This window comes from Macaca fascicularis, chromosome 12 (assembly GCF_037993035.2).
Source record: "Macaca fascicularis isolate 582-1 chromosome 12, T2T-MFA8v1.1".
Taxonomy (NCBI): Eukaryota; Metazoa; Chordata; class Mammalia; order Primates; family Cercopithecidae; genus Macaca; species Macaca fascicularis.
In genome coordinates, this window is record NC_088386.1 from 63,508,856 (window position 1) to 63,974,766 (window position 465,911).

The 465,911-nt window shown below is 39.9% G+C and overlaps 1 protein-coding gene, 1 long non-coding RNA gene and 1 pseudogene across 5 annotated transcripts; all 3 read right to left on the reverse strand.

Annotated features, from left to right (window-relative positions):
- Positions 1-280: 280 nt before the first annotated feature.
- On the reverse strand, positions 281-292,436 carry STK39 (serine/threonine kinase 39). 3 transcript variants are annotated; one of them, XM_045367192.2, is made up of 18 exons: positions 292,100-292,436; positions 228,361-228,473; positions 212,058-212,166; positions 208,492-208,633; positions 206,667-206,722; positions 185,383-185,492; positions 185,021-185,122; positions 182,834-182,967; positions 174,176-174,224; positions 174,011-174,076; positions 119,885-120,007; positions 119,759-119,788; positions 110,375-110,437; positions 108,562-108,632; positions 62,901-62,953; positions 58,490-58,558; positions 10,764-10,828; positions 281-1,830 (listed from the first exon to the last, which is right to left on the reverse strand). In XM_045367192.2, the coding sequence occupies exons 1-18, from the start codon at positions 292,308-292,310 to the stop codon at positions 1,756-1,758; spliced, it is 1,641 nt and encodes a 546-aa protein (XP_045223127.2). In that variant the 5' UTR covers positions 292,311-292,436; the 3' UTR covers positions 281-1,755. The 3 variants fall into 3 exon arrangements, with proteins under 3 accessions (XP_045223127.2, XP_065381684.1, XP_065381685.1); XM_065525612.2 differs by lacking the exon at positions 292,100-292,436 and adding an exon at positions 289,223-289,347; XM_065525613.2 differs by lacking the exon at positions 292,100-292,436 and adding an exon at positions 242,571-242,701.
- Positions 278,983-281,455, reverse strand: LOC135966468 (PHD finger-like domain-containing protein 5A pseudogene; annotated as a pseudogene).
- A 93,897-nt stretch (positions 292,437-386,333) lies between the features above and the next one.
- LOC102130352 (uncharacterized) lies at positions 386,334-406,937 on the reverse strand. Of its 2 annotated transcripts, XR_001483932.4 has the most exons (5): positions 406,879-406,937; positions 400,060-400,146; positions 394,305-394,465; positions 387,660-387,753; positions 386,334-386,987 (listed from the first exon to the last, which is right to left on the reverse strand). It is a non-coding gene; the product is annotated as an uncharacterized lncRNA (long non-coding RNA). The 2 variants fall into 2 exon arrangements; XR_001483931.4 differs by lacking the exon at positions 394,305-394,465 and having other exon boundaries at positions 386,851-386,987.
- Between the last annotated feature and the right edge of the window lie 58,974 nt (positions 406,938-465,911).

Below are 465,911 nucleotides of genomic sequence, written 5' to 3' on the forward strand. Positions count from 1 at the left end.
GGAAGGAATTACTCTCTCTTGTTCCCTATAGCCCTATAGGGGTTTTAATTCCAAGACCATCTGTCTACATGGAGTAGAAATGTTTGCCTTTCATTCTCTCCTCATGCTAATTCAAGTTACTTGTCAACCCAATTCTGTACTGGATGCATGATGCCTCCTTACTCTGCCTCTAGGGCACTTTCACTAGTTAACTTTTACTAGGCATTTTATGGAAGTGCTAGATGCCAATGCAGTAATGCAGATTATATCTAAAGGAGGAATGAAACAATGCAAAACAATCTCGTTGTGCAATACACTTTTATTTTCCTTTTACCTTTGCAGTCATCTTTGAGTAATCGTTGTGTAAACAATAGAATGGAATGAAATTACATTAAATTGTATGCAAATGGCTCTAGAACACCTTAACAATTATGACAAGGCAATTATAAATAACTTTTTTTCCTTAGTAATATATATTTGCTTTTTAAAGTACATTAAAGAGCTGCCATATCTAGGGTTAGCTAGGAAAGAGCAATGGTACCATCCTGGGAGCCCACCTCCCTGAAAGATTAGACTCCAATTTTCAAAATCCTAAGGTTTACTAGTTCCATAATATATAGTCAAGCAGAGGGCTACTTGGGTTGAAAGTATTTATTCTTGAACCTTAACAGCGTTTTACCTTTTAGTCATTGCACAAAACCCTTTCAATTTTCACTCCAGCTGGGTATTCGGCAAAATCTCAAGTAAAACTCAGATTCTGATATTTTCAAGTTTATCACCTTTAGAATAACAAATCCTATCACTTAAGGAGAGCCAAATCAGAGATGGGTATATAGTTAGCAATCTAACAGAATGGCAACATTTTACATAGGATTCTAAACGGTCCAATGAAGCAAAACGTAACATATGCCACCTTATATAGAGGAAATTTTAGATCTGAGACTATTCCAGAGTAAAGCAGCCTCAGGCACGTTCTTAATGTGAAAGTTTGCAAGGCACCTCCCTCTCCCAAGAGACAGTCAGATTGTAAATTGGCTTTTAGGCAAACAAACTAAAAGAATAAGCATCCAAATTCCTAATTCAGTCATTTCAAAATTTAGAAGTTACAAATACTCCAAAGATAGACCCAAAACTTTTTGTTTAAATAACGAGATTAACTGCAAGAAGCATATATTCAAAACCCTTTTTTTCTTATAGCTAAGGTGTGTAATGCATAAATATATGAAAAATAAAATTCACAGTCAGTTTTAAAACTAGAATTCAAGTTTGGCTAATAAATCTTAATTTTATAAGTATATTAATTTCTAAATACGACATAAAAGAGGCAGTATTGTCAGATGTACAATTAAAGTATTATAACAGAAATAACGACAATGAAAGGAGAAATAGGCTTCTGGATAGAAAATTCCTTTTGTTGCCAATAAATAAGACCACCTGAGTGTATTTCAGATTCTTTTCACTTAAGGGATATCCAAATTGATTGCTAAGAATATTAAATAGCCTTTGGAAAAATTAGCAACAGTCGTGCAGCTGTGGCATTTGCTTGTTCTTGTACTGTGGATTGCTAGAGAATAAAGCAGAACTCGGAGTGTTGTAAGTTTTAAAAAATTATTTTTTTATCCAATTTCGTTGAAGCTGGCCTCTTCACAATCTTCTGATTTTGCTGGGAAATGGGAGTGAGGGGGTGGGAAGAAATGGGCAGAAAGAGGGAGGGTTGAAGGGAGTGTGTGGAGGGGGTGGGACATGACAGATCAGGGTGACATCAAGGGACATACATCAGCTGACACTCAACTGAGCAAACCCAATCAGCTTCACTTCGTCAGGAATCTCCGACCCATCACAGCCAGACGCCTGGAAAGGGAAAAAGAAAGCCTCAGTGCTGGTTTGCTGCTGCTGCCGCCGGTTGTTAACGTCTTGTTCCTATGACGGCAGATCTAAGCAAAGGCACAGTTGGTATGGGACCATGTGTCCCATTTCTTCCAGAAGAGAGACGCCAGCCACTCTCTTGAATGACTCCTGGAAGCTAAGTGCTGTCAGCATTGTGGCCAGATCATGCTATGAAGTACGGAACAGAGGTGGGAAGGGATTTGTTATCCATTAAAATACCATGCCCAGGCTGGAAGTTTTGGAACAGTCAATGAAACACCACTGCTAAGAAACCACAAACAAATTTTTCAACAACTAGATAAAATTATTTTAAATATACTTTCTAACTAAATCACCTTAGTAATCATTCTGAAAACAACATGAAAATAAGCAGAAGAGATCTAACAGGTCACTCAGGAGTAATTTAGTTTTTACCAAACTCATCTCTTCTATAAAACTTGCCAGAAAAAAGGCATCACCAAGTACTGGGATGGGCTCATTAGAGAGAACTGCTATATAAATACCAGTGAATAAATTTTACAGGGAAAGGTATTATAACAATTATAAAAGAATTTTGTTTGTAATATTTTCAGACATATTAATTGCCTAAAATTGGCCAAAATTATGGTGTGTCAAATACTTTATTTTTCTTACTTCAAAATCAGAAAGAACTGGAAAGAAGCCATTGCCCTGGCTGGGCGTGGTGGCTCACGCCTGTAACCCCAGTACTCTGGGAGGCCGAGGCAGGCGGATCATGAGGTCAGGAGATTGAGACCATCCTGGCCAACACGGTGAAACCCCGTCTCTACTAAAATATAAAAAATTAGTCAGGTTTGGTGGCACACGCCTGTAGTGCCAGCTACTCGGGAGCCTGAGGGTTGAGGCAGGGGAATCACTTGAATCCAGGAGGCAGAGCTTGCAGTGAGCCGAGATCGCGCCACTGCACTCCAGCCTGGCGACAGAGCGAGACTCCGTCTCAAAAAGAAAGAAGCCATTGCCCTTCAAACCTCTCACTGGTCCTAATTAATAAGTTATTTTCATTTCTTTCTGACCTCTCCCCCTTGCTTTTAGAGAGACACTCTCTCTCTCTCTATCTCTCTCTCTCTCCCCTCAGATCACCATTCTAAGCTGCCTCTCATCCTACAGTACATAAATCAGAATTGGACATTACATAAGAACAACAAGGAGGGGAGAAAAAAGTATGATGAATGACCGGGAATGGGCAATTAATTACCAAAGGATCATACAATCCTTTTCAGAGCCTAATTCCAGCTAAATTATTGTCACAACAATCAGTTTCCCATGGAAAAGTGGGCTTTCCAATCACCACAATTAACCTGCTTAGCACTGCTTGTATACATTTAGATTACGTACTGTATTGTTTTGTGAACTGTACTGTTCACAATGTACCAGCACCAACTCTAGCATTTTCTATTAAATAAGCAGCTAACTATAATGTTTGTACCTTGAATATTTTCAAATGATTGTCTTTAAAATAACATTCTATCTATGTAAGTAGTTATGCTTATGTAAAAAAGTCACTAGCCTAAAGGATAAAAATATTAATCAGTATTTAAAGAAAGGAATTTACTTTGTACCTATCCAGTGATATCTCTGGTTTCATTTGACAGATAAGATATTCAGTGAAGTAAAATTGTCATTGTTTGTGTTGGCAGTGGCAATGAGGTCTGCAATGCTCTTCTTCTTATCACCTTCAACAAAGTAGTACAGGCATAAAGGGCATTTTGGCTGAGGTATTTCTGGTGGTGTCACACTGACACTGTAATATTCACCTTCCCTATCCATTTTCTCCTTGTGTTATCACTGTTTCTTTATCTACCTTCCTAAATCTTCCCTTCTCTCATGTGTAGCTCTTGTTAACATCGTTTACTCAACCCACTGAATAATGGCAGACAACTGTGTAATTAACAGGCAACTGACAAACATCCAAAGACAAATTACGGCTGCTGGTGGTGACAAGAAGGTCAGATTGCCAAATGTGAAATACACCAATGTACTCAAAGCTTCATCAGAAATTTGGCAATGTGAATATCAGGAGGTTAAAATGACTGGAATAAAACTACAGTACCCAATAGTGGTTGAACTGACTAGAAATGAGAATATTAAATCCTTTCTTGTGAAGAGTAATGGAAATGAGAACTTACTAGGGTAGGTGATAAACCAGTGGTTATGGTGAGAACATCACAGAAGGAGTCTTCACGAAGTCCCTACCCACCCTGGGTCCTCAGTGCCTCCCATAGCTACACTGAAATGTCTGTCTCCTGGCCAAGACCTTTGGCTGTTTGCTTCAAGGCGCTCAGCCCTCCTTCCTCTGCTACCTGGGCTCTCACTGCTGAGTCCGGGGCTCTCTCAGCCTGCAAAGCACAAATGAGGGTGACATGCAAACGACTCTGAAATTCAGAGAAAGGAACCAATGACCCTTCAAAACAGCAATGTTCAAACTTTGGGTTCTCAGGCTCTCTTGATCCTCTTAAGAATTATTGAGGAGTCCAAAAAGTATCTGCTTATGTGGGTTATACTCGTTAGACTGACTGGTCTTAGAAATTAAAATTGAGAGATTTAAAAAGTATTTTAAACATATTATTTGAAACTATGTCGATATTAAAGTAAAAATATAAACAGTATATTTAAAAACATAAAATAGGTTTACATAGGTTAATTATACTATCTTAAAACTAAAAAATTTAAAAAATATTCCTTTACTAATTCATTAAACTTAACAATAATAAACTGATTACAAACATAAATAAAATCCTTATGAAAAATAACCATAGTCCCCCTACCCACTGCAAGAAAACTCAAAGAGTGGCATGACTTTTACATTTCCTCTTTAATGTCTTGCTTAATAAAAGACAGCTGGATTCTCATACCTACTTCTGTATTCAATCTACTGTTTTATGCTGTTTACCTGGAAGTACACACACACACACAAAAAAAAAATCCAGCCTCATACAAATATGTATGAAAGAGGGAAGATTATTTTGATAGCTTTTCCAAATAGTTGGGGATATCATTTGTTACTGCACTAGAACTTGCCAAGTGACAGTTTCTTTAATGTAAGTTGCAATGTACACTCTGAAACCACAGTATTTTCGTACCCTGTTACCTTAAAATCTATTGGTCTACCTTGCACTTTGAGTGGATCTTTTACCCATGCATGACTTTAAGCATCACTGACTTATGCAGATCTTCTAAATGGTTGACGTGTTTCATTATACAATATGAACAATTCATTATACAATGTCAACAAATCATATTCATTAATAACACCCATCACCAATCTCATCAGAAAAGTCTAAATACTGGATTACTGTCAAGCTTACAGTAGCAATACAAGTTTTCCAAAATCCTATTTTTGCTTGAAAGCTTGAATTTATTATCAACAACAAATATTGTCAGATTTGTTTATTTATTTATTTATATTTTTTGAGACAGAGTCTCGCTCTGTCACCCAGGCTGGAGTGCAGTACTGCGATCTCAACTTACTGCAACCTCCGCCTCCTGGGTTCAAGTGATTCTCCTACCTCAGCCTCCCGAGCAGCTGGGACTACAGGTGCCCGCCCCCACGCCCAGCTAATTTTTTTTTTTTTTTAATTTTTAGTAGAGATGAGGTTTCACCATGTTAGCCAGGATGATCTCGATCTCCTGACCTCGTGATCCGCCTGCCTCAGCCTCCCAAACTGCTGGGATAACGTAAAGGTGTGAGCAACCGCGCCCGGCCATCAGTTTTCTTTTTTTTTTTTTTTAAGTGTCAGTCTTACTTTCTTCATTTTGAAAAAAAGTCTGCCAAATATCTGAGTCTGAATAACCACAGTTTGTCAGCTATTCTTTCAAGTAAAAATGATGTTTCATGAAGAAAGAAAAAGTATGTAGGTAAGCTTAAACCAAACAATCTCACAAGTGCTTTTCCTGGAGCCTGTCAATGTACACCCGGATAATGAAGGAGTGACTCCCACTTCATCACGCTGAACACTGAAAAGATGTGTCCTGTAGCTGAAATTCAATGAAGTCAGTAATGTTTCCTGCCTTGTTAGGAAAATTCTCAAGTGAAAGTGGCTTTGCTTTTTCACAGTGAGTGACAGTGCCTGGCTTTGAGGAACACAATGACTATCAGTGCAGTCTGGTGTTGCTGCATGTGTGCTGACATTACCAGTTTTACCCACCATGGCTTTACACCAACATCAACACAGTGGAAAAGGCAAGTCACAAAGAGTTTTGACATCCAGGGTCACCTAGAAGGGCTCAGGGAAACTCAGAAGTTTGAGGCCCATGCTTCAGAACGTGCTATCCCAAAATATGCCACTCTTCTATTTCATTGTTTTGAGTTAAAGACACTTATAACAACAGCAACAGATGCAGGAAGGGCCCTCTGACTTTCCTAAAAGCAGGAGTTAAAACTCCCATGTGGAAGGTTTCCTCCCTGCACCTGGAAGAAGAAAGATATTCTGATCACCAGAGGTGGGGAGCCAAAGTCCCTGACAGACATCTACACAAACAAACCTTGTTAAACTCATCCTCGTGTTCCTAGTCATTTCTCCACAATGAACCCTCATCCCAGCCCCCCACTGCCTTGCCCCTTTCATCATTTACTGCTTTGTCCAACTCAGTATATGTGCTCAATTCTAACAGGGTCTTCATTTCTTTATGAGGCTTCTCAGGTCATATAAAACTTAGATTAAATAAATATGTATGCTTTTCTCCTGTTAATCTGTTTTATGTCAGTTTACTTCCAGGCCCAGCCAAAAATCCCTAAGAAGGCAGAGGTAACAGTTTGACCCCCCTACCAAAGGAAAATGTATACATGATCAGGGAGCTAGTGTGACAGTGTATGACACCATGCACGCTTCACTCAGGGTGTATTCTGATTCCTGAACACCCACCTCCTCACCCCTCCTGCCATGACAGCAGGTGTGGCCTGCACCCCACAGAGGAGCTGAAGTTATGGTTGCCTGGCGTCACTGACAAGGAATGCCTCCACCCCAAATGCGGGTGCACTTTGGAATCACCAGGAGAGTCTGAGGTGGCCCCCACCATAGAGTCTGAGAACCACCGGTCTATCCCAGTGCTTCCCAGTGTGAAACTACAAGTTTCCTTTAAAGCACTGGTTCTCAAACTTCAGCCTGCATCAGAATCACCTGGAGGGCTTGTTAAAACGGATTCCAGTGTCCCACCCCACAAGAGATTCTCATTCCTTAGTCCTGAGATGGGGGTCCTAGAATTTACATTGTAATCCAGTTCCCAAGGGAAGCTGACACCGTCAGTCTCGGGGCCACATGTGGACAGCCACTCTTTTAGGCTGGGAGTAGGAGGGACAAAGCTGCCACGTGGACCTTCTGGAACTGGAAGTTTCCTTGAAGATCTTTGTCTCACTTTTCTACCCCTTCAGTAGGAGGAGAAAGTTAAAACGCTTAGGGAGTTTTTACCCCATTTCAGGCTTAACTTTACCTGCACTTTGCAAAATGTTGCCTTAGTCATGCAGCCTCCAATTATGCAGAAGCTGAGAACCTCTAAAAAGAAGCCCCTTTAGTCACTGTGAAAATGCTTATGAAATTTCTGTCTGCAATACATATAGTACTATTAAACTTCAGTAACTAAAACCTATAATGCTTATGTTAATGTGTACCAATTAGATGTTAATTACATGTTCTCAAAATTTGTATTCTGTCTTCAAGGGCAAATTAAATGTATCTTATTTCATGTTTTTTCTAATGCAATTTCAAAAATTCCACATTGAAAGCAGGAAGATTCACCTACTTACAAAACTGCCCAGTCGTCCATTCAAAAATGGCTTAAAAATAAAGACCTGTCTCAAGGCTTACAACAATAAAACAGTACTAATACATCAAACTCAGAGCACATAATAGTTGAGCTGAAATGCCCTCTATGCCCAAACCACTTTGTTAAATGTGAAGAGAAGAATCTGATCTCCCAGCCCCTGGCCATACCAACAATGGAAATCCTACTTATTAATCTCCCTGTGGAATGCTTCTCAGGGTTTGCTGAACACTGGAACCACCATGAAGTCCTTTTAATATTCCCACAGCCCAGGCTGCACCAAGAGCAATTAAATCAGAGTATCTGTTGTAGGACCCAGACACTAGGTCCTACAACAGGACCCATTTCACATCTTGGGAACGCCAGGCTCTCTGGGGTTAATTTGCCCAGGATCACACAGTGGAAGCTGCAGACTCACCGCTGGTCTAGACTCAAAGCCCATGCTCTCAACAACCATTCATTCCTGGAGGCAGACCCCTGCGGCCTTAGGCATTCAATGTTTAAAGTGTCCCAGCGCTCCCGAGTGAAACCACTGTGCAGGGAGGTAAAGAACCACAGTATCATGACACTGCTGTTCTTTAGATAATTTTCAGGCCCCTGACATTTTCCTTTAAAAAGTAATGAAAGGCACTGAGATTAAAATAATGATAAACAGCTGAGAGATAAAGGGACCATGCGCAGCAGCAGCTTATGAGGAAAAACCCTGCTAAAATGCTTTGATCTTTTATTCCTGAATAAAATAACCAAGTTGATGAATGAGGGTAAATGCATTTGAATCTCTGCAGTTTATCGAGATGTTAGCGTCCTACGCAAGATCAGGCCAAAAACCAGTTCAAATTAGCTCTGTCAAGTCGATCTCAAACCGGCTGGCAGCTGATAGCTACAAAGAAACCCTCCTGGGGCTTAACAAGGGCTGGACAGAAAGTTAAGTGACAGAAATAAGGTCCCTCGTGAGTTTGGTTTTCTTTAACATCTTTATCTTTGGCGAGAATAAACTATCAATTTCCATTTACTGTGAATACCACACTACTACATTTTCAAGCTGTAATGGGAAGGAAAACATATATGGAATTGTTTCTAAAACTCTCCTGTGCCTGACAGGCCACTATTACTCAATCTGCTGAAGGTACAAAGGAGATTCAGTCTCAGCCAATGTAGATTCAGTCCCAGCCAATGTAAATGTACCCGGTCATCCAAAAGGAGGAATCTACAAAATGACAGAAAACTGTACAACCCTAAGGCCGCAGGGGTCTGCCTCCAAGAATGAATGGCTGTTGACAGCATGGGCTTTGTGGCTAGACCAGGGGTGAGTCTGCAGCTTCCAGACTCAGGATCTGTGTGATCACTGTGTGATTCTGGGCAAATCAACCCCAGAGAGCCTGGGGTTCCTGAGATGTGAAATGGGCCTGCTACCAGAGATAATGGGAAAGCAGGAGAGCTGGAGGGGTGGGGGCAGACCAGGTTTCATTAGCCATGTCCCAGGTATGTGGTTTACAATAGGGCAGAGGACACACTGTGTCTGCTACATTTTGGGATTGTAGGAGGATTACTCTGGCTACAGCCACAGGGTGGTAAACAGAGCCAAAAGCTGGCAAATTGGTGGCAGGAAGATTAGTTTCTGAAGATGACAGAATCCTGCTTGGGTGCAGGAAATGGAGATGCAGGGAAGAGGACAGAATCCAGAGAGAATTTAAGAAACATATAAGCCGATTAGGAGATGAGGGAGAGTTTTACATTATTCTTATGGTTTACCTAGAGACTGTACAGCGGCTGTTTTCACAAAATCTTCAGTAGTAGGAAAGGGCCAGGGTTACTGTTCCTCTTTCATAATAAAATAAGAAAAGTCCTGCATGAGAGTTTCAGACTCTTATCTCTGTTTGCATGTAAGAAATTAGGAAAATGTTCTGGAGGTGGTATTAAAAAAATGAATAAAGGGACATACATTGGCTTGAAATACTGACACAGGATGCCATTTTCTTATCAATATACTCTCATATTAAAACACACACACACACACACACACACACACACACACACACACACACACACACACATTAAGAGGCGACAGTGTCATCCCAAACTAGAAGAGGGATTTTCCCATTTGTTAACCTAGCACTCTACATCTGAATAAAATGTTACTTTCTTATCAAAGCAAAAAGAATTCCTTCAGATATATCTTTTCTGTGAAAATCTTTGTGTTTTTCTTTTATCACACAGCCTAGCTATCTAAAATTAGATGGGAAGCAAGACCCAGAAAGTTAATTAGCACTAGGCTCACATTTACTGTAACTAATCATTTAGCATTTTTGGTCACCCACATTTTCCATTTAATTTCACAAATATAAAAAAGATCATCAATGTATGTTGTGCACAGCAAAGTGTTGGCCATCTAGATCTAAAATTGCTTCTGGGATTCTGACCAGCCTTTCATAAAATTAACTTGTGATTTTTAAAATGTGCCTTAATGTACTGTTTGCTGAAACTTTTTGGAAAATGGTCACTTTGGACTATCTGGATTTCTCTCCATTTCTGACCACCCAGGATGTCCAGTACTCTGTATCTCTGTGGCCACCTAGTACTTAAGTTTAAAATCTACTAGTGCAGAATAACTGTTGATTTGTGATCTGCTACTGTGATTTGAAATGTGGAAGTAAAATGTTGTGTCTTTGCTCGCCAGCCTTAAGTTGTTCTACAATTGCTTCCAATTACCTAAACCATTTCTACAACAATCAGCCTCTATTTTTAAAAGTTAGAACCACTTGGCTTTTGTCTTAGGAAAGCTTTATTAAGAGTGTTGCTTTGAATTCAGTGTAATTTTGTCTTAATGGTCAAGTTGCGATACAAACTGTAAGCAAAATGATCTAGGCTTCTCACATGGCCACTCTTAGTCAAAGGTGTGATGATAAAAGAAAAAGCTACGCTCATAGAAGAGGAAATTTCCAGTTACAGTCAGAAAATGTTCCCTAATGTTGCAGAGTCAAATGTTTCCAAATGCAAAAATTGATTCTAAAAGAAAACAACAGCAGCAAAATTACAGAGTAGGTTATTAAACTAGATTATTATTCCCTGCTGGCACAGCATGGCAAAATATTACCTCCTTCTTTCCATAACTTTCCACTTACCAACTTAAATGTCAATGTTTTTAAAGCTTTGGGATCATCTACAATCTTCTGTAAATTAGCAGCCACTGTAAAACACAAACAGAGAGAGAAAGTGTTCAAATTATTTCTAGTAACACTGGATTTTCACATCAGTGACTCAGAAAATTTGACTAATGATGCAATAAATTGCAAAATCATTTCTTTCATAAACATTGCAAAGTCCATATAAATGACCAAATTACTCTTACAGATATTTTCTACAACAACTGATATTATTTCAGCAATCTTGTATCTATGCACATCTGAATTAATCACTATATGTCAACTCCGCATTTCATATAATAAAATCTGAAATTACTTTCTAATGGAAAGTAGAAATGATAGCAACCCCCAGTGTTTCTGCCACTTGGCTTCTCTAAATATTCATTACTAAGAAATGTATTAGCCAGGAGAGGGCAGTACAAAACAAAGAGGAGAGGTAGTGGGGAGAAAAAACAAAAAACAAAAAACAAAAAAAAAACAAACCTTTCTCTGGAAATAGAAGGTCAGCACATTTGAACCCCTGCCCTATAAATTCACTCAATTCTCTGAACCCATTTTTATCAAGGCAACAAAATACCGTGGATAACCTCTACAACTCAAGCGCATGTTTTAAGGCTTTCAGAGCACAATGATCTGTCAAACCAGGGAAGTGCCACCTTGAATAATAGCCACGTTCGCTGAACAGGGTCAAGCACTAGACTAGAGGCTGTCCGGTTGGAGCTCAGTGCTGTAGATATGTTTTCAGTATTAGCTGGATTCACTGGAGATCTGTCCTTGTTCTCCACGATGTAATGATCTATCTGATACCCCAGTAGAGAAGTCAGCTTTTCCTGCTTACTCCACTGGCTCAGGGTACTGCTAATGAACAGAATTATCAAAAGGTAATGTAGATGGAAACTTAAAACTTACTTTTTCCATATCCACACCTGAAGTATAAAGTCCTGAAAGTCAAATAAGGGCTACTGCTTAGGGAAGGAGAAGTTACTGCTGAAGAAATTATGGGAGAATATCCTGTTTGTCGTTTTTATTTTTTTTATGAGTAAAATTATCTGCTGCTTCAGGAGTTAGATATTGAAAAGTTATCTGAATTTTTTAAGATAAAAAAATTTAAGATAAAATAGTAAACATATAAGTATTTTGAGAAAAGGGTTTCAAGTAGAAAATTTATAAGTAGAAAGTAGTAAGAAATCTGTGCAAATTTTAATTTTCTCTAAGGTCGACTGACAACAACCTAGATACATGGATTTTCTGCAGATTAGTTTATTTCATTTAATCCATCAGCTGCAGAGGAGAAAAAAGAAAAATTATGTACTCAATATGGCCTATTTCTCTGTATAAACCATAATTGCAAGCATCATTTTATCTTCATTTGTTGCCCTTTTAATACTTCCATTCTGAGTGATTTGCAGTTTCATTTTTACCAACACTCCTCCCATCCACCTCCTCTCTCCTCTTTCTTTTGCCCAGAAACGCAAGCACACACATATCAGGTATACCCCAGGGCACCAATTCCAGAATAGTTATCATGGCAAAGCTTCCTGTGGCCTTTCAACCGTTTTCTGAACATATTTTAGACACTAAAATCATCAAGGCATTTATGCAAGAAACATTGGCTCATGGAGTGCAAAGCTCTGCCGTAAAATCCTGTCCACCAAAGCCAGTATTTATCATGTCAGGGCATTCTGACTATATGCAAATCACAGCAAATGAACACAGTACCCATTTTCTTAAAACATAAAAGTGTTCTAATAGTTCCTCTGATTTGGGCTGATTTCATGAGTGGCCATAAATTCTTCGCATAAATTTCAGTCCTTTCATTAGAGTTTCTCGGTTAATGTGGATGATTTACTGCCCTGTTCTGGGTCATCTGTTTCCAGTCCGCTCTCTAATGTTCAGTCAAAAGCAGAGGTCCAGCCTACATTAATTCACAACCCTCTCTCCAGTGTACACGTATATATACGAGGGCCAATTTCCAGGGAATGTGTCAAGCAAGTTGGAGACTGAAGGGCAAGATGGAGCTGCCTGCATCTTAAACAATCATCCCAGAAACCACGCTCCCCAATTGTGAGTCTCACACCTTTGGGACATTAAAAATTCAAATTCTGTCTTCAGCTCAAAGCAAAAATAGCAAAACTGGCCACTTACCTGATTACTTATCCCAGCTGCTAGGCTTATTTTCAATTTGGTTGATTCTAATTTGTTGTAAAGTGCTATAAAACACCTTCATTTAACTGACATCACATAAAATTCAGGGTGATGCTAATTTTTTTTCCAGTAGCAACGCTCATTAAAAAGATGGGTGTCACTGTTTCCTCCCATCTCCTGACTGTGCACCTGGATTTTGAAAATAAAAATACTCCTTACCTGGAACGTGAGCTGAGAAGGAAGGGCTGGGTAGGGCTGGCTGTTGCTTTAGAGCTGCCTGAGCCTGTGCTGAGAACACCGACCTTTGTGTTGTAAGACACTCGAGTTTCTAGAAAATATGGGGTGTCTGAACCCTGCTTGCTCAGTAGCCACTGACTCATTTCAAATCCCTCTTGGTTTTCCCAAATAAAACTCATGCCCTTTGGTTTCTGCCGCAGACACTGTGCTATCTTCTTTGAACTAGTCCCTCCCTTCCCAGCCCACACTCTTTCTCTGTTATTTGGGCAAACAGGGACACCAACAATATGCACTGAGGCCCTCAAGGACTGTGGCCCTCAAGCCCTGTCACTATGGCTTTACCAACACTCCTCCCACCCACCTGTCACTACAGGGTATCTTTGTGGGAACAATGAATTTTTTTTCTATTTTTTCGTTTCTCTGTATCACACTTTAGGCTTGAATACCTGTCAGGGCTGGAAGTTTCTAGTTACTTTTTTGTTTTTGGAGAACATTTGGCCTAAGGTATGACAAGTATTGTTGTTTATGAAACTGTAATGGTATCATTAACAGCCACATGGAAAAGACGCTGATGCTCGGTACCTCCCTGAATCTAAACAGAGAAGGAAATAAGATCATCCTGGGGGTAATCCACTGGAGGCAAGGCAGCAGAGCCGACACTTTTTTGGCAAACTAAGTCAGGCATTCTCCAGACACTGTTTTCTGTATACATTCCTTGCACTATTCAAATTCTCCACATTTTTTAAATGTAATTTCAACTTTTGTTTCAGCTTCAGGGGTTCATGTGCGGGCTTATTACCTAGGTGTATTGTGTGATGCTGAGGTTTGGGGTATGACTGATCCTGTTACCCAAGTACTGAGCATAGTACCCAGTACTTTTTCAACCCTTGCCTCCCTCTCTCCTTCCCCCTCAAGTAGGCCCTGGTGTCTGTTCCCTTCTTTGTATCCATGTGTACTCAATGTTTAGCTCTCACAAGTGAGAACATGAGGGATTTGGTTTTCTGTCCCTGTGTTAATTCACTTAGGATAGTGGTCTCCAGCTGCATCCATGTCGCTGCAAATGTTAAGATTTCGTTCTGTTTCACGGCTGTGTGGTATTCTGTGCTGTATATGTACCACATTTTCTTTACCCAATCCACTGCTGATAGGCACCTGGGTTGATCTGATGTCTTTGCTATTGTGAATAGTGCTGTGATGCACATACGCATGTGTGTGTCTTTTTGGTAGAACAATTTATTTTCTTTTGGATACACACCAAGTCATGGGATTGCTGGGTTAAATACTAGTTCCGTTTTAAGTTATTTGAGAAATTATTCACATTTTGACAGTTGGAAAAATAAGTTATATATGACATTTACAGTCTACATCTATATTCTGAGTAATTAGTCAAAAGATACACTTTTTCCTGAGGTACCAGCTTATTTCACACCAACCCCATGTTCTGGTGACAGTGAGTTAATTCACTTAATTTTAGCTGTTTCCAAACACAAGCTATGGGGAAAAGACAACCAATGAACACGGAGTCTAATGTACTACTTCCAACAGTAAAAAATTTCTAACATTAGACAAAAGCATGGTCTTGGGTTACCTGACAAGGTGATGACTTCAAAATATTGTTTTATCCAAAGAGACACCCTGAATAGATTGATGCAGAAAGGCAGCATGAGATTGCAAAGAAAGAGACAATCCAAGCTCTAAGTAAGGAGAAAAGGAGATGGTATGAGGGTAGGTTTCTTATGGATACTGCTAGAACAGTAATATAAAATTAACATTTTATTTTAATTAGATTTCTTTGAAATATAACCACACATACAGAAAACTTACTAACTCAGTTTGGGACAAAATAAAAGATTCACCCCATTATTTTCCCTAAACCTCCAGGCTCTCATCTTCGTGGGATGCACTGTAGCACAGTGTATAAGAACCTGAATTCCTGAGCCAGGGTGCCGGGGTTCAAATCCTCCTCCTGCTCACAGCTGTGTGACCTTCCTGAATGAAGTTCACTTAGCCTCCTCTTTGTGCTCAAGGCCATGCATTGGTCATTGTTGAAATGAAGATATTAATGGTGCCTACCTGATAGGGTTTGTTTTGAGGATTAATTAACACACGTAAAGTGCTTAGAATAATGCTTGATGTATAGCAAGCGGTTAATAAATTATTCCTCTCTGCTCTGGACAATGGCAATATCTTATCTGGTTTCCTTGCCTTCTGTCTTACCTGCTGAGAGCCCTCTTTCTCATACTCACCAGAGTTACTGGAGAACCTAGATTGAGAACTGGAGTGTGTTACCTCCTTGAGCAATGCTGTTTAACTGTTTCCATCAACTTCGGGATAAAGTCCAAATTTTTAACATGGCCAATGAGAGCCTCCATGGTCTGGCCTTGGCTAACCACTCCAGCTTATCTTTTGCCATTTCCTACCCTGAATCTTCCCAGGAAAGGCTCTATAACTCCATTATCCTCCAGCTCTCTATCCCTGCTCTTATCATCATGTACTGAAATAATCTGTCACAGATCTGATTTCCTCGCTAGATTCAAACTCTGAAAACCCAGAAAAAATTGTATTCATCTTTGTAAAACATTCATCTTTGAAATATATCCACATATGCAGAAACCGATGACTTCTTACCACCTCCATTGCTGCTCCCCAAGTGAGACTACCACCAACTTGCCACTAGACTCGTCCAGTAGCCTGTGGTCTCACTGCTTCCACCCCGGTCCCTCCATGGCCTAGGCTTCAACCAGAGGGCAGGGGAGGCTTCTAACATGTAGACAAACCATGTTACTTTTCTATTCAAAACCCTCTGTTGGCCTTCCAGCTCTGAGTAACGCCATGGTCTCTACAATGGTCTACCAAACCCACCTGATAAGGCCTCCTGCTCCATCTCTCCTCTTATCCCTCACCACTCTCTCCCTCCCTGCTCCTGCTCCAGCCACAGAGCTTCCATGCTGACCCTGGAGCATTTAGGGCAGGGGCTGGCCCAGAACCTCTGCACCTGCCATTCCCTCGCCCGGAAATGTTCCTCCTCCACAACTCCATGACTGCCTCCCTCCCTTCCTTTCAGTTTCTCCTCAAATGTCCGTGGCTACCCTATTAACACACCCCACCACCCCCTCACTCTCTCTTTACCCAGAATTTTTCTTTCTCACAGCACTTACCACCTCCTAATATGCTATATATTTATGCATTATTTTTGGATGTGGCCCTTTACCTACTCCACATACCCAGAAAATGAGCTCCAATGAATACAGGAACTGTTTTGTTCACTACTATGTTCCCAGTGCCTGACACAGACGGATATCAATCTGTATTGAATACATGAATAAATGGAAAAATGAATCTTTGTGACATCAGTGCCCAGTACAATGTCTAGTACACTGTATTTGGTAAATATCCTCAAGGCCTTCTCCCCAGACACAAGCTCACAAAAGTACGTATACAATTTAGAGGATTCTAAGACACTAAGAATCCCACATTGAGACTCTCTGAAAGAAGAATTATTCCTGTTTTGGAAAGTTTCTACAAATATTTGTCTCCTAAGCAATAATCCGATTCATTTGCCCTGTTACGGAAAAGTAAATATGGCCTGAGAAAGACTCTGTACTTCTATATTTGAGTCCTTGTGGATGAACTGCAACCTAACTTACTAAGTAGACAAGATTGAAAACCTCACTTAGGAGTATGAGCCTGTAACAATCCCTGAGTCCTGGCCAATCTCAGCAGCCATACTTCAACGAGTCATACACTGCTGGGTGTTCAAACTGTGTTCAAATAAGGCTAATGCCAAGCTGTAGCCAATCCAGTTGTTTCTGTACCTCACTTCTGATTTCTGTATGTTACTTTACGTTTTTTGTCCATAAATTTGTCTGACCATAAGGCACCCCTGGAGTCCGAATCTGCTATGATTCTAGGGGCTGCCCAATTTGTGAATCATTCATTGCTCAATTAAACTCCTTTAAATTTAATTTGGCTGAAGTTTTTAACAGATGGTGTCAGAAGTGGGATCCGAAGAAGAGCTTCTAATGACTCCAGGAGCACTGAGTGAACATGCAAGGTAACTGCAGGACCCACTTGTATCCATTGATCTTTCGGAGCAGCTGGAGATTGTGGGTAAGTTCTCTCTTAGATTTTGGAGCTCCAGTGTTTTGGATTTGTGTTTTGAGCTCTCTGAGTTTCTTTGAGCAAATTTGAGCAAATTTCTGATCCAAACTGGGTTTGGAAGTCATGACAGAAACTGGACTGGGTCTAGGAATGGATTTAATCTGGTAACTAACTGGCCTGGATCCAGTTAGAGGCCTCTTACATCAGACTAGGTCAGAAAGAAAACTGGTAGCAAATGATAATATTGTAGGGGTGTACAATTTGTTTCTTAAAAATTTGTGGGCATTTTTGTGTTCTACCCCATTGTTTCATTTTTCTTGTGCACGTAGGTAGGAAAAAAACTATTGGTTTAGTTTATCAAGGGAACCCTAGAAGAAAGTCAGTATTTTAGGTAAAAATGAGATTCTTAATTTCTGAAAAACTGACTTCCTTCACGCTTACACATTAGGCACAGAAAGCAGTGGAGTCTTACAGAAATGGCTCTTACTAAAGTTAACTTACTGTGGAATGTTCCGAATAAACAATGCATGGAAGTGCATTTAAAAATGAAAAGTTAAATCTGCTAATCTTTCAGCTTAGTTACTATCCCAATACAAAGGAAAAAGACTACAGCACCAATCGGCTGCCTTTGGATAAGTAATGGGGTACATTTTACCTGAGTAAAGGATAGGATTGGGTTAGAGGCCCTCCCCTCAGTAAAGTCTCTCTCGGTTAAAAATGGATTAAAGATGACAGGGCCCCATCAGGGGCAAGTTTGAGCCTTGTCAGTTCAATGTTGAGTGGCTGATGTCTGTGTTTTGTCTCACGTATTTCACTGTGGCCAGAACAAAAAATGTTAATTGGGTTACCCCATGCAACCCCTTGGGCAGCAACTTGCAAAACTGAGAGGCTTTTGCCTGTGGAAACAAACAAACAAAAAAAGACGATTTTCCTTTATGATGTGGCTTAGCCCCAGGGCTACATTGTGGCAAGCAAGGTCACTAGGGCTGCTCAGGGAAGGGGAACCCAGAACCTGGCATGTTGGCAAAAGGGTAAGAATTTCTTACCAGTCAGACTCTGGCCTCTCTCTGTGCAAACTGGTTAAATGAGTGGTAAAAGTCACCGTTTATCTCTCTGCAAAGTTTTACTTACTACCAAAAAAAAAAATTCTGAGGTTGACCTTGAGCTATAGTAAATCTGGTGTGTTCTGTGTGTCTTTCTGCCTTGTTCTGCCATAAAGAGGGGTATCTTAGGATAAAATGTGTGCCTAGGACCCCACAAGCCTGCTGTTGAAGACGGCCGAGCAAACTGGTCAGTTAGGTCCTTGGGAGCTTGACCTTGTAACCATGTGGCTTTGCATTCTCTTTTCACAATGGTGGCCTGGGTGCAGGGTTCAATTCCTGGCTTGGGAATGAGTACTTTCTGGTATGATAACTGGGTGGGCTTTACCATTTGTTTATTCTCTTCCCCTCCATGAACCATCTTAAATTTTCCTTTTTCTGAACACATTGGCCATTTGGCTAGCCAGGGTTGGGTAATACAAGATTTAAAAGGACTTTTTGTAAAAAAGTGCTATAGTTCAAAGTTAGCTTAATAAAAAGTAGATATTCAAGCTCTAACAGCCTGGGACTCCTTGGGAAAAACAGGAGGTGTCAGAGACCCTATTTGAAAAAAATCTGTTTTCTTCATGGAACTCCAGCAATTAGATATGGATAAATCTCCCTAAAAATCTAAGGGTCTGGTCTTTTTGGGATCCAGGATCTGGTGTAAAAATAGGATCGTTAATTTTTGGGCAGCTGTTTTGCCTTCCAGCTGTGCCAGGTTATTAGGGCCTAGAAACTGCACACTTTCCTAGCCCTGTTCTTCCAAGGACTCTACCCTAAAGCCAGTAATCCAATTAAAAAAATTTAAAACTGGCAAATAAAACATTTATCTGTGTAGTTATATATGTGTTGTGTGTGTAATGTTTATATAAAAGAGCTCTAATTAATTGGCTTTAAGAAACATAAGTGCTTAAATATTTTGTCAGAAAAGTAAAAACTGTAATGTCTTAGTTCATGTAACTTTAGTAATCTTTGGGAAATAAAAATGGCTTTAAAGATTATTGGTAAAATAAAGACATTTGGACTAAATTAGGCAGGTCAGATACTAGGTTTGCTAAACGCTTTAAGGTCATAAACTGCTTCTTACGCTTTTGAAATTGTTCAGTTTTCCTATTTTGGAGCATTAGATTCTAGATAAGGCCTGGGGACATGCGGAATTAGCCACGCCCCCTAGCTATGCAAAGAAGGTTATAAAGAAAATGGATTTTACACAAGAAAGGATCTTGTAAATTCTTGTCCTAAAGTAAAATAACTGGCTGTTTAAAAAGAGGGATGTTCAGGACAAGTCAAAATGTCCAAAACATGGTTTGTGTAAGTCGTGAAAAGATTTGTGAAAGAAAATTGATACATCAAAAGTTGCTGAGTTACCATTATAACACGTGATTGAGACTACTGAAAAAAACAGTTTTACACGCAAGGTGTGTGAGGAGAATGAAATTCGTTTTTGGTAAAAGACTGTAAGATGGCATAGGAATGTAAATTTTGCCTAATTTAGAGGGTTAAAGGATTGTTTTAAATTTAGTAAGAATAAGTTCAAGGTTTGAACAGTTGTGGAAAGTCTGTAAAAATTAATCATGTAAAAAAATTCTGTGTGTGAATATATTGACTAAATGTAAAGGTGTATTTTCTGTAAATTGAACATTGAGATAAAAGCACAAACAGGATTTTCTTAAAGCACTAATCTGCTCTTTAACAAAAATTTGTAAAGGGTTATAAAAGGTTTATGAGAAACTCACCTTACGGTTACACTGATTAAGATTGGGAAGGTTTGTCCATAAGGTTTTATTAAAAATTGGGGTAGACATTAATAGTACACTAATGCAAGGGTGAAATCTGACTTTCTCTCTTAAACAAATTTTCATGTAATATTAAAAGATAATAAAAGATTTTTGTTTGCCTTTTGAATAAACTACTGGAAAAAAAAAGAAGGCAAAGACAAGAGACAGACTGTTTGAAAAGCTAAGTCTTCCCTCTATCAACAAGTAAAGGTTTTGCCTTTAAATTTTTTTTAAGTCATCATTTTGGCAAAATGAATGACTTATGGTAACCTGGAATTCTATTTCATAATACCAAGTGTTTTAAAACTTTAATATATTTGATAACCTTTCCAAAATCAAATTTCAGCTTCAAAATGGTCTTTTCTGACCTCTAACTTTGAGATGCTACAGAGGGCCCCCAAAGCATCTAAAAGAAAGGCGAGCAATTATTTAACATGTTTAGCTACACAGGAAGCATTGTCAAAAATAATAAAAAAGTTTAATCTTCTTCAGCTTATATTTTAGTGAATGATATTAATATATGTTCCAAAACTGTATGGGCTTTCTAAAATTCTAATATGTCTGAGTATATGCTATCAATCATAATTATGGTTATTATGTTGTTATTGTAGACCACAGAAATAACTACATTTCTTTGTCAATTGTATTTTTAACTATAACTGTTTAAAGTCATTTCCATGGTTAAGTGCTTAATGCTGATGCAGTTTCTGAAAACTTCACAAGCATGCAAAATGCTAGAGTATAGTGTCTCTTAGGAGGTTCACGAAAGAATGGAAAGGACCCTAAAAGCACTCTTGAATACAGGTTTCTAATAACTTTACAATCACATCATTCAAACTGGGTAAGGATTCCTGGAATTTTAATGAAAAGACTGGGTTATAAAACTGCTAACTCAAGTAGAACAAAAATTTATTTTCATAGTAAATCAGCTGATATTGAAATTGTTTAGATATAAAATTTGAAGGAACTCCATGATCTAAGTCAAATTACCTATGATAACCCATTAGTTATCAGTACTATTCACCTAATTTGGAGAAACAACTAGTATTCAAAAGTTAGAATGTCTAATGTTACTCATGGAGAACCATCATGGCCACCTTGTCCTTCCTGAGTCTTTAAAGCTTTTGTTATTAAAAGTTGTGCATTTCATGACTCATCATGGAAAAGATAAAATGCAAATAAATTACTCTTGGTTCACCTCAATTGAGTATTTGGTATCATATCCTAGGCAAACATGATTTCAAAGGCTGACCATTTTCATTCAGTTTTTTTCAGAGATGACAGTCTAGGCCACCCCAACCACATAAACCACTGAGACTAGCAGAGGAAATCTACAATAGAATGTAGATGATGGGGATAAGGAGTATCAGAGAGGCCTCAAGACCAGGTGTAAGGACTGTAACTCACACTACTAACCTTCCTCTTACAACTTCCCCCTAGGAAAAGAGATCAACCAATCCAGAAGAACCATTCCCAGGTGGATTCAAGTAGTGCAAAAGGTGGACTGTAGTGGATACTGTGGTGTGCTGCCCAGATCTTCTCTTCAGGAATGAGGCAACTATTCTGCCATCTGCTGGCATTATTGGTGGCTGGTAACCATCCAGTTTAGCTCTTCTTTGGGAATTCTCCATGGCCACAGAAAGCTGTCTCAGCCAAGGTCATGCCCTCTCTTCAAAGGCAGCCTGCATTCATGAATGACTGGTCATGATAGTAAAAAGACCCCAAGGCAGGACAATAGTAAAAATAGTAAAAAGTCCAACAGTAAAAAGGTCTCAAGGCAGGACAACGCTAAGGGTCATCTCAGCTTCATTCCTCCCTTTGCTGAAGGAGGCATTTGCTGCAGTTCAAACACAATTACTCTATCTGCCAAATTCTACTTCCTTTATTCCCTCACAGATGCTGATCTTGAAAGCACTCCTCAAAAACCTACCTGCATACAAATCTATGCCTCTCAATCTTTTTCCTCAGAAACCCTAAAGACTCTGCATATAGGGAAGGACACAGTATAGTCACCTTAGAAGGTATTTCTCATGATCAAATTTATGAAAGTGCAAATAATAATTAAAAGTAGTGAGTATACTACATGCAGTTTTTCCTGGGATTTCACTTACTAGAATTCTGGATAGTGAGAAAAAAAAGTGGTTAGAAAAAATTATAAAACTGCCTTTCCAAAAATTATTAAGAGGGAGATCTAATCTAGTCAATCTCTCCTCTTGCCTTTAGCTTTCAAGCTGCCTTAATCTTTTCTGGGCTTAGGCCAGCTAACTTTGGAAGATAGTTAGGTTATGTTAATAGTTTAAATGGTAACAGGCCTTCCCAGAAGCTCAACCACCTTTGTAAAGCTAATGAGAGACCACCAGGCTAGGGGGAGGAGAAGAGCCTGAATTCTGGTAAGGTGCAGAAATAAATGATTGCCAGCCATGCCTGTAGATAACATCACTACTGTAGATTGGCCTTTCGAGATTTTCAGGTTTTTTGCATGTCTGACGTCCATGACGCCACCTGGACCCGCCAAACTCTGCTCCTATGGCCCCACTCAGAAGCAAGTGAGCTCACGAGGACAGCTTTGATCCCCCTATGATTTTATCTCTGCCCCAACCAATCAGTAGCAAGCACCCATTTCTACCCACCTACATCCCTTCCTCCAAATGGCTTTCGAAAAACCCCCTAGCCTACAAGCCTTCAGAGAGACTGGTTTGAGGAACAATTCCTCCCACGTGGCATGGCCAGCCTCATATCAATTAAACGATTTTTATTATTTTTTTTTTTTACTGCAATGCCGTGGTCTTTATTTGTGCAGTGGGCAGGAAGAACCCATTGGGGTGGTTACAATTCTAGGAATGTTACAGGTACTATGGATATGCAGACTTTAAGACTAAAATGTCAAACAGACTTGAGTATTAGTATTATTTACATATAGAAAGGATATATGAGAAATAAAGAAAACATAGAAATACACCTGCCATTCTCCTTACAGTTCAGGTAAGTTCCAGTTTATTAGTATTATTCGGTCATAGTGCAAATGTCTGATTCAGTTTGGCAAAACAAAACTGGCTGATACTGAATCTGTTCTTTAAAACATTACCATAAAATTGGTATTGTGATCCTGAATTTCCTTTAATGTGTTTAAGGTACAGTTTTATGAACTAGCTGACAGCGTGGTAATGGGAAGTGTCCAATAATCATTATGTTATGGGAAGTGTCCAATAATCATTATATTATTATTGCTCATTTTGAAAGCAATGAAAAGGTGTAATCAATAAAAATGTATCCTCATGTAGCTTACAGAGGTGATGTACTGGTAAGCTTATAGTTTAATTCCTCTTCAGGATAAGGATGAAGAAAGTAGAAATAAAAATACTGTATGAAAAATGGCTAAACTTGAAGTAAAGTCATGTTTACCAAGAATACTCAAAATTCATCTGAGTTGAAGGTAAGAATTAATTTACTTGCTTTGGAAAGAAAAAAGTGGGGTGGGGGGAACTGTTGACTGGCAGCCACAGCTGTTGAAAAGTACTTTGTTTCTTTGAAAACGATTAAGAATTCTATAGGTGTCTTAACCAGGGGTTTTCAGTCTTGGAACCCTCTGAATTGTAGGCAAAACTTTGTGTGCACATTTCTGGGTAGAGGGTGTGTGGCTGTAACTGCCCAGTGGGTTCACCTTGGCCACTGCCCAGACAGAGCCAATTTATCAAGACCAGGGGAATTGCAATAGAGAAAAAGTAATTCACAGAGTTGGCTGTGTGGGAGACTGGAGTTTTATTGTTACTGAAACCAGTCTCCTACAAGCATTTCGGGTTGGGGTTTTCAAGGAGAATTCTGAGGAAGGGGCTTGGGAAGTGAGGAGTGCTGACTGGTTGGTTTAGAGATGGAATCACTGGGGGTTGAAGTGAGGTTGCTGTCTTCTGTCCCTGGGTGGGATCACAGAACTCATTGAGCCAGATTACTTGTCTGGGTGGTGCCAGCTGCTGCACTGAGTGCAGGGGCTGCAAAATCTCTCAAGTGCTGATCTTAGGTTTTACAATAGTGATGTTATTCCCAGGAGGAATTAGGGGTGGTTCAGACTCTTGGCAGCCAGAGGCTGCAGGGCCCCTAAACCGTTAATTTCTAATCTTGTAGCTAATATGTTAATCCTATAAAGGCAGACTGTTTCCTAGGCAAGAGGTGGTTTTTTGGGAGGTGCAGGGGAGAGGGCTTTAACTCTTAAACAAAATTTTCAGAGTTCAACTATAAACTAAACTCCCTCCCAAGGTTAATGGCCTACTCCCAGGAATGAACAAGGACAGCTTAAAGGTTAGAAGCAAGATGGAGTCAGGTCTGATCTCTTCCACGGTCATAATTTCCGCAAAAGTGGTTTCAGGGCATTTACTAGATTATCAGTGGGGCCATGTCCTTTGAAATCTTTAACAATTACTTTCCTAAATACTTCCTAACATCTTTTCTTATACTAATGTAAGCAGCTTAGGGGTGAGGCTTTTTGTCTGTTTGCTTAATAGCCTTAACTGAAGTATAACTAACCTATCTCGAGCTGCATGTTTTTCCAGTGTGAGTATGAACATGTGTACACACTCATGAAACCATCACCACAATCAAGATAATGAATATATCCATCAGTTTTCCTGTGTCCCTTTGTAATTCCTCCCACCTTCCTCTTCCTGATCCTCTGCCGTCTCCAGGAAACTACTGATCTGTTTTCTGTCACTATAGATTAGTTTACGTTTTCTAAATGTTACACAAGCAGAATCATCTAGTACCTACTCATTTTATCTAGCTTCTCTCACATAATTATTTTACTTAGCAATAAAAAGGAATGAATTATTGATCATGATTATTTTTTATTGATCAATAAAAAATATGATCATGATCCATGATGGAACATGATCAATAATTCATTCCTTTTTATTGCTAAGTAGTATTCCACTGTATGCTATACCAGTTTGTTTACATATTCACCTCTTGATGAGTATCTGGGTATTTGTGAGTTCTGCTGTTACAAACACAGCTGTTATTAACAATCATGTACAAATCTTTGTATAGATACACATTTTCTTTTTGCTTGGGTAGGTAGATACCTAGGAGTAAAATGGCTGGATCACATGAGAGAAGTATTTTTAATTTTGTAAGAAACTACCAAAATATTTTCCAGAGTGATTGTACCATTTTTACATTCCCACCAGCAGTGTATGAGAGTTCTAGACATTAGAACTTACACACTTGCTAACACTTAGTATGGTCAGTCTTTAATTTTAGCCATTCTAATAACTCTGTCGTGGTATCCTGTAATAATTTTACTCTGCATTTCTCTATCTTTTCATGTGCATATTTGGTGAAGTCTTTTTAGGGCTACTTTCTGACAATAAAGGTCTTAAACATTCCCATAAATACAAGTATAGTTTTGCGGAATTAGGCAGAAGGCTCTTTCTAAAAAGAAACAGAAGTCTTTATTAGGAAAACATAGGTGTTTCTTAATCCGAGAGGTAAAACGTTCTAAGAGTGCCTATCAGGCATTCTTGCAGGTCATCCAGTAGATGAATAAAACATACATAGAGGCATCAGGCATAGCTCAAGCAGCATCATTCTGCATCTTGCAAAGTGTGCTAGAGCCTTCTTGTACAGTTCAGAAACCTTGACTCTCTTCTACGGATTTTAAAAGTATTGGTCATGAGTTTGAATATAATTAAACAGAGGAGAAGAGGAAATGATCACATCATGGAGGGAAGAAGTGATATGACACAGGGAATCCATTCAACTTTGATTTCTAGAGGCACAAAGCAAAGTCTTCCCAGGTCTCTTCTGTCTGTAGCAAGAAGGTTTTATTTACTTATGCTACATGTCTGGATGCCAAGAGTTTTACATCCAGCAGCACATTCTGGAAATATTAACAAGACGATATGCATATAAGTCAAAATACTCTAGGACTCTAATGACAATCTCACAACCACTGTTGAGGGGAAGGCTCACATGTAGCTAGTACTACAAATTAAAACAGTGGGCCAAATGTTCTGCAATATAGTCTATGTATAAGACCAGAAATAATCTGTGTCTCTTTCAATGCATATAATCACTTGATTAAAAAACAAACGCTTACGGAAATAAGCTTCAAGTTCTCTTTATGATCTTGTCACATGAACCATGTGAATTCCAGAAAAGTTCTAATCAGTCACAAGAAATATACCAAAGGAAAAGAAAAGGCAACACATAACTTCACAGGATCAACTTTTTTGTACAGTCACTCTCACTTTACTTTGATCCGTTTTATAGAGAGGTGCTTTGATAGTCACCTATTAATAGGACACACACAGCTTGAGATTTAACCTAGTGGCTTCTGGACTGGGAAAAGCTTTGGAAAAGTTAAAATTAATGAGACAGTATCTACGGATATCAGGAACACTACCTAAATTACGGGCCAACGCAGCCAACTGAGGCAGAGCCATCTGGTGTAAGCACAAAGCCCAGGGAAACCGCAAGGACTCTGAGCCCAGCACATGGTGGCAGTCTTCCAAGCAGAGGCTCTCTCACACGTGGCCAGTCACGTGGAGGAGGAGGGAGCTAAGCCTCTGTTTATATTATGCGGCACTGCTCTGGGGAAGGACATCCACTTCATTTCTTGTTTTTTTTAAATGTGTAGTAATTTCCAAAACCTTTAAAGTAAAGGTTTTATCTTCATTACTTCTTCTTCTTCTTTTTTTAATGTGTAGTAATTTCCAAAACCTTTAAAGTAAAGGTTTTATCTTCATTACTTCTTCTTCTTTTTTTAATGTGTAGTAATTTCCAAAATCTTTAAAGTAAAGGTTTAACAGCTAGTGAAAGGTGCAGAGTAACAGAGAGTAATTCACTTCTTGAATAATAAGAAATCAAATCAATTCATGGATGTGAACTAAGACCTCACTCTAGGTTAGGCCACAGAGTAAAAAAAAAAAAAAAAGGAAAGACTTGAAATCTAATCCTGTTCATAGTATTTAATATGAGACTTTAGAAAATCACCTTCTTTGTGCCTTAGATCAGTGAAAACTCAAAGTAGCCAGTTGCCAAAACATTCGTTGCAGGTCCACATGAGGTATGGAGTGTGCACCAGAACGTAAGTCAACCATTGCTTCCTTCATTGAGAAAGTCTTGCTACCAAGAAAAAAAGTCAGCTGAATTGTACAACGTGCTTAATAATGTAGCTGGTTGACAGTGTGGCTCAAGCCAGTACATGGATCACACTGTAAGTGGCACTGCTCTAGACTTTTCCCCAAGTAATATTATCCTGCTCTTCTTCCTTCTACCATTCTTAATGGATTGGTTTGGATCAAGTATAAGAAAACTGACTGAGTATTTTATATAGTTTCTCTAACAAGGTAAAATGTTTAAAGGGAACTTTTTGCAGAAACTTCACAATCAGTGGTAGAAGAAGAGAAGAATTCTAGGAAAGTGGAAAGAACTTACGGAATACAAAAAAATCAAATGCTTCATTAAAAAGTTTCTTGTCCCAGTGTCATATTCAATTTAACATTTGTCTTGTATTTTAAATTTTTCAACAAATTATTATTTTGTTGGGATGGGTTTGGCTGACTTTTACTTTGTACCTCCAGCTTCAAATCTTATTTCCCCGTGCAAAGGTCTCATTTTAACACATGATTAAATCTCAAAGATCATCCCAATAACCTTCTCCTTCCTCCACCCCTCCCACAGCCACTGCCATCATCCTTCTTCTGTGATCCAAGGTAAGTCACACCTCTCCTTGAAAGACAACATACAGAGATCTTGCAGATGACATAAGGGGTGGCATGGGCAGCTAACTGTTTCTAGTTAGGGTGCTGGTGGCAGAAATATTCAGTGCTGATGTCCTTGCCAGGAAGTTGAGGTACTGGCTAGTAGAGCTGAGACCCACTGGGCAGCCTGCAAGATACAGCTGGTGAAGTCATTGTGAATTGAGAGGTTAGTCAACACGAAATCTGTATACTAAGTTAAAGCCTAACAGTCCTGCCACAGGACACAGAGAAGTCGGCTTGAACATTCTTGTTATAGGCATCCCAATATTTGTTGTATGGTATAAGTCTACAACTATTTATTTATTTTTTTGATTAGTCATCCTTTTAGTTTGCATTAAACCCTTGTGACACCCATGAGCTTTCAAAAAGTGCATTCAAATACAAAAAATTTAAGTGCTGAATTTATTTTCTCCAGAAAGGCATGTAACTCACATAAAATGTCTGTCAATATTTTCCACCCATCTTGGAGGCTACAGTTATAGCACTGATCCCTCCAAAAACAAGAGACACAAGTTGGCGGACGAAGCATCAGAATCTCCTTCAAGAGGCAGCACTACTTTTGATAGGTTATTCCTTAAGAAGGCGATGTAACAGGCACAGCTGCAGGAGGTATGTTTATATCACTCTGCAAGAGGTGCCTTTTTTATTCTACACTCTCAGAAATGCCCTAGTTTGGATGATAAATTGATGTGGTCACTCTCCTTACAAGGGAGCTGGACTGAGGCTCCTTCACAGTAGACTCATCTGTCACCTCTAGATTCTCAGTCATTACCCAACACTGAGCTGGCATCTAATAGGCACTAATGAATTAACAAATGAAAGACTTGGGAGTAGCTGGTAGCCAAGAATAGGAAGTACTTTTTCAGAAGCTGCTATTTTCCCCCCACAAAGATGAAGATAGGTAGAGCTGATCAGGGTAAAGAAAAGCTTGTCTTCAGATCTCCAGCTTTCACTTTATGTTACCCCATCTCACAGAAGTAATCTTCCTAACTTTCTTAGATGCTTAAAAGATTCTTTCCCTTCTTAAACTAGTAAAGGCCAACGTAGCACAAGGACAGACATGATCTATTTGACTCACTGCTGTACACCTGATATTGAGCACAGTATCTAGCTCTTAGGAGGTATACATAAATAATTATGGAATGGATGAATGAAAATAACCTAGCAGCATATTTTTGTTGAGGATAATATGTTAACTCTTCCAGGCATCTGCAATTAAACTTAAGCCTTAAACTTTCATTATGGATAGAAGAATGTATTTCATAGCATAGAAATGATAGGAAATAGGCCAGGTGCAGTGGCTCGTGACTGTAATCCCAGCACTTTGGGAGGCTGAGGCGGGTGGATCACCTGAGGTCAGGAGCTTGAGACTAGCCTGACCAACATGGTGAAACCCCGTCTCTACTAAAAATACGAAATTAGCTGGGTGTGGTGGTGCATGTCCGTAATCCCAGCTACCTGGGAGGCTGAGGCAGGAGAATCGTTTGAACCCAGGAGGCAGAGGTTGCAGAGAGCCGAGATTGCGTCATTGCACTCCAGCCTGGGCGACAAGAGTGAAACTCCATCAAAAAAGAAAAACAAAAAAGTTAAAAGAAAAAGAAAAGGAAGAAAGGAAAGAAAGAAATTATAGAACATAGATACTAGTGGTGATGAAATTATTCTCCTTTATTGGGGAAAGGAGGGATGGAGCCTCTCTCAGTTCCTAAAATTTGACTATTAAGAGTTTAGGCATGCTAGTGTGCCTTCTGATCCAGGTGCACTGAACTGGAGACATCCTCACCCGTCCCTTCTGCAGTCTATCTCTCTGACACTGGACGCTGGGGATGTAGCAGCACTCTCTGTAACAGATCACTCCTATCCTGACAGCAGGCCCCGGTCTTTCCCCCTCAACTGAAACACGGATTTAAGGTGGGTCATCCTACCTTTCTGTGCCTGCTCCCATTCCAACTTGAATACACAAAGCCTTCTGGATCCTAATTCCTGCTATTTCCAACTCTCCAAGGGAGGTACGCAGTAGTACTTATTCAAGATCTTCAGATTATACATTTTATCATGAGAAAGCTTGTGAGGAAACGACAGAGAACGTGGCCCCTCTGTGCTGGGGGTTAATGCTGGGGAGGTGAGCAGGATGGCATGGTGAGCGGTTGCACAGGAGGAAATTCAAGCTGTTGCCTATTAACATCCATGACTTACTTTTTAAGCAGGTGTGTGTTCTAATATGTGGACTATGGTTATTCAGTTATTAAATGAATTCCTATAAGTATAGGCCATAAATTGGTGTTCCTATTAGATGCTGGGGAGATATAAACAGAAGTAATGCAAATCTTGCCTTGCATCTCATACAGGCAGATTCATACACAAATGATTACAACACATTCTCATGAGTGCTGTTGGAGGGGCAGGAACAAGGTGCAACATCAGCACAGAGGCAAACCACCTGAGAGTTCTGGGTAGAATTCCAGGAGGAGGCAACACTTGATCTATGTCTTAAATGAGGAATGGGAGCTTGCTGGGCGAGTGGGAGCATTCCACACAGCCAAAGAGCATGTGAGACACAGAGCAAGTCTGAGAGCTGCACTGAAGCAGTCCAGCGTACAGAAGCGAGGCTGAAGCTCAGGATCAGGGACAGAGATGAGGACGCTGGTGGAGGCCAATCATCTAGCTCTTGTCCACCTAAAAGCACAGACATTCTATCATAGCAAATGAGTTTTAATAGGACACTAGTTAGTAATGACGTTTATACATGCTAAAAAATGTTAGTGTTTATATCAAAGTTTGGGGAGGAAAATATAAAATTTTGGTTTGGTTTTGTAAACATAAAATATTTTTAACAGTTGTGTGATTTGCTGATTGGGACTGAACATATTAATAAGTCAAATTAACTTTTAAAAATACATTTAAAACAATAAAGTTTTGTATTATGTTATTGAGAATGTTAAATAATATTATAATAGGTCAAATTAACTTTTAAAACACATTTTCAAATGAAAAGCTTTATGCACATACAGCCAGTCTTCATGAACACCATCCATATAAAATGATGTTCTCACATAGAATGTAAAAAAATTAATGAAGTACATTGCCAGGATTAAGACAAATTAAAGTGGACATTACAGTACCTGGCTTTAGTACTCTCATGTAGGCAGCTCTGCCACATATATTCTAAGACACTTGCCTGCATGGGGTATGGGTTTGAATGCAACTAACCATATTGTAGAGCTTTTTCTCTAGATGATTCATTAATTGAGAAATCACCGTATCTCACTATATTAGTTGTGCTAACTGAACAGATAAGAAACACTCTATCATGGAATTCATTTTTCTTCCCTGATACTGTTCTCTTACCACCAGGGTAATGAAGAAGGAAGAGCTATTATTGCAAAGAAGATCAACAAACAACACTGGAAAAAACTTTTCTTCAGGGGAAGAACTTCTGAATTTGTTGTTTGTGCACCTGTTTGTTTCACACAACACTGCATGAATAAAATTGGCAGTGGAAAAGCAGCTTGTAATGTGTCCTGATGTTAGAAGGGTCATGCTAGGGTTCCCAACTCCATCCTTTCTTCACCAAGCAGGATATATACACATCATCTGAGATCAAGAGGAAGTTGTGCATCCTACATTTGAGACTGTCTACAGAAGGAAGTTCCAATCTTCCTTTACCACCTATTTCCATAGTACACTGGCTACAGCTTCATTACCTGGCAGTGCATCTTAATGAAACCACTAGCCTTACTGAATTTGGTGGACACATGACATTTTAGGGGAAAGGTGGTTATTTATACAGTAAGACACAGCCTCAAAGACTCAATATATGCATTACTATTACTAATATTAAATAACAAATTAATATTAATTTGCATGCATTAGGAAATCAAAACATTGATTCAACACCTACCACAAGTCGTAAGAAGGCATTTTAAAGAAATAAATATCCTAAAAGTTCAATAGCTTTAACAACAACCTTATACTTAAAACTCTTAGCAGCCCAAGACTGGCTGTTGTAATGGGCCTGCATGTCTATCTTATTCATTAAACAAAACATGGTATTTTGGGAAGAAAGGAAATTCCGAATATGCCAAATATTTGTATCATAGTATCCATAGTCACAGTTTTTCTAAGTCTCTGCTAATATTTCTCTAGGTTGGAATTCACCTGTTATATATACATGGCCAGCACCGCCAACTTGTACAACACAGTGATTTATCAGAAATTCTAATCTTACTTGGGGTGGGGGAAGCAGAGACAATCTTAAACATACACTTCAGGAATACTGACTGCCCTTAATGCCAACTACAATTGTGATGATTATCAAAAAGTTTTTTTGGTTGCTGTTATCAGAAATTATTGGAAAGAATGACAGGAGAAATAAGATAGCCTGCAGTGAGGATGTACTGGGCTCTAAGGACTGGAGGGGAATTAAATCATGCTGAAAATTTCTGATCCAAAGCAATCCAGGGAATGGCTACTACAATTTTTGCTGGTCCTTTTGCAATGATAGTACAACTTCTAAACTTATAGATTACCAAACTCTCAGGAATATTATATATTTATAAAAGGGTCACATACCACAAGTTCCTCACGTGCATATGAAACATAAAAAAACTGTTTGACTTTCAGATTTCCATTCCTTCCCTCTTAGATAAAGAGAGAGGGCACCAATTTACTGTCTTTCAGCCTTAGATACCTGAGCACCAGAAATGGATTTAGACTTTTAAGATAGGTAACAGGTAAAAATGAGTGAAATCGATGTCAGGTTGATTTGGGAAATAAAAAACAGAAGGAGACAAACCAAACACTTCTGGTAAGAAAGCAGACAAGAAAGGAACACCGTGAGGTCATTATGAGCTGCAGGTAGCTTCCCACCCATGTAAATAAAGCTGCTGGTTATCTGAGGGAACGGAGCCATTTGTAGGAGGATGTGGAGAAGGCCTCATGCAGTGTCCTGTAATGAGGCTGAGTACGAAGACGAGTTACAAGCAATCAAAAGACAGAAGAGGAGCCAGAAAAGAGTGCTGACTTAGGGATGATCATCAATAATGCACTAAGGAGTAAAAATCAGAAGAATGTTTGACAGCGATGAAAAGGGCCAACAAGACTGGGCTGTATGTGTAGTCTCCAAGAGAGCAAGTCAGCACTGCTTATTCCAGTGTTATTTAAGGCAGCAAGATCTCATTAACTGTGGGCAGGTCTGGCTTTTCCCTCCCATTGGAAGAAATCGAATGAAAAGCTGTGATTTCTAACTACAGTCAATTTATAGTCAAAAGACTGGGCACGAGCAAAGACAACGCAGTGCCAGCCCCACTGCAGTTTCCCTACAAAACTGCCGCCTCCCTTCCCCTTCCCCTTTTCTCTGGCTTATCATAATCCTAGACTTTTAGAGTGTTAAGAAGAGGATTTACAGATTTAGGTTAGCCAACTGTAAGAAAAGCGAGGATGCATATACTCAGAAGCTTTTTAAAACTCTGTGATAGCATCACCCCTCTTCGTAGAAACCTCTATGGCAGCAGAGTATACTTAGAAAAGTCAACTATGGAAGGCTGTAGAGTCTTCATGAAAAAATAGGATATACTAATGCTGGGACAAAAAAAATATGTAATACTCTCCTTCTCACTGATGTATTCTGTTCATGGCTGTCCAATCATTTAATAAGACAGATCATTAAGGAGATGATCCTTGAAATTCTAATCAGATCCTAGGAAGGGCATGGAAGAGGAAACCCCAGCTGGCAAAACCCTAATGTTTTAACAAAGACCATACTGTGCTAAGTTCAAAGACCAGTCCTGTACTAAGCCACCCAAGGAAGAGCGAAACCTCCAAATAACCCCAAAATAACCCCGTCTTTCTGTGCTTCTTTTAATGAGATTTTAATTTCACTGTTGAGCAAGTCCCTGAGTTGACAGTTCCTCATTTTGACTTTGAGAAATCCTACAAACTAGAGTAATAAAGCAGTTCAGAATAAATAAAACTATTATTAATGATTAATGGTAACATATTTACTGAGATTTATTATGCAATTTATGTATCAAATTTTAATCCTTACAGCCACTCTATGAGGTTGGAACTAGTATTTGCTCCATTTTGCAGAGGAAATGGAGGCACAGAGAGATGAAGCAACTTGTTCAAGCTCACACAGCTTGGGAGGGACTGAGGCAAGATTTGAATGCAGGAAGTTTGGCTTTCTGGTGCTTGTATACACAACTACAGTGCCTTCCACCTCTCAGATAGCATTTACCTCCTTAAAACAGATTATTACTGCTTTTAAGGCAGGTGCTTAAAATAAGAATTAGGACTAGAGAGGCACTGCTGGTGCCCCTTATGTATAGAACCTCCTCCCCTATATCAGACAGCAGGGGCCAGTGTGACTTCTATCTCATGTAAAAGCTGATTTTTTTCCTGCAAAGAAGTCACAGGCATATATGAAGATCCCTTTGGGGACCCAAATAGTGAACCGAGAGAGAATGAAACACACATCAAAAAGCTCTCCATGTTTTCCAGCATGACCAATTTAGAGAGAACTGGGACTAACGCTTCCCAACATGAAACCCCATCATCTTTCTGATCTTAGTGCCTTTCAGCCAAGGTTTTTCAAACACCTCAACAGTCAAGAATTTCACAGCTGGTCCCAGTTAAAGCTGTAGAAAAGCAAAGCTGTTTTGAGGATTATTTTGTTGTGGATGCTTCCATGTCTTTTATCCTGCTTTAAGGAAAAAAAAAAAATCCTTCCATAGGTGAAGGCTTTATCTTGTTAACATGAGAAAAAAAAAAGTGTTTCTGGAATAAAAGGTGGTGACAGAGCTTATTTAGTTTACATTATATGTTCAGTTTAGAAATTTACATATAAAATTCCTGAGATCATTACCACAGTTAAACCACCTTTTAAAAATGACTATATTTGAGTATATTCAGAAACATGCCTCTAGAAGGCATATGGAACAAAGAGGACTGAGAAGACTGGCAGCTTATCTGCCTGCTCAGAGTCATGCTTTACGGGAAGGGCAAAAACAATGACAGATCGGCAGCAATCAGTGACTGAGAGCTTCAACCAAGAGAGGTGTTGAAGGCATCCTCAAGCCCCAGACCAGAGTGCTCAGCCTCCACAGAACAAGGGTGAGCGGCATTCCCAGCTGTTACTACATCTCTTGCTGTTATTATTCTTCCTCCATATAGATGGCCATTTGTTGGTACAGATAAAAGGTTAGGCCAGGGTAGGGATGAGGTGGGTGATCAATGTTCCATCATTCATCAGCTGCTTCAGGGCTTTAAACCCACTCCCAGGGGTCTGTAGGATGACCACCTGGGGCATCCTTTAAGCAATAATGCTAGTCATTCCCCAAAACGAAGAATAATAAACTGTGGTGAATGGGGGACCACACGTGGTGGCTTCTAAAAGTCCAGCACTTAGTAAGAACATCACAAAGTAGATCCTTAGGATGAACTGTCATGAAAATTCACTAAATAGCTATTCTCAGATGGAGTCCATTGTCTCCAAAGACCCAGCTGTACCTGGTTCAAGAATTTCATTTAATTTGTATGCAAGAACAAGATAAATGAAATCAAGATTTTAAATATTCAACCAGGACTGGAAGAGAGCTGGTAAATTTGGTACCTGAGGGTTCCCAGGTGAGGACAGCCAGACAGCAGTGGGTGATGGAGTTAGCCGGGCCAAGCTGATGACTTAGACTCTAAGTGCAGAATAATCGGGAAATTTAATAAGAACATTAGGTTTGTAAGTCTTCATCCCTATTTACATATCCAGAAAACAGGGCTGTTTTTCCTAGAAAAGTAAAAATGAAATATCACTTGGCCCAATGAAGTGTTGTTTATGTTATACACATTACAGACAGGAAATTTTTTAAATTGCAGGAAATTCTGAACTAAAAAAAGAAAACACATCAATCACCCAGTAGAAGCATAGTGAAACCAACAGTGATAAGCAGTAAAAAAAATCATGATTAAAGTTGTCTACCCATATGTAAAAGTGAACGTATTTTTAAGCTTAGTAATGACAGATTAAAATTTGGCATCAAATTTTAATGCCAAAAATTAAAGCGGCATCAGAAGAGAACTTAATGTAGGCTATAACACAGGGGCTAAAACAACCAATAGGTTGGAATCTTAGAAATACAGTTGAACACCAATCAAATGGTTATTAGAAACTAAATTGTTAAAAAAAAAAAAAACCAAAAAAACAAAAAAAAAACTTCCTGACTCAACAGATAACTCAATAAGGTGAGAATGAAGTTCATGACACAAGTAAGGAAGACAATGATATTTTTTCACAAATCCACATTATCAAAGATGCAGCTGCCTGGGAGAACAAAAGAACAGCAGAAAAGCCTGCAGTGGCCTGGCACCTGATACACAGGCTCTCCTATGACAAATGAAGGGCCCCGTTCGCAACCAAATGACATTTTGGCAAGATTATGCAGAGGATTTATTTCTGGCTGGCTGGAGGTCAGTCAAATATATATATTTTCTATTTCCAAAGAGTCAATCTGCCATAGGTCCACAGTGTGCTGTTCAAACAGACATCCAATTCTTCGTTTAGCAGAAGCTGAAATTCGGCACTGTTCTGTACAAGATATTGGCATTAGGCTTTTAACGAGAAATGGTGAGATAAAAATGATGAATTAATTCTTACCTGGGTAATGTAGTAAAAAACCATTGCACATCCAGCTTCTGGTTTCTGAGACATAACTCTAGAAGACAGAAACCTCTGGAATGCCCATCCTGCTTAATCTATAAATCTGAACAGTGCAAATGCAAAACCCCAATTTTTGCTGCTAATAAAGGCCAGCAATTTGATTAAAATCCAATAGGAAAAATAACCCCATATATCTTTATAATATGTACAATGGTGTGTTTTAAGTTGTCAACAATTCATTCACTCAATAATATTTCTTGGATGTCTACTAGGCGCTAGTCATTATTCTAGTGCTCTAGGATTCATTGGTCTACAAAGCAGACAAAAACCCCTTCGTACATGGAGCTTAGTCCTGTGATAAATGAACTCTGTCTCAGCGAAGTCACTGAATGACCAGTATTTCCCCAAAATTACATTTCACCAGGCATTCCTAGCCACAGTGCTCAAACAGAGCCCAAAGTGACAAAGACACACTAGGAACCTGGACTTCAATGGGATGTCACCGTAAAATGGTGTAAATAGCTTCAATTTTAGGGACAACACAGATTACCCAGTTAGGCAAAGTAACAAACACCCAATACATGGGAATGTTTGGCAGATACAAACACTTTTCAAAGCTTGCTAGTCTGCAAAATCCTATTCATCACAAAAATGTTATAATGGCCAACCAAGTCACTACTGAAAGCACACATGTGCTTTCTTTCAATTACACCCTTCCCCAATGATAGGACTGGTCATGATAAACATCTAAATCACACTGGAAAAACCAAGCCAAGAAGAGAACATTAAGTTGTATGCCTGTGATTGTCATTAACACTGGAATACCAGCCCTGGGCAGCACCCTGGTATATAAAAGGGGATGGAGGGTGACCTCAGGAGTCTGCCCAAATTAAAGAGTAAAGGCACATGAGTTAGAGCTGTAAAATGAGTTTGTCTGATGGGGGTGGAAGAGGTCCTAGAGTTGGGTTAATGGGAATATTCAAGAGCAATAAGGGGACATTAAGATGACACTATAATTATCTTTGAGCAAGAACACCCTGTGATGTTGCTGCTGTTTTATTATCCAGTCCTATGAATACAGTATGTAGGTTAATGCTGCAATTGTACATTTTAGGAGGGGAGCACATACTGACTGAGTTTAGTATTAATAAGGACTATCAATAAAGTCTTAACAAATAACCAGGGAATCCATATTAGAGACTGAATACCAGCAGGAATGACCCTCACAGTGGGCATGGAGTCAATCCTTCTGGATACATGACTTCCCCTCCCTCAGAGGAAATGGGTTACGACTTTATACCCTAACGGTCTTGTATTAAACCTTTACCAAAACTGGACAATTAGGCGCACAAGGAATTCTTCTGCTGGTCCAAGTTCTTGTCTAAGGATGCTGGTGATTTCAATGAATTATCAGGAAGACAGAAATCTTTAAAAAGCTGTAGAACCTTACATCTACAGCCTGATAGGCTCAAACAATCATATTTGTCTTTTTGCTTACAGAAATATTCTTAAACTGCTTTAATCTAGGTCTGTGCAGATGACATGCTCTGTTTGCAGGAAGAAGAGAGGATGACACCAGTTAGCACTAATGCACTCTACAGGAGTCTGAAGTTCAAAAGTCTTCAGGGACCTGGGAGATAACACAACTCAGTTGGAGAAGAGGGGACAGAATTTCTGCCATTCAGGATTTTATGCCAAAAATTGTTTTCAGCTCTTTGGATTTTTCCAAGACAAGCCAGAACTGGATTCTTATGTCAACTCTCCCACTTTTCAATTGTCAGCTAATCGACAAATTTTGTTTGTTCAGAACACCCCCCTCCTAAAAAAAAAAAGAAGAAGAAGAAAAAAAAGAAAAACAAAAACCATTTGCAGGCAAGATCAGAGCTGTAGGCCACCAGGTTGTAAGCTCTGCACTATAGCAAAAACCCGAAGAAACTGTCTGGAACTGGGGTCAGAGCAGGAAGAAGGATGTGGGATGAATTATTGACTAACGCGTTTCAGAGGCTTTGTGGTAAAACTTGAAGCTCAACAAACTTCAATTTTGGTATGCCAAGAGAGAAAAAGAATTCCACAGGCAAAGGGGCACTCAATTACAAGTGCCTAGGTTCATTCCTTAAGAACTGTGTTAAATTAAGACTCGAGATAGAAAACATGGGCTGAAGTAATTTTAAAACTCAGTTTTTCACAATTTGAGATTTATCTTAACATATTCAAACAAAAGGAGTCATGGTTTAGTCAAAGAAAAACCTATAATATATAATTAAGGTTGAATTTCTGCATACCAAATACAGTTAAGAAAATGGAACAAAACAGCATCATCAGTAATGACGCACCAAGGGTACACCAACTATCAAAGACCATTTGTCTATTAAAAATAAACACATATAGCATACATAAGCCAAAGGAAAACGCATAAACAATCTAGATTATGCTTTCCTGTTAAGTATGAGACACTCACCAATGAGATGCATGCACCAATGAAAGCAAACTTTGGTTTCTTCTCCTCTTTAATATTCCTAGCTTTTGAAAATGGGCTGCAAATAGCACATCTCAACAGTACATCTGAAAGATATGCTACACTGCAGTGACGTAATATAAGAGCAATGTAGAAGTTTTCTGAAGAATCATCTGCACCCAGAATGAGTGATTTATGTGAGACATTTAAAAAGTTCTAAGACTACTTAATGAGGGTATTATAGAGCTGGCAGTGTGCATTACAGCTGAAGCCCCACAATGGGCTCATGGAGACTCAACTTTCCACCCCAGTGTGCCTGTTTAGTGACAGGCATAAGCCAGTATGGACCAATCACAGGAGAGGAGAAGATTGTTGGGGACTTCCGAGACAGAAACTTTCTTGCTCCTTATTAAGAATCACTAAAGCCAAATGTGAATTAGGAAACATGCAGTTGGCTGGGTGTGGTGGCTCGTGCCTGTAATCCCAGCAGTTTGGGAAGCCTAAGGGGGAGGATCGCTTGAGGCCAGGAGTTCAAGGAAACATGCAGCACTATGTTTAGACTATGTTAAGACTATGAAGGGCATGAGCCTCAGGATAAAATCAACACTGTGGAGAGCTAGGCTAAGAGAAGGAAGGTTCTGGCTGATATCACTGAGATGCTAAACAACCCTGAAACCTTCCTTTCCTTTGGATATCCAGTACGTGAGCTAAAGTCCTTGTTTAAACCATTTTGAACAGAGTTTTCTGTTACTTGTAGCTTAAACCATTCTAATTGAAAATACACTTTCTCCTGGCGAATCATTCAAATTCTTCAAAATGTTAAGGGTCAGGTTTTACACAGTATGGTTTTCTGGTAGGCATTGATTGCATTCATATAAAAACATACAGAATTGGAAGAAAAGATTCTCTTTGTCTTCTTAAGTTTCATAAAATACTGTCACATACTAGCAATGATATATTCCATTTTGAAAGGGATGTTAATAGGCTAACTGCAAATGGAGCAATTTTTACAACTGGGTCCAAGAGACATTTCTATGGAGTCTCCTAAGGAAAACTTTCTGGGTTTGCTCCAACCACTTTCGTATGTCATTCTGGAATACAGTCTTATACTAACCAGTGAGCAGTTTAAGTCATGGAAAGGAAGTACAGATCGGTACCCAAGACGCTACTACTGAGTTACAGAATTTTCCATTGTTATGAGTAAATGAAACCACCGTCTCAAATACAAAATAAACTGGATTGGCTCTTAATACAAAATTTATCTATAAGGATTGTTCTACCATTAATTACCATCTTCCTGGCTTCAAACAAGTAGTAGTACTTCAAACTGAGCATACAGAAAATAATACTCATGATGAAATACCAGTGAAAAAGAAAAAAAATCAATACTACTAATTTCAATATGTATATACAACCCTACAATGCAAACATTTAAATATCATTTCATAGAATTTGGTTTTTTTGTGGAGAAGAAATTCATATAACATAATTCATATAATATAAAATTCGTAAAACATAAAATTAACTATTTCAAGTGAACAATTTAGTAACATTTAGCATATTCAAAATGTTGTGCAACCACTACCTCTAGTTAGTTCTAAAAGATTTTCATCACCTAAAAGGAAAACTCTGTACCCAGTAAGCAGTCACTCCCCGACTCCCACCTCCTCCCAGCTCCCAGCAACCACAAATCTACTTTCTATCTCTATGGATTTAACCATTGTGGATATTTCATGTAAATGGAATCATATAATACGTGACCTTTTGTGTCTGGCTTCTTTCGCTTAGCATAATGCTTTCGAGGTTCATTTCATAGAATTTTAATAAACTTAAAAATTATGCCAGAAAGAGTGGGTTTTAGTTTTAGGGCTCCCTGGAGAGAAGTCTCTAGTACAGCTACAGAGACTCTGGATGGGCCCAAACAAAGTTAAATCCTTCAGGTCACAAAAATCAACTATATAAATACAGAATAACAGTAAATCGGGTAAGTAGCAGCCAGATGGAAAAATATTTTAAGAGGAGTTGCAAAGATAATGGGAGAGGTATTAAGCAACAATGAAATCTCAATGATGAATGCATGAAGTCTACAGTATTTTACACTTTTCTATATATCTGATTTCATCATTAAAACATTTAAAATATATATAATATATAAACATTTAAAATAATATATAATATATATAATATTATATATATAGTTTTGTTTTGTTTTTCGTTTTTGAGACGGAGTCTTGCTCAGAGTCAGGCTGGAGTACAGTGGTGCGATCTCGGCTCACTGCAACCTCTGCCTCCCAGGTTCAAGCGATTCTCCTGCCTCAGCCTGCCAAGTAGCTGGGACTACAGGTGCGCCACCACGCCCAGCTAATTTTTGTATTTTTAGTAGAAACGGGGTTTCACCATGTGGGCCAGGATGGTCTCCATGTCTTGACCTCATGATCCACCTGCCTCAGCCTCCCAAAGTGCTGGGATTACAGGCATGAGCCACTGTGCCCCACCAAAACATTTAAAATATTTTAAACACAGTAAGTGATTTTCTTTAAGTTCAGAACAAAACAGTGTATCTAAAATTCCAATACGGTATTTTCAGGAGGAGTCCCCAGGCTTTCAAACTCCCATACCACATTAGGAATTTGGAGTTTATACGCAATAATGTGAGGCACTGCCCATCAGAAGGATACAGAAAAAACAGAGTGTCACGAGAGAGAAGATGGAGATGGTTTTAGAAACTATACTACCATCCAAAAAAGTACATTAAGAAGAAGAGATTAAGTGAGGCTTTGGGATTAGGTATGTTCTACATCAGAGAGCAGAAATTAAAGAAGAATGGATTCAGGCTCAGTATAAAGCCCTTCCAAGCAGTAATTCAACAATGAGCAGGTGTCTCTTACAAGGGGAAACTCTTTGGCACCAGAAATTGTCAGAGAGCTGGGTGACATGTGAAACTACCTTTCCTTCCCAGTCCTTTTGTCTGTTGCTGGTGCCAGCTTCATGGCCTGCAGCCCGTGCAGACACATGGGGCCCAGGCTCAGAGGTGTTGGGCTTGCTTTAATGCTCTGTTGTTACCGTACTGAAATTCTTAATTTTTGAAGAAGGGACTCTAAATTTAATGTTTTAAATTTACTGTCCACTCTTGTGATGTTGGGCCAAGAACATTTAAAAAATCCTAGATTTTAAAAATGTCTAGATTTTCTCACAGTATCCTTCCAATATCTAACTTAGGAACAGTTTTTAACAATTTGCCTTTATCAAGATTTTCTAAAGCATCCCACTTGTTTTTTGCAGACACAACTCACTTTCTGAACTCATATTTTATCAGTTTATTAAATGACACCATTATAATAGGAAGTCTGTACAAACGAGTTCGTTAAACTTAGAACCTACCTGGCAGGGGCAGCCATGGGGCCATGAAGGAGTATGCAGTAACATGTCATCTCTCACAGCTCAGCATCCAGCCCGCCGCCAGCACCACAGGTGCATTCTACACAGGTCATTTAGAACATCACCTAATTCAGTGGGTCAAGTTCATGGTGGTTGGCTAGTCCTCTGAAGAAATAGCAGGCTTACTGCATTGTCTCCTGTCTGGGTTGTCCTGTTGAGGCCTATAAGCGTGGCTGCCCTTCCATGGGAAAGAAGTGTGAGTTTACTTGAGGTAGTGTAGACTCCCCCTGAAACTGGTGGAGATAGTTGTTATCAAGTATCAAAGAGGTAAGTGTTTGGCAAGGAAACTGGGACTCAAAGAGGCAGATCACTGACTAAGGAACTCAGTGCAAAGGGAGGGCCTGAGGAGGACAAGGGGATTTGCATTTCTCTCTCAGACTCTCCCCTTAGGTCTAGACTTTGAGGCTGGATGGTCCTCCCAGGCAGTAAGAAAGGGTCACTTCGGTTACAGGGAAGCAGACAGAAAACTAAACCAGGAGGTATCCCTAGAGTTACCTCCAGGCTCACTACAAGTGAACTATTTGGTTAGATCAATTTATCTAGTTGCCTACTCCCTTCTGAGTGTCTGTATTCATTTTGTTATTATTACACCACTTTCCAGCTCTCTTTGGGCCAGAGAAGTAATGGGAGAAGGTTTTCCCACTGCTAGAGTGGAGGTGGCAGAGGCAAACACAGTGAGTCTTGTGGACTATAAGTAGGACAGCAGTGGTTCAGTCGTTCTTCCCTACGTGGAATTTCTACCCCATTCTCTGCCAGGAGTCTGGGTCTCACTGTATTTGAGGAAACTGCAGCGTTGCTTTATATTCTCTGACTGATATGGTATTTTGTAAAAGAAGCTTGATGTTCGATAGGAGGCCAGGTGAATTGACTTCAAAATGGAAAAAGGGAAGAACTGCCACCTACTGAGTGCCTCCTGGAGGCCAGGCATTCCACTAACCCCTTCATGTAATCCAGTAATTCTCATAAGCATTCCATGAGTTAAGTGGGTCACTCTAGGGTAAGGGGGAAACTGAAGGCCTCGAGAGATGAACTAACTTCCCAAACTCACATATCTTCACTGACAGAGCTGGGATTTGAACCTGCAGCCATCTGATTTTAAAACCTGTGTTCCTTCCCTACACCACATGAGCTCTACAGCAGTTTCAGATCCTAAAAATCTAAGAAATAAGATGGGGATATTTTAAAAAGTTAATCACAAAAAGGAGTATACAATATGGAGAGTCATACAGCACCTCAAAAGAGACATAGAAAAACTGATTTTACTAACATTCATCCATAACCAACCAATCTGAAACCAGAGATTTAAAGAATTGTGGGGGGAGGTATTTAATCGAGACTGCAATGCTGTATGATAATTTCTGTGTCATGAGACATAGAAAAACTGATTTTACTAAAATTCAACCATAACAAACCAATCTGAAACCAACAATTTTAAAGAATTGTGGGGATGGTATTTAACGGAGGCTGCAGTGCCGTATAATAATTTCTACACCATTCTGTTTTTGTTACCTCTATTCCTCAGAAGATTGTAAAACTCTTTCCCTTAAAAGAAAGTATTACACAGAGGATAAACCTAATTAAAGGGAGGGCTAAAAAAAAAAATGAAGGAATGACCAGAACTATCAGATGGCTTTACCAATGCTTAAACACTCCCACTCCAGAAATCACCACTGCGGGAGAACACTGTTCCAGCCCTGTATCCGGTTCACCAGGACAAAGGTTAGCTAAACAAGAACTTACTTTACTGCACCTGCATTCTGAACTTGAAGCCACTTGAATGTTCACTTTAATTTAGATAATTAGAATGTTAGTCCCTGAAAAAATATTCACTAATTCGACTGCAATTAATGGACTTGAAATGGCAGGTTTGCTTTAGTCCAATGAACATGAATATTTTATGTATTCTGTACTCTATTATAATGATAATAGTTCTACTGTGTGTGTAGTGCTACGTTAGCCCACACCATAATTTGTGTGAGAATAAGGCAATATTATGAAATAGAAATATATTTCATCTGTTTTGGGAATATACATGAAGTGAAGGCCCTTTGGTTACCGATTAATATAAACAAGATGTCCGTGATTAATGCCTAAGTTGGTTTTTTGTTTTTTTCCTTTTCTAGGAATCCTAATTTCCTTTTGATAAAATAATTGGATTCAGAATTACTGGAAGGTATCTCTGCAGTCCTCCTGGCCCCCAAACATTCAATTACAAATCACTTTTCAATGTCCTTCCACATAAATGAACCCAGAACACTGGGACATCATCTCAGCTTTTATTTCTCAAGTCCTCCAGGACTATTTTCTTGTCTCTCCATGGTTCCTACTCACCTCAGTCAAAGGAAAATCAAATTCAGGCAGCAAAGTAGTCTAATGAAATGTGTCTGAAGGAAAGCATTTATTTGCCCTCTTGGAGAGGAAAAAGGCTAGAGGCACAAGATTTATACTTTATCTACAAAGGGACCCAATCGAGTTGAAAGACTAGGATTCAGTTTTTGCAAGTCATTATGGCTAATGGCTCTTTACAAGGTCCTTTGTGATCTGGCCCCTGGCCCCTCCCCATCCTTATGCCCAATCCCCCCTCCTCATTCACCTGTTCTAGCCATACTGGTCAGCTTTTACAAAATCCATTGTTTCTGCACATGCCCAGCATGGATACACCTATCTACGACTTCATTCAAATGTCTCCCTCAGAGGGGCTTCCCTTGCTCTTGAATTAGATGAAGATCCCATGTTTTCTCATTATTGTCTTTCTTTATAACACACCATTTTTCCTTCAGAATGCTTCTCATAATTTGTAATTTCACTGACACCTGTATACTGACTTGTCTAAGGTCTGCCTTTAGAGTTGGACTGCAAGCTTCCTGAGGGCAATGACCCTGTTTTGTTAATCAGGTGTACACAGCACACAGTAGATGAGATGCTTTATTTATTTTATTTTATTTTTTTTGAGATGGAGTCTCGCTCTGTGGCCCAGGCTGGGGTGCAGTTGTGCGATCTCGGCTCACTGCAAGCTCCGCCTCCTGGGTTCACATCATTCTCCTGCCTCAGCCACCCGAGTAGTTGGGACTACAGGCGCCTGCCACCACGCCTGGTTAATTTTTTTGTATTTTTAGTAGAGACAGGGTTTCACGGTGTTCGCCAGGATGGTCTCAATCTCCTGACCTCGAGATCCACCCACCTCGGCCTCCCAAAGTGCTGGGATTATAGGCGTGAACCACTGCGCCTGGCCTGAGATGCTTTATTTATTGAATGAATGAATGAAGTACAGTTGCTTAAGGGCCTGGATGACAAACAGTGGTAGAAGGCTCCTCCCCCTACTTCTGCATGGAAGCAGGTACCACTCTGGCCCCACACAGGTAGTGCCCTGTGACCTTCTGGAAGCAGCACTCCCCTTGCGGGCACTGGTGTCCTCACACTGGCTGGTGATACAGGTCAGCCTTCTTCAAGTAGTCTTTTGGGCAGGGAGCTAGTGAGACCACCACATGGTAAGCAGCACTGACAAAGTCATTTAACGACCCCTAGGACATCCCTTGGGGGACTCTCAATAATATCCCAGGGGAATACGTGTTATTACTGGCTAATAACTATTTAGCCTGCAAACGGTTGAATTGTATGGATATTTCAGATTTTGCCTATAAGATTAAACTTACATTTAATTATTGCTAATTGAACACCTAAAGCCACTGTTCAGAGTTACTCTAAGTGCAGAGTTCTATATTTTGACATAAAAAGTTCATCGTGAAAAAATATCAAAAATTAATTTCTCATATTCATTCCTTATCTAATAAAAATTTTCATGAGCACTAAAGAAAAGAGCCAATTTTTCTTTTTCTTTTTAAAAGAAATCCTGAGAGCTCCAGCAAGTGTACAGTGCCAGAGGCTGAGAAGCCCATTAGTCAGAATAACCAATAGCATTTTTATGCTTCCCTGGAGTAATGCTGTCCAAATCATGTCTTCTAACCTACCTTTCTATTAGACACTGAGTTCCCACTGTATGCTACTCTCATCTTATTACTCAATACCATGAACAAATACAAGAATTAGAGGCAAAATAGTTAGAAGGATATGTGAGGAATTGATAGCCAACCCTGGAAATGTCAGGGCAGTGGTTAAGCAATTCAGATGTCCTTTCTTATCCTTCTGACCCTACATATCACAGAAAGACAAGAAAGTGCAGAGCTCTGACAGCACAATCTTGACCCCAGATCTATTCATCCAATGAAGAAATGAGCCATGAGCATAATGACTTTCTGAAAATCCAGTCAACAATCACAAACTGGTAAGGAGTCTCAGAAACTGTAATAAATTAGCCCTCCAAGGGTCGTATTACTGAAAAGATGCTTTGAATCTGATGGTCTGATTTTGAGTAACAAACCTCTCATCACTGACCAAATTCTATAAGAATAAAAATTAAGGCATTAAATCTATTTCTCAAGTTTAATGGACAGCTCCTTCTTTACTTGTGTCAGAAGGGTACACTGGCCAGGCCCATGCGTTTGCACCTATAGCTGTTCACATGGTTTCCTGACTAAGAATTCCTGCTATCTGGTTCTATAGCTCAGCAGACACAGAATCTGGCAAGAAAATTTTCTTTTATGGAATGGTTACCGTGGGTTATGCAGTATAGTGGTTGATTCTGAAAAACATTAGCCCCAGAATGAAACTGGAAAGTATCACATGTATCCCCCAACTATGTGCAACTATGATATATCAATCTGAAAAGACACCAAAAAAAAAAAAAAAAAGAGAGTGAGAACAAAATTGGGCACAAATGTTGACAATACAATGGGGACAGTATAAACCTGATGACAAAGACAAGTTTCTAAATGTATCAGCAGGTGATCAGTCAAGATCTCTCCTTGTTTTAAAATGAATCTGGGGTAAACGTATTTTCACACAACCTTTTGGATGCTAAACTTAAGCAGTGCAAGATTAAGAACTAGGCTTTCTTGGGACTGGCAAGAAAGTCCTCTTTAAAAAAAAAAAAATAACCAAATATAAGATGCAGGATCAAATTTAAGATTATAACTAGACATGGAGCCAAAATAGTGATTATAAGCCCACAATGATTTAAAAAATATTGATTTAGTTTTCTTCCTTAGCTTTCACATTTTTTTGATTGGGCAAACAAGAGCGGTATTACCTGTTATATAAGAAATCATGAGGCAGTGACTTCTCTTTTGTTTTAGCCAATGAAGTAAAAAAACAGCAGAGAGATTTCATCTGGGACTGGGAGACTTGCCTGTCAGGCTATTAACAAGTAGACTGTTCAACAAAAGAGCCATTTAATTTAAATCCTACACACTTGGTAATGTTAGAAAAATGTAAGTCATCACAAAGACTAGGTTTCCTGCACCAAAGTGAGCCTACTTTACTTCCACTAGAAATACATTTCTGTCGTAAGTAGGGACTGATCAGAAAGTGTGGCGAGACTGAGTGTAATCTTCAAGCATATTTGATTCTGGAGTTAAAGGACAGATTAACATAAATTTAAAAAGGGCAATCTAAAGTAATTGAAAAAAGGAAGACTCTACTGACTTAGTAGATATCTACGACTAATCCACTGGCAAGCTCTTGTTTCACCCAAGTGAAGTTAAGTACAGGTCTTAATTGGATTCTATCTCTGTACTAGTGGTTTTAAAGAGGATATACAACTCCTAACTAAATACAAAGCAACAAAGTTAATTAGAAAATCAGGGCTTATGGTGTGGTTTACTGCTGCAATGAATCATAATCATGTGACACAGAAACTGAGAACGTCTTTGGGGAAATTACAGATGTCATTTTATGCTAGAACTTCTTGGAAATAACATTTGCCCACATTTTGAAAGGTACTTTTCAATCCCTCCTTTCCCCCATCCCCAAATCAGAAGTTCTTTACAAATGACAGGTCTTTCCTGGATAGCTGGTCATTCTGTGTTAGAATCTGCAGATAGATAAGCACAGGGAGTGGCTGGGCTGGCAGAGGATTCAATCCTATGAGTGGACATCACAGCTTAAGCTTCTGATTTAGTTTTCTAGGAATTCTTTCTCCCACTTAATTCTTTTGAATTTGGCGCAGAGGAGGATGGGCACTTTCTTGTGCTTTTATCAGATTTTAAAAAATGATATTCTGTCAAAGCAAGAATTCTATGCATTTTTACATTAGTCTGTCTTTCTCTTGTTCTTAAATAAACTTCAAAAAATACATAGTAACCCATAGGTATGTGATCAAACTAATGCTGAATCTGTGTGCTCGGTCTGTGCTTATGTTTGTGTTTGTGTGTGTGTGCACATGTGTTCTCACTGCACATTTATTCGGGCCTGGTTCCCAGCATTTTGCAGAGAAAACAGCTCTTTGGATGTTTAAAGCAACACTGTGATTCTACCACCTCTCAAGAGTTCAATTCCTGAGTATCCTTTTTTTTTTTTTTTTTTTTTTTTTTGAGACGGAGTCTCACTCTGTGGCCCAGGCTGGAGTGCAGTGGCACAATCTTGGCTCACTGCAACCTCCGCCTCCCGGGTTCAAGTGATTCTCCTGCCTCAGTCTCCTGAGTAGCTGGGATTACAGGCATGCACCACCAGCTAATTTTTGTATTTTTAGTAGAGACGGGGTTTCACCATGTTGGTCAGGCTGGTCTTGAACTCCTGTGCAACTATGATATGTTAATATATATCATAGTTGATCCACCTGCCACGGGCCCCCAAAGTGCTGGGATTACAGGCTTGAGCCACCATGTCTGGCCCAACTGCTGAATATCTTATCTCATCTAGAAATGGTAGTTATTCATCTGAATGGAATTAAAATTATTATACAACGTGGATGATACTTTTATATTAGATAGTCCAGCCTACCATTTGTGAATATTCAAAATATAATTTTGCCAGTTTTTAATATTAATGTCCAATTTTTCTATTTGGGAATAAATATTATACCTCAATAAAGATTTCTTTTTAAAGAAAGGAAAGATAATTGGGAAACCAAGAGCAATGAGCTACAATCAAACAGGCAGTGGTGCCTTTTTGAAAACAGAAACCTTACATCATATCTAACAGGTCAACATTTATGTCTGGTAAAAATATATAAGAAAAGTAATCAGCACAGCACCCCCAAAGTACTTATAGTCTTCATTCCCTAAGATATTAAACTTAACACACAGACAACTTTTAATCAGGAATCACTCAGCTGTATTTATTGACATCATTCAACTAACCACAAGCCTGTCTAAATCCAGAAAGGGCTTAAGGAGTTTTCTTCCTTTATTACCTGTCACCATTTCAAAATCATAGTACAGTTGTGTAATAAAGACACTATTTTAATAATGAATGTTTTTCTTCACTGAAAGTCAGTATCAGTGAATATCACAGCATAATCACTGAAATGAATATGAGATGAAATATGTTCACTGTTTTCCAAGACTGTCGTCGTGAAAGTGAACTGCTGCTCAGTAAATTGTGGATCACTCATAACAGACTTAAATATCCCTGACTATAGCAGGAAGAACAGAGCACTTCGCACATCTAACCATATGCTCATGACTGAGCAGAGAGATTCTGTTGCTCCCATACTTGAGAGCCTAAGCATACTTTGCCATTTTGTAGAGAAATAAAAGCTGAAGGCCATCTGGAGGATCCACTGCCTCCTGAGCAGCAATGTTAGTTTTAATCAAAACTGTAACTACTCATTTTGGTAAAAATTTATACCAATGCCATATATGTGGCATCTACACCATTTATACACATAAACATGATTTTTGAAAGTTAACTGGCACAGTTTTAAAACAGACTCCTAAAGACAGCAGAGAATCAAATAAGGGAGAAAAGCAAAGGAGATTAGTGAGACTGGGAAAAAGGTATAGATGATGAAATGAGCTAAAGGTATCTCCAAAGATTACTATAAGCATAAAATAAAGTGACTATGGGCCGGGCACGGTGACTCACGCCTGTAATCCCAGCACTTTGGGAGGCCGAGGTGGGTGGATCACGAAATCAGGAGATTGAGACCATCCTGGCTAACACGGTGAAACCCCGTCTCTACTAAAAATACAAAAAAATTAGCTGGGCGTGGTGGCGGGCGTCTGTAGTCCTAGCTACTCAGGAGGTTGAGGCAGGAGAAGGGTGTGAACCCGGGAGGTGGAGCTTGCAGTGAGGTGAGATTGCGCCACTGTACTCCAGCCTGGGTGACAGAGTGAGACTCCGTCTCAAAAATAAAAAAATAAATAAAGTGACTATGAAATTCCAGTGTGTATGAGAATCACTTGGGATACCTGCTGAAAACAGATTTTTTTTTCCACACTCTGCCCAAAGACAGCTGATGCTGTATCTCTGGGCTGGAACCCAGAAACGTGCATTTTTAGTAAGCATCCCAGATAAGACAGGCAACTTACAGCTCATACTTTGAGAGACACTCAGAATACTTAACCTTAGCAAGCACTAGGGGACAGAAGGCCCTGTCTCTCTCTCTATATATATATTTTTTTGAGACAGAGGCTCGCTCTGTCACCCAGGCTGGAGTGCAGTGGCGCAATTTCAGCTCACTGCAATCTCTGCCTCCCGGGTTCAAGCAATTATCCTGCCTCAGCCTCCTAAGTAGCTGGGATTACAGGTGTGCCCTACCACATCCAGCTAATTTTTGTATTTTCAGTAGAGACAAAGTTTCTCCATGTTGGCCTGGCTGGTCTCAAACTCCTGACATCAAGTGATCCACTTGCCTCAGCCTCACAAAATGCTAGGATTACAGGCGTGAGCTACCATGCCTGACCAGAAGGCTGTCGAGACAAAACATATTCTTTTCCCAAGAGACCAGACTCAAAAGTCATGTGACAAGTCAATTTCTAAGAGAAAGGAAAGGAACATGGGAAAAAGCAGGGAGGGAAAAAAATCAATCACAGTGAATTACTATTTCATTTTTGGAAGATACAACAATATTTACATTATCCAAATCATCAACTCATGCAATAATCCAGTACTGAATTTGCAAATGGTATACAATGCATTCATTTATCCGACATATATATTAAATGCCTATGTGTGTCAACAATGCTAGTGATGCAATAACATAGAAGACAAGCGTTGCCCTAAAGATGTCTCCAGCCTCCACACAACGGAAGGCAAGCACGCAGCAGTACAGCAGGATGAAAGCCATATGTCTTGAGTTGGTAAAAATATGGTTCTCTGGCATTCTAGACAAGGAAAAGCTGTCCTCCAAACTGTGCAAGGAGTGGGGTGTCGGGCAGCAGAGGAGGCTTCATGATGGTGACATGTATGGTAAGTCTTGCAGGCAGACAGGTTTTAAACATGATTCTTCATGTGCAGGAAAAGAGCATCCCATGGGGCATGAACAATAGGTCTAAGTCTACTGAGAGGGCTTTGGGAACATCTATCACTAAAGTAAGTTTTCCTTCCAGTGACAACTAGTCAGTGATGCTCAAAATCCATCAAAGGAAAACTGTAGAAATGAATGCAGGCAGACAGCTCCCTTCTCAGGAAACAGAAATTCCAACATCTGGTTCTAAACTCCACTTAAAGAAATAGACATATGTTGCTACAAGGCTAGAAAAAGGATGGTATAAAAACGCAGCGAAGGGCAGTCAGTGGGCACCTTTCTGGAAGGCATCTGACAAGCAGCTTCTCTTCCTGTGTATACACACAGTCAAACCCTGGCCTCTGTATTGAGCCGTGCAGATTGGAGTTCAGCAGCTTTGTAGGAGTTGGTAAGCAGGACACATAACTGCTTAGCCTAACATACCCACTGGTGTTCCTTCTTCCATAGCTGAGGGTTAAAACTTACTAAACTAATTCCTCAAAAATTTATATCACAAAGTCTGGAGAGAACTTAGAGCTTCTGTTTTCTTTTGTACATATGAATTTTGTGTTTTGCATTTTTCCCCCTGTGCTTCCATTTCAGAGAAAACTTACTTCTGGCCGGCTGTTTTTTTCACCAGGAAGCAAAGGAAACAATGAGTTTCTCTGCTGTCTCATTATCACTCATCCTTGGGAATCCTCTGAAACAACTAGAATAATAGGCACTCAGATTTGGTCTCTTTCCATTTGTCAGCCAACCCAGCCAGGCAAGATAAGCAAATTTATGCATGCATGTCCTCTAGTTTTTCATCTTGAAAACGTTTTTAAACCAACACCCACCCAGGAGGCCTTGCCAATCTTATCAACGGCTATTTACACAAAGCCTAAGAATGTTTCCTGTTTCTTGCCCAAGGTAGTGCTGAGTTTAAGCACAAGTGAAGTGGGCTTATGATTTCAGTCTACAAACAGCACATTTAATTTCTGCACTGCTTTGCTTCTGCTCGAAAGCAATCACTTCATGTCACTATACTGGCCCTTCTTCAATCCAGACTCTGCTTTGCAAAGGCTGGCACACTAAAGTTAGGCTACCCTGAAGCTAGGTATTGAAGACTTTTTGTAACCTGTGTTTGCCATATTCTAGTAAAACTCATAACATTCACTGCTCCATAACATATGCTACTGCTTTTTCAGCCTTTTCACAATGTTGTAAGCATTTACTCCAATTCGAAAGAAAATGCTGATAGGAAAGAAACAGATTTTTAATCTATTTAAATGTTGGTTATTTTATATTATAGAAGCTGAAAAAATGCACATGTAAGAAATCATTCAAACCTCGATGTAAACTGGGCTCTTTCTTTACACAGCTTTCCTGAGGTGAAGTTATTTCATATTTGCAAATACGTTGAATTTTGCAACCTTGAAAGCAAAATTCTTAAAACGCTAGAATCCTATAACTCAAAGTATCCTTTGTTTCTGAAGTAAATGTTATGATATATCTGTATATATCAAAATGGGATTTGTTTATCTCTAACAAATGTTTATGAAGGGCCTACTATGTGAAATGCAGTTTAGGGCACTGGGAATGTGGCAGTTAACAAAAGAGATTAAAATTCTGGCCTTAAAAAACTGATGCTCAAAGGGAAGTCCTATATAGCTGACAAAATAAATAAATGAAACATACAGGCTACTGAACAGGGAGATATTAGGTAGAATAACAAAATAAGAAAGAGGGTAGAGAGTTGGGGATGGTGTGCGATTTTAATAAGGCTGCTCAGGGAGACCCTTTTGTGAAGGCAATATTTAAGCACCGGGGGGTGGGCATATATGGCCCTAAAGAAGGAGTGTCCTGGAAGAAGAGCAAGTTCAACAGCTGGGGTGGCTGGGGTGGGGTGAGCAAGGGGAAGAGCAGGAGAGGAGACATTTGAGAAGTGAGAGGGGACACAGTGCAGAGGACTGGAGGCCATGGCGATTGTGGGTTAGAGCCACTGCAGAGTTTTGATTGAACTCTGAACACAATCTGGCTTACTTTTTAAAAACTGAACTAAAAGTCACATATTATAAAGTTCGCACCTTAAAATGCACGATTCAGTGGTTTTCAGTAAAGTCACAAGGTTATGTAGCCATTACTACTTCTAATTCCAGAACATTTTCATCACCCCAAAAAGAAATGCCATACTTAGTAGTCACTCCCCTGCCCCACTCATTGCCAGCCCCTGGCAACCACTCTTCTGCTTTCTGACTCTATGGATTTGCCTACCCTGGACATTTCATATAAATGGAATCACACCATATGTGGCCTTTTGCATGTGATTACTTTACCTGGATTTCTGGCTGCTGAGATGAGAACAGGCTGAAGGGAGGCAAGGACAGAAGCTGGGATGGCGGCAAAGGGATGAATACAAGAACTCAAGTGGGAGTTGAGAGGGGCTTGAAAGGGGATGGGATGTGAGATGGTAAGCAAAGGGAGGATCCTGGGCACATTCAGATGGGTTGGATGTGAAGTACGAGAGAAAGAAAAGTCAAGGACAATGCCCAGGGTTTTGGCCTGAGCACCTGGGAAGTTGGAGATGATGCCTATGAAGAGTCTAAGATTCCTGAGAGGGGCCGGCTGGGAAGAAATACCAGGGGCTGGATTTTGAAACTGTGGACTAAATCTTGGATGTCTATTACCTTACCAAGTGAAGATGTTAAAAGGAGAGCTGAATATAAGTCTGGAATTCAAAAGAAAAGTCTGGATCAAAGATATAAATTTGGGAGTTAAAGAGTGGAAGGTATTTAATACCATGAAACCTGATAAGATCAGCAAAGGAGCAAGTAGAGAAAGAGAGGAGATCTAAGGAAAGAGTCCTTGGACACATCAAGATTTATAGGTTAGAGAGATGAGGAGGAACCAACAAAAAAGACAGAAGGAAATACCAGTAAGATGGGAGAACTAGGAGAGGGTGGAGTCTTAAAACCAAGTGAAAAAGCTTATCATGGAGAAGGGCATTGTCAACTACGCCCAGTATTGCCAACAGGTCAAGCATGATAAGGACTGAGGATGAACCTCAGGTTTAGGAACACGGCAGCCATTCACAGACCACGTGTCCTTTACCATCCTTCTTTCTCCCCTCACTCCAGCCACGCCTACCTGTGCATCTGCCTCTCCCTTTTTGCAGGTGTGTTTTCCCCAGGTACAGCTTTGAAAAGAACAGTTTGAGTGGAGCAGGGTGGTCGAAAGTCTGACTGAGGTGGATTTAAGAGACAGTGATAAGAAAGGAATCAAAGCCAGGGCAATTGTCTTTGATAAGTTTAACTGTAAGGGGATGGAGAGAAATAGCTGTAATGGGAGGTGGGGTAAAGACAGGGCTTTCTGAAGATAAGAGAAATAAAAACATATTCATATGCTAGGACATATCCAGTAAAGAGGGAAATACATGAGGAGGGAGGGAGTACAGGTTTGCCAGGATTGGTTGGAGGGAACAAGATCAAATAAATTAGTTTGTCAAATAATCAGCAATTAAAATAGAAAACATCCACGGGTCCGTGGAAAAACAAACAAGGAAAGCTATTTTTCTCCCAGGGGACACAAGAACCACCATCATTTAAAATTACCTGGATCCACTTTTTAAGGGTGAAGGTATAAATTATATGCAAAGTGTCAACACTAGGGAGTCAACAAGACCCAAGCTCAAGGACCATTACCAGTTGCAACAGTCTAGACACTTCTTTGGACCTCAGTTTTCAGTCTGCAACGTAGTGATTAAAACAACCTGTCCCCTTTACCTTATAGAATTGATGTGATGATCAAATGAAATACATAAACCTTGTCTGTGAACACTTAAGTGTGATGTCCATGTAAGGCATTTTTAAGTGCTACTATATCAAAAAGAATTAGATATGCCTGTTCTTACTCCAACACTTTCTACATAGAAATAATTTAGCTCCAAGAAGGGGAAAAAAGGCAAGCTGAAGAGTTTTTAGAAGAATAATTAACTAAGGCATAGAAAAAGAGAAGCTTTCTGGTTATATATTGTATTGAAAACACACTCAATAAGTTGTACATGAACTCTGCCTTAATTTCCTAATTTCCTCCTTTTAAAAATTCAACAACAACAACAACAACAATAAAACCTTCTTAACTTTAGCTGAGCCTGGGGCAAAAAAAAGAAGTACATTAAACTTGACTGCAGGTCTGAAGCAAGGACCATGCAGACGACGTGACCGAACGCCTTTCCATGAAGCTCTCTTATTTTCTGTGCTCCGAGCCACCTGCCAGGATCAACTCCAATAAAAGAACAATCTGATCCTTGGCTTCTTGCCCAATAGGAGACATTAGTAGGTGTTTCAAAGAAGTTTCTGATTATCATTTTCACTTGATTAATTTTCTATTCTGGATGCTTAGCATATGGACCATAGCTCTCTGCAAGGAAAATATATTTTGCAGGGTCTCCTGATCTAGGCATTAACTGTTCTATTTCTTCTGGTAAAGTAAGACACAAAAGTGTGTACTTATGTTTTCTAATGAAGGAGAGTGTTCATCTTCATCAAGGAATTGGTAGGTTAACATAATGAATTCTTAGACGGAATTTAAAGTAGACACCAAAGTTGAATCAATCTTTTTTCTCAACTTCCCTCTCACATTTGATTAGAAAACTTAGGTGAGAACTTAGCTGGCCTTAAACCTCACAAGATTGTAAAGGAAAATGTGAAAGACAAGATATATAAGGGAATACACATTCACACCACATAAATGCATGTGAAGTCACTTTCCTTTAAAATATGTCTGTGTCCCCTCATGTATGGAGCCACTTGGCAAAGGAGTTAGAGCTTCATTGTGAAATCTATGTGAACACTTGATGTAAAATCAATAGGGAAAAAGCCTATTTTTTTCTAATTATAAAGGTATCTTTGTATCTGCATTTATGACGTATCAATTGTACATAAAGAACATACTGGATATTATGTATTTAGTCAGAATTCTAATCTCCCACTATAAACTCAATTGCTCTTATTTACATAAAATAATTCACTTTATAATGATTTACATTCCAAAGTTACTAGGAACAAATTATTCTGATAGGTGTGTGTATCTACCTTAAACTCCCTCTCAGTCACATACTCCAGCGTTATTGGGGAAGGACTTATTTTGAATAAGTTATTTTTTTTTTATTAAAACATATCATTTAAGGGGCTGGGAGCAGTGGCTCACACCTGTAATCCCAGCACTCTGGGAGGCCAAGGCAGGTGGATCACTTGAGGTCAGGAGTTCAAAACCAGCCTGGCCAACATGGCGAAACCCTGTCTCTACTAAAAATACAAAAATTAGCCGGGAATGGTGGCACACGCCTGTAGTCCCAAGCTACTCGGGAGGCTGAGGCATGAGAATTGCCTGGACCTGGAGGCAGAGGTTGCAGTGGGCCGAGATTACACCACTGCATTCCAGCCTGGGTGACAGAGTGAGACCCTGTTTCAAAAAAACAAAAACAAAAACAAACATAAACCATATCACTTAAGGGGAGCATGTCATTTCAAACATCAGTTTTGAGTTGAATATTTTTTAATAAGGCATTATCATAATACACAGTCCCCTAAATAATGTTATTAGAGTTAATAATATAATTAATATATTAACATAATTATTAATTGCTAACTAACCTTGATTAGTTAGGGTTATTATCATTATACATCATAAAATCTCTATAAAGTCAGAATTTGCTGAAGAGCATGGAGCTATTCACCCTCACTCTAGGTGGAACCAGGCTACATATTTTCTCAGATGGCTGTCTGCCTCTTAGAACTTTTCTGCGTCCTTTGCTTTGTCAGGAGGTCTATGGGTGGCTGCTTGCTCCTATCAGCAGTCTATGTTGAGCAGGCTCCCCTATCTCTGTACAGCTATCTTATGATTCTAAAGGAGGCAGAAAGACCCACAAAGTGAAATCGTTCTGCCACGTCCCAGCTGCATGGCTCTGGACACACCACAGAACCTCTTTAGGAATTCATTTCCTTATCTATACAGTGAAAGAACTGGCCTGAATGATCTTTAAGTTCCCATCCAAACCTGAGATTTTACAATGAATATTGCTGAGAGCTGAAAAAACGAATTCTAAGTTTATTAGAACTGTGTCCAAAGAAAGAATATAGAAACTCTGAGTAAGGGTTTCAAAGGTTCCTATGCTTTAGTGAACAGAATTTATAGCATCTTATTTTTGTTACATCATGGACTTTTGGGTCTTCTGAGTTCTTTGTTATATTTCCAATAAATGAGGCTCCTCATTGGATAAATCATGTCCAGATACATGAGACAGGATTACATTAAGAGCTTTTGAAAAAAAGAAAATTAAATATGATCCTTTTTTTTTTTTTTTTTTTGAGACGGAGTTTCACTTTTGTTGTGCAATGGTGCGATCTCGGCTCACTGCAACCTCTGCCTCCCAGGTTCAAGAGATTCTCCTGCCCCAGCTTCCCAAGTATCTGAGACTATGGGCATGCACCACCCATGCCCAGCTAATTTTGTATTTTCAGTAGAGGCGGGGTTTCACCAAATAGGCCAGGCTGGTCTCTAACTCCTGACCTCAGGTGATCCACCCACCTTGGCCTCCCAAAGTGCTGGGATTATAGGCATGAGCCATGGCACCTGTCCAAACATGATTCTTAAATATACTTCTACATAAAAGATAAGAATTCAAGAAGAATTCTTCAAATATTCAGAGTGAATTATTCCTTAATGAACACTTTTGCTTCCAAACACATTTCCATTTTATATACCAACAAAATGACAGTGCATACTAAAAAACAATTTACCTATAACTACATCGTGACCATCCACCAAGCCAGCAGAGAAGAGCTCCTGAGATACACCATCTGCTGTATCTGTCCAAATGTGAAATGAGTATGTATTAGTAACTATAACATAAAAATCAACAACCCAGTACAATGTAAAATATATATATTTCATTTACGAAAAGCATCCATGAGTTTTAATTCAACAATTCAGACGCTATTAAGAGAAAATCAGAAGCAACATGAAATACATTTTGCCATGTGCCGTTTGCATCTTGCTATTTATTCAACAGAAGTTACACAAAATTATTTTTTCCATTTTTGGTGAAATAAAACACTTGTGCCCTCTGGCTACTATCTGAATTAATCTTCAAATGTGCCTCCGGAAGTTATAACTGTTCCCTATCACACTGCTTCTCTTTCCTGCCAAGGTTAATCCCACCCACCATCATCAATCCTTTTCTATCATTAGTAGCTATGCAGTGAATTTACAGCAAAAGTTGAATGGGTAGCATCTGATATAACCTTGCATGTTGTACAAACAGCCTATGAGCTTGCTGGACTATTAAGATGAGCTATTTAAATGTATGCTATTAAGAAACTCCTTTAACATGACATTGATCATTTGATAGCAATGGATACACTGTCTTAGAAAAATGTGGCTGAATAAAATACCGTACTTTCTCAATGATAAGTGACAGGAGTTCGCAGTCTCCTAAGGATGGGACTAAAGAGGCCGTGGCAAGTGAATACAGCTGGAATTACTTAATTGAAAGGTTACGAATGAACATGATAACACTGTAACCTTCTATTTGAAGGGTTTGTAAAGAGAAACTGATAAATTGCAATGTGCTCAGGAGAACTGTTAGAAACCCCCATGTTTTCACAACGGAGCTCACTTGGTTCAAGAGAGCTGACTTGGTCCCCAGGGACTTCGGATATTCTCACAAATATTTAGAACTGTAGCTTGATAAGAAGAAACTGGCTCAGCAGGCTGTAACACTCTTGATGGGGGTTTGACAGAAATGTCTTCCAAAGTCAGGGGGCACCTGAAAGTACAGCTGCTAAATCAGATGAGCATCTAAACAGAATTGCAGTTTGTGACACCAAAAGCTGCCCTAAACATAAACTGCGTTTCATTACTTCATCTGTGCTTCAGATGTGGTGACTATGTAACTGGGCCGGTGTGTGTGTGTGTGTGTGTGTGTGTGTGTGTTTGTGTGTATCTGTGTTTGCATGTGTGCATACACATGTGAGTGTGCAGCTGGAGGTACATTTGTGTTTCACAATTCTTGGGATTTAAAGAGCTTGCCCAGTGTCTGACACATAGTAAATACTCAATAAACGGTAACTATGATGATGATGCAGCAGCCAAAGATCATTTGAAACACACCTTACACTTTATACCTCCAGAGAAACTGTGGTATTCTGCCATTTTACTGATTCCATTTCATAATGAAGTCATAATGAAATGGAATAAAATGAAGTAAATGGCAAAGAAATATATAGGAATCTTACTAAACTATAAAGTTCCATATAAGATGAGCTTGTCTTAGGCTTTGTCCTTTTTGCTAGCAGTACAAAAAAACACTTTGGCCCAGTGCAACGGCTCATATTTGTAATTCCAGCACTTTAGGAGGCCAAGGCGAGATGATTGCTTGAGCCCAGGAGTTACAGACCAGTCTGGGTAACGTAGGGAGACCCCGTCTCTACAAAGCATAAAAAAATTAGCTGGGCATGGTGGCATGTACCTGTGGTCCCAGCTACTTGGGAGGCTGAGTGGAAGGATCACTTGAGCCTGGGAGGTCAAGGCTGCAGTGAGCGCCAGCCAGGGTGACAGAGTGAAACCCTGTCTATTTTTAAAAAGGAAAAGAAAAAAAATAAACACCTTATAAAGTCTCTTCATGATAAAATGATCCCATCATCATGGAAGTTAGGGTAGCATAATGAGAGGCGCTACTCTGAACATGAGGCAGCTTTCTGAAGCTGCCAGAACATTCAGCCTCATAACTGGCATCTTCCTGGATGTTACCCAAATCTGTACGGAAATAAGTGAACTGAATTAAAGAACCTAACACCTAGTAGGCACTGGGCAGATAGCAGGCAGTCATTCATTATATTTCTACTGAATGGTCATCTGCTGAAGCATTTGGATGTGTTACCCATCATTTCTAAAGTATCAGTAAGATCTTACACTTAAGTAAAGAGCTATAATCACAGAAGGTAGCCAAAAATGAAATAATCAAAGCTGCATTGAGGGATAGCACTAAAACAGTACCAAAATGACTGACATTCCCAAATGATTAAAGCATACAGCATGTCCTACTGTTTTCAGGACTCCTGGGCACCAGATGAGTCATGCCAAAATGGCAAACAGGTACCGCTGGCTGATCCAAATGGGAAATATTCCATATCTGCATGTGTGCCATTAGGCATTTTGTATGCATGGAAGTAAGATACCAGTAATAGTTCAGAACAGAAATGTGAAATAACTTATTTCATGTTTCATTAGCAATGTATTTTTCTTTAAGCTGTTTAACATCCCTGGTGCCTAAACAGGATAAATATTCATGTATTAATTTCTGGTTTCCAGAGCACATGGGACACACTAAACACAAAGGGCTTGTCCTCAAGTGAGGAAAGAGCATATTTTATGTGTTTACATTACACATTTTGTGCCATATATACTTATTCACGTGTATATACAGCACAAGCATAATGCATGTGGACTGCACACAGATTTACTGCAAGCCAAGTCTGAAATACAGACAGCATCAATAGTCACAGAAGTGCAGTGATATGCATAGCGCTTCCTTCAATAATGGGCCTGTGCTCTGCCGCCCAGTGAAGGCTGGCTGGCATTAGGCAGACAATGCTATGGGTTCTGTCTGTGCAACAGAAGCAGGGACTGTTAATCTAAATGTGGCAAAGGCAGCTGCCAAAGCCAGTGCCAATGGCCCAATATTGCTGATAGGGCCATGTTACCCGTGAAAGTCCTGAGCTCATATTCACTTCTTTGTTACCTCTTAAAATTAAAATTGATTTTCATTGCCATAGTCAATTTTAAACAATCAGATGTAAAGAAACAACCTAAAATTAGAATCTGTTCTTTCTACTTGCTGTACTTGAAACATTTATTATATAATTACTAGATTTTATCACAGCATGGCCTGGTCAATATTTTTATATTATGACAAAATAGATAGCTTTTTGACAATACTACCTGGTGCTGTACAATTTCATAAACTAACTCTAAATTGTCAAAGATGGATATCTCCGGAAAGAAAGATCAATTAGCAAATCCACTAGGGCCTTATGTCCATTTATTCATTGAGACAGAGTCTCGCTCTGTCACCCAGGCTGGAATGCAGTGGCACAATCTTGGCTCACTGCACCCTCTGCCTCCCAGGTTCAAGTAAGTCTCTTGCCTCAGCCTCCCAAGCAGCTGAGACTAGAGCTGTGCACCATCACGCCCAGCTGGTTTTTGTATTTTTAGTAGATAGGGGGTTTCACCATGTTGGCCAGGCTGGTCTCACACTCCTAGCCTCAACTGATGCCCTGCCTCAGCCTCCCAAAGTGCTGAGATTACAGGTGTGAGCCACCGTGCCTGGCCTGTACATTTATTTTAAAAAGATATTTCATATTTTAGTTTAATTCAAATATACCAGGAATCCTGAAATCTTTGCATTTATAGAAGACTAGTAATCAGGGACCAGTAAGCCTATGGCCAAGCATTGCCCAGGAATATTTTGTTTAGCTAGTGGCCTTTGTAAAATTTAAAAAAAAAAAAAACAAACAAAAAGAAACTACTGAACATGAGTGAAATTAGATAGGAGATTCTCCAGTTTCCTGAAGTGCACACTACTCACTTTGGTTTCTGTGGACATCTGAGTTTGTGTCTTCCTGCAGGTAATAACCACAGGGTGTCAAAGAGTTTGCTGATGGGCCACCTAACAAGCTAGAAAGTTCTTGTACTTTGGAGTTTTCAAAATTTTAGTAAATACTCCCCAATGGAGGCTTCACATAATCTGAACTGAGATCACAGAAGCAAAGTATGTTACCTTTTTGTATGATCCCACTGTTTGCTGCTCATCCCTCATTAGGATTGTGGTATGCTTCTCATTACATTCATCATCATTTGCTTTAGGGCCTGCATTACCATAGCAATACTTATTTTCACGGTTGAGCTAATATATCTGTCTTATATTTGTATGTATACTGTGCCGCATGTGTCACTGAGATTCACGCGGTCAGTCATGATTTGGTTTGGAATCCTTAGAAGTATCAAAAGTCCTTCCTTCCATCTCTCTCTCCTTCCTTCCTTCATTATTAAACAAAGCAGTTTTAAATAGCAAATTATAACCACATGCTTGTAATCAATTTCTGTAATGTTCTTTGAGGCAATAAAATAATAACTTCAATTAAAACTTACCTCTTCCTGGAGTAAACTCAAATCGTATGTCATTAAGTTCCTTTCTGGAGTTTCTGAAATACATAACACATAATACATTAAAGTCCAGCGAAGCAGAGTTTAGTCGAACTTACATGTATTCAGATTTTCACAAGATGCTACTAACATGTGGAAACATTTTACAGTTTGAGGTTACCTCCAAGTATTTTGTTAACTGGGAAAGATAGTTATGACAATAATAATGAAGAGATTTGTTTCATTGAATTTACCTTATACAAACATGCTTGTATCACAAAATTCCAAAAACAAAATGTTCATTTTATAAAATCTGCACTAAACAGGAAACCTTGAATATAATTTCTTTTTTTTTTTTTTTGAGACAGAGTTCCACTCTTGTTGCCCAGGCTGGAGTGCAATGGTGCAATCTCATTGCAACCTCTGTCTCCCAGGTTCAGCCTCCTGAGCAGCTGGAATTACAGGCATGTGCCACCATGCCCGGCTAATTTTTTGTATTTTTAGTAGAGATGGGATTTTTCCATGTTGGTCAGGCTGGTCTCAAACTCCTGACCTCAGGTGATCCCCCCAGCCTCGGCCTCCCAAAGTGCTGGGATCACAGGTATGAGCCAACACACCCGGCCAATATAATTTCATTAAAAATTTCAGAAGCCTTTAGTCTAAAATAAATGGTATCCACTGTATTTTTCATATTTTTTTCTTGAAAAATAGTATTTTATTAAATCATTTTTAAAAGTGAAACAAACAGGGAAGATGGTCTCAGTGACAGAATTCAAGAAGCACTACACATTAAATCATGTAGCACACCACCAAGAAAAAGGTACACACTTAGTAGTTTAAAATTTTATCTAAATTTAAAAGTTTTATATATTCAGTGGGCAATTTTGCAACATTTTGCCCCAGGAATAAATAAAACTTTAAGTAACTGTAAAGGCTTACATAAAACTGAAAAATATATATGTATATGCAATTTAAAAATTAAATGGCATGGGGAGATATGAAATACATAAATATCTGAGACACAAGTTTTCCATTCAAATTAATTTTAAGAAGTGATAATAAGGGGCAGTGAGCTATAATTAGAATAGTTTCAAATTCTTGTAAGAACACTAAAATATTGTAAGTATTAACAGATGCCTATAAGTAAGGTTAATAAAAACATCTTAAGAAATTGCAGTAGAAGCCGGGCACGGTGGCTCACGCCTGTAATCCCAGCACTTTGAGAGGCTGAGGTGGATGGATCACTTGAGGTTACGAGTTCGAGACCAACCTGGCCTACATGGTGAAACCCCATTTCTACTAAAAATACAAAAATTAGCTGGGAGTGGTGGCACATCCCTATAATCTCAGCTACTCAGGAAGCTGCCGCAGGAGAACTGAAACCCGGGAGGTGGAAGTTGCAGTTAGCCGAGATCACACCACTGCACTATGGGCGACACAGCAAGAGTTTGTCTCATTAAGAAAGAAAGGAGAGAGAGAGAGCAAGCGAGTGAGCGAGAGAGAGAGAGAAAGTTGCAGTAGGAAACATGAACTAGTATTAGCTCAGCCTCTGAAAGTGTCTAAGACAGAGTCAGAGACGGCCTGAATACCCATCCCGGAACATCGGGAAATTGAGCATCTGCACTCTCAAGCTCTGTGTAAAACCTCCTGGTCTCTGTGAACCACGCCCAAACCACAGTGAAGCTTGTCTCTGGGCCCTTTTTGGTCCACAGCCTGATTTTGGTTCATTATGTCCTACCACATCCAACCACAGTAAGAGTGAGGGAGCCCACAATGATGCACAGGGCATGGCACTCGCTGAAAGAATGCCCTTTTCCTCAGTGTCTAGAAAGTCAGCCCAAGTCTCCCACCTTTCCATAAACAAAACAGGGAGAAGTAAAGGGCCAAGAACTCAAGACACGTCCAAGCCCACACCCAGATATGAGAGCCTTGGACCTTGAACTTTGCATCTCCCCTCAGGTTTCCCCAACCTTATGGGACCAGGGACTGCAGCAGTTTCTATAACTGTGCTTCTTTTAGGACCTGTGGAAATCTGAAAACTGTGAAAATTGTGGATCCTCACCCTAAAAGAAAGTAGATATAGCAGTCCCCCTTTATCTTTGGTTTCATGTTCCATGGTTTCGGTTACCCATGTCAGCACAGTAAAATATTTTGAGAGAGAGACCACATTCACATATCCTTTATGACACTATATTGTTGTAATTGTTCTATTTTATTATTATTTCTTGCTGTTAATCTCTTACTGTGCCTAATTAAGCTTTATCATAAGTATGTATGTATAGGGAAAAATATATTGCATAGATGGTTCGGTACTATCTTTGGCTTCAGTTATCCGCAGCGGTTTCGAAACGTACCCTTGCAAAGATACGGAGGGACTACCACACATAACTTAATGCGCAAAATTTTAGATAACTACAGAGGATTCAGAAATCATCTTAGACCCCAGACTAAAGAACCCTGCCTTGGAGATGGAGTGTACCACTCACAACAGTGCCTACAGTGGGAGGACGGTTTGCGTGTTGCATTGTTTAAACAGCTTAAACTTTCTTTTCATTTATTTATTTTTTTGAGATGGAGTTTTGCTCTGTCGCCTGTCACCCAGGCTGGAATGCAGTGGCAAGATCTTTGCTCACTGCAACCTCTGCCTCCCAGGTTCTAGCTAGCAATTTTCCTGCCTCAGCCTCCCAAGCAGCTGGGACTACAGGAGTGTGCCCACCAAGCCCAGCTAATTTTTTGTATTTTCAGTAGAGATGGGGTTTCACCATGTTGGTCAGGCTGGTCTTGAACTCCTGACCTCAAGTGATCCACCTGCCTTGGCCTCCCAAAGTGCTGGGATTACAGGCGTAAGCCACTGCGCCTGGCAAAGTTTCTTAATAAACCACCAATGTCACCACTGCACATTTACTTAGTGCTTTCATATATATCAGTAGTTCTCAAACTTTTTGGTCTTAGAACACTTTTATGTTCTTAAAAAGTACTGAGGACCCCTAAAGAGATTTTGTTTATATGGACTATATCTATCAAAGTTTACTGTATTAGAAATTAAAATTGATAATTAAAAAATATTAATTTATTTGAAAACGACAATAACCCATTATATGTTAATGTAAATTTTATATGAAAAATTACTTTCCTTTTCAAAATGAAAACAAGTCAGTGAAAAAGAGCCCACTGTTTCACATTTTTGTAAACCTCTATAATATCGGGCTTAGGATAGCTCGAATCTTACAATTGTTTCTGCAATCTGTTGCAATGTCAAATGTTATAGAGACAGGAATTGAAAAATTCCACTGAACATGTGTGAAAGAGTGAAAAAGGCAAGTAATTTCTTGCTATTATTATAAAAATCGTTTTGACCTCATGGGCTCCCTGAAAGGGTCTCAAGGACTCCCAGGGTCACTGGACTACATTTTAAGTAACACTTATATATAAATGTATACACATACATATGTATGTACACTATAATTAAATGAGATATGATATATAATATATATCACACATAATCTCATTTAATTTCAATAATTAACCTTTGAGATATGCAAAGAGGTATTATTTGTTTTCCATTTTTTCCATGATTGTGTTCAACAGCTTCTCCAAGTTCACAAATTTAATGAATGGCAGAGTGAAGGCCAATAATTCCATACTGAGGGTACCAAATACAAACAGAAATGCTCAATTCCTTTAAGATAAAGCAATATTATTCTCCAAGATTTTGCATGTTCCCATAAAACAATTACCAAGCATTCATTTCCTTAATAGTCTTGGTTTTGTGTGCTGTATATGAGCAATGATTCACTTCAAACTAAAGTAGTCCAATAAGAAAACAACCATGAGGAAAGCAAGTATTTATAATGTATTTAATAATAAAATGACAGGAAAAAAATGAGGAATTTGATTGGACATTAATTTGTGTCATTGTTCATTTCCTCTCTTCTTTTCCATCGGTCTTATTTAAAGAAATTTATTCTAGTAAGGTCATGAGAGGTGTAAGAACTGTACCCAGAATATCATTATGCATATCCTGATGCTTCAAATATTAATAACACAAAAAGTAATATCCAACACTCATAATCTCTGTCTATATCAACTGTGGTTCAAGTTATGGAGGCTGCATAGTCAAGTCATTCTTTTATGACTCTGAACCTAAAATGCTCGCCTTTGAAAAGATCACAGTGATTGATTATGAGTAGTAGACTTGTCCCATCAAGATGAAATATAGTTGGAAAAATGCCTAATTGGAGCGAACTACTGAAGGTCATCCTTTTATAAAGAATTAATCTTTTCAGACTCATACTTAACACCTTTAATTGAAAGTACATTTAGTTTAATTGATATGGCACAGGACACTCTTGATTTCAGGGAAGCTGAAAATAGGTATGATTTAAGGCCAGAAACTAAGTCTGTGCAACTTTATACAGGAAATGATAAAAACTTGAGAGTAACAGTTTCAACACTCAGGCTGCCTTTGATAATTTTTATTAAAAATCCTTTTAATCCTAAAATAAAAACTCTTAAATTTGGTAAGGTACAGCCCCTTATGGCTCATTGCACTGAAAATGCAAATGCATACAGAACTCAGACAGGACATTTACTTTTTAAGTAGCTGATACAATCATATGGCTTAAAAATTAAAATGTACAATAGGGCATTAAATATTCTGTGAAAATTGGCCCTCTCACTCCTGTCACCCAACTACCTGGTTGCCCTTCCAGGGGCAATCAGTGTTTTACGAATTTGGTGCATACTTCTTGATGTTTTATGCATGTACTAGCAAATATACATACATACTGAATACAAATGATAGCACAGTATATCCACTGTTTCATATCTTGCCTCTCTTTTAACATAATACCATCTTGGAATTTCTCCCTGTTAGTTTGTAGAGAGTTTTCTCATTCTTTTCTGTATAACTACATAGTCTTCTCTGGGATGCTACAGCCTTTTTTCACCAGTTCCCATTCTAAATAGATTGTTTCCAATCTTTCACTATTATAAAGAGTGCTTCAATAAATAACCTTATTCTTATGTCATTCTGCATAAATAGGAGTATAAAAATAAATGTCTAGAGGTGAATTGCTTGGTCAAAGGATATATGCATTTGTAATTTGACACATATTATGAAATTCCCCTTCATTTAAGTTGCACCCATTTATGCTCTTACCCACCATTTGCAAGCACTATTGCAGGAACTTTGAATAAATCAGAATGTATTAATAACCAGGGAGATGTGGGGACTGGGCCAGCTGGAAAGTTGAATTCCCCATCTAAAAGGGACAACCACTATTCAGTGCCTGCAGGTTATGGCCAGACAGGATTGGACTCAATGTTGCTCAATATTCAGATTTGTCAGAGAAGAAAGAAATTTGAAAATTTACATGACATTCCATAGTTTTAATTGTTGATACTAACTTTAAAATGCTCACACTAATGTGTGGGCCAGATTCAGTCTATTACCATTCATTAGTGAGGTCAAATATAACTTCTGCTGATAGTAATACACAAACCGATTTCTGGGGATGAAGCTTTCTGAAATGGTAAACTTCAAAGTTCTTTTTAAGGATCTACTAAAAAGAGTCATATAAATTACACTGACCCACAGACTGAAGGCATGGGAGAAATTAATCATGGGAAAGAAAAATAAAGCCACAGAAACCTAACCAAAAGAAAATAACAATTCATAAACTTATAAAACTGAAATTCATTTTCTTCATTGCTTGGATTCGTTCAGAGACAAGGTCTCACTCGGTGGCCCAGGTAGTACAGTGGCACACTTGTTGCTCACTGCAGCCTTGAACTCTCGGGCTCAAGCAATCCTCCTTCCTCAGCCTCCTGAGCAGCTTGAACTATGGGCATGTGCCACCATGCCTGGTTAATTTTTAAATTTTTTGTAGAGAAAAGGGTCTTGCTATGTTGCTGAGGCTGGTGTTGAACTCTGGACTCAAGTGATCTCCCTACCTCGGGATCCCAAAGTGCCGGGACTACAGGCATGAGCCATGATGCCCAGCCTGATTTTTAAAAAATGTTTAGTAATTGATGTTCAGTGCTGACAAACTTTTTTTTTTTTCTATGTCTATTTAATGTGAGAAGTTCAGAGATACAGATTGGCATGCATAAAGTTTTTCTTCTTGTTCTTCCAATTCATCTTCAAGTGACACAATGAACAATCAAATGAGGCAGCTGGCTAAGAGGCTGGTAATGCAGAACACGAGTGAACACCCATCCCTTCCCGGTGGTGGAGGTGCAGAAGGCAGGTGCGATTGAAGTATATATTTTACAGGATGTAGCTTTTATCTGCACCTCTTAATGTACCGTGTCAGGACAATCTGACAGAGTTATTGCTCCTGGAGGGCTCCAAAGTCAAAATGCCAGCTCAGAACTATTTGCATCCTTCAGCCTCACATTACTGTCTCTTAGCCCATGCCAGCAGCAGTATGAGGGCACTCACACTCTAAGACCCAGAAGTGATTAAAGCGGTAGAAATCCAAAGACCACTCATTGTCAAAGAGCATCAGAAACAGTAACTGTCACTGGCATTGTGTACCCTCCACCGCAGGGATGCTCTCAAATGAGGATGAAAGGCAACTATTTCCCCGAGCTTTGAGGTTGGCAACACCACTAAGGGTATCTGTAAGAGTGCCAGGGATAGTGCTTCCCAGGGACCCAGGAGCAGTCGCTCCCTCCTAAGCAGCAGAGGATTTCTCAGACAATAGCCCTCTTCTTCCTTACTTTTGCCTGAAATTCCAGGTGAAGGTGCAGCTGTTAGTGTCCGGGGAATTTCAAAAGGATTCCCACACACTCTATTCCTAGCCTATCTCCCTGCTATCAGGAGTAGGATGGGAGCCTTTTAAACAGGCTGAGCCAGGAATTGGTCAGGACATCATTTTCAGTTCAGTCTGCCTCTTGTCCTACTCTGGGCACCGAACCAGAGTCCATCCCCGCAGTCTCAGGAGGAGAAATGGACTGTGGCTCCCAGTGAGCTGGGCAGACACTTCTGCTTCAGACAAGGAGGCCGCCTGGGCCAGGATGAGGAGATAATGTGACTTGTGCAGATGGGGATCTGAGTTCAAAACCACAAACTACTTATTTGGCCTTCTGTAACTTGTTTCCTCAACTGTGAGAGGGGGAAATAATAATTCATAGCTGCTATGGTTTGAATGTCTCCCCGAAAAGGGATGTGTTGGAAACTTCATCCCTGATGTGACTGTGTGGAGAGGCAGGGCCTAATGAGAGCTGTTTAGGTCATGAGGGCGCCACCCTCACAAATGGATTAATGCCAATTCTAAAAGCGCTTGAGGCTGTGAGTTTAATCTTTTGCTCTCTCTCACACCTTCTCTTTGCCCTTCTGCCATGGGATGACACAGCAAGAAGACCTTAAGATGGCGCACCCCTCAACCTTAGACTTCCCAGCCTCCAGAACCAAGAGCCAACACATTTCTGGTCATTATAAATTACCCAGTCTATGGTATTTTGTTATATCAGCACAGAATGGACTAAGACAACAGCATTTCCCATCTGCCGGGACATGCTTGATGTTTTACATATGTTATCTCATTCCAAACTCAAAGCAACTCTTAAAGCAGGAACTGCTCTTATCCTCTATTATTTCGGAGACAAGGAAACTGAGGCTTAGAAAGGATAAAGAATAGATCCAACATTACAGTCTGAACAACAGAGCTGAACTAAAGCTGGAACTTTAAAAATGTCACCCATTATCTTCACCAGTGCACATCCCTTCCCCGCCTACTGGGTACACAGATAGTATTTGTCGAATAGATGAATGAATGCAGAGTTTACAAGTCTGGCTTTTATAAAGTGCCTCTCCCTGTCTTCTGTAACACCACCTCCTTCTGGTCTCCTCCAGTTCCCCAGCTGCCCTTTCTCTCTGTGCCCCAAACACTCCTCTACCTCTGTATGGCTGGTCTCTTCAATGTTAATGTTCCATCCTTCACCATTTCCCCTTCTCACTCTCTCCCTTGATGATTAATTCCAAATCCGTAACTCAATCTTAGGTACCGCCCCAGAGCTGAAAATTGCTTATCAGTTACCTATATGGTATCTCTCAATGCAATGTCCAAAAAGACATCAAAAGGCACAGCATCTCCAAAATAGAATGTATCACTTTTCCTCTCAGATACACTTCCCTTTCCTAGCTCCTTACGGCAGGAAGTGATGGTGATGGCCCACTATCGAGACCTGTGAGCTATACCTCCGTAAGAGTTGTCACATCATCCCTTTCTCTCAAACTTCACTGCTACTGACCAAGGTCAGGCCACCACCATCTGCCACAGATGAGAAGAAATGATTGAATAAGTAAAGAGTATTTCACACGCACTCACATATACGCATGTATACATGGCTGTCGCTATGGCTAAATCATACAACAGAAGGAAAAAGGGCTGTAAAAGGTTGAGGGAGCTGCTGTTCAGGGAATAATCCTTGGCAGATGAATGTGTCGCCCTGAGGGAAAGCTGTTGTATTTAACGAGGCATGAAAAGATTAGGCAATATGAGGATACGCTGAAGGAACCTACAACCGAAGGCCAGAAATCAAAGAGCCACGAAGTGAAAGGGGCAGCCTCCTGTGGCCAAGCTGACAGCTGCTCTGAAGCAGCGTCCCTGCTCATCCCAGGGCCTTCCTACAGCAGAGTCTTTACGTCAGAACTGGAGACTCCACTGGGAATAGAAGACTAGTCAGGTGAGCCCAATTTGGAGTTGATCCACTTATCAACAACGACGCTCGGTAAGCCACTTCACCTCTCCAACATTCAGTTTCCTCTGCAGTAAAAAGGCGAAAGAACGCTTCCCTCGCAGATTTAACAAGCTGTGTGAAAACACTGTATGAACTCTGTGCTACTGCTATAAGCCATTATTAGGCCTTATATTTTGAGGCACATAGAAATAGGGAAAAAAAGTCATAGTTCCGGTCCTTAACAAGTTTATGATCTTTGCAGAAAATGATGGTCAGTCTATGCAAACTATAGGGAAAAACAACGTAAGTGCTTAAAAAATACTAGTAGCAAAGGAAATCTTGAACTAATTCAGAGAAAGGTGTATTCCCCTCTCTTGGCTTTCACTCTGATCCATCCTTCACACTCCTGTCAAATTAATCTTCCTCTGAGGTAAAGGTCCAATCACAGAATCATATAATTTTACAACCGAAAGAGGCCTTAGAGGTCACCTAATCCATTTCTCTGATTCTTTAGGTGAAGAAACTGAAGCCAAGGAGATTAAGTGGCTTGCCTAAGATAGCACAGCTGGTTAATTCATGCCATTCTCCATAAATCATTATTGTTCACCTACTAGGTGTCAGGTTTGTGCCAGGAGCCATTTAATGGCAGAAATGACAACAGAACCTGGGACTCAGGACCTCTAGACCACTGCTCTTTACTCTAGACTGCTGGCTCTCAAACTGCAGGCAGGGTGAGAGGAGGTGCAACCTCTCAAAGGCAGGCTTTCCCCCAGTTGTATCCCTGCCTTCAGTTAAGAACTGCTGCATGCAGTGAGAGGCACTATAGATGGGAAGTGTTTTCCACGATTGATAGGATGGCAGAAATTAAAATTTATATAATCAGATCTGTAGTCAATATGACAGAATGTTACCATTTAAAACATTCTCGATCAGACCCAGTGGCTCATGCCTGTAACCCAAGCACTTTGAGAAGCTGAGGATGGAAGATCACTTGGGCCCAGGATACCAGCCTGGGACACACAGTGAGTTCTGGTCTCTGCATACACACACAAAATTCTAGATGGTAGATACATGTGTATTGATTACTCTTTGCACATTCCTGTATGTTGAAATGTGTTTTATAATTTTTGAAAGTACTATATAGTAGAGGAGAAAAGAACCACTAAGTTTGCTGAGGCTGGAGGGTGGGTAAGGTAGGGGAAAGGAAACAGTTTGTGCCCTCTACCTGTGGCTCTAAAGGTTGAGAACCACTGCTGAACCTATCAGCACTGCGGCCCACAGCCTTGCCTGAAATCGAAGCTCTCCTGGATGTGTGGATCTCCAGCTACCATGGGCCATATGCTCCAAGGCTGTGAGAACAATAACTAAACCACATACTCTCCCCTCCTCTCCAAACTATTGCCCTTACATTTGACTTGCTGCAAAGGTGTCTTTTCGATCAGTGAGTCTTCTAAAAAGTGAAAGTTCTTTTCAGCGTGCACCTCCACACATGCAGAAATATGCCCTTGGCCTAGAAAATGTAGTTAGTAGCATCTGGAATTCTAGTCTACATCAAGCCATGCAGCATCACACAGCCCCAAATCAATGTCAAATAGATCAGAAAGTCACACTGTTCCCTTTAACAACAAAAGCAGTGACTAAGTGATATACATACATGCATGTACACATACACACATATGCACACACACGTACATGTACACATGTGTGCATGAGCACACACATATACAAACACGCACAAGCTTTTCTTCAAATAAGATATCTCTACATATTTTAAAGAATTTGGCCTCACACACTGGTTGTCTGCAGGTTCTTCTGCAACTGGAACCCCAGGCTTGGGACTCTGACAGTTCCCACTGGCTACCTGACAGCCTGAAGGGCCCTTTTAGGTTTGCAGTCTGCAGGAAGAAAGCAGTCTGGCTGCACAGGGTTTCACACGGCTGACCCCAACATTAGTGGTGCACATGCAAGCCTTTCATGGAGAGATTTCTGTTACTCAGTCCAGGGCTGAAACATGAATACATCACATGCAGAAATACAAATAACAGACTTCCTCCCCAGCTACGAAAAAGAGTTTTCATCTAGAAGTAATCCAAACTAAGTTAAGGTGATTTTCTTTGACAGAATCCTCTGGAAAATCTCCACGCCTGCCAGGTGAAGGGCATGGCTGTTTCCTCTCCCTAACCTTACCCGCTCTTCAACCCAAACCACAAGGGTGGACTCTTTTTTTCTCTATTATATAATAGTTTCAAAAATTATGGAAAACATTTCAACATACAGGAAAGGGCAAAGAGTAATACAATGAATACACATGTGCCTACCATCCAGAATTTTTAAAATGGTAATATTTTGTCATATTTACTTCAGAGCTGAATACATAAAATTTTAATAATGTTTCACCTACACAGCACAAAGTCACTTGTGTTACATCCCAGCTGTGGTAAATCAGGAGAGAACAGGGCATTATGTAAGGGTGCTGCTTCCTGTCAAGATTATGGAACTATATTGTCACGTGTAGCCAGCAGTCCTTTTCAGCATTTAGGATGTCCAGTGAATATATTTATTCAACTTATTTCCACCTATGGGGCAAAATGGAAAAGAAGTAATCATATAAAAACTAGACTCATGTTAATGGCAGGTAGGAGCAGAAACATGACAGTCTGGTCAAAGTTCAAACTTTTCTTGTAGCAGGAAAAAATGTTAATCATGCTTACTATGTAAGGGTCTCTGTAGATCACTGTTCTTTTCAATCAACTGATACAGAACCAGTCTTCATTAACATCATTTGTGCCTTTAAGTTTAGGGTGTGGTGGGTTTTACTGCAGAGAACTCACAGACTCATCATTGTCTCCATGACGGATACCTCTCTCCCATGCATGAGGCTCCCAAACCAACATGCTAAGTCCTCTACAACAGGAATGTAAAGGCATCTATAAGACATGAACCTAGTATGTGTCCATTTGGGACCCAGACATCATGTCTTAGTAGGTGTATTTATACAAACTGAACAGTATATGGCGAGGTGGGTGGAGCTGCACACATTGGTACATTCTGAGATAAACACATTTTTAAGACAATAGAAGTTTATATCTTTAAGGCACAAACTGTTACAAACTCCTAAGTATTAAGGACAATTATGGTTTTTTGCCAACTAGTTATTTGGTTTAATTCTTGCAAGAAGGATGTTAAATAGTTTCAAAATTAAACTAAATATATAACTGAACATTTTGTTATTAAAAATAACAGAAATTAATTAAAGGGAATACAGAAAGAGACATTAGTACATACTTAAGATGTCAGCTACTCCAACTGACCACTGGACTTAGCTTTATTTGCCTGCAACTAAGGCAGAAAAGGGAAACTGTTCATAGTATAGTTCTCACTTCATCAAAAAAGAAACATGGAAGGCAGATTTTGTTTATCTTGGCATTAATTTCAAGGAGAATTTTATTATGGAAGACCCTTTATAAGGGACACTGAGTAATGTCTTCAACTTATGTTACAAAAGACAGAAACTTTTTTCATATCAATGTTTTCGACCATATGGTGCAAAGGATGAAAGTTTTTTTCTCCCAGGTGCTGAAGGCACAATATTAAATCTTGCCTGAGTGATGGCATTTCTGCTGGGAGCTGAAATAATACATCGGAAGTACATTGTTTACTGATGATTTACCTCAACAGAGGGAGCTCAAAGAACCTGGAGAAATGGATGGCCTATACACACTTCTTCCTGAGGCCCCAAAAGTGTCTTGTCAAGTGCTACGAAGGGCGATTTCATGACTGCTTTCTCCGACGGGTATTTGAAGGGGTCTGAAAGTCAATGTACTGATTAGACATAGATCTCTCCCCTTAGCTAAACCATCTGTAGGAAGCAGAAGTAACATTCTGCCATGAACACGTAGGAGACTGGCTTATGTCCTCTCTTGGAAAGCTGGTGGCTAACACCTAAGAGAGTGGGTTGCAGGGTGTGGCAACTTCCAAAGGAAGCTCTGTGTCTGGCCAACACCTTGGACATGTACTCAGCTAAACCTCCCAATTCTGTTGCTTCAGAATAGGGAAGAAATAACTTTTTCTGCTTAAAAGTTTTAAAGAGTGTGTGTGACTAATCAAGTGAGTTAGCCATAGAGAACCAGCATAAATCACAAAAAATATAAAGTGAGCAGACAATGCATTCTTTAAACTTTAGCCAGGAAATCACAGAAATAGAAGCATACTTTAATTTTCCTATTACTGTAATTTTACTATTAATGTGTATGTGTAATCGAATCCAGGGGAAATTATATCAAAGATTAGCAAATTTAAAAGGAAAATGATCACTCATCAAAGGAAAAAACTGTGCAGAACTAATTAATAAGAAGTGTTAATGCCAGTGTCCTGCAGGGTAGAAATGTAAGCAGAATCCCCCTGACTTTTCCACAGGTGGTATTTCAAGATAATTAAATTTAATGATGAATGAGATGGAGCAAGTATTTCCCCTTTTGATCCACTTCAGGTAAAAGGCCTGTAAGTAACTGCATTTACAGTCTAGGATGAATGACCCTTGGGCAAAGCCACTATAAATCCTCAAGTTTGAGTTTTCTGAAGTTACTTCAGCAAATGATTATTTATAAAATATATAGTTGCACAGAAAATGACATTGCTCCTAGGCATTTGCTAGGTTGTTAATGTATATCAGAAGGAAACATCCACACACGAGAATACATCAGGGTACACTTGCCAGGAGACTGGATGAGGACAGGACTTTTCATGTAGAATGTCTAAACAAACCAAAAATCCAAAGATTCTCTTAAGGCAAAAAGAAAAAATGCACCTGCTTGTTTTTGGAGGTTGGGGTTATGTGGTTCTCCAATGACTAACATTCAAAGGACTGAAACTCCTCTGGCCTGCCCTGGAGAAAAGCGGGTGGGTGCCTGAGAGCTGAGAGCGGAGTTTGGAAAGCCCCTTTTGGGGTAACATCTCCCAGAAGGGCAAGGATACCAGAAGGGGTATGATTTGCATGATAGCATTTAAGGAGAAGACAAATACCTGACACCATTTCCAGCTCAGATTTTACAAAATCGATTTTCTTTTTAAATCTGAAGATTCCCTCAAGTGAGAGAAGGGAAATCTGAAGCTCAGGCTTATCTGCTTTCCAGGGATGCCCCTTCTTAAGCCCCACTGCTGTTCTGCCTGCACAACTCTTACTAACACAGAGTGGCCTGAAAAGTGGCCACCACATGAAACCTTTTCCCTTCTCATTTGTTATGGGCTGAACACACAGTTCCGATTCATGTTGAAAGCTTAACAGCCAGTACCTCAGAATGTGACCGTATTTGGGGACAGGGTCTTCAAAGAGGTAATTAAAGTTAAGTGAGATCATTAGGGTAGGCCCTAATCCAACAGGACAGGTGTCGTTAGAAGAAGAGATTAGGACACAGACATGTGCCCGCACAGAGGAAAGATCATGTAAGAACAGCAAGAAGGCCTTCTACAAGCCACAGAGAGAGACTTCAGGAGAAACTAAACCTCTGGGCACCTTCATCTTAGACTTCCAGGCGCCAGAACTATGAGAAAATAAACTCCTATTGTTTAATAGACCCAGTTTGTGGTTCTTTGTTAAGGCAGCCCTAGCAAACTAATATACTATCTGATTCTGACAAATATTTAAAAGTCAACATTTGTCCCTTTGGTAAAAAGCAAATTTGTTCTCCGCCTCTGGAGCACTAACTTATAACACTCATTATTACAATGATTTGGAAAGAAATCATCCCTTCAACAGTTCCAAATAAAGTAAATAAAATGACATCAATCACTTGGCATAGATACCAGCCACCCTAATTGGAAATTTCCAAGCACCTGAAGTTTGCCAAAAGTAGAAAAATGCTTGACTTATTCATGAAATATAGTCTTCAATGGTGCAATGTCAACACCACCATGAAGGACATATCCAAGGACAAGACTTCAAAGCAGATGGGTATAATATGTAATCTTATTTCAAACGCTCAAAACATTTTCCTCAGTGTTTTAACACATGCTGTGTGATTGTCAAATAATAAAGCTGATTTTTGTGTATGAGTCACGGAATCCGTATGATTAGAGCCGTAACTCACATTTGGATGATTTGAAAAACTTGTTTTTTGAGAATGTTGAATAAGCAACTCCCAGGGGTGTAACTGTACCACCAAGTTAAGGACTTACCAAGACTGTGGGGGTAACGTGTTTTCCATACCTAAGAATTACTAATGAAAAAGACACACCCAACAATTTCCTTCATCATGGTTTCTTCAATGACTGTCCTTTACCTAAACTGTTGACTTCTGAAAAGTTTTTAAGACTAACTTATCTTTCCCGACCTCTTGACTGAAGTAAAAATTTACTAAAGGATGTCAGGCTGGATAAAGAAGAGTTCTCACTCTTCAGAAGTGTATATACAGTGCATCCTGCAAACAACCTGCTATTTGCCTCTTCACAGTAAAGTGACAGGTATGCTTTTCAGAAAGGAGGTACAGAAAAAAACAAACAAAAAAAAAACAAAGCAAAACAAAAGCCTAAGAAACAGTGCCCCTGGGACTGGAGAGAGGAAAGAAGCTCTGAAGGAAAAGATAAGAGGGCCCTTTCCCAGATGGGTAACATACAGGAGAGCTTTCCTCTATGTCTGAGGCAAAATAAAATAACCGTTGATTCTCTGTCAACTTTAAGAGAATTATTTGGTTTAAGAAAAAGTGAGTTGCTGAATGTTCATTTGAAAAATAAAGGGCTGGTAAAGGTGAACAATTATAAGCCTTTTGGTAAATACACAGAATTCAAGAGATGGGTCAGAGGAGCTAAGATGTTGGGTAGTCTCTCTCCCCTGAAGAGCCTGGCACAGGGTCTGCCAACTAAGTACATTCCCAATAAATATTCATGAAGCTGAACTGAATCAAGGGATAGAATAGTCCTCCTTACCTGCTACATGGCAGTATATTAAATGTAAGTATACTTGACAACATTTCTAGGTATGGAAGTCCCTTAATAAATACCCAAGTAACACCAGCAAAAAGAAAAAAAAAAGTTTCTGGGCTGAGAGCATTTAAGGTGCTTGGCAGGGCAGAGCTATGCTCAACAGAGGAAATGTCGCATTAGGACGAAATCTAAGAAAGGTAAAGGGTTCCGTTACACTGAAGAGACTTCCAGCTAAGAAACTCTTCTTCCTGAGCAGTGAGCCAGCAGTCAACATTTGGGATGGTGGGTTCAGCTCAGACAAGACTCAATATGTAGAAGCTGCGGCCTAGTCTGGCCTTGGTATATGTAGCAGAGCTCTGGGTGGCTACAAAAGCTTTACATTTATGGCTCGAAAACACTGTTCCTGAGCCACCTGTGCACTGAGCTTCAGGCTGTTCTAACGTGCATGATACACTTATTTTATTTGAACAGAGAAGGCAGGGGAGCATAACTCCCTATGATAGCCTCTTTTCTGCCCCCTTTCCTATCCTTTCATCAAGAGGAGTCAAAGGAGAGCACAAAGTACTTGGTTGCTTAGGCCGACTCTGCCTGTCCTACCTTGGTGTCTAGAGATAACATTCTGGAGTTTAAATAGGGATTGTAACACTGACGAGCTATGAGACCTTGGGGAAATTTACTTAACTTTCCAAGTCTTTCTCTCTTCATCTATAAAATAAGGTAGTGACATGAACTACTTCATGGCATAACTAAGAGGAGAAGGCATGGATAGTGCCTTCTGCAAGCACTCAGTATTAGTGAAAAAACATCAACAACAATACATATAATCTTTAGGTGTTGTGTTCTACAAGTCCGATCTGAGTCCCTGCCCTGAGATCTTTTCTGTCTCATCCCTTCACCTATCCTAAAAAAGAGTGTAGGTATCAAATCCTCCACTGAGTCCTATAGTAGCTTCTAACCATAAGCCCAACATACATAACAAGATTTAGGGGAGGCAGGCCCCTGTATGTCCTTAAGTGGCTCAGCATTGCTTGAGTAAACAGGCCTGACCACGTGGGGGTGGAGACTGACATTCTGGCTTGGGATTTGAAATAAAGAGACTGATCACTGGGATTGACTTACCTTGATAATTGTCAGGGAGTGAAATAAGCCCATGAGAATCTGAGAACTTTTCTGATAATCCATCTTATAACTGTTGCCCTTATAAATAAATTTAAAGTAATGGCTTTGTTTGGTGAAATCAAAAAGCTTAGTGTACGTGAAGTTAGAAGATGCAGCAGAAGACTGAAACATGCTTAAGGTGTGTGATCCTGTCAAATTAGAGGAAGTCTCTGAGGAAAAAAGGGATGGAAGAAAAGCACCCATTTCGCCAGTGGCTGGTCAGCATTTCTGGTAACTCTCTTCCTCTGCACCACAAGACAGAGCACACGTGGCACTGATGTTACACACTCTCCTCCACTATTCAGGAACTCACTGGACTAACGGATACCTGAAGGAACAGTGCTCTAAACACAGGGTGCTATTTAATTGTGGCTCTCATCATCGCTGTTATTACGAATTGGTCACTCAGAAACGCTCCTGGCGACCAGTGACAGCACAGAGCATTATGAAGATGATCCTGCCATGTTTTGTATTCTGAACATTAAAAACCAGTTTGGCTCAACAAATGAGCAGCGGGTGCCATGCTAATTATGTAACTTCTTAGAGCACTAACAGGATTTCCCACTGAGCCAACTGGGAGAAAAAAAAAACCACAATACTCATTTTTATCTGCATCTCAGCATAGTGACTTCCTTCAGCCTGTTGATGTGATCATTAATAAAACATTTAAAAATGACCTGAACAGAGAAATGAAAAGGCTTTTTACAAAATAGAGTTTGTATCTGGCTGCCAAACAGTCATGTATTTGAAAGACTTGGAACCAGTATCAAAGTTGGTCGTTAATGATTTGAGGTTGGCCTGGGGACCTCCTGTATCCAGAAGAGTTGTTCATGCTTTTGACTGGTTATGAATGAAAAAAGATTTCTGCCTTTGAGGGGTTTTACAAGACGGAAATAATGATGCCTGTGATGGTGCTCTTGCTCTGCTTGGGACATAAATGATGATTCAATTTCACTTCAGCACCTGACAGGTCATCACCAACAGGCTTGCTTACAAGTTCCTTTCAATTTTAGAATAATAATTAAAAACAAATATATAGCTACTATTTCAATTCTAAAATATCCCAAAGGGTAGTTATTAAAAGCAAATCAAAGAATTTTATCTTCTTTTAGTTTTTCCTTCCCTTTCTCTAACAAAAATAACGTAAGTAAAAATATACACAAACTATACCTTTTTTAACGTCAGCAGAATGTCTAACAGGACATTTAATTAGGTAGACGTGATCAAGTCCGTCTAGAAAGTAAGATGTGTTACACCGATGGGTGAGTTAAAAATGAAAGAAGAAAAACCATTCGGCTCAGATACCTACAGGGCAAATACTTAGCACAAGGCAACGTGTTAAGACTCCAAAAGAGAAACCATGTAGAAATGAAGTACTGTACTGACTGTGCTCAGTAAGCCTATGAGCAATTGCGGCATTGAGAGCTGGAAAGAAACTTCGTGGGTGAGCAGGATAAGGTGAGCAAAGGTGTCTAATGTGCTGTCCTTAAGATAATTCTCATCTCGGTGTTGAAACCATGAGTGCCTCTTTATTTACCTACACAATCCCTACGCCATCACATGCTGCCACTCTCCTTCCATTCAGCGCCCTCTCCTCGAACATAACACATTGTAAGCACAAAGGAACAACTTATAGCATAAAGCAAGCAGTAAGAGAACCAAGACTTCCCAGCCTTCACATTTCCTAAAATTAACGGGCAAATAAATGTGTAACATAGTGAATACGTGAGTCTGCCAAAGATGGAGGGGAGAAGAATGACTGAGGAATTTCAATGTTACTTCGCAGATTTCTTACATTAAGTCAGACATGGCCAGATTTACCAAAGAACAATGCATAACTCAAAATATTTTTCTCTGGGATTAGCCCAAATCAGTGTGGCTACTTTGCCAATCCCAAAACCACAGTACTGTGAGTCCATACAGTGGAAAAAAAAAAAAAAAACTTGCTGCCATGGTTGAAAGATGAGAACACTGGTGAAGAAGGCTCAGGTAGTGGGCTCCTGATCCCCACTCATTCTATTCATTTTTAACCTTTGGGAGGTTATACTACAAGGACTCCATCAGAGTCAGAAACATGTCATGATGTGCCTTTGGAGGAAAACAGGTGCCACATTACTGACTGCTGCCTGGCATAAAATAAACCTAACTTATCTTCATTCTGGCCCTAGGGATGAGAAAAGGGTAGTAGTTCAACTGCTCTTGTAAGCTCTCTCTAGAAATGGGCTTACTTTTCCTGGGTAAGATTAAAAATCTGTATCCATACAATTAGACAATAGGTTCAGGAGTCAAGATTTTAGAGGGAGAAGGCAACAGACAGCTTCAGACCTGTCTAGATATCTCTGCCTGGATGAGGTTCAGAGGAGCAGCACCCATTGTATGCTCAGAAGTCAAGGGCTTCACTCAGACACCTGCTTCTGCTTTCTAAAAGCCAGCAAGGAAACTTAGCAACAGGATTCCTAGAGCTTAATGACAGAGCAAGGGTGAGGGTAGGAGCATGCTCCAATTCTTTCCAGGGAGAGGCTGGGAAACGAGAAGAGACAGAGAGACTTGTCTGAAGAGGCTGCTCCTCAGCGTTTCATTATAAAGGGATAATTTGAGAGTTACTTGAAAAATGAAATAATCACCACTGGACTTCAGCAGGTAATCACTAAGAACAAATACATTCAGAATAACCTAATTTCTTTCTTTGCTATTATAATAAACATTTTCATTTCAAGGGAAAGCCTTAGGCTTGCTTTGTCAAGACTAATGAACATTTTGGGATATGGTGTGAATTCTTTTAGAGTAAAACTAGAAAAATCAATGTCTTTTTATATAAGAGTGAGTTATTTTATAGGGCATGGAAACCCTGCAACTACCAAAAGGTCTTTCTGTGCTCTCCCTCACTTTGTCCACCCGGGTATGTTGAGATTTGGATCTGCAAAGATGCAAAATACAAAATTCAATCACTGCTTTCTAATCTACCAATTTAAATTAGCAAAGATTACAAAATGATAAGAGGAAACCAAACGATAGCAAGAATTCAGTCTATTAGAGCTTCCTTCACTGCCATCAAGAGTATAAATTGATACTAGCTTTTAAGAGAGTTGTTTGGAAATGTTTCCAAATTTTTAAGAGGGTTATACCTACCCATTGACCTAACAATTCAACATCAATGATCTATCATGTGAAATAAATTAGAAATCTGACAGTTTTCTGTATAAGACCAGTTTTTAGAGCATTGTTTATGGTGGCAAAAATCTGGAACCAAATCAAATCTCCAGTGATAGGAAGACACTTAAATAAACTACAGTAAAATAACCATAAGATGTAATCCTAAGTGTAAAAATAACCACAAGATACAATCATCCAAAGTAAAATAACCATAAGATGCAATCTTAAGTGTAAAAATTATGGCACAAAACTGCATATATAGTATAATGGGAACAATAAAAAATATATGCAAAGCAAAAGAAATGGAAGGAAATATGCCAAAATGTTAATTATGCTTATTCCTGAGTGATGATCTGATGGGTAATCATTTTCTTCTTTATAACTTTCTGTATTTTCAAATTTCCTCTAATGAACATATATTACTTTTATAATGAGGGGGAGAGAATTCCTTTAATAAGATCCACTAATATTTGAAAGAGAAGCTGTGCTGTAATGACTCATCATCATTTGTGCAAAATACTTAAAAGAAAAGGCAGAGAATTGAACTAAAACTTACACCATGTAAATGTGTTTTGTCAGTGATTCAGACAAACAAAGGCACAGAGTGAAATAGGTGTGGTTTAGTTGAAAAGCTGAAACATTTGGAGCAATGTTACCTACTGTTAGACTAGGATACAAAGCCGAGTCTATAGTATAATTAAAAACTCACAGGTAAACTTGGAGAAAGTGCTTGGAAGAAAGAACAAAATGTTAATACATGTATTGCTTAGGTGGGAGACTACCTCTGAGTTTATTTTTTGCATCCCCACAAGTCCAAGAAAAAGTGTTTCTTTATTATGACAATCAAACTTATTACAAATGTGGGGCTGGCAAAAGTGTGTATCTGGAAGGAAACAAAAAAACACTGACCTTTGCCTTACACTACTGCACAAAAAGTACTTAAAATATCCACAGACCTAAATGTAAAGGCTAAAATGATTAAAAAGAAAAACAAACTCTCAGAAGAAAACATAGGAAAAAAAGAAAATCTTCGCAACCTAGAGATAGGTAAACATTTCTTAAACAGTATACAAGAAAATACAAATCATAAAAAGATACTTTAAATTTTTTTTATCAAGATTGAAAACTTTTGTTCTTTAAAAGATACCAGTAAGAAATCAAAATGCAAGCCACAGAGTGAGAAAAAATATTTCTTATCCATATGTATCTGGCAAAGGACTTACATTCAGATTATATGAAGAATTCATGTAATTCAGTCATAAGACAATCCAGTAAAATACTGACACAAAATCTGAACAGAAGACATACATGGCTAAGAAACACATGAGAAAGGTTCAATGTTACTAATCAGAGAAATGAAAGTTAAAACTATAATAAGAGACCACTACACACCTATTTAAATGGCTAAAATTAAAGAGACTGACCATATCAAGTACTAACAAGGATGTAGAGGAACTAGAATTCTCATACACTGCTGGTGGGACTGTAAAATGGAAAACCCACTTTGCAAAACTCCTTAAAAAGTTAAACCCACACCTATCACCTCACCCAGCCATTGTACTAGAAATTTTTCTAAAAGATATCAAAATATAGACCACTTAAAGACTATACATGAATGTTAATAGCAGCATTATTCATAACAGTAAAAACTGAAAAAAAAAATGTCCATCAACAGGTAAGTAAACAAAATGTGGTATATCCATATTCCTCATTAATCAAAGGAAATGCAACAACACAGATCTCAAAATAGTTGAGTGAAAGAAGACCGACACAAATGAATACATATAAAAGTCTATAAAATTCAAGCTGATCTACAGCTTGTAAAAAGCAGATCAGGGACTGCCTTTGCCAGGGGTGGAGGGAAAAATGGATTGCAAAAGGGACACAAGGAAACTTCTCAGGGAGAAGGAAATGTTCTGTATCTTGATGACTGTGATAGCTTCATGGGCGTACACAGCTGTCAAAATTCATCAAACGTACTGTACTAAGTGGATGCAATTTATTATGTATAAATTATTCTGCAATTAAGTTTATTTTAAAAATCAGAAGGCTAAAAGAAAGGTAAGAAACCTATTATTCACCACCTAGGAATTTGTTTTTAGATAAAAGTATTACTGATACATTATACAACCAAATAAGAAATGTCCCATTCAGGCATCGCCTCCCTTGGGAAGCCTCCCCGAGCCTCTCTATCCCTACCTCAGACTCCCTACCCTTCTCTAGGTAGAACTCAGTACCATCCTTGTGCTCTGGCCCTCAATCATCGCGTATATTACAATGCCTGTCACACTGCACTGTGGCCTACAAATTACTTAATGACCTTCTCACAGTGAGCTCATTGTGCGCCGTGGTTTTTGCCTTCTTCATCTTTATATTACTAATATCGATAATAAAACTGTTGCTCAATATATATATATTTTTTGGATAAATGTACAGGTGGACAGACAAATAGAAAAAATAAAGGAAGAAAAAACTAACCAAAAAAGGGCTGAAATAATCAACAAGGATGCCAAAAAGTTTTTCATAGGTTCCAAGTATTTCTTTGTACACAAAAAAGGAAAATATAAACCCTTAAGTTGAAAAGGGTCATAGTAGATAAATCACAAAAATTAGGTAGCTCTTGCCCTGAATAATGGGCTCCAACAAATGCTTTTCGCTAAGTTCTCAAGTGTAATCTTCTTCATGTGGATGAAAAATGTAATATATACCTTCTTCAAAATGGGATAACTTTAGGAACTCCCTACTGGAGAAAATTACTGCCATATAACCTCACTGGACAAAACATAAAATCCTTCCCAATAAATTTTTTATCCAGATTTCTTCACCTAGAATTTTAAGTGAAATACAGACTTTAAGTAATAATTATACGAACAGTTTTTCATAAGAAAGTAATACAAGCATATGGCATCTTCATACCTTTAACTGACAAAATGTTTATATTTTTGAAACCCTAGGATTATCAAGGACTTAACCCATCACATTGAAACTATCTCTGTATATGTTTATCTTCTCTCCAAAGCTAAGGGTTATTTTCCCTTGGCACTTAATGCAGCACTGCCTTGTTATAGAGTAAGCACTTAAAAAAATAGTCACTGAATTACATAAAGTGACGTTGCTCTCTTGTTTAGTACATAAAGTTACACAGGTCCCATACTCATGCCTCTTTAAATTTTATGCACTATGGGAATCAAGGGTACTATGAGAGGCATGGAACATAGAGAAGTCAACAAAATAGACCTGGTCCTTGCCCACTTGGAGCTTACCGCCTAGGGAGAAGATTATGGGATCTGACCTCAGTAGGTGTGTCCAGGAGGAGCCGTGTTTTTAACAAGTTTAATATTAATATGCTAAAACTAATATTATTGCTGGTGAGAAATATTTGCTGTAATTAAAAAACATGGAATCCTTCCAACTCCTAAAGTCCAACTCTTGGAGAGGTATTAATAATGTTCTATTTATCATTATAAAATATTATATTATATTATTTAAAATAGTAAAAGTTCCAAAGGAAACACCAGGTTTATGGGAAAGGAAGCCATTGATCACACCTACTTGAAAAGTAATTTGCCCAGGCTAATATCACTTCTCCTATACTGTATGGTTTAGAAGTGTGCTGTTCACTGTATATCCGGGGAAATAATTATTGGCTCTTTAAAAAAAAATGCATGATCTATCCCCACAGTTCCTTCTCTACAGTATGTCTCCAAGTGGAGGTTCATCTGTCAAGGTGACATCAAAATCAGATTTCTGAATTTTCCAATGAGAATGGTAATGCTAGTTACTCATCTGATCTCTAAACCTAAGAATTCCCTTCAGTCGACATACAGCAAATGTGTACTCTAGATGGTGGTCAGAACTCCTAACCTGGATTAACTGCTATCCTTTCCCTGCTAAAAGCATTTCCTTAATTTTAAGCTCAAGATCTTCTCTCAGAATTGATCAGTGGAAAGAAAACAGAACTGAACTTGGTTTAGGCTCTGAAGAAATAACTTTATGTTGTATGCTGTAATTCAATGAAGACAAGCCCTTGACTTCTAAGGAGTGTCAATCTAAGAAAAAATAACTCAAGAACATTTTTGCAACAGTAGGTCAAGCTCTGTGCCATGTTATCCAAGGTTCTTTATAGAAAGAACCAAGAGATAAATTCCGCTTGAATTTGGTTTCAAGCAAAAGGTTGCCTCTCTCTATAGTCTTTTAATCCTGTAGGTCTACTTTTGTCAGGAGAGGAGGACTATATAGACAACTATAATTTCCTGGTTGCTAACAAGCTGAAGGCTAAATTTACTTCTCAGTGATTGTAATTATATCACTCTGACTTCCTGGCCCAATTCTCTTTCCACTCTCAAGACATTTTTAAAATCTCATTTTAGCTTCATTTTACTTCACCTACTTTATGCTTTCATACTGTAAGTCACCTTAAATCTTCTCTGGAACAAGGCAAGGTAAAAATAAATCATTCATTTATATCACGTGGTTACATCAATGCTTACTCAACTTTCAGTTCCTCTAAATATTTCTAGGATATCTCTCTGTCTATCTATCTATGGAAAAGCCCTGCCTTTAAAAATCATCTTCACACTCAACCTAAATTTCTACTGTTACTTTTGTATATTAAAAACAACAAAGAGATAGGTTATGGCACAATTCCTATTTGAGTCGGGTTAGCCCAGTTCAAAGGTAGGGGTCACAATGGAGTCTGGGCATTCCTGGAAAAACAATAACAACAGGTTTGAAGGATCTTAATTCTATCTCCCTCCCTTCTTTTTTTTTTTTTTTTTTTTTTCTTGAGATGGAGTCTCGCTCTGCTGCCCAGGCTAGATTGCAGTGGCGTGATCTTGGCTCACTACAACCTTTGCCTCTTGAGTGCAAGCAATTCTCTGCCTCAGCCTCCCGAGTAGCTGGGATTACAGTGCCCACTACCATGCTTGGCTAATTTTTGTATTTTTAGTAGAGACGGGGTTTCGCCATCTTGGCCAGGCTGGTCTTGAACTCCTGACCTTGTGATCCACACATCTTGGCCTCCCAAAGTACTGGGATTACAGGCGTGAGCCACTGCACCTGGCCACTTTCCTCAGAATTTAGGAGCTCTGCAGGGTCCATAGATGGGGTTTTGGGGATCAGTACACCTATCTAAACCACCTGCAAAATACTACATAAATGTTAAATATGTATTTGGTGGGGGCAGGAGGGAGAAGCTACAGTCTTAATCTGAGTTTTTAGGTCCCTAACACCCACGGTTAAGAACCATTATCTACCTGGCCCCCCGTCCCCACTGCCCAACTTTACCCAGTCAGTCTTCAACTACCTGACTGATGGCTACGAATACAAAATACAGTTCAAAGCCCACCTTTACTCAGAAACCAGATTATGTTTTCCTTTATCATTTAACTTGGTTTATTCATTTTATACCCCCAGAACAGTGTATGACGTAACGGTGGGCACCAAAATAAGGTCAATTGAACAAATAGAATTAATCTGAGGTGTTCTATTTATTAGTCATTGATGGCAAAAAAAATCACTCATCAATAACTAATAGAGGCAACTAATCTGGAGGGTGATGATTCCTAATTTTTAAATTGAAAATAAATACAAACCCCAGTAACAGAATCAATTAAGTGTGTATATACAGCAAAAAGGCAAACAATCAACCCCCAAAATGTAGTTAAACGATATTTCCCTACTTGATTAAATCATGTTGCAGCTGCTTCTAAATTTTAAAACACAGAAGCAATGCAAATACGAATTTTCTCTGCAGATTCTCCTTGCAGGAGTGACACAGCAAAAAGGAATATAATAGCTTACAACTAAGTCAAAAGTACAACAGAGACACAATTTCTGACCACCAACAAAGGTGTAGGCTGCTGCTAACACAACCATAGCCCTTTCTCAATTCTTATGGTTTCTGACCCAAACTTTGTCATTGGCACATATTATTCTGTGAAGATTTTGATCGTCTCACAATTTCTGACTTCGTACTTGCAGCAGCCTTATTATGTATGCTTTAAAGCTAGAGGATTTTAATTTCCATTTTTTATTTGCACTCAGGAGGCTTCAGATTATCCAGTATAGAAATTCCCTAGAGTGAGAATCTCTTTATATAAAATGATTCCCTACACTCGCAATTCTTTATATCAGAACAATAATAGATGTAGGCATTATTATTGAGGATTTAGCTAGTGGAAAGCAACCTCTCAAATAGAACAGCACTTCATCAAAATAATTATTATTCCTTTCTCTGGGGAGGTTGTGTGAAAGCCCTTGTTCATCTCTGCAACATGCTAAAATGTATCATTTTTATATGGCTCCTTTTTTTCATGAAGTAGGCAGGAGCACAAGTAAATAACAATAGCTGACTTTTGAGAGAAGGGGGAAAGATCCTTGCAATACTGTTGAGTATATCACGGGTACTGTCACTTTAACAGCAGAGATAACCTCCCTTTAAGGTAACCTTAGACTTAATGGACCTTTCTACAGTTTCAACACCAATAACATAGTAGAGATTAGGATGGAAATATATATATATGTCCTTTCCTTATCACTCAGTATGCAACTTGAAGTCCAAGGCCACTATGGTAAGTTTGGGGTCCTTAAACACGGTGATTTACTGAACATTATAAAGTCAATTCTAGCCTAAGAGAAGTTACTGGGCATCAGCTTGATTTGTCCTTAAAGTAAGCTTGATAAAATACTGAAATACGACCCAAAGGCTGTTTATGAGAAAGATGCTAACACTGAAAAGATCGGGCTCTAAGAATTCTCTAAGAAAAAGGAAAGAAAGTATAAAAGGACTAGGAGTTTAGAAAAAGAGAAGAAAGAAGAAGATTAAAATATACACTGCACCAAATCTTCAAATACCCGAATTCATACACTTTGTTGCACTGTGGTGAGGCAAACCCAAGGGAACCAGTGACAGCTATTTGGGAAGGTGAGTGAAGGCCTGTCTGTCTGCAGTGGAAGGAGAGGCCAACTGCACACTGGGCACGGGTCACAGAAGACAAATAAGATCGGGGAAGGAGACGGAGAATGCAAACCAACAAACCATGTCTGTGCGCCAAACAGGTAATAATTCCAACAGACCCACTGCCAAGGTTAATTACATTCTCCTTTCAGGTAAGTACAGGAAAAAGTGAGTAACTACACTGAAGAGGAATCAACCTGCTAACAGAGAAGAGAAAGAAAAGCATTCAGTGAACAGCAAGCTCCTTACAACTTCTGCTGAAAGGCACAAGTAAAAAACAAACAAACAAAAAAACATTGCTCATTTGCATCTTATGAGTGACCAAAAAAAAGTTATAAACAAGAATATAATGATGTTATTTCAAAATCCAATTTGGTTAAAAAAAAAAATCAAGTTAGTCCTAAACCTGTGTGTTGGTACCTTTTCATATTTCTCCTTCCATTCCTCCCACACCCTGGGTGTTTCCTCTCCTTTTAATCTACAGAGCACAGCTAGAAGCTACACAGCAGAGCTGGAAGGCATCCTCTAGAACAGAAACACTCAGGCCCCCTGCCTCACCCACCCGCACATCCCCCACAGCAGGCCAGAGGCAGCCTTAGCTGTCTACCCCAGTTGACACTGATATTTGAAAAATGACACCATTATTCTCAATTTATTTGAACAATTCTTCACATGTTGCCTTATATGGTTATTCAATATTTTCTCTGTTTATATCCTTATTTTCTTAAACCAAAATATAAGATCTTTCAAGGACAAGGTTTATGTTTTAGAATATTCCCATGGTAACTTGCCTAGCAGGAGTTCAAGAGATGTACAGATGAATGACTGCGACAGTGGATATTAGGTGAATCTTTTCCTGTCACCCTAGCACTGTTCCTAGGATGCTAAGCTAAAAATAACCAGGCATCAGCTACCCCATATTCTAAAGACTGATGCAAATATCATACTACTCCTTTAAGGCTTATTAACAATTGGCCAAAATGGCTATGCTAGCCCCAACCACGACCTCTGACTCCTCCAACCCCTACCTTTATAAAGAAAATATGGGGAAGGGGTTAAGAATGACAGCGAACCCTCTATTGGTCTAGGGTGTGTGCTGAGCTCCCCACTACCAATACAACTGCAGGAGTCCCCCAGAGAGGCACTCCACAGGTCAAAGGAGTGGGCAAGGAGGGAAGGCTGGCATCTCATTCCCCAGATCAATACCTGCTTAGGGAGCAGACATATCCATCAACCCTACCCCTAGTGCCTGAGCAAGGAAAAGAAAACTAGCAAGATGGCTGGGCATGGAGGCTAACACCTGTAATCCCAGCACTTTGGGAGGCTGAGGCAGGTGGATCAGGAGATCTGAGGTCAGGAGATCGAGACCAGCCTGGCCAACATGGTGAAACCCCATCTCTACTAAAATACAAAAAATTAGCTGGGCATGGTGGCATGCGCCTGTAGTTCCAGCTACATGGGAGGCTGAGGAAGGGGAATTGCTTGAACCTGAGAGGTGGAGGCTGCAGTAAGCCAAGGTCATGCCACGGCACTCCAGCCTGGCGACGGAGGGATATTCCTCTGTCTCAAAAACAAAACAAACAAACAAAAGAAAACTAGTGAGACACAGCAGAGTACAGAGAAGGAGCAGCCATTCAGCATGCACACACACCTACCCGTGTGTCTTGGTGTGGCGAGGGGGTCACCTAGAAGGTAGGCCACATCAAGCCATCTTGCCATCACCCCACGCCTCCCAAGTGGAGGTGAGCGGAAGCAGAGCTGGCTTATATCTCTTCAGAGAGTCCCACCAGGGTCATCACTGAAGAGCCGGCCTTTGGACACCTGCCTCAGAAGATACTGGCAGCCAGTTAGTTTTAGAGAAGCAGTGGCAACCAAGAGGAAAAAGCAGCCCAAAAAGGGAGGAAAGGGCTAACTGGGTTCCCTCCGCAGGGAGAGGTGTCAGGTGGGTGATGGGAGAGGATAAAGGTGAAATTGCATACAAAAATGGAAGTTTAAACTAAATTTTTTTATATTCCAAGTAACAGGAAAATTATGGCCTAATGCCAAAGATGCCATTAAAAGATGGGAAGGGAAGATCTGACAACTCTTTAAAGGCAGTGACTAAAGAAACATAAAACTTTTGTTTTTTTACCCAGCGAGTATAGATTGTACAATAAACTGATTTAAAAAGAATGAAGAAAAAACAACTAAAAAAAAAAAAGGAAAAAAAAGAATGAAGCATTTTTTAAGTTCCCCATTTTCTTTTAGATGTTGGAGAAAAGAGGTAAAAGAGACAGAATGTTTTAAGAAATAAAAGAAAAGATTCTTCTTAGCTACTTGGATATTGCTAAAAATACTCTATAAGCAAACAATACACTTCCTGCAGCAGAACAGTTAGGCTAATGCAGTCAAAAGGCCAATCTGACGAGCATCCTTGGTGTGATTTACAATGTTAGAGTTTAAAACGGTATAGCCATGCTGTGGTAATAAACATTCATTTGAAGTGCTTTAGAGGCCTAATAATTCATTTGAACATTCTCAGAGAAAGCCTTCTCTTTCGGGGAAGGGAGCAAAATGGTGCAATCAAACCATAAAAAGAGAATGGATCAAAAGACAAAAACCCCATCAGCTTTTTGACTGAGCTGACCTTGTATCTGCTCCACAGCAAGAAACTCTAGACCCAGTTCCAGACAAATGTACAAAGTTTGGTTTTACAAAATCCCCAGAGCTTCTCCATTAAGACAACAAAGGCCATTGGTGGGCATGCTGGCAAATTCCCCACGTAGGGATTGAAAAGTCATCTTCAAGTAGCCACTGCAGCATGCTCCAAGGTACAGGATTAGTGTAAACTTATGGGGACGGGAGACCAAACTTCCTCCCCGGGGCCCTCTGTGTCAGAAAGGTGGTTTGCCTTCTTACCCAGGGCAGAAGCCCTCCAATGCTTTTTTGAAACAAGACGTATCTCTGCAAATAAAAATGAGTCAAAGAGTTTTAAAAGAGGACTTACATAAATACTTTGTGGCCAGGCATGCTTGACAGCATCTTCCATATCCAAATTCATTAAAAACTCAACCAAAACTCATATTTTCTTTTGGAGATTAAAGTTACTTAACTACTTACCTCACTGGGGAAACTCACTGAGCTAAGCAGATTACCAGAGGACAGCGTGGAGTTTTATTTTCTGAAAAATTTTTAAGAGTAGTTCTTATATTTGATAGTCCCACTTCTACGTGGTCCAGAGGCTGAAAGCTCAGGAGATAATCTCTAGTTACTCCATGCAGCCAAATTCTGATTAAACTAAGAGCCTTATCAAGTGATGGGTTTTATTTTGCCATAGTTCCCTAAAATACAGTTATTTTCTACCTCCTTCTTGGCCAATTTTTTTTTTTTTTTTTTTTTTTTGAGATGGAGTCTCACTCTGTCGCCCAGGCTGGAGTACAATGGCACAATCTGGGCTCACTGCAACCTCCGCCTCCAGGGTTCACGCCATTCTCCTGCCTCAGCCTCCCGAGTAGCTGGGACTACAGGCAACCACTGCCATGCCCGGCTAATTTTTTGTATTTTTAGTACAGACGGGGTTTCACCATGTTAGCCAGGATGGTCTCGATCTCCTGACCTTGTGATCTGCCAGCCTTGGCCTACCAAAGTGCTGGGAGCCACCATTACAGGTATGAGCCACCTCACCCGGCCCAGCCTATACTTTCAAGTTCAGGTAAATTCATGTTCTTGTCTCTCATGAACATTGGGCCAAACTGGGCCACTTCTAAGAGGTCATCTGCAGGCCCCAGGCACAGTACAGGACCTGTGTAAATGAAACCTCCTAGAAAACACTACCAGAACCACTCAAGCCTCCAATAATTGGCTCTTGCTTTATACTTTCCACCTCCTTTGTTGTTGACTCTTCAGGTTCTCTAGCTACCTTCTGTAATTAGCACTCCCACCACCTGACTACCAGCTACTGGCATCTAAGCTAGGCACCATATCCAGATGCTCATATCGTCTCTTTCCCCTAGCTCTGCAATGCCTCTGATGTGACCCCAGACCTTCCTTTACCCATGTAATACCCTCAACAGCATCACACAGACTAAATGTGGTCAGCTCTGGCAAATGCCTAATGCACCATGTTATTGACAAAACGGTTTTCATCACCGTTTGCAAAAGGAACAAGTGATAGCCCTGATAACCAGCGGCCACTGAGTCCCTTGTAAAACCACCAGCCCTTTGCCCAGATGCTCTGGATTGTCAGTTGATGTAACAGTCAAAGAAAAACAGTGTGAAATAAGCACTACACAAGACTCAAGATCTCTGAGAGCGAAATGAAGAAGATGAAGCCTCCCCTGAGTTAATCAATTCTCTCCCAGCTACCACCTAACATCCGGAACACACGGCTAATGCTGGATAATGACAAGAATGGAGGCAGAGAGACAGACAAGCTCCAATTTCTGAGTGAACAGAAGTCCTGGTAATTTTCTTACCAGGTTGCCTCCTGTCACCCAAAAGATATTTTTATTACTTTCCATTGCCTACCAAACAAAATCCCAATTCCCTAACACAAAATCCTTAACTAAGTACCTGCCAATCTATATTTCTGGCCTTTTCTTTCACTGGAAGCTATCTAGGGCAGCATTTAAATGAGGGCCCACCAGGATCAGATAACACAAGTTAGAATTCCTGCTCAGGTACTAAACAGGAGTGTTTAACTCTCTAGGCAAGTAAATTAACTTTTGTGCTTCGGTTGTTTTTCATCTGTAAATGAGAATAATACTAGTATCTATTTCACAGTGTTGTCAGAAGTAAAAGAAACAAGGCAGGGGGCATTTAACACATTGCCTTGCATATGAGTAGCAAGCAGTAAGTGCTATCCATAATAGTAACTATGACTCCAGTCACCAACTGAGAACTAGCAGTTCTCCTTGCCTGTGACCTACGCTTGGCTGACTTGTGTCTGTGTTCACACTCTTCCTTGGGAAATAACCAGATGTGTGTAAGGTGGCATTGTTTGTAATAGTGAAGCGTTGGAAACACACTACTCATGTACATCAGGAGAGAACTGGGTGTCTGATTCTAAAGGAGGGGACTACATGGGAACTACAGATTCCAGATCTCTACTTGAAAGATTTCATAGGAAGGCACACCTTCCAAATTACCTTGTACTTTTAAGCAATCCCTCTCATCAGCTGAAAGGGATAATATGCAATTTCATACTTCCATATGATTGTCTCAAAACACAGAAGAAAGTAAGTTCACACACATGTATATCTTCTTTGTAGCATTTGGCATACACTGGGCACTTCAAAGGTGCTCCATAATGATAATCCAAGCTCATGAAAGTTCAGTGCCTTACTTCAGGGAAACCTGAATGTTAGGAATGTGGCAGGCACTGCATCAGGCCCTGTAATACCAAGAAATGTGGGACCAGAAAGAAAGTATAATAAAAATTAGAAATTATATACCACGAATAAAGAGAGACACTTAAAATCTTTCTTTAGTTTCAGAATAATAGCTCCCAAATAAGTCCACAGCCAAATCTCAGGAACCTGTGAATAAGTTACTCTTCATGGCAAAAAGGGATTTGGTAGATGTAAATAATTAAGGACCTTGTGATGAAAGACTATTTTGGATTATCCTGGTGAGACCATTCTAATCACAAGGGTCCTTAAAAGCAGAGAACCCTCCTGGTGGTCAGAGAAAGAGATCTTGCTTCTGTGTTAACAGAAGCAAGGGCAGAGAGATGTTAAGCTGCTGGCTTTGCAGATGGCAGAGGGAGCTGAGGGATGCAGGCTACCTCTACAAGCTGGAAAAGGTAAGGAAACAGACTCTCTCCAAGAGCGTCCAGAAAGGAATGCAGCCCTGTAGACACCTTGAGTTTACCCCACTGAGACTCATGTTGAACTTCTGAACTTCAGACTGGAATACAATACACCTGTGCTGCTTTAAGCCAATAAGTATATGGTAATCTGTTATAGCAGTGATAGAAAACTAATACAAAGGCCAACCAATGAAATTCACTGGACAGGAGAGATTTCCCACAATACCATCAGTTAACAACAGCATGAATTTTACCAAGGAGAACAAAGTTTTCTAGCACTTTGGGGATTGCAAAATAAAGTTTAAATTACATTCCAAGAAGTCTGGTTTCAACAGGGAAAGAAAAGTTAATGCAAAGAAAGCCCCCAAACCGAAATATACTTGTTACCTTTCCAAGACTCAGCATCTCAAGGAAGAAATCTTACCACTCATTATCTCCAGGGATATGGTAACGGAGAACTGAAATAACTCTGCAAACAGTCTCCAGAATTATTCATCTCTGATCAAGAGGACAATTCCTAAGAGACAACCTTCCCTGATAAAACTGGAGAGGAGAATTTTTAGAATGCTAAGAGCAGCAGGTTACCTCATCAGCAGCCAGGAAAGGTGGAATATAAAAAAGGATGAGGGAGACAGGCTCTGCACAGCGATAGGAAGGATAACATAAAATACAAAGGCATGTGTTAAAATTTCAGGCTACTACCAGGCAAGGTATCAGGTAATTAACATTGGCTTAAATGCCACCAAATAAAGCTGTTTAAGGCACTATTTTTAAGACATTTTCTCTTCATGCCTATCTGTGCAATAACATTAAAAGGCTCATGAGAAAGAAACAATAGTTCACAGAAGACACGAGAGTCTCCAAAACATGACCAAACAATTGGTCTACCCTGCAAGACTGCCTCCTGGCCATGCTGCTGTGGAACTTAGGCTGAGAGGAGAGCAAGGACGCCCTCCACTCTACTCTTTTTTAATTTTTTGAGGCTGGTCTCAAATGCCTAGGCTCAAGCGATCCTCCTGCCTTGGTCTCCCAAAATGCTGCCATTACAGGAGCAAGCCACAGCGCCCGGCCCCCTCTGCTCTAGTCTTAAGGTTGACATTGGCGTCTGACTCCTGGGGCTGACACTGACTGGTCACGTGACATGGCACAATTCACCCCACTTCTCTGAGCTGAGAGCTCCCCTGAAAATGCCCTGCCTCAGAGAGATAGCCATGGCAAGCTCCACGGAGGCATGCCAACTTCCATCCTCTAGCTGCCAACAGGTGTTTGGTTTCACTCTTTTTTTAGTGGAAAAAAAAAAAGGAGGAAGACTTTTTTCTTTTTTAACTAGGAAACCTTCTACCAAAGAAGGCTCTGTGGGAAGAAACACAGCACATCCACAGTTTCAAATGTGAGTGATGAGAGTTGGTCCTGAGACCTAGAGATGGGAACTGCCAGTAGATACTGTGCTAAGCTGAGGGGAGGTAACACAGCTGGGTCTCAGTGGAGGGCAGGGAATGCTCATGCAAGGCCCTTGTTTAGCATCCCTTCTTTTATTCTCTGACACACAACCTGCCTTGCAGTTCTTGCCTGCCGGACTGATCGTTTGGGTTATATTTCCAGGACTCTCCACACCTTCTATGAACTTTTGTTCCATTCTCATCAATCTTTTCATGTCTTTATATAGATAAGCATGCAGAGAAAATGTCTTTAAAATAGTAGGTACCTTAAAAAGTCCATTTTTGTCTCAACATAAAAGTATTTAAAAGAACAAAATATAGGAGATTATGTCAAAAGGAATAATTTGCCTTGGAATTTTTGTAGATGAAATCTAGCAGGCTGGTGCAGTGACTCACGCCTGTAATCCCAACACTTTGGGAGGCCAAGGTGGGTGGATCACCTGAGGTCAGGAATTCGAGACCAGCCTGACCAACATGGAGAAACCCCACCTCTACTAAAAACACAAAAATCAGCTGGGCATGGTGGCACATGTCTGTCATCCCAGCTACTTGGGAGGCTGAGGCAGGAGAATCGGCTTGAACCTGGGAGGTGGAGGTTGCAGTGAGCTGACTGCACTTCAGCCTCCAGCCAAGGTGACAAGAGTGAGATTCAGTCTCAACAACAACAACAAAAAAAGGCAATCTAGCAAAGGAGTATTTTCTGTTTACATTTCCACTATAATGTCAAAAATAAAGAGCTGCAAATAGCATCTTGATATTATTATTTGTAAAATATGCCTTTCACTAAAAATCATTCAGTAGGCACCTGCGAAGTACCTATTTATTCAGGATCTGTAACATGCTAGCCATTGTTTAAGGCTCGCAGAGCATAAAGGTGATCTCGTCTCCTCCAACTGTTATGTCCAACACAGGCTACTTCCTCTACCTCCTGGGTGCTCACAGCAAGCAGCTAAGGGAGGATTCTTTAAAGAATAAGCTTTCGAAGGAAGTATCCAAAAGAACCGCTTCAAAATGGAACCCTGTTACATTAAGAAATCATTCAGTTTTGCAGCTTCTCAGTCCAGGGACCTTGTTAAAACCCTGCTGTAAAAACTCAGCACCAACACAGACTGAGGAAGCGCTGTCTGCCGCTACACAGATGATGACAACCTCTGCTGACCCAAGAGCCAGAACCAGCTCCTAGGTAATCCCCACGTGCTTTGATACTGGGCTTACTCAGTTCTGTGTCTTCAGGCTTCTCAAAGTCTAAGAGCATTTCACTAAGGTCAAAATTCAAAGCTAAAAGAGATTTTCCTACTGGGCAGTTTTCAAACATCATTCTTGTACATTTAACCTTTTATATGCTACAATACTGAAAGACTGGGAACTCCCTCAATATCAAATAATACTTTTTCAGTAATGTAAGTTTTGGTGCATTCAATCCAAGTACAAGGAAGCCATTAAAAAGGATTCTATAGATTTGTATTCATCGATATGAAAGGGTATCCAGGACATACTACCAAAATAAACAAAGCAGATTAGAAAACAACATGTGTTGTTTTATAATAAAATAAAAAGTTCATACAACATTTTAAAAATTAAAAATCTACGTTAAAATTAAAAATCTACGTATGTAGAAAAAAGTCTGGAAGAATATTTACCAAGAGGCTAATAATTATTTCTGGGTGGTGAGATTATGGATGATGTTATTTCTTTAATTTTTGACTTTCTGAATTTCTAAGATGACCATTTATGGCTTGAAAATAAAGAATAACTATCATTAAAGAATTCTATGCATCCTCTATTGCTGAAAGTATTTGTACTCACAATGTCCTCTTGCTCAATTGTCAAGGAAAAAAACAATATTATCACAGAATGAATGGTTTTTCATTCTTCTATTTTGCTTTCCTTATACCAATTTTTTCCGCATATAAACCTTCTTTCCTTTAGCATGTTTACCAGCAGAAGGATTTTGTATATGCCAAAGGTAACACCTCACACGACCCTCTATCACCTATATGTATACTATTTCCCTATACCATATCATCAATAACATTGAATTAGTGTCAGAAGACCCAGATGCCAGCCAGCTGGAGAATTACAGCTGTGACTGCAGGAAAGCCACTTAACATCTCCAATCTTTCTGTTTCATCTGTCAGCAGCAAATGTAGGATGAAAGGAAAAACTAAATCAAGCAAGTGATGTGACAATGCTTGAAAAATTATTAAAACACAATAAATGCCAGTTGCTATTTGCAGCAGCATCTTTAGTATCTCCTCCAAGAAAAATATTTTCTGATATTCTTGTCATAACATTTAATGATGAGCTTTTTTGGGAAACATTGTTAAAAGAATCTTTATGTGAAATGTTAATGAGAAGATAGGTAAATGTAACAATCCCTAAAGTACAGGAGTTTCTTACCACATTCAAAACAGGACTGAATAGAGCAAGGCCACAGGGTCAGGGAAGAAGAACAAGGACCAATATGTTAAACTGACCTAGGTTCAAGACCCATCTCTGCTTCTAGTGAGCTTTACGGTGTTACAAATTATTTCATGACTTTAAACCTTAATCTCCTACATGTGAAATGCTGGTAACAACAGGATGGATGCTATGGTGGTTTTATGATGATTAAACAAGACAAAGCAAATAATGTGCTTATCACCATGCCTAGCACATAGTAGGCATTTCATCTTTTTGAAGGATACCACCAATAAAGCCAAGCTATACATCAGGGACTCAAATTCTCAAAGGAAAGAAAATAACCAAAAAATGAAGTAAAATGCCAGATACTTTTTAGATCAAAGCACTGTATTTCTATTAATTTGGTACCTACGTAATAACATACACCGCTCTACTGAAAAATAAATTTGGTCTTCTCAGAAATAAGTTAAGATGGGTAAACCCCTTACCAAAGACCACAGTCTGATACTGCCCCTGGATTCGTCCTATCCATTACTCTTCTCAAAATCTGATTGTCGAAAAAAACCAAACAAAACAAAAACAAAAAACAAAACCACTGGTTACTATGGGAACAAGCACACCAAAGATAACATCTAAACAAAAGGGCTTTCACCTTCCTCTAACTACCCATAGCTCTTAGTTTTATGTCTCTTCTTACTGCATTTATCACCTTCTACCTTATATTATGGTCACTTGTGCGGGATCTGATCTCTCCGCCTACATGGTAAGCTCTCTGAGTGCAGAAACCTTGCTTTATTCATCTTTGAATTTTCTACAAAGCCTTGTACAAAGAAAGCAGTAAATAAGTAGTTTGCTGTGGAGGGAAAAAAGAACATGTACTAAAAAAGCATTGCATAACTGAACACTATGCCTACACTATTTGACCTCTCAGGGAAAAAATTAATCAAACCTCCCAGCCACTTGACTGGTAAGAATTATACAATTAACCCTATTTTACAGGCTGGAGAACAGTTTAAGAATTCTAATTCCTGCTGAATAATGATGGAGTTAGAATTCTGGCATACTCATGCTAAAATAATGGTCAACATAGTTTCTAACAGATTTAGCTTTCTTTATGAAATCATAATTTACTAAGTCTATTCTTTACAAATAGCTAAATGCCTCTTTTAATAATGAAACTAAAATAATAAATTGAATTAGGCAATAATTGTCATGCTGAGTTAAAATTTAAGTACCCCATGCTAGAGATCATTTTTCCCTACCAGCAGGAAGCCACTGTGCTGATCTGGGGTCTTTACCTGGTCCCTCAAGGTCCAATGATACTGCTGCATAATAACAAGGTAAATTCATGATGAGCAAGTTGATGGGACATACCATACCAGCATATCCATGTACAGCAATTGGCAGGGCTGCCTTCAGCAAAACTGTAAACCCCATCCATAGGGCTGAGCTGTCAAAGTATGAACAGCATCTAATACAAAGGAATTAATAATTTAACTGATAGATTTATCATTTTCCAAGTCACTGAGCTTGATTCTAATAAACATGTTTTGTGTCAAATGCACGACTATTTTATTTGATGAAAGACTAACGGAAAAATATTTGTATAATGTTTGACTCAAATCAGAAACCGTATTACCATCTACTGACAGTATATAAATTACAAGGTAGTCCACTTGGTATTTTTCTCCTGAGATTAGCATTTAGGAGGATTTCCTTATCTTGTACTGGCTTTAAGATAATTCAATTTTTTTTGATATCATAGATGACAATATTTTTTGATATCATGGATGCAAATATTGAAAACACATAAAAGAAAAAGACAAATCTGCGTTTTAACTATCTCCAGCATCTAACGTTGAGCCTTAAGGTCTAATCCTATTCTCCAATATTGCATATAACAGCAAATTAAAGCAATAATATATTTTTTTCGAGGAAGAAACTACCCTTTTGTCTCCTCAGACTTTTGCCTATGATCTCCAGGAATAAATAAATAGTGGAGAAATACACTACCTGTAGCCACAATGTATTTGTCTTTTCTCCTGGAGTGTGACATTTTGAAAAGGAAAATATTTCCCAGTTTCCTACTTACAGAATAAAGGTGAGCTTCCGGGGGGAGGGGTGTGCAGTGAGGAAGGAAGCCACGTTCCCAGCAGGTAGGGCTGTAAAATGCTATGTCCAAAAGAAAGTCACAGTGACCTTTCCAAGAGGTGGAGAGGGCAGCCACCCACACAGCATTAGTTAAGGACTGATGACGGGCTGGCCTGAACTAAAGTCTCCTACCCACTAGCCTGTGGAGCATAACACACATAAATGTCATGCCCAGATAGGCTCAGGGGATAAGAAACGCAAGCGTACTGCTTCCCAATACCCAACAGCCATGCATCACATTGAGGAGTGATTCACAAAGAGAGTGAGGGCATATACAAATATATGTGCATGTGTACATATGCAGGCATATATGTATGTGTGTGTACATGGAGATATGTATATGTACAAATGCACTCACATGTATCAGAGCCTTGAATGGAGACGGAAACAAATGAGGAAGGTGCAAAAGAGGGCATGGATTTTTAAAAATCTGATCAACACCAGCCAAGAGCAGCCTTCCAGCTCCCTATCACACAGGATGGTTTAGGGAATAGCTTGTTCAGGCCCAGAGATGATGCAAATGATCCAAAGTAGATTTCAAATGGGGAATGGGTATGAACAAATTGTGTGGCAGGGAACAACAATGGATAGTGGGTTTTTGATACTCAAAGAACTTATAACTTCGAAGGCTATAAAAGAAGGAAGTCAGACCTCTGAGGGGTGCTGGGGTGAGAGAAGAGGGCAGGGGACTGCCACCCTGCACACAAGAGATCAGCCTGACAGCAATTCTATGATTCATATTTACTTATGACTTAAACAGTGTTTCTAAGATGGGGGCCCATGGCTATGCTCACAGAATCCTCTACGAATGTTTTATTTATTTACTTACTTTTTTGAGACAGAGTCTTGCTCTGTCACCCAGGCTAGAGTGCAGTGGCATAACTTCTGCTCACTGCAACCTCCACCTCCTGGGTTCTAGCAATTCTCATGCCTCAGCCTCCTGAGTAGCTGGGATTACAGGCATGTGCCACGAGATTCAACTAATTTTTGTATTTTTAGTAGAGACAGAGTTTCATCATGTTGGCCAGGCTGATCTCAAACTCCTGGCCTCAAGTGATCTGCCTGCCTTGGCCTCCCAAAGTGCTGCAATTACAGGCATGAGCCACCTCGCCTGGCCCTCTATGAATGTTTTTAAATGTTGTGTTTCCTTAATTATAATCACACGCGCATACACACACACACACACACACACACACAGACACTTACATGCTGGGTCATTATTAGCCTCCAGTGATCCCTGTTCCAGCCTCTTAATCCTTCCGCATTTCCCTAGAAAATGGACTCTCCTGCTCTCCTACACAATTATTCTCCTCTCTTCTAAATCTTCCATCACCTTCTTTTCCTTCCTCACTCTCAACTAATGACATTTCCTGTTTTACGGAGAAATTAGAAACAGAAGACTTCCACGCAAGGTACAGTGTCCTTGCACCTCTACCTGCCTCCCCTGCCTGCCTTCCTCTGATGGTAGCAGCACCATCCATGAGGTGACCTCTCCTTTCTCCTATCTAACAGATGTCTGGGGATCATCCCTGTTCACCCATTTGAGAACATCAGTCTGGCACTGTCCCCTCCCTCATTCAATTTTTCCTTCTCTATTGAATCTTTCCCATTCACCTGTAAACATGCTTTTTAAAAAAAATCCTTTACCCAACATTCTCATTGAGCTATCACTCCACAGTTTTGATCCCTTGTGTTGGGAATTTCTCTCAAGAGTTATCTTTACTAACAAGTTATCTATCCTTGTTATCTCCTGTTCTCTCCTGCCAATCTCTTGAACCCAGTTGGACCAGGCTTTTGTCTCCATCACTCCACTGAAAACATTCTTGCCAAGGTCAAGTGTGTGCTTCATTTTGCAAATATCCTTGATCTACTGATAGCATTTGATGCAGCTTTTCACTCCTCCTTTCTTCAAACACTTCCTCTATTTGTTTTTTAGGAACTTCACTCTCTCTTCTACCTCATCAGCCTCTTCTTCTCAATCAGCAGATGCTTATCTATGCAACACCTGTGACAGTACCAGCCCACTTCTCTTCTCTACCTTCACTTACTCCCTAAATGATTCCACTCATTTCATAACTTTAAATGCCATGGGCACCAACTGTTCCCAAATTTACATCTCTAGCTCAGACATCTTTGAAATCTTGTATCCAAATCCCTGATACGTCCTCACAGACAACACAAGCTTAACATGTGCAAAACTGAGTTCTTTATTCCATCCCAACCTGCAACTCAAACTCTCTTTCCCATCTCAGAAAATAGTAACTCCATTCCTCCATACTTTCAGGCCAAAACCTTGAGTAATCAAGTTCTTTCTCCCAAACCCGGAATTCAATAACTGCTTACCACTTCCATTAGTCCTCACTCTGGTCCAAGTCACATCACCTTCACTATGTCATGGCAGTAGCCTGCCAAGGGACTCTCACAGCCATCTTATAAGGTCTCTATATGGTCTGTTCTCTTACAGATGAACTGCAGTTCTCTGTTTAAAATTTTATTCAGATCATATCACTCTTCTGCTCACAGGCCTCCTGGTTTTCTGCCCTCTAACAGTAAAACCCAAAGTCTTCACCACAGGCTACGCAGCCCTATGTGATTTGGCCCCTGCTAACTCTCTGTGCCCATGACCTTGGCTCTGCCTGCACTGGTTTCCTGGCTGTTTTTCCAATTGCTTGTAACACGCTTCCTGCTTCAAACATTTGCAAGTGCTGTTTGCTTTGGTCTGTTCAAATATTACTTAATTTGGAGAGCCTTCTGTGGTAGACGGAATTCTAAGATGACCCCAATAAACCCATTCCCTAGTGAACCTACCCTGCATCATCCTCTCCCTTTGAGTATGAACCGGACCTGTAACTATGATGGGACGTCACTCCTGCGATTAAGTTACGTCGCATGGCAAAGGTGAAGATGTAATTAAAGTTCCAGATCAGTTGACTCTGAGTTCATCAAAAGAGAGATTATCCTAAGTGAGGCCTGCTTAATCAGGTAAAAACCTTGAACAGAAAGACTGAGGCCTTGGGGGTGAGGGTGGAGTAGGGGAGATGGTCCACAGCTGCTCCTGAAAGGGCAACAGTCATGTTGTAAACTGTTAGTGGCCTATAGGAGCTCAGGGTCTCAATCCACAACTGCAAGGAGCTAAATTCTGCCAGCAGCCCAGAAAGGCTTGGGAGAGGACCATGAGCTCCGAAGTGCATGCCTTAATTTCAGCCAGAGAGACACTGAGCAAACTACCCCGGCTCAACTGTACCCGGACTTCCAACCTACAGAAACTGAGATAATAAATGGGTGCTATTCTAAGTTGCTAAGTTTGTGGTAGCTTTTCACACAGCAACAGAAATCTAATATACCTTCTATAATATCGAATACCATCCCCCTTACTTTCTATCCTCCTGACATACATTTTCCTTCAGACGACTTGGTATATCATACTTGCAATTTGAATATTTGAATTTTTCCTCTCCCCGGCTCTCACCTGAAACAATGCCATGCACATAGTAAGTGCTCAATAAATATTTATAGAATGAATGAATGTATTTACCGTTTTCATTTACTTTAGAACACAGTGATCTCAAAAAAGTTTAATACTGTTTAACTTACAACTTCCAAAGGCTATTTCTGAAACTGAAGTACAAGGACATCCCCCCGCTTTCCACCCCACTCCAACAATTTCTGAGAGATTCATGAGTTCACAAATATGAAAAGTAATAGTCTAAATAACTAGCTTGTAAATATTTAGTGAAAACAAAAGTATACCAACTGCTATGTACTGAATCGTGGCCCACCCTGAAAAAAAATTCATCTGCTGAAGTCCTAACCCTCCATGTGATGGTATTCAGAGATGGAACCTTTGGGAGGTAATTACGTTTAGGTGAGCTCATGAGGGTGGGACCCAAGAGACACCAGAGAGCTTGCCCTCACTCCCTCTCCACCATGTGAGGACTCAGTAAGCAGACAGACAGCTGCAAGCCAAGAAGACGGCCCTCACCAGAAACCAGCCACGCTGACATCCTCATCTCCACAACTATGAGAAAATACATTTCTGTTGTTTCAGCCACCTAGTCTATGGTATTTTTTTTTATGGCAACCTAAGTAGGCAAATGTACCAACAATTAGGTATCAACAAGTGTTCAGTGAAAATAAGTCATACTAAAATACATTTCTATTATTAGAAAGTGTTTCTATGTCATTAGATTCAGGAAAATGTCATTAATGTGGTACGTGTTAACTTCAGCAACATATATAATAGATCCCTTTATGATATCCGTCTGAATAATTGGGTTAGATGTCCACTAAAAGAAACTGCATTTGTTACTGGTTGAATAACTGGACCAAAGAACACTAGTTCATTATTGAAAGTCACTCCAACAGTGAGTGGTTTCTAACAGATGTCAAGAGACTCTTCTCCCTCAAACTTCTAAACACCTTAATCAATGTTTCGGATAAAGATTAAAATGCAGGTTAATCAGATTGGCAATGGACATACATCTAAACACTGGAATATGACACATTGATGATCATGACTGAAGTATACAGTGGACCAGAAATGAATCAAAACTATCAGGTTATTAGTGATAAATGATAAGTTGTATCTAGAGTTGTAGTTCAGAATTAGGTTTGTAGCCCTTTAAAAAAAAATCAGCTGTTTTGCTTGGCTGCTGAGTCATGCTGAACATGTCACCAATGTGCATGGACATTTCAAAAGGCAATGAAAACCTGGGCTGAGAAATATAAAGTGTGGATAAAAAAAAACACATGTTCTTAATACTGTATTCCAGCCTGCTCAGACCACACCTGGAATCCTGTATTTAAATATGGGCGCTACATATAAGAGGAACACAAAATAGCCACATAAAAAGAGTTATGAGGTCAAATAGGTTTTAGATTAAAGAAAGTTCAACAAATTCCCTTCTTATAGAACTTCTTAAAATATTTAATATGTTAATATTTGTTGTGATTTCCAAAAAAAAAAAGTGTATGTGCATGTGTGTGCATGTGCACAGACTGATGAATAGTGTACGTTGTTTTTTAACTTATTTGAACATAGAACCCTTTCTTGCTGGAGCATCATGTAGGACTAGTGATCTAAGCCACAAACTTATGAAAACAACCTACACCCACAAGAGAAAATATAAGAAAGGCAGATGCAGACTAAATATTAATAAAGGTGAGCAACTAGGATTGCAAGAGCAATATACAAACTGTATCATGAGAAAAAGGCTAAAGATTCTTACAATATTTTGTCTAAGAAAAGAGAAGAACATTCCTTGCAAATTTACAAATGGCTCTCAGAAAAATAAGGGAATACATTTGTCTTATATTGCTCTAGTACCCAGGACGAAATAATATCTAAAGTTAAGGCTCAGTGGTACGTGTTTTAACACATTTTCCAGGAGACTTTTATCCAGACAGTCTGATATTTGCACTAGCGGGGATTACAGCCCACAGGAGCCCAGAAAAGAAAAGTCAGTTTAATCTTCAGAAGGAGGAAGAACCATCCAACAATTAAGGCTTTTGTTAGTATTAAAGGGGCCACCATGAAGAAAATGTGAGTTTTAGTATGCACAGAAGCTAGGTAAACATCAGCAGGGACACTAAAAAAAAAGATTCCTGCATATATAAAGTGGGCAACTGGACTGTTGGATTCTAAAGGTCACTTCCAACACTGCATGCTCAGTGTGCTAGACTAAAACCTCGGTAGTCTTGCTCACCATTGCACCTCAATGACCAACATGAGCCCGGCACAGAGCTCCTGGCACAGTGGGCTCCTTGTAAATATGGGCTGAATTAATGAATAACTGAACAAGTAAAATATAAATGAAAGAAGTACCTCGTTCGAAAGTCAGACAAAAAGGAAATGGACTATCTCATTCTTTAGTGACTGCTAAATTCATGAACTGTGAATAATAATCAAGGCTACTGTCAAATATAAGGACAACAGCCTTGTAATAATTTCACTTCTTGACTGGGAAATTAACTCTGAATTGAATCACACCAAGGGTTACTGTGAGGTTCCCTTGATAAATATGTGAAAATGCAGACTATAAATGACCATCAGAAGTGGGGGTGATTATGGTGCCAACGGTCCACTTAGATGGACTATGATAACTCAGAGGGGTGGAGACTAACCTTGAGGATGAACCCACTTTTTGTAGCTACAACTCTGAAAATCCCTAGTGGCCAGAAATGAACCTTGATGATGAACCCGCTTTTTGTAGCTACAACTCTGAAAATGCCTAGTATATGCACGTGCTTTATTTGTTTAATGGTCAGAAGAACATACGTATAACTTCTTTTAAAACATCTTCAAAGATGTGACAGTATTCTGATGGAGCTGGTAAACTAAGCTGTTTATAATTCAGTTTAAACCGTTCTGTCTTGAGATATCAAATTCTTAGCAACGAATATCACAAAGAAGAACCTTTAAAAAATAAAAAAATTAAAAAAAATCCTTAAAACGGAAAACGCTTTCATTCACTCGACTGCAGACAAAGACCGTACTGTCAGGCACCATATTTGTATTCATTTCCTAGAAGACTGAGATTTCTTTCAAAATATATCTGTCATTTTTCCACAGTGGCTGATCAAACTTGCCACTGAAAAATGTTCTGAACAGGCAACCTGTAGTACAAGCATGGTTTATTTCTGTCAGAGACCGACTGCTGAAGTGTGAAAGAAACTCATTAAAAATCTCTTACTGTGATCTTACATCGTAAAAAAAAAAGAAAAAGAAAAAAAAAAAAAACCTAAGAAAGAAAAGGCAAGGAAAAAAAACATAATGAAAGGTACACTGAGCCTGCAGACACACTCATACAGTGCTTTTCTTTCTTACTCTTCTTTAGCAAGCAATTAGAAGAGCACAATTAGCCCTGGAAATACAGCATACACTCGTGGTTCGGGGAAATCAAATAAGCTAACGATTTTATTTTATGCTAATATTATGAAAAGTTAACGAAGGAGATTAAAAAAATTGTACTATGGGAAAAACAATGCAGAATAAACAACAGCATTATTTACCTTAATCTCAAAACGAGGTTCACAGCGCAAGAAGCAGCTTCTCTATAGTCTTCATTAGCACTGGGTGGACTCTTTAAAAGGAAAACAGCCAACAGCATTATAAACTGCATCAGGAAAGGAATGAATAAAATCACAATATCGCTCGATTCATAGAGCCACTTCTTTCTGGAAATTTCAAAACTAGATCTTTACACACACAGGCCTTGTTTGACATTGTAACACCTCCATGTAAAGGTTGTCATGGTGCCTAATTCCCATCACAATTGTGGATATGAATGTTTCCTACGGAAAGCCTCAGTCATAGGAATGGCATCACGAACAACTTGTATAAGCTGTGGTAAGTCCAGCTACCTAAAATGGCACCTCACAAGCCACGCCATGGACAGTTACCATTGAAACTTGGGGACCACGAAGGCTGGGCACCTTAAACCCTGCAATGCAGAGGAAGGAGGGGCCCAGAAGATTTAGCCACTGTTTATCTTTCCTGCCTTTCTCACCTAGAGCCCATTTTCTTGAATACTGATTATTAACCACGAATGTCTCCAATACACAGCCTCTCCCTGTTCTCAGGGAATCCCGGGACATGAGTAGACCTTACTGTTGGAGTAGAAAAAATAAGGCATTTCAGGTCAAGACTTGGCTCTGCCACTGACCTGAAATGCAACCATGAGCAAGCCATTCTCTGAATACTGCCCACCATAAAAGGCTGCAGGGAGAATAAAATGATATATATGAAAGTGAGTCATAAAATGCTCTACAGTACTAGTTATCCTAATCCCTGTTCCTGTTTCCTTTACTCTCTTTGCCCTCTGATCCATCATTATTCTTAACTTGCCTTTTATCATTCAACCAATCCCTACAGTTTATCTCAAAGTCTCTTACTGAGTTGCCTGGTACAGTGCAAAGACCTAAACCGAATCCTGACTTGGCCTCTAACCAGTGGTGTGACTGTGGGGGAGCCACTTCACCTCTGTAAGTCTTCACTCCCTCAGCTATAAAATAAGGGTCCAGCATTAGCTATCTGACCTCAAACAGGCTTCCTGATGCCAACAAAATCACTCTAATTATCTCCCCAACATATGGTTAATTTTATAAAACACAGACCAAGTAAAACAGAAATGAATTTAAATTGGATATGTAGAGTTTGAAAGAAAGAAAATTATGATCCTGACAGTGGTAACGCTTTATAGTACAACCACTTTGAGAACAAAAGGGCTTGCCTGTTAATTATACAGCAGAACCAGAATGCAGGCCTGGGCTCTGGTTCTATGCCCCTAGGTCTTTCCATGGATTGCTCAGCATCCCTCATCACCTCCCACCATGACTCACAGCACACGTCTTCTGTCCCATAACTTTAATAAATATGCATTATAAATGCATGTCACAGTTACTGGACTATTATTTTTACAAGGCAAGTTGTAGAGATGAATTGGCCCATAAAATTCAATGATAACAGAATTATGAAAACAGGTTACAGAAATCCAACCAGGAGCAAAAAAGAAAAGTATCAATTAACCACAATGTTCTGTGGCTGGAATATAACAGAATGGTGTCATTTTCTTTCCTTTTCTTCTTTTCCACAGTACCAGCAATTTGAGGAGCAGTCTGGTAATCAATTCTCACTCCTGAGCCTATCATTTAAAGGTTGGAGGTCCCACAAAGTACGGTCAATAGCAACCTATTTAAAAAGAGAGCTTATAAGCCCTTGATTTGGAGGCACTACCTTGAAATTGTCCATCTTTCTAAAACGCTGGTTTTTTAAAAGATCTGTCTACAAAGCATCTCAAACGGAATGACTGGCAGAGAAACATACCTGAGAGTCATGCACAGACAGGGACTGTATTTGTTCAGGGATGGTGCTGGCGTTCACTGCAATCTGTTATGAGAGCCATCATTACAGCATTCAAGAAAGCCAAAAGGAGACACAGTGAGTGTGGTTACATTAAGTCCCAATTATCAGACCCAATAATTTCCAAACAATCAAAAAGCAATGTTTACCAAAGTATGGCTCTTTGACTACCTGTGTTGGAATCACCTAGGACAAGTGTTAAAGACCCCTAGGACGCTCCCGGCCTATGACTCAGAATTCCACAGAGATGGAAGAGAATCTGTGTCTTTACCAAGTTCCCCAAACAACCCTCATTATACTGTTAAAGAACCACTAAGCTAAAGTGAAAAGGCATCAATTATTTGATATTTTAAACTTGATAACCAAAAGATGTCGTAGGATAATTTTTTCTCATTGGACAATTTCATCTAAGCTTAACAGACCCTCAATGAAAGAATGCTAGGGTTAATAAAACCTACCCCTTTAATTGTAACTAGGAGCAATTATTCACTGTATTTCAAAAATATATAAGGATAGTTGCATTTTTAAAAGACATTTACCCAAGAGAAATGCTAAAGTGATTGACAGGTTATACTCTTCTCTCAAAGTTAGAAACCCAACTCTAAGGTTACACCCAAATTATTTTTGCCTGGAGCTCTACTTTTGTGAACTCTGCCCTAGAGCAAAACTTGAAAGACAAAAAAAAAAAAAAGAAAAAGAAAAAACTCAAAGAGAAACAGCAATGAAAATGAACAAAAAGGATCTCCTATTTCTAACCTTACTATCAATTCTAAATCAGAAATCATCAAAAATTATTTGTGGGAAGAGCCTTCTAAAGTTTAAGAGCATAAAATTCTTACTCTCCATGCTTCTTCCAAAATAACTATGGTGGTAGTGAAGTAATAGGGAGAAGTATATTGATGTCTGCAATTTACTTTGAAACGCATCAAAAAGTTAAGATGGACTGAAGGATGAATAGATGGATATATATGTGACAGAGCAAATACAGTAATGATGATACCTAGATTATAGGTATATGGGGTTCGCTATACAATGTTTTAATATTGCTATATTTTATTTTTACAATAAGATGTTAGGGGAAAATGACTATGTTAGAAGAACAAACCACCTGTATTCATTAACCAGCCAGAGGATCTGGGCCTACTTCAAATGGTTTCTTGTAAAGAACCCTTCAGGGTGATTCCACAATCTTAACTTAAATTTGTGGTACAACCAAAGGCCACATCAGTACTTATAAACAGCACTGTGACTTCCTTTAGTCAAAGAACTACTGTAACCTGAAAAACCTTAGTGGCATTTACTAAGAGGTAAAAACTTCTCCTTCCCCTGGGGAGACCCATCTTCTGCCCTGCACAATCATCAGGATGGAGGGCTAATCAACTAAGTGGGGGGCTGGAACCCCACACACACCCTGCAACCTCACTGTGTAGGTGTAACCCTGAATACAATGAGGGGACCAGCCTCCACTCTGATGTACAAGCAATATGGTAATTCCTCAGAAAATGTGCAGGATGCACAGGAAAGCTGGACAGGGAAGTAATATAGTTTGGATATTTGTTCCCACCCAAATCTCATGTTCGTGGTGGCTCATGCTTCTAATCTCAGCACTTTGAGAGGCTGAGATGGGTGGATCACTTGAGGCCAAGAGTTCGAGGCTAGCCTGGGCAACATGGTGAAACCCCTTCTCTACTAAATATACAAAAATTAGCCAGGTGTGGTGCTTTGCGCCTATAGTCCCAGCTACTTGAGAGGCTGAGGCACGAGAATCACTGGAACCCAGGAGGAGGAGATTGCAGTGAGCTGTGATCGTGCCACTGCACTCTAGCCTGAGTGACAAAGTGAGACTCTGTCTCAAAAACAAAGAAAAAAAAATGTCATCTCCAATGTTGGAGGTGGGGCCTGATGGCAGGTGTTTGGATCATGGGGGTGGACCCCTCATGAATAGCTTGGGCCATTCCCTTGGTGATAAGTGAGTTCTCACTCTGAGTTCACATGAGATTTGGCCATTTAAAAGTGTATGGCACCTCCTCCCCACTCTCTATGTTGCTCCTGCTTTCACCAAATTATGTGCCTGTTCTCACTTCGCCTTCCGCCATGAGCAAAAGCTCCCTGAGGCTTTCCCAGAAGCTGAGCAGATGCCAGCATCAATGCTTATACAGCCTGCAGAACCGTGAGTCAATTAAATCTTTTCTTTCTAAATAATCCACTCTCAGGTAGCAATGCAAGGATGGCCTAATACAGGAAGCCTCTGTACAAAACATCTTCCTTGACAACAAACTGTATTCCTCCAAATGTCACTACTACAGATCCATTCTATGGGATTAGGGCACGGTCTTTTGGGTATACTCTTCTAAGTGTAAAAACCTGTAAGAAAGTTAACACATTATGCAGCTGTCAATTTATCAGGGTTTTTCTTTTCCTTTTTAACAATTTGCTATAGGATGGACATTTGAGAGAATGAGTGTTTTGATGGGAAGGTGTATTAGTCCGCTTTCATACTGCTATGAATAAAAACCCGAGACTGGGTAATTTATAAAGAAAAAGGGGGTTAATGGACTTGCAGGTCCACATGGCTGGGAAGGCCTCACAATCACGGCAGAAGGCGCAGGAGGAGCAAAGGCACATCTTACATGGTAGTAGGCAAGAGAGTGTGTGCAGGAGAACTACCCTTTATAAAACCCTCAGATCTCATGAGACTTATACACCATCATGAGAACAACATGGGAAAACCCGCCGCCATGATTCAATTACCTCTCACCGGGTCCCTCCCATGACATGTAGGGATTATGAAAGTTACAATTCAAGATGAGATTTGGGTGGGGACACAGTCAAACCCTATCAGAGGAGGAGGCAAAAACAATGAATTAATGTTGAACACCACCATGGCAATAGACTTTGATGGGGATTTAGAACATGATAAGACAGGAAAAGATCTCACGATGGAGACAAGAAAGAGACAACATCTGCTTTCCAAATTTTCATAGAGCTCTGCCTAACAAACTCCTTTTCTGCTTTTGCAAATATTATAGCTAAATGCAATGTGCTATCCTGGATAGGATCCTGGCAAAAACGAGGGGCATTAGTAGGCAAACTAGTGACATTGGAATAAATTCTGGGGCTTAGTTAACAGTCACACAGCAGCGCTGGTTTCTGAGTTGTAACAAATTTGTCAGGATTACATAAGAAATCAACAGTGGGGGAGACTGTGTTAAGAGTATATGGGAACTCTGCACTGTCTCGGCAATGTTTCTATAAACCGAAAATTATTCCAAAATCGGAAGTTCACTTTCAGATATACTGCAGATTTCTGGATTTCTGGTAACATATCTACCTTTCCTCACAACTACTCAGAAGGGCAGTCACCTGCAATAACCACATCTTTTAGAAAGTGGTATCATGAAAATATCAGGTTAAAGCAGTCTGTGATGACTAAGGATAACCATAATAAAAGTGGAGGGAGAAATCAAATCTCTCTCTCCATCTCCATATGGGTATAGAACAAACATGTTTGACAGCGTACGGGCATTTGGAAAACATGTTTTCATAGAAATAATACACACACACACACACACACATATATATATATATATATATATATTTTTTTTTTTTTTTTTTTTTTTCCTGAGACAGAGTTTCATTTAGTCACCTAGGCTGGAATGCAGTGGCGTGTATCAGCTCACTGCAACCTCCGCCTCCTGGGTTCAAGGGATTCCCCTGCCTCAGCCTGCTGAGTAGCTAGGATTACAGGTACATGCCACCGCGCCCGGCTAATTTTTTGTATTTTTAGTAGAGACAGCATTTCACCATGTTGGCCAGGCTGGTCTCAATCTCCTGGCCTCGGGTGATCCACCCGCGTCAGACTCCAAGTGCTGGGATTACAGGCATGAGCCACCACGCCTGGCCCATAAAAATAATTTTTAAAAGCTAACAGCAGTCTTAAATAAAATGTGACAATAGCAATAAGTAATATAAGGGAAAAATTAGTTTTCACATTGCAACTAATTTCTAATAAAATTAACTCAATTTAAATACCAAATGTATTTTCTCCTCAGAGCAAACTCCCAGAGTTAGGAAACAGAAACATTTCCATAATTAGCCAAGTCTAGAGTCTTGATAACAAAACTTTTCAATGTACCTTTTGTGAACCCTACTGGGCTTCAGCCAGAAACCTTTCCCACCTGCTTCATTACCCTTGATTAAATAAAGACAATTTTTCCAAGGGATTTCTGAAACATTTTCTTTTTTCTTATTTTTATTTTGGAAATTTCTGACAGACATTTAAAACAAATCTTCAGGAATTTTGAGCACACCAGTTTCCTGGATTCCAGTCTGGACTTCCGGATTCCGAGGGATTTGTGCAGTTTTCCTAGCCAGTCCTTGATCCTAGCTGTGAATCAGAATCCTGTGAGCAGCTTTTTAAAAACCAAGAGCTGCCTGGACATCATTCCAAATTACCAAATCAGAATCTGTGGGTTGAGTCTAGACACTGCATTTTTAAAGGTTTCCAGTCAGGGTTGTGAATTGTTTATTTTCATGTCACCTAACTGAGATGCTACTATAAAAAAGAATGCAACTTTAATGGAAGCCTTAGCAAATGCCCTCCTCAGTTAAATGAACCCAAATGAAACTACAAATTTAAAAATAAAGTCAATTTCACTTTTTATGTGGAAAATAAGGATATAATGCAAAATTGACAAAAAGTCATAAAACATGTACTTATTATTTTTGACAAAAACATAATGGGATAACAGTTGAAAAGTTTTATGTAACTAAGAAACACTACCTAAGGAAACTGTCCTTGCAAATACCACCCCTTCCCCTGACCCCCAAAGAGATGAAAAGTGTCCAGCTAGTGGGCTCCCTTTGCTTTTATGAAATTCCCACATTGCCTAACACAGTTCCACGTGGAAATCAGGCACAGATTAAACATCTGTTTAATTAATTGTTATTAATATTAGCATTATTATTAACCTTTAGTCTTCACTGGCTTCCATCAACCAAGTAGAATATGATGATAAATAAATGAAATGAGGATGAGCTATCTACTTACTATAAATTATTAAGTACTAGTGGGTGACTAATACTTTGATATTTCTTTTTTTATTATTATTATACTTTAAGTTCTAGGGTACATGTGCATAACACGCAGGTTTGTTACATAGGTATATATGTGCTATGTTGGTTTGCTGCACCCATTAACTCGTCATTTACATTAGGTATATCTCCTAATGCTATCCCTCCCCCTGCCCCCCACCCCACGACAGGCCCCGGTGTGTGACGTTCCCCGCCCTGTGTCCAAGTGATCTCATTGTTAATTCCCACCTATGAGTGAGAACATGTGGTGTTTGGTTTTCTGTCCTTGCGATAGTTTGCTCAGAACGATGGTTTCCAGCCTCATCCATGTCCCTACAAAGGACATGAACTCATCCTTTTTAAATACTCTGATATTTCTAAAGTATCAGTATAAAGTGTTAGGAACACAGGGCCAATTTTTCAATGTGGATGGCTATGAATCTCAAGCCAGATCTGAATCCCAAGATAAGTACTGCAACTCTAAAATCTTACAGATTATACTGGAAATTCTCTAGGACTTAGGAGGATCTCCAAATATGGCCCAGGATAAGGTGGATCTTCTCAATGTCCCTCTGACTGACAAACATCCCACTCTGGCCTTCTCAGTCTTCTCCGATTAATACTGTAATACTTGGACATTCTACCTCACACTTACTGGGAGGACAAACAGCCCCTCACTCATTAAGCATTCCTAAAATATCCCTAGTTCATTGTAGCACCTTACTCTGTCTAAACATGGTACTAACAAAGCTACTTTTCTGAACTTCACATCAATCATATGTCTTCCGATCCCTCGGGTCACTTCTGACCTACTCATAAATACTATATGCCTACTCATGCACCTGTTTAATATTTGACTTGCAGTGCATACCCAATTCATGTCATCAGTGAACATGTATAGTATCCACTAGATGCAAAAGAAACACAAACTTTCATGTTTTTCATTTTTTTCATAAAATACTATCTCAATCTTCTGGTGGCGTATAGCCGAAAAACAACTGAATTGCAATGTAATGACAAACACGAAAAAGCTTATTAAAATGTAAATACTCTGGCATTTAAATGCGTTATTTGGCACAGATAAGCATTTTCGCTCTCAAATATGTTGACAGGTATAAGGGGCTCTGTCAGAAGCCGTATATATCGATTGGTACAGCTATTGATAGCAACTACACAAATTCAAAATCAGTAGACACAGAAACAAAGCAATCACAATCTAAGTACCTATGACTTACTTATCTATGTGCCCCCTGAAATACATACACAAAAAAGTTAAGGGAATGATGTTTGTAATAGCAGCCTAAGTGCTCACCAAGAAGGAAATGGTTAAATAAACAATTTTCATTCATCTAATACAATACTATGTGCCAGTAAATAAAAAACAGGCAGATCGATAGTTTCTAAGGTGGAAAGATTGCCAAAACAATCGAGCAAGTTGCAAAAATATTTTCTAGTTTTTATAATTCCATTCGTGTTTTTAAAATGACATGCTAGATTTTTTTAATGAACACATTAGTACGGAAAGAAACAGAAAAGGTCTGGAAGAAAACTGTTCAAACGGATGACTTCTGTGGAATGAAGTGACAGTCACAGGAGTGAAAAGGGGAGCAGTATAAAAGTCGTCTTTCAGTTTTTATTCTATGTCATTCTCCTATGATTTTCAAATAATTATTCTTTGTCTCTTCTCAGTAAGGCCTATCCCAACCAAGTCATCTAAAATTATAACCTCCCACCACACTCCCTGAAGCCCCCATCCCATTGTTTCTTTCTATCACTCCTATTCCATTGTAATAAACCACATAATTTACTTCCTTATTAAGGCTATTATATAGTTTACCTACTCCCATAAGAATGTGAGCTCCACAAGGACAGGGATTTTGCTCTGTATTTCTCACTGATGTATCCCTTAAACCTACTCAGACAGGGCACATAGTAGGGACATAATACATATTTGCTGAATATTTACATATTTAACACTTTTTAATTTCCTTTATAATAGATAAATACTTCATGCTTTGCTTACAGAAAGCAGTTTGGGGTAGTTGGCAAAGGGACACTTTAATTAAAAGCTGAAAGGACACAGGAAGCATCACTGTAGTATCTCTTAATACAGCTCAAGATAATCAAATGTCAAGGCTGTCAAAGGAACAGGTATCAAAAATCGAGCCCGAGAAGCTGTACAGTAACAGGTGGGGCTTGTTATTCCTAAAATTCGGTGGAAGTGTTTACATGCAAACACATGTATCCTTTCAATGAAATTAGAGGTCTATTCATATGCTTCTTTAATTATAAATCAATACATTAACAGACATATGGCGCTGAGAAATCAAATGAGTCTAGATGCAGTAAACCACCTATGACTTTCATATCCCACTTAAGAAGGTCAGAACTGATGCCTGAAGATCAACTCACAGCATGCTACATAGTCTTTCCCTTCCTGTCTGTGCAGAAAATATTCTTGCCAAAAAGATACTGCTATTCTCCAAATAACAAATCAGCTTTCAGAGCAATTTCAACAAGCACACAGTGAGAGATTATCTTAAATCCTTATGACCTGTACCCACCAGCCTTACTAGCAAGGCAGGATCCAATGGATATCGTCCAATGAAGATTTCTTGCAGTGAATAACAAATGCTTTGTGAGTCGATGATGCTACTTTAACCATGTTATTTTGTTCTATTTCTCAGCAGAACTGACACTTTTAGTAAGAGATACTCTTAGAAACAGCAGAAAAGCCTAGACTCTGTACCTTAGATAAAATGAGAGAAAGGAAGGAGAAACACAGTTCATGATATGTGGTTAAGATCATTCTGAAAATAGCACAACATCGGTGTAGCCAATGTGTTCCATGTGGGCTCATCACCACTGCTCCTAACAAAGGGCGATGAGGTCTCTGATCAAAGCTTATATATATATACACACTTTTTCTGAAACAGAGTCTGGCTCTGTCACCCAGGTTGGAGTGCAGTGGCACAATTTCAGCTCACTGCAACCTCCACCTCCCAGGTTCGAGCGATTCTCATAATCCCAAATAGCTGAGATTACAGGCGCCTGCCACCACGCCCAGCTAATTTTTGTATTTTTAGTAGAGACAGGATTTCGCCATGTTAGCCAGGCTGGTCTTGAATTTCTGACCTCACGGGATCCGCCCGACTCGGCCTCCCAAAGTGCTGGGATTACAGGAGTGAGCCACTGCACCTGGCCAAAGTTTATATTTTATATATGAAATGGAGAGGTGAATTAAATGATAAACAGAGGAGAAAACAAAATCTGAAGGAGAGCTACCATGGGGAGGCAGGCAAGCTGGAAAATGCCTAGGAAAGGCCTATCCATATGGCATGAAAGATGGAGACAGAAGGGTGAGAGGAAAGAAAAGGAGAAGAAAGGGTGGCCTGTGGCTCTGCTGCCCTCTTCCTTACAAGACCCAGCTGGCTACTGCCACTTCAAACTCAATGATGAGAGGTACTACATTTAATCAAAAGGAAATGTCTGCTAATTAAAAAAAATTGGGATGGATATCATTTATAGCCCAAAGTTTTTTTGTTTTCTTAATGAGAATTTATTAAGGTATGCATTAATTACTAGGTCTGTAAAATATTTGGAGCTATTTAAATATGCTTAAATTTCCTCTAGGAGAATTAGCAAGTTTTGTGAACTACAGTTATCATTAGTCATTAGGCATTAGGATAATTAACCAGATGGAGGAAGTAAATCAAATATGATCTCTTAATCAAAAGATGACCAGGCCTCAAAGGGAAGCTGTTAAAATTTTTTGAATGCTCCTTAACCTACTAAGGTATCATTCAGAAGATTTAAAAACCAAGACCAACAGATTCAACCAAGAGTTTCTAACCATTTTAATATCTACTTCATTGCAAACAAAAACCGTGAAAGACATTTTGCCTGTATGCTTACTATGTTTTCTAAAGGCAGTAATCCTAAGAGTTAAAATTAATTGATTACCTAGTCTGTGTCAAGGATTCCAGGGAGGGTTTTGTGTACGTTGATTGCCAATCCTCATGGCAACTTTATTATAAGTACTAGGATCATCCTCATCTGACAGATGAGGAAACAGGCTCAGAAAGCAAAGTAATTTGCCCCGATTTATTCAGCCCAAAGTCAGTCAGACAGAATCAAGAGCTGCAAAGTCCACGTGCCTTTCCTCTTTCTTTCTACTCTGTGAGATTTTGAAGCATCTCCCCTATATGGATCAGACTCTGATACCCCAAGAAAGAAATTAAATGGCAAAATAATAGATAAACAGCCACAGCTCACCTCTGGATTTTCTTCTTTTACTCTTCGTGACTGTAAAACAATTACGTATCCATTAATATATATAACACACACGATCACAAAAATAAAGTTTACACAGATGAGCTCATCATCAACAATGTCATTTACCTTTTCCTGAGAAAAAGCTGCTTTCCCTTCTTCGCTCTTCTCATCCATCTCATCATCACTCCACTCCCAGTCCCCATCTTCGGTTTTATGAAGGTGACCACTTGACCCAGGAACTCTTCTTACCTGAACCAAAACAAGCCCACACAATTCTTCACTAGTCGAATGTGAACCATTTCACTGGTGCTGCAACTTGGGTGATACAGCATACACACCAACCTGAAAATAACCTGAGTGGCTGTGAATCCAGGGATAGCTAGACGTCAAGATCCAAAAAGACTACACAGCCTCCGACTCCCAAACTCATCCTCTTTCCAAAAATGCTGTGTTTTTTGAAATGCATTACTACATACATGAAAAACAAAATATTTTGGAAGAACATTGCACACATAAGCAATTAAGGATCAAGCTCATTTTTCACGTTTACTTCAGTTAACACTGTATTAGTTGCCATATATAAAATGCCATGTGGTAGGCTTCAAATTGCCTAAGGAAGTGCATGCAAGCAACGTCCTGCTGACTGAGCAAAGGCAGAGAAATCAGGAAGCCTAATGAAGCGTACTAGACTATGGGTATCGGCGATCTAAAAACCTAAGACAACAAAGCAAACACCCTTCTATTGCCACCTCACTCTCTTGCAGAACCTGACATTATGCTTATTTCCCCAGGATTCTGCTCAACCTATTTGAACAAAACAAAACAGCACCAGACCATTCTTAACACACTTTGTAGCACTTATGAGACTTGTGAGATTGCTAGGAACACAGCTTGATAATCAGCAGCCATGCTAGTGTCTAGATTATAATCAGTCTTCCCCATTATTTCAAATTGTTTTGAGCTAGGGTAGAGATGTAATCCATAGGGCAAGCTTTCCAAATGTCTTTGTGGTTGGAAAAGCAAAACTTTTAAAAGGACAGGATGACTGAGAATGAGCCTGTGAGACCAAAGTAATTTGCTTAAAAAACGTACTGAGATGTAATTAAACAAAGCACTGTAGCAGATGAACATGATGTGAACGTTAACAGCCGTGGTCCAAGGTTTCAGAGAAACTTCAAGTGGAAAGGGAGCTTCCAGACAATCGAGAGCAACCTCTTCATTTTACAGATGAGGAGATGAAGGCCCAGAACGTGACCCCAGATCACGCAGTAATGAAGGCAAAGCAAGGTGAGAAACAAAGCCTCAGACTCCCACTCAAATGTGACTCTCCTTATGCCACTGAATGATAACCGCCAGCAAGAAGTTATCGAAAAATGTCCTTTGAAGACTGAAAGACTACGATGTGAAGAAAGCCTACTTTTTATAATAGACACTATTTAGTTGTATCACAGGAGCTTCAGTGAAACCAAGGGAAACAGCACTGAACTTACATTTAAATATTTAAGTTTAGTATACATGTCAGACCACGTCATAAAAAATGCATGCTGGGGTTGGCTTTGATTTGAGGGCCTTACCATCTAGAACCTGTAAAAGTAATCCCGACCAGTTGGTCTAGAAGATTTGAGCTCCAACACAGAAAGTCAGAAAGAAAGTGGAAAGTACTTTTTTGAAATTGCAAATAGTTATGCTATTTTTTTAAAAAAAAAAAAGCTTTTTTTCCCACCCCCCTAAATTTTTTTTAACTAATTTATCTTTGAAATAGTACTTAGTAAAACCCCGTCTGGCCTTGGCATCAGATATTTCTTCCACTTGCATTTTGAGTTGTTCTAAAAGTCTTTTCTAATGGTGATTTTAATGGTGCTTATAGATGTTGGCAAAGTACTATAGAAAAAATGCCAAAATGCACTTCAGGATTTGCAGAACAGATTGCTCATTTTAATGCCTGTAGAAATCGCTAAAGGAAAATAATTTTCTGTTGACATATACAATAAAATGAATTATTTTCTTAGCAACGCTGATCATGGTGGTAGCAACATAGAGAAACATATGTTAATGACTACATTTAAAAGGAAGAATTTAAAGCCACGTCTATTACAAAACATACTGTCAACTAAGAAGTGAAAAGACAAGTAAAATTATCTATCAGACACAGAATTAAACTCTATCTCTACTAAAATTGTAGAACCCAAGGATAGTTGGTGAATTAGTATTCTTTAAGTACTCACCCAAGAGATTACACTAAGGAAATACTCTTTTCCAGAGAGAGTCCAGATTAACATCCTAAAATTTAGTTTACGTCCTTTCCCCCTCTGGCTCTATGTTTATAAGCTCTGTCAGTTTCATTTCCACAAGCAGAATCCAACTATAAACAATAAAATGGCCCATCCGCTTCCATTTTTATTTTAGTTTAGAGCCCTGGCTGTCCCTCTGTTTGTTTTATTTGCTGGAAGAGAGAAAGATAAAACAAAATGTCTAGGATGATAGCTCTAGACATTGAAATAAATGGCGGGATGTGCCTTTAAGCAATAAACATTGGTGAAACAAATAAATACACAAATGTTGACCAAATTAAGAGAAAGAACATTAAAAAACCAATGTAGGGAATAGTACTGGTAAAATTGTCACTAGAATAAGAATACTAACTTGCCTTTGAGAATGTCCCCTCAGCTTACTCCTAGGAATAAACTTGCAGCATAATTTGAAACCCAGGTTTCATGGTGGATTTATGTGACATTGATGTCTACCAAAGAGACGAGAAATCAATTTTACAAAGTTACATCCTTGTAGGGAATTTGTAGGGATGATGAGAAACAAGTTTTATCTTTTAGAGCCAACTAAGTTTCACACAGTTTAGCAAATGGTCTTATTCGGGAACTGAATAATACCTTGCAAAGTTAAAACTTCAAAAAAAAGAAAAGTGTAGAAAAGCTTCCATCTTCCCCTCACCCACTACAATGACGAGAATGGAGATTATTTGCCCTTGGAATTCTAATTTCATTGGTTATTATACTGCTCTTGTTCCACTAAATGATTTGCTCATTTAGTAAAGCCAAGAGGTGGTAGAATGAATTTATTCTCTATTTTCTCTGACAGGGATTTTAAAAAATCCATTGCTTCTCAGAGAAACAAGCTCAATTTAAGTGATACCTACAGGAATTCATAATCTCACAAATTCTTCAGGTCACAGTTGGCAGTAGTGAGGTTAGAAAACGTTTTATATTTTCTTCTCTTTATCTAAATGTGATTTTTAATGACAACCCATTAAATAAATGCACTCAAGTTCTGATTCCCACAAGAAAAGAAGGCAGGCTCAGCCAGAAGAACAAAGCAGAAGCATGGTTCCTGGCCACTGCTGGTGGCCAACAGGCAAGATGTAGGTGGCCACTGGGCAGGGTTAGGACGAGCAGCCACAGAGAGGAGATGGCAGGAATGTAGACAACAGTCTCTAAAGCGGTCTGACCTGTCACTCCAGTGCTGCACCTCTAAACGAGAGCTGTCTGTAAATACAGTTGTATCATCCCCATGCAACTCAAAGGAGGCACCTGGCCCCTGACACAGGAATTGGGAGGAAGATATGAAGAACCAGCAGGTAAAGTTTCTATAAGAGCATGCTAAATACGTCAGAAATGCAGGTGTGTGACTCTAACACTCTACTGAACAAAAGAGGAATGTGACCCAAAGAAATAATGACCAAAACTTAGTAGAATTTGTCTCGATCTGGCATGTCCATCTGTCAAAAAAAAAAAAAAAAAAAAGCACCCACTAGCCTCTCCCACTGCCACATTAACTTCTCCCTGGAAATGGGACTTGGGAATCTCCTTGGAGTGATTTTTACCCCTTCGGTGGGAATCCTGCACTCACAGCCTCTCCTCCACCTGCTGAACATACGGCACGCTGACTACAGTTGAAACTCAAGTGATCCAGGGAGCCCACCAACCTCAGGTCCACCTATCAAGAACCTACTGCACCAGCAGAAAGCAACACATAGTGACATTCCTGTTACCAGGCATACTACTGATGAAAAGTATAAAAAATGTTTCTAATTAATTGCTGTTTATCATGTACCTGAGGCACTGCCAAGAAAACAAAAAGCCTTCTAAATCATGAAACATTAACAAAATGTGACTCAGTAAGACTTTAGCAGTAACTATTTTACTGTCTCCATAGTTTATACACTGACACTGCTCCTCTCTGACCATCACCTCTCTCGGCACCTCCATCCTATACCTACTGCCTGGCCTCACTGTCTTCTCCTGCCCTTCCACCAGCCCCCTCCTGGCTCTACTCCTCAGCATGCAAGGCCTGGCACCCACAGCTGACTCCAGATGCTGCAACTGCTAGTACTCAATGTCCCCATGTCCCCTGGCCAGATGAACCTTCCTATCCAATCCACACTTGAGAAGCAAACCCTGGGGTCACCCCAACATGTACTCTCTAGTCCTGAACTACAGCCAAGAATAACACCAGTCAAGTGTGCGTGATGCCATTACAGATGACCACCAGGCACTCCCAGATGGGCCATCAGTGCTGCTACAACCCTGCCCCTCCAAGTGAAGCCCATAGATGGGGCAACAGCAGCACCGGGGAGGGAGCTTGTTAGAAATGCAGAATCTTGGGCCCCACCTAGACCCACAAAATCAGAATCTTCCTTTTTAGCAAGATCCCCCAGGGGTCATATTCTCATTCACGTTTGAGAAGCACTGCGCGTTTGAGAAGCACTTTCCCTCATTGCCAGCCTAGCCTCTTGCTCCTAGTTGGTATTTAGACCATGTTAGGTACTATGTTCTACAGATTTTACATGTATTAACTAATTTAATCTTCACAGTAGCTTGTGAGCTCAGAATCATTGTACTGCCCCATTTTTCAGAGGTAAAACTGTGATACAGGGAAAGTTAAACCACGGCCCAAGCTCATACAGCTGGGAGGTGACAACAGTAGGAGATGCAAGAGCAGGAGTCAGACCCCCAACTCTCCTTTCCTCTCTCTGCTACTGCAGCTTACAGTAGGGCCTCCAATCACTTAAAATAACTTCCTCTGCTACCCTGAGAGCATCAAGTCCATCCACTGGAGCACAGGTGACTTGTTATGTTTCAGTAAAGAGACTGGTGGCATTTTGGCCCTAGAGATTTGTGGAACTTTGAACTTGAGAGAGATGATTTAGGGTATTTGGTGGAAGAAATTTCTAAGCAGCAAAGCATTCAAGAGGTGACCTGGGTACTGTTAAAGGCATTCAGTTTTAAAAGGGAAATACAGCATAAAAGTTCAGAAAATTTGCAGCCTGACAATGTGATAGAAAAGAAAATCCTGGCTGGGAACAGTGGCTCACACCTGTAATCCCAGCACTTTGGGAGGCTGAGGCGGGCAGATCACAAGGTCAAGAGATGGAGACTATCCTGGCTAACACAGTGAAACCCCATCTCTACTAAAAATACAAAAAGTTAGCCAGGCGTGGTAGTGGCCTGTAGTCCCAGCTACTCGGAAGGCTGAGGGAGGAGAATGGCGTGAACCTGGGAGGCGGAGCTTGCAGTGAGCCAAGATGGCGCCACTGCACTCCGGCCTGGGTAAAAGAATGAGATTCTGTCCCCAGAAAAAAAATTAATCACCAAGACAATGGGGAAAACATCTCCAGGGCATGACAGAGAACTTTGTGGCAGCCCTTCCCCTCACAGGGCTGGAAGTTTAGGAGGAAAAAAATGGTTTCGTGGGCTGGGCCCAGGGTCCCTCTACTATATGCAGTCTAGGGACTTGGTGCCTGGCATCCCAGCTGCTCTAGCCATGACTAAAAGGAGCCAAGGTACACCTCAGGCCATAGCTTCAGAGGGTGCAAGTCCCAAGCCTTGGCAGCTTCCACATGATGCTGAGCCTATAGGTGCACAGAAGTCAAGAACTGGGAACCTCTGCCTAGATTTAGAAGGATATATGGAAACACCTGGATATCAAGGCAGCAATTTGCTGCAGGGGTAGAGCTCTCATGAAGAACCTCTGCTTGGCCAGTGCAGAAGGGAAATGTGGGGTCAGAGGCCCCACACAGAGTCCCTATTGGGGCACTGCCTAGTGGAGCTATGATAAGAGGGCTGATGTCCTCCAGACCTCAGAATGGTAGATCCACCTACAGCTTGCTCCGTGGGCCTGGAAAAGCCACAGACACTCAACGCCAGCCCATGAAAGCATCTGGGAGGGAGGCTGTACCCTACAAAGTCACAGGGACAGAGGTGCACAAGACCATGGGAAACCACCTCTTGCATCAGTGTGACCTGGATGTGAGACATGGAGTCACAGGAGATCATTTTGGAGCTTTAAGATTTGACTGCCTCACTGGATTTCAGATTTGCATGGGGCCTGTAGGCCCCTTTGTTTTGGCCAATTTCTCCCATTTAGAACAGCTGTATTTACCCAATTCCTGTACCCTCACTCTATCTAGGAAGTAAATAACTTGCTTTTGATTTTACAGGATCATAGATGGAAGGGACTTGCCTTGTCTCAGATGAGACATTTGACTGTGGACTTTTGAGTTAATGCTGAAATGAGTTCTGACTTTTGGGAAGGCATGGTTGATTCTGAAATGTGAGGACATGACATTTGGGAGGGGCCAGGGGCAGAATGATATGGTTTGGCTGTGTCCGCACCCAAATCTCATCTTGAATTGTAACTCCCACAGTTCCCACATGTCACGGGAGGAACCCGGTGGGAGGTAACTGAATTATGGGGACAAGCCTTTCCTGCACTGTTCTCATAATAGTGAATAGATCTCACAAGATCTGATGGTTTTAAAAAGAGGAGTTCCCCTGCACAAGCTCTCTCTTTGCCTGCTGACATCCATGTAAGATGTGACTTGCTCCTCCTTGCCTTCAGACATGATTGTGAGGCCTCCCTAGCCACATGGAACTTATATAAGCCCATTAAACCTCTCTTTCTTTTGTAAATTGCCTAGTCTCGGGTATGTCTTTATCAGCAGCACAAAAACATACTAATACATACTCACAGCCCCTATCTTCCTAATAAACTTCACACTCTCACCCTCTTTTCCTGTGGTGTGCAAAGACAGCGGATTCCTTCTCTTCACAAGACCAATGCCTCTGGGAGCACTCCTCATGTATCTACTCACTTATTCCTTCCTTCAAGACACTTACAGCCAGGCCCTGGCTCCTCTACATCCATCTGTAAATATGCTTAAGTCTCTCTTATACTTCTACTAAAAGAACCCCAGGGACCCCACTGATTTTCATTCTTCCTTAAGAATTACTCCATCACTCTTCTCTTTCACTGTCAACGTTTTGCTAAAGATAGTCTCCAATAATGGCCCTCACTTCCTATCTTATCCTCACACTTTAATAGTGTGCAAAATGATATCTGTCCCCACTAGGCCACCAAAACTACTCTCTCTCCCTTTGAGATTTAATGACTTCCTAATAGTGTAATTCAATGCTCTTCCCTGTGGCCATAACACTATCTTGTAGACATTGCTGAACTCCATTCTTCTCCTTTAAGCTCTTTCCAAATCTGTGTTCATAATGTTTCTCCTCCTACCTCTCTTGTCCTTCTGTGTCTCCAACTGTTCTTTGTTCTGTCTCCATGATAAATGTGACTACTCCCAGCCCAGTACACATTCTCAGCTCACTAGACGCTGTTGCCCTTAGTGAACACAACTTCTCCATGGGCTCCCTGCCCTCACCTAAGTTGATATCCTTGGAAACTGCATTTCTTAGTCTTGTTTTCCAAGTGTTCTGTTGGATATAAACACCTTATCAACTTTTCAAAGTTGAGTTTGCCACCCCTGACCCATTTGTTAATCCTCCATCTCCAGCCTCATTCTGACAATTCACCAGTGTTGTCTTAGTTAATGCCTTTGAATCTCAGCCTAATCCCCATTCCCATCATGTTCACCAGGGGCATGGTCATATAAAGCTCCTAATATGATGCCTGCCACATAATGAACACTCAAGACATGACAGGTGCTATTATCATGAATATCCTCAAAGCTTCTCCCAACCCAAATCTATTCATCTATTTATAATCCAGCCCAAAATTGTTTGTTTATATATTTTCTACCACATCCCTTTAGATACCCTACAATCCAGTTATGTACAAGTCACATATTTTTGTGACTCTACCATTTCCCGTATGTATTAGCTACATCCTTGGCCTGATCTGCCCTTCCACATTCTCCTTTTTTTTTTTTTAAGCTAAGAAGCTTTTGTCAATCCTCTCAATTGAAATTTTGCCTATACCTTTATGTCATTCTACTTTCATGTTACATTGGACAGATAACATATCAAACCATATACTCCTTCAGGGCAGAGAGCTTGCTTTAGCCATTTTTTAAAAATCACTTCTTAATTCATCTGGTCAACAAAGTTTTATTGACTAACTACCTTCATCTACCAAGTTCTAAACCAAAGATGAATAAAACAAAAGCTTACACCTTGGAGTAGTTCACAGTCCAGACAGGTGCACAGACATTTAAGCTAGAAATGTTTTTAAAAAGACATGAATACTATAAAAAAGATATAAATCATGGGAATCTGCAGAAGAGAGGATGACTATCTACATCAAGGGACAGTATGGATGGGTAGCTGCTACAGCATTAGCCCAGCATGCAGAGAAAGCAAAAACTTAGCACGTTCTACTGATTCATGTAATGTGGCAAGCAGAAAATGCAAAGGAAAAGCTGGCCAAGTGAGGACTGGGGTGACCTGAGGAGCACCTGTCCCACCATAAGAAGGCACCCATCATTGACTGACGGCTGCCACAGGGAGACAGCCCAAGCATATCCAGATCTTCTGATTCTTCTAGAGAAGTGGATAGTTTGGATTTTTATATGATGCTCTTGACTTATTTTAATGTTAACATATCAAGTTAAAAAAAAAAAAAAAACTTTCTCCGGACAGCCTAAAAATTAATGTCTTTGGGACAAATTCGGCCTGTGAGTTCACAGCCCTGTTTTACACCAGTCAGAGGGTTAGAAATCAGACAACGGGAAAACATGGAAAGCTTTCATGTGGGCACGGTGGGGGAAGGGAGAATGAGCAAATCTGGATTTCTGAAAGCAGAGCAGAGGATGTGCTAGGACTTGAGGATAACAAAAGCCAGAAAGACTCCAGTCACTACTGACATGTAACTAATCACCCCAAAACTGAGTGACTTCAAACAACAACAATTAGCCCTATGACAATCAGACTTGCTTCCAACACGGTTGACAGAAAGCATGAGAGACCCCAAGTCAGGACAAGCCCTTTCTGAATTCCTGACACATAGCAACAGTGCGAGATAATGAAATGACTGTCGTTGTTTTAAGAAGGTTGTCAGTGAGGGCTTAAAGAAAAGTGAGGGAAATGTTCCTGGAAGCTAGAGGAAAGGAGGACCCTGTTGTGCAGTGACACAGAGTTTAGCAACACTGACATCTACGGTAAAGTGGGAAGTGGAAATTCACCTAATGAACTCAATGATCTAGCTAAAGAGATTTCCAGGCAGCCACTTCAAGTGACACCTGGGTTCTGCTCACTGCCTATGATAAGATGTGAACAGAGAGAGATGAGCTAAAGAATAAACTGTTAAATATAAACCTGTTTCTCATTCCCAATCTCTCCAGACATCAAACAATTCTCAAGCCAAGAAATGGTTTCAGAGCAAAAATCAAACCCAGGGTGAAACTGCACAACCTTTTAAGAATTCAGAAAGATCTAAGGTGGTGCCTTGCAGACACCTTCAAACATCCATAACGCCTTCTGAGGATCTTAAGAGCTTGCGTTGCAGAACTTCTGCATTAAATAACAGGGATTCCAAGAATCACAGAGTACTGCCCCTTAGGCGTCTCACAGGGAGCCCATGGTAGACAAAGCATCTTGTGGTCATGGATCTTCTCTAATGGAGTGAACCCAACAAGATTCACAGAAAACCCACTACCTTTTTTGATCTTGTACTACAAAATACTGCCAGGTTAGACAAAAAGAAACAGAATACAAAATAAAAAGAGGCCTTCAGATCCTAAACTTTTGCTGGCAGGAAGCAGTCTGAGACGGCTCCTTAGCTGCAAATGCTGATTCTTTCTTGCGGAAAAAGAAGGATGATTTAAAAATCAGAACTTGAGAGGGGAGCCAAGAGCCTCAGAAAACAGCAAAACTGGACAGAGCCCTGATCAAGGAGCTGGCCCCACACACCTGGCTTGACTCCAGAACTGCCATGGACCTGTGTGCTCCCGTTTCCCCCCTTTTGGGCAAATCTTTAAGATGTGTATCCTCCTGCCGCATCCTGAGTGTGAGTCCAAGGGATATTTGTCTCTCTAGTTCACAGGCCTTAAGACTGAAAAATCAAGGAGCTGTACCCATGGCACCAGTCCTGAGGAGCCTCCTCTGTACCCAGATCTGATTCAGAGGACAAGGTCATGATTTTGAGCCTGAGCCTGAGCCTGAGGCTGAGCCTGGAGCTGCCACAGGATGAAACTTTTGGAGAGTCTTAAAAGCTCAAGAGCATATTTTAGACATGGAAGAGATATAAGTTGTTGTGGCCAGAGGGTAGAGAGAGAGCAAATTGTTTTTTCCAAATATGCGCGTGACAATATCTCCTGCCCCACGTGTTCAAGAATCTTGCTACTTCACTACCAACAGAGAGAGTCCAATGCCCTCTCCTTGAATCTGGGTGGATTTGTGTCTTACCTATAACCAACAGAAATGAGGCAGAAGTGAGGCCAGGTCGGAAAAGGTGATGCAACGTCTATCTTGCTCACTGGAATACTCATTGGAAGTCTTTAGGTGTCATGAAGCATTCCAACTGCCTTCAGACCCCTGTGCTGTGAGGTAGCCCAGGCTAGTCCCCAGATGACCTGACCATTTGATGCAGTGTCATGACATGAGAAGCTGAACAGTCTGAATCCCAGACCCACAGAAACTGGGAGACTTACTGAAGGACTGCTGGGGTCTTCAGCCATTTAGTCTCGGGCGATTTGTTACACAGAAATGGGTGATCAAGGTAACAATGGTGATAAGGGATTTACTGAATTTGTTTTCACTTTGGACACCTAGTGATGCTTTGAAAATTAGTAGGTCATATTTTACAGCCCTTGTCATACCAGATAACAAACCCTACCACACACTTTAGGTCATGTTTTCTAATTGTGTCTACTCCAGGCCTCTGAACATTCAGATTTTAATTTACACTTGCAAAATATCTCATCTGACTATGTTATTATACACTAAAGTATACCAAGAGGAAAAATGCCCGTTTCTATTAATCATAGGCAAATGGCAAGAGCTAAATCTTGGACCTTTTAGTCAGTGATTCCCATTAACTTTTTTTTCCTTGGCTTCTTGGAATTTAAAGCTCTACCAGTTCCGCTAAAATTTGGCATACCCTTTTTCTATAATATAAAGGGGTAGAACAAAGGAATGAGGATATGAAAAAGTTAATTAGAAAAAAATTCTAGAGAAACAAAGACTTTATAATTTAATAATGATAATGAAAAACACTTGGCTAGCTTGGTGAAAGACACACTTATAGCAACTTCCTTATAATGCCTGAATATTTTCTAATGGGAAGAGAAGCAAATTTGACAAATGTTGCTCTTCAGATAATGAGAATGGAATATTGTAACTTTGGAAATCCAACATGAAAGGGCAGTGTCTTGAAAGAGAATGTTCTGGAAGTTGGAAAGGAACTATTCTGAGGAGGCAGCACAAAGCACAGAGAAGCAATTCGATTTCTTATTCTGCGTCAGTCCTATCAAACCTCCAATATGGCATTTCCCCAAGCGAGGGCAACCAAGAACAATGGCAACAGCTAAGAGCCATGAAAGCAGAGTCCGATTTTGCAACTATTGTCTTTGAAAACTAAAGCTCCTGCTGGAAAGGGTGCCAAGCTGATCTGTAACTTCAGCTAATAAAGAAAACAATAGGAACACTCTGTCCTGGTAAGACAAATAGCACAGAAGAGAAAACACACATCATGTAAGACCAAAGGAAAATGCAGAAACCAAATGTTTGGCTCCACAGCAGAGTCGAGGTTGCTTTGGATACAGCAATAAGTTAAGAGTTAGCTTACTTGTAGGAGAATGAGGGGTGGCGAAGAGAAACAGAAGCACACAGCCAACTAAATATGGCTCCAGGCAGGGCTGGAACCGGAAGATTTCTGACAAGCAACAGAGAAGCACACTGCGATGGTCAGTTTTAGTTGTCAGCTTGGCTGTGCTACTGTCCACAGTTACTCCCTCCAACACTAAGCTAGGCATTGCTGTGAAGGCATTCAGTAGATGTGATTAAGTCCATAATTGACTTTAAGCAAAGGGAAATTATCCTTGATAATCTGGGTGGGCCTGATTCAATACGTGGAATAGCTTTCAGAGCTGAGCCAAGGCTTCTCTGAAGAAATTCTATCTAGGGACAACAGCTTTAGCTGTTCCCTAGAGTTCCAGCTTGCTCTTCCTGACAGCCTACCCTGTGAATGTTAGGCTTGCCTAGACCGCCCCCATAATCAAATAAGCCAAGTCCTTGCAATATATCTCTTTATAGGTCTCTCCTACTGGTTCTGCTTCTCCTGTTGAAGCCTGATTGATACACTAAAATCCAGCAGGCTAGCTATTGGTATTTATAAACAAAAGGCAAATTAGCTAGCAGAAGAGCAGTACTAATAATAGCATCCACTGGTTTTTGATAATGGAATATGTTAATGTCTCTAAGTGAAATACTAAGAGAAACTGAACTAAAAGGACAATAAAATGAAAACTAAGATGATATGAATTACCATAACTTAACAGAGAGTAAATTCTTACCCTACAAAGACACCTGAAATAAAGATCAGGGGTTAGTTACTGGTTAAACATCATTTATGTTAGATCTAAGAAATATAATCAACACCACCACCTTGGAAAACCTTCTGTCAAGAACTACATCTGCTTAGGGATTAATGACCTGAGAAAAAAACCTGGAAAGACACTCAAATGCATTGATTTTTGTGGAATGGAAACTCCATTCAGACTCACAAGATGTAATATAGAAATATTCCTAATATTCTAATTTCACTAAGATATCTGATTTTTTTTCAACATACAAATGTATGCAAACATTTCAGAATAACTTTTAAATGTCACTACCAAGGGGGTTTCTTCATAAAAATTATTACTAACTGCCCTAAAGATACATTTGGTCTATTACTCAGCTTACAGTTTCTGGATAAATGGCAGCAACAGGCTTTCTGAAAAAGTAGGTCAATACATAGTCAATTTTCAGTGTGGTCTCCATTATCAAGGACCAACTCAAGTCTACCACCTGCATAGAGAGAGAGAGATATGATATGCCTCTTCCAGGTGAAAAAGAAGGTATAGAAATCAGTTGCCATCCTGTCCCCCAGCAGCAGAACTTCACAGTTCCTCACTGTTTATCAGAGTGTGAGTTTCAAATAGAAGCATGTTTTTATTCTTCCTGGTTATAAAATTAATTCAAATCCCTATTATGGAATAGTATGCAGCCAGTAACAAGCATCAGAGACCATCAAAATATAGTAAGTAGAAAAGGCTAATAGAGAACAGCATCCACCACTGTGTAAAAGAAAATGAGGAGAGGCACACATACACATTTCTAGATACGTTTGTACATGCACAGAGCATTTCGGGAAGCATTTACAGGATGTGGTAATGCCTACTGGGTTGAAAGTGGGACTTTTTCACTATGTTGTACACTTCAAGGAGGCCCAATAAATAACCCTCTCTCCTCCTCCCTATCGCTAAACTAATTTAGAAGCAAGATCAATAAGCATAAAAGGACCAAAAATCACCCTTATTACTTATAAAGATGACATCTGAGATTGTGGCTTAAGTCTTTCTTTCTCAGTTGAGGAACTGATCTCTAGATTTCGAAGAGACTTCCCTAGAGCTCCCAGCGATGTTAATCAGCACATTCCTCCCTCACACAGGCGGTCCTCAGTGACCAAGGGCACCTCCCTGGGTGAGCAGGCCAGCTCCAGGAGAAAGTGAGGAAGAAGGGGTGAGCCACACTTTTGTGCCTGATTTTTCCCTCCAAATTCATTAATCAGATAAGTCCCTAGGCAAAGAATGTCCAAGAATGTTTTGCTAAAGGAATATCAGGAGTGTAAAAGCAACATTCTCCCTGCCTTCTTCGTCTGGTAAAGGTTTTGCATCATTTGAATTTTTATCATTATGAGTAACACTGTCAGTCAAAACAGAAGTATCTAAAAATTAAAAACATACTTCTTTTAAAAAATGCAAACAACATAGAAGTAGATACAACAGAAAGTGTAAGTAACCACTTCCTGTTTCTAAACAAGGTACAAAGATGTGACTGTCAATGGAAAGATAAGTTGCCTAAGAACTTTTTAAGAACTAAAAAATGAAAAATATTTCTAAAACCTTAACATGACAATACGGTCAAATCAAGAACATCAACTTATTTTCACCTGCGTTTATTGCAATACATGTAACAACTTAGGATTTCTAACATTTTTAATATATGTATTTTTTGAGACAGAGTTTCGCTCTTGTTGCCCAGGCTGGAGGGCAATAGTGCAATCTCAGCTCACCACAACCTTCGCCTCCCAGGTTCTAGCAATTCTCCTGCCTCAGCCTCCCGAGTAGCTGGGATTACAGGCGCCCGCCACCACACCCAGCTAATTTTGTATTTTTAGTAGAGTCGGGGTTTCTCCATGTTGGTCAGGCTGGTCTCAAACTCCTGACCTCACGTGATCCACCTGCCTCGGCCTCCCAAAGTGCTGGGATTATAGGCATGAGCCACCACACCTGGCCTAATGTTTTATTTTTATGCAACAAATTCTGGAATGGAGACTCACTTTTATAATAAGCTATTTGGTTCGGTCAACGAAACTGTCCTCAAGGTTTTGAATGCATAGTAACGTAAAGATATGAGTTCACGTTTACTAATACTCTGCTTTTCCATTCCTCTAAGAGGTAGCTGAGTTTCTGTTCCTCTGCATTCTATCCACAGAATAATAGATACTGTTGTTTTTGTTAAGGTGGCATTTGCTACAAATTTCCAAAGATATTGAGAAAATGTTCTAGCATATAAGAAAATTAAGAAGTGGGAAAGCATGTGCCCTGAAAGTAAGATACAGTTACATTTAGAGAGAGATGTCAGGAGCTAGTGACACCATATCCTAGAACTGTTGAAGGGATATGAAGAAAACAAAAAGTAAAGAGGACTCCATTAGTTTCCGAAACCTTTGGTTCCCCAGATCCAATATAACTGAAACTCAGGGCAGTCAACAGAAAACCTTGCTCTGAAACTGTTCACCTCTGTAAACCAGCACTCAACACAGACACTACTAGTGCACAACAGATACTGTAGAAATATTAGTTGAACAAGTCAATGAATAAATACCCTAGGCTAAAACATAACACACAGGAACACTGTGGGCCAAGAGTCTCACCCTGAGACTCAAAGGCATTTTACCACGTCCTCAGAAAACAACCATCTTTTGCCATCATCGGCCTTTTCGCTGTGGGGATGTGGTTAACAGTGATGAGTACAGGGAGGCTGAGGGGCTTAATTTATTCCATCTGCTTAAGCAAAGCAGCAGCTGGTGCCAAGAAAACTCTGGGCCTTCCTCTAAGTATCTTGAAGATCCTGTGAGGCAAGGCATGGTTCTAAACGCCAAATAATGACAGAGCTGATGATCAAAATAGATGCGCCCATCTGCCTCTGAGATGACATATTAACATCTTATCGTGCTGGGAATAATTCAAAGAAGCAAACAGACCCATGTCGGTTCACTAAAATCATTTTCCCCTTGTAATCAACTCATTTCACTATCATGCTGTCTGCAAAGGGCAGAGACTTCAGATGTGAGGTTAGAAACATACACACAACACACACACACACACACACACACACACACAAAATACAGCACAGACTTACACTTTGGTTTGAAAGACTGAAGAGTCTGATTCCAGCACAAGTTTAAACTGGTAGGAAAGAAGAGCCAATGGCTGCATCACAAGGTCTCTATGCAGAAACATGCCTCACATTTAAACTTCTACCCTCTCCAACTCCATCTCTACCGCTCACTCCACCCAAGTTATCGTCTCATGTTTCTCATATTCAAAAATCACAAAAATATAAGGAGACAAGGAATCCCCTGAATTCCCATTTCCACTGAAGGCTAGAGCCTCTGAGGCAGATGAGATAGGCACGGCCAGAAAGCTGCCCCAAGTCCTGGTGGGACAGTGTTGTCATCACACAAACTGTTTAGCTGTGGTGTCAGATTCCTCAGTTATTGCGTCAGAAAGGCAGAACAATTTTCACCCTATGTACAGAAAGACTTGACAGGCATGCCACAGGAAGTGTCAAAATGAGAGAGAAATGGGCCTTCAACTTTCTCTTCTTCGTGGCTACTATATTCATTTTTGTTACCTTGTTTTAATGGAAGTGTTCATAAATGCATAAGGTGAAAATAGTGAAACAAATCTCTTCTACTCACCTTCAACATTATCAACATTCTGCCAATCTGATTTTATCTATACATTCCAACTCTTTTGCTTCAGTATTTTTAAACTAAATCCCAAACATCGTATCATTTTACCTGCAAATACTTCGGTATGCTTCTCTGATAAGGACATTTAAAAACACGATCATAATATCATTTTCCCAAAGAATAAAATTACCTATAATTCCTTAGAATCTAATATCAGTCTACGTTCAATTTTGTCCTACTGTCTCAAAAATGACTTTTTCAGTTTATTTATTCAAAACAGGATACCCCTAAAATCCACATGTGGTCCACACTCTGAAATCTATAACCATTCTTGTCAGGGTCTCTCTTAGAGCCATCATATCCACTTAAACAAGCTCTGATTTAGATGCTGCTGTTTCAGCCAAAAGGACAGAGTAGGAACGTCCGTGTTTTCCTATTGCTAACAGAAAACACCGTCTTCACAGGGATCAGACACCTGTTCCTTACATCACCAGGACAATTCTCAGTCCTCAAGGAAAGCAATGTTGGAAGCTCCACTGTAAAAATGCTCCAGACAGGAGTTTTATTTCAGGGGCAATGTCTCAACTGTGATCCAATTCAATATTGAAAAAGGCCATAAATTCTATCTTGTTAATTCACTTCATATTAACAGGAGACTGCCAGAGCAGCAAAATAAATAACACAGATTTACCTGTAAATGGCTCTGAAAGACCATGTATTCTAATTCATATATTTTCCTAATAAGGGCCAGCCACCGATTTTAAAAACAAACAAGAAATGACATAGTTGTATATTCTCACACGGTGAATAAAGATAAAATACAGTTTAAAAAATTCAAGCTTCAGAATCCATGGTAAGATAGAGGAGAACAGGTTTTGACAGAAACTGAGTGTCACAAGTAACCCAGGTCACACTGCAGGACCTAAGCTTCTTTATCTAAGGATCCAATCCTCTTATCATATCTGCTCATCATTAGTAAAACTAAGTATATTTGAGTACCATCATTTTTTTTTCTTTCCCTGCCTAATCCCAGTAAGAGTCCAATGGCCGCATTGTAGATGGCTAAAAGCAGAAGGGCAAAAAGGCACTCAGAAAATTCAGAGCATGGAGGAGAATCTGTTCTTGAGTCAAGAGGCTGTGTGCAGGCTACAGACTCCCAGGGTACAGAATCTCTTGCACGCAATGTTCTCAGCTGTCCCTCCCGTGGTAGGACACACATATTTCTCTCTCCAGGTCACACTCTCCCGTGATTTGCAGACATGCATATTGGTCTCCTGTGCATCTCCCCTTGGAAGCCCTGCAAGCATCTCCAGCTCAACACATTCAGAATGTTCAGCACCTTTCCCAGGAAATGTTTCTCCCACCTTCCAAACAGTCTCTAAGTCAGAAAGCAGGGAGTCAATACTGAGCTTTTCCATAAAGCTCTCCTTATCCTTCACCATCTTCTCAAACTCCCATTCCCATGAAAATCTTTCAAGACCTAAGTTGTACTGGTCCATTCTCATACTGCCATGAAGAAATACCCGAGACTGGGTAATTTATAAAGAAAAGGGGGTTTAATGGACTCCCAGCTAAACAGTTTGTGTGATGACAACACTGTCCCACCAGGACTTGGGGCAGCTTTCTGGCCGTGCCTATCTCATCTGCCTCAGAGGCTCTAGCCTTCAGTGGAAATGAGAATTCAGGGGATTCCTTGTCTCCTTATATTTTTGTGATTTTTGAATATGAGAAACATATTCACATGGCTAGGGAGCCCTCACAATCATGGCAGAAGGCGTGGAAGGAGCTAAAGCAACATCTTACATGGCAGCAGGCAAAAGAGCATGTGCAAGGGAACTGCCCTTTATAAAACCATCAGATCTCATAAGACTTAATCACTGTCACAAGAACAGCATGGGAAAACCCGCCCCCATGATTCAGCTACCTCCCACTGGGTCCCTCCCACGACATGTGGGGATTATGGGAGCTACAATTCAAGATGAGATTTGGGTGGGGACACAGCCAAACATAAGTCATGTCAACTCCGCCTCATCAATCTCTCTTCTACCTATTCTTTGCCTGCTCTACCTTTGTTCCCATCTATCCACACTTGCACAGCAAAGTCTGCCAACTACTAGTCCACCGACCTGATCCCTGCGTCCAGTCTTGTCCCTCTAAACCACAACACACTGCCACACTGCTGTCTCGGAGCTCCTTCTAAAGGCAAACTGGTCGCTGCATGTCTCTGCTGAAATTCTTATCACAGTTCCTGATTTGTGGGTGGTGGAGGGAAAGCTCAAGCTCCTCATCAAGACAGAGACACTTTTTGCTCTGGCTCCTGCCCACCTCTGCATATCTTCCCTCTATTTAAATCACACAAACAATTACTCTCCAACACATTTGCAAGTACTTGCCCATGCCGGTCCCTCCACCTGAGATGAGCCTCCTTACCTCTAGGGAAGGAAGACCACCAACTATCTTACATAGGACAACTACAGGACCAAGTCCTTCACAGGGTCCTCCCCAGCCCTCCCCAGCATGCTGTGTGCCATTCCAATCCAGCATTCATCCTGATGCTCAGTGGTTGTTTCCAGGCCAAGTCCTCCCTGATCTGTGGGGGCCACTACCCTCCCAGTCATCCAGGCTCAAATCCACACTGTCAACTTTCATTCTTCTCTTGCGTTACTTACAGATTAAGAGTGAGTCTTATCTCTGTAGCCTCAACACAGTCCTGATACTTGATATATGAACAATAAATGTGCACCAAATGAAAAGCTGTCTTTGTGAACCACTGCCCTCAGAATCCTTCATGACTCATATCCTCCTTGCGCATTTTCAATATTTTTCTCCCCCTCCACACTAAGCTTTTGAATAGACACAGGTCTCCACTGACCTCAGAAGCCTCTGCACATCCCAAGCTATGTGTGTCCTCCTGCCCTTTACAACCAAACTTTGAAAAATCACCCACTTGCACTTCTTCATCATCCCTTCACTCATTAATTCTAACTGTCCAGCTTTTTCTCTTACTGTGAAAACCGAGCTAGACCCAATGTCTTTTTGTAAGTCCTCATTTTCCTTCACTTCTCTGCAGCATTCAGAACTGCTGACCACCTCCACCTTCCTGGTTCCTGGGACAGCACTTTCTTTTCCTCCTCTCACAGTTCTCTGCATCCTCCACTTGTTCCTGTAACTGCTCCCCCAGGATTCCCCAGGGCTCCTTTGTTCTCTCTGTCATGTCCTCCATGGCAATCTCATCTTACCACACAGCTTCCACAATCACCTCCATTGAGAAGACACCTTCAAATAGAAATTCCAATGGAACTTCAAACCCACATGCATCCTAATGAACTCCTGATCTTCCCTCCAAAACAGGCCTGTTCCAGTTCCCACCAGTTTCAGTAAAGGTACTACCATCCTCCTATCCACACAGCCTCAAACCCTTCCGGCTGTCTTTCCCCCTTCTGTTTTGCCTCCCATGTCCCATCACTTACTAGGTTCTGCCAAGTCTAGCACTTCAATGTCACTTGTCCCCTGCCCTATGCCTCTGTCACAGTTCTAGTTCAGACCCCCATCACCCCAGGCCTAGATGTCTTTAACAGCTTCTGCCAGCCTGACCTCCTCCTTCAGACTGTCCTCTACTGTCCACTCCTGAGCCAACTTCTACAGTTGCTTCTCTGCTTACAGGGCACCTGTCATGGGCTCCTTACAGCTCACAGCATCACACCCCAACCCCATGGCTTAAGATCTAAGGCTTCCACATCCTGGACTCGATCCAGCTTTACAACTTCACTTCCTACTGCATTTTTTCATGTAAGCTTTATTCTAGCCCAGTTCTCAAATATGCCTGATCATAAAATTCACCTAGGTCATGTGTTAAAAATACAGATTTCTGAGTTCTACCCAACACTCACTAAGGCAAGACCTCTAAAGAGGTCTAAAGAACAATCTTCAATTCGCTGATTCAATGATCTACAATTAGTCTCCCAGAATACTTTTTTCCCCTTCAATCACAAATAAAATTGTGTCATTGAAGGGGAAAAGAACACTCAAATCCCCACTATCATCAAAAGCCTGTGCTGAATCTGCTAGCCACTCATGTATCTCTTTCTTTAATCACCAAACTTCCTAAAAAATCACCCGTGACCTTCCTATATACATAAATGTCTACCAAGATGAAGACTATGCTTTGCTTTGCTTTTGTTAAAAGACAAATCCCTAATTATGTTGACAATGAAATAAGAAAATCAATTTAGAATCTGGGACTAAGGAAGTTAAATCAATAGGTGTTATTTTCCCAAGAAAAATAACCGAAGCAGAAACCTTAATATCTATATGTCTATTGCATTTTAAAAAGCATGGATTATAGTATCTATTTAATTGCTAAACATAGGGTTACAGTGTTCAGGTTCATGTAGTTTTATATTTTCATACCACACACACAAATACATCTATCTAACTGCATTACCCATTTTAAGTTATATTGGCTGAGATTTTTTTCAATTTAAAACTGATTCGTGTTTATTATAGAGAATTTAGAAAATAAAGACGAGAACAAGGATGTGATTAGAATCCTTCTACCGGGTGACAGTATGGCACAGTGGTTACCAACAAAAGGCCCCTGCATCAGACTTTGACACTAAGTTCCAACCTGACCGCTTGCTAGTCATCATGACTTAACCACGAAGTCTCAGACTCTTCACCTGTAATGCAGAGTGACAATACCTACCTCATCAGGTTATTATGCAGATAAATGAGATCATGTGGGTGAAACAGTTAGTGCAGTATCCACAACTGCTGATTTGTACTGAATTCTACCCTGGAAAACAAAACCTGGGTGTGTCCTCAGCTTCAAAAACTCTCAGGGAATGAATCCCTGTGTCCTACATCCAAGTATGCAGAATTTAAAAACCTGCTGTGGACATATCTATTTTCTTAGAAATATGCAGCTGAATATAACCATTTTTGGATATTTGAGATCATTATGTACACTGATGACAGGTAAATGGATGAAGACATCAGACCACAATTTTTCTCTAAGCTCTCCATACAGGAAGAAAAATGTAGCATTCAGGTTATAATGGTATAACGAGATTTAAAGTATTAATGATATAATGTCTGAGTTAAAGATAAACTTCCTTATGAGACTTGTTCTATATTTATATTCTGAATTATACTTATAAATAGATAAGCTAAATCAATAAGCATAGAAAAACAACCACCACCACCACCACCACCACCACCCTGCAATAGGTATAAATGTGCCCAAAATACTCTAGGGGAGAGAGAAGGAAACACTATTAACTTACTGTTCTATGGCCCTTTCTTAACACATACTACTACGGGTCCTTGTCCTACTAAACTTCATTTCCTAGCACAACCCAGGGTTAAAGTTGGCAAGTACCACCAAGTGCACCACTTTTACCAACTCTCTGAAACAACTCAGGCAATACACCACACTTGGAGATGACTTATTTGAAAATGCCAGAGTTCTACTACATCATGGCTGGTTTTAGTCACTCAAATCCTTTAATACTTCAGACAGATGTGGTATGCAAAGTGACCCTTCTGAAAATGCACAGTTGACTGTATTTGTTCATGTATCCATTGTACCGTTTTACCAAGTCTTAGGCATTGCCACACCTTTTTCATGGAGGAGTCCACCTCACGTCGGTTCTACAGGGCAGGACTTTATTGACTTGCTCATCCCTGAATCCCCAGCACCTGGCTCACTAACTGGCACATTCCAAGTGTTCAATTGAGACTAGTGGAATGGCTGGGCATGGTGGTTCACACCTGTAATCCCAGTACTTTGGGAGGATGAGGCAGGAGAATCACTTGAGGCCAGGAGATTGAGACACGCCTGGGCAACACAGTCAGACCTCATCTCCCCCCAGTCCTCCCCCTACACACATAATTAGCCATGCATGATGGCGCATGCCTGTAGTCCCAGCTACTCAGGAGGCTCAGGTGGGAGGATCCCTTGAGGCTAGGAGCGCAAGCTTCAGTGCACTATGATCATGCCACTGCATTCCAGCCTGGGTGACAGAGCAAAATCTTGTCTCCAAAAAAAAAAAAAAAAAAAAAAGAAGAAGAAGAAGAAGAAGACTAGTGGAATAAACGGATACAACTATTACATGCTTGAATTTACCCAAGTATGTCATGTGATTCTGTTATAGAACATTTGACTGAATCACAGTCTTTAAAGGAACTAAAGGTAAAAATATTTAGCACTTATTAAATACTTCCTGTGTGCTTTTAATTTTACAAGAGCCATGCCACTAACCCTTTCTTAGAAATCACATGGGGTAAGTGAAACAACCGTGTAAAACAATACTAAGTAATCACTAGGTTTACTCTTCTTTATTACTCTTTAGACAAATATGCAACCTGGAATAGTGCCTAGCTAGTGCCTAGCATATTGTAGGCACCCAATAAATACTTGAGGATTTTTAAAATCAAGTGCACATGTACTTTTACTAATCAAGTATCTGTTGCATGGGAAGGGGGTGACAGAAGACAACTGCAAGGGCCCATTTTCTCCTTCAAGGTCAGCACAATCATTTTGTACTAGCATCCTTTACTTCCCTCTAAAGGAAGATTAGAAATCCGTATCACAAGGTGGTTTTATACCTATTGCACTTTACCATATGCTACCCTGGCCAGCTTCTTACAGCAACCAAAGAGTAGCCCCACTGCCTCCCAGATGCTGAACATCATCAGTTAATGCACCACATACGCCTGACTGGGATACCGTCAAAGCCACAATGTTAAGTGCAGCCCAATAAGCATCAGGGATACCCTACTGACAGGGGCTGCTTATCCTGCCTCTCCCACACCCCCCACTGAACTGTGCTCTCCCCTGCTTTTATTTTCTGCTCCCATTTTTGCCATCTGCAGCTGACTGCTGTCACTCCACTACCAAACCCTGGGGCTCCCTTCCTCCTTTCTTTTCTTGTCTCCTATTCCTAATGTTACCTTTAAGTCAACAAGTGACTGCATAAGATTGTGTTTTTAAAACTAAAAAAAAAAAAAAAAAAAAAAAGATATCCCATCTCACAGACTCTTCCAACAATGTATGAATATCAGTGACACTCTACTATGGATACGCAGAATCTACTGTTCCCTCCCCGCCAATCTGGGGAAGCCTGTAACGACACCAGAAGTGGAGCTACATGGCTTCCAAGACTCTGTCATACCAGGCCATAGAGCACTGCCTGGACTCCTCGGGAAGCTCACTCTTGGAATCCAGTGACTACACTGTGAGGAGGAGGGATCACGTGGAGAAGTCAGGTGTAGGTGTCCAGCTGACATCTCAGCTGAGGTCCCAGCAAATGGCTGTCTACAATTGCCTCCAGCCATGTGACTGGCAAGCCTTGAGAAGCCACCAGTCACTCGCAGGTGCAACGCCATGACAGGGCCCATGCAAAGGCTGCCCAGCTCAGCCCAGTCAAGCCCCAGAACCAAGAGAGACAATAATAAAATGGCTGTTGCTGAGTTAAGCCACTAAGTGACGGGGTGATTCGTTATATAGCAATAGATAACGATCATCAATAGTGATCTAATACATCAGAGTGTTTCTTAACTAGAAACTAGATGTAAAGAGCAAAATCACCAATCCAAACACCAAAGGGGTTGTTAGCTTGAAGAGTTAACATCTTTGTTAGTTTTTTGTTAATGTTTATTACCAAGTGGCTACTTTTATGGTCCCAAGAAGAGTCCTATGGCTTCATTCCCTAACTACTTCTAAGAAGAGAAAGCTATTCTGGAAACCTGGGTATTCCTGACATCTAATTATCAGAAGGTTTAAATTTTACCATAGTATTTGTCAATAACCTCAGCTGTACCTGGAGGGGACTAAGCTTTTGACAAGGTAAATTAAACATACATGTTTTTCAGGTTGTGACAATTCATACATTTCTTAACATCAGTCTATAGAAAATTAATATAATTCAAGTTACACAAAATCTTGTCAGTTTCACTGAATTGAGAATACCAGGTTGACACTGACCTTCATAATTTCTTCATGTCACAATAACTTGGCAATGCCCATGTGCAGTGAACAAAAAAGCATGTTTTTAGCAGCATAACAAAAACATACCAGAAAAAAAACATAATAGGAGACCCAAATTTCACTTCATAGCAACAATGCAATTTCAAAAAGTTATGCCAGGCTTGCTACTAGGAAAACTCAAGAGATAAGACTCTCCATTGCTTTTGAAATGGAGACCCACCTGTCCAGCCTATTTCAATTGGAAAAATTTGAAAGTCACAGGGCCAAAGACAGGCCACATGGGAAAAAAAGGAAAAAAGCAAAATGCCTGGGTAACTCTTAGACGGGCTAATAAGTATCTGAAAAGTCAATAGCAGGCAGGGCCACGAATCAATTTTTCGTACAGTTTATCATGGCTAATTACAAGTTTTGCAGACTATTTCAAGGTTTATATTGCACTCACAATTGAAACTTGAAAATCATTACAGCAGAAAGACTCAAGACCAAAGGAAGGCCAATCAAAGTCAAAACGACTGAGGGTCACATTAGAAAAAAAAGCAGGCGCCCTGCCAGCCTTTGTAACTGTGCTGCTGGGGGAGAGCACGCAGATTCAGACTGCAGGGGAACTGGGTTCTAGTGTAGCCAAAGGTAATCACATGATCAGGATATGTCATTTTACCTCTCTGAGCCTCGGTTTCTTCATTTATTTATTTAGTTAGTTAGTTTTAAAGATGAGGCCTGGGCTATGTTACCCAGGCTGGTCTTGAACTCCTAGGCTCAAGTGATCCTCCCGCCATGGCCTCCCAAGTGTGGGGGTTACAGGTGTGAGTCACCTCACTTAGGCTCTTCATTTGTCTAATGAAACTAAAGAGCTTCTGCGTGGCAAAAGAAACTAGCATCAGAGTGAACAGGCAATCTACAGAACAGGAGAAAACTTTTGTAATCTATCCATCTGACAAAGGGCTAATATTCAGAATCTACAAAAAACTTAATGCTGGAGAGGATATGGAGAAATAGGAATGCTTTTACACTGTTGGTGAGTGTAAATTGGTTCAACCATTGTGGAAGACAGTGTGTCAATTCCTCAAGGATCTAGAACCAGAAATACTATTTGACCCAGCAATCCCATTACTGGGTATATACCCAAAGTATTATAAATCATACTACTATAAAGACACATGCACACGTATGTTTATTGCAGCACTATTCACAATAGTAAAAACTTGGAACCAATCCAAAGGCCCATGAATGATAGACTGGATAAAGAAAATGTGCCACATATACACCATGGAATACTATGCAGCCATAAAAAGGAATGAGTTCATGTCTTTTGGAGGGACATGGATGAAGTTGGAACCATCATTCTCAGCAAACTAACACAGGAACAGAAAACCGAACACCATAGGTTCTCACTCATAAGTGGTAGCTGAACAATGAGAAGACATGGACACAGGGAGGGGAACGTCACACACTAGGGCTTGTCGGGGGCTTGGGGGCAGGGGAGGGAGAGCATTAGGAGAAATACCTAATGTAGATGATGGGTTGATGGGTGCAGCAAACCACCATGGCACATGTATACCTATGTAACAAACCAGCACGCTCTGCACATGTATTCCAGAACTTAAAGCGTAATAAAAAGAAAAACAAAAAGCCTACATTTGAGAGCTTACCTGGTATACTACTTACTGCACTACACTAAGAATTGTGCTATGTTTTTAAAAAATATATACATTGGCCAGGCGCCGTGGCTCACGCCTGTAATCCCAGCACTTTGGGAGGCCGAGGCAGGTGGATCACTTGAGGCCAAGAGTTCGAGACCAGACTGGCCAACATGGTGAAACCCCATCTCTACTAAACATACAAAAATCAGCCAGGCATGTTGGCATGCACCTATAGTCCCAGCTACTCTGGAGGCTGAGACACAATAATTGCTTGAACCTGGGAGGCAGAGGCTGCAGGGAGCCAAGATCATGCCACTGCACTCCAGCCTGGGCAACCGAGCAAGACTCTGTCTCAAAAAAAAAAAAAAATTAAAAATTAAAATTATATACATTTTTGAGATATAATCCACCATAAAACTCAACTATGTAAAATGTGAATGTCAATTATTAGTATATTCACAGAACTGTGCAACCATCACCACAATCAATTTTAGGACATTGTTGTCACCCAAAAAAGAAACTCCTATCTCCATTAGCAGTTATTCCCTAATTTCCCCCTACCCACCGGCCCTAGGCAACCACTAATCTACTTCTGTCTCTCTGGATTTGCCTGTTTTGGATATTTCATATAAACGGAATCATCCAAAATGGGTCTTTCCACGTTGATGACAGTTGGATTATGTCCACTTTGGGTTACTATGGATAATAGTGCCATGAACATTCATGTACACTTTTTTTTTTTTTAAATGAACATACCTTCTCATTTCTCTTCCATTTGTACCTAGAAGTGGAATTTCTGCGCCATATGCTAACCTTCTGAGGAAATGCCAGACTAACTTCCAAAGCGGCTGTACCATTTTATACTCCCACCCAGCACGGGAGGGCTCCAGTTCCTCCACATCCTTGGCAACACTTGCTATTGTCTATCTTTTTTATTAGTGCCATCCTACTGGGTATGAGGTAGTATCCTGTTGCGATTTTCATTTGCATTTCCTCCCTTGCATTATCTTATGAGGTAAAAACCAATCCATATTCCTGTTTGGTATACAAGGAAACTGGATTGGAAAGGTTCAGTGACTGATTAAACATAAAAGTCATGCAGATTCTGTACTCCCCAGAGCCCATTTCAATGCACAACTATAAGGTCTCACACAATTCTGAGAAGGTTGTACAAGCCAGCCCTTCAAGATTCTTCCAGCTATGACATTCTGGGACCATGAATTTATACTGTTTAAAAATCTCTTCTCGGCCCGGCGCAGTGGCTCACGCCTGTAATCCCAGCACTTTGGGAGGCCAAGGCGGGCGGATCACGAGGTCAGGAGATTGAGATCATCCTGGCTAACATGGTGAAACTCCGTCTCTACTAAAAATACAAAAAATTAGCCGGGTGTGGTGGTGGGCACCTGTAGTCTCAGCTACTTGGGAGGCTGAGGCAGGAGAATGGCGTGAAACTGGGAGGCGGAGCTTGCACTGAGCCAAGATTGCGCCACTGCACTCCAGCCTGGACAACAGAGCGAGACTCGGTCTCAAAATAAAAAAAAAATAAAAAATAAAAAATATCTTCTCTGGGTGAATTTTCTCTTTACCTTCAATATGAGTACTATCTGGACTCCTGTGTAGGAGGTTTGTGTTCCAATTACAGCGATGATGAGGCTACATCCCTGTCACACTGGCTCAGGGTCAAATCTGAGGTCTACCTTCAGCAGGCACACTGAACTTAACATTTTGGCTGCACCAGACAAAATCACCCATATTCAACCATTCTGGACTGCTGCTGCTGCTGATTTCATGTTTCATGTGTATTTTGTAAACTAATCTCACTCCTGGCTTTCTATTTACTTTCTTATCGTTATGTTCCTTTACCTTCTTTTTTGCATTTATCGTATAAATTTTACCCAGCTACACTGTTTGCATCTTTGTAAGACATCTCAAATCTTTTCTGAAATAGAGTAGTAAAGAAATAAACACATCAAAATGTTTTCAAGTAGGCTTCAAAATAGCCCACAGCTGCGGGCCCTTTCATTAGACTGTGTACTTTCCTAAGCAAACTCTTCTCCAAGAAACGGGAAACACTGCCGTTCTTTGTACCTTAGTAGGAGGGAAAATGCTTTTATAATATTCTAAATTACACAAGCGTTCCAAAATAATTTGGGGAAAGAGAAAGATAGTTAGGGCCCAGCAGGATAAAGGAAGAAAGCAATGATTCTTTGCACCTTCATGATACATGGAAAGGCTATTTCTCTCAGACTATCTCTTTAACATTTTTTTTCTTTTATATATGCCTAAGATTTCTCAACACTTTTTGATGGCTGAGTGGTGGTACCGGAGGCCATGAATACCAATTTGAATTTGACAGCTTCCTAAGAAAAAGGCCCAACATTTCTGTAAACTTTCTTCTCTTTCACAATTACTTATTTAGATCTCACAATCTGTGTATCCACACTTTAAAACAGTTCTTTCATTTCTAAAACTTTAACTTACCTAAAGCATTAGGCACTAATGCCAAAAGTTGTACTCACCCAGACAGAAAACTCTAAACCACAAATGTCAACCAGTTCAGCACTGGTTGAACTATGGTATGTGCATAGAAACAGCTACCATATAGCCATTAAGAATTATATAAAACCACACCAGCTGACATGCGGAAAGGTCTAAGAAAAGCAAGGTACCCGATAGTCACAATAGTATAAGGTCACGTGTAAAACTGTGCACACCTATCTGGGGATAGATACGTACATATATTCATAAAGAGATGGCTGAAAGGATGTGTAATGAAACACTAAGAGTAATTATTCCTGGATGGCAGTATTTGAGGGAAGGTTTACATATCTGAGCACTTTTATTTACCAATTGATTTTTTCTCATAATAAGTATTATTTTTACCAGAAGAATAAATCTATTTTCCTCTAATCATTAGGAAAAAAAAATCCCACAACATGCAAAGCACTGGCCTAGTCATCAACCAGGAACTTCAAATGAGAAAAAGACACTGCCAAAGAAACCACTATTGCAAGTAGTATAAGACTGTCAAAGTGAGTACAGTGTGAACACATCACAAAAATTCAGAAAAGCAACAGGAACTATGAAGGTGTGAGCCCACAGGGGGAGTGACATGTGTGTATGTATGAGTGTGTGTTCATCTGCACATGCTTAGGGGTGGGTAGGACAGAAGGTATAGAGTGGAATGGAAGGAAGTAATATTTTCAGAAAATGAGTGTAGGGGTAAAAATCTACATCATGTTTTCCAAGGCCACTAATTAGGGTTTCATTGTAGCTGAAGCTTAGCATTCTGATTGCTTAGTAGTAAGAGATGAGGATTTTAAAAACCATGACATTCTGGAAGACAATTTGCCAGTATCTACCCAAATTACAAACGTATATACCCTTCGACCTTGAATTTCCAGCTTGAAAAAACTAAAGACATGCAAAATGACACACACACAAGAACAATTAATGAAGTAATGTTTGTAAATGCAAACATTTGGGAATACCTAGATGTCCAACAAGGGACAGATTAAATAAATTATAGTATATCCTACCCAGGAGTACATTAGGTAGTAATACAAAGGAATGAGGAAATCATGTACAGATGTGGAAATACAATCAGTGGGGAAAAAAAAACAAGACAAAGAACTGCATAACACATTACCCTTTGGAGTTAAAATGAATAAATACTAAGACTGTGTGTTCATATTTGAGCAGATAAACAACATGTGAAGAACAATTTCAAAAAGGTGATCCTGACAGCAGTTAGGCAGGTTGAATTCTCAAAGCACTTCTTTTTTTATAACCTCTAGTTTTTGCCTGAAAGTTTGTTAGTATGAGAATGAAAGAGAACTCAGTCCATCCTACTCAGTCTGATGAACTTCACAGCTTCTCCACACTCTCCTCCAACCTAATCTTCACTGGGAACAAAAGGACCGTGCTCTCTTATGGACGAAATAACTCTGATCAACAAACAGAACCAGCTCCAGACCACGCAGGTAACTGGAAGTCATTTGATAAAACAACAAAGTCTGTAGATCAGACACAATCTGAAAGGCAGGCTGCCTTGTTTCAGGGGGCCCACTTCAGAAAATGCCCACAGTGTGATGTTATCTAATTGGCATAGGAAGAAAGGGTCTTGTGAAAGGGAGCCTGGGCTTGAAAGTCAATTTCAAATGCAAGCTCAGGCAGACAAGGTGCAGCTGTAAACCCTGGAAAATTAAAGGGAAAATGTTAAATAAGCAAACACCATTTCTTAAAGAAGCTTCTATCCACAGGAAATACCAATCGTGTCTTTTAGAAGGATTGTATGCACATTTAATTGAGATTTTTAAAGCCAGAGTTTCAGGATTAATAACCAAAAGGGCAAGACCTTGTGTGAGAAATGACTCCAGTTCTGGGAGAATTGAAATTGGCTGTGCCCTACTGAAGGGCTATATTTATTCCAGAGCTTCACTTTAGCACCGAAATTCAAGATAAGAACTCGGTGTTCCTTAAAGAACAATGAAGGTTTCATTTAAGGCAGGGTTACCTTGCAGTCCTAGTGTACAAACCCTGAGAACAGGAATACATCATGAATCCTATATACATATTTTGAGATGGAGTCTCACTCTGTTGCCAGGCTGGAGTGCAGTGGTGCAATCTCGGCTCACTGCAACCTCCGCCTCCTGGGTTCAAGCGATTCTCCTGCCTCAGCCTCTTGAGTAGCTGGGACTAAGGTATATACCACCACCCCCAGTTAATTGACTCCAAAATGTTTTTAAAGTAACAATACTCAGTCAGGAGGCAAGACTGCATCATACTTAAAAACACTAGCTTTGGAGTCAGACTGCCTCTGTACAAATCTCTGCTCTAACACTTACCAGATGTGAGCCTCTGCATAAATTACTTACATTTTATGCACCTCAGTTTTCTCATCTGCAATTTTGAGATGTAACAGTACCTGCCTCATAAGGATTCTGTGATGATTCAATGAGAACATGTCGATCAAGCACTTAGCACAATTTTTGACTTAGTTTAAACTCAATAATTATTGTTATTTCTTGTGTTACTGTTATGGTTATTATTAATACCTCTTGGCTATATATACACATATTAAAACTAAAATTTAAAAGAACAGACTATATACTAGATTAGTTACATGTGGGGTAAAGCTTAAAATACAGTCCAGGTTAGGCACAGTGGCTCATGCCTATAATCCCAGCACTTTGGGAGGCCGAGGCAGGAGGATCACTCGAGCTCAGTAGTTGGCGACCAGACTGGGCAACAGAGAGAAACCCCATCTCTATAAAATGTACCGAAAAATTAGCTTGGCGTGGTGATGTGCATCTGTAGTCTCAGCTACTCTGGAGGCTGAGGTGGAAGGATGGTTTGAGCCCAGGAAGTCAAGGCTGCATGAGCCATGTTTACACCATTACACTCCAGCCTGGGTTACAAAGTGAGACCCTGTCTCACTTTGAAAAAACATTTATGTATACATACATATATGTATACATACATATGTAATACATAATACATGTATAATATATTACATAACATAAAATGTATGCTACATAATATATACATGATAATATAAATGATATTTATATTTACATAATATAATGTAATATTGATACATGGTACATGATAATATAATGATACATGATAATATAAAACTCAAGCAAAACTTGTTAATCAAAAAATGTTTTGAATTAACTATTTTTATAGCAGATTAGTCACCTGGAGAAGGGTGGTTGCTCCATATCACACAATTTTAAATTTAAAAATCATCTCAGTTGGTTATTTTACTACAAACGTCTATTTAGCATTAATGGCACTGCTTACAAAATACTTCCTGCTTTTAAAATAATCATTAGTTAACTTCATAGCTATTAAACTGAAAGTCAGAGGGTGACTGCGATTTTTATCCTCAGGTGTTATTCTCAAATATTCTCAACTTTGCTTTCTTCTGACTCTAATTCCCATATGAATAACTTCACAACATGATGAATGGGTCTTATAAAAACCCTGTAGTCTTGAATTAGAGGGCTTTTCTGTAACACACCTTGATGCAGGGAAATACTTTGAAAGGTTTGGGAATCTGGAGTTTCCCAGAAGGATGTCTAACCTTACTTGTCATGTGCCTTCGTGAAAGAAGAAAATACCCGTCCTAAAAGACATTAGGGTAATTATATGTAGTGCATGACAAGCACCATTTCTGTTTGTCATCCTCTGTAAAGCACTTAAATATGGAATTAGCTCAAGTACCTCTTATCAGGGAATTGCCATCAAATAAAGGAAGTCTGGACTGACCTACTACTTGACCTTAAAAATATCATTTAACACCTATTTAACTTTGTAAGACACAGACCACCCCCTAAATAGCCAGCCTTTTCTCTGCTTCACAGGTACACTGAAGAGTAAAATGAAAATGCATGGGAATATAACCCAAACTCCAGGACATTATTGGAAAATTTACTCATTTTCACATTTCCTATTAATTCACCAAGTGGTAATAGCTACTGTAACACTGTTCATAGTGACTGTGTCCTCTGACAACACATATGAAAAATGTTAATAGTGTCCTAAACTTTGGGTAAAAAGCTCAAGAATCACTCACTTTATAGCAACACCTGCTTTTGCATCACTAATGGCGTTATCGAGGAATCCAGTTAGTGATTCTCAACATGTACGGTCAAATCATTTCCAAGTCAACCAAATTTTAAATGTTCTCATCCTAATTCCAAAACAACTGTTTAAAAAACCCTGGCATAATCCCACTTACTACAGAATACGTATGACATTTTAAATTATACACTGGAACAACAAGTTTTCTAAAATGTTTTCTGGGGTTATTAAGCCTAAATTATAACTGCTGTAATTGTGATTACCTCTATGTCAAGAGCACAGTTTGGGAGATGTCTTGACGCGATGGTATAACAACTTGTGACAAACTTCTGAAAAACTGCCTTTCTCCAGTGTTCTCTCACTGCAGGCAAGAAACAACATAGGCTGGGTGCAGTGACTGATGCCTGTAATCCCAGCACTTGGAGTGGGAAGATCGCTTGAGCTCAGGAGTTCAAGACCAGCCTGGGCAACACGGCAAAACCCTGTTTCTACAAAAAAATACAAAAATTAGCCAGGCATGGTGGCACGCACCTGTAGTCCTAGCTACTTGGGAGGCTGAGGTGGCAGGATCACTTGAGACTGGGAGGTTAAGAGTGCAGTGAGCCATGACTGCACCACTGCACTCCAGCCTGGGTGACAGAGTGAGACCCTGTCTCAAAATTAAAAAAAGAAAAGAAAGGAAAAAAGAAAAGAAAAGAAAAAAAAAGAAACGATGGGGTACTTTTGCTAATGCTCCAGAATTTCACAGACTTGGAGTCCATAAAGGTCATTTCTCCCTTCAGCAGGCCTCTTCTTTCGTCTGTCATAGGTAACAAATCTGTACTAAACTCATTAACCCTTCTCAATGAATTGATAAGCAATATTCATGCATATTTCAATTCATCTTGCCAACACCTCATTTCTATCGTGTCATCAGTTCAGAAGTGTATTTTGCACAGGAGCACTATATACTTTAATTCTAAGGGAAGTACAAACCATCACACACCATGCTTTAGGAAAAAGATAAAAGCTAAATTTGCCGCACTGTAAATGTAGTATATTAGGCACTAACTTAATTCCTGTGGAGTGTCCCATTTAATAGTCATAACAACTCAATGTGTAGGCACTGTTACCATACTACTTTTCAGTTGAGGAAACTGAGCTTTGAAGAGGTTAGGTACCTTGCCCTTTGTTGAACCTCTGTTGAACAGAGTGCCATGACTGGAACCTTGGAAGTCTGACTCTTCATGTTGTTGCGATGTAATATTCAATATATACAAACAACATACATTTATATATGTAAATAATGAACTGGAACAATAACACTGCTACATGGCACGTACCCTCGCCTCAGTCATTACCATGAATTTTGTGTTTAACATTTATCTGCTTTTAAAAAATATTATCTCAAATGTATATCCTAAAATATGACATCATCTAGTGTTGCTTATATTTTAGCTTTACAAAATGGTATCACGCTGGTTCTTTTTCATTCAGTATTACATTTCTGAAACTCATCTATGCTGTTCATTTTCACCGCTGTACGATACTCTAATGTGTGGATAGACAGCATTTACTCATTCTCATCTGGGCTATTTTCTTGAGTTTATACATTGTTGTTTTGAAAATCCTTGCAAATATCTGCTGGCATGGTGTGCAAAAGTTTCTCTGGGTATGGAATTCTCAAAGTGTAAAATATGGGGGCTACAGGATATAGAAATACCTTTTACAGGAAGGTGCCACATTCTTGTCCAAATTGGTTGTGCCAGTTTTGCCAGTTTTCACTGCTACTAGCTGTTATAAGAGATGCGACAAGTCTACACCCCGACTAAAATATGGTATTACCAGGTCTCTTAACTTTTGCTCATCAATTAGGGGTAAAATGGAACCTCATGTTTTCTGATATACATTTTCTTAAATACTAATGATGCTGCACATCCTTTGATATAATCCTGAGCCATTCATATTTCTTCCTCAGGGAGGTACCTGTTTTTTGTGTGTTTATGTTCATTTTTCTACTGATTTGAAGAAGTTTTTTGTTTTAGATGCCAATCTTTTGCTGGCTGTATTTCTTAAAAATGTCTTTTCCCAGTTTGAGGTTTGTCTTTCTATTACATTAACGGCATGCTCTGATGAACAGTTGTCCTTAATTTCAATGCAGGTCACTTTAACAGTCTTCTCTTTTATAGATAGACCCTTTGACTCTTATTTTAAAAAACCTGAGCTCCAAAGCAATAGGCTTTCTTTATCTAAAAAATTTAAAGTTTTGCCTGTTACATTAAGTTTCTAATTTGTTAGGAATGAAGTTATATGTATGCATGGTGTGAGACTAAAATATTTATTTATTTTTATTTATTTTTGAAAGACAGCTCTTGCTCTGTTACCTAGGCTGCAGTGTAGTGGTGCGATCAGATCTTACCACAACCTAAAACTCCTGGGCTCAAGCGATCCTCCTGCCTCAGCCTTCCCAGCAGCTAGGACATAAGGACATGCCACCATGTCCAGTTAATTTTTTATTTTTATTTTTTGTAGAGAAGGGTCTCGCTATGTTGCCCAGGGTAGTTTTGAACTCCTGGCCTCAAGAGATCCTCCTGCCTCAGCCTCCCAAAGTGCTAGGACTACAGGCATGAGTCACTGTGCCTTAGTTTTCATAGAGATGTATATAATTTTTCATACAGATGTGTATCTCATCCCAGAACTATTACTTAATAGAATAGTCCCTCCTTTCCACACAGATCTATAATACATCCCTGTCATACATCAAGTTTTCCTTATACGTGAGGGTCTACTTCTGGGTTATTTTATTCCCTTTATCATTTGTCTATCCCTAATATCTCAATGTTTCATTGAGTTACATTGTATACTCTTGAGCCTAAAATCTTCAAATAAATTTTAGAATCAGCTTGTCAAGTTTCTCAAAAATCTTTGTGGAAAGTCTAATTTGGAACAGTAGTGACTCTATCAATCAATTTGGGGATAAAGTCTTCCTATCCATGAGCATAGTTTTTCTGTTATTTATTAGGTTTTCTTCAGTGTCTTCCAATAAATTTTATACTTTTTCAACCTAAAATTCTTATATACCTTTTGTTAGATTTATTTAATACAAACTACAAATAATAAAAACCTGATCTTATAGGACTACTCATCTTTCTATTTTTTCACTCGTCAGTTTTGGTAAGTTATATTTTTCTTAAAATTTATCCATCCTGTCTAGATATTTGGCATACAGTAATTCATAGTTTATTACAGGGTTCTAAAAATCTCTGTTGAAGCTATAATTTATTTGTAATATCCTTTTGGTTGTTGTTTAAAATTTCACTAATTTTTGTTCATACTTTTATCAATTTCCTTCCACTTTCTTCAGATTAACATCGTTCTTTTCTAATTCAAGTTAGATGTTCAGCTTGTTAATTTTCATTTGCCATCTTCCTGAAAGTTGTTTTAATACAGGCCCATTAAATATAAATTTTCTCACTTTTATTAATCTGAAAATGTCTTTTCACTATCCTCATGCTTGAAAATTTTATTTTTTTCCCAATACTTAGAGGATATCAAGTTATTGCTCTGTTTTCAGTCACTGGTTGTTGCTACTGAGATACCTGCTGTCAGTCTAGTTATTATTACCTGATAGGTGATCTGTTTTACTTCTCTAGCTGATTTTAGCATCTTCTCTTTATTTCTGTGCTGTTGATAAAATAACCCAACTTATTTTACTTCTCACACGTATAGAGTGAGGGAAAAAATATTCTAAAACAAGCAAAATTCATTACAAATACAGCAATTTTCTCCTTATAAATTCAAAGAGAAGTTTTCAATATCAATTTGCATACCACTTTTCAATTCCTCTGAACTTCCTAAGGCTCTTGGAAGCTTAAATGTGATATGCAATGTAAGAGCTTTTGCTATTCTCAATTTCAACAGAAAAAACCTGCCCACCCTCCATCCAAATACTGATAAATATAAAAACCTCACTGGAATTTTATTGGAGTAAGCTTGAAACACATCTGGCCCAACCTCCCAGTATGGAGTCCCATCACAGTCATTTTTACCTGACCTACAACTACTCAGCAACTATTTTGGCATACACCATGCTAAGCACTGAGGAGAGAGGCCCAACTGGGATGGTCCCTGCTCTTTGATTAACTTACAATCCATTAATTCTTATTTTTATCATCTAGTTTCAGCTTAAGCAACATTTAAAGAAATAACACAAACAAACAAACAAAAAACACCGAACAAGAAGCCAAAAGTGGAAATCCAGATCTTAGTCCCCTACTAAAAATCCATTCAATCTCCACAGAACTCAGTATCTCCTCTTTACTCCAAGAGGACAGGTTCAGAGCAGTGGTCTCCACACTGGACTCTTGGGACTCTTAAAGTTCTTCAAAAACCCCTGATGTGGTTTGGCTCTGCGGCCCCCTCAAATTTCATCTTGAATTGTAATCCCCCCGGGTCAGGGGAGGGGCCTGGTCGGGGGGGGGTGACTGGATCATGAGGGAGGTTGCCCCATGCTGTTCTCAGGATAGAGTTCTCACAAGATCTAGTTGTTTGATGAAGTGTGTAGCTCTTCCCCTTTCTCTCTCCCTCTCCTGCTGCCATGTAAGACACGTCTTGCTTCCCCTTCACCTTCCGAACACACAATTTTAAGTTTCCTGAGGCCTCCCCAGCCATGCAGAACTGTGAGTCAATTAAACCTCTTTTCTTTATAAATTACCCAGTCTCAGGTAGTTCTTTACAGCAGTATGAAAACAAACTAATACAACCCGTATATTCAAACTGTTGAACTTCCAGTAAGATTTTTTTAATGGTTCACAGAATTTTAGTACCAGTGGTTTGGACCACTGTTTTACAACCTTTGTCTATCTCATGGCACATATAGAAAATGATGATATTTTTACAGCATCTTAGAATCAAATGACGAAGTGATTCACAGCAACTGGCCCCAGAATGTCATTCATCCCAGGCCTCATCCAGCTGCCCTGAGGGATGAGGGGATTACTCTCCTGGCTCACTATACCTACTTACCGTCCACTAGTGTGCTCTGGCCACTGGGTGGGAAGCTCTGGTTGAAAGGACAAATAGGGTATCTTCCAGTTCTAGAGATCCTTTATGACTGTAATTCCAGTTTATTTCATCTTTGCCCAGCTTCCATGACTAGAAACTCTCCTATAAAATGAGCCCTAAACTGTTTCCCAGCCCTCTTCTTCATTGTCTAAATAGAAACTCTCCACACCATTCCATGTCCGTACCAGGATATGTCAAAGGCTCATTCATCCATCTTGCTTCCTCCACAAGCTAGAATGTCACATCCCCCACCCCGGCATTATACATCAAAGAAAGGAGCATGATGTCGACGGTAAATGAGTGCCTACATTAATAATGCTAGTAAAGTCAGAGCACTCTGGAGACAGATATGCCCACTTTAATAATGAATACAAGACCTATCAAACAATACCAAAAGAGGCCATGGTTTAAGGAGATATTGCAGCTCTGTTTCACATGGTGTAACCCAGTGAAGACACATAGAATTTTACCAGATAAGATACGTATTACATGCAACAACTAGGAAGGGCTGCTCCAGTGACATTCAGAGTGAAAAAGGAGAATTATAAATGACAGTGAGGTGGGCCAGTGGGCAAAGAGAGGAAAGTAGCTTGTGAAATATAGGCATTTTTGTTAAAGCTATATAATCACATGGCAGGAATACCAAATTTTTCTTTTGTAAAGTGAACTTAGCAATATGGCTTCCTCTCCAACCAGGAGACAAAATAAAGAGGCTGCCTCAGTCACTTACCACTCTCACTGGCTTGCTTATTAAAAATGCAGAGTCCTGGATCCTGTCCCCAGACCTACAGAATGTGAATCTCTGGTTACAGGGCCCAGGTATCTCACGCTTAGTTTCAGAACCACTGAACTAGGCATGACGCTTCTGTCAGAAAAAGGGGGACAGGCAAATATCTCTTGAGAAGGTAAAGAGAAAAGCAGGAGAGACCCCATAGAAATAACATCACATCACAGAAAACTTCAGAGGAAGAGGAGCTGATTCAGATGTCATTCGTTACTGAAAAGGTTTACTTTGTTCAAACAGATGCATTCATTGTAACTTTTTTAAAAATACACTCAATAGGGAAACTTTCTAATTACAACTTAAAAATTAAGCAGTAAATTAAGAAATCAGAAATTATACAATTAAAGCAAAAATAAATGGTAGAGTTCCAAGTAAGCTTCAGTAATTCAGAGTCCTTAAAGAAACTTCTAGGACTGTCTATGTTGGCAAAAGAGCAAGAACAATTTTATGTAAAGCACAAGGTTGTAGCTGTTGGGTTATTGTGCTCTACAGAGACAGGAAGGAAGAATGAAAGAGCAGGATGAAATTCACTAACCTTAGACAATAATTTCCTTAAGAAAATAAAAGACAGTTCTCACATGACATTTAAATACTTCCTTATGCTCACTTGTATAATACACAACTCCTTCCTTACAAAACATTCCCTGACGCACAATGAGGGAAGGGAGAAGAAGGCAAAAAAGCATTTCTGGAATCTCTGTTATAATCTGCATAAGTGTTTTATATAAACTGTCACATTTCAGCTTCATAAAAACCATTGGAGGTTGAGAAGGTGGGGAAATTGAGGCTCAGAGAAGCCATGTAATTACATGAGGTTCAAAATCAGCCCAGTGCCAGTGAGGCTGTAATCTCAAGGTTACGTGTTCTTTTTAAAAATAATGCAATGATTCAGGAAAAAAGAAAAATAGGATTCTCAACTCTAAAAGTTATGAATGGTTAAAATCATAGGATTATGGAAACTGCAGTGCTGTCCTTGAGTGTAGGCACTGGTCATGACCAACACCTGGCACCACATGAATGGCTGACATCGGACCTCATAACAAGCATCTACAACCAGAAGCCAGGGGATGATGAAAATGGCTTGGTCTTACTTTCAGGCAAGCAGCTGGTTTATCATTTGTTAATTCTGGACAGAAGTGATTACAGTGACAGAGTAATGGGTAAAACACCTCGTAACACTGCACACTCGGTCTGTGTCCAAGAACGGACTGCAGGAACAAAAGGGCTTCCATAGGTTTTACTACCAATGGCTCTCTCCTAACTAACTTTAATGGCCCCAAGAGTTCAGGACCCTAAGCTGGGACCTACATAATAGGCTCTATGTCAATTAGCTTGAAGTACCTGGTATAGTCTAATCTCTCCTAAAGTACTGAAAGTCTCAAGGTTGCAGAACCGCCAGAAGATCTGGAATCCTCTCTACAAAACAGCTAACTGCAGATCTAGGAAAAAATGAAATAAAATAAGTGTTCATGGATAACATTTTGATGCCAAAAATATAATATTAAATACCATATGCTAGGTACTGAATTAACCATATATACGCGTGCACCCATGTGCCTGGGTGTATACGTAAGTAATATATTATTCTACAGATGAGGGACCTGAGACTCAGGCTGGGATTTGAAAAATAATACCTCCCACTTTAAACATCCATAAGGTGGTATGTGTCAATAATTATAAACCATATACTCTGACCAAGCAATCCTGTTCCTAGGTAATGTACTAACAAAATAGGTAACATTTATGTAATAATGCAAGTACAGTGCTGTTCATCCCAGCATGGTTAACAATTTTAGAATTGGCAACAATTTAGTATTTATCAAGAAAAAAATGGATTCTTAATTATAGTCATTCTTGCAGAATTTCATGCAGCCATTAAAAGTGATTATGCTAATCTGTTTGTTGACACAAAAAGATGTCCAAAGATATTATATCTTAAATGAAATCACAGGTAGATTGCAGGACAATAAATACGGCATGATTCCAATTTTGTTTTCTGGAGAAATGACTCTTTGAGCTGAAACTGAGGTCTGCTCAGGATGAGAAGAGCTGACACTTCCAGGGGGAAGAGCAGCGTGGACAAAGGCTGTGGGCAAGAGGACAACAGAGAACTGAGGGTGGAGAATGTAAGACAAAGCTAAAGAGCGAGGCAGGGACTAGACCATGCCAAGCACTGGAACCCCAGTTAAAGATTTTAGTTTTCACCCAAGAAGTATGAGAAGTCACTGAACAGTCTCCATGTCACAGACAAGGCACTGGGGAGCTCAGCTGCCATTCAAGGTTACCCCATGGGTGGGCGGTAGAGCCAGGGCTGGCTGGAGTCTGTCTCAAGAGCCAAAGCTTGGTCTTAACCTTCAAGCATAGATTTTATGGTCCTAGCTTCCTGACCAAGAGCTACTCCTGAGCCTTTCTCTCCTTCATCTGCCTCTTACAGCTTTCCACAAAGTCACAGAGAAAGCCCACCCCTCACTCAAAACAACTTCAAATGGCCTTTTCAATCTGGGTTAAATTAAAGGCTACTGTTTGCATTTCCTAGTTCTATGATTGCTGTGAAAGTTATACAAGGGTGCCTTTATTTTGTATATGTCTATATGTGAAGAAAAAATTAAAAGTCATTAGACACTCGGTATCTGAATGTGTCAGAAGTAATTTAATGGAAAGCTTAGAAAATCCTGTATCAAACTGCAACCTTATTTGAGTCCCTTGAATTTTAATTTGTTTTAAAACTACTGGATTTCAAAGTAAAAAAAAAAATTATTAAAAACAAGATATTTGTGGCCTTTTAAAATAGAGCCCTGAATCTTGGTTAAGTCAATCAAGTTAGATTAGCCTAAAACAAGCAGACTCCCGACCCCCAACAATGATGCCTCACACATATGTACCACACCACCTGCTGGCCTCTCCACATTCCCTGTGATTGAATAACCACAACCTCAGAGGCCAGGGCAGAGTGGCAAACATGTGCCATCCTCTCACAGATGACAGGCCCCTTCCTTTCACCATGATGCATGAAAGTTCCATTACTTTCCATTTCCTTCACCTTCCCTGCTCCAAAACATCTTACTCATTTTAAAGACTTACAGGATCATGACATAAAAAGTTTAAGTTATTTCTCCTAAGCGAGGAGATAAGTAACAGGTAATCCAAAAGTGGAGCATACTAAAACCTAATTTAAAGCTAGTTTTGGAATATCTTCCTAATTAAATGCAGCCTCATTTAACAGGAAAACGTATGTGCATCCTGGCTCAGAGAAGAAAATGAAAATAGACAATATATGCTAAGTGGTAGGGACTACATTTTTGTTGTCAAATAATGCAAAGTGCATAATTCACAATTATTACATAATAAAATCTAACCATTCTATTCTACGATCATGTGGCAAAGGTGAATCAAGTTAATGGCTCACCCAAGACCCTCAATGAGTTGGTGCTAACAAAGTTGATTTTAAATTTAGGGTTGGCTAAACCCTGAGTCCTAGACTTCAAATACAAGAATACAGCACCAGCTGAAAAATATCTTAACTACTCTTCTTTAAAACTAAAAGTACATTTCCTCTACCGCCCCTTGCACTCTCACACCAGCTCCCACGAAGGCGATCCTCATTACCATCTTGCTTGCTAAACTGCAATGTGAAAAATAGTTACTAATTGACCAGAATACTATGTTGGGTACTGAGAACGCAGAGAGTAAAAGGACACCATTCATGCTCTACAATAATTGATAGTAGGCTACAGAAGGCAAATGTATCAGGAAGTATGCTATAAATGATACCAAGTACAACTACAGAATTAAGCTCAAGGTAAGGAGTAGTACAGAGAACAGACTGATGAACCTCCTGGGGTGCGGAGATGGTAGTATCAGAAAGCTTCACAGAAAAGGTGCTAGGCTGGGAGAGATCCAAGTGTAGGGAGAGGCCTTCAAAACAGAAGGACTGTACATGCCCGTTCATGGTGCATGTGGGGATTTCAGGAGTGTACTGGCAGAAAAGTACAATGACCGAACATACCTTATTTGGTAAAGGTGTGTCGAAGGCCGAGGTGGCCCATGACTGAGAGAAAGCCTGGAGACACAGATCATGGGACCCTGGAGTGGTCCCTTACCTCCAAGTGGTGAGGACCTCATCTTATAAGTGGTGGGAACTAGTATCTTATCCTATTAACGACAAGAAGCCATTGAGTTTTCCATCAGGGAGAAAAGACAGTACAACCACAGCAGAGTTTTGACAAGATCAAAAGGGCATTTGCTGACAACATTTTATACTAGTTTTTCTGCAACTCTAGGCAAATTCTTTTCCTTTCGGAAGAAAAGGAAATAAACAGTACACTAGGATTAGAGGGAGCTGAGAGGCTGAATAAAGGCCACCTACCGTAGGGGCAGTCAGCACCTAGTAGGTTACCAGGATGCATGGACAGGTGGAGGAGGAGGAGGCAGTCGGGAGCTTCTCTTAGCACGTAACATGCCATTTCAGTTCCAGAAAAGCTAGCTCACGCACACAAGCTTTTGGGAAAAGTTAGCAAATTTCCCAAAGGCAAAAAGGAAACACATAATATGTCTGAAGACTATGCAGACCTCACAAATCTAACTGGACGTGATTTCCAGTAACAATTAGTTTTCTACAAACTAAAATTTGTAGAAACAGTATCTGTTACAATAATTTTGGAGTATGTGTCATTATTTCTAAATATCTAAAACTGGACCTCCAAGCAAAGCTTACACAGCTCACTGTCTTTTAAGATCCATCTAAAAGTAAAGACATCCTCCCTAAATGGGGATCAGCAAATTACAATTTCCAGAGTGGATCCTCTCAGCTCCCAGTCAAAGGCAACCAGAAAGGGGTCACTTTCCCAGAACATAGGCTTTTAAAAAACAAAACAACAACAACAAAAAAACCTCAGTTCACCAAATGCATTGAAAGTAATTCTGTATGATGCTTTTCCCCCTTGCTCTGTCCTCTACCCTCACCTCTGCCTAATTCACCCCCAGCAAAAACACCAGTCAAGTCACAGACAGAGAGCAAAAGGAAGAAATCTACGGCTTCCTGTCCAGATTCTTCGTCAATGAACTGTTCTAATAGCACCCCCTAGTGACCAAAAGTACTTTTCTGACCAAAGGAACTCCCAGTTCTCAAATGACTAAAAAGCAATGCATTTAAAATAAAAAAGCAGTGAAAACAGCAATAAGCTCACACTCCGCGAACGCCTGTCCCTGTAACAGCCCCAGTGAAATCAGTAACTTCAACCTCTCTGGCCTACTGTTCTCTCAGCTCTAAAATAGGAAAAATAACATCCTCAACCACCCTTGTCCTCCTCCCCGTGAGCATGTGAGTTCCTCAATGAGATTTATTCCCAAGGCACATAGTCAGTTTTAAGCAAGAGGAGGGAAAAGGAAACACAAAGTGGGGAGAGGACATGCACTCAGGCCTATGTGGATCACCGGGAGTATTTTATATCAAACCCACAATATGCACGGGAACTGCAGGAGTTGGTCCACTTCTCCTTCATTGTTATTATTGTACATGTTGACTCCTCTGTACCCGTATTTACCAAGCTCTAAGGAGAACCGCAGAAACCAAAGAATTTTCTAAAAATAGCTTGAGACCACAAAATACTGGAGGCTCTCCAAACCCATCTTCAAAATTGAGATGTTTGTTTCTGACATGAATTACATAAAATGCAAATGTCAGATTGCTTTGATTTGCTAATAGAAAATGTAACTTAAAAACAGTGACAGTGAAAAGTTGTTAAATCTCCTTCAATCTCCTGCCTAGTAAAATAACAACCCAACTGACTAAGGTGTCTCGTGTTCATGGCTCAGCAGGGACGTAACACCGCTTTGATCCCTCAACTCCAAGTCTGAGACCTTCGGCAAAGCCAAAACTTGTGCTGTTAGCTTTACACAACGGCACAGACTTAAAACCCATTGTTGCCCTCTACTGGGGAAACTTGGAACAAAACTAACATCAATCCATCAAGCATTTGAAATCACCCTTCTCCGCTTTAATGATAATGCGTAACTTTCAATATCTTGTAAGTTAATTATAAGATTCCAGGATGGGAAAAAAGCAATTCTGTAGAAACTCAGAGTAATTTTCCCTCTTTATCGACTAAAAGAAGAAACTAAATGGTAGAAAACTGGGATACTGGCTTCGGACTCTGTGAGGACATGATGATGCAGTTGTGGTTAAGGCTCAACCTTAGGCTTTAATTTTCAGGTTTGTACACAGAAGCATGGCAAATCAGGAGATATTTATGGTTCTTCTCAATTTTAAAATCCTGTAACCCTTTAGGGATAGCTTAACTCACTTTTAATAGTTGGTTTTTCCTTTTCTGCTGATATTTCAAAATATTTATAGCTTTTAAAAATTGTTTTTAATAGTCTAACGTATCTTATCCTCTGGCCTATCCTATTTAACATATCTTATACTCAGGACTTTCCTGATTGTTGCATGGCTGCAGTAATTGAGAGAAGTAAGCATCTAGCCAGATGCATAAAGGTGCACAATAAATACTATTTTTCTCTCTTCCCCCTTCGCATGTCCCCCATCTACCAGCTTCATGACCTTTCCCATAGCTGTAGCACAGATGCTATGCCCACATACCAAAGCACTTATTCTCTATCACTCTGAATTTTGCGTGTCTTGTGACGTTTGTGCGTTCTTCACAGAAAGGTGAGTTTCATGGTGTCTGTTATGTCCTTGTATCACGTGCACTTGAGTGCCCACTGCTGGTAGCAGTGGTTGTAATGGAAGCAGCTGTTCTAGCAGCAGCAGAAATGGGAACAGCAGCAGTGGTGCCCACAGCTGTGGCAACAATCATAAATGTTACAAAAACAATACTGACTATAACTATAGTAATAAAAGCAATATACATGATAAAAAATTTTGCTATAACCTGTGCCATTTATTATTTTGTCCCAACCACTATTATATTATGTATTACCTAATTTAGTCCTCCCAAACATAGCTATTATTACCTTTGCTACCTCATGAGTGAGAAGCTGAGCTTCTGACAGCATCTAACAACTGTCAATGCTAACCAAACTTTCACTAGCCATCTCTCTCTCCAACAGAATCTCCAAAGCCTTTTTGTCACCTCCTTCCCTCTACACTTGCTAGAACCCTGGCAAACCTCCCAGATTCCTGCAACGATCCCTGCAGCATCTCCTAGTGCCTGTGAATAGCACAGACATCCTCCTCGTACTAATGGTGGCCGGCTCACTCTGAGAATGACAAATGCGCTCCCATTTTCCTGCGTATGCCATTTAACTCTGCCTACCCTCTCCACCTACATTTCCTTCCTGTCCTCTCCCTTCTCTTCTTCTTCATTCTGAGGTATGATTTGGTGGAAAGAGCACAGATTGAGAATAAGAACTGGAGTTCACTCCTGCTTATTGGCCATGTGACTTTGGGCAGGTCCTTTTTCACTTCTCACACTTCCATCTGTAAAGTGTGACAGTAACTCCTGCTCTACCTGTCTTCAAGAACAATCGTTTGGAACAAATATGGAAGCATATATGAAAGTGATCTGAAAGCTGTGAAAGAATATTGGCTGTGTTTGTATTTAATTCTTACTACTCTTAGGCTCTTCACACACACACGCCCCTCCTCAGGGCAGGGAGGGTTTGCTGTAGTGAAAGCAAGCCCTGGTTCTCACCCATTGCCAGCACCTTGATGGATCAGAAAAGAAAACATGGAGACAGGTGAATAGGCAACGGCAATGAACTAACTACTGTAATTCTTTTCCTTCTTTCTGTAGGCATCCATAGGCTTTTCCTCCATTTCATCCAAAGCAACGGCAATGCAGAAACAACCTTCAATACCCATCTGCACCCCACCCCACCTACAGGACACTCTCTTCACTCCTGATTTCACTACATACTTCTAAATCATCCAGTCTTCTGTAGCCACAATAATCATTCTCCTTATTTACATGACAATCACCCTGCCACTGTTGACTGAGCACCCACTACGTGTCGAACAGAGCCCCAGACATCCTGCACAGACCATCTCTCATCCTCACGGCAACACAATGTAAGGATTATCAGCTCTGCCTTATAGGTTAGGCTCAGAGAGATTAGGCAGCTCACCCAATAAAAGATATAGATAATAGCTCTTGCTGCTTCCAGACCAGGCATAGAGACTGGGGCAGCAGGTGCACCTCCACTTCCTGCCTACATCTGCTAGCAAAGTGGTTTGTATTGTTTTGTTTTTTGTAAAACTTTTATTTTAGTTTCAGGGGCACAAGTGCAGGTTTGTTATACAGGTAAATTACATGTTGTGGGGGTTTCGTGTACAGATTATTTCATCACCCAGATAATAAGCGTGGTGCCCAGTAAGTTGTTTTTCGATTCTCACCCTCCTGCTATCCTCCACCCTTAAGTAGGCCCTCATGTCTATTGTTCCCTTCTTTGTGTCCATGTTTACTCAGGGCTTAGTTCCTACTTACAAGTGAGAACATGTGGCATTTGGGTTTTCTGTTCCTGTGTTAGTTTGCTTACGATAATGGTCTCCAACTCCATCCATGTTGCTGCAAAGGACATGATCTTGTTCTTTTTTATGGCTGTGTAGTATTCCACAGTGTATATGTACCACATTTTCTTTATCCAGTCTACTGTCATTTGGGGTTTGATTTTGTCTGAGATAGGGTCTTGCTCTGTTACCCAGGCTGGAGTACAGTGGTGTGATCATGGCTTACTGCAATTTCAACTTCCCGGGCTCAATCAATCCTCCCACCTCAGCCTCCTGTGTAACTGGGACCACAGGTACACACCACCATGCCCAGCTAAATACTTTTTTTTGTAGACACAGAATCGTGCTATGTTGCACAGGCTGGTGTTAAACTCCTGGGCTCTAGCAATCCTCCCATCTTGGCCTCCCTAAGTGCTGGGATTACAAGTGTGAGCCACCACACCCAGTCAACAAGGTGTTTTTATACACAAGATTTCTATCATTCCATCTATTAATAAAATTCCTCATTAATAGCCTATGAATGTACAGCCATAATGACATAAAGTATAAATGTTTCCTTGAAAAAAGATTGATGATTCAATACAGTAAATATATTCACTTTATCTCTTAATGTTTAATGTAATCAATGAATGTAAATAAATCCATCCTATTAAGAAATAATACTTGTGTTTACAATAAAGAAACTGGCAGGTCCCACCTTATGCATATGATCAAAGGGAATATCATCAGTAAAAGAATAAATCAATACCATGTGCCTCTTAATATGATACACTGAGAAGAACCCAACATCACTTCTGAGGTATGTCTATCAGAGTGCATAAACTGAATCTGATCATTCAGAGATATCACACAGACCCAAACTGAGGGACATTCTATAAAATAACTGGCCTATACTCTTCAAAGGAGTCCCAGTTGGGAAAAGAAACACTGTTCTAGATTAAAAGACACTACAGGAGATGTAACAACTCAGTAATTCTGAACTGAATCCTGGACCAGATAAATGACATGAATGGGAAAATTGGCAAATGTAGCAAAATTCAAATAAGATCTTACAAATAATAGCATTACATCGATGTTCTTTTTTCTAATGTTGAAAACTGTACTGTTGTTGGGTAAGAGAGTGTCCTTGATTTTAGGAAATATACAGTGAAGTATATTTAGAGGTAAAGGGCATTCTGTCTGCAACCTACTGTGGAATGTTTCAAAATAGAGAGTAAGAGAAAACATATATGAAAATCCTTGGCACAATTTTTCTAACTTTTTTGTAAGTCCGAAATTATTTCATAATAAAAAGTAAAAACAGGCCAGGCACCAATGGCTCGTGCTTGTAATCCCAGCACTTTTAGAAGCCCAGATCAGAGGATCACTTAAGGTCAGGAGCTCAAGACCAGCCTGGCCAACGTGGTGAAACCTCGTCTCTTCTAAAACAACAAAAATTAGCCGGGCATGGTGGTGGGCACCTGTAATCCCAGCTACTCAGGAAGCTGAGGCAGGAGAATTGCTTGAACCTGGGAGGTGGAGGCTGCAGTGAGCCGAGATCACGCCATTGCACTTCATCCAGCCTGGGCAAAAGAGCGAGACCCCATCTAAAAAAAAAAAAAAGGTAAAAACAAACAGGACAAGTTCTCAACACTTGTAAGTATTAAATAAATGTGAATTGAAATATTCCTACCCACTGATACCTAAGCAAATCGGTGGATCCAATGGGGCCAAGGGCCTTGGGTCCTTGGCATGAAACCCATCTTATAGCCTGATATTAGAAATTCTGGGACCTGCAAACAACATCCCAGTCTTTCTACTTCACAGTGGTTCCACCCAGAGACAGCAGTGATGTGATACCCTTTACCTCTTTCTGATAATGACTAAACATTGTACTGTTTAGTTAATTGCTTACTTAATTTCATGATTAAGAAAGTACAAGCAATAATCTTCCAGTAAATCTACATCCAGTGAAAACACAGGCAACCATAGGGAAAGAACTGCCTATTACATTTTTCCTCCTCATTCCTTCCTATGGCCAGTATGTTTTTTGGCTGAGCAGTAAGCATTCAGACATTTGCATACAAGCCCCTTGCCCTCTGTCCTGCCATATGTGGGTTTTATTTTTTATTTTTATTTTTTTGAGATGGAGTCTCAATCTGTCGCCCAGGCTGGAGTGCAGTGGCACGATCCTGGCTCTCTGCAACCTCTGCCTCCCGGGTTCAGGTGATTCTCCTGCTCAGCCTCCCGAGTAGCTGGGATTACAGACAAGTGTCACCACGTCTGGCTAATTTTGTATTTTTAGCAAATAAAGGGTTTCACCATGTTGGCCAGGCTGGTCTTGAACTCCCGACCTCAAGGGATCCTTCCGCCTCGGCTTCCCAAAGTGCTGGGATTATAGGTGTGAGCCACTGCGTCCAACCCATATGTTGGTTTTAGAAAGCCACAGAAAGCACATGAATATGCGTGTGAGTGTGGTGCCTCAAGTATGTTATCACTAACGTAAAACTTAGACATCAGCCAACTCTGAGGGTTAAATGTTCCTGTAGAAGATGCACACAGATTATGAGACCATCATTCTCAGCAAACTGACACAGGAACAAAAAACCAAACACCGCATGTTCTCACTCATGAGTGGGAGTTGAACAATGAGAACACCTGGACACAGGGAGGCGAACATCACATACTGGGGTCTGTAGGTGGATGGGGAACTAGGGAAGGGATAGCGTTAGGAGAAATACCTAATGCAGACGATGGGTTGATGGGTGCAGTAAACCACCATGGCACATGTATACCTATGTGACAAACCTGCACATTCTGCACATGTATCCCAGAACTTAAAGTATAATAATAAAAAAAAAGAGTTGATGTGAAACATGGGTAAAAATAGCAAGATACTGTCTTTAATACAAAGAAAAGGATATAATAATAACTCATTTTGATAATCAAAAAAAAACAAACAAACAAAAAAGAAGATGCACACAGCCCTAAATATCTACATTCAATTTTAACCAAGCCATTGACTCCCTTCCTCACCTAGTGAACTCAGCACAGTAAAAGATGGAACACTACATGGTTAAGCTTTCAAACTCCAAAATATGGCTGGAGACAGGCCCCTCAGAAAGTCATAGGAGAGGCAGTGATGGCTACGAAACCTTTTCTTCTCATGCACGAAGATAGTGAAAAGTTAAAAAAAAAAGTTATACAGCTGCACTTAGCTCTGTTCTCACGGGTCATTATTAGCATGTTCTCATTTAGAATATATAGAGTGTCTTGAGGTCCGGGAACATCCAATCTTATATTACCCTCTACCACACGCCTGCAGTCAGACAGAATTGCTGTTTCACGGACAGAAAAATTAGAGCCAAAGAAAATCAAGATGATCCCTAAATAACAATGTCAGCAAAAGAACCCAGAATGAACCAAATTTTCTGCCTGTAGGAAGAAAATAAATATCCTCAGTTTCTACAATTACCACACACACCAAAAAAATTGTTTTGCATAATAAATTACCAAAGAAGCCACATCGAACTTTTTCCATTTTCTATTTTTTCATAATTTAGAGGAGTCAATCCAGATGAAGACAAGATCATCTACCCTCGTGGAATTATGTGGATCGCAACAAAAACATCACATTTTGGCCAAACATGAGTATGATGGGCCTATGCTTCTCTCCTGCTAAAGCATAGCACTGGTGGGCTCCATGGGGCTTTCTACGAACAGCCAGCCACAGTACCAGCCCCTCTTCTCCTTTAAATATGAAAATTGTTCATATTAAAGAAAAATGCACCCTGAAAATTATCTCTTAATGTTGGTGACCAGAAGAAAGGAGAAGAGAATGCTGTTTATGACAGCAAATTTCTAATCAACATGGTTGCCTCCGTGCCCAAGAGCCCTGCCCACAGGCCTAGGTGTCATTTAAACACTCATGTATCAATGGACTGTCTGTTTCTCTTTGAAAAAGAGCAAACTGATAAGACAAAAATCAATGGATCAACATCAACAAGTAGCCTCTGAGGAGCAATCTATACCACAGAAACCAGAGCAAGATCAACTGGGAGGCGCGATAGTGAACAGGAGAATGGCCGAGATCTCAATCAAGACAGTCTAAGAACAAATAAACTAACAATTCCCCTGAACCAAGTTTTAAACAGAAGTTACTTAAACACTGAAACAACCTAAGACAAGCAGAGAATCCTACAATAAAGGTTTTCATCTCAGTGCACAGGGTGATTAAAGTAACATTTACTTTCTAGCAGCCATGTCTGCACGAAGTTTCCCATAAGGATGATCATGGTTGTTTACCAGAATCACAAGCCAGAGCAGGGGTTGCGGGCAGACTGCCCACACAAAAGGAATCCTAGGAACACATGTATGCCAAGCATTCTGGGGGTTCAAATGAGTGGAAAACAGTTTCAAAGGGCTTTTCCTTGGCACGTGATCATTCGGTCAGTAAACATTTGTGGGCGCTTACTATGAATGAGAAATGCACCATGATCTATGCTGTCCTGGGCAGTGTATGCCCAAGAACCCACAGGTGAGGGGTGGAGGGTAGATGATAACCCAATTGCTCATTAAAATTAGAATTATGATGGGAAAACAGCCAATATTATGAAACTAGAGAGCCAGGAAAACATCAAAACAGGCCACTCTCTTTTCTCTAGGATGCTTACAGAACTAATTTTAATTCTCCCTTTACTCCTGTGTGACACTGAGCTGTGCGGCCACCTTGCATTTGAAGGGATGGATGATGGAACAAGACCTGAGGTTCATCTAAAAGCAAAGAGCAAGTAAATAGCAGAAGACATGGTTGAAAAATCACATCTCATAGAACTCTAGTTGCTTATTAAGATAGATGCAAACTGGGGTTCAGAACACACAGCACACTAATATGTAATAAGTTTTTTTTTGTTGTTTTTTGTGGTTGTTTTGAGACAGAGTCTTGCTCTGTCACCAGGCTGGAGTGCAACAGCGCAATCTCAGCTCCGACTCCCTGGTTCAATGATTCTCCTGCCTCAGCCTCCAAAGTAGCTGGGACTACAGGCGCCAGCCACCACACCCAGCTAATTTTTGTATTTTTAGTAGAGATAGGGTTTCACCATTTAGCCGGGATGGTCTCCATCTCCCGACCTTGTGATTCGCCTGCCTCAGCCTCCTAAAGTGCTAGGATTACAGGTGGGAGGTGGGAGCCACCATGACTGGCAAAGTGAGTTTTTTTGTTTTTGTTTTTGTTTTTTTAAAAAAAGAAAGAAATGAAGGTTACAGCCTGAACAGATTCGTCATTTTTTTCAAATTTCAAAAACCTCCAAAGGAAAGTATGGGTTACACAGTGGGAACCACAGATGGTTCAGTTTGGCTGGAGGTTAGAATGTAAGACTGGAAGTTGAAATAGTGCCATAAATTTAAGGCTAAGGATCTTGGTCTTTATTAGACAGGAGTTATTTTTTAAATTCCTATTTTTTCATTTATTTGCTCTTCTGGTTGTTCCTGTTTAATTTTGGAAACCACTTTTGAGCAATTAAGTGATGTGACCAGAAAGTTAATCTTGTAGAAATGCCTAAGAAAGAACAGAAAGGAAGAATGGAACAGTTAGAAATTTATTTCAATTGTCCAGTTAAAAATAGTAGAGAAAAAGGTTTCAACCAAAATTGCAGAGGGAATCGTAGAGAAGATGTGGAGAGCAGTTAGATGGGAAAGACAGGGTAGGGAAGAGGGCTCACATATAGTCCCAGGGTTCTGAGGCTGGGGGGCTTGGAAAGAAATACAGAGCACAGGAAGGTTAGGCTTGGGAGAGAAGGTGGGCCCTGTGGAGTCACCGCGATAGGGAGGCTGGCAGGCCACTCAGCAAGGAGCTGGAGTGTGAGGCCAAAGCTGCAGAGAGAAAGGGGCCTGGAAAACACCTCTCAGGGACCAGCTAACAGGATAGGATCACATGACACTTCCAGCAAAAGAAGTGTGGACCCAAAAATAAGAAAAAGTCCTTTGAGGACATGTACTATATAAGCTAATGGCTTTCAAATGGCGTTTTCAACTCTGGCTGACATTTTAAATACTTGATCAAAAGACCCCATGCTAGACTCCAACACTCCTGGGAATCTCCCCAGGCACCTCCTCCAGACTTCTGATAGGAGTCCTCAAACTCCAGTGGCCTCAAACGAAAGCTTTAGGTTTTCTGCCCTTCCCCTTCAGATATTCCACTCTGATGGACCATCTGCTCAGCGCTCCCTGTCCCCTCAGAGACCAACTGGGCTCATATCTCCAAAGTCAACACATCAGTCCTCCCCAACCACAGTCCAGAAACCAGCCAACCCCACAGAATTCTTCTGGTCCAGGAGAGAAGCTCAGATACCTTCACAGAGTGGGACATTTCTTAAAACCCACTTGAAAATCCATTTAAAACAATTCTAAAGCATCAGCTAATGCATTTTCTACAGAATATTTTAGAAAAGGCAATATCTGGAATTTAACATTCAGTTATGTATACCTTGGCAAGATGAGATAAAATCCCTAAAACACATTTCTTTCCCATTTTTATTTACAGCACAGACAACACAGATTCATGTCAGCTTTCTCTGTAACTGTAAATGGGGGAAAAGAACCTCCTTTTTAAAATATGTTACTATATACATATTTTTAATTATAAATATCTAATTTAATTTAAAAACCAAACTAAACCAAACCAAAGGTTAAATTGTATTAGGTTTCAACCACGATGAAATCTGTAATTACAAATAAGTTTCTGGAAAAATATGTAAATAAATACATACATACATACATACATACATACATACATACATGCCATTTTAAAAATCTAAAACCTAGAATGGAAAATTTTTCAGCTAATCATTACCATAATTTAGTTAACATAAGGTAAACTAAAAAAGGGACCATAGGTCTTTTATGAGGAAAGAATGCTATCTCACAGCTATTCAAACCATGAAAACTTGTGCTTTTTATCTTCATCGTTACAAACTGTATCTAAAAAGTGATCATGCCTCTTCCGTAAAACCCAAAGGAAAGACGTTCAAGGATATTTTACCTCTCCGGTATTTAAACCTCATCATATCCCCTCCTTTCTGACCTTCTTTAAGCAAAGCTGATAAAAGGAAAAATGAAATCATTTGAGATTCAAATTGTTTCCACACCCAAATGTACAACAACTAGCTGAGATAACCAAAAGGCAAATGCAGTTATCTGAGTAATCACTAATGAGATAGCCTCTGAATAGCATATCCTGCATATGTGGAAATCTTTTTCCAATTTTTCTACGGGTTTCATTTCCCTGGGGACTGGTTCCCACAGGGTCATGAAGGCTAATGGCACTTACCTTTTTGGCTCTTTGGGCTATGTCTGGTGTTCTTGTAAGCAGCTTCTCAATCAGGTACTCTCTGTTCTGCAAAACAAATATTCCCAACAGTTTAACATCAAATACGATACATATAAATTCACAGTGATTTCAAAATAGCTTTACTTGGGTTTTTAAGCATGTTACCTTGGCCTTCTGGAAGAATTTGCATTTTAAAAGTTCTGCTGCTGTGGGCCTGAAAGATCAATAATAAATTAGAGTTGAAACAATGACCACTTAATAAATGCACTGCCTTGACGAAACAATTTAACCTTAAGAGTATTTCTGGAAGACCAATTTCAGGAATAGCAAAACTCAGAACCAAATTCATCATAGGCTGGCACCAAATTAAATTGTGCCAATTTTCTAGTTCTTTCCAAATACCTCTACTGCCAAACAGATAAACTTCTTTATGTAAAGTGCTTGGGGCAGAATCAATTTTCCATCCTTCATCCTTACACTTAACTAAGTGAATTCAGTGTTTCTAAAAGGTGGCAGACTGACACATCTGTGAGCTAAATTTCTATATTTATTAAGAAACCATACAAGCTACTATATGACCCTGTCAAAGAAAGCATACTCTACTGTGCTCTGTGCTTCCCCAAGAGCAGCAGGTACTGCAAGCGGTTCACACATCGTGTCCACGCTCTGTTTGCCTGCTCAATAAACCTGTCTCAAGTGCATATGGACTGCTGTTTGCCAGGTGAAGGTAAATGTGATCGTGATTAATAAAATGCAAATTCATTTAGAAGCATTACTAGATGGTGTGATTATTTCCTCATGGTGTCATTCAACTTGCTTCTCTAGCCCGTATTTCCTGTAAACTCTAAGTTAGGTCTGAAGGCTTGAAGAGATTTAATTAAGCATTTGGGGCAAGAATACTTCACAGATGATGGCACACACTTCTTACAGCAGCACCTCAAAGGCAGGTCCTGTTAGGTCACTCCACTGTTAGTGATGCTAAATTTAACCATCAGTCCCCCCAAGCACCTAATCTCTCCATTGCAAAGGTCATGTTTTCCCCCACTGCAATTAGCAAGTGTTCTGTTGGGTAATACTTTGACATTTTATGAATATCCTGTTCCTGAAAACCTTTCTGCTAATTGTGTTCATATCTTTGCCTTCAATAATTATTTCATAGGAAGTAGCAGAATATTGAGTTCCTACTTCTATCTTCCTTGTATACTGACTGACATTCTTACACAAAGAATAGCTTCCTTCATCAATAGTTCCTTCCAAAAACGCAGCCATGAGAAAGAATCAAATAACCAGAGAGTAGGGTGCTGAGCAAGACGACTGGTCTGATTTCTTTCAGGGAGATTGAAGGAACTGTTCTAGACTCAACAGACTTTACAAAACATTAAAACCGAATGCAACACACAGCCCTGGACTGGATTCTAGGCTTGAGAAAGAAGATGCAGAAGCTACAAAGGACATTTGGGAATAATTAGAGATGTGTGAATATGCTAAATATTAGATAATTTTAGGAACGTACTCTTCATTTCCTTAGGTGTGGAAAAGTACTGTGGTTGTGTAGGAACATGTCCTTGTTTATAAGAAATCCAAGCTAAAGTATTAAGTCTCTTACTTTCAGAGTTCAGCAAATAAAACATAAATATCACAATTATAGAAAATGTTAATAATTGTTTAATCTAGGTGACAGTATAGAAGTAAACAATGCACTACTTTTTCATCTTTTCCATATGTTTTAAGCGTTTCATAATAAGATAATGGGAGAGAAAGGAGGAGGGATGCATTATTGAATATCATTAGGTATTATCTTAGGCAACAATTACCAAACACATAAATAATATTGTAGCAGGGGGTGGGGTGGGGCAAGTTTAAAAGGAATCCTCATGCTTGAAACAATTGGAAACTGCTGCTTTGAAATCAGGAAGCTCCACTAAAATATTCCCAGGGATCAAACCCAAGCATAGAAGGAATTAGAAAACGTCATCAAGTGCATCAGTACACAAACTGTGTAAGTCTATAGGGGCCCCAGAAACTATTTCTGTGCAAAGAAATTTTCTGTTTAAATCATTACTGCTTTTTTCCTCAGATTTCAAGTGGAGCACTGGTTGCAGTTAGGTACCTGACAAAGAACCCTGGCTCTCCATATCTACCAGCTAATTGCTTTGAGTAACTAAGGGTCTAAACAACAGGTAGGCCATGAATCTGCACCTGTTATAAACAGGTCTTAGAACTAAACACTATAGCATAACTCTTCCACATGATTCAACTTTGGTTGTTATTTTAATGTATACTTTTCCTGATCACCAGCAGATGTTTTTGCCTCTAGCTACTCCAAATTCATCCTTTCATTCTCTCAGTACATATTTACTAAGCACCCACAGTTTGTCAGGCATTATGCTAGGTGGTAGGCATACTATAGTGAAGATGGCAGACATAAATAATACCTCCAACAAGTCACAATCTAGCAGGTAAGAGCAGAGTGTGCTGCTCGACAGCAAGAGGGGCAGCAGCACATTCAAACACCTTGGAGGAAGGAGAAGGGCTCCTGAGGGAACATGTAGTAGAACCACTTTACAGTGGACTCCGAAATGGACCAAAATATCATGTTTAGGAACCTCACAACATGAAACAACATTTTAAAAACTAAGAAGCATACAAAATAACTTGGATTTAATTTTTTAAATGTGAAAAGAACCCTATGAAAATCACAATGATGAAAAAAACTCAAGGCCACTGTTCTGTTCAAAGGCCTCATCACCTCTGGCTAATATAGTTAAATAAAACAGCGCCCCCAGCTAGTGGCTCACTACTTCTCCCTTGCTACTTCCAACCCATCATCCATCATCCCCACTGCTTCCCAAATTAGCATCTTAAAAAAAAAAAAAAATCTGATCCTCTTTTACCTATCCTGATGCATTTCAGTGGCCTGAGACAGAAGCAAGTCTTCTAGGCCCTGACTTCTCCATCCTCATCGCCCCACAACCCCAAGAGATGCCACCCTTGAACTGCAACGATGTTCTCACTCATCTCTTGCTCTTTCATGACAAAGCACACACTGCTTTTCTTGCTTCCAAATTTTTCATAACCAACTGGCACACCCTCGCTCATCAGTCAAGAGCCAATTTAAATGTCATCTTCAAAGATACCTCTCCTAGCTCCTGCAAGCAGAAGGCACTGCTCCCTAACTGGCACTCATGCTCCATGCTACCCACATTCCCATCATGTATTTATCTGTTCCTATGTCTCCCCGCTTCACTCCACTAGGATACGAGTCCTTCCAAGGCAGGGACCTCATAGGATTCCTTTGTATGTTTCCAATACCTAGCACAGAACAGAAACTGCTAAAGCTCAATTTGATACTATAATCAAATATGGGGGAAAGTGATGCTGCTACACATTTGGACACAGCACTACAACTCCTGGAGCTAGATTCAGTTAGCACCAAAATCTAAGCATCTGTTCAATACGGTGGGGAACAGGAGAAAGACTTAATAAAAATGAGACCTACGCTAGCAAAAAAAGAGGACAGAGGAAATGCCCAACGTAAGGAAGCAAAGTGCCTCCCTGTCTCCTCTGCACCATACCCCCACCAAAAATCCTCCTCCCCACACACGAAGGGTCAAGTGTAGGATGATGTAGAGAGAAAGCTGGGAAGTACCAGGGATACCTTGAGATACAGGGCTGGGAAAATACTTTGCCTTCTCCAGCAAGGTCATTGCCATGGTAACCAACAATGTAAAAGGGAAAAGCATGCTACAAAGGAAACTCCTTTCTCTGCACTCCACTCCACTCTTAGCCTTCATCAGTAAGTACAAAAACACAATCAGGTAACAAAACAGAATTGGTTTAAACAAGCCGCCTTCTTTTTTTATAGGCTTGTTAAGTAATAGGTAATTCCAACTTTAGAGAGTAACTAAATAGCAGATCAGAGGTTTCTCTTTGCTCAAATCAGCTGAAGTGTTTATCACTTTGGGATAAACTGGAAGAAATTAAGAAAATGACAGAGGGGCCAGGCACGGTGGCTCACACCTGTAATCCCAGCACTTTGGGAGGCCGGATCACTCGAGGTCAGGAGTTCAAGACCAGCCTGGCCAACATGGTGAAACCCCATCTCTATTAAAAATACAAAAATAAGCCGGGTGTGATGGCAGGTGCATGTAATCCCAGATACTCAGGAGGCTGAGGCAGGAGAATCACTAGAACCCAGGAGACAGAGGTTGCAGTGAGCCGAGATCATCACAACATTCCATTCCAGCCTGGGTGACAAAGCAAGACTCTGTCTCAAAAAAAAAAAAAAAAGAAAATGACAGACGGAAGACAGTGAAAGAAAGTGTGAGAAAAGCAGAGGTGCCTGCTGCCCATTTGATTTCAGGGTTTTTTTTTATTTTCCTCATTTATCTATTTTTATTTTATGCCATAGTGACTACCAATGCCTGGCTAATGTGGAACCACCAGTGCCACCTACCTTTTAGCTGAGTACTACAGGAGAAAATTCTGCAAGCACAGTCACATCTTACATGGCCACTAGCAAACATCAAACAATTCAGCACAATGTAAGTACCAACAGTTTTATAAGAAATGCTAAAATGTTACCAGTAACCAAAATAATGGTCCAGCCTTTGAATGATGATTCAATTTTAAATCCTTAAAAACAATGCAGCAGTCTGCAAGTAACAACATTCTCAGAAGAAAATCTCTTAAAGGATTCAGCTAATACATATGGATGAACCAAAGTCCACTGAGACTTAAAATAATTTTCAAAAGACTCTAGATGAATATGATATAGTTTAAATAGTTCTAACAATTTGCATTAATAAGTTCCAACAGCCCTTTGACCTCAAGCAGAGCTGCTTTCCTCCCCACACCACTCCCCACAAAAGAAATATTCAAGTCATATTCCTTTCTTAAGGATTTATCAATGCAACATCATCCCCCTTGTTGCTTAAAAAAAAAAAAAAAGTTGGTTCTTTTTACAGTTGCTAGCCACACAAAGCCTGTAGTCTACAAGATTAAGGTTCTTTTATTTTTAAGAAATAGCAAGATGTTCTGGTATGCAAATATAAGCAACTCTCTGTCTACGCCAATGCAGAACACAGACTCAGACGACCCAAAGGGCTGCAACACCCCAGCTCTCTTTTATGAGGAAAGTCCCATGAGTTCTCAAGGTTGACAAAAAAAACCACAGCCTATTCTCAGCAGCCTGAGAGTTGATGCATATGAGTGAATCTGTGCTGGTCACTGTTTTCTCGCAATATTTTTTCACTCACTGCTCGTAAGGTACTCGGCAACACCAGGGCTTTGGCACAAGTAAATTGCTTTCAGATTATAGGTAGATGATCTACATTTAGGCAACAGAAATAATAAAAACTGGCAAAAATTTTGCATTCACTCTCCAACCTACTCAAATCTGATTTCTGTTTATTAAACACTCTTCAATGGGTCCAAATCACCCCCAAATTGCAAGTTCCCAATCATCTCTAGTTGTTCAAGAAATGGTACTGAGCATATAATACAGACCAGACACTGGATATAAAGATAAGCAGCACAAGTTCTCCTAAAAAACTTACAAACTTTTGAGGAATTGGGGTGTATAAATCAATAAGAGTACACAGTGTAATAAGTGCTATAAAAGATATATTTTCGATATACTGTAGTTATTGCATAAAAGTTTCAACAACTCCACTTGGTCAGGAAAAAAAAGGCAAATAATGAATGGCAATCTTTTTTTTTTTGAGACGGAGTCTCGCTCTGTCGCCCAGGCTGGAGTGCAGTGGCCGGATCTCAGCTCACAGCAAGCTCCGCCTCCCGGGTTTACACCATTCTCCTGCCTCAGCCTCCCGAGTAGCTGGGACTACAGGCGCCCGCCACCTCGCCCGGCTAGTTTTTTGTATTTTTTAGTAGAGACGGGGTTTCACCATATTAGCCAGGATGGTCTCGATTTCCTGACCTCGTGATCCGCCCGTCTCGGCCTCCCAAAGTGCTGGGATTACAGGCTTGAGCCACCGTGCCCGGCCATGAATGGCAATCTTAACCTCATGAGTACTTAAGAGACTCCCTGGGTACTGTGCTATGTGTTTGAAGTGCATTCTCTCTTCCCATCCTCATAGCGATCCTATGAAGTGGGTTTTTTCAGGCCCATTGTACAGACAAGAAAGCTAAGTCATACAGATCTTGATAAAGTAGAGCTAGGAATCCCACCCACAGGTACCTAACTTTAGGAAGATGTAGCATCTGAATCAAGCATAAAAAGAGGGATAGAAAGGGGACAGAGAAACGGCAAGAACTCTTGAATGACAAAAGCAAAGGTAGAAAATATTCCTGGTTTCTTTTATTATTGTGCAGGAATTCAAGGTTTACTTATCAAATTAGTCATGGATTCATATGTTGAAATTGCAACCTATCTAAAAAGTAATTCAACAATGTTGCTTTTTTCCATTCTTACAGGTCATAGATTTTGCCCCCCCACCCCCAATCAACCTATGTATCTTTTCATTGTAAGAAAGAGCTACCTGGGAAGGTGATGTGCCACTAACAGTCTACAGCTGTTTGGTATAGAGAACAATTGCACAATAGTGAGAACAGATTAACTTACAGAGAAAATATCTAAAAGAAGACCTTAAACAATTAATGCTTTGTACATCAACAATGTTTTTAAGAGAGTAGTCTCTGAATGAAAGATTTGAAGATTTTGAACATATGGTATACGACTCTCCTCTAAAGAATATATATATATATTTTTTTCTGGTGGAGTAGAAGGAACCTGATATTTAAACTCATATAATGAATAAAATCCAGAAAGACTTTCAAGATTATTAAGAAATAAAAATGGGCTGAGTGCGGTGGCTCACGTCTGTAATCCCAGCACTTTGGGAGGCCGAGGCAGGCAAATCACGAGGTCAGGAGATCGAGGTCATCTTGGCCAACATGGTGAAACCCTGTCTCTACTAAAGTACAAAAAAAAGTAGCCAGGCGTGGAGGCGTGCACCTGTAGTCCCAGCTACTTGGGAGGGTGAGGCAGGGTAATCACTTGAACCTGGGAGACGGAGGCTGCAGTGAGCCAAGATCACGTCACTGCACTCTATCCTGGTGACAGAGCAAGACTCTGTCTCAAAAAAAAAAAAGAAAAAAAGAAAAGAAATAAAAACATTTTGTTAAATATAATGTATGTCAATCTAATTTGTTTTGACCAAATCACATACAAATCTCCTAAAGAAATATACTATTATATCATTAAGTACACTAACAATTCTACCCTAAAGAACAATTTTCTTAAAAAGCTGGAATTGTGTGACATTACAAATCACAACCACTAGGTGGAATCTCAATTACTGTCGTTCAAGAATCAGGAAGACCATCAGTAATAATCTAGTACTAACTGGAAAGACAAGAACTTCTCTTGCTGGGCTATGAAGGATCAAATTCTGTTTTCTTGAAGATGTCAAAAAATTTTACTGAAGATGACACAAAATTCAAGGGGAAGATAAGCAAATGTTGGAAAACAAAATTAGAATCTAAGAGCATTTCACCCAAATGGAGGTTGAAGAAGTAATCTCAACGAAAGATCAAAAAATTGTGGAAGAAAAACAAGTCCTACAAATCAAATATAAATGACAAATGAGATGTTTACATAGAAATAGTACATAGGTATGACAAAGTAATCATCCCTTTTACAATAAATAATTCAAGATGGCTAATAGCAGTCTTCATTCCTGGCTCCATGAGAAAAGTGACCAATACGGAAAAAATTCAAGGCAAATTCAGTAAATGTAAAGGAATGAAGTGAGCAGCTACAAACAATGGGTACAATTATGGAAACTGTTTAATCTAGAGAAGGCTTGCCTACTCAAACAGTAAGTTACTGTGTAAAGGCTTAACAAGTTTCATAAAAATTTAAGATCAAAATAAAGGAATCACTTCTAACAGCAGAGTCCTTCCCTGAAAAAGAAGTTTCAGAAGAGAAGTCAGTTATTACATTTTAAAATATAAGGAACAAATTGGATCCTCAGGTGGATTAGGATAGACAGGAACTTCTCAGAGGCCTCTCGCGGTCTGTGCTAGACTAACGCCATATACAACTAGGTACCTGCAAAGGGACCTTACCCAGGCAAGGCCGTTCACATAATTAACAATCTCCTCTAGGTGACAAAGAACAGAGGGCTCCATGATCACTAACCAGGATATTTCAAAGTCACAGAAATTAAGAAGGAAGCAAGGAAATCAGAAAGCAGACACAGTACAGTGCAGGGCAATAACCAAAGAATAAATAGGAAACACTAATGTTAATTTAAGGCCATTTGCTTCTGTTTACATGATTAATCTTTTTAAGGTAAAAAAAAATTTCCTTAATCTTCTTTACCGATAATCTTTTAAACAGCACCAACAACTTGTTCTGCAACTAACAGGAAGCTCATGCAAAATTCAACAGCTCTGCCTAGTTTAGACTGGAGCTAGCAGGATATTCAAATCCTGAGAGGTCAGCTCAACCTACACAGTGCAGAGTATTAGCTCAGCTTCTGAATGTAGCACTGCCAGTTTCTTTTGATTTCTGTTTTACTTCATTTCCTTTGATGACAGAGCCCACACCTAACAAGCACAGTGAATCTTATTAACGCCACAATTCTTCCTCTGCCTCTCCTTTATTCTTCACCCACTTCTTTCCCCCTTGGACCCACACTGTCTTCCACTAACAGGTTGGAAATCTGGGGACCAGAGCAGGGTTTCCCAGACAAGAAATACCTTTCCAGTGTCCTCACAAAGCCTTTCCCCATCTACAAACAAAGCTTTGTCATGGCTCAAACCAGGTCATTAACTCATCCACTAAGTTTCACTTACCTTTTGGAAGGATCTTTCTGAAGACACAGTGAAAGTAATTTTCTAAAGGACTTGCCGTACTTTTTCATCATTTCTTTATCCTCTACCCCTGTTTCCAAAGTGGGTGGATCATTTTGCAAAGTCAACATTAACACCTGCAGCAGAAACACACATGAAGACAGAATCTCAGTACAGCAATTGCTACAATCTAGTTTTGAATTTTTCATAGAAGTGTAAAAAACCATCCTTGATTAGATACAAAGTGCTTTCCCATGATTTTAACTTTGCAGAAACTGTGTATTGAAAGTATCCATTGCCACTGCAAATCTGTTCATGCCCCCTTTAACCTTTTTGTTATTCCATTGACAGAATTTACAAAATTTGCTCTATGTGTTGAGAATGATCCCAGACAGAGCTTCCTGGGAACTGGCTCATGTACCGCCTCGAGGAGCACGTAGCTCCAGCACAGGCTGGTTGGGAAAGCGGGTGGAGGAGAGAGAGAGCCAGAGGCATGACTGTTCATGTGTACAGGTCATTCATAAGTAAGGAACTGCCTGTACTCAAGGCTTCTGTAACACATTACTGGCCCTAAAAATAAAACCGCAACATCCCAGGAGGTAACATGATTTCCTTTAAAAAAAAAAAAAAAAAAAGAGAAAACATACAGAAAATTGCTAAAAGACTTGGCAAAACTGAGAGTAAGACACTGAAGGATAGCCAGAATATAACTGAGTGGCTAAAAACTGTCATCAAATCCAAAGTCCTTGCTGCTTTTGGAGGGGTACAAAACAAAATAAAAATACAACTTTAAATCAAAAAGGTAAAAATTCCACTCTTTCATACTAACTTCAAAATTATTTGCTTTAAAAAAAAAAAGTGGAGGGTGTAGAAAACTACTAGCCTGTACGATGAATAAACCTCATTAATGCATAATTCAGCCTTAATTTATGCAAATGCTATACATGTCAAGCTTCTTTTCAAACACTTTCACATGTGTGAATAGATGAAGCGTGAAAGTGACGGCTTATTGTTTGTGGAGGATAATAGCCCACAGGAGAAAGTGGGGGACTGAGAACTCTGAAGAAATTCCTAGAGGACTTCAGGCTGGGAGTGCGACTTTGAATTCAGGTGGGAAACACTAAGAAGAGGCGAAAGAAAGAAAATGAAGAAAGAAAAACTGAATGAAAGAAAAAATCCTTCAGCATTACTTCAGTGCTTTTTCTTCAAAAGGTCACTTCAATTGTTTATACTTCAATTTTAAATTTTCTGCTAACAAAATCCGGTATATGTATCCACACACACATACACTAAAATCCTAACTATGTTAAATATATATATAGAGAGAAAACAATAAAATGAATTACACTAAAACCTTAGTAGAGATTGTCTGTGGTTGATGAGATTACAGATGATTGTTTTTCTTCTTTAGTCTGACTTGCATATCCAAACTTTCTACAATATATTACTTCTTTTAAATCAGTAAAACTCACTTTTTATTCTTGGGTTTTTAAAATAAATCCTCCCAAATTTTTCCAATAACCATGAAAGAGTCATAGACCATACTCTATGTAAAACAGCATTATAATTTCACTAAACTATTTCAGCCTCAAAACAAAATCCAGTTGGGTAAATTAGCCCTGATACCACTATCTCAGAACTAAGAACAACAACGAGGTATAAGCCAGTTAAAAGAACAGCAGACACGTGAAAATAGCATCCTAAAAACACTGTGGCTCTCTTGTATCAGATGAGTTGCCAACATTACACTAGGACAGCAGGGGTAAAAATGTTATAGTCCACTTAAAAAGCAAAAAAAAAAAAAAAAGGCCTGAAAATCTGGGAAATCCATTTGCAGACATGACATCACCATAATCTATTTTGAGATTTTCTTTGGGAACCTAGCATTTTTCTGCTATCAAAAGAGTAATGACCAGCATTTGTCATAGCTATCAACCTCCATCGACCAATCTGATCACATTATTTTCTCAACTCTGTGCTGAGACTATAAAGCAAGCTTCAAAACTGGGAATTATGCTACTTTTGTCCTATTCTGTCCACTGAGAAAATCAGACAATGTTCAACTTGGCTGTGTTCCTCCATTAATTCTCCTTGGGTCTAAGAGAAGGATGAAGATGTTGAAGACAATTAGAAAACTGATTCCATCCAATCACATTTCAACCCCGACATAGTATTTCCAACTGTAATTACTTTCATGGGAGGATATTTGTGATAAGGCGCTGCTCCTGTTGCTAACTCAATGGCAGTTATTCCAAAACTCCACATGTCAGCCTTGAAGTCATAGCCTCTCACCTAAGAAAGTAAGCAGGAAAAAAAAACACAATCATACGGCAGGCATGTTACATATCATCAAGTCCATATCATGTCAGAAATCCACAGCTGTTGATGTATAACTTTTATATTCGTTTGCTAATTAACTAGGAATCAAGAATTAAATCTTAAGTTACATGATGCATTCTACTAAAATGCTAGATACAAATGAAATGTTAGTGTATTAATGATCTGTACGATTATACTATGTTCATCAAAAAGTCACTTTATTGTTTTTTCACCTGTTCCATGACTTCAGGGGCCATCCAACATGGGGTGCCAACGAATGTTTTTCTTACTTTATTTCGGGTAACATCACCCCCTGTTGCTAGGAACGCACTTACTCCAAAATCTGAAAGGGAAAAAAAAATCTCCTTTATTTTATGTAAGACATTATTGCTTATAAATTGTGATTTTTTTTTTTAGCATGTCTCTTCTTTGTGAGCTTCACAGTGGTGATGAACTGTTCCGAACATGTCTACAGCACTCTCTCAGGAAAAAAAAGGCAGATCTGCCCTCTGTCATCCCCTACACCTTGGGGAACACCATCACTGGTAATGGGCCACAAGCCCGCCAGTCCAAAAGCTTAGTATACCAAATTAAATATAAAGGGCCTTAGCTTTTAGCTGAGGTATATAAAGATAAGATACATAAAACCAACATGCCTGAGTTTGTCTGTATGCAAAAAACCTTAGTCAGCAAAGACTGATATTCTGGACAATTTTCATAAGTACAGATGAAATGGATTGTAGAAGTAAACAGTATTTTTCTTAACACTCAGTATATACTAGAAGTTAATTTTATGAGAAGATGAATTAATTAGGCATACCGTACAGGTTGAGCATCCCAAAATGCTTGCGACCAGAAATGTTTTAGATTTTGGATTTTTTCTCATTTTAAAATACTTACATTATATACTAAGTTAGTTAAGTGCCCTCATTCAAAAACCAGAAATCTAAAATGTCCCAATGAACATTTCCTTTGAATGTCACCTCACATTCAAAACGTTTCAGAATTTGGAACATTTGGGATTTCAAATTTTCTGATTTAGGGATACTCAACTTATATATACATACAGGCACATGTGCAAAAATTCTATTTGTATATACAGTACAGAAGGGAATGCCTGGCAATTATTAATGCACTATTCTTGCTTTCATTTTTACACAATGGTTAAAAGTAGTTAATAAGTTAAAGTACCAATTACTCAAGACTAGTGTACCTATCAATGACAGCCAAGTCAAGGACTGCTTGATAGTGAGCTGGTGGGTAGTAATAAAAACACGTAGTCAACACCTCAAAACACCACAGCGCACTGTGCAGTCTGAGCCTCTGCAAATCGTTCTCATATACTTTTCCTTCGCTGGTCCCCTTTGTTGGCTGTCAGGGTGACAGCAATTACCAAAAAACAACCTCAAGTACAAACCAAGGTCAAAATGTATTAGCATTTGCTGTAGGCCTATAAGGTTAGCTTATGCAATTGTGACTTAATAACATTGTAACCAGTTTCCTGAGTAGAAATATATTGAATGTTGAATTTTATTTATATTTAAATTTACTAGTACTCCCAACAGGATTTCAATTACAAATAAAAGGAACGAAAACTGACAAATGGAGTCTTTGTTCCAACTGCTACTCTCATGTTCATATTGAATAAAATTATATATTTTTAAACTGCTATATAATTTAATATGCATATATGTTTCCAATTCTAAAGCCCTTTTAATTCTTATACTGCAGCCAGAACACTGAAGTCTTGTGAAAAGAAATCTCTGTAACCACTCAGTCTCCTGTGGGTGGGAGAAGATACAATTCATTCTCTTAGAGAAGAGTTAGGTGAATTGAAATATGTGTAAGCATCTACTATATCTGCTGGAAAAAAAATATATTTGATAAAGCTTTTAAAGCTACTAATTTCAACTTAATTTGTATTTCTAAAAAGAAGTTCAACGATGAATCCAACATTTCATTTTTGTTAAAATGATTTTATAATACGATAATATGAAATAAATACATATCATCTATAAATCAAGGATACAGGTAAAAGCTGCTTTAAGGAAAAATTGATTCTTTTAAATGCAATTGAAGCAACTCTGCGCCCTAACGTCTCTTCCTAAAAGATATAATCCAGGTAAAAATCCATAGTTAACATTAGATATATTTTCACTTCCTTAAAAATACTACCTGCTTATATTACACATTTTAAAAAGTTAGACAAACAGCTGAAAAAGATGTATAGTAGCAATTTATTACCGACAATACCCTTTCAATATATCTGTCATGATTCATATATTTATTCAGAGCCTCCACTTTGAACACTCACTTTAAAGTCTCAAACAGATGGTTAAATGTCTTTAAAACTCAGAACAAAAATTTCAGGAGCAGAAAACACCAATCCTAACATCTACTCCCTCTATGACTACAGAATAAATACACAGTTTGCTCCTATGTATGGCTGATGTGTATATAGATTATATGCACTCAGTAACAGAACATTTTGAGTAAAGCACATAGTGTGCTTATGTTATATAAACAAAAAATTGGTATATTCTGTTGAGATAGCTTGCATGTGACAGTTAGAACGAGGTGGCAGAACAGTAACAGTGAAAAGCCGTCCTTGTTTCCTAAGGGGTACATCTATACAGCCAAAGGGAATGGAGCCAGATTCACTTGGGTCCAAAACCATGGACATTTCTCAGGCAACACGGAATCAAAGGCTACACATAAGGTTAGCCAGTCCATCTCCTGACTGCAGGAATAACTGGAGGATATGGGTAAAAGCTACTTTAAGAAAAACAACAACAGCAGCAGCAACAAAGAATGCTGTCATCCTAATAACAAAAAGGCTCTAACACCTTCTGAATCCATCCACTTCTTTGCTTCTCCACAGCCACTGCCTTCATTTAATCCACCATTACTTCTTGCCAAGACTTCTGCGGCAGCCTCCTAAGTTCCCATCTCCCTTCCTTCCCCAGATCCAGGCTCCAGCGACCAGGCCTTTCTATGTCACAGGACTGAGCCCTCCTTAAAAGTCTTTCAGGCGGGGCGTGGTGGCTCACACCTGTAACCCCAGCACGTTGGGAGGCCAAGGCAGGTGGATCACGAAGTCAGGAGTTCGAGACCATCCTGGCCAACATGATGAAACCCCATTTCTACTAAAAAAAAAACACAAAAAATTAGCTGGGCATGGTAGCACATGCTTGTAGTCTCAGCAACTCTAGAGGCTGAGGCAGGGGAACTGCCTGAACCCAGGAGGCGGAGGTTGCAGTGAGCTGAGATCATGCCACTGCACTCTAGCCTGGTGACAGAGCAAGATTCTGTCTCAAAAAAAACAAAAAACAAAAAACAAAAAAAAAAAACGTCTTTCAAGGCTCCCTGTCCCCTCAGGAAAAAGTCAAAATCCTTCAGCATAACAGGTAAACCTGACTGCCCTTTCCTCTTCTGCCCTACCTATATCACTACTCTCAGATTCAGATGGTAAGCTCCCTACTGAACGACTTACTTTTTATTCCCTGATCCCATCACCTCCTTGGCCTTACCAGCACTGCCCTTGCACATGATGCTTTGTCATCTAGGTACATCAACCCTCCATGCTAAACAGGTGCACCAGCAGAGGGCTTTCTGCATGGCCTTGTTAATGACACAGCATCTCCAGCACCCTGGCTCTTGGTGAGTAGTTGGATGTGCATTCATCACCTTTGCGTAATTTGGCACGGGCGATTTCAGTAACATCAGTCATGGTCTTATTTTGAGGTGTGAATGCTACTAAGCCTTGAGGAGGATCTGCAGGTATGGTTATCTGATTTGGAGAGTGGCAGATGTACTAGGAAACATCACAGGACTAATGGGCAAGATCTGAGTGTTAACAGTGATTAGGCCTAAGGCTAGACTATTACCCAACTGTATGACTCCAGAAAGGGACTTAAACTTTCTGGTTGGGCCTTACTGGCCTTCTTATTTAGACCTATTTTTATTTATGTATTTATTTTTTTCCAGATAGAGTCTCGCTCTGTCGCCCAAGGTGGAGCACAATGGCATGATCATGGCTCACCGCAGCCTCAACCTCCCATGCTCAAGCGATCCTCCTACCTCAGCCTCCCAAGTAGCTATGACTACAGGCATGTGCTACCATGCCCATCTAATCTATTTTTATTTTTTGTAGATATGCAGTCTCTCTATGTTGCCCAAGCTGGTCTCAAACTCTTGAGCTCAAGCAAAGCTCCTGTCTCAGCCTCCCAATGTGCTGGAATTATAAGCATGAGCCACCATGCCCAGCCTCTATTTTTATATTATTTTCATATTTATAAGACTCGTATTTTTTTTACCATGTATGAATATTCTTTACAACAACTGTTAGGTAGATCAATAAGCTACTCAATGCCTTTTCATAAGCAAGGCAAGAAGGCTGCAGGGATAAGCATAAACATTTTACAGTGGCAGAGATAAAATAGGAGAAGACATGTTTCTTGACTTTAACAATATTTGTCGGGCATGATGGTTCATTAGGTGGGTGCAGTAGCATGCAACTGTTAATTTCACCTACTCAGGAGGATGAAATGGGAGAATCACTTGAGCCCAGGAGGTCGAGGATGCAGTGAGCCATGACTGTACCACTGCACTCCAGTCTGGGCAACAGAGTGAAACCCTGTCTCAAAAAAAAAAAAAAAAAAAAGAATATTCACACCTAAGTAGGATAACATATGAAAACAATAAACAATAAAACAACATGCAAAATCAAATGCAATGTATAAAATCAAATACCACATTGTCTGTATAAAAGCAGAGGAGCTATAACCATAATGGTCATGGAAGACTATCTCCAAAGTGGGCCTTGGAGCCAGCCTTGAAGATGAGGTGAAGACTTGGATGAGGAAGCCCAACAGGAAACAAATTCTCGACAAAGAAATGGCATGAGCAAAGCACAAGTGTGGAGCCAAGAAGAAAAACTGACAGCTGCAAGGGTCAAAAACTCAAAACACCTACAGCAGCCAGGCAGGAATACAATAGAGAAAAGAGGGTCCTGAAAACCAACAGCTACAGTCTCAGTGACAAGGGCCCTTGATACTCAGTCTCTGTGACAGGAGACTTTAGGAGTGCTGGGCCCTGTGTGAAGCCCTGGAGCCCACTGTCAGCACCCTCCAACCAAGGTCCAAGGCAGGCCCCTGTTGCTTGGCACCAGGAGAAAGTTGCCATAAAGAAATGCAGACCCAGGATTGCTGGATATCCCAGTTTTCCCAGGGAAGCCAAACATTGGAATCTTTATGAAAAAACTCCCTTTCTTACTGTAGTTGGCAACAAATTCATTTCTAAAAAACTGGAAAAGAGATTTCTCCTGCCTAATTTAGTCCGCAAAACTAAAGTCTGCCAACTGTGTGGTTATGATGTCTAAAATTTACCTAAAATACTTCAACATATGCCGTGTGATACCACAACTTAGGTGGTCAGCTGGCATTCTAACCAAGAATGTCCAGTGCTAGGGGGGTTCAGATAGCACTCAACTCAGCATGCCAGAGGCAGCTGCTGGAAGTATTTCTATTATCCAAATCTAAATATAGATGAGTATAAGCCAGGTGACTAAGTGTCGAAAGGAGTTACTATTAGGGAAAACAGTGACCTGCTGAGAGGTATGAAACATGTTAGAAATGGACTTTCACTGCTGAAAATAAAGGTTCTTAGCACACAGAGAGTGGCTAAAATATTTCAGATATACTCCTCACTCTTGCATGAACAGAATAAAACAATCCAGTCCAGCCCAACTGTAGACTATACCCCAGCCAGTTCTGTGGATGGTTGGATTCCTAATAGCAAGCATAAGGATAAAACAAAAACTGCATCTGGAATCTTGGCATGTCTGCCTCTAATGAATTTTTCATTCACCTATGAGGAAAAAGAACTGGGATTTCCTTGAGCTTACAGAACAAATTGTGAGAACTGTTTAGGGGCTCGCTTGCTAACCAAGGGCAAAATTTGGTCTAAAAGTTGATTTCTCTAAAACCTGTAAGGGAGGCTGTGGGTGAGTACCCAAGCCTCACCTACCTCAAACTTCTGCAGTATCTGCTATTCTCTTTGAAAAGGAACCCGAGTTGTGCTTGAACAACATTGACTTAGGTCACTTCAACCTTTGATCAGAGAGTAACAGGATCAATGTTTGAGAGTTCAGAGCTTCCTAAAATGTAGCTACAATGAGTTAAAAGAGACACTGATGCCTAAGTGGCTGAGTAGAAGTCTGGAGCAACAGGAGCCCCCACAGCTTCAGGGGACCCTGAAAGTTCTTTCCTACTAGCAGCTTCTTTTCCATGGAGGCAATGATTTTTAAAAGCAGGGAAGTACTAGGTGAGATTGTTGAGGGGCCCAACCAACCACAGAGTCTGAGTACCAGGTAAAGGAACTTATACCTGATTCAATTAACAGCTGTCGTTCCCTTTCTCGTTAGAGAAGAAGAACATTTGGAAAAAGTGACCATGCAGGGATGTTCAGCAAAGGAAAAAGACTAGAAGCAGGGAAGACCACAACCATAGCCCAGGAGCAAAATCAACAGAGCCGGTATATGAATAGAGAGGTTGGAAATGGAGAGGATTAGACCAATTCTTAAGAAAATATGATGATTTAGTAGGTATTGGAATTAAGAAAAGAGGAAGGAATAAAAAAGATTAGATGACTTGCCAAGGAACACAGAGCAAGTTATTGAGGGTCTGAATAAAATTCATAGTCCTTCAGAAAGGAGTCAGTTACTTAGCCCTAGTCTCCTTTTCTGGAAAGTTCAATGTATTTTTCTTTATTGAGAAGGAAATGCAAAATGCAATAATGGGGTTAAGATTCCACAACTCCTAAGCTCTTTCTCTGAGTAAAGATCAAGTTGTGATTACCCAACACAGAAAAACTGGTTTGAGGTTCACTGGTTAATCCTAAATGTCATATTTATATCAAAACCAATCCCTTTATAATTTGGTTTGAGTCCCAGTTGTTTTTTTTTTCTCATGAGAGACTCTCAAGACTTGACTGACAAAATTGAAATGTTCTTCTAAACACTCGGGAACATTTTCAGGGCTGCCAGCATCCGGCCTTCCCGAGTCCCACAGGTTTCCTTAAAATGTTATACCACCAACGTTGGATGATTAAAGAAGTACATTGTGACTTCAATTATGCAAACTGTATAATAATGAGTAGAAAACAGAAGCAAATATTTTCCTAATTCTGTTGGGAACAGACTAAAGAGAGCTTTTTTTTTTAACCATGTAGTTCCTTATTTTCTTATTATTTTTGTACTAGGATGTGTGTCAGTTGTACAGCATCCACTTATGCCCGGTACACATGGCTGTGCACAATTGTGTACATGCACCGTGTGGGTTTAGACACCATGGGCTAACAGAGCTTTGATTTCGACACAATCCTGGCCTTTTAGTGAGAGCTAACATGGGGGAATATATTAACTTAAATAGAATGACTATGACATGACCTAAACAACATAAATACAAGAAACATGCTAATGGGCCCAGTATACTACACTCAGCACTGAAGGCACCATCCTCTGCTGCTAATTCCCAGGGCCCTTTTGCCTGATTTTCTTGGTGAGAGAAGAAAAACACAGACCAGGGAAAGTCAGGGCTTTAGCAGTTAGCAGTTACAGAATCAGAGGCATGCCTCTTCCAACTGCAGTCCAGACTTACTTATTACATCCACATTAATCTTCCTAAAGTGCAGTTTCTGATCATAGCACTCTCTGGTCAAAATCTTTCTCCCTCCAGGGCATTTGAGAATAACAGGAAAGCTCATCCTAGGCCATAATTCAGCATTTATATGGAAGCCAACAAGATTCTAGTATTGTTTCCTTCTGATTGCAATGCTTATTCAATTATCGTATACTTTAGCAAAGTGCTTTCGCTCCTTTAACTGACCAAATCACCACTTCTGCTTTATGTTTATGTATAATTAAATCCAGCCTTTGGTTACTAATTCTTCTGTTTGTTTTCTTTTTGTTTATAGAGGAAAAGGGCGCAACTTTTCACTTTCCTGGAGCCTGACCATCATCAGAATGTCACCAGACCTCTGGGCACTGAAAGCCAAGTCTGAGTGCAAACTGGGAGGGCCACCCTTTCCCTCCAACCTACACTAGGAAACCCTGCAACCCAGAGCAGGAGAAAGCTTTCTGCTGTCCTGACTCAAAGGAGGCAGAGGGATAACTTAAATCTTCCAGGTGGGTGTTGCACTTCTGGGCACCTGCGCTGTGTTCAGCAGAATGCAGCACAGCTCAGGGCAAGAAGCAGAGTAGAAAGCCCAGTGGGCCAAGTCAAGATGCAACAAGACCTGGAGCAGCAGCCACCCACACTCACTGAGCTGGCTTCCTTCTTGAAATCATGCCACTTTACACATAGGAGTAGTTTTCCTTCTATTATTATAGTGGTATTCCAGCACACCCACAGCCAAAAAGGCCAGATAGCAATGTGTGTGATGTAACATATGTGGCCCCTATTCAGAGGCATACTGTGGGATCCTGATTCTAGTAAGTCTGCCATCAACAATCCCTAAAACTAACAGAAAGAAGACAGGCAGCAAGGGAAGACACAGCGCATACAAAGGAGCCATGTTTCCACTCCAAAGAGGTGCTTTAAAATTGAACAGGCCTAGCCTAAATGTTAAGTCCCAATGACACTGCCTGCTCGTTTCCTTCTTTGAGCAACAGGTCCTCAAGCTTTACAATGAGAAGCTTAGAATATGATTGGTTCTCAGTATCAGTTCCTGGAGCACACACTATTGGTTGACTGCCCAACATCCATATCCTGTTCTTTTCTACCAGAATCTTGATTTTGTTTGCCAGGCCTTGGGAGATTCATCTTACTGATCTAAGCCAATAATGGCATATCATTCTTTTTCAGCAGTGAATGGTCAGTGGCTCTGCCCTAGTCCTGACCTATAAGATCCTAAGATAATACAGTACAGGCTCTTGCAGGGAAGTTTTTCTCCTGAATAAAAGAACCATCCTACAAGGCTCCTTTGCTCCCCAATCTCCTTCCTGTTTGAGAATGGTCATGTGAAGAGGTGATGCTAGTAGTGACAACAGCCCATGAAGACAGCCCATGAAGATGTGACGTAAGGGAGTGATACAACCCATGCCGGCAGGTGCTGCCCAACCCCCACTGGCAGCACAGAAGGGAAAGTAGGAAAGAGTCCACGACCTCCATGACATCTCTAGGCCCCTGTACCAACTCTGAAACCAAATGCCCAGACTTCTTGCTATGTGAGATAATTAATGTTTCTGCTGCTTAATCTCCTTTCAGACCAGTGCTCTGTTATTTGTACCCAAAGGATTCTTAACTCTTACAGTCTCCTGCCTTTCCTCAGTCTAGCCACATTGATTCATACTTCCTGACTGCTAAGGGTTAACCATTGCATCAGAGGCCAAAGTCATTGCAATCCCCAAAAGGACTTGGTAAACAATTAGCAAGAAAACAGTTTAGCACACAGTGCAATTTTGGATTTTAAAACAGCTCCAGTATCAAGCATGGCTTTTAATGCCAGAAGCACAAATTAAAACAAGTAAATGCAGAGGCATCTCAAGGGGGAAGAAAACATACTGCAAGAAGAATCTAATTCACTTTTTTGCCAATAGTTGCTGTTGGGGCTATACTTACATAAACCTACAACAAAGAAAATAACACACTTCTAGGAAAATAGGAGACAGAAGTAAGTTTGACATCCTAGTCTAGACCCTTGTCATTCAAAGTGGGGTCCATAAACCAGACCAGCATTACCTGTGAGGCTTTAAATGCAGAATCTTGAGTCCCACTCTAGACCTACTGAATCAGAATCTGGACTGGAGCAAGATACTCAGCTGACTGAATGCACATCGAAGAAGAGAAGCACTGCTCTAGATTACTGTCTTCCTAGCAGGCACTATGGCATGATTCAGTGGGACTGGAAGATCTCAATGCACAGCCAACTCCACAGGTTCCTCTTTCACCTCTCAGATGAAGAGAACCATGGCAGGGAAGAAAGAGGAGCAGGAAAAAAGTATTTATGTGTGCATATTCATGTATCTTATGACACAGTAAGTTCAAGGGCAATTCTAAAAACATAAATGATATCCCACACAGAATGATCTAACCCAGTTATTCTCAACTGTGTCACATATGTCCAGCAGAATAAATTCATAGACATGGCACACCTCTTTGGGAATACACAGATTTTTATGAAATCTTTTTTAAGTGCATGAAAATAATTTATAATCACAAATCTTACTAATGGTTTATCAGTAACAGCTGCTCACTGCAGGTGTGATGGTACTGGGAGAAAGGCTATAGGTAAACATCATTCTTAGCACAGATTTATGTGGCACTACTCCTTTCTCTCTCATTTGTGAAAACCTCTGATGAATTGCGTAAGGGTGATATCAGGTTGGTGCAAAGGTAATTGCAGTTTTAAATTAAAAGCAGTGGCAGTAACTGCATTACCTTTGCACCAACCTGATATCATATTATTAGAGTGATAACCTTGAATTCCTTATCTTTTAAGCAAGTCAATAAATATGTTGGCACTTTACTATTAGTAATCAGTTATTCACATACCACTACATATTGGGACACACCACCCATCTTGCTTGGGAGAGAACCTGGTACCCCAAGAGGAACCAGGTAAAACCAAAGAGGTTCTTCTGACACCCTCACTCCCACCCAATCCCTTCCCCTCACCCCACATCAGCCTCCTGGTTTTCATTTCTATGTATTCCTTCTTGAAAGCAAATGGTGTTCAATGGCTTTGTTTGGCTCTATATGCATAGTCCCAACCATGGCATGGTGTCCAAGTCATTCACAGTCAAAAAACATAATCCTACAGTATTTCCTGAGTCTGGGCCCTAGAGAGTCACTTATCAACTGCTCTAGACAAATCCATCTTCCCTGCCTATTAACGAGGGAGCAGTAGTCATGACCTTCTTTGAAGCATCAGAGAATGACAATTTCACAGCCTTTCCTGACAGCAAAAGAAGAAATCATAAGACAGTCCATAAAGGTAGAGTTTCATCTTTTAAAATAAACACAAAGAAGCAAGCCTTCCTGTGACTGGGGTCTCATATGTAGACTCTTGACATTGCCATCAACCAGTTTCCTTCAAATAGGCTACATCCTTTGCACCTTCTACAAGGAAATCAAATCAATTCACGACAGACAAATTGAAAGAAAAATTCAGGCCAGGCACGGTGGCTCACACCTGTAATCCTAGCACTTTGGGAGGCCAAGGCAGGTGGATCACGAAGTCAGGAGATCAAGACTATCCTGGCTAACATGGTGAAACCCCATCTCTACTAAAAATACAAAAAATTAGCCGGGCGTGGTGGCACACGCCTGTAGTCCCAGCTACAGGAGAATCGCTTGAACCCAGGAGGCAGAGGGTGCAGTGAGCCGAGACCATGCCACTGCACTCCAGCCTGGGTGACAGAGCAAGATTGTCTCAAAAAAAAAAAAAATTCAACGGGATGATTCCTGGTAAAAACAGAGGCTGCTACTCCTTCCCCAATTCCTCAGCCATTCTCTCAATCAAGGCAACACAGGCTTAAAAGGGACAAAAAGAATAAGTGGTCAATGCCAATTATATTTGGCTCAAAGTTCAGTTGACAGATACAGTCAATTAGCCACAGCAATGGAGAGCAACAGTTGAACAAAATGGCAAACCACAGATAATCTGCCCATCTATGTCAGAGCTACACCCTTGCCCCAAAGCAGGTGAGTTTTCAGTAAGAAGCGGAGTCAGTGGTCACACCTGGAGCAGCAACATAAGGGAAGGCTGAAGCAGGAGTCCCAGCCCAGCTGTGCTGAAGGTCCCAGGCCAAGAGACAGCTTTTTCAAGTCCGATGATACACGTGACCAAGAGCTCACTAGTGGTCAACTTTCTATTAAATAAGATAATTACACTGAACAAAGGCAAAACACAGATAATTCCCACACCACATAACCATTCTTCCCTGGATCCCCAGTGTGGGGTGGGAGGACTATTTTTAAAGATGCTCTGGTAAAAGCAGCCACAGGACAGAGCCTTGGCTTACTCTCCTCTCTATGCCCAAGATAATCCTCTGATTTGAATTCTTTAAAATAGTACTGAGAATGTCTTTAGTGACTGCAGCTAATGAAGGGTTATTTGAACATTTTATGCAAGATAGGTCCTTGGAGAACATCTTGTCAACCTTCCTTACTTTACAACGGAAGGAACTGAGCCCTGGGGCTGCTGAACTGTCAAAAGGCATAGAGTTAAGAAATATATTGGTGGGGTAGGGGCAAAACCTAATGGCAAGAAGTGCAGTGAAGTCTGAGGAGATCTGAGAGTGAAATGCTTTTATGACTTTCAGAATGACCTTAAACAAGTCCACAATTGCTCAGCAGTCCTCAGACGCTTCATCTGAAGGAACTATTGTGCTGAACCGACAGACTTGTTGTAAGGAGAGCACCAGGTAAGTATATTATACAGGTATTACTGTTTCCCAAGCCAAAGGCAAGCTTCCAAAGTGAGCGAGGGCTCCTGGCTGGCCATATTCGCAGAGACAGGCACGAACAACTTAGATCAAATATTAATAAGTCTAAATTTCCAATACAATATTCATATACCTGCAGGTGATCTTTTTTATACAAATCTCCACTCAACCAGCCCTACTATCAGAAGCCTCCATTAAGCCACAATAGCCCATCTGTACATGTTAAAGATATGATCCCTATGGGAGATTAAAATAACACAACTCCAGTTGCTACAAGTATTTAAGGAAACAATGCACACCATTTTTTTACAAAGTTTTCAGAAGGATTAGTTGAATCATCAAAGAATCTGCAGATTTCCAAATCTGTGATAAAAGAAAACCTCACACTGAAAAATCCTAACATTGAAGAGTCACTGAACTATTGCTCAATATTCTTTTAACCTAAATTTACTATATAGTCAGATGTTTATTAATTCATTTGACAACTGTTTGCCAAGATCTTACTAAGTGCCACTTCCAGTTCTAAGTACTGGGACTGTAGACCAGAAACTCCTGCTCTCACAGAGCTGACTTTTAAGTTGGGGCAGGGGTAAGGGGGAGAGGTCAATACAGATAAAAGCTAAATTACAAAACATAATACATAGCAGTAGTTCTCAGACTTCAGCTCGTTTCAGAACCCTTAGAGGGCTTCTTAAAACACAGATTGCTGGGCCCTACCTCTAGAATTTCCGATTCAGAAGTCTAGGGTGGAAGAGCATAAGAGTTTGCATTTTTATCAAGTTTATGCTGCTGCTGCTGCTCTAGGAGCACACCTTAAGAGAGCCACTGATAGAGAGTACGCTGATGTGTACAATAAAGAAAATAGAGAAGGGCAGTGAATACAAATATAGGGTAGGGGGGTTATAACATGAGGCCTGGAAGTCTCAATGATGTGACACTTGAGCCAATATCTGAAGGAGGTAAGGAAAAGAGTATTCCGGAAAAAAGGAACAGCCCATGCAAAGATCCCGAGGGAGCAGCATGCAAGGTAAGGAGGCCAGTTTGACTGAAGAGGAAGATGTTAAGAGCTGAGATCAATGACATAATGAGGGGCCAGATCTTATAAGGCCTCATGAGGCACCTTAAGGATCTTGATTTTCACTCTGAAATGGGAAGGGGTTGGACGGTTTTGAGGAAAGGCATAATACAAGTCAACTGAGTTTAACAGCAGTACTCTGAATGCCGTGTAGAGAACAGACCACAAAGGCAGAAGAAGAGGTCCTTTTAGGAGACTGCCATAATAATCCAAACAAGAACTGATGGGTCTGTGGACCAGGATGACAGCAGGGGGCTGATGAAACATAGTCAACCATAGGATTTACTAACATATTGGACAGGGTGTAGAGTCCAAGAGAAAGACAAGGATCGAGGAACATCAAGATTTCTGGCCTACTCAATAGAAGAATGGGAAAGAATTAAAAGAATTGGGAAAGACTGTGAGAAGCGCAGTTCTGCAGCACAGGGGTCACAGAGTTCTCTATTGAAGGTATCCATTTGTTAGAGTTGAAAGGGAATTTGAGAACCTAAGCACATCATTTTACAGCTGATACAAACTATGGCCAGCAAAGGGTAAGGACAGTAAGTTAACGACCACGGGGGGCCTAGATTGGCTACTGTGTCCTCAAGGGTACTACATACAATCAAGTGTTAAATCATATTCCATAGAACATAAACACAGGTTAACGTTATTTAAATTTCCTAAAAAATCTATGATCAACATACGATACATGCAATAATTTATAAGATGTTATTGACCAAAACCTATTCCTATTTATAATACATATTTAAGATTTATCCCCATTACAACCTATTCAACTAGTCCTAAAGTGGCTAACTTAAGTTACCCAGATATATGCATTCCCTTCACACTTAACATATTTTTTTAATTTATATAGTTAACTGTTTAATGTCTGTGTCTCCTAAACTATAAACTCCATGACAGTAGACACAATGTCTCCATTGCTTACCACTGTGTCAGCTCAGAGGACTGTGCCTAGAAAATAGCAAATGCTCAATAAATACCTGTCAACTAACCACTGAGGATACACTGAAACCAAACACCTAACGTTTACCTTTTCCCCCACAGAAGGAGCAGGCTATACAAATGGAGGTTCTGGGAAAAAGAAAAATAAACAAAAAAATAAGCAAAGGACTGAAATGCTCGGCTTTCAAGTCTAAAAACTCTTATTTTAGCCAGACCTCTGTAGCTTTTGGTAATAGGTGAAATTTAATTTAATAATGATATTGCAGGCCCTTACACGAAGGAAAAAAGAGAGGGAAGGAGGGAGACTGGGTCCCATCTGCCTCATGCCCCCCTAGACACTCTTCTGTGAAGCTCAACCGTGTCCCCGCTGTAGCTAAACGTGCACAGCTGAGCAAAAATTCCAGCAGGGGAGTAGAGCAAAGTGGTTCTCCTCCATCGGAGGTTCACCCAGTAACATTTCCTTATGTTGTTGCTCAAACAATTGCTAGCAGCTGTTAAAGCATGAGAAGCTGCTTACAATCTCCTCAAGTATTTCTCACTGATGGTGTACAGCTGGAACGAAAACCTCAGTTTCCAGAACTGACTACATTCTTGGTTCATTCTAGAGTTTTTAACAAATGTTACCATTTGTCGAGACACCAAAAATCAGGGAGCCACATTAACTTACTGTCCTTATTCACTTATGCCAAAAAAAAAAAACAATTCATGTATGAGAATTTTGTCATAATTCATCAAACCATAATTCACATAGTTATAAACTGTTCCTGAAACGCAAAACAAATATTTTGGCTCACTATAGAACACTTAAACACCCCCCAACAGATTTTAATTTTCATGTGTATTCTGTTTTCTGAGTATAACCAGTGCCTCTTCATTCACGTTCTCTGCTTCACTCTTAACTTTATCATTTCATTGCTTGCTGGCTAGGGCAGTGCTTGTCCAATATCAGAAGTGATATCGCTCATTAAAAACTATTTTCAGCCTTTAAAATATGCAGTAGTATACATACCTAAATATTTAAAATATTTCTGCCTCCCTCCCTGGTAAGCTGATATATTCTTACTCATTTGAACTCTCAGCTATGCCTCACATCTGCTCCCTCTGCCACCGACAGGCACATGTACTTGCATAACCTGCCGCTGAGACAGAGTGTCTCGCATGCCTCGAGGCAGACTGCACTGACCCAAAGTTCAGGCACACCTGCCATGTGTCAGGTACTATCTGGGGATGTTGCGATGAACAACACAGAGTTTCTCCCTCTGGGAAGTATCCAGTCTGAAGGGAAGACAGTAAAGTAGAGGCCCAATTTCAGTGCTGTGTCATAGGCTAGCTAGAGGACGGAGAGAACCCTTTCAAACCACCAGGGTAAGGCGCTTAGCCCGGTGCAGGTGGGCATGGTGGAGGAAATGATCAGGAAAGGCTTCTCAAGGAAAGAATTCTTCATGAATGAGTCATGAAAAGAAGTCACTCAAGTAAGAAAGGGGAACCCTGAACAAGAAGCTATAAGCATTTCAAGTCATAGCAGAAAGCACTTGCAGACAAAACTAGAGGCAGGTCCCTCAACTGCCACTATTAGGAAGCTGGAGCTTTATTCCAACAACAATGCTTATAAACTTTATGCAAGAGGAAGATACGATCAGATCTATACTGCAGATTCTTCACTCTGGTGATACTGAGGAAATTGATGGAACAAAGAGAAGAGAAGAGCAAAACAATATGGCAGGAGGTCAGATGGAGTGCCTAAGGCCTTGCCTCCCTAGCCACTGTGAGCTTACCATACCCTAAGTAATTAGAGGACACCATCCCAATTTCAATACAAAAGCAATGAGTTAGCAAATTCTAAAATAAAATGTGTTTTAACTCCTTTAATTCTGTAGTATATTTTCATTACACAAATGTGCAAAATGAGGCACAGAGAAGCTAAATAAATTGGTTACACAGCTAGAAGAAGCAATGCCAGGATTGAACCATGGCTGTCTGGTGTCAGAGCCCTTGCTCTGTGCCAAGGTGCTCATAAATGTGATGACATCATTTCCTGACTGGATGCCTCGGGGACTTTCGGAGCTTTCCCATACTAATCAGAAGCTGACTCCAGGGCTGCTCGGATGCCCATATTACCTTGCTCAAAGCAGCAACCTCTCATCCCTGTAACACAAAAAAATAACTCTTCAACCCCCACCCTCTGCATCAAAGTGCACTTTATGAGGGCCAAATAGCACAGCAGGAAAATGAAAGAACCTAGCAGCTATGGGTGTAAAAACTCAACCACCTTGCACACCTTCTTCTGGCTCCTTATGGATAACGTCGAAGTGACAGAAGCAAGTTAAGTTTCGTTGCATGTTTTCCCGGCACTTTTAGTCATGGGGTTTTCAGTGTTCAAGATGCAGACTTACACTGAAGATGCATTCAAGGCTAATAAGGATATAATCTCCCTCCCAGTAAATAAGAGATGCTACCCAAAGTTCTACCAATGTACTTTGGACAGTGAAAAACCCAGGGCATAAGCTTGATTTGAATGGATGTGCATACTTGAGGCAGTTTGATGGTAACTTTCTAGAGTTCCAGGTTGCTTTTGCTCAGTAGCGATTTTTATTTCTGTTACGTAAAATCAGGGAAGGGAAATTCACATTCACACACATAAGCACTGTCTTTGTGTATTGGGCCTACTGTAACAAAATACCTTAGACTGGGTGACTTAAAAATAACAAAATCTTATTTACCACAGTTCTTCCGGCTGGGAAGTCCAAGACCATGGCACCAGCAGATTCACTATCTGGTAAGGACCCAACTTCTTGTTTATAGATGGTGCCTTCTCTTTGTGTCCTCACATGGTAGAAGGGCACGGCAGCTCTCTGGGGCCTCTTTATAAAGGCACTGGTCCCACTCATGAGGGTTTAACCCTCATGATCTTATCACCTCCCAAAGGTCCCACCTCCTAACACCATCACATTGGTGATCGGGATTCAACATATGCATCTGGAGGACACACAAAATTCAAACCATAGCACACACACCTCAAAGGCAAAAGTAAGTGAAAATGAGCATTAGATCTAGCTTACATAATGTAGTAGTAAGTGTCTACAAAGCTCTTTATATATCAAATGTGCTGAAATCAACATTTTTATACAACATTAAGAGGAGCCACTTTTTTTTTTTAAATCTTAAATAGATTTGCAGAAACCACCCCAAAGTGATCCGTTTCATATGAATTTCTGTTTGCTCAAAATAGTGACTCTCATTAATTCTGGACAAACAGGCTTAGTCATTTGCCAAAGCACTAAGCTCTTCCCGACAATATGACAGGGCATCAAACTGGAAAATAAAATGCTATGCCGTGGGAAGAACATGACTTTCAAGTAGCCACTCCCCCTTCTATCACACAGTGAGCGCAGCAAAACCTATTACATTGTCCAAGGCATCCAAGTTGATTATCAGGAAGTTACACACACCGGACCTCTAAGCATAGAAGGTACAGTAAGAAGGAAAGCATTTTCTCTTAAACCCTGAGTAAGCAGTCCTCAGGTTCTAGTTCACTGTATCAAACCTGAAGTTTTCCAGTCTGAAAAGTGTGGTGTCACTACTGAGCTTAATTCTATACCAAATGACGCTTAGATGGTTGCTTCTCCTATCCACTGAAACCTTACCAGGGACATCCCTGTATTTCAACCTGAAGGAGCAAGGAGGAAGAAGGTGCTGAATATGTTCCCTGGTCCTAAGGGGAATCGACTTATGCAGAGACATGGAAGAGATGGTGACTGCTGTGGCATATTCCATCTCAAAGTGAGGTCATTTAAATCCAGATTTAAGGTCCTTCTCCTGGAAATCCCACAGATGTGAGTTGGCAGTTTCTAGAGTCAGACTGCCCAAACCCAAAGCGAGGATACGCCGCTTATTCTAGGTGTGGCCTGGACAACTGACTTCCCCACTGTAACTTAGTTTCTCCTAGTAAAATGGATGCAATAGTACCTTCCCCATGGAGTTGTGCTAAGGACTGAATGAGACTCATAGCATTCAGAACCTAACACCTGGCCTTACACACAGGAAGCACTCAAGACACATTAGTTCCTGATTTTATACCCATGTTCAATAGAAAGGTACATTCTTCCCAGAGAATTTGGGCTGTGTTAAGCAGAGCCAGGCACATTATCCTATCCACCACACTTCTAGCTGCATAATAAAGTGAGGTTTTCTCATGGTCTAAACCAGGCCCTTTCATCTGTTTTCTGATAAAAAGTTCTGAAAAGGGGAATTTACACATATGTAAAAGTGAGTGTTTCCCCTAAAAAAATAAAAATCATTATGTTTTCTATTAGGATAGCAAAAATGCCCTTTCTGAAAAACAGTGCACACAATAATACTCTCAAGGTGGGCAATGTATATTATACTCAAATAAATACAAACTTAACTTCTCCCCTTCTTAACTTTTATTTCAAACTACAGGTGCCCCACCTCCCCTCCCTCAAACCTTACTTTCCCCTCAGAGGCATAAAGATACAAAGGGAAAAGAGCAAAAACAGTCTGGGTAAAAGCAATGTATTATTTGTCCAAGTAACAACAAAAAGGAACTATCTCACTCCTGCCATTGCTGAGTCTCCACGTTCTACTCTTCCCCCCACCTCCTCTATCTCACCCACCGACAAGGATGCCAGCAAAAGATCCAGAGACTCCTGGTCCTCGTTTTTGTTCAGGCAGTGACCAAGTGCCTGACCAAGAAAGTCAATCCCCTATAAAATGAAGACAGCAGTAACACCTACCTTTCCAAGGACACATTAAAAATGCTTTAAGGCAATAACCTTATATTACAGTTAACACTTTAAAAATTCAAACTTTAAATACTGTGTTAGTTCGATGTTATGATCAGGTCAGAGAATATGGGTGAAATTAAATGGGAATTCCAGAAAGCAATAGTTCCAGAGAGGCCAAAGCTGTACATTTAGGTGCCTGTCAAGCAGCCCCCATACATCTGGAAAATGGCCATTCCAATTTCTGTTATTACACAAGCATGAAGTTGCATACTCAAAAAGATACCAAGGATGCCCCGGATGACTGGAACACAAAGTCCTCAGCACATGCCAGGCACAGAAAAGGCATAGCCCTCTCTACACTTCAATTCACTTAATTCCCACAACCACCCCACGCAGGGGCTTCCTGCCTGAGCCCTTCTGAACTCAGCAGCCCCCCGCAGTGCAGGCATGTATTGGGTCACAACAGACACCTCGGCAGTGAGGAAAAACCCAAAGGCCTGTGACAGAGGGAAAAAGTCAGGAGATCTTACCTCGGGGATTCCTACTGGGAAAAAGAAAAGGACAGTGTGTTCCAGAAGGCTCAGGAAGAGGCTCAGATCATTAATCTGACAAGAATAATGGGAAGAGATGACTGGCAGAAGACCAAGTAACAGAATAAGGCAGAGGTTGACCAGCCTTCACATTTCAAAGGCAGTTCACTATCTTGACCCTTTTTGTGAGAAATCATCATTTCATCATAAAACAGAAAATTAGTTGCACTTCCTTATCAGCTTAGAGCAAGATTAATGGCAAGTTAGCTTCCAAATTCCATAATTAATAAGTATCACCTTTTGATAAGTCATAAACTCTCCTCAGAGCTGAAGCTCTGGCAGGACAATTCCAGGTTCACATGATCTCCAGTCAGTGCAAGGGAGTATCAGTGTGATCCTCTTAGTCATAGTAACAGAAGTAACAGTAGTAACAGTAGCAACAGTAGTAGCAACAGCAGCCATGGTAAAACAGTAGTTATTGATATTTGCTGCATGCCTATTATGTGTCGGCCACTGTTGAGATCACTGGACCTTGATTTCACCAAAGAAGATGAAGTAGTTTATATTTTTACCCCTCTTTACGGAAACTGAGTCTTAAGAAGGTTTGGTAACTTGCCCAAGGTGGCAGAGCTACTAAGTGGTGGCCTCAGAATTGTGACCAAGTCAGCTGACACAGAGCCTGCACTCTGAACAACTAGTTAGTTTGGAGAGTTTGAAATTTTGGGGACTGGATAGTTTGAAATTTTTGCCCACAGATGTTTTTCAGCTGTTACTTGTTTAACTGAAGTACTTATTCAAACTGTCCCTAGCCTGTGGGATAAAGTCCACTCATCAGGACAAGATATGCACACACAAAGCACTAACTCAGATGGCTCAAGAACAAAATCCAGCATCCACGATGAGGAGAGGCACCAGAGTCAGGGGGTTGTCGGGGGTGGAGCAGCAGATGAATCAAGAATTGCCAAAGATTGATAATTATTGAAACCAGGTGATGGGTACAAGTGGGCTCATCTTCCTCTTCTCTGCAATGACAGGGTCAGTCCAGTATAGGGAAGGACTGTCTGGCCAAAAAATGCCAAGAACACCCCCTAAAGAAACCATGAAAGCTAAAAGGATTGCTGAGACAGACTTTCAACAACATGGGTAAAGCAAGAGTTAATATGGACGTGGCTACATCTTATCTCAGGCCTTTAAGGCTACTCTAGGGCCAATAACAAAATAGAGGCTTTGAACACGGAAGGTGCTCACCTGATATTGCGTGTTCATGCAACATTCATTCATTGCATCCCCAGTCTACCAGCTTTGTCAGGAATAGCCATGTTGGGTCAGAGTTAAGAACAAAACATGGCCCAGATTTTTAATGTTCACAATTCTTTCAGATACCTCTTAAGAAATAAATTAGTTTTTAATTGATGTGTATGATGCTTTAAATTTTCAAACCTATCGAAAAACGTTTTTACAAGTGCATTTCTTGAAGTTATCTGAGTATTACCATTATAAAATGTGAAAGGCAGAAAACATAGTAAAATTGAAAGTAAAATTGTTCTTTATCAAAAAGCTATGTACTAAAATGGTATTTTTCACAGGATGATCTAATGACTTATCAAAACAATAAAGAAAACATGTTATCCTTCAGACCCAAACATTCTGTAAGTATCATTCTTAAAAGAGATTACATGCATTTATTCATTTCTCAGGAATGATTCGACATGCCTTGAAACTGTAACACTTCTGTAATCAAGTAAAAAAAATTTCTATTTATCAGTTTTACCTGCTATTTGTACTGAACCATCCTCACCCAGAAGAATATTACCAGCTTTCAAATCCCTATTAGAAAAAAAAAATAGAAAATAAATTGTAGGGTACAGACTTTATAGTGTATTGATTCACTCAGGAAGATTTTAAAACATATCATACAATGTAGCTCTTTAACATAATAATTTCATAAACATTAAGATTATATCACAGATTTTAAAGGTTAAAAGGATAGGCTGGGCATGGTGGTTCACACCTGTAATCCCAGCACTTTGGGAGGCCAAGGCGGGTGGAGCACCTAAGATCAGGAGTTTGAGACCAGCCTGGCCAACATGGTGGAACCCCATCTCTACTAAAAATACAAAAATTAGTTGGGCGCAGTGGCAAGTGGCTGTAATCCCAGCTACTTGGGAGACTCAGGCAGGAGAATCACTTGAACCCGGGCCAAGACCACGCCACTGCACTCCAGCCTAGGCAACAAGAGTGAAACTCAGTCTCCAAAAAAAAAAAAAAAGGTGTAAGGATTCAACTGTCATTTTATAGTTTACTCCTGGGGGAGAGTTAGCATTTTAGAAAGAAATATTTTCTATGAAATAATTATCCAAATTTAATTAAATCTTCAGTAAGTAGACTCTCTATTTTATGCTTCAGAGTTAGAGACTGCCCAAAAACTCACACTACTGTCATTCTATCAAGTATTAAAGCCCAGTCTATGTAAAGCTCCTCCACTTCCACTTCAATTTGGGGTGCAATTCCAAGTTAATTCTCTTTCTGAAAAATGAACTTCTCTCCTCTGGTGAGAGACTGATTATAAATACTAATTATTATATAGTATATTTCTTCACCATATAAAACCTGTGTAATCTTAGTACTTTGAAAAACGACAATTTGCAATTTATAAGTTTGATTTCTAAAGTAATTTTTTTTCTAATTATTGAAAAATATAGGCCAGCTACAGTGGCTCACGCCTGTAATCCCAGCACTTTGGGAGGCCGAGGCGGGCAGATCACCTGAGGTCAAGAGTGGGAGTCCAGCCTGGCCAACATAGTGAAACCCCATCTCTACTAAAAATATGAAAATTAGCCAGGCATGGTGGCAAGTGCCTGTAATCCCAGTCACTCAGGAGGCTGAGTCAGGAGAATCACTTGAACTCGGGAGGCAGAGGTTGCAATGAGCTGAGATCATGCCACTGCACTCCAGCCTGGGCAACAGAGCAAGACTCTGTCTCAAAAAAAAAAAAAAAAAGAAAAAAGAAAAATATAGTAGAAATAATTAAATATAAATTTCAGGGTAGGAGAATTACATTATTAGTATTATGGGTAGATGGCTATTTACTTGCAATAATTCCTAAGAGCCCAAGTAGCACTAACTCACTTGAAACATCAAGTACTCCTATTCTATGTGATTTGACTATATAAAGAATTAACATTTTATGTCACAAAAGATGTGTGCCTCCTCCTTCCCTCTCACCACCACATCAAAAATAATTCACATATTACAATGTTTGGATAGTCTTGCTTGTATTAGAAAGATAGAGGTGCTATCTAGTTCAATTAGTATAATTCAACAGTAGTTACCAAGACTGATTTTTTAAAATGAGTCCATGTGTCCTTTTTATATTCCACTCTTATTTCAGTGAAAGCCACTGAAGCAATCCTCAAGGATACCAATATAATTCATCAAAATGTATTCACTTGTTTCTTTCTTAAGTATTTTTTTCCCATCTATTTAGCCTAAGTTAATGTCAATACCTGCCTGCAACATGTGTTTCCTTAACATTCTTTATAAACTAGGGCTGAAGATATGAACAGCTCATTTAAACATTTCTGCAGGGGTCATACCTGTGAATCTGACCATTTCTGTGTAGATAGTCTAAGCCTTCCAAAACTTCTTTAAGAATTGTTGCTATTATTGCCTCTTCCAGAACTCCGTTCTTGTGTTCTCCTCGGTTGACAATGTATTTTATGATATCCAACATTGAACCTAAGTAGACAAACAGAAGAATTATCACCTTCATCACCTTTTCAGAACAAGACTCCATTATGTATAAAATGTGATGGAAACATCAAAATATGGGCTTTGTTTATTTAATGCAAATATTCACAAGGCAAACAAACAATTGAATGACAGCCCCATGACCAAAAACACTAAATCCAAGTTTGCAAGAGCACTTTCAGTGTGAATTTAATGAGAAGGATTCTGGGTCAGGAACCAGAAGGCTGTTCATGGCCATTCCATGGTTGGTTCCTTTTCCCTAGAAATACTGGTTACAGCATTTCTCACAAAAATTCCTAAGAGCAACCCTCCAAAGAGGGTGCAAAAAGTCTGAACTGACAAAGAAAGGAGTATGAGGCCAGGAGAAAAGGCAGAAGCGAACTGCTGAGAGAAAAAACCCCACTCTCTGAGGACCTAAATCATAGTTGGGAGGGGGAAAGAAGGATGTTGTTTCTAGACCTCTGTTTATAACCAGAAGATTCCTTCCTGTGACACTGCATGATCTTTATTTTCTCTCCTTCTTTTTCTTTTTTCATTTGAGAAAGAGTCTGCCTCTGTCATGTAAGCTGGAGAGCAGTGGAGCAATCACAGCTCACTGCAGCCTCAACTTCCCAGGCTCAAGCGATCCTCCCACCTCAGCCTCCCAAGCAGCTGGGACTACAAGTACATGCCACCACGTCTGGCTAATTTTTCTATTTTTTGCAGAGATGGGGTTTCACCATGTTGCCCATGATGGTCTTGAACTTCTGGGCTTGAGAGATCTGCCCACCTCAGCCTCCCAAAGTGCTGGGCTTATAGGCATAAGCCACTGCACCCGGCTGATCTTTATTTCATTTACCTTATATATTTGAGGCACTAACACTTACAGTAAACAAACAAATACCTAGTACTTTGTTACCATATACAGATTAGTATCCTTGGCACTGTGAATTCATGTTTCAACACATATTAATTAGTATTCCAAACCCCTGGGTCAGTTTAAAAGCCAAAATTACCTGGGGGTTTGACATTTCTGAAGAATTAACAAATGGCTTACCTCAGGACCTGAATTTGGCTCTAGGCTCTTTATAATTAACTAAGAGGACTGAGCTTCCCCATCAGATATAGCTGCCTGCCCCTCATTAAGAGATTCAATGTAATGAAATAGAAGAAAACAAATGCATATTTTTCCCCAGAGGGGGGGAAAAACACTCTGTTTATTTGTTGACTCTTAGACTTTTGTGTCATTTAAAAAATGGTAATTGTAAATACATTTTCTTTTTATTGTATAAGGATATACCATACCAGGCATGCACGCATTTCTGCCCTGCTGAAAGAAAAATGAGTAAGAGTCCACGTCTGCCCACATCCCTACCTGTAGAAACCTGTTTAAAACCTGTTCTTACCTAAAGCTCAGAGAGGTTAAATTGGACTCTTAAAAAGACAAATAAATTTTCTGTCAGATCCTCCTTAGAGAACAGAAGATTCTCAGCTTCATAAAAGCAAAAGGTAAAATCTTCAGCTTGAGCAGAGCACTTGGGACTAATTCAGCATCTCAAGTCACCAGAATTTCTCATTTCGTCAGAGTTGGTAGAACCCCACAAAAAGAGAATGGCTTAAGATCATCTTGTTGGCAAAGCACAAGTCCCTCTGCTGAATGAAGGGGCAGTCCTAGCACTCAACACTGCAGTCCAGCTCTGGCAGGCTTCCTTTTTCTTTTCCTTTTTTTTTTTTCTTTTTAATTAAAAACTGAAGTAGGCACTCAAGGAAACAATGACTAATAAGATTGAGGAAGACTGAAAACAGAACAGAACTAAGCTCTCCAGGGCTCCCCACCGAGACCTACACAAGCAGACCCAAGCCAATTACAATGCCTTCGTCACCTCATTTCTGGGCCTCTGCTTGATCCAAGAGAGTTTCTTTTTAAAAAAAGGAAAACATTAAGACACCTCCTTTGACATCTGCAGATTAAAATGGGCTCTGTCATATAAATTCTGCTATGCTAGTTTTGGGTTGTCCAGGCACAGCAAAATGTTCTCCTCTGATCCTAAACCATACTTCATGTCTCGGAAAGATACACAGGGAATGAAGCCCTCAAAAGAGAACATACCAGAGATGTGGGTATGCTGGGTGTTCCCAAGGAAATCACTTGGGCTTTCTAAGCTTCAGTGTCCATGTGTGCAAAACAAAAGTGTAAATACTTGCAGCACCGCATACTAATTTTTAAGTCAACCGATTTTAGAGTCACAAATTCCAGCACCAACATTTACTATGTGTGTGACCTTGGGCAAGTTGCTAAACTCCCTTGAGATTTGGTGTAATTTCTGAAAAACAGGGATGGTGACACAGGCCATTCAGGGATATTGTCAAGATTAAATGTGGTAAGGTCAGTAAATTGCCTTGGACAGGATCTAGCCACAGAGTAAGTGTTCAAAAAAGGGAATGGTTATCATTATCGTTCCCTCTCTGATAGTGATGTTAGAAGATTAAAAGAAATAAAATACAGGATGTGAAAGCACCTTATAAATTAAATTGTCAATGGCTTGCATCACTGCAGGGATCTGAAGCTAGAGAAAGGAAGTGACTTTCCCTTCCCAAATGCAACAATAGGATGAGAATAGTGCCACTTCTGATCAACACTGCAAGTGAGTATGTAGCACACATTTCTCCCCATGTTAACTGAAACCACATTTAGTGAACACCTACTGGGCGCCAAGTTCAATGAATTCAAAGTGCATTAGACAATCTTCATGAAGTTCACAATCTAAATATGCACTGTCCAATACTGGAGCCGTACAAGGTGATTTAAATGTAAGTTAATTAAAATGGAATACTCAGTCCCGCAGTCACACCAGCCACATGTCAAGTATTTAAGAGTCACATAGGATTAGTAAAAAGTAGATAGCAGCACCTCAGAACATTTCCATCATCACAGAACATTCTAATAAACGGCACTGAGATAATTCAGCAAACTGGTTAAGGACCTGAATAATGTTAAAAAGAAAGGACTCAAGGAGAAAGGACTGGCTAACTTTTTTTAAAAAAAATAAGCGGTGACTGTGGAGAGGATGTGACCTTTTAGGCCTGAGAACATGGAAAAGAAAGGAGAGATGCAAGGCTGAGAAAGAGGACAGGTCAGGGACAAAGGCATGAGAGCACATAATACATTCCAGGGGCTGCCTCTCAACCTAGAAGGTCGAGCATTTCATAACTGGAGAAGACGACACACATTTTCTCGGAAGTCAAGTGAAATTATGAAAAGCTTTGAGGTCAATGCGAAGCAACCTGGATGTTATCCTCTAGGCAATGAGAAACCAAACAAACTTTCAAACACAGGAGAGAAAGGATTCAATCTAAAGTCTTCTCCAATATGCTGGTTCCAACAAAAGGAGAGAAAACAAGCAAACAAATAACAACAACAAAATCCACTTACCTCCGCTTAGTAATTTCATGACCAGCCAAAGTTCATCTTTGACCACAAAAGAGGTGTAATAGGTCACTACGTTGGGATGGCTGCACTGACTCATGGCTTGAATTTCTTTCTATAAAAAGAGCAAAACATGACATAGTACCATGGGGTGAAAGGTGGCAAGCAAACACAAGTGAATCACAGTTGAGTACCTGGGTAACTTTCCTACTCGAAAGCCTACCTGAGGGGCTGCCTAAGCCACTACTTCAAAGAAGGTACATAAGGACCAACTCTCTCACCGCATTATCAACTCCCATTAGAAAGTTCTCTACAGGAGACCACAAAGCCCTGTGGGCCAGCCACTGGACATAGGAACTTCAGATCACTGTTATCACCCAGATGACCCCCCAACTCTGCCAGCACAGAGCCCTGCCATGTAGGACTAAGAGCCTCATACCTGAACTGAAGGCTTGACAGGGAGATAAAAGACTGGGGAAGTTACTAGGACACCTGCATCCTGGTGCCAGCCTGAACTCTGGTGGATCTTAGCTCCTCCCTCATCCAAAAAACGACAACAAAACTGTCTCTGTTTCTCAGGACTGCTGTGATGGTAAATGAGAAAATACATTTGAAAATGCTACAGTATTATTTCCCAGCTATCTGCCATAGTAGATATTCCATTAAGTGAAAAAAAAGGAGGTGGCAGGGAAGAGTGCAGCAGGCAAAGTAAAATAAGCTTGGGAAACATCAGATACTACATCTCATTCTAAAAGAATCACAGGGAATATCAGTACTGTCAAAGGCTCTGAGAAGTCCTGCAGTAGATAAACTGCCACAGTTTAATCCATATTAACAAAGCAGGAAAAGAATGCTTTGTAGGTCACATCCTGGAAACACTGCTATAGAGAATAAAAGTTTTATATAAAGACATAAAACAACAAAGTTGGGAAATAAAACAAATGGAAACTTTCAATAAACCACATTTTTCGGGAATATTCAGTTTCATATTGATTTCAGTTTGTCCTTTTAAGTTATTGTCAGATGACTCCATAAAAGCTTCAGTCTAATGTAACTCTCAATCAAAGGTACCAGACCAGTGTAACTCACTTTCAAGGTACTATCCAAAAAGGACAAGAATAACCTAAATGATCAAAGAAAACTCATTTTTGCTATTACGTATTAATGATGAAAGAAGAGTACTTTATGCATCCTATGAATATATTCAATAATAATGAGCTTTGCATTAACTCAAAGTTACCCAAGTAGAACATCTCAATTTGGGCTGTTATCTTTGCATGTCCAGTACTGCCTAATCCTCATACTACTAAAAAGATCCTACATATCCAACAACTTGGCCAAAATTCTGTAACATGTAACACTTACATACGTTCCTTAATATATATGTTTATTTAAAGTGTTTTTGACTGGGAGCAGCGGCTCACACCTGTAATCCCAACACTTTGGGAGGCAGAGGCAGATGGATCATCTGAGGTCAGGAGTTCAAGACCAGGCTGGCCAACATGAGGAAACACTGTCTCTACAAAAAATTAGCTGAGTGTGGTGATGTGCGCCTGTAGTCCCAGTGACTGAGGAAGCTGAGGCACGAGAATCACTCGAACCTGGGAAGTGGAGGTTGCAGTGAGCTGAGATCGTGCCACTGGACTCCAGCCTGAGTGACAAAGCAAGACTCTGTCTCAAAAAAATAAAAAAATAATAAAAATGAAGTGCTTTTAACCAAAGATAATTTTCTATTTTCTTTTCAGTATATAACCATGTTTTTCCTTCATCATTCCCCTCATCCATTGGACTGATTACAGGTTTTCTAGATCTGACACTTTTCAATTCAGCAACTCTTTTCCTTTGAATAACATCTGAAACCTGAGGTCCAGTTTCCATCTGTTTCCGGTATTAGGTTCTGATGCCATAAGACACTTCTGAAGGAGAAATGGAACACTGCCCCGGCCACTCCTATTTCAAGTCAATAGCATCTGCTCAGTGGGGGGATGGCCCACATTGAAGGTCTGCAGCATTAGGTAGGGTCCAGTTTAAACAGATGCCTAGTGTTCAAAGAAATGTCTCTTAATGCAGCTGTGCTCTAAATGTAAGTGAATGCCTTTCTAGTGCTGTAACTCCAAACTTTTAAATCATTTATCAAAATGCACAAAACAACTAATGGTCATACAAAAGGAAATTCTTTTGCATTGAAGGCAAGGTTGAGTCAGTCTAGAAAAACCACTTTTTAGTCCTCTGCATTTAGATGGCCAGTATCACTTCCCACCCAGAGTATCAGGTTCTCTGACTTTGCAGTGAGCGTGTGTGTGTGTGTGTGTGTGTGTAACTCCTTTAGAAAACCTATAGATATAACTTAGCAGTCTTAGAGACACCATCTGGACATTAAAAGGTTCCAGAATTTAAATGAGTTGGGGATGAGGGGTCACAGATACCACCGTACCAACACAACCACAGGAGTAATATAAGGACAGGTAAAAGAAGGGGCAGGGGGCCTGAGGGTGGCTTTGCATCAGTTTGATCACTCAACCTCACATTCTTCTTCCACGCAGCTGAGCCGTCCCTCTTCACTTCTTGGCTAGGGGGTCCATGTCCCCAACTCCTGCACCAACCACTGTCCTGCACAGCAGCTTCTCCACGAGCATCAATGCTTAAGGACAGGACAAACTTGCCTTAGGGAGAAACACCTGTCGCTCTGTCCTGGGATATGACCTGTGCTATTGCTGATCCCCAGGATAAGTAATATTTCCACGTAGAAGAAAGTAAAAGCCCAAAAACTAGAAATCTTTCCACAAAACTATCCCCTCCATCTCTTTTCAAAACAATCATGGGTGTTATTTGAATGCTCCCTTGGTAACAATCTATCAGTTAAATTATCTAAGCTTTTCCTAATGCCCTAACCTCATTCATGTGGTTAGGAAAAGACATTTATCCCCAAACATATGTTTGTCCCTATCCCTAAAAATGACAAAACTATAGACTAAAGATGAACAATGTGAAAATATAAAAATGTTTTAGCTGATTCTTTCGACTGAATGAATGGGTTCTAACATCCTAGTCTCTTAATTAGGTCACAACCCAAAGGAGGAGTATGAGTTAAAGTGGTGCTTCTCTAATTTGGATGGGCATGCAGATCACCTCAGCAATGGGCTAAGATGCAGATTCCCATTCGGAAGGGCTGTGGTGCCGCCTGAGAATCTGCATTTCTAGCAGGCTTCCATGTGATGCTGATGCTGTGGGCCCAGAAACCAGACTCTGAGTGGCAAAGCGATAGACTGAGCTTTGAAAGAAGGCAGAGAGGAAGGTTGGGGGATGTGAGAGGAGGGACACAGATGACTGCAATGAAGCCCACCGTGTCAAAAGTGCCCAGCAGGGGGTCTGGCCAACAGCACTGCCTGGCTGAGTCTAACAGGAGGAGAGTCTAACTGGAGGAGAGGGGTAAGAAGCAAAGCTGGAAATAAGGGAGACTGTTGTACTAAAGTGGTGTGAATTTCGCAAGGCCAGAAAAGGGTAAAAACTACATTGAGTTTTAAAAAAGAAATGCAAGCAAACAAACAAAAAAACCCATGAGGTCAAAGTTGGGAGAAATTACAGAACTCTGAAATCCAGGCAAAACATTTGCCAAAAATATAGCCAAGGAATCGAACACAGTGGCTCCCTTGGAAAACTAGGAGATGAGACTCAGACATGTCACAAGCGCCAAACCAACCCATGGCACAGTACTTAATCTTCTCTGAGGCGGACAGAGCTGTTCCTGCAGCTCCATCCGAAATGCATCACAAGTGAAATTTCACAAGAGTGGGAAGACCAACCTTAAAATGGGGTAGCATGGAAGATCCCCTATCCATCTGCTAGAACTGAAGTGGCAGCCACAGCAGTACCCCTCTGCAGGGAGCTATGTGCAAGAAAGACATATCAAAGAAGGACACCCACACACTGCTGTTATGCCAGCCCTGCAAAATTTGCCAAACCAGACATTATGTGTGACATGCTAGGTGTGGTGAGGAATACAAAATATATAAAGTATCCTACCCTACAAATATGAGGTGTTGGGAGGAAAAAAAACTTCCCCTTCCCCCAAAAAATAACAGAACTAAAAAAAAAAAAAAAGGGAAAAAAAACAATTTTTTTTTTTAGACAATCTCGTTCTATTGTCCAGGCTGGAGTGCGATGGCGCAATCATAGCTCACAGAAGCTTCAACCTTCCTGGCTCCAGCAATCTTCACACCTCAAGCTTCCTGAGTAGCAGGGGTGATGGGCACATGCTATCACATCCAGCTAATTTTTAAAAATTTTTTGGAGAGACAGGGTCTCACTGTGTTGCCCAGGCTGGTCTCGAGCTCCCCGGCTCAAGCAATCCTCGTCCTTGGTCTCCCAAGGTGCTGAAATTACAGCTGTGAGCCACTGTACCCTGCCATAACTAAATATAATAAGAGATTTTCTCATATTGCTATACGGCCTTTCGTCTCCCCACAAAAAAAAAAAAAAAAAAAAAAAAAAAAAAAAGAATTCCTCCTACAAATAGTACCGAGGCCAATCAGGAACTGTGATTAGCAAGGATCTGATCCCCCAGGATCTACTACAGAAGGGCTGCACTCTATGTCACAGCTGGCTTGGAAGCTTGGCTTTGCCATTTACTGGCTTGATTACTTAGGCAGGTTATCCAACATCTTTGAGCCTGTTTCCTTTTCTGTAAAAGGAGATTACTACCATCTACATGAGATTATTGTGAGGCAGGGGAAATGAGATGTATAAAACTCCTTGCAGAATGCCTAGCACGTAACACAAATGTTCAAAGTTAATTCAATCTGTTCAATGTCTCATTTTCTTCTTTGCGTGTGAGCATCCCCCTAATTTCAAATGTCCCAATTCCTGACTTAAGCCTCAAAGGCACAGAGACAGACCATGGCAGCAGACCTCTGGCAGCAGACTTTTTCCAATAGAAATGTCACATGACACATCTGTTGGCCCCACTGGCTCAAGGAGTTTGCTGTAATACATGGATAGGTCATTTGGTAATGAATTTTTAACCTCTACATTGTTCCAATCCATGGTTTTCCTAATTCGCCTTGTATTTAATTTATACCACCCTTGTCATACTTCATGTATCCTGGTAAACTGCCTCAAATTCTTTTGGAATAAGGCATCTAAACAGATACTTATGTAAAGGGTTCAGAACAAAGAGAAATAGTACAAGTTTAAATATATAAGAATTAGGAAAAAGTTAAAACCTGATTTCTTTTGTTCCTCAGATCGTAAGATTCATAAAGCACTAAAAGGAAAGAGATTTTGTTACTGAAAGGGAAGAGTTAAATAATTCTGAATTCAAAATATTAAACTATACTTAACCAAATTTGCATATTTTACAACTTACGTAAATCCTAAATAAATTCTTCTTTATCTGATAATGATGGCAAAATATCCTACTCAAGCACTTAGTTAAGAAATCAAACCTACTCAAGCTCCAAAATTGTTTGCAGTTAAATCTGAGGAGATACTTCTAACTTTATTCTAAAGCAATGGATCGCAACCTTGGCTGCATATTGAAATCACCTGGGGAGCTTTGAAAAACACCCACGCCTGAGTCCCGGCCCCAGGAGGCTGCTGTAAATTGGTTTAGGAGACAGCCCGGGAATGAAATTTTTCAGAAGCTCCCAGGTGGTTCTAATGTGCAGCCGAAGCTTAGAACCCCTACTTGCAAGTTAAGTGCTGAAATGTATTTTTCCTTCAATGACATGGTGAGAGAAACATCTAGCTCCCAGGCACATTTCCCCACTGCAACATAATCTACAAAGGAAATCTATATATGATGTACAAATACTATCAAATAAAACATCTACTTCCAAATGCAAGAGATGACCAAATACATCTGTAAAATGTATGCAATACCCTCAAAACATTTAAAGAATTCTTTAAATGGTATAGGAGTAATCTTGTTAAATAAAAACACTTTTCAGAAACTCATTCTCCAGCATGCACTTCTCTTTTAGCAGGATTATGAAAGGTAACCTAATCAATATTCACAAATAACCAAATACTGTAAGTAGCAGGTTTAACCAAAAACAAATTTCAATGATTTCAAATGTCAACCAAGACATGGAAGAACAGGATTAACAAAGCTCTTAGAAGAGCAATGTATTTTTCTGGACTGTCATTTTCAATCATGAATATGTCACTGCGAATTTATTTATTTTATTTATTTATTTTGAGATGGAGTTTTGCTCATTGCCCAGGCTAGAGTGCAATGGCGCAATCTCGGCTCACTGCAACCTCTGCTTCCTGGGTTCAAGCAATCCTCCTGCCTCAGCCTCCCAAGTAGCTGGAATTACAGGTGTGCACCACCTAATTTTTAGTAGAGATGGGGTTTCACCATGTTGGCCAGGCTGGTCTTGAACTCCTGACCTCAAGTGATTCACCTGCCTCAGACTCCCAAAGTGCTGGGATTACAGGCGTGAGCCACCGTGCCCAGTCATGAATTTTTTAATTGTAAAAAATGATATACCATTTATACAGCAAACTCTTGCCTCCTTTATAAGAAAAGTACCAGCAGAGAAAAACCTATTCAAGGAAGAGTCAAACATTTTGTCTTGTACCACTTACAAATCAAGCAACGAATATCCTTTGCCACTTAACTTTACAATTATTTTCATGTGATTTGGTATCTGAGTTTAACCAAGTATAGTCCAATGGAAGGCAGTTTACAAATGGGAACTAGGTATTTCGAAGAAAGAGAAACACTTTTAAGAAATCAGGAAAAGGGAAGCATAAATTTTGTGATAGCCTTAACTGGTGTTTGTAGAGAAGTTTTTAAAACTAGGGAGGAGCAGTTATAGAAGTGTGAAGTGTCAGGGCAACTGGAGGTCTGGAAAATCTCTCAGAAGTAGCAGAGCAATCCCGATGGGCAAACATCTACTTGCTAACAGAACAGAATGAATATCCCAAGGCCTACTTGCTTCGTTATAGTATCATGAAATTGGGTGCTCTGCAAAAACTGTCTTAAAAAACTAAACAAATTTGCTTGGAAATGTAGAAGTCACACATATAGTTATTTTTTCAAATGAAACAAGGGGGAGAAAGCAAAAAATACAATAGTGATATTGAAATACTACATGAAAACTCAATAGGAATGTGCCATTTTTTTTTAAAGTTAGCTTAAAAAGTTATTCAACGAACAATAATGATGTTTTTTGGGCTCTAAAAGTGCTGAGGGTGCCACAGTGGAATCAGAATCAGACTCAGGTATGAACAATCGCTTTTTTTTTTTTTTTTTTTTTTTGAGGCGGAGTCTCGCTCTGTTGCCCAGGCTGGAGTGCAGTGGCAGGATCTCAGCTCACTGCAAGCTCCGCCTCCTGGGTTCACGCCATTCTCCTGCCTCAGCCTCCGGAGTAGCTGGGACTACAGGCGCCCGCCACCTCGCCCAGCTAGTTTTTTGTATTTCCTTTTTTTTTTTTTTTTTAATTATTATACTTTAAGTTCTAGGGTACATGTGCATAACGTGCAGGTTTGTTACATATGTATACTTGTGCCATGTTGGTGTGCTGCACCCATTAACTCGTCAGCACCCATCAACTCGTCATTTACATCAGGTATAACTCCCAATGCAATCCCTCCCCGCTCCCCCTCCCCGTGATAGGCCCCGGTGTGTGATGTTCCCCTTCCCGAGTCCAAGTGATCTCATTGTTCAGTTCCCACCTATGAGTGAGAACATGCAGTGTTTGGTTTTCTGTTCTTGCGATAGTTTGCTGAGAATGATGGTTTCCAGCTGCATCCATGTCCCTACAAAGGACACAAACTCATCCTTTTTTATGGCTGCATAGTATTCCATGGTGTATATGTGCCACATTTTCTTAATCCAGTCTGTCACTGATGGACATTTGGGTTGATTCCAAGTCTTTGCTATCGTGAATAGTGCCGCAATAAACATACGTGTGCATGTGTCTTTATAGCAGCATGATTTATAATCCTTTGGGTATATTACAAGAAAAAAACAAACAACCCCATCAAAAAGTGGGCAAAGGTTATGAACAGACATTTCTCAAAAGAGGACATTCATACAGCCGACACATGAAAAAAGGCTCGTCATCACTGGTCATCAGAGAAATGCAAATCAAAACCACAATGAGATACCATCTCACACCAGTTAGAATGGCGATCATTAAAAAGTCAGGAAACAACAGGTGCTGGAGAGGATGTGGAGAAATAGGAACACTTTTACACTGTTGCTGGGATTGTAAACTAGTTCCACCATTATGGAAAACAGTATGGCGATTCCTCAAGGATCTAGAACTAGAAGTACCATATGACCCAGCCATCCCAGTTTTTTGTATTTCTTAGTAGAACGGGGTTTCACAGTGTTAGCCAGGATGGTCTCGATCTCCTGACCTCGTGATCCGCCCGTCTCGGCCTCCCAAAGTGCTGGGAATACAGGCTTGAGCCACCGCGCCCGGCGAACAATCGCTTTTTGACCATGAAATTGTGACTAGGAATACTGAAAAAATTCAAGTTGAAGATGTCATTAAAAACAGAAATAGATGGTCAGCCTGGCAGCATGCACCTGTAATCACAGCTACTCAACAAGCTGAGGTGCGAGGATCACTTGAGCCCAGGAGTTGGAGGGCAGCCTGGGCAACATAGCCAGATTCTATCTCTTAAAAAACAAACAAATAAATAAACAAACAAACAAACAAACAGAAACTGGAAGAACTTTTCTTGTCAGTCAAATTGTACTGCTGGAAATCTGGAGGCCAACTTTTACCACTGCTGCTGTATTTGGGTTCACCACCACACAGTGACAACGTAGGGTGTAATGTGTCTTCTTTTTGTGGTATCCTCTGTGGCACCCTGGATACTGTGTGCCATCTGGGGTTCTGCCAGGGAACAACCCGCCTGCAAAAGCGGCACAGACTCCTTTTCATACTCTCCAACCTCCCCCCTGAGGATTCCACAGCCCTCCTTCTTCAGCAACAGCTTAATTAATTATGGAAATAACCAAACCAAAATAAGAACGACGATAACAGAGGAAAGAACTACAGCATTTGTCTCAACCTAAGCAACATTTTCCTGAAGTCTAGGAGGATGGCAAAAGTGAGATATTCAAAAAGTGAGATGTAACTAAAATTATATTCAATCTGGGCATGTCTTCCCCATTTTCTCCTACTCTGAAAATGAGCATGTGCTAGGTCCCTGTTACTGAAAACATATAAACCCCAAAACGTAAGTGTTTTTGCAATGTAAATTTTTGCTTACTTTTTGAAAAAACAGCATGAGATGTTAGACATTTTAATGAGCTATTTCTAACAAATGTAGAAAACACTTAAAAGTAAATTCAACTAGTATATTTAATTAGTATCTGAATAAGCTACATTATAACTTTTAAACTTGATTTTCCAAAAATAAAACATTTTCTCCAACCAGAATATACATGTTCCTAAGCTAATATAACTTTAGTGCTCTAAAAATGTTAGTTTTCATATACAGTATAGCATGTATTCTCTAATTCCTTAAGAATGTTTTTGTGCTTTCAAAATATCCCAAAATTTTCTATTTCCAATCCTGCCCTCATTTGGACTATACTTGGATAAACATAAACAACAAATTATGTGAAAGTAGTTACAAAGCTAAGTTGCAATAGACAGCTAATAGTACAAAATTTAATGGCAAAGATTTGAAATGCTCCAAATAGTACTGCAAATTATATTAAAATAATTACAAAACTAAGTGGCAAGAGACAGATGACAGAACAAAACTTAATGATTGAAACCTGAAATGCTCAAAACAATACTATATTCAGTGAAGGAGGCTTGCATGTTAATGCTATATTCTTAATGTAAAAAACTCTACAGCAAATAGCCAAATGCAATTTGTTACCACATATAATGAAGAATGAGCTGGGATATGAATTATTAAATGACTAATTAGAAAATTCTTAACTTCAAAAAGAATGGAGACATACTTTCATAGATGCAATAAAGAAAACACACACATACAAAATTATACTGTTTCAGGGTCAACTTAAAAAGATGAAGTTTTTTAATCACTTCTTTCTAGAATCAACAAGATTTGCAAAAGTATTAACATAATTCCATAAATTTGCTAAAACACTGCAAACAAGGTTTTGAGAGTCAACCCCCCCCCCTCTGGCTTAAACCTCAATTAAAAGGAAGAGGAAAAAAAAACTTCTCACTAGAGGAACTGCTCAGAGGTCACCAAATCCTTTAATTTAAAAAGGATGAGAGCAGCCTGCATCAGATAATGGTTAGGGATAACAGTTCCTCTCAAATGATCATCAAGCCATGAAGATATCTGGAGCTTCATTCTCCAATAACCCACAAATCATTGCTAACTCATTTTTCTAAGGAGAGGGAGGGAGGGAGGGAGGGAGGCAGGGAGGGGAGGAAGGAGGGAGGGAGGGAAGAGTAGATGAAGAGAAAGGAGAAACAATAAAACAACACTACAGCAGAAAGCAAAATGAGGGCAGTGGCTTTGTTCTGAGGAAAAAGTTCTTGATTTTATCTATAAATATTGTCAGTGAGCTAGACCAAAATCCCTAGAGAAAGATGATACAGGAAGAAAAAAGCAGATGCCAGTTGAAGACTATTGAATGACAGAGAAACTCTTTCATTATGTTCGTAGGAGAAAAAATGATACACTGTGTACCGAAATCTATGAATTTACAGTAGATTTCTGCTATCATACCGTAATGCTAAAGTGACTTAACTCTATCCTGAATTATTGTGCATGATTTGCTAGTAATTAGTATTTTTAAGTGAATTGAAAAGGGGGTTTTGTTAAAAGAATATACTTTTAAATAAACAGATTCACAGCACTTGGGTAATAAAAATAAAATTTTGCCAGAATTTCTCATCACACAAATAAGGACCAGTGGTGAAACTGATTTTTCCAAAATGAGCAGTTCTGCAGGGGAGTCAAGTAAAGAAAGCAAGTCCCCTGACCCAGGGAGTTCCTTTCCTTCTATCACAAGGATCAACATTCATTACTTTTCTGTAGCCAATGTTTTCTTGAAATGACTTTGTTCACATATTTTTAATGAGCATTACATAATTTCATAATGTAATCACTTAACTATTTCTTTCCTTTTATTTTTTATTTATTTATTTTTTGAGACAGAGTTTCGCTCTTGTTGCCCAACCTGGAGTGCAATGGCACGATCTCGGCTCACTGCAACCTCCGCCTCCTGGGTTCAAGCAATTCTCCTGTATCAGCCTCCCGAGTAGCTGGGATTACAGGCACGCGCCACCACCCTGGCTAATTTTGTATTTTTAGTAGAGACAGCGTTTCTCCATGTTGGTCAGGCTGGTCTTGAACTCCCGACCTCAGATGATCAGCCCACCTCAGCCTCCCAAAGTGCTGGGATTACAGGCGTGAGCCACCCGTGCCTGGCCTCCTTTTATTTTTTTAATGACACAAATGCTTTGCCTGGTCCCTGGGCCATTTCTCCTATGGCTCTCCTGCCCTTGAGAATTAAACTGTCAATTTTGATGGCATTGATATATGTGCAGGAATGAGCAAATAAGGCTGAATTTTCTGTGAATGGGTACCAAAGGCAGACTAGAAATATGAGAACTTGAGGCAATAGGAAAAAACTGAAAGGCATCTATTTAAAGTCAAAAAGTCAAATAAGGTTATGAACCAAAATGTTCATCAATCTCTGGGTAAGGTAGAGTAACCTGAACATCACAAAAAGTAGGGTTAGGGTAAATAGAAGAAAGGACTATTATATTTATGGAGTTCATTTTGTCACACTAGAAGAAAGGACTGTTATATTTATAGAGTTCATTTTTTCACCAGGTGACAGAGGCTGAAAAGACACATGACTCATGTAATGGATTTTAAGGGAAGTCAAGAGTGGCCCAGCACAGCATCCCTAGCCTTAGAGGTTGACCACAAACCAGAGAACCAAGCTTTTGCAGGAAACCTCAAGGCCATCTTCAAACAGAATATACTAGTCTGCAAGACAATGGGTCAGACCCACTGAGCAAGTCTTAAATTCCTATTGGAAAGCAGGAACTCCCTCAAGGGAATACATATTAGAGAAAAGTAAACTGTCTGGTCATCTGCTAAACCATTTCTGGGCAAATAAAGACAAAAGGTCCAGAAAGACATCCCTTAGTTCAAAAATCTCACCAACCCAAAACAAAAATGAAAAGACTCATTCACTAGTCTATGGTCTCCCCCTAAAATAGGAATCCACTCTGTTTTCCCATCACCTAAGTCAGTGCCTAGCATCTAATGGGGTTTGATAATTCTGGTGTTAACAAGTTCTGCTCTAAAACCGTAAGTATCTCCTAGAGAGCATTAAACTAGTTATAATCAGTCATTTACACCACCATAGGCCTCACAAATCTGGAGTTAACCACAAACGTGGGGTTAACAAATTTCAGAAATTATCAAAGCATCTATGTTGGCACAGTAAGGAATACAGAACAAACCAGAACATATCCTTGGCTCCTGGAAAACTAAACACTAAGATCATTATACCTTCAGAGATCAGAATACAGTTAAAGGCCAAACTCCAAAACATACATGAAAATTCAAAAGAATACATAAAAAAGGATTAGATTGATTGCTATTAATATCATACCAAGAAAAACATTTATTTGGGAGTGTTCTTTTTTTTTTTTTTTTTTTTGAGACGGAGTCTCACTCTGTCGCCCAGGTTGGAGTGCAGTGGGGCGATCTCGGCTCACTGAAAGCTCCGCCTCCTGGGTTCACACCATTCTCCTGCCTCAGCCTCCCGAGTAGCTGGGACTATAGGTGCCCGCTACCACGCCCAGCTAATTTGGGAGTGTTCTAATCTAATTGCTGTTAAACTAAAATTAATTTTTAGTGGGCATAAAGCCTTGTACTCTCATATACACACCCAAAAGCCATCCTTTTGATGGGCTTAAGCATAATACAGAAACTCAGTAAGTATTTACCAAATAAATAAATAAATAAATAAATGCCTATTTGATCTGTAACTAACTTTACAGAATATTACAGTACTCATTTCAACAGTATAAATTTGAAACATCAATTATTTAGCACCAATGATCTCATCTAACACTTCTTTTCCTCTCCTCATTCACAGAGAAGCTGACACCGTAATTAGCACTTCCCTTCAGAAATGATGACCACTTGACTCCTTCAGCAAACCCTGGATCCAGCTCCGTGACCTACGGGAAACTCAACTGACAGCCCCTACCACATAAAGAAGTCGAGTTCAGGCCCAGTGGTCTAAAACTGTTGTGTGCCATCGCTTCTGACCTGTGTGTGTAAATCCCACTTTACTATGGGACAAAGGGAGTGGGGACAGGAAAGGGACAGGTAGTAGATGGGGGCTGAGCTGGGAGTGGGGGTCAGGAGGTGATAGAGTGTCATCAAGAGAAAAACATGTCCCAGTGGCCAAAACATAGTTGATAATATTGACTTCTATGACATAACACTCTCACAAGAAAAGATCCCAGTGGCCATTGTTTCTTCTAAGAACAATGGTTTCCAGTTAACACATGGCCAGTCTGTGAGATGATGCAGTGCACTGACCTGTGTATAATATACACTCACGGAATTAAAGGATTATTAGGATACCGGATGTCCAAACACTGCCACAATGTGAGCCCTCTGAAATAATAAAACTGCAAGCAACAGCAGTATTAGACATTGAAAAGATGACAGCAACTCTGCTCCACACAATCTCATGTGCCAATAACTGGGCCACAAAAGCCTGGCAAAATCAGGCAGCCTATACTCTGTAAATTCTACTTATTTTTGTTTGAAAAGAACCTGGGAGTTGTACATCCTAAAGAACCATAGCCATTTCCCCCCTCTCTAAATATATCAACACACCAAAAGGTCAAAGGTTCAAGGGTAGGAAAGATCAAAGCAATAAATCAATATAAAATGAAAAATAAACAATGCAAATATATTATATTCTATTGCAAGATGGGCATTAAGGAAAGAAAATAAGAATGAGAAAATGAATTAACTGCTAATAAGCAAACTCATAAATCCTAAGACCTCAGACGAATGAAGCAAAGCACAAAGCCACAAAAGCACCAGTCCTTTAGATAGACAGCTCTACCTAAGTTACAAGTAGCTCCAAATGACACTGCTATGCTTATTGGTTCCAGGAAAACAAAGGAAAGAAATCGGAATGACCAGCCTCCCTGCTGACCTCCACCCAGACGCTTACACAGTTACCATCACTGGACACTGACTATGGAAGAAACGCCAGCAGAGGGAAACGTGAAGGCTATGGGCAACTGAGGGCTTGGTAGAGACCAGAGACCAACCCATCAAACCAGAAGGCAGGCTCCAGGACTGTCAGGCACAAGTACACACAAGCCTTACATATATTCTCTATCAATATTCTGCTAATGGCAAAAAATGGCTGAGACCTCTAATAGAACACCACAATCAAAGTATCAGCCGGGCACGGTGGCTCACATCTGTAATCCCAGCACTTTGGGAGGCCAAGGTGGATGGCTCACCTGAGGTCAGGGGTTCAAGACCAGCCTGGCCAACATGGCAAAACCCTGTCTCTACTAAAAATACAAAAATTAGCCGGGCATGGCGGTGCATGCCTGTAATCCCAGCTACTCGAGAGGCTAAAGCAGGAGAATTACTTGACCCCAGGAGGCGGAGGTTGCAGTGGCCGAAACCGCGCCACTACACTCCAGCCTGGGCAACAGAGTGAGACTCCGTCTCAAAACAAAAACAAAAAAGTAAGTATCGTAGGCAAATTCTTGAGTGATACATCCAAACAGTACATACATTTAAATGTGTACTCCAAATTTTTTTTTTTAAATGTTAAAGTACACTTATGCATGGTCACAGAATTTCAGGATTCCTAAAGGGATCTTAGAAGAAAACTTCCAATTCAACTCTTTTTAAATCGCGCTGAGCTGTTGTGTAACTCTACTAAAGCCAAAACAAGTTTAGTGGCAGAAGCAGGACCCAACTCTCCCCACAGTTTATAAAATGCTTTTTCCAACTCAGAGAAAGTGACCTTGAAAACCGGTTGGGTGACAAAGGCACAATATTACTGGTCACTAAGATAGCAAGCAACAGACAAGTAGCATGCAGTAGGAATTTCAGCAAGAGCAAAGAACAGCTGAAATTTCAAGGCGGGTAAAAGCCTTAAATGTATGCAAATTTCAAAAATTAACATTAAATTGTCGTAGCCCTGGTTTTCTTCTGAGTTTTAGCGGGCAATCCATTGCTTCAAAAAAACCCAACGAAATCTATGCATTGTGTAGCCTAATTTAAAATGTAAGGCCAAACAGATCTGGAAAAGTACCGCTTTATCCTTGTACTTAATTTATACTATAGTGTACCGTAATTAAGCCTAAAATAAAAGCTATATTCTGAGTAAAGACAAAAAGCTCTTGTTAATGACATTCCATTCTCAATGTAGACTGTAACAAAAGGCTTCTTCATTTGCAGCCAACTGTCATTATACTTTGTAGCTTGTATGGAGCTACTGGACTAATATTTGTACTGGGATTAGTGTGGGGATAACCAATCAGTTAACTCCTCCACTGCGGTTTTCTATTATCCTCAAATAAATGGCCAAAAGGGAAAAAAAGAAAATTGGCCGGTAGAACAACAACGATATTTATGAGATTAAACCCTCAAACCCTTCACAGTTTGCCGGGCAACTAATAACCATTTGCCAAGCTGTTCATTTAATAATGAGTCAGCTAAGCCAAAAGCAAATGTTCCTTCAACCAACCATTGCTACTATAGTCATATCCACACTGACAAGCTCCAATTATTTATATGAGGTACTCATTTAGAATAAGTACAAATTGCCGTGTTAAGAAAAACAAACTCCTCTCATTAGCCAAATGCAAGCTACAGAGCATTTTTAAAAAATAACTCAAATCTGTGTGATGCTATAATTTAGCTAAAATGACCAACAAATAGTTTGGGGGGCAACTTCCATTTGTGTCACACATTCTAGACGGAGGGCCAGAAGCTCACCATTCAAAACTGCAGTCGGTAATCCTGACATGTTAGGTTATGCCACAGTGTGTGCCCTTGATACAGCAAGTGGAGTGCCAACGCTGAGGCCATTCTCACCTTGGGATTACTTTAACTGAGCAAAATACCGTTTCTCAAAGCAAAGGAAGGTGTTCATTATACAACACAATCACAAGGTATAGTCTCATTAATCTGGGGAGCAGGAAGTGGTAGGGGCTGCTTTCCAAGAAATGCATATGTCAAAATAGGAGATTAACACCTTTCTCCCAACCATCTCCATATACCCATAGGTTAAAAAAAGCAACCCGCAGGTATTCCCTGCACTGTTACTTACTAATAGTTCATCCATACTGGTCTGGCATTTTTCCAAGTTGATCCGTTTTATTGCTACACGTTCTTGCCTGGGTTTGCATAGGGCTGCTTGAACCACAGCAGTAGCTCCACTGCCTGCAATGAAATAAAAACATCAGCGATCAAATGGCACACTGTGAGGTTACTATCTGTAACTATTTTCCTAAAGATCAATTTTTTTAAACTCTTCTATTGAGAGTACTCAGAACATTACCATTTGACATTTTTTATTTAAAAGAGTTTCTTAAATCCTAAAATAATTATCTGGAGGAGGAAAAAAAAAAATACTGCATTTTCCAGACAATGTATGTCTGAGGACACAGGGGACAAGGGACATGAGCATCTACATACAACCTTGCATGAAAGCCATTTCCATCCTCAGTTCCTGGTATTTTCTAGCTTGAGTGCCTTTAAAATATCTCAAGCTCTTCTTCCACCTCAGACCAAACCAAACCACTCTGGTCTGAGCTCCTTCAGGGCTTTCATGAGAAGCTGAGATAATTGATCTGTCTGAACACTCTTTGAGCTTATTTCTTCAGAGCTTTCTCCACAACAAGAAAAACAAGAATCAACCCTAGTATTTTCATGTTGAAAGCACAACTTCCAAGGATGCCAAACAAAATGATGCAAATATGTAATTACAAAAGCTCCTGACATTCATATAAATTTTCTATTTCTAAGGTTTAATGATCATTAGCTAATGCACTCAGACTCCTAAGAGACAGTCATGTCATTATCCATATTTTATAAGAGTGAAATGTAGATGTGTAATGATTTGCAGCAGAGCACAAAGAGCTCCTAATCGGTTTCATATTCCATAGGGGCAAAAAGGTCTTCAGGTTAAGGCATCTCAATTCTGCAAATAATACCAAAAATGCCATTCTCATCACATAAATCCTCCAGCACTCCAGATAGCCAACAAGAGAAAACAGCCTGCACTCAGGATTGTGCAAAGGTGGTCAGAGGTGACAATCCTTCTCCCTAAAGTTTTTCTTCGGTAATACTTCTCAAATGATTCATCAAATAGCATTACAAAAGGGAAAGCAGGGGAGTATCTGGCAACAAGAGAGATCAGTATTAGCTTTCCTAATATATGTGATAGAAAGGCATGACATTTCTAGTGCGAATCAGGGCGTTCCCACCCCAAGGAAGGGTCAAAATGGGTGTTTACAGGGCTGGAGCTCTGCCCTATCTTCTGCCCTGTGGCCTCATCATCAGCTCTGGCCCCCTGACTTGGCGACCCCAGCAGATCACCCTACTCCTCCAAACCCAGGTCTACAACTTAAAAGACTACCATTCCAGGGAAGCCCAATTTGTGTTCACTGGGAAAGAAAATCCACACACACATACTGACCACCCACTGCACAGTAGGCACTTGACTCCTTATGAGCCTGTACATTTTTATTACTAGCCTCATTTTACATGTGAGAACACTGGGACTCAGAAAATTTGCCCAAGGTCACATAGAGCTAGTAAGTCCCTGAGCCAGGATCAGCATCAGGTCTGCCAGACTCCGAGATCTGTGCTTTTGTTCTACTTCCCACAAGCCAGAGCACACCCTTCCCTTCCTCACTTGTTCTGGCCTTGCTAGGAAAAAACTTTCTTCCATCCTATATGGTTCAACAGAAGACAAACATCCTAGAGGAGGGTCTGCATGAGCCTCACTTGCTAGAGCTCAGTCTGGGAAGAGAGTGCTATGGACAGGTGGCTTGAAAGGGCCTTCCTCTTCCTAATCTCACTGCTCATCCATCAGCTGCTACCCCATTGGCTGCTACTCCAGGTCCCACTAGGTTGGCTTCACTGGCCCTGCAGATCACAGCCCACTGGGTTCAATCCAGAATGGTCCAGATGGCAGAGCCAAACACCAAAAAAAGTCTGCTGATAGCAAAGTATATTTTCCAGTCTCCAGAACAAGACACTATCACTGAAGGGAGTCACAGAGAAAGTGCTATGCAGCTGGTTAGCACTGGGCCTGGTACCCATCAGAGAAATCAACAAACATCTTTAGCTGCTGATGGGAAACCATCCTCAGCTCTACCTGCAAAAAATCTTCCCCCAGCTCAACTTCTCCAACCTTAATCCACATTCCAGAACATTCTCAAATCAAGGAGTTTCAAAAACAGGAAAGAATAAATTAATTCCCAGAAAGGACAAAACAAGCATATGTAATACAGGGATACCTCTCATAGTCAGTTAAGTCCTTGACAGTGAAAGTCTCCTAACCTCCAAGGAACAAAAAGTAAGAATTCTAAAAACAGGGAGGGGTAGGTGGTGAGAAAAATCTTTTATTGAGCTTTACAAGTACAGAAGTATTACTGCTTTACAACCACAGCTGACTAAGGAACAACTGGCTACTTCTCATCTCTAGACAGAATAATTAGGAAGCTTTGTGACCTGAGATCACTGTCACAACATGAATGGATTTAATCATTCATTAAACCATTTCGGAGATTCTACTTTAAATCCAACATTTCCCTTCTGTAGAAGAGACCAAGAACAAAGTTAAAGGTGGAAAGGCACCTTAAAGAGCATCAAGTCCAACCCCCTCACCTTATGAATGAGAAAACAGGGTCTTGTGAAGGATAGGGATGTGCTTCCTGCAGCAACTGGAAAACACAGGATTAGGACCCTAGGCATCCTTATTCCTCATCTACCATTCTGTGCACCAGGTTGGTGTTTTTTCCAATTGCCAGTGAGGATCCAGCCCTGGTCCAATAGGATTAGTATCCTTACAAGAAGAGACAATAGAGAGCTTACTTTCCCTCTCTGCCATATGAGGACACAGCGAGAAGGTGACCGTTTACAAGCCAGCAAGACAGACCACTAGAAACTGAATTGGTCAGCACATTGATCTGGACTTCCTAACCTCCAGAACTGTGAGAAATACATTTCTGTTGTTTAAGCCACTCAGTGTATGGTATTTTGTTACAACAGCCCAAGCAGACTAATACAAAAGCCTTGAAATGTCTGTTCAAAGTCATTCTTCCACTAACACCTATGGCAGAGAATGCCATACTAATTAGAAGTTCTTAGAAACTTCCTAATGAAGTCAACAGCAAATGGCAAGACTCAACTGAAAGGCCTCTGGTAGCTCACTGTAGTTCGCATCTTAGGTTAGTAGGAGCCTTGAAAAGAAGGTGAGACAGGGATTCTATCCAAGCATGGTATTGATTCCCTCTGTGACGAAATCAACTTACTGGGTGGAGGCCAGCATTGTTTAAAGGAAGCATCAGAATGTACTAGGGGTAAAAACTGCCTTATGAAACTTTTGTTTCACTTATGCCCAAGCTTTAGTATGACATGTTTTACTGTAAGTGATGATCAAAAGTTTGAAGTCTGTTAGTACTAGATGAGGATTCCCAGGATCAGAGTAAATCTGTGCTTTGAAAGGAAAAGAGGTGACCTAACTGCATAATTCTAAAGGACATTTAGAAATAATACCAAGGCTATCTTGCTTTAAGGGTTTTTATGCACTTTGCTGATTAGTTTAAGAGAAGGCTAAAAAATGTGGGGCTTGTATATACAGGAATTGGACAAGGGTTAGCAACTTGAAATAAAATAGGAGCAATGAATATGCTGAACAGCACTTTGTATTTATTTTGAACAATATATGATATTGACACGACTCATTAACATTAGTAGCATATTTTCAGTGAAGTATCATGCACCGCTTTGGGAATAAGAGTTCTTAACATTTTAGGAATTTCTCATTTTATTCCTGACTCCTATTTCAAGTGCAATAAATCATTCTATAGGATTACGGCCTGTATGCACATATGCACAAGCTAAGTGAGCACGGCTTTAAATCTTTTCAGTTCACTCTTTTAAGTCACTCTGTCTCAATTCGCTGTTGCTAATTCCCGACTAAGAACGGCTACTTGGAAGTTTTAGATAGTGATTATGTCAATGGCAATCAGAGGTAAGAGATTCCTCACGTTCACTACCATGACGCAGATTTTTCCTTTAGTTGACACCTCTTCTCATTTTCCCCTCTATATTGCTGCTGGTATTAAGGTGAATAACCAGAACACTGCATACCTGCATTTTATACTTTCAGCTATCCAAAAAAATATTTCATGGAAATATAATTTAGTATTATCTCTCTGCATTTCACTAAGGTCTATATGAAATTAACATGAAAAACTTCAGTGTTTCTTTTGCAAAAATCACTACTATTGTCAAATGCAGTCTCAACAGTATGTTCAAAGTCCCTGCTCCTATGACTCACACAATAACTTCCTCTTTGCATTTAGTGCTAGTGTAAAAATGTCTTCCTCCCAAGTAACTTAACAGATAATAATAAATATGTCACATCATATTTTCCTTTTTTGTCCTGTCAGAAAGCTCAAACCTGTATTTTCTGTTAAAACAGCAACTCTCCTTAACCCAGGTTTCCTGTGACTTCTTCTCCTTGCCCTCTCCGTTACACAGCACCTATTCCTTTATGCTTAATTTAGTGGTACCTCCAACACATGACACAACGTTCCTAGAGTCTACCAAAGCAAAACCTCCTTGAAACATCACTACCTGATCACCAAATGTGAAAGAATATGCTTAACAGCTCCAAGAAAACTTTAGGCACAAAAAAAAAAGCAGCAAAAAGATATTTGCTTATATTAATTCATCAACAAACAGCAATTAAATCCCTACTATGTAGCAGGCAGTTCACTGGCTAATAAAGTGCCAAAGGTGACCATTCCTGTTTCAAGCGAATAAATCCTTCTATAGGATCACTTCCTCTGCAGAGGTTAACAGGGATGACTGAAATGCTGTTATGGACTGAATGTGTGTTCCCGTAAAATGTCTATGTTGAAGCCCTAATCCCCAATGTGACTATATTTAGAGATACAGCTACAGATAATTACCACCTTTATGGAGGTAATTAAAGGTTAAATGAGGTCATCAGGACACAGCCCTGGTCCAATAGGATTAGTATCCTTACAAGAAGAGACAATAGAGAGCTTACTTTCCCTCTCTGCCATATGAGGACACAGCGAGAAGGTGACCGTTTACAAGCCAGCAAGACAGCCCACCAGAAACTGAATTGTCAGCACATTGATCAGGACTTCCTAGCCTCCAGAACTGTGAGAAATACGTTTCTGTTGTTTAAGCCACTCAGTGTATGGTATTTTGTTACAATAGCCCAAGCAGACTAATACAAAAGCCTTGAAATGTCTGTTCAAAGTCATTCTTCCACTAACACCTATGGCAGAGAATGCCATACTAATTAGAAGTTCTTAGAAACTTCCTAATGAAGTCAACAGCAAATGGCAAGATTCAACTGAAAGGCCTCTGGTAGCTCACTGCAGTTCGCATCTTAGGTTAGTAGGAGCCTTGAAAAGAAGGTGAGACAGGGATTCTATCCAAGCATGGTATTGATTCCCTCTGTGACTTTAGACCTAACTGCTGTATCTAGACTTCAGCTGCCTTAATGGGCATAATAAAATACACCTCTAAGGCTCATAACATGTTTTACATCCCTGAAAACATCAACTCAATAAATGTTTGGCTCTCTCTGGGACTCATTTCTCCATCTGTGACATGAAGGAGGTAAACTATATCTACTGTTTATATGGCACCCAAGGGAAAAGAGGGCAAAGTGGCTCAGGGTCAGAACTGAGTTTCATTGTGCTTAGCACCAGGAAGATTCAATTGGTTTAAAAGAGAGGATAGGAGAGCTAAATTTGGAAACCAAAGAACTAAATGATTTCTAAAGTCTGATACAGCACGATGAGCGTAAGAGTTTAAAATATAAGAGATAATACAATTCAGAAACAGCTGTGAATTAATATTCCATAGGAAAGATTGTCATGTATAACGCATATTGATATCTAACCTTAAAAAGTTATTTTAAGGCCAAGCACGGTGGCTCATGCCTGTAATCCTAGCACTTTGGGAGGCTGAGGCAGGCAGATCACAAGGTCAGGAGTTTGAGACCAGCCTGACCAGCATGGTGAAACCCCGTCTCTACTAAAAATACAATTAGCTGGGCATGGTGGCGCGCACCTGTAATCCCAGCTACTCAGGAGGCTGAGGTGGGAGAATCAGTTGAACCCGGGAGGTGGAGGCTGCAGTGAGCCAAGATCGTGCCACTGCACTCCAGCTTGGGCGACAGAGTGAGACTTCATCTCAAAAAAAAAAAAGTTATTTTAAAATATCTGTGTCAATCTAGTTGCATGGGTTCACATCCTAGCCCTGCCACATACTAACTGCTTATGCTTGGATGACTTGCCTAACTTCTTCATGCCTCAGTTTCCTCATTGGTAAGTTGGCCATAATGCTACCTCACTCATAGAGTGGTTGTGAGGATTAAATGCATTAACACACAAAAAGCCTTTGAAACTGTGTCTAGCACATAGTAAGTACTAATTAAATCTGAGCTAGCGTTGCTCCTTAGGGAAATCCCTCCAGGTCAGTCGGTGTCCTGTCAATCTGTCATTTTAACACCACATAATATTTCATAGTATTAATGTACCATAATTTATTCAGCCCTCCTTCTGTTGATGAGTATCCCCTTTATTTCTAGTTTTCATCTCCATATGAACAATGTAGCAATAAACATCTAGTACTTTAAAAAAAAAATTAGTCCATAAGAACTTTTCTTTATGTTAAAGTTAAGATGTCAATTGTCCAGTAACCCCTTCCCATAAATGGCAAGATTTTTTTCAAGGCATCACATTAGCTTCTAACATTAGTTATGGTCCCTGGAAGGAAGTTCTAATCACCATATTATACTCAAATGAGAAGCACAAAGTCCAAACTTTAATAAGAGTTTGACCATCTCTTAGCACATGCAAGGACTCCTTAATTACGCTTAGCTGTCCTTTATCAGTGAACAGAGTCAAGAGTGGGCTAAGGCTTTCTTTTTAGAGGTGCTAGCTGGTGATGGATAGTAAACAAAACAAATGGCTTTGGTTCAGCTGATTTATTCTAATCCTGCCTTTCCCCAGCTTACTCTTTGAGCTCTATTTATATCATGTGTCCAACCTCAAAGCCCACAGGTCAGTCAGTCACATGAGGACCAGAAGCTGGCCAGGAGAGGACTTGAACTAATGGACACTCATGTGAGCTCTACAGGGGCACAACTGCCGCTCTGCCTCAGTTAACTGTCACCATGTGAGATCGTGGACCTAGCATAGCAAGACAGTCAGAATTTTCCAGAAAGGCTGAAAATCCAGAATTCTGCGTTAACATCTCCTAATATAATAAGGTTGACGATACATTTTTTTAATATAAAAGCATTGTGAGTCTAATAAAAGTTCACCACAGGCTGTTATTTTGCCTGGGTGTGTTACTGCTATTCGCCTTCAAAGGTACACCCTTCCTTACCTGATGGTCCCAATTTTAAATTATTAGATTGCACGTGTGAAACTGCCATTTTTCTAGATCAAAAATGGTCACGTCATACGGTTCAACATGGTATGAGCATGTACTCGGGACACTGACCCGAACTGATCTACTACATCTCGCCATCCTCCTCGTCTTACTATTTCACACGGAAAGAAAACCTTATCACAGCGACTCTTCTGTCATCTGGTGCATTCTATGTGGCAGGAACATGTGCACAGCGCAATCTCAAGTCAAAGACAAACAACAGTCATGGTGAGATACACACAACTTGCCCTACACATTAATTTAGAAAACAGGCACTCCTGCTGGCCTGTCTGGGTAACAGTGCACAAACCGCTCGCCTCCACTGAGCCCAGCGCAGCACGACTATGTTTCTCAAGGCAGCTACAAACTGGTGACCCTCCTAAATGACCTGGTTTGTGTCACCACCACGCTGACTAGTTTTGTCCTTCTGCCTCCATCAAAAGAACAAGTTAGTAGAACCTCCTTCCAAGGTTGCTGGAAAAGATTTAGAGCTTACCAAAAATAAAAAATAAAATAAAACATAAAAAGCAAAGAGTAGGATCAGGTGGATTAATGGCCACTCAGTGAAATGTACTTAACTTACATTTCACCATAGACCAGGATAAAGTACCTTGCCTAGGAAAGCCTGTTAAAACATTTAGAGATCACAGACCTCACTGAAGAAAAGCAGCCCTTGTATATAACTCATCAAGAACCATCTGATAACACCACAGAAAAATAAATAGTAGTCCTCGGTTCTGATTTTAAGAGAGAGAGGAATCAAACCAGAAGAAATGTAAATAAACTCACCTTGGACCACAAGTTACATCTCAAGCAACAACTAAAAAAAAAAAAAACAAAAAACTCTATAGTGAGTACAATTACTGAACACGCAGAAAGTATATGGATTGGGATACCTAATATAAAGAAATCCAATAATTTACTAATTTTAATAATTTTCAATGATAATGAAAATTATTATTAGGGAGTCTAGGTAAATTCAAGCCAGCCACCAGATGAGTCGTATGTGTGAGATAAGGAGCTAAAAAAGAACAGACTCTAATTTCCATCTAATTCAACATGATTAATACTGGAATTCACTTCTAGGCATTTTTGTTTTCTTAATGAAACACAGTAGATTTTTTAAAAATCACTCTGGGAATATGATTGCTTGCCGGTTTAAAAAAAAAAAAAAAAAAAAAACACTTAACATTAGTCTCAAGAGCACTTACTCAGAGGTTCAGCCCCTCAAAGCTGAAACTCTACTGTAGGATTTTCGTCCTAATATTGATACTGACAAACATGCAACCTGGAGTAAAACACATAACCTTTCTGCCACTGAAGCTGTTTACCTTTTAAGATTACTTCATTTTGATGGGGAGTATAGGGAGAAGAGCCCGCCCAACCTATGAATGAATCACTTGAGATGTTACCTTCTTGAACCCCAAGGAGAATTAGTCACTTCCTCACAGTTCCCAGACAGGTACTCTCTGCATACCTCATCCTAGCACTTCCATGCTTGTGGAGCAGTCTCCTCCAGCCTTATTATTCCTAGAATCAGCCCTTCCACCTAGACCACTGCCTGGAACACAGGAGGCCTCCACAAGTGTTGGCTGAGTGAATGGAATGCACATCAGCCGATCACTGGGGAGGACACCTGCAGACAAGGGAGGTGAAGCTGTGCTCCACGCCGGGTCTACATAGAAGAGAGCAGGCACTGGTGGGCTATATAACCAAAAGCAAGGGGAAGAGCACTTTTACTGGATGTGTCATCTCTGGACTGCTTACCATGCGTGTGTTTTTAAGTAGGTCACTGGGGGGGATGTGGCACCTAACTTCAAGGCACAAGCCTAGGGAGGCTCCCTGCCTTCAGGCATTTCTGATTTGCAGAACATCCAGTTTAATTCTAAAGTCAGGTCTCATAAGAGAGCTCATTCTGAAGAGGAATGTTCCATCTGAATTTCAGTTTTTAAAAACTGAATCCACTGGCCCCTGTTCAGCATGTAGAAGCCACACAAAACATGGCAGGCTACTATAAACTAGGGCCTTCAATAATTCTATGTGAGCATACAGAGATGATATAAAACACTGAACAACAACATGAAGAACAGACAAGAGCCCACAACAGCCCTCGAAATCCATGTCAGAGAACACTGCATCAGGCACTAGACTGTAGGCAGGACACATTCCTACAGAGAAAATCTGACTTTTATATTCAGTAAAAGGTCACTTTGAAGTCCTTGCCCCCTGCAAACTCAAAGTCCAATGATCTGGCAATACTGAAAAACTTCCTGTTCTGCTTGGAGGGGATAATCCAACTCCTCCCAGCAAAACCCACTTGTTTTACTGATTAAATCAACAAAATGGAAGCCAATATTCCACAAAAAAATGTCTATTGCTATTCACGCAGATAAACAGATACACCCACTGGCAAGGCCAAAAGGCACAAGTGTCCTGGTTTGAATATGTATGGTGTGGTGGTGGCTTCTGATTCCTTACTGCTCCAACTTCCAGCCACCTGTAAATGGGAAGGGCTCTAAATGCAAAAAGAAGAGCCAGTCCCTGCTTCCAGGTCAGTACCACTCCATTCCCTCTCTGCAGCTATAGGCATGTTGGCTTTGCATAAATAAGAAAAAGGAATCCCTCTGACTGAACATAACGGGGTGCAGGGCCTGACATGTGGACAATACTCAGTTAGGGGGAAAAGCTCTTTTCTCCCAGCTAATTGCATCAGAGCTTGTGGGCTAAACAAGGGTTGGATTTTCAGCCTCCAGGGGCAACATACAACCTTGGTGGCCTTCGATCAAAGGTTATTAGCATATCCACAGCCCATGCCCTCTTAAAAAAAAAACAAAAATTAAAGTTGGTGTCTAAGCCCCAGTACAACAACTCCAGAGCCAAGAGGTAACCCCATGGGAAGGCCCTGGATTTGGGCAGATTTTTTCGAAGCCTCAGGAAGAGGATAACTACATCAGTCACACCTAAGATGTCTGTTTAAAAAGCAGATTCTTAACCCTATATCCAACTATTGAATCGCAATTATTGCAACTGGAGGCCTGAAATCTGCATATTTAATTAGCTTCTCTAGCAATTCACCCACATCCTTAGATTTGAGAACCATGGCTCTCCCCCTGGGTATCAGCTTCTCTCGCCACACCTCTGCCAGGTTTCTAGGGTTTGGGGAAATTAATCAGTCAGGGGCTATTAGGAAAATGGAAGCACTACTATGTAACACAACAGATACTATTTAATACGAAGATCTCATTCAACAGGTGCTAGAGAATGGAAAAGACTGAGTAACATAGAGTTACTCAGAAAGCAGTAGGAAGCAGCTACCACTCCTGGGGTAGGACTGCAGGAAACAAAGGGAGGAGGTGGGGGTTACTAGAATCCACACATTTAGGAGGAAACCAGCAGGGGTGGGACCCTGATCTCTGAAGAGGAGCCCTTTCTGAAGGTCCACATGGGACTGGGATAGCAGCTCAGGGGGTGCCAGGAGGCTGGCTCCAAGAGGTAGAAGGAAACTGGAGATGGAAACCAACTACTGCTGGCAGAGGGAAAGACCCTTTCCGAAGCTAAGCTGACAAGAATAGTAACAGGATGAAGTGTGTCCCTTCTCCCTCCTGCAGTCTTCCAGAATTCTCCTGGTGCCCCCACTAGCAGAGCTTAACAGGGAAACAGCAGGCAAAGAAGGAACGTGGAAAGTGGTCTGCTGACGACCAACCCAACACCCCAAGCAGATTCTAGGAAGGTCTGTCTGGGGCTTAGAGGAAATCGCTTAATAAGGAGCCAAGGGAGTGTGACCTCCGCCAGCTCCAAAAAGAGGCTGGGGCTTTTCTACGCTCCATTAACAATGGCCAGACTTTTGTAAAAATTCTCATTTCACTCTATTTTTCAACACAATTACTAAAATGATCCTTTTTAACATCTAACACTTTCCAAATGTTTACTCTGTACTTCTAAACCCCGCCCCATTCCACCCCAATCTACTTCCTCTGGTGGTTATGACTGAGGGTCTGGGGTCACACACCCCAAGTTATGTGACCTTGGACACACTGCCTGTGTGCTTTGTGCTGCACATTCCCCAATTATAAAAAGCTAATGAAAATAGCATCTACCTCACAGGAGGGCTGTAACTATTAAATGAGACTATACATGTAAACGTAATAATATAAATGTACCTGTCTGGCACTGAAGTGTTTAATAATGTTTTGACTGTTGGGGTTAATAGTATCCACATGATTATCCCAGACACCTGGACAGAAACTAGAACTAGGTCCACTACACCTTTTGAGAAAATGCCTGCTCATCCCCACCTCCCTATGATCAGCTCTGCTCCCACTCAGCCCCAGTTCCTGCCAGCTACCTATCAACTCCCCCTCTTCCAATCCCACTCCTGAGGGCCAGCACTGACAACTTTTATATGGTAATGATTGGGCGCAGAGAAAATTATGCCAGGAAAGTGATTCATTGTTCAAGATACAATTAGCCCCACTTCTCAGGTAATTAAACAGCCCTGGCTACCACATCCATGATGCAGCAAGTAACTAAAACATTTCTCCTACTCAAGGACACAGGAAAAGAAAGTCCACTCACTTTTATGCCACCTCTCCATCTGATCTGATTGCACTTATAACCCAACTCCTGCTTATCCTGTCTCCTCTGACAACCTGAGGTCCTCCCCTACGTTACAACCGTGGAACAGGAAGTAAGATCACCCTCTGCATGGTAGAAGCCTTCCTTCCCCTTCTGTTGACATACTTTCACCCAGAAGCAGGGGCATGATGCCACAGTCTGAAATGATGGCAGAAAATAAGAGCCACGAAGGAAGAGGATATCAACTGCAGGAACACAAATGTCCAGTGCAGTGAAAAGCGGTGTCTTGGCAACCCAGGAGGCCCTGAGAGCATCGCTGAGAAGGAAAATTAAAAGACACATCCTCATGAAGGGCATGGAACACCTGCTAAGCCCCAGTGGAAGCAGCAGCATGCTGCAGTCTCTGCCTCCTAAGCGAGGCCACCTGCAGATCCTACAATACCATGAGTCGGAGCCTGGCAGGACATCAGGAGAATGTTCCCTCCTTTAGTCTTGGGGCTGGGGGCTAAAGTGTTAGGACTGTGTCGTATTGAAAGATGTGGAGACAACTGGGTGTGCTGCGAAAACGTCGCTGCTCATTTAGTTAGTATGGGATGGGGGTGAGTTCTACATTTCTCCAGCTCCCAGGTGATGTGATGCTGCTGGTCCATGGGCCACATTTTCAGTTGCTACCATGTAGGTGGCATAGCTTCCCTAAATTATCCCCAAAGGGGCCAGGTATCCACCTCCTAACAAGGGAACAGAGTTTAGGCCCCTATGGAAGGAACTGGAAAGGAGTCCTGAGGCATGGAAAAGCAGATGCCTCAGCATCAGGGACAAGAGGTGCCAGTCTGGGAAGGGTCTCGCCTGCCTGCAAGCATCCAGAAGGAGCAGATCCACTCCAAAGAATCATAATTAAGGAATTTACGTGTATTGAGCTATTCAAAAATGAAGATTCAGTTGAGCATGGTGGCTCATGCCTGTAATCCCAACACTTTGAGAGGCTGAGGTAGGCAGATCACTTGAGGTCAGGAGTTCAAGGCCAGCCTGGCCAATACAGCGAAACCCTTTCTCTATTTAAAAAAATAAAAAAATAAAAATAAAAATTAGCTGGGCATGGAGGTACAGGCCTGTAGTCTCAGCTACTCGGAAGGCAGAGGTGGGAGAATAGCTTGAACTTGGCTGGCAGAGGTTACAGTGAGCCAAGGTCATGCAACTGCACTCCAGCCTGGGCAACAGAGCGAGACTCGGTCTCAAAATAAATTAATTAATTAAAGTAAAATAAAAACAAAAATGAAGATTCAACATTCCCTCCATCCCATAACATGTAAGTTTACTATTTTATTTTTTGGGTGCATTTTTCAGAAATTCACTACAAATGAAAGATGACGACAACTCCTGCCATAGTAGAAATTAGTGGAAAAGGCATAATTAAATTTCAGAATTATTTCCAGCACGTATGGTTGAAATTAAGTTGGACTTTATCTGGAAATTTATTTTATTAATCCAGAAAACATGATACCTCAAACATTATGGGTAAAGATATAAACAAAGCTAAACAGCTGATTGCATCTGTTTTTATTCAACTTATGTTGAGCCTCCAGTCACACTCACATTAAATAAATTTGATAACACTACGTCTAAATTCAACCTATACAAGTTACTGGGTATGATATTACAAGAAAGAAAATCATTACAAGTATTGATTTTTTTTTTTTAATTGAAACTACTTTCTTACAGCCTGAGGCCCAGGTCCCCGGATGTATGACACATCTCTAACTAGAAGCAGACAGAGAGCTGCTTAGGATAGCCTGAGTTTCAATATGACTTACAGTCACACATTTACTTTTTTTTTTTTTTTTTACAGCTAGGCCGATTAGATTGATAAGTACTTGTTAAACTGACATTTTCACAGATGAGCTTTATTTCCTCTCTCTTTCATTTACTCAAATGATAGGAAGTATTTAGTTTTACATCCTCATTGTCAAGTTTTTGTAACTAACATTTCTACCTTGAACTCTAAGCTCTCAGAAGACATAACCTGGGCAACATAATGAGACCCAGTCCCTACAAAAATTTTTTTAAAAATTAGCCAGACATGCTGGCACATACCTGTAGTCCTAGCTAGGGAGGCTGTGGTGGGAGGATCGTTTGAGCAGAGGAAGTTGAGGTTGCAGTGAGCCACGACGGCACCACTGCACTCCAGCCTGGGCAACAGAGCAAGACTGTGTCTCAAAACAAAACTACCAAAAGACAGTTACCTACCACTGATTTGCCTCATTTGCTGCCAAGATAACTCTTCTGCACATAATTTAATAAAGTCCAGTCAGTGGCCATGCTCTTCAGTTTGGACTCCAAGCTGTAGCCTACTAGCTACAGCACGTGAACAAAAATCCTGTAAAAGCCCAAAATTCAGATTCAATCTCTGTAAAAGTCCAATATTCAGATTCAATCTCCTGATGTGTCAATTAGCTGCCCTTTGTTAGCTGCCAAAAATAATACTTAAGTCCATCCAGTTAGAGAACAAGAACAAAATGAATGGCTGAGTGTAAGAATTCCACCACTACGGGCTGGGCACAGTGGCTTACACCTATAATCCCAGCACTTTTGGAGGCCTAGGTGGGTAGATCACCTGAGGTCAAGAGTTCAAGACCAGCCTGGCCAACATGGCAAAACCCCATCTCTACTAAAAATCCAAAAATTAGCTGGGTGTGGTGGTGGGCACCTGTAACCCCAGCTGCTCAGGAGGCTGAGGCAGGAGAATCACTTGAACCTGGGAGGTAGAGGCTGCAGTGGGCCAAGATCATGCCATTGCACTCCAGCCTGGGTTACAAGAGCGAAACTCTGTTTCAAAGGGAAAAGAAAAGAATTCCACCACTATAAATGGGAATGGGGTGGGAAGAAGTTATCAAATACATATGATCTACTCATTATGCATAATAATTATAATAATGCCTTCTTCACACTAAGAATAATAGCATCTTGGAGTTACAAAGAACCTCAATTTATAGTTTATATGATCACCTCCAACTTACATATTATACAATAATGAAGAATATGTACTTGTTTATTCATCCAACATATTTCACTGAGCTTCTAGTATGTGCCACATCCTATTTAGGGTGGTAGAAAGGAAGCTCAGAGCAAAAAGTATCTGCCTTCCTAGAGTTTACATTTTATGTGAGAGGGGATATGGATTTAAAAGCATCATAAACGGCTGGGTGTGGTGGCTCACGCCTGCAATCCCAACACTTTGGGAGGCCAAGGAAGGTAGATCACCTGAGGTCAGGAGTTCAAGACCAGGCTGGCCAACACAGTGAAACGTCATCTCTACTAAAAATACAAAAAATTAGCTGGGCGGGCACCTGTAATCCCAGCCACTCGGGAGGCTGAGGCAGGAGAATTGCTTGAACCTGGGAGGCGGAGGTTGCAGTGAGCTATGATCATGCCACTGCACTCTAGAGCAAGACTCTGTCTCAAAAAAAAAAAAAAAAAAAAGTATAATACAAATAAGAATATTTCAGATTGCAATAAGTGCTATGACAAAAATAAAATTGGTGGGGACAATACTTGAGCTATGGTGGTTAGAGAAGCCTCTCTCAGGTGGTGACATCTGGGCTGATGAGAAGGGGCTGGCCATGCAAAGATCTGAGCATTCTAAGATGAAGGGCAGCATGGGCAAAAGGCCTCAGATAGGGATCTGTTTGGAGAGGTTGAGGGACAAAGACAGAGGCAGTGTGGCTGGTGCTTGTCAACTAAGAGGCAGGTGGAAAAGAGGTGGTAGGACAGGTTGGCAGGAGACTAAACACAGGGAGAGAGTCCTTAGACCAAGGTGAATACTTTAAAGGATTTTGAAAAAAAGAATTACAGAATCTGGCTTACATTGTACAAAGGTCACTCTGGCTGCTATGTGTAGATAAGATTGTATGTAGGGCAAGAGTAGGCCCAGAATGGTTGTTTAGGGTGTTACTGTAGATGTGCGGGCATGAGTCAACAACAGCAAGTGCTAGGATAGACAAAGTAGAGAAGAAGAAAAGTAAAGTGGTTGGATTTGAGAATATATTTGGACATAGAGCCACAGGACTTGCTGATAGATTGGAAGTTAAATGCAGAGGAGGAGACGTTTAGGTACTAAAACTAAATATGTAATCACCTCTACTATAATCATCACTCCATTTTATAAAGAATGGCCTTGATTCTCTCTTCACCCATCCCAAAACCCTGCCAACACTGGCCCATCCACCGGAATATGTTCTGCATGCTCCAGATGTCAATTTGAAAGGCTTAGGCTGCCACTATTGTTCAATGAACCTCCAACATCAGGAACAAGGAAGAGTGAGGATGCAGGAGAAGGAACAATAAAAACCGAGAAGGGGATGTGCTTCCTATGTTCAAGAGATATTTCGGGGGAAAGAACCGTCCAATCACATCTTACAAATGGGTATTCACGTGTACTGCCCTCCTATAAAGAAATGTTACACAAAACCAAAAAATATGTATGTAAATATCCAGTATTTGTAGGTATTTTTCCCATCCAACTCTTTTTCTTGTAAAGGCTTAAAAGAAATAGTTAACTTGTTCATTAAAATTAAACCATATTGGCCGGGTACAGTGGCTCACGTCTGTAATCCCAGCACTTTGGGAGGCCGAGGTGGCCAGATCACCTGAGGTCAGGAGTTCGAGACCACCCTGGCCAAGATGGTAAAATCCTGTCTCTACTGAAAATACAAAAAAATTAGCCGGGCGTGGTGTAATCCCAGCTACTTGGGAGGCTGAGGCAGGAGAATCGCTTGAACCCGGGAGGCAGAGGTTGCAGTGAGCCAGGACTGCGCCATTGCACTCCAGCCTGGGCAAAAAGAACGAAACTCAGTCTCAAAAAAAAAAAAGTAAAAATAAAACCATACTAAACAACAATGACAACAAGTGTATTAAAAAGTCCATTGCCCAAACACAACTATTTTCATGATTGCATATTCCATTGCAATCTTTACTCACACACACGCGCACATGATGTACTCACATTTATAGCCACAATAATTATGACTTTCAATTGTGCTACTGTCATTGAGAATTAGATTCCAAACACTTTTCATGTTTCTAAAACCTACTAATAATTATATTAATTGTGGTACAACATCCCAACATGTTATTGAACCATAAACTATTGCCTGTAGCCCTAAGACTAAGCACTTGAATTATCCTTTATCTCAGTGTCGTGTAATAATTTCAAAGGGATAACCCACCTTTGGTACAAATAAAAGCTAAAACGATGTCAAGTTTGTAAGCTTCAAGTCTCTTGAAAAGTTGCTGTATTTGGTAACTCATTACATTGCTTATAAAATCATTCACCTGTCAATGACTTCCCAAACCAAGTAAGTAAAAAGAAATAGATTTCAGTTAGGAATTATTTACTGATGATACTAGAATAACTCACAAAGCACAACAGGAAATTGTCTGAATCTGATCTAAACTAGAGTGTGTGCATTTGTCCTCACTGGCGAATCAAATATGGACTTGGCACATCGTACTCACCAGCACTGTAACTTCACGAAGTCTCAGCGTTCACTAGGTGACTAAGTGCTATTGGCAAGAGTCCACAGATGAAACGCTTCAAGAGACACTCTCGGAATGTTTTAAGGATAGTTTTACATTAAAATAGTTTACTATATTTAAACATGTTTGAGTAAATTTAGAACTGTATATATAACATACAGATAAATGTTACAGAGAGAGATTACTATACTGTATTCTAAAGGTGTCTTTCATTTAAGGCTTGCTAACTCCTCAATGCACATCTTAAAAAGTTTCACATGCTTATGCAATTGCTAGTTTCCCAGCTGTCTCCAGATTCTTTGCTGTGGCATCATATTTTGGGCAATGCTAAAAGTAGCAGGGGGCAGGGGAAACTTCAGGGACTTTAGGCTTCAGGCAATGTTTAAAAGAAAAATCCTATATTCCTTATACCCTGATACTTAGGGGGTTACACCATTCAGTGGACATGAGTTAATAAAACCACTGAAGTTTGCTCTCAGCTTCAAAAGAAAGCCAGCAGCAGCCTCTCTATGAAAACTCTCAAACAGCCCTGGAGACCAGCATGTCACCTCTTCCCTGTTTTTATTTGTTAACCTTAACTTGGGAGTCCCACCCTTTTAGGAGAACATCTGAAGAAGAAAAAGAAGTGGCTATCTACAGATAAGACACCATCACAGGAGAAACTGGACTCCATCCTGGAAAACTGGGAAAATTGTTCCATTTTACAAAATTGTATGTCAAAGCCACAGATGAAGAAGTGCCACTTCAAGGAATTCCATGATAATTTACTTTGTAAAAGGAAATGGTAATCCTGTATTTTAACTTTTCTTTTTTTTTTTTTTTTTTTTTTTTTTTCAGTCAGAGTCTCACTCTGTCGCTGAGGCTGGATTGCAGTGGTGTGATCTCGGCTCACTGTGACCTCTGCCTCCCAGGTTCATGCGATTCTCCTGCCTCAGCCTCCTGAGTAGCTGGGATTACACGTACAAGCCACCGTGCGCAGCTAATTTTTGTGTTTTTGGTAGAGACGGGGTTTCATCATGTTGGTCAGGCTGGTCTCGAACTCCTAACCTTGTGATCCACCCGCCTCAGCCTCCCAAAGTGCTGAGATTACGGGCATGAGCCACCATGCCTGGCCATATTTTAACATTTATATTAATGCAGATTTTCACAATTTCTGGCAAGGCTTACACTGAAAAAAGAGCCCAAAAGGACATCCAAATTCTTTGGACAACATGTATTCAGCCATATCAAATATTGCTTGAAATAATTAAGCTGTCAGCAAAGCCTTGGAAATATTTGGGCTATAAGAGTATCTGGAACTCATATTTGATTTCACGATAGTATCTGACCTGAATCACAATCTCTCACATTCTCCAGCAACAACCGAAATGACCCAACAGGGCCAACAAAATAACGTTTCATTTTCCATTCACCTTCATTTCTCTCTTGAATGTTAAAGTAACATTTTCGTGAACTTTTAAAATCTATGCATCAAAAACTATACATCAAAACACATGAGAAGTGGGAAAGGCTATGAGTGATTAGACAAAAACATCCATGGAAATATTAAATGCCATGGAATTAGCCTTAGGGATCAGCACACGTTAAACTTACAAGACACATACATGCCAAACTACTATCTTACTTCACTCTCAACCCTAAAACAAGCATATTCCAAGGAATCCACCAGTTAAAATGGAAACTTAGGCTGAGTATGGTGACTCACAACTCTAATCCCAGCACTTTGGGAGGCTGAGGCAGGTGGATTGCTTGAAGCCAGGAGTTCAAGACCAGCCTGGTCAACATGGTGAAACCCCATCTCTACTAAAAATACAAAAAAAAAAAAATTAGCCAGGTATGGTGGCATGCGCCTGTATAATCCCAGCTACTTGGGAGGCTGAGGCACCAGAATCATCTGAATCCGGGAGGCAGAGGTTGCAGTGAGCCAAGATCATACCACTGTACACCAGTCTGGAAAACAGAGCAAGACTCTGTCTCAAAACATAAAAATAAATAAAATAAAATGGAACTTAAAAATCTATTCTGTTAAACACATTCTCATTTTTCACTACCATTTAACCATTACATGTTTACCTTTTATTTTTGTATCAGTTTGTAAAGAATTTTATGGACTTTAGTTTTATTTTTATGAAATCCACAGAAATGTCTACCTGTCAACAGGCTCAGGGGCCCATCATCATCAGACAAAACTCAGGTAAATTAAGACTTATTTGACAGACATCTTAAATGCGGCAGTGGAAAAATTAGCAACCCAGAACAACCTAGCTCCTGGGTTCAAATTTTTCATCTAAGATTCACATTCACAGCTTTGAACTCAATAAATTCAACCGCCAGGACTTGAAAGGGAGTTCTCGTGGCAGAAAATTGCCAACAAGGAGTTCAAACTTTTAAAGGCATATCTCATATAGTTTACATTTTCCAACTGCACTCCCCAGTGGACTTTTAATTTCTACCTCACACTTTCATTTATTAAATATATGATGAGAAATTCCTTCCGAGGTTTTCTTTTTAACTATTTTGGATTCACAGCCCACACTGCAGAGGCCAAACCATAGCTGGCAGCGAGACACTATGTCCGGCAGAAAGGTGTGGGTGGAGCATGGCCCACAGAAAGAGACCTCTGAGAACACATGCAAACCCCGCATTCCAGCACACAGAAGCACTGATGCATATTTATGGGCAGGCCTGGGCCATTTATTTTGTCCCTATGTCAGGAAATTACAAACATTCGTTTCAGGAGCTAGCAAGCTCTGGCCATCATGAGTCCACTCAGTGAGCCGGCCTCACACCCCTCAAACCACAGCTGCAAAAAGAAACTCGTTAAAATCACAAAGCAGTCAATATTATAGATTGCCAGGCATAATTCAATGAAAGAAGAGATAAACTAGACACAAATAATTTACAAGTAGAAGGAATGTGGTCACGTTTCATCCCATTCCTAAAGGAATTCAGTTTAGAGCTAGGAGGAATCCCGTCCATGTTTCACTTCTGGTTCCCAAACCCTTCCAAGAGCCACTGAGAATCAAAACCGCCCCCCTTCTAATCTGCCCTTCCTCACCCCAAGTCACAATTCCCTCAGCCAATGAACAAGGAGATTTCTCTACCCTGAGTTCCTAAGCTGGTTCCCAAAAGACTTCTTAGGACACTGAGTCAAAATAATGTTCAAGGAGACAATCCAATAAAAAGATATCTCTAGCTGTCATTAAAAGCAAGAACAAAGAACAGCTTTGTTCTGCTTGAAAGAGCTCTGCAAGATTATTCTCTGTCAGTGAGCCCAGAGAAACAGAAAACAACTAGCCAGAGATGGAACTTCCTGAGAAGTTTGGGGCCCCCTACATGGTCACCTGGTTGCCATAAAGGCCAGGATTTCTCCAAATGTTATCTGTGGACCACCTGCATCAGAAACAACTGCATTACTGCGACAAAGACAAATTCCCAGACTCAGCCAAACTTCCTAAACAGAATGTCCAGGGATGCAACCTGAGGACCAACATGTATAACAAGTTCCCAGGAACTCTTCTGCACAGTAACATTTGAAAAACCATCATCAAATTCAAACTAGACTTTTATATTTCCCAGAGTTCTCACTATTTTCTCCAACAGAAATCATGGCTACAGTACAGTAAAACACAAAGTCCCTTCTTACAAGTGCTACTTATCGTTAGTACAGACACATTCACTTATACTACTGACAACCCTATGAAGTATTTAACCCCATTTTATGTCTGAGAAAACTGAGGCCCCAGGTCACACTTTTCTTAAGTGGCAGAAGAAAGATTTGTACCCAGGTCTCTCTGACATGAAAAAGTTTTACTCCCACATGACTCCCTCTAACAAGCAGGAGACATAACTGCTTCTTGCTTTCCTAGTGGTCATTTACAGATGGTTGGCCACGACGCTCTGTCCAACCCCAGCCCAAAGGTAACCACTTCCATCATTTGCATCAGCGACCAAACTGCTAGAATGCTGCATCTGGATCAGGTCACTACAACTTCAGAAACATAATATGGGAAGCATCTGGGAAATATCTAGAGAGATTAAAAAAAAAAAAAAGAGTAAACAGGCTGTAAAACAATAAATTTTAAAAGTGAACTGAGACGAAGCTGGGAGAGTATGATCATATGCAGAGTATGGTGAGCGTGCATTTCCATTTCCCCTTAAGAGCAGCAAACTGAAGCATGCAGGACTCAAGTCAGATATACTGACGAGTGCAATAGTGGCATGGAGGTTATAGGATGCTATTGACGGGAAGATTTGCAACAGAGGACCTCTATCGGTAGAACAGCGTTTCTCCACCTTGGCAATACGGACATTTTGGGCAGGATAATGCTTTGTTGTGGGGTACTGTCCTGTGTCCTACAGATGTTTAGCAGCATCCCTGGCCACAGCATTTCCCCACCTCTCCCCAGGTGCAATAACCAAAAATATATCCAGACACTGGCTCAGGGGAGAGAGGGCAAAATCTCCCTCAGCTGAGGACCATTAGAGGGGTTCTTCCTGAAAGAAGAAAGAGAAAAGGGAGTGGGGTAAAGGAAGAACCAGACATCCTTTCAACACATTAAGGTCCTAGCTAGCTCAGTCGTGGAGAACTAAAACTTCCTGAAGGAAACATGGAGGAACTATGGATTATCCAAAAACAGAACAATCTGCCTGAGATGTCCAAGAATCAACTGCCCTCAGGAAAAGAACAAAAAAGAAAAGATGAAGACAAAAGAAAAGAAACAGGATCATTTTGCCTTGGTCATATAAAGTTGGGGCTCCACAGACACCCACTCCTGGGAAGGTGCTTTATCCAAGGTAGTTTACGAGAAAGAACATATCAGAGCTGTCACCAGTGTCAGAGTTCAGTCTTTGGTTTTTTTTGAGATGGAGTCTCACTCTGTCACCCAGGCTGGAGTACAGCAGTACGATCTTGGCTCTCTGCAACCTCCAATTCCTGGGTTCAAGCAATTCTCCTGTCTCAGCCTCTCAAGTAGCTGGGACTACAGGAGCCCACCACCATGTCCAGCTAATTTTTGTATTTTTAGTAGAGAGGGGGTTTCACCATATTAGTCAGGCTGGTCTTGAACTCTTGACCTCAGGTGATCCACCCACCTCAGCCTCCCAAAGTGCTGGGATTCACAGGCATGAGCCACCGTGCCCAGCCAGAGTTGAGTCATCTTACCACTTAAAATGGTGTTGACGTGATAGTGAGACTAAACATCCTGGAATGTGAAACATGGGAAAAGAAAGGAGGAAAAACACAGAGGCTGCTCTATCTTAAGGGCCCCAGCCACTCGAAAACACAGTAAGATTATAAGGTTTGAAGAATGGATATGTGTTCTTGAAATGTTTGTGAAAGGCACCAGGTGCTAGCTGGCAAAGTAGAACAACTACAGGGATTCTGAAGGTTTAACAGGGACAGTCTACATGTCAAGGGACATTTACTAAATGCCTAAATACACAAGGTGCTATGCTGGGAATTGTACATAAAGCGAGGTCACCATACCTTGCCTCACCCCTTGAGATAGGCACCTTGAGGCAACTTTAAAAGGAGGCAGTAGAGAGATACAAGCAGGAGTTTCCTCAGCCCACCAAGGTTATCCCACCACCTCGCTCCCCATCCTCCACCAACCATTGCCAATACAAAGGAAACAACCTGTCATTCAAATAGGAAGATCTAGTGGGAAATCTAGCCACATCAGAAACAACAGTCAAGTTACAGAAGAGACCAACAGTCCCTCAACCCCCTGCCCAGGGAAGACAAGACCTGGATCCACAGCACATTTAGGACTCAACTGTCCCACTGGTAGGTTGGAGGAAACCATTCTGAAGTGCTTTTCCTGCCAACAAGTCAATCCAGGTTCACAACCTACTAAGCACTGATGTCTCTAACAGTGAGAAAAGCTACAGAAAGTATCAGCCCCTCTAAAGATTGTCCTTGTTCCCATGCTAGACTCTGAATTAGGCAAAACAGCAGGTAAAAAGGAGATGATCGTTTTTAATGGTTATTTTGTGTTACCTCAAATGCTAATAATGCATACAATAAACTCTATTCCAAGGCAAATTTTTAAATCCCTGGAAGTCCTTTTTCACTACACCCAACAAAATTATCTCCGCAAGTTCCCTGGGCTTTCAGTTGTATATGCTCAGAGAATACGAATTATTTTGTATACTGGTGTAAACCAAAAACAATTAAGAAGGCAAACCAGCTTGGTTAAATGTAATAAACTGCATTGAAATTTACTTCGAAATGTATGGAAAAAGAAACAAGATGGATCAATGGATGAATAAAGGGGGTAAGAGATGAACAGGTAAGTGATAAAGCAAGTATGGTAAATATGAATGGGAGAATATAGGTGTGGAGAGATGGGTATTCAGTATCAATTTTAACTTTGTTGCATGTTTGAAAATTTGTAATGAAAATATTGAAAGCAATTTTTAAATAACACTGCATTTATTTTAGAATAGAAGGGGAAAATGAATAATATATTAAATAAAAACCAGTTATAAAACATTATATACAACTTAATTGCAAATTTGTGAGTATATAGAAAACACCAAAATATTAATTGTGGTTATCTTTTGAAGATACCATTATGAGTGACTTTTACTTTCTTCTTGGTCCTTTTCTGTATTTTCCAATTTTTCTTCAATGAGCATATACTGAATTGCAATAAAAAATTACTTTATAATATTAAATCTTAAAAAAATAAAATTTCTGAAGCCAAATCTAAATTACTTGCTATGGAAAATTATTTTATATATGGGCTGGGCATGGTGGCTCATACCCATAATCCCAACACTTTCAGAGGCTGAGGAAAGGGGAGCAGGGAGGGATGGGGATTGCTTGAGGCCAGGAGTTCAAGACCAGCCTAGTCAGTATAGCAAGACCCCAACTCTACAAAAACTAACATTAGCCGGGTGTGGTGGCACATCCCTGTAATCTCAGGTACTCGGGATGCTACGGTGGCAGAATAGCTTGAGCCCAAGAGTTCAAGGCTGCAGTAAGCCATGATGGTATACTCCAACCTGGGCAAGATGGCAAGACCCTGTCTCAACAAAATAAAAAATAATTTAAAAATAAAGAAAATTATGTCAATTATAATGCATTTTCTTATAACGAATTTTTTGTATATGCATTCAACTCCCTTAGTGGCAAATTTTTGAAAAAGTGTCTCAGTAGAACACAATCCTATAATCCCTTATCTTGCCAATTAAGGCAACAAAAACAAGGAAATGTGTTTTAGCAATCAGTTCCCTTTAAAGAGATTTTCAAATCAAAGCCCCCAATTCACGTAACTCTACTAGTCCCATAATATTCATCTGGGCTACCACCAAGGCACAGCATACTCTCTGTAGTTACCACAATCGCTGATAGCAATGTCCTCATGGCGGCCTCCTTTTGCCTCCGCATAGGCCCACAGCTGGCATATCTATCCACATCCAGTGCATACAGCCCAACTCCTACCTTTCTGGCACAAGCACAGAAAAACACCTGATAAGTCAAGTGTTGCAGCAGAAACGAGATGTAGACTCTTTTTTTTTTTTTTTGCTTTTCTTTTCTTTTTTTTTTTTTTTTTGAGATGGAGTTTCGCTCTTGCTGCCCAGGCTGGAATGCAATGGCATGATCTCCACTCATCGCAACCTCCACCTCCCGGGTTCAAGTGATTCTCCTGCCTCAGCCTCCCAAGTCACTGGGATTATAGGCATCCACCACCACGCTCAGCTAATTTTCGTTATTTTTAGTAGAGATAGGGTTTTGCCATGTTGGCCGGGCTGGTCTCCAACTCCCGAGCTCAGGTGATCCACCCACCTCAACCTCCCAAAGTGCTGGGATTACAGGCATGAGCCACCGTGCCCAGCCGAAATCTAGACTCTTGATTCCCTGGGTGACTTTGTGCAGATCACATAATCCCTAAATATAAAATGGAAGTACTTTTGTCAGCATAGTACATCCTTTAACATTTTATGGTGTTATGGATCTACAAAACAGACACCCAATATTCCACTCACTTCTGGCACAGAATTAAAGAAATGAAAAAATAAGGACTTCTTAAAAGGATATCTTTAAGGGTCCAGTATTCAAAGACAGTGATCAATCTCAAGTGATTAAGAAAGAGAAAGCTCACATACATCTTCATGCTTCTTATAGTACCCTGAGAACAGAGTCAGGAAGACTAATGGAAACCTCCATTAAGACAAGCTGGGTCTACAATATGAGCACAACTCCAGGTAAACCCATTCACGGTACAAGACTCCAATTTCAGGGGAGATTCATTTATACCCCTCTTTTGCCTTACCAGGCATAGCTTTACACATGCAGAACCAATCCTAAAGTTGTGAACCTTGGAAGCAGCTGAGCATAAAGATATGAAAGCCACCTTCTCAGCTGTATAAATGACCAAGATCACACTAAGGTCTCCTCTGAGTTCTGGTAAACTGCTACCCTCTGATAGTGATCGTCTTTTATACCATTTGCATTATTTTTATCATTTCTTTAAATCTACTTTTATGTTGTTACATTACAGTTTCAATTACATAAACATTGAGAAACATACACACACCCTAACTAGGGAAGTAACTGAATACTATTCCAAGGGTAGTTATATTTCCAGCTTATGAGAAATCACTCAACCAGGTGGACTGCCTCATAAATATATAATAGGCCTCTCGCCTTATGTCTCATTTTGACTCCATTCAACCTTAAGTACCTATCATTTGCACCACCTAAATGAAGGCAATGCAGAAGATACGGCAATGAGGAAAGGATACCCACTGCCCTAAGGGATGTATGCAAGTATATTCACACACAAAGAATACGAAATGTCAGAGGAGATATAAAATGCTTTCTGAGCTCCATGGAGTAAATCATCTCCACAGGCCTGGTGAAATATAAAAAATTTTTAAAGCTATCATGAAAAAATTATTTGAAATGAGCCTTGAAATGAATATGACAATGATACTATTGGTTAATTAAAATCTACTGAGCAATAAAAACATACCAGGTACCGTGTCTGGTGTTTTTGCATAAATTACAAATATTTAGCCTTATGTTACAGGTAAGGACACTGAGGTTTGGACAGTGATTTGTCCAATGTCAAAAAGCTGGTCACAGGAATGAGATCCCAACTGAGGTTGGCCTACTCCCAAAGTCCACACCTTAAACCTTAACAAACGACAGTGGAGGGAAGAGTAAACTGGAAGAATAGCTGAGAAGGAAGAACAGTAGTGGGAAAGGCAAGATCAGAGACGAAGAACCAGGGCAGTAAAACAGACAGAAACTGGCTCATCATTTGACCCAGCAGCCTCCTTCTCAGGAGACATTCTGGGGATAGGAGCAGAAATATGGTCATACATTCCAATGTCAAGGTCAAGTAATGAACACTCTTGAGAAAAAACGTAATAGAAAGCCAGTGTCCTTATAATGTTTAATATGTGTAAGAAGATATACAAACTCTCTCCTAATTCCATTGAGATTTAAAAATTAGGCATTTTCACCAGCTTACCACCTAAGCTCTGGCCAATACAACCTGTCACCAAGAAGATTTAAGGATCTGCTAACCTATTGGCCTGTATAACCCTAAAATGATCAAGTGAAAGTATACTTTTGGAAGCAGACAATGTCCACATAGCACACAAATCAACAACAGAACCAAGAGAAACTTTCTGACTTTTCTGACAGTGGCTACAACTATCCTTATATTTTTAGTCTAGGGTAGCATATTGCTTGGGTTGTGAATAAAGATACATGTAGAGACACCATCATGGAAAACTGTACCCCCTGTAATTATGTGCTTTCCCTTATGAATCCACTCCACCCATTTTCTTTCCTGTATATGACATCTTTCACATTCTCATTTCTAGTTCCAATTTCTTCTCCAAGATCCCAATTCTCATTTAGACACATGTGATAGACATTAATAGGACTTACAAATGTCTCCTTCTTGAGTACAAAAGCACTTCACTACTCTGCAATAGGCAGGACCACGTGACTCGTTCTGATCAATGAAATGTGTGCAATGATGAGCACCTCTCCGTCACTGAGGTGGGAAAGCCCCTGAGCAGTGCTCCCATAACTCTTCCCCTCCTGCTGCTAGAGATAACAGAGGATGGAGCCACAAGATTGAAGCTGACTGAGTTGCTGCAGGAAGGACAGCTGACCTAACGTATCTCCCAGGGACATACAGGGAACTGCAAGAGCAAGAAATATACTTGTGTTGTGCTAATCTCCGCTGATGTGGGGTTGTTTGCTACCATACCACAGTGCAGCCCAGCCTGACTGGTAGAACACGCTCAGTGGCTACCCCGAGGATAGCACAATACCACCCAGAATCACATTCTCCACCTTCTTCCAACTAAATTCAGAGAAGCCTACAAACCTTCGATTTTGGTTAACCCCAGAATCTTAGATTCTACCCCTTTCCTTTGCACCCCTAGGCCCATAGGAAGCAAATGCACAGAAGCAGTCTCATAAATTTTTACTGATGATGATGAAAGTCTTCAGCAAAAGTCAAATTACTTTTAATAAGTTAGATTTTTTTTAAGTGATGGAAATACAGACACCACCAGAAAAACACGTATTTTTGGGGAAAAAGCTCACCTATGAAGGTAGATGTATTCTTAGATATATGTAACTTTGAAACCTTTTTCTTACTATAAGAAACTAATGTAAGGCCTGGCGTGGTGGCTCATACCTGTAATCCTAGCACTTTGGGAGGCCAAGGCGGGTGGATCACCTGAGGTCAGGAGTTTGAGACCAGCCTGACAAACATGGAGAAACCCCGACTCTACTAAAAATACAAAATTAGCTGGGCGTGGTGGTACATGCCTGTAATCTCAGCTACTCACTCGGTTGGCTGAGGCAGAAGAATCACTTGAACTCAGGAGGCAGAGGTTGAAGTGAGCCAAGATCACGCCACTGCACTCCAGCCTGGGCAACAAGAGCGAAACTCCGTCTCAAAAACAAAAGACGAGAAAAAAACTAATGTAATTAGGCTGGGCGTGGAGGCTCACGCCTGTAATCCCAACAGTTTGGGAGGTCAAGACGGGCAGATTACTTGAGGTCAGGAGTTGGAGACCAGCCTGGCCAACATGATGAAACCCAGTCTCTACTAAAAATACAAAAACTAATCAGGTGTGGTGGCAGGCACCTGTAATCCCAGCTACCCAGGAGGCTGAAGCAAGAGATCTTGCTTGAGCCTGGGAGGCAGAGGTTGCAACAAGCCAAGATCACCATTGCATTCCAGCCTGGGTGACAAAGCAAGACTATATCTCAAAAAAAAAAAAAAAGAAAAGAAAAGAAAGAAAAAAGAAAAGAAAAGCTCATGTAATTAGAAAACTCTCAATTCTCACCCATGCTGCAAAAATGGCACACCAACTCTGAAGACATCAGTTGATAAAATGGGCAAATATATGCACTTACTTCTTTTAAGGGTCATACTACCACTACTGTGAACATACTGGAAACTGACACTTTTCACAAGTATCACCTGCAATTTTAAAAATTAAAAGTGCAAACCCAAAGAATTGCAATGCAAATATCAAAAGTTCACCTCAAAGGTCATTTATCACCATTTTTTTCCCAGCCCTTCTTGAAATGCTGGCTCAGAGAATTGCTATGGAAGAAAATATGTTGTGGTTTCATTAAAATTTCTAGCTTAGAGATGTTGCAAACTTATCAGTTCCTGGATCATACAAGCTACACACACATCAAGGCACCTACTCCCACTGGTTAAGCAAACTATCAAACTTTGTGGTTTTGTTTTGTTTTGAGACGGAGTCTTGCTCTACTGTCCAGGCAAGAGTGCAGTGGCATCATCTCGGCTCACTGCAACCTCTGCCTCCAGCGTTCAAGGAATTCTCCTGCCTCAGCCTCCCGAGGAACTGGGACCACAGGCACCTGCCACCACACCTGGCTAATTTTTATATTTTAGTAGAGATGTGGTTTTGCCAAGTCAGCCAGGCTGGTCTCAAACTCCTGAACTTAAATGATCCTCTCAGCCTCCCTAACTGCTAAGATCACAGATATGAGCCACCACACCCAGCCGCAAACTTTGAATAACGGATAAAAAATCTGAACTTGTGAAAATCTTTAATCTCCTCTTTGTTTTCAGCAGGAACACTAGAGAAAAGACAATCTACACAAAGTAATATACAATTTAATTATAATTTAACTTGTCTTTCTCTGAAATAAAGCAAAAAAATGCTCATCAAAATTTCAGTGGTGAGTAGTCATTATACGGTTAAAAAGAGAAAGTACAATGTATTCGCCCATTTTCTCTATTTACCTAATCACAATGAACAAACTGAAAGTTTAGTTCCTCTAAATCCAACTTTAAAATCTTGCACCCTCAATATTCTAGGGCAAAAAAATTATTAACTAGCTATAAAATAGACAATAAAAATATTTTAACTTAGATTCACCCAAAAGGCAAAGAATGACTGTTATCTCTCCCACCTCATCTATCTCAAGAGTGTTACTAAATATGGGTGTATTGCCCAACTTCCCTGCTCCACACAAGTATAGACTGCAATTGGAGTGACTGTTCTTCATTTCAAACACATGAGTCAAGAGGAAGTAGTATTAATTATTTATTGGTCAGCACACATTCATCAGGTACTCACCACATATGTGCACCTGTTATAAGGGTCAGAAAATTTCTGTTCTAGAGTTTACCAGAGTTCACCAACCTTGTGAGGAGACAGGCCAGGAGTTCAGCCTTCTCAACCATGCTTTGTGCCTTCAACCTCCAAACCAGTGAGTTCTGGGTAATACTTGATGGTAGGAAGTATTCCTGCCTTAAAGATGGGACTTTATATCTGCATCTGCCTTCCAATTTATTCTTATATTTTAATTTTTCTTGGTTGTCAGTAGCAAACATATCATCTACTTGATAAAGCATCATCAACACCCTGTCTTACATCTCTGAGGAGCTCATGAGAGAAATCTGTACCAGTCACTGTGCAAGAGTGGAAAATAACCTATCGGTGTAGCCGTGTGCAAACACCACCTGTTTCTGCACAGGGCGTTCATGTATAAATTCCTATGCCTGGTTCTGAAAGTAAAATTCTGACACAAACCCTCACTGGTTCTCTTATCAACTAAGTCTATACCATAATCAGGATGTGGGTAAGGTGCTGGGAACTCTTGGAGAGGTGGTAGCTAACTGCCCCACTCTGTCACAGTTACTTTCAAAAATGACTTATTGATCATTATCCATTTTAGTTTCAGAGAAAGAATGAGACATCTCAGTTGGAACTAACATCCAAAAGGAACCTGAATGGCACCTTTAAAAAATATCTCACCCAGTCATCCAGAACCTTTGCTTCTCTCACTTTAGAAGAGGTGAAAGAAGAAAGCTCGAGTCGTAAATTGAAGGCCTTCCTGTTACCGTCCTTTACAGAAACAAAAGCAGCTTGTCAGGCGAAGACTATCTGAATACCTCGTGCTTAGTAAACAGACCAGACGGGGATTCAGTGGAGTGTTTGCATAAGGAAGCTATGGAAGCTTACTGTTCTTAAGAGTGTTTCCTCCCCATCTCACCTGCAGGAAAAAAGCACCGACTTCCTCCCCAACCTTAAGTACAGATCAACAAGCCCTCCTGAATGAAGCTGCCTGTTCTGACCCACCTCTCCACATTGCCTTGGCCAACCCTCCTGACCCTGTGCTCCTGGGAAGATTACTCAACCTCTCTGAGCCATCTGAGATGTGAGAAACTTCAGTTAAATGTCTGAAGAGGGCTCACTGGTATAACCTGGTAACTGTTTAGAGCATGCCTCAAAGAGCACTAAGCTGCAAAGAACTCATTCCATGCTCCATGACTAACCTTAACCCAGGCATTCACAATTTGAAATGTGTTCATAGCATAGCCCTGTAAACTTCAGGTAAAGGTCACATTTCAGACCTTTTCTTTAAAACAGTAAATTATGTAATAGTAAGTTACACGTGAAGACACTGCTTACAACACATCATATCATGACCAATACAGCCTAAGGGTCCTCCGATCATCCTCTCCCTCTTGGGTTCCTTGTAAATGTTCCCACTGTTACTGGTTTGGTATATCTCTTTCTAGTCCTTTTTCCTAGCCATTTATACATATATCCTTGAAACCACAAAAAAGATAAAGCATAAGAGTGTAGACTCCAGGACAGTCATTATGGAGGAGAATCCGCCTCCGCCAATATTTAGTCATATTAAATACATAAATACCCCATGATCCATTCATCCTGCTGCTTGAAGTGTCTCCCAGTGACTCGGCCCACAGATCCATGAGGGCACGTTCACAGATGTTCCCTGCAACACTGGGAGTTGCAAGAAGAGATAAGGAAACCCATGGTGACAGCAAATGTCTAGATACACACAGCAAGGTAGATGCATGGATTAATCACAAGAATATAGCGCTGAATTTAAAAAGTGAGAAATACTAAGTGCCAGAGCACAAAACTATTTGCATAGATTTTAAAATACACAAATCTCATCTGCCATAATAACCACATACCTCAAATGATTGCCATGAAATAGGGTAAAACATGAAAATAGTCCCTGTCATGTGTTAAGCACTTAGTAAATATTCACTATTGTTAGATAAAAATATGTTCACAGTATACTATAAACTTTCTATTACAAAACGTCATTTATTACATCATCCTTTCTCCTCAAGTGCTTTCTTCCTATTAAAAAAAATACAGAGAACCAGCCTGGGCAAAATGGCAAAACCCTGTCTCTACAAAACACACAAAAATTAGCCAGTAATAAGTGATCTGTGCCTGTAGTCCCAGCCACTCGGGAGGCTGAGGTGGGAGGATCACCTGAGCCCAGGTGGTGGAGGTTGCAGTGAGCCAAGATCACACCTCTGCACTCCAGCCTGGCCTGGGTGACAGAGCCAGACCCTATCTCCAAAAAAAAAAAAAAAAAAAGTATAAGACAAATTGGAACACCATGTGAAAAACTGCATAGAGCAGTTAACTTTGGGGGGAATGTTTATATGTTTTTAGCTTATTTTCCTTGCTTGCTCATCTTTCCATAAAGAACATATATGACTTTAGAATTTTCTTTAATCCTTAAAGTTCCTTTCAATATGGTTCATGACTGAAAATTAGAAACATCCTAAAAATCCATCAATGGCTAAGCAGTTCAATTGTGGTATATACAAATAGTAGAATATTCTATAGCCACTTTTTGTCAACCTGATAAATAGTATAATGTTGTGTGGGAAAAGGCGGGCTCTGAAATCACCCGCATGAAGACCTGAGGGGCCGGTGGACAACAGTGGTGGAGCAGCATGGACTCTAGAGCCAGTGTGCCCACCTCCACATCCTACCCTGCCACGCAATCCCAGGCAAGTCACTCGGTGCCCCTGAGCCTCAAGCCTCATCTGCAGAACAGGGTGATGACAGTGTCTGTCTCATGGGGTTGCTGTAAGCAAATGTGAAAGATGTCATAAATAACAACAACCACAATAACAAAAACACAAGGTCCACTAAAAAGTGGGTCCATTTTATCTAAGTAAATTAAATCTCAACAAAGACTGATTTGAAAATGCACGCACGCATGCAAATGATCACATATTGTTTAATTCCATTTATACTCTGGATAGTATCTGGAAAGATCACATATTGTTTAATTCCATTTATATTCTGGATAGTATATCCAGAATAGGTAAATCTTAGAAACAGGTGGCTGCCAGGGGTTGGGAGAAGTGAAAATGGAGAGTAACTGTTTCATGGTATGGGGAACGGTGGAAATGTTTTGGAACTAGACACAGGTGGTGGCTAAACAACATTGTGAATGTACTAAATGCCACTGAATTGTTCATCTTAAAGGGATAATTTTATGTTATGTGGATTTCACCTCAGAAAAAGAAGCATGTAAAACAGTAACATGTTTTACAAGATATATACAAAGGATATACATAAATATTCAAAAGGTTGACTACAGGGGAAAGGAATGAGTAAGGGAATAAGGATAAAAGAAAGTCAAGAAATAATGTTACACAGGGTAATTCTGAAAAATGTCCTGCCCAGACCACTGAAAACTGTGTGCTGCGAACTAAGGTAAGATTTTCCTCTACACTGGAAATCCAAAAGACTGTATCGGTTTGCTGCCCCTTCTTGGCAGCCACTCTATTCTTCTTTTTGTCATTTGCTGTTTTTACCCAGTAGTATATATCTTGGAGCTCTCTTCATATTAGTACATACCATCTTTTATCAGTCTCTTTTACAGCTCTGAGGATGTACCATGATCCACATGTTTTCAACACAGTATTTGCACTGACCTTACATAATATGCCAATGAATGAAGGTTTCACAATGAAGGATCAAAAATGGCTTGCAACAGTGTGTGCCAAAAACAAAAGGCCTATTCTGAAATAAGTTAAAATTGTAGAGTTATTTTTTATGCATCCTTCATAGTCAGACTGCTCCCACAAACCACTGGCATTACCAAACGGCCAAGACTCCAATCATACCCTCCCCCCATTTCCACATCCTCCAAACTGAGGTTGATTTAATTTGATTTTACAGGGGAGAAAAAAAAAGTTAGCTGGATAAGAGTTCATTGTATGGTTCTTTGCTCCAAGATGACCCTTCCATAAGCCTCGTGACCACCTGGCCTGGCTGTTTGGTATTAAGTTTAAAGGCCTGGAATTAGTTCAGAGAATACACAGGGCGTTAGTAATAAATAAGTCCAGGAAGCTCACCTTGGACCTTCTGACTCCTCCAACTACCATGCTAAAAACTCTACTTTTGCTGGATCTGTTTCCCAAATCCCAAACATCAACATGTCACCTGCTCAAATAGAGTGTATCTAACAGAGTTCTCTGAGACTTTGTTTTCATCAAAATAAACTAAAAGGCTGCCCTTTTTAATAATTAGTCACGAATGTCAGTTGCCTCAAGGTGACACAGGAGAAACAAACCTGACATTTGTAAAGGAACAGCAGCTGGAAAGAATCAGACAAGAGGAAAGGGGGAAAATGGGAACATTCCTGCCTGGGGTAGGTAAGGAATTGTATTTTAGAAAACCTAAAATAGCCTTTTATCAGAGGTGGGATAAAGGTCATCACCATGGACCATGGTACTGGGGTAGAGGACAAAGCCACCTCTGAAGTGCACCTCACCCTGCTCTCTAGGGACCGGCCAGAGAGTGGGGTCTGTGAAGGTGCCAAGGGTGATCTAGCATCTCTAAGGACTGGGCAGTTATGCAATACAATTATGTTTTTACACAGCATCCCTCCCACAGGACATTCCAATAAGCTTGACAAAGGAAATCATTCATGCATTGGGTAAAAGCAATGTGAGGAGAAACCTCATACTGGGAGAAGAAAGACAGGAAACAGAGTTCAGATATGGACAGGTCTCCCGGGCGCTTCCTCCTTAGGCCTGCAAATCCCAACCCAATATAAGGGGCAATGGGAGAAATGGGCAAGGTGACCTGACCAGAGGTACATGGAAGGTAAGGACTGAGTTAAATCAGAGGGAGACAGACAAAGGCTTCCTGTCTCCCAGAGAAGGTATGTCTTCACTCTTGGCAAAGACAGAATCATCTTCTGTCAATCGACCTGAGGTCGGTTTGGGATTTTTTGTTTTGTTTGAGGCCAGCTATTTACTCTACTTGTTAAATAAGAAACACAAGTAGCAAAATATTTTCCTAATTTACAACTTAGCAGCCTAATTTATTTTGACAGAAAGAGAAGCATGTCTGCACACCAAGGCAAAAGTTGTATTTGGCTGTTTGAAGATCTCCTTGGCATTCCTGCAAGAAATTCCTAGGTTTGGACAGTCCAGGAGAAGGGACTAAATGTCTTTTTTTAGTGACGTGAGTCATCTAATGAAGCGGCAAATCGCCATCCTCAGCTTGAGCAAACCTGACAGAAATACGAGTTTTTAGGCAGAGAAACGTTGTTATAAGCCACCTTCAAAAGAAGACATTATTCGTGTGCTTTCAGCTTTCTAAAGCCAAGGCTAAAGCCACCGCCACACCTCTTAGGCACGGATGATCTCATGAACAGCAGCGGACTTTCATCTCCTGAGAGGTCTTGGTTACCGGCTCTGCGCCAGGCACTCCCCAGCTTGGTGACGACCTGCATACCTGCCCCTTTCCCATACCAGGAAGCTTTACCCAACCAACCTGCTAGGACCAAGGCTTTTTTAAAAGTCAGCCCAGGAGCCCAGAGAGGTGCTGGTTGGAATATGGTGAGCTCTAGCCCTAGGTTCTCAGCAGAAGCAGACATGTTCTGTTGGGAAAAGGAGACTTTGCTCAGACCTGTCAGGGTTGTATTTCCACAAGCCAGTATCTTATGGACATGAATAAACTAACAAAACCAAAATCAGTGATTATGTGTTTCTCTGCAGCTCTACCTGTGTCTTCAAAAGCATCCCACTCTCCCATGTTATTGAAGAACATTCCACAAAGGGTGCCTAGAAAGTAATGAGTCTGAATTTCTTAAATCACACAGGGAACGTGTTCCATTACAGCTCCAACTGGTAGAATTTCCTATGGACCTTCATTATTGGAAGAAGAGATTCATATTCAGCATGAATTAGAAAACCCCAGTTTCTATCAATCAGAAAAAGGCCAGTCTCTGGATGCACGAAGGGGAATACTCTGTTTACTTATCATAACCTTTATTACCTTCCTATACCACAGAAATATAGATCTGGAGAAATCAAAGAATCATATAAACTGACATTTCAGAATATTTTTATTATGTGAGGATCACAGATTATCCTATCCTTGGCCCCACTTCCCACAAAAGAAAAAATATATACAGTTGGCCCTCAGTATCCGTGCGGGATTGGTACCAAAATCCATGGATGCTCAAGAACCTTGTATAAAATGATGTAGTATTTGCATATGGCCTATGCATATATTCATGTGTACTTTAATCATGTCTAGAGTAATACCTAAGACAATGTAAATGCTATGTAAATGGTTGTTACACTATAACGTTTAGGAAATAACGGCAAGAAAAAAAGTGTGTACATGTTCCGTGCAGACGCAATCATCCATTTTTTTCCAAATATTTTCAATCTACAGTTAACTGAATCCACAAATGCAGAAGCCATGGACATGGAGGACTGACTGTATATGTATTTAATAGTCAAAGCCAGCCCTAGAAACATAATGTCCTATGGAGGGGAGGAAGAAAAAAGCATACTACTAATTCTAAGATCACATCCATGTTATCACGATTTAGACAGAAATAGCCTCCTAGCAGTAAATCACTAAAAGTCTTTCTATTTTGAAAGTACTAAGATATGTAGGAATCATATAAACTTCTTTTAACACCATGTCACCATTAAGGAGGCAATAAATGGAAATTACTGGCATGACTTTTGCTAACAGGAATTGTAATGGAGAAAGAATTTAAACAGAACTAAACCACATAAATTGGAAGAGTGTTCCCAGATAACCCTGTGCTCTAACAAAGCTTCTCTACTCTGAAACATTGGCACTGCAGCTGTCACTTGCCAAGGCCCATGGGACAGCAGAGGTGAATGTACAAATTAGACAAGTAAGTTGTAAAGAACCACAAAAGCTCAGAAAATTCCCCAAAAGAATATGTTGGGAAAGTTCACTTTCGCAGTGTTCAACATGCATCATCTTTTCCGCAAAGCTGACTGGACAAAGTCCTACCATCAAACATAGTGACCATGGGGCACAGCACCACGCATACCAGAGTCAGGTCATAGGACAGCGGTACTTGCGTCAACTCCTCTCCCACTTCTCCAAGCCAAACGCTCAACCAAGGCGGGTTTGCTACAGCAAAGTCACCTAAAGAACATGACTGTACTGAGACAAACTCCTGTGATTTTGCCTCTGAGTAGAAAGGCTGAGACAAAATCGAAACAGTGTCACATCTTTCCAAAAGTAAATTCCAGCCACAGAGACCAAAGAGAAGAACACAGAATGCACTCCTCCCCCACCCCCCAAAAAATCAAGTGTAAGAAATAAAAGTAGATTCCAAAAGGTCTAAGCTCTGAAAAAGGCATGGGGAAGCCTGAATTAAACACAGAGAAAGCTATTAGGAGAGTCAAAAGATTGACAGAAGTTCATGCAGCCATTCAACAAATTAACCACCAGCTCCTAACAAGTGGTATGAACCGTGTTAAATCTTACTCATGACATAAAACTCAGGACAGGAATGCTTCTTATCCTTCAGGAACTTAAAAAGCTACCACAGGAAACAAGCTATAATTATGCGCAAGCTGCTGCATTACACAGCTACAGGTGATTTTCCCTAAGAATCATATGAATCAAGAATTTGGGGTGGGCATTTAGGTTGAACCTTGAAGGAGTCACATAATTTGTATATTAAGGAAGAAAAAGTGAGACGATAGCACTCTAAAAAGTAGGCAGGGGGCTGGGCACGGTGGCTCACACCTATAATCTCAGCACTTTGGGAGGCCAAGGCGGGTGGATCTCAAGGTCAGGAGTTCAAGACCAGCCTGGCCAGCATGTGAAACCCCATCTCTACTAAAAATACAAAAATTAGCCAGGTGTGGTGGTGGGCACCTGTAATCCCAGCTACTCGGAAGGCTGAAGCTGGAGAATCGCCTGAACTCAGGAGGTGGAGGTTGCAGTGAGCCAAGATCACGCCACTGCACACCAGCCTGGGTGACAGAGTGAGACTCTGTTTCCAAAAAAAAAAAAAACTTCAGATATTTTTGGTGTGTTCAGATACTTCCCACATACACTTAACTCTCGATTTCTTGCTCAAAAGCCTAGCAGAATACAGGTAAGTCAGGTACTGTGGGGACTTCCTACCCTGGACAGAAGAGGTCTCTATCTCCGTCCACTTCCTCAGGGAAAGGGAGGCTTTTCTGTGACTTTTTTACTTCCTTCCCTCCTACTAAATCACAGAGAGTTGTGTGTAGGTCTCCTCTATCCCTCTATTGGCCAAACCTAATGCCAGTCAGACAGATGCCCTTAGCTAAAGAAAGAGAAAACATATCTAACCCATTCCTGACCTTCTCTCCAAGTGGTCTGGGGCAAGCAGGCACTCCTCTCAATGCAACAAAACTCTGGTCTCACAGCTGCTCTCCTACCAATCTCAGTGTTGCCTGATGGTCCAGGTTTAGGAACTTAAAAAGCAAATCAACATTTAAACAGATGAGACTGTGTTCACAACTTCATAGATGCCTTCCAGGCCCTCACAAGTTACCTCGATATTAAAAAGGAGACATCAAATTCCTTTCACCTACTTTTCTTGCTTTCATCTATTTTTTTTTTTTTTTTGCAAATTTTGATTTACAAGTTTACTTTAAACTTTATCATCCAAGCATTATTTGCTCATCTTACTATAGAATGCACCTTGAAACACAATGGCAAGTTGTGAGGTATTGCACAACGAAAGAGATGAAGAGCCTTCCTTTGCTTGAGTATTTGAATAACGATGATAATCAAAGTTGTTCTTTGTTAATAAATCTTAATGTGAATAATATATACATTTATAAATAGAGACAAGGGTCTCACTATGCTGCCTAGGCTGGTCTCAAACAGCTGACCTCAAGCGATTCTCCTGCCTCAGCCTCCAAAGTGCTGAGATCACCAGCATGTGCCAATAATGAAAGGAAACTAAACAACTCAGTTAGCAACAGCAACAAATGCCCACCAAAGCTGAGAACTTCCTCTGCTGAGAAGCAACACACAAGTACTGAATATGCTGTTGGTTTATCTGGTGAGAGTTCTCCTGGGGCAAAGAGAAAACCACTCTAAGCAGCACAGCATAATGGTTAAGAGCGGACTTAGGGACTCTGGAGAGAGAGGAACTCGATTTGACCCTAGCAAATATTTTAAATCTTCAGCTTCATTTTCTTCATTGGCTTGATATCAGTATTAAATGAAATGTGCATGTAAAAAGTACCTGGCAGAGCAGCGATTAATACAGCACTGATAGGTGGAAGAGATGACTAACAACATGGATACAGCTCTCTTCTCCCAAAGAGACACGTATAGTCAACTCCAAAAGAGATGTCAAAATCAAAGGCAAGTCATTTCAATTGCATCAAGAAAAATATTCCGTAAAATCAAAGGCAATATTTCCAGGGAAATTTTGGTTCCTAACAGTTCTCCATTAAATGCTTGCTTAGTTTCTTCTGGATGAAATAAAAAACTTTTTGTCAAAGAAAATATAATTGAACATGTGTCCAAATGAGGAGATTAAGATTATACACACTGCCCTCACTTTCAGTTAAATACCACTTTCAATTAAATCTAGACTGCATTGCAGGGGTCATTTTTTTAAGGTGAGTCACGTCATTTAGTATTTTTCCAGTAAAAGGTAGAAATCTTTGGCTTCAAATGCTGATCTAGGAGACAGAGTCAGAAATAATGGTGATTCCTTTTGTTTCCTGGGTCAGTTTCTTTTGCATTGCCGTAATTCATTTACTTGGTAAGTCATACTGAACTGCTGGTGATTTCAGAACAGGAAGGCAAGTGAACACATGAGCAGGATGATGGGAAGTAAAAAATTCCACTATAACCAGGATACCTTTGTTCAAAGGCACAATTCTATTAAATTCACATCCTGTGGTCATTTGTTAAGTTCTTAGAACAATGGTAAATTTAGTTACTGGATACAACAAAAAAACCATTGTTTCTTTTCGTTATTTCTCTTCCTTGTTGAAAGTTTAAACATTGTCTCAGAGTCCAGAGTTTACATACAAGCTAGAACATGATGTTAATACATGCATATCAAAAAACAAATACACACACACTTACATGTACATTCAGTTAGTGTTAGCATTTAACCCATGTTTGTATAGGCAGCACTAAACTTCAAAAACTTTTTATGAACAAAATTGTGAAGTTTCAGGAAAACATTAGTCCTGTCTCTCACTACTAGTCTATCTTGGAACAAGACAACTAGTCTGCAAGACAGAGTGGATGGCTGGAATGTCCAAGTTGGAAGTGAAATCCCTTCTTTTAGGATCAACAGTACAGCTACATAACATGCTATTGATGAAAGACAGAAGGACTTTGGAGATGGAACGATTAGTTACACACCTCCACCAGAGGACTGCCTCACAGGGCATAATCATTTCCCTGTTTCTCTCCTGCACACTTTCCAAGTTCCTCAAGGTGAGACCACAAAGGGCGCTTCTTTGGATTACCAAGATGTAGCGATGCCGGCACTCACCGGAGCGCAAGAAAGACCAAATAAAGAGATAGAGGATAATTAACTCATCGTCTAGTCAAGAAAAAGCAGGGAGATTAAAATTCTGACCTTCAGCCAGCTCACAGTTGCTCAGGTCTTTCTAAAGACAAGACTCTCCACTCTTTCGACCCTGTTTCACGATTTAACAAGTATGGATCCGCTTTCTCTAACATGGAAGGAAGAACTTTCCTAACCCACACAGCGCCTTGCACTACCAGCCAGGAGATGACAGGCATGTTTACAGAGTAGTGTATTTGCATCGTTTTTCCTTCTTTTAAATGTCTAACAGTCTGCTGTTTTGGCTGAATATTCTAGTCTGGTTTCAACGGTGGGAAGCACATGAGCGAAACCCTACAGTGTTTTCACTTGGTGTAGGAATCTCTCTCCCCACTATAATGAACTGTGAGTCCACTGCCAGAATGCTTCTGTGCTCTTTTCAGCTGTCAGTACTTTAGCATTAATGCTAATAACTTTTCTAAACCTCCCAATGTCCCCATCATTGCTCCGGAGAGACGACAGGCCATGAGGATTGCTGCTTTATGCAACTTATTTTATCAATTGCATTTGTAGGTACTTTGTGTGATAGAAGAAAGAATGAGAGGAGTAGCAGAGGGTATTTTTAGAAGATACCTCATCTCCTCATATCTTCTGAGCCTTTTTACCAATGTAGTAGCATTAATTATTTTGAAGACACATAAAAAGTGGTTTGGAATGTAAGCATTTCCGTTCATGATTTCCCTGTATGTGAAATGTTTAAGTGCTTAAGCTACCATAAGATTAATCCTTTTTTAACACCACAAAACCAGTTAGAGGATAAATATGTAGAAAGTAATCATTAAAATAGAAGGTTTGAAAAGAGAACTTTTATCTATCCTAATTATCCTATAGGAGGTGCTTAATTAATGTTTATTGCATGACAGTGAATTCTCTAGTCAGTGAATTCTCAATTAGCCATACCAATGGAAGGGTACACTGATGTGGAAAATATAAATAACAAGAGCCTTCACACACTGAGTACTTTCCACGTAAAACAGGGACAATAACACCTGTCCATTGGGTTGTTGTATGGACTACATGAGCTAACTGTGAAATGCATTTAGCCTAGGAGCTGACAAGTAGTAACAACTCCTCAGTGCTAACCGCTATTATCATAATCATCATTGTCATTTTCTATGTATTACACATTCATGATCTTTAAACCTTAAAACAACTCTGCAAGGCCAATATGATGATCCAGATTTCGTCCTGAAACACCACAAAGCACAATGAGGCCACTAAGTAACTGACTCTCAGTCACAAATCTAGCAAATGATGCCACTGGGTTCTGAACCAGGGTCTGACTGGAGTTGCCTCCAATTGCCGGGTGATGCTACTTTAAAAATAGGGACCTTTCTTCTAGAAATTCACTTCTTGGCCAGGTGTGGTGGCTCACGCCTGTAATCTCAACACTTTGGGAGGCCGAGGGAGGCGGATCACTTGAGGTCGGGAGTTCAAGACCAGCCTGGCCAACATGGTGAAACCCTGTCTCTACTAAAGATACTAAAAAATTAGCCGGGTGTGGTGGTGTGCGCCTGTAATCCTAGCTAATCAGGAGGCTGAGGCAGGAGAATCACTTGAACCCAGGAGGCGGAAGTTGCAGTGAGCCGAGATTGCACCACTGCACTCCAGCCTGGGTGACAGAGTGAGACTCTGTCACAAAAAAAAAAAAAAGAGAAAAGAAATTCACTTCTTGTCCTGAAGTTTGAGAATTGTAAACCTAGGTCAGACAGCAAAAGCAGAGGAGGCAAAGAGGACCATAGCAAGGGTGAGGGCTTTGCCAACAGCCACGACTAGGTTCAGATCCAGCTACATGACCTTCAACAGACTGTGATCATCCAAGTCTCTGCCTCCTGATTTGTAAAAATGAGATAATCACACCAACCCTCGCAGGAATGATGAAAGGATCATGCGTAAAGTATGCTGAGTAATTGGTCCAGTCCTCGGCACACAGCAGGTGCTCCGTAAGTGTTTGTATCAGAATTATCTGGTCGACCTGAATTGCTTTTAAAAGTCATCGTGGTATGGAGGAAAAAATCCCTCCCAGAATTTTGACTTTGAATATTTTTTCTAAAGCTTACTCTACCTCAAAATATAAAGTAAAATTCTCCCCCAGACTCAAATAACTTCTATTACACATAATTTTTCTTTTGTCATGTATTACTTTACACACATAAACACAGAAAAATATATTTTGCCTCTGTAAACACAAAGAAAAAAATTATATATAGTCATATGTTCTATATAGAATCATATTCACATAAACTTTGGCACTTATAAGGGGAGAAAGAAAAGAGTATAATGAAAATTAAACCAAAATATAAAAGAATAGGAAATTCTTTTAAAAAATCGCTCTCTTGGAGCACTGTTATGCTACAAGATAACTGATGAAGAGGCTCTATACATACATATGTACTGATCATGATGCTGATAATAATGCTGATAAAGACCCATCAGCATTAAAAAAAAAAAAAAAAAGGATAAACAAGGGGACACAGTCAAAGGGAATATGGTTCAACTGATTATTTAAATCTGGTAATCAGATAAACCATCAAATCTATAATAACATAACAGTAGGAAAATTCACTTCATTATTGCATGAAATGAAAAGTAAAAGAAAGCGCATTTGCAAACGCACACTAAGCCAGGCTTTAGGTGATTTTCAACTCTCCACCAAAGCAATCAAATAGAGATTAACATGCCTGTCAGTTGAAACCAGGCTGTCAAAATGAAAGCCTTAAATTACACATGTCCTTACCAAAAAGGATTTAAAAGATTTTTCTCCTAAAATAATAAGGAGCACTCCATAGTTTTTAATAAAATAATAATGTTTAATTTTGTATATGTACTAAAAAGGCATTTTTAAGGAGATTAAAATGCAGATTCAAGACCACCAGAAGAAACTTGCCAACACAAAATCAGACCATTTGGTCATCTCTTCCGAGTATGTTGTTCATTTGTCTTTTACCCAGCAACAATTCCTGCAAAATGATAACCAAAACAGCCTTTTGGTAAACAGGAGCTTAAACACTGCCTCTCAAATCAGATTGCATTTCAAGTGATCTGAAACCAAACTAAGAAAGCACTTTGTGAACATCGTTTTCATTTTAAAAAGTCACAGGGAAATTGCCCTTTGAGGTTCTGAGGGACACAGACACCAAAGTTTAGGACTCAGCAGTTCATGATCACTGACACATCCAACCCTCTAGACATCATTTTGAAAGTGAAGCAGAACGGGGTTCAGGAGGAAGAGAACAGGGGAAAAAGGGATACTTAATAGTGACTCTCAAGAGGAAAACAAAGCAACCGTGAGAAATCTTCCAGAGGATATTAACAAACTTTCATCTCTGAAACACTGGATCACCAAATACATCATAAAATTTGGGAGGATCAGATTCTCTTCTCCATATCCACGGAGAAGATACTGCTGATAAAACTATTGACATAGGAAAATTAGTTCCTCAAAGAGTATCAGGTTCCAAGTATATTTTTCAGAATTTTTTCACCATTACATAAACAGGATGAGCTACTTCATAGTACTCAAAATCCAGCAGAAAAGGCAAGACCAGACCATATCTCAGGATTCAGGTATCATTATTTCAGAATTTAAGACAATTTACAACTGAAACTGGGCATAAGATTTCCCGATTTACAATCCATAAGGAAAAAGGGAGGTTCTTCATAGGGAAGAAAGTTATTTATTGACTCAAAATAATAAACTGCTCTTTAAACACATTGTAAGTATATATTTTAACAAAGAAAGTACATTAGATCAGGATTACATTTTGCTGATTGGGGTGATATGTCGTCTCTGTCTCTTTCTTTCCTTTTAAAGCCAAGTGTCACCTTAGGTGACCAGTTACTTACCTAAGAGTAACATTACATAAAACACTCACTAGTGGTGCCTGCCACACTTGTGATTCCTTCCCAGGCAGGAACTTCCGAGGCTACACCCTTATCCAAAGAGGGTGCCTGAGTTTAGGGCAGTCAGGAGTTCTATGAAGGGACTCACTAAAAACTAGATTCTCAATCTTTGGGGTTAAGATTGGGAAATAAAGACAGAATCCAGCAATTAGCAGCCACACTTGTGGCTAACAGGGAAAGAAGAGAGAGGGAGCTATGAATGAGCCAAAATTCTGACTAAGTAGAAACGACATGACAGAGAAGATATGCACAGAGAGTAGATAAGAAAGCCAAGTAAAAACAGCCAGAGAAGCAGGTAGGCATGAACAAAGCAAACACACGCTGATTGGCTGGTTACACTAAGGTTAGAGGATCCAGAATAGTGAGGACCCAAAATTTCCTGCTGCTGAGGCCTTATCCACTTCCCAGTCCATACATAGACATTTCACTGCAATTCCCAAGACCGAGATCCTCAACTTTTCCAGGGATGCTAGAAAACCCAGGATTAGGGATGAGATTCCTGTCCCCCTATTCCCACATCTATCTTTATAAAGAATGCCCCATTATTTGGGTTATTTTAGTGAGTCCCTGTTCCTTATAACCTAAAGGGTAGATTAACCAATTTTGTTATATTCTATGATCCAGACTTCTCACCAATTCAAAAAAATTTTCCATAAATTTGCTCATATGAATAAACTTCATCACACTTCATTTTTTAGACCATAAGTGATGCAACTTTCGTTCCCTAAACTGAGGCGATAATTTTTTTCTTTTCCAATCCACAATTACCCAACCATCCCACCCCACCCACCATTTTCTCCTAACCTTAGATATTTTAGGTCTGAGTCAAATCGGGAATAAGGCAAGATGCCTTCTCACTCTAACTCCCTGTTACCTTTAAGGTCAGTAATGGGAGCAACTAAGCTAGCATTTAATTAGTACAACTGGAAAAAATTTTCACAGTGTCTATCAAAAGTATAAATGCAATACCACTGGCCCTAGCCATCTGAAATTCTGGACATCTATCCCACAGAAATAATAATAACTTGGAAATAATAAGTTCATCAAGAAAGGAATTAGTTAAGTAAATTAAGCTGTACTCATACAACAGAAATGGATCCAGAATAGGTATTTTTAAAAGAGGTGGATCTCTGAGAAATGGCCTGGAATGACAGCTGTGAATATTTATAATGTGTACACTTTACTAAAAATATTTACAGAAAATATACAGAAGTAAAATACCCAAGTAATATATATTACTTTGAAGAAGTAAAATTTACAGGTTGCAGAACATTATGTATAGTTTCCACATTACATGTAAAATTATTACATTTTGGAAAAATCTTTATATAGATGTATACATAGAAAAACATCTGCAAGGATACACACTAAACTGGCTATACAGCCCATCTCTGGGCAATGAAAGTTGGGAGCTATTTTCATCTACTTGATTCACAAATATTACACATTTGTAACTTTAAAAACTTTTTAAATAAAGACTAGTCATGCCAAAAGCTATTTTGTCCTTTTGTTCTAAATACTATAAAATCATTAAAATTTAGAAGACCACAAAATTCAACATTCATATCATCAAATTAAATTCCTATTCATTTCTCCCACACCCGTATGAAATCATTTAGCTAGCTCTACAAAAAGATACCACATATTTAACTCATCTAGAAAATCCTCACACTGCCAGCTCTAGGTTTGATACGAAGTCACTATGAAATCCAAAAGTCACTACTCTGTTCAAACATATCCACAAACAGTAAGAAAGTTACTGACTCAACTTCTCTGTGGCAGAACTTTTTGTAAAACAATTTTTTTTTGAGATGGTATAACAGTACATCTCCCTTCCTTCTATTATTTCTAAACTAAAACAAAAAACAAAAAAACTAAAACAGTCTGCTGTGTCGCCCAGACTGGAGTGCAGTGGCGCGATCTTGGCTCACTGCAAGCTCTGCCTCCCGGGTTCACACCATTCTCCTGCCTCAGCCTCCTGAGTAGCTGTGACCACAGGTGCCTGCCACCATGCCTGGCTAATTTTTTGTATTTTTAGTAGAGACGGAGTTTCACCGTGTTAGCCAGGATGGTCTCGATCTCCTGACCTCGTGATCTGCCTGCCTTGGCCTCCCAAACTGCTGGGATTACAGGTGTGAGCCACCGCGCCTGACCAAAACAATTTTTCTACCAATTGACATGCCAAATATCAGAATAAGGTGATCCAATAGTATCTGGAAGACAAAAGGCAAAGTATAATAGATACTCCTAAAAAATCTAAATTGTAACACAGACATTAATATTAGATTGTATTAGATATATTCTGTGATTCTGAAAACATTTAAGTATGAGAAAAAATACACTTATACACTTTGCAGTAATCATAAGGCATGCTTGCCTATCAGTGTATGCCAAAATCTCAAGAAACAAAATCACTTTTGCCAAGCAAGTATTAATCTAAGACTAGTTTATTTTACTTGCTCTGACAAATTAAATGTGAAAGTACTGGGAATACAAAAAAAGTAGACATTTCCAAAAATATCAATTTACGTTTTTTTTTAAAGTCCTATGCTAAGTAAATATACACTCCTACATCAAAATTCAAGCAGTATCTAGCCTTGGGTGATGAGGTTACTTTTCCTGCTTTTCACTCATCAGTGTTATATAAATTTTCTACAATGACCATATATTATTGTTTGTATAATATTTGAGAAGTTTAAAATAGGGCCAGGCTCAGCAGCTCACACCTGTAATCCCAGTACTTTGGGAGGCTGAGGTGAATAGATCACCTGAGGTCAGGGGTTTGAGACCAGCCTGACCAACATGGTGAAACCCCATCTCTATTAAAAATACAAAATTAGCCTAGTGTGGTGACACATGCCTGTAATCTCAGCTACTTGGGAGGCTGAGGCAGGAGAATCGCTTGAACCAGGAGGCAGAAGTTGCAGTGAGCCAAGATTGTGCCATTGCACTCCAGCCTGGACAAGAGCGAAACTCCATCTCAAATAAATAAATAAATAAATTTAATTTAATTAAATAAGCTTGGAATTTTTAATAACCTCAGAGATCCAGATAACATCTTTTTCTCAGTGCTTCTTCCTTACATGAGAAAGGAACCCAGGTCAGCCACGGGAAGGACGCGCTACAATTCTAATTCCACGTCCAGACCTGTCTTCCAATGTAATAAACAGGTCACTTAGCCTTTAAATCTCTAACTTTATAAAGATAACACTTAGCCCTCTTCCCACATCTAAAAGCGTATAACATTTTATGATAAGGGCTTTTACCAGAAAGACTTTACAACTTAATAAAAGGTAAAATAGGCCAGGCGCGGTGGCTCACGCCTGCAAACCAACACTTTGGAAGGCCAAGGTGGGTGGACCACGAGGTCAGGAGTTTGAGACCAGCCTGGCCAAGACACCAGCCTGGCCAAAATGGTGAAACCCCGTGTCTACTAAAAATACAAAAATTAGCTAGGCGTAGTGGCAGGCGCCTTATAATCCCAGCTACTCCAGAGGCTAAGGCAGGAGAATTGCTTGAACCCAGGAGGCAGAGGTTGCAGTGAGCTGAGATCGCACCACTGCATTCCAGCCTGGGCGACAGAGCAAGACTCCAACTCAAAAAATAAATAAAAGGTAAACAGTACATCTCCCATTATTTCTAAACTAAAAAAAAAAAAAAAAAAAAGAACTAAAAAAAATGAAGAGGGGCAACTCTGTAATTCTGTCAATAACTGTTATTAAGCTTCTAATATTTCTATCCTAATAGGCCAGCAATTCTTCTTGAAAAACTGTGAAACATGGAATAAAATATTGCTGGACTGACTTCAAAGTAAAGAAACTTCCTTAATTATCTAAGCAACAATCTACCTTTAAATTGAGTGATACACAGACAATGTGTTATTTTTCCGGCTGTGACAAATCTAGCTCATGACTTGTAGGTGGCAGGAGAAACAAATACATATGCATGCAAACAATCTATATTTTTAATGTGGTGTTGAGTTTTAAGAAACTCAGTCTGGAATAAAACACCTCAAGGCTAAAAAAGGATCAGCATTACACACACACACCCTCCCTCACCCTTCAAATATCACATTGGAATCAACATTTTTAGATTGTTTAGCAAGCGACACACTCCCGAAGTCACTTCTATAGCAAAAATCACTCTGATGCTTAGTTCATACAGCAATGAAACCTATAGTCCATGAAACCTATAAACCATGGCACTATAACAATGAGAGTGTAGACAAGGTTGTTAGGTAATAATTTCCCCTAACACATGTGAAAAACAAAAGTTAGATGAATGACAAACATTGTATATTCATCTTCCTTGTGCTAAATTAAGCTGCTGTGGCAAGGAATCTGCAAAATGGCAATAAGAATTCCTACCATCCTTGTATACACATCCCTCTGCCATGTGATTTTACCACTCCTCCCAAAAAGTAGAAAAATCTATTTCCTTTCCCTATGAATTTGAGCTGGCCTTGTGATGTGCTTTAACCCACAGAATGTGGCAGAGTGGCATTGTGTGACTTTCCAAGACTAGGCCTCAAGAGTCCTTGCAGCTTCCATTCTCACTATCTTAGAACACTGCTGCAGTCAAGAAACAAAGTTCAGGCAAGTTTCTTTCAGGATGAGAAATCAGTGAAAAGTGAGGGCCAGTCAACAGCCACCACCAACCACCCCACACGCAAGTGAGACCATTTGAAAACAGAGCCCCAGCCAAGCTGACCATGGGTCTGACCCCAAACTGAAGAATTGCCCAGCCCAGCCAAACCCAAATTGCTAACTTGTATTATAAGCAAGTAAAATGGTCCTTACTTTAAGCCACTAAGTTTTGGGGTGGTTTGTTATACAGCTATAGATAGCTGATACAGTGAATTTCAGAATCCATGATGAGAGAACCGAGCCTTTCAGTCTGTCAGAGGCACCCTTGATGGCAAAACTTCAAAAGAGGTACGTACCTCGACAAGAGGCTGCTGCTGAATCATCCTTGGAAAAATTACACTCTCCCTGCCAATTTCCTTGCCTTGACCCCTTGTCAAGTCCTGCAAATTGTAAACTTGGAAATGCCCCCAAATTCTTATTCTCCCCCTTTCTCAGACCTGCTCAGGTCTGAGGTCTCTTGAGGTCTCTTGCTGCTGTGTACTAGTCTTTGCCTCGGAATGAGTCCATCCATTTTCTCCCTGGCTTCGCAGACCTGACTGTAGAATCCCATCCACCACCCTACCAAACTCCTCTCAGCCACCATCAGCTTTTACTGTTGCAATCCCTACCTCTGTGCCAACAGCTCACTGTAATCTCCAACCAAGTCCTAGTCTTATCACTTCTATGAAATAGTGATCCAGAATTTATTACAAATAATAGTAAACAAAACTGATGGTAAACAACTAACAGCACTATCATGCTAAAGAGTCATTCTGTAAGGTTACATACTTATTCCAATACAAATACCATTGCTTAAAACATTTTTGGAAGTATTTTAAAAGCAAATTAATGTCACCTTAGAAAATTAGTCTCATTTCTTCATAGGAAGACTGATAGAAATGGCTAATTTTGTTGTTGTTGTTGTTGTTTACCAGAAAATAAACACCACCTTTATCAAAATAATAACAACAGAAAGGATTTTCAATTTCTCAGAAGGAAAATAACATGACACCAGCACAAGTGTTAAAAGAGTAAATGGCTACATTTCTTATTCTGATAGCTTCCCACCACACTCCGAAGGTTCCTCAAGGACAGCTGCCACCAGAGCTGCTGCAAGAACATACTTTTCACTGGGCGTAGCTTCACAGTCAACTCCTCAAGCAAAGACTAAAATACTATTTCTTTTTAGAAGATCTTGGTTGAGGGAGAACATATCAATATGGAGAACAGATCTTTGCTTCTCGAATTCAAGAAAAACCATTAACTAATCTATCAATTTTTCTCTGATACAGTGTGCCAGAGTGCTCTGTGAAGAATCCTTTTCCATCCCTACCACGTGTCCAGGTGAAGGGAGAGGAGGAGGTGGCCAAGTGCCAGTACACTAGCAGACACTCCTGGTGATGCTCTGGGCTCCGCTCCCTTTCTGCTGGTAGTAGTAGGCATCTTTTCTGGCAGCTGCAGCAGCTTGATGTGGGGGGAGGAAGGGGCCACCCACCAATCACCTCTTCTTGAAGCCATATTTTTTGCGTTCATAGAAGAGATCTTAGAGCCCCTCAAATTGACAATCTTTGGGCAGCCATCTCTGTCCTTCTCCTGGATGGTGCACTCCTTACAATAATAGGCACCAGAGACTCCAAGACCTCCACGGATCACACGGTGCCCCTGGTAAGATCCATAGTTACACTCATCACATCATCAGAGTGCAGGGACACACACAGGAGTCACAAATCACACACTCGCCATCACATTTTTCACCCAGTCTTCCGATGGCAACATCAGCCTGCTTGTGGCAAAAGATCTAAGTTTTCATTTAAAAAAAATGTAGCTATAAAGTAAAAATGGACACCCTCCCACACACCCCCTGAAGGAAAGAACACTTTCTGTATATAACAATTCTGATATGATTAATTTAAAGTCAGTCATACCTCATAAAGATCATCTCTCCTATTTTTGTCACTCCCTCTCTTCCAGGTAGCTCCAAAAGACAAGGAAATATTTAGTTTTAAACAACTACATATGGCTAAAAATAATTTCATTTTTTAATATGATAGATGAACAAAACGAGCATCCAACTGTAAGTTTTACCTGTCCCAGTCACTGGAACTTCAACTATCCCCCTTTTCCATAAAGGCTGTTTAAGCAAAAATATAAGTTACAAAGCTGCCTATATTATCCATTTCCAATGGGCTTTAAAGAACAGGACATGAAGGCCAGGTGCAGTGGCTCACGCCTGTAATCCCAGCACTTTGGGAGGCTGAGGTGGGCAAATCACGAGGTCAAGAGTTTCAGACCAGCCTGTCCAACATGGTGAAACCCTGTCTCTACTAAAAGTACAAAAAAATATTAGCTAGACGTAGTGGCGGGTGCCTGTAATCCCAGCTACTCGGGAGGTTAAGGCAGGAGAATCGCTTGAAGCCGGGAGGCGGAGGTTGCAGTGAGCCGAGATCGTGCCACTGCACTCCAGCCCAGGCAACAGAGTAAGACTCCATCTCAAAAAAAAAAAAAAAGAAAAAAAGAAAAAAGAACAGGACATGAAATTATAGCCTTCAGAAAGTCTTGTAGCATTTATGAAGACAATCAGAAAAATGGCTACAGATGAACCGAGAGGCTCAGCATCTCTTGGCCCTAGAGATCAGAGATCGTCACTTGTTAAACAACTGGTGGGTATTTACTTTATTAAAGATAAACACTCTAGCCCCGATCTTGACTTATGCCAAAAATATTACTATTCTTAAGTTCATCCTAATGATCACAATTTGAAACTACACAGAAACACTTTCCCTAGTCCTATTTCAGCCACCCCCGACTACCCAGGAAAGGTGCCATATTAAAAATGTTTCCACAACAACTCGTGTTTAAGGTCAGGCACTGGGTTTAAGACTTCAGAAACTTGAAAGGGCATATACAAGGAAAAATTTTAAAGGGATTACATAGTAAAACATTCTCCGCTACAGCTCCGGTCACTCAAGGGACACTAAATGTGAGAAAGCACACACTGTTCCTGAATTGCCCAAAATTAAACCCACTTAATCCCCCTATACAGATTTTTTCCCCACCCCTCAGTCATTAATTCCTTCTCCCAAAAGAGCAGGTACTCTACCCAAATAGTGCTTGCTGAGTTTGAATTTCTATTAAGGTACTGGCTTAAATGATGTTTTACTTGCTTTGTAAGGATAAACTATTAATCCTTGAATCACTCAAATACCAAGATGTTTCTAACTCAAAGGAAAAGAAGGGACTACGATTCAAATTCATCGTTTAAGTGACTAAAATTAATTTTGGTATTATTTTTCCTAATTAGGGTTAATTTCAGAATTTCTCTGTAATTTCATTTTTTAAACCTATATAATCAGTCCCTTCTTCATAACATAAGACAAACCGAAGTGATTTCTGACTACGATATCCAACCCAAAGACTCTAAAATGATCTTTTTAAAGAAATGTCACATTTAGATATTTCTGAAAGTACTAGGTTTCATTTGGACAGAATCTGTGTTTAGCCATCACAAGAACATTTCCAAAATGATGTAAGTCAGTAAGATAAAAACTTATACTTCAAAACTATCCTCCTGAGTCAACAGGGGTATCTGTTTCACCACACACAAGAATACTCTTCCTCTGAAAAGATGAATTGACTAGCTTGCAAATAGGCAGAGTGAAAACAAAAGATTTTTTAAAAATCAGGTGATGCGTGTATTTTGTGCAATACCTTTGCATGTTATAAAAAGGTGGCCTCATACTACTTACAGCCATTATAGTAGTATTTAGCCAGTCTTTGAACACTTTCAAGAAATTACCATTCAGCACCATCCCATACAACTTTCCTTGAGGAGGGAAACAGTCTGTATCTGCACTATCCAATAAGGCAGTCATAGCCACAGTTCATTAGTGAGCACTTGAAATGTGGCTAGTGCAACCAAAGGACTATATCCTATTTCTTCAATTTTACTTAATTAATTTAAATGTAAATAGCCACATGTGGTTAGTGGCTACCAAGCTAGACAGTGTGGTGCTAGCCCCTTTCTTCTGGGAACACTGCTGCTGCTCTGTTATAAAATACCAGCCCCGCCTAAGGGACCACCTCCCTCCAACTAATGATCGGTCATGCAGTATGTCTATTTCACGTACTTTTCGTCAACCCTCAACTTCCTGCTCCTCAACCTTACTTTACAACACACATCCACCTCCACCTCACTGACAGATGATCACCCAAGATTAAAAATATAATCTACTGTAATAGGCCAGGCAAAAGGTGATGGCTGAAATGAAGACACTGTATGTTTACATATAACCTGGTTACATGTTAAATAAACATGCCCTGATGAATAAATATAGGTAAATAAAAATCATTTTAATGCTCCTAAAGGCATAGATTTTTACTGATTCCTACATAATAAATATGTTCTCAGATATATTTTTACTCTATTAAAATTGAGTCATAGGCCGGGTGCAGTGGCTCATGCCTGTAGTCCCAGTACTTTGGGGAGGCCAAGGCAGGAGAATCACTTGAGGCCAGGAGTTTGAGAAGAGTCTGGGCAACATAGTAAGACTCCATCTCTACCAAAAAAAAAAAAAAAAAAAGTTTTAATAGTTTAAAATTTATTGAGTCAATAATCTTTTTTTTTTTTTTAAGACGGAGTCTCGCTCTGTCGTTGCCCAGGCTGGAGTGTAGTGGCGCGACTGGAGTGTAGTGGCGCGATCTCGGCTCACTGCAACCTCTGCCTACCAGGTTCAGGCAATTCTTCTCCTTCAGCCTCCTGAGTAGCTGGGATTACAGGCATGTGCCACCACGCCCGGCTAATGATTTTGTATTTTTAGTAGAGACGGGGTTTCACCATATTGGCCAGGCTGGTCTCGAACTCCTGACCTTGTGATCTGCCTGTCTCGGCCTCCCGAAGTGCTAGGACTACAGGCGTGAGCCACCGCAGCTGGCCCAAGTCAATAACATTTCTAACATCTGTCTTTACACCAATAAGGAAACAATGTGATATAAGTGGAAGAAAATACTGAATTAGGGCAGAATCATGAGTCTGGGATCCTAAGGACTTCGTGGCCATAGGCAAGTTTCTTCAACTTTGGCCATTAGAGAGTTTTCAGTTACAAGACAAAGCAGCTGGGATGGATTTTTTTTCCTTTGGTCTCTTCTAAAATTAAATTTCCTAATTCTCTCTATACTCTTGTGCCACCCTAGGAACTTACTTATAAAAGCCAGCAATGACCTGCCATTCTTTCCCCAGGAACCCCCATCTGCTGCTCCTCTTCCTCTGCTTTCTTGAGGCACCCCATAATTAAACAAAGAGAGATAGTGACATTGCCAGAGAGAAAGAAAGAGAACCAGATGATTCAAATTAAAATCTAAGCTACACAGGATAGGTCAATAGGCACCAACCCCCCAAAATATAACTCTTTTTCAATCCCCAGACTAAACAGAGTAGGAAATAAGCAGCTGGAATACCCTTAATACAAACTCTGGTTCAAATTGATGCAACCAGTTCAAAACAAAATCATTGATTCTTCTAAGAATTAATCCACAGAATGATTATGAGAAGTCTCACAACTATCACAGGTCACTGGCTTCCAAAATACTCCCTGAATGAAGATCTATCATAGAGGTCATCCACCTCTACTTTCCATCTAGTTTTTCTGACAAATAGCTCCAGTGGTAACTAAAGGTTAGAAACCTAAACCCATAAATGTCAATAAAATGTGTATTTTTACCTAAGGGAAGAATCCCACGAGCACCCCCAATACTAGGCTTCTGAGAATTATACTAAATGCCACTTACCTGGAAGAGGTTTCAAAATAAAATCAGGGATAATATGAATGTAGAGGTCTCTACCATTTCTATCTTAAAATGTTTTCCCATATATCAAACTACACAATCAGTTTAAAAGGTCAATTCATCTCAATCCTCAATGTCCAAGAAGTTTCTTAAAGCTAAGCCAGAGTTTATTCTCAAATGACTGTTTGGCAAGTGAGAAGAAATTTGAAATATATCATTTACTCACAACAGATTCCAAAGTATTTATCTAAATCAACTCTAGAAATAAAGTACTGCCAATCCATTCTCTAAAGGATTTTTATTTCTCTTCTGCTTTTCAGTTAAGCCAAGTCTGAAATGCCTTTTTAATTAATATATTGAATTCTTGTCTAGTATCAAAAACTTGGCCAATTAATGGCAGATAGGGAAAAGAGAAACACTTGAATCACTTCGACTAAGAGCTGTTTTGGTATAATCTAAACAAAACTATCCTAGAGGAGAATGTATGACTTCACATGATTACATGGGGAATTATATTTAAATAGGAAAAAAAACTTTCCCAAAAAGTACACTGTAAAGGAATTATAACATCTATTAGATCGGTTTTGACTTAAAAAGAATGACCTGGTTCTATGGTCTTAGCAGGTACCACACCCACCCTATCCTGTCAGTCCCTTAAAAAAATATTTTTATAATTTATAAAAATAGAACTCCTGCCATCATAACAACCTTTGAAAGCCACTTGTTCTGCAGTTCCGCTCCTGTGTTTCACCTACATCCCTGATGGTCTCCAGCAGTCCTGATTCCTACACAGGAAGACGTTCCACAGCACTTCAAGGTGAGCGTTATATATAAATACATGAACAGCAAGAGACAGAGATCACCGGTATACTCAAGAAAACAAAGCTCTAGAGCTTTTGAAGGGCAGTGTGGGACTTCCCCACTCCACCCTACAATGTCTATGGATGCCAGAACTGTGGCAGGGAGCTCTGGGTCCTTTCATCCAGCCAGAAAGGCCACCTCTCAGTCCTATGACCTCAGGAGAGCCAGGCCTCTGCATGCCTACCTCCACAACACATGCAGGTGGACGCACTCAAAGTGCTTACTCTTCATCTGTGAGGATTAATGAGCTAATTTCTACAGAGTCCTTTAAGCTGATTGGCCCAAACACAACTAAATAAGCACCATCATTAACCACAGGCAAGATCAAATCCTCAGGATCCAGCGAGGCAAATTTTTAGACGTCAGGCAATGTTCCTCTTCCACAAGGTGGGGAGGGAGTATTTATCCAAAACTCAGACCTTCATCCAGAAAACATTTATTAAATACCTATTATGACATGCGGGGTATGGAGATGAGAGACCCTGTCCTCAAAGAAGACTTAACAGTCTACAGCCAGGCTAGCAAGGAAGAAACAATTTGCAGACAGTATGAGAACTGCCAGGGAGTGAAAGACCCAACAGAGCCTGAAGGGCAAGTCAGGAGCGGGGCTCTAGAGGCAGAGATTATTTGTGTGACAAGAAACCACCTGTTCAGGGTATGAGAAGGGAGGCCCAGTCAGGGTGCTGGTTACATGGTGTGTTCAATTCATGAACATGCACCAAGATATACATTTTTTATATGTACACTTTTCCACATGCAAATTATACTTCAATAAGGGCGATATTTAAAAGAAGAGACAGAGCTCTTTGCTACATAGATGAAAATGGAAGAAAGGATCTTGGAATAAGGGTCTTGGAATGGTGTTCCAAGCAGAGGGAAATCTTGCCTAGAAGAGGCATTTCAGCAACTACAAAACGTTCCCACTGGCTGGAGAGTCTGTCCTGAGACTGGAAATGACAAGATGTGGCTGAAAAGGGAGGCAAGAGACAATTCCCAAAAGACCTTAAGCACTGTGCTTCAAATTAGTCTTGAGAATGATGGGAGAGTTACTAAAGGCGTTTCAGCCTGGGAGAAACGTGATAAAGAATTTTGGTATATCAGTATCATTCTGGTAGCAATGCACACTACAGCCAGAAACAAGAATGGAAAAAAGGAACCTGATTAGGAAATTATTACAATCATCCAAATAAGAATCGATAAGGGCCTGAACTAAACCAGTGGTGGCCGACATGAAGAGTCAGAGTCAAATCAAAGACGATTTCAAGGAGGTGGAGTATTTAGGACTGGGTGACCAAACAGATGTGAGAGATGGACGAAGACAGGAAAGCACAGGATGGCCAGCCTCTCAAGAAGATGAATATAGAAGGAACCAGATTAGGACTGAGGCAAGGGTGGAGAGACAATGAGTTTAACTGTATGAAGTCCCGGTGAAACATTCAAACGAAGACATTAAAAAGGTAGTCCCAACACTGGTCTATAGTCAGGAAGATCTCGGCATTTGAGGTGGTAGTTGAAGCCTCAAACAGATAGAGATGTGGATCCTGCATCCGAGGCAGGCAGCGGAGTACGGGAAGTCCAGAAGGAAGGCATGGCATGGAAGCTCAAGCAAATGCCTTTCCAAAAGGAGAATGAAAGATGGCACCTAACCCTGCAGAGAGCAGAAAGAAGGACTGCAGTGTCCACTGGCTCTGGCCACAGAAGAGTCACAGTGATTTCAGAGACAGTAACTTGGGTTTCTCAGGGAAAGGGCAGAAGCCAGACTGCAGTGGGCAGAGAGGGAATGGGAGGTTCCTTGAAACAGTTTAGCAGTGAAAGGAAGAAATGAGATAAGGGAGTAGCCAGAGGAGAAAGAAACAGGGAGAGTGTTTTGTTTTGTTCTCTTTTGTCATTTAAAGATAAGAGACAGGCTTGAGAATATTTATAAACTGAGGGAAAAGCAGAGAGGGAAAGAAGGAGACAGGGAAGTCATGGTGATGACTTTATCTGAAAATGAAGGCCTCTGTCCTCACACTGGCTGGGACACACAGGGAGTGTTTCTTTTAGTCAGCAGCATTTCCTGCCAGCATGGCAGCCTCCAGGCAAACTCAGAGGTGGAGGAAAGTGCAGTCTTAGCAGGTTGTTCTCAGAGCCCTCTCATAATGGGCTGCGCCTCTTCAGCAACCTTCCCGCAGGATGCTCTCATCACTTGTCAGAGGGCCATTTGGCAACTAAACCCCTGAGCTGTCCAAATCGCCAGGAGCTCCACAGGTCTCTTCAGTTTCCTCCCATAGCAGTGGAGGTGCAAGGAGAAGCCAGATCCTCCGGGGCCTCTCCCCTTATAAGCCCCTTCCAGCAGCCCAGCAGAAGAGTGGGACTAGGGAACAACCTCTCCTTCCTACCTCCTCCCTGCTAGAAGCATAGCAGAGAAACTCTTCAAGCCACTCCAGAATCTTGCCAAAGATAGGACTGTGTTCTCTCCTGATAACTTGCATCTGATTAGCAAATGAAGTCTATAGAAGTTATGGCTAAGACTAATTGAAAGCATGCTGTGTGCCAGGCACGATTCTCAGTGCTTTACATTCTCTCATTCCTCACAACCCTATTTTTATCATCTCTATGTTACCAATGAGGAAACTGAGTGCAGACACATCTAAGTCATTTGCTCAAGGTTGCAGCATCAGTGACTGCCACTGCAGGACATGAAACAGACCAGGCTGTCGGACTCCAGGGCCAGCACTACTGCAACTTATTTTCAAACACCGTCAGTAAATGTAGTATACAATAAACCATAAAAGTCAGGGAAGAATTCATAATATCATTAGTTAAAAATCAAATACATATATAAAGGATTGCAGTCACTTTACCATAGTTTCTTTTTACCTTGAGATCTCCCCCCAGCCCCATGACAGCTAAAAGAGTATTTATCTTGTAAATATAATTAATTCTACTGAATTGCACACTTTAAGAATGGTTAAAATGGTATAATTTTTGTTGTGTATATTTTACCACAATAAAAATAATACAAAAGAGGCCGGGCACAGTGACTCACACCTATAATCCTAGCAATTTGGGAGGCTGAGGCGCGCGGGTTACTCGAGGCCAAGACTTCGTGACCAGCCTGGCCAACATGGTGAAACCCCGTTTCTAACAAAAAATACAAAAATTAGCCGGGCCTGTAATACTAGCTACTTGGGAGGCTGAGGCAGGACAACTGTTTGAACCTAGGAGGCGGAGGTTGCAGTAAGCTGAGATGGTGCCACTGCAATCCAGCCCAGGCAACAGAGCAAGGCTCTGTCTTACAAAAAAAAAAAGAAAAATTATATATATAAAGAGGCCAGGCACACACCTGTAATCCCAACACGTTGGGAAGCCAAGGCAGGAGTATCGCTTAGCTCAGGAGTTCAAGACCAGCTTGGGCAACATAGTGAGACCCCCAACTCTTTAAAAAAAAAAAAATAGGCAGGCATGATGGTTTGCACCTATAGTCCCAGCTACTCATGAGGCTCATGTGGGAAGATCACTTGAGTCCAAGAGTTCCAGGCTACAGTGAGGTATGATTGCACCACTGCACTCTAGCCTGGGCGACAGAGTGAGACCCTGCATCAAAAAAAATAATAAAAAATACAAAAGAACATTTCTATATACATTTTTCTACTTATAAAAAATAAGTGAAATGAAATTAAAATCAAAGCCCTGTCTTCTTTGAGACAAAGTGTCTCAGGCATCATTTAGTATTTTAAAAACAACAACAAACAAACTAATCAAGGTCAAAGATGCACTGCAGCACCAAGGCAGCCTGGTGTAAAGGTCTGGGAGATCAGAACACACACTCAGCGCTCCGGTTCCCTTACCCCAGTGCCAGCAAAGGTACCACTGTCCTCAGACTGCCTCTAGGATATCTATAAAAACCAGTTCTAATCCCCAAACCATTTAAATCCACAGAAACTCTGAGAGCACAGAGCGAAGTGGGAATGCCGGGGGCTGTTTACAATCTCATTTTACGAGAGGCTTAAAGACCTGGCCATATGCGCTATTACCTGGACCTGAGGAAAACACACCTCAATGGATAAACAAAGCCTCATAGGAGAGAAATAAAGCATTCAAAGGAACCCTCTGTCAAACCACGTCCAGGATTCTAGAACTCAAACTCTTCCTGTTGACTAAGATGGCAATTTGTTACTTTTAGGTCATTCTAAATGACCACCCAGGACAAAAGTGAAGCAACACTGAGAAATCTAGTATAAAACTACATAAAGAGAGGTGCATCCTGCAAAAAAAAAAAAAAAAAAAAACTAAGAAAATCAAACATATACGTTGAGGCAGGAGTCTAGTGTTTCTCAGAAGAAATTCAGCAAAGATAACAACACTGCTGGAATCATCTGATTCAAATACAGAAACTGGTACTTCAGTGACTACCACTCTTTGAATGAGAAGCTCCATTCCATTACAGACGGCCAAGTAAACACTTACATGATTCACTTTCATTCCCTGTTTAGCAAATCTAGGTAATATTATTAATACCACCAACAAATAAACTAAGTTTTCAACTGGCATAGCTTTAAGTGCCCCTTATACTTCTAAAGGTAGGGGTACCTGCCTTTGGGGGCTCAACTCACCCCCAAATTCCTTCTTTAGAGAGGTACGGAACAAAGATTAACAAGGCTGAAGAGTATAAACAGGTCGGAAAGCCTCCAAAAAGATAGAAATATTTGAAATCTACTAAGACAAGGATATCAATGGCTAGAAGAAGGAATTTAATAATTTCCAACATTTTTAATCCCTCTGTAAATATAAAACTCCTTCCAATCGATTCTACATCACTTCCAGGTCATGAATAAACTTCTGAACCAGAATACTCCTAAGAGCATTACAGTTTCTCCACCGACCTTTTAAAACACAAGAACAACAATACAATAAAGAGAAAACTTTATTTTTAGGCTTGCAAAATCCTGTGTTTATTTTTCTAAAACAGAAGTCAAACAACTGAACGTGCTTTGTTTGGATTTTAGGAAACTTACTCTCTCCTAATCCTGCGGGCCCCAAACTCTGCCCAGAAGGAAATAAAGAAAAAGTCCTCCGTGCCCGTGCCATGCTGGAAAGTTAAAACATGGTGCCTCCTTTGGCTTTCTGCTCAGGCACATCTGAGCCTCCTGCTGCTGGTCACGGTTCACACTGCTGGAGTCATATCATATGACACCTGCCGTATGGCGGGTAGAAGCAAAGGCTGTCAACTGGCGTTCATGTTGAAACTGGTTCAGTGTTTGAACTGCTAACTTCTGCATGTAATGTTTAAGCAAAAGTGCTTAACCACAAGTTCAGTCTTAATCGCTCAACTAGCATTAAACCCTAAATGGAAACAGGTTTGTAATTCCCTATAAACATGAAGCCCTTGCGAAAAACCTATTCTAGCAATTTGATTTTTCAATAACAGGGCCCCCACACAGGCCATCTCTTTCTCTTTTAGTTGGGAAAATATGAGATAAACTTCATATTTTTCATAGAAAAGCCCTTCCCACAATGCAAATGTGCAAAAGTCAGGGTAGAATAAGCAGGTGTTTCTTTTTTCCCACTAAATTGACCACCATAATTAACACCGCTGGGACTGCAAACTGAAAGAAGTTCTGCCATTAATCCCACTCAACTTAAACTCAGATTTTATTAGTTCACCAAAAAAATACTGTTTTCAAAAGGCAACGTCTGTATTTTAACCCTAATAATTAACCAAGTAGGTATATAAATTGATTATAAGTTCTACCAATTCTGTGGACTCTATGGAAAATTATGTGGTAGATACCATTATTCAACTTTTATGGCCCACCTCTTCCTGTCAGAAACAGAGTTCACAGCTGGTTACTGAAGGTAACAGTGGAAATAATTAAGCACCTTACAAACTCAGACCTAAAACCTAGCTCAAATATGACCTCTACTAAGAAATACTCTGCTTCCTTCTCTCTCCTGGCAGTTACTCCCTCCTTCGGGCTCTCCCAGCACTTACTCATCACATCCTATAGGATCCTTTCCCTATGTCTCCTAACAACTTAGGGCAGGGATCTTTTGTTAATTTCTATATTGCTAGCAACTGGGGCAATGCTTGGGACATAGCAGGCCTTCAGATCTTGTTGCACAAATAACAACTATGAGGTTACATGCTATAAAGTCTGTAAAAAGAGGGGCAGAAGAAACCACAGCATTTTGCCTTGAAAGCAGAGGGCCTCTCAAAGAATATTCACACTCACCTTGGAAGCAGAGTGAGATTTAGTACACAAAGATGGGCACTCACGGGAGGGAAGAGCCTCTGCAAGGCAGCAAAGAATGGAAGACCAGATGTGCGGAAGACATCGGTGTATTCAGGAAGCAATCAGTGAGAGGAGACAATGGGAAGAGGCAGGCAGGTTGAGGGTACAGGGCTTATATGCCAGGTTAAAGAGGTTTCCATGGAATATTCCAGGCTTTGAGAAGTCCCTGAAGCTATTTATTTCAGGCAGTGACATGAAGACTCACCCCATGAGAGTCTTTGGTCAAAAATTATGGAAGATCTGGGTTTTCAAAGAATTTTGTCTACAGATGCCTATTACAGGTTATCTGAAGCTTGTATATATCCTAGGTTACTGACCTGCCCAACATTTTCTCACGTATTTCTACGCATATAGTGATATATATATTTCCGTCTATGCTATGTTTTATTCCACAACAGCAGGTGATAAAGGCTCATTTAAACACCTAATGAAATTTTTGTAGCTGTTTTGTTTTAAAGGGAGGTGACGAATTTTTTTAAGTGAAAGTTAGAAAAAATACTTAAGATAAATATGCTGAACTCCTTTTTCATCGCTGTACTTACATACCAAGATTCTGGGAAGGCAACATCCCATCCCTGCGTCAGTAAGGTTAGACGCTGAGGGCCCACTTTACCTGGAGGCTTCCCTAAGTAACAAGACTCTCAAACTGGATGATCCAATAGGTGAAGGGACAAAACAAATCTCCTGGCCCTTCATGTGCTTGGCCCAAGAAAAAGTAACGCCGAGCCCTGCGACTCTGCCAGGTATTTAAAAATGTAAGATAAGGTGATATTTGTGAGCCGGCCAGAAGGCATCGAAAGGCAGGGAGCGGATCACCGGCAGCCTCGGGTTTCACTCTTGTAGCTCGGCCTGGACCAGAGGGAAGCATCGGCCCGGTGCAGGGCAGGAGGCCAGGGCACCCGCTTTCCCCGGGGGGCCGGACTGGGCGGCAGGCGGCGCACCCTGGCACGGAGGGAGGCGGGTACCCGGGCGCTCCGAGTGGCGCGGAGAGCCGGGCTGCAAGGCGGGCGTGGAGTGGCGGCTGTCAGGGAGAGAGGCCAGCATCCTCCCCGGCCTCGCGAAAGCACTGGCGCCTCCGAGGCTTCTACGTGGCCCCGTTACCCACGGCGAGAGGATAACGACGTGAAGCAGAGGAGCTGCTGCGCCCGCAGAGTCCCAGGACGCGGCCGCCGGGGCACTGGAAGTCCAGGGCGGCGCCCCAGCAACCCCACCCCACCCGTGGCTGCCTGTCCGCGTGGCTATCGGCCACGGGCTGCGGCCCCGGCACGCGGGCGGAGGGAGATGCGGCGGCGCCGCCGGGTCCCCCGCTCCACCGCCCCGGCGATCCGGGAGATAAAAGTTTGCAGCATGCGGCTCGTCTGCAGTGCGAGTCACATCCGCCGCGCCGCCTCCTGCAGCACCAGCGCTCAGAGAACGAACAAATACATTTAAAAAATAAAAAAACTGTTGAAGCCGGTAGGCCTGAAGCTGGCCGCTCTGCCTCCAAGGCGTGCATGCAGACGAGCCCAGCATCCCGAGCCCCCTCCCGCCCCCGGCCGCGCCTCCCGCCCGGCCTCGGCGCCCGGCCTGTGCCGGCCCCGCCGCGCCCGCAGCACTGACCGATAACCTCCTGCAGCTCGTACGCGTCCCTGCAGATGGGCCAGCCCACAGCCTGTGCCGCCGGGGCTGGGGCTGGGGCCGGGGCCGGGGCCGCGGGAGCTGCTGGGGCCGGCGCTGCTGTCGCGGCCGCTGGGGCCGTCGCCGCCGCTGTCACCGGGGCCGCCTGCTGGGGAAGCTGGACGTGCACGGGCGAGCCACTCGGCTCCGCCATGATGCTGCGGAGGAGAGCAGGAGGACGCGCCGGCGGGTGGACGACCTTCCACTTGAAACTTCCTTTGCCTCGCCGCCGACACCTCTCGGCCGGCGCACGCCCTCCCCGCCCGCCGCCGCCGAAGCCAGCCAGGAGGGGAGGGAGCAAGAGAGGCCGAGCTGGGCGGAGGGAGGAGGCAGCGCCGGCGGAGGCGGGGAAGGGAGGAGGCGGCGGCCGCTGCGCTCGCCGCGCGCCCCGAGCTTAGCGCGCGCTGTTCTCCGCCTCGGCGAAGGGAACCGCCGCCCCGCCGCCCCCTCCCGTTCCCGCTCCGCTGGCGGCCGGGGAAGTTCCCACCAAAGGAGAGTCAGGCCGCTTTGTGTGTGTTTTCGGGGCCGGCGGCCCTGGTTCTCCTCCTCCCTCGCTGCTAGTCCTGTGCCTTCGCCCCAGACAATCAGGCTCGCCAGAGGACGCCCCCTGGGGACCCCGAGGGCGGGGTCGTTGAACGGCCGCCAGGTTCTCACATTCAGAATTCTCCTGCCACCAAAGAGAACGTGAAGTTCATTTACAAGTTAGCGAGCGGGATACCTACACGGTGTCCCTTTGCAAGACGCCAGTTAGAAAATAACCCAAGTTGTAACTTTCCGGCGCTTTACCTGCCAGTATCCCTTTCCCACCTTGCCTAATCTAATCGCAGTCCTTCTAGTTTTTCTTAGTAAATGAAACTTGATTCCTTAGGTCCCTGGCTGTTCAGACTTCCTTCATTTTTTCCAAGCCGCTTGGATCCCAGGGAGGCGATTTAAGGGGCTGTGGAATTAGAGTAAGACATGCAGGAGAGGTTTAGAAAGTTTGCTCAAATTCTACACGCTTAATAATTGCCACATTAGCCCGTGAGGACACTGAGGCCAGACATTAGGTGTTTCTTTAGAGTATACTTGGTAGGGAAATAATTTATTGAGGCATGAATAAACTGTGTTGGAACTTTTAATTGCTGCTTTTTCAACACCCCAAAAATAACCTCATCTGTAAAACTGCTATGGTAAAACCATAGGTTTTCCTGATTATAGGTATCATATTTTAACAGTGAATGTTCTCTGTGTTCCCTCCGTGGAGGTGACGAGGATCCACCATTCTTGTCTCCAACTGAAACGGGGCAGTAAACCAATAGCATTGGTCGTTTGGCCAAGATGATCTTGTCTGGTTCTCATTGCTAGGACTACTGAAGAAATAGGTAAGAATAATGAGGATGTAATAAAAACTCCAGGGAAATCATGATTTTTGTCTCCCGAGTGTATGTACAGAAATCTCCCTAAAATTTTTGAAAGATTATTCAGAAGAAGCCCAGAAATTTATTAGAAAAGTTAGTTGTCTAATCAAAACTTTGATGTCCACTGAAGATGAGGGCACTTAATCTCTTGGAGCATTACGAAAGTTGGAGTAAAGCAGCTACCTCGCCCTGGTCTGGAAGCAGAAGTTCATGCTGAAGTAAGTGTACACTCTTCGATGTAGAGGAGTTCAAAAACTGTGTCTTGTCATGTCTGTCAAGAAACAGAGCCCTTCGTAAACAAATTCCAGGCCTCTGAGGAACAGGGGAGCTCTTTATACCAAGCCATGGCTGCTGACCTCTTCAAGTGCTGCCTCCACCCTACCCCAAAGAACTTTTAAGGACTGTTTTTAAAGGAAAAAAAAAAATGATCAAATGAATGTGACTTCCATTTTGTCATATGAATTTCTATTTTTGACTTTCAAACCATGAGGTGGGATTATGAAGGCCAGGAATGTTCTTGGGACTTAGTAGGAAAACATGATGCTCTCAAGATCAATGTCACAGAATTGAATCAAACACAGATCAGTTAGTCTCCCAGAAAAAACAACTGTTCCACAGTCACAGACTACATGTCGGTCTCTAGTCAACTGCTTTCCAAAGGGCTACCAGGATGAAGACTTGCTTGAGTGGATGACTCAGTGCAGATCCATCACTTCTACAGTCAATCGGTTTAGAGAAGAACGTCCCCTGGCATTGCTCTTTGGCATCATTTTTATAAACGAAGAACAGAGTATGAATAATATTTTAAAATTATACAAAGCATTAGAGTTAATGTTTCTGTAAACAATTGGGTAAAACGGTACTTAAAACTTAGAAATATATGTTTTGTAAAAGTGTTCAACTGATATGCACTTTTCCCGGAAAATCCATTACTAAATTTAAGTTGAAATATGGGGATGGAGGCGGGTGCCTTTAAAATATAAACAAGGTTTATTTCAATGCATAAAGAGTACATTCAGCCAGCGATGTTAAAAATAGAAAGGAAAAATAAGGGTCTAAATGTTTTTAAAATGTATCCAACTGCCTCATGATGTGTCAGGGTTTCTCAGTCTCCGCACTGTTTTGTGCCAGATAGTTCCCTTCATTGTAGAGGTCTGTTTTCCTGTGGTGTGGTCTGAATGTTTCTGTCCTCCCAAAATTCATATGTTGACACTTAATCAGCAGTGTAATAGTATTAAAAGCCTTTAGCAGGAGATGGGGTCATGAGGACAGAGCCCTCCTGAGTTAGATTAGTAGTGCCCTTATCAATGAGACTGGAAGGAGCTTGATGACTCCTTCCACCAAATGAGGATGCAGCTAGAGGCACTAGCAATGAAGTAGAGTGCAAGTCCTCAGTAAATATCTAATTTGCTGGCACCTTGATCTTGGACTTTCAGCCTCCAGAACTGTAAAAATGAATTTCCGTTGTTTGTCAGCTACCCACTCTAAGGTATTTTGTTATACTAGTCATAGCAGATGAAGGCACGCTGGCCTCTACGCACTAGACGCCAGTAGCACCACTGCTGCTGACATTGTGACTATCAACAGTGCCTCCAGACGTTGCCAAATGTCCCCTGGAGGGCAAACCGTGCTTTAGGTGAAGTAAGTATATCACATTTTCATTTTATAAACAGATTATTGCAGTGGTTATTTGTATTACAAAGAGCTTCCATAGAGTTCCATTATTTATTCATAAACCCTTTGAACATCTAAGACAGGATGTGTAGTGAAGTGGCCAATGTCTTGAAGAAAGAAAGTGCTGGATTCAAATCTTGCCTTCGATGTTTTGTTTTGTTTTGTTTTTTGAAACAGAGTCTTGCTCTTATCACCCATGTTGGAATACAGTGGCACAGTCTTGGCTAACTGCAACCTCCGCCTCCCTGGTTCAAGTGATTCTCTTGCCTCAGCTTCCTGAGTAGCTGCGACTACAGGCGTCTGCCACCACGCCCAGCTAATTTTTGTGTTTTTAGTAGAGACAGGGTTTTGTGTTGTATTTTTTTTGAGACAGAGTCTTACTCTTGTCACCCAGGCTGGAGTGCAATGGCACGATCTCGGCTCACTGCAACCTCTGCCTCCAGGGTTCAAGGGATTCTCCTGCCTCAGCCTCCTGAATAGCTGAGATTACAGGCATGTGCCACCACACCAGCTAATTTTGTGTGTTTAGTAAAGACTGGGTTTCACCATGTTGGCCAGGTTGGTCTTAGACTCCTGATGTCAGGTGATCCACCCAACTTGGCTTCCCAAAGTGCTTGGATTACAGGTGTGAGCCACTGTGCCCAGCTCAAGAGTTTTTCTAGAGACAAAGTCTTGCTCTGTCACCCAAGCTGGAGTGCAGTGGCATGATCATGGCTCACCGCAGCCTCTAACTCCTGGGCACAAGCAATCCACCTTCCTCAGCCTCCCAAGTACCTAGAATTACAGGTGTGCGCCACCATGCCCAGCTAATTTTTATTTAATTTTGGAGAAGTAGGGTTTTGCTTTGTTGCCCAGGATGGTCTTGAACTTCCTGGTCTCAAGTGATCCACCTCAGCCTTCCAAGGTGCCGAGATTATAGTGTGAGCCACCATGCCTAGCCTCATTTTTTTAAGTCTCTGCCTTTGGACTTACTTCACTGTCTGAGTCTCAGTTTTCTCCTGTGCAAAAATCAGTACAATAATAGCTACCACATGGGTTGTTATAATGGCTTAGGATAATGGATGACACATAATAGAAGTTTAACAAAATGGAAACCACCACCACCATCATCATCATTATTCCTGTCTGCTAAGATTTGTAGCAAAATATGTGGTGCAAAGATATATAATTACAAGAATGAACTTTGCAGAATATAAGCTCCCCGAGGGCAGGATTTTTTGTTCCTTTGGGTTACTGCTGTATCCCAGTACCTAGAAAAACACCTGGCACAGAGTACACTCCGTAAATATTTGTTAAATGTTAATATAACACTTTTTAAATACATAAAACATGCTTTTAAGCATCAGAATGAGTCAGCACTGTCAAGGGTGGATTGTATGGGAGGAAACTGGAGGCAGAGAGACCTATTGGAAGCCACTGCAATAGTCAAGTTAGAGAAATGGAAATATTAGCTATTATATTGAGGATAATGATGAGGAAAGTGACTTTAAAAATTATTTAAGGAGAGAGAAATAGAACTTGACAACAGATAAGATTCTTTTAAAAGTCAAATAGCCCCAATGCATTAAAAAACTGGATATGCACAAATGCAATTTATAAAATGTTTTAGAAATGCATCCATGGGAGAAGTGAGAGCTTCTCTTGACAGATGATCATTTTCCTATGGCTAAAATGTAATCTAACACAAAAGTATCATCATCGCATGGTGGAAAATAGTCAGATATTCTAAGGTCTGGAGAAAATCGATCACCAGTATTTGTCCTGGCCAAGTCTCTCATACCCACTCTTTTGGTAACTCTGTTTGAGTGAAAAGTTGTGAAAGAGCTGGACTTGGGTTATAATAATTGCTTCCAAAGCCAAAGATCAAACTTTTTTTGAATAAGGGTAATGGTAGGGCATGGTGGAAAGGACATGGCTGAATTGAAATCCTTGTTCTACACTTTCTAGCTGGCAGTCTAAATTTTCTGAGCCTCTGTTTTCTTAAAATTGGGACAATTAAAGGAGCTATGTAAGAATTAAATGAGCTGGTATGTGCAACATGCCTGACCCACACACTCACGGTAGTGGTATAGTGGATGGCTCTGGAATTTCTGACTGGGAGGGCCCAGGGGTAGCAGTCTCAGGGGAAGGTAGGTATTAAGGTTGAGTCATGTCCCCTAAAAGGGTTGAAGTCCTAAGCCCAGGTAGTTGGGCATGTGAACTTATTTGGAAACAGAGCCTTTGCAGAGGCAATCAAGGTAAGATGAGGTCATACTGGATTAGTCTGGGCCCTAATACAATGACTGGTATCCTTATAATAAAAGAGGAAATTTAGACACAGAGACAAATAGACAGAAACACACACACACACACACACACACACACAATGCCATGTGATGATGGAGGCAGAGATTGGAGTGATGTGTCTACAAGTCAAGAATGCCAAAAATAGCAGGCAATCACCAGAAGCTAGGAAAGAAGCAAGGAACAGATTTTCCCTCAGAGCCTCCCATAGAAAATCAGCCCTGCCAAAGGGTTGATTTTGGACAGCTAGCCTCCAGATTGTGAAAGAATAAACTTCTGTTGTTTTAAGCCCTCCAGTATGTGTATTGGTTACAGCAGCCTGTCAACCTAAATAACAAACAGAGAAGGAGACTCTGAAAGGAAATGGTGCTTATTTTGGAATAGATGTTCATGTACATAGTAAACTCTGTGGGTATTCATGGAGATAAAGGAAGACAAAGGTTTTTTGTTTGTTTGTTTTAAAATGAGGATTCAATAATTGTTTTCAGATCCTTGGCTACAAGGATCAATAACAGGAGTAATACCAGTCTGAGGTTGGACAGGCAGTTGTTGGACAGATGTCCTCACAGAAGTATTGTGTGCCTATATGTGTGTGTATAAAGTTGCAATGTCCTTTTTGCAAGGTTGTGGTTTTTGCAGCCTTTTGTGCATGAGAGCCCTCCCTTCCTGTCCTTCTCAGTTCTGCTTGTCAGAGTTTTTGCCACAACTCCATTTTGATTCTGACAACTTTCAGAAGCCCTAGGAAACTAGACAGTGGAATTATGGGATTTGCTCTTTAGCCAGTTGCATTTTATTTGGACTGGCTTTAGCAGTGAGCACTAATGAAAATTAGCCACTGCTGCCTGGGTGCAGTGGCTCGTGCCTATAATCCCAGTACTTTGGGAGGCCGAGGCGGGCGGATCACCTGAGGTCAGGAGTTTCAGACCAGCCTGGCCAACATGGCGAAACCCCATCTCTACTAAAAATACAAAAATTAGCCGGGCATGGTGGCAGGCACCTATAGTCTAGCTACTTGAGAGGCTGAGGCAGGAGAATCACTTGAACCCAGGAGGTGGAGGTTGCAGTGAGCCGAAATCATGCCACTGCACTCCAGCCTGGGCAACAGAGTGAGACTATCTCAAAAAAAAAGAAAGAAAGAAAAGAAAATCAGCCACTTTTTACCAAAGCCCTAGACTTTACAGCTCGCTTTTAATATTATTGTAAATGAGAAGAAAACTGCAGACATAGTAACTATCTGAATGAATTCTCAGCAGTGACAGCAAATGTCCATCTGAAAAATGCATTTGAGAATGTATGACCCTTTCTAACTTTGGAGACCAAGCCATCTCACACTGAACAAAATGACAGAAGTGTCATGTGCCTTCCACTGACACAACTAATGCTATTACCCAAAGTCCAGAGCTGGTGTAACTCAATTTTATTAGGATTAGCACAATTTAGTGTTCAGGTGTCATTACTACCTATTTCCAAACAATAAACAGAAAGAGGATTTATTTTAGATTGAATTATTGCAGAGACATTGCATCGTAAATTCATCACGTTTGATTTAATGGGTTAAATTTGTAAGAATTATAACTTCCAGACGTGTTTTCATTTGTTTCCCAACCAGCTATTGAAACTGACTTTCTATTGCATTTTATATTACACACAAAATAGCTCTGGTGACAGTTAATGTGTTTTTATTAATTCAGAAGTTTCTGACCCTGATGTGGGTACTGATAGAGTACTCACTAGAAGCCCTACTATCTCTACCCATAGGGGAAGACTTCCATATTTAGCAAGGATTGCCCTTGGCTAAAACACCAGAAGGCGTTATAGTCATCTGTATGGCAGACATATTTCTTTCATGCTGTCAACTGTCTAAAGCCTGATAGTCCCGACCCAGGCAGAATGACATAAAAATGTAATTTAAAGCAATTGATTTTTTAGTGCAATCTCTGTTGAAGAACCACTTCAAGAGGAATCCATTCATTACACATGAAACAGCACTTTCTGAAAATATTTTGTTTATCCCTCTCACCTTCAGATTCTTACAAATACCAAGGATATCTGAAAGCCTTTTACTTCTTTTCTATTCAAAAAACTTCCCATCAAAACCACCATAAGCCCTAAACACTCTTCTGTCTCTGCTCTGCGCCTCCCCTGCCAGGCTCAGATCTTTATCTGGAGCGACATCTTGGGTTACATGTATTCTGAAAAATAAAGGAGGGCCAGGGACTGGCCTGGCTTATTAAAAAGGATGTATGTAATAAAACACAATTTAACTCATCAATATTCATTCATTCTGTACGTACATTCTTAGGGATTAAGTGTGTGGCACTTTGCCAACTGCTGTGGGTAAAATAGATAAAAGAATCTCAGCCCTTAAGAACTGTATAACCTAGTGAAAGTCCACTTTATCCAGTGTCCAGCCTTCTGGAGCTCCAAAACGTGAACAACACTTAAACTAGCGAGAATGGGCCAGGTGAGGTGGCTCACGCCTGTAATCCCAGCACTTTGGGAGGCCGAAGCAGGCGGATCACTTGAGGTCAGGAGTTCGAGACCAGCCTGGACAACATGGAAACTCCATCTCTACTAAAAATACAAAAATTAGCCAGAAATCTCTTGAACCTGGGAGGCAGAGGTTGTAGTGAGCTGAGATCATGTCATTGCACTCCAGCCTGGGCAACAGAGTGAGACTCCATCTCAAAAAAAAAAAAAGAAAGAAAAGAAAACAAAAATAAAAATAAAAACAAAACTAGAGAGAATGGTCCAAACTAGAGGTCACGGATGTATTAAGATGGGTCAGGTTTAGTGGTCAAAAAAACTTCTTTTACTATGGATGGACAAAGTCTTTAAAACAAACCCAGGTCCTTCTGGTACTAAAGTCAAGAAAAGAAATGGCAGGGTATGGCAAGAAAATAAAAATGAAAACCAGAGAAAAGAGAGAGCAGAAGGAGAGGCAGCAAGAGATACAGTAAGAGGCAGACACCTTTGGCATTCAGCACTTAGGAGAGGACAGCAGAAATGGCCTTGAGGAGAGAAAAGAATTGGAATGGAAGGAAGTTCAGTATCAGGGGCCAGATCTGCATCAAAGGAGACACAGTCCAGGTGCATGTGCATATGTCTACACAGTGTGACTAGTGGGACCATGTCACACCAAAAAGCCTTGGCCCAGTAAGGCACATTGTCCTGCCAGAAAGCTAGTCCCGCATTGCCAGACCTTCCTGTTGTTTCAAGAGAAGGCAACAAATCTGATTTCATGTGAAATGTCTCAGTTTTAAAATATTGGCCCAACTTTATAAAATACTGTACAGAATCTGTACCATATACTTAATGCTTAAAAACAAGAGAACACTAAATACAGTCTTTGAATACATATTTAGTGAAAAATGATTGGAATGATAAATTCCAAATCCAGTTGTTACCCCTGGAGAGGGAGGGAGGGAAGGAATGTAGGGAAAAGGTACACGAAGGGCTTCTATTGCATCTATGAAGTTTTATTACTTTAATAAAAATATGTAATAAATAGAGCAAAATAAGAAGATTTCTTAGACTGGACAGTAGGTGTGTGAGTTTTTATCACATTATTATCCCTACTGTTCTGTAGTTTTGAAATATTTCACAATTTAAAAACAATAATACTTTGCAGGACAAACAAAACATTTGTAGTCCACATCAGACCTGTGGAGCACTATTTGCACACTTTGCACAGCATGTTTTAATGGGCATAGAGCCCATGCTTACATCAGACCAGGAAGAACAGCCTTTTGCTTATCCCCAGAATAAGGCACAGGTGATCCAGGTGTTCTTCAGTCTGGCTGAGTATCAAAGTCACCTGTGCAACTTGTCAATAATTCTCATTCCTGTGTCTCACCTGCATTCTACTAAATCACAGTCTGCAGGTAGAAGTCAGGCATCCAGATAACTCAAAAGTGTAGCCAGAGTTGAAAATATCTATGGTAGCCCTGAGAACATCATTGTGACACAAGAAAGCCACACTAACTAGGAAAGCGCAGGGGTCAAACAGCTCCCAACAGGGTGACAACTTTAAAAACCTCAATGGTCATGGTGACTTTCCTGAATCAGACATGACAAACGACAATTAAAGCAACATGACCAAAAGAAGTAAACCTGTGATGGTTAATACTGAGTGTCAACTTGACTGGATTGAAGGATACAAAGTGTTGATCCTGGGTTTGTCTGTGAGGGTGTTGCCAAAGGAGATTAACATTTGAGTCAATGGGCTAGAAAGGGCAGACCCACCCTTAATCTAGGTGGGCACAATCTAATCAGCTGCCAGTGAGGCTAAAATATAACAGGCAGAAAAATGTGAAATGAGAGCCTGGCCTAGCCTCCCAGCCCGCGTCTTTCTCCCATGCTGCACACTTCCTGCCCGCGAACATCGGACTCCAAGTTCTTAAATTTTGGGACTTGGATTGGCTCTCCTTGGTCCTCAGCCTGCAGACGGCCTATTGTGGAACCTTGTGATCATGTGAATTAATACTTAATAAACTCCCCTTTATATATATATAAAGAGATATAAATATATATATAAATAAATATATATATTTATATTTATATAGAGATATAAATATATATAAATATATAAAGAGCTATAAATATATATAATGAGATATATATATCTCTCATTAGCTCTGTCCCTCTAGAGAACCCTAATACAGATTTTGATACCAGGAGTTGTTCTAGAGGAACAGAATATTGACGATGGAGTTCTTTCATTGGATTTTGGGTTTCTGGAGTTGGCTGCTTAATATGATTAGACCCCAAAATGCTAAGGACTCTACTTCTAATAGTATGGAGAACACTGATAGTCCTTGGTGTGAACTATTTAGAGAGTTATGCAAAATAAATGCATTTGACACTCCTGATTCATGGCTCGTGAAAGGCAAAGAGTTTAGTGACTCTTTATGTAATACCTTTGACCATATGTGGTGAACCAAGGAACATAATGAAGCTGGTTGGTTGCTCCTAAGTTCAGTGGACAAAGTGATGAAAGAAAATGATGAACTCATGGATTCTATCTCCCAGCTTCAGAAGCAGATACTGAGCCTCAAATCTGCTAAGATCGCCCTGAGTGAGAGTCTTATCTTTCTCTGGAGCTGAAATTGTGGAAAAACAGACATAAGAGCCCTTATCATGCGAGTGGCTAACTTGGAATGAAAGTTGCATGCACAGCCTCGCTTGATGTCTACTGTTAAAGTGAGGGCATTGATCAGAAAATAATGGGACCCTACAACTTGGAATGGGAACATGTGGGAGGATCCTGATGAAGCTGGGGACACTGACTTTGAGTTTGAACCTTTTTTTTTTTTTTTTTGAGACAGAGTCTTACTCTGTCGCCCAGGCTGGAGTGCAATGCCACGATCTTGGCTCACTGCAACCTCTGCCTCCCAGGTTCATGTGATTCTCCTGCCTCAGCCTCCTGGGTGGCTGGGATCATAGGCGCCCACCACCATGCCTGGCTAATTTTTGTATTGTTCGTAGAGACAGGGTTTCACCATGTTGGCCAGGTTAGTCTTGAACTCCTGACCTCAAATGATCCACCTGCCTCGGCCCCCCAAAGTGCTGGGATTACAGGCATGAGCCACTGCACCTGGCCTGATGAACCTTTCTTTGCCAGAAGGAAGAGCTTCCCCATCCCCAGTAGTGGCAACATCCCCTTCACCACCCATTCTGCCATCAGCCTTTCCACCTTTCTCTGAGGAGACAAACCCTGCACTGCCTGAGGCAACAGTGATGGCCTCCCCTGAGGCAGTTGCCAGGCAAAATAATGTAGATTCTCCTCAGGAGCCACCCCCGACACTCCTGTTTGCTTCTAGACCTATAACCAGACTAAAGCCCTGGTGGGCCCCTAGAGGTGAGGTTGAGAGTGTGACCCACGAGGAGGTGTGCTACACTCAAAAAGAAAGGCTTGAATTTTCTGATTTATATAAACAGAAATCTGGAGAACAGGCATGGGACTGGATATTAAGGGTGTGGTATACTGTTGGAAGGAACGTAGAGTTGGATCAGGCTGAATTTATTGATTTGGGCCCACTAAGTAGAGACTCTGCATTTAATGTTGCAGCTTCGGGAGATAAAAAAGGTTCTAACAGTTTATTTGCTTGGCTAGCTAAAATATGGATTAAAAGATGGCCCACTGTGAGCGAGCTGGAAATGCATGATCTCCCTTGGTTTAATGTAGAGGAAGGGATCCAAAGGCTTAGGGAGATTCGGATGGTGGAGTGGATTAGTCACTTTAGACCTACTCATCCCAGCTGGGAGGGTCCAGAAGATATACCCATGACCAATACCTTGTGAAATAGAATTGTGAGGGCAGCACCTGCATCTTTGAAGAGCCCTGTAATTGCTCTTCTTGTATGACAGATCTAACAGTGGGAACCACAGTCACTCAAATACAAAATTTAAATACAATGAGAATGATCGGATCCAGAGGTGGCAGGGGCCAAGTGGAGACACTCAACCATCAAAGGCAAGGTGGGCATAGCTACCAAAATGGACAGCAGAGGCAAAGCAGCCATCAGAATAGTCTGAGTTGTGTAGAGCTCTGGCATTGGCTAATCAATCACAGTATACCTATAGGTGAAATTGATAGGAAGCCTACTTCATTCCTACTTAATTTATATAAGCAGAAAACTTCTAGGCTGAATGGACAAAAGACTAATTTGAATTATAAAAACAGAGAATGATGGCCCCTCAATCAATTTCCAGACTTGAGCCAGTTTACAGACCCAGAACCTCTTGACTGAAGGGGAGGCTGGGCCCCCTTGAGGAAGGACCCCACTACATTACCAACAATTTATGCAGTGAATCTTTCTCCCATCCTCCCCAGGTAAGACCTCTGGCCTTTTACCAGGGTAACTGTGCACTGGGGAAAGGGAAATTATCAGACATTTCGGAGGCTACTAGACACTGGCTTTGAACTAACATTGATTCTAGGGGACCCAAAATGTCACTGTGGTCCTACAGTTAAAGTAGGGGCTTGTGGAGGTAGGTAATTAATGGAGTTTTAGCTCAGGTCCGACTTACAGTGCGTCCATTGGGTCCCTGTACTCGTCCTGTGGTCATTTCCCCAGTGCCAGAATGCATAATTGAGAGAGACATACAAAGCAGCTGGCAGAACCCCCACATTGGCTCCATGACTGGTAGGGCGAGGGCTATTATGGTGGGTTGCTTCCCTGGAGAGATTCCAGAGATTAGTGTCACCAGCAAGGACCTGAAAGATGCAGGGGTGGTGATTCCCACCACATCCCCATTCAACTGTCCCATTTGGCCTGTGCAGAAGACAGATGGATCTTGGAGAATGACAGTGGCTTATCATAAGCTTAACCAAAAGGTTACTCCAATTGCAGCTGCCATACTAGATGTGGTTTCATTGCTTGAGTAAATTAACACATTTCCTGGTACCTGGTATGCAGCCATTGACTTGGAAAATGCCTTTTTCTCCATTCCTCTCCAGAAGGCCCACCAGAAGCAATTTGCCTTCAGCTGGCAAGGCCAGCAATATACCTTTACTACCCTACCTCAGGGGTTTATCAACTCTCCAACTTTGTGTCATAATCTTATTTGGAGAGACATTGACCACTTTTCGCTTCTGCAAGATATCACACTGGTCCATTACATGGATGATATTATGCTGATTGGATCCAGTGAGCAAGAAGTAGCAAACACACTGGACTTATTAGTGAGACATTTGCATGCAAGAGGATGGGAAATAAATACAACTAGAATTCAGGGAACTTCTACCTCAGTAAAATTCCTAGGGGTCCAGTGGTGGGGGGCCAGTTGAGACATTCCTTCTAAGGTGAAGGATAAGTTGCTGCATCTGGCCCCTCCTACAACCAAGAAAGAGGCACAATGCCTAGTGGGCCTGTTTGGATTTTGGAGGCAACACATTCCTCATTTGAGTGTGTTACTCTGGCCCATTTATTGAGTGACCTGAAAGGCTGCTAGTTTTCAGTGGGGTCCAGAACAGGAGGATGCTCTGCTACAGGTCCAGGCTACCGTGCAATCTGCTCTGCCACTTGGGCCATATGACCCACCAGATCCAACGGTGCTTGAGGTGTCAGTGGCAGATAGGAATGCTGTTTGGAGCCTTTGGCAAGCTCCCATAGGTGAATCACAGCAGAGGCCTCTAGGATTTTAGAGCAAGGCCCTGCCATCTTCTGCAGATAACTACTCTCCTTTTGAGAGACAGCTCTGCCTGTTACTGGGCTTTGGTGGACACGGAATGTTTGACTACGAGTCATCAAGTCACCATTGGACCTGAACTGCTTATCATGAAATGGGTGCTTTTTGACCCATCTAGCCATAAAGTGGGTCACACACTTTATGTGTGTGCAGCATTCCATCATCAAATGGAAGTGGTATATACGTGATCAGGCTCGAGCAGGTCCTGAAGGCACAAGTAAGTTACATGAGGTAGTGACTCAAATGCCTATGGTCTCCACTCCTGCCACCCTGCCTTCTCTCCCCCAGCCTGCACAGATGGCCTCATGAGGAGTTCCCTATGATCAATTGACAGAGGAAGAGAAGACTAAGGCCTGGTTCACAGATGGTTCTGCACAATACGTAGGCACCACCCAAAAGTGGACAGCTGCAGCATTGCAGCCCCTTTCTAGGACATGAAGGACAGTGGTGAAGGGAACTCCTCCCAGTGGGCAGAACTTCAAGCAGTGCCCCTGGCTGTGCACTTTGTATGGAAGGAGAAATGGCCAGATGTGTGATTATATACTGATTCATGGGCTGTAGCCAATGGTTTGACTGGATGGTCAGGGACTTGGAAGAAGCATGATTGGAATATTAGTGACAAAGAAATTTGGGGAAAAGTTATGTGGATGGACCTCTCTGAGTGGTCAAAAACTGTGAAGATATTGTATCGCATGTGAGTACCCACCAAAGGGTGACCTCAGCAGAGGAGAATTTTAATAATCAAGTGGATAGGATGACCTATTTGGTGGACACCACTCAGCCTCTTTCCCCAGCCACCCCTGTCATCTCTCAGTGGGCCCATGAACAGAATGGCCATGGTGGCAGGGATGGAGGTTACACATGAGCTCAGCAACATGGACTTCTACTCACCAAGGCTGAGCTGGCTATGGCCACTGCTGAGTGCCCAATTTGCCAGCAGCAGAGACCAACACCGAGCCCTCCACATGGCACCATTCCTCAAGGTGATCAGCCAACTACCTGGTTGGAAAGGGCAGAGTTTTGTCCTCATTGGAATAGACACTTACTCTGGATATGAGTTTGCCTATCCTGCACACAAAGCTTCTGCCAAGACCACCATCCCTGGACTCACGGAATGCCTTATCCACCATCATGGTATTCCACACAGCATTGCCTCTGACCAAGGCACTCACTTTACGGCTAAAGAAGTGAGGCAGTGAGCTCATGCTCATGGAATTCACTGGTCTTACCATGTTCCCCATAATCCTGAAGCCACTGGATTGATAGAACGGTGGAATGGCCTTTTGAAGTCACAATTACAATGCCAACTAGGTGACACTACTTTGCAGGGCTGGGGCAAAGTTCTCCAGAAGGTCATGTATGCTCTGAATCAGCATCCAGTATATGGTACTGTTTCTCCCATAGCCAGGATTCACAGGTCCAGGAATCAAGGGGTGGAAGTGGAAATGGCACCAACTCATCGTCACCCCTAGTGACCCACTAGCAAAATTTTTGCTTCCTGTTCCCATGACACTACATTCTGCTGGCTTAGAGGTCTTCATTCCAGAGGGAGGAATACTGCCACCAGCAGACGCAACAATAATTCCATTAAACTGGAAATTAAGATTGCCACCTGGACACTTTGGGCTCCTCCTACCTTAAAGTCAACAGGCTAAGAAGGGAGTTACAGTGTTGGCTGGGGTGATTGACCCAGACAATCAAGATGAAATCAGTCTACTACTCTATAACAAAGATAAGGAAGAGTATGCATGGAATACAGGAGATCCATTAGGGCATCTCTTGGTATTACCATTCCCTGCGATTAAGGTCAATGGGAAACTATAACAGCCCAATCCAGGCAGGACTACAAATGTCCCTGACCCTTCAGGAATGAAGGTTTGGGTCACTCCACTAGGAGAAAAACCACGACCTGCTGAGGTGCTTGCTGAGGGCAAAGGGAATACAGAATGGGTAGTAGAAGAAAGTAGTCATCAGTACCAGCTATGACCACATGACCAGCTGCAGAACAAAGGACTGTAATTGTCATGAGTATTTTCCCCTTCTTTTATTAAAAACATGTTTGTGCGTGTATACGCTTGTACCAAAAAAAAAAGATGTTCATTTTATTTCCTTTTTCCTTTATCATGTGACACAAGATTTATTGACTTCACGTCAGCATTTAAGTGCTGTTAACTTCATGTAATAGTATTTGGGTTGGGGACTGGTGCATTGTACGAAGCATAATTGTATTATGTTAGCCATAATTATGACCTTATTATTGTCTTTATTTGAAGATTATGTATGATCTCAGGAGACGTGTATGGGTTCAAGTTGACATGGGGTGGATTTGTGTTGGTTAATGCTGAGTGTCAACTTGGTAGGATTGAAGGATACAAAGTATTGATCCTGGGTGTGTCTGTGAGGGTGTTGCCAAAAGAGATTAATATCTGAGTTCGTGGGCTGGGAAAGGCAGACCCACCCTTAATCTGGTGGGCACAATCTAAGCAGCTGCCAGCATGGCTAGGATACAAGCAGACAGAAAAATGTGAAATGGGAGACTGGCCTAGCCTCCCAGCCTGCATCTTTCTGCCATGCTGGATGCTTCCTGCCCTCGAACATCAGACTCTAAGTCTTGAACATCAGACTCTAAGTCTTCAGTTTTGGAACTCGGACTGGTTCTCCTTGGTCTTCAGCCTGCAGATGGCCTATTGTGGGACATTGTGATCGTGGGAGTTAATACTTAATAAACTCCCCTTTATATATATACATACAAATATATATCCCATTAGTTCTGTCCCTCTAGAGAACCCTGACTAATACAAAGCCTCTTTGAAATAATGTGAAATAACCATTTGTTTAAAAGACTTTCATTTTTTTAGAGCAGTTTCAGTTTCACAGCAAAATTGAGAGGAGGGTACAGAGAGAACCCATATCTCCCCTGCCCTGAAACATGTACAACCTCCCCCATTATCAACATTTCCCACCTGAGTGGTAGGTTTGTTACAATCAATGAACTTACATCACATTGTTATCATCCAAAGTGAAAATTCTGCATATGAGACTATAATGGTGGCTACATTTCATTATACATTTATTTAAACTCATAGAATGTACAATACCAAGAGGAAACCCTAATGTAAACTAGTTTTTATTTTTATTAAATTAGATTATTGTTTTTTTGAGACAGAGTCTGGCTCTGTTGCCCGGGCTGGAGTGCAGTGGTGCGCTCTCGGCTCACTGCAACCTCCGCCTCCTGGGTTCAAACAATTCTCCTGCCTCAGCCTCCCAAGTAGCTGGGATTACAGGCACCAGCCACCATGCCTGGTTAATTTTTTGTATTTTTAATAGAGATGGGGTTTCACTATGTTGGCCAGGGTGGTCTCGAACTCCTGACCTCGTGATCTGCCCACTTCAGCCTCCCAAAGTGCTGGAGTCACAGGCATGAGCCACCGCGCCTGGCCTAATGTAAACTATTTTCTTCATCAAAATGGTTAGGATGAAATAATATTTAGTGCATTATATTAAAGAAACAAACTCTTCACCTACCAACTACCATGTGTAAGCTTTCTTCATGGGAGTGGGAAATGATGGAAAAATGAATGAGACAATGTCCCTACCCTCAAAGGAGCTTAACATCTAATGGGGAAAACAGACATGTAAACAAATGATTTGTGTCCTGGGGATAAGAAAAAAATTGTGATGTGCAGATTATCGTTTTGTTTTGAAGACTCCAATACTAGAAATTCAAGTTATTTGGCCAAAAGGTCCTATTTTAACCATTCTCTGATGGCCTGGGCTGGGTAAAAAGACCACTGAAGCCAGCAGAGAAGACCAGACTGAGATGGAAGAGCCACTGAAAACAGTTTAGACTTCATACAGTGTTAATCTAAGAAGGATTCTAAAATGATGCATTTTTGGGAGAATGTTCTTGCCTTAATCAGCTTTATCCACAAAAACTAAGCTTTTTTTTATGTATAAAGATTTTATTTTCTTTTAAAGGAGCCATCAATGTGACTTTGTCTTTGGGAACCCCACAGGTGAATGAATCACCGAATGAATGAATGAAATTTTAATCCTCATAACAAAGATAAGGTTGGATCCTAATATATTGCTTTAGGATGATTTTCAGGAAGTTCTGTAATTCCAAGCATTTCCTCCTACAATAATTTAATAAAAATAGCTAGAGTTTATGGAGACATTATGGTAAGTCTCCATTATGGTAAGACAACATTAGATATGTTGTCTCACTGGATACTCACCTACAACCAGACGATGTAGATTACATGATGTGTATTTTTAACAGACGGAGAAAATGAATTTCACAATCGGTTAAGTTATTTAAACAGAACCTTAATGTTGGTTCACCTGTAGCAGAGCCAGGATTCAAATCTGCTCTAACTCTGCACAGCACTTCTCTTCACAAAGGCATTGCATTTGTTATTTTAAATTAAAAAATTTTAACCAAATTGTATTAATTTAATTAAATTATTAAAATGACTACTGATGCACTATGCAGTTCAATGCCATCAAAAGCCAGGAAGTAAGGCTACAGATAGCCAGAAAACAATCTCCAAGAATGAAGTATTCTTTCTTAAAACAGCAAGTTGTTGGTGATTGTCAGTTTAGAGATAAATGTTCCATATGTGCCTCTGTTTCTCCATCCAAATGTTTTAAAAGTTAGCTCCAAAATTACCTTTATACACCCTTCACAATACTCTGTGAACCATAGTCACTGTTAATCTGTGCTTGAAAAGTGCTAAAGTAACTGTTAATTTGAATAATCAATATAAATAATGTATTAGTTTGCCCCCCAAATCAAGAACAAGCTACATGACAGTATTTCATGGTTCATTAGCTCAATGGAACAGTTAATTCAGTCAAATAGTGAATAATTTTTAAATCAAGTATTCTTCAAATACAAAGGATAGTGGTGTATATAAGCAGTCAAGAAAATGGAAAAGGCCAGGTAATATACTATAGAACTTTGAGATATATTTCAATAGACCCAACAATTTTTTCGTATTTATTAACTTAGATTTTTAAAAATTACATAAAAACATGAAAGTAAATTTTGAAAAAAGTTTTTCTGTGTTATTTTTCTGTGTACTATTTTTCTGTGTTATTTTTAAGTCATGAATGCACACATTATTTGCATATTGACAATCGTAGCAGGCTTCCCATTTTGTGTTCCTATGGCAGGGCAGTTAAAGCAGATCAGTCGCTGCCTTATCTAGCTGTATGCATAAAGAAAGAACATTATTTAGTCATGTCTCATGAAAATTTTTGGCCCATCTTCTATTTCTCATGGATGTTGTATGAATTTAACTCTGCATGTGAAATATTTGCTGTACTCAAAGACTTACGGAGGAGGTAAGCTCATGTGAACAAAAAGAAATTTTGGGCACAATTTTTTATTGTTGTTTTGTTTGGTTTTTGAGGCAGGGTCTCACTCTGTCACCCCAGCTGGAGTGTAGTAGTGCAATCACAGCTCACCGCAGCCTCAACATCCAAGGATCAAGTGATCCTCCCACCTCAGCCTCCCAAGTAGCTGGGTCTACAGTTGAATGTCTACAGCTGAATGTCACCATGCCTGGCTAATTTATTTTATTTATTTATTTCTTTTGAGATGGAGTCTTGCTCTGTCGCCAGGCTGAAGTGCAGTGACACAATCACTGCAACCTCTGACTCCCTGGTTCAAGTAATTCTCCTGCCTCAGCCTCCCGAGTAGCTGGGATTACAGGCATGTGCCACCACACATGCCTGTGATTTTTATATTTTTATATTTTTAGTAGAGATGGGGTTTCACTATGTTGGTCAGGTTGGTCTCAATCTCCTCACCTCATGATCTGCCCGCCTCAGCCTCCCAAAGTCCTAGGATTACAGGCGTGAGCCACCGTACCCTGCCCATTTATTTTATTTTTTTGTAGAGAGAGGGTCTCACCATGTTAGCCAGTCTGGTCTCAAACCCCTGGGCTCAATTTATCCTCTTGCCTTGGCCTCCCAAAGTGCTGGGATTATAGGCATGACCCACTGTGCCTGGACTATCTTTTAAAAGATAGAAAGAACATTTACTATGAGGTGGAAAGCAGTAGGCCAGTAGTCCAAAGGATTGATAATCTACTGAAATAATTAGAGATTTGTTTTTTCAAATAAGCCATTAACCATGGGAATACTGGCTAACGACAAATTTAGAATAAGAGTTTTTTTTTTTTTTTTTTTTTGAGACAGAGTCTCACTCTGTTGCCAGGCTGGAGTACAGTGGCGTGATCTTGGCTCACTGCAACCTCTGCCTCCTGGGTTCAAGCGATTCTCCTGCCTCAGTCTCCCAAGTAGCTGGGACTACAGGCGCGCGCCACCACACCCAGTTAATATTTTGTATTTTTAGTAGAGACGGGGTTTCACCGTGTTACCCAGGATGGTATCGATCTCCTGACCTTGTGATCTGCCCACCTCGGCCTCCCAAAGTGCTGGGATTAGAGACCTGAGCCACCGTGCCCAGCCAAGTTTCATTTTTAAAAATTACTTTGCTTTTAAGTATTTATTACATGTACTGTAATAAAAATTAAAGGTAGAAAAGAGTATAGGGTAAAAATTAATAATCTCTCCTCATCCCTTATCTTCCAGCCTCCTGGTTCTTTTTCCTGGAAGTAACTACTATTACACTGTTCTGGCATCCTTCAAGAGATATTCTATGAATATATGATTATGTTCATATTGTTTTCTATGCTAATAGTAATATACATACTGACACATAGCCCATTTTTTTTTTTACATAATTATTGTCTTTAAAAAGGTTTCATGGAGTCTATGTTTTTTAACCCAATTCTACACTGTCCATGTTTCCTTTTTTTTTAAACTGAGGTATAATTTACTTTCACTAGCATCACAGATCCAGTTTGATATATTTTGACAAGTGAATACACAGGTGTAACCAATGTCTAAAGCAAGATATAGAACATTTCAGAACTTTCTATTATTTTAAGAGCGAATTAATATTCCATTTATTTAGCCAGATCTCTTTTAATGGACTCTTGCTGTTACAAACAGGGTTGCAATGAATATGTACACATATGATATTGAGTATGTCTAAGTATACCTATGGGAAAATTCCTAGTGGTAGGATTGCTGGATCAAAGAGCATGTGCATTTTTAATTTAGAAGGATAGTGGCAAATTTCTTACTATAGGGGTTGTACTAATTTACACTCCTATCAATTTACAAAGGTTTCTTTTACAGCATACCACAGTTTTTAATCTGCTTGACTTTTGCCCATTTGGGAGGAGGAAAAAAATGTGTGGCTTGATTTTTGTTTATCTCATTCAGAGGGAAGCTGAGAATCTTTTCTTGTGTTTAAAAGCCATGAAGAGGCTTCATTTTGAAAGAAAATTTGAGCAAAAGCAAAGGTATTATGAAGACTGTGAGGTGCATGTGGAGCAATGAGCAGAAAGAGAGATGACTTGACATTTATTCTAAACTTTCAAGAGAAACTGGACAAAGTAATATGGTTTTGAGTACAATAGAAACCCGGGGAAACTTGATATTTTCAGCATGACCTGAAAAGATTCCAAAATCTTGAATAAAAAATTCCTCCAAGAACCTAAAGATCTCAGGAAGTATGCCTATCCAAATCTCAAGGGAAGGCAATATTAATTTGTTTCTTCAACATAAATGGTATTGTCCATGCTAAATTAATCCGTAAGGTCAAATAGTCAGGCTCATTATGCAGGAATTCCAAAAACATTTGTGGGATTGTGTGCAGCACAAATGATTACTTGATTATTCATTTTATTCACTGCAGACCTTTTAGCCCTCTCCAAAATCTGAAAGTCCTTTAATCTCCTGTAGTAATAAATACGTCCCCTTTTAACTAGCTAGAATAGATCCTGTTCTTTGCAAAACTCCAACAATATATTTTATACACTTTTTCCTTGAGTATTAAATTTCAGATTTTGCTTTTTATCATGGGTATTGGTAAAAGAAAATGCTTCCCAATGTAAAACATACATCTTCCCAATGTAAAACATACATCTTTCTTAACCAGTAATTCTGAAAACAGTTTTGTTTCCAGTTGCTACTTCTGGGTCTATCAACAAAGCCCTAATTAGACATAGCTGTGGGGAAGAGAGCTAACAGTTATTGAAAAACTACTATATATAATTAGATATAGCTGGGGGAAGAGAGCTAACAGTTATTGAAAAACTATATGTCTGTGACTTTATTAATTAGGCAAGTACAACATGTTATCTGCATTTAACAGGTTAGAAAGCTGAGGCCCAGAAAAGAGAGATAACTTTAGCAATATTTTGTAGCTAATAAGTGAGAGTCTAATCAGTTTAACAGTAATGTTCTTTCCATTGTTCTATTGTTCCATGAAATACTCTATTGGAGTGGGAGAGGGTAGTTGAAAGATTTTAAGTATCCCTGATTGACAGATTAACATGGTATAAATGATGTAATTATCCAGCAATGAAACCCAATTTAAAATAAAAACTTCAAAATCTAAGGGAGTATTGTTCTATTTAAGTAAGTCACATTGGGAGCTAGATAGTTATTTTAAGTATTGCCCCAAGTATTTTGAATCTTTTCTGTCAGAATTGCCCTTAGAACTGGAGTCACACTCTTGAATATCCTCAATGGTGAGTTTTCTTTTCTTTTCCAGTTGCTTTTTTTATTTTAGAAAATCAGAATGGCTCTGATTTTAAGGACCAGCCCAAAGTTGTTCACAGCAAAGTGTAGTGAATAAAATGGGTAATCAAGCAATTATTTATGCTGCACCCAATCTCAGAAATGTTTTAGAATTTTTGCGTAGTTGGGGGTGGGGGGTGAGGGGAAGGATCTCAGAGGACAGGTCAATAGGTGCAGAAAACCACCATGGCACACGTATACCTCTGTAACCTGCACATTCTGCACATGTATCCCTTTTTTTTTTTTCTGAAGAAAAAAAGAAATAAAAAAATTTGCATAATAAGTTGGACTGTTTGACCTTGTGGATTAATTCAGCATGAACAATATGATTTCTGTTGAGAAAATGAATTGGTTAATCTTAAATCACATCCAGAACCCTAGCTGTAAGACAGCCTGGGAAGTGTAGTTGTTAGTTACTAGTTTTCCAGCCTTGTCAGGTTCATGATTATGCCAAATGTCATGTCCAGGGTCAGGTTCCAGCCCATGCTGAGGTTCAAGGGAGTGGGTAGATGAGCAGAAAGAACACTCGGGGTCGTGGGCAGGTGAAATATGATTTTATTCAGCAGCAGTTCTCATCAACAGATTTATCACACTGTCCGCCCTGTCTCGGCTACTTAGTCCAGTGGCCCCCACACATAGCTGCACAGCTGGCTCTCCCTGGCCTTTAGGGTCAGCAGCTTAACTCTTTCTCTGGGCAAGTGACCTGAGCTTGTCCTGGCTACCCTCTGTCCATCTGCAAAGATGGACAGCTTTGGTTCTCTCTCTCTCTCTCTCTCTCTCCGGGCACCAGTGTACCTGCACAGTATCGAGAGGGCAATTATACCTTTTACAGACAATAGTGGCTTAGGCCAAGTGGTAGCCTTCCCATGTATGGCAACATGGCTGTGTTAACAAGTGGAGTTATATGCCTGCATTTCAAACTCGCTGAGTCATGCAGGATGTAAACATCCTACCTTGGTCTATCCTTGACCAAAGCATGACCATGTTCCTTACAAGCCTCCACAGTACGGGAAGATGGGATAGATAGGAAGCACCAATCTACCGTATCTACTATAGATTGTTCTTGAAATTCTTCCTTTTATTCAGAAATTACCATTTTAGATTTATTAAATCTCTTAATTTCCTCAACCCCAGTTATCACATCTGTATAAAACTATGATTTTATGTGATCTCCAAGATACACTCTAGATTTAAAATTCTGGATTTTTCAATCATTTTAACCATGTATAAACCTGTACACACATATTTTTCTACATAGATGTATCCACATAGTTTTCTAGGCATTCTCGAGAAAGGATACTAGTTTAGAATTCTACAGCATTTCTATGCTAACATTTTCAATTGGCTAGGGTTTAAAGATGTGCATAGAGTATATCAACTCTTTGGAAGGGGAGAATTTGTGTAGAGATGTGTGGTGTAGGTGTATATATGCCCATGTGTGTAAATGTATTGTGCATGTAAATCATTCAGTCAGCTAAATTTTCTAATGACCAGAATTCCACATGACTAGGGAAAAATAAACTGGCAGAAATTCAATACAAATATTAGAGACTGACAATGAATTGGACTATACTTGAAGTTTTTGTTTGGTTTTGAATTCTTACATTTGCTTCCTGCATTTCTTTTTTTCTAAAATGAATCAGGCCCATTAAACTTCACATGACTAAGGTTTTCCAGATCTAAAAATGAAATACTAAGTTGTGCCTTGCCGTGTTGAATAACTATTATAAAAGTATGCATTTGTGGGCTGGGCGCAGTGGCTCATGGGAAGCTGAGGCAGGCAGGTCACGAGGTCAAGAGATCGAGACCATCTTGCCAACATGGTGAAGCCTTGTCTTTACTAAAAATTTAAAAAATTAGCTGGGTGTGGTGGCATGTGCCTGTAGTCCCAGCTACTTGGGAGGCTGAGGCAGCAAAATCGCTTGAACCCGGGAGGCGGAGGTTGCAGTGAGCCGAGATCGCACAACTGCACTCTAGCCTGTCGACAGAGTGAGACTCCGTCTCAAAAAAAAAAATGTACATTTGTATTATTAGCTTTATAAGTAATTATATATAAATTGGTTGATTACTGATAATTTTACCACTAGTTTTATTTTTATACCAGGCAGGGATCTTTGCATACAATTCATTTCCTTAATATTTGGTATATTATCTGTCTATAAAATAAGAACTAGTATTCGATGTAATGGATTTGCAAAAATGGCCACAAATTTTTCCATACTCCATATCCAACTCTTTGCATGATGTAACTTTTCATCTCCTCCCATTAATAGGTGGAATTTCTTTTTCTGCTACTGGAATCTGAACTAGTCTTGTGACTTGCTTTGGCTAATGGAATGCTACAAAAACAATTCCTGCCAGTTTCAAGCCTGAACTTCAAGAGTCCTCGCACATGTCCCCTAGCTCTTTCGTAAACTTGATGAGTGACAATGTGCACAGACCAGGGCTAGCCTGCTAGAGATCAGAAACAACATAGAAGAGTGCCAAGACACTTTAGCCAACAATGAGCCATTCCTAGTCAACCCAGAAGCTGATCACAGTCATGTACATTAGCCCAGCTGAGACCAGAAGAACCACCCAGCTCAACCTGGGCCACATTACTGACCCCCAGAATCATGAATTCAATAAATGGCTATTATTTTAAAGACTATGTATTGTGGTAACTTGTTATACAGCTAACTACTATTCTCAGTTAACTTTCTTTAAATTTTCTGACTCCTTCAAAAATTTGAGTTATTTACTTTCAAGAATAGCACTCTATTTTCTATTCAAAATTAACTATGTTAATTATAGAAAATTTGAATAGTACTGAAATGCAAGAAGAGGAATAAAAATAGTATATGATATAGGACTGTAAAATAACCTTAATAAAATTTTAGTTTATCTCTTGCCAGTATATTTTCTAAATATAGAAACATTTTCATATCATTTGATATATTTGCTTGCTTTCTTTTTTTATTATTTCTTTTCTTTTTTTTTTTTTTTTTTTTTGAGACAGCTTCTTACTCTAGCACCCAGGCTGGAGTGAAGTGGCATGATCTCTGTTCACTGCAACCTCTGCCTCCCAGGCTGAAGCGACTCTCATGCCTCAGCCTCCCCGGTAGCTGGGATTCCAGGCGCGTGCCACTGCACCTGGCTAATTTAAATTTTTTTTGAAGTAGAGACAGGGTTTCAGCATGTTGACCAGGCTGGTCTCAAACTCCTGGCCTCAAGTGATCTGTCTGCCACCATGACCTCCCAAAGTGCTGGGATTATAGGTGTGAGCCACTGTGCCGGGTCAATTTGAGGTATTCACTTTCTAAATAAATTTTTATTTTTTAAAACATCCCTGAACACATTTCCTTGCAATTGATGTTCTACAATTTTAAAAATGTTTGCTTCGTATTCCATCTTACATTAATTAACTTTAAAATACTGTCAATTTAAAAAATCAATTCCAATTAATTGATATTATGAATGACATAATAAACATATTTGCACATTAACATTCCCATTAATAAGTGTATAACAGTGCCCATTTCACTGAGTCCTAGCCACTACTATATATTTACATTGAAAACAAACCAACTTTCCTGCCCTGATAGGTTAAAAAAAGTTAACTGTGCATGCATATAATTAATTAGAGTTCAATATTTAAGATTTTTAAGGTGAAATTTACAATGAAATGCCCAAATCTTAAGTGTATCATTCCATAAGTTTTTAACATGCAAACCCAAACCTCTATTAAGGTATAAAACATTACTATGAACCCCAGAAAATGCCTTCCTTCCCTTCTCAGTCAACACTAACCCTGCCTTTCAGAAGCAACCACTCTTCTACTTTTCTCCATCATGGATTTTACCTGTTCTAGAAATTTATGAAAATGGAATTATATGTAGTCTTTTGTTAAAAATGTCTTTCACTCAGCATAATGTTTTTGAAATTTATCCATACTGTTGCATTTATGAGTAGCTTCTTTCATTTTTTTACCAAGTAGTTTCCATTGTATGAATATACCACAGTAGGTTCAGCCATTCTTTTGCTGATGAACACCTGGACTGTTTCTAGTTTTTGGCTATTGCAAATAAAGCTGTTATGAATGTTCTTGTACAATTGTCTTTTTTTGTTGACATATGCTTTCATTTCTCTTAGGTAAACACCTAGGAGTAAAATTACTAGGCACTTGGGTGGGTATATGTTTAGTTTTGTAGAAAATTGCCAGGACTTTTTAAAGTGGTTGTACAATTTTACAGTCCCACCAAGAGTACATGAGAATTATGGTTACTCCACATCTTAGCCAGCATTTGACACTGTCAGTCTTTTTAATTTTAGCCATTGTGGAGATGCATAGCCAGTCTACTTTTTAATTAATGAATATTGGGAATGGTTAACATAATCATTTATATATAGCTCAAAATTTGAAAAGTGCTAAAGACTATACAAGTAAAATGTAAGTCTCTGTCTTAGCCATTACTTTACCACCCAGTTCTTGTGTATACTTCTAGAGATAGTCTACACATGTTAAAGTACATACAAGTATGAATTCCTTTTAAAGATATTTTCACACAAAACCGTATCTTGTTTTTTAACGTAAAAATATTTCAGTTATTATTTCATCTCAGTATACCAGTATTCAACCAGCTCTGTTTCCCTACACTTAGATTGTTCCTAGTCTTTTGTTATCATAAAAAATGCTGCAAATGATTTTCCATATGTGTGTGTAAATACAACATTTTACATGTGCAGGTATATCTTTAGTGTAAACGCTTAAAAATGAAGATTGGCGAGTGTGATAGTTTTGTATGTCACTTGGCTAGGCTATGGTATTTAATCAAATCTAGGTATTGCTATCAAGATATTACAGTTAATATTTACAATCAGTTGACTTTAAGCAAAGATTACCATAAAAAATATGGACGGTTCTCATCTAATCAGTTGAAGGCCTTAATAGCAAACACTAAGGTTTTCAGAAAAAGGATGACTTCTTCCCTAACACTGCAGCATTAACTCCTGCCTGAGTTCTCAGCCTGCTGGCCTGCCCTACATATTTTAGATTTGCCAGCCCCCACAATCATCTGCACCAATCCCTTAAAATGACACTCTTTATACATGTATTCCATTGAGTCTGTTTCTCTGGAGAAGGCTGACTGATAGCAGTGAATTGAAGACGATGAGTGTTTTAAATTTTTATGGATATTGCCATATAGTCTTATGGAGGACTATTTATACATTACAAACAATACTTTAAAGTTTCTGTTCCTTCTACACATTCACCAGCATAGTGTGATACCAAACTTTCTCTCATCTGATAAGTTTAAGACAGTATCTTATTTTAACTTTAATTTATATTTTCATCCATTAAATAATTGAATTAGTTTTAGTTTTTTATTTTGTATGATAGGAGACAGGAACATAATTTTATTTCTCACATAATAGATAATATAATCCATTATCCCTGTGCCATGGAGTCAGTGAATGATATTTTTTCTCACTCTAAAATGCCACCATTGTCATGTACTAAAAATCTATGTATGACTATTTGGGATATCCCTTTATACACATATTCCTGGGTCAAAGCATATGAAGAGTGTCAAGGTATGAACCCCATTTATTGACTAGGCTGTTCATTCCCTACTAGTTTGAAATGCTTCTTTTTTCATCCATTAAATTATATATATATGTATATATCTGATTCTATATATTTGTATATACAAATATATATACACTATTGTATATTAAATATTGTATTCTATATACTGTATATATTTTCCATTTTGTTCTATTGTTTTGCCCTCCTATTCTGGTTTGATTACTGCAATGTTTTATTTTCCTTCTCTTTTTTTGTGCATATATGGTAAACCAAGATCTCAGTTTTCTCCCCAAAATTTTCATAGCTATTTTTGCTCATAGATGAACTTTAAGATAGTTTTGTTTTATGTAGTTTTTTAAATTAAGTTTTAGTTAAATGTCACTAATTACCTAGATTAGGCTTTGGAAAATTGGCATATATATAGTGCTAGGTTTCTACCGTTTTCACATTTTTTTTTTTTTTTCTGTTTGAGACAAGGTCTCATTCTGTCACCCAGGCTTGAGTACAGTGGCATATTCACAGATCACTGCAGCCTTGACCTCCCAGGCTCAAGTGATCCTCCCACCACAGCCTACCAAGTAGTTCAGACTTCAGGCGTCTGCCACGACACATGGCTAATTTTTGTGTTTTCTTTGTTGTTGTTTGTTTGTTTGTTGTTTTGTGTTTCGTAGAAACAGGATTTCCTCATGTTGCTCAGACTGGTCTTGAACTCCTGAGCTCAAGAGATCTGCCCACCTCAGCCTCCTTTGGGACAGGATTACAGGTGTGAGCCATCGTGTCCAGCCTTACATGATTCTTTAAGCAAGTTTATTTCTCTAAAAATTAGACAATCAGGCCAGGCACGGTGGCTCACGCCTGTAATCCCAGCACTCTGGGAGGCCGAGACGGGTGGATCACGAGGTCAGGAGATCGAGACCATCCTGACTAACACGGTGAAACCCCATCTCTACTAAAAATACAAAAACTAGCCGGGCGAGGTGGCGGGCGCCTGTAGTCCCAGCCACACGGGAGGCCGAGGCAGGAGAATGGCGTGAACCCAGGAGGCGGAGCTTGCAGTGAGTGGAGATCGGGCCACCGCACTCCAGCCTGGGCGACAGAGTGAGACTCCGTCTCAAAAAAAAAAAAAATTAGACAATCATATCATTTATAAATAATGATAAATTTATACCATCCTTTCTAGTATTTATCATATTTATTTTGATTTGGAGACAAATTGCGTTGGCTAACTCTGAAAAGACAATAGTAAAAAATAACAATTGCATTGATATCTTGCTTGTGATTTAATGAGAATGTGCCTATTTTTCCATATCAAGCATGTCAGTTGGTAGTTATGAATAAACAAATACTTCTATGTATGGGGATATAGGAAAGAATTTATTCTTAAATATGTAAGAAAGTTTTAATTTCATAAATATGTAAATATTCCATTTTATTTTACTAATTCTGACTTCTGTATTCAGCTCTAATGTTTTCTTATATACAAGGATTATGAGGGAAGCAACATGGATTTTTAAAACTTAGTTTATTTACATTATTCAAGCCCATCTACTACAATGATGCTTCTTTTAGCACTTAAAAATCACGCAGAGTGCTTATTAGAACATAGATTCCTGTCCCCTCATCTCCTGAAATTCTTGTTCGTTAGGTCTGGCTCAAGTGTTGCATTTCAGACAAACTTTCAGGTGATGGTGCTGCTACTGGTCTATAGACAAACTTAAAATAGCACTGTACTAATTAACAGGTGACTCACTCAAGGTGCTCTTGAGCAAGCAGGCCCAGAATGTCTGTATGATTTGCCGTCTAAGCCTTCCTCATCTCATTTCACCTGCTGCTGTATTCAAAAGCCTCCTACATTTCACTAAAATCCTCTGTCTCAGTGAATCCTTCCATATGACACATAATTAGCACTTACATCATGCACATATACTTTTTTTCATTTTAATGTGTTACATGGATCAGCAGTTCCTTGATCAGTTCCTTGATCAGCAGTAGTGGGATCTTCTTGGTTGTTCTAATCACTGGTATTCAGGCAGCAAGTATCAGTGCCCTAGGGGTACCTCAACATGCCTTCTCTTTTTCTTTCACAATAATAAAATATTTGGCTGAGTCCATGGAAGTCAGAAATAAATAGAACATTTTTGAGCCTCCGTTGCAGCTAAGATTAGTTCTGTCATCAATGGGATTTAGGAGGAGGTAGAGTATGGCACTTTCCCGGAACCTTCCTTACCAGACAGCTCCCAAACACCCATTTCTCCCATTCTCCCTTTCCTCCATTTGGTGGCCTGGCATGAGTTAGCATACCTGGCACCATAAAGTTAAGGCCACACACAAGAAGCAAGTAGAAGGTGTCCAGGTCCCTGTCACCATGGAAAGCCGTGCCCTGGACCACCTGTCTAGAGCCCTACAAGAAAGAAGTACTCATTTCTCTCCTGTTTAGGCGATTGTTAGTTTGGGTTTTCTGTCATTTGCAGCTGAAACTAATCTTTTGTTTGTTTGTTTTGTTTTGTTTGTTTGAGGCTGGAAAGCAGTGGCTCAATCGATCTCAGCTCACTGCAACCTCCGCCTTCCAGATACCTGCCTCAGCCTCCCGAGTAGTTGGAACTACAGGCATGCATCACCATGCCTGGCTAATTTTCTTTGTATCTTTAGTAGGGACAGGGTTTCCCCATGTTGGTCAGGCTGGTCTCCAACTCCTGACCTCAAATGATCCGCCCGCCTCAGCCTTCTAAAGTGCTGGGATTACAGGCGTGAGCTGCCGCGCCCAGCCAGCTGAACCTAACCTTAACTAAATCACTGGGGCAATTAGAAGAGGTATCTAAAAACTTAAGTCTCAGCAAAGAAACCCTTTGTTCTAACCTGATGAACTCCACCTGTCCCGTTTTTGTGGTTACAGGATTGTAAACATTCAGATCCTGTCAATGCCTTCAAACATCTAATTGACCAAGACATGCTCTCATAAATACAATAATTTAGTACATTCTGTTTCTGCTGCCACATGGTACCTAATATGCTTGTGTACATAATTACATAATTATATGCTTATAAACCCTCTAAGCAAATACATTTATGTACTTATCATTAACCTAAAACATTTCTCTCCTGATAGGTATTACTCATCATTTCCACATCTGTTACATGATTCTTTTTAAATTTCTTCTCCTACCATATGCCTTCTCCACCAAAAACTAAAACAATCATGTAGACATTTATAGCCATATTTCTATATATTTAAGTTCAATCTCATGATGTCCTCTCTCAATTTTTTCACAATTTGTGATTATTAAGTAACATATTAACCAAGAATTCATGTTCAAAGGAAATGAATCCTCATTAAAGTATAATTGCGTATGTATGTGTGAATAAAAAAATGATAGACTTCAGGTTACAATTTGATCAGAAGCTTTGATAAGAGAATAATCTGTAGATATAAGTACTTAAGTGATAAGTTGAAATTGTTCTTTTTTTTTTTCCGTTTTGGTGACCACGGAGATACTATAAGCAAAAGAACACCATCAGAGATTAGCTAGGGATAGCAGTGATATTATTTGGTCTTAAATCTACATATTCTCTATTTTTTCTTAGCATTATAATCAATTTCTGTGTTTATGTTTCATGATAAAGGCAAGTGGATTTTTGTAATATTTAACTATTTATAATAAAGTTTTTGCTGTGTCTCCCGAGACTGGACCATTCATCCATGAAGCTTGAGTGACTAGAAGGTTAGACTTGTTCATTATAGGAACATGTGCTTGCTCACTTGTCATTAAATGTGTTAGTTGTGTGCTAAAGCCTACTCACACCAGCCTGCAAAAGCCAGTGAGGAATATATCTTCCCAACCCTGCTTTCAGTGACGTCATGTTATTAACTTGAAATCAGCCAGAGTAGGAATATTATTGACACCACCGAAATAGGCAAATACTAAAAATCACAGCTCTTTTCTTACCCTAGAGAGCTGGTTGTAAAATATTTACCAGCACACTACTAAAATATTTGTTTTAAGAAATTTAATTTGCCACTTAAGCTGTAAATGAACTCCCTAAATTTGTGTTAGTTAATTTACTGTTCTACCTACTATGTATTTCTTATTAAGCTTGGAACATTTTGATTCACTCTTATACATATGGAAAAATTAAACTCTGGCAGAGTTTATTCAAAAATTTGTCTTTGTACTTATACTTGCTTTTTCAGTTTCCCTATTTCCTTATTTAATTTTTGTCCACTTGATATATAAAAACAGATGGATGTATGTTTAAATATTCCCACTAATGGTTTTGTCAGTTTCATATTTTAAAGGTATCATTTAGCTTATAGAAATTATTAATACTATATTTCTGTTGTGTATTCTACCCTTAATCAATATAAAATGATTCTTCCATTTAATGATTTTTTTCTCAATTTCTACTTTGATACTAATAATGCCACTTTTCCTTTGTTTTACTCTCACACATAACTTTATTTTCACCTTTTTATTAACAAGTTGTATTTAGACGTGATTTTTGGACTCAATATGAAGATCTTTATCATTTAAATTCAAGTTACTTGTATGTATTAAGGAATGGATATACATGGTTTTCCTTTTTTTGTAAATATTTTATGCTTTTTGGCTGTTTTTTAAAAAATTATTTACTATGTTGTGTTAGAATCCTTGCTTTTTTCCCCTTTTGGTGATTTGACATTTTTTATTTTGTTAATGGTTAAACTACACTGTCCATATTTTAATTTTTTATATTATGGACCAATCTTTGATTGCCTAGAATAATTTTAAGAAGTATATGTGATAAACTAGAAAATTTTTTGCAGCTAACACTCCAAAATAAGATTCCCTCTCCATTATAGGGTTGCCAGCAATTAGGAAGCAAAACACTCACAGCCCAATTAATAAACAGGCATAGGATATGAACAGAAAGAAATACAAATGATCTTTAAACACATGAAAACATATTTGCCTTTCTTTCTTTTTTTGCTTTTTGAGATAGGGTCTTGCCATGTTGCCTAGGCTGGAGTGCCATGGATATTCACAGGTGTGATCATAGCGCACTATCACCTCCAACTCCTGGCTTTAAGTGATCCTCTCACCTTACCTTCCTGAGTAGCTAGGACTACAAGCCGGTGCAGCTGCTCCGTCATCTAACCGTTTTTGTTTTTGTTTTTGTTTTCATCATTTTGAATTTCTTTGTCTTTTTAAGTTCTGGGAAAATTTCTTGAACATGTTTCCTAATTCCCTGAATCAATGTTTTATCATATTTCATTTGCTTTTATTTCTCCTTATTGTTTATAATTTAGCAGCTGTGATTTGCATTTCCAAGAACTCTTTCCTACTCTCAATTATTTTCCTTTTCATGGTTTGGTGTCATAGTTTTATCAATGTATTGTCTTTATCAATCTTGTTGAAAGCATACATTAGAATTTTCCAAACTTCTTATTTCTTTAGGAACAACTTATTATGATGATTCAGATTGGCTGCAGCTGTTCAAAATGTTGTATCTGTTTCTATATCTGATTTTCTCTGATCATCCTAAAGAAGAGATCCTAGTTATATTGCTAATAATAATAGCTAGTGTTTATTGTGCATTTATTATAAGACAAGGTTTGTGCTAAAGGATTCACACATGCCATTTAAGTAATCTTCACAACAGCTGGATGCTAAATATTACTATCCTCATGTCCTATGACTACTACAAGTTCTCCACCCTTTCACAAGAATAAGGTTACTTCACAGAGTATTCTGGGCACATCCCAATCTACCTCCCTGCAAGAAATGAGCTACTGAACTGAAAGGGGAGTGCTTCATTCCTTGCAGGTGGGTAGACTGTTATGTGCATTTCCCCCACCTGTGTAGAAGATCTATTTTCCCAGCTACTACCTCCAAGTCAAAAGTGTTCTGGTATCCACAGCTACATTCCAGTTAGCTTTAGCTTTGCAGACAATTAGCTTGGTAGTTCTACTTTGGTCTTCCAGATAATCCCAGCCACAGTAAGTAACTTTTACGTGTCCTTCATAGACTTATGTTTAAAAGGCAATACTACATGTTTACCAAACTTAAGCTGTAAATGAACTCCCTAAATTTGTGTTAATTAATTTACCGTTCTATCTGCTATGTATTTCTTATTAAGCATGGAACATTTTGATTCACTCTTATATATATTTACCAAACTGATATGAGCTCTATAAATAATTCATATCACTCAAGTGTTGGAACCAATTCTCCCTTGCCTCTCTACATGGATTTCTGTTGCAAAGTCTTAGATCTAGAACAAGTAATGTTACAGTCATTGTGTTTTTCACGTGGCTTAGAGGTCCAAATTCTCTGGAAATATAGTGATACAGAGGGAGCTATGGCAGGATATTTGTATACTATGTCCCTGTAGCAGCATGAAGGTAGCTGGGCCATTATCCCATTTCTTTGCCTCACACAGTTGCCCTCATTAGCAGTAAGCCATAGTGGGGTCCCTACTCTTTTCCTGACACTGCTGTCCTTACCATGTGTAAACCTAAATGCAAGCCAGATTGGGGGATGAACCAACTGGGCAGGTGTTTGAGCTACCAATATACAAGGAGGTTATATTAGTTACCCACCACTGCATAACAGATCACCCCAAAACTTAGTGGCTAAAAATCATAGTTATTTACGATTATTTATGTGCCTTCTGGGTAGTGGGGATGGCATCTATGCTGGGTTAGATGGCTGGCTCTGTTCATCTTGGCTGGGTTTGCCTTAAGTCTGTGGATCAGCTGACGGGGCAACTCTGCTCCACTTGTTTCTTATTCTCTTTGGCCCAGTGGGCTAGCAGGGTGAAGGCAGAAATGCAAAAGGAAATGCAGAAAGATTCATGGTCTCCTACGGCCTAAGCTCAGAACAGGCACACTGCACTCTGCCCAAGTATCACTGGCCACGAGTCCTATAATTAGTTCAAAATCAAGGGAAGGGAAGACAGTCCACTAACATCGAGGGCTTGAAAAGAATGTAGTTGCAGGAAGTGGTAAGGAATTCGGATCAATAATACAACCTAATCCAGGAAATGTATTACCAAGACCTCCTTTAAAAGGAGTACTGTATGTGTTTGGAAGGAATTCTTTGTTAAGAAACTTAAAGTTTGAGATAAAACCCCCAAAGGATTTGTATGCTTAAAACCAGTTGATCACGGGCAGAACGCGGTGGCTCATGCCTGTAATCCAGCACTTTGGGAGGCTGAGGCAGATGGATTACGAGGTCAGGAGTTCAAGACCAGCCTGGCCAAGATGGTGAAACCCCATCTCTACTGAAAATACAAAAAAAAAAAAAAAAATTAGCCGGGCGTGGTGGCAGGTGCCTGTAATCCCAGCTACCTGGGAGGTTGAGGCAGGAGAATCCCTTGAACCTGGGCAGCAGAGGTTGCAGTGAGCTGAGATCTTGCCACTGCACTCCAGCCTGGGCGACAGAGTGAGACTCTGTCTCAAACAACAACAACAAAAACTAATTGATCACCAAACTACTGTTCAAGAAATAATGTTAGGTTAACCAAGGCACTTTGTTTTAGAGCAGGATATGTGCGTTTGGACCAGAGCCAAATGCTTGGAAGGAGAGAAAAGAGACTGTGCTGCTACCATTCTCTGTCTTTTATTCATGGGGTGTTTACTCTCTTCTATAAATAGATGCTTAATAGAAATTCAGTTTAATGGGGCAGAATATTTCCGCACAGCGAAGGGCACCTGCATATTCTGTTCCAGCCCTAGCTAGAGGAAGCCTCCCTGTAGAAAGTGCTGGACTCATCTGGGCCCATATAGACTTCCTGGAACCCATCTTGCCTCCAGCCCTTCCTGCGTGAAGTGGAGAATGTCAGTGTTGTTCTTGAAGGATACGCTCTTATTTACTTTCAAGTTAAACTTGTTTTTCACATGTGGTGTGCATTAAGTTGGGACAGCCCTCCCCACGATTGTGTGGCACCTGCAGTCTATTTTGTGGCAATTTCTCAAAGTCTGTGCAACAGATAGGTTTTTTTGTTTTGCTGTGTAATCCACATGGTAACCGATGTTTCAGCCAAAGTTTACCCTGGAAAGAGAAACCTCCTGAATATGTAGACTAGGGCATCTTTAATCCAGAGAATTGGCTACCCACAGAAATAAAAAAGCTAAGACATCAAAATGTGGCCATTAAAGCAACCTAAATATTAGCAACATCAGGAAGCCTCTACTATGCTCAAGCTGTAGGGACCGAAGGAGGAGAGGGTAGCATAAGGGCACAAGGTCACCAGAGGGTGCCTGCTGTCACGCTGTGCCTGATTACCTGGATCCCTCCTTCCCCTCCCGCTGCAGCTGCTGGAAGAACACTTCCCAAGCAGAGGGAGCCTGGCTTCTTTAGCGCCCCCGACTGGCTGAACCCAGCTGTCAACAGCAGCCATGGAGCCTGAGAAACTAGATTTATAGCCAGCCCCAGTCAGTACCCAAAAAGAGTAGGAAGAGGTTAAAGGAAGGACTGGCAGGCAAACAGGCCCACAGCTGGCAAGCTCCTTCTCCCCATCTGAAGCACTTTTAAAAGCCTAGTGCTCTCCCCAAGATTTATATGAATGAGGAGACTGGTTTGGCTCCAAACTCCCTTCCACTGAATATGTCAGGTTTAAGGATCATCTCAGCATCATAAAGGTGCTATTCTTATTAACCCAGATAAAAACTTTTCTTAATTTTCACTAAACAAAACAAAAAAGAAAAGTTACAAGACATTCATAAACATATCTGACTCTATGAAGGTATACAGGAACAGAGAGATTTGCATTAAGAGTAATACAAAAACTTTTCAAATGCTATCAGACAATCTTGTGCTTAAAAAAAAAAAAAAAAAAAAAAAAAAAAGTCCCACTGTCATTTCTGCAGATTGGGCTCCTATTTTCTTCCATCTCATTCAACCTTCATCTCTATTCTCTTTCTCTCTCTCTCTTTTTCTTCATCTTCACTTTGCTGCATTCCTCACAAGGTCAAAAAATTAAAAAACAAAACAACAGCCATACTTACTGCCTCCCCTGACCCCTTGTCTTTGTGTGTTTGTATGTGTGTTTTAGATCTCTTAAATCTCTCCTCCCAACTGAGTCCCCAGACTTACCTTTGCACATCCAAGGCCTTGGGCTGAAGTTTTGAAAATGATATTGGAAGGTTCTCATAAGGGCAGAATGGTTAGGGAGTTCCTCTGTCCCCACTCGCCCTGGAGAGCTGTATCCTGCCTGGTTTAACATTTATCTCTGATTTTTCATTTTCAACGAAGCATTTTTACTAAAGTTGCATGATAATAAGCCAGGACAGGGTTGGTAGATGCTTATCATGCACATCCAACTTCTACATGAGAGTTACATGTACCGTGAGCAGAGTTCTCACTTCACTGTGTGGTTAAATCTGAAAGATGACTAGTAATAATCTTCCAGACCCTTCCTGCAGGCAGTATAACAACCACCTCTTTAAACAACAACATGCTGGCTGCTTGCTGATACAATGAAGCTTATCCTGACATAAGTGGCTAGTACAAGAAGCTAATTGCTCCTTTCCTCTAGTGGACATGAGAGAACTATCCAAAACTGCAGTCAGTTACCTGGTGTTACAGCTGGTTGCACTGTCTGCCACTTGCCAGATGCATAGAGCTACGAGGAGATTAGCTGGTGGGACTGGTCGGAAATAGAGGAAATTATGATTTAGGTGTACATGAAATATCTGGGAAATTGAGGCTGAGCATTCTTACTGTAGAATGTCGTAGGTAATCTGAACACTCTTTCTCTAGTATAACCCTTTGTTTTATTGTTTCATAACCCTTTTTATATTTTGCAATAAAAGCTTTCAGGCTGGGGGTGGTGGCTCACGCCTATAATCCCAGCACTTTGGAAGGCCGAGGTGGGTGTATCACCTGAGGTCAGGAGTTCAAGACCAGCCTGGCCAACATGGTGAAACCATGTCTCTACTAAAAATACAAAAATTAGCCAGGTGTGGTGGTGCACGCTTGTAATCCCAGCTACTCAGGAGGCTGAGGCAGGAGAATCGTTGAACCCTGGAGGGGGAGGTTGCAGTGAGCCGAGATCGCACCATTGCTCTCCAGCCTGGGCGACAAGAGCAAAACTCTGTCTCAAAAAAAAAAAAAAAAAAAAAAAAAGCTTTCAATAGCAATGACATTTTAAAAATGAATATGTATGTTTTGGATAATTTTACTTAACATTTCTCCTCTCTTTCTTTTTTTTTTTCTTTGAGACAGAGTCTCACTCTGTCACCCAGGCTGGAACGCAATGGAGCAATCTCTGCTTACTGCAACCTCTGCCTCCCGGGTTCAAGTGATTCTCCTGCCTCAGCATCCTGAGTAGCTGGGACTACAGGTGCCCATCACCACGCCTGGCTAAGTTTTATATTTTTGGTAGAGAAGAGGTTTCACCATATTGGCTGGTCTCGAATTCCTGACTTTGTGATCTGCCTGCCTTGGCCTCCCAAATTCCTGGGATTACAGACGTGAGCCACTGCGCCTGGCCTCCTCCCTTTCTTTACATTGTCCCTTTCTTCACATTGTCCCTTTCTTCACAAATTATCTCCAAAAATAATTGCTTTTTTTTTTTTTTTTTTTTTTTTTTAAGTCTATCTACTTGTGTTTTGGCTTTATTTAGCTACAGGCAGTGAGGAGTGTTAATTAATCAAAAAAGCCTCCTCCCTTGAGTTTGCTCAGCAAATCTAGAGCCATACAGTGTTAAGCAACTACAACTATGTGACGCTGGCGAATTTCTGCCAGACATTTTTGCAAGTCATTATAGATTTGTAAAGGCCTGTATTATTTGCTTTTCTATTCTAAGGCTAGAAAACCAAGTTCGTGAAACTCTCCAATGCACTACCTATAGTTTGGGTGAATTCCTCTTTGCTCAAGAAACCCCAAATTTGACAGCTCCTGGCCTGCTAAGGAGTAAGCTTGCTTACTACCTGAGGCTGGGATTTTGAAAGCCATAGAATAAGACCAAGCCAGTTTTCCTGTAAGGGCTTTTTCAGCATTGATTCTACATGAAAGTACAACTCTGGTTCCTTAATAGTGAACTTGTTATGCTTGAATGCAGAGAATTAGTCATGAGTATGGTACATCAGGTTTAGCCTTAGTTGCACAAATAATGTTCCATTTTTTCTCTAGTAAAGGCAAGAGATATTCTCGCTGAACATATGCAAATAATCATATTGCCATGAAAAATAAGAATGCTCAGTGAAAGTATTTTTCTCTTTTGAATATGCTTTCTTATTTAGCCAAGCAGAAAGTTACAGATAAAATAAAAAGAAAGAAAAGGGGCTTCCGTGTATACATATGAGCAGAATATAGAATATACATATAATGCCAATAATATTTCCAATAAACCCAGTACAAGTAAACATCTCTTATCAGTTCGTGTTATTCTAGGTAATTAATTCTTAGACCCCTGGATTTTGAATCATTAGTGTGTCACCTGTTTCTGGGCTAAAAAGAGTCCTGGAAATCTCCGTTCAGTCCTAGGGTATAGTCTGAAAGTTGTCTGTGTTGTCAGCTCAAAAGCCAGCAGCCACAGGCTCATCGTTGAAGGGTGTGGCCCTTCACATGAGGTTCGACACTGCTTTATGGAAGACGCAATTTTCATCTCATAGCTTATAACAGAACCTTCAGGAAAGCATTAGAGGACAAGAGAACTACTTGTAATGACACAACTAATTGGCTGTTGTTATTACAATAACCAATACAATTAGAATGAAGGAGAATTATGTCCTTTATTGTGGTTACTGTTACTATTTCATAAGGAAGTGATCGTTATGTCTCCTGAAGATAAAAATATATCATGGACAGTGAAGGCATTGATAATTTTCCAGGGCTTTCTTTTCCATTCTGGAAAGTGCACAATCTCTGAAACATTGATATTAAATACATTTTACCAATATTAAGTATCCTCTGATTTGACAACTCTTTTCATGAAATTCTTAGGGCAATTTTGAGCTAATTAAGAAACACGGCCAGGCATGGTGGTGCACACCTGTAGTCTCAGCTACTTAGGAGGCTGGAAGGATCACTTGAACCTAGGAATCTGAATCCAGCTTTGGCAACATAGCGAGACCCCATCTCTTGCAGGGTGGGGAGAGAAATAAAAGCAACAGAAGAGAAATATGGAGTATAAAATGAGCCTAAATATTGACAATATTCTTCTTTTCATAAGATGAAAACACAAATCTTTGTGATTTTCCACAGTCCCTTCTCTGGGAGATCTCAAAGATAGTTTTATATGAAAAAAAATCCTAAAAAAATGTGCAGTTTCTTGATTTGACGACTCTTTTTTGACAACTTGATTTGACAACAAAAACCATGTTTTTGTTTTCCGAGTTTTTTTTATTTTATTTTTCAATTTTCTTTGAGACAGAGTCTCTCTGTTGCCCAGGCTGGAGAGCAGTGGCACGATCTCAGCTCACTGCAACCTCTGCTTCCTGGGTTCAAGTGATTCCTGTGCCTCAGCCTCCCAAGTGGCTGGGACTAGAGGTGTGTGCTACCATGCCCAGCTAAATTTTTTGTACTTCTGGTAGAAATGGGGTTTCACCATGTTGGCCAGGCTGGTCTTGAACTCCTGGCCTCAAGCGATCTGCCAGCCTCAGCCTCCCAAAGTGCTGAGATTATAGGCGTGAGCCACTACACCCAGCCTGTTTTCTGAGTTTAGAGTCTGATCTTGGGAAGACAAAAATCAAAAGAGTTATAAACTTGGTCACTTGACTTACCTACAATTATGGGAGCCTGAGAACAATAGCTTTAAACTGCAGCCCACCCCAGGAGTCCCGCTCTGTCGCCCAGGCTGGAGTGCAGTGGTGGGATCTTGGCTCACTGCAACCTCTACCTCCCGGGTTCAAGTGATTTTTCTGCCTCAGCCTCCCCAGTAGCTGGAATTACAGGCACCCACCACCACGCCTGGCTCAGTTTTTTTGTACTTTTCGTAGAGACGGGGTTTCACCATGTTGGCCAGGCTGGTCTCAAACTCCTGATCTCAGGTAATTCACCTGCCTTGGCCTCCCAAACTGCTAGGATTACAGGAGTGAGCCACACACCTGGCTAAAAGCACAGTTTTTAACTACTAAAGTACAAAATAGAGCTTTTAAAAAATTCATCAGCACACTTCACATGAACATGCGTATAAGGATCTTGAAAGAAAATTGATAAGAATTGAGGAAAAGTGGATGGATAGTGGAAGGCAATGAAGAAGAATGTCCCTGGGATTGAGTGAGTGTGACGAGTATCTGTTACATTTATGTAGCACTCCCCCCAATCCCCTAAACAATTGCAAGTCTCCAGTCATGTGAGTTTTCTAATTTTTCTACATTTAATCATTTCTTTTTTTTTTTTTTTTTTTATACTTTAAGTTCCAGGGTACATGTGCATAGCGTGCAGGTTTGTTACATATGTATACTTGTGCCATGTTGGTGTGCTGCACCCATCAACTCGTCAGCGCCCATCAATTCGTCATTCATTTAATCATTTCTAAAACAAGGTGCTGTTCTTATACGATGCTACCTTCCTGGTCAAGTTTGGTCTGGAGTAGGCACCTGGTCAAAGCTGCCTCAATTATAATATCCTGTCCATTTGGGCACAGGTAACTGGACCAGGTCCCAAAGTCCTCAAGAATTTCCAGTTAAAACTCAGAGAGCTTTAAGATTGTATTTCCATGGTGGAAGACACAAGATATAATATTAGAGAAACTGCGAGGCACTTTTCCTGTAATGGAGAGAAAGTCAGTGCTTACATCAGAGAATAAAACCAACACTCAGAGAAGCAGAAATGGATGACAAAGTGTCTTGGTGGAGGGACTTCCTTGTACATTTGTTCCTGAGGCCCAGCTACATCAGTGAATATCATGTGTTTGTGCTGGTTTAAACCTCCTTTAGGTTTCATGAACCAATAATTTCCCCTTTGAGCTTAAACTAGGTTTTTGTCACTTGCAAAGAACTACAAAAGGCACACTCTCTATTTGACAGATTACGTAGGATCACCTTGTTTAAAAATTTGAGTTTCAGGCCACACACAGTGTCTCACGTCTATAATCCCAGCACTTTGGGAGGCCGAGGTGTGTGGGTCGATCACCTGAGGTCAGGAGTTTGAGGCCAGCCTGGCCAACATAATGAAACCTCGTCTCTACTAAAAATACAAAAATTAGCCAGGTGTGGTGGCCCGTGCCTGTAGTCCCAGCTACTCGGGAGGCTGAGGCAGGAGAATCGCTTGAACCTGGGAGGCAGGGGTTGCAGTGAGCCAAGATCACGCCACTGCATTCCAGCCCGGGTGATAGAGCAAGACTCCATCTCAAAAGAAAAAAAAAAATTGAGTTTCAATTATTGTTACACAATTTAGGCATCTCAGCTCCTCTTTATGACCTGCATGTTTCTAAAAGTCATACCTTTTAATTAGAACGCTATTTCTGTTAAATGGCTATCATGTTTGTGAAAAAGCTTATTTAAAAATTCATTGGAAATTTAAAAATCAAATAATGAAGTGGCTTATGGTATTCTTGTTCCTTCACATGAAAGATTCAGAGAATGTATGTCATCACACAACTACCATAAAAATGGGCTATGCTGGGTTATAAAACAATGTTTTCAACACTTTAAGCGAGGTTTTCATGTCAGAGTGTCTGTCAGTGGAAAATCCTATAAATATTTTTCATAGGTAATTAGTTCTAAGGACATCTCTGTTAAAATATTTTTCTTCTTGTTTATTCACTTGATTTGCTTTATCATCACAATTCCTTATTTAAGGATAGGTGACAGGACTTCATGAAGACTTGTTAATAGAATATTATTTCGGTAGGTGGGGAAGAATATATGATATTTGGAATAGAGGGTGTCTGTGAAGGGCAACGTTAGAATTTGGCTTAAAGAGTTTAAGGAGATGCACCCTTTTGAATTTCTAAATTCGAATTCCTCAGTCTCTTGGGTACTCTGTGAAGCTAATTTATTATGAATGATGGACAGAGCTCCCATTTCCAGTTGCTCTCTTCACGGCAGTGACCAGGGAAGAACATAAATGGTCAGACAGTGCTGCTAAGATGAGGTTGCAGCACAAAAAGGCCCATTCCTCAGGCTGGCTCTGAGTCAACTCCAGCAACAGAGATGAGTTCTAAGGGTTCCTGCATGGTCCCCAGCCAGTAAGCTTTTACCAGGACTTTCCTAAAGATGCTGTGAGTTTTTTGGACACTGAGTAAGTAATAAAGAGTAAAGAAGTAACTTATTAAATAAGGATGATTGCATTCCTATTTCAGGCCTAATGTTAAATCGGAATTGGAGAAAACCCTGTTGGCAGATAGAAAAGTTTAAAATCTATTTCATTCCTGTTTTCCCTTTTTCTTTTTCTTTCTTTTTTTTTATTTTTTTCTGCTCACTGCAAACTCCGCCTCCTGGGTTCATGCCATTCTCCTGCCAGCCTCCCAAGTAGCTGGGACTACAGGCTTCTGCCACCACGCTGGCTAATTTTTTGTATTTTTAGTAGAGACGGGGTTTCACCATGTCAGCCAGGATGGTCTCCATCTCCTGACCTCGTGATCCGCCTACCTCGGCCTCCCAAAGTGCTGGGATTACAGGTGTCAGCCACCACACCCGGCCCCCTTTTTCTTTGTTCTAACTAAAGATTTGCAGAATCCCTGACAGACTGTAACTACCTATGGCTCTTCTCCCCCTATTAATATTTTTTTAATCTAAAACCAGGGAACTATGGGATATTTGAAGTGGTTGGAGTGACCTCATTGACAGAAGTGTGCATCCCTGAGTTCCATAAAAATGCTTAGGGTCCCCAGAAAATCAGTCATCACCAGCCTTCCCCTCCCTCTATTATTTATGATGAGATTTAGGGTGATAAGCTGACTGGTTTCGGAAGGAGCCTGAAGAAAATATGGTGCTATTTGGTAGGCACTCATCTATAACATTGTTATAGAAGCATTCACTTTTGAGTCAGGCTTGGTATGCTCTTTGGGTCAGTAACATTTCAACAACCTTGTATGAGTGCGAGAAATGCCCAACATCTCTCTCTTCGGTTTCCAGGGTCTCTGAAAGATCATGACCTCAGGGCAAGGGACCATGATGCTGGTAATATCTTTAGTGCCTAAACCGAAACTTGTATATTTAATCTTTAATAGTTGGGACCCTATGTGTTCTTACACATTCGATGAAATGTCTTATTATTAAGAAATACCTGTCATATTCATTCCAAATAGAAGCAATCTAAATGTAAAATGTGATAAATATTAGCTTTCATAACTAAACTTCCATAAGTAAAACTTACTGTTGTTTTGGAGGTGAGAATTACCGTATTGGCATATTGGTAGCTTTTAAATCAGGATTTTAGTGTTTGTCACTGTTTATTATTATTATTATTATTATTATACTTTCAGTTCTGGGATACATGTGTAGAACATGCAGGTTTGTTACATAGGTATACATGTGCCATGGTGGTTTGCTGCACCCATCAACCCGTCATCTACATTAGGTATTTCTCCTAATGCTATCCCTCCACTAGTCCTCCATCCCCCTACAGGCCCTGGTGTGTGATGTTCCCCTCCCTGTGTCCACATGTTCTCATTGTTCAACTGCCACTTATGAGTGAGAACACATGGTGTTTGGTTTTCTGTTCCTGTTTTAGTTTGCTGAGAATGATGGTTTCCAGCTTCATCCATGTCCCTGCAAAGGACATGATCTCATTCTTTTTTATGGCTGCATAGTATTTCATGGTATATATGTGCCACATTTTCTTTATCCAGTCTATCACTGATGTTATTTGGGTTGGTTCCAAATCTTTGCTATTGTGAATCGTGCTGCAATAAACATATGTGTGCATGTGTCTTTATAGCAGAATGACTTTAATCCTTTGGGTATATACCCAGTAATGGGATTGCTGGGTCAAATGGTATTTCCGGTTCTAGATCCTTGAGGAATCACCACACTGTCTTCCACAATAGTTGAACAAATTTACACTCCCACCAACATGTCACTGTTATTTTTAATCAACCCAGTGCTACAATTATGCATCATATCCCTTCTACATTTAAGGCAGTTTGTTTCATGGTGAGATTGTTGTTTTGATCCTTGGTATCATCCTTAACCCAAACAGAAGTGACTTCTGAGTGTTCTGTTGTTTTCAATTTTCTGATTAACAGAAAAATACCATACAAGTATTATCTTTTGGCTTTTACTTCTATGCATTCATGTGTTTAGTTGACTTGTTGTGCTTTAATGGCAGGACATCAGAGGGTTTCACATGTGCGTTGATATAAGGATTGCATTTCACATTAAGAAGCCAAGTTCAATAAATACAAATTAAGTTTCAGTGGATTCAACGTCATTTTCAGATTGAAAAATAAACAAATGAATAGTCTGTGAGAGAAGAGGTAACTACAGTTCAAAATATTAGAAAAAATATGTTCTATGTTAAAACATTTCTGGAGATGATTTTAATTATCTCTATGGGTTCCTTTTGACCCCCAGAATCTTGTCTTCAGGGACATAAACATTTCCTGCCAATGTGCAGTACTATGGATGTGGAAGGTATAGCTGGCTTTTTAGGTCTTTGTTGTTTCTCAGTTAATTAGAAATAATTTTCTTGTATCTTTCACCTAAAATGAAGGTTCTAAAAAGCTGTCACAGTGAAAAGGCCTGAGATGTCCTGATTTTTTTCAATAAAATGATATCAGCTTGTTTATTTGTTTCTTTTTCATAAAATTAGAAGAAATAAGATATAGACAACTTACAATCTGCTATTTAGCCTTTTAGATGTTAGAATTTTGGGTGTATAGATGTTTCATTTAATTGTGTGTTATATTAAAACATTTTACTAAATTTTCTCTTTTCCTTTTCAATTCACTCTGCTTATAAATCCAAGGTATTTATTATATAAGGCCTCAAATATCCCGAAAGTAAATAAAAATATAAGAAAACATGTGGTATCACTTTATTATCATTTCTTATAGGATTATTTGCCTGTAATCATTATTAAGAAATATGAGTTATTTCTTTAAGTAATTACATCATTCATTCTAAAATGGCATCCCCTTTGTTTGCATAATAAACTATCTCAAAATTTTATGGCTTAAAACAAAAACTTTCATTATATCTTATGAGTTTTGGGGGTCACAAACTTCAGCAGTTTGGCTGGGTGATTCTTCTGTTCCACATGGCGTCAAGGAAGGTCACTCAGTGGTGCTGAGTTGATGGTCTGAGGGTCCTTGACTGCTTCACTTATATAACTGGTGTCTTGGCTCACCTGGAACTGTTGACCAGAGTACCTATGTGTGGCCTTGCCAACGCGGTGGCCTCAGCATAGTTGGTCTTTACTCATGGCTGCTCTGAGAGCAAGTGTTCCATTGATCAAGACAGAAACTCTGAGATTTCATGACTTGGCATTGGAAGTCACACAGCCTCACATCTGACTTGTATTGGTTGAAGTAGTTACAAGCTCATTCAGATTCAAGTGGAGGGGACACAGATGCCATTACTCCATGGAAGGGGCGTCCAATAATTTGCAGTCCTGTTTTGAAATGGCCAAACCCTTCCCTCTAATGTCTAAAATATTTTTTCTCTTTCCATGTAGACTCCTAGAAATGGTGCAGTTCTATGAAATCATTTGGCTTTAAATTCACTAATGGTGGAGTTTATAATTTCATGACATATATATTTTCCCCTAGTATTTCTTGCCGGAAATAAGAGTGCCAGTATCTGTGTTTATAATATATAAAGCTGGAAATAATAAGAACTGTTTTCAGAGGGAAAAAACTCATCCAATAATGGACTTTATGTTCTATTTCCATGATAAGATGCAGATTTCCTTTATAAGCCAAAACATATAAAAATATAATTCCAGCTTATTAAATGTAATAGCCTAAGAAAAACATAGAAGTAGAATATCCTCACAGTCCTGGTTTTTAATTTTATTGCAAATATAAATATTTTCTACTCGAAAACATTTCCTCTCAGCATCTCTCTACAAATAACCAAGCAAGCATTGATTGACAGATGAGGCTTCTAATATTGCCTTCCCTTTTCCTAAGTGAGCTGTTCTACTTGCGTTTTTGACAGTTGAAAATGACTGCTTGCCAACATTGTCAATGATATGTTGGGTAAGAAATTGTGTTCTTCTCTATCATTTTCTAACCTCCCATTTTTCTTCTTTTCTTTTTCTCTTCACATCCATCGTTCTTATTGAGATGAAATGATCAAAAATGATTAGAAATTGTTTTCCCTCGATCAGGTCCGTTTATCCTGCGCTTAGTTTTTCTCAATTTATTTTTTTAAGAATATAAAAGATGGTATGACTCTGCTTGCCAATTCCCACAATGACACCGTACTTTCCTATCTAATCAACTCTGCCAGTGACAATCCCACCCATTCCACAGGGCCTGCGTCCCATTCACCCTTACTCTATTTGGAAGAAGAGCCATAGAACATCATGACATTCTGGCAACAGAGAACTAGGTGGCCCTCTGGGACATGACACAGGATTCCAAATGCTGAATTATAGCAGAGTATTGTAGTAGAGTGAACCCTGGACTGGAATCCAAGATGCTTGGCTTATCATCCTGAGAAAATACCTGAAGATAACATTACTCCTATGTCTCAATCCCTGTGGTTCAGGGGGGACTGCAGTCATTCATCTCTTAGATCCAGAGCTAGGCACTTGGCCCTGGCTTGGCTAAGCAGCATATCTCATGCCCCTGGCACAGTTCAAGGGTGAGCATATTCCAAGTAAATATAATAAAAATTAGACTTTGGACTTTCGCTACAGCTACATAAAAAGAAGTAATTTCTCTCTACTGAGATTGTTAAACAAAACATAAATCTTGAGCTTCTGGTGGCCATATTTGCCATCACTAAAGAAAACCTGCTGTGAATTAAGTCAATTAGAAGAAGGCAGAGGTAACAAAAAGATATATTCTTCATTCAATTGAGCACTGCCTGAATTCAGAACTACTCCCCTGACTTTTCAGCTGTAATCTATACTTGTACCCTTTGATTCTATTTGTAAGTAATTCTTAAACAGGCAAAACTCACTCATAGTGATAGGAATTAGATCAGTGTTTGCCAGAAGTAGTGAGAGGTTATTGACAGAAAAGATGTACAGCACGATTTTATTAAAAAAACCAGTTGACTGCACACATGTAGGTCTGATTCTGGACTCTCTATTCCATCCAAAGGATCTATATATCTATCCTTACCTCACTACTATACTACCTTGATTATTGTAGCTCTAAAATGTCTTGAAATTATTTTGGCAATTCTAGGTGCTTTGGATTTCTGTAAAAATTTTAGAATTAGCTTGTCAATTTGGACAGAATTGACTTTTTTTTTTTTTTTTTTTTTTTTTTTTTCCAGATGGAGTCTTGCTCTGTTACCCAGGCCAGGCTGGAGTGCAGTGGCATGATCTCGGCTCACTGTAACCTCTGCCTCCCAGATTCAAGCAATTCTTGTGCCTCTGCTTCCCTAGTAGCTGGGATTACAGGCATGTGCCACCACACCTGGCTAATTTTTGTGATTTTAATAGAGACAGGGTTTCCCCATGTTGGCCAAGCTGGTCTTGAACTCCTGGCCTCAAGTGATCCGCCTGCCTTGGCTTCCCAAAGTGCTGGGATTATAGACTTGAGCCACCATGCTTTAGCCTGAAGAGAATTGACATCCTAGCAATATTGAGTCTTCCAATCCATAACCCATAGTATTACCTCTCCATTTATTTAGTCTTTAATTTCTTTTGGCAATATTTTATAGTTTTCAGTACACTGATCTTGAACATATTTTTAGTAAATGCACCCCAAGTATTTTAGGGTTTTGATGCTACTGTAAATGATACCTTGTAAAATTTCAAATTTCAGGTGTTGCTAGTATATAGAAATGCAGTTGATTTTCTTATATTCATATTGTCCTACAACAATGCTGATTTCATTTATTAATGCTGTCTGTGATAAAGATACTCTTCTTTCTTTTAATATGTATGTTTTTAAATTTGTCTTGGCTTCAGTACAACATTGAATAGAAATAGTGAGGACAGACAGATTTGCCTTGTTGTTGATCCTAGGAGGAAAGCGTTCAGTGTTTCACCATTAATTATGTCGTTAGCTGTAGAGTTTTCAGATACCTTTTATTAAATTGAGGAAAATTCCTCTTATTCCTGGTTTGCAAAGAATTTGTGGGTTTTGTTGTTGTTGTTTTATCATGTTTTGTTTTATTTTATCATAAGTGGGTATTGAATTTTATCAAGTACCTTTCCTGGATATGTTGAGATAAACATACGGTTTTTCTCCTTTATGTGTCAATATGGTGGCTTACATTGGTTTTTTAAAATGTCTAAATACTAAATTATACATTTTATTACATATTTAATAATTCTACATTATATATTTTCTTAAAACAAGGACATTATATCTATAGTACAGTTACCAAAATTAGGAAACTAATATCGATAATACATCTAATTTACATGCCTTTTTGTATTTAAATTTTTGTGTTGTCCTTTTCTGTGTCTGGGATTCAATCCAAGATTACATTTTTGTGTTGACCATTATATCTCTTTAGTCTCCTTTAACCTCTAATAGTTCTATAGTCTTTGTTTTTTTGTCTTTGATACTTTCAGAGAGTATTGAGCATTATTAGTCAGTTATTTTTAAAAATGTCCCTCAATTTGGATTTGTCTGATGTTTTCTCTTGATTTGCTCAGTAAGCATTTTTGGCAGAATGTCAAAGAAGGAATGTTATGTCCGTCTCAGTCATTGTTTCAGGAGGTACATGTCAATTTGTCCTATTAATGGCGATACCCCTGATCACTGCTAGGTTTCTCCACTCTAAAGTTATGGCTTCCCCTATGTGATTAATTTGTGTCTCACAGGGAAGGTAGTCTGAGACTCTGTAAATATCCTGTTTCTCACCATGCTTTTGCCCACAAATTTTATCATCCATTGATAATTTTTGCCTGAAAAAATTATTACTGTGATGGCTGCCAATTGATTATTTTCTAATTTACATGATTCCTTCTACATTTATTGCAGTGTTTGGTATTCTACCATAAGAGAGAGCTTTCCCTTCTCTCCTGTTTTTATTTTTTAATTCATACATACATATATCAAATATAATATCTTATTTGGATAGTTTCCATTGCCCTGTCTTCAAGTATACTTATTCTTTTCTTTTTCTGCATCATCCAATATATAATAGTAAATCCATCTGGTGAGTTTTTCATTTTGGATATTTTAACCTTCAACTTTAGAAATTTGACCAGGCTAATTTTTATAGTGTCCATGTCTTTCCTCATCCTATACATGCACTTCTTAAATTTTGAATTATGATAATTAGAGCTGATTTGAAGTCACTTTCTATTCATTTCATTGTCTCTGTTATATCTGGGTCTGATTCTATTAACTGATTATCTCCTGGTTATGGGTCACATTTTCCTGCTTCCTCACAGTTCCTAGTAAATTTTTATCTTATACCTTCTACTATGAATGTCATCTTATTGAGTGTAAGAATTTTCTCTTTGTTTGAGGAAGGTTAGGTTTTCATCCTTATGAATAGTTAATTTATTGCAGAGTCTCTTGGTCTTTTATTTTATTTTATTTTTTAAGAGACAGAGTCTCACTCTGTTGCCCACACTGGACTTGAACTCCTGAGCTCAAGTGGTCATCCTACCACAGCCTCCTGATCCCTTGATCTTTTTTTGTGTGTTTCTGCTTTTGTTTTTGTTTTAAGACGGAGTCTCACTCTGTAGCCCAGGCTGGAGCGCAGTGGCGTGATCTCGGCTCACTGTAACCTCCACCTCCCGGGTTAAAGCAGTTCTCCCTGCCTCAGCCTCCCAAATAGCTGTGATTACAGGCACCTGCCAACACACCCGGCTAATTTTTTTGTATTATTTAGTAGAGACAGGGTTTTACCATGTTGGCCAAGACCACCATGTTGGTCTTGAACTCCTGACCTCAGGTGATCCGCCCGCCTTGGCCTCCCAAAGTACTGGAATTATAGGCATCAGCCACTGTGCCCTGCCTCTCTTGATCCTTTTGAGGTCTGTTTTAAAGCTTTGGTAGGGCAAGTGTACAGTAACCTATACTGTAGTGGTTATTTCCCCCGGTCTTAAAGCAAGGCCTTTCTGGAGTCTCTACTAAATGCCCAGTTTTTCAAGGAAGTCTCTTCAGTCTGGCTTAAGCACAGATCTGGAATGTCTTTCAGTTCTGTGGAAAGTTTAGTGGTTTTTCAGTTTAAAGTTCCCTAGTAGTTCTCTTTGCCTGGCCTCAGTGAGTCTCATTGTATGCATGGACACATTAATATTCAACCAAGATTCAAAGGGACTGCTCTGAAGCTGGAGTTTTTATTCAGTGTAGTTGCATGCCACAAATTCCAGCCACTTCAGCCTCCCTAAAATCTGTCCTTTTAGCTCAGTGAGACGCTGTGCTTTGCTTGGGTTTGCACTCTCTGTAAGAGGGCCTAGAGGGTGCCTCTATGTGACAAATCTAGGTAATGTAGGGTTTACCTTGCTTATTTACCTTCTTTCAGGGATACTGGTCCTGTACTGCCTGTAGTCCAGTATCTGAAGACAGTTGTTTCAGATCCTTCTCCCAGTTTTCTAGTGTTTTACCACAGGAGAACTAGTCCAGTACCAATACTCCATCATGGCAAAAGCATAAATTCTAAGGTTTTTAATTTTTAAAACAGGAATAATTTTTCCAAGAGATAGCTTCTAACTTAAAAGAGTATTTTAAAATGATTTTTAGATTACCAAAGGGATATTGAGGTAAACAAAAAATATATGTGAGAAATCTCCAAAGTATTTAAATGCGGCTACCTTCATGCAGGTCAATGAAAAACAAAACTTTAAGACCCGAGTAGTAATTACGAGCTCATATCAACATTTTTCATTGTATGTCTCTTCATTTTTTTTTTTTTTTAAGATGGAGTCTTGCCCTGTCACCCATGCAATCTCAGTTCACAGCCACCTTCGCCTCCCGGGTTCAAGCAATTCTCCTGCCTCAGCCTCCTGAGTAGCTGAGATTATAGGCACCCACCACCATCCCCAGCTAATTTTTTTTGTATTTTTAGTGGAGAGGGGGTTTCGCCATGTTGGCCAGGCTGGTCTCGAAGTCCTGACCTCAGGTGATCCACCCACCTTGGCCTCCCAAAGCGCTGGGATTACAGGCGTGGGCCACCGCACCCAGCCTGTCTCTCCCATTTTTAGGTCTACCTTCATCCTCCAAAGATAAGACATTCATCTGCAAAATATTCTTCTTCTAAAAATAGATTATTCCTTGAAGGGTTTATATTTGATTAGTTATTTGGAAAATGTTTAAATATACAAAATATGTCTTTCAAAATTCCTTAAGTGGAAATTGTATTAGCTAGATTATCACGTGAGTTCAAATAAATGTAAAATCTTTTCAGCTTCACTCTATCAATCTAATAATACTAGCAATAGTAATCATAATAATACCTAATACTTATATAGACTCTACCTGTGCCAGGGAGCCAAAATGCCTTACAAATGTTAACTTGTTTAGTAAATGATATCATTTGGCTCTGTGTCCCCACCCAAATCTCGTCTTGAATCGTAATTCCCACTTGTCGAGGGAGGCACCTGGTGGGAAGTGATTGTACCATGGGGGCAATTTCTCCCATGCTGTTCTGATAGTAAGGGAGATCTGATGGTTTAAAAGTGGCAGATTCCCCTGTATACTTCCGCTCTCCTGCCACTATGTAAGACGTGCCTTGCTTCCCCTTTGCTTTGCACCATGATTGTAAGTTTCCTGAGGCCTTCCCAGACACACTCCCCAGTGGAACTGTGAGTCAATTAAACCTTCCTTTCTTTGTAAATTACCTAGTCTCAGGTGGTATCTTGATTGCAGTGTGAGAACAGACTAACACAATACACCCATGAGGTAGATACTTTAATTTATTCACTCTACAGATAAAGAAACAGAGCTGCAGAAAGATTAAGTAATTTTCCCAAGGTCACACAGCTAGAATGACTCTAATGTATTCGGAATAAATTTTGAAGAAGGTGCCTCTGTCCTAGCCAAAAATAAGACTTTATTAGATGATGTAATCATTTAAATTTACAATCCCTTTTGATTGCTGGCTCAAGTCCCAAACTCATAATCATATGTAAGGAAAATCTTGCCAGATAAAGTCAACTGAATCATTGCCTGCATTCATTGTATAAGACTCATATCATAAATATCTTGTAACCGAGACCAGAATTTAGGAGGAAAGTGGCCATTCACATCCCTGCTGTTACTTGGATTGAAAAACTCTTTGTCTCTCTTGCCAGCATCACAATAGTTTCATTTAAGACATTGTTCTTGTCTATTTAAATAAAACCAACATTCTGGGTTGTTTTGCTAAAAAAGATTTTATGTATTTTTTATAGGGTTGAAGGTTGAGAGACTTGGAAAGTGACTATGTTTTGAACTCTTGGTAGAAGACAGAACTAACTTTCAGCACATAAAATCAATCATAGAATTTGATGTATGTGGCCAGGCGTGGTGGCTCACGCCTGTAATCCCAGCACTTTGGGAAGCCGAGGCAGGTGGATCACGAGATCAGGAGTTCGACATCAGCCTGGCCAATATGGTCAAACCCCGTCTCCACTAAAAATACAAAAATCAGCCAGGCGTGGCGGCGCACGCCTGTAGTCGCAGCTACTCAGGAGACTGAGGCAGAAGAATTGCTTGAACCTGGGAGGCAGAGGTTGCAGTGAGCCAAGATCATGCCACTGCACTCCAGCCTGGGTGACAGAGCAAGACTCTGTCTCAAAAAAAGAAAAAAAAAGAATTTGATGTGTGTTAAAAGTCCACAGAGGACAATTGCTCATTTTATTTGGTTGAGAATCTACTGATGAAGATAGAAAGTAGCAACTAACAGAGGAGAAGAAAGTGTCCATTGAAACACAGGCATGCTAGTTGGAAAAAAGGGTGACCCAGTGTACTCACACCTTCCTCAGTTGGTGCAGCCTGAGTGGGTGAAATCCCTTAGGAGCCGAGCTGTGGTAGGGGAACATCACACACCGGGGCCTATCATGGGGAGGGGGGAGGGGGGAGGGATTGCATTGGGAGTTATACCTGATGTAAATGACGAGTTGATGGGTGCTGACGAGTTGATGGATGCAGCACACCAACATGGCACAAGTATACATATGTAACAAACCTGCACGTTATGCACATGTACCCTAGAACTTAAAGTATAATAATAATAATAATAATAAAAGAAAGATCTATGAATTCTTCCAGCAACAGCAGAGACACTACAGACCTGATTTGTTAGGAATACCTAAGGGCATCTCTATAAGTGGCCTGAAACCCAGGGGTATGTATGGGGTAGTCAGCACTACTTCCTCAGGAATTCTCTTTCCTCTGAGTCCCTGGCTGGCATGGCTCAGAACATACATTGATTACATCAGAACTGAAATGCACTATTGCCTGAGCAACATGGCCTAAAATGATGGCACAATTATATCTCCTCTGGGTGGGATGATCTCCACTAAGCTCGTCTCTTTTAGAGCCTCTAAGCATTGAAAACAAATTGGTACCCTTTTTCCAACACATATGTCTAAAAATAAAAACGATATTAAGCCAGAACATACAAATGTTACATTTAGGGGAAAATAAATGATTTCTTTCTGGATTTTAAGATGGCAATGTTCTGATAAATTCATTGAAGTGGAACCTAGCTTCCTCTCTCTCTCTCTCTCTCTCTCTGACGCCCCATGAATGCATTTAGTCTGCCCATTCAGTGATCCAGCAAACTCAACAGCCAGTTCAAGTATGCAAAGTTTCTTCATATCTCATCTTTATTTTAGTTTTGAATTTGCTTACCAGATATTCTCAACAGTACACAAAATTGAATTGTTGTATGAATATGTAGATATAGCTGAGATAATAACGTTTACTTTTGTAAATTCTAGGGGAAAAACTTAAGATTTAAAAGAATTTCTGTAGTTATTTTAGCTTTTATCTTCATCAATGTCCTGTGACCGAAACCAGGATTTAGATGTCAGAGCAATAACAGGGTGGGGTTGAGTGAGGCTTAGCACACCTGACCTGAAAACATATTTTGATAAGCATTTCTTCTGGGAAACCAGAGAATTGAACAGTTCAAATTTTTGATATGGCAATGGGGAGGAAAATATCTAGTAGTGACTCATAATAGGTAGGTTACAGAGAACTGGAAAACATTACAGTAGAAGAGTGAGGAAGCAGTAAAACATTATTCATATTATATAAATCTGATGCATTTGTAAATTGTGACATGATTTATCTCTATGCAGAAATGAACATAATTTTATAATTATAAAATAAAGGAGTTACATTTCTAAGAAGAGCAAGCAAACTGAAATAAGTCAAATATTTCAGAACACTATCATTTAAGAAGTCATTTTGTGACAATAATGGAAATATTTTAAATTAACTACTATTTTCAAAAATCTAAGTCAAGAAAAAAAATTCTCATTGCAATTTTGAAGGTGGGTTAACTCATTTGGAAGTGGAACTATTTTTTGCCATGAATGTTAACACATATACCAAGTCTATTACGCATAGAACCATGTAGAGAAATCAGTTATTTGCAATGCAAATCAAACCTACCTAAATGAACTGAAAAACCTCATTTAGAATTTGGTAAACAAAAAAGTCAATATTTACAAATGTGCTGTTTATGTTAAGATCTTACAGGTGTGAAAATTGCTAATAAAAAGTATGACTTACTGGAATTTAAATATATCTTTAAAATTTTACTGCTTACTCAAAGTGTTTTAAAGTTACCTGTACTCTTTTAATCCCTGAATAAAATTTTCTTTCCTGGGCACAGTGGCTCATGCCTGTAATACCAGCACTTTGGGAGGCCGAGGCATGTGGATCACTTGAGGTCAGGAGTTTGAGACCAGCCTGGCCGACACAGTGAAACCCCACCTCTACTAAAAATACAAAAATTACTGGGCAACGGAGCAAGACTCCATCTCAAAAAAAAAAAAATTATCTGGGTATGGTGGTGGGCACCTGTAATCCCAGCTACTTGGGAGGCTGAAGTAGGAGAATCACTTGAACCTGGGAGGCAGAGGTTGCAGTGAGCCGAGATTGTGCCACTGCACTCCAGCCTGGGTGACAGAGCAAGACTCTGTCTCAAAAAAAAAAAAAAAAATTTCTTGGCAGGTGGACAGGTCCCATCTGCTAATTTACCAGTTAATTGGGTGTCTTGCCAATTGGAGTACTTTTTTTTAAATTTTTAATTTTAGTGGGTACATAGTAGATGCATATATTTATGGGGTACATAAAATATTTTGATATGGGCATTCAGTGTGTAATAATCACACCATGAAAAATGGTTAACCCATCCCCTCAAGCATTTATCCTTTGTGTTACAAACAATCCAATTATACCCTTTTAGTTATTTTTAAATTTACACTTAAATCATTTTGACTACTCACCCCACTGTGCTATTGAATACTAGGTCTTACTCATTCTTTCCAATTATTATATATATATTTTACTCATTAGCCATCCCTGTCTCCTCCTCACTTCTCCACTTCCCTCCCCAGCCTCTGGTAACCATCCTTCTACTCTCTAGCTCCATGAGTTCAACTGTTTTGATTTTTAGCTTCCCCGAATAAATGAGAACATGTGATATTTATCTTTCTGTGTTTGGCTCATTTCACTTAACATAACGACCTTGAGTTCAACCCATGTTGTTGCAAATGACAGGATCTCATTCTTTTTATGTCTGACTATTACTCCATTGTGTATATTACCACACTTTAAAAATCCTCTCATCTGTTGATGAACACTTAGGTTGCTTCCAAATGTTGTCTGTTGTGAACAGTGCTGCAGCAAACACGGGAGTGCAGACATCTCTTCGATATGCTCATTTCCCTCATTTGGGTGTATACCCAGCAGCAGGATTGCTAGATCATATGATAGCTCTATTTTTAGTTTCTGGAGGAACCTCCAAACTCTTCTCCATAGTGGTTGTGCTAATTTATTTCACCACAGTGTATGAAGGTTCCCTTTTCTCCACATCCTCGCCAGCCTTTGTTATTGTCTGTCTTTTGGATACAAGCTATTTTATTTGGGGTGAGATGATATCTCACTGTAGTTTTGATTTGCATTTCTCTGATGATGTTGAGCACCTTTTCATATGTCTGTCATTTGTATGTCTTCTTTTGAGAGATGTCTATTCAAATCTTTGGCCCATTTTAAAAATCAGATTATTATACTTTTTCCTATAGAGTTGTTTTAGCTCCTTATATATTCTGGTTGTTAATCCCTTGTGAAATGGGTGGTTTGCAAATATTTTCTCCCATTCTGTGGGTTGTTTCTTTACTTTGTTGATTGTTTCCTTTGCTGTGCAGAAGTTTTTTAACTTGATGTGATCCCATTTGTCCATTTTGCTTTGGTTGCCTGTGCATGTTGGGAATTACTTCAGCATTTTTTTCCCAGTCCAATGTCCTGGAGAGTTTCTGAAATGTTTTCTTGTAGTAGTTTCATAGTTTGAGGTATTAGAGTTAAGTCTTTGTGATGGTTAATATTGAGTGTCAACTTGATTGGATTGAAAGATGCAAAGTATTATTCCTGGGTGTGTCTGTCAGGGTGTTGCCACAGAAAATTAACATTTGAGTTAGTGGACTGGGAGAGGCAGACTCACCCTCAGTATGGGTGGACACCATCTAATCAGCTGCCAGAGCAGCTAGAATAAAGCAGGCAGGAGAAGATGGAAGAGCAGGCTTGCTGAGTTTTCTGGCCTCCACATTTCTCTCATGCTGGATGCTTCCTGCCCTCAAACATCAGACTCCAAGTTCTTCAGCTTTTGGACTCTCAGACTTACATCAATGATTTGTTAGTGGCTTTCGGGCCTTTGGCCACCGTCTGAAGGCTGGACTGTCAGCTTTCCTACTTGTGAGGTTTTGGGACTCAGACTGATCCACCACTGGCTTCCTTGCTCCTCAACTAACAGACAGCCTGTTGTGAGACTTTACCTTGTGATCTTGTGAGTCAATTCTCCTTAATAAACTCCCTTTCATATATGCATGTATCCTATTCTGTCTCTCTAGAGAACCCTAATACAGTTATTAATCCACTTTGATTTGATTTTTGTATATTTTGAGAGATAGGGGCCTAGTGTTTTCATACTTTTTCATATGGATGTCCAGTTTTCCCAGCACCATTTATTGAAGAGATTGTCCTTTTCCCAGTGTATGTTCTTGGCACCTTTATTGAAAATGAGTTCACCGTAGGGGTGTGGATTTTTTTTCCAGATTCTGTATTCTGTTCCATTGGTCCATGTGTCTGTTTTATGCTAATACCATGCCGTTTTGTTTACAATATAGCTCTGTAGTATAATCTGAAGTCAGGTAATGTGATTCCCCCCGTTTGTTCTTTGTGCTTAGGGTAACTTTGGCTATCCTGGGTCTTTTGTGGTTCCACATAAATTTTAGGATTTTTTTTTTCTATTTCTTTGAAGAATGTCATTGGTATTTTGCTAGGGATTGCATTGAATCTGTAGATTGCTTTGGGTAGTATGAACATTTTAACAATATTCATACTTCTAATCCATCGACATGGAATATCTTTTCAAGGTCCTCTTCAATTTCTTTCATCAGAGTTTTATAGGTTTCATTGTAGAGAATTTTCACTTCTTTGGTTAATTCCTAGGTACTGTATTTTATTTGTAGCTATTATAAATGGTATTACTATCTTGATTTCTTTTTCAGATTGTTCACTATTGGCATATAGAAATGCTATGGATTTTTGTATGTTGATTTTGTGTTCTTCAACTTTATTGAATTTGATGATCAGTTCTAAGAGATTTTTGGCAGTCTTCAGGTTTTTCCAAATATGAGATTATATCATCTGCAAACGAGGATAATTTGACTTCTTCCTTTCCAATTTGAATGCTTGCTTTTTTTTTTTTTTTTTTTTTTTTTTGCTCTGTCACCCAGGTTATCTCTATTCACTACAACCTCTGCCTCCTGGGTTCAAGTGATTCTCCTGCCTCAGCCTTCTGAATAGCTGGGATTACAGGCATGTGCCACCACACCTGGCTAATTTTTGTGCTTGGATGCTCTTTATTTCTTTTTCTTGTCTAATTTCTCTAGCTAGGACTTCCAGTACTATGTTGAATAACAGTGGTAAAAGTGGGCAACCTTGCTGTATTCCTGATTTTAGAAGAGAAGCTTTCAGTTTTTCCTCATTCAATGTGATACTAGCTGTGGGTCTGTTGTATATGGTTTCTATTATGTTGAGGTATGTTCCATCTATAGTCAGATTTTTGAGGGATTTTATCATGAAGTGGTGTTGAATTTTATCAAATGCTTTTTCAGCATGAATTGAGATGATTATATTGATTTATCCTTCATTCTGTTGATATGATGTATCACACTGATTGATTTGCATATGTTGAACCCATTTTATCTCTGGGATAAATCCCACTTGGTCATGATGAATGATGTTTTCAATGTATTGTTGAATTTGGTTGTGGTATTTTGTTGAAGATTTCTGCATCAATATTCATTGAATGTATTGGTCTGTAGTTTTCTTTTCTTGATATGGTATCAGGGTAATACTGCCTTCATAGAATGAGTTTGGAATTATTCTCTTCTCTATTTTTCAGAAAAGTTTGAGTAGGATTGATATTAGTTCTTCATTAAATGTTTGGTAGAATTCAGTAGTGAAGCCATTGGGTCTTGGGGCTTTTCTTTACTGGAACACTTTTAATTATGGCTTTGATCTTGTTACTTGTTATTGGTCTGTTTGGGTTTTGGATTTCTTCATGGTTCAATCTCAGTAGGTGTATGCATCTAGGAATTTATCCATTTCCTCTAGATTTTCCAATTTATTGGCATATAGTTCCTCATAGTAGCCACTAATGATACTTTAAATTTCTACAGTATCAGTTGTAATGTCTCCCTTTTCATCTCTGATTTTATTTATTTGAGACTTCTCTGTTTTTTTTTTTTTTTTCTTTGTTAGTCTGGCTAAAGATTTGTCAATTTTATCTTTTCAAAAAAATTGCTTTTTGTTTCATTGATCTTTTATATTGTTTCTTCATTTCAAATTCATTTATTTCCACTCTGATCTTTATTATTTTTTACATAATTTTTGGTTTTGTTTGCTCTTGCTTTTCTAGTTCTTTAATATGCACCATTAGGTTGTTTATTTAAATTTCATCTTCTTTTTTGATGTAGGTGCTTAGAGCTATAAATGTTTCTCTTAGCACTGCTTTTGCTGTATCCCATAGGTTTTAGTATGTTGTGTTTCCATTATTATTTGTTTCAAGAAATTTTTCCACTTCCTTCTTAATTTCTTCATTGACCCACTGGTTATTCAGGAGCATATTGTTTAATTTCCATGTGTTTACATAGTTTCAAAAATTCGTCTTGTTATTGATTTCCAGTTTCATTCCATTGTGGCCAGCAAAGAGGCTTGACATTATTTCAATTTTTTGAATGTTTTAAGACTTGTTTCATGACCTAATATATGGTCTATTCTTGAGACTAATCCATGTGCTGAGGAGAAGAATGTGTATTCTGCAACTGTTGGCTGAAATATTCTGTAAATATCTATTAGGTCTATTTGTTCTATAGTGCATATTAAGTCTGATGTTTCTTTGTTGATTTTTCTGTCTGAAAGAGCTGTCTAATGCTGAAAGTGGGGTGTTAAAGTCTCCAGCTATTATTGTATTGAGGTCTATTTCTTTAGCTGTAATAATATTTGCTTTATATATCTGGGAACTCCAGTGCTGAGTGCATGCATATTATCTCCTCTTGCTGGATAGACCCCTTTATCATTATATAATGATGTTCTTTGTCTCTTCTTACTGTTTTGGTTTTGAAATCTATTTTATCTGATATAAATATAGCTACTCCTGCCTCTTTTTTTGGTTTCTATTGACATGGAATTTTTTTTCATCCCTTTATTTTCAGTCTATGTGTATCTTTATAGGTGAAGTGTGTTTCTTGTAGGCAACAGATCATAGGGTCTTTTTCTCATTCATTCAGCCACTCTATGTCTTTCAGTTGGAGAGTTTAGTCCATTTACATTCAATGTTATTATTGATAAGTAGGGACCTACTTCTGTCATTTTGTTATTTGTTTTCTGATTGTTTTGTGGTCTTTTCTTTCTTCTTCCCTTCCTTCTTGTCTTCCTTTTAGTGAAGGTGATATTCTCTGGTGACAGGAGTTAACTTCTTGCTTTTTGTGTGTGTGTATCCATTGTACAGTTTTCAGCCTTAGGTTGCCATGAGACTTGCAAATACTATCTTATAACCCATTATTTTAAACCGATGGCAACTTAACATTTGTTGTATAAACAAATAAGAAAAAACCAAAACCAAACAAAACAGAAACTCTGTACTTTAACTTCATCCCCTCACCTTTTAGTTCTTTCCTGTTTCTCTTTAGGTCTTCTTATATCTTGAAAACTTGTCATAGTTATTATTTTTTATTGGTTCATCATTTAGTCTTTCTACTTAGGAGTAGTTTATACAAAATTACAGTGTTATAATATTCTGTATTTTTCTTTTTCGTTTTTGTTTCTCTTTTTTTTTTTTTTTTTTTGAGACAGAGACTTGCTCTGTCACAGAGGCTGGAGTACAGTGGTATGAGCTCAGCTAACTGCAACCTCCGCCTCCTGGGTTCAAGCAATTCTCCTGTTTCAGCCTCTTGAGTAGCTGGGACTATAGGCGCATGCCACCATGCCCAGCTAATTTTTTGTTTTTTTAGTAGACACGGGGTTTCACTGTTTTAGCCAGGGTAGTCTCGATCTCCTGACCTTGTGATCTGCCCGCCTTGGCCTGCCAAAGTGCTGGGATTACAGGCGTGAGCCACCACACTTGGTCTGTGTTTTTCTTTAAGCTTAATATTACCAGTACGTTTTGTACCTTCAGATTGTGTTTGTTTGTTTGCTTGTTTTGAGACAGGGTCTCACTCTGTTACCCAGGCTTGAGTGCAGTGGTGTGATTACAGTTCACTGCAGCCTTGCCCTGCTGGGCTTGAGTGATCTTCCCACCTCAGCCTCTTGAGTTTCTGGGACCACAGGCACACACCACCACACCCAGCTAATTTTTGTATTTCTTGAAGAGATCGGGTTTTGTCATATTGCCCAGGCTGGTCTCAAACTCCTGTTCTCAAGCAATCCACCCACCTTGGCCTCCCAAAGTGTTGGGACCATAGGTATGAGCCACTGTGCCTTGCCCAGATGATTTCTTATTGCTCATTGACATTTTTTTTTTTTTTTTCACATTGAAGACCTCCCTTTACAATTTCTTATAAGATAGTTCTGGTGTTGATGAAATCCTTCAGGTTTTGTTTGTCTGGTAACGTCTTTATTTCTCCTTTGTGTTTGAAGGATATTTCCCCCAAATATACTATTCTAAGGTAAAAGGTTTTTTTCTTTAATGCTTTAAGTATGTTATTCCACTCTTTCCTGGCCTATAAACTTTTCACTGGAAAGTCTGATGCCAGATGTATTGGAGCTCCATTGTATACTGATTCTTTTCTCTTGCTGCTTTTAGGATCCTTTCTTTATCCTTGACTTTGGGCGTTTGATTATTAAATGCCTCAAGGTAGTCTTCTTTGGGTCAGATCTACTTGGTGTTTTATAACCTTCTTATATTTGAATGTTGGTATCTTTCTCTAGGTTTAGGAAGTTCTTATTCCTTTGAATAAACTTTCTATCCCTTCCTCTTTCTCTACCTCCTCTTTAAGCCCAATAACTCTTAGATTTGTCCTTTTGAGGCTATTTTCTAGATCTTGTAGGCATGCTTCATTCTTTTTTATTATTTTTTTCTTTTGTCTCCTCTGACTATGTATTTTCAAGTGGTCTGCCTTCAAGTTCACTAATTCTTTCTTCTTCTTGATCAATTCTGCTATTAAAAGACCTGATGCATCCTTCAGTATGTCAATTGCATTTTTCAGCTCCAGAATTTCTGCTTGATTCTTTTTAATCTCTTTGTTAAATTTATCTGATAGAATTCTGAATTCCTTCTCTGTTATCTTGAATTTCATTGCATTTCTCCAAAATAGAAATTTTGAACTATCTGAAAGGCCACATATCTTTGATTCTCCAGAATTGGTTCCTGGTGCCTTATTTAGTTTGTTTGGTGAGGTCCTATTTTCCTGGACGGTCTTGATGCTTGTGGATGTTTGTAAGTGTCAGTTAGGTATTTACTGTAGTCTTCACAGTCTGGGCTTGTTTGTGTCTGTCTTCTTGGCAAGGCTTTCCAGGTACTCCAAGCAAGTTGGGCCCCAACCCCAATAACACTATGGTTCCTGCAGACTCACAGAGGTACCACCTTGGTGACCTTGGATAAAATTCAGAAGAATAATCTGGATTACCATGCAGAGACTTTTGTTTTCTTCCCTGACTCTTTCCCAAACAAATGGAGTCTCTCTCTCTCTCTCTCTCTCTCTCTCTCTCTCTCTGCTGAGCCACTTGAAACTGCGGGTGTGGTGATATAAGCACCCCTGTTGCTACCACTGCTGGGACTATACTTCATCAGACCTGAAGCCAGCACAGCACTGAGTCTTCCCCAAGGCCCACTGTAACCACTGCCTGGCTACCACCTACGTTCACTCAAGGCCCCAGGGCTCTGTAATCAGCAGGTGGTAAAGCCAGGCAGGTTTGTGCCCTTCCCTTGAAGGCAACAAGTTCCCCAAGGCCTTGGGCAGGTCCAGAGATGCTGTCTGAGAGCTAGAGATTGGAGTCAAGAACCTTAGGATTTTGCCTGATGTTCTTTTGTACTGCAGCTAAGCACTCAAACCAGAGTTTTGAGTGCCATTTTTTCTGGCACTCAAACCAGAAAAAATCCTTCTTGCTCTTCCTTCCCGTTTCCACAGGCAGAGGAGCATCTCCCTGTGGCCACTGCCACCATGGGTCCACAGGTGGGGGGTGTATTCTGCCACACCACTGCACATGTTCACTTAAAGCCCAAGGGCTCTTCAGTCAGTTTGTAGCGAATGCTACAAGGGCCAGGACTCACCCTTCAGGGTAATAGGCTACCCTCATGCCCTGGGCAGGCCCTGAAATGCTGTCCAAGAGCCTAAACCTGGACTCAAGGACTGCAAGAGCCTGCTTATTTCTCTACGCTGCTCTGGCTGTGCTGGTACCCAAGGTACAAAACAAAGTTCCCTTTACTTTCCCTCTGCTTTTCTCAAATGGAAGGAGTCTAAAGGAGTTTTTCACTGTAGCTACCACACCTGGAAATGTGCCAGGCCACACCTGAACTCTGCACATTTTCAAAGCCCAAGGCCCATAGCGTGCTACTCCAGTGTTGTTGCTGGTTATTCAGGACCCAAGGGCTCTTTAGTCAGCAGGTGATGAATCCTTCCAGGACTGAGTCCTTCCCTTCAAGGCAATGGGTTCCCATTTTTCCAGTGGGTTCCCAGAGTGTGTCTATAAATGTCCACAATTTAGGGTCTGGAATGGGGGAGTGCCTCACAACTCTGCCCAGTGCTCTATCCTACTGTGGCTGAGCTGGTATCCAAGATACAAGATGAAGTCCTGTTTACTCTTTTATTTCCTCCCCTTAAGCAAAAGGAAGGAGTCACTTTCATTGCTGTGAGCTGCACTGCTTAGGGTTGAAGAAAGAGTGGCACAAGCACTCTTTTAGCTGTTCCAGCTGGCGATGTGCCAGGTCACCCTAGTCCTCTGCTCTGAGCCCAGCTCAACAGTAGGAGTTGCTTAGGAATTGCAGGCCTCGTGTCCTAGACTGTCTTTCAAGTTTACCTAAGACCCAAGAGCACTTTGGCCTATGGTGGCAAGGCTTGTCAAGAAACTCAAGTTCTGACCACCATGATGGGCAGTTCCCCTCTGGCTAGGTCTGGTCCAAATGTCCCATCCTTGAACAGGTGCTGGCTGAACCCAGCATGGCCTTTTTTTCTTCTATGACAGGGCAGCAGTGAGTTCAATGTAAAGTCCTCCAGTTGCTGCGCTCTCCCTCCTCCAAGTGCACAGACTGTGCCCCCTGCACAGCTGCTGCCCGGGGATGGGGGAGGGGTGGTATTGGTGATTCAAGACTGTCTCTCCAACTCTCTTTAATGCCTCTTTTAGTGATATGAGATTAAAACCAGGTACTATGATTCCTCACCTTATTTTTGGCTCTTGTGATGGTGCTTTTCTGTGTGCAGATAGTTGTTAAAATTTGGTGTTCCTGCAGAGGAGGCAAAGGGCATAGGCTTCTATTCTGCCAGCTTGTTCTGCCTCCTGGAGTATTTCTAAATGTGAGCTATTTATACAAAAGCTCAGGGGTGAGCTATTAGACTGTAGCTGCCTATGTTCTTTATCTGTGCTGTTTAATATGGTAGCCACTAGCCACATGTGTTGAACACTTGAAATGTGGCACATGCAACTGAGAAACTGAAAATTTAATTTTACTTAATTTTAAGTAATTTTAATTCTAGTTAATTTTAAATAATTTAAATTTAAATAGCACATGTGACTAGTAGCTACTGTATTGGGCAGATACAGTATTGGTCTTAATTATTCCTTATGAAATAAATTAACCAAACTTCATTTCTAGAGTGAATATTTTTTCCTGAACTCTGAGTTTAAATGTCAATTTAATAGACTCCTCTTTAAAAAAAACAAAACAAAGCAAAACACTCCATCTGGCATTTTTTTAAAAAAAACTAAAAAGATGTGTTTTTGTTCTTTTATCAAAACAAAAGCTTGCTATAAACTTGAGAACCAGATATTTTTGCTGGATGAGCCTAACCCTTCAGCCATTCCCTCTCCCACAGTGTGGCTTTTATAAGTTAAACATTTGCAGTGGTAACATAAATAATTTCTCTCCAAAATTAACACACACTGAATTTTGAGTGCAGAGAGACAGTCTCCGCACTCCACCCCTCCTCAACCCATCTTTCTGTCAACATGACCTGTCTCACCGAGCTGTTCTATGAATTGATTCATTTATGAAATGTGCTTTTCTGCTCGTAAAAAGAAGACCTTACTGTGTAGAGAAATGGAAAATTAAAAATAAATGTGAACTCATATGATTTCTTTAGACTATCTCTTTGATAACTTGCCTTCAACTAAAACAGGACTCAGTTTGGTTAATAGTCTTATCCAACAGACTCCAGTTTTTGTCTCATCCCAACAGCTAAATATATATATAAAGCTCAATCATCTTTATAGGAGATATTTTAATTGACCGCAGGGCCGCAGTTTTACCCACAGTTATTTTTAGCAGCACGTTCATATTGGGCAATTGTATTCTCTGCCACAAGAACTAAAGTTAGGTGCCAAAGATTCATTTCTCTTCTCTGACACTCACTGGGCACCCATTCTCTAAAATTGGTTTTTGAATGTCTGACCACTCAGAAATAAATCCAATGGCCAAATATAATTTTGAGGTAATTGAAGTGAATCTGCAAAGAAAAATGATTCATTTTTGATTCTGTGATAAAAAGGCTAAGATATTTCATTTGGAAAATACTATATTTAGAAAGTCTAATTTGTACAACTTGTGATCAAAAGGTCTTTTAATAAACTATTGACATACCTGGGTTTTAGTAAACATACTTTAAAAACTGAGTCTGGAAGAACGTGTTTGAGAAGAATTACAATTCAAATTTAGTTAGTGGTTTGTACAATGAAGTATTTTCCACTCCGATGAAAACTTGGCTGCTAGCTTTAAAAAGAATATGATATTTTCCCCCAAACTTGCTAATACAGTGGTTTGAGAGATGTGCCATGACTATAATAATAATTTATTCAAGAATACAAAGCTATGCAAGTCTATATACAGTCTAGAAAAGTATCATGCAAAATCATGTTTAATTTAAAATGCCTGCTACTGAAGAAGGAAAGTCATATATCAGAAATGTACCAAGGGGATATGTAAGTAAACAAACGCTATGAAATTCAGGCTGATGCCTTAGGAGTTTTCTCCAGTGGGTTTGAATATTAAAAAGAATTATGCACTGAAGGAAGTATATTTGTTCCAAAAGTTAATAACAGTGCATCACTGGCTTGGTTTCTAAGTCCAAAATGAGATTGATTAAATCTTTCATCCATACAATATGGTAAGGACAAGTGCATGAGAAACACATAGATATACATTATTTATTTCTATTGTACTTAGCACAGTGGGATCTGTGCCCTTTAAAAATTAACTACTTAGACACTGAGATGGGTAATTTGAAGTCAGTGATGGATTTCTTATACAGTATGTTTCCTGTCTTCACCAAAGAAGTGATAGGAATAAAGGGACTCAAATAATAGCAAGAATTTTGCCTAAGGGGTAAAATAAGCTTCCTAAATGAAGGAATGAGGTATGAAAACAATTCCCTGATAATTAGTACAATCTCTGTTCCTAAAATATTTTAAAAATAGGGTATTCCTCATTTATCTGGTAGTGGTGCCTTAAATGTAGCTTCTTTGGAAATAGGGTCCCTACCTCAACTAAGGTTGTGAGTTGCGTGCATGTGCCCGTAAGTCTGGGATACAGCTGTTTCTTTCTATCCATGCATATTAGTACTGTGTACCTTGCTTTGCAACTGAGCCAAAAGAGCTCCATATTCATTCGTTGGATCAAATGAATGAATGCAGAAACAAAGAAGTTAGTTTTTATTGCTACATAACAAAAATACCCCATATTTAGCAGCTTAAAACACAGACATTTACTATCTCATAGTTTGTGCAGGTCAGGAATTCAGGAGTGGCTAGCTGGGTGGTTCTAGCTGAAGGTACATCATGACATTGTAGTCAAGGTGTTGGGCTGTGGTCATCTGAAGGCTTGACTGGGGCTCTAGGATCAGCTTCAAGATGGCACACTCATGTGGCTCTAGGCAGGAGGCCTCAGTCTCTTCTGGTAATTGGCAGGAAACTTCATTCACGAGCATCCTCACCACATGTATCAAGCTGCCTCTAGAGCAAGTGATCCACAAAAGCAACTTAGAAGACATAATGTGTTTTATGACCTAGTCTTGGAAGTCATGCTCTGTCATTATGCAACATTCTTTTGGTTATGCAAGTAAGCCCTGTTCAGTGTGGGAGTGGACTGACTACACAACGGGCATGAATACCAGGAGGTGGGGATTTTTAGTTTTCTTGGAGTCTGGCTGCCATAGAAGGGTTATTGGAACAGCCAATAAAGTTATATGTTATAGGTCTATAGTGAATCTCAGCTTGAAAGTGAGTTATAAGTTGTGTGCTTATCTGTTAGATGAATCCTTTCCCACCCACTATCCTGGCTGCCCTTCCTTTTCCATTCTGGATGTGGCTCTAGGCAAATTTGTGAGGTTGCTACTCAGTATCTTCCTTTACATACTTTAATTTGGCATACACATCCCTTTCTCCCCCATCACTGAAGGCATTCCATGGCAACGCTCCTCTTATAGATTATTTCTACCAAAATGTACTTGTTCTTTCATTTTTCAAGGCAGCTAATCAAATCTCAATTTCTGATTAATAGGTACCAATAAGCTAATGTGCTACACCATTCAGTAACAGAAGAGCCATTTTAAGAAATGTCATGAGGATGGACTGTGAAATTAGGCTATCTGAGTTCAAATGACCTCTCTAGCTGTATAGTTGCTATGTCCTTCATGCAAGTTTCTTAAATTATTTTTGCCTTGTCCGTAAAATAGAGGTGATCATAGAAGCTATATGGTAGGCTCTGACCAAGCCTATTGCATTGAAACCTCAAGTAAGCCCAATGATATAGTAAGAAACAGAACACAGGAGTGTGTAAATGTGGCCCAATAAGAATTTTCTCCAATAGTGATGAAGTGGGCCCTGGAGAGCTGATAGGGCCCCTCCCACAGCTGAAATGGTATGAAGGTAGTGAACCTGTAATTCTGGGTCTCTCTGACCTTGTGGAGTTTTTACATTGTTCAAACTGAATGTAATTCTTTATTCTAGAAACAAACAAACAAAAAAAAATGTACCCCCCAAGTCCACTTATGTCCTCTGCATGCCTTTTTGGTGGTTTGATTCCTATTTTATCTTTGTGGATAGAGCCTTGTTTCTAGTCCTTGATAATTCCATCGGCTGAGCAATGCTCATAAATGTCATAACACACATGGAGTGATAAAGGTCATAGTTGTAGAGGGGGTGGAGCAATGCCCAGAGATTTATCTTGGGAGCATGCAAATCTCTAAAGAATCTCAGTGGAGCAAGACCCACTGTGCATGACTGGCTATAACAAGGGCCTCAAGAGGTATTGAGGTAGTTGGAAGCATAGACTAAGGCCTTTCAACTGTAGGAGTATGGGAATCACAGGGACACTTATTAAGGAGCAGGAGGTAAACACAATGAAGAAAGAGGTGGAGATCTCAAAATGAGATGTACGTGGAATTAAGCCAGAGGAAGTGGAACTGTGTGAGGAAAAATGAGAAGGAGTCAGAATGCCAGAGTAGAGGAGTAAAGGGTGAGCCCAGAAGCAAATGGATCATGCTTAGAACACGAACTTGTCCTTAGAACAAGGAAGGCAGGAGGGCAGATCACGGGGTGAGGAAAGAAACCATGTTGCCAAGTGCCAGCCAGAGTAGCCAAATGTGGACCTTCTGCTGCTCAAAGTGACTGTCCTTGCTCAAGCCAGGTAATAAGGAGGGTGTAACAGATGGGACAGGTGGAGGAGTTGTAGGAGGAAGTTTAGAAGAGGAGGAACTTTTTTACCCTGAAGGCAGCCCTCTGTAGATAGTTGACTACTCATCCTGGTATAGTTTTGGCCCTGTTTCTCCCTTGCATTTCCATTAAACATTACTTCAGTCCAGCTACTGCCCTTGCCAGAGTCTCAGATATGACATCATGTTACTGCTTCTGTCACCATGGGATTCTGAAAATATTTATTTGCAGCCCTCAGAGATGGAACATAAAATCAATAAACATTAGGCTCCATTACAGTCTCTGAAATATGTCACCATAAGAAATATGTGAAGAATTTGCTTTTTATTAAAGACAATGGAGAAAGTTAGACTACAGACTGGGTGTTCGATAATATTAAGTAATAATTATTCATCTTTTTAGGTATGACAATGATATTGTGGTTACCTTGGAAAATATTATTTGTGTCTAAAGTTCTAGAGGCCTAGTCTAGTGTCTGGATGCAATTTCACTAGAAGATCCCCATTTTGTAATTGTATTAGTCTGAAAACAGTCTGCTACTATAATTGAATAGCACAGACTGGGTAATTTATAAAGAAAAGAAGCTTATTAGACTCCCAGTTCTGGAGGATATGAAGTCCAAGATGAAGGGTCTCCATCCAGTGAGGGCTTTCTTGCTGCCTCGTAACATGGTAGAAGGGCAAGCAAGCACATCGAAGACAGGGAGTGTGAGCGGGGGCTGCACTGATCCTTTCATCACGAGCCCATTTATATGATATGTAACCCACTCCTGCAGTAATAGCATTAACCCTTTCACGCGGGCAGAATCCTCCTGACCTAATCACCTCTCAAAGGCCTCACCTCTCACTACTGTTACAATGCCAATCACATTTCAACTGGAGTTTTCGTGGGGACAAGAAAACCATAGCATAATGATCTTTGTCTGCAAATTCTTTCCCATGGAGGTGACACCGTATGTTTGACACCCTCATACCAGCATAGCCCTCATCCGTATCCACTTATCTTGTCCTGCCTCACCCTCTAACTATCAAGATCTTGCCAATCTTCTAACTTCTGATGCTATTATCTGATGATGGCCTTGTTTCACTCCTTAGACCTGAAACTGGGCACTATATTTCTGGCTTCAACAATTTTCTTCCTTCCTCAACGATAATATAAACTCCCCTTCTGCCTAAATGACATGTTTTACTAACACATTATCTTTGGATCTCATATCTTGGTTGTGTGTGTGTGATGTCCTTGATGGATTTGTCACTAACATGAGATTAGATCTTCATATTGATTACCATATTGCCTTCCCCGAAATCTGTCTGAAACTTGTTAGCTTCTTTTTTCTTATTTCAAAATCCATGTCTCTCTTTGGACCACTCACTATGTTTGTTTTCTGTCCGAAGGATGCTTTCTATACTTATTGGTTGAGTAGAAATGACTGACGTGCACTGAATCCAATGAATGACCAAACTTACGCTGGCTTAGAAGGTCAGCCCCATTCATATCTCTTTAACAACTTGTCAGTCACATTCCTCAGATTCCCACTTGTATATTCTGGCTTTGTATATTATCAAATTATGCCATAACTCCTGCCAAATGTTTGTTATAGTTTACTGTCTAATAGAGTGTACTTCATGGAGTACCTGGTTTGGTAAACTTTTGATCCTTATAAATCCATGACTTAAACTTCCAAATTCCAACATAAAATTCAAGGAGTTATCTAAATCAATCACTTACATCAAATGTAGCAAATCCTTCATCTTGTTATTAAACAGCGTCAGGGCTCAAGCATGATACCCCCAAAGTGTGGCACCTTGGCATGCTGAGTACTTTGAACTGAAGGATACTGGAAGGACCTCAGAAACAAGGTCTGTTTGACCTTCTGCCATCCTCCTGTTTTCCACCCTTCTTTCTCCCTGGAAGCGAGACATAGAAACCAGATTCCTCTTCCCCAGTGTAGGTCATGGAAACTAGAATTCTCCTTCCCCAAAGCAAGCCATAAAGCTTAGAAAGGTCACTCTCTCCCTTCTCCTTTCTCTTTCTCTCTCTCTCTCTTTTTTTTTTTTTTTTTTGAGACAGAGTCTTGCTCTATCACTCAGGCTGGAGTGCAGTGGCACTATCTCCGCTCACTGCAACCTCCGCCTTCTGGTCTCAAGCAATTCTCCTGCCTCGGCATCCTGAGTAGCTGGGATTACAGGCACACACCACCATGTCTGGCTAGTTTTTATATTTTTAGTAGAGACAGGGTTTCACTATGTTTTCCTGGCTGGTCTTGAACTCCTGACCTCAAGTGATCTGCTCGTCTGGGCCTCCCAAAGTGCTGGGATTACATGCATGAGCTACAGCACCCAGCCCCTTCTTTCTCTCTTGAAGACCCTCATTCCAGAGGGCTTCTGCCCCATTCCCAGGAGGAAGGAATGCTACACAGAGAGGCCAAGATGAATCTGGACAGGCCTTGCTGGGTTTACCCTCTCAGTCTGTTACCATTAGATCACATCCTTCTCTCCAACCACATTTCTACAAGGCTGTCCATCCTTCATCAAACCTATGCATAAAAACAGACAGTTTTTCCTGGGTCTTTGGGTCTTCATTTTGGAAGTTTCCCATGTCATATAAAACATTAATTAAATAAGTTTGTTATGCTTTTCTCTTGTTAACCTGTGTTTTCTTATAGGAGTGTCGGCCTTGACCCTTATGATGGGTGAGGAAGGTATCACACCTTTCTACCTCTACAGTAGAAAACTCAGAAAACACAACAGCATTTTGGAGTAAGTAGTGACATTTCTAGGAGTCTATATAATTTATATTGACAACTTGCATTTGTTCTTCATTTGGCCAGATCTCAAGCAGTACCTGTGGTTTCATTCAATTCCAGGCTCACCCTTATGTTGTATCCTGGGTCTTCTTGGTTCAGTGAATAGTGATCTTTGGAGTAACACAAATAGAGGCCCAGGGAAAAAGAAAACTCATACTCATTTTTAGGAACCCAGGAAATGGCTTATATTTGACCCTAACTGAATTCAATTACAAATATTTACCAAGTTTATTTGGTCTGTAACTCACTTTACTAGATGCTGGAATACTGGAAGATATTTTTTTAAATATGAGAAACCGTCTTTATCCTCAGAGAGCTTTCACTTAATAAAAACTTACACAATAATTATAGCACAACAGAGAAAGGTAAGAGGTCTAAAAGAACCCAAAAAGGCCCCAAGGGGTTTGAAGACAGGAGACATTTAGGCAGCTGAGTAGGAGAAGGATGGTGTGAAGCTGTGTTTAGCATAGGCCTACAATAGTAAATGCAATTTTAATGGCAGCACAAGGAGAGGGAAGGGTGTTTTCTAGGCCAGGTATTGGCAAACTTTTTCTGTAAAGAGCCAGATAATAAATATTTTAAGGTCTATGGCTCACATTCAGTCTCTGTTGCATATTCTTATTTTGCTGCTCTTCTACCTCTTCCACTTTTTCATCTTTTAAACAGGTAAAAACTATTCATAGCCTATGGGTTGTACAAGAACAGTCTGCAGATCAAATCCACTGGACATAGTTTGCTAACCCCTGTTTTAGGCAGTATGAGCAAAAATGAGGATGTGGAAAGCTCTAGTGTGTTTCCTTTGGCTGAAGGTAGTGAAAGTTTTGGGGGAGTGTGCTGGGGATAAGACTGGAAAAAATGGTTAAAGCTCAATTACGCAGATACCAGTGTAAGTATATCAGGCAAGAGAAAGTAGTTTAAGGTTTCTAAGCAAGAAAATATGACAGCTTCAATTTAGGAAGATTAATTTGATGAGCATATGTAAGATGGAATATATGGGACATGCTGGTGGGGGCAGTACACAGGGAAAAACAAAAATGGTCTGAAGGCTAGGCGCAGTGGCTTATGCTTATAATCCCAGCACTTTGTGAGACCAAGGTGGGTGGATCACCTGAGGTCAGGAGTTCAATACCAGACTGGCCAACATCGTGAAGCCCTGTCTCTACTAAAACTACAATTATTAGCTGGGTGTGGTGGCGTGCGCCTGTATTCCCAGCTACTCGGGAGGCAGAGGCAGGAGAATCGCTTGAACCCGGGAGATGGAAGTTGCCATGAATGGAGACCATGCCACTGTACTCCAGCCTGGGCAACAGAGCAAGACTCCATCTCAAAAAAAAAAAAAAAATGTGGTCTAAGTTAGAATGATTGTTATGGTAATTGAAAGGTAAAGACAGGGAAAGGGACCAGATGCCTTCTTATTAATATTAAAGAAAGAAGCATATTGTTATGAAAAGTACATTTGAATTTGCAAAGCAGGGCACATGAATGCAAGGAACCAAATGAATCACTGATACAGTCATTAGTAAAACAAGATTTCACAATGTCACTGTCAAGTTTTAACTTCACAAACTGGAATTACGATTCTCAGGCTACTGAATGCAGCAAGTTGACACCTGGCCCAGTAAGAGTCTCTCTGAATCTTCCTATTTGATGATCAACCCAGGATTTATTACAGGGCTATTTGTCATCAGAGATGGCCGTCTCGAGGGAAAAACAGATAAGAATGATGTATGAAAAAAGATTTGGAGGGAGAAAGAAATTCAAATTATTTCTTAAATAGGAAAAAGAAAACAACTCAAGTTAACATTATTGGAATTAATTCACAAAGTTAACAAACTTATGTTCTCTTTTACAAAACTGCATAGAAAGAATACAAATTGAGACCTTGTAAGAAGGTCTGATATCTTCAAAGGACAATCTAGCAATCCCAGTGTTCTTGGAGTCATCCGTTTTTCCCTTCTAAAAGGAAAAGAAACCAGTGCCAATGCTGTTCTGTTATCACCTGTGTTGGGGTAGAGAGAGCATACCTCAAAGTTTGAAGCTTTGGCATGCTGACTAATTTGAATGAAAAGGAATTGGAAGGCCTTAGAAGCTGCCTTAGAACCAAAAAACTTTTTAATCTTCTCATTTCCTCCCCTACCCCAAGCACAGGGAGAGGCTCTCTCTGGAATTTTTTTTAATCTAAGGAAATTTCTTTCCAAAAGAAATGCAATTGTCTTAAGACCCTCTCCCTAGTAACCTTGTCAAATAACCAGGAAAAATTCGCCACCAGAGAAGAGAAGAAACTATTAATAACAGTTGTTTGCACATCCTGGCAGACTTTTCATTAATTTTTCTGAGAGAAGGTTTGAAAGATTACCTGGGAGACTTTATCTATATAATAAGACACCCTTTTTCACAGTGCAATTCTGCCCCCCACCTTCCCATAACTTGCTAGTCTCATTTAGTTTATTAGGAGAATCATTTACAAGATAACATCTGCCTCTTGAGTCCATTCATTCTTTCTAAAAGTTATTTATTACCTTTTAAAATTGCCACATTTCCCCCTTTTCTCTGTCTTCTATTGTGATTACCCAATGGGTACATTTTGCCTGCTGCACAGAGAGATAGAGTCAAATTACTGAAGAAGCAATATTGCTTCAGAGAAAGAGTTTAATGCAGGGTCAGCCATTTGGAAGACGGAAGTTTGTTATACAATTCGGCTTCCCTGAAAATTCACAGGCTAGGGTTTTTTAAGGATAGTTGGGTGGGTAGGGGTCTAGGGGGTAGGAAATGATGATTGGTTGCGTTGGGGATGGAATTATAGGAGGCTGAAGCTCTCTTCTTGCACTGAGTCAGTTCCTGGGTGGGATCAGAAGACCAAATAAGCCAGTTTCTTGGTATGGGTTAGCAGTATGGGTAGCGAAAGCTGGTCCATCAGAATGCAGTGTCTGAAAAATACCTCAAACACCAATTTTAGGTTTTACAATAGTGATGCTATCTACAGGAACAGTTGGGGAGGTTACAAATCTTGTGACCTCTGGCAACAATGGCTGGTTATCCTTTAACTACAACCGCATTTTAGCAGAGTTAAGGCCATTCCCATAATCCTAGTCTTGTAGCCTTTCATCGGTTTTATAAAGTTGGTTTTGGTCCTCAAACAAGGAGGGAGCAGTTTTGGGAAGGGCTATTATCATCCTTGCTTTAAGGTTAAACTAAAGACAAAATCCCTCCCCAAGTTAGCTTGATCTACGCCCCGGAATGAATAAGAACAGCTTGGAGGTTAGAAGCAAGATGGAGTTGGCTATGTCAGATTTCTCTGTCACAATATTGCGAAGGCGGTGACAATATGAGGAGGGTATTTAAGCCTCAATAATCTGGCCCTTCTCTGAGTCTCATATTTGCAAGGCTTCTGTGTCCATGTACATCCACAAATTCGTATTTAAAATTATGCTACACTTTTTTTTCTTTGATACATGACAGGAAGCTGTTTTCACTAAATGAAACTCCAAACTACTCAGTCCAGGGTTTTTTTCCTGTTAATCTGCCTGTTTTGAGTTCATTTTCAGCAAACCTTCAGAAGGCAGAGGAGACGCTTTCCCTTGACCCCTACATCTGCAATAAACACCCATGGACCCTCCTTTGTACAACTGCAAACTTGGCTTTGAATCAGACAGCTCCCCAGGCAGAATACTCTCCATCAATAGCAGAAAGAACTTCAAGAGAATATTGGGGTGGGTGGGGAGGGTGAAAGAAGAGCCTTAAAGTGATATAATTATGAAAATAGTTATATTAAAAAGATCAACAGAAACTAGTAAGTGGTCTGAATATTCTAGTGTACACTTGACACCTTTTTCTAGAAGCTAGAAATTAGTTTTCAGGGACATAAACCAAAGTAGTTTTCAGGGACATAAACCAAAGTAGTTTCCTAGAAGGTTCCACATGATTATTGGTGGTTGTGTTCACAGTCTGAAAACACTGGGAGATTATCCTCCTCAAGAGAGTCTTGGCCAGAAGATTTGAAACATTTTCTTAGACTAAAAAGTTCCCTGCCCCCCACCCCCTGCACTTAGTTGTGAATTTCATTTAGTGAACAGCTTCCTTTCATACATCAAAGAAAAACATTGTAGCATAATTTTAAATATGATTGCCTTTTCATTTAGCATACATAGCTAAAAATAGCCAACTTTAAAAAACAAACATGCTTTTCCTATCACTGTTTGCAGCCTTCAAATTTGCAGCAACACTATAAACTCATCCCAAATGCAGAGATCTCAAAGAATTATGCCTTTTTAAAGGAATAATAATACTCACTTTCAATACTGAACATATTGGAAATTATATATAATGATTGATGGAGGAAAATTTGTGCTTGTAGCCCAAAGGGTAAAATTTTCCAGAGTCTTCCCAATTCTACTGTTTCCATTTCAAAGAAACTCACTGCAAACGTATATTCATTATTCTCTATTGAGTACACTTAGCCACCAATTACATGAAAATGTATTATAAAAAATAATTGCTTTTCATCCTCATTAACCAACTATTAGGAAAAAAAAGGATGGAAAATCATTCAACATTTCATTAATTCTAAACAGTATTTCTAATGAATCATCTTATTGGGTTATGTGTAGAAAAGCATTTCCCTCCCTGTTTGCCAGTGAATTAGGCAGCATTTGAACATAAAGATAGATATTCCCATTACGAACACATTACAGCATTCCCTATGGGATACGGAGACTCTTCAGCATCTGGGGGAAAAATGAAATCTCACTTTCCCACTGTTTCTTCTCACAGGCTTTGTAGCAAGTCTAACTGAACCTAGCCGATCCTCCTACACGAAATCTACTACTTACTCCTTTTTGAGTCATCGCAAGGAAGCTGCCCCATCGTTTTAGATTATGTGTCATAAAGCTTGAAAGGAAAGGGAGGTGCTCCCAGACATCTCCATAAACCCATAGGGAATGCGCCAAAGAACAAAAGGCTCGCACCTGTGTTTTTGTTCTCTCCCTTTCTCTCTGGTGGATGCAGGCACCATCCTACTCCTCATCTGTTGCTACAGCTGAGCCTCACTCATTTCCTGAAATGAACATTCATCTGGGTGCTACCTAATTGACTTTCACACCATTTCACACTATCCACCTTTGGTTCGGGGCTGGTAAATCACGGTTGCATTTCTGTCGGAAGTGTCTTGTTATCCTTATCGATAACTTGGGAGTATATTAAAAATATGGAGCTTCAGCAGGTCTGAAGGGACCAGGGCTATAGTTTGAGTTCCTCAGCTGCCTTTTAAATCCAGTAGAGGTAAATCAAATCTACTTAGATCAATAAAGTTTAGTCGTTACCAGTTATGTGCAAGACAGAGGAGTTAGTGCAGGATAAATGGCCAAATGGCTCATAGAAAAGGAACCATCCGGCTGGGCGCAGTAGCTCATGTCTGTAATACCAGCACTTCGGGAGGCTAAGGTGGGAGAATTGCTTGAACTCAGGAGTTTGAGACTAACATAGTATCAGCCTGTCTCTACAAAAATTAAAAAAAAAAAAATAGATGGGTGTGGTGGTACATGCCTGTACTCCCAGCTAGTTGGGAGGCTGAGGTTAGAGGATTGCTAAAGCCCAGGAAGCTGAGGCTACAGTGAGTGTGTCACTGCACCCCAGCCTGGCTGATAGAGTGAGACCTTGTCTCAAAAAAAACGGTAGGGGGACGCATCTGTGTCCAAAGCTGGGAAAAGGATTTCTAACAGGAAATTGTGCAGTGGCTGTATGAGTAAGGTAGCAAATGACTTGGGGCTTGCAGGCCACACAGGATCTGAATGGGCAGAAAGGGAGAGCAATCCCGGGCAGGTGGAGATAATATGAGAATAAATTCAGCTGGCAGTAGAAGTGTTTGGGGATGACTATAACAAGTAGTTTGGCTACCAGAATCACCTGAAGTCTGAAGTCTTATTACAAACAACCGGCTGCTCCCTCGCTGCCCCACCCTCAAGGTTTCTAATTAAATAGGTCTGCTTTTTTTTTTTTGAGACAGAGCCTGGCTCTGTGGCCCAGGCTGGAGTGCAATGGTGTGATCTTGGCTCACTGCAACCTCTGCCTCCCAGGTTCAAGTGATTCTCCTGCCTCAGCCTCCTGAGTAGCTGGGATTACAGGCGCCCACCACCATGCCCAGCTAATTTTTCGTATTTTTAGTAGGACAGGGTTTCGCCATGTTGGCTGGGCTGGTCTCAAACTCCTGACCTCGTGGTCTTCCTGCCTCAACCTCCCAAAGTGCTGGGATTAGAGGCATGAGTCACCGTGCCTGGCTGGGTCTGCATTTCTAACAGACCATACTTTGAGAACCCTAGGCAAGAATGTAGCATTTCTAGGAAGATGAGACTGAGAAGATGAATGGAGCCTCATGGTGAATAGCTCTGAAAGTCATGCTAAAGAGTTTTGGTTTTATTGTTTAGGCTGTGAAAACTGCCGAATGGATTTTAAAGAAGGTGGAGTAGATTTGAAAAATGAGAGAGGTGTTTTAGGGAGGGTACTCTTTATCAAAGGAGATTTTGTAGTGGGCAAAACCCAAGATTTTAGATCCTTAACATGGATGTGGAAAAAGGACTAGCCAAAAAAAAAAAAAAAAAAGGTACGAAACCCTACTCATTTTATTCTAAAATAAATTTAAACATATATCTACATATGATTTGATAAAACAATTAACTAGCAAAGCCTCTAAACTAGTGGCTATCAGTATTTAGGGCAAGAAGCTTACTAGAGAAGCTTGTTAAAAATGTGCAATGCCTTCTAGGTTTATACCCAAAATAAATGAAAAGGATGCTAACAGATATTTGTACACCCATGTTCGCAGCAGCATTATTCACAATAGCCAACATGTGGAGATAACCTGAATGTCCACTGATGGATGAACGGATAAACACAACGTGGTATATGCATATAATGGAATATTATTCAGCCTTGCAAAGGAAGAAAAATTTGACACATGCTACAATTTGGATGAGCCTTAAAAACATTATGTTAAGTGAAATAAACTAGACATAAAAGAACAAATAGTGTATGAGTGGCATGGTGGCTCACGTCTGCAATCCCAGAACTTTGGGAGGCTGAGGTGGGAGGATCACTTGAGCTTAGGACTTTGAGACCAGCCTGGGCAATATAGTGAGACCTCATCTCTACAAAAAAAAATTAAAAATTAGCTGAGGGTGGTGGTGCACACCCGTAGTCCAGTGACAGGTGACAACATGCTAGCAGCCCTCGCTCTTGGTGCTTCCTTGGCCTCAGCGTCCACTCTGGCGGTGCTTGAGGAGCCCTTCAGCCCACCACAGCACTGTGGGAGCCCCTCTCTGGGCTGGCCTAGGCAGGAGCCAGCTCCCTCTGCTTGCTGGAGGGAGAGGCGCGGGCAGGAACCGGGACTGCGTCCTGCGCTCACGGGCCAGAGCCAGTTCCGGGTTGGCGCAGGCTTGACAAATGGTTCACTTGAAGCGGGTGGCCTGTGCTGCCAGCCTCAGGCAGTGAGGGGCTTAGCACCAGGGCCAGCAGCTGCGGGGAGGGTGCACCAGGTCCTCCAGCACTGCCGGCCCACCCAGGCCTTGCTCGAATTCTCATGGGGCAGCCTCCCCTCAGGGCAGGGCTTGGGACCTGCAGCCTGCCATGCCCGAGCCCCCCCACCCCTGCCACTGCCCCCTAGTGGCTATCAGTATTTAGGGCCCCCGCCCCCCCACTCCGTGGGCTCCAGTGCAGCCCGGGCCTCCCAGATGGGCACCACCCCCTGCTCCATGGCACAGGGTGCCATCAACTACCCAAGGACTGAGAAGGGCCTGTGCACGGCATGAGACTGATGGGGTGCAGTCCCGGGCAGCTCCCCCTGCACGGGGTGCGGCATCCACTAGGGAAGCCAGCTGGTCTCCTGAGTTGGGTGGGGACTAGGAGAACTTTTATGTCTAGCTGGAGGATTGTAAATGCACCAATCAGCACCTTGTGTCTAGCTCAAGGATTGTAAATGCACCAATCACCACCCTGTGTCTAGCTCAAGGTTTGTAAAGGCACCAAGCAGGGTTCTGTGTCTAGCTAATCTAGTGGGGACTTGGAGAACTTTTGTGTCTAGCTAAACGATTGTAAATGCACCAATCAGCACTCTGTGTCTAGCTCAGGGATTGTAAACTCACCTATCAGCACTCTGTCAAAACGGACCAATCAGCAGGGTGTGGGTAGAAAAGCAGGCTGCTGGAGCCAGCAGTGGCAACCCACTGGGGTTCCCCTCCACGCTGTGGAAGCTTTGTTCGTTTGCTCTTTACAATAAATCTTGCTGCTGCTCACTGTTTGGGTCCATGCTGCCTTTATGAGCTGTAACACTCACCGCAAAGGTCTGCAGCTTCACTCCTGAAGCCAGCGAGACCACAAACCTACCAGGAAGAATGAACAGCTCCAGACGCACCACCTTTAAGAGCTGTAACACTCACCGGGAAGGTCTGCAGCTTCAGTCCTGAAGTCAGCGAGACCACGAACCCACCAGAAGGAAGAAACTGCGGACACATCTGAACTTCTGAAGGAACAAACTCCGGACACACCATCTTTAAGAACTGTAACACTCACCGCGAGGGTCTGCGGCTTCATTCTTGAAGTCAGAGACACCAAGAACCCACCAATTCTGGAAACACCAGCTACAAGGGAGGCTGAGGTGGGAGGATCCCTTGAGCCTAGTGGATGGAGATAGCAGTGAGATGAGATCACGCCACTGCCACTCTAGCCTGGGTGACAGAGTGAGACTCCATCTCAAGAAAAAAAAAATGGTAAATTTTATGTTATGTATACTTTACCACAATAAAAAGAAAAGCAAATTCTTGAAGCAGCCCTCCAGCTAGAGAATGCAATTCAGTTGGTCTAGGTGGGGACCAGGGATCTGCACTTTAATATCTAGCCCAGGGCATTCCAAAGATGTTAGAGGACAAACAACTCTATCTCAGCTCTAGGGAAAAATAGCCCTCTGAAGTAGAGTCTTTTGTGAGAGAGGAAATAAGATTTTGCTTAATAGGAGAGTTTTCCAGGTACCACTTAGATCAGTACCTACCTAAGACCATATGTTCATGACATTGCTGTAACTGCAAGAAGGCCTAACAGAAGCCTTCATCTAGGGCTCTGTATACCATTTAAAGAAAGCTACATGAGAGAGTCTACTCTCCTGCAATTCTTGCATTGGATGTTTTCTGTAATAATTACTAGAAGCAGAAGAAGAAAGAGCAACTTAAACACAGAAAATGAACTTTGCGTTCTTGAAGCAGAATGCCTGAATTTTATGGCTTGAACTTTGTGCAGTTATTGACTAACTAAGAGCTCTCTACAGTAAGTATTAATTAATGTGAAGCAGGAAATAGTCCTGCAGAAAACAAAAGGGAATAGAGATGAGGATAATGGGGGTTGAAGAGGTGGAAACAGGATAACAAATGTGAACAAGGGTCTGCATTAGGACCCTAACTGGAGATATCATGTCAACTGCTCTCTGATGGTTTAACCTTGGAGACCACAGAGGTTATTCCTCCAGAGCCTAAACTTGTGTATTACATAATTCTAGTATATTTATTTCTGTGAACTCTTTTGGAACTGAGAATTATAGGATCAAGTATATGTGACTCTCTAGTCCCTCCAAGTAGGAATTTAGGGAGAATGCTGCAACCTCTAATGAAACCAGAAAGGTAGGAATAAAAACAAAAAGGCACTTAGTATGCAAATTATTAATACATGGCAATAAAATAAAATGAGTTTTAAGGTATTTTTAAAACTAGGAATGTGATATAGAGGTAGTGGGATAGTAAATTTTACGTGTCAACAGGGCTGGACCATGGGGAACCCAGATATTTGGTCAAACATTCTTCTGAGTATTTCTGTGAGGGTTTTTGGATGAAATTAACATTTAAATTGGTGGACTTTGATTATAATAGGTTGTGGGTGGACTTTATCCAGTAAGTTGAAGTCCTGAGTGGAACCAAAAAATGGCCTTCCTGAGCAGGACGTTTTCCTTTGGACTTCATCTACTTCCTGGTTCTACAGGAAGTAGATTGGACTTCATCTACATCAGCTCTTTCTTGGTTCTACAGCAGCTTACTGTCCTTTGCATTTGAACTGAATACAGGTTCTCCTGGATCTCCAACCTGCCAACCACTTTGCAGATATTGAACTTGCCAGTCTCCATAACCACATGACCCAATTCCTTATAATAAATCCCTTTCTCTCTCTCTCTCTATATATATATACATATATATAGACACATGCTATTGGATTTGTTTTTCTTGAGCATCCTGACTAATATAGGTGGTAGATGAGATCTTTAAATGTTTAAGTAGGGGGAGGAAAAACATATGATCATAGTGATTTTCAAACAGGTTACAGATTTGTTGACATTCTTCTTATCAAAAGGTGACAAGTATGTCACTACCTATTGAATCTTGGTGGGCTTGTGACTGCTTGGATCAAAAAGTATGACAAAAGTGGGACTATGAAACTTCTGAGGCTATATCATAAAAGTCATATAGCTTTCACCTTGTTCAATGAACACAGGTTCAATGAACAGGGCTCTTGGAGCCCTGAGGGGCCATGTATAAATTCTGAATACAGTGCTGTTTCTGGAGGGGCCATGTATAAATTCTGAATACAGTGCTCTTTCTGGAGGGGCTCAAAGATGGCTGACTAGAGACATTTTATACTAACCTCTTCTAAGAAGAACCAAAATTGTGAGATAATTACACTTGGAATAGATCATCCAAGAGAGAATACTAGAATTCAATGGAAAAGTGACAGGAACTACTTAAAGCAATAAAGGAGATGAACGTGAAGCAATCTGCTGGACTGGAATTGGCTAGAAGCTGAGAGAGACTCCTCAATGTGGGGAAAGGTTAAGTGAAAGATTCTCAGTGGTCTACATTTCTGCTGTGGACTTTTGCAATCCTAGCCATGGGAAATCCCCTAGACTCTTGTGAGTCCTGAAAATAACATAGGGAGCTGCCAGGAGATTGTATGACGGCATTCCTCCTGGCTCCTGAATCAGGGTGGGGTGCTTGCATTGGGTCCCACACACTCTCTGAGACATAAGCAGCTCCAGCAAGGTGTCATTTTAGAGCCCAACCTCCAGTGGGCTGTGTACTATCCTGGGGCCCAACAGCGCTAGTCTGAGGAACAAGTGAAGCATGGGCTGCTGCCTTCAAGGCCTAGGCATAAGCAACTGCAAGCTACAACACCCACAACTGAGGTGTGAGTGAGGCGCTGGCTTCTGCAGCAAGTGTCGAGATGCAGGCACTCCTGGCATGAATTGTGTGTGCATTCTCCACCTGCTGGCCTACGCTACTTGCTACTGAAGGTAGCACCACCCTCCCCAGTGGCAGGGCAGCAGTGCAGTCACTTGTGGTCCATACCAGAGCATTCCACCAGTGGCCTAGACATTGCCCTGCCCCAGCCTACCATGGCTGGTGCCTGCACACACCATCAGAGAGCCTGAGGAAAAGCCCATCTGGCTCAGCTTAGACCCCCCAACCCATTGTGCCAGACCACATAGTCCAGGGGCCAGGGTATTGTCCATGCCAGTCCACACCACTGGAACAAGAACACTCCTCACCAAACCCTGAGTTTGGACCTACTCACTGAGCCACTAACACCATAGCTGGCACCTACCTACATATGCTACCCGTGGGCCCCAAGACTGGTCTGCCTAGCCCATCTCAGCCACTGACAACACTATCACACACAGCTTGGGACCCAGTGGTCATCATACCACTGCCACTGCCCTTGTCACACCATGCTGGCTGCCAAAGGGCTGAAGAACCACCCCCACCTGCCTGGTCCACTACTACCACTACCAGCATCAAAATAAGCCACTGGAGGCCAAAAATTGGGCTGCCTTGGTCCACTAATATCAGTGCTGGTATATGCAGCCCTGGGATCCAGGAACAGGTGAACTCAGCCCACCACTGCCACCCCTGGGGCTCAAAGACTGGCCTACCTGTTGTCCCAGGCCCCAGCAAAACTTTACCACAGCCTCCAGTAATAACTGCACCCGAAGCCATGGAGGAAATTACAGATACTACTAACATTGTTTACAGCTGAAGAAATCATACAGTGACTAAACTACTGCACACACCAAGAATCAAAGACAGTGTCTTACCCAACCAACATCATGGATACATCTTCAGGAAAAAGTCCTCCCCCATGAAAGCAAATTCAAAAAAATTGGAAGAAGCAATTGTTACACCAAATGTGCAGATATCAATATAAGGACACAGGAACCAAAAAGCGAGAAAATATGACACTTCCAAAGGAACACAATAATTCTTCAGCAACAGTTCCCAATCAAAAAGAAATTAATGAATCCCAGAAAAAGAATTTAAATTATTGATTCTAAAGAAGGTCAGTGAGATACAAGAGAATGCTGAAAAACAATACAAAGAAATCAGAAAAAGAATTCAGGATATAAATGAGAAATTAACCAAAGAGATCATTAAAAAAGAACCAAATAGAAATTCTGGGCCACTCATCGTGGCTCATGCCTATAATCCCAGTACTTTTGGAGGCTGAGGTAGGCAGATCTGTTGAGCCCGAGAGTTTGAGACCAGTCTGGGCAACATAGTGAAACCACATCTCTACAAAAAATACAAAAATTAGCTGGGCATGGTGGCGCACACCTGTGGTCCCAGGTGTGCTAATTGGGAGACTGAGGTGGGTGGATCACTGGAGCCTGGGATGTTGAAGCTGTAGTGAGCTGTGACCATGCCACTGCACTCCAGCTAGGGCAACAGAGCAAGACCTTGTTTCAAAAAATGAAAATAAAAAATAAAAAACCTAATTTCGTAACTGCGAAATTCATTGAATAAAATACAAAATATGTTTGAAAGTTTTGACAATAGACCAGATCAAGCAGAAGAAAGAATCTCAGAACTTAAAGACAAGTCTTTTGAAATGACCCAGTCATACACACACACACACACACACACACACACACACACACACACACACAAATAAAAAAATAAGCAAAACCTCATGACATATCGGACACAATAAAGCAACCAAATATTCTAATCATCAGGGTTCCAGAATTTGAAGAGAGAATGAAAGACTAGAAAACCTACTTAATTAAGTGAAAAGTTCCTAAGCCTAGTAAAAGATTTAGATATCCAGATACAGAAGGCTCTGAGATCCCTAAACAGATGCAATGCAAAAAGTAATCTCCACAGCACATTATAGTCAAACTGTTTAAAGTCAATGACAAAGAGAACATTTTAAAAAATGGCAGGAGAAAAAAGCATCTGGTCACCCATAAAGGAACCCCCATCATACTAACAGTGGATTTCTCGGCAGAAACTATACAGGCCAGGAGAGAATAGGATAATATATTCAAAGTACTGAAAGAAAAAAACTGCCAGCCAAAGATACTATATCCAGCAAATTTATCCTTCATAAATGAATGAAAAATACAGTCTTTCTCAGACAAGCAAAAGCTAAGGGAATTCGTTGCCACCAGACTGGCCCTAAAAGAAATGTTCAAAGACAGTGCTAAACCTGTGAGTGAAAGACTGATATTTACCATCATGAAAAAACATGAAAGTATAAAACTCACTGGTAAAGCAAACACACATATGAGGAAGATAACGGACTCAAATGGTGTACCACTACAGAAAACCACTAAATCACAATGGCAATAAGAGAAAAAGAAAGTAACACAGAATATATAAAGCAACCAGAAAATAATTAACAATATGATAGGAACAAAACCTCGTATCTCAATAATAACCATGAATATAAATGGATTAAATTCCTCACTTAAAAGATATAGACAGCTGAGTGGATTTTTTTTTAAAGATGTGACTACATGCTGCCTACAAGAAACACACTTTACTTGTAAAGAGACATACAGACTGAAAGTAAAGGGATGGAAAAAGAGATTCTGTGCAAATGGAAACCAAAAGCGAGCAGGAGTAGCTATACTTATACCAAAGAAAACAGACTTTAAGTCAAGAAGGTTTAAAAAAACAGACAAGGAAGCTTATTGTATAATGATCAAGGGATCAATCCGGAGGATATAACAATTCTAAAGAAATACATACCCAACACTGGAGTACCCAGATTCATACCCTACTCTCAGCAATAAACGGATCATCTAGACAGAAAACAAAGAAATACTGAATTTAAAATAGACTTGAGGCAAAATGGACCTAACAGACATTTACAGAACATCCTATTTAGCAACCACAGAATATATATTCTTTTCATCAGCACATTAAATATTCATCAGGATAGACTATATGTTAGGCCCAAAAATACATCTCCACAAATTTTTAAAAATTGAAATCATATCAAGTGTCTTTTCAGACCACAACAGAATAAAAGCAAAACTTAGCTGGCTGCAGTGGCTCACGCCTGTAATCCCAGCACTTTGGAAGGCCGAGGCAGGCGGATCACGAAGTCAGGAGATCAAGACCATCCTGGCTAACACGGTGAAACCCCGTCTCTACTAAAAAAAATACAAAAAGCCAGGTTTGGTGGCGGGCACCTGTAGTCCCAGGTACTTGGAAGACTGAGGCAGGAGAATGGCGTGAACCCAGGAGGCGGAGCTTGCAGTGAGCCGAGATTGTGGAGACATAGCCAGACTCTGTCTCAAAAACAAAACAAAACAAAAACTATAATACCATGAGGAACTCTAGAAATTATACAAACACATGGAAATTAAATAACATGTTACTGAATGACCATCGGGTTGATGAAGATACTAAGATGGAAATTAAAAAATTTATTGAAACAAATGCAAATGTTTGGTATGAAACACTACGTACCCAAATCTATGGGATGCAGTAAAAGCAGTACTTAGAAGGAAGTTTAGGCCAGGCACGGTGGCTCACACCTGTAATCCCAGCACTTTGGGAGGCCAAGGCAGGCAGATCACGAGGTCAGGCACTCAAGACCAGCCTGGCCAATATGGTGAAGCCCCGACTCTACTAAAAATACAAAAATTAGCTGGGTATGGTGGCGCATGCCTGTAGTCCCAGCTACTCGGGAGGCTGAGGCAGGACAATCACTTGAACCCAGGAGGCAGAGGTTGCAGTGAGCCGAGATTGCACCGTTGCACTCCAGCCTGTGCCATAGAGCCAGACTCTGTCTCAAAAAAAAAAAAAAAAAAAAAAAAAAAAAAAAAAAAAAAGTTATAGCATAAACACCTACATCAAAAAAGTAGAAAGATCACAAGTTAATAACCTGATAATACAGCTTAAGGCACTAGAAAAGAAAGAACAAACCAAACTCTAAATTAGCAGAAGAAAGGAAATAATTAAGATAATAAAGATCACAGCAAAACCAAATAAAATAGGGACTGAAAAAAAAAATCAAATGATCAATGAAATGAAAAGGTGGTCCTTCGAAAAGACAAAATTGATAAACCAGTAGCTTAACCAAGAAAAGAAGAAAGAAGATCCAAATAAACAAAATCAGTAATGAAACAGGAGACATTACGACAGATATCACAAGGATACAAAGGATCATCAGAGACAATTATGAACATCTATATGCTAACAAACGGGAAAACCTAGAGGAAATTGATAAATTCCTGGAAACATGCAAGTTACTAAGACTGAATCATGAAGAAATAGAAAACCGGAACATACCAATAATGAGTAGTGAGCTTGAATCAGTAATAAAAAGTCTCCCAACAAAGAAAAGCCCAGAACCAAATGGATTCATAGTTGAATTCTATCAAACATATAAATAACTAATACTACTAATCGTGATACTATTCCAAAAAATTAAAGCAGAGGGAATTCTCCCTAACTTATTCTATGAGGTCAGTATCACTGTGATGCCAAAATGAGACAAGGACACAACAAAAAAAGAAAACTACAAACCAATATCCCTGATGAACATAGATTCAAAAATCTTCAAAAAAATACTAGCAAACAAAATCTTAAAATAGACCAGGTGTTGTAGCTCACACCATAATTCCAACCCTTTGGGAGGGTTGGCTTGCGATCAGGAGTTCATCCTGGCTGAGATGCCATATGTGAGAGTGAACAGGCTTGTGGATGATTCCAGCTCCCCGTTATAAGAGTCTTTTTAGCCGAGGCAACAGACATTGCAAAGAGGGAAAAGTTATCCTTGCTGAACGCTTTTTGAATTTCTGATCTGCAGAATTCCTGAACTTCACAAAATCGCTTAAAACTTTAAAATCAAATTCTTTCTTATTTGCAGTGACTTTTCTACCTTAGGAATATAAGGATATAATCATTGCAGAGGAGGAGAGAAACTTAATCTCTAATATATATTTGTTAGTTTTTAGTAAACTCTATATAGTTAATTTCAAAGAATGCGTTTTTGTTTTTCCTCAACTTTTGCTTTTGTTGTATTTATAAAACACAGAATTTTAAGAATTCATGCAATTACTACCAAGGAGAACTAGCTGACCTATTGTGGACCTTAACTGTATTTGAAAGTATGATCAAATACTATTGCTTATTTATCTGACTGGGTGGAAGAAGTGAGCATATATTTTTAGTGGGGTTTTATAAACCCCAATGATCGAAATACTACTCTCAGCTAACAAGAAAAATCATTAATATTGTTCAGTGCAAGAATTATTAAATCACATTTTATGCAGTTATGTGGCTCAAAATAAGAGAAAAAAATACTCTTTAAAAGCATATTTTAGAGGCTGGGTGCGGTGGCTCACGCCTGTATTCTAGCACTTTGGGAGGCCAAGGTGGACAGATTGCCTGAGCTCAGGAATTCAGGACCAGCCTGGGCAACACTGCAAAACCTCGTCTCTACTAAAACACAAAAAATTAGCCAAAGGTGGCAGCGTGCGCCTGTGGTCCCAGCTACTTGGGAGGCTGAGGCAGGAGAATTGCTTGAACCCGGCATGCAGAGGTTGCAGTGAGCTAAGATCACACCACTGCACTCCAGCCTGGGTGACAAGCGAGACTCTGTCTCAAAATAAATAAAAATAAATAAGTTTTTAAAAATCATATTTTAGCTACTGTAATATAGTTACATCACAATCAGTGATTTATAAAGGATTTCCTTGAAATTTAGTCAATTCAACTGTATTAATGAAGTTTTCATAGTGTCTTTTACTCTACTAGGTCATGTAATGAACATCTAAAAAGTTAATGTATATACAGCCTGACTTTGTGAATGGTCTAGTCTCATAAACATAGTAATATTTGCTCACTTGAAATAACTAGGTAGTAGTGCTTGGTGGGAAAGGTACATTCACATGAGAATCCAGGAGAATTACCCCTAAGTCTCCAGAGTCTTTATGCTGGAAATAAATAATTCCCTAAGTGTGAGATATGCATGATTTCATTTCTTTTTCTAAGAAGTTCTAATGCTTTAAATTTGGCAAGCTCTTTGCTCTATTTTCAACTTGGTTTGTAACAAAACAAAGCGAAACAAAACAAAAACCAGACTCTTCACAGAACTGGCATGTATTGGATCTGGAATCTTGGACTGGCTAATTTTGTATTACTTTTAAATATTATTAAACTTGTGTCTTGCTATAATTAAACATTTTATGAAAACGACTATAGCAGATTAGTAAACAAAATAATCTAGGCTGGCTGCACAAAAACTTTTATTTTTTCTTAGTTCCATTTAATACTGTGAACTAAACTAGTCTTTCTCCCTTCCCGCTCTTCGTATAAATAACTTGATCCCTTGAGATCTCAGTGGCCTGCAGTTCTCTGTTTCATGTCTCATACACTGCTGAGACTTGCATAAGCAAGGGGATGCTCAGAGAGGACAAAAGAAATTTGGGTTTTGGTAACAAAACCACATTAAACTTTGTAACATATGAATTCTACCTTGTGAAGGATATAAAAAGACTAAGTATAATTGTTGCCTTCAATACACTAATAATTTAAAAGAATTAGTAGTAATATATAAATATTCCAAGTCTAATAAAAATTATTTATTTATTTATTTATTTATTTATTTTGAGACAGAGTCTCGCTCTGTCCCCCAAGCTGGAGTGCAATGGCACGATCTTGGCTCACTGCAACCTCCACCTCCTGGGTTCAAGCGATTCTCCTGCCTCAGCCTACTGACTAGCTGGGATTACAGGTGCCCCCCACCCCACTACTCCTGGCTAATTTATTTTAATATGCTTATTGGAACCCACAACTCTTAACATTGTTCCCTTAATCTTTATACAATGCCCCATGCCTGTACGCTCTCACGCTCGCTGGTGGTCTCTCTCTGCCTCCCTCCTCCTACCCACACCATGCTGGCATCCTGATTGGTTCTACCTTGAGCTGAGCTCAGTCTCTAACAGTTCCTCACCTGCACAGCCAGGAAGTGCAGCAACTGGCTTAGCCCTACCTTCTGGCGGGCTTGTGTTAACTGCATATCCAGAGTCTGGGGAAATACCAGTGCCAAGTAACCCTGAGTCATCTTTTTAGCTTTTTCCTCCTTAGTGGTCAGCCTGATAATTTACCTAAAAGACCAGTCTCCATTTAGGTCTATAGCACTTCCTGAACCTCACCAGCCTTATCAAAGCAGGATTGGGCTTGGATTCCTCTCTCTTGCCAGTTAATTACTGTTTTAATTATCTATTGCTGTATAACCTATTACCCCCAAATGCAGTGGCTTCATATAACTATGGTTTCTTCACTTGCATATATATCCATTACCTTGGTGTCCCTTGGCTCCTCTCCTTCTTACTCTCTCAACCTAGGTTCATCCTTCAGGGCCTAGTCACAGCATTGTGGCTTGGTCTCATGCATGAAGGTCTCAGAGTAGGTGGATTTCTTACATGGCCCCTGGCTTCTTCAGGGAATGTTCTAAGAGACAGAATTTGGAAGTTGTGAGTCTTGTAAGGCCTGGGCTCAGAAACTGACAACGACACTCCTGAAAAATTCTATTGGTCACAGAGTCTGCCACAGTTTCAAGGGGAGGAGACAAAGACACCATCTCTTCATGGGAGGATTGTCAGAGTTTGAGGCCATCTCTAATGTGCAGTTACTCCTTTTCCTAAAGTCCCTGTGAGTTCAACCACTGGTGAGACTTCAACCACAGATCTTGCTGTGGTTGACTGAAACACTAGGAGCAACTTGATGTAACTGAACCTGATCCATTTGTGTTCATGCTGCAGCATCTACCAGATCATACGCCAGTGCCGATGACTGCTGAAACCTTTCTCATGAGCTTCTGCTTTTGGGCACTGAGCTTGACCTTCACAAATGCTGGGAGTAGCACCTGTAACCAGCTGTAGTAGTCAGGGTTCTCCAGAGAAAAAGAACCAATTTTGTGTGTGTGTGTGTGTGTGTGTGTGTGTGTATTTGTATGTATATTATGATAATTTATAAAGATTTGGCTCATGTGATTATGGTGGCAGTCAAGTCTCAAGATCTGCATGGCGGGTCAGCTAGAAGTCCAGGAGAGCTGATGGTCTAGTCCCAGTCCACATCTGAAGGCCTGAGAATCAGGACAGCACGTAGTGGACTTTCTGTCAAAGGCCAGCAGGCTTGAGAGTCAAGAGGAGCCAATGTTTCTGTTCAAGTCCAAAGGCAGGAAAAAAGCTGACGTCCTGGTTGAAAGGGACTCAGGCAGAAGGATTTCTCTCTTACTCAGGGCAGGGTCAGTCTTCTGTTCTATTCAAGCCATCACCTGATTGTAAGAAGCCATCTTAGGGAAGGCAACCTGCTTTATTCTCTCTACTGATTTAATCTCATCTCAAAACACCCTCACAGAAATGCTTAGAATTGTATTTGACAAAATATCTGGGCACACTGTGGCCCAGTCACACTGACACATAAAATTAACCATCTCCAGTTCAGTTTCCCCAGCCCTGCATCCTTTCAAGAATTTCAAGAATTCTTTGCTTGCCTCACTCTCTCGTGACAAAGCCTACTCCGTAACAAGAGCTGCAGTGTCTGAGTTCTAAGAGAGCCATTTCCTTAAAATGTGTCACTTCCTTCTTCAAACAGTGGTGTTATTGCTGTATGGCTTGTAATTTGTTTATGAGGACAATTAATAGGTAAACCAGGCACATAACAGGTGACAGAAGCACGGGTGTCTTCAAGTGTAGACATGCGTTAGATGGCTGTGCAGGGAACCACTGTGGTGTTTGCAGGAAAAAGAACTATGAGATTTCAATGACCACAAAATGCTAACATGTGTCTAGTGTTTTATAATTTACAAACAACTTTCGTATACTTTACCCCTGTAGTCCTTGTGATCCTTATAGTTGGTATTATTATTATAAATGCTGCTTTGGAAAAGATAATATTAATAATACAATGTGGCCTGCACAGTCTCCTTTATTTGTGCAACTATTATTCATTTATTTATGTTCATTTATTCCACAAATATCTATTGAGTGCTGTGTGCTGAATATAAACTGGTGAGAGAAAACAGATGTGTCTGCTCTCATGGAACACATGGTCTATTATAGAAGAATGCTGTTAATTAATTAATCTCACAAATCAATATAAATTTAGAACTGTGATCAGTGCCCTGAAAGTGAAGTACATAGTGGCATGAAAGGGACATTTGGCCTCATCACTGAGGAAGTGTCAACTTAATTGATCAAGGGCATTCACCAGAGTAGAGGACGGAGGAAGGGCCCCATGTTCCATGGGGAGGAAACAGCTCTTTTGCAAGAGCCCTGTGGTAGGAGAGGATGCTTCTAAGAACTGAAAGAAGGCCAGTGTGCCTGCAGCACAAGCCCAGTGGGGTAGGCTCTGTTATTTGCACAAATCCAATTTTGCAGATGAAGAAAATGAAGAGTAGGTTTCTGGTCTTTGCTTGTCTGGTAATACAGCCAGGCAGCAGCTAACCAGACCTTGAACAGATTCCTCCTCATTCCTCAGCTCCTGTTCCTCCCTAGATGGTTTGCTGTTGGAGACGGATCATTTTTAGCATTGTTTTCAAGGAGGATAAAAATGGAACATGACCAGGAGAGGAAAAATATATCTAGGCAAAGGGTATCACTGTTGCAGTAGTCATAAAAAGACATGAGCTGGGAATGTTAAGTAAGGGAGCTGAACTCCTGTGGAGAGTTTGAAGAAGGGGTGGCTAAGATCAAAGCAGCCAAAAATAAGGGAGGTGGTTGTATTCTGTGATTAGGATTCCAGGTTTGAAACAATTGTGGGTCAATCAGTTAATTAATACAACCACAGCAAAAGATGATGCTAGTGTTTGAGCAGTCTCATTGTCACCCTTTTCTTCCCTAGTGGTCTTTAGAAATAAGATCAGTGTTCACCTGAATAAAGCAGTTTCACTTTTATCCTCTCTGGAGGGTAGGGTTGAATGGACTCAGTGACTTCTCAAATTCCTAGTGATTCATAAAGGAGTAGGTCTCCTAAGTGTGTGGTGAAATACAGTGCTGGGCAGAGTGAGACTAAACTCGAAGGTTCTTTGCCTCTCAGATGGAAGAGAATGTTTTGCACTGAACACTTTCCAGAAATCCCTACAGGCTAAGGAAAGGCTTTGGTCAAGGGGAAGTACTAGTGTGTGCATGAAGGATGTGAAATGAAGAATGCTGATATTTTAAGGCGAAAGACAAATCTCAGGAAATGAATATATTAGGAAGCTTTATATTAGGATTTTATTATATAAATGTGCCCAGTAGATACAAAACCCAGGTCACGCTTATACTCAGGTAAAACTAGGGAGACACGTCGTGCCCCTAGCAGAAAATCTGAAATGTCAAAGCAGATGCTCTGGACACTTTCGTAAAAAGAATGTGGAATGAATGACTGAGAGAAGTCTTATCGCTGCTACTATTTGAAGACCTAGCTCAGAGCATCAGAACAATGGTGTGTGCCCAGTATAGAAGAGAAACAGGCACTTCAAGGAGCAGAATCTAGAAAGTGTCATCTTTAAAAGGAAACAGGTGGTTTCCTGGGGAGTCATTCTGACTTGAGCTGAGTTTTAGACCTATTAAGTCTACAAAGAGACTGACTTTCATTCTCTAGGTTCTTAGGGATTTAGGAAATGGGAAGAACTAACAAGAGGAATAAAGCTCCTAAAAGTGCTGCTTAAGCTGCATATCTCCAGACTCTATTCCAATCCCACTGGATGGAGTCCCTGGAAACAGAGACAGCCTGAAAATATGAATTCTTTTTTTTTTTTTTTTTTTTTGAGATGGAGTCTCGCTCTGTCACCCAGGCTGGAGTGCAGTGGCCGGATCTCAGCTCACTGCAAGCTCCGCCTCCCGGGTTCATGCCATTCTCCTGCCTCAGTCTCCCGAGTTTCTGGGACTACAGGCGCCCGCCACCACGCTCCGCTAATTTTTTGTATTTTTGGTAGAGACGGGATTTCACCATGTTAGCCAGGATGGTCTCGATCTCCTGATCTCGTGATCCACCCGCTTCGGCCTCCCAAAGTGCTGGGATTACAGGCGTGAGCCACTGCGCCCGGCCGAAAATATGAATTTTTAATAATGTATTTCCCAGGGGCCAGTAAAGGATCTAGGCACTGAATAAAAATTAAAAGAAAAATGCCCACATCTGACTGCAATCATATGAGTCACCCCAAGTGAGATCCACCCTGCTAAACCCAGTCAATTCACAGAATTTATAGGGATTATAATAAATTATTGTTTTAATCCACTAAATTTGGAGTTGTTTGTTATGCAGGAATATGAGAATTAAAACACATCCTCAAAGTTCAAAAAGGGTGTTCCTGATTGGCAGGCAGCTCTTTTAAAACTGGATCCAGGTGCCTTCCATCTGTGGCTTCACCATCTTCAATACACGGTTTCCAAGATCACTGTGGAAAAGAAAAGAACATAAAGGATAATGCATGGGAGGTCTGTGTGTATCAGGTCAGGAAATGGGATCTACCACTTCTACTCACATTTTATTGGTCAGAATCCATTCACATGGTTACACCTAACTGCAAGGAAGGCTGGAAAATGTAGTCCAGCTGTGAGTTTAATGAACAGCCAGTTAGTCTCATGAACTAATGTTCCTCTTAGGACTCTTTCTTACTGGGTGTCGGGTAGAAACAATGAAACTGGACAAATATCAATATGTCAGTCTCTTCTGATTCAAACAGTCCTTTCACATTCTACTCCCTTTCCTTTCTCCTGTTCCTCACCAAAATGGTATCTGGGTGTTTGGAGCAAGGGAATAGATAACACTGTGGCTTGAGAATAACGGTGTCTTGGATAAGCACATGTGGGTTCTAGGGAGACTTCCTGTTTTACAGCTGATTTTCTGATCCTTATTCCCTGCAATGTCCTGTTTGGCATTTAGGGATGCCATGTCTCAGCCTCAGCTGAAGTGGATGAATTGGCCCGTCTCTGCCTTTGGCAGCCTCATGGTACCTGGTATCTCTTGGTACCTGGCAGTTCAGTGACCCTTTTGGGACTTTTGTGTCCCCTCAGTGGGGACACAATGGAACTTCTTCCTCCCCACACCACACCAGCATTCTGCTTACAGGCTTTGGAGAATATGGAGTCCTTTGGCTTGGATCCATTAGCTTGAACCTGATATATGAAGAACAGTGCAGACCAGTATGGCTTAGGAGGCAACTGAAAAGAAATAAAAGCATAAGCCATTAGATCTCAGTCCTTCTCCTTCAAGCAGCCAGCATGGTTAAGTCACAGAGGAGAGTGTCTCCTTTCCTATGGATCCTATCACACTACTTGGAACTATAGTATGTAATATTTACATAATCAGAATACATTTTTTGAGATTGGGTTTTACATTTTTTGAAAATTTAAATTTTTTGATAAGACATTTTGTCAAAAATTTAAATTTTTTCAAAAATTTAAATTTTTTGACAAATCACACAAGACATAGCTAAAGAAAAGTACAAATTTACACTGAATAACTTAAAAATTATAAATATGACTAACATTTAAAAGAAAGAGGTAGAGATAGCATAAGTATGATAAACTTGGCCAGGCGTGGTGGCTCACGCCTGTAATCCCAGCAATTTGGTAGGCTGAGGCGGGTGGATCACCTGAGGTCAGGAGTTTGAGATCAGCCTGGCCAACATGGTGAAACGCTGTCTCTACTAAAAATACAAAAACTAGCTGGACATGGGGGTGGGCGCCTATAATATCAGCTACTTGGGAGGCTGAGGCAGGAGAATCGCTTGAACCTGGGAGGCGGAGGGTGCAGTGAGCTGAGATCGTGGCACTGCACTCCAGCCTGGGTAACAGAGAGAGACTCCCTCTCAAAAAAAAAAAAAAGTATAGTAAACTCAGTTGTCATTGAGGCAAGACAACAGATACTTTCTAAAACAGATAAATCAAGAACTATAGTATTTAAAGTTAAAATGTTAACTACTAGAAGAAAAACACAAAACAACAACAACAGCACAACTCTGGGGAATGGAGGTTGGAATGGAGGGTGAGAGAAAAGGATACTTACACTTCCATTTCAGAATTCCTGTGCTTTGCATTTGAGTACATTTTAAAACTCAGATACAGATAATACTTTAGTATTAAATACTGCACTAATATTAAACCTTAAAACTAAACAGAGACATCCTCATCAATAAGAAAATACTTACATAATATATATTAAATTTCACATAGATCTTAGAAAAATGAAGTAAATGTAAAGATGTGGGCATTATGGAAGAATATCCATGATGTAGCATTAGGTGACAGAAGTGATTTATAGAGCAATATGGTTAGAATGCCCTTTTATGTCAAAATGTTCATGTTCACATATACAGTTATATGTCACATATGTAGGTACACATTTGTGTATGCAAGGGAAAACTGCATAGGGATGTGCCCCCAAACACTTTGGAATGTAGAGAAGGAAAGACTTTTGTTTCACACTTATGTCCTTTTTTTTTTTAACTTTCAAAAAAAGCAGCATGCATGTTCATTATTAATGATATAATTTAGAATATGAGTTTGCATTATGGCACTTTGTCTTATCAGCTGTGTAATAAGGGGAGAGTCGTGCTACCTACCCTTTTGTACCTCAGTTTCCCCATCGTTACACAAAAGAACTCCCACCCATTGCACAGTGGTATGTGTAGATGAAACGTTCCAATCGAAATGTACGAATGTATCCTAGCAGCTGGTAGGGATTTGATACAAATTATATCCTTTCCTCTTTCTCCTTTCAGGGTGAGAAATGGCAGTCAGGGTGACTCAGGAAGAGGGTTGGGTGGAGGGTGGAAAGTGAAGGGTGGAGGGCGGAGGAATGATTCAGACAGACACTATTTAAAAACAGCCCTCAGATGCACAAGGATGAAGCCATCTCTAGCTCCAAGATAACAGCCCTCCCCTTTCCTACAATTTTCTTCCAGCTCCCACCCCCATCCTTTCTCTCCTAGACACCTCTTAATGTTTGTTTTAACCCAGCTTGATCCGTATAAAATGTTTGGAGGTTATTAAAATGTTCCAAGATAGAAATAGCCTCCTTTTTTCCTGCCCCTAAGTCATCACACTTAGTTGTGATGCACTTAATGTTGAGTACCCGATGCACTAAGTTCCTGAAGAGTAGAGTTCTGGCCAGGTGTGGTGGCTCACACCTGTAATCCCAGCAGTTTGGGAGGCCAAGGCGGGCGGATTACCTGAGGTCAGGAGTTCGAGACCACGCTGACCAAAATGGCAAAACCCTGTCTTTACTAAAAATACAGAAACACCTGTAGTCCCAGCTACTTGGAAGGCTGGGGCAGGAGAATCGCTTGAATCCAGTAGGCAGAGGTTGTGGTGAGCTGGGATGGCACTACTGCACTCCAGCCTGGGCAACAGGGTGAGACTGCGTCCAAAAAATAAAAAATAAAAAAAAAAAGTAGAGGTCTGTTTTGTGATTTTTTTCCTCCAGGGCCTAACACAATGACTGACACATGATACTTACTCAATGTTTACTGAATAACTCCGGAAAAACCTTTCTTGGTTCTTTCCGTGACATTCCCATTGCTCTTATGCCAGGATCATAGCTAATTAATTAATTAGATTAATTTATCCCCACACCAAAAAAAAAACACACACACACACACACACACATTTTCAGGGAAGTAATACATGTAAAATAGCTGATATTTATTTGCTTACTAACACAAATGCACCCCTGATTGGTGAAAGTTCAGACTGAGGTACTGGTTTAGTGGAAGGAGGAAAACAAAATACTTCCAGTCACTGAATTTTTATTTCTCTAAGTATGGGCTACTTTAGGTCAAACTACTCAGATGTCTAGGATCTGGCTTTTGTTGACTGTTCTGAGGGGTCTTTGTTAGTTGTACATCAGTGGAAAAGAGACTGAGATGATGGTATTTAGTTGGGATGCAGCAGTCTCAACAACCCATTCCAGTGCTACCTCAACCACATGTCACACTGCCAGCCGCAGCTGCCCATGGAACAGAGAGCAAAGCCACGCCATTGCATGCATTTTATTGCCGTGAGGATTTCATCGCCATCCTCAACACAGATCCCGGCTGAGCTATTCTGGACCATGTTGATGACGCTTTGTGTCAAGGGTAGACATAGACTGAAGGAGGCGTGCACCATGGAAAGTAAGCTGGCAACTTCTTCCTAAAACAGTTTCCAATTCTCTGTGCTCCAGATTTCACCAATCCAGTGTTGAGGAACAGACAGCCTTTCAAGCAAACGCAGCCCTTCCCCCACAACCCACCATCCTCAGGACTCCTCCTCTTTGGAGAAGCATCGAGGGAAGAGGCAGGGCAAGGAGAGTGGTCAGGAGTAGCTAGAGGCTCACAGCTTCTTAGCTGGGACCTCCGGAGTCCTCCTGGACCATGGTTGCTAGAGAAGTGAGCGGCAAGGGGAGGACTTAGTCTCCTGGTTTTTAAATCCCAGGTCCTTCCGAGGAACCCCAGAACAACTTCCTGCTGTCTCTAATTCCTCCTGCCTACAGCTGACTTTGGAATTGCTTGGCTTGGCTTTGTTGACATCATAATAATTATAGTCATTTTCATTAATTGCTCCCTATTTGAGCCTAATTGCCATGGATTACAATAAAATTATGCACATCATTCAATGTGCCATATTAACTTCAGATTTTATACCATTGTAACAGTAGCTTTGATTCACTTTTAGATATTATTGCTCACACGACTTAGTTATATACACTTTTTTTTTTTTGTGATAGACAAAAACAAACCTATTTCAGGTAGCCAAATCAGCGTAACCAGCAGGGGAGCCTCAGGAGGGACTGGGACTAAGAAAAGGGAAGTTGTCTTTTTTGCTTTTTCCTATGCTTCCCCTTTGTTCTTTTCTCTTTCTCCTGGTTATCTTTTTTGCTTCTCCATGGCAGCAGATGCTCTTCCACAGTAGGCTCCTGATGTTCGATGACCTCCATTCAAGTGACCAGCCTAGACTGATGGCTATTTTCATTCTGCTTCCAAATTCCCAGGAGAAAGTATCCAAGTAACTCAGCTTGGTCGATTATTTCTGATTCAGTCAAGTGTGGTCAATAGATGGCATGACAGTTCAAGAATTTCAGGGGCTCCCAACCTATGGGTGGTTGGGTGTGTGAGGGTGGTGGTAGAGAAGCTCTCCAGTTTGCAGGGGTCCCCGTGGCCGCGGACCTGTACCAGTCCGTGGCCTGTTAGGAACGGGATCATACAGCAGTAGGTGAGTGGCTGGTAGGTGAGCATTACTGCCTGAGCTCCGCCTCCTGTCGGATCAGCAAGTGACATTAGGTTCTCATAGGAGCGTGAACCCTATTGTGAACTGTGCATGCGAGGGATCTAGGTTGCACACTCCTTATGAGAATCTAATGCCTAATGATCTGAGATGGAACAGTTTCATCCTGAAACCACCCCCGCCCAATCCCCCACCTGGTCCGTGGAAAAATTGTCTTCCACAAAGATAGTCCTTGGTGCCAAAAAAAGTTGGGGACTGCTGCTTCAAGGCTTTCTGTAAGGTGGGGGTAATAATGCAGAGAACCTGTCTCTTGGGGTGGTGGTGAGTGCTGCAATTGGCATTGTTCACAGGGTACTTTGCACAGTCCTGGCACATAGAAATCACTGAATATAATGTTTACCATTATTGCTGTTATTATTATCTCTTTGGGTCCTTAAAACATTTTTTCAGGATTTTTAGGTGGGTATGATTTCAAAATCCATAAAATCCACCTAAAGATTTACATGAGAATAATCCAAAAATCTCAGGGGAATCATATGAAAAAGATTATTTATTTATTTTCCTCAAATCTCTGAACAACAGTTGAAACGTTTTCACACACTAGATCTCATTTTGGAGAGCTTGGAGACGTGGCCTGTAAGGTTTCACTAATCCAGGAGGGGGCAGGCTTCCCAAACACAAATGCCCTCAGCTGCAGACCCGCGGCTCCAGGAGAAACAAAGGCGCGTCAGTGAGAGCCGTTTCAGAAATCTAGCATTACCTTCAAAAAAATGTAAGAAATCAAAAGCAACTGAATATTTGCATGGCCTAGAAGAATCCCTGGCTGTGTCATCCATAGGCACCTTGTCACTTGCCAGACCGGGTCGGCTGTAAGCTTGTGAAGTAAGCAGAAGAAATTTCCCGTGTCCCCACCCACTCCTATCTTTGCCTTTGTTTCTGGTCCTCTGCCCCCTTCCTTCCTGTACCTTCCTCCTTCGTCTTTGTTCCCCTCTTCCATGGCAATCTATCTTTGGGAAAAATAACTGTGATTTAAATGTTTAAAGAAATAAGGATCCTAGGGATATTAGGTCGCTTCAAACACTTTCAAGAACGTGATAGTCGGCCGGGCGCGGTGGCTCAAGCCTGTAATCCCAGCACTTTGGGAGGCCGAGGCGGGCGGATCACAAGGTCAGGAGTTCGAGACCACAGTGAAACCCCGTCTCTACTAAAAATACAAAAAATTAGCAGGGCGCGGTGGCGGGCGCCTGTAGTCCCAGCTACTCAGGAGGCTGAGGCAGGAGAATGGCGGGAACCCGGGAGGCGGAGCTTGCAGTGAGCTGAGATCGCGCCACTGCACTCCAGCCTGGGCAACAGCGTGAGACTCCGTCTCAAAAAAAAAAAAAAAAAAAAAAAAAAAAAAAAAAAAAAAGAACGTGATAGTCACTAACAAGGGAACTTGCGTGTGGATGCCCTACCAGGTAAGAGAGGTGGAGGATTCGTGACTTAAAGCAAGGGCATTGAAGGTAGATAGGGCTGGTTTAAATCCTGGCTTTGGTGATAACACATTGCCACTCTGTGACCACTTCCCAGCTCCATTACCCCGGGTAAATTACTAAGCCTCTTTGTCCTCATCTGTAGAAGGAGGGTAGTGTTAGAACCCATCCCAGGGTATCCTGAAGATTAAAAAGGACAGTGCATGTCTAGTACCTAGTATTTGGCACATAAGACATACTCAACTGTAGCTGTTATTATAATAAAAGTTTTATTATAGTGATATGACGTTAATACATTACAGTAATATAATTTTTTATTACTTTGTTTTTTTTTTTTATCATGGTCCTATTTTATACCACACATTAGACAATTTCTGGTGTATTACCTATAGGTCTGAACTGGAGGAAAAGGATACATTTTAAATGAAACATGACATATTAGAGACAACACAGAAAAAAATGAGCAGGATGAAGTTTCTGGAAACTCCTATAAAAATCTGTTGAAAGAGTTGTGGTCATTGGAACTGAAAAGTATGAGAATAAGAGCTTAAGAGCAATGCATCTTCAAATGCAGGAACGGCTGGAGGGAATCCCAAGGGGCCTGGACAACCCTACTCCTCTAGATCAGGAAGGTTTTGCCCTTGTTTCTGTTAGCTGCCCAAGGGGAATTACTGCCTCCATCTCAGTTTATGTTAATTTCTCAGTTTGGAGGTTCTCAGAACCAATGGAATGACAGACCCATGGTTACAAACTCTCAAGGGAAACTTTTCCCCTAGAGCCCAGACTACTGAGATAGAATATCACCTTTATTGTCTCCCTGAGCCTACGGGTGCATTTCCTGATTCATTCCCTCACTCTGAGTATAGCCCTTCTAAGGACCAGGATTTCTACAGGGGTTGCAGTTCCAACACCCAGCATTCTGCATCTCCAGGCCTCACATTCTGCCCTGGCCTGAGCATACTAATCCAAGCCTCTAGGTGCCTGAGCCCGTCAACTCCCACCCTGAGTGGCTGTAGCATACATGCACGTACTCACTGCTCTCATTTTTCCTTCTCACTTCATTTTTGACTCCAGGAACTTTTTGAACTTTCTTCCAGCATTCAGCCGTGTCTTAAAGGAGACTTGTTTTACTGGATCCAGAATTTCTGATTATTGTGGAGCTACATGGTTTTTGGATTGTTTAGTTTACCATACACCTAGAGGCAGAAATTAGTTTAAAAAATAATTAAATACTTAAATACAAAATTTAATCACATTTAGAGGGAAGTTGGGAGTTCCCAAGGGGCAGATTTAAGCTCTCTATTAAAGGAAGCTGCTAAAGAGAGTTGTGGAATGGTGAGATCCAGGCAGTGTGGGCATTGGTTGACTCTACGATGCCATCATGACAATTGTCACATTAAATAATTCTGAAGCTGAAAGAATTTAAGGGAATGTTTGACCTGCCCCACAGTACCTGTATTTAAGACTTAATAGGCCATGGGGAAAGTCAGTAAATGTTCAGGAGAGTCTTTTTCTGAAAAAATGTTCCCACCTAAGGGATTAAGGACCTCCTGTAAGGAAGGCTGGGCTCAGTGAACTACTCCACAGCCTTCAATCTGTTTCTTTGTGCTTGTGGGGCAAGAATAAGCTAAGAGCACCAGGGTTGTCAATATACTTATTGTAGGAAATAAAGAGGTTTGTTAAAACAACAACAACAACAACTACTACTACTCATGACTTTGGAAGCAGTCATGTGATAAAGACGTGAATTCCAAGATCTCAGTCATTTCCTCTCAGTGAAACATTATCAGAGACCAACAGAAAATCAATAAAAGATTTCAGTCTCATAGAGTTTGTGTAAATATTGCAGAAATGACTTTCACAAGGGTGATAAGCACAGCCTTATCATATTTAATTCAGCTGAGAAGTCCAACTAAAACATAAAACTCTACCCCCTCTGATGGCAAGACGTTTTATAACAATGAAAGTAGCTGGATTTATACTGTATAAGCCAGCACTTGAGCACTCATCCATGCAGCCTCGCCACCTCAACAGGTTGCCAGCGCCTGCCTTCCCACTCCTCTGATGCCAAGTAAAATTGTAAAGTTTGCCTGTGATGCTCCCAGATTCCTGAATTCATCCCTATTCTCAAAGAAAACTTTTCCATTCCCATTCAGACACTTCTCAGCTCTCAAAAAAGACAAGGAAACTAATTTCTACTGAAGTATGAAACTAGTGATAGTTTAACATGCACCTCTTTATTTTTCCTAGAAGAGTTGCAATTTAACAGGAATCAAGATTCTAACCTACAAGCGGAGCAGAACTGTGTTTATTGTGTGCTATCTTTTGGTTAAGGAACTATATAATTGTATTTGCTTATATTTTCAAAAATAAACCATGAAAGGATGAGACCAAATCTGACGAAAACAATTACCTCTCATATAGGAGGAAATGGGATAGAAAGCACATGAAAGCAATCCTTTTCTGAATTTACTTTGTTTTGTGGTTTTTACTTTGAAACAGAGGTGTGTGCTAAAGCCAGTTTATACCAGCTGGCAAGAGCCAGTTAAATTTTCAGGAATTTTGTGAGCCAGCTATGAAACAGCTATTATCAAAGATTAAATTATGTAACTTAATATGAAATAAATTATATTTAAAAAGACAATAAATACTTAAAACTCATGTTTTAATTATTTTTATACATTTTACAATTATCTGTGCTACTGAGCTTTATATGTGTCATATATGCATGGTAGAACTCCTATATAATGGTGTACTACCAAATTCTTCCAAATTCTGCATTAACTGTTATAACATTGATAACTCAAAATCAGTCATGGTGGTAATATGTATACCATAAAAATTGACAAAATCCAGTCTTTTATTTATAAACATTTACCAGCATAATGCTACTTTGGAACTGTGTTAATATTTCACATCATTTAAAAGTTAATATTTTACACAATTTAAAATTCTTAAAGAGTAAATCACTAAAAATAAAAAAAAACTGAAATAAACAAACATCAAATGTGTATCACTTAGTACTCATAACAATATGAAGACAAATTATTTCAAGTGACTTTAAAGCATAGTATTTTGACTGTAACTTTCTACTACCATATATTCTAGAAGGGGGAAAAAGGAAAGAATTCTTAATCTGCATTAAGTAGTATTATTGCTAGTAGTAATAATTATATTGTTACTTTAGAACTATTAATACATACACATATGTGTGTATGCAAATAATTTACTATTAGGAGCCAAGATTTTTTTCAGTATAAAAAAATACATAAAATATAAACCCCAAAATGTTAAGTAAAACTTAATAATCTGAAATTCAACTTATATTGGTATGAATACATGATTTATTTTAGGCATGTGATATACTAAGGAATAAAGATAACAGTAATTTTCTCATTGGGCATAGAACAAACAGAAAGACCATGGAGTAATGTCTTTAAAGTATTGAAAGAAAAAAAGTCAACCTAGAATTCTATACCTGGCTAAAATATTTTTTTAAAATGAAGATAAAAACTGAAGACTTCTTAGACAAAAAAACTAAAAACAATTCATTACCAGCAGGCCCACACTGTAAGAAATGTTAAACTCCTTTAGGCAGAAGGAGTAATTCCAGATAAAAATGTGGATCTTCAAAATGGAATGAAAAGCACCGTCAATGGTAACTACATGAATTTCTTTTATCACATTATTCAAATGTATTTATAAAATAATTGACTGGTTAAACAAAACTTATAGCAATATAAGGTAGAGTTTACAATATGTAAAAGTAAATTATATAAAAACAAAGGCTTGGCCAGGCGCAGTGGCTCATGCCTATAATCCCAGCACTTTGGGAGGCTGAGGCAGTTCACCTGAGGTTGGGATCACCTGAGGTCGGGAGTTCAAGATGAGCCTGATGAATCCGGAGAAACCCCATCTCTACTAAAAATACAAAATTAGCAGGGCGTGGTGGCGCATGGCTGTAATCCCAGTTACTCGGGAGGCTGAGGCAGGAGAATAGCTTGAACCTGGGAGGTAGAGGTTGCAGTAAGTTGAGATCACGCCACTGCACTCCAGCCTGGGCAACAAGAGTGAAACTCCGTCTCAAAAAAAAAAAAATAGCTCAAAAGCTAGGAGAAGACAAGTGGAAGTATACTACTGTAAAGTTCTTATGCTATACATGAGGTAGTATAATATCAGTGGAAGGTAGACTATGTAATTTAAAGATGTGTACGATGAATCTTAAAGCAACCACTAAAATAATGAAACATAGAGTTACGGCTAGTAAGCCAACACAAGAGATAAAATGGAATAATATCACCAGGCATAAGAAAGGTAATTTCCTAATAAGAAATTAGACAATTTATCAGGAGACCTAACAATCTTAAATATTCATACCCCTAACAACAGAGTTCCAAATTATATGAAGCAAAAACTGAGAGAAGTGCAAACAGAAGTATATGTATCCACAATATAGCCAGAAATTTTGATACTGTTCTCCTGATAATTGATAGAGCAAGTAGAGAGAAAATCAGTAAGAATATAGAAGAGCAACAGTCAACCAACTTGACCTAATTGACACATATAGAAAACTCCACTTAATGAGAGCAAAAGATACCTTCTTTTCAATTGCCCAAAGAATATTTGCAGAGACAGATCATATTCTGGGCCATAAAACCAGTCTCAATACATTTAAAAGGTTCAAGTCATACAAAATGTATTAACTGATGTTAATGGAATTAAATGAGAAACAAAAAACAGAAAGACCTCTGGAAAACACCCAAATATATGGAAACTAAATAACATACTTTTAAGTTACCCATGGGTCAAAGAAGAAATCAAAAAGGAAATTAGAAAGCATTTTGATCCCAGCACTTTGGGAGGCTGAGGTGGGCAGATCACAAGGTCAGGAGATCAAGACCATCCTAGCTAGCACCATGAAACCTCGTCTCTACTAAACAAAATTAGCTGGTGTGGTGGTGGGCTCCTGTAGTCCCAGCAACTCGGGAGGCTGAGGCAAGAGAATGGTGTGAACCTGGGAGGCAGAGGTTGCAGTGAGCCGAGACTGTGCCACTGCACTCCAGCCTGGGCGACAGAGCGAGACTCTGTCTCAAAAAAAAAAAAAAAAAAAGACATTTTGAATGAATAAAAATAAAAATAAAAATATTTCAAACTTTGTGAGATACCACAAAAGCAAAAAGCCCATATTATCAAAGAAGAGAGGTCTAGAATCATTGACTTCAGCTTCTAACTTCAAAAACTAGAAAAGATAAAATCCAAAGTGGACAGAAGAAAAGAAATAATAAAATCTTAGATGAAGTCTATGAAATAGAAAATAGAAAAAAAATCAATGAAAACAGAAGCTAATTCTTTAAGAAGATCAATAAAATTGCCAAACCTTCAGCAGATTGATAAGAAACAAAAAAGAAAGAAGAAATCAAGTCAGGAGTTAGAGAGGTGACATAACTGCAGATTCTACAGATACTAAAAGGACAATATGGGAGTATTATTAACAACTTTACGCTAATATCTTCACCAACTTGAATGAAATAGAAAAACTGCCTAGAATTACAAACTACCAAAACTCTCTCAGCATGGATCTGATAATCTGAATAGCCCTAAATCTATGAAAGAAATTGAAGTTTTAGTTTAAAATTTTCCCACGAAGAAAATTCCAGGCCCATGTGGCTTCAGTGGTGTATTCTATTAAATATTTAAGGACGTAAAAACTACCCATTCTACACAAACATTCTGAGAAAATGGAAGAGGAGGAAATTCATTCTATAAGGTATGATGATTCTAGAACCTAGGATATTACAAGACAAAAAAATTACAGACTCATAACCCTCATGAACATAGATGCAAAAATCCTAAATAAAACTTCGGGAATCATATGTAATAATTTAGAAAAAGGAGACCACAACATGACCACATGCTATTTATCTGAGGAATCCAAGAATTTAACATTTGAAAATCAACTTAATGTAATTCACTATGTAAACAGACCGAATAGGCACAGAAAAACATTTGACAAAACATGACATCTGTTTCTCATTAAAAATCTCTCAGCAAATTTGGATAAGAAGGGAATGTCTTTAACTTGATAAAGGGAATCTATGAAATAAACTATAGCATACATCATACTTAATGATGAAATATTGAATATTCTCCCACTAAGGTCAGGACCAACACAAGAATGTCTGCTCTCACCACTTCTATTTAACAGTGTGCTTGAGATTCTAGCTTGGGCAATAATGAAAAAATAAATGAATAAAAGATGTTCAGATTGGAAAGGAAGAAGTAAAACTCCCTTTATTCCCAGATAATGTGATAGCTTACATAGGAAATCTGAGCAAATCTTGAAAAGCTCCTAAAACTAATAAATGAGCAATGTTGCTGGATACAGGATCAGCAAGCAAGAATCAGTTGTGTTTCTATGTACTTGCAACCAACTATCAGAAATATAAATAAAACAGTGCTGCTTACAGTAGCATAAAAATATGATACATAGATGTAAATTTGACAAGATATGTGCAAGACCTATATGCTGAAAGCTACAAAACATTGCCAAAATAAATTAAAGCAGATCTCAATAAATAAAGATATCATGGTATTGAAGACTTGATATTGCTAAGTTAAAGTTCTCCCCAAATTGATCTGTAGATTAAACACAATCTCAATCAAAATCTTCACACACTTTTTTGGTACGAATTTACAAGCTGATTCTGACATTTATATGGCTATGCCAAGGACCTAGACTAGTTAAAACAATTTTGAAAAGAAGGAAAAAGTTGAGAACACTAAACATTACCTGATTTCAAAGTGTATAAAGCTGCAGCAAGACACTGTGGTACTGGAGTCAAGTTAGACAAGGAGACCAAGGGAACAGAACAGAGTCCTGAAACAGACCCAAACATAAATGAAAACTTGGTTGTTGACAAAGTTTAAAGCCCAGTTCTTGGACAAAAATGTAGCCTTTCAACAAATGGTTCTGGAAAAAAGGGAATATCCATGTGCAAAATAAATGAACTTTGATCCACATGTTGTACCACATACAAAAATTAACTCAAAGTGAACAGTAGACCTAAGTGTAAAATCCCAAAACTATAATACTTCTAGAAGAAAACATAGGATAAAATTTTTGCAGCCTTGGGTTAAGCAAAGATTTCTTGCACAAAATACCAAAAGCACATACTGGGTGAAAATATTTGCAAATCATGTATCTGATAAATAACTCATATCAAAAATATCTAAAAACTCTCAAAATTCGACAATAAGAGAAAAAACAACCAAATAAAAAAAGGAAAAAAAAATTAAATAGACACTTCACCAAAGAAAATATATTGGTAGCAAATAAGCACAGGAAAACATGCTCAACATCTGTAGTTATTATGGAAATGCAAATTCAAACTGTCATGGATATCACCACATATCTATTAAATTGACAAAATTAGAAAGACCACACCAAATATGAGGAGGATGTGGAGAAACCCAAACTCTCATATACTGCAAAATTGTCACAACAATCAAGATGGTGAACACATCTGTCATTCCCAAAAGTTTACTCATAACCCCATTTGTAATTCTCCCCTCCCACCATTTCCTGTTGCCCCCTTTCCCTTAGTCCCCAGGCAACCATAGAAGCCACAGATCCTTTCTCTGTTACTATAGTTTAGTTTTTTATACCTTTACAGAAATAAAATGGTATAGTATGTATGCTTTTTGTCTTGCCTATTTCACTGGTGATAAATTTTTGAGATTCATCCAAGTTGTTGTGTGTATGAATAGTTCAGTTCTTTTCATTGCTGAGTAATATTCCATTGTATGGATATACCACAATTTGTTTATTCATTCCATGTTGATGAACATTTGAGTAATTTCTACCTTTGGCTATTACAAATAAAGCTACCATGAACATTCTTATATGACTTATGCCTTTCTTTCTTTGAATAAATACCTGGGAGTAGAAAGTCTTCATCATTATGGTAGGGATATATTTAATGTTTTGTGGAAGTCCTAAGCTACTTGAAAACCTTCTCAAAGACCTATTGAGGTAAGGATCATTTATCTTAGAGATGAGGAAATTTGAGTCTCAGAAAAGTCATATTGATTTACCCAGTGTGTCTCTGCTAGTAAGTAGTACAACCAAGTGCAACTAAGTTTGGAATAAACTTAATTCTTCTGATTCTACACCCAGGAGATGCTTCCATCAGCCCATAGACATTCCTAAAAACCTAGTCTCACCACTAATATTGCTCAGCATTTATACACTGTTACTACAGAAATAGGAACTTGGAGACCTCCTGTTAAAAGACTGCTTCAAAAACATTCTATGAAACATTAATCTTACAAGATGATGTGTGACACAAGCGTTTGATGGTTAAGGAAACCTGGGAGGGCTACACCCATTAGCCCCCTTGTATAAGTACATCATGTTAAAATATGACAGATATGAGAAATTCCATAGCAACAAATTCATTTATATTTGTCTAATCATGTACATCCTAACCATATTTGAACTTAGAACTTGTTTTTTCACCTACAACTTTTTACTAGATATTATAAACTTTATAATAAAAATGTGTTAAGTGTGTAGTAAACTTTAACGAAATTTGAATTAAGACTTGTCAGGTCAGGATAACAGCACAGCCTCCTTTTACTTTGCTCTCTCAGCATCATGAAAGATACAAATAGAATGACAACTATTTAAAAAGTAAAACTTTGCACCAGGCATCAAATTGTGACTCTTTATAGATTGCCTATATATCAGAATAAAATCATTTAATTCTTATATTGAAGCAAAACCTACTGGGGCTTATTCATTTCAAGCTGAGTTATTCTTTGACATATTGAAATTCACTACAAGAAAAAACCATCTTTATTCTAAGCCTTTTCAAAGTTGATGAACAAAGAAAGCCACATCCAAGTTGTAAGTACATCTCTTCAGCTGTGTAGATAATGCAGCCTCATGCAATTAAGTTAAGTGGAAGTAGTTAAGAACAATTTGTTGATCTTCATGGCCTTTTGTCTGTAGGAAACCGATTCTATTCAAAACCATATGTCTAGACCACATTTATGCTTTAGAAACAAGGCACCAAATTTTGATCCAGACTGCCTAGGTTACCTCTTGAACCTACTGACATCTTTATTTTGAGTGTAAATTTTTCCGCTTTAGTAGAGCAGTGTGCCCCAAATCAAAATGGTGAGTGTTGCAAATTCTGGAAATCATAGGTTGCCAATTCTTCCTTTCCACTCACACTGTCAATGACTGTTCAGCATGATGAAGAGGCAGGAATAAGAATGGGAGAAGGCAATGCAGAAACTCCCTAAGCAGGTTATTCTCCATCTTCAAATACATTCTCTGTATTTGAATGGCCCTCCATCTCTTCAGGGCCTACGGAGGCTCCATCACTAAGGTTCTCTTTCCCTCTGGCTTCTGATTGGGATTAGCCAGTGGTGAGCACCATGAGGTCCTGAATCTTGCCCCTCTTCCACTACCCCTTGCACCCTCTTTGCCTGTCTGTTCTTGGCTAGGGCTGCCTTCCTCTGCTCTCAGCTGTGGCTCCAGTCAGGCACCCCCTCCCTCCCACAGCTCTGCAGCTGTGCTCAAGATCTGCTCAATTCTCCTCCCCTGCTCCCTTGAGGTCTCATGATGGTGAAGGCTGCCCAGTGCTGCCAATCCAGGGTGCTTCACTCCCCTTGTTTTCCTCTTGACTCTGCTCCCACCTCTGTGAATAGTCCCTTTGTTAAACGTCTACTCATTACCCCTTTGAGTGTGCCAGCTGTTCCCTGCCAATATCGTCACATGTACCCATGTTCTAATGTTAAAATTCCTACCAAATCACTTAATTTATATTACAGTTAAAAGTTGTGATATGAGTTTTTCAAATTAGATGTCTTGCTTTGAAAGGGGAAATTTTTAGAAAATGTATTTTTAAATGAGTGAGGGTATTTTATACTAAAATGGTGAATCCTAACTTTTTTCTCAGTAGGTTGAGGAAAGCATTTTAGCTACTTAAGACTGGCTGACAAAAGTGTGTCTTCTCTCCTTTTTCCTTTTCACACTCACAAGAAGTTCTAGGACATGCTGGCCCCAACTGAGGCCATCTCCTCACCCCACACCCAGACTTGTGACTCTTCTGGATAAAGGACAAAGTTGATTTGCTTTCCTTGTTTTTAAACCATAGCTGCTAAATTGAGGGAAGTCAAATGATCTGGTATTCTAACATTCCACATCTCCTTCCAAATTCTTTTTCTTTTTTACCCCCTATTTTCTTCCCCACCTTGTTCTATTTCCTACAAAATGGCTTTTGTTTCTTTCCCCCTTCTTTCCTGTTGTTATGTGATGGCCCATGTCCCAAGACTGACCCTCAGCCACTTGTGAGGTGTGTCACAGTGACGTATAACTGATAGGAGCCAGAGTTCTTAAGCTTGCAAATGTTTTACTTAAAAAAATAGATGCAAATGGATTCAAGGTTACTCTGCAGAATAACATAACTCTCAATAATCTAAAATCCATAGTGCTTGGCCAGGTGTGGTGGTTCACTCTTGTAATCCCAGCACTTTGGGAAGCTGGGGTGGGAAGATTGCTTGAGCCCAGGAGTTTGAGACCAGCCTGGGCAACATGGGGAGGCCCTGTCTCTACAAAAAAATTAAAAAAAGAAAAATAGCTGGATATGGTGGCATGTGCCTGTAGTCCCAGCTGCTTGTGGGATCGAGGCGGGAGGATCGCTTGAGTTGGGGAGGTCAAGACTGCAGTGAACTGTGATCCCACCACTGCACCCCAGCCTAGGCAACAGACTGACCCTGTGTCAAATAATAATAACAATAATAATAATAATAAAACCCATAACACTTTCTTGAGTGGGAGAAAAAAATGTGGAATGATCGCGAATGTATCAGAAATTACACATAGCTGATAGTCTTGCCTTTCTATTACTGATCTACATTTAATAGCTCCAGCCATTAAAAATCATTGTAGCACTTTATTTCTGCACACACAAATTGTTTTTGACTCATTAAAATCTGGACATGCCTGTGGGAGTGTTGCAGATTTAAATATCATTCATCAAGTAAGCTGTCGTACAAAAAAAGTCTAGCACAGCTGCTTCAGGGAAAAACTAAAAGAAACCACATTACTGTGGGGAAATCCCCAATGGAAGTCCTATATGGCTTGAGAAAGAAACCCTCAATTGTAATAATTACATCATTATATTTGTGGATCTTGAATGAGTCTTATCTGTTAAAGATTGCTTCCCCCTTCAGCATCATTTTTTATTAAAAATTTTTCCCAGCATCTTCTTCTTTTTTTTTTTTTTTTTTTTTTTTTTTTTGAGACAGGGTCTCGCTTTGTTGCCCAGGCTGGAGTGCCATAGTGCAATCATGGCTTACTGCAGCCTTGAACTTCTGGGATCAAGAGGTCTTCCCGCCTCAGCCTCCTGAATATTTGGGATTACAGGCATGAGCCACCACGCCCAGCCCAATTTGTCTTTTAACAACAAATTTAGAGAGTATTAAAAATGTCTTTTTCACAGGCAGAACTATTCTCAATGTGTTCAAGCAGAACTCTAAGTCCTAAGTTAAAGACAGTCACATAACTGGGTTCCAAACTGCAGCATATGATTCTGTTTTGAGCACAAGATGACACCAGGTGTTACAGTTTTGAAAAGAGATTTGTCAGGGCCTGGCTTGACCAGCTGCAGCAGGGGCCTGGGAGGAGTTGGCTCTGCAAGGAAGGGCCTTACTGGGGAGAGTCAGCAGGGTCGGCTCCATTGAGCAGCAGACTCTGGGAAGGGGTCTCCTGTGGCAGGCAGAATCCCGTGTCCAGTGGGCCACATTACAGATTGGAGGGCATTGTTGAGAACAGCAATTTACATCAGAGAAGACCAGCAGAGTTCATCCCCACAGGAGCACTGCTATGGAAAATTGGAAACAGGCTGCTGGAAAGCTAATGGCAGCTGGCAGTACAGGGCATACTGTCTTCCAGCAGCTGAGCCTCAGGTACAAATGCCACATCTGGGAGCATCTGGTAAGGAAAAGGCAGGGCCGGTCCTAAAGGTACTGACACCAGGCAAGTCAATCAGGTGCAAGAACGGGAAGATACTCATTTGCAGAACTGGGTGAAAAATGAGAATCAAGGCTCAGAAAATGACCCTTTATTGAGGCATTAACCAAAAAAAATTAAAAAAAAAATTTTTAGTAGAAATGAAGTCTCATTATGTTGCCTAGGCCAGTCTCAAACTCCCGAGCTCAAGAGATCCTCCTGCCTTGGCCTCACACAGTGCTGGGATTACAGGCATGGGCCACCACACCTAGCTTGAACCCTTTTGTGAAAGTGAAACATGAGTACAGAGTCAGAGAAGCAGTAGAGCTGGCAATGCAAAATCCAGAGTTTTAGAATAGAGTTTGTTAATCCCTTATACTTAAAGACTTATCTGACTTTTTAAAAATGTGGGCTGGATCTTCAGCTTACAGGAACCTCTCTCTCAGCACTCAAAAGAGAGAGAGAGAGAAAGTAAAATATATATATATACATATATATATATATAGGTTCCCTGAACTTGTCTATGACACATAGTGTTAGTCAAGATTCTTGGGGGCAAATGGCAGAAATCCAATTAAAATTAGTTTTAAGAAACTACAATGAAAGGAATTTACTTGCTCATGTAACTGGAAAGTACAAGGGTGGAGCTGCCAATTACAAAAAGGGCTCAAATGCTGTTCCCTGGGCTCTTTACTCATCTTTCTCTTTACTGTTTTCTGCTTTTGTTGGGTTGGTAAGTGTTTAACAACTAAGTCTCTGGGGAAAAAATGTATGTACGTACATACATACACAAAGTTATTATAAATTTTACTAATATAAGGAATGTATAGCACAATTTACAAAGAATAATATCTAATATTCTTTTTTTTTTTTTTTTTGAGACGGAGTCTCGCTCTGTCACCCAGGCTGGAGTGCAGTGGCTGAATCTCAGCTCACTGCAAGCTCCGCCTCCCAGGTTTATGCCATTCTCCTGCCTCAGCCTCCCAAGTAGCTGGGACTACAGGCGCCCACCACCTCTCCCGGCTAGTTTTTTGTATTTTTAGTAGAGACGGGGTTTCACCGTGTTAGCCAGGATGGTCTCAATCTCCTGACCTCGTGATCCGCCCGTCTCGGCCTCCCAAAGTGCTGGGATTACAGGCTTGAGCCACCGCGCCCGGCCTAATATTCTTTATGTAAATTTGATACAGCTAATTTATTCTCATAGGATACTTTTGTTTATTTTTGTTAAACTCTTGTATCTGTAAACAAATATGGTTGTTTTTGAAGAACCAGTATAATTCTGACTTGAATGTTAGTGGATATTTTCATTTACAAGAAAGACAATGCTATGTACTAAACTGTGTCCTCCTCGAATTTATTTGTTGAAGCCCTAACCCCTAAGGAGACTGTATTTGTAGATAGGGCCTATAAGGAGGTAATTAAGTTAAAGGAAGTCATGAAAGTGGGGCCCTAATCTGATAGAACTGGTGGCCTTAAAAGAAGAGGAAGAGGGAGGGAGAATTCTCAGACTCGAAGAAGTCATCTAAGCACACAGTGAGATGGAGACCACCTACAACCCAAGAGAGAAGATCTTAGAATGAAACCTACCTTTCTGCACCGTGATCTTGGACTTCTAGGCTCCAGAACAATGAGAAATAAATTTCTGTGGTTTAGGCCATCCGGTCTATGGTATTTTGTCATGGCCCACAGAGACTCACACAGATAAAAAAGAAAGTGAAACAATAAAGACATATATGGGAACTTTATGTTTTTTGCAAAGACTAACAACTTTGCTCAACCAGATAATAGTTTTTGGATAATAGAATATTTTATTTCTTTTTTGTTCTGTTTATGTAGCATCTTTAGAGATGACACATTTTAAAGTTTAATCTGCATTACTAACAATTTTTCCATCACTGTTAACTTTAGATAGGGGATTGGCAAAATGCCCTGTGGTCCTAATCTGGCCTGCTGTCTGTTTGTTGTAAATGAAGTTTTTTGGAACACAGCCACACTGACTTTGTTTACGTATTGTCTATAGCTGCCTTTGCACTGCAATGGCACAGTTGAGGAGTTCTGACAGAGACTATATGACCTGCAAACCCTGAAATGTTTATTGTCTGGTCTTTTACAAAAAAAACTTGTGAACTTTGGTTTAGAAAACCAACAAAATAATAAATTAAGCCTTGTAGTGTTTGAAAATTTTCATTGTATAAATATTCCCACTATGGGTAATTTCAAGCTGCCAATGTAAATGTCACTGAACACAGAATTGAGAAAAAATGTGCAGTAAAACACCATTATGTAGCATTTCCACCAAAATACTATATAAGTTCCAAAAAAACTTTTTTTTTTGTTTTATAACAAAAGGTATAACTAACCCCAGGAACATAGATAATAATAAAATACAGTCAAATAGTTAGGAAATGAGTTTTGAATATGTACTATCTTTGCTTTTACTATAATTTATTTAATTGTAAGTTTATATAATTTGCTTTTTAATCATGGCTGTCTTTAATGACCGGCTCACAAAATCTCCTGAAAATTTAACAGTTGATGCTTATGAGCCAATATGAGCTGACTCCAGCACACCACCATCTCGGTTTCTCCAGGCATGTTGACCTAACTCTCCTCTGCTGGCAACAGGCTCCTTATGGCCAGAAAGTTTGTGGCTGGCTGCCCCAAGCCTATATCTTATAGCCTCTGATAACAATGATGAAAAACTCTGGAGCCTTTAATATCCATAAGTCACATTCAGTGCCTGGAGCAATCATTCTGGAGAATAGGCTAGAGTGAGTACAATGACAGATAATCTCACCAGGACTACATTGAATGGGACAGGGGCTGTTCCTTTCTTGTAGAGTGACTGTGGGTATATAAAAATTGCCTAAATTAGTTCCTAGCAATCCTACTTGCCCAACTCTAAATGCTTGTCAATGTTGAAATGAGGTATAAAGAATTCAATACAACACCCCAGTGAGTTGTGATCATGGTAAAGCACAGTTGAGACAAGTACTTCCCTGGATGTGGATATCAGGTATGCCATTAATGTACCTTTCAAGTACATTGATCCCCTCTCACTGCAAATAAAATGTATTGATCTTTTTAATCTCATCCATGTTGACATTCTAGCCAATGTAAACACCTAGCATTTTTTCATGAGGTCTGCTCTTAAGACATTTTTACATGATCTAGATTTGAAAAAAATGTATTTTTTCTAGCCTCAATGTGAGAATTTGTTTTTTTCTCAGTTGTTTTTTTATTTCAGCCCACTTTACCAATCAGTTGAGACATTTTAATATTTTGATTCTACTGTCTGCAATATTGTCTATTCCCACCAGCTTTATTTTGCTTGTATATTACAGTTATTTATGATTTCCATGTTTTTATCCCAGTCATTGTTAAACTTAAAAAAAAAAAGAATAAATTCCTTTGAGATACCACTAGAAGCTTCTTTTCACATTGGCATCCAACCATTAAGTGGCATCCAACCATTAAGTGATTGCACAGTGAAACTGGTGCAAATCCAGCCCATGTGTAATTATTGCACATGAGCTCTGTTTTCTGTGTGAAGGAAGGATCAATGTCTTCCGCCAATTATACTTCATTCTTTGAACAATACTCTAGAGAAACTATTATGCAATTAATATGATTAGGGTTTTATTTTTTGGGAAAAGCAAATAACATCAATTTATGATGTTAACTATTGTTCTAAAGTAGGTCATAGTAAGATCTGTAAACCCCTTTTCCAGAAGATAAACATCCATCTCTTGCAAAAATAGAAGAGACTGTATAATGATTGCCACATTTCTGTGAGACATTCCTTTGTCTAGAATTTATGCTGATTTGTGGTTTAATAAAGCACAGTGAGGGACCTTCCCATTGAAACTATCTAAAATGAGTTGTGATAGGTGGTGATGTCTCTATAGCCCATCATTTCTGCCCTCTGCCTCTTAATAGAAGAGTTCAAACACCTTGATTTCTTGCACAGTCACTTCACCATGGCCATGGAGTTCTTGTGTGTTTGTGTGTGGTGGGGGAGGAGTTGGGAGTAGAGATGCAATCTGGAAGACCACGCCCTACCCATTTCCAACTCTCCCCCTCACCACACACAGGAATTTCTCATAGAAATATGGCAATCAGTATATAGGGTCTGAGGGTATCTCTCATCTTGACCAAGCTCTAAAACAATGTAGGCCCCAGGATAGGACTAATTTTTCTCCTGGTTGTATGCTGTGTTCAGTGTTGAGATGGCAGGTGCCTTGTGTCTAGCTTGCTGTTAAGGGAGGAGTACAAGACAACAATTATGGGGATTGAGGGGTTGAGGTGGGGAGACACCAGAGTTAAAGTATTGAATTGGTATCTTGCCCCATCAGATCGTAGGCTGATTCTTGCTTCCCTATCAAGATTGTGTCACTTTTTGGTGTCCTTCGTTTTGTGTCCCTCCTTGCATTTTTTTTCAGATAGCTTGTCAAAAACAGAACTCCTCAGAGTACCTATGTACCTGCATTGGTCTCTATTTTGGCTTTCCATTTTATTTCTACTTGAGATCATTTATGATGATCTTGTCAACATTTTGCTTTGTAGAACCTCCAATTTTTCTTTAGCCATATTCCTTCTTAGTCTCAGACAATGGATCGTGTCTCCACTTCTTTTAAACATCCTTTGAGCTACTTCCTCAGGGAAGTCCAGGGAAATATCTACCCACTCAAAATTCCTCCCCCTTCCTCAACACTATGTGACAGGGTCATTTTTTCTCATGACTGCTGTCTCTTCCATACCCTCAGCCAGTCTTTTATGTTGATCAGAACCATGTTTGGCATAGCTGTTTTTCTCATTGTTTTCCTTACTTTAATGGAGGATGAATTGTCAATAAACTAAGCCAAGGATTTACTAGATACTCCCCTGTGGGAAGAATGGCACTTCTAGCAGAAGTATGAATTGCCAACCCTCCATTACTAAATATAACCTTGCCACAATGTCCTTCTGAATTTCACACAGGGTTTTATACCTTCTTGACATAATTCTTCCATTAGATTGATTTTCTGACCTAGATTTCCCTTCTAATGGCCCATTCCACTTGACAGTTCTATCCTTTTGGGACTCCGTAACACCAATAGTATCATACATACTTTTCTCCATGGAAAGGTCAAGCTCATTTTCTTTGTTTATCCAGGTGGATTCTACGAAGCTTATTTATTTCTACATGTCCAGCATCAACAAAGTACCTAGCACATGATAAGTAGTCAATAAATGCAGGTTGAATAAAAATAAGCTGGTATAGATGCATATGAAAACCTAAATATTTTTGAAAACTCTTCCCCTAGCTGCATTTTCTTGAGAATAATTGGGCTCCTTTTTTGCTATTGTTCTTTTCTCTGTATGTCACAGACTTATGTTTAATGGGGTTTAGATCCTAGAACTTGAGTTTACAGGCTGAATATGTGCTATGGGCTTACTAGGGTAAGCCCTTCTTGCTCTCTCTCAAAGAGCAATATGAATCATCTTCTTGCTCTCTCTCAAAGAGCAATATAGCATTGAGACTTGGTAAACCATAAATAGAAAGCAAAGGGTGAAATTTCATTGTAAAACAGCAAAAAGAATCAGAATTCCCTTTATTCTTTTAGGGCAAAAGATGACTTCTTGCATTATTTGAAGGTGTCACATGAGAGACTTGCCTGCTTTTCAGAGGGCAGTATTGCATATTTGGGGCTGAAAGAAACGCGAGAGCAGAGGAGAAAGATAAGTTTTGAAAGCTCAGAGGTTTTATTCTAAGGTATAAGCAAGCCACTGTGGACAGTGTTCCTAAGAGAAACTCTCAAATAGCTTTTATAGGCAAACCAAGAAAAACTTAATTGAACATCCTAGAGAGCTGATTTTCCCTACCTACAGAGATAAAAATGATATTGCAATGCAGAGGGTAGGGCAACTCTTGGTATAGGTTACAAAGGAGTAGTTAAGTCCTAAGAGAAAGGTCATATTTTAAAATAGGTTGAAGAATAAAAGAAAGACTGAAAAAAATAATGGAAATATGGCAAGCACTTGGGCAGATGAACATGTTAAGAATACAGTCTGTGGAGGGGGCACACTACTTCTTTCTTGCTCCTCATTAGCAAATGGTGGGATCAAGTGTCCTGGAGAGTGACATAGTTTTACAGACCAATTTTCCAGGAAAGCATTTGGTTTCAGTGCAAATAAATTAGCGAATAAACTACCGGAAATACTGAAAAGGAAATCTCATGTGATTCAGAGTAAACTTAGGGATTCCTAAATGAAGAAACATCACCATTGTGCCCATGCCAAAAGGGTGATAAGGATTATTCCTCTTTCTTCAACAATTTCTCTTTCACTTCCTGATTTCAGTGGGCATTGGCAGGGCGCAGTCTTTGCTTGTTGCTCTTCTCTCTTAACACACTTTATTTATTTATTTGATTTTTGATTTTTTTTTTGTAAAGACAGGATCTCACTATGTTCCCAGTGATGGTCTCAAACTCTTGGCCTCAAGTGATCCTCCCACTTCGGCCTCCCAAAGCACTGGGATTAGAGGCATGAGTCACCATGTCCAGATGACACTTAATTTTAGAAGGCTCATTGTTGCCCATAAACTTCAGCACCCCCCTCTCTCTGTATAGATGACACCCAAGTCATTAACTCTAGTCAAGACTCACTCTCATCACTTCCATCCCCATCACTGGATAATTCCACTTCAACATTGTGCCATGATCTCAGACTCCTCCACCAAAGTCATCATGTGCTCAGAGCACATCCTGCCATATGAGCTTGCTCTCTGGCAGGTAGGGGAGACATCTAGAAGTAAATTGGCACATGAGAGACAGAGAGAAGACTTTGCCAGTTGCAGGCAGGGATGTGTGTGACACATGCAAAATCTTCCTTTCTGCCTGGGAACAACTGCCTGTTCTGCCCTCTAATCCTGAGCCTTGGTGCAATTTCACCTTCCTGACTCTGACCTACTGGTTTCCCTCCTTACTTTGAGGACTGAATTCTGGCCTGTGTCCCTAGAATTAGTCCATTAGTCTGGCTCCTAATCCACATTTTGCTCATAAATCAGTAAGCTACCATTTGTATGAAAAAAAGAGTATACATGACTATAATTATAGGACACTTGTAGAAGGAGACACAAGACATTAGTAAAAGTAGTTGCTTCTGAAGAAATAAATTAGGTAGCTGGGGGCAAGGGGAGAGAGACTTACCTGTCAAGCAAATCTTGCTACATATATGTGTATATATAGATATATATATACACACACACACATATATATACACACACATATATAAATTTTAAATTTTCATTTAAAAATTAAATTAAAAAGTATATGCCCTATGGTCAGCTGATCATCCTATGTTCTGTCAAAAAATATTTATTGATTGTCTACATGCCAAACACTGTTGAATAAATAATGCTCTGCTAGTTTTTATTCTAGTAAATAGAAATAGTTGATAAACAAGTAGATGAGAAGCTAATTTCACCACCTCACACTCATCAGGATGGCTATTAATTAAAAAAAAAATACAGAACAAAATAAATGTTGGGAAGGATGTGGAGAAATCAAAACCATAATGCACTGATGGGAATGTAAAATGTTGCAGTAGTGTGAAGTTTCCTCAAAACATTAAAAATAGAATTACCATATGATCCAACAATTCAACAGCTGAGTATTACTCAAAAGAATTGAAAGTAGAGACTCAAAGGGATATTTGTACACCCATGTTTATGGCAGCATTATTCACAATAGCCAAAGGTGAAAGCAGCCCAAATGTTTATTGGCGGGTGAATGGACAAACAAAATGTGGTTCATACATACAACGGAACACAATCCAGTCTTGAAGGGAATTCTGACACATGCTGCAACATGGTGCACCTCAAGGACATCATGCTAAGTGAAGTAAGCCAGTCACAAAAAGAAAAATATCACATGATTCCACATATATAAGGTACCTAGAGCAGCCAAATCCATAAAAACAAAAAGCATAGGAGTGGTTGCTAGGGGCTAGAAGGATTGGGAAATGGGGAGTTTTTGTTTAATGGGCACACAATTTTGCAAGATGGAGTTCTAGAGAGGGATGGTGGTGATGGTTGCATAACAATGTGAATGTACTTATTACCACTGAACTGTACACTCATTTTTTCTTTCAGAGACAGGGTCTCGCTCTGTTGCTCAGACTGGGATGCAGAGGCACAATCATGGCTGACTGCAGCCTCGACCTCCTAGGTGCAAGCCATCCTCCTGCCTCAGCTACCTCAGCCTCCTGAACAGCTAGGCTCACAGGTGCATGCCACTGTGCTTGGCTAATATAAAAAACAGGTTTTTTTTTGTATAGATGGCCTCTTGCCGTCTTATTTTTGTATAGATGGCCTCTTACTCAGGCTGGTCTTGAACTCTTGGGCTCAAGCAGTCCACCTGCTTCGACCTCCCAAAGTGCTGGGATTACAGGTGTGAGCTACCGCTGGCTTGAACTGTACTCTTAAAAATGGTTAAGATGGTATATTCTAAAAAAAGTAATAAGCGAATTTTAAAGACAGTAAGTAGTTTGAGGAGAACAGATGAAGGTGACAGGACAGAGTATAATGGGCTGGGCTCTACAGAGTGGGCAGAAGAGGCATCCTGAGGACCTGGCATCCGAATGGGACCAGGAATAATGGGAATGAGCTGGCAAGGAGAAGGTTCCAGGATCCAGAGGGCACGGCCATGTGAAGACCCCCTAGGTGGGAGAGAGCTTTCGTGTGCTGCAGGGACAAAAGAAGATCCGTGCAGCTGACACGTGCTGAAGGAGGCAGGGGAGGCAGAGCGTGTCCTTGCATGGGGGCAGAAAGCAGCGGTGCCACTCTACAGTTCAAGTCAGCTAGCCATTGGTGTGAGCAGACCACTCTGTCTTTACTCTTTCTTATGACGGAATTCTAATTACTCTTCTAATTATTCTTATTACCCTACCCTCTCTTTTAAGAGCCAAGATTGAAGTTTCTTTCAGATGAGATTTCTCAAGAGTGTCAAAGTAGGAAAAATGGATGCCTGAGGCCTGGGATGATCCCAAATGTCCAGAAATGCAGGCATGGGCACCAATCCAACTCGATTCTGATATCAGAAAACCAGCTTTGGAGTTTAGGTCCAGTCAGATCTGACTTTGAAGATCCTTCACATCTTTGAAGCTCAGTTTCTCCATCTGTCAGATGGGAATCATGAGAATATCTTCCTCACCACATCACTGTGAAAATCAAGTTAGTCGTGGATAACTAACTGTAAACTAGTGTTATTTACACATCAGTTGTTACTGTGACACTGATTTTCTGGCTCTGTGGTGCTGCACTTTCCCGTGGTTCTAGCTATCTCGGGGATTACCAAAATAAAATTCAGGGCCTGGCATGGGTCTCACACCTGTAATCTCAGGACTTTGGGAAGCCAACGCAGGCAGATTGCTTGAGCCCAGGAATGCAAGACCAGTCTGGGCAACATGGTAAAAGCCTGTTTCTACACAGAACACAAAAATTAGCCACGGATGGTGGCACATACTTGTAGTTCCAACTACTCAGGAGGCTGAGTTAGGAGGATCACCTAAGCCTGGGAAGTCAAGGCTGGAGTGAGCCATGATTGCACTACCACACTCCAGCCTGGGTGGCAGAGTGAGGCCTTGTCTCAAAAAAGAAAAGAAAAATTAAGGAACATTTTTGAAATAAAAGATGCAATGTGTGGGTTTGGAGAGTCCATGGAGAGGAGGAATGGCATGACGTAAAATACTGAAAACTCTAGAAAGATGCAGTGCTTGGACCTTCCTAGAGCAGGAGAGTCTCCCTGGAGCAGACCCTGGGAGCAAACACAGCAGCTATGATGAAAGCCAGTGTGCCTGCCTGGTACAGCATCCTGAGATCATAGTGTACGGAAATCTGGGTCTCCACTTTTCTATTATTGTTGGTGACAGAGAAGACAAAGGCTTAAAAGAAAACAGCTGTTGAGGTGGCTTGAGTTCATTCAAAGAATAAATTTTAAATGTCCCAAAGAACCTCACAGATGAACTGAACTGAGAAATATTAAGTAGGATGAATAGAAAACTCCCTTTACTTATGAACATTTTGACCATAGAATCATAATGTCCTTTGAGATTGGGCCATGCTTTGGCAATCTTTCAAATGATGTTCTCGAATGCTGTCTTTTCCCCTACTTAGGTAATTGTTTGAACTTTGTACAGCATGAGCAAGTTATCATAAGACACATCTAAAATATTATCTGTGGAAAAATTTGCTTTGAGTAAAGTGTGGTTGGATACAGGGAGAACTTGTGCAAAGGATCCCTTCAAACAATGTGTGTGGCTGCACATAGCTGATTCCTAATTAGAATGTAAATTCCACGAGGCAGGGACCATGTCTAGTTGGTCACGTTGTATCTCTAGGGCTTGTCAAGTGTCTGGCGTATAGCAAGTTATCAATATTTTTGAAATAATACATGAGTGAATAAATTAATGTTGTGGGTCTATCAGCAATTTCTCATCTTTGCCAACTTTAACAAAGAGTGATTTTTCTTTCCAAAATGGTAGTTCCAATCATGAATCTATTGAATACACTGAATCATTTCAAAGGATGTTTGTTACTTTAATAGCCCTTCATCAGGAAGCCACCTCAGGGATTGTTGGGATGCAAGGGAGAGGCCAAGTGCTGTGGGGAGGAGTAATAATCTGATATTCCAACCCTCTTCTATCGGAAGAGCTGTTTTCAACTGCTTTGCACACTGGGAATCTCTTCAACTTTTAACTTAAAAGATTTTGACCACTAAAATAAAAATGTGAAAAACTGCTTTAGGTCACTGACACCAAATGATTTAATAGGACCATAAGCCTATAAATACTTAATAAGAGCCCTTGTAAGATGACGCATACATATATTTATATGGGAAACTGTGCAGCATTTTCTGAAACTTTCCAGCATCCCCCTTTTCTAAAAGGAACTTCGAACCACCAAATACCTGATTGCACTCTGCTGACCCCTGGGAATTTTCTGGACTTTCCTCTATCACTTCCCCCAATAGGTCCTTTCCATCAAAAAATAACCTGTCATGAGTTCTCATTCCCTTACGAGCTACTCTTTATCTGGTAACCATGAATAGTAATAGGTTTAACTAGTTCCACTAAATGTGCTAGTGGTCCAAAAACAACATCTTTACCAGAAAGCCTGTAAGAAGCAGTTCTTTTAAACCTGAGTCAGAGAAATATTTGGGGCCAGTAGCTTTTCAGAGCTCTGAAATCATTCCAGTTGGTCAGTTGCTCAGAGTACACAGGGATAGCCTAAACTAGGAACCAATAATCTTCAAGGAATTACACTTCTATACATACCTGACCCCTCTAACTACTCTACCATTAGAAGGAAAATGTTCTAATTGGAAATCTTTTGTACAAGTACATTCTTTCCTGTGGATTAAACCATTCCCTACATTTCTTTCTAAGATAAGCAGACCCACCTGCTAACATTATGATTATTTCTGCCAAGATTATATAGTTCAGAAAAGGGTCTTCATAAAGTTTCCCAGGAAACTAGAATGTTGGCGAGATATCATTGGGAACAACATGAAAATGGTAGGCGGTGGGAGGAGGTGGAGAGAGAATTTTTAACAGGTTTTCAATGTACTCAAAATAATACCCACTATGCAGCTAAGGTTTTGTGAAGGCTGAAAAATAATCCACACCAGAGAAATGGTTACAAACACACAAGGTGAAGGCAAATGCAAAATACTGCCAAGCAAAGGAGGCTGGCTGAGCCCAGAAAACAGTAACACACAGACTCTAAGATATGAACCAGTGGAGCTAAATAGTAATTAGTAACTGGATATTGTGCAAAGACTTAATTAATATTCCCATATTACAAAAGAGCACCTGCAAAGCATTGCACACTCAACCCACTAATGAGCATGAATTCATGTTGGCCTAGTAAAGGAGTAAGAGAAATTGCTCCTGTCATTTGCTTTTAAGGTGGGTTGACAAATGAATGCTATGTTGTCTTTTTTTTTTTCTAGCTGGGTGATTTCCCAGGCCTGTTAATCACAGTTAGCCTTGTAGGTAGCATATCTGACTCTAGAGGTTATCATCAGTATTTTTCTGTGAAGTATTTTACAAATCAGGGCAAGTAGATTTAATATTATTTCATACAACAAAAAAAACTGAGGATCCTTTTACAGTGCAGGAAAAATTTCCTGACAATTAACATTTATAGGTAGTTGAACAAAAATGCACCGATCATGAATTTCTGTTTTCAAATAAAAGACACACTTGAACTAGAAATCATCCTTTTATTTATCATTGGTGTCAAGGTTTAAAGGCATCAAAAGCCATGTATATTTAATGCAAACATTAATTTTTTTTTTTAATTAGACTACAGAGTTGATTCAGATTTTACTACTTTTTCCATCTATGTCTGTTCCAGGATCCCATTCAGGTTACCACATTGCATTTAGTCATCATGTCTCCTTTGAATCCTCCAATCTGCTATAGTTTCTCAGCTTTTTCTTATTTTTATTTAATGCACATACTAAAATTTTTTGGTAAATTATCATTAAAAAGTTATCACCTTTGTTATTTATTTTTAATGGGCTTTGTTGGCATATGTTTAGCTACACTTAGCATAGTGTCTATTTTTAACAAGTGAGAGAATAGGTTAAATGTCAACCATAACTGTATCAAACAACATTTTATCAAATAAATAAAAAAGTAACTATTGTAGAAAAAGGCCATGGTGGTGAAAAGAAAGGAGATACAGAGGACTACAAATTCCCTTATTCTAAAAATTAGCTTGGATTTTAAATAAACATTGTTTTTGTTAAAAAAAAAAAAAAAGGCAACAAAAAGTAATCATCTAATCTACTTGGCTTAAACATTGCTCTCTGAACCTTTGTGGGAATTATTTTTGCCTATAAATAAGCTTTTAAACTATTAAGAACAAGGACTTCAGCCAGGCATGGTGGCTCATGCCTGTAATCCCAGTGTTTTGAGAGGTTGAGGTGGGCAGATCATGAGGTCAGGAGTTTGAGACCAGCCTGGTCAACATGGTGAAACCCCATCTCTACTAAAAATACAAAAAATTAACCAGGTGTGGTGGCAGGTGCCTGTAGTCCCAACTACTCAGGAGACTGAGGCAGGAGAGTCGCTTGAATCTGGGAGGCAGAGGTTGTAGTGAGCCAAGACCACACCACTGCACTCCAGGCTGGGCAACAGAGCAAGACTCCATCTCAAAAATTAAAAAAAAAAAAAAAGAACAAGGAGTTCTAGTAGAAAAACTATATTCTTAATAACGTTGTTTTTCAGATAGTGTGGCAGACAGAACAATGGCCTTCCAAACATGGCTATGTGCTAATCTCTAGAATCTGTGAGTATGTTACCTTTCATGGAAAAAGAGACTTTGTAGATATTATTTAATTAAGAATCATGAGATGGGGAGGTTATCCTCCATCATCCAGGTGAGCCCAGTGCAATCTCAAGGGTTACTGAAATAGAGAGGCAAGAAAATCCCAGTCAGAAAAAGGGAGGTGATGACAGAAGCAGAGGTTAGAGTCACACATTCTGAAGAGGGAGTAAGGGGTCATCATTCTAGGATTGCAGGTGGCCTCTAGAGGCTGGACAAGGCAACGAAGCAGAGTTTCCCCTGCAGCTTCTAGGAGAAACACAACCCTGACCTTGATTTTAACCCAGTGACTCGTTTTGGACTTCTGAACTCCAGAATCATAAGAGAATATGTTTGTATTGTTTTAAGCCACTAAATTTGTGGCGAATTTTACAGCAGCATTAGGAAACACACAGCTTATGAAAAACAAAAATTATCTCCTGAGACAGGGGTAGAGCAAGATGGCAGAATAGAAGGCTTCACCAATCATGCCCAAGCTGCAAGGACACCAACTTAACAATGATCTACACAAAAAACTACCTTCATAAGAACCAAAAATCAGGTACCAGGTGAGTCACAGTGGGACAGAGCACCAAACAGTTCCTTGGGGTTCCCCAGTTCCAGGCCTTGGCTCTTGGACAGCATTTCTGGATCTGCTCTGGTACAGAGGGGAGCCCACTGCCCTGAAGGGTGAGTCCCAGGCAGCATTCAACATAAATTGACTGAAGAGCCCTTGGGCCTTAAAGGACCATCTGCAGTAGCCTGGCAGTACTCTCGTGGGCCTGTGGTGGTGATGGCCATGGGGTGAGGCACCTCTGCCTGTGAAAAGCAGAAGGAAGAACAAAAAGGACTGCATCTCATGGTTTGAGTGCCAGCTTAGCCATAGTACAATAGAACACCAGGTAGACTTCTAAGTCTTTTGACTCCAGTCCCTGGCTCTCTGACAGCACCTCTGGACCTAACTGGGGCCTAAGGGAATTCGCCACTCTGAAGAGAGAGAGAAACAAGCCTGGCTGGCTTGTTACTTGCTAATTGTAGAGCCCTAGGGCCTTGAGAGAAAATGGGCAGCAGCCAGGTAGTGGTTACAGTGCACCTTGGGTAAGACCTAGTACTGTGCTGGCTTCGGGTCTAACCCAGCACAGTCCCAGTGGTAGTGACCACAGGTGTGCTTGTGTCACCCCACCCCAGCTCCAGAACAGAGAAAGAGAGACTGTTTGTTTGGGAGAAAGTAAGGGAAGAGAACAAAAGTCTCTGCCTGGTAATTCAGAGCATTTTTCTGTTTTTTGTTCAAGATGATCAAGGTAGTACCTTAATGAGTCTGCAAGAACCACAGCATTTTTGAGCTTGGGGTGCCCTCAAGTGCAGATATGGCTTAGATCACAACACCTTTTGAGCTGTGGAAAGCCTTCTCAGGAAAGACAGGCACAAACAAGCCCAGACTGTGAAGACTATAATAAATATCCAACTCTTCAATGCCCAGGCACAGACAAACATCTATAAGGATCAAGACAATCCAGGAAATCATGACCTTACCAAATGAACTAAATAAGACACCAGGGAGTAATCCTGGAGAAACAGAGATATGTGACCTTTCAGGCAGAGAATTCAAAATAATTGTTTTGAGGAAACTCAAATTCAAGGTAACACAGACAAGGAAATTCAGAATTCTATGAGATAAACTTAACAAAGAGCTTGACATAATTTAAAAGAATTATGCAGAAATTAAGGAGTTGAAGAATGCAATTGACATACTGAAGAATGCATAGAGTCTTTTAATAGCAGAATTGATCAAGCAGAAGAAAGAATTAGTGAACTTGAAGACAGGCTATTTGAAAATACACAACCAGAGGAGACAAAAGAAAAAAGAGTGAAAAACAATAAAGCATGCCTACAAGATCTAGAAAACAGCTTCAAAAGGGCAAATCTAAGAGTTATTGACTTTAAAGAGGAGATAGAGAGATGGGGTAGAAAGTTTATTCAAAGAGATAATATCAGAGAACATCCCAAATCTAGAGGAAAATATCAATATCATAGTACAAATAGGTTATAGAATACCAAGCAGATTTAACCCAGAAAAGATTACCTTAAGGTATTTAATAATCAAACTCCCAAAGGTAAAAGATAAATAAAGGATGCAAAAGAAAAGACATACATACAATGGAGCTCTAACACATCTGGCCCCAGACTTTTCAGTGGAAACTTTACAGGACAGGAGAGAGTGTCATAACATATTTAAAGTGCTGAAGGAAAAAAAACTTTTACCCTGTAATAGTATATTTGGTGAAAATATCCTTCAAACATGAAGGAGAGATAAAGACCTTACCACACAAACAAAAGCTGAGGGATTTTATCAACATCAGAGCTATCATACAGGAAATGCTAAAAGGAGTACTTGAATCAGAAAGAAAAGGACATTAATGAGCAATAAGAAATCATCTGAAGGTGCAAAACTCACTGGTAATAGTAAGCACACAGAACATCACAGAATATTATAACACTGTAACTGTGGTATGTGAGCTTATCTTAAGTAGAAAGACTAAATGATGATATAATCAAAAACAGTAACTACAAATACTTATCAACACATGGATAGTACAATAAGATATCAATAGAAATAACAAAAAGTTTAATAAAAGTGGGAGGACAAAGTTAAGGTGTAGAGTTTTTATTAGATTTCTTTTTACTTGTTTGTTTATGCACAGTGTTAAGTTGTTGTATCAGCTTATAATGGGTTATAAGAGTATCTGCAAGCCTTGTGGTAACCTCAAATCAAAAAACATAAAATGGGTACAAAAAAATAAAAAGCAACATATTAAATCACACCAAGAGAGAAAATCATTTTCACTGAAAAGAAGACAGGAAGAAAGGAAAGAAGGAAGAGAAGACCACACAACAACAAGAAAACTAATAAAAAATGGCAGGAACAAGTTCTTACCTATCAATGATAACACTGAATGTAAATGGACTAATTTCTCCAATCAAAAGACACAGAAGGATTGAATGGATTAAAAAACAAGACCCAGTGATCTGTTCCCTACAAGAAACACACTTCACCTATAAAGACACATATAGACTGAAAATAAAAGCATATAAAAAAATATATTCCATGCCAATGGAAACAAAAAAAGATAGAGGAAGCTATAATTAGACAAAATAGCTGTCAAGACAAAAACTATAGGAGACAAAGAAGGTCATTATATAATGATAAAGGGGTCAATTTAACAAGAGGATATAGCAGTTGTAAACATATATGCACTAAATACAGAAGCACACAGTTATATAAAGCAAATATTGTTAGAGCTAAAGAGAGACCTTAAGACAATAATAGCTGGAGAAATCAACACCCCACTTTCAGTGTTGGACAGATCTGCTAGACAGAATAACAACAAAGAAACATCTGATTTAATGTGTGCTAGGGACTAAATGGACCTACTACATATTTACAGACATTTCACCCAACAGCTGCAGAATACACCTCCTCCTCAGCAAATGGATTATTCTCAAGGATAGATGATATGTTAGGTCACAAAACAAGTCTTAAAACATTTAAAAAATTAAATTAGTTCAACCATTGTGGAAGACAGTTGTGGTGATTACTCAATGATCTAGAACTAGAAATAGCATTTGACCCAGCGATCCCATTACTGGATATATACCCAAAGGATTATAAATCATGCTACTATAAAGACACAAGCACATGTATGTTTATTGTGGCACTGTTCACAATAACGAAGACTTGGAACCAACCCAAATGTCCATCAATGATAGAGTGGATTAAGAAAATGTGGCACACATACACCATGGAATACTATGCAGCCATAAAAAAGGATGAGTTCATGTCCTTTGCAGGGACATGGATGAAGGTGGGAAACATCATTCTCAGTAAACTATCACAAGGACAGAAAACCAAACACCACATGTTTTCATTAATAGGTGGGAGATGAACAATGAGAACACGTGGAGACAGGGCGGGGAACATCACACACTGGGGCCTGTCAGGGGTGATGGGTTGGGGGAGTGATAGCATTAGGAGAAATACCTAATGTAAATGACGAGTTGAGGGGTGCAGCAAACCAACATAGCACACGTATACCTATGTAACAAACCTGCACGTTGTGCATGTGTACCCTAGAACTTAAAGTATTAAAAAATGTTTTAATTGAAATAATATCAATTATCTTCTCTGGCCACAATGGAATGAAACTAGAAATCAAGAGGAATTTTGGAAACTGTACAAACACACGGAAATTAAACAATATACTCCTGAATGACCAGTGGGATTGTAAAGAAATTAAGAAGGAAATTGAAAAATTTCTTGGAAAAAAAATGATAATGGAAACACAACATATTAAAAGATAAATTTATAACTATAGGCACCTAAATAAAAAAAGAAGAACTTCAAATAAACAACCTAACAATGCATATTAAAGAACTAGAAAAGCAAGAGCAAATAAAACCAAGAATTAGTAGAAGAAAAGAAATAATAAAGATCAAAGTAGAAATAAATGAATTTGAAATGAAGAAACAATACAAAAGGTCAGTGAAAAAAAAAATGGGTTTTTGAAAAGATAAACAAAATCAACAAACATTTAGCCAGAACAACAAAGAAAAAAGAAGACTCAAATAAACAAAATCAGAGATGAAAAAGGAGACATTACAACTGATACTGCAGAAATTCAAAGGACCATTAGAGGCTACTACTATGAGCAACTATATGCCAATAAATTGGAAAATCTAGATGAAATGGTTAAGTTCCTAGACACATACAACCTACCAAGATTGAACCATGAAGATATCCAAAACCTGAACAGACCAATAACAAGTAATAAGATTGAAGCCATGATAAAAAGTCTCCCAGTAAAGAAAATCCCAAGATCCAGTGACTTCACTATTGAATTCTACCAAACATTTAAAGAACTAATACCAATCCTACTCACACTATTTGAAAAGTAGAAGAGGAGAGAATACTTTCAAACTCATTTATGATGACAGTATTAGCCTGATACCAAAACCAGACAGAGACACATCAAAAAAGAAATCAATAAGCCAATATCACTGATTAATACTGACACAAAAATCCTCACTAAAATGCTATCAAATTGAATTCAACAACACGTTAAAAAGATCATTCACCATAACCAAGTGTGATTTATCCCTGGGATGCAAGGATTGTTTAACACATGCGAATCAGTCAATGTGATACACCATAGCAAGAGAATGAAGGAAAAAAAACCATTTGATTATTTTAATTTATGCTGAAAAAGTATTTGATAAAATTCAACATTCCTTCGTGATAAAAACCCTCAAAAAACTGGTTATAGATGGAACATGTCTCAACATAATAAAAGCCATATACAACACACCCATAGCTAGTAGCATACTGAAGTGGGGAAGAGGGACTGAAAGTCTTTCCTCTAAGATTGAAAACATGACAAGAATCCCCACTTTCACCACTGTGACTCAACATAGTACTGGAAATTTGGCCGGGCGCGGTGGCTCAAGCCTGTAATCCCAGCACTTTGGGAGGCGGAGGCAGGTGGATCACGAGGTCAGGAGATCGAGACTATCCTGGCTAACATGGTGAAACCCCGTCTCTACTAAAAATACAAAAAACTAGCCAGGCGTGGTGGTGGGCGCCTGTAGTCTCAGCTACTTGGGAGGCTGAGGCCGGAGAATGGCGTGAACCCGGGAGGCGGAGCTTGCAGTGAGCTGAGATCACGCCACTGCACTCCAGCCTGGGAGACACAGCGAGACTCTGTCTCAAAACAAAAAACAAAAAACAAAAAACATAGTACTGGAAATCTTAGCTAGAACAGGCAAGAGAAAAAAATAAAGAGCATTGAAACTGGAAAAGAAGAAGTAAAATTATCCTTGTTTTCAGATAATATGACATATTTGGAAAAACCTAAAAGCTCCACCACAAAATTCTTAGAACTGATAAACAAATACAAAATCAACATACAAAAATCTATAGCATTTCTATATACTAACAGTGAACAACCTGCAAAAGAAATCAAAAAAGCAATCCCATTTAAAATAGCTGCAAATAAAATACAATACCTAGAGATTAACCAAAGAAATAAAAGATATCTACAATGAAAACTATAAAATGCTGATGCAAGAAATTGAAGAACACACACACAAAATGGAAAGATACTTCATATTCATGGATTAGAAGAATCAATATTGATAAAATGTCCATACTACCCAAAGCAATCTGCAGATTCAATGCAATCCCTATCAAAATACTAATGACACTCTTCACAGAAGTAGAAAAAGGAATCCTAAAATTTATATGGAACCAGAAAAGATCCAGAATAGGCAAAGCTATCCTAAGTAAAAAGAATAAAACTGGAGGAATCACATTACCTCACTTCAAATTATACTACAGAGCGACAGCAGCCAAAACAGCATGGCACTGGCATAAAAACAAACACATGGACCAGTAGAACAGAATAAAGAACCCAATAAATTCATTCATCTACAGTTAACTCATTTTTTACAAAGTTGCTAAGAACATACATTAGGGAAAGGACAGTTTCTTCAACAAATGGTGCTGGTGCTGGGAAAACAGGATATCCATATATAAAAGAATGAAATGAGGCTCCTGTCTCTCACCGTATACAAAAAATCAAATCAAAATCGGTTAAAGGTTTAACTCTAATACCTGAAATTATGAAACTACTATAAGAAAACAATGAAGAAACTCTCCAGGACATTGAACTGGGCAAAGATTTCTTGAGTAATACCCCATAAGCACAGGCAACCAAAGCAAAAATGGACAAACGAGATTACATCAAATTAAAGCTTCCGCACAGCAAAGGAAATGATCAACAAAAGGAAGAGAGAAAATATTTGCAAACTACCTATCTGACAAGGGCTAAGTAACCAGGCTATACAAGGAGCTCAAATAACTCTACAAGAGAAAATCTAATAATCCATTTGCAAAAGATCTGAATAGATATTTCTCCAAAGAAGACATACAAATGCCAATAGGTATATGCAAAGGTGCTCAACATTTTTGATCATCAGAGAAATACAAATCAAAACTACAATGAGATATTATCTCATCCCAGTTAAAATGACTTTTACCTAAAAGTCAGGCAATAACGAAAGCTAGCGAGAATGTGGAGAAAAGGGAACATTTGTACACTGCTGGTACGAATGTAAATTGGTACAATCACCATGGAGAACAGGTTGGAGGTTCCTCAAGAAACTAAAAATAGAGCTACCATAGGATCCAGCAATCCTACTCCTAGGTATATACCCCAAAAAAGAGAAATCAATGTATCAAAGAGATATCTGCACTCCCGTATTTGTTGCAGCACTATTCACAAGAGTTAAGTTTTTGAAGCAACTTAACTGTCTACCAGCAGATAAACGGATAAAGAATGTGTGGTGCATATACACAATGGAGTAGTATTCAGCTATTAAAAAATGAGATCCTGTCATTTGCAAAAACATGGATGGAACTGGAGGTCACTATGTTAAGTGAAATAAGCCAGGCATAGAAAGACAAACATTGCATGTTCTTACTTTTTTGTGGGAGCTAAAAATTAAAGTAATTGAACTCCTGGAGAGAGAGACTAGAAGGATGGTTACCAGAGGCTGGGAAAGGTAGTGGAGTTTTGTTGGGAAAGACCAGAGGGGGTGATTGATGGATACGAAAAACAAAGAATGAATAAGATGTAATATTTGCTAGAACAATAGGGTTACTATAGTCAACAATAATCTAATTGTACATTTCAAATAACTAAAAGATTATAATTGGATTGTTTGTAACACAAGGAAAAAATATTTGATGTGATGGATACCTATTTACCCTGGTGTAATTATACATTGCATGCCCATATCAAAATAGCTCATGTATAAATATATTGTATTTATCATTCTATAAATATATATACCTACTAAGTAACCACAAAAATTAAAAAATGAAAAAACAAAACCAAACAAATTATCTCCTTATTCTCACCACCCCCCTACCACTGAGAGTCAACGGCAAATTCTGCTGTGTTCTTATTTATATACATATTCGCAAAAACACAACTTGCAGCAATGGGGCTACCTTTTGGACTACTGTTCTCTCTAACTTGATTTTTTTTTTTACTTAACATTGTGTCATTGACAATTTTCTAAAGACTGAATATCAATTTTCACCTTTAACTTTTGTGGCGATGAGGACAGGTATTGTTGCATAGTTTGTTTTAATGTAGTCAATCCAACCGGTGATATTTAAGGTGACCTTTTCCCCATTTTTTAAACTACTGTAGTCAATATTTGGTGAACATCCTTACACATCAACAATGCCATGAACCAAAAAGTTCAAGTGAAATGTAGTGGAGAAACCTTATGGCCTCGTTAAAAATGTTCTGTGACTATTCAGACTGCTACTGTGATGTGTTTGTACTGACTTTTTGTTGGTGACCTTTGAGTAATTTTTATTACTTTATTTTTATTTCTTTATTTCTTCTTTAATATGTTTTAGGGTGTCTTTGAGATGATGCCTTAAAATTTTGCATAAACTCCCAAGTGTATCAGTCAGGATTCTTGATAGAAAAAACATAAACTTACTGGTTATATGGAAAATAATTTAGTCACAGGATATTGGATAGCTTAAAGAATGGCCAGAAGAGCTGAAAAGTCTACTGGGAAACCACTCAGCTAGCACCCAGCCATAATCAAAACTGGTCCCTCATTGACTTCATTGCTGAGCACTCATCACTAGTCTATACACTGACATCGAACTCACGCCATTGCCACTTTCTGCCCCCAAGTCTTCCTCTCTGCTCTCTCCAGTCCCACCTCCAAGAAATGGGCAAAGTTGCCAGAGCCACTGCCTCCACAGCAAGCCTTCTCTGTTTCCACTTTTTTGGGTCACCCACTCCCCTTTTAAAATCTAGGGGAGGGTTGGGGGAAGTGGCCCATGCCCATTGCATTAGTCCATTCTCACACTTCTATACAGATACTACCTGAGACTGGGTAATTTATGAAGAAAGGAAGTTTAATTGGCTCACAGTTCCACATGGCTGGGAAGCCCTCAGAAAACTTACAATCATGGCAGAAGGTAAAGGGGAAGCAAAGCAAGTTTTACATGGCAGGAAGTGAGAGAGAGTGTGTGAAGGGGAAATGTCACACACTTATCAAACAATCAGATCTTGTGAAAATCCTTTTTCTTTTTTCAGATGGGGTTTCACTCTTTTGCCCAGGCTGGAATGAAGTGGCACAATCTCAGCCCACTGCAACCTCTGCCTACCAGGTTTAAGCAATTCTCCTGCCTCAGCCTCCCAAGTAGCTGGGATTATAGGAGCCTGACACCACTCCTGGCTAATTTTTTTTTTTTTTTGGTAGTTTTAGTAGAGATGGGGTTTTGCCATGTTGACCAGGCTGGTCTGGAGCTCCTGGCCTCAGGTGATCCACCCGCCTCAGCCTCCCAAAGTTGTGGGATTACAGACGTGAGCAACCACACCTGGCTGAGATCTCATGAAAGTTTTATCACAAGAACAGCAAGGGGGAAGTCTACCCCATTATTCAAACATGTCCCACCAGGCCAGTCCCCCAACATGTGGGGATTACAATTCAAGATGAGATTTGGGTGGGGACTCAGAGCCCCACCGTATCACCTGTTAATCTCAGCACTTTGTGGGAGGCTGAGCTGCAAGGATTGCTTGAGCCTAGGAGTTTGAGACCAGGCTGTGCAACGTTGTGAGATCCCATCTGTAAAAAAGATTAAAAAAAAAAAATTAGCCGGGCATGGTGGTGGATGCCTGTAGTCCCAGCTACACATGAGGCTGAAATGGGAGGATCACTCGAGTTTAGGAGATCCAGGCTGCAGTGAGCCATGATCACACCACTGCACTCCAACCTGGGTGGCAGAGTGAGACTCTTTCTCAAAAAATAAAATAAATATAAAAATAAAATCTGGAGCAGGTGTGTCTCAGTGGCTAACCCTCAATTATGGCCACGGCCCTTCATACAAGGGAGCTGGGAACAAGAGTCTTCTGCATTTTCAGCTCCTACAGTAGGAAATAGACTCTGTCTTCCATGGACCCTCAAAAGGAAGAAGTCTCCAATGACAGAAATGGGTATTCATATGACAGGCAAACAAAAATAATTATATATGTCCACTACATCGGACAGTGAATCTTTAGTTTTTTAACCTTTTCTCCAATAAACTAATGGGTAGGCTTGGTTGAAACTGCCCTTATCTTTCTTGGACTAACATTAGAAGCTATGGTGAGTCAAGGGAACCAGGAAACACATTTAAATACAAAAGAGACCACCAGTACTTTTTAAAATGTTAATTTATGCATGTTTCAGATGACAACTCTAAATTTAAGAAAAAATTGTGTACTCACAGATGAGATGAAATGCTGTCTTAAGTTGGATTCACAATTATATGGAAGGGTATTAAGGTGAGGTATAAATAAAACAAGATTGGCCATGCACTGATAGTGGTTGAAGCTGGACAATGAGTTCTGAGGGTTAAAGTACTCTCTCTAATTTTGAATTTATTTGAAAATTTCCATAAGAGAATGAAGAAAAAATTGTATAAAGTCATATCTATTCAGGAATATCTCTCAATAATTTCATACCTTTAGGAAAGCAAAGAAATTTCAAATGGTTTCCAATGAAGAGTTCAGCCAGATCATCTCCATAGGCATCTTGCCTGTCATGACTAAGGAACTGCTTTGCTTTCACTTAGCAAATGATTCAATGAGCTTGGTTACTCCCTGTGCCTGGTTTTTCTATATAATTTAAAAAGAAAATGTACCTTTAGCTTCTGAAGGAAACAAACACCACAGATAGACTTTCTGTCATTTATATCATCAATCTCAAAAATTTGGTCAACATAGTTAAGTCTTTTCATTTTTTTTTTAAAGTAAAATTTCCTTCAAAAATTGTACTCACAATACAGCAAAGACCTTAAAAGGGAAGTCTGTAGCAACAAATGCTTACATCATAGCAGAAGGAAGACCTCAAATAAAAAAAAATCTAACATTGCACCTCAAGGAACTAGAAAAACAAATAAAAAATAAACACAAAATGAATAGAAGGAAGGAAATAATGAAGATAAGTGTGGAAATAAATGAAATAGAGATTAAAAAATACAAAAGAGCAATGAAATGAAGAATTTTTTAAATATAAAATCTACAGATATTTAGCTAGATTTGTAGGGGAAAAGTGAGAAGACTCAAACCAATAAATCAGAGATGAAAAAGGAGACATTAAAACTGATGCCACAGAAACACAAAGGATCATAAGGGAGTAAAATGAACAATTACATGCCAACAAATAGGATAACCTACAAGAAATGGGTAAGTTTCTGAACACATACAACCTATAAAGATTAAACCATGAAGAAATAAAAAATCTGAACAGGCCAATAACAAGTAATAATATTGAATCAGTAATAGTCTCTCATCAAAGAAAAGCCCAGGAGCTGATGGCTTCACTGCTGAATTTTAGCAAACATTTAAAGATCTAATACCAATTCTACTCAAACTATTCCAAAAAATTAAAGCAGAAGAAATACTTCCAAACTCATTCTGTGGGCCAGCATTACCCTGATAACAAAACCAGATAAGGATACAACAAGAAAGTAAAACTATAGATTAATATTCCCGATGAATATAGATGTGAAAATCCTCAACAAAATACTAGCAAACCAAATTCAATAGCATGTTTAAAAGATCATTCACCATGATCAAGTGGGATTCATCCCAGGGATGCAATGATAGTTCAACCTGTGAAAATCAATAAATATGACACATCACATTAACAGAATGAAAGACAAAAACCAAAAAATAAAATATAAAATAAAAACCATATAAAATAAAAACCATATGATCATTTCAATAGATGCAGAAAAAGCATCTAACAAAATTCGACATCACTCCATGATGAAAATGCTCAACAAATTATGTATGGGAGGAATGTATCTCAACACAATAAAACTCATATATGACAAACACACAACTAATATCATACTGAATGGAGGAAAGTTGAAAGGTTTTCCTCAAAGATTTGTAGCAAGACAAGGATGTCCACTTTTGCCACTTCTATTCAACGTAGTCCTGGACGTCCTGGTCAGAGCAATCAGGCAAGAGAAAGAAATATAAGGCATCCAAATTGAAAAGGAAGAAGCTAAATTGTCCCTGTTTGCAGACAACATGATATTATACACCGAAAACCCTAAAGCCCCATTAAAATCTATTAGAAATAATCAATTTAGTAGAGTTGTTGGATACAAAATCAATATAAAAAATCAGTACCATTTTTATACTCTAATAGTGAACTCTCTGAAAAAGAAATCAAGAAAGCAATCCCACTTACAATAGCCAAAAAAGTAAAATACTTAGGAATAAATTTACCCAAGGAGGTAAAATATCTACACACTGAAAACTGTAAACTATTGATGAAATAAATTGAAAAAGACACAAGTAAATGGAAAAGTATTTTATCTTCATGGAAGAATTACTATCATTAAAATGTTCACACTACTCAAAGCAATCTACAGTTTCAAGGCAATCCCTATCAAAATAGCAATAATATTCTTCACAGAAATAGACTGAACAATCCTAAAATTCCTACAGAACCACAAAAATCCTGTAATAAGCAAGGCAATCTTAAGCAAAAAGAATAAACCTGGATGCCTTACACTACCTGACTTCAAGATATACTACAAAGCTATCATAACCAAAAGTAGCATGGTACTGGTAAACAAAAAAACAGACACGTAGACCAATGGAACGAATAGAGTGCCCAGAAATAAATCTGTGCATCTACATCCAACTCATCTTTGACAAATGTGCCAAGAACACACAATGGAGAAAAGGACACTCTCTGGGAAAACTGGATATTTACATGCAGAAGAATGTTTTTTCTCACCATATGCAAAAATCAACTCAAAATGAATTAGACTTAAATTTAAGACACAAACCTATGAAACTTCTAGAAGAAAATATAGGGGAGAATCTCCATGACATAGGTCTGGGCAAAGACTTTTTGGTTAAGACCTCAAAAGTACAAGCAAGGTGTGCAGCTCTGACTCGGCTGGACAGAGTAGCGTGTGGAGGCTCGCATCATGGTTTTTCTCTCAAACGACTGCAGGAATAAATCAGGAAATGTGACAGGACCCACAGACCCTCTGAAAGAACTGGATTGCACTTGAAGGATCCAGGAGACACCCCAAACATTGTACTGGTATCCATGGCTGAAAGACCTACAGACGGTTCACATCACAGGATTCTGCAGACAATCCCCAGTACCAGCCCAGAGCTTGGTAGATTTGCTGGGTGGCTAGATCCAGAAGAGAGATAACAATCACTATAGCTCAGCTCTCAAGAAGCCACATCCACAGTAAAAGGGGGAGAGTACTACACCAAGGGAACACCCCATGGGACAAAATAATCTGAACAACAGACTTCAACCTTAGACCTTCCCTCTGACAGAGCCTACCCAAATGAGAAGGAACCAGAAAACCAACTCTGGCAATATGACAAAACAAGGTTCTTAAACAGCCCCCCAAAATCACACTAGCTCACCAGCAGTGGACCCAAACCAAGAAGTCCCTGACTGACCTGAAAAGAATTCAGAGGGTTAGTTATTAAACTAATCATGGAAGCTCCAGAGAAAAGTGAAGCCCAATGTAAGGAAATTTTAAAAAGATACAAGATATGAAGGAATAAATATTCAAGGAAATAGACAGCATAAATAAGAAACAATCAAAACTTCAGGGAACAATGGACACACTTATAGAAATGCAAAATGCTTTGGAAAGTCTCAGCAATAAAATCGAACAATTAGAAGAAAGAACAAAAGAGCTTGAAGACAAGGCCCTTGAATTATCCCAGTCCAACAAAGACAAAGAAAAAAGAATAAGAAAGTATGAACAAAGCCTCCGAGAATTCTGGGGTTATGTTAAACAACCAAACCTAAGAATAATCAGCGTTCTAAGGAAGAAGAGAAATCTAAAAGTTTGGAAAACATATTTAGGGGAATAATTGAAGAAAACTTCCCCAGCCTTGCTAGAGACCTAGCCATCCAAATACAAAAAGCACAAAGAACACCTGGGAAATGCATAGCAAAAAGATCATCACCTAGGCACACTGTCATCAGGTTATTCAAAGTTAAGACAAAGGAAATAATCTTAAGAGCTCTAAGACACAAGCACCAGGTAACCTATAAAGGAAAACCTAACAGATTAACAGCAGATTTCTCAGCAGAAACCCTAAAAGCTAGAAGGAATTTCGGCCCTATCTTCAGCGTCCTCAAACAAAACAATTATCAGCGAAGAATTTTGTATCCAGCGAAACTAAACATCATATATGAAGGAAAGATACAATCTTTTTCAGACAAACAATGATGAGAAAATTCTCCACTACTAAGCTACCACTACAAGAACTGCTAAAATGAGCTCTAAATCTTGAAACAAATCCTAGAAACACATCAAAACAGAAGCTCTTTAAAGCATAAATCTCACAGGAGTTATAAAATGAAAATACAATTACAAAACAGAAAAAGAAAAACCAAGGTATACAGGCAACAAATAGCACGATGAATGGAATGGTACCTCACATCTCAGTACTACCATTGAATGTAAATGGCCTTATGCTCCACTTAAAAGATACAGAATTGCAGAATGGATAAGAATTCACCAACCAACTAAATGCTGCATTCAACAGACTCACGTAATACAAAAGGACTCACATAAACTTAAGGTAAAGGAGTGGAAAAAGACATTTCATACAAAGGGACACCAAAAGTGGGTCAGGAGTAGCAATTCTTATATCAGACAAAACAAACTTTAAAGCAACAGCAGTTAAAAAAGACAAAGAGGGGCATTATATAATGATAAAAGGCCTTGTCCAACAGGAAAATATCACAATCCCAAACACATATGCATCTTACACTGGAGCTCCCAAATTTATAAAACAATTACTAACAGAACTAAGAAATGAGACAGACAGCAACACAATAATAGTGGGAGACTTCAGTACTCCACTGATAGCACTAGACAGATCATCAAGACAGAAAGTCAATAAAGAAACAATGGATTTAAAATATATCCAGGAACAAATGGATTTAACAGATACATATGGAACATTCCATCAAAGAACCACAGAGTATACATTCTATTCAACAGCACATGGAATTTTATCCAAGATAGACCATATGATAGGCCACACAACAAGCCTCAATAAGTTTAAGAAAATTGAAATTATATCAAGTATTCTCTCAGACCACAGTGGAATAAAACTGGAAATCAACTCCAAAGGGAACCTTCAAAACCGTACAAATACATGGAAATTAAATAACCTGCTCCTGAATGATCATTGGGTCAAAAATGAAATCAAGATGGGAATTTAAAAATTATTCAAACTGAATGACAATGGTGACTCAACCTATCAAAACCTCTGGGATACAGCAAAGGCCATAGTAAGAGGAAAGTTCATAGCCCTAAATGTCTACATCAAAAAGTCTGAAAGAGCACAAACAGATAATCTAAGGTCACACCCCAAGGAACTGGAGAAATAAGAATGAACAAAACTCAAATCCAGCAGAAGAAAAGAAATAACCAAGACTGGAACATAAATACATGAAATTGAAACAAAAAAAAAAAGAAAAATGAAATAAAAAGCTGGTTGTTTGAAAAGATTAATAAAATTGATAGACCATTAGCAAGATTAACCAAGAAAAGAAGAGAGAAAATCCAAATAAGCTCAATTAGAACCAAAACGGGAGATATTACAACTGACACCACAGAAAAACAAAAGATCATTCAAGGCTACTACAAACACCTTTATGTACATAAACTAGAAAATCTAGAAGAGATGGATAAATTCCTGGAAAGATACAACCCTTCTAGCTTAAATCAGGAAGAATTAAATACCCTGAACAGACCAATAACAGCAGTGAGATTGAAATGGTAATTTTAAAATTACCAACAAAAAAAGTCCAGGACCAGGTGGATTCACAGTGGAATTCTACCACACATTAAAAGAAGAATTGGTACCAATCCTATTGACACTATTCCACAAGATAAAGAAGAGGGAACCCTCCTGAAATTATTGTGTGAAGCCAGTATTACCCTCCTAATACCTAAACCAGGAAAGGGCATAACCAAAAAAGAAAACTACAGAGCAATATCCCTGATGAACACAGACGCTAAAATCCTTAACAAAATACGAGTTAACTGAATCCAACAACATATTAAAAAGATAATCCACCATGATCAAGTGGGTTTCATACCAGGGATGCAGGGATGGTTTAACATATGCAAGTCTATAAAAGTGATACACCACATAAACAGAATTAAAAACAAAAGTTACATGATCATATCAATAGATGCAGAAAAAGCATTCAATAAAATCCAGCATCCCTTTGTGATTAAAACTGTTAGCAAAATCGGCCATACAAGGGACATAACCTCAATGCAATAAAAGCCATCTATGACAAATCCACAGCCAACATAATACTGAATGGGGAAAAGTTGAAAGCATTCCCTCTGAGAACTGGAACAAGACAAGGATGTCCACTCTCATGACTCCTCTTCAACACAGTTCTGGAAGTCCTAGACAGAGCAATCAGACAAGAGAAAGAAATAAAGGGCATCCAAATCAGTAAAGAGGAAGTCAGACTGTTGCTGTTTGCTGATAATGTGATTGTTTGCCTAGAAAACCCTAAAGATTCCTCCAGAAAGATCATAGATCTGATACAAGAATTCAGCAAAGTTTCTGGATACAAAATTAATGCATACAAATCTGTAGCTCTTCTATACACCAATAGCAACCAAGCTGAGAATCAAATCAAGAAATCCACCCCTTTTACAATAGCTGCAAAATAATAATAATAATAATAATAATAATAATCAATACTTAGGAGTATACCTAACCAAGAAGGGAAAGGAAAACTACAAAACACTGCTGAAAGAAATCATAGATGATGCAAACAAATGGAAACACATCCTATGCTCACGGATGGGTAGAATCAGTATTGTGAAAATGACCATACTGCCAAAAGCAATCTACATATTCAACGCAATCCCCATCAAAATACCACCATCATTATTCACAGAGTTAGAAAAAACAATCCTAAAATTCATAGGGAACCTAAAAAGGGCCTTCATAGCCAAGTAAGACTAAGCAAAAAGAACAAATCTGGAGGCATCACATTACCTGATTTCATACTATACTATAAGGCCATAGTCACCAAAACAGCATCATAGTGGTACAAAAATAGGCACATAAACCAATGGAACAGAATAGAGAACCCAGAAATAAACCCAAATACTTACAGCCAACTGATCTTCGACAAAGCAAACAAAAACATGAAGTGGGGAAAGGACACCCTTTTCAACAAATGGTGCTGGGATAATTGGCTAGTCACATGTAGGGGAATGAAAGTGGATCCTCCTCCCTCACCTTATAAAAAAAATCAACTCAAGATGGATTAAAGACTTAAATCTAAGACCTGAAACTATAAAAATTGTAGAAGATAACATTGGAAAAACCCTTTTAGACATTGGCTTAGGCAAGGATTTCATGACCAAGAACCCAAAAGTAAATGCAATAAAAACAAAGATAAATAGTTGGAGCTTAATTCAACTAAAAAGCTTTTATCTGGCAAAAGGAACAGTCAACAAAGTAAACAGACGACCCACAGAACACGAGAAAATCTTCACAATCTATACATCTGACAAAGGACTAATATCCAGAATCTACGATGAACTCAAATGAATCAGCAAGAAAAAAGCAAACAATTCCATCAAAACGTGAGCCAAGGACATGAACAGACAATTCTTAAAAGAAGATATCTAAATGGCCAACAAACATATGAAAAACACTAATAATCAGGGAAATCCAAATCAAAACCAAAAAACTGTAGAGATTCCTTAAAGAACTAAAAGTAGAACTACCATTTGATCCAGCAATCCCACTACTGGGTATCTACCCAGAGGAAAAGAAGTCATTATATGAAAAAGATACTTGCACACACATGTTTATAGCAGCACAATTTGCAATTGCAAAAACATAGAACCAACCCAAATTCCCATCAATCAATAAGTGGATAAAGAAACCATGGTGTGTGTGTGTGTGTGTGTGTGTGTGTGTGTATAAAATGGTATTCCATTTTATATATATATATAATGTGTGTATATATATATAAAATGTGTATATATATACACATCATATATATATATATAATGGAATACTACTCAGCCATAAAAGGAATGAATGGCATTACAGAGACATGGATGAGATTGGAGACCATTAATCTAAGTGAAGTAACTCAGGAATGGAAAACAAAACATCATATGTTCTCACTCACAAGTGGGAGCTAAGCCATGAGGATGCAAAGGCATAAGAATGACACAATGGACTCTGGGGACTCAGGGGGAAAGGGTGAGAAGGGGGTGAGGGATAAAAGATTACAAATGGGGTTCAGTGTGTACTGCTCGGGTGATAGGTACACCAAAATCTCACAAATCACCACTAAAGAACTTACTCATGTAACCAAACAATACCTGTTCTCCAATAACCTATGGAAATATATTTTTTTAAGTAGGGGTAATAAAAGCAAAAATAGACAAATGGGATTACATTGGACTACAAAGCTCCTGCATGGCAAAGGAATGATCAATAGAGTGAAGAGACAACCCATGATTGGGAGAATATATTTGCAAATCCTACATCTAATAAGAGGCTCATATCCAAAATATATAAGGAACTCAAGTTACTCAACAAGAAGAAGACCAATAATCCTATTAAAAAAATAGGCAAAGAACTTGAAGAGATGTCTTTCAAAATAAGACACACAAATGGCCAATAGACAAATAAAAAATGCTCAACATCCCTAATTATGAGAGAAGTGAAAATTGGGACTACAATGAGCTAATACCGCACACCTGTTAGACTGGCTATCATCAAAAAGATGAAAGATAGCACGTGTTGCCAAGAATATGGAGAAATGGGAACCTTTGTACACTGTTGGTCAGAATTAAATTAGTATATCCATTTTGGAAAACAGTAGGAAAGCTCCTTAAAGAACTAAAAATAAAATTACCATATGATCCAGCAACTCCACCACTGAGTATATATTCAAAAGAATTGTAATTAGTATGCCATAGTGATGTCTGCACTCCCATGTTTATTGTAGCATTATTCACAATAGCCAAGATATGGAAACAACCTAAGTGTATATCAATGGATGAATGAATTTTAGAAATGTGGCATATATACAAAATAGAAATTATTCATCCATAAAATAACCAGGAAATTCTATCATTTGTAGACAACATAGATGAAACTAGAGGCCATTAAGTGAAATAAGCTAGGCACCGAAAGACAAATACCATGTTATCTCTTATGGTATGAATTCACACTCGTATTATGTGAACTCTAACAAAAGCTAAACTCATGGAAGTCGAGATTAGAACAGTGGTTACCAGAGGCTAGGAGGGAGGGTTAAAAAAATGAAAGAGGAGATGTTGGTCAAGGGGTACAAAGTTTCTACTACACAGGAGGAATAAGATTTGGTGTTCTATTGCACAGTATAGTGACTATAGGTAATAACAATGTATTATGTATTTCAAAATAGCTAGAAGATAGGATTTTGAATATTTTCACTAGAAAGAAGTGATAAATCTTAGGCTGGGTGTAGTGGCTCATGCCTTTAATCCCTCACTTTGGGAGACCAAGGTGGGCAGATCACCTGAAGTCAGGAGTTGGAGACCACCTGACCAACTTGGAGAAGTCTCTACTAAAAATACAAAATTGACCAGGCGTGGTGGTGCACACCTGTAATCCCAGCTACTCGGGAGGCTGAAGCAGGAGAATCACTTGAACCTGGGGGGCAGAGGTTGTGGTGAGCCGAGATCAACCATCACTCCAGCCTGGGCAACAAGAGTGAATCTCCGTCTCAAAAAAAAAAAAAAAGGTAAATCTTTGGGGCGATAAATATACTAATTACCTAGTTTGATCATTACAAAATGTATATATGCATCAAAACATCACATGGTAGCCCATAAATATGTGCAATTATTATTTATCAATTAAAAATAAAATTAAACTTAAACAGTATTCCTGAAACACAGTTTTCTCTACTCTTATCTATTTCAATGCCCATTCCAACAATACCTGTACCTGGATAACTACTAATTTTAAGTATTCTTTATGGGGAAAATATCCCAGTTTTCTACTCTTTTCTCTGTTTCAGTTCAGATACGATTGCAAAAGAATTAATTTATTTCTTGTAATGATTCTTATCTTTCTAGTTCAGAGATTCTATAACCTGCTAGAGAAATGAACATTCTGTCTTTCTGGTTTTGGTTTGAAATTTGACATACACTTTTGCCAGAAGAAAATCTTTTATACATGTCAAAGGAGGAAAAGAAGTAGATCAATCCTCTTGTGTTTTCTTTGAAGAGAGAAGGAAATGGTTTAATTTGGACAGGTATGATGCTCATAGAAATTCTGATAAAAGAATTCCTCAGTGGACAGAAGGTGAACACACTTTTAAAATTTCAGTACTGTTTCTTGGCTTCATTATTAATAGACTTTGCATTTGATTAAGAAGAGGATACACAGAGTTAAGAATGTAAAATTTTTGATGTAACACTGTGAAAGGGTGAAGTGAATCCTCAAAACTGCATTTTTTTAAAGCAGGAAGGAAAAGGAATATACCAAAATAACTTACAAAAATGATGTCTCCATGTATGGTTGTCCAAAAATGTCCTATATTATAAATATTTCAAAAGGCTCCAGCTTACATCAGTTGTTCTGGAGGAAGAAGGCTAGAAATGTGGTTGTTCTCTGGTATGTAGATTTTCCCTTGAGTACAAAGATTGATTTGTACTCAAAGGCAGAGCTGGTAAAATAATGGAAAATTAAAAAGGGAAAGAAGAGGAGAGAATCCAGAAATGTTGCAAGGTGGTAAAGCGGACATGGAAAACCCCTGCCAATATTTTAAACTCCGAATTTAGTTTAAAATGAATCTAAAGGTATTTTTAAAATTAAAAGAAGTCACAACAAAAAAATAAGCAGTTTGGACAGATGGGAAACAGAATTGAGCTAATCCCATTTTGACCTCCACGACAGCAAAGATATGGTGACAAAGAGATAAGCCCTAGAATCAGACATATCTGACTCCAACAGTTGCTGGCTGTGTAATCTTGTGTAAATTATTCAACCATTTAAAATTTTTGATTTACTTACCTATAAAATGGAGAGAATAACTTTGCCTATGTTATGTGACTTTTTTGAAGATTATATGTAATAATGCTTAGGTTTGTTAAAGTGCTTAGAAGAATGCTCAGAGTAAAGGCTCAAGAGAGATTAGCTACTTCATTTATATATAATTATTCTTTCTAGCCTGTGCACTGATTTCTTATTGTTCCTTGCACAAGCCAGATATACTTCTGCCTCGGTATTTGTACAGTATGTTCCCTCTGTAATTTTTTTCCCCCCAAGATGTTCCTGTGGTTCACTCTCTCAGAACCCTCACATCCTTATTCAAATGTCACCTGACTATCCTATTTAAAAATGCAAACATACTATTCTCTTTTCTCACTCTACCTTCTCCTCACTAGAAGTATGTCCACCAGGGCAAGGATTTTTATCTGATTAAATTTGTTGATGTATGCCTAGCATCTGAAACAAAGCCTAGCACATAGAAGGTGTTTGATAAATTATTATTAATAGAGTGGTCAACTTTGTCAAATAATGCTATCATCAAAATGAAATACTGCTTCACTGGCTTTTCCCATTCCATTGGCTTTTGGAGACTTAATATTCCTTCAAGTTTGCTTTTTTTTTTTTTTTTTTCTGAGATGGAGTCTCGCTCTGTCACCAGGCTGGAGTGCAGTGGTGCCATCTTGAGAGATGAAGCCAGCTGGGCTTCTGGGTCGGGTGGGGACTTGGAGAATTTTTCTGTCTAGCTAAAGGATTGTAAATGCACCAATCAGCACTCTGTCTAGTTAAAGGTTTGTAAACGCACCAATCAGTATTCTGTCAAAATGGACCAATCAGCACTCTGCAAAATGGACCAATAATCTCTCTGTAAAATGGACCAATCAGCAAGATGTGGGTGGGGCCAAATAAGGGAATAAAAGCAGGCCACCCCCAGCCAGCAGTGGCAATCCCTTTGAGTCCCCTTCCACACTGTGGAAGGTTTGTTCTTTTGCTCTTCGCAATAAATCCTGCTGCTACTCACTCTTTGGGTCCACACCACCTTTATGAGCTGTAACACTCACTGCAAACATCTGCAGCTTCACTCTTGAAGTCAGTGAGACCACAAACCCACCAGAAGGAAGAAACTCCAGACACGTCCGAACATCAGAAGGAACAAACTCTGGACACACCATCTTTAAGAACTGTAACACTCACCACGAAGGTCCGTGGCTTCATTCTTGAAGTCAGTGAGACCAAGAGCCCACCAATTCTGGACATATTTTGGCAACCACGAAGGGACTATTGCCATGGTACTCACAAGCAGTGAGTACCATCAGACCCCTTTTGCTTGCTATTCTATCCTATTTTTCCTTAGAATTCGGGGGTTAAATACCAGGCACCTGCTGGTGACTAGTGTGACTGCTGGACTAAAGACATGGGTGTCAGGCTTTCTGGGAAAGAGCTCTCTAACAACCCCCGACTCTTCGGAGTTGGGAGCGTTGGTTTGCCTGGAACCAGCTTCCGCTTTTTCTGTATTTTTGGGCTGAGCCAAGGGTCGACAGAGAGGAAAGCCATTCAGCTCCAGGGTCCCGATAACAAGATGGTTGACCCTGTGGCCATGATTGGAACTCTCAAAGTCATGTTGCCCAAGTGAGACTCACCCATCTATTCTATCTACCCTGACCCTTGCCTCCTGGGTCCTAATGCCTGTCAGACAAACTTCCTTTTGCCTCTCTTCTCCAAGGCTAGTCCCGCTTCTAAAAACCACTCCCTGTCTCTGGTGCTTTTCTAGTTTCTCCTATAAAAATGATTTCTAGTATAAACTTCAGGACTCTGTTACCTTCTTTAGGCACCTGGGCTCACCAATCAGAAAGACATAATTTTTGCCCAAAACCCTGTCGCAGGGGAGACTATCTGGAATTTTAGGATCCCTCCTCAAACCAGCAGGCCTAACAAAAGCTACTCCTGAAGCTAGGATATGGGGAGCCTCAGAAATTGTATCTTTCCTGTTCATATAAATGAGGACAAAAGATGTCACTCTTCCAACCCTGAAGATCCCTTCCCTCCCTCAGGGTAAAGGCCCTCCACTTCATTTTTGGGGCATAACGTCTTTATAGGACATGGGTTAAGTCCCAATACTAACAGGAGAACGCTTAGGACTCTAACAGGTTTTTGAGAATGCGTAGGTAAGGGCCACTAACTCTGATTTTTCTCAGTCTTCTTTGTGGTCTAGGAGGACAGGCAAGGATGCAGGTTTTTGAGAATGTGTCGGTAAGGGCCACTAAATCTGACCTTCCTCGGTCCTCCTTGCGGTCTGGGAGGAAGACTATTGTTTCTGCTGCTGCGTTGGTGAGTGCAACTATTCCGATCAGCAGGGCCCAGGGACCATTGTGGGTTCTTGGGCAGGGGTTGTTTCTGCTGCTGCATTGGTGAGTGCAACTATTCTGATCAGCAGGGTCCAGGGACCATTGTGAGTTCTTGGGCAGGGGGAGAAACAAAACAAACCAAAACCATGGGTGGTTTTGTTTTTCAGATGGGAAACATTCAGGCATCAACAGGCTCACCCTTGAAATAAATCTTAAGTCATTGGGGCCAATTTGACCCGCAAACCCTGAAAAAGAGGCAGCTCATTTTTTTCTGCACTATAGCCTGGCCCCAATACTCTCTCTCTGGTGGGGAGAAATGGCCACATGAGGGAAGTACAAATTACAATACTATCCTGCAGCTTGACCTTTTCTGTAAGAGGGAAAGCAAATGGAGTGAAATACCTTATGTCCAAGCTTTCTTTTCTTTGAAGGAAAATACACAACCATGCAAAGCTTGCAATTTACATCCCACAGGAGGATCTCTCAGTTTACTCCCATATTCTAGCCTCCCTACAGCTCCCCTTCCTATTAATGATAAGCCTCCTCTAATCTCCCCTGCCCAAAAGGAAATTAAGCAAAGAAATCTCCAAAGGACCACAAAACCCCCTGGGCTATTGGTTATGTTCCCTTCAAGCTGTAGGGGGAGGAGAATTTGGCCCAACCCTAGTACATGTCCCCTTCCCCCTCTCTGATTTAAAGCAGATCAAGGCAGACCTGGGGAAGTTTTCAGATGATCCTGATAGGTACACAGATGTCCTACAGGGTCTAGGGCAAACCTTCGGTCTCACTTGGAGAGATGTCATGCTATTGTTAGATCAAACCCTGGCCTTTAATGAAAAGAATGCAACTTTAGCTGCAGCCTGAGAGTTTGGAGATGCCTGGTATCTTAGTCAAGTACATGATAGAATGAGAGCTGAAGAAAGTGATAAATTCCCTACCAGTCAGTAAGCTGTCCCCATTATGGATCCGCACTGGGACCTTGACTCAGATCATGAGGACTGGAGTTGTAAACATCTGTTGACCTGTGTTCTAGAAGGACTAAGGAGAATTGGGGAAAAGCGCATGAATTATTCAATGATGTCTACCATAACTCGGGGAAAGGAAGAAAATCCTTCTGCCTTCCTCAGCGGCCAGGGGAGGCCTTAAGAAAATACACTCTCCCGTCACCTGACTCACTTGAGGGTCAATTGATACTAAAAGATAAGCTGCAGATATCAGGAGAAAGCTCTAAAAGCGTTCAGGAGCTTTGGGTCCTGAACAAAATCTGGAGGCATTATTAAACCTGTCAACTTCGGTGTTCTATAATAGGAACCAAAAGGAACAGGCCCAAAAGGAAAAGTGAAATCAGAGAAAGGCCGCAGCCTTAGTCACAGCTCTCAGACAAACAAACCTTGGTGGTTCAGAGAGGACAGAAAATGGAGCAGGACAATCGCCTGGTAGGGCTTGTTACCAGTGCAGTTTGCAAGGACACTTTAAAAAAGATTGTCCAGTGAGAAACAAGCCACCCCCTCGTCCATGCCCGCTATGCCAAGGCAATCACTGGAAGGTGCACTGCCCCAGATGACAAAGGTTCTCTGGGTCAGAAGCCCCTAACCAGATGATTCAACAACAGGACTGAGGGTGCCCAGGGCAAGTGCCAGCTCACGTCATCACCCTCAATGAGCCCCGGGTACCTTTACCTGTTGAGGGCCAGGAAATTGACTTCCTCCTGGACACTGCTGCAGCTTTCTCAGTATTAATCTCCAGTCCTAGATGACTGTCCTCAAGGTCCGTTACCATCCAGGGAATCCTGGGACAGCCTGTAACCAGGTATTTCTCCTACCTCCTCAGTTGTAATCTGAGAGACTTTGCTCTTTTCACACGCCTTTCTTGTTATGCCTGAAAGTCCCACACCCTTATTAGGTAGGGATATATTAGCCAAAGCTGGAGCTATTATCTATATGAATATGGGGAACAAGTTACCCATTTGTTGTCCCCTGCTTGAGGAGGGAATCAACCCTGAAGTCTGGGCATTAGAAGGACAATTTGGAAAGGCAAAAAATGCCCGCCAAGTTCAAATCAGGGTAAAAGATCCCACCACTTTTCCTTATCAAAGGCAATTTCCCTTAAGACCTGAAGCTCATAAAAGATTACAGGATATTGTTAAACATTTAAAAGCTCAAGGCTTAGTAAGGAAATGCAGCAGTCCCTGCAACACCCCAATTCTAGGAGTATGAAAACCAGATTGTCAGTGGAAACTAGTGCAAGATCTTAGACTCATCAATGAGGCAGTAATTCCTCTATATCCAGTTGTACCCAACCCCTATACCCTGCTCTCTCAAATAACAGAGGAAGCAGAATGATTCACTGTTCTGGACCTCAAGGATGCCTTCTTCTGTATTCCCCTGCACTCTGACTCCCAGTTTCTCTTTGTCTTTGAGAATCCCACAGACCACACGTCCCAAATTATATGGATGGTCTTGCCACAAGGGTTTAGGGATAGCCCTCACCTGTTTGGTCAGGCACTGGCCCAAGATCTAGGCCACTTCTCAAGTCTAGGCACTCTGGTCCTTCAGTATGTGGATAATTTATTTTTGGCTACCAGTTTGGAAGCCTCGTGCCAGCAGGCTACTCTAGATCTCTTGAACTTTCTAGCTAATCAAGGGTACAAGGCATCTATGTTGAAGGCCCAGCTTTGCCTACAGCAGTTCGAATATCTAGGCCTAATCTTAGAGGGACCAGGGCCCTCAGCAAGGAATGAATGCAGCCTATACTGGCTTATCCTCACCCTCAGACATTAAAACAGTTGCAGGGGTTCCTTGGAATCACTGGCTTTTGCCAACTATGGATCCCCGGATATAGTAAGATAGTCAGGCCCCTCTATACTCTAATCAAGGAGACCCAGAGGGCAAATACTCATCTAGTAGAATGGGAACCAGGGGCAGAAACAGCCTCCAAAACCTTATAGCAGGCCCTAGTACAAGCTCCAGCTTTAAGCCTTCCCACAGGACAAAACTTCTCTTTATACATCACAGAGAGAGCAGGGATAGCCCTTGGAGTCCTTGCTCAGACTTGTGGGACAACCCCACAACCAGTGGCATACCTAAGTAAGGAAATTGATGTAGTAGCAGAAGCCTGGCCTCACTGGCCTCACAAGGGTAGTTGTGGCGGTGGCCGTCTTAGTGTCAGAGGCTATCAAACTAATGCAAGGAAAGGATCTCACTGTCTGGACTACTCATGATATAAATGGCCTACTAGGTGCCAAAGGAAGTTTATGGCTATCAGACAACTGTCTGCTTAGATACCAGGCACTACTCCTTGAGGGACTGGTGCTTCAAGTGTGTACGTGTGCAGCCCTCAGCCCTGCCACTTTTCTCCCAGAGGATGGGGAGCCGGTTGAGCATGGCTGCCAACAGGTTGTAGTCCAGACTTATGCCGCCCGAGATGATCTCTTAGAAGTCCCCTTAGCTAATCCTGACCTTAACCTATATACCAATGGAAGTTCATTTGTGGAAAATGGGATACGAAGGGCAGGTTATGCCATAGTTAGTGATGTAACCGTACTTGAAAGTACGCCTCTTTCCCCAGGGGCCAGCACCCAGTTAGCAGAACTAGTGGCATTTACCCGAGCCTTAGAACTGGGAAAGGGAAGAAGAATAAATGTGTATACAGATAGTAAATATGCTTATCTAATCCTACATGCCCATGCTGTAATATGGAAAGAAAGAGAGTTCATAACCTCTGGGGGAACCCCCATTAAATAGCACAAGGAAATCAAGGAGTTATTGCATGCAGTGCAAAAACCCAAGGAGGTGGCAGTCTTACACTGCCCAAGCAAAATCAAAAAGCGGGAGGAAAGGGGAGAACAGCAGGACAAATGGCTGGCAGAGGCAGGGAAAGATCAGCAGAAAGGAAAGAGAGAAAAAGAAAGTCAGAGAGAGAGAAAGAAAGAGACAGACAGACAAAGAGAGAAAGAAACAAAGAGAAAGACAGGAAGTCAGAGAAAAGGAGACAGAGACAGAGACAAAGAGGGAGTCAGAAAGAGAGAAAGAGAGGAAGAGACAAAGGAGTCAAAGAGAAAAAAAGAGAGATGGAAGTAGTAAAGAAAAAACAGTGTACCCTATTCCTTTAAAAGCCAGGGTAAATTTAAAACCTATAATTGATCATTGAAGGTCTTTCTGTAACCCTATAACACTCCAATACCACCTTATCGTCCAAGTAGACAAGGGCATAGCCCGAAAGCACTGAGGCCACTGACAACCCATAGCCTTCCTATCAAAAATCCTTAACTCAGCAGGTTTTCTAACAGGGAATCTATATCTTAATTGATTAGCATACAAAGGTCCCACCAGATCAGGGAGGAACTCTCTTCAGGACAGGATGATACATGTTTCCTCCTGGGCAATTAAGGGAAAAAGACACAATGTGTATTCACTAAGTGATAAGGAAATTCTTGTAGAAGCAGAGTTAGGAAAATTGCCCAATAATTGGTCTACTCAAACATGCAAGCTGTTTGCACTCAGCCAAACCTTAAAATACTTACAGAATCAGGAAGGAGCCATCTATATCAATTTTAGGTTAATATGGACTGAACGAGGTCTTATTAATAGCGAAGAATACTTGAAATCCCAAACTTACAAGGTTTTCAACAAAAGTAAAGTTTGCTAAAAATTAACAGTGTAAACATATATTATCCTAACTTTTAATGTTATGGAAATCTGACCCTATCAGTACCCCTCAAAACTTAAGTCCATCAGTGCAGAGCCATACAACTAATACCCCTACTTCTAGGGTTAGGAATGGCTACTGCTACAGGAACTGGAACAGCCAGTTTATCTACTTCATTATCCTACTACCACAAACACTCAAAGGATTTCTCAGACAGTTTGCAAGAAATAACAAAATCTGTCCTTACTCTACAATCCCAAATAGACTCTTTAGCAGCAGTGACTCTTCAAAACCGCCGAGGCCTAGACCTCCTCACTGCTGAGAAAGGAGGACTCTGTGCCTTCTTAGGGGAAGAGTGTTGTTTTTACACTAACCAGTCACGGGTAGTATGAGATGCCGCCCGGCATTTACAAGAAAAGGCTTCTAAACTCAGACAATGCCTTTCAAAACTCTTATACTAACCTCTAGAGTTGGGCAACATGGCTTCTCCCCTTTCTAGGTCCCATGGCAGCTATCTTGCTGTTACTTGCCTTTGGGCCCTATATTTTTAACCTTCTTATCAAATTTGTTTCCTCTAGAATTGAGGATATTAAGCTACAGATGGTCTTACAAATGGAACCCCAAAGGAGTTAAACTAACAACTTCTACCAAAGTTGTTAGTTGACATTGATCGACCCACTGGCCCTTCCAGTGGCCTAAAGAGTTCCCCTCTGGAGGACACTACAACTGCGGGGCCCCTTCTTCGCCCTGTCCAGCAGGAAGTAGCTAGAGTGGTCATTGGCCAAATTCCCAACAGCAGTTGGGGTGTCCTGTTTAGAGGGGAGATTGAGAGGTGAAGCCAGCTGGGCTTCTGGGTCAGGTAGGGACATGGAGAACTTTTCTGTCTAGCTAAAGGATTGTAAATGCACCAATCAGTACTCTGTGTCTAGCTAAAGCTTTGTAAATGCACCAATCAGCATTCTGTCAAAACGGACCAATCAGCACTCTGTAAAACCGACCAGTCAGCTCTCTGTAAAATGGACCAATCAGCAGGATGTGGGTGGGGCCAAATAAGGGAATAAAAGCAGGCCCACCCAAGCCAGCAGTGGAAACCCGCTCGGGTCCCCTTCTACACTGTGGAAGATTTGTTCTTTTGCTCTTCGCAATAAATCTTGCTGCTGCTCACTCTTTGAGTCCACGCTACCTTTATGAGCTGTAACACTCACCATGAATGTCTGCAGCTTCACTCCTGAAGTCAGTGAGATCACGAACCCACTGGGAGGAACGAACAACTCCAGATGTGTCGCCTTTATGAGCTGTGACACTGACTGTGTAGGTCTGCAGCTTCACTCCTGAAGTCAGCAAGACCACAAACCCACCAGAAGGAAGAAACTCTGGACACGTCTGAACATCAGAAGGAACAAACTCCAGACACACCATCTTTAAGAACTGTAACACTCACCACGAGGGTCCGCGGTTTCATTCTTGAAGTCAGTGAGACCAAGAACCCACCAATTTCGGACACAATCTGGGCTCACTGCCACTTCCACCTCCAGTGTTCAAGCAGTTCCCCTGCCTCAGCCTCCCAAGTAGCTGGGACTACAGGCACGTGCCACCATGCCCAGCTAATTCTTTTTTTTTTTTTTTTTTTTGTATTTTAGTAGAGACAGGGTTTCACCATGTTGGTCAGGATGCTCTCGATCTCCTGACCTCGTGATCCGCCCGCCTCGGCCTCCCAAAGTGCTGGGATTACAGGCATAAGCCATCATGCCCGGCCTCAAGTTTGCTTTTAATGTTTATTTTAGCTTTGTTGTATTGGTATTTTCTCACAAATTAGTGCAAAATATGCTATTCATCTTCTTAAGTCATCATACCTCATTCATCCCCTAGTAGGCTGCCATTTTTCAATAACCATTCATTAACTTTGTTGAGCTTCTGAATTGATTACTAAGCAAAAACAGTTGTTGCTTTTCTATGGCAAGAGAATTAAGATAAGCCAAATCAGGCCAGGCATGGTGGTTTATACCTGTAATCTCAGCTCTTTGGGAGGCTGAGACAGGAGGATTACTTGAAGCTAGGAGTTCAAGACCAGCCTGGGCAACATAGTGAGTCCCCACCTCTACAAAAACGTCAAAAAATTAGCCAGGTATGCTTGTATGCATGTGTAGTTCTAGCTATCTGGGTGGTTGAAGTGAAAGGATAGCTTAAGCCCAGGAGTTCGGGACTGCATGAGCTATGATTATGTCACTGCTCTCCAGCCTAAACAACACAGTAAGACCCTGTCAATTAAAAAAAAAAGAAAAAAAAAAGATAAGCAAGTCAACGGGAATCTTTCTGTCCATTGCCATGCTCTCTTTGCTGCCAAGAGAACCCCGACTTTCTAACTGTACAATTCAAGAAACAGGCACTATACAGAAAACACATCCATTAAAAAAACTGGATTAGGGAAAAGGGCGAAAAGGATGGGGGAAGGGGACAAGGTGTAATTATAATAGGACAATCACAATTGTCAACCATATTCTGATTATTTATGTCCCAGAAATCATACCTAACACTTAAAATACATTACATTATTTTATTTAAAAATCTTCACAACAGTACATTTTAAAATAAAGACTGTAATTGTATTGTTTGTAACTCAAAGCATAAATGCTTGAAGGAATGGATACCCCATTCTCCATGATGTGTTTATTTTACATTGCATGCCTTTATCAAAATATCTCATGTACCCCAAAATATATACACCTACTGTGTATCCACAAAATTTTAAAATAAGAAAGTAAAAAAAAAAATCACAACACTATGATAGGGTACTATTATTACCATTTGATGGATAAAGTGGTGAAGCCTGGAAAATTTGAGGAACTTGTTTAAGGTCATATGGCTGGCAAGATGGAGAATCAGGATGCAAACCCTAAGCTCTCTAACCCCTGAACCCATGGCCAATCACCACGCTATCCTAATGCCTTGCAAGACTGAAAAGGTGAGAATGAGCTATCCTGAAGGGGAGAGCTAGGAGAAAGTATTACTCCACCTCAGACAATTTTATTTCAGCAAAAGCACTAGTAGTTTTACAATCCGTCCATCATTAAGTGTTTATGGAGATTCTACAAAGTATAAGGCAGTGAGAAGGGCTCTGAATAGGCACAAAAGCATATCAGACATGGTTCTTGTCCTCAAATTGGAGAAATAAAACACAGACAATAAACGATGATGATTGAAAAGAAATATTAACAGTTTAATTCATTAGAGCAAGAATTGGGGAACTTTTTCTATAAGCAGCCAGATAGTAAATATTTTTGGCTTTGTGGTCATATAGTCTGTGTCACAATGACTCACCTCTGCCATTGAAGCACAAATGCAGCTATAGACAAAACATAAAGAATGTGGCTGTGTTCCAATAAAACTTTATTTATAAAAACAGTTAATAGGCTGCATGCCATGGTTTGCCAACCCTTTTTTTAAGTAAAAACTCTGAGACAATATATGGTGTATTTCTGAATTAGATTTTGGGATATTAGGTGCACTGGGAAGTTAAGAGATAGGAGAAGAAAGTGGAGTCAAGGAAGAAGTAAAGAGGAGGGGACAAGGAAGGAGAAGGAGAAGCAGAAGAGAGTAGCGTCATGGAAACCTAAGAAAAGGGATGGTGTGATTATGAAGGTTCCAAGGATGGTGAAGACTTCAGGTGGGCCTCAAAGGACAAGTAGGATTTTTGGAAAATGGGAAAATTATAAGAAAGACACCACTTAGGTTTAGGACCCATTGAGGATCAAAGTTTTTTGGATGAATCTGGAAAATAAAGATTTATGGAGAGGAGGATGGTTTTGTGTGGAAGCAAAGCTGGCACTAGAAATTCTGCATTTGAAAGCGATTAGGGCAAATGCTTGCAGCTACAATGCCTCTTCCTCCAAGATGGCACAAGGTCTTTCCTATTGCTCCAACTCAGGCATGCCTGACTCTTTTCTCCACCCCATCTAACCTTGTGTGGAGCTTTCTTCGCCCTGCTTCCTTAGATTAAGTGACAAACATTTCTCTCTCTTCATTTTCCATATCTTAGAGCAGTCAACTTTACATAGGCTATATTTTAGACAAATTCATGTTTCTTACTAGCCAGTGGATTTTTTTGCCCCCAGTTTTCTTATTCCTTTGATTTTTCAATTTCTCTGAAGGAAAACAGAGCCAAAATAAATTATACTCTTCGGTTTCTGCTTTTTGTGGTTATTTCATTCACAAGCAGTAATTTGATACACTCACAGAATGTTAGCCCCTGGAAGGTTTCTAAGATCATTTAGTTTAACTCATTCATCTTACAGTAAAAATTAAAAATGAGGCCCAGAGCAGAAGAAGGGACTTTCCAAAGCCTCATAATTCTTACCATTTACAACAGTCTTTTAAGAAACTTTTTAATTAACTTTTTTTATTGGAAAATGTAACACAATTACATGTTCTAATAAAACAAAGGTAAGCATAATAATTACTGACCAGACTGAACATCACTAGAGCAAAAATAGAGTAAAGCTAGGCCCTTTCCAAATTACTCCCAACTTCCTGAAGCAAACATGGGCTTGACTTTTTTAAACTGTGGTAAAATATATATAACATCAACTTTACCATTTTAACCATTTTTAAGTGTACAATTCAGTAGCATTAAGTGTATTCACGTGGTTGTGCAGGCATCACTACCATTCACCTCCAGAGCTTTTTCATCATCCCAAACTGAAGCTTTGCACCCATTAAACTCTAACTCTTCAGATATTCTTGATTAAGAATTTCCCAGATGTTTTAGAGTTCTGGTCTTTCCAAAGATTAAAAAAAATGTTTAAAGCAAGGTAGTGATTTGTGCATGTATTAGTTGAAGGGAAAAGGGTGAGAATAGAAAGAAGCTACTTGATAATGCTTTATAATCGCAAAAACCGCAATTACTTTTGCACCAACCTAATAATATTTAGAGGCTTTTGAACATCTATGGCAGCCTTACAAGAGAATTAGGGCTGAAACTGATAACCGTTTTCATGTTAAAAGACAAAGAAAATAACCTAAATGCCTAGCATTTGGAAGTGCCAATAAAGTCCCTTGTCAGGAACTCTCTAGAATCAGAGCATGTGCTACAGAACACATCCTACCAGACCCTAAGGCTTCCTCTCTGGGACCCAAAGTCAAGAGCCATAATCCCTCAGTAACTGATTCCAAACAAACTACAGAATAATATGTTTTACAATTTAAAAACATGACTTGTAGCCCTAGCCTTTCAATATTTTATTACTCTTAGTAATGGAATGTTCACAGCTCCCTCATCTGAGTAGTTTCTCATCACAGATAATAATTGCTATTTTTCTCTTGCCAACTACATAAATAATGGAATTTTTTTTCCTACTTACAGAGTTCAGGAGCAGAGAAGGGCCCAGATATGTTAGGGAGAATTTCAGGAGGTGCAAGGTGGGAGAGGAAGTAGGTAGAGGCTGGCAGCAAATACCATCCTTTTCTCACCCCGTTCCTCCTCCAGAACATGTGCCTTCAGGGGAAACCAAATTACAAAGGAATACTCTGAGCAGAGAGAATACCCAAGTGCATGATCATATTCGTATACTACTATTTGTCTTAGACATAATTGCATGTGTGCTCAAATGAATATGAAGATTCAAAGTACCAGTGATGCTATTATCAAGACAACTCCATTCTGAGTTGCATTAATTAAACCAGGGCCACAAGCATAACAAAAAAATGAAAAGTCAAAGCCAATTAAAAGCCACTCCTATCCTGCCTTAAGGGACTATGTCCCTGTGTTTCCTCTATTCTGAAATATACAGCCTTCTCCTTCTCAGGTATCTGAGGTTTCAGTAATTCTCCAGGCTGCAGTTTGACTGCATCTGAATGCCTAAAAAAATAGAAATTAGCTATATTTTTAAAGGAGTCTCCATTCTTTCGTTGACCTCCAGAAAACACTTGGAGTTAGCACCTTCTTTATTAGTAACATTACATTTGAAATTGTTTTGAAATAAAAAACATCTCTTCCATTCTCCTCAGTTTCACCCTTATCATCATCCCTGAGACATATTCCTCCTATACTGCTCATGTTCTGTCAGACTCCAAGTCATATTACCTTTACTTCTTTTTTTTTTTCTCTCAACTTTGATTTTAGGTTTAGGGATTACATGTGCAGGTTTGTTACATGCAGATTGCGTGTCAATGAGATTTGGTGTATGAATAATCCTGTCCCCTGAGTAGTGAGCATAGCAGTCAAGAGGTAATTTTTCAACCCATGCCCTTCTCCTATTCTTCCACCTCAAGTATTCCCCAGTGTCCCTATTGTTGTCATCTTTGTGTCCATGTGTATTCATTGTGCACCTTCTGTTTATAAGTGAGAACATGTAGTATTTGGTTTTCTCTTCCTGCATTACTTAGGATAATGGCCTCCAGCTGCATCCATGTTGCTGCAGGGACATGATTTCGTTTTTATAATTGCATAGGATTCCATTGTACATATGTATCACATATGCTTTATCCAGTCCACTGTTGATGGGCATCTAGGTTGATTCCATGTCTTTGCTATTGTGAATAGTGCTGCAATGAATATATGGGTGCATGTGTCTTTTTAGTAGAACAACTTATATTCCTTTGGGTATATCCCCAGTAGTGGGATTGCTGGGTCAAATGGTAGTTCTAAGTTCTTTGAGGAATCTCAATACTGCTTTCCACAGTACCTGAACAAATTGACTTTCCCACCAACAATGGGTAAGTGTTCCTTTTCTCCACAAGCTTGCCAACATCTGTTGTTTTCTGACTTTTTAATCATAGCCATTCTGACTCATCTGAGATGGTATCTCATTATGGTTTTGATTTGCATTTTTCTAATGATTAGTGGTAATGAGTATTTTTTCATATGTATTTAGTTCCATGTATATCTTTTGAGAAGTGACTGTTCATGTCCTTTGCCCATTTTAAAATTGGATTATTTGCTTTTTGTTTGTTGAATTGAGTCCCTTCTAGATTTTGGATATTAGACCTTTGTCAGATGTATTGTTTGTGGCTATTTTCTCTCATTCTGTACGTTGTCTGTTTACTCTGTTGATAGTTTCTTTTGCTGTGCCAAAGTTCTTTGGTTTAATTAGGGCCTCCTTGTCAATTTCTGTTTTTGTTACAATTGCTTTTGGCATCTTCATCATGAAACCTTTGCCAGGACCTATGTCCAGATGGTATTTCCTAGGTATTCTTTTAGGGGTTTTATAGTTGAAAAGGTCTTACATTTGAATCTTTAATCTATCTTAATTTTTATATGTGATAAAAAGAATGGGTCCAGTTTCAGTCTTCTGTATATGGCTAACCAGTTATCCCAGCAGCATTTATTGAATAGGGAATCATTTCCCCAGTGCTTGTTATTGTCAACTTTGTCGAAGATCAGGTGGTTATAGGTGTGTGTTTCCAGGTTCTCTATTCTGTTCCATTGGTCTATGTGTCTGTTTTTGTGCCAGTATACTGCTGTTTTGATTAATGTATAGTTCTAAGTCAGGTAGTATGATGCCTCTTAGCCTTTTTTTTTTTTTTTTTTTTTTTTTTTTTGCTTAGGATTGCTTTGGTGATTCAGGCTCTTTTTTGGTTTACATGAATTTTAGAATAGTTTTTTCTAAATCTATGAAAAATGACATTAGTAGCTTGCTAGGAATAGCATTAAATCTGTAAATTTCCTTGAGCAGTATGTCCATTTCAACAATATTGATTTTTCCTATCCATGAGCATGGAATGATTCTCTATTTTGTGTTATCGCTGATTTCTTTTGTATGTTATTTCAGTCATTTCAGCCCTGATTTTGGACATTTATTTTCTTCTGCTAGCTTTGGGGTTTGTTTTCTCTTGTTTTTGTAGTTCCTCTAGGTGTAATGTTAGGTTGTTAATTTTAGATCTTTCTAAATTCTTGATGTGGGTGCTTAGTGCTATAAATTTTCCAATTAACATTGTTTTAGCCATGTCCCAAAAATTCCAGCATGTTTTATCTCCGTTTTCATTAGTTTTAAAGAATTTTTTGATTTCTGCCTTAATTTTGTTCCTTACCCAAAAGTCATTGAGAAGCAGGTTGTTTAACTTCCATGTGATCGTGTGGTTTTGAGAGATCTTCTTGGTATTGATTTCTATTTTTATTCACCTATGTTTCCAGAAAGTGGTTGGCATGATTTCAATTTTTTTTAATTTATTAAGATGTACTTTATGGCTGAGCATGTGGTCAACCTTAGAATATGTGCCATGTGCAAATAAGAAAAATCTTTATTCTGTTGTTGGATGGAGTGTTCTGTAGATGTTTATTATGTTCAATTGGTCAAGTGTCAAGTTTAAGTCCAGGGTATCTTTGTTAGATTTTTGCCTCAATGATCTAACACTATCAGTGGGGTATTGAAGTATCCCACTATTCTTGTGCAGTTATCTAAATCTCTTAGTAGATATCTATGACCTTGTTTTATGAATCTGGGTGTTCCAGTGTTGGATGCATATATATTTAGGTTACTTAAGTGTTCTTGTTGAACATTTTATAATTATGTAATGCCTTTTTTGGGGTCCTCTTTTGACCACTGTTGGTTTAAAGTCTGTTTTATCTGATATAAGAATGGCAACTCCTGCTCCTTTTGGTTATCTATTTGCCAGATAGATCTTTCTTCATTGCTTTACTTTGAGTCTCTGGATGTTGTTACTTGTGAGATGGGTCTCTTGGAGACAGCAGACAGTTAGGTCTTGCTTCCTTCTCCATTTTGCCACTCTATGCTTTTTAAGTAGGGCATGTGGCCCATTTACATTCAAGGTCAATATTTATATGTGAGGATTTGATCCTGTCATTGTGTTGTTAACTGGTTGTTATGTAGACTTGATTGTATAATTGTTTTACAGTAACAATGGGCTATGTATTTAGTTGTGTTTTCACAGTAGCAGGTATCATTCTTTCATTTCCATGTTTAACATTCCCTTTAGGACCTCTTCTAAGGCAGGTCTAGTGATCATGAATTCCCATAGCATTTGCTTGTCTGAAAAGGATTTTACTTCTTCTCTTATAAAGGTTAGTTTGGTGGGATATGCAATTCTTTATTGGGATTTCTTTTCTTTAAAAATGCTGAAAATAGGCCCCCAATCTCTTCTGGATTGTAAGGTTTCTGCTGAAAACTTCATTGTTAGCCTGATAGAGTTCCCTTAAGTGACCTGCCTCTTCTCTCTAACTGCCTTTAGGATTTTTTTTTTCTTTCATGTTAACCTTGGAGAATCTGATGACTATGTGTCTTGGGGATGGTCATCCTGTATAGTATCTCACAGGGGTTCTCTGAATTTCTTGAATTTGCATGTTTACTTGTCTAGCAAGATTGGGGAAAATTTTGTGGATTATATCCTCAAATATGTTTACCAAGTGGCTTGGTCTTCTTTTTCAGGAATGCCAATGAGTCATAGATTTGGTCTCTACATAATCCCATATTTCTTGGATGTTTTGTTCATTTTTAAAAATTATTTTTCTTTGTTTTTGTCTTCCTGAGTTGCTTCAAAGGAGCAGTTTTTAAGCTCTGAGATTCCTTCCTCTGCTTGGTATATTCTATTGTTAATGCTTCCAGTTGTATTATAAAATTTCTATAGTGAAGTTTTCATGTCCAGAAGCTCAGTTTGGTTCTTTATTAAAATGGCTATATTGTCTTTCAATTCTTGAATCATTTACTGTTTTCCTTGGATTGGCTTTCAACTTTCTCTTCTATTTCATTAGGCTTCCTTGCCATCCATATTCTGAATTCTATGTCTGACATTTTAATCTGCTTAAGAACCACTGCTGGGGAGCTAGTGTGATCATTTGGAGGTAAGAAGAAACTCTGGCTTTCAGAGTTTCTGGAGTTCTCACACTAGTTCTTTCTCCTCTGTGAGGGCTGATGTTCCTTTATCCTTTGAAGTTGTTATCCTTTGGATGGTGCCTTCTATTTTTGTGATCTTTATTATCCTTGAGGGTTTGAAAATGGTGCAAGTCAGGTATAGTGAAAAGTCTTCATTTCTGGATGCCTTTAGAGACCCAAAGCTCAGCTTTGCATTCCTGGTCTGTGTACTTTAACACAATGGGGCTGGAACTGAGCCTATGGCTTTGTCTTTTGGCTCCTTGAGGTCAAGCACTAGCTGTGCTGGAGTGGGCTAAGGTACTCCCAGACTGCTGGCAACAGTGCTCTGTTGGAGACTGCAGTCAAATGCACTCCAGTGGGGCAGCGTGGGGGTTATGAGTGAACATGCTCTGGCAGGGGGTTGTCAGCAAAAGTGCTGTGGTAGGGCAACAGGGGCTGCTGGCAACAGTGCTCAGCACAATGACTGAATCTATGCTGTGAGCTAGCACAGTGTGGCAGGCACTCTAGGAGGGACCAGCAGACAGGGGGGCATGCAAATCAGACTCAGCCCATTCCCACAGGAAAGACAGCCCTGCTCTCTTCAGGTCTAGCACATAATAAAGGCCAAGGCCACTCAGAGGAGTTTGGAGAACGGTGGGGGATTGGCATCTATGGCCATGTTCTACTGCAGCTGTCCCTGCACCAAACCACCTGGGCTTCATGTAGATTCAAGCTCAGTCTCTGCTTACTCTCCAGGCAGTGCCCCCTGCCAACTCAAATGTCCACTGGGGTCATGGGATTTCCTGTAGCTAGGATCCCAGAGGTCTGTGGTGTCAGGAGGATGCCCCACATTTATTTCACTTGCCCCTTCTTTGGGAGTTGCTCAGGGTCAGGAACAAGTCCTGGTGCTCAGCAACCCCATGCAGAATTCCCAGCTTCCTCCGGCTTCAACCCTGGTGTCTGTGTCATTTCTCTCTCCACTCTTAGTATGTTGTTTCTGAAGATCTATTTGGAGTATGTCAGTCGGCTTGATATTCTGATCTCTCTCAATGGGAGAAGTTCTTCCTGGCTGCATCTAGATGGCCACCTTGTCCCAAGTGTCACCTTTACTTCTTAAAAGACGCTTGCATTTTCTCTCCTTTTTGTTCCCAGTGCCACAGCTCTTTTACTCATTTGTCCCACTGTAATAACCTCCTGCTTCTTATCTCTTTATTTTTCCGTCCTTATCAGACTTTATTATCAGTTTTCTTCCCTTGGGAAAACCAAACAATCTAAACTCATAATTGTGTTTCCTTTAAGCCTTTCCACTTGTGAAACTTGTTCTTAAGCCAGTCTTTTCTTACCAATTCCAGATTCTATCATTATTATCATCATCATCATCATCATCACCACCCTTGTTAATTTTTCTTTGTGTGACTCAGTTTTTGGCCACTTAAACTAGCAAAGAATCAATTTGTAATATAGTTTTCAAACTTGATACTGATAAATTATGGCCCCAAACCCCCTTTCTGAGAAGGAAAAAACATAAGAAAAATCTCAAGTGCAATAGAGGTTATGAAAAGCATCTACATTGTGAGAATGAGATTTATTTTTTTTGCAGGCACAATAATCAGCATGTGGCTAACTCAAGATCTGATGGAAAAAGACAGATCCAGTGATACTTGAAAAGAGGTCTGTTAGAATGAGATTCCCATTTTTTTTTTTTTTGACATGGGTTCAGATAACCTTCTCCTTTTAATTCATTGTTGTAGTCAGAATCTTGAAATTGTAGTTTGCCTTCCTTGTTTCAAAATCTCAGACTTTGCCAGAAGAGTGAAGGTGAAAGGCATCTATGATATGACAATATGATTCATCAAGAATCACAACTAAGCCACCATCCTTCACACATTTGGTGATCAGACTTGGAGTATTCTGGGGCTCGGTCTTTATTTTCCTGCATGTTGTGAACTTTTGACATGTATGTAATTTTTATTTCAAGAGGCAGAGAAATGCTGAATTTTACAGAAAATTCATTAATTCTCAATGAATTTTCTTTTTCACTATAGAAAATGCTTAATTCTCAATGGTCTTAAATTTCAAATATATGTGATTATTTTCTCTATAAAGCAGGCAGAGTAATCTTTTAAAAACGGAAACCTGTTCCTGTCAAATCCTATCAAATCCCCTTTGATTGAAGCCTCAAGACCTAGAACTACAGGAACCCAGTGGCCTGGGCCTTCTTTAATACATGCTGCCTTCTTCTTACCCCAGCTACTGTGATACTCTTTTACTTCCCCCAAAGGGGCAGCCCCAGAGCTCTTGCACACACTATTCCTCTTGTATAACTCATGACTTAGCTAATGTCTACTTAAACTCAGCTAAAATATTACTCCTTCAAAGTGTCTACCCTGACACATTCTTTCCAAATCTAAATTAAAGCACTATAGCCATATTGTCTCATTTTAGCTTATACTCTTTCTTCAAATCCCTTAACAAAATTGGTAACTGTATAGAACACTGTATGATTCTTCAATCAAGTCTATCTCCTTGTATCAGATTTGATCAGAGAGGTAGAACCATCCTACTCTCTTGATATATATCTAGAGATTATAGGGATTAAACCTTATGCCACTGTGCGTGCTGGTGAAGAAATCTATGGAAGGCTAATGCCTTGCCTCTGGTGGTAAGCCTGAGGTCTCCATGGGTCAGCAGAACTGGCAGTCAGGAGGAAATTTAGGCATGAAGTTGGGGAAACCAAGGGCAAGCAGGAACCCAGGAGGAGACTGAAACCCACACCTACCTCTCACTACCCGCAACCTTGATGGGAAAAATCTGCAGAAGAATCAGGTAGCCTTCACTATGGAAATACAGATATGTCTACCCTGGGACTAAGAGAAGCTGAAGGAGGAAATCAGGCAGAAACTGAAGGGGATGCTGGCCAGCTTCCCCACTACCGAGGTGAGCCAGCAGCTCAGTGACAACGTGTATGAGCTGCAGCAGCCCCTGGTACCCATGACTGACTTTCAGAGCTGTTGCTTCCCTTCCCTTTACCTTCCAAATCTCAAACTGATGTACCTTGTGAACAACACAAAACCAAAATTATACGTGAAAGTTCTGAGAAACATGGTTTCATCTTAGCTAAGATAACACAGTACAAAACTATCCCTTTTCTTCTTAGTTTCTCAATTCCATGATGGCAGGGAATATATTGTCTTTATGTTTTTATATGCCCAGCACCTAGAATAGTTTTCAACACATTGTAAGTCCTCTATAAGTTGTAACTCAAAGGACGAATTTTTTAATAAACAAATTCTCTTTTATTAAGAGACAGTCTCACTCTGTTCCCCAGGCTGGAGTGCAGTGTTGTGATAATAGCTTACTACAGCCTCAAACTCACAGGTTCAAGGGATCCTCCTGTCTCAGATTCCTGAATAGCTGCGTTTAAAGGCATGAGCCACTGTGCCCAGTTAAAATTCTATTTTTGCCTGTGAACAAAGTTAATTTATTCATTAAAAATTACCCTTTGAATGGAAACTTACTGAACACTTGATTATAAATTCTAAATTGTAAAATTGACAAACTTTGAATATGATACTATATTATCAGTGCATTTTATAGATTTAACCACTGTTGGTAGCCTAATAATTGGTGCAAACAATTTTGCAAGTACCTTATTTTTGAATATAAATACAGTAAAGTAAAATTAATTAATTTTAAAATGTCACTATAGGCAAAATGTAATTGTTCCTTTTCTTGATTATGAGATATATATTTTTAAGAAATCAGAAAAATATGTCTTGAAAATTCCTTGGAAACTTTTTTAAAAGATGTAATTGATGGCAAATAATGAGATTACCTTTAGTCACCTGTTAAACACTGGAATTTGTCTAAGCTTCAGCAACTGTGTTGAAAGTTAGGAACCTTTGGTGGGAAAGGAGAATCAGAAAAACAGGAATTGTTCACTCCTGTTCATAGAGTTTCTTGGCCCTTCCAAAGAGCTGGGATGTGAAAAGTCAACTGCCTTCCTATAATTGATTATGGAAATCCCCAGGGAACTGGAGTTCCCCACCCAGAACTGACCTTTAGCATGTCTTATCTTTGGTTTTGAAAAGTTGGCATTCGGCAGCTCTCGGGTGAGAAACTGTTGCCTCACAGGGCAAATAAATCAGCAGATTACAAATGAATCAAAAGATTAGAAATGAATACTTTTAAGAAGTGATAAGATGATGTTGAAGATAAAGTGCACGATGGCAGACTATCCACATCAATCTACAAAGAAAAGATCTTGTCCATGACCTAGGTGAAGAGAGCCAACAATTATTAGAAACAATAGCCAACATTATAGGCATCTCAATTTGTTCAGCTTACACAATTCTGACTGAAAAATTAGAGTTGAGCCAACTTTCCACTTGATGAGTGCCAAAATCATTGCATCCAGATTAGCTGCAGACAAGAGTAGAACTTTCAAAGGAAATTTTAGACAAGTGGGATCAATATCTTGAAGCATTTATTTGAAGAATTGTAATGGGATGGAACATGGCTTTCCCAGTATAATCCTGAAGAAAAAGCACAATCAGAGCAATGGCTACTAAGCGGTAGAAGTGGTTCAGTCAAAGCAAAAGTGGACCAGTTAAGATTAAAGGTCATGGCAAAAGTTTTTTTAATGTTCAAGGCATTTTGCTTGTTGACTTTCTAAAGTGCTAATGAACAACAACATCTGCTAATTATGAGAGTGTTTTGAGAAAGTTAGCCATACTTTAGCAGAAAAATGCCTGGAAAGTTTCACTGTAGAGTCCTTGCCCACTACAATAATGCTCCTACTTACTCCTCTCATTAAACATACACAATTTTAACATAGCTTCAATGGGAAATCATTAGGCATCCACCTTACAGTCCTGATTTGGCTCCTTCAAACTTCATTTTATTATCAAGTCTTTAAAAGGCACCCATTTTTCTTCAGTTAATAATGTATTAAACTTGACGAAACTTATGTTGACAAATGAAGTTTATATTTTTAATTTAATTTAATTAATTTATTTAATTTAATTTTGAGATAAGATCTCACTCTGTCACCCAGGCTGGAGTGCAGTGATGCAAACATGGCCCACTGTAATCTCAACCACTTGAATTTAAGTGATCCTCCTACCTTAGCCTCCTAAATAGCTGGGACCACCAGCATGCACCATCACATTTGGCTAATTTTTTAAAAAAATTATACTTTAAGTTCTGGGATACATGTGCAGAACATGCAGATTTGTTACATAGGTATACAAGTGCCATGGTGGTTTGTTGCACCCATCAACCTATCATCTACATTAGGTATTTCTCCTAATGCTATCCTTCCTCTACCTCCCACCCCCTGACAGACCCCAGTGTGTGATGTTCCCCTCCCTGTATCCATGTGTTTTCATTGTTCAACTCCCACTTATGAGTGAGAACATGTGGTGTTTGGTTTTCTGTTCCTGTGTTAGTTTGCTGAGAATGATGGTTTCCAGCTTTATCCATGTCCCTGCAAAGGATATGAAGTCATCCTTTTTTATGGCTGCATGGTATTCTACAGTGTATATGTGCCAGATTTTCTTTATACAGTTTATCACTGATGGGCATTTGGGTTGTTCCAACTCTTTTCTATTGTAAATAGTGCTGCAATAAACATACGTGTGCATGTGTCTTTATAGTAGAATGATTTATAATCCTTTGGGTATATATCCAGAAATGGGATTGCTGGGTCAAATGGTATTTCTAGTTCTAGATCCTTGAGGAATCACCATACTGTCTTCTACAATGGTTGAACTAATTTACATTCCCACCAACAGTGTAAAAGCATTCCTATTTCTTCATATCCTCTCCAGCATGTGTTGTTTCCTGACTTTTTTTCTTTTTTGGAGACGGAGTTTTGCTCTGTTGCCCAGGCTGGAGTGCAGTGGCACGATCTTGGCTCATTGCAACTTCTGCCTCCCAGGTTCAAGTGATTCTCCTGCCTCAGCCTCCTGAGTAGCTAGGACTACAAATGCATGCTGCCATGCCCAGGTAATTTTTTGTAATTTAGTAGAGACGAGGTTTCACCATGTTGCCCAGGCTGGTCTCAAGCTCATGAGCTCAGGCAATCCACCTGTCTCGGTCTCCTAACATCCTAGGTTTACAGGCGTGAGCCACCATGCCCGGCCTGTTTCCTGACATTTTATTGATGGCCATTCTAAGTGGTGTGAGATGGTATCTCATTGTGGTTTTGATTTGCATTTCTCTAATGACCAGTGATGATGAGCTTTTTTTCATATGTTTGTTGACCTCATAAATGTCTTCTTTTGAAAAGTGTCTGTTCATATACTTTGCCCACTTTTTGATGGGGTTATTTCTTGTAAATTTAAGTTTCTTGTAGATTCTGGATATTAGCCCTTTGTCAGATGGATAGATTGTAAAAATTTTCTCCCATTCTGTAGGCTGCCTGTTCACTATGATGATAGTGTCTTTTGTTGTGCAGAAGCTCTTTAGTTTAATTAGATCCCATTTGTCACTTTAAGCTTTTGTTGCCATTGCTTTTGGTGTTTTAGTCATGAAGTCTTTGGACATGCCTGTGTACTGAAGGTATTGCCTAGGTTTTCTTCTAGGGTGTTTATGGTTTTAGGTTTTATGTCTAAGTCTTTAAACCACCTTCAGTTCATTTTTGTATAAGGTATAAGGAAGGGGTCCAGTTTTAGTGTTATGCCTATGGCTAGCCAGTTTTCCCCACACCATTTATTAAATAGAGAATCATTTCCCCATTGCTTGTTTTTGTCAGGTTTGTCAAAGATCAGATGGTTGTATATGTGTGGTGTTATTTCTGAGGCCTCTGTTCTGTTCCATTGGTCTATATATCTGTTTTGGTATCAATACCATGCTGTTTTGGTTACTGTAGCCTTGTAGTATAGTTTGAAGTCAGGTAGCATGATGTCTCCAGCATTGTACTTTTTGCTTAGGACTGTCTTGGCTATATGGGATCTTTTTTGGTTCCATATGAACTTTAATGTAGTTTTTCTAATTCTGTGAAGAAAGTAAATGGGAGCTTGATGAGGATAGCATTGAATCTGTAAATTACTTTGGGCAGTGTCCATTTTCACAATATTGATCCTTCCTAACCATGAGTATGGAATGTTTTTCCATTTGCTTGTGTCCTCTCTTATTTCCTTGAGCAGTGGTTTGTAGTTCTCCTCGAAGAGGTCCTTCCACATCCCTTTTAAGTTGGATTCCTAGGTATTTTATTCTCTTTGTAGCATTTGTGAATGGGAGTTCACTCATGATTTGGCTTTCTGTCTATTATTGGTGTATAGGAATGCTTGTGATTTATGCACATTGATTTTGTATCCTGAGACTTTGCTGAAAGTGCTTATCAGCTTAAAGATTTTGGGCTGAGACGATGGTGTTTTCTAAATATACAATCATGTCTCCTGCAAACAGACAATTTGACTTCCTCTGTTCCTATTTGAATACTCTTTATTTCTTTCTCTTGCCTGATTGCCCTGGCCAGAACTTCCAATACTATGTTGAATAGGAGTGGTGAGAGAGGGCATCCTTGTCTTGTGCCAGTTTTCAAAGAGAATGCTTCCAGCTTTTGCACATTCTGTATGATATTGGCTGTGGGTTTGTTATAAATAGCTCTGAATATTCTGAGATACGTTCCATCCATACCTAGTTTATTGAGAGTTCTTATCATGAAGGGGTGTTGAATTTCATTGAAGGCCTTTTCTGCATCTAGTAAGACAATCTTGTGGTTTTTGTCATTGGTTCTGTTTATGTGATGGATTACATTTATTGATTTGCATATGTTAAACCAGCCTTGCACCCCAAAGATGAAGCTGACTTGATCGTGGTGGATAAGCTTTTTGATGTGCTGCTGGATTTGGTTTGCCAGTATTTTATTGAGGATTTTCACATCGATGTTCATCAGGGATATTGGCCTGAAATTTTCTTTTGTTGTGTCCCTGCCAGGTATTGGTATCAAGATGATGCTGGCCTCATAAAATGAGTTAGGAAGGAGTCCCTCTTTTTCTATTGTTTGGAATAGTTTCAGAAGGAATGGTACCAGCTCCTTTTTGTACCTCTGGTGGAATTTGGCTGTGAATCTGTCTGGTCCTGGGCCTTTTTTGGTTGGTAGGCTATTAATTACTGTCTCAATTTCAGAACTTGTTATTGATCTATTCAGGGATTTGACTTCTTCCTGGTTTAGTCTTGGAGGGTCTATGTGTCTGAGAATTTATCAATTTCTTCTAGATTTTCTAGTTTTATTTTGCATAGAGGTATTCATAGTATTCTCTGTAGTATTCTTTGTAGTTTGTATTACTGTGGGATCAGTGGTGATATCCCCTTTATCAGTTTTTATTGTGTCTATTTGATTCTTCTCTCTTTTCTTCTTTGTCTGGCTAGCAGTCTATCCATTTTGTTATTCTTTTCAAAAAACCAGCTCCTGGATTCATTGATTTTTTGAAGGGTTTTTCGTGTCTCTTATCTCCTTCAGTTCTGCTCTGATCTTAGTTATTTCTTGTCTTCTGCTAGCTTTTTAATTTGTTTGCTCTTGCTTCTCTAGTTCTTTTAAATTATTTTTTAATAATTTTAAAATTATATTTAAAAAATATTTTAAATTACTTCCAATTATGTGGTCAATTTTAGAATAAGTGCGATGTGGTGTTAAGAAGAATGTATATTCTGTTGATTTGGGGTGGAGAGTTCTGTAGATGTCCATTAGGTCCACTTGATCCAGAGCTGAGTTCATGTCCCAAATACCCTTGTTAATTTTCTCTCTTTGATGCGTCTAATATTGACAGTGGGGTGTTAAAGTTGCCCACTATTATCGTGTGAGAGTCTAAGTCTCTTTGTAGGTCTCTAAGAACTTGCTTTAATAATTTGGGTGCTCCTGTATTAGGTGCATATATTTAGGATAGTTAGCTCTTCTTGTTGAATTGATCCCTTTGCCATTATGTAACGCCCTTTTTTGTCTTTTTTGATCTTTGTTGGTTTAAAATCTGTTTTATCAGAGACTAGGATTGCAACCCCTGCTTTTTTTTTTTTTTTTCTTTTCATTTTCTTGGTAAATATTCCTTCATCCCTTTATTCTGATCCTATGTATGTCTTTGCACATGAGATGGGTTTTCTGAAAACAGCACACCGATGGGTCTTGGCTCTTTATCCAAGTTGACAATCTCTCTTTTAATTGGGGCATTTAGCCCATTTACATTTAAGGTTAATTTTATTATGTGTTAATTTGATCCTGTCATTATGATGCTAGCTGATTATTTTGCCCATTAGTTGATGTAGTTTCTTCATA

Bases quoted from the DNA above. Each gene is read 5' to 3' on its own strand.
- STK39 (XM_045367192.2), bottom strand. From the start codon at position 292,310: ATGGCGGAGCCGAGTGGCTCGCCCGTGCACGTCCAGCTTCCCCAGCAG. The intron at 185,123-185,382 runs GTGAAAAAACAA...TTACTTTCTTAG, and splicing joins CCCCTGAAGTCATGGAACAG to GTGAGAGGCTATGACTTCAA. The intron at 1,831-10,763 runs GTAAGTGGAAAG...TTCCCTTTCCAG, and splicing joins AAACATTGACATTTAAGTTG to GCGTCTGGCTGTGATGGGTC.